This window comes from Leptinotarsa decemlineata, unplaced genomic scaffold, assembly GCF_025532065.1.
Source record: "Leptinotarsa decemlineata unplaced genomic scaffold, Ldec_3_MD MMD2_tig00000133_RagTag_RagTag, whole genome shotgun sequence".
Classification (NCBI taxonomy): domain Eukaryota; kingdom Metazoa; phylum Arthropoda; class Insecta; order Coleoptera; family Chrysomelidae; genus Leptinotarsa; species Leptinotarsa decemlineata.
The window spans coordinates 6435499-7012214 of record NW_027412542.1 but is presented as its reverse complement, the minus strand read 5'-3'; the positions used below and the strand labels follow the sequence as shown (position 1 = coordinate 7012214).

General features: G+C 33.9%; 10 protein-coding genes, 12 long non-coding RNA genes and 1 pseudogene across 38 annotated transcripts in view; 5 read left to right on the top strand and 18 right to left on the bottom strand.

Annotated features, from left to right (window-relative positions):
• Positions 1–4900, bottom strand: part of LOC111502752 (uncharacterized) — a 13943-nt gene extending 9043 nt beyond the window's left edge. The window contains exons 1-3 of one of the 4 annotated variants that reach the window (XR_012464858.1): positions 4497–4900; positions 4138–4305; positions 2320–2719 (exon numbers count right to left, since the gene is read on the bottom strand). Coding sequence is in view for 1 of the 4 variants with exons in the window: in XM_074172637.1 (XP_074028738.1) it covers positions 4138–4324 (187 nt within the window). In the remaining 3 variants the exon portion in view is untranslated. The other 3 variants (XR_012464857.1, XR_012464859.1, XM_074172637.1) reach the window with 3 other exon arrangements.
• Positions 4901–22303: 17403 nt separating this feature from the next.
• On the bottom strand, positions 22304–31938 carry LOC141481279 (uncharacterized). The gene is made up of 2 exons (XR_012464860.1): positions 31315–31938; positions 22304–22822 (listed from the first exon to the last, which is right to left on the bottom strand). It is a non-coding gene; the product is annotated as an uncharacterized lncRNA (long non-coding RNA).
• Positions 31939–53060: 21122 nt separating this feature from the next.
• On the bottom strand, positions 53061–61473 carry LOC111502763 (uncharacterized). 2 transcript variants are annotated; one of them, XR_002721781.2, is made up of 5 exons: positions 61095–61473; positions 57306–57502; positions 57054–57216; positions 56132–56631; positions 53061–53312 (listed from the first exon to the last, which is right to left on the bottom strand). It is a non-coding gene; the product is annotated as an uncharacterized lncRNA (long non-coding RNA). The 2 variants fall into 2 exon arrangements; XR_012464856.1 differs by having other exon boundaries at positions 56168–56631.
• An 8510-nt stretch (positions 61474–69983) lies between these two features.
• LOC141481278 (uncharacterized) lies at positions 69984–75054 on the bottom strand. Its single transcript, XR_012464855.1, has 2 exons — positions 74338–75054; positions 69984–70354 (listed from the first exon to the last, which is right to left on the bottom strand). It is a non-coding gene; the product is annotated as an uncharacterized lncRNA (long non-coding RNA).
• Positions 75055–91935: 16881 nt separating this feature from the next.
• On the bottom strand, positions 91936–94221 carry LOC141481277 (uncharacterized). The gene is made up of 2 exons (XR_012464854.1): positions 92108–94221; positions 91936–92049 (listed from the first exon to the last, which is right to left on the bottom strand). It is a non-coding gene; the product is annotated as an uncharacterized lncRNA (long non-coding RNA).
• Positions 94222–107278: 13057 nt separating this feature from the next.
• Positions 107279–133857, bottom strand: LOC111502777 (uncharacterized). Of its 7 annotated transcripts, XM_074172632.1 has the most exons (7): positions 132845–133857; positions 130750–132588; positions 128471–128621; positions 123954–124177; positions 123728–123893; positions 117921–118030; positions 107290–108011 (listed from the first exon to the last, which is right to left on the bottom strand). In XM_074172632.1, the coding sequence occupies exons 4-7, from the start codon at positions 124089–124091 to the stop codon at positions 107850–107852; spliced, it is 576 nt and encodes a 191-aa protein (XP_074028733.1). In that variant the 5' UTR covers positions 124092–124177; positions 128471–128621; positions 130750–132588; positions 132845–133857; the 3' UTR covers positions 107290–107849. The 7 variants fall into 7 exon arrangements, with proteins under 7 accessions (XP_074028737.1, XP_074028733.1, XP_074028732.1 ...); XM_074172631.1 differs by having other exon boundaries at positions 130750–133857; XM_074172633.1 differs by having other exon boundaries at positions 128471–128611; positions 130750–133857.
• Positions 124359–126998, top strand: LOC141481276 (uncharacterized). The gene is made up of 2 exons (XM_074172629.1): positions 124359–124782; positions 125977–126998. The coding sequence occupies exons 1-2, from the start codon at positions 124484–124486 to the stop codon at positions 126263–126265; spliced, it is 588 nt and encodes a 195-aa protein (XP_074028730.1). The 5' UTR covers positions 124359–124483; the 3' UTR covers positions 126266–126998.
• A 6008-nt stretch (positions 133858–139865) lies between the features above and the next one.
• Positions 139866–160639, bottom strand: LOC111502693 (uncharacterized). Its single transcript, XM_074172627.1, has 7 exons — positions 160424–160639; positions 156208–156245; positions 156008–156147; positions 155745–155947; positions 142121–142314; positions 141794–142066; positions 139866–140813 (listed from the first exon to the last, which is right to left on the bottom strand). Exons 1-7 carry the CDS (start codon positions 160575–160577, stop codon positions 140478–140480), a joined length of 1338 nt encoding a protein of 445 aa, XP_074028728.1. The 5' UTR covers positions 160578–160639; the 3' UTR covers positions 139866–140477.
• A 41837-nt stretch (positions 160640–202476) lies between these two features.
• Positions 202477–275340, bottom strand: LOC111502702 (uncharacterized). The gene is made up of 8 exons (XM_074172624.1): positions 274926–275340; positions 274666–274868; positions 226807–227762; positions 226699–226750; positions 209210–209562; positions 203995–204747; positions 203841–203942; positions 202477–202829 (listed from the first exon to the last, which is right to left on the bottom strand). The coding sequence occupies exons 2-8, from the start codon at positions 274670–274672 to the stop codon at positions 202764–202766; spliced, it is 2289 nt and encodes a 762-aa protein (XP_074028725.1). The 5' UTR covers positions 274673–274868; positions 274926–275340; the 3' UTR covers positions 202477–202763.
• On the bottom strand, positions 230217–258509 carry LOC141481273 (uncharacterized). 5 transcript variants are annotated; one of them, XM_074172623.1, is made up of 5 exons: positions 250487–251680; positions 249945–249961; positions 249325–249379; positions 248361–248946; positions 230217–248300 (listed from the first exon to the last, which is right to left on the bottom strand). In XM_074172623.1, the coding sequence occupies exons 4-5, from the start codon at positions 248940–248942 to the stop codon at positions 247965–247967; spliced, it is 918 nt and encodes a 305-aa protein (XP_074028724.1). In that variant the 5' UTR covers positions 248943–248946; positions 249325–249379; positions 249945–249961; positions 250487–251680; the 3' UTR covers positions 230217–247964. The 5 variants fall into 5 exon arrangements, 3 of the variants coding, with proteins under 3 accessions (XP_074028724.1, XP_074028722.1, XP_074028723.1); XM_074172621.1 differs by having other exon boundaries at positions 249325–249396; positions 249890–251680; XR_012464853.1 differs by lacking the exons at positions 230217–248300; positions 248361–248946 and adding an exon at positions 255019–258509 and having other exon boundaries at positions 249324–249396; positions 249890–249961; positions 250487–254961.
• LOC141481274 (uncharacterized) lies at positions 236299–236995 on the top strand. The gene is made up of 2 exons (XM_074172625.1): positions 236299–236436; positions 236503–236995. The coding sequence occupies exons 1-2, from the start codon at positions 236390–236392 to the stop codon at positions 236915–236917; spliced, it is 462 nt and encodes a 153-aa protein (XP_074028726.1). The 5' UTR covers positions 236299–236389; the 3' UTR covers positions 236918–236995.
• Positions 245475–245985, top strand: LOC141481275 (uncharacterized). Its single transcript, XM_074172626.1, has 2 exons — positions 245475–245822; positions 245879–245985. Exons 1-2 carry the CDS (start codon positions 245475–245477, stop codon positions 245897–245899), a joined length of 369 nt encoding a protein of 122 aa, XP_074028727.1. The 3' UTR covers positions 245900–245985.
• A 6362-nt stretch (positions 275341–281702) lies between the features above and the next one.
• LOC111502688 (uncharacterized) lies at positions 281703–285850 on the bottom strand. Of its 2 annotated transcripts, none has more exons than XR_002721763.2 (2): positions 285125–285850; positions 281703–281951 (listed from the first exon to the last, which is right to left on the bottom strand). It is a non-coding gene; the product is annotated as an uncharacterized lncRNA (long non-coding RNA). The 2 variants fall into 2 exon arrangements; XR_012464850.1 differs by having other exon boundaries at positions 285129–285850.
• A 28-nt stretch (positions 285851–285878) lies between these two features.
• LOC141481272 (uncharacterized) lies at positions 285879–392607 on the bottom strand. Its single transcript, XR_012464851.1, has 3 exons — positions 392597–392607; positions 287299–287365; positions 285879–287250 (listed from the first exon to the last, which is right to left on the bottom strand). It is a non-coding gene; the product is annotated as an uncharacterized lncRNA (long non-coding RNA).
• LOC141481270 (uncharacterized) lies at positions 304217–306932 on the bottom strand. The gene is made up of 2 exons (XR_012464848.1): positions 306379–306932; positions 304217–305529 (listed from the first exon to the last, which is right to left on the bottom strand). It is a non-coding gene; the product is annotated as an uncharacterized lncRNA (long non-coding RNA).
• LOC141481271 (uncharacterized) lies at positions 371287–390325 on the bottom strand. Its single transcript, XR_012464849.1, has 3 exons — positions 388376–390325; positions 382182–382834; positions 371287–371545 (listed from the first exon to the last, which is right to left on the bottom strand). It is a non-coding gene; the product is annotated as an uncharacterized lncRNA (long non-coding RNA).
• Positions 392608–405453: 12846 nt separating the features above from the next.
• Positions 405454–407550, top strand: LOC111502543 (ubiquitin carboxyl-terminal hydrolase 10-like). Its single transcript, XM_074172440.1, is given in 3 exon segments — positions 405454–405466; positions 405801–406633; positions 406636–407550. Coding segments are annotated over 3 exon segments (1590 nt in total). The 3' UTR covers positions 407380–407550.
• Positions 407551–432390: 24840 nt separating this feature from the next.
• On the bottom strand, positions 432391–440426 carry LOC141481269 (uncharacterized). Its single transcript, XR_012464847.1, has 2 exons — positions 439861–440426; positions 432391–436880 (listed from the first exon to the last, which is right to left on the bottom strand). It is a non-coding gene; the product is annotated as an uncharacterized lncRNA (long non-coding RNA).
• A 21206-nt stretch (positions 440427–461632) lies between these two features.
• On the bottom strand, positions 461633–473626 carry LOC141481268 (uncharacterized). Its single transcript, XR_012464846.1, has 3 exons — positions 473478–473626; positions 463172–463404; positions 461633–461913 (listed from the first exon to the last, which is right to left on the bottom strand). It is a non-coding gene; the product is annotated as an uncharacterized lncRNA (long non-coding RNA).
• A 4680-nt stretch (positions 473627–478306) lies between these two features.
• LOC111502558 (uncharacterized) lies at positions 478307–481368 on the bottom strand. Its single transcript, XR_002721741.2, has 2 exons — positions 480610–481368; positions 478307–478748 (listed from the first exon to the last, which is right to left on the bottom strand). It is a non-coding gene; the product is annotated as an uncharacterized lncRNA (long non-coding RNA).
• Positions 481369–506138: 24770 nt separating this feature from the next.
• On the top strand, positions 506139–506952 carry LOC111502658 (small ribosomal subunit protein RACK1-like; annotated as a pseudogene).
• Positions 506953–516187: 9235 nt separating this feature from the next.
• On the bottom strand, positions 516188–518376 carry LOC111502562 (uncharacterized). Its single transcript, XR_002721742.2, has 2 exons — positions 517596–518376; positions 516188–516622 (listed from the first exon to the last, which is right to left on the bottom strand). It is a non-coding gene; the product is annotated as an uncharacterized lncRNA (long non-coding RNA).
• Positions 518377–547905: 29529 nt separating this feature from the next.
• On the bottom strand, positions 547906–562913 carry LOC111502599 (uncharacterized). Of its 2 annotated transcripts, none has more exons than XM_074172619.1 (4): positions 562535–562912; positions 562320–562479; positions 557856–557957; positions 547906–552169 (listed from the first exon to the last, which is right to left on the bottom strand). In XM_074172619.1, the coding sequence occupies exons 1-4, from the start codon at positions 562712–562714 to the stop codon at positions 551946–551948; spliced, it is 666 nt and encodes a 221-aa protein (XP_074028720.1). In that variant the 5' UTR covers positions 562715–562912; the 3' UTR covers positions 547906–551945. The 2 variants fall into 2 exon arrangements, with proteins under 2 accessions (XP_074028720.1, XP_023012482.2); XM_023156714.2 differs by lacking the exon at positions 547906–552169 and adding an exon at positions 556033–556211 and having other exon boundaries at positions 562535–562913.
• Positions 562914–576716: the final 13803 nt, after the last annotated feature.

The window sequence follows — 576716 nt, the reverse complement described above, 5'->3', positions numbered from 1 at the left end:
TTCAATTTCGAAAGAAGTCTTCAATATGCAAATGACAACTTTTTGACATTTAATAATGTGAAATACTTTTCCTGATTTTAATGTTGTTTATCATGGTGATATATATTGTGTAAATATCACAGGATGTAGTCAGGTTTTCTTGTTAATAAAATTCATTCATTTTTACGCAGCCTGTTGGGCATCGTCAGCACTGCGCAGGCGGTCCTCGATTGAGGACAAAATGTGAATGTAACTCACATATTAATTATTGAGACTATTTTGAAAATGCCAGCCGAGATGTTGGTGAAACGTAAATTTTTGATAAATAAAGGATGTTTTCCAGAAAAAAATATGTTTCATCCGTGAAAACTCACATACATGTTCAGTATGAGGAGGGCCAGCGTGTGAACCGTGAGAGACGCAAAATTGGTCAAATTAAAAAACATTTCTCGTTTTAGAGTTTATTTAATGACGTTTCGAACTCTGAGAATTCCGATCACTTCCGGAAATATTCGAAAATAACTTTTTCTCATCACTTTTCAATTCGTACCTTTCACAGATTTTCTGTCCGTTGTCTCCGAAAAGCCAATTTAACTTTTTCATATGGACCGCAAAAAATTATTAGTATGAATTAGCTATTTTGGCAATAACTTCACTGATATATAACACAAAATCAAAATTACCTACATTTTGAAACGTTTTTCAAATAGGGTCTAAAATGGTGAACATTAACCGATTTCATATCTCTCACTGTTTCCGATTTTCTCGTACTGGCCCTCCTTATCTTATAGTTGTGATACGCAACCAGTGAAAACAGTGAACATAAGAAAGCTTTCATGAGAGCCAATATCTTGAGAAACAATATCCACAAGGTGAAATGTAAATCAAAATATTCAATATTATCGTTAGGATCATCCATACTATAATAAATATCATTTATAGACAGAAAGTAAAAGGATGAAAATTGTATGAAAAATTTTAGTCTGAACATACCTTACATTGAACATTAAAGCACAAGAACTTTGAAAAAGTGTCAAGACATTTTATTTCGTTATAAAAAACAGCTTCGTCATGAAGAATAAAATCCATCTGCACTTCACAAGTTCCAAATACTAGAAAGAAGTTATTAAATAATTTTCAGAATATCAAATTGAAATTTTGTTCACCTCAGCAATAAGTGTGTATGGCATTATCTTCAAATAAATGGTTATAAATATGTAAAAAGCATTGTGGTAAATAAATAGGTATCAATCAGTTAAAAAAAACCTAGTTGTTGAAATTTTCACAAGAAATCAAGGAAAAGTATTGAACAAGTGAAGTTTTTATCAACAAATTAACTTCCAAATTATTAAATCTGTTTAAAATCTGTTTTTCCGTTAACCAGCTGTCGCACCCCTACAAACGACAACCCTCAGAAGTCGAAACTTGTGCAAGCTAAGGATTAACGAGGTCTTACCTTTTAGCGTGTGATTCCTAACACGGATTGGACGATAGCAAGTGAAAATCGACCGTTCAGCCTGGGGCTTTAACCACCGACCAACACGGCGATCAATTCGAGTGAGTGAACAAAGCACCCACGTCAAACCGACCGGCTACCGACCGACCGATGGGTACACTAATCAATGCGTTACTTAGGTGTTTGAATACTTAGTAGTCACCGAACAAACAAATAAAAATACTCAACCTACGCTCAAACGTTTATTTCACTCGCAAATTTCTTCCAATTCCTTTTCACTAGAAGATAACGCATATTATCTCATAAAGGTTCTTCATCCTGTGAAGAAGAAAAATATTGATCGGAACATAATTGAAAATAATTACGAAATTGACATAGTCATACTCTTTCGATTAAATTGATATGTTTTCATATTATTCTAATTGTCATCTCAATTACATTTAAGGTATTTACCATTAACTTTATTTCATATTTGATATCCGACATATTTCCACCACAAAATTTGTATTTATTCTGTGTAAAAGTTCCAAACAAAAATTCAACAAAACAAAGGGTATATCAAAACATTTAGCAGAACATAAACTGATGATGAGGGTCTTGAAAACAAAGTATTGCAGAAAATATTTTCTAGATCTTCAGTTACAATATACAGGAAGTCCAACAGAACCGTTATTAGCCGAAATATGGAAAAACTTTTGGATAATATCATTGATCAAAAACATATCCCGAGAATATGTTTGTTTATACAGGGCAAAGAAGGATATTGAACTGAGCGATACCATATCAATTCGATGAAAAAATTGCAGTATCGCCATTACTCATACATAATATATATGATATTTATGTATATAATAATTATATATGTATGTATAAATCATAACGGATCATCATTGCAAAATAAATTTGATAATCAAGTAACAATTTGTTTATATTCAATATTATACAATTCAATCTGCGTATTGACTAATCAAAGAAAAAAATTCAGTGGGTAAAAAAATATCAGTTTGAAAGTTATCCCGAATGTTGAAATTGTTAACATGAAAAAAAAAGGAAATTCTGAAATTATCAATTCAACAAGCATTTTATCGTCAAGAATACGCTGAGAAATGGATATCCAGTAAGAGACAATTCCAACTTGATTTTTGTTGTTTCAATTTCCAAAGAGTTCAAAAACTCCAAACCAGCATCAATGATTTCTTGAAATATCATTCCATCTTTTATTTTTTCAGCTGTTTCTTTACTCTGCAATAGCTGATTCGTTTTGAAAATACTTCACCAATTTCGCTAAAAAAGATATGATTTAGAAACAATACTGAATTATTTAAATAACACTCTTTTGAATATAATTTGAATAAGTCATATATTTTCATCAAGTATCGGCCAATTCCATCACATAACAATATTGGAAATGGTGGTCAGGACAATCAGTCCAGCATTATAATAATAATGACAAATGAATGTATTGATTTCTATTACATGGAAAGGGCAATGTCAAAAAAACTAAAAAAACCTCAATAGGTTATATTTATTCATTTCATTTATTCTTGAACAATACCCGTACATAATAAAGTAAATTACGAAATGAATTACCATACCGAAATACATCGTTTCCATAATTAATACGAAAAAGTAGTAAAAGGAAAAAGAAAATTATTTATTACCATTTTCTTAATGTTTCATAACACTATAAAAACAATGGGCTATAGTTAACTATAATATTGAAGATTTATGGGTGCCTGTGGAAAACATCGAACCTGAGAAGGTAGGAGTACCAAAAAATCAGAAAGGTGGCTAGAAATGATGAAATCATTCAACGAAATCAATCTATCAATGTCTGAATTGTTTATTATTTGTGTGTCTTCCTTTTTCAAGTATCTAATAACAAACAGACAAAGCTTAACCAATAGAGAATCTAGTAAAGAGTGATAAAAAGCAAACTGAAAAGTTCACCCCAAGAAATTACCGCGGACTGTATGTACATCACAAAAAGTTTCCAATAAATACCAACAAATTGAATAATCAATGCGAAACATGAAAGTTATCCCTTTCCTTTCTCAAGATTAAAAAATTCACTTCTGAAAACGCCTAAAACACAAATAGTTATATTTCTTTTGACAAACGTCAGCGAAACGAAATATTCAGATATCAAATTTGAGGTGTTTTTATGAGTGATTTTTTTTGGTATCGAGGAAGAACAAGAAGAAAAGAAATACTATACGAAAAGTAAACTATATAGATAAAGCCAAGTACCTACCTACGCAGATTTCATTTTTCCATCCATTATTTAATTTGTAGGTGAAATTGGTTGAAACGACAAGACTAATTGGATTCTTCACTATTTATTGGGAACTGAAAAATTTTGTATTCTTCCAAGATGTATTATAACATATTGAAAAAGTAATTTAAAGAATAAAAAAGTAGATTTGCCATTTAAAATAATAAAATTCATAGTAACTCATGATGAACACAAAAATCTCCGAAAATTTATGTTTTCAATCGATAAAGTATCTTCATTTTTATTATATGAATCAAAGTTGGGACTTCTTATACAACATACAGATACAATAAAAGATACTATACAACAGTTCCTACATATTTCAGAAATGAATAATTAAATGTTCACCCTTGAAGCTTGTTTAAAATTCATAAAAAATTGCACTTTTCTCTTTCACAAAATATTTACAATAGAGCTAAATACTCACCCAGTGCTGATTTTTTTATCAGTACATGATTTGAATATTCCAATCGATCACTATGAACATGCTCTTTCAAAGGCAATGATTTGCTTTTGAAAGAAATCAAAGTTTTTTCATGATCAAAGAAGTAATGACAAACATAAAAAAGTTGCCAAAGATTTGGTGAACGTAGTCCTGGAAGCAATATGTCCATTAATTTAATTCAACATTGACTGGACCTAACCTCATCAACAGTTCAACATCATCTTGAAATTTATTATAATGTACAGTGCTTAACTTGAAAAAAATATTCATTCACTACGTTTCAGAAGAGAATAGAAATAAAGCAAAATCTGAGTTGAATCAACATACACTGAATATCTTACTAAACTGATAGTGGTATCACGGTTGCCGAAAGAAAAGCTTCATTCTAGTGTTTTCTTGGTAATATAAATCATTTCTCCCTAAGACGATAACAGATATCACCACACAACAAAATCTATATGAAAAACTACAAATTCGAAATGTGAGAAGCATGAGAAGTTCCTTCACTAATGTTTGACCTCGAACTGACAATCCAAGGCCATTGATTTCCAATTCGTTGTAAGAAAAACTATCCAGTGCAGTAGAAACTCAATTATCTGAAAGGAAAGTCTCTTCTTTTCAATTCCATATCGAACAACATGATGAATTTTCGAAAGGAGTATGTTTTGAGAACCGTGACTGTGTACAATATATTGTATTGTATTTGGTTATTTACACATAACACGTGATAATATACTAAAAATATTTCCATTCCAATGCATATAACAGATCAATTTTCCATTCTAGAAAAAATAATTTTATCAAGAAGTACCTACATTTAATTCAAATAATATATGTATGTATCACAATAACACCATTTTCGGTATAGCATATTTTTTACCATTCAGTATTTATATAAGTTTTTATTGAAAGGGTTATATTTTAAAATTGATTACTTCCTTCCTTTCTTTGGAAGATTCCCACATTTTTTTGTATCAAGATGGAGTAGTAGAAAGCCAAAAACTTCATTTCCCTTATTTAAGTGTATTTTTCGAAAATAATACTACAAAACCTCAACATCTCATGGATTTTTCAACGAAAACTATGTTATTCAGCTGTATCATGAGAGCAACCAGCATTATATACATGAAATAGGTATATGAAGCCGCAGAGCCGGCACCAGAGTCACCCGAGTTATCTGATGTGGCTAGATGCATTAACTGTACGTCGCAAGATTTTTTATCAGAAGAAATCGCTACCATTCAGAATAGTGTTTCTATTCGAATTGAAAATGTCTTAATATGACAATAAGTTTTAATCAAGATATTGATATTTCTCGATATCATATATAAATTGTTGGTAATCAAGGTAGAGGATTGTCTTCTCATTTTCCGGAGGTTAAATACATCAGTAAAATAACTCGTTTGTCATTTCGGTAACTTATATCTGTTCATTGTTTTGGTAAGATTTATTTAATTTACATATTCTTCGGTGTCGTCTCAGTAGAATTGGCGTTTAGTCATTGTCATTATCATAATCTCAAATAAAACCTGTGAATTTCTGTAGAAACATTTCTGCAAACTTCAGTCACAATTATTTTTGAACATAAAAATATGATCCTATTGGTTCAATTTGAGTAGGACATCAAAGGTAATTGAAATTGTTTGGTGGCCTAACCTTAATGTTTTTCATCATTTCATCATTTTGATATGAATAATCACTAACCATTTTTGTTGGCATTCTGATGTTTTTCGACTTGGTCCAGAATTTCATACTAGCTTCCACTGATTCTGATGAAGATGAACAAATATCACAATTCAAGATCCACAGGATACTGTAAAATCATCAATTCTCAAAATATGGCACATTAATAAAATTAAACGATACCATCCAGCACGGGCTCTATCGGTTTTCTGGTATTTGAAAACTTTTTTCTGCATCAAGGACAGATTAGCCTGTTGGACCACCAACGTTTTATTAGTGGTGCTAAGCTGAACCACAAATGCAGTGCTGGATTGCGTGAGAAAGTTTTTCATGATGAGTAAATTTTTCTTTTGAAAATTCGATTATCATAAATTTCGGTGACTTTTATAATTTGTATAATTTAAAGAAATGTTCGAAGCCAAGTTAACTTATTTTTGTTGTTGACTGTAGCACCTAATACTGGTTAGAAAGTTGGAAAAAGTCGGTAAGAACACTCGCCCCTCAAGGTGAAGAATAAATTCATTAATTTATGTGTGATCTTCGTTGTTGTGGAACGAAAAATATATTACAAAAACTTAATTACTTAGTTTATTCCCTGGAAGAGGAAATATTGACTTCGTGACAGGATAATGTATATTGTCCTTTCAAGATCAAGTGAAGAAATCAACGCAAACATTACTTAAAATCAATTACTTTTCCAAACGAAAATTTTTGAACTTGGGAAAAAAATAATATCTACTCCAACATATCAGTGCGTGAAAAATATTTCAAGCTTTGCAAATTACTTTTCAATAATTCAACGGAGCATTCAAACGACAATCCACTGAAATGAATTGCAAAAAATTGAAATTCATCATTCTTTGATCACGTAAAGTGATGAGTCGTTCGAAAAAACATTCTACAAACGTCACATTTTGAAATCAAATTTTCTTCTTATGGAATTGGCCGCGACGGTAGTGCGCCCGACTCACGATCGGAAGGCCGTGGGTTCGATTCCCGCCTCGACCAGATATTTTTCTCGAGAGAATTTATCTGGTTGAAGCTGGGATAATTTCTGCAACCGTGTTAGGAATCACACGTTAAAAGGTAAGACGTCGTTAGTCCTCAGCTCGCACATGTTTCTCAACTTCTGAGAGTTGTCGTTCGTATGGGGGCGATAGCTGATTAATGGAAAAACATATTTTAAACAGACATATTTATATAACTTGAATTGTCTTCAGAGAAAGAATCATCATTTCTATACAATTTGAAATATTGACTTGACTTGAATTTGACTTGAACTATTCGAAATGATGTCAGGTACACTGAATTCGTTAGAAGGATATTTTTTATTATTTCACCCCTTATACTCCAATAGTTTCATAATACACGTCGAAATCTTGCAATTTTACTCGGAGTATTATTATCATGTAGAAATTGTATCCCAGAACTTTTTTGTTTAAACTGAGACAAAAATTCAGTCAAATCATTCTATTTCAAAAACTTCATTATACATGTTCCTTCTTTATATAACACCAAAAACACCATAAATCAGAAATAGCTACAATCCCCAGATGTAAAAACATGTACATCCATAATCCGAAGAGAAAATGATAATCTTGTAATTTGTGTTTCTGTTATTCTCGATTATTTTCTAGGAAGCAGTCATACCTTCTAACTCTAACTAATTCGATGACGGATTGTTTTTTTTCGCGGTGGATATACTCAAACTGTACTGATTTCCTATGACTTCTGGAATATAGCTATCGTCTCCATTACTATTACTATACTATACAGGGTGTATAAATAGTGTGAAATATTCAAGTGACGTATTCCTGAGACAATTTCAAGAAAAAAGTCTATATAAACATGTGTCCGATAATGCTTCGTTTCGGAGAGGTGTTGAAATTGATTTTTTTGTCCGTTTTATTAACTTTTGCAAAAAATAAGTTATTCGCACGAAATTTTCATATAACATCTAGAGAGCGCTGCGTACGCTGTCATTATTTATTTCAAATTGCCCTAACTTTTTTGACAGTAAACTTTAAGTACTTTTCATGGAAAAACATAATTCCCACATCTTTTCCGAGTAAAAAAGGTACCCTTCCTCACCAACGCTGAAGGTGATCGAGATATTTACAATTTTCTATATCGACGCATATTACTTAGCTCCTAGGGCGAGAAAAAATTGCTAAGAACATCACAAAAACTAATTTTCTGGTGGATCTCGTCAAAATGAACAATTTTTTCACATAAAATGTTTATCGAAAAATCATTCGTTTTCGAGATACAAATTGTTGAAATTTTTCAAAACATGGTTGGTTTTTGTCATAAGTTTTTTGCGTTTTTAGTTATTTGTATCCCAAAGAAGAATGATTTGATGATAAATATTTTACAGGAAAACATTATTTATATTGACAAGATCCACCACATACTTAGTTTTTTCAATGTTCTCAGCAACTTCACTTAGTGCCCTAGCGGCTAAGTAATAAGCATCGATATAGAAAGCTGTCAACATCTTGAAAATGATTACCTCCAGCAATGTCAAGAAAACGTACCTTGTTTACTTGAAAAAGGTGTGGGAATTAGGTTTTTTCATGAAACGTACCAAAAGTTTACTGTCAAAAAAGTTTGGCCATTTGAAATATATAGTTATAGCGTGCGCAGCGCCCTCTGGATGCTACATCTACAATTTTTTTAAATTGTCTCAGGAATACGTCATTTCAATATTTTAACTTACTTATGATATACCCTGTATATAGGGCTTCAATGATTGACTTATGTGTTTGAAATCGCCATCTTCAGCTCCAGTCTAGCATATCTCGCTGATTTATTTATAGAGTTTCCCGTAGGGCCGAAACTATTGACATTTCGAAGGTTTTCAAAAACATATTAAAAAAAATATTTGGTATTTTTTCAAATTGTTTTAATAAACATCACTCATAATAAAATATAAATTGCATTCAATATACTCGCACGAATTAATTTTGTGTGCAATATTAAAAAATTATTAAACATCATGGTGCCACTCAAAATTTGTGATCTTTTTTGTGCCTGGTGAATATATGCCTTCTTAGACTATCCAATCTATGACTTTTGTAAACACACTGACTGCAGTGATATTTCTTCTCGTGACCACATTGTTTTCGGTGCCTTTTGAGGTTATCTGCAGATACATAGTTCCTACCACATTTACAGTAGTATCTGTAACCTGAAATCATCATAACATTTGAAATCATGAAAATGTATATAACGTTAATCAAATCGATATAAACAAGTCATCATTAGTTACAATGAACTGATCCCAAACACAACGCATTAGTGATCCAACACCACATAGCACTCTTTCAACCCGCCAAAGGTATCATCATTGGTGCTAGGCTGAACCATAAATGCATTGCTGGACTCAATTGTCCTTAATGAACAAGACTGAGTAAACATCTTCTCTTACGCAGACGCCATCTATGGGATCGACAGAAACGCATTTGTATTTGGACATCGCCCTTGGTTAATATCAATTGAAAATTATGTTCCTACAGTGTAGGATCCAGCAAATGCTTGTCGGAAAACAACTACTTTCCCGGCTAATACCATGATGGCTCCTGAATTACATCCGACGTATATTTAAAGAAGTTACCTCACATATGGTTCTCGCCTGAAATAGTCGAACAGCTCACCTGCAGAGCGATTTCGAGGTTTTTAACAATAAGAATAATAATAATAATGTTCGTTAATTGAAAAGATAGATAAATGTGCATTAGGGGGCGCCTCGCGGCGCCCGAGACCCTATAATGTAGTTGCTATCGGCATGTCCAGCATATGCGGTCTCGGCCCGTATCCATCGACATAACGCGGCCCTGAGAGTGCTTTATTACCATCTACGGCACTCTTACGGTTTTGACGAAACACCAGTGTTGCCCTACGCTCCGGGGGATATTGAATCCGTTGTGGGGAACGAAAGGTGCCGAATTTATTGAAACTTTTCGTTCCTTACCCTCAGGCTCATACAAGCTAATAAGCCTGATGTAGCCCTTCTCGACCACCAGATCAAGATGATATTAGTCGTGGAGTTTTCAGCTCCTAGCGAAATGTATATCCTCCGAAAAGAGGAGGAAAAACGGATATAATATCAAGATTTTCTCTTCGAACTCCGCAGACTCTATCCAGATCACTCTGTCAAGATGGTTGCTCTGATCATTGGAGTCCATGATGGAATGATGCCCTCTCTACTCTCGAATCTTAAAATCATACTAGCTTGCCGCACTAAGGCAGAAATCTCAGCCGGACAGATGCAGATGGCTGTCATTATTGGCTCACTGCGCTTGTTCAGGGCACATGATTCTTGGGCCCAATGATCACTTATCCCCACGGTGTGGGGAGTGGTCGTTGGTTGATAATGCTGGCGCGCCCTTCCGAATGTATCGGGGCTTCGGGGGATAGGGCCGGACCAGCGCATACTTCGTTAAAAAAAATGCTTTCATTACTCTGTCTAATGTACTTGATTTGGGGAACGTGCTTCGGATTTTTTGTAATACATAATGTATGAATACATTTCTGTAAAATAAGCATAGACCTAAACTTCATCTATAGCTGATTTCTAGATTGATTTATGGTGTATAGCTATATCTATTAGAATACTGTTCTTCAGATAATGAAGTATATTTTGATCTATTGATTGGTATCTCAATTGAATACTTTGAAGTTAAATTCGTGAAAATTTGAATTCGTTTAGGTTAGGTGCTCACTAACTACTGAGTCATTCAAATAACTAATCACTATCTGCTTTCCCACAATTATATAAATTTTTCTCAAAACTTCCCTGTCCATTCCGGAGTCCTTCAACAACACTTGATACAAATCCTCTGGAATCGTCTGTGTACTATTGATTCAACTTCTTGAGAATCAGTATATCACTTATAACAAATCTGGTGACCGTGTAGGCTGTCACTCTTTCCTACCCAATGCTGTGAAAAATGTTTCAAATCAACAGTCTGATTAAGGGCATTCAACCTTGCAATGAAACGGTGCTCCTCAACAGTATATGATAATGGTAGTGATAATTTAGTCTAAGATTCTTCAAGGCACTGCATTGAAAGAAGATGCAGTATTGAATGAAATCTAGAAACACCAGATTTGGTGCTCCTCGATAAATTTGTTTGTAGCTAGTCTCTAAAAATAAAACATGAAACAAAAAAAAATGTTTCTAGAAATGCTTCAGAATGTACAATTATAGTTCATAATAAAACTATCAAGCAAAATTTTGGAATGCAAAGACTACTTGAAGAGAATTTCTGGGGCTTTGAAACGACATTTTACTTGACCAATATTTTTAGCAGGGGAGCCCACGATGCAAAATGGGGATTTACTCGAGCGTCATTGAGACATATTAGGTTGCAAATCTCAGATGATTAGAAGAAAAAATGTTATATAATATATACCTTTTCATCGGTGGGAAAAGCGACTATAGATTTTTGAATATGTAAAAAAATACTGTTGCATGGACATACTCGAGCGCGTCAGATATTGATAGCATCAATGTCCTACGTATTTTCAATAATGTTGGTATGTTAATCTGATCGTTTGCATGATGTGGGTGGTTGTACGTAAGAGTTAAAAGTGAAAAGGAAAAAAATACTAATCGAGCACGTCAGATTTTCTAAGGGGGTTTTGAGTACAACAGAAAAAAGCTCTCATTCAATAATCTGACGATTTCGATCTGACGCAAACTCGCGGCCATTATTATAATGTACAAAACAAATTCGCCATTTTGAAATACTCAAGCGCGTCAAATTAGGATATATATGGTTCATATTTATGTTTTAGACGTGCTGTCTCATAATCTGACGATTATCTAGAGGGATTCGCTTAATTTGACAAAAACAATATTTTTTTAAAATTTTTTTCAATTTAATTGAACCTAATTAATTGAGAAGCTCGGGAAATAGTAGGCGAATAAATAAGTTTATGTTTTTTAAGTAGAATACTTGTATTTATAAGAAAATAATTTTTTTTAAATGCTCAAAAAAATTCAATTTTTTATAATCAACTGATTAATTAATGAAGAAAAGAGAAATGAAACTTTCTATGTTTTTTACCACTTTTATTTGTAACTAACGTTACTGCAGTTTCGTCCTATGAGGACATATTCAAACTTATATATTGTATAAGTTTGAAAATGTCCTTATATATTGTATGAGTTTGAAAATGTCCTTATAGGACGAAACTGCAGTAATGTTAGTTACAAATAAAAGTGGTAAAAAAAAAAAAGTTTAATTTCTCTTTTCTTCATTATGATTTTCTACCACGAAGTAAGGGCTACATCCATCAATTAATTGATTAATTAATCCTCTGTGATCAGCTGTGATGGCGATATGGCAACAGAATTCAGAGTGGGGACGGAATGAGAGAGTAATAGACAGAGAAAAAGTGAATAGAGAATAGAGAAATAGGAACTCGGAGATGAAAATATAGGTATCACACAGCTGCACGCATTAAATTTTATCGACGAATTTTTGTCGGCTTGCAAAAATCGTCAGATTATATATTTTTCGTTATCCTTGCGTCATTTCCTTCAAAATTAAAAAAAAATTAGCTACACTCGAGAATGTCGAAATGAAGTTATTTTTCAACAATTTTGCTGCCTTCCCCTTTCTTTACGTCACTCTCAAATTGTCAGATTACTGGAATATACACTTTTTAGCACGTAATTAACTCACCCTACCTTAATCTGACGAGCTCAAGAATTTCTGTTGATCAATTTTTTTTTACTAATCTGATCCTTTATTCCGCACAGGCGACCTTTATGGGGCTCATATTTGGTGGAGGTACTTAACCTTGTACTAGGTATCCCCCTGTATATTAATCTGCCGCGCTTTAGTAAATCCCGATATACCCGCTTGGGCTCCCCTATTATTTAGAATTCAGGGGTGTTTGTCACGCTTGAAAATAGAAGAAACGCAATCAAAATTACCACACAAATATATCCAATTTCAATCAGAAATCAACGGATACTTGAATTTTGCTAAAACGTTGATGCAGTTCCTGATAACGACTCACCATTCGTTCTCATGTTTTTACACTTTGAGAGAATACCACCGCTCAAAACCGGTAAGTGATATTAAAACATATTTCAAACAATACATTTTCACAGAGTGAGAGTAAGAAAAAAGTATGGAATTATTCTCATTTATTTTCATTCAAATACCAATATTATTTCAAGTATTAATTTTCAACTTTTTGAATTGAATTGATTTGATCGAAAGAAGGAACTTTCGTTATTTTCAAAAGTCCACATGCATTTCATGTCGACATACAACATGTCTCCTCATCGTCGATTTCCTGTGTGTTTTATAAGGACAGTAGGGACATTTAATTTTAGGGACTTCCCCACATTCTCTCCAATGAACCAGCATATTGAATCGCTGCTTGAAAGCTCTTCCACATTTGTTGCAAGTTCTATCTGAAACTTCATAATAATTTCCATCATAGTTTCCCAAAAAAGAAATGCACACAAAATTTCATATAAAAACGGCAACGTAATTGAGAGTCTCGACTCAAATTGTTTGTACAATAAAAATAACGATTAAAAAACATTTCATAACTTTCCATAAAATGCAGTGCTCAGTACTTCAATTCAATCTCATTCGTTGACGGAACCAATAATTTTCCTCCGCCAAAACTAGAACAAGCTAGAAATTGAAAATTTTGACGGGGGTGTAACAAAAGTGAAAAAAATTTAAAGTAAAAACAAAAACACAATTATATTTTATTGCGGCATATGAAAATTTTACACTTTGAACTCATTCAACACAGCCGTTAAACTTAAAAAACTTTGTAATATTATTGAAAAAAATGAATCAGTTTGAATTGCATATTTGCTTATGTAGGAAGATTTCTGGAATAACTATGAATTTTATCAATATTCGACAGTAAGATGTTCATACCATATAAGTATTGTATTCAATTTATTGTGTGCTATCAGAAGTAGATTTTTTTCGAAAAAAAAATTGTTTCATAAAAGAAATTGGTGTATTGATGTTATTGATTCAATTTTCATCACAAAGTAGACTCCAAAGTTTGAAATATCTATGAAGTGATCATGAATTTTATAGGAGTATATTTTGGCAGTTGTGAAATCAAAATTTTCCTTAATACTACTTTTGTATTTTTAATGGTTGTCTTGGATATAATATCTACGTTCAGCCGACAATAATTTATTTAATATTTTTGATGTTCATTTTTTCAATACATATTAATCTCCACTACACTAATCTCCAATATTGATGCTCAGTATAAGCTAGCGATACTTCAGGAAAAATAACATAAATAAATAACATAAATAAATAAATAATAACATAACATAAATAATAACATAATAAAGTATTATGAAGTGAAAAGGGCTAATGTCAATACAAATTGGAAGAAAAAGCACTCTCGTAATAGCTACTTTCATATGAATATTGTCGTTCGCGTGGCGACGGGTCGCCATGCGCAAGCGACTGTACGATTCTCATTCCACTGGCTTGACGTAACGCAGTCTCTCTCGCCACACTGAGCTCGGATACCTATAGTGTATATAGTTGTGTTTACTACAGTATACACAACCTTTGTTTTGCTAAATAAATAAGTAAAACTTAAGTATGTCTGACAGTGACAATTTGGAAAGTGAAAGTGAGCAGCCTCCTGCAAGTCATCAATATGTTGATTATATTTTATAAATGGAGTATGCATTTTTCTGTGCATTGGGCTCGCGTATATTTGGTCTGTCTCAAGGATCATAGCGTATAATAATTTAAAAATTGTTATCAATTGATTTCAATTTCATTCTCATTAAAAAATATGCTCTAAAACGCTTTTAGAAAAAAATGTCATGAAGACTGGCAAAATTGTATTTCAAAATAAGCTGATAGCGAGTAGCGCCCAAATGTTTTTTCTATTTGTTATTAACACGACCATCAAAAGTTAATTATTTAATTTTCTGATGATGGTGGAGTTCATATAGAAACATTCATTATTGATATTTATAATTGAAGATCTTCAGTATTATATTTCAATAACTAGCTAAGATTCTTGAGTTCACTAGTATATTGAAACCACACTAAAATTTTTTCATGTAATTTTCAATTACTTATTTTTTTTAATCATTTCAGTACCCAACATCATTACAGGGGTCACAAAATATTATAACTGAAAGTGGACATCACCAAGATAATCAGTTAAACACAAGAGATACCATTAATCTGTTAAAAAAATGTTTTTCTGTTAACCAGCTGTGAGATTTCATTAATATAGTATCAGAATAATAGTATTAGAATATACTAATTTGTATTTTAGTTTCTGTCAGCACTTTTATATTTTTTTAGAGTAAATAATAATAATGTTATTAATGTCCAATACTTCTGTAGCATACTTCAGATGTCATCGACAAATTGTCACAGTAATACCGTCTTGAGGCAACATTGAATATAACTATCACCGAAGTCATTGATGAAAAGAAATTGAGTGGTCACAATTCAAAATGAATTTTTGATTAATGCATTTAATGGAAATAAATGTTTATCAAATCAACAGTCATCATTTTCTGGAAAAAAATAGTAATATTTACTATGCCATATACTACTATACTCTATGCCATATTAGTTCCTGTCGTAATCTATACTTGTATAAAATAATATTGATGTTTCACCAGGCGTCACATTTTTTATTCCTTTTCAGTTTATACTCCACATTCCATATGTAATTGTATCGAATATCATTTACAGGATTGTTACCCAATAAAGTATATGAAAAATATTACATCTCACTCTCATGAAATACTGTCATCTTCAATGTCATCCTCAAATATTGTATGACTATCGAATAATCATAAAATACACAGATATTTCAGTTGTCTTCATATACAAGCAAATATGCCTGAGAAAGTTAGGTTAGGTTACGTCCAAAGTGAGTGGGTCTATTAGACACTCCACCGCAACCCATAAGGGTTTATTGTGGCTCATACCTATTCACACTCGCCCAAATAAACCCAGCTTCTTAACGAAACCGATTAGTTTGTATGGTGAGTGGTCTTTCAGGTCAGATGGTGAGAGTACGGCGCTGCCGAACTCTAAAAACCTAAATCGGTCCCCAGCAGGGCAGGCACAAAGTATGTGCTCTGCTGTTTCATCATTTTCCAAAAAGAGGCGAGGCACACTGTATTCCGATAATCCGAGTCACTGCATATGATGTTTCAAATGACAGTGATCTGTAAGAAGACCTGTTAGACATCATAGTTCTTCCGTACTGTAGTCCAACAACTGTTTGGTATCAAGCTTCGAAGGGTGAATGAACGCCATGGAGTGAGCCAATCCTGGAAGATTCTGCCAGAAGTCCTTGAATCTTTTTGCCAATCTTTGTTTGGCAAAACCTAAATCAATGCCAATGACAGGTTCTAGTCCGATGAAGCTGCTTGCAGCACTCTCTTTTGCAAAGGAGACAGCCGCATCATTGCCTTTTATGCCAGTATGGCGAGGAATCGAGACCAGAGACAATTTGTTTATCGAAGAGAGTCTTTTTTGGCAATTTGCTACCAATTTAGAGGTTGCTCGGTAGGAGCCAAGAGCTTCCAAAACCGCTTGACTGTCCGAGAATATTTTTATTGACTGATTGTGAGAAAGAAATTTGACACCAATTCAAACTGATTCTTTCGTTTCAACAATATTACAAAGCTTCATGTTAGTGAAATTGAATCTCTATCATATAATATAACGGATCAGAGTATTTACTCTGATCCGTTACTTGATGAAAATGAATTACACTATCCATGATAATCAGTATATAATTTTCGAAATAAATTTTATTTAAAACACGTTTTTATCAGTTACAAGTGAAACTACCGTGTGGCGAAACGCGTTTTAAATAAAAATCATTGTGAAAATTCTATAATTATCATCATGTATAGCTATTGTGTAGCAATCTTGTGACTGATATCTGCTTCAATTCCATATCGATTGTTTGGGGTACAAACTAAATAGGAAAAAGTATGTTTTTTGTATAATCCAATGTTCATATAGAAGTAGTTATTTCGAAAGTATTTTTTCTTTCGTGTAATTAGATGATTATATGAAAGTAGTTGGGAAAGAAAGGTTTAGGGTGTCTACTTCAAAAGGCGCTACATTCCTTTATTAAGCCACAATATAGAATGCTAATCTATTTGTGGTGGGTCCATAACATAGCATAATACAATAAAATAAAAAAAAAATATACATTCAAAACGAGACTACAATTTAAAATTTATATATATGGTATAATTGTAATATGAATTATTTTGTTGAAGTTTTTCTTTATTCATATGAATATCCAGCAAACAATTGAGGATGTAAATACACGGTAAGGTGGGTATTTCTTAGGTGCTCAATATGCCCTGAATATTTTAATTTGTCATCCATAACAATTCTAAGCAGTTTAACTTCTGAATTCTTGGCAAACGTATTGTTGGTTAAAATGACAATATTTTGAGTTTTGTTTTTATTGAGTTTCAAGCAATAAGAAACGAACCATGTTTCAGCATTTCTTAAAAAATCATCTGAAGTTTCTTCCAAGTGATCAAATTTCTTGTCAGAATCCTAAAGGGAGCAATCATCTGCATAACAAATACATTTGATGGGACACATGTAATGAACTATGTCATTGATATAGACAATGAATAAAAGTGGGCCGAGGATAGAACTTTGAGGTACCCCAAAATGAATGTTCTCGATTTAAGAATAGCTGTTGTCTATAAGAATAGCTCGTCTCCTACCATTCAAGTACGATTCGAATAATTTCCATGCAGTACCGTGTATACCGTAAAATTGTAGTTTGTCTAATAGTAATGTGTGAGAAAAACACAGTCAAAGGCCTTCTTTATCTTGATAAAAAAAATGTGGGACTCTCCTAAAGTAAGGAAGGAAGGAAGGAAGCAATCAATTTCAAGAATCAACTCTATATAAGATGTGTAATTCATTGAATTACACGAAAGAAAAATAGTTTCGAAACAAATACTTATATATAAACGTTGAATTATACGAAAAACATTATTTCTATTCCGTTTGTATTTCAAACATTCGTAATGGAATTGAATCAGATATCATGAATGAAAGAAGCAAATTTCACTTACATGAAACACTGTCATCTTCACTGGTAGACATCTTGATATTTCACCGTAAGTTGTTCGCTCTTCAGTACCAAATATTATGAGAAGAAACACTCAATTCGTAGTTGTTTCGAAAGGAATTTTTCTTCCAGTTTGTGTCTGAAAGTAACCTCTACGCATAACTTATTCAAGGACCACTTTTTTGAGAGGATACTGGACAGACATATCAAAAGGGTAGCATTATATGCATCCCCACTGAATAACCACCAGTATGCTTATCAGGCAAATCGACAGATTCAGGATTAAACAACCTCGTTGAGGAAATCTCCCAATCCCTTGACAACAAGGAGATTGCGGTTGCTGTATTTCTTGATATTGAAGGTGCATTTGACAATGCACTACCCAAATCTATAGGATTGTCTCTGGCTAGAAAGGGTATAGAATCGACCATAACTGGCTGGATATATGCCATGCTACTAAACAGAACTGCAACTACAAGGCGAAGCTATCAGGTTCAGGGTCACCAGGGGCTGCCCTCAAGGTAGGGTACTATCTCCCCTTCTGTGGTCGCTCCTAGTGGATAGTCTGCTTGATGCCCTCGACAGAAGAACACTTGATGTGCAAGCTTACGCAGATGACCTTGTCCTTCTGGCAATGTCCACGTCGGAAAGGGTAGCTTGTAATATCCTCCAAAGCGCGTTGGATGTTGTTCACAGTTGGTGAGAAGGAAATTGGACGATCTAACGTCACTTTCCCTCAATTGTGTGGTCATTCCATTTGGAACGGAGGTGAAATATCTTGGCATTGTCCTTGATAAAAAAACTCACATGGTGAACGCTCACTTGTAAAAAGTTTTACACAAAGCCAGACTGTCTCTATGGACATGTCGAAGGATGCGTGGTTAAACTTGGGGTTTAGGTCCCAAACAAATCCATTGGATTTATGTGATTGCTTGGTGGCCGAAGGCTTCACAGAAAACGGCCCAAGCAAAGCTCTCTGGCTTACAGAGACAGGCTTGTCTGGCTATCAGTGGTGCCATAAGTAGCACACCGTCAGCGGCCATGGAGATCCTTCTAGATCTACCTCCTCTCCACATTTTTCTGGAAAGAGAGGCTAGATGGACTGCATACAGACTTGTGCACATTGCCAATTGCACAAATCAATTCAATGCAGAGTGCAACAGACTGTTGGTTGACATTGGAAGTCACAGCATTCTAGAAATGACCTCTGACTTTATGCCTCCAACTGTCAACTACGAACTGCCTTATAAAGTACTATTCCCGAGTAGAGAGGACTGGATCCTGCGGGAGAAGGAAATATCAAGAGCAGATAGTTGTTGGTTCACAGATGGATCAAAAACACCTTCCGGTTCTGGTGCAAATGTGTTCAGTCGCAGACCCAGAACAGAATTATCTACCTGCCTAGGAACTTATGCGACTGTATTTCAAGCGGAAATTTACGCTATTGAATTGTGTGCGGAGAGATTGGATAAATCCAACCTCACAAGTCAATAAAAATATTCTCGGACAGTCAAGCGGCGTTGAAAGCTCTTGGCTCCCACCGAGCAACGTCTAAATTGGTAGCAAACTGCCAAAAAAGACTCTCCTCGATAGGAAGACTAAACAGATTGTCTCTGGTCTGGATTCCTGGCCATACTGGCCTGGAAGGCAATGAAGCTGCTGACTCTCTTGCAAAGGAGGGTGCTGCAAGGGGCTTCATTGGACCAGAACCTGTCATTGGCATCGCTTTGGGCCTTGCCAAAAAAACACTTGACACCTGGATGGCAAGAAGAGTTTTGGACTTCTGGCAGAATCTTCCAGGATTGGCTCACTCCAAGGCGTTTATTCACCCTTCGAAGCTTGATTCCAAACAGTTGTTGAACTACAGTAGGGATGAACTTCGATGTCTAACAGGCCTTCTTACAGGTCACTGTCATTTGAATAATCACATGCAGAGACGTGGACTCTCGGCAGACAGTGTGTGTCGTCTCTGTCTGGAAAATGATGAAACTGCAGAGCATATACTTTGTGCCTGCCCCGCTGGGGACCGAATCAGGTTCTTTGAGTTCGGCAGATCCGAACTCTCACCATCTGACCTGAAAGACCACTCACCATACAAACTAATCGGCTCCGTCAAAAAGCTGGGTTTATTTGGCCGAGTGTGAATAGGTGTGAGCCACAATAAACCCTTATGGGTTGTGGTGGAGGGTCGAATAGACTCACTCACTTTAGACCTACCTACCTACCACTTTTGTGAGATTTCCACTAGACAAGTGGAATAAACCCCTTTCAATTATTATTTTGTTTTGAGAAAAATCATTGGAATCTAATTTTATATACATTATAACAAATGGACCAGAAGTCATTCAAAGACGAATGGTAGTTTGGTAGATTCTGCGGTTTAACCAAAAAATAATAAATTTTAAAACAACGGTACTATGGATTCGTAAATTAAATAAACTAGAGGTACATTACTCAGAATGAACTTTGTTTTTTTTTTTTTTGGTAATAAGAGAAAAACATTGTACTGAAAATTTCATTTACTATAATAATATATAATCTATAAAGTAAGTAACATAGTACAGTATCATGATGCCACTGAATCATTGAACTTTTCAATATTCGGTGGTTGTATTTAATCTATATCACAATGATAAGGAACTTGAAGGTAAACCACTAATATCACATTGAACTCAGAACACATGTTCTGAGTAAAAGTCTTCGATTTTATCGTTTGTTGCTGTATCACTAAGACAATCAAACTATCAAGACAACTATTTACTGAAAATGAAAACGGAAATAAATCATCTATCAGAGTTGATAATACGCTTGAATTTTTCCTGTAAAGGTAAGATATATGATTGATAAACGATAACAAGATTCAATAAAAACACATTCACTTAGGAAGTAGTAATTAATTTTGCGTTTTCGCGTTTTAAATTCACATTGAAATAACTGCAACCCATTTTCAGAAACATCAACGAAAAAATCTGAAAGTAACTTCCACCTGAAAAACTAGGTTATTTTATTTCATATTTGATTATCTCAGAACATATCTTTTACGCTTCTTTATGGTATTCAGATACATTTTTTTCAGAACTATTATGCTGTTATTATAATGACACTAGAATAAAAAGTTGTAAAAATATTAATGATTTATACTAATAAGTTTAGCTTAAAATTTTTGTTCAATTTGAAATCATGCATTATCCTTACCATTGAAAAAGTATAAAATCCTTGATTGAAATTCATACTTCTTAATACTTTCCATCAAAACATTCCAATGCTTAATTATTTTTTCGCCAGAATAATCAAGTCAAAGGACAATGCATGACACAGAGGTCTCAGAGGAATGATTTGTTTTCAAATTTGAAATTGAAACAATCACTATAATTTGTATCAGTAAATATATAATAGGGATAAGATATTTCCTATCACTAGCAGAATCAAATAAATGTTAAAAATCTTGAGCTCTCATGTAATATATCATTATTGCCTATATTTGCCATTACAAAATAGACTAAGGATACAAAGTAAAATTTTAGGAATACAAATTATTTTTCTCCAATTTCCTTTCAAAAATTCAATATTTTTGACTGTTGTCCGAAACTCCATCAATAAACATTCAACTCATATTTCAAAGAGAAATTCCAATCAGAAAATCAATTCTCACTGATTATATTCTGTACGACGTGAGTTGTGATTTTTATTATAATAATGATTACAATTAACCATGATAAATTATTTCATTTAGATTTCATCTGTTAAGTGGTTGTCTTGATAGTTCCATTGTATTATAATCATGATAGAATAAAGTAAGAACACGTGTTCTGAGTAAAAGTTTTCAATTTCATTGTTATTTGACAATTTGTTCAGTGTCATCAATAAACTGCAGATATAGATGATGAATCATTTGATGTGATATTAGTGTTTTACCTTCAAGATTATAATCATTGTGATATAGACAGAATACAAGCCATGAATTCATCTGATATTGTACTATTTTACTTACTTTATTGCTCACTTAATTTTTTGACTTATTGAATATACATTATTATAGTAATTTGAATTTTCAATACGATGCTTTTCAATGCCAAAAAAACCAAGAATTATATCAATAATAATTACAAATCACAAAGTATAGAATATAATCAGTGAGAAAATGATTTTCTGATTGACATTTCTCTCTGAAATATCAGATCTAACAACGGCAACACTTTTGAGAAAAAATATTCCGAATGGTTTGCGAAAAGTAGAATGCCTAATTCCTAATGCCTAATTCCTAATTCCTAACTTTCGGAACTTGAAAAAAAAGTATGCGAATTCGGTCTTTACATCTTTCATTTGTAAGAAGTGACTCAGAGGAAGCGGCATGATTTTTCTACAACGTTATATTTCCCATAATTCTGCAGCATTGAAATACAGTAAAGTTAATTTAACTAACACTAACACTTCTATAAATGCATTGCATTCGAATAACATGGAAATTAAGAATTAAAAATTGGTTTTCAGGTGATAGTTACTTTCTCCGGGAAAGATCACTTCAAATGGACGTATAACATCACAGCAAGGTAAAATATATGAGTATAAAGACATAAACAAACAAATAATCACAAATTTCTTCTAGCGGCATGCTTATCTCTTCGTCTCTTATTCCGAAACCAATTCGTTACCAAATGTAGGCCAACTCCTAGTTCCACAGCCAGTTTCTTTTTTATTTCTGTAGTTGGTGATTGATTATTGGCGTATGACGCTTCCAAAATATGGATTTGATGTGTATTAAAAATTGGTTTCTTACGAGATCGTACGATTAACTTCAATTCACAGTCCTTTTCGCTGAACAGATCGATTTCTGGGTAATTTACATGCCAAGTACTGATGAATTCTCTGAAAACTATTCAAAAAATGAGGAGAGTTAGTTAGATTATGTCATGTTAGTTTAATTATGTTAATCTAACTCACACAATCCATCAGATCAACCCAATAGCCAAGTCAATAAAAAATCTCCACTATGCTAGTGTTATGATTAGATTCAGATCATTCAGCTTATCAACATTTCAGTGATAAGTTTGGAATAAATTTTTACTCGCTGAAAATATTTATGACGAAGGAATAGTGAATATTGAAATACTGGAAAGCCATTTTCCAAGTATAAGAAGAAAGTTTATTTGAATATAACAAAAAATGCAAATTGAAGCACCCCATGTTTGAAATTTTTCAAGAAATTATGTTCGTCTTCCTGAGAAAAGATTGCCATGTTCAACATCAAATTTTTTATGAAATTGATTGTGAATAGGTGCCTAATTTTATCAATGCATATTGCAACTCTAAACATTTTGATTCACATATTATAATACTCGGATCCAATTTTCAAAATTCTTACTCTCAATACTTCACGAAACAAATCAATTGTAACTCTGAAGATTTTTGTTTGGAAAACAAAATCATTAAGCATTCGAGAAAATGTTCAGAAAACGACGGGAATGAAGTAGAGATAATGGAGAAATGATAGATGTTTTTTTCATGAAGGCAAACTTATGTTCAGTTTTCTGGTCAGAATTGGCAATATGAAACAAATATAAAAAATCTGAACCGTTACTTGATGAAAATCAATAACACTATTCATGGTAATAATTATAGAGTTTTCACAATGAATTTTATCATTATCATGGAGAGTATTATGAAAGAAATCAGGTTCGTCTACTAGTTTCATAAAAATGCAAGGACAACACAAGGAATATCAACTTTTGTATTAATATTTAATTTCCTTGGTGGAGTTGATTTCAATTTGATTTTGAAAAATTAATCGGAACAACTCATCAATCACATAGGTTGATGTAAAATGATTTGAGAGCACCACTAACATACCAAATGCCCTAAGTGCAACATAATGAAATATTACTATCATTAACTTTATATTTATTTGAAATGTAAATTCACAAACTGCCACTACCATATACAGCTTCATATTACACAAACGCATTTTATAGCAAATTAGAATAATGATTGACATTTGAAAATTCATAGACATCTCATGCATTTGGTTGATAATTTCTCTCTTCAAAAATTATTTACACTTGCAAAATGAAGATAAACGAAAACAAATGCAAATGCTCCTTGCATGTTCGGCCATTACTTGATGAAGATCTATAGTAATTTCATAAACTACACCTTACGATGTGATCTCTACAAACTTTATTTGGGAAATATATAACGACATGTTTCGCTAACACAGTAGCTTCTTCAACAGTGATATGAATATTGTAAGTGACTTCTTACGCCAATATTTATATACCACAGGTAACTACAATTGAGACTATCCCCATCAAATTACTTAAACCTCTACAATTTTTATATATACATCAACAATAATACTTCCTCGGTTTTTTTCAAGAAAACAAGTTCAATAATGATGATCTATTCATATCGAGTTGAATTTTCAAGTTTATTAATTTCCATTGCTTACAAATGATTCAGTTTCGAACTCTTTGTTGAAGATAAGATTTTCTTTTAAAAGATGATTTGAATATGTTGAACTTGTTTTCTTATTTGTGGAATTGGCCGCGGTGGTAGTGCGCCCGACTCACGATCGGAAGGCCGTGGGTTCGATTCCCGCCTTGACCAAATATTTTTCTCGAGATTATTTATCTGGTTGAAGCTGGGATGATTCTGCAACCGTGTTAGGAATCATACGTTAAAAGGTAAGACTCGTTAGTCCTTAGCTCGCACAAGTTTCTCAACTTCTGAGAGTTGTCGTTCTTATGGGGGCGACAGCTGATTAACGGAAAACATATTTTAAACACACAGATTTTTATTTACATAGCTGCCAGTATATATTGCCAGGTATAAATTGGTCAAACTGGCAGAACATTTAGGAATCGAATCCAGGAACATCATGTGAGCTATGGGAATAAGAAAACAAGTTCAACATATTCAAATCATCTTTTAGAAAAAGATCATATATTCAACGAAGAGTTTGAAATTTTACACATAGAAATGAAGATTTGAAACTAAATCCTTTGGAAGCAATGGATTTTTTCAAACCCCCTTGCAATTGGAAATTAATAAACTTAAAAATTCAAACATTCCAATGAATGACCAACTAGATTTGAATAGGTCACCATTATTGAACTTGAAAAATGAGGAAGTATTATTATTGATGTAGAAGTGAGGTTATAGGCTTCAGGTGATCATAATTGAAGAGGTACTTCAGGTACATAAAAATTGCAGAGGTGTAGGTAATTTGATGGAGGTAGTCTCAATTGTAGTTACCTGTGGTATTAGCGTAAGAAGCAACTTGTAGAATTCAAATCACTGTTGAAGAACTACTGTGTTAGCGAAAAATGTCGTGATATATTTCTCGAATAAGGTTTGTGGAAATCAAATCTTAAGGTGTAGTTTATGAAAACACAATAATGATTCGAAATCCTTAATGAAATACACATTAATGATCCGAAATCAGTAATGACACACATTAATGACTCAAAATCGATAACGCAATAGACGTCAACGACCCGAAATCATTAATGCAATACACATTATATACCCGAAATCCATAATTACACACATTAATGACACGAAATAATTAATGCAACACACAATATTGACTCAAAATCATTAATGCAACACACATTAATGATCCGAAATCAGTAATGACACACATTAATGACTCAAAATCGATAACGCAATAGACGTCAATGGCCCGAAATCATTAATGCAATACACATTAAATACTCGAAATACATAATTACACACATTAATGACACGAAATCATTAATGCAACACACAATATTGACTCAAAATCATTAATGCAACACACATTAATGATCCGAAATCAGTAATGACACACAATAATGACTCGAAATCGATCATGCAACACACTTAGTGACCGGAAATCATTAATGATCCGAAATCATTAATGAGTGCTGCACTCTATGGAAATTTGAGGAAACTTTCATGAGAAAATTACAAGCAAATACGACCCATAATCATTGATGTGTATCGTAAAGTGAAAGTGTAGCCTGTAAGATATAAATTGAAAGTTTCAGAGTCACGAATCAGTTTTCTTCATTTCCTGAAGACACCAGCTTGGTTGGTGAGATGAACTAGGAAAAGTGCCTGTTTTTGATTTATTATATGCCAGGGGTTCCAGTTTTACATTGTATTATAAAATTTAGTCTCAAGATACTTCAAGAAGCAAAATCATTTTTATTGATGTGATTTCTTCATATTCTGGATTCAAATTTTATTGCTGAGAAAGTTTTCCATATATGACTGTCATATTCTACTAATCTCAAACATCCAGCGAGAAAAAAACGGTACCAGTTCAGGGGCTTTTCAAAACTGATATATAGGTTTCGATCATTGAGGTATACGGGTAAGAATCTATCAAAATTCATTAGAAATTGCATGCATACAAACGATATAAGTATTATAAGATATTTCATTTTGACAACTGTAAATTCTTTTTACAAAACCTAACTATGATATGATGTACTTCTACTCGATACTTTGTATATTAAAGAATAATTTGCAAAATCTCAATAAATTGATATACAAGCATTTTATTTGCAATACATTTTGACACCTCTTCTCATTCTTCTTGAAATCCTTATGTACGCTCGATGAAATACATACTGTATATAATGTAGGACAAAATGAAATTTCAAGCAGTGGTGGTGTGAATTCCATGAGGAATATCTGCAGACTGGTTGTATTGTTATCATATTTCAAGTTTTTTGTGTCAAATGAAATTTCCGCTACAAATTCAATGTATCATAGTTTTTCCTATAAGATGATTCTTTGGAAATTCCTACCAATTCATTGAAGAACCCTCTGAATATTCAGACGTATTATTTCAACATTAACAAGATTTTCTTTGGAACATGCTATCCAGGAGATGAGACTATTGATGCGATACAACAATAGTGCTTAGATTAGTCCTTCAATTTTGTCAATATATGTGATGGAGTTGGTCGATATTTGATTAGACTCCATAACGTATTCAAATAACACTTTATTGTGAGATTTCTACTGGACGGTTTGCAAAACCGCAACACGTGTTTTACTATACAATTGTCAGTCGTATTCATAGAGTGTGCGATTTTCACTGAACACTTTACGAAATCGAGTCACACTATACAATATCTTCCTCGAACGTGTTCATACAGTAGGGAAATGCCTGAGGAAGCTAGTGTATACTGGAACAAGTGTTGCGGTTTTTTAAATTGTTCAGTGAACATCATGATATGTTACTTGAATTTTTCAATTCAGTGAACTGTCATTAATATTTCAGCAATAATTCATTTGTTCAATACCCAGTTTCAAAAATATCAAGATACATCATTAATCGCTCACAAAATAACATTTTACGTATGAGATACAAAAAATACAGCCCCTTGCCAAAAATTCTTTTAATTCCGACTGTAAAGCTGTCCCAGCTTTAATTCAATTTCAAATTGCTCTTGACAATAATTCGTTATTGCAGTTATGGTGAAAATTTTTCTTTGTACTTCTTCTCCCGTCTCCTATTTTGGAACCAAATTTGAATTACTCTGCTAGACAACCCGGTTTCCTTCTCCAAATATTCTTTTTCTGTTCTTTTCAGAAAACAATTTCTGTTGAACTCATCTTGAAGAATTTTTGCTTGATGTTTGCTAATAGGTGTTCTACTATGTCGTGTAACTGGGGTTAGTGATTCCGTGGTACTTTGGTTTTCTACTGTTTTTCCAAAATTCATTTGGGAGTCATGGGAAAATTGATCAACGAAAGCAGGTTGTTGTGAACTAAAAACTGAAATGAGCGTTAGTAGAAATATATGATGATATTCAAAAATATGGATGACGGCTCCTGAAAATGTATTGCGTTTCTGACAGTCATTTCTTTTCTGATATAACATGAATATGTATATATATATATATATATATATATATATATATATATATATATATATATATATATATATATACATATATATATATATATATATATATATGTATATATATATATATATATATATATATATATATACATATATATATATATATATATATATATATATATATATATATATATATATATATATATGTATATATATATATTGATAATGATATGTCACAAAAAGGATTTGAAGCTTTATAACTCCTATTTAATTATATGCGAGCGCTTTCGACAGCTGGTCGTACTGTCATCATCTAGGCTCTACTCAAATAGTTTGAGAAGAGGTATAATGTGAAAAGGAAAAATGAAGGTGGAGGAATTGGCCGACACAAAATGGAAAAATGGAAAAACTATTTTCTCATTCGATTATTTATATCATACGAAGGTGAATATATTTGACGCTGAACAGAACTTACCTGAAAAAAATGAAAAATGAACCGATCATTTTTCATAAACGTTTCAGACCATTGACCTTAGAGACGGCAGTGCATGTTCATTTTTCAAATTGTTATTGGTGTTGTTTTATTCCACCGTGTGTGACATGAAAATAATGATTTAAATGAATGAAGTCAAAAAAATAATGCAGTCTATTCTGGTGTTTAAACAACATTAGTAGGGCATAGTCAAAGAAACAGCCTTGGATCCTTACTTAATGCTAATTGACTATGCTTCATAAAATAAGAGTCAAGTCAATGTAGGAAAAATAACCTTCAACAGGCCAGCTTTTGACGAGTTTCCATGCATACATACAAACCATGACATCAAAAAACCAAATTAGGTTATTTGAATTCAAATATGATATTTTTTTCGTGAAGTAATAATGATAATAATGACAAATTGTTTATTGCTTGCAGGTAAAATAATTACAGAACTGTAAAACTTAACCTAAAGAAGACAGCAAAACAAAGGAGTAGTGTTAGGTCAGTTGACAGATTCTTCCACACTCCCCTAAAAAAATTGTAAATAATAAATCATTAATGAAAAATAAGGTACGTACCCATAACCTAGATAAATAATTAACAAATATAAAATAGAAAGATACATTTTATTCACTAGGTTATATCATTAGTGGGCCAACACATTTTTTTTTGTTTTTTTTAAGGGATTCAAAGACAATGTGAAATTGGGAATATCCAGTAGAGAGGCAGTTATAGCAATCTGATAAGAGAAGGAGGATTTAAATATCTCTTTCCAGGTGTATTAATTTTGAGGATTTCATAAAAAAAACAACGCAAATGTAGTAAACGACGATTAGACATACTTAACCAGCCCATCTCCTGAAGCTTATGTGAAATCCTATCTCTGGAAAATTAATATACAGTGTGAAAAACTTAAGATAAGGACACTCCTGTATTTTAATCATGTTTGAAGGCAGATATTTGATTTTTGGTACAGGTATAGACCTTCATGGGACGCACTTTTCGCAATACTTAGTCCGAGCTCAAACTCAGCCTACTGCGATCCCGTGAAAAGGGTAAATTCTCTATAATTTGCTTCGTGTTGGAGATCCCGAAATAAGTCATGTGATAAAGTGGCTCAGAAATCAATTTTGAGTCCATACCGAATTTCATATTCAAGTTCGATATCAATTAATGGTTGTAAATAAGAAACCACGAAAATAATAAATTCGTAATAATGTAGGAATAAAAATGAAAAATGTAATTTCATTGATTTTGACTATTTTATCATTTCTGTAGCTATTTATTCGAAATCATCAATTGAAAATCGGACTTGAATATGAAGATTAAAAAAACATGCAATTCAGAATTTTGGGTTAAAATCAGGTATACATAGTAGAAATCGATTTCTAAGCAACTTTTTCGAATTACTCATTTCGGTATCTCCAATGCTAACTCCAAATTACGAAAATTTGTTTTTTAAGCGTGATCGCAGAGGTTGTATCAAAAATCAAATTTCTACTTTCAAAATTGACTAAAATACACGGTGTCTTCATCATAAGTGTGTCACACTGTATATATGAACTGTAAAAAATTACAAGGGTGGAATATCGAAAAAAAAAATTCATGTCAAAAGTGCAGTAGTATATGAAAGGCAAAATGTGTATATGCTGTGTATATATACAGAGCCGCCAAACAAAAACGAAACAAAGCTGTTAATATTTCAGGAAAACGTCAAAACCCTCCCAATTTTTTGACTCATTCATTTCCACCCACAAGCGATGGTAAAAATCACTGCAAAGTTTTCAAATAGCATGAGAAGATTACCGGAATGTCATTTCAAAGTCCCTGAAACTTTTTTGAAAGTTTGTATTTCATAATTCTGCCTAACAGTTTTTTGAAAAACTACATTTGGAAATTTGAGTTTTTCAGGGTTATTGATAATCACTCAATTGATTCAATTTTCAGACTGATGATCACCTGTTCGAAACGTTCTTGCACATTCTGAATTATTTCCTGAGTTATTCGAATTTTCACTTGACAAATTCACACAAAAATGCCATCAAACTGGTGACCATAGGTGCCAATGGGATAGTGTACGAGAAAATCAACAGTATGATGATTATTTCATGTTACCAAAAAACAGTGCTTCTTTATTGTTTGCGTTGATTATTCGTCAGTATTTATAACAAAATTTTCAACAGCACTGTCGGAAATACTGCAGAATGTGCAAAAATATTCATCATTAGTTGAACGCAAGTTGTCATCCGTTTGAATATTCATTCAACTGAGAAGTAGGTATTTAAATTTTCAAATGTAATTCTTTTATGCAACCCCTTCTTGAAATTATAAAAACTGCTGGGAAGAGATTTCCACGGCTCATTATGACATCTCACTCTAACCACATGCCATTTGAAATTTTTGAAGTGATTGCTATTCTCTTTGAGAATGGAAAAGGGGGAATATGTTCCTCATAACTATATCTTTGGGAAAGACAGGTTTCGGTTTTCTACTTCTTCATCTTGATATAATAAAACGTGAGAATATTTCAAATTCACCTTTATTTTCCACACATTAAGCCACCTGATATATTACAAGACTGTATATTTGTAACATCCACTCTATTCATTGAACTAAACAGATGCCATTAAATTTTGCCTTTCATTTATTGGAATATATACTTTACCCTTTCATACAATCCGAAATTGTGATTGAACTGTTCGATGAACAAATCATGTTCTGCTCAAATTTAAATCGAGGTGAATAGTTTAGTGTGTGATTTGAAAAATCAGCATACTAAATAGGGCATAGTTTTTATGAAATGATATTGACACTGTCTCGAAATGAAACCTCAATTGCCAATCATCAACCGATATTCATTGATTTTCTGAAATACACATTTATAATGTGTCTTGATTTTCAGAAGAAGAAACGTTACATTAACAAAATATTATCTCTTGATTGCTCTTTCAGGCACCTACAATGATTCATTTGAATAAAATTTGTTTTGAAACAAACATAATTATGCGATAAAAATGTTACCACCCACCTGAAATAATTGCAGGCACAAATTAATAATTCACGGACAAACACAAAACCAACAAACACTACTAACAAAACAGTTCCTATGGCAATGAATCCTGAAAATTCGTTTAACCTCGAGATCGCAAAAAATTATCGCTTTGATGGTTTTCATTAACATCGTCTTTGTGATAGGATAAATTAGAATGAATATACAGGGTATCGGGAAACAATTGTTATCGGTTTCCCTACATATTATTTGTAATTCATAAATTTAATCCTACCTAGTATAAAAACTTTTCAATCAACTTCCAATATAATTGTGAATTATCTTTGTATCTTCTTCATTCAGTATTTTCTGTTCAAAACGATACAAACGTTTTTAGTCTTTTGAATATTTCGTCACAGAATTCGATTGAATTTCTCCCAATTAATTCAGTAGTTATGAGCTTGACTCTCAAAACTCGATTTCGATTATGGAAGCCACTAGGACTTTATATGCTCTTGCTTATGAGCGACTGACAAAAATACAGCAAAGGTTGCGGTATTATTGCTGTTCGATTTGTAATTGCAGTTTCCACATACAGTTTGTACGTTTGTTGGAATAAATTTATTATTGTCAAACACATAGTATTCGTTAATTTTTTCAGATAGGTCGATATTTAAATTCAGTTTGAAGAAGAATAAAAAATCACGTAATTATACAGGGTGATTCATATCACCCTGTCATTATAAAGGGTGATATGAATCACCCTGTATAATGACGAAAGCACACTGTCATTTCAGACATAAATCAATTATAGGAATTATATAAAAAATCAATGTATTCATCGTTAGTTATTTAAATAAGGTTCAGTGTTCAAAATGGCAGCCATTATTTTCTTGTCAAAATTAAAGACAATACTGAAAATCTCGTAGAACACTTGATATTATTTCAGGTGTAAGCATAAACTATGGTCGGCCACTTCGAGCAGTGGTGCATCAAGAGGCGCATCAAAATAAATCCTACTAAAACCCAAACCATACTTTTCAGACATCCTCATACCACCATCCGCCCTAAACTAAATCCTAATAACTTGAACCTCGGACTCGGTAACCTACTTGGGGGTCACCTCCACGAGCACCCTCAACTGGAAAGTCGACCTGAGAGAAACTCTGGACAGAGTCCGGAAAAGAGCAAATCTATTAAAAGCACTGAGAGCCAAGCTCGGGAGATGTGATAGTAAAACCCTTCTACACACTTACGAAATGTTTATCAGACCAATTCTAGATTATAAAGCCACGATCTACCTTACGATTCCTCCTAGACAATCCCACCGCATACTAACAACCGAAAGAAGGATCCTACGTAACATTCACCACCTACCATATCGCTACCCATCTCAAACCTTATACAAGTTAGTAAATGCTACACCAATCAATCTACGATTTAAGGAACTCCAAGAACGATACGCGACCAGAACGATGAGCAGCAGCAACCTCGATGCTATCAACACGCTGACCACACCATGGACTTCCTGTGGAGGACCCAGAAGGATACCTAAGAAGAAGCTCAAATTTCCCCCCGCCAGACTCCTGGAAGCAATGGAAGATCAGTCGTAGCAGATCCTAGTCATCCTGGAGGAGTACCTACTGGGAATCGGATAGCGGACAGCTACATCCTGGAAGGAACTGAAATCGTACAACATCCATCCCGGCCTAACAACCTGAAGCTATGTAAAAACTGACCACCGCAACGGACCCGAACCACCCCAACGGTACCTATCATACAATTATCCATTTTAAACCTTATACAACTCAGTAAGTACTACACCAATCAACCAACCATTTCAGGAATTCCAAGGATGATACGCGACCAGAACGATGAACAGCGACAACACCGATGCCATCAACACGCTGACCACACCATGGACTCCCTGTGGAGGACCTAGAAGGATAACTAGGAAAAAGCTCCCATTTTCCCCAGCCAGACTCCTGAGATTCATTTAAGATCAGTCGAAGCAGATTCAAGATATCCTGGAGGGGTACCCACTGGGAATCAAATAGCGGACAGCTACATCCTGGACGAAACTGAAATCGTACAACATCCATTTCCGGCCTAACAATCTAAACCTATGTAAAAACTGACCGCTGTAACAGACCCTGACCACCCCAATAGAACTACGGAAAAACAAATTAAGCACATGATAACCGAATGCAACACACACACAATCTCCAACTCCAAAGAGGCATAAGCCAATAGCAAAAATTTATCTCAAACTGAATGTATTTTTACCCAAATTTGAATATACGTTTCTGAATTGAATTGAATTTCAGGTGTAATTTTCCTATTTTCATCAAATATTCTGACTTTCATATATTCAATATTGGTAGGTCTATTGAAGAAAATTCTGAACTGGAGATTAATCCGGATATTTTTCACGAGTTAATGAACTTGTCAGTTTGAGAACTGAAGGCATTGTGTATGGGAGTTATTTATTGAATCTTAAGTAATGTTAAAAACAAAAAATGACTGGGTGTATGTCCAGCTATGACGTCAGTAGGTACATCCTCTGTAAGGATTGTCCCTCAAATTTCGTGAATTCTACTTCAATTCACTCACAGTTAATGAGATTGGTTCAGAATATTTTTCATTCGATATTTATTTTATGATCATAAATTATCTTAGATATGAAAAATAGGCAAGTGAGTAATATTACTGTGACGTTGGTTTTCAACCTGCATAACATTTAATTTTTCATTTTTATATTCTCAAAATTGAATTCAAAAAGTGACGTGCCATAGAATTTTCCAAAAATATGGTGCCAAATATTCACCAAAAAAATTATTTTTCCCAACCTCTACTTTTGTAATTATAAACTTTTACAGGCACCGCTGGATATATCTATTGTTTTTAAACTCGGTAACTACTGTTTAACAATCCCTAATTGTGTATGACGGAATGTATTCAAAAAACATTTTTTTGTGAGATTTGCACTAAACAGTTTTACAAAAACATTTTTGTAAACCTGTTTAGCGGAAATCTCACACTAAAGTGAGGTCAAGAAATTGAACAGTTTCTGTTTATTAGAAATAATTTAATTTTGATAAACACACAAGTTACAAGTCATCGAATGATATCTCAAATATCGCTTTTGTGAAAACGACTTCTTGCAAATATGGCACTCGAATTGTTTTGGCATGTTGCATTCATATTTTATATGAGTTAGAACGTTGTTTTTGTATTTGTAGCCTCTACCACACCTTTTACAAATAAAAGGTTGATTTTCTTCTTGACAGAATGAATATAACTCATCTGAAAAATAAATACAACAGGTTTGTTTTAACACTTCAATACATGTTTTCACATAATTATAGTATCTGTTGGAATCGGCCGATACTTGATGAAAATTCACAACTTATTCTAGTAACAATAAATTGATGGATGTAGTTAATACGAGGTAGGAAATCATAATGAAGAAAAGAGAATTGGAACTTCATATGTTTTTTACCACTTTTATTTGTAACTAACGTTACTGCAGTTTCGTCCTATAAGGACATTAATGTATAAGTTTCAAACATTTTTTCATTTATGATTTTTAGTTGTTAATAAAATAGAAAATAACAACTTTTTTATTTTGACAACGGTTATCTTTTTTAGGCTATTAAGAATAACTTCACCAAAGGAAAAAATGCCAGGGTTTTAGTTTAATAATTATAGAGGTTTTTATATCAACTTTCAATTCAAAATAAGTCATTAATTAACAAATGCATAATTGATGTTAAAATTGAGACAAAAATTTTTTGACTGCGGAATATTGTTTATTGATATATCCCAACATCAGATAAATTTTTTCATTCCTTAATATTCGCATTTAATATGTTTAAATAGTTTTTTTTGGTTTTATGTCAGAGTGACGGAATGCGCACGGAAGTCAGACTACCCGTTTTTGGCTCTATTTTCAAGGCTCTGTAAAAATTATAAATGATTGAGATACAATTTCGGGAATCGCAACTTTATTGATCTTTTCAGATCTTTTTTCAAATTTCCAAAATTTTGAAAATTTTTCGAGATATTCAAAATATACTAAAGCCCCATTTTCTTCACTTAATTGTTCATAACTTTTGTAATTTTTTTCAGCGCCTTTTCGAACTTTTTCTTGAACTTACTAGGTAAAAATACGAATCCAATGACACCTTTGTCGTAATTTTTGGACCCCTCTGTAAAATTTCACAAAAATAAGTAAAAAAAGTACATGTGAACCAGACTATAATATACTTTGTGCATGAAGAAAAGCAGCAGACGTTACTGCGGTGGTTCACAACAATGTTTCATATTAATGTGTCTTCGTAAATTGTATGATGTATGCCCTCTATAACTGCAGTCCCCGTAGTTGCAAACGAAATTAGGTTCCTTTCCACAATATCTGTGAACATGGCAATATAGCGACAACTTCTTTCCATATTTTTTTCCACATTTATGGCAAATAAACTCTGAAACAAAGAAGTTGAGAATACCGAGTTATTAAGTTTGGTTATATAGTTATTGCATAACAATTGAAATACTGAAATGAAATAATTTGAAATAAATTCTGAAGAATTACTTTTTAACTTCATTTAACGTTCAATTTTCAACCATCGATATCAACAGAAAGTTAACCAAGTGTTTGGCCAATAACTGTATTATTGTCATAACTATATAAGAAAATACATAATACCAAAACAATACCAATTGGAACAGCACAGAAGGAATTCCCGCCTCGACATAGGCGTCGGCATATTATTTTTCAATGGTAGTTTTTCAGTCACTTATTCTTACACATCATCATAGCAATTGATCACCCCATGAAAAAGTTATCTCAACTGAATTTTTCCACCATGAGTAATTATGAAAAACTTCGAAATTTAAGGTAATTGATTTCCGAGTCGAAAACTCTAAAATATAATTGAAACACAAATAATCACACCGAATTCTCGTCAAACCTATATTTACAAAATAATAGAGGCCAACAAAACTGCTAGAAATATCAAAATGTTTCTTCGCTACATTCGGATGAGGTGGAATCATTATCGGGTTGAAAAACGATCGGATTTATGGAACTTTGCACACACAGTTCTTCCACCTACCTACCTACTTCATTTACTACTCGTTTCATATCAAGCACTACAGCATTCAGAGTCGGTGACTGATTATATTTCCGCAAGCTTTCTTTCATTGTGGCCCAAACCATTTCAATTGGATTGAACACACAATAGTATGGAGGCAAACGTTAGAGAATATGCCCACTTGTTTCACACATCGAATCAATAATATACTTTTTTTTAATTACGTTGTTTATGGTCGCCAGTAATACCATTTTCGTTGGAATATTTTCGGGTATTTATATGTCATGATTTCGCATGAAATTGACAATACTTATCTGCTTTTTTCGTGTTATTGTTTGGTATTGTAGTCAATAACCGAGAATGATACGAAGCGTTATCCATAACAATAACCGAGTTTAGAGGTATATTTGGATGAAGCTGCTCACTGAACCAGGTTTCGAATAAAGCCGCAGTTATATCTTCGTGGTAATCAGCAGACGAATCTTTTATATTTTTGGCCGACAGAAGCAAAGTGTTAGGTACGAAACCACTTTCATTCCCGGCATGCAAAATTATAACACATTTTCCCCTTGAAGAAGGTGTGTTCAAAGCACAATACTTGGTTTCGTTTACCCAGCCATATTTGACAACATCATGGGTGTCAAACCAAGTTTCGTCGAGGTAGATTATATGTCTGCTGGATTCTCGGTAGCTTTTCATTCGCCTCAAATATTCTTGTCGGAGTTGAACAATGCTTGTCAATTACATAATGACCATCAGATTGTTCAGTTTTTATATTTGAAACCACAAGACAATAAGACACCTCGTAGAGTTTCTAAAGATTTTTAATTGTAATCGGATAGTCGAGTAATTTATACCAAATCATTTTCAAGGTTGGTACTTCATTTTTTTGGTATATACCATAAATTGTTCGCCGAATAACATTTTTGCAGCACCATCAACGTTTGCAAATTTTTTATTACTTTGTTTTCGTTTCATTGCATGGTCAATTTTGATGACTCGAACGAGATAGTTTCGTTAACTCGCATATTCTATTCACAAAGCATTCTGTGAAGTGTGACAGTTTTTCTTCTTCAAACATTCATAAATATTTGAAATTACTTGCTGAACTTGAACATGTAAATCCTTATTTTCGAATTCCGGATCCTTGTCGATTGACACAGATTCCTCACACGTAATGTTATCATTTGTTTCAAAAGGTCTCCAGAAAGCCATATTGATGGAAGTACCCAAAAACACTAAGATTTTCACAAAAATCGGTTTAAACGATGAGATTGGAACCTTTGGTGTAAAAGTAGAAAACTTTTTCTAGAGATCAATTACCCTAACACCAAACTGATATTTTTGCACTCGAAGCGCGTTTCGCTAACAAGGTTAGCAACTATAGATTAAAAAGCGGACAAATTAATTTGCAGGTAGTGGTTCCACTAGTTAATTACCGAAAAATCATTTAGGATAATCATCATTTAACAAATAAAGTCCACATCGGACCAAAAAACTTTAGGTATATAAACAGCAAACCCTTGTCTTTAGATTCAGTATCAATTTGCTTCTCCTGAAGATGCTAACCTTGTTAGCGAAACGCGCGTCGAGTGCAAAAATATCAGTTTGGTGTTAGGGTAATTGATCTCTAAAAAAAGTTTTCAAAAATCGGTTTGCAAAACCACTCACTACCTCACCTAACCCCACGAATACACGGCACTGATAAAGAAATATTGTGAAACGGACAAAAAATTAGTATTCAGCCAGTACAGCTAGTGGGGCCTTTATTCCTCAACTACATTTGATAGCACGTTCACTAACTATCTGGGCAACTAGGGGCCACAGGCAAGAAATGTTTATGACTGTACTTGCCGTTCCAATTGGGAATGGATAGACTATAATTATACTCATAGTTCAAAGTTGTCTGTTTACTGAATGTATTACTAGCGGATACACTAGACATACATTTGGTTCTGCAAAAAGATAGAACTTGGTTTGGGGTAAAAATATTTCGAAATGAAAATGATTTCCTGGAAACTACTTCGTTTATGAAAAACCTTTGTGGTTTACTCGGGCTTCTCGGTTTTACAGATTTTATTTGAGTAAATATAGTTTGAAAAACTGTAAAACACGGTTTTAAAGAACATCGAACTGAAATGTTAACAATATTTTTTTTTTAAATGAGCTTAAAACAATAACGAACGAAAAACACTAGTATTATTGTGAAAAAAGCGACGGACGCTTGATACACAAAAAATATGACACAAAGCGCCCACGCTTTTTAGTTCGATTTTCTTTGAAAGCGTGTTTTTTAGTTTCTTAAACTATATTTATTTTTCATTTTTTAGTTTTGTATGCTATAAAAGCGCGTTTTTTTAGTCTCTTTAAACTATATTTATTTTATCTAAACTCTGGTATCAATCAGCCATATATTGTTTAGAAAAATGACCATTGATATCTTCCGAATCAGGAGAGGAAGCCTGAAAATCAGCTACCAAGGCCAAAGAAGGCAGCAGGCGCGCAAAGGAGGGTTACAAATAAGGCAGTAGACACGCGTGCTAATGAAAATGAAAGATTTTTTTCAAATAAAGGAATACATGTAAAATAAGTTCGAACTATATCAAGGAGGTTACGTACAGCGCCATCTGCCCGCGAATAGATCAAGCAATAATGTCGATATATCAAGGATGTTACGTACAGCGCCATCTGTCCGCGAATAGATTAAGCAATAATGCTGATAATTCTGTCAAATACAGATCCCGAGTTTGAGAGTTACAAACATACATACATACCTACATACATACAGGTGAAGCTAATATAAAGCGTGTAAAAAGAAAAGAATGATGGAAAAGTCAATACACCCACTATTTTCTTGGGTCAATACACCCACTATTTTCGTTATTATTTGGAGGAACACCCATTCTTTCATTTGGTATCGGTGCTCCGGTGGGCGGTAAATTTTACTTAAAAATATTTCTATCAGAAAATCTCTGAAAAAAATGAAGATTTTCATTTTGTAAACCAAATTGTAAGGATTCATTTGGAGATACAGGTCTCATACATCCTTCCTTTTTAAATTTTTTGGCTCATTAGTCTCTTCGTGAACATCACTATAATTGGATGAAAGTTTTAATTTATTCAAACAACAATCATAAAATTGTTACAAATATTGTTTGAGTTCACTTGGTTATAAAGATTTGGAATTATTGAATCATATCTATTTGGATCATTAGGATTTCCATCGACTTCAGGCATACGTTTTGAATATTCTGGTTTGAATTGGTTGGTCAAATTTGAGTTAGAATTTTGAGCATTGTAGTAATGTTAGGGTAGCTGGAATGTTTTCACTATTCAAATTGAAATTTTCGAGAATATAAGTTAAAGTTTCAATTGACATTGAAATTAATTTGTTTGAGCTTTGAACATTCTTTCATAGGACAGGCGACTGAATTCTTGAATTTCCTAGAAATACTATCTTGCGAAATTAGACGACAATATTCTAATGTACCCTGTCGAGGGTATCTGCTGGCTTTTTCGATACGGCCAATTACGAGAATCCTACCGACTGCGCCAAATACAACTTGCAAATGTTAAAGTCCTTTTTAAAAAGTCAAATTCATTACAGGAAAACAAAATTGCGTCGTAACAGTTCGAGAGATAAAATTGAAATGAATTATAAAATGCGAATCTGTTTGCAGCAAATTACGAGAATCGATGAGAACTGCGTTTTTAGTGGGAACGGGCGACATAATTTGTAGGTAACTTTATAAACCATATAGACCGAGAGCCGGTGACCAATTTTAGGTGGTCATTTCAATAGTCACGAAACTTTCCACAGTCAATCCTCTATACCTACAGAAAATTACAAGCCACTTCTGGCAGCCCTGTGACCGGGGTAAACTACCCTAAAATTTCAAGGAGGGTGAGAAATAAGATTTATTCTACTCAAAGTATCAGTCATAAAATTTCAGCAAAAGGAAAAACTTTCGACAGTATTTTGTCTTTATTCAATTTCTACCAGAGCATTTATTCTTTTCCAATTGTTGACAGAACACTGTATATACAGGGTATATCTTGACGAGTTGAAGCGATCTATATATAGAAAACTGAAAATAGGACGATTCTGAAAATTGATAGGATGAATGAAGAACTAATGGAGAATTCAACTAAAATATTTTCGTTATCATTTATCTCATCTTGTTATTTTCAATGGCACACCCTGCATTTCACCTCATTTTTTAATTCTTTCCATGATTCACATTCTAACTCATGTATCATACCCTATACCCAAAATGAACCGTTTTCGAGTTATTCGAGTTTATTTAGAAAAAGTGACAGATGCAGCCTCTCGAACATACGTCATTTTCATGTAAATTAACATTTTTAAAAATATGCAGCTGGTGAATCGTGATAATTGAAGGTTGAACGCATCACGCATCATTTTCACGTCTACTGAATAATACACAGGGTGCGCAAAAATTAGGGTCCAATAAGTGAATGAGAAAAATTAAAAATCTCAACTTTTTCAAATGGGAACCGACATTTTTACCTCGAAGTTCAATTCTATTATGAAAATAAGCCCTAGTTATGATACACTCACCTATACCCAAAACTTATAATTTTGGAGATATTCCATTATATTCACATACTTTCCCGAAATGTTGATATTTCTAGTAGGCTGCTGTCCATCTTTCAACACAATGTTTGGTGACAAATGAAATAAAGTTGTTTATTGTCAGATTCGTGCTCTCAGAAGGTACAATATGGCTCATACTGATTATAATAATCACGATTTCTTCAACTTTTTGGTAATTTAAGGCGAATGAAATAAGGTATTAACAAGAACGTGTGATGCTTATGCTACAAGATATCCAGAAAAACCGAAACCATCTCCAGATATCATTAGAAGATTAATCTTCAATCTTACGAACTTTGGATCATTCGAAAGGAAAATTATCAAAACTAAAACGGTGGTTAACAATGAAGATAATGCGTATTCTCATACTTTAGTCCATGGACTGAAGCTATCCGATTATGATAGCAGAATTAACTTTGCGGAGTTCTTCATTATGGAAAATCAAGAAAACGATGAATTTTTGAGGAATATTATATGGGGCGACGAAGAGAAATTCACCAAAAATAGGATATTCAACAAGCGGAATGTTCACTACTGGAGCGATACAAATCCGCATTCAGTTCGAGAACGTCAATTTCAAGACCCTTGGAATTTCAATGTTTATTGCGCTGACAAGAAAATGGCATCAAGGTAGCTATATAATGAACATTCATAGCATCTAGAAAATATATAACAGACCAACAGGTATTTTCATTGTCAGGTGAACGATAGCTAGATATTTGAAAAAATTTCAATACGGATCATTTGGAAAAACTGACGCTCGCTGACCATCAAAAAATTTGGTATCAACATGATGGAGCACCTTCACATAATCATCAGATGGTGAAGATGTATTTAGAAGAAACTTATTACGACCAGTAGTTTGGAACCGACGGTTCTCAATTATGGCCACCGCGATCGCCCGATTTAACTCCAATGGATTTTTTTATTTGGGGTTATATGAAAAACGAGGTGTATTCTAACACGCCAACAACAAAAGATTTTCAGCAGAAAGTTCGTACTGCTTTCAAATCTTTTCCACCGGACATGAAAAGACGAGCTGTAGAAGACGTCATACGGAGAAGTGTAAAATGCTTAGAAGTTGGAGGCAATGTATTTGAGTATTTGTTGCAATAAAAAAAGCGGTTGACAAAAGTGTAACATGTTTATGTTTAGCATTGAAACTAAATTTGAAATTGTTCTTTATTCTAATCATGATTTTTGTCTTGAATATGGGATTATTTTTCATGAGATATTCAATGGAAACCAGGCAACAAAGAAATTTTATCGGACAAAATTGGGGGATAAAAACGTAAATCCTCGCGTGATAATGACTTCTATTGCGGAATATCACCAAAATTATTAGTTTTGGGTATAGGGAAGTGTATCATAACTAGGGCTTATTTTCATAATAGAATTGAACCCTAAGGGAAAAATGGGGGTTCTCATCTGAAAAAGTTAAGATTTTTTATTTTTCTCATTCACTTATTGGACATGAAAAGACGAGCTGTAGGAGACGTCGTACGGAGAAGTGTAAAATGCTTAGAAGTTGGAGGCAATGTATTTGAGTATTTGTTGCAATAAAAAAAGCGGTTGACAAAAGTGTCACATGTTTATGTTCAGCATTGAAACTAAATTTGAAATTGTTGTTTATTCTAATCATGATTTTTGTCTTGAATATGGGATTATTTTTCATGAGATATTCAATGGAAACCAGGCAACAAAGAAATTTTATCGGACAAAATTGGGGGATAAAAACGTAAATCCCCGCGTGATAATAACTTCTATTGCGGAATATCACCAAAATTATTAGTTTTGGGTATAGGGAAGTGTATCATAACTAGGGCTTATTTTCATAATAGAATTAAACTAAGGAAAAAATGGGGGTTCTCATCTGAAAAAGTTGAGATTTTTTATTTTTCTCATTCACTTATTGGACCCTAATTTTTGCGCACCCTGTGGATTATACAGTGGACGTGAAAATGATGCGTGATCCGTTCAACCTTCAATTATCACGATTCACTAGCTGCATATTTTCAAAAATGTTAATTTACATGAAAATGACGTATATTCGAGAGGCTGCATCTGTCACTTTTTCTAAAAAAACTCGAATAACTCGAAAACGGTCCATTTTGGGTATAGGGTATGATGCATGAGTTAGAATCTAAATCAATAACAAAGATGACGTCACTTCCGGTGAAACCCGAAACGTCACCTTACTGAAAATATTTCAGTTGAATTCTCCATAAGTTTTTCATTCATCCTATCAATTTTCAGAATCGCCCTTCTTTCAGTTTTCTATATATAGATCGCGTTAACTCGCCAAGATATACCCTATATGAAAAAATTAATTTTTGTCATTTCATCAGTCTCCAAATTACAACAGAACAAATAAAATGAATGAACAATGAGTAATCTACGATGCCAGAACAAAATTCCATCACCAACAATCTGCCAGAGCGAAAAACATGTTTGTGCGAGTGCAAGTAAGACAGGAATATGGAAACTTGCGGATTAGAACGAAAGTGAGAGTGAAATATATGGAAGTTGAATATAAACAATTGAAAAAAAAATTTATTACGCTAATTAAAAAATACAAAATGTATGTTTGTGAAATTATTAAGTTGTTTAATAGTCTTCATCTTCGTATGCACTATCATACTGGTTGCAGTGATCCTCAATAAATACAGAATCATTCGAATCGTCTATTTACTCAATTTGAGGCTCTAATATCCTATGTTTCTATTTTGTGAATTGCTTTCAAATGTTTGTAATAGTTGCTTCTCTGTTTAGTAGTGTAAACACATTTTTCACATTTGAATACTCCGGCTTCCACGCCACATTCCCACTTCAGGTGCTTATAAAGTGCACTTTTCAATCTGAATCCACGTGAACATCTTGGACAGTATACAGTAAACACTGAAAATGATTTTGTTGATATTGGTTGATTGAAATAATACTTGTAGTGTAAGAAGTTAGATAATATATCCGTTATGTGAAATATCTACATAATTTACTATTTTATTATTCTCAGTATTACTTCAGACTGAAGTAATGCTGTGTGTGTATTACATATGGAAATTTCTGATGTTATTTTTCACCATGCAAACGTAGAGATTGTTACAAACCCCAATTCAAATCGAAAACTTCCTTGATTCCAGTATATTGTCAGATCTTTGAAACTCTAAAGAATGGTTTTCCGATTCAATAATGATTATCTTCTTTTAGAACATTCAATAGTATTTCAGTTGTTTTTTGCCACAACTCCTATTTGAGGAAGAACTCAGAAATAAGGTCTAATTTTGGAGAATGTGTTAAATAATAAGTCTCGACCTAATGAGTAATACATCTTACCAACCAATTAAGTTTAACAATATGCTATGTTTCAATGCCTCTCAGTAAAAGTTCCTACTTCACTCTCTCTAAGTGTTTTTGTCTTTAGGCGCTTTTGGCCAGGTGAAAATCACAAACACGGTTCAACTGAAATATCGAATGGGGTCATTGATGAGGGACAACTCTGCTTTATGGAGCTTTTGACGTCGAAATGTATTGATAGAAACTCATTTACCACTTCCGAAAGAATGATCCTAATGGTTTATAATTCCATTAATAAATCTCATAGTTTTCCCAACTTTCCAGAACTAACTGCGTCAAAAGCTTGATAGAAATTCATACTAAGGATACCCCCTTGAAATGATTTCATTTTTCTCTGAATGTAGTAACTATTGTGTCCCTAATCGAAACGAAATTGAATATTGCTTTATCTGTGCCATTGTTCTGTTGACTTCAAAAAATGTTTATTCTATTCTAAATTATGACTCAGTAATTTTGATGACTAATTTATTGCTAGAAATCCAATAAGATAATAGACCTCCAGTGTGTGATTGGTATAAAAAAGATTATTGCCATTGAGAATTGTTTTGATGGAGGCGTCAAGACAATTATATTATATTATTTTAGCTGTATTGAAGAAACGAATAGAGAATTCCTTCGGAATAGAGAGAATTCAATCGGAAATTGAAGCTTCTTTGAAAACAGAGAACAACATTGTAAGCACTTCATGTTTTATAATTTTTCTGAAAAGTTTGTTGCAATCTGATTCAGACATTTATTCAGTACAGCAGCCAACATATAGTGTATTTCTTGGAGCGCTTCCTATCTTTGAATTTAAATAAAACAAACTGTCTAAGTCACTTTTTTTGGCCTGAAATGGATGATCTGTACACCAACGACATATGGTTTCAACAGGAAGGCGCTACATGCCACATTGGATATTCTGCACGAGTGATTTGAAGGCATGTTTATCTCACGTGGCGGTGATGTGAACTGGCCATCGAGGTCGTGCGATTTGACCCCATTAGCCTTTTTCATGTGGGGTTCTCTCAAGTCGCAGGTGTATGCGACAGCGGTCCTCAAAACTAATATAACACATGCAATCGGTCAGCCTGATTTATGCGACAGCATATAGTCAAGCGAATTTTGGAACAGCTCAATATCAACAAGGCTGATGGAGTGATGAAGTGCCTGTCATCGTACTTAAAAAGTGGTCAAGTGAACTACTACTATTTTGCAGACTTCTCAACCTGTATTACAAGAAAGAGGTTTTTCTTATTGTTGGAAGAATGCTCGCGTTTAGACTCTTCCAAATAACTATAGACCAGCCGCTTTGCTATCAGTGATATCAAAAATCATGAAGAAAACCGTAAACCACCATATCCTCAAATATTTAGAAGGCTTCTCAAGCGATTATCAATATGGCTTTCGGAAATGAAGAACAACAAGCGACCTTCTATCGCATGTTACCTATATATGGAATAACGCAATCGAAAATCATGGAGGGTCAAGATCTGTTGCGTTTGATATTTCCAAGGCCTTTGATCATGTGTGGCATGAGGTTTTGCTGGCCAAACTTCGGTGCTATGGTTTGTCGGATCGTTTTTGTATATGGCTCTTCAGCTTCCTGAAAGAACGTTACCTGCAAGTGGCTGTCGATGGATATCTTTCGAATACTTTCACCATCAACGCTGGTGTTCCCCAGGGATCCATATTTTCTCCAAAACCCTTTTTATTGTATATCAGTGACTTATTGTAAAAACACAAGAATCCAATTTATCGCTTTGCTGACGACGGCACACTTATCTCGTCATTACATTTGCATATCAGGACATCGGCTGCGGATGCATATCTTCACCGGCAGCAGGAGGTTGAATATCTTAATGAGGATCTAGAAGTAATCTCGAATTGGTGTGAAAGTAACCAGGTTCAATTCAATGCCAAAAAATCCAGGCATCGGTTTTTTCCAAAATGATAAATGTCTCCGAACCGGATATAATGATGTCAGGTCAGACAATTCCGCTTTCTGCTTCGATAAGTTTGTTGGGGATTAAAATGGACACCAATATGTCTTGGCACAATCATGTCACTAGAATTGCAAAGGCTGCTCAAAGGTTGGAACACTGTTCAGAACCAGAAAACTGTACACACAACAGCAACTTTTGATGCTTCATTAAGATCAGATCAGACCTTCTTTGGAGTATTATTCCCATGTATGGAGTTCCGCCCCCAAGCTGTTGGATTCCATCCAGAAAACAGCCGTCCCCTTGATTGGAGACGCGAACATTACTTGCAACCTTGATAATCTGAAACATCGAAGACAGGTTGGAGGTTTGTCGCTCTTTTATGGATACTTTCACTGGAGGTGTTCAAGTGAATTGGCACATTTGATTCCACCAAGAGCGGTACATAATAATACCTTTATTTCCAACAGGTTAACACCTGTACATACCAAAAATATGCGACGGACTGTGGCTGCTCATCGTCTTGAGGTTCAACTCAGTACACCTCGAACTTCACTATTTGATAACTCTCTAATGGAAAATTGGCACATTAGCGATGTGCCGAGTACGGTTTGACTCGAGTCAGACTCGATTCCTGCTTTAGAACTCGCCTACTCGAATATCAATTTATTTTGATTCGAGTACGCCGGACTCGATTTCGGTACCCGAGTCAGGAAGAATCGATTCGTACTCGCTAACTCGATTCTATATATGCGAGTCCAACTGACTCGAGTCTCGTATTCGAATTTGGTTAACTCGATCGTAAAAGCGTTGCCAACCGTACTATTCGCATCGTATTTATACGACCTTTTTGGCTTTAGTACGATGTACAGTCGCCAGCACGTCAAGCTATACAAATCTGTCAAATTTATGTAATCGATTTTGAACTTTATAGAGAAATAATAAGGTTGGTTTCCGTTTAGGAAAATTTGACAGTTTGTGGTAACTTGATGGGCTGCCCACCGTACGATCGTATATTCCTAATCGTACGCAAAATATACGGTCTTTTCAAATATTAGAATAAAATGAGAAAAAAAAACCAGTTGTCTTTTTTTATTCATAATGCAGCATTCATTTTCAAACTTGAACGAGTTTCAAACTTTTTTTCGTATTTTTAAGAACGCATCCAATATTTTTAAAACTTCTTAGCTTATCGATGATACCGGGGTTCCCCACGAAATTTAACTCTTACTTCGAGGTTATGTTACGTCATTATAATACAAACGATATTAGATCGCTCTAGGATCCTTATCGATTTTTTTATTTGAAATTTATAATTGTCTTTCATTAAAAATTAATGATTTATTATTGTTGTGTCGTTATGCTTAACCTAACCTACACGCTGTTTGAAATTAACTCCTTTTCATTTTTCCATTTTGTTATAAAATCGGACTCTAGTTCTGGGCTAGAATTTTCAGAATCGAATTCTGGACTCAAATTTCTAGACTCGAGTCCAGCCGGATTCGAGTCAATATTCGAATGTCGAACATAGAATTCGAGTACTGGTCTCGAATCAGGGAATCGTGTCATGATTTGAATACCGTATAAACTGACTCGAGTCGACTCAATCCATCAAAACAGCGACTCGGCACATCACAATTCCACAAATACAGGATGTAACTGAATAAGTGTAAAACATTTAAGGAGGTGATTCCTAATCGAAAAAAAGATAGAATCTTTCATATAAAGATGCAGGGATGTATAACAAATTTATTCACAAACACTGAAAAAGTTACAATATTGAAATTGACCTGACGTTTTGTACTACCAAAAAGACACTTAGCCAGTAATTGATTTGGTTTACCCCATGGTTGTAAGGGGTGGAAAACGCAACACCTAAAATTTATTTCCAATGTAACTTTTTGTTTTATTATTTGTTTACCATTTAAAATATTTCCGATAGCCTATTTTCTTCTAAACAAAAAATGTCTCTTGGGTTTTTTGCCCAAAATAAACCAGTTCACAGCAAAAAAATAGTTTACGAACAACTACAGAGATACATCGTTATAAATGCGAACTTGTTATATTATTTTATAGTTAGTACCTGCATTAAACGATTAATCGGTAATGAACAAAACTAATTTATTAATAACAAAACACACAACATGTAGAAATCATAGTAAATGTTTAATATGTCTACCTTCAGACATTACGCATGCGTTTAGACGTCGGCGCATTGAGCCACGTATTCGCTCAAATATTCCTGGAGTGTCTCTGATTACCCTGCACGCATCGATGATGCCGTTTCTTAAGTTTCTTCAACCAAATGCTGTAAATGGCTCCAAATAGAGAAATCGAGAGGATTGAGATCCGGGGATCGAGCGGGCCAGTTCTGTGGTCCTCCTCGATCTATCCACTGGTTTGCATATGTTTAAGTTGAATGCTGACGTGTATCTTGACCAAAATGCATAAAAAACATATCCCTTCTGACGCCCAAAGGAACTTCCTCCAGCAGTACTGGATGCACTTCTCTAAAAAATTAAACGTATGCCTCACCATTTAATTGAGGAGGCAGAAAATGATGCCCAATGAAATCATCTCCAATAACTCCGAGCCACAAGTTAAGAGAAAAATGTTCTTGATGGTTAGTTTCGACAATAGCGTGAGGGTTTTCATCTGCCCATATGTGGTAATTATGAAAATTAATAATTTTGTCCCAAGAAAAACTACATTCGTATGTGAATTCTATCGTCTTCAGAAAGTCACAATTTCTCCTAATCATTTCCAGCATCCAATAGCAAAATTCAAGACAGTTCGGAAAGTCCCGCGGTAACAGTGCCTGTACTCGTTGCAGATGGTAAGGGTATAAGAGTTGTTCCTTTAAAATTCAAAATACCGTCATACGATCAACATTTACCTGGAAAGCAATATTTCTAGTTCTGGTAGTAGGTTGTTCTACAATCAAATTAAGTACTGCTTCCTCAAGCTGTGGTGTTCGTACATACCAATTAAATTGTCACTATCGCTAATAGCGACCTACTAGATAGATTAGTTTCGTATTTTCGCATTAATGACGATGTATCTCTGTAGTTATTCCTAAAATAATTTTTTGCTGCGAACTGGTTTATTTTGGGCAAAAAATCCAAGATACATTTTTTGTTTAGAATGAAACAGGCTATCGGAAATGAATTTTTAAATGGTAAACAGATAATGAGACAAAAAGTTACATTGGAAATAAATTTTAGGGGTTGCGTTTTCCACCCCTTACAACCATGGGGTGAACCAAATACATTTCTGGCTGAGTGTCTTTTTGGTAGTACAAAACGTCAGGTTGATTTCAATATTGTAACTTTTTTAGTGCTTGTGAAAAAAATTGTCATACAAATTTTATGTACCCCCTTTAAAGGGTTGTATCTTAACAAGGGATGCTCCAATGAAATTTCGTTTTATGAGGATGAGAAATCACCTCCTTAAATGTTTTACACTTATTCAGTTACACCTTGTATAATGGTATAAATCGGTCTTTCAAACGAATGAAAAATTTCGATATCTCACATACACTTCGTTTTATTTATTTCAAAGATAGGAAGCGCTTAATGAAAAATCCTGTATCGCAAGATGAAGCATTCATTGCATTCATAACATTACGAATAAGACAAATTCTACTCATGTTGAAATGACAGTACGTGAAGACATTCATAGGCTCATTTGTTCTAAACCCAGCCATAGTATTCTTGTAAAAATTGAAAGGAATACATTTTCGGGAGATATTAGTACTTGTTGAAAAAAGCTTCTTGCTTTTACTTCTCCATCTTGATACAAGAAATTGGGAGACATCTCCAAAGTAAGTCAAGTCAAAAATAAACTGTTCAGAAATATGTGTACGTTACTTTCAGATATTGTCTGGAAGAAAAACCTTCTCGAAACAAGTATTTTCACATAAACATTGTAAAATCGTCTTTCTCGAATACTAACTCCTCATAAAAATATAGCCCATTTCAATTCAAGGGAAGTCTGAATTATCAAACTGTATTCAATTGCGGAAATGAACGAACATGTACGTGCGCAGATTTTGATATGTCATTAGTGATGTGCTCAGACCAGAACGCCACGTTTCGACGTCAGATTTGTGATCAGCTGACAAAAATAGATGAATTCAATAAGGCACGATACCTGTAACCAAATTCATCAACTGGTTACGATTTTTGAACTTGATTATATTCGCAGATTTGAAATTTTTGCACATTTCCTTAGATGTCACTACAAGTAACATGAACCCTCACAAGTATTTTGGCCAAAAAAAATTTCGTATTTCATTTCGAGGAATATCCTAACTAGACTTAATGACATTCATCAAAAGATCTTTCCCAGGGTCAGAAAAGTAATAATTTCAGATGGGTTTTTGTCTCAGCTCTGAATTAAACATTTATCATCTTCGAAAATACTATTTAGACTATTTTTGCCTTCGTTGTTCATTAAAACCTGTTTTACCCGCATGGAAAAGCACATTAAGTGGAATCGATAACTTGTTTGAAAATGCCTTCAGTAGTCGAAGGACAGCCATTACACTTATACTATTACTATTAGACCAGGGCCATAATTTTTGAAACAAAAAAAAAATAACAGTTGGATGAAACTCATTAGAAAAGAAGGGGAATATGATAAAAATGAAAGGAAAAATAAATTACGGGCGATCTGAGTTCAGAAAGTGAGAATGGGTGAGTTTTTAAGGGTGAAAAAGTCCTATGGAAAAAAGTTGAAGGGAAAAGTTGTACGTATTCACAATTTTTTTACATAACCTCAAAATTTATGTGGAAAATTCAAATAACCAAGTTTTTGGTTTTTTATTTTAATCCCTTTCAAATTCTTTTTTTCTAGGAAATTTGATAAAAACTTACCTTTTTATGTCCCAAATACACTGTAATTTATTTGATTTAAAATATTTTGTTTTTTCACCTCATTTTGCGGTGTGCCTTTTGTTCGTTGAAATCTGTACTTTCTGATGATGTAAAAAATATACATTACTATAGTAAATGTTCTCAGAAAATACAAAAAATAGAAAAAAAAAATGAATTCTAAATTTGTTTTCAATCATCATGTACAATTTCATCAAAAAATGTGATTGCTGCAATTTTTCATCTTACAAACGTTATTTGTACTTTTTTCTTCATTACTTTTACACACGATATTCGAAAAAACTTTCAAAGTTTCAGGAACATCCTTGAAAATATTGCCTTCGTAGTAGTAATTCATATCGTATACTTTTGAACGTATATCTTATAAAACAATTTCAGCAGTCATTTGGACAATTCTAGTTCGTTGGTCTTACTTGCAGTACTATTTTTGTATAAAATTATCATGCCTCTTTCAATTAAATGACACCCAATATGTTCTGAAAAGCTCTTTCAATTTATTTTTAACAGTTGTGTAGTCTGGGAGATCTCCTGAAAATCCCTCTTTTATTTCATTGACATAAAATTGACATCTTGTTTCGTTGTCAACAATATAATTGATAAGATAATTAATAAATATCTTACTGTTTTTACATGCTGAGTGACCCCTTTTTCTTTCAGTTATTTTGTTATAAATATTGAACATATTAATATTAACATATTAACTTAATATTAAATCAAATGTGAGAGCCTCTTTACTTATTTCTTTTCCTTCCTTTGATTTCCTGTGTCTTGAACTACAGAATGTAGCTATTGCAGTCTGATCATTATATTGACTTCGACAAGTTCGATAAATAAAAGCTGATGTTAAAGTAGTATGGCCCAGACCCTCCTAACTCTTTTCCCATTTCTCTATGAAATATCTTAGAATGGGCTAAAATATTCCGTAGGTGACTCAGGTATATAAATTATTTTGAAACAGCAATAAATAGGCATCTTATTATGTTGTCTTATTATGTCTTATTAAATATTGACTTTATTAACTTATTTGCTCGTTTAATAATAGTAGTATATTTCGATTTGCAAATTTTCGTTTATCAATGTAACATGGAATCTTACGTTTTTTGAGTTACTGAAATGTAAATTTTAATAAATAGCTCCAAATTGTACGTAATGAATGAAAAAATAATTCGAAATCGAGTTTTTTTCGATTTTTTGCATTTTCTTGGAACATTCACTATAATAATGTATAATTTTTCACACCATCAGAAAGTAGAGATTTCAACGAACAAAAAGCACTCCTACATTTTGGAAAAAGCTGATATTTTGACGCGAGAATTTTCGATTGAAAATTAGGGTGCTATTTTGATATTGAGTCAAAATAAGGTGAAAAAATGAAAATTTTATATCAAATAAATTACAGTGTATATGAGACATAAAAAGGTGAGTTTTCACCGAATTTCGTAGAATTTTTTTTAAAAAGATAAAAAAAATATCAAAATCTTGGTTATTTGAATTTTTCACATTAATTTTGAGGTTATGTGAAAAAATTGTGAATACAAATGTAGTGGATCTGTTTATTACCTACAACCATGCTATTTAATTTTTTTTCATAGGACTTGCAGTTTTGCCGGAAATCGAGATAAACCATTTTTTACCCTTAAAAACTCACCCCCTCCCTCTTCCTGAACTCAGATCACCCGTAATTTATTTTTCCTTTCATTTTTATCATATTTTCCTCCTTTTCTAATGGGTTTCATCTCACTATTATTTTTTCACTTTTAAACATTTTTGAAGGCTGCTTCAGCCATGGTCTATATGGTCATTAATACTCGATGGAGAATAACCTATTTATTTCGAGTATCGTAATTGAGTAAGATAAAATAACTAATACTATTTTGTGGAAAGAAACAAAAGGAAGCGCTAAATTGTTCAGCCCTATATTCAACTCAAAATTGATATTACAATGGATACATTCAGATTCTCGATAATTTCTTCTTATTGCAATGTGAAAGCTGAAACTGATGTCTTCTTAGGTTTCCTGAAGTTTGAGCCCTATATGGACATCGTGGACACTTAAATGATGGTTGGGTGTCACAATAGAACCTGTCATGTTGACGCAATGTTTTCTTGGTTTTGAACTGTTTTCCACATTTCCCGCAAAAAAAAATGGCTCCTGCAATCGACGAAAATCATGTTTCACACTAGATATGAATAAAGTAAACATATTTTACACAAAAAATTAACAATAACAAGTATAAAACGGAGTATATGTAATTCAAATACATATTAAATATAGCATGAAATGTAACTAGGGGGTTCCATTCCAATGTATTGAAACCAATGTATTAGATAGAATGAAAAGTAAGATATTCAGAAGTATGAATGGAATTGCGTTACCAAAAATTTGATAGTCGAGTGCGAATAGTCAGAACGATAGTCCAATGAATATAGATACTACCGCAACAAAGTCAATAAAAACTCTTCACGAAGATAGAAATTGCACAAAAGTAAATTCCCAATACAAACTGGAGAAACAATCAACTCATCCGAAATGACCACTTTAAAATAATTTTAACGTTGAATTACTGGAAATAATTTTTCCAGTAATTCACTTTATACAATATGATGTATGAGAGAGAATTGATATACAATTTTGATTACATGGAAAATTTTCAGTCTCCAGGAAATTCGGGCGAACATACCTTTCCTCAGCTCCCCCGCTTTTGGTAACTTTGAAAGACTATGCACTCAATCCGCAATCGAACTCACCTGCTCTGCGTCACACTAACAGTTATTAAAAACATTCACATAGTTAGTTGATTCAATTCCAGCCATCAGGAATTTTTTCAGGGAAAAATCAGTTTCACAGTTTCACAATCGCGAATGAAATATAATGCTATATATAAAAAACATTTACTTCTCCACAAAAAATATTTTTCATAGGATATTCATGATACTCCGAATGTTGATTGCTTTTTGTCTAAGACTGGTGATAGTTACACTACCATTTATAATCATCATACACTTTTTTTCAAATTTGACATTTGTAAATACACAATATTGCCTATCCATTTATTTTTGCAATGTGTCATTATGTAGTAATCAGTAAACCCAACAACATTATTTTATTTTAACAAGCTATAAAGTATGCTCTTTGATAAAGGTCATCGTTATTCATAATATTATTGTGTTTACATATTTCTACACTCTCATAGGCATCTAGTTGCCTGTTGTTGTTAACTTGTCTAAGTAATCTTAATGAACTGACTATGGAATGGTTTTGTTGCAAAATATGATGGGCGACTGCTGATTTTTCTGGTCTTCCATATTTCAAGTGTGCTATGTGTTTCTTATATCTTACTTTGATAGATCTTTTTGTCTGTCCATAATATTTTGCATCGCAGTCCTTACATTCAATTTCGTAAATTCCAGACTTTTCCGAATTCTCGACTTTGTCTTTTGGACTTCCCAAAAGGCTCTGTAGTGTATGACTTGTTTTAAAAACCAGTGGACAGCACAAACGTGCTGGGTTGAATTTTTTAGTGCATCGTCTTTTGAATTTCACTCTAACACATGATAGGTTCACAAAAGAAAGACGTACAATACAGGAAATAGCAGCCACTAAATGTTTCTCGAGGGGTATTGTAGATGACATAATGAGGAAGAAGTTTAGGTTAAGAATGAACGAAATCTCGACTTTCAGAAAGGACAAAAACCAAGATAAATACATCTCAGTTCCATACCACCAATATACGAGGAACTTTGGAAAGATTTTCAAGGAACTAGGTATGAAGGTGGTTTTTAAAACAAGTCATTCACTACAGAGCGTTTTGGAAAGTCCAAAAGACAAAGTCGAGAATTCGGAAAAGTCTGGAATTTACGGAAATTAATGTAAGGCCTGCGATGCAAAATATTATGGACTGACAAAAAGATCTATCAAAGTAAGATATAAGGAACACATAGCACACTTAGAATTGAAGACCTGAAAAATCAGCAGTCGCCCATCATATTTTGCAACGAAACCATTCCATAGACTTCAGTTCATTAAGATTAGTTAGACAAGTTAACAACAACAGGCAACTAGATGCCTATGAGAGTGTAGAAATAAGTAAACACAATAATATTATGAATAACGATGACGGACCTATACCAAAGAGCATACTATATAGCTTGTTAAAATGAAATAATGTTGTTGGGTTTACTGATTACTTCATCAGGACACATTGCAAAAATAAATGGATAGGCAATATTGTGAAATTAATTTTTATATAGCTGAAAATTGTTTTATATAAACATATATTGTAAAATAATAGATAAGGCAAAATTGTAAAATTAATTTAGGTTGGTATACCTGTATGGATGGTACGCCTGGATGGTTTATCTGTAGGGGATACCTATATAGCATAAATAGGGTTAGCTCGCATTCGTTTCTAGTTTTAATCTTCCTCTTTGAAGATGATCAGTTGGTGATCGAAACACGTGTCGAAGTGTTAAAAATAACGATTTGGTGTTGGGGGAAAAACTCCAGTAATATTCATTACTACACCAAAGGTTCCAAACAGTGGATCATAAGTTGCAAAAAAGCTATAATACTCTGAAATGACCGACACATGTTGAAAATGCATAACTGACGTATACAAAAAACACTTTATGGTGATATTTTCACCAAAGAGTTTTACAAAAACGCAACACGTGTTTTGCCATACGATGGCTTCTTCGGGCATGTATTTACAGTAAAGACACGCCCGATACGATACGTTAAAAATTCTACAAATTTGCTGAGAAAGAAGTGATTTTCACCCCATCTCATGTGAAGGAATATCTATTGAGAGTAACATAAATTATTTGACAATATTTTTGGTGAAACTTTCACTGTATATGAATCGACTAGCAAAACTTTCACCGTATGTAAAACGATTAGTTCTGAATTAAATTATATCAGATGTAACAGCAAAATATAATAAACTATACTATTTCATTTTGAACTCATACCTATACCAATGCGATGGCACTGGTAACTCGACACACCTTTTATAACAAAAATATCACTACGTAAAAAAAATTGAAGGAAAGTTCATCCAAACAAATACAATATATGCGAAAATAGAAAATTTCGCATAAACACTGCAATCAGAACACGTTTTCAACATTGCTTCTGAACGATGTTCAACTTAATAAAGTTAACAAATATTTATATTCACAATTCGTAATTCACTGACATATTCACTTTTTCTATTCAAAATAAACATTGTAAGATTCAGGATTACAATTATACTATGGCAACAAACTACATCAAGTTCGTGAAAGTTTGAGTTTATTAACATATATAAAAACATCATCTGGTACATATTCATTGTTTACTTATCAAGTGAAAATTTATGCTTTTTTTGACAATGTGGTTTTTAGGCGTTGTGGAGCGTGCTTCAGCCAAACTTTTATGGCGTCCTCAATTTTTCTATCATTCCTTGAATTGGTTACTTCCTTTACTGCTCCTGAAATATTGTATACTTCATTGACTGCTATTATTTTTGAATTTTGAAGAAAATCAGGTTCAAAAAATCATTCTTAAACTGAAAAGATCCTCATCTTCCAATAGAACAACAGAAACTTTCCAAATTTCATTTTCAGTATTTTGGAAAGTTCTCAGATGAATTATACTATAATTCCAAAAGTGTAGGCACAAAATTCTCAGAAATTACTGACGTTTTTGCTTCGATTTGTCTCTTGCAGTAGTGTAAGGAAATCATACTGAACAGATGACAAAAATGATGATAAAATATATAGAATCACAAATTTGACAACATTGTTTGCGTTTTAATGTAATAGTATTTCTGAGAATTTGCTGCCTACTATTATGGAATTGTACTATATTTATGTTTCATTCTCTAGATAATCTAGATCCATCCATACTTACCTACAATAACATTTTTTGTTGAGGTGTTGCTGAAAGGAATTTTATCCGATCTTTTTCCATAAAAATTGAAATTGCTAGCAACTTCATCGGTTAGAATACTTCTTAATATTCTGTTTGTAGTTGATATCAAATTTTTCCCACCTTGACGAGAAGAATACAATCTCTAAAATAGTTTTCATCATGAGTAAAACTGGATTGATTGTAATTACAGACGAATGAAAGTAACTAATACATAATATTAAAGAAACTGACCAGCTGAGCAGTATATCTTGAAGATTCTAGATATTTTTCTAAAAGATCGAAATCCTTTCGACAACTGACGGGTAATTGAACGGGAAAATTATCTGGTAGTCCATAGACGAAAATATTCTCATCCTTTTTCAACAATGAAGTTGTAATTTTGTTTTCTTCCTTAAGTTGACTGAGTTGAATCGAATGAGTCTGAAATACTAAGCAGACATTTCATGAAAATGTTTACCAAAATACATTAAATTAAAATAAAACAAATATTGACTGCCTAATGTTGCAAAGTACAACTCGTCTAATTATATATACATATAGGGTGTCAATTTGAAAACTTTCCACCCTTAATATCTTCCTTCCAGTAAATAAAATGGGGAATCGAGAAAACACGTCAATTTCATAGAAGGTTGTGTTTTATAAACAACGGATTTGAGATGCCCTTAAATAAATCTGAGGATGTTAAATCCGGTGATCTCGGAGGCCATTTAAACTCTTCATTTCACAAGAAAATAGTTTAACGAACCGAAACCGGTCATAACAAATAAAAAAAATTGTGAAAATCAGACAAAAGTTATTTTCTTTATCCTATATTCAATTTGAATTCCTACAAAATAAATAAGTCATCAATCGAACAAATTCATTCATGAGTAATGCACCAAACAGAAAAGTTCAATAGACAAAAAATCCATAAAACATATATAGTATTCAAGAAACATTTTATTGTGAGATGTTCACTAAACAGTTTTACAAAAACGCAACACGTGTTTCGTTACATAATAGCTTGTTCAGGCGTGTCTATACTAACTAAAATCTACATATTATATTTTACAATTTGTAAAGCATTGAATATGTAAATTTTAGTTAGTACAGTTACGCCTCAAGAAGCTAATATACAGCGAAACACGTGTTGCGTTTGGTGAAAATCTCACATTAAAGTTATTCTTTAATACGTCATGAATTTTCATCATGTATCGGCCGATTTCATTACGGATATAGTGAGAATTCAATATTATTATGGTTAACATCCACCGACTCATATGATTATGGATTGGGGTAAAAGAAAGACATCTCCCCTTATGAAAACGTCATCTAATTCTTCAAGGACATTTGAGTCCAGAAATGCATTTGCGGTTCATTCTAGCACTATTGATGAGACCTATGGCGGGTCGAAACAGTGCTGTCTGGTGTTGAACCATAAATGTATTGTATTTGACCACTGGGTTGCAACTGGTTGCCTTGCAATGAAAGACAGAGGACAAATATCATCGGCGGTCAATGTCAAAGGCTCGTTTATCTTTGATATTCCAGTATTGAGTTAGTTCTCTGCCGATCCAATAGATGGCGTCTTCGTAAGGGGAGATGTCATCGTTCTTATTTATCGAAACATATAGGTGATCTGTAGGTCGTTTTTGTGATAGAATATATTTCGATTATCAAAATGTATGTTTAATTTTTAGAAAAGTTATAAATATAGAAAGTTCTGAAGAGCGGGTGAAAGATGAACATCAACTTGTTCAGTTTGACGTAGCTTCTGGTGACATTGATTACCCATAAATTGAAAGCAACCGCAAATTGTTAGGTCGTTAATTATTGAATTTTAGTCATGAAATTACTGGACGCAGGTTTGATTCCTATTCACTTCCGAAGATTTGAAAAATCGTTAGTTCTGAACTAGGACTATGTTTGATATGTTTGTTTATATGTATGTACGTATGTATGATATTTTTTGTTTTTGTTACAGTATTCTATTCGAAAATAATATTATTTGAATTCGGATAAAACTGTAGTTGATTTCATATTACGTTAAACTGAATTCAGGCAAGTTTGTTACAGAAAATAGTGCATGTCTGAATTTAGTGAAATATTATGAATAGACTGACCTATCCATTATATAATTACACACTTTTCTTAAACATTTTAATTTCTTGACGCGTTTCGCTAACACCGCAGCTTCCTCTGAATACTGAATCCAATTTAAAAAAACATATATTGAAGTTCCAAAGGATTTATGTTTTTTCTTATTGATATAACTGAGTGGTTGGGCTGATTTTACTGCCCAACAAAATCATTATACATATGAACCTTCTTTGGTACGCTGAATGAAATATTGTTAAAGAAACTAATTAATACATTTCACTTTAAAAGGTTTTACAAAAACCACGACACGTGTTTCGCTATACAATAGCTTTCTCAAGCATAAACTGAAAGTTACTTCCAAATTACAACCATTTCATACTCTAACCTATTACCTACTTGTCTGCCTAATGAGTATATATACCTTGAAAGGTCAGGATGAATTCATTAACTATATCGATATATTTTTCGAAAGTATACCTGTAAATATACCTAACTATATTCAGCTGCAAATGAACAGATTTAATAATGGCGAATTAGTCAATTCAGTTTGATCGTTCATAAGATGTTAAGAGTTTTTTAATTTGTTCATTTCCATACTCTCCAACAAGCTAAGTTTCAAACCTTCCTTCTAGAAATGGAGGAGCTTGTATTCATGATTGAACTCATGTCCCTCTGAGGTTAAATGAGTGGCATTTTCCATTCTGGAAACTATATTTGTGATCCTTTATGCGGATTTTGAACGCTCTACCAGTTTGATCTATATAAAACATCGGATATGACCCACACGATAATTTATACACTCCTGATTTTTCTGAAACTGGACTTTTACCTTTGTTATTCTTAATGTGCATGCCTAAGTTGTTGTTGGGTTTGAAAGCAGTATTTACACCTTTGCTGTGCAGAAAATCTTAAATATTTGTAGTGGGTTGGCTTAAGTAGGTTAAGGTTCTATAACTCTTATCCTCTTCTCTATCTTTATCCTCTTCTCTTCGAATTGGGTAAATTTCTTTTAAAGCTTGACTGTATAACTTTTTTGATAATAAAGGATATATTAGACCGCCATTATTGCCATTATTGAATCTGTTCATTTGCAGGTAAAAATAGTTGGGTATATTTACAGGTATACTTTCGAAAAATTTATTGATATAGGTAATGAATTCATTAATGACCTTTCCAGGTAGATTGATTCATTAGGCAAATGAGTATGTAATAGGTTAGAGTATAAAATGGTTGTAGTTTAGAAGTAACTTTCAATTTCGCTATTGTATAGCGAAACACGTGTCGCGGTTTTTGTAAAACCCTTTATAGTGAAAATCAAACAATAAACTGTATTAATTAGTTTTTTTCAATATGAATTTTCATTAAGTATCGGCCAATTCTATTCAATTAATGAAATATTATTGAGTATGGAAAAAAATCTCCATCTATAAAAGGTTTGTTGTTATAAATTTAAAAATGATAATATAAACAGGTTGATTTTCGGTCCGACAATAATAACTTCACCTTCTTTCCCTCGTCTAAATTGATAATTCATTTACTCAATCGCCTAAATTTCAGATCATTTGAGTTTTTTAGGGCTGGCTACGAATTCAATTCCCATTTTGACGTCGCTGAGTCAAATATGTTCTTTACCATATTTCAAAATTTAAATATTTTTAAGTTTTTCGGAACGATACTCTACCCAGTTTATTCAGTTATTTGAAAATTTCTTTGATAAATACATATATTCTTAACGTAATTCTTGAATGTCACGGCATTGCCTCTTTATCAAACAATAGAATTAACAAAAAATCACTGAAGGCCATTTGATACTTCAAAAAATACTTTTGAGTGAACAAAAAAAATTTAGGTTAGGATATTTTAAAACGCATTATATTGAGCAGATTAAGTATATGATGGGAATGAATTCAGTTCTCCAAAAAAAAAACAAAAAATATTTACCATTGATCCTACTAATACCTATGTTTAAACCCCTTACACTTCACAAAATGTATTCAAGAAATACATTTTTGCGCCTGTTGCCCCCACACCAACAAATCATCAGCTGTTCCGTTTTTGTTGGCCAAACTGATAGTACGCCAATGTGTTACGTATGGAAAGTTAGGTTAGGTTATCTTCCCACAAAATAATTATTCTCTGCCAAAAACTCGGAAATAGTCAGATACACTGGACACATATTATGCACATTAAAAAACCACTTCAAGTTGAAATTCCTCACAATCATCTTACCAAAACAATTACTTATGTGAACACTCTAAACACAACCTTCCCGCCACCACGTCTTTAGTGACGTCAGTTATCAGATCAAAGGAAGACGATGGCTTGATATCAATGAAGCGATGTTGCCAGATTTATTCAAAATTTTAAGATTTCTAGAATTCTCATAAAGATTTAAGGATTTTAGCGAATATCCAGAATTTAATTTATAGAGAAGGTGGTCATTTGTTTTGATATGAGAGAAAGAAAGTTTTTGTTTCCTATCTCCCTCGAATTTATTCATGTCTGATAAAGCACTTTACCTAGATGAAAAATACATAACGATAGAATGCCATGGAGCGTGTAAATCGCTTTATTCTTGATCAAGTAACATGGGAAAACTACGATTTTGAGGCTTATGACTTCACAGTCGTTTTAAGAATTATTTCACAGTCGCAAGCTAACCTAATTTTTTCAAATGGAAAACGGGTGGCTTGTGGGCTTTTTGTGAAAGATCATTTTCTTAAGAATAATTTGATGACACACATTTTCATTTAATTTCTTTTATTTTCATGAATAATTGCAAGAAACGATCATACCTAATAACAAATAATACGTATTCGGTATACTTATGTACTAAGTCTTGTTATTTTAGTTATCCCTGACAAACAATTGAAGCTGTTGCTAGGACTACCTAAACAAATATGCTAATGAATATGCTATCACTTTTGAAAATTTATTTGTTGTGTAGTTTATAATTAGATATGGCAAATTATACTAGAAACGAGAAAATTGACATGTTTCTAATTTACGGAGAAACAAAAAAAAATGCAACTGATGAAGCTTGAATGTATGCTCAGAGGTTCCCTAATCGTCGCCATCCCACTCGGTATTATTTTCCAAAACTGAAAAGAAAAATGCGAAAGGAACCAGAAGAAAATGCCAATTACTTCATCGTCAGTGAAGAAAAAGTAGACGTGTTGGCCTATGTTGAAGTGAATTGTACGGCGTCAATTCACCAAATTGTTTCTGAGTGTGATATATTTGATTATATTATTATTTTTTCTCAATGATCATCAATCCATAGTTCTAATGGTCTATCCTGAAATATCCTGTAATATGCAAACTTCCAAATAGGAAGGGAGACGCAAAAAATATTCAAATAATGGAAGACGGCTTTTCACAAGATAACCCAGGTGATTTTTCTAATTTATTCAATGAATTTTTCATTGATTGTCCTTCACAAATTATTAGCAAAATAAAAGTAGATGATGAACTAAACAATCGTCCCATAAATACGAATTCGCATTCCATTTTCTTAGAGCCTTTTATACCAGAGGAATTACTTTTTTTGCTTAGCAATAAAATCAAAAACAACTACTCATCTGGCCCAGATGAAGTTCTGTTATTTCTCATCAAGAAATCTCATCCCTTCATTATAATGCCACTCACCTTACTTGTCAACCTGTCATTTCTAACTGGATCATTTCCGGAAATATTGAAAGTCGGCAAAGTTGTCCCAATTTTTAAAAAGCAGGATCCAGAAAAACTGGAAAACTATAGGCCAATTACGATAAGTCCGGGTTTTTCCAAGATTTTTGAGTACTTCTATTTAGATAGGTTACTGAAATGCCAAAAAAACATCGAATATTCTCAGATAAACAACATGGTTTTAGCACAAAGAAATCCACAAACACTGCAATAATTTAATTTATCGAAACAGTTTCAATGCTTCTGGAATCAGGAGAATGGTTTGTTGGCATATTCTGTGACCTCGGCAGAGCTTTCGACTGTGTCAATCAATATCAACTCATGTCAAAGCTTTATTCGTATGGTATACGAGGTTATGCCTATGACTGGACTTTATAGTTTCTGAAAAATTTACAGCAATTTGTTAGCTTGAAATATCATAGTGAGTCTACCACTACTACTTTTGATTTTGAGCGTTTGGACGTCACGATGGGTGTATCACAAGGATCTGTTCTAGGTCCGATATTATTCCTTTTTTATATATATGAAATCGATAACTCCATCACAGATTCATTTATAAAACGATGTACGCTGTTTGAGAAGTGTGACAGTACTCTGAAGTCAGTTGTGAATTGGTGCGCAAACAATTAATTGCACCTCAATGCTGAAAAAACTCAGTTGGTGAGATTCCACAATCGTCAAAAACAGTGTGAAAAAGTACAAATTCAAATAAATGATCAAACACTCAACAGTTCGGATGATACAGCATTTCTGGGGATAACCATGGATGCATGTCTGACTTGGAAAAAACACTGCACCCTCGTGATGAACAAATTGTTACCTTTTCAGGAACCTCAAAAACATTCTGACAGAACAACAACTATTATCATTCTATCACGCGCAAGTTGCGTCAAGGTTGCGATATGGCATATGTACATGGGGTAACTCTACACTAGCTTCAGATGTGTTTATTGTACAGAAAAGAAACAGGAGTAACAGGAGTTCCTAGTACATTTTCTTGTAGGGATATATTTCAAAAATTTTGAATTTTAACACTATCGTGTATGTACATTATTGAACTGTCAATCTTTGTTTTTAAAAACAAGAATAGATTTCCTTCAAATGGAAGTATTCATACTGTGAACACTAGACAAAAACGTGATCTTCATTTTCCGTTTCGTTAATATAAAATATCATTGAATTATCCATCAGCAGTAGGTCTTACTATTTTCAATAAGCTCTCTAGGTGTCTAAAAGATATAACAAACCTCAATAAATGCAGTAACTTGTTGAACAATTATTTGATTGAGAAATGTTTTCATAATATGCAAGAATTTTACGATTCGTAATATGTAAGTGTATCTGTGCTGTATTTTATTTTATTTTAATTTTGTTGTTATTGTTTTAATAACAACGATGTTGCTCACACTGTGAATTTTGTGTCATTGTTTTATGTGTACTTTGACGATTCCAATACATGTTATCTGTGTCTAATGGAGAAAAAATATTATTATTATTATCATTATTATTATTATTATTATTATCGTAGTGTGCGCTGGTCAGGCGCTATCCCCCGAAGCCCCGATACATTCGGGAGGGTGCGCCAGCATTATCAACCAATGACCACTCCCCACACCGTGGGGTAAGTGATCATTGGGTCCGAGAATCATGTGCCCTGAGCAAGCGCAGTGAGCCAAGAATGACAGCCTTCTGCATCTGTGCGGCTAAGATTTCTGCCTCAGTGCGGCAAGCCGGTATGATTTTGAGATTCGAAAGGACATCATTCCACCAAGGACTCCAATAATCAGAACAACCATCTTGACAGAGTGATCTGGATAGAGCCTGCGGAGTTCGAAGAGAAAATCTCGATATTTTATCCGTTTTTCCTTCTTTTTTCTGACGATATTTGTTTCGCCAGGAGCTGAAAACTACACGACAAATATCGTTTTGCTCTGGTGGTCGGGAAGGACTACATCAGGCTTATTAGCTTGTATGAGCCTGATGGTGGGGAACGAATAGTTCCAATAAATTCGGCACTTCTCGTTCCCCACAACGGATTCAATATCCCCCGGAGCGTAGGGCAACACCGGTGTCTCGTCAATACCGTAAGAGTGCCGTAGATGGTAGTATAGCACTCTTAGGGCCGCGTTATGTCGATGGATATAGGCCGAGACCGCATATGCTGGACATGCTGATAGCAAGTGCATTAGGGTCTCGGGCGCCTCGCGGCAGGCCCTGCATCTTGTGTCAGGAACCTCTATACCCATCACGCGACTGCGGTAGACTAAATGTTGAAGACACCATCCTGGCAAGCCATGATGAACCCCTCAGTTTTTGACTTCAGCCCACTCGACCTGAGAAAAGCGAACGTCAGGCGCTTTGATAAGCCAAGATCTCCAATGTTATTGAAGAAGACCCCATGCATTAGCTTATCCTTGTGTTTCCGCAGAAGTAAGGTGATCTCTGCGGCTTTTATCTGAGCTTTTTGCTGAACGGGTTCCAACTCGGTGACAGAGTTGTGGTCACCTCGTTCAGTGTCGAAAACTATAGCGAGTTCATCAGCTGCTCGGGCAGCTGTCCTAAAGAGAAATGGTCCTATTCCTGCTCTCTCATGGTCACGGACCATATTATTATTATTACTTAGAGCTCTTTCAAAAACATAATTTTCTGAAAAACAAAATCAGAAACAAACTTTTCATTGAAAAAGTCCAAATACTAAATATTTTTTATTTTCTATTCAATCCATGGTGCATTTTCAAATGGTACCTCAAATATCTTTTCTGAGAATACGATTTTCCACATGAGTCGCATTCAAACTGTTTAGGCACGCTGCATTCATACTTGATATGTGCAATAACGCTTTTCTTGTATTTATAGCCTCTGTTACATTTCATGCACATATGAAGGTTTTTGGATTGGTCGTAAGAAAATGATGAGTCTGAAAACACAAAAATTTGCGTTAATTTCTTCACTATCTTAGTTTATGTTGTACATTATAAAGATTAGAACAATTATGAACTACTGTCATTAAACCAAATAAGTAAGTAATATCTGTAATTATCCTGATACTCTTCAATAAATGAAGAAATGTGGTTTTATACTTTAGGGGTACCTTATGTTTTTCGTTTCGAGTACTGCGAGAATTTTCATAGATATTTTACCTCCAAAAATGTTCAGTAACATTAGTTGGGGATCACAAAGTACTTTGAATTTTACTAGTTCGGACTTTCATTTTTCAATATGATTGATTCTAATATGATTTGAGATTTGGACGGTAGGAAGTGAAAATCGTCGTTCGGCCTTGCGGTTTGAACCACCGGTTCGCACAGCGATCGATTGACTGAGTAAACTGACCACCCACGTCAACCCACCAGGCTACCGTCCTACTGAACAGAAAAAAATTATTTTCATGTTCATGTTTGAAAGTAGTTGTTTCGAATGGGCTTTTTCTTAAAGTTTTCATCTGAAAAATTTTTTGTGCATATTCTACACATCTCTTCAAATAGTTTACTTTAAATCATAATACTATCTTGCTTTCTTGCAAAGTTTACAACACTTTTTGTATAAAGATGAAGAAAAAGAAAAAACCAAAAATTACTTTCCACAAAATAACTCATTTAATAACAATATTGTGCATTTCAACAATTCGATGTAGTTCGAATCTAAACAAAAAATGACATGTTTTGTTACTCATTTGGGATTTACATGAAGATGGTATTTATTGGAATTGAACAAAATACTCTTTTAGAAACAATTTTTTTTAATCAAACAGTTTTCGTTTCGAATAACGGATACGAAATGATTAATGAAAAGTTTAGGTAAGTTCAAGAATGTTTCCGTTTTGCATTTTGAAAGGTACAGGGATTGATGAAGTTGACAATATTTTAACTATTTTTGAAAGTTACAATTCAAAGATGAAAATATAAAAAAAATAAATTGATGGAATATCCACATTTTTTTTAATTGTTACGCTGTTTACGTTCTAGTTAGATTTTTTTGTTAAATGAACATCATATTCCTATTTTTTCTTCCCACTCATAAGATATTTTACGTAGAGTGGAAATAAATTGAAAGGGGTGCATTTTTAGAAGAGGTTAGTTTTCCGGGAAAAAGCTTTTTGACTTCAACTTCTCCATGTATATGTAAAAAATGTGGGAAACTTGTGAAGGAAGGAAGAAAGCAATAGAATAGTTTTGTTTTCCGTAGCACACCAAAGAAACAATAATAAATTAATAATGAGTAGTCCGCGACACTTATTACATATTGATATTCCATAGGTGATGTTTGAACAATCTTGCTTCTCCAAGTACTCGTAAGCAAGTGATAAAAAATTTAAAACTGAACTGGAAACTCGCAAAATAAGATGATTGCAATAACTATTCACACTCCGGAATTCTAATGTGATAGATACATGGTAAAAAAAAAAGATTACCAACAATCATGGCAAATCTACAGAGCTTCGAATTAAATTACTAGCCTTCAACTTCTCATCAGGATCATTTTGAATATCTATAGAAGACGAGTCACACAATTCTTGTAGAAATTTGACTTCACTCGTAAATCACTGGAAAAGACAAATCTGTTCCATCATAACAGTTCGTAAAAATCATTCATAAGTTTAGATACTTCTAACCCAGTCAAAAGCGTTTCATGTATTGAAGTGGCGCTTTTTTCTGAAAAAACATTTTTGCTTTTTACTTTTCCATATTTCATAATGAATGATCGGTGTACAAACTTTATAGAAAAAAGTAACTCTCCTATTAGTCAATGTTCATAATCGAAATTGGTTGTTTTCTCATATCATATTTTTAATGAAAGTTTGACAAGAATAATTGTAATTGTTTCTGTCAACACAGGCAACAAACAGTACTAGCTACACATGATCTGGTGGACTCCATAATATTACAAACAATCCGGATTTTTGGAAATTTGCTACTATATGCGAAGTACGATTGAAGTAAGGCAGTTAAGTATTTAATTATTTTACTGAATATTACTTTTCTTGAAAGTAAAATCATAGTATGGCTGTGCGTTCTGTGAATTTTCAAATACAAGTTTCCCACATTTCTTGTTCAATGACGAGGAAGTAGAAAGCCAAGAAAACCCGTTTCAAAAAACTAATCTCTCTTAAAAATATTTCCTATTTCGGATTGAATACAAGACATTTTTATAGTTTCTTCATAGAGAAACCCTACCTTCGTGCATACTGCTTATATTTTACTGAGCGAGAAATAAATCCATTTGAGATAATTTTATACCGTCGTCAATTGTGATTCAAGTATTTTCATTCTGCTCAACTTCATTGTCTTGAGTGGTGCCTCTTGATGGGCTTGATGACGAAGCATCACAATCATTCGTTTAGAGTTTTGCATCAGTATTTTTTGACATGGGGACTCGATGTGGCTGCCGGAACTCCATATCTTGAGGAGCACCAATAATGAAATTGTTTTTATATTATCCATTGTAATCCACGGTAATGAGAGGTATGAAGACTATTCGCCAATTCTGTAAATAACTGACCAAAGTTTCTTAATCATGGCCCCCATCAGTAATTATACTATGTTTTGATCTCATGTGGCAGATATAACTAATTTTCTGTTTAGCGCTGTATGGACATTTGGAACATCTGAACTGTGACTCTACTCCGCATTCCCATTTGAGATGTTTGTAGAGCGAACTTTTGTGTTTATAGTAGTTACCGCATCGTTCACATGGATGACACCCTGAAAATTGATAGAGTTAGATTTTAACTTATGATTCTTTACCTTAAAAGACACTGTGCGTTTACAATCAGAATAGAATTATTGATTCAAACATGTAGAAATGTGATTTCTAACTAGTGGTATACAACGCTATGTGTGAAACGAATACACGGTCGAGTGACATGATTTGAAAGTACAACAAGTTTACTTTTCTTTAGAGAAATACAGCACGTATAATGTCTTATAATGGCTGTACTTTTTTCATCAACGTTGTTTATCAAAGTCAATAGATATGTCATATGTCAATGTTTATTTACTGACTTTTCAAACATTCGATGTAGTACAAGATTTAGTACTCTGATATTAGTTTGTTCCAATTTTGCCACTTTTCATGTTTTTCTTCAAGACGCGTAGCCAAGTACGATCCATTTCCACGAAGCTCTTCTCACCGACGTTTCGACAAAGTCTCATTTGTCATCATCTGGATATTACTGTTAAGTGTTCGGAAGTCGGTTGACCCTAACTGATCCGCTCCCTACTATACTGGTAAAATGTTGTTTGTTACGTGTTCGGAAGTAGAATGTCCTTACCCACTCACTACCTACAAGTGTTGCCTATCCTTACACTTGGCTGCACCATAATTACTAATGATGGTCAAAAGCCTGAAACACGTGTCTATGGTTTGCCACTTTTTTGAGTGCTATGTCTGATAAATCACCTCCTGTATTCATATCAAACACCCGAAAATCTTCATATCTGTATTATTTTCTGGACCCACGGAGGCAGCTATAGCTGCCTCCGTGGTGATGTTAGTAGTATTCTTGTAAACACAAGATATATCAACTGAATACACAAATGTGAGGCTGGCTTCTGCTGATGGCTCCGTGCATTTGTAGTTATTTTGATAACCAAGTGTTGCCTATTTTCGCACTTGGCTGCACCTTACTGATGATGGGACAAAACCCCGAAACCCGTGTCTATGGTTTGCCTCTTTTTTGAGTGCTATGTCCGATAAATCACCTCCTGTATTCATATCAAACTTTCGGAAATTTTATTTCCGGTCTGGAAACTGATTGATCATGAAAAAGTCCTTCAATATTTTCGTTTTCTTCTCAGAGATGATTGTTCTTCTATGTGGGAATTTGATCATCTTCGACATTGGTGGGTTTAGAACCATGTCACCTACATGAAAGATATGAAGTGAGCCATTGAAGAAAAAATACTTCATTATATATATATATATATATATATATATATATATATATATATATATATATATATATATATATATCTCAATAACTCAGTCGCTCCTCTCAATATTTGACAAACAAATTTTCAAAAATGAGTTTAAATATAATATATAACATAAAGAGTCACTTTATTATTCACATAAGAAAAGTTTTAAACTTTTGACAATAGTAAAATAGTGTCCAAGTTTCATTTCATGAAAAAAAGGCAGATATACTTTCATTCTTTATAATATGATATATAGGTGGTGAGAAATATTACAATAAAGAGTGCTTTTATAACAAAATGAATTTAATTTAATTTTTGCATGCTCTCATTGGAATCTAGTGCTCTATTTTAGGTCATTTCCTAAAGAAGAAATCGTTCTTTTCAATTTTTCTCTCCTCCTCCTATTCTGAAACCAAGTTGATATAACAGCGTAGGAAAGGTCGAGTTCCTCTCTCAACTTTTCTCTGGTATTGGGGTCTGGAAACTGATTGATCATGAAAAAGTCCTTCAATATTTTCGTTTTCTTCTCAGAGATGATTGTTCTTCTATGTGGGAATTTGATCATCTTCGACATTGGTGGGTTTAGAACCATGTCACCTACATGAAAGATATGAAGTGAGCCATTGAAGAAAAAATACTTCATTATATCATTTTTCAATTAAACCACAAAAAAATGTGAGTCAAGTTTTACGGGAAAAATACTCTTCAGAATTCAAATCAAACACTCTCCCACATATTTTCAGTGCATGGGGTAGGTTTAAATTGGTACCATTTATGATTTATGCAGGAAGAATATTATCTTCTGCAAAAAAATTCCACTAGGTGAATTTTTTTATTTAAATGAAGAAGAAATAAACATTTACGTTATTAATATAAATATTGTTATTCTTAAAAATACAAAAACTTATCATCAAGTGGAAACGAATTTTTAAATTTACAATGAAGAATAAATTCACAAAACTCTTTTCTGAATATACATATTCATGAAAAGTGAAAAGAAAAAATAAGGGATGGAGTCTATCGATACTTGAAGAAAATCCATAACTAACTTAGTATGAGCTATTTTGAAAACAATAAAATGTTACTTGAAAAAAGTATTTCAAGCTATTTATTTGTAAACATAAAATCAAATACCCATACCAATGAAATCTCGTATAACATAATAATTAGTTCGTACTTCCATTGCCTAATATTATATAAAATGATTTGAAATCTCTAAAAGAATCAATACAAATGAAAAATTAAAAAGATAAGCTGAAAATAACAATTATATGATTTGAAATCCCTAAAAGAATCAATACAAATGAAAAATTAAAAAGATAAGCTGAAAATAACAATTATATGATTTGAAATCCCTAAAAGAATCAATACAAATGAAAAATTAAAAAGATAAGCTGAAAATAAAAATTATATTATTAAGTCACTTCACGACGTTTCGATTGTTAGTATCCTAAAGGGTGATGACTCGTCTAATTCCTCCAAGAGATTAGTATTTTATGGGTCATTCGAGTACTTTTACTTGTCTCCTTTTACCTATTTTCGCTTCACCGGTTTAGCGGGAGATGACCGTTAGGCGGGAGTTGGCCATTTTTCGCTCGATTATGGTTTTCCATATGTTGCGTATCTCTACGCTAGCTTGGCTGGATACTTTGTTGGACAACATGTATGCAGCTTCTTCGAATTTTCTCCTGAACCAGTGTTCCTCCCTGTGTACAATCTCAGCCTGGGACTACTCGATGTCATTTTGACGAGTCCAAACATGCTCTGCTATTCCTGATTTCCTAGTTTCCCCTCGCTGTGTGTGTGTGGTTCTTGTGTGGGTTTCTTAGTTTCACGGATATAGGATTTTCCGCACTCACAAAGTATCCGGTAAATGCAATTCTTGGAATCGCAGTCCGCGTTTAGTGGCGTGGCTTTCGTGAGGCTGCTACGGGTAGTGTTCCGGATCTGAAGTGGGTTCTGATGTTATACTTGGACCCAATTCCTCTTATCCTTTCCGATAATCCTCTGATGTCTGGAAGTGTAAGCACTGGTTGTGGCGGTTTCTCTTCCTTGCGAGGCTCTTGCTGTCATTTAGCTAAAGTCTGATCCACTTGTACCTGTGAATGTACTCGAATGACCCATAAATAGTCATCTCTTGGAAGAATCAGTCCAGTCATTATCCCAAGACGATTGTGGGTACTAACAATTGAAACAATTGAATCTCTTCATTTTTTATTTTTTGTTTAATTGTTCAATTCTTTACTTGTATTTTATTTCACTGTAATTTCATTTCAAGTTTTTTTTCTTAACATAATTGTTATTTTCAGCTATTCTTTTCAATTTTTCATTTGTATTGGTTCTTTTAGGGATTTCATATAATTTTATATAATATTAGACAATGGAAGTCCGAACTAATGAAATACAAGATAATTCATTTTGCACTATTATACGTTGAAAAGCTCAAATAATAGAGAAACCACGTGATTTTCAACTCATCTGGCTCTAAAAAAACATAATGCAAATACTCTTTTGCAATAATTATGGACAACATCATTGTAAATATGTCACTTTATATTTCTAGGAGATATTTTGGAACATAAATGACTTCAGTTTTGTGCATGAATATTGAATGTTATATTGGATTTTGTATAAGGTATATGAAAAAAAGTCACAAAACATATTCGAAACTACATTTCTATTCATGCATATTTTGAAAAAAATGATATTCTATTCTTGGGTAATAACATCTATGAAAAATTTTCTATCAATGGGAGGTTTAATGTTTTTCCGGTAATCAGCTGTCGCCCACATACGAACGACAACTATCAGAAGTTGAGAAACTTGTGCGAGCTGAGGACTAACGAGGTCTTACCTTATAACGTGTGATTCCTAACACGGTTGAAATACACTTTGGGGAATGTTCCTCCTGACGAAAATCAAGTAGTTTTCATAAAAGAGATCTAAAACAACGCATTTTGAACTCATCACTTCAACCTTTTTCTTAAAAAAATATTTAAATACTTAAAAAAGAGGAATGAACTAATGCATTCAACATTTAAAGGGATTCGTTTCTATTTCACCATTTGGCAACATCGGTTATAGCTAATAAAGGATAATGAATCTGTTACCTGTATGAGACAAACAAAGATGACATATTTCGGAGGCGTGCTCTTCTGTTTACTTATATTCCGAGTTCCAAGACATTCTGTGACATGAAATTTTGTGCACCTAACCTATCTTCCTCTATATAAATAAATAACAATACAACTGTTGTTTATGTGGCTTGTGGAGGTGGTATTGAGCTATAATTTATATTTTGCCATAATTGTTGATTTATAAAGATAATTTTCCTTTTCTAAAGTAGAATATCTAGGTACGTATAAATTATTTCAACTTGATATAGGCGCAGTTGCCAATATGTGAATTAGAAACAAATATCTTTGAAAATTAAAATCCAACATTTGAAACATCAATTTGAATATCTTTCGAAGTGAATTTGAAAAACTCATGAATTAAACTCAACTTTATTTTGTTCAAACTTGCATTTGCTGTAATAACCCAAATTGAGGAACATTCACCATTGTAAAATGTACAATTCATTAACCAGCATGGAAATAGTTAACTATCATCAAAGAAAATGGAATTCTCGTTCAGATGATGAAACACTACGGATATCATCACCGAAAAATTTGTTACTAAAGTAATTTTGAACTTTTGAAATATATTTTCTCGATTGGAGAAAACTGTGAGTTGGGAAATTTTGCCTTCGTATTTAAAGTACTAATTAGATCACTTGAATGAAATGAATAAAAATACTTATGTCTAAATACCACTGGTAGATTTTATTCATACGACCGGTTTCAGGTTTAACCCCATTATCAAGTTTTATACTTGATAATGGGGTCAAACCCGGAACCGGTCGAATAAATTAAATCTACCAGTGGTATTTAGACAAAAGTGATTTTATTCATTTCATTTTAGTGATCACGAATTACCATAAAGTAAACGAGTCATCAATCAATCATGTTACACATACTATTTTGATATCTGTGATGCACTGTCTGGAAACTTTGATGTAGTAATGAATATTACTGGAGTTTTACCCGAACACCAAACCGTTATTTTAACACCTCGACACGTGTTTCGATCACCAAGTGATCATCTACAAGAGGAAGATTAAACAGTTTAATCTTCCTCTTGAAGAGTTGAAACGCCAGTAATATTCTTTACTGATTAGATTCAGAAGAAATACGGAAATGTTTCGAAGATAAAAATATTTTTTTGGGAAAGAAAGGTTTTGGCTGTCTTTTTTCAATTTTCATAAAAAAAATAGTGAGAATCTTCCATAGAAAATAAAATAATATCTACGAAATAAACTATTCACTAAGATGTTTAGATCATCCAAAGAAGTAACTTCCAGGCACAAATTGGAAAAAGAAGTCCTTTGGGAACAACTATTTTCAAATGAACTTCGAATTACAAGAAGAAAAAAACTTTTATATGAACATTTAATTATACAAAAACACTTTTTTCTCTTAGAAATCATCAACAGGATTGGTACATGTTATAGTATACGAAAGACGTGAAAATTGTCTTACATGCAACACTGTTATTTTCAAAGGCGGTCATCCGATGTTTCGGAATAAGACACTTGTCTTATTGCCTCTTCCGCACCAAGCTGGATAACATTACAAGATGAACCTCTCAATTCATTCATAAAATTACTAATGAATTATATCTACTCATGTCATCGATGACAGTACGGAATGACATTCATTCGCTCAATTGATTCAATCCCAGCCATAGGAATCTTGTTTTAATTGAAAGGGGTATATTTTCAGGAAAGATTGATTTTTTTTTGTGATTTGAAGGTTTGAGCTTTTTACTTCTTCCAAGAGAGGCTCAAAAAAATTGCAAAAGTTATAAACAATTTAGTAAAGAAAGGGGGGTTTAGTTTTTTGCAAATATCTCGGAAAACATTAAAGATATCCGAAATTTGAAAGAATATCCTCAAAGAGAAGGAAATTTTATAAAAAAAAAAGTCCCACCTACGGAAACTCTATCAACAACATTAATAATTTAAATTTAGAGGCGAAAATAGCGCTAAAAGCGGGCGATGCGCGTCCCGCACGCACGCGATAACCGATGTAACCTTTGAACAATAAAAATTATCTCAACCCATTGAATATAATTATTGAGAAAAAAATTCACATACCTTCTAGGCACTTGAAAAAACGAAAATCCACAGAAAAAAATATCCTGTGATTATTTTATTAGATATACTATGTGTGATTGATGACTTGTTTACTTTATGGTAATTGTAGATTATTTTTTAGACAAAAGTGGTAATGGGGTCAAACCCAAAACCGGTCGTTTGAAAAAAATCTACCAGTGGTAATTAGACAAAAGTGTTTTTATTCATTTTATTGAAGTTTATTAGATATACTTTAGATACTTATATATATATATATATATATATATATATATATATATATATATATATATATATATATATATATATATATATATATATATATATATATATTGAACCCTTTTACCCTCAGGGTGTCGGGTTATCATTTTATTGTTGCTTTATGAACTTTTTCAATTCCTTTCTATCTCTAGCCAGTGTCTTTACTTCGTTCCATTGTTTATTTCTTCCTTGTAGAATCTTTCCTATCATGTCGTTCCAGGTTTTTTCAGGTCTTCCTCTTTTTCTTTTGTTTTGTGTTTTCGCTTCATAGATTTGTTTCACAGGTCTATTGTTTGGCATTCTCTGTATGTGTCCCCACCGTCCTAATTGTTTTTGTTCTATAAATGAAATAATGTCTTCTATGTCTAGTTCTTCTCTTATTCCTGTATTTCTTATCTTATCTCTCCTTGTCACTCCTATAATTCTCCTCAGGTATTTCATTTCTGTTGCTTGTATTCTACTTTTGATTTTTTTTGTTAATATCCAAGATTCACATCCATATGTTAATACTGGCCTATAATATTGTTTTGAATACATATTTGTAGTTTTGTCTGTCTTGAAATTTCTCTTTCACTGATGAAGTTCTTATTCATTGTATAGTAAAATTTAATGGTTTTCTCGATTCTGTTGTTAATTTCTGCTTCTTGTCTTCCTTTTTCGTCTATTGTTACGCCTAGATATTTGAAATCTTTCACTTGTTCTATTTTTTTATCATCTATCATTATATTTATTTCTTCTCCTCCTATGGTCATCACCTTGGTTTTATCTTTGTTTATTCTCATTTGTTTTCTCTTCAGTGTTTCATTCCATATTTTTATATTATGTTGTAATCGTTCTTCATTTTCAGCTATCAGTATTATGTCATCGGCAAATGCTCCCTCAGCTATCTCTACTCTTTGCATATTTTTGTATCCAATGCACATTTTTTTGCTATTTCTATGACATTCCTTGATGATGTCGTCCATGAAAATGTTAAAAAGCATTGGGCTCAATGATCCACCTTGTCTCAAACACTCGTTTGTTTTGAAACCTTCTGATTTCATGTTGTTCTTGATAACATAATTTCTATTATTTCTATATATGTTTTTAATCATATTTATGGTTTTTTCATCGATATTTCTATTTTTCAGACTCTCCCATAATTCTCTTCTTGGTACCTTGTCGAAAGCTTTTTCTAGGCCTATGAATGCCAAATATATATTTTGGTTTTCTGATCTTCTCTTTTCTATTATTTGTTTTATTGTGAAGATGTGGTCTTGTGTACTTCTTCCGGGCCTGAACCCACTTTGTGGTTCTGAGAGTTGTGACTCTATTTTATTCCTGAGTTTATTGTTAATTATTCTTTCTATTATTTTTGTTATGGTATTCAGTAGCGTAATCCCTCTATAATTATTGCAATTTTTGTAGTCTCCTTTTTTATGTATCGGTGTTATTAGAGCTGTTCCCCATTCCTCTAGTATAGTTTCTTTTTTACATGCCTTATTGATTATTTCTAGTAGGCTCTTTCTTCCAGTTTCTCCTAAGTTTTTCATCATTTCTGATGTTATTTTGTCCTCTCCTGGTGCTTTCCCATTCTTGAATGTTTTAATTACTTCATCTAATTCTTGCATTTCTATCAATGGTTCGCTTTCGTTTAGCTGGTTCCTTTCTGTTGTTTCTATTGATCCTTCTTCATTTCCTTGTCCTAGTAGTGTCTGGAAATATTCCTTCCATCTCTTCATTATATCTATTTCGTTTGTAATTATTTCACCTTTTGAATTCTTGATTTGTATGTCTTTTACGGGTTTATCTGATCTCATGGATTTTAGTGCTTTGTAGAATAGTTTTTGGTTACTTTTACTGTCTTCTTCTAGTTTATTACCGAATTTAATCCATGACATTTCTTTTGCTTTATTAACTAATGTTTTCACTTGTTTTCTTCGGTTTTTATTTATTTCATACTGTTCTGTTGTATAATTGTTCAAGTATTTCTTCCATTGTATTTTTTTTTCTTTTATAGCCTCCTTTATGTCATCGTTCCACCATGATGTCTGTTTTCTATTATTATTTGTTTTGTAGGTGCCACATGTACTAATAGCTGTTTCATGATAACATTTCTAAAACCACGCTTCTTGTAGTTCTGCTTTCTTGATGTCGTTGTATTTGTTTTCAAGTTTTTCGTTGGTAATATCTTCATATCTAGTAGCTACAGTTGTGTCTTTCATTTTATATGATCTGATCGTGATGTGTTCACCTTTCTTAGTCACCGTTTCTTGTTTCTTTTCTGTTGCGTCTCCTTTGATTTTTATTGTCAATAGGAAATGATCACTGTGTATTTCTGCTTCCCTTCGAACTCTAACATCTAGAACATTGTTCCTATTTTCTTTCTGTACCAGAATGTAATCAATTATCGATTTTTCTCCTCTGCTTTCTTGTACTCTTGTGAATTTATGTATGTTTTTGTGTTGGTAAAATGTATTTGTAATGATCAGGTTTTGTAATTGACAGTATTGAAGCATTCTCTTTCCATTGTCATTTCTGGTTTGCTCTCCATATTTTCCTAACATTGTTTTGTATATATGGTCCTGTTTTCCCACTCTGCTATTAAAATCTCCCATAACTATTATTGTTCCTCTTGCATTTTCGGTTATTTCTGTCAATTTTTCCCAAAATTTTTCTTTTTCTTCTATTCTTTCATTTTCATCTGGTCCGTATATTGCTATTATGGTACTCACTTCTTTATTTTGTTTTTCTATTTCTATGGTTATTTTTCTGTCATTTATAGCTTCCCATTTTCTAATTTTCTCGGTTAAGTCTTTATGTATTATTAATCCAACTCCGGCTGATGCCCTTTGTTTTATTTCTACTCCGTTATATACTAATATGTGTCCATTCTGTAATAGTATTTGTCCTGTCCCTTTTTTTTTTGTTTAGGTTGTCTCCAGAGGCTTCAATAAATCTAAGACATCGCCAGAACACTTAGTGAAACGACTATCGTCAAACGAGTCCGTATCGTCTTTGACCAATGCGTTATAATGACCAAATTCAACGCCAGAACCACAGTGAACAATGACTGCATGAAGATTATAATAGTAGTAGATGGTTATTGCTAGTATTTTCAATTTGTTCCTTTCATATTCTTCTACTATTTCAATTTCTTTTCCATTCAAGCTTCTAGTGTTCCACGTTCCTAGTAACCATGCATTTTTTTTATTATTTTTATTGCCACTTCTCGTTATCATTTCATTTTTCCTAATATCGTAATCCGAATTCCTTGCCGTTTTCTTGTTTGTTCGATCTATATTTCCTGTGTTCATTATCAGTTGTTTGTATTGATTGGTGTTTTCTTTTCTTTTTCTAGTTCGTTTCTTTCTAGGTTCCAGTACCATTTTTCTCCATCTATCTCTAGTTTTCTATATCCAATTTTCACATGTTTTCCTTCTTTTCTTTCTTCTTTAGCTTGATTTCGTATCTTTTTTTCTATTTCTCTTTGTTCTTTTGACATATCATCATTTACATATACCTTGTATTCATTGATCCTGCTGAGTTTGTTTTTATTTTTCATCACTTTCTGTTTTTCGTTTGAGTTTTCCAATTGTAGTAGACATATTTTATCACCTATTTTTCTGGCATTTCTCATTTTTAAATCGATGTCCATACTATTTTTAATGAATGAAGTCATTCCTTCTTTCAACTCCTCTTCATCATTTGTTGTGATTGGTAGTCCTTCTATAACCACATTATTTCTTCTCGTTTCTCTATCTATTTTGTCAAGTTTGCTATTGATTGTTTTAATTTCTTCTTTCAGTTTTTCATTTTCATTTTTCAGTATGTCATTGTCCGTTTTGATTTTTATCATTTCATTTCTATATTCTTTTTGTTCTTCCCTTATTTGTTTGAGTTCCTTTTTCATATCCGTTTTCATTTCTTGAATCATTATGATGATAGTTTCTGATTTGTCGTCTTCTTCTTTTTTCTTTCTTTCAGGTGTCACAGTGACCTGTCCACCTTCCCGGAAAGGACAGGATGGATGATGACCTAGGAGGACAACTCCTCTCGGGAGGATGTACAATAGGTCACATGTGGCCTAGGTGCTGTGGGCCTACACTCACCCTCTCTACTCTACAGATACAGATATAGAAGTAAAAAAACAATTGAAGCAATGAAAAAAAAAATTTTTTTCGAATTCATTCGTATTCTTATTATTTAAGATAACATAAAAATGATTTTTCACCAACAAAATAACATTTCAAAAATAACATTTACCTCATCGCTTCTCTCAATTTCTGACAAACAAATTTTCAAAAATAATTTTAAATATAATGTGTTTCATTAAGAGTCACTTCATTATTCAGAGAAGCAAAGTTTTGAACTTTTTACTATAGTAAAATAGTGTCCAAGTTTCATTTCATGAAAAAGAGAAAGATATACTTTCAATACTGTTTCATATTTTTCATAATATGATATAACATTTTTGGGAAAGAAAGTTTTTGGCTTTCTACTACTCCATCTCGATATAAAAATATGGGAATCTTCCAAAGAAAGGAAGGAAGTAATCAATTTGGAAATAAGTAACTATACATGGATGTGTAGATCATGCAAAGAAGCAACTTTCAGACACAAACTGGAAGAAAGCCCTCCTGAAACAGCTACTTTCATATGAACATTGAATTACACGAAAGAAAAAAATGCTTTCGAAACAAATACTTTTATATGAACACTTATACAATTATACAGAAGATACTTTTCTTTACTCAGTTTGTATTTCAAACATTCGTTGTGGAATAAAATCAGATATCATTCACATGAGTTCTACTTTAAATGAATGGTAACAAATTGCACTTACATGGAACACTGTCATCCTCACTGGTAGACACAGATGTTTCGCCGTAAGACACTTGCCTTAGGGCTCTTCAGTACCAATCTGTGAATGATATCTCATTTTATTCCATAACGAATGTTTGTAATACAAACTGAGTAGAGAAAAGTGTCTTCTGTATAATTCAGTGGGGTTTGACCCCATGATCAAGTATAAAACTGTTTTATACTTGAAAATGGGGTCTAACCCGAAACCGGTCGTATAAATAAAATCTACTAGTGGTATTTAGACAAAAGTGTTTTTATTCATTTCATTTAAGTGATCAATTTCTTTAAAAAAGTGTTATGAACAAATTTATTGTTTAGAATATATTTGAATTTTTGGGGGGATTTTTATCAGTGATGAATATTATGATTTTTAAAAACAAAATCGTTTCTTAATAAAAAAAATTGTTGATTAACAGCGCGTGGTCAGCGCGTGCGGGACGCGGATCGCCCGCTTTTAGCGCTATTTTCACCTATAAATTAAAATTATAAATATTGTTCCGGGAGGTGAGACTTCTTTCCAGGAAATTTCCCTCTCTTTGAGGATATTTTTTCAAGGATATCTATAATATTTTCCTAGATATTTGCAAAAAAATTGTTTATAACTTTTGTAAGTTTTTCGAGACCCTCTTGAAATTTTTCAAAAAATTGCTGGAGGTCATTCCGGGAATTTCCAAAAAAAGGATCTTGTGACCCAGACTAAATCTATTGAAGACTCGAATCAAATAAGGATTTTGTAATTTTGAAGAATACTTTTGGGTTTATTTCGAATAATTTCATACGATATTGGAAAATCTACAACTGGCTGTATTTTGTTATGAAAAATAACTCGGTTAACAATTTGTAAAATAGTCAAAAATTTGAAAATTTGTCTTCCTCTCTGATAAAAGGAACGTTGAAATACTTGAAAAATGTCGTTCGTGACGTGTAACAGAAAATCGAAAACGTTGTTAAACTTTGTGAAACTTGTTCCCGCTACTTTTAAGCTGACAATTCCGTGATCTCATGTGGGACTTGAGATGGTCGTTATGTTTAAAGTTGAGATTGCAAGTATAACATCTGAACTGCTTTTCTACTCCACACTCAAATTTTGCGTGCCTGGTAAAATGACCCTTTCTTCTGTAGGAATGCCCACACTTCAAACAACCAAATCTTCCATCACGGGAAATGAAAAACTGCTTTTCTGAAAAGCAAATATTCAGTGGTAAGGTATTTTTTCTTGAAATATCTGACTGTAGTGAGTGATAATCGGTCTATAAAAATACGTCTTTATTGTCAACAAATCTAGAAAAATCACATATCCAGGGGAGGGTGGGGCACATTCGTACACTTTTTTACAAGTAGATTTATTAAGCTGTTTATAACATATGGGGCTCTCAGCTGCACTAGTAGATAGCTACAAATCTTTTCAACAAATTAATCAGTTGGATTCGCTAATAAATTATTATTTCTGGTAGAAATAATGATATTTTTTAAGTAGTGCATTCGTTCAATTGTGCCCCACCATGGGGCTCATTTGGACATGAGTGGGGTTGAATTGGACTAATTCATAAACATATTTATTAATAGACATAGGTACATATTATTGAACTCAGATGCCTTCCTACTGGTTAAAATAAATTTGAAACTATTGTATGTTGTAATTGAAAAATGATACATTAACTTTCAAGTATGACATTTGTCTTGAAGTGCCTTGATTTTGTGTAGGTGGTGGCAGTTTTGCCACAATATCCTCTCTAACAATCAGGCTAATGTCGTTGGTGACCGGATAATAAAATCCACAATTCTCCTTGTATCTCAAAATATTCACAGAAAGTTCATTCCCACTGATTTCTTCTATGAGGCCCACAAAATAAACAACTTTTTTCTTCGTTGGAAATTTCACCAGTACCAAGTCCTATACTTCAATGCATTCGTCGTCCAATAGTTTATTAACATATCTGTATTCACTACAGAGATCTAAGTCAGAATCGGAGATTACTGTTTCCTCCATATCAACGTCAGAGTTCGAGGAACTTAAATAGGTTCGTTTCTTCTTGAGAGTTTTTCTTGTTACACCAAGAGCGTTATTTTTTTGACTAGTTGTCTTTTTACAGTTTTTGTTCGTTTCACTTCTTGTTATCTTCTCTTAGCTTGTTTAATATTTTCCTCTTCATGTAGTCTAGTCATTTCTGGAGTGCTAGTAAAGATACACGATTTTCCTTTCTTTCTTCCTCGTTTATAATTATTTTTTGGTTGCAGAACGGGAAAAGGTCGAATATCGTCGTGTGTATTATTTTTGGAAGGTTCATTTATTGATGAACGGTAGTTGACTTCCTTCATAACAGTGTTTTCAAGATCAAAGTGAGTACTTGTACTTGCGATTGGTTCACAAGTATTACCATCTGGTTGTTTACTTGTAGATGGTTCACAAGTACTACTTGTGAATGATTGACAAGTATTATGATTATCTGATTGTGTACTTGAAGACGGTTCACTAATACCTTCAGGTCCATAGCTGAAAACCCCTGCAAATTCATCGTCATTAAAAATAAGGCTGTTTATTGGCCAGATTCCAGTTTTTTCAAATGATTCAGTGATATTGTGAGGAGTGAACGATAATAAATATGGTTGTGAAGTTAATTTTGCAATATCGTCAATTGTATTTGCTTTGCCAGGAATACCCACAATATAGTCATTCAAGTCCATAGCTGAAAACCCCTGCAAATTCATCGTCATTAAAAATAAGGCTGTTTATTGGCCAGATTCCAGTTTTTTCAAATGACTCAGTGATATTGTGAGGAGTGAACGATAATAAATATGGTTGTGAAGTTAATTTTGCAATATCGTCAATTGTATTTGCTTTGCCAGGAATACCCACAATATAGTCATTCAAGTCCATAGCTGAAAACCCCTGCAAATTCATCGTCATTAAAAATAAGGCTGTTTATTGGCCAGATTCCAGTTTTTTCAAATGACTCAGTGATATTGTGAGGAGTGAACGATAATAAATATGGTTGTGAAGTTAATTTTACAATATCGTCAATTGTAATTGCTTTACCAGGAATACCCACAATATAGTCATTGAAAGATGTCTTGCATCTAGATTTTAACGGACCATAGAGGCATATATCAAGCGGCTGAATCTTATGGGAGCAATGCGTTGGAAATCTCAACATCACTATGCCGTTTTCTCGGCAATGATTTACCGCATTTAATGAAATATGCGTTTCATGGTTGTTCAGAAGTAGGAGCATTGGATTGTCTGTAGTACTATTCATATGCTTCTTTATATGTCTTAGCAGTTGTGCGAATATTTCTGCAGACATCCAACCAGATTTCGTAGCTCTTCCAATGGCACCAGGCATACTACCGTACAAATATTGATCTTTCATTCTCTTTCGTGGAAAAATATATAGGAGGGGAATGGCGACACCAGTTGCGGTAATGATTCCACAAAAAGTAACGAGGGTCCCTCTTTCTGAAGAAACACATTGGCCGACTTGCTGCATGCCGGTCTTTGTTATAGTTTTTGGAGCTTGCATTACTGTTGAGACACCACTCATCCGTATTCACAATTCGATCTGGAGAAAATTTATATTTAACCATAACTTTCCTATAATTTTTGAAAAACATTTCAACATTGGATTTGTTGAAGCCAGATGTACGTGCAATGCTAATGTTTTCTGGTTTTCTATACGACAATTCTGGGTGGCGTTTCATGAAGGACCGCATCCATTCAATTCCAGCAATCTGGTTGTCATTCCAAACAAGTAGATATTTTTTTGGTAACATTTTGGCAAATTGAAATGCTAAGGAACTCGTATGTAGATGTGTTAGTCCAAAGTTCATTGATGATGCCTTAAGTAGATATTCTTTTAACTTTGTTTGTTCTGCGAAGAAGAACACTTGTTGAGATGCATATTTTGAGCTTAAGGACATGTCATTTCCTGAGTCTGACTTATTTGCAGACTTCGCTTTTTTTAGGTGAAAATGCAGAGTTGATTTCTTTATATTATACATTGCAGCTGCATCTCTAATTTTTCTTTTATGCGTGATGACCTCATTTATTGCTTTGCGCAAATATTCCGTGGAAATGTTGGCTCTGTCTGTTTTGCGTTTGTAATTCCGCACCACACTAGAAAAAAAACGTCAAGCACGATACAACGTAGGCGTAACGATAAGGTCGTACTTAATGTTTGTATTCAGATAAAAATATTGTCCAATATAAATATCCTCATTGAATGAAAGTTCATAATATTCATCGAATATGAATTGATTTTTGCCAATTAGTTCATTGTGATAAAAATGGGGCACTTTTGGACTAGTCCAAATCTACCTCATCATATCTGTCCGAATGTGCCCCACATGAGAAAAATGTATTTATCCGATAACATCACAAACACGTTGACGATGGAAGTACGTTTTCTTAGGTTATGTCAATTGCAGAAAGATATAAAAATATTGTTTTAATCTTATGAACAAAAGGTGTATATACTTACATTTGAGGTATAAAACATTTATTTGATTAGTTGTCACAGTAAAATGCAATATTTTTCAGATAAACACATTGACGCTGTAACTACATGCACTAATGTTACCATAAAAATGCGCAGTTGATCTCATGGTGCTACAGGGGCGAGAAATTTGTATTGTTCATATGTGCCCCACGTCCATATGTGCCCCACCCTACCCTACTAGAAGTAAGTACTAGAAAATATTCCGAAATAAAATCTCGAAATACCAACAACCTACACCGTTGGTTCTGATGAATGACTGTCGAACAACAACTACCTCTCCGGCTAATACCACGCTGAATAATGAATTATATACAATCGACATTTATGCTACAACTACTAGAAGTAGTTGAAATTGTTTTCAGTGAGAGAAGCTATAAAATCTAAATTCAGTAAGGATGAGTTCATGATGAAATTTTTCCGAAATTGGAGTATCGACTGAACACAATGTGATTTTCTTCAAAGTGAAATTCTCCTTGTGTGAACAAAAATTACATTTTTTTTATTTCCATACGTAATACACTGTTTGTTATGTCGTCAAAAAACAGTATACATTGAGGTGTACCTATGACCAATAGATGTAGTGAAGTTTGAATAAGTATGAGCCACAATGAATCCTCGAGGGATGTCTGGAGTGTCGAATTCACTTACATTCACTTACTATTTGCCTACCATAATTCATAATTGGTTCTTTATTTTGAAACATCAATTTGCTGCCAAGTTTTGAACAAATTTTGGTTCCGCTTTCTAGGGTTTAGTTCAACAATGTTTCACATTTTTCGTAGAGAATACCTGTTTATCTTGAATAATAATAATAACAAAAATTTATTGCCCAACAGATTAATCCATTTACAGGACAATATATAATATAATAATACCGTTTAAATAAATATTATTTAAACTAAATATTTAATAAAAGATTGACATATTAGGAATTGACAAATTAAGAAATAAATTCACATATATGATCGAATTAAGAAAAACAATAGCATATTGATCAATTATTATTTGTGAATAACATGAAATGGAGACATTAAGCTAGATGATGGTTTGTTCAATTTTGGATAATATGGTCTTCAGTGGATCGAAATTAATATAGCATTGACAGCAGTGGGTATTATAATTTTCACACATCAAATTTATAGGAGACACTTTTCCAAGGTTGAATGTAGTAAAAGGGGTATAGAAAGTGGCCTGCCTATGTGTAGTAGCTTGAGATACGTTGAAGTTAATTTGTTCAAGTAACGAGGATGCATCAATGGAACAATGCAAAATTTTCTAAAACAGAAATACTTGATAAAACTTTACGTTACTCCAAGGAAGGCAGACCGAATCTTTGAAGTAGTGTGCAGAGGTTAGTTCCTCTAGCAGGGTACACCCCATCAGTTCTAAACCCAAGAAACTTCAGAAAACGCCTTTGCACATTTTCCAAGGTTTCCTTATGTACATTATAGGGGGGATACCAAATCAAAGCAGCATACTCTAACTTGGAGCGAACGAGATATGTATAAAGTATGGTTAAGGCGGTAATATCGGTGAATGATTTACAGTTGCGAAGAACAAAGCCAAGCATTTTTCTAGCCGATGTCGCGACAGTATTGGTGTGGCCGACAAATGTCAACCTGCTGTCGAACGTCACTCCTCGATCTGTGACAGCTTCTTCGCGAAGGAGTATTTCATCCTCGATATACATGGAAGTGACTGGGAATGAGTTCGGAATTATTTACGTCATCTGAAAGCCATGTCTCCACCAAATCAATAAAGTCGTACTCAGTAAGTGTCACATTCGGGCAAAACCTCTGTATCTCAGTGTTTAAACCTCTAACATTTTGGAAATAAATATTTTTAGGTGATGTAGATCTGTTGGGCACACTTAGTTTGTCGAAACAATTTTTGGAACCCCTTTTATATACTTCATTGCTAGGTTGTCATTACCTCCAGCGTTCTTTCTATTCAGCTCATCTTTGAGAGCTTTATAACGCGCAATCTGGCGTGGGGTGCAATAGAGAGATATATTGATTCCAGAGAAGTTATTATTATTTCTGAGATTTCTTGCTCTGCGCATTAATTCATGAACTAATCTATCGTCCTCAAGTCAAATTTTCGCGAAGACGACTTAGTAGGATCAAATCTACCTAATCTTTCAGGATTTATATAAGTAAAGTTAGTACACAGGCATTAAATAACTCAAAATAGATAGTACCTTAATTTTGTCTTGCTCCTGGCGTTCACTGGAGGAGCTTGCATTCTCAGGAGCTTTAACTTTGAAAAGTATCAAATTTTTTCTCCTTACTTGCCTTTCTGACACTTCCTGAACTACATCTTCAAAGTTGGTGGTATCATTTTCAAATTGCTTATTACCTAATGTTGATTTCAACTCAGCAACTTCCTTCTTTAAGGAAATGAAGATAGATTTCAGTTAATTTAATGTGCCATCCATATCAGTACAGCCTGAGCAAGTCCAAGAGAAACTCTTTTTAGATTTTATGGTTCTTACTTCCGAGACGATTAGATTAACGCACTGGTGGAAGAAATGTTTATTGCAAAGAACACATTTGACAACCTTATAGTCTTCCACCGATTTATTACAACATAAGCAAGTAGGATTCGTCATATCCGAGAGCTGGATTCGGCTGAGAAACTGTGCATCAGGGCCGTATATTTCGTAGGATTTGTTTACAAGTTTAACTAACAGCTTAGGTTAAGATACACAGGTTGAAAATTGGCTTGCCAGATGCCTAATTTTCGTTGGAACATTCGCAGAATGAGTACCAGTGATGATAGTTTACAGAATATCACAAGTTTCGAATTTTATTTTTCACTTTTTCATAGTTTATCCAGTTAATTACTGAGAGGGAACACATGTATTCATTATAGCGTTGACTATTATATCACAAGTAAAGGAATTCAAAAAAAATCAAGAGATATATTTTCTTTTTTGGGAAAGAAAGTTTTTGGCTTTCTACTACTGCATCTTGAAACAAAAAAATGAGGGAACCTTCCGAAGAAAGGAAGGAAGTAATCAATTTGAAAATAAGTAACTCTATACATGGATGTGTAGATCATGCAAAGAAGCAACTGAAAGAAACAGCTACTTTCATATAAACATTGAATTAATTACACGAAAGAAAAAAATTCTCTCGAAACTTATACAGAAGATACTTTTCTCTACTCAGTTTGTATTCCAAACATTCGTTATGGAATAAAATTCAGATATCATTCACAGGAGTTCTACTTTAAATGAATGGTAATAAATTGCACTTACATCAAAATGGAGTGGAAGAAAGCCAAAAACTTTCTTTCCCAAAAATTAATCACTCTTAAAAATATAACCCCTACAATTCAAATATATTTTCTATTCCATAATTAGTTAGCGGATTTCGTGGCGTCACTAAATTTATGTTTCAGAAACATATGCAGGTTCATATTGTCTTTCCGGTGAGAACTATGTGAACAGAACAAACAAGAGAAACGTTTGTTTTTTCCGCATTCCTGTTTATGTCTTCGAAGACCTCTGGCGTATTTATAACTATTTCCACAATCTCGACAGCAGTAAGTGGTATCTGAAAATAAATGAATTGAAGTATTGAAAAAAAATCTGGTGAATCGAGTAAAATAATTCACTCTCAATAATGAAATAATTTTTGAGATAAGTTGAAATAAGTTTCAAGAAAATACTTTTATATCCAATAACGTATGAATAAATGTTCTAACAAAAACGCATCATTCAATGAAAACTAATTAGCGAATGTCAATCGTATTTCTAGCAGGAAGTTTGGCGAAGGCAGAACAGTATGGTATGGTACAGTATCAGATGAATCTATGGTTTGATATGTAGAATTGGAACCCAACAGAAACATTATTTTGAAGAAAATACTTTTTCCACCCAAAATTAAAAGCACTATCTCCGACGCGCGTTTTGCTAACGAAGTTATCATCATCATCAGGAGATTACTAATATAAGCTCAGTAAATGGTGTAAATATGTTCCACATCCCACATTTTTTGCAGATGACAGAAAAACAGGTGAAAAGACAGACACAGCGAGGACAAAATTGCCCAAAAAGTTTTATTTTTCGATTTTGAACAACTTCTGAAACCACTTTGAGTCTCTCTCATCGAAAAAAATCAACAAAACAAAAAGTGTTGTGTTATGGGAGAAGTGTAATCATTTAATTAATCTATTGATTTTTGGTTTATTCGAGTATACACTAAAAAATAAATATTTTGAAATGAAATCTCGGAATATTTCTCTCTCCCAACTACCTGTACCGTAGGATCTGGTAAATGCCTGCTGGAAAACAACTTCTTTTCTGGCTAATACCACACTGGATATTGAATTATATAGGACAGACAGGCAGATGTTTTTCGTTTTCTCAACAGAAGGATCATGCTGAAATTATTTGAGTAGATCACCAACCGACTAGTTTCGAGGTATTACCTCTCATCAGTGCAGATTCGACCCAGAAAGCAATGTGCCTTGGACTCGATTAATTTCAACACGTTTCAGTTGCATGTATGAAATCTTCGTGTAGGAGAAAAATTGTTAACTAGTAACAGCTCCATCTCGTTAACACAGTCCCAAGCGGGGAAAAACATCCCAAATACCGATACTTTGACAGCTAGAACTGTGTCGGAAGTTTGTAACAAGGAGAGATACATACGTAATTGAGGATAAAGAAAATAACATTTGTCTAATTTCCACTGAGTTTGTTACGAACAGTTTCAGTCTCAGTTACTTGAGAACGGTCTAACAAACCAAAACCGGTCGTAACAAATGATAAACTTAGTAACAATCATACAAAAGATATTTTCTTTATCCTATATCCAATATGAATTTCTACAAAATGAATAAGTTACATAAGAGGTGGGATATCATCAAAGAATGCCGCCTTGCCAGGATCACGCTGGGCGATGACCACGAAAAACCTACACTTAACAGTAGGATTTCTGACTGGCCACTGTCAACTAAGGAAACACCTCCATAATATGGGTCTAGTAGACACAGGATGCAGGATGTGTAAACAGGAAGATGAAACTGTCAGGCATGTCCTTTGCGAGTGTCCGGAGTTATCGTCAATAAGAGAGTATGTGTTCGGCGAGTATTGGCCTAGACCTGCCGATATAAAGGAGATGTCTCCTAGTGACCTGTCTACCTTCCTGGAAAGGACATGATGGACGATGACCTAGGATGACAACTCCTCGGGAGAAAGTACAATGGGTCACATGTAGCCTAAGTGCTGTGGGCCTACTCTCTACATATACAGATACAGATCCATCTCTCCCAACTACCTACACCGTAAGTGTAGGTAGGTGATGCTGTTAATTTTTTTCCAAAGGTGATTTCGAATTGAGGTGAAAGTAGCCAGGTTCAATTCAATGCTACAAAAACCCAGGCATCGGTTTTCTCCAAAAAGATAAGTGTCTCCGAACAGGATATAATAGTGACAGAACGGACAATTCCGCTTTTTGCTTCGACATGATTGTGGCAATATGTCTTGGCACAATCATGTCGCTGCTTCTCAAAAGCTGGAAATACCGTTCTAAATCAGAAAACTGTACACACATCAGTAAATGTTGATGCTTTATGAGGCTCAGATCAGACCTTCTTTGGAGTATTGTTCTCATGTATGGAGAGCTAGGCTCCTAAGCATACCTTGAAGCTACTGGATTCCATCCAGAAAAGAGTCATACGCCTTATTGGAGACACGAACATCACTTGCAACCTTGATAGTCTGGAACATTGAGGAAAGGTTGGAGATGTGCCTCTCTTTTATAGATACTTTCAAGGGAGGTGGTCGATCTACAGTAATCCGGGACGAGGATTTGAGGACCTGGTGGAGTGCGTAGGATGTATTGTATTGCATGTATTGTATTGGAAATGTCAAAAAGCTCGAAGAGTGGGTGCTTGTCGATGACAACATAAATTGTCACGTTTCGAAGTCTGTTCTTTTTTGATATAGCGCAACCAAAACCATTCTTTTTCGGATTGGATCGTCACGTGTGATGAAAAGTGGATCCTCTACGACAACAGGAGATGTCAGAACAGTGGTTGGACGAACTTCTGCCTCACCCGCCATTGCCCCAGACTTCTCGCCGACTACCATCTTTTCAAGCACTTCGATAACTTTCTTATCGGTAGAACTTTCGCCAATCAGGACCAGACAAAAACGGCCTTCCCCGACTTCATCGAATCCCGAACTCTCAATTTTCATGCTGAATCAACTACGTTAGAAAAAGTGCACTAATTCAAATGACGCTTATTTCGAATGAATTGAATAAGTATTCACTAAGATATTATACTTGAAAGTATACTCATAAAACGGAGAAAACTTTTGAAATATCACCATATTTTGGTAGCCTATCAAAGTTTTTATGGCTCTATATGTTTTTTTGAATAATCCAAACTTGCAAATGAAGTTGATGGACAGAAAATGATTTTATTCATATTCAAATATCTACCTGGTGCCCAAAAAGTGAGGTTTCAATTGTTTTACAAATTCTACGTGTTATCTCATTTACTGTTAACTAGTTAAGTCAGATACCTACTACTGTTATATATAAGAATTGTAGCCTAGTGTGTATGTAACCATTTTTTTACCCATTTTCTCGTGGATAATATTATAATGAAAGTTAACACACACTAAATTGCTTAATAATAATAATAAAAAATTCATTCCACATTTTAACATTTGGACTAATTACAATTTTTGACACAGAAAAAAAGAAAGAAAGCCCTACTGAAATCATTCACAGATTCGTGAGTAGGGATTTTCACATTTCTCCACTCTCGATTTTTGAAAAATGAATTTATGATAACAAGACATTTCAAATGAACAATGGATAATATTTTTAATATTTTTTTAATTTTTTTTAATGGATAATATTTGGAACATTCTCTCATCCTTTTTTTGTATCAAGATGGAGTAGTAGAAAGCCAAAAACTTTCTTTCCCAAAAATTATTTACTCCTTAAAATATAACATCTTCAATTCAAATTTGTTAGATATTTGAAGTTCCTAATTTTTTGTTAAAAAAAGGTATGATGCAGAATGAGAAAACATTATTAAAGAACAGTTAGTAAGTGACTATATGACTACTGAATTATTTTATTATATCTGTTGTATATACATATATACACATATACACCAATGCACACACATGTACCTACCACTTCTATTTTCAGAATGTTGCCATTTGAGTTCTCATTGAGGCAATGGAAAATTGGTTTATTTTTAATGTTACAGCTGAAAAATATATATTTTGTTTTTTCAAAATTTATGGTGAGGCTCATATCATCAAACAATTTCTTAAAATTTTTAAGATTGTTACGTTTCAATTTAGCACTAGATCAAACTGCTCTTATGTGACCTTTCAAAACACTACCTTACCTTTTAAGATCTTTATTCAGAGGATATTAACAATGTAATTCAGTTACAAGTTCATTTTATTCATTTAACATCATAGTAATGGGAATCTTCCGTTCCATAGAAAACCATACCTGAAATGTACAAGAATAAATGTATGCTCCCTGACTAACTGCTTTGACCAGTACTTACGCATTCTCCTTTTGCCAATCGACGTTGGAGATCCGAAATTCCTCGCTAGGTTGAAATAGTTGTTATTGTTTGTTTCTCAGTTTACTTCGCCTATCATTTTTCAGCCGTTGCCTGCCTTATTCTCTATACCTTTCCGAGAATATTTCTTGCATAGATTGTTATTCATCACTTCCAGAAGGATTACTACATATTAGAGCCATATCGCCTGAAAAACAATATTAGTTAGCTCTGGTTTCTGAATACTGTTTGATATTTTCGGTAAATAATCTGAATAATACGAATGCTCTAATATTTGTACTGAAAGGGAAGGATGTGGCGACTTACCTTGTATGTTTCTATTCCATCGCATGAATAAGGATTGGTAAATAGTTGAAAATAGGTTGGAACAATATATTTTGTAAATATTCGTAAACAAGTTTAAGAGACAGCTGTTGGTTGACATCTGCCGAACTTTCGTAGTATCGTTCCGTCGACTTACACCGAACTAGTTCTACAGTTGTTCACGGGTGGAGGATTTATCGGTTACTCAAGTTGTCAAGGGTTGTTTTAGGGTTGCATTGCTTTGAGAAGGAGTTTTGATGGGTCATGGACTTGTTGATATTGTCTCAAGTGGCTGTGGAGGAATTGATAGATGTATGATGTTGTGCACAGCGCCCCTTGGTGCTTGTAGTGTAGATTGGATGCACTGTGGCAACAACTGGTTAGCTGTCAGATGTGGCAGTCGCTTAGTATTTGGAAGTTAACCTTCGGTGAGCTTGGTTCGGAGTTCAAAGGGTACCATCAGACTGATTGTAGGATATATTTGGTTGTATTTGTGCCATCCTTCACGGGGATTATTTCTACAAGTCAGGATTGTATAGTGGAAGACTGATTGGTCATTTTGGTGTGGATATTTGCAGTCTGAAACTTAAGCTCTTTTGAGGATTTGTGGTGGTTACCGAACTCGTGCCAGGTGGGAGGATTTCCGAAATTAGATTCATAAGAAACAGAAGGCCCTCAGTCACTCATCAAGTCCCAGTAGGACTTCCGTGCAGAGCACCGCACACGAAGAAACGTATAGAAAACCCCTTGGCCAGGGGTTTTTCTTCCTGCTTTTTTTTGTCTTCGTCAAGGGTTCCTGTTTTCCTTTATTTTCTTTCTGGATCTTATTTGGTGATCCATTACTGGTCCAGCTTGTCGTGCCCTACAGGGTGATCTATCTTGGTGGTGCTACAGGGTGATCCATCTCCGCCGTACTACAGGGTGATCCACCGGTGCTACAGGGTGATCTATCTTGGTGGTGCTACAGGGTGATCCATCTCCGGTGCTACAGGGTGATCCACTTCCGCCATACTACAGGGTAGCCTAACACCATATACCGGGTGGCCCAAAAGGAGCACGCAAGTTATAATTGATTTATTTGAAAATTTGTGCAATACTGAGATATTTAAATAATTGTTTGCCCTTATGTTTATTGATACCTGTTGATATAGTGTTGTTTATCGTTTATTGATTAAGAGTTGTTTATTGATACCTGATTGATATAGATATTTGTGAAACGGAAATTGAGGTATATTCTTCCTTTCACGATTGCTGATTGACACCGATGCGCCTACGCCTGAGCTCACGCGACGCAAACGAGTTTGTCTTACCATCCGATACTAGTATTTACGATTTCACCTACTCAATTTTCGTGGTAGTTTTACTCGACGTATTGTAGTTTTTTTGAGCGTCGTTACTACCGTAATTTATGGCTGATTGAATTCGTGGTATATACACCGCGCTCTTGTATGGACATTTGAACATCGCGTAGTAGTGTGAATATTGCATTGTTGTCTTAGAAGCGTTGTTGGTTAATCCATGTAAGTTAGGATTACTGAATAAATCATATTGGGGATCTTTATCTTTTATTTCCAATATTAATTGGTAAGTTATTGATATTGTGAGTTACTTAGGGTATCTGGAGGATTAAATTTACCTGGCGCCCATTAAGATCTATTTGAAATTTGCTAAGTTGTTTAACCCACTCCCGTCTCCACTGTTTAGCTTAGCCGCGGATACCCATCTGTCTTATTTGTTACCGACAGATGATTTAGTCCCCTCTTGTGGTTTGTGAGGTGACAAGATCGTCTTCTGCTATATTTTTGACCTCTTCCCATGTGTTTCGAGTATACTGAATAATTGTGTCATCTGCAAAGGACGTTATGTAACCTTGCGATTCGTTTTCTGATAATTTTTTCATGTAAATTGTGAAAAGTATAAGTCCAAGCACAGTCCCTTGTGGTACACCACATTCAGTTACTCTTGGCTCACTTAAAATTTCTTCAATTTTCACATGCTGAATTCTGCCTAATAAATGAGATTTCAGTAATTCTAATGTTATTCCTCTGAAGCCATTGCGCTCTAATACGTCGAAAAGTTTTTTATGCTCTACGGTGTCGAAGGCTTTTGCTAGATCGAGAAAAATGCTAATTTTAGCCTTACTATTGTCTAAATCCCTATATAACCGATTTGTTAAGTCGACAATGGCATGCTCTGCAGATATTCCCTCCCTAAATCCAAATTGTTCATCCGATATAATTTTATTTTTTTCAAGATATGTCATCCTAAATTTAATAATTTTTTCAACAATTTTAGCTAAGGCGGAGATGAGTGTTACTGATATGTAGTTTTCTTCAAGTTTCTTACTGCCTTTTTTAAATAACGGTGTGATAAGTCCAATTTTGCAACAAGCTGGGAAAATACCCGTTTCGAATATTTTATTTATCAAGTATTCAAGAGGTTTTGTTATATACTTCGCGATAAGCTTTATTACAGAAGATGTTATTTCATCGAGTCCTGGGGCCTTGTTCATTTTCAATTCATTTATACATTTCAATATTTCGTCTTGATTGGTAGGGCTAAGATAAAAGGAATATTTTACAAAGGTTCGTTTTACGTAAAAGGTTTTCGTTTTTGTGATTTTATTAGACATTTTTATACCTATCTGTGCAAAGTATTCATTGAATTTATTAGATATTTCTTGTTTGTCACAAATAAGATGATCATTATGGATTATTCCTTTGATTTTCGTTTTTGGACGTTGTTTACTAGTGAATTCATTCACGACCTCCCAAATTGTTTTGCTATCTTTAAAGTTTTTTGTTTGGTTTGCAAAATACTCGTTTTTAACTCTTTTTATTAGACCTTGAAGATATTTCGATACTTTTTATATTCATATTCAATTTGGATGTTACATTGGTTGGTCAAAAAATTTTTATATATATTTTGTTTCTTCTTAATTGCTGTTGCTAAACCTTTTGTCATCCAGGGGTTTCATTCTTTGTATTTGTTCTCATTTAACATTATTTCAGTGGTAGCAAGCTTGACTGCATTACTTATTTTATTTGAGAAGTCGATAATAAATGCTTCTATATCATCTATTTCATGAAATCAACAAACATATTTTCATTAAAAAAAATTATTGTTTTTCTTTTTTTAGGTTCTTCAATACATTCTGAATCATCTAAGTCAATGATGGCGATAATTGGAAAATGATCTGTAATGTCATTTTCAACAACGAAAGATTTGGTGTCATTATAATGAGATTTTTTGCAGAAAATATGACCTAAGGAAGTTTTAGATGTTTTCTGTACCCTAGTGTGAGTGTTAATCAATGACGTGAATCCATATTCATTCAAAATGTCTAAATATTTATTAAATTGCTCTTCATCTGATTTTATGTTGATGTCGCCAATAATAAATTGTATATTCTCATTAACCTGTGTTTTGATTAAATAATCCTGTAAATGCATATTGAATTCTTCTGGTGAAAGGGATGGGGGTCGATAAATAGCGTTCAAAATAATATTTTACCATTTATTTTCACAAGTAATTTTATTGCTCTTATTATTCCAAGATTTTGGAATAATAAGAGCCCTTAACTATCTCTATGCCATACTGACGCATTCGTGACTATTGGAAATATTTTTTTTCATATTCATATCATATCACCAAAATATCTGATATTTGCAGGGTGAAAATCAATTGGAAAATTCCAAAACTAAATTTGTTTCGTCCACACAGAATTATAAAACGTCAGGAAATAATATTTTTATTTACTATGTTTTGGGTTTTTTATTTCTCAATAATACTTTTAATGAAAACATAATATAAAAAAGAGAAGAATAAAGAATGAAACGAATATAATTTGTGAATTTTGGAATCTGATTAGTTTTCGTACCCCTGGAAATGAAAATTGTTCTTCCAGTTCTGAAAATATTAAATCGACAAAACTGCCCTCAAGATTGTTTTACGAATGTTTTAAATGTTTGGGAAAATTAGTCAGTTGGAGAAAATTATTCTTATCAGAAAAAAAACAAGAAAATGATTATGATATACGTTTTATTAGTTTACAAATAAGTTAATTAATGACATTATGCATATTGGCTTTGTGTATTTTCAAGTTTCCTTTGAGTTTGAATCTTTTGAGACAGAAGTCACACTTGAATTGTGGTTCCTTGTTGCATTCAAACTTGACGTGGTTATAAAGGGATCTGTAGCTTTGATACTTCCTTGGACATGTCTTGCAATAATACACTTTTGTGCAGAGAGCTGAAAAATGAGTTTGGTGTTCATTTATTATATACGCACGATTATATATTAACGACTGGCTCATGTCGTTCACAAGGGAAAGACAAATGGTAGTGAAAATTGATAACTATACCTCTGAAAAACATGAAAAAGAACTTGGAACTCCTCAGGGGAGTGTTCTTGGACCCCTGTTGTTTCTGCTATATGTGAATGACCTTCCCAACTATATAAAGGAGGGAAGGCTATTCATGTATGCACATGACACAACGATTGTGGTCAGCGGACACACTCCTGAGGAAATAATTTCGAAAATCAGAAATGTCATTGAACAGTTCTCCCGATGGTGTTTGGCTAATCACCTATTGGTGAACATTTCAAAAACAAAAATAATGGAGTTCACAAAAAGACGAGTTGACACAATGGATGTGATGGAATTTGATGGTTACACTGTTAAATGTAGCCAACAAACTCTATTTTTAGGAACTGTTTTAGATTCAAACATTCAATGGAATAAACAAATTAACACAGTCTGTGGCAAGCTCAATAAATCATTTTATGCTATCCATGCCTTGAAAGACACTCTTGACAGACATTCACTCATGAGTGTTTACTTTGGCATGGTGTATTCTACACTTAGCTACAATATTATCTCTTGGGGTCAAGCCAACGAATGTGTGCGTGCTTTCAGGCAACAAAAGAGAATAATAAGATTAATATTCGACTTAGATTTTGGTGAGTCTTGTAGAGGAACTTTTAAAAGAAATAAAATTCTGACTACCACTTGCATTTGCCTATTTAAAATACTTATATTCGTTCATAATAACAAAACAAAGCTTACATCGAATGCTCAAATACATCAGTATAGAACACGAAACAATCATCACTTATATCAATCAAAACTCAATCACACTTACTACAAAAAATCCCCAGAATGGGCGGGTGTTCACCTCTATAATTTATTGCCAAATCACCTAATGCAACTTTCACCAAAAAAGTTCAAGGTGGAATTGAAGAAATTTCTTTCGAATAGATGTTTTTATGATCTGAATGAGTATATGAACCATACATGAAAATTGATGAGTCTAATCTTTTAATTTTTTAATATGATGTAACAATGTATTTTGTTTCTTGTGATATTTGCGTGATACAATTTTTATTTACTGTACAATATTTCTTATTCTATGTGACGAACCTATACATTGTACAAATGGCACAAAAAGGTAACATATTATCTATCTATCTATCTATCTATATACCCAACGAACCCAATAACGAAAGCTATAAAAATCCTGTATTTCGTTGAGTATATAACAAGAAATTGAAACATGTCAAAAATAAAATCTATTGAAAACACTTTTCCCACAGCAGAACAAAAATACTGTATCTTGACGCGTGTTCCACTAACCAAGTTAGCATCATCAGAAGATGACTTAGACTACTTACAAGCTATGGTGATGTTTTTTACATAATGTTTACAATCCCTATAGGGTTTGGTTATTGTTACTTATTTTATTTGCTGCCCGATTGATATCTTATTTCTAGGTACCTGTTTTTTACCTGTAAATACGTACACAAAACGCTGTTAGGAATGTGATCTTTATCGCCATTAATTGATCCCATTTCACATTTCTCGATTTTTTGTTATTATGTTTCGGTTTCGGTCTAAACAGTTCTCACAAGCATTCTCACTTATTCTATAGCTGTTCTCTATGGCAAGATGAGGGATGCTAGACTTCTCTGGTCTATGAAATCGAATATATGAAACATGTTCCGTGTAGTGAGGTATTATATTCCGCTCAGTTTGACCAACATAGTTTTTAAAACGTTCTTCTTAGCTCTTCTCGTATATTCCGGACTTTTCATTTTTCGTCGTCTTGTTACTCTGGTCAACAAGTGACTTGCAGGTGAGTCAAACTTTTTTTTTTGCCTCCGTAAAATATTATTTTGGAAAAAATTCAAGTGCAAAAGTTACAAAAAATGTAAATTGATGGATGAGCCGTTACGTGGTAGGAAATCATAATGAAGAAGAGAGAATTGAAACTTTCTACGGTTTTTCCACTTTTATTTGTAACTAACGTTACCACAGATTCGTCCTATAAGGACATTTTCAAAAGATTTCAATAAACTGAAATGAAAATGTCCTTATGGGACGAAACTGCAGTAACGTTTGTCACAAATAAAAGTGGTAAAAAACATTGAAAGTTTCAATTTTCTTTTCTTCATTATGAAAATTGTGCTGAAAAAAATTTCATTTCAATTTATTAAAAATTAAATTTCAGGCACCTACTGAATGTTCTCTTCTTTTGGAATTATTTTTCAAAAAAAATGTTGCTTGTTATCAACAATTTACTTGAGTTGAAAATTAAAAAGCTTCATTGATCATTGAATTTTTTTCAATATTACTACAGATCAGTTTTTTATGGTCAGAAGCTAAATGAAAATGATTTTAAAATTTTTTATCTGATATTGTTAAAAAAAATTGTTATAAAATTTTCAAATCACTTTATGAACAACGTATTTGTTTGTAACAATTTCTAAAAATCATTTTCATGTAGCTTCTGATGATAAAAAACAGATCGATAGTAATATTGGAAAAACAAATTTTCAATGATTAATGAAGCTTTCAATTTTCAACCTTAGTGAATTGTTGATAACAAACATTCATTTTCCAAAAAGAGCCACAAAGAAAGTAAAAAAATCTCAGATGTATTATTTAACAATTATCGCACTTGCAATGTTCCTGTGGTAAAAATTTCAATTAGAACTTTCATTATTAGATTTGTATCTCGAAGCATATAGTTAACTTCACCTACCTGGTTGTAATAATTTAGGTGCGTTTCTGTAATAATCATAATCGAGTATGAAAGTTGCCGTTATTGTTTTGTTTGCCCTTTCTATATAATTTACATAGATACATTGATTCAGAAGGATAGTTAATTTATTCTACCAATCAATAGGAAAAAATGTTCAAGGAACACAATTAATCAGTCAAGAAAGTAGATATGGCGTTCAGTAGGTATTCTATAAGGTTTTCAAAATAGTTTGTTCTGTGTCGCTATTCTCAGGAAATTTTGAAAGAATGAAATCTTGATATTCCTAGTTCTCAGTTTATATCAACCACAGAAACAATTTATTAGTTGAATGAATTATTATTTTGAAAATTCCACACCTGTAATTTTGAACTAATCAAAATACGTTATTTTGACAAATCACCATGGCAAAGAAGGTATTTTAGTGGACATTTTTTTCACGTGGGATGCCCAACAGCGAGTCATACTGGAAATTTTTTGACGTTTACAATAACAGACCATTTTTGATAGATTGGTTTTTATTTGTTCACATAATATTTAGTTTTGATACATTTTAATTACGAAGCTTAGATGTTTTCTATATTCTTCGGACACCTCTCTTCTTAATGGCGAAAATGCAGGACTTTGAATGTTTTCAATTAAGTATCTATGTCTAATAAAATATCGTATATAATATTTAGACACTAATTCATTCAACTTTTTCCCATTCAGTACTTTCAATTTTGCGTGGTTTAGATGCAAATATTCGTGGACAAATCGGAACGAATGTTCTTTCTTCAAATTGGAGCCACAATCCTCTATTAATGCGAGTAAATATGTCATGGTACGATGATTGATCATTACATCAGACAATTTTACTCATATTTTGCATATAGGATGATTTTCAAATCGATTCATTTTTTAAACAAATAATTTTGTTGGTTTTACTGGCTGTGCAATATTCTTTATGGCAATAAAACACAAGTTTTTTTTGATGTTTCGAACTGTCAAAATACAATGATCACAACCTCCTATGATTGATGCTTGCTGACAATGGTTGTGAATTCCATACCATCAAAGCTCGCATAACCTGCATTAATAAAAACGTAACAAAAAACAATTTTCTACTACTTGTAGCTACACAAAACTTATGTAAAATTTAAGAATATACTATTTTCTATCTTGAAATGGTATTCCCATGCAACTACAATGAATAGAAATCAAAATTACCAATTTGAAGGCCTAAATAATTGCTGCCAAAGCTATCACGCGCTGTGAATCTGTGTATGCAGCTTCCCGAAAAACCTCTAAAATTATAATTTTCGACCACTTGTAGTAAGTTCACGTAACTATAAATTGAAAGAATATATTATATTTTTTGTCCCTAAATGGCACTTTTGAGCAGTTTGTGAAAACAAACTTAATATTATGATGTAATTTGTTCCTGATGTAGGTGTGGAATTTTCTTACCGAATACCACGCAAGGTCAAGGACGGGAAACGTCTGGGACTCGGGAAATTTTCAAAATATTCATGAGCTCGAAAACATTTTCGGAAATAATTTGACCTCTAGTGGTATTACTAGTGAAAATTAAAAAATATGCAAAAAAAAAACTAATAAATAGAGTTTATTCTATGATTTTCGCTATACAATAGCTTCTTCAAGCATGCTTGAAGAAGCTATTGTATAGTGAAACACGTGTTGCGGTTTTTGTAAAACCCTTATAGTGAAAATCATAGAATAAACTCTATTTATTAGTTTTTTGAATATGGATTTTCATCAAGTATCGGCCAGTTCTATTCAATTAAAAAATATGCATTAAATAAAGCCCCATTATTGTGATAGTACGGTTCAGAATCTGAATCAAGTTTTTTAGAATTTCCACCTATTTTCGTATCATCTCTTGTTTCATTTCCCAATATTCCACCTTTCTAGTAATTTTTTCATTCGAATAACAAATCTGAATTGAGTCATTCGTATATAATAATAATGATAATAATATTTATTTCTTTGGTTGAAAAGTACAGTTGACAGAAATCAAAGCAAAATAAACAAAGAAAATGTCAATTATGAAAGTGAAAGTAAATTTAAAAACATATAAATGTGAATAACTACATGTAACCATATTATAAAAGTCAGTCCAAATAATATGTAACCATATTATAAGTCAGTCAAAATAATATGAACAACACAGTAACACAAACAGTGATAAACATCCATAAGTAATAGAAGTAACACATAAATATAAAATTATAAATGTAACTAGTTATAGACTATAAAAAATCCAATAAAATATACTCAACATACAATTTCTCGAGTATTTCTCAAGTATTGAAAGTAAACACTTCCACTTGATTTAACAAATGCAAAATTAACTGGAAAATCACGATGAAAATGATTTCTCAGCAAATTATTGTTCATTCATGTATCCAGTAGATGCCTGAATTTTTTCAACTCATAATTTTGATATTTAACGAGTTGAAATAATATTTTTTCATTAAAGGTCCAAAGTGGGCGTGTCTTGGACAACCTAGAGTACCCGTTTAAAGACGTATTTTCAACCCTCTGGGAAAATTATAAATAGTGGTCCTACAGTTCCGGAGAATGAAGGCGAGACTTCTTTTTCTGAATCTTTTTTCAAATTCGAGAAATGTCTAATAGTTTTTGAGATATTGGCAAAAAACCAACTCATATTTTTTTTCAGTTAATTGTTTATAACTTTTGCAATTTTTGCAAGCGGCATTTGATTTTTTCCAAAAATTATCTGTATCAGCAGTTTTGGAAATCATTTTCATATTCAATTTCACAAAAATTTCAATCAATCCGTTTGCGTATTTTGTATCAAGTATTGGTTACTTCTTTTTGAAGTAATAACTTCTTATGAAAGGGTAAATCGCTTCGTTACCTAACGCGTAATGGCGTTGTCTGGCTTCCCTTTCTCTCACACATAGGCCAGCGGAAGGCAGGCTCCTCCTCTTTCGTCGGACAGACGAGACGATCAGTGTTCAGTGTGCGTTATATATGTACTATTGATAGTATTATAAAAATCTATCTAACAAGCAAGTAATATTCTTTTATAATGGGGAACGGGGTTTTTCTGTATGTACATTATTCGTATCATTATTTATCCCTACGAAAGTAATAATTGGCTTGTGTTAGCTATAATATATGTACATACACAAAATAATTATTACAAGATTTTATTATTGAATGACCTTTTCTCACATTATCATATTAATATACCTACATGAAATTTGAGTAATAACATAAGCTTTTCTCGAGTTGAGCAATTTCAATATTAAATATTTGAACTAAGATTAGTTCAAGTCATCACTTTTGTCAGGCGTCTCGATACGCACACGTTTTTTTTTGAAAAAAAAAGAAATAAAACATAATTGGAGACGTATATAGACAGTAGATAGAGAAGTAAGTTAGTAAATGACGTTATGCACACTGAGTATGTGGGTTTTCAAGTTTCCCTTCAGTTTGAATCTCTTATGACACAAATTACATTCGAACTGTGGATCCTTGTTGCATTCAAACCTGGTGTGGTTATAAATGGAGGTGTGGCGTTGGTACTTCTTTGGACATGCTTTGCAATAATACCAAATTCCATTATGCTTTGTCACTTTAGAGTAGAGAGCTGAAATAAATGTTCAATTTTATTTTTCGGAAATTATTGAATGACTGTGATACACTTGATACAATTATTTTGTTAATTCTATAAAAAAATCTATAAAAAAATTATATAAAAAATTCTATTTCATGCGGTGAAAGAAAAATATATTTGAAGGTGGTTGACAATGTTTCGCGATGCCTTCCATCAGTTCGGACTTCCATTGTCTACTATGATATAAATTGATTTGAAATCCCTGAAAAAATCTATAAAAATTAAAGAGATTAGCTAAAAAATAACTATTTTATTAAGCAAAAAAACTAATTCTTTCAGGTTTCCCAAGTAACAGATAGTATTTGGTTTGGCCGCAGTGCTGAGTCTGTCAAAAAAAGTCATTTACTTCAGTTGTGAGTTTTTGGCAGAACTGTACCCAAAGCAAAATACTTTTGATTTTGTTTATGTCAGCCATGGGGTTGGTGTGCCTTTTGGCAATCCTGTTTTGTTTTCTCTGTCAAATTATCAAACTTCAAATGTCTTTTCAGAATGTCAATTATCAAAATTCAAATATTTCCTCTTTTCTCTCTCTTTTTGGATGCTAGCACGTCACCGAGTAAGTGCCAAGCATGGCTGGTGAAATCATTTTAAAATTTTGAATGTACTTTTTCTCTGTAACTTTGAAATTGAATGTGTAAGTAACACTATTCTGCATGACGAAAAGTATTAACTTTGTTTTTCCCATTGCCACGTCTGACTTTTTACTACAACCTCAAGTTAGTGAGTACACTTTTTACCTATCTGTTTACAATTTTGTTGCAATGTTTAAAATTTCTTGTAGATGTCTTGATGTACATGTAGATGCACAAAATTCTATGAAAACAGGACATAATCCAAATTACTCTAATATCAAAGTTTTACATACAGAAAAAATATTTCTAAACACCTTTTTCTTGAAATTGTTGAAATTAATAAGTCTTCTGTTTGTATGAATAAGAAAACTGACATTGATAATCTCAGCAATATATACAGTAACTTACTGGAACTACATCAAAAACATGATAATAATGAAAATTGTGTTAATCAATAACTCTTTCTTAAAGTCAAAGATTATGAAATCATCATACCCATTAAAAAATGACATTTATGTGAAGGTATGACATTTGTCATTTGATAACTCATATACCGGAAAATTACTCAAAAAATACACGATATATTTTTCGAGAAGGTCATACTCAAATTCCTGAGAAGATACATTTCTGGGCAGGAATATTGGGAAATCATATTGTTGGTTCCATATATCTAGAGAAAAATCTGACTGGTGATTTATATAAGTGAATGTCTCAAAACCTCATTAACCCTCGAATTAAAGAAAATGTGGTCAACAATCGACATGAATTCAAAAATTCACTTATTTTCCAACAAGATGATGTGCCTCCATATTTTTTCAGACCCGTAAGAAATTGCTTGGAACAGAGATACCCAGACACGTGGATGGTAGGCGCGGTCTGTTGGAATTGCCTGCTCGTTCACCGGATTTGACTTTGACTTCAATCAAATGTTGTTACTCAACCGAATATGAAGTGCGAGTTGAACCGTGTCTGAAGTTTTCAGTTGTTCCACGTTTCGTGGAACATGGGACATGGGAATATGGGTACATCAAGGTCACAATCTGACAAGTTGAAAGTAAACTACTATTTCCTCGATAAAAATTTAAATGAACATTCGATACACGATTGTATTCTAAAGAAACATCAAACATTTTCAAGATCTGCCTCACAACCGTTCAAATGATGAACTGTATTGATATACCTTAACAGATTATATTTTCTCTCAGTGATAATCCGCAAGATTTGCAGGCGAAGGAAATATTTCTGCGACACTGTTGATAGATGTGACTTTGCATACAAGTGAAATTTTTGAATTTTTTGTTATATTTTGGACACTTTGGAAGATCTGATATAAAATAAAATTATGATAATGTGAATAAAATGTTTAATTTTTCTAGAGTTTAGTGAATATTTTCAATTTTAAGATTAATATATTTGATTTTTATTAAGATGCGTTGTACACGAGAAACATAATTTTTATCTGCAACAATGCAACAAATACAGCTGAACGTGTGTAAATTATTTTTATTTATGGTAGAGAAGATCAGGGTTTGTTAATAACAACTGAACAACCAGGGGCATCCGAAGAGAAATGTAAGTCACGTGTGAGCCAACTAGTAGCAAAATTTCAAGAAACTGGTACTGTCACAAATAAAAATGGGATCAACCAAGATTACTGGTCAAAGCAATGCAAATAGAAGTACTCGGATAGTTTGCAATAAATCATACTTTCTCGACTCGTCAGGCATATAGAGCCACCGGGATAATCCGCTTGCTGTAGCCGCCATATAATTTTTGAGAAGATTCGTTTGTGGGCAGAAATATTGGAAAATCATATTGATGGTTTCATATATCTAGAGGAAAATCTGAATGATAATTTATATTTGGAAATTCTTCAAAACCTCATTAACCCACGGCTTCAAGAAAATGTGGCCAACAATCAAAATGAATTCAAAAATCTAGTTGTTTTCCAACAATATGATGCACCCCGATTTTTTTCAGGCCTGCAGAAGATTGGTTGGATCAGAGATACCCAGACATGTGAGCAGGTAGGCTCGGTCCGTTGGAATGAATCGCTCACTCACCGGCTTTTACTTTAATTAAACCTTGTTGCTCAACTGATTAGCCATGACCACACTCCCTCATACGAAAATATGAAGTGCAGATTGAACCGCGTCTGAAATTTTCAGTTATTCCACGTTTCGACTTCAGTTTTGAAGCCAAAGGACTGGAAAATAGCTTCAAAGCCACGTGACTGGTGCGCGACAAGGGAGACCCAGGGGTGAAGCCTTAAAAAGGCCCGAGGAATGAGGTGGATTTCCACGCTCTTTGAATCCCTGCGATACTCATTTCATCCTTCTCTGTGTCGATTACGTCACAAGTTTCTCTCTTCCACTCACTGTAGTATCTCTGAAACACTCACCAACGACGCGCGACCTTGAAATGCGTTCTCACCCACCTTGTTCATCTACTGCTCAACTTATCAGCCGTGATCACAATCCCTTACATAAGAATCTGAAGTGCGGGTTCAACCGCGTCTGAAGTTTTCAGTAATTCCACCTTTCGACTTCAGCTTTAAAGCTATTCTCAAGAACTGAAACAAATGGGTACATCAAAGTCTCATTCTAACAAGTTGAAAGTAAACTACTATTTTTTCTGGAAAAAATTATATAAATATTCCATACAAAATTGTATTCTTGAGAAACATCAAACATTTTAGAGATCTGCCTTACTCCCGTTCAAATGATGAACTCTATCGATATGCCTCAACAAATTACATTTCCTCTTAGCGATATATCCGCAAGATTTGCAGGTGAAACAAATATTTCTGCGACACTGTTGAGTGAAGTGACTTCTCATAAAGGTCACATTTTTGAATCATTTGTCACATTTGGGACACTTCGGACGATCTGAAATTAAATTAAAGTATGAAAATGTAAATGAAGTATATACTTTTCTGCAGAGTTGAGTGGTTTATTTTTTTCAATAGATCTGAGGAAACATTGAGAGAAGATACCAAGAAGACCAAAGAGAAATATTGAAAGAGGTTTCTGGTTTGGTTAATCCGACAAACCTTTTATCACCTCAGAAATAATAAATGTTTTGATAAGATGGTAACTGCGTTAAATTAAGTTTTTCATGTTGTGTTTGTTAAACACAAAGTCGTGTTTTCAGATCACTGTCATGCTCAACAATAGAGTTTGTCAGAAAAACAGTGAATTGTGACATAAACAGTAAAATATATATTTTATAGATATATTTTACATATAAGATACTTTTCATCATTTGAAGCCATTTCATAATAATTATAGAATGTGGTCATTAGGTTTCAACTCTCAATTGTTAAAACAGTAGCTCGAGAGCTAAAATAGGAGAGATACTGAAAAACAGTAGACCTGGTAACACTGATCACGGCGTTTTACTTCATCTGCAATGGATTAATTCGCAATAATCCGCAGTCCAATTGCATTACGGCTGTTTTTTTTTCGATTCGATTTTAGATTCGATCTTCTCTCTCACAGCATTATAAATGAAACAAAATGTTCTGATAGATGTTTTGATAGATAGTCATTAGAATCTGTTCAGCCATTCTTGAGTGTGACTTAGTTTTATGTATTAGATTTGTTCTTTTGTGCAACTCTTCACTGAACTTCAAGATGTATTTTTTAACGTAAACTTATAATGAGAAAATTATTTGAGGAGAGCTTGAATTGGATAGCATTTGATATCTCATATGAATTCCATGATAAATGTGAACCAATTGCGGGTTTGCTTCACAAAAAAAAAAGAGTTGAATACCTGTGATTTCTAGGTGAATTGTCGTCTCTTGAGAGACGGAAATCAAATGTACAAACATTTTTCAGATACTACTACAACTAGTATATTTCTAATCATTTAGAATGAAAATTAGTGATAGAGTTTAAAGATGATTTCATTAAAAATTATTTCATAATGTATTTATCAATAAAAATTCTTCAAATTCTGTAATCAATTTTTATTTTTCGAAAATGAAGAGGTTATCAGTCAAAATACATTCTTTTTATATGTTCTTTGTTCTTCAGAAAACCCCTTTCGAAAATAACAATAGTTGATCATTTCTGAAATACATGATTACAAATGCAATGGAAAATGGACTGTTCAGTTTTCATGTCAGAAGAGGTTACTTTGTTATTGACAATGTTTCATGTTAATGTGTCGCTGTAAATTATAACTGGTATGCCCTTTGTAACTGCAGTTCTCATAGTCACAAAAGAAATTGGGTTCCTTTCCACAATATCTGTGAATATGACAATATAGCGACTTTTTCTTTCCATATTCTTTTCCGCATATATGACAAACAAAACCTGAAAAAAGAAATTTTTGAATAGATGAGTAAAGGGCTAAGAGCTATAGTAAAGATCTTTCAATAAGAAATAGAGGGTATGATTTCTTCACCTCCATTCACAAAGGAGTTTTTTATTAACATACGTGGATTTGACAGCGAACACCTTCAATTAAATACAATTTCAAAACATAAAAAATATAAATATTCCTTTTGAATTAATGCACATAAACGTATTATTGCATACATATCAGTATACTTATACTTTTTCGTTGTCAGAGGAGAAAGACTAACTAACAAAAGTTAAATTCTTCATGAAAGCTATTATTAGCCAAATTTTTCTTCGGTTTCCTCAATTAGGAGTTGTTTATTCTTCATTACATCATAAACACAAAACAAAAAAATTGAAACACTCTCGCTATCTTGAAAAATTCAATTTTTGTGTCATAGCGCATGAAATTCAAAGTTATGACACCTACGTTTGCGCAATCTATCAGGTGTCATCAAGGATCAAGGAATAAGTCCGAGTAGAACAGGAGACTAGAGGCATTGTCCTTTAGGAAAGTTGGTGCAAAATATGTTAGCAGATTAAATAACAGTATCGGAGTTTTTCACAGACTCATTGATGCGATACATTTCCGAAATATTCATTAAACTTTCTTTGTTCCAAAATTGTAGACATTTAATATCGGTGTTCACATTGAAAAAGTGGATTAGATTGATGTTCAAGTCAGTCAAGCTGTTTATATTTTTCGATCATATTGAAATGTTCACGAATTCTCTTTTTCGAGGATTTACCTGTCTTTTATACGTATATTGTTGAACACAAGAAGGAAGAGTACATAACTTGATACAGTGCAGACCTTTCAAGGAAAGTAATTTTGTCTTTGTTACCGTGTATTTCATCAGTTCGAACTTCTATTGTCTAATATAATATAAATTGATTTGAAATTCCTGAAAAAAATTAAAAAGATCAACCGAAAATAACAATTTTATTAAACAAAAAAACTGAAATTACAAAGAAATGAAAAATTTAAATAATAATAAAAGCTGAAAATTAAAAAATATTATTAACAAAAAATGAAAAATAAAAATTAAAAGATTCCAAACCAAGCTACGTCACGACGTTTCGATTGTTAGTATCCACAATCGTCTTCAAGTGATGACTGTTTTCATTTTTTGTTAATAATATTTTTTAATTTTCAGCTTTTATTATAATTTTTTTTGGTTGATGCTTGTATGTTATTTCTTTGTAATTTCAGTCTTTTTGTTCAATAAAATTGTTATTTTCGGTTAATCCTCTTAATTTTTTTCAGGAATTTCAAATAACGAAACATTGTCAACCACCTTCAAACAAACAAGGTTATCGTATAAGATATTTTGTCGAAGAAAAGGATTGAGTCAAAGCATGAGGGTGGATTAGGGAATTGATGTTCTTATTGGGGGATTCTGATAAGTGTCGATGGTACAGTTCCTCGATGATGTGATTTGGGAAATCGTTGTTAGTGAAAAAATTGAGGGGTTCATATAAATAAAAAGAAGTCTGGAAAAAAGGGAGTTGTTCGCTGCCAATTGGTGGGATTTTGGATTAAGCATATCAAAAATTTTAATTTTGACCTAATTCTGAATTTATCACATGTTCCAGATATCATTTCCACCACGGTGTCTATATTTTTCCATAAATTATTATACACAACGTTTGCATGAGCTTCCAAGAATACATAAATAATATACCCCTTATCGAGTTTGTGGCCTTACAACAATTCTCCCACTTCAAAAATCGCCCTATGACTATGAGAGCTCGCCGATTTTCGGAATGAAATCTCTTTGACAAAATCTTCAGATCTGTTAACGTTCCATTCAATTCAAATTTATTGCATCCATATCCTATTAACAATAAATAGATCGGATTAGTCCAAGTTCACAAATTAAGTTGTGTGTAATGGTTGAAAAAAAGATTACATTCTTGAATGTTATGAAATATCGAGTAAAAATCGAATTTGAATCGGGTATTTCAGTGATGATTACTTCACCGTCTGTGAAAAATCACAAAACCATCACAAAGATAAAGTAAAATATGAGGAAGTATGAGAAGATCAGTACTGAAGTCACTAACCACAAAAAAGTTCGAATTCATGGAGGGAGTAAAAGCATCCTTCGGTCAGTACTTTCTTTAATTTGTGTTTGAAGATATCTGGACGTCTGCTCTCTCTCAATTCGAGAGGCAGAATGTTGAATAGACGTATTCTAGTATCCACTGGAGCTTTTTTGAAAGGAGCGACAAATTTTCTTCGGTAAAATATTTCTATTGTTTCTGGTGTCATATATGTGAATATCGCAATGCCTTCTAAAGCTGTTTAGGTTATTGAAAATGTGAGTCAACATTTTTAATATATAAATGAAGGGCACAATGAGAATTTTTTTAGTTTTGAAAATGTCTCTGCATGATGTTCTATAAGATAAACAGAAAATACGTCTAATTATACGTTTTTGCAACACAAACACTCTTTGTAGTTCGGATGCTTGACCCCAAACAACGAAACTATATGAAATAGCGGAGTACTCCAGTGCATAGTAAACTTCAAGCAGACATTCTCGTTTCAGTATGTTTTGGAGTGTAGTGACCACACAGAAACATTTGTTCAGCTTGCCACAAACTAAATTGACATGCGAGTTCCATGATAGGTTGTAGTCGAATTGTGTCCCTAAGAACTTTACCATTGAGGATGGCTCAATTGACACTCCTTCAAATAAGAGCGGTAAATGCAAAGGTTTTTGATATAAAACTATATATTCCGTCTCATTATGATTAATCATAAGTCATTTTTAAAGCACCAGTCCTTGAAGATGAAGTATCTGACACAGTAATGCAAGTATCATCTTCATGCATAAGCACCCTTCCTTGAGATATGTGAATGGGAAGATTGTTAATGAAAATGAGGAAATTAGAAGACCGAGTACGCTTCCCTGGGGTGTACCAATATCTGTTTCAAATTCCTCCGAGATGACGTAATCAATCATAACAATGAACTTTTTTCATTCGAGGAAGGTTTCTTTTGGTGTTGTCAACTTTTTTCCTAGCGTTACTCCTGAGGACTGCATCCTTTTGATTAAGGAATAACTCTTCAAGTACATCACTAGTTTTCACCGTTGTCAAACATCTGCCTTCAGATACAGTTCTGATACATTTTTTCTTGTACAACAGCGATATTTACTGACTCAAATTCTGGATTATCGATGGGTTCCAACTTGTCACCTTTTTTGCTGAATGATTCTCATTCATCTCATCCAATGGAATCCAAAGTGACCTCGAAAAAGTGTTGTTGATCATGAATTGATTTAACACAGCTATTTGTTCCACGATGTCAAAGTAGAAAATCGACTTCTTGTCCTTTTCATACTCAATCATCACTAAGCAAGATGAATATTTAAACTCTTCTATCGACAGGAAACCTACGCATGAGATTCTTTTGGTTTCTCTTCTTCCAAACTCACACAAATCCGCAGCGTTCAACTTCCTGTTTTCCAGACACTCTTCTATTGCTATGAACCCTTTGAATTTTTCATAAGAACTGAATAATATCGGGAAAGGAAGGTTTTGAATTTCTACTTCTCCATCTTTATACAAAAAAAATGTTAAAATCTTCCAAAGAAAAGAAGAAAGCAATCAATTTCAAAAAGATAACTCCATATAAAGATTTGTAGATCATGCAAAGAAGTAACTGAAAGAAAAAGCCATCTTGAAACAGCTACTTTCATTTGAACATTGACTTACACGAAAGAAAAATACTTTCGAAACAAGCACTTTTATATGAACATTGAATTATAAAAAAAAAAACACTTTTGTCTATTCAGTTTGTATTCTAAACATTCGTTATGGAATTGAATCAGATATTATTCCCAGGATTGCTACACAGTGTAGTGAATGGAAGACGTAAAATTTCACTTACATGAAACTTATGTCATTATAACAGTACTTAAAGACATTCATTCGCTCATTTGATCAAATCCCAGCCATAGGAATCTTGTTTGAATTGAAAGGGGGGTTTTTAAGAGAGGCTGTTTTTTTGTGAAGAAAAGTTTTGGCTTTCTACTTCGCCATTTCCATTCCCAAAAGTCTGGGAATCTTCTAAAGAAAGGAAGGAAGGAATCAATTTCAAAATGAAGATGTGCAGACCATGCAAAGAAGTGACTTTCACACACAAACTGGAAGAAAAAGCCCTCTCGTAACAGCCACTTGGCTGAAGACATTATTTTCTTAGCTTGATCGATGAAAACTTTCAGCTCAGCTTCATTTTCAAGTGCTCAGGAAGGATGACCAATTGTTGCTGGTGATAAAAATGGGCTACAAGAAACTCCAAACACGATAAAAATCGATGTTTCAGTGCAAAAATGACTTCCTAATATCATTCGATACACAATAGAACCTACTCTGAACTACTTACCATTAGACCTAAAAGACCACTCACCATACAAACTAATCGGCTTCGTTAAGAAGCTGGGTTTATGTGGTCGAATGTGCATAGGTGTAAGCCATAAGACTGGACGATGGGGTGCAAATAAAGAAACAGCATTCCACTCGACTTCTGGAACCCGACTTTTAGAACGATGATGATACCTCACTCTTGCCATTCTATTAAAACCCTCTCATAATCACACATTCGATTACTATCATTCAGCTTTTTACTAGTAGAATGTAAAGTTTTTTTAGAATGTTCCCTGGTAACAAATAATAAAGTTTCATACTGACTGTGAGTAGTATTACTAGTCAAAATATTTTTAATATTATTTTCACAAATATTTGAAACTTGTTCGGTAGCTCTATCTGAATTCAATTGAATTAATTTTTCGAAATGCAAATCGAACTACATTATAGCAAAATGTTTTTTCGCTGCAAACAAGACATTTAATAAAATTTCTACATTTATTCATTATATGATAAGGGTTGAGACATCCTTAACAACACTGTTTTTTCATTACTAACTCTTTTTTTCTATTTATACATCAGTTTTCGTGACTACATACAATTTTGACTTGCATGAAGATTGTTGCAAAAAATACAAGAAATATTAATTTTCTTACGCACATTTTGTTTATCGGATGAAATAAAGGTAGTCGCCGTGCATGGACTGGTTTCATCATTAACAAGATCTTTGTATTTCCCTGTGCTGCGTACCTTGCCTTATTTCTTTTGTGAGCAACCCTTTTTAGCCAAAAATCTAATAACAAATTGAGATAGTGAAATTTTTATTCAATGAAATTTCACTCGTGATTTTAACAGAATCCCACACCTTCTGAATATATTCAAGAAGAGCAGATTCTACCAAAGGATACAGCATAGCTGCGTAATCATCAGATGTTTATCAAACAAGCTAGACAGATACATACCTGCATCTGCAATCACTTCTATAAGAAACTCATCTCTGGCAAACCTAGCTTTCAGAGACTCGACAGCTTTGTCGTAATTGTCTCCTGCCAATTATTGCGTCTTTGAACCTGGTTCCAATGCAATAAATATTGGTATTTATCTTCTTTGGGGATTTCTTCGTCAACATGAATTTTATTGAATTGGCCTCAGAAGCCTATCCAATTCTTAACCTCGCCATTATATTTCTTCATTTCCAACCTAGGAAGTTGAAAATTCTTCATTGGCGCTGATTCATTGTTGATACTCGTGAATCTCTCGATTTATTCTGCGTGTTGAGTACGAAATAATCTCCTTTCTTCAAACCAACATCACTTGAGATATTTTTGGGATCTTGCATGTCCTTTTCAAGCATTCGTCTGAGGAAAATCCTTGTCTTTTGATGTAATTTAAAATCTCCCATTGTCTGTCCTGTCACGGTCGCCATTAATGTAAGAAATGGGAAAAACTGATATGAATGCGAAATGAACAATTTCTTAACTTTTCAGAAAATAATCTGACAATTCAACAATTATTTAGAACGATTCTAACAAATTTCTGTCATAGCAAATACATTCACATGACAACAGCTCTGATGAAAGGCCAATTCATCACATCTAGGTATGTCGTTTTTGTATTGAATAACTAATTAGAACTGAGTAGGATGTTGGTTTCAGTTTCATATTCAATGGAATATGCATGAATGAGGTGAGTATGATTTTTTTTGGAAACTGAAATTTATTTCTACTTCATTTGCCAAATGGGAAATAAATAGATTTGCATAAAACATTTCAAGTGAAGTTTGTAAAATCGAATCGAAAGATTAACTGAGGAGAAATGGTTTTTTTCTATTAGCTACAAGAATCATCCAATCAAGGAATTTACCATATAGTCATGTTCACAAGTGCCTTTTCACGTGAGTTCAGCGTAGCCTTCATCGATTCCTAAATTCTCAAAGAGTAATTTACAATTATGGAGCCAAATTGCACTTACAAACATCAACAATTAAGTCGTATGTTCGTTTTTTGCAAATATCTGAAAAACTTTCAGATATTTCAAATTTGGAAAAAGATCCCATATATAACGTTTTTATTATAAATGACACCGCCTTCAATAACTTACTTGATGATCTTTTACTAATGCATGGAAAAGACTCAATATCATTATTTTGGAAGGTTTTTTCGAAGTTCAAACAAATAACGGCTCTCAGAATGAAAAGATTTGTTTTTTGAGGTGAGGTATTATTATTATTATTATTATTTGCTTCACTTTTCAGTTGTTTCATTAGAATGTTTTGAAATTTCACGAATTGAAGTACGATCGTAATTGGAAATATGTCTCAAGTGAAAATGGAAATTTAAAAAATACTTTAACGAACACACATTTATTGTTCAATGTTGCTAATATAAATTTGGATTACAATAAAAACTATATCAATGAGATAACATTATTCCTGGCTGTTTCCTGGAGTTTTCAACTTCCACCATCTGAAATATGAATAAAATTAATTCAACAGAGGATCTGTCAAGTTTGATGAAGTACAAACTAGTTTATCAAGAAAAGTAACTGCAAAATAGCAACCTTGTAGAGTAACTTGTATTCATGAATATGCCTGTGAATAAAATAAATTATTGAAAATGGAATTTTATAGTAACCTTCGGACAAAATGGCTAACGTTTCGAAAATACCGTTCGAAAATACCCAGCCATTATCTGAAAACTAAGTGAACAACTTCGTTTCTCCAATAATTTATTTTATTCGAAGGCAATAATTATATATAGAATTTACTGACTAATTGGACTTGCACTTCAGCAGATTCTTCGCTGATTAAGATTTTTTTCAGATTGTGGAAGGTTGATAACCCAGATAGAAGTGGGTAACATCGACTGCTTCACGAAAATATATTTCAAAGAACATAATATTAATAATTTATGGGAAAAGCATCTGGTCTGTTTCTACAGCTTCGTTTTCTTCTTACTTCGGATCAAGTATTTTGAATACTTCATATCCATTGTATGTTGTTCAGAGTGGACTATTTCTGAAAGTTTGTACCTTGAAAAATAAAGACAAAACTTTTCATGAAACTGTCAAGAATGGAAAATAATTTGATTTTTAAAATTTCATGATGAGTAGAAACGTAGCTTTGAATATTTCCGAATTATTCCAATTGATATATAATACAAATATATTATATAAAAGTTTTACAGTCATTAATTTTCTCAAAAATAGAACTATTTCTTGTTTGTAGGAAATTTTATGATAAACAAAAAGTCTATTCCATTGCAGTTCTAATAGTTGAAAAGATATTTTCAATTTTTTCAATAGCAAACACTGAATAGTTGGATTTGAAATTCGAATTTGTGAAAAATAGTCAATAATATAAAAATAATACTTTTTTATTAAGTAAGATAAACCAAACATAATGACCCACTTGATCGTATCACGGGTAGTTGATCGATATCGACTCCAGTTTACTGAATGTTTGACTTTAAATTTTAGAAAGTGGTTCTGTTGAGTGGTTTGAACTTTTCAGAGATTGTTTCATATGATTGAATACAATTTCAATAGAAAATTCATGTGGCTACAACTCCACCCTATTCTGGTAACTTCATTCGACCAACTAGACATCGTTTATTGACTTCTGAACGTAATACCTTAGACGTGAAGTTATATAATAAATTGCCAGTGCATATTAAGGAACTACCTACTCATAAATTCAAGATACTAAATCGAAAATATTTGATGTCACACTGCTTCTTCTCGGCGGGGGAGTATTTGGAGGCCGGTGTGAATTCATGGGAAACTACATAGTGTCATAACAAACACATCACTACAACACATGCCATTGGGGAACACTCTTCACCCAATTTAATTCTAAATACACACATCGGAAAAGTCTAGGGATATTTTTAAAAATGGAAATAATTTTTTTTTAGATCGCTTTAGGGAAAAAAAAGTTGACGGGTGATTATTTAACGAATGTAACTCACAACAAAATTTATTGAATGGTCAAAAATACTGAGTGCGCATATAAGCAAAACTAAAAAAACACATGGCTCTTCTTTGGCACCCCGAAAAAAAATCATAATACAAAAAAAATTGGAATCAGTACAAAGTATGGCCTCCACGCTGGTTTATTACGGCCCTACATCTATCGTGCATCGACAAAATGAGATTGTCAATGTCTTGTTGAGGTACATTTGCCCATTCAGCGAATAAAAGCCCTCTCAATTGAAACGTTGTGTGAATGTAATTCTTCGTTGAAGCATGTCCCACACATTCTCGATGGGATTCAGGTCCGGTGATTGTGCTGGCCATGACAATACATCAACTCCTCCGTTGGTGACCCAGTCAGTCACTAGACGCGCGACATGTGGACGAACATTATCGTGCATTAGGTGGAAGTTTTCACCAACAGCACCAGCAAACGAACGGACGATAGGTAGAAGAATGGTGTCGAGGTACTGTCGAGCTGTGAGGGAGCGATTTGGAAAAACGAGATCGGTTCTGCCGCCGATCATGATTCCGCCCCATAGCATTACTGTACCACCTCTGTATGTGTGGACTTCCTGGACGTGTCTCAAACGTTCATTATTTCCAGGTCGTCTCCACAGTCTTACTCGACAAGAATCTGGATGAAATCCAAATCTGGATTCGTCTGTAAACAAAACTGTGGCCCAATCATTTGCATCCCAGTTTTGATGTTCTTGACACCACTCTAATCTTCTACCGCAATTGCCTCTCGACAAAGGTGGACATCCAATTGGCCTTCTGTTGTGGAGATCTGCTTCATGCAGTCGATTTCTGACAGTATCACGACCAATGGTTACCTGGTGCGTCTGCTGCAACACGTTAACTAACTCAGGTGCTGTGATTGTCGGTTGTCTTCTTGCGGTTAAGACCAAAAATCGGTCTTGAACTGCAGTTGTAGCGCGTCCTCGCCCTGGATGTTGTTCGGCTGGACTGCCAGTTTCACGGAAACGCCGCCACAATCGACTGATAACACTTTGGGAGACCCCCAAACGAAGAGCTACATCATTTTGTCGCATGCCACCTTGAAGAAGCCATACAGCTCTATTCATCTCAGCCAATGGTAAGTGATGGCTTTCCATGGTAAAGCACAATATTTCCAGTTTAATTGCTGAGCAAGAACTGCATAGAATGTACAAACTCGACACTTTCAGATTATTCATTTTAGCCGAAAACCTACAGTTTGTAAAAAACTTGATAAAAGATTAGTTATCGTTTTTGCAGGCTTTGTTCAACCCATAGAAATCTACAGGGTGGTCGAGTGTACCAATTTAATCGAAATTAAACGACCTCATGCATTTATTTTTATGATATTTAGTATGTTATAAAAATATCTCTAGACTTTTCCGATGTGTGTAATTAGAAATGAGAGATTATATTTTAAATTGTAGTTTTGTTCTGAATGTGTATTTTATTTTATTCTAATTTATTGTGCTATGTTCTGGACCTACCACAAATAGATTATTAATCTGTAATATGTCTGAAGTTGATAAATACCTTCGGAGGTTTGTTTTTAATTCTGAGACGATCTTTGGCAGTTCTCAAATAGTTTTTTATATAGGTTTCCACATCTTCTTCTGTGCAGTTGACTGTTAAACATACTGATTCTGTAATAGAGGTGATATTTGTTATTTCAGTTAAAAAACAATAATTCCCAAAACACAAAATATATGAAATTTACATTTGCAATACTGATGCAACCTAATCTAAGGAAATCACTATGAATAACTGGATATGTACAAGGTGAGTGAACAAAATTCTCTGGGTTCATTACTATCAGAGAAAATAATTTTTCGAACTGCTCAATTTTTTTTGCAGTCATATCGATGAATACTACTTTTTGAGACTATTTTCTTGCATATTGGGTGATTCAGGCGAGCGTGGCCAACCAGAGTTATATTTTTGTGAATAGCACACCGAGTATATGAATTCGTCCATCGATTCCATATTTTTTTAACTCTCTAATGATTTTTTTTCGAATGTTCATTGCGGCATTGACAAGTTAATCCCCAGAAAAAAAAAAACCGTTTTGCAGAAATATTTTTCTAGTTCACCACCTGCATGTCTACAGCAATAAAGTCGATTTTTTTAGGAATAGTCAATATCACAATGATAATTTCTGGAATGCCAACTTTCGGAAACAATATATAGGGTGCTCGGTAAAACCGGTCAAGTTTCAGACAGACATAATTCAACTTTTTCAAATGGAACACCTTGTATTTTTTCATTTGTGCGAAATGTTTCAATATTGCTCTTCATTTTTCATCAGAGGTATACTAATCGAAAAACTGATATTTTACAAATTATACCAAGTATGAGTAATTGTTATAACCACAAAAAATGTTTTTTCTCACGTTCACTTACTCAAATTTGTTTTTCGAATATCCAAACTAATCACTAGTAAGTACATTAGTATTTTTCATACCATCTAGTGATAGTTATCTGCGGTTTCAACGTTGAGAAATGCCTAAAAAGCTGAATAATATTGATACTGCTTTTTTCTTCAAAAACCCACTTATCAATGACTGACATCAAAAAATGAATAACGGAATTTGTCAATAACGCCATGTGTTGGAGTTTCTTTCGCGTGTAGATTGAATCATTTTCATTATGAATTATGTATTGGAAGATATGGTGCAAATGGTCTATGCTTTGGGGGAAAGTGACGGAAACTGCCTCCTTGCATCTAGAATTTACAAAGAGAAGTTTCCCAAAAGAAGACAACCAGATGGAAGGGCATTTCAGGTACTAAAAGAAAGATTTGAAAGAACTGGTAATGTCACAGACGAGAAGTTCGAACGTGTCTACCCTGTAACAAATGAAGAGAAAACATTTCAAATTGCTCTTCACCTTGTTTAAAATCCCCATGTGAGTACCCGAGACCTGAGCAGGGAATTAGGATTTTTTCATACCAGCGTGTCTGGAACGATACGAGTAAGCAAATTTCATTCTTATCACATGCAATTGATGCAAGAGTTTAGAGGAAGAGATTTTGAAAAACGTGTTGCTGATGGGGCTTAGGAAAGGTCAATCAGGAAAATGATTTTTTCGATTTATTTTCTGATGGAACGACTTTTCATAAAAATGGAACTGTGAATCGAAATAACATTCATTATTATGCAACAGAAAACCCCATTTTGTTCGTTGCCTGAACCATCAACAGGGTTGGTCACTGAATATTTGGGGGTGGAATTCTCGGAAAAAGAGTTATCGGTCTGTATTTTTTGGATGAGAATCTTACGGGAAGAAAATATGTATTATTTCTTCGGCATGAGTTTTCGAATTTATTGGAGGGGGCTCCATATGGAACAAGACTAGAGCTTTCAGGAAAATGATGAAACGTGTAGAGAATTCGTTTGAAAAATACTGATATTATGTGTTTCAGAAAATGGTCGCCATTTTGAACATCTTTTGAACTCTTCTATTCATTAAAATATTTAGTCCGTTTCGTTCATATTGAAAAAAATTGAGTAAATGAACGTAAATAAATGAATTTTTTGTAGTTTTCAACTGTTGAAATTATAACGAAATTACCTATCTAGTACAGGTAGCGACATCTACCAGCGAATAGGTCAAACTTTGTTTCATCTACCTTTTTCATTGTAGCCCCATATCTCAGAACGACACGATTGAACTGCGCGGTTTCGAAGACAGCGACAAACCGGGCAAGAAGAAGCTATTACCGTCTCGCGTCAAACGTACCAAAGACAGGTAGAAGAGGAAGCAGAAGCCAGCAGTTCCTCTGATGAGTTTCCTGAAACTATACCATTGAAGGAGTTGAAGGATATTACTCAGACGATTGAACTACAGCCAGAAGTAAGAAGAAGAAAGAAGCCAGACAGATTTGGTTATAGCAATACGTGCATTAATGCCGATTTCAATCTGTATGGAGACTAGATAACTTACAAAGATGCTGTAAGATGCTATAGAAGTAAAGCTGAAATCATTCGAAGAAAATGAAGCATGGAAAGTGGTAGATAAGCCAGATCAAGCAACTGTGGTTAAGTGCAAGTGGGTGTTGATAAAAATCAGACCAGTGCGAAAAAGTGAGATATCGCGTGCGTTTAGTAGCTGAAGGCTATCCCCAAAAAGCCGGAATAGGTTATAAAGAAACTTTTTCCCCGGTACTTCGTTACTTCGTTACTAAGACTTTTGTTTGCTTTAAGTGTCAAATATAGCCTAGATATAACTCATCTTGATGTTACAAAAACGTTTTTAAATGGTTATTTGGATGAAACTGTTTATATGAACTTACCAGAAAATGTTGTGTGTAATGATAGAGAAAATAAGGTTCTGAAGTTGAATAGGGCAATTTGTGGCCTAAAACAAGCTGGGGCCTGGTACAGGCGAGTAGCTAATTGTTTGCAAAGCTTAGGTTATGAAAAGTCTTTGTATGAGCCTTGTTTGTTTATCAAACTGAATGAAGAAGTTAAAACATTTGTAGCTCTATTTGTCGATGATTTATCCATTTTTTCTGACTGTAAAAATGAAACTGAATGTCTCAAGACTGAGATAGGCATACAATTTAGGTTGAAAGGTTTAGGATAAGTTAGACAATGTCTAGGTATGAGAGTCAAAAAAGAAACAATTCAATATGGAGAACCGTAACCCAGTAATTACACCAATGGAAGTAGGTTTAAAGCTTAAAAAGGAAAATATTTGCTCTACCGAATATCCTTATCAGCAATTGATAGGAAGTTTGCTTTACTTGATAATACTTACTCGTCCTGACATATCTTATGCAGTTTGTTACCTCAGCTAATTTAATAACTGTTATAGTAAAACCCATTGGAAACATGTAAAGCGAGTATTGAGGTATTTAAAAAAAAAACAAAAACTTCTTTTGAAATATGTTAAAGATGATTTAGATTTGATGGGGTATATAGATGATAATTGGGCATCAGATTGCTTAGACAGAAAATTCATACTGGATTTATGTTTGCAAGGTCTGGCAGTGTAATCTCATTTGAATGTAAGAAACAGACAACAGTAGCTTTGTCCAGCACAGAGGCTGAATACATGGCCATTTGGGAGGTAACTAAAGAAGCCGCTTATTTGAAAAATTTGTTGTTTGAATTAAAATGTAGAAACGATTTACCTGTATGTCTGTATAATGATAACAGTGCTCAAAAATTAGCTGAAAATTGTGTATTCCATAGGAGAAGTGAGCATATCGATGTAAGATTTCATTTTGTCAGAACAGCTGCTGAGAATAATGTTGAAAAAATAGATTATTTGGATACAAATAATATGCCCACTGACATACTGACAAAGAGCCTAAGTTCTCAAAAACATTATACATTTATTGTACGGTTTAGTATCACATAATTGTAATTTAAATTTGTTTTGGTTATTGTGAAGTAATAATTTTTTTTGGTGTTATTTCGTTAAGGGAGTATGTTGAAATTATAACGAAATTACCTATTTTGTACAGGTAGCGACATCTACCAGTGAATAGGTCAAACTTTGTTTTATCTGTCTTTTTCATTGTACATATATGTAGAAATTATTATTTGAATATTAAAAGTTGAGTTAGTATTTGAATAATCATCGTGTGTTTCATTATCAACAATTAATTAAACTAAGTATAGTTTGTAAAATAACTGTTTTTCACATAATCACCTCTGATGAAAAATGCAGCGAAATGTTGAAACATTTCATACAAATGAAAAAATATAGGACGTTCTTTTTGAAAAAGTTGAATTATGTCTTTTCGAAATGAATGAAACTTGACCGGTTTTACCGAGCACCCTATATATTGTTTCAGAAAGTTGAGATTCCCAAAATTATCATAATGATGTTGACTAACTATTCCTAAAAAAATCCACTAAATTGTTGTAGACATGCGGGTGGTGAATCAAAAAAATATTGTCTACAAAATAGGTTTTTCTGGAATAACTTGGCAATGATGCAATAAAAATTCGAAGACATGAATTCCTTTAAGAGCTACAAAAATATGGAATCGAATAACGTATTCATATACTGTGTGTACCATTTAAAAAAATATTAGTTGGCGACGCTCGGCTCAATCACCCAATATGTGAAAAAATAATTTTGAATGATAGTATTCATCGGTATGACTGCGAAAAAAATTGAGCAATTAGAAAAATTGTTCTCCTTGATAGCAATGGACCGAGGGAATCTTGTTGACTCACTCTGTAGGTACAGATAAAATGCATTTCTAAATATTAGATGCATATGTATAAATGAGACTGGTTCAATTCCACAAATCTAATTTTCAAGCAAATACCTTTTTGGTTTTCTACTTCTCCATCTCTTCATGAAAAATGTGGAAAAACTCTCGAAAATATGAAAAAAGTAATTTACTCCAGAATAAACTCTCTATGAAGATGTGTAGACCATGCACACAAGTGATGAGAGCAGAATTGTTTCATCCAGGGATAAGTTGTAGTTTCAAGCAGGAAATGTTTTCGTCTTCGAATTTATCCTTAAAGTTGATGAGGAGTTGGAGACAAACTCATTCGGTCCAAAACTTCTAGAAGTACACCTAGGGATGATAGTTTTACATGTAAGCGAAATCTTATCTCGAAAGTCGTATTGTTACGTTTTCCTTGTGGGTTCAACAATAATTGACTATTAATGTACAGTTGAATTCAACATTATGTCACTGCTACACTGAGAATACACAAACACATCAACTGAAACTTCGAACTAATATCCAAATGTCTATCGTCTTATTAGATCACTTCATACCGCACTTTCAACTAGACTTGCCCCCTCTGGCTGTTGGTAGTGTTTATATATTATAATGGATGTCTCACGAAGCGACGCCACATCTAGAACAATCGAGAAGCGCAAGTTGAGTTGAGCGCGACCCGAGCCAAGTCATAGTCGATTGATGAAGACGGCGGCCGGCGTTATTAAGTTTCAGAGGATAATCTGTGTAGTATTCTTATGAATGGTATCTATTTCATTTCCATAACAAATATTTGGAGTATTAACTGAATAGGGAAAAGTCGTTAACCCATTCAATGTGTAATTCAATGTTTATTCTTTCGAATGTAGTTATTTCAGATGAGCTTTTTCTTCCAATTTGTATCCCTTTAGTAACTTTTGAGCATGATGTATACATTTTTGTGGAGAGTTCATTCAGAAGTTAATCACTTTCCTTCTGCGGAAGTTTTCTACGTCTTTGTATACATGACGACAAAAAGATTGTTTTCATGTAAAAAGCTCTGTATCCAAGTTTGACGTCATTCCTTCTATCTACTTCATCTGAGTTCAATTGAAATTATTATTAAGGTAAATAGTGAAAAGTTCGAGTAAGATGCTTATATACTTACTAACAACACATCGTACCAGGTGCTTCAAATTAGTGACAGCAAACTTATTCGGATTTTTTCCACTCCAATTCATTTGCATGGAGATCTCCGATGTTAAAAGTTTCTCCAAGATTCTATAAGTACAAACTTGCACATTTTTTCCACCGACTTGAACCATATTCTTCATCTGCAATCTTTAAAAAGTAGTGGATTTGAAAAACTTCGAAAATTTCTGATGGATACTCACGAATTTTTTTTCTTCTTCTACATTTTCCCCTAAAAGTTGATCCAGTTTCACTAATTCAGCAATTTCGTTAATGGGGATTGTATATCTACTACTAACCAAAGATGGAGTACATTCGCATGTTCTGGGGGCCACTTTCATTAGTTTTCTAATGGAAAATAATTCTTGAAGAATGAGTCCCTGATTTTTTAAGACCGTATCCAAACTTTCCACAGAGGACTGATGGCCTACAAAAATATTATGTATGAAACATGTATGATATTAATGTTAACATTTGTATCTCGAGTATGTTAGTAAAGATTTCAAAATATTTGTCGCTTCAGTTTACATGATTTGTTGTAGGTTATTATATAAAAAAGAATATATGCCTGAGAATCTTGTGAACGATAAGACAGACATAGAGAGTAAGGGTGCTTACAGACTGGAGCTGCGATAAGAACGAAGAAGGAGAGCAAAGATAAGAGCGAAGAGAGCTGAGAGTTGGCATTTCAGAGTGGAGCGAAGAGTCAGTGCGATTCAAATCCTGCTTGAGTATGGACGACGACTACTACTTCTTTGCGGAAAACTCGTCATTGAGATTGTGGTTCTTACGTGGGGGGCGAAAAGTAGAAGGGATTCACGAAATAAATCAATCGCGACATGAACACGGTGAATTCCACCATTTATATGAAGAACTTCGAAGAGATTCTATGAAATGTTATGAATATTTCCGCATGGATATCAAGACATTCGACTACTTGCTCAGTAAAGTACAACGCAGATTGCTGAAGAGGGGGCCGAACTGCATTTTAAATCCAATTTTACCTGTTGAACGTCTTGCAGTTACTTTAAGGTAAGTACAAATTTTTAATACAGGTTCGTACCGTAAAAGTTTTATTAATGAAGGTTTAATATTAATAACGTAATTATTTACTAAAAATTAACTTCAACGTTAAAGCAGACAAGGTAGGTTTATACAGGAATATTTACAGATATATATATTTTGTTTCAAAGTAATATCGCAAACAAGTTTGCCTTTTTATTTATTTAAAATGCAATTACAAATAAAAATAAAACAAAAATAAAATAATACAATAAAATACAGGAATATATAAAACACGAAAATGCATAACATAATTAAGGAAGGGAAGATATAAATGGTTCTTCGCCAGAATAATTGCTGAAATACGATGCAACAGAAGAAGGATTTGATAGTTCATGATCCGGATTATGTGGACGTGAAAATTGTTTATTTGAAGTACGTGCGACATGAGCATAATGGATTGGCTGCATTTCACAGTTACCGCGAGCATTGGTTGGTCTCTTCGTGATAAAGTCGTACACAAGTTGCTGAATTTTAATTCTCAGTAGTAGCTTATCAGCCTGAGGAAGGGGTTTGACATGTGGAAGTAGACTTTCGAAAAAAGCCATGTCCTCATCAGTTTCTTTTGAACTTTTACTTCTTGATTGAAACAATTCCTGTTTTCTTTGTTCAAGTTCGATTAATGCACGCCCAACTTCATCACTTGGTCTTTTACGTTTTCTTTGGGATGAACCTGGTGTTTCACTGCGATCAGATGGACAATGTTCAGCACCTACTTCTTCACAATTGGAGACAGTAGGATATTCGGTAGGCTCTGTGTCCAATGAATCGGTAGGAACTTCAGGTTCGGGCAAATTCCCACCAGCTGTGCGAACAGTGAATTGATCTTGCAGGAAAAGCAGGTTGTCAAAATGTTTCCACGGCGATTTCCAGTCTGCTTGTGACCCACCACCGTCACCAGAACGTGGCACTGGCTTCTTCTGAAATTCTTGACGAAACTTGTTACGCACGGCCTTCCATTTACCTCTCACTGCCTGTCCTGAAATGATAAACAAAATTATTTAATATTATATAAAGTAACGAAAACTGAGATTTAATTCAATTGAAATCAAACTATTAATTTTTTCATATTTGTGTAATACCTACCTACAATAGTTCAATAGTTTAATATAGTTAAAAAAATCGAATTAATATTTTTTTAAATTTAAGTTCAATTTGTTTCAGGTATCTTGCTACTGGAGCGTCTTTCAAAAGTCTTGCTTTTACCTTTCGTATGGGCACAAGCACTGTCTCAAAGATCGTAGACGAAACCGCGGGAGCTATTTGGGACGTACTTCAACCTATTCACATACAAGTACCAAACGAAACGATGTTCAAGGACATTTCTCACCAATTCTTCGATAAATGGAATTTTCCCCTCTGCCTTGGTGCCATAGATGGCAAACACATCCGTGTCAAATGCCCACCAAATTCAGGGACTATATTTTATAATTATAAACACTTTTTTCCATAGTTTTGCAAGCTGTGGCCGATGCGAATTGTAAATTAATTGCTATTGAAGTAGGTGGGTACGGAAAACAAAGCGATGGAGGGACATTTCGCAATTCTTCCCTTTTCCACTTGATGGAATCAGGGCGTTTAAATATCCCTTGTGATAACGTCCTACCTACAATAAGCATTGTAGCCCCGTACGTTTTTCTAGGAGACGACGCCTATCCACTTCTGAGAAAGCTGTTGAAACCTTACAAACCTCCCCGAGGAGGTCGTTTGACGTCAGAAGAAGAATATTTCAACATGCAGCTTTCTCGTGCGAGGCGAGTTGTTGAGTTTGCATTTGGTATTATGACTGCCAAATTTCGTATTTTGTTGAAACCTATTGAAACCTCTTTGGATTTGGCGGACAAAATCGTTAAATGCGTCTGTGTCTTGCATAACATGATAATTGACTTGGAAGGTAGCAACAGCACACAGATTGACGAAGTCCCATATTTATCAAGTGCTTTCACTAGTGGAAGAGAAAATAACAGACCTACCGAAACAGCTACTCACGTCAGAGATGTTTTCAAGACTTTTGTTTGTGCAAACAGATTACCTACTTCAGAGTGATAAAAATTGGAAATAATATGTACCTCGAGAAAATTTTATTTTGGATTACCTATATAGATATACCTAGTTATACTATCTACGGAAAAATATATAGGTAGGAAACGAAATAAAAATAAATATTAGAAAATATGTAAATAAAACTTACTTGTTGAATTCATTGAACTGGCTACTTCATCCCACAACTTGTCAAGAATGTACCGGTTATGGTGCATCGGATCCCTCTGATCCCATAAAGGTTTTTTCATAAAAACTATGCCAATCAAATCATCAACATTCATGATGTTGATGATGAATGTTGGATTTTAGCGCGATGTGGAACAACGATAAGAGCGAAGAAAACAAACTGACTTGATTTCTCCGCTCTTAGCGCAGCTCTCATCTTTGCTTGACCTTGAAGCGCTGCCCCACTATGAACGCCTCCCTTTACCTACACACGTTTGTTTTCTTTGCTCTCCTTCTTCGCTCTTATCGCAGCTCCAGTCTGTAAGCACCCTTAGTTAAATGATGGATTCTATTGAACGATACCAAAAAAATTGACTCGTAGCTCTGTTGGTTCTGAAGATATAATAAAAAAAACACAAAATATCCAATTTCATTCGTGACGTATCTTGTTTGTTCGCATAAATACTAAAAATTCACACAAACTATGTCGTATGAAATTTCAATTAGCTATCACTATATGTTCCGCCCGACTATGACCACGCTAAACGGATCTGAATTTTTTCTTTCCTTTTCCGGCAAATTCAGATGTTGTATCCCAACCGGAAAAACAATTCAGAAATGCACCAATATTTTTCAAGGATTCATGTTTGAAACTATTAGACGTGAAAAATAGATCGTTCACATTTCCAGAACCTGGTAGCTCCTTCCCCACTTCTCTATGAAATACCTTTCAGTGGGCTCTCAGACATAAATCATTTCAAAACAGCAATAAATGGGCATCTACTCATACAAATATTATTTAAAGAAGATTCTACAACCTCAAAATATTGTAGGTGTCTTATTGAATATTACCTTTATTAATTCATTTGTTTGTTAATTATAGCAGTATATTTCGATCTGTAATTTTTTCGTACATCAATGTAACATGGAATCATACGTTTTTTGAGTAACTAAAGTGTAAATTTTGATAAATAGCTGAAAATTGTACATAATGATGAAACAAATTTTTAGAATTCGAGTTTTTTTCGATTCTTTGCATGTTCTGAGAACATTTACTATAATAATGTATATTTTTTTTACACCATCAGAAAGTAGAGATTTCAACGAACAAAAAGCACACCGACTTTCTGAAAAAAAGTGATATTTTGAAGCGAGAATTTTCGATTGAAAATTAGGGTGCTTTTTTGATATTAAGTCGAAATAAGGTGAAAAAATTAATATTCCAAATCAAATGAATTACAGTGTATTTGGTACAGAAAAAGGTAAATTTTCACAAAATTTCGTAGAAAATTGAAAAAAAAACAAAAATTTGGTTATTTGAATTTTTCGCATAAATTTTGGGGTTATGTGAAAAAATTGAAGATACAAAACTTATAGATCTATTCATTATCTATAACTTTGTCATATAACTTTTTTCAATAGGACTTGTAGTCCTATTGAAAAAACTCACCCCCTTCCACTTCCCGAACTCAGATCGCCCGTAATCAATTTTTCCTTCCATTTTTATTATATTCTCCTTCTTTCCTAATGGATTTCATCCTACTTCAATTTTTTTTCACTTTTCACCATTTTTGAAGGCTTCAGCCCTGGTCTGAAAACCTCTGTTATATACATTACATTAAACAAATAGTCCGGTCAAATTAGAGTAAAAAATAAGAGTGAAGGCATTTACAATAAGCTGTAAACGCGTGTAATTGTTCAAAACATAGTAAAAAATAAGATTTCAAAATTCCGAATGATTGCGATGCCTGGAAAAAAATTCATTCGAGGTCAAAGGTCAAAAATAAAATAGCCTCAGATAAAAATTGTAGATCATAAAATTCTCTACAAAAAGTGTATCAATACTCTGTATGTCAAGAGTAAAAAAAGATGCTAAACACATCCGAAAACTTTTAGAGTGGTTCTCAATACATGACCCTTTCCCAGGGGTAAACAAAATTATATCTATTGCAAGTGGTGTCGTTGCTGATGATTAAATAAACTGTTATAAAGCTCGTGAAGTTGGACTTGCCTCTATGGCGAAAATAACAGGACTAACATTCAATGATATTAAATTTGAACGCGCAGACAAAATTGTTCCTCTTTTAGCGATGAGTATTACTATAAAAGTTCACGAAGAAAAAGTGCCTGTATTATTGTTCCAGCGCATGAGTATTACTGCAGCATTTCAAGATGAAATTGAGAAATATTTTGAATATGAATTGGCTCCCTACCCTTTATCGTTGTTTGATGACCTTGGGATGCGTGAAACACAGAAGTCTGCCATTTACGATTGTTTCCAACAGGTCAATATTGAAATTAACAATACTGATACGACATACATCATTGACGGTGTATACTTACTACATCGTGTTGTGTGGGATAGTGAAGAAACACTTAGCATTATTTTAGATAAATACGTTCAGTATGTACGTAAACATTTTGGTGCCAGAATTACGATCGTATTTGATGGCTATGATGATTGCACGAGAAATATTAAAGCTACAGAACAACGTCGTCGAACTTTAGCAACATCTTCATCTTCAGATATTTTATTTGATGAACTTATGAGAATTCCTACCAGTCAACAGAAATTTCTTGCAAATAATCACAACAAATCTCGGTTCATTTCAATGTTGAAGGATAAGTTTATTGGCGAAAATATATTGGTTAAACAAGCTAATAACGATGCCGACGTACTGATTATTGAAACAGCTATAGAGCAATTTAATTTGACAAATACAACTATTGTTGTTGGTGAAGATGTAGACTTCTTAAATAAGTATCGATATGCATGTTTCGTAAAAAACACTGAAAATAAAAAACAGGTGCAATTAGTTTGTCTTCCTACAACCTCAGTTGCTGCTCATCAACATCTTTTCCGGGTATATTACTAAGTTCAAGTGTGGCTTGGTTATCAGCTAGACCCAAAAGACTGGGGTTGGAAGGTGGTCGTCAATGCATTAGAACCTATTCAGACTTTACTCCCACCTGCGCTGGAAAAACTGCTGAAGACAATTTTTTTGCAACTGTAAAAAGGGATGCAGCGCTAAATGTGGTAGAAAAAAAGTTGCACTGTTATGTTCTCTGGCATGTACATATTGTCAAGGCCAGTCAGGTTTTAATGCTGAATCACCAATAGTGGAGGATTCATTTGATACCAACGAGGAATCATGCGATACTTGACGCAGTTTACCTACACCCAGGATGAACATCAAGAAGAAGAAGAAGATCAAGAAGAAGAAGAAGATCAAGAAGAAGAAGATCAAGAAGAAGAAGAAGATCAAGAAAAAGAATGTTTACACTTTTTTAATTTCAATCGCTTTTATAATTTCCAACTCTTCTTAATATATTTTGTTATGCAAGTTTTCAATTTGACAGAATCACAACAGACCTGTGAAATAGGCCTACTGGAGAAACCACGTTAAAAAAACGCGCTAAGTACACTACCCTATAGGTGGCATGGAAACGTGTGCATATAATGACGATGACAACTTTTTGACACGTCGTATCTCAGAAACGGTGGCTCTAAGAAAAAAAAGTGCTGATATATTTTTTGTAGAGAATTTTACGATCTACAATTTTTATCTGAGGTTATTTTATGATAAAATTTACCATTTTCCTTTTTTGACCTTTGACCTCGAATACATTTTTTTCCAGGCATCGCAATCATTCGGAATTTTAAAATCTTATTTTTAATTATGTTTTGAACAATTACAAGCGTTTGCAGCTTTTTGTAAATTTATGTACCTTCCAATGTCTGGATTGACCGGAATAAACATGTATATACATACACACATTATACAATTATACATTGAATAACATAATTCATTTATTGTGCAATAAAGTAAGTAACATCGTGAGTTCCTCCAGAAGTCTAGTTATCATTCACTTGAAAATACAATATCATCATCAAGATGCATAGAATTTTTTTGGTGTGATCACTTGGACACCTTTACCATGTGAAACATTTTGTCAAAAACTCTCGACCTACGACACTCTTGATGAAGAAATAATAAGAAGTTCAAATAAATTTCAGCATTTCATTCATGGAGATGCTGAGCACACTAAGAGCCAATGTTTGACACAGTCAAGTAGGCATTTCAATTTTCAATGTTGTTCACAGTATGGTCCATAAATTGTAAATCTGAATAAAATACGCGCAACGTTCGCTTCTGGCCCAACCTAACAATACACAGTGTATTTCTTTAATATTCTTCCCTTTTAGTTTTTGAACAGTTCGACTCAAAAAATTGAAATTTGGGATAATCAAATCAATGCATTGGTACTTTATTTTGAAGTGAAACTGACAGATGAAACTTTCGAGATGGCGACTGGGTGCCATCTGGAAAAAACATTTAAATGCTAAAGGGGGTGGTGTGACACTTCATTTTGAAGCTTCTGACAAATACTCCACAACCCTAGAATATGAAGTCAATATCTTCACCTACTACAAAATGGCGGAATATTTAATAATTTCCTGATGACAAACACATTAATTTCAATATTTCTAGAAATAATCCTTTTTATCTGCCATATGGCAATTCCAACAACCCGATAAGGTTTGTTAAATTATTTTTTTCGTTTATAAAAACGCCAAAAATTGTCAGTACGGTTTTACTAGTAGAAAGGTACCACGTCAATAATCTCTAAAATGATCAATTCCCATCCATTGGAAAAAAAATTGAAGTGATTTTCATTTACGGTGCGACGCGTAACTTTCACGAGACCGAAAGGATTTTCAATGAACGTTTTCCGTATCGTCCTATCTATAGAAAATGTTTGGGGAAACTTGTATTGAAATTCACATCTACCGGTAGTGTGCATAACAAAAATCCCCCAGGTCATCCGTCCATTCCGGAAGAACGGCAAGTGCAAATAATTGGTAAGATGGTGGTAAATCCTGAACAGTCTACTTATTCCGTCGCGAATGTTTGTGAGGTATCTCCTTCTACTGTGTGGGGACTTTTGAAGAGGAATAGGTATCACCCATATAAACTTAAAATGGTACACCAATTAACTGAAGATGACCCTGATCGAAGAACAGAAATGTGCGAAATCATGACGGAAACCAATGCAAGGCAACCTACCTACTTCACAATATTTGTTTTAGTAACTGGGCCCCAGATGGCGCCCAGTCGCCATCTTTGAAGTTTCATCTGTCAATTTGACTTCAAAATAAAGTATTCATGCATTAATTTCATTATCCCAAATTTCAATTTTTTGAGTTGACCCGTTCAAAAAATGAAAGGGGGGACATTAAAGAAATGCACTGTATGTACAAAGTTTGGATAATCTCATTTCTCCTGTCGAGAGTTTTTGACAAAACAAAAACGAATCGTTAAAACACTGGGTTTTTTAGTTTATGTTTTCAAAACTTATTGCATTCTTTTCTTCCCAGTTGTTGTCCATGATGATTCCAGACGTGGTCTTTCAAACTGTTTCTATGCCTGAATGCTTTTTCACAATGATGACATTTGAACTGAGGCGGTTTGTTACAGCCGTAGGTAATGTGATATTTGTATGATCCTTTCATGGAATAGCTCCTCTTACACACTTTGCACTTATATGGTTTTGTAACATCTAAAACTGAAACAACTTATTAGTTAGATATGACATATGCCTAATATCTATTGCAAAAACGAGGGAAGCTACTTATATTTCGGGAATAGCAGATAATAACAAACATTTTTTGAAGAAAATGGCTTTATTGTTTTTCGAAGTATTTCCTTTGATGATCCATACACTTCAACATTCGTTCAAACCATTTGTTTAAAATAATCTGTTAACGTCTCAACTCTCAAAAGTCGAAACTTGTGCGAGCCGAGGACTAACGAGGTCTTACCTTTTGACGTGTGATTATTAATATAGTTTTTCCATTCCTCTTGAGAACCTCCAAAATATATTTTTTGAACGCTTCAACTGCTTCTTCGACGCAGTTCACCTTTGATGTTCGGAAAAAAGAAGAAGTCATTGGGTGCAAAATCAGGACTGTACGAAGAATGAGAGATCGCATTGTCATGACGAAGAATTGTGTTTGGCAGTTAGTTTTAAGAATTTCTCCGAAGACTTCCGGCAAATAAATGGTCGTTTACCACTCAGAATTGAACGTTCTTATTTTGCTCAAGCGGAACAGTGGCCACATGACCCATTCGGCCAAAGGAACAGGCGACCAATTGCTTCATTGTGCTTTTTCTACGAACAACTTTTGTTGGATTTAGCTCGTCTTGGAATATCCACACGGTCGATTGCATATGTCAAAAGATGATCTTGCATTATCAGTTCACACACTGCATCGATGTTTTGTGGCACAACAACCGATTTTGGACGACCTTCACGGAATTCGTTCGGCGACCGAACTACGACCATGATAGAATTCACTATACCAGCGATATACTGTGGTTTTTGATGGTGTTTTATCAGCATACAAAGAACTGAGTTCTTTGACACATTCTTGTTGAGATAATTAGCGTCGAAAATTGTGAAAAATAATCCAGCGAAAACCTTCTCTGGAAATTTCCATTATTTGGTCAATTCGATTTTTTTAACTCACTGTAAACAGAACAAACAACACTTGTACATCAAAACTTTGTGAGTAAGTTTATGCTAAAAAATGTCAAACTTTATTATGTTATTTCCACATTTTACCTATTTAGATATAAATAGTCCCTCATCGTAGTACATGAACATTCTCTAATATGTTGTTCATGTCAAACCACATGAATGTGGTTTGACTTTTAATATAGTATAGAACTGAACTATACCATTTTTTGAAGATAAACTTTCCTTCTTATTTAATTAATTAACTCAGAAAATGATACAGAAATTTAACACATGGTTGTTGGATTAATTGTATGGAATGAATTCGCGAATTAAAATTTTTGCAGTAGACACAAGAAATCATCTTCCCAATTGACGAAGAATTCAAAATTAACGATTCATAAATGAAACAAAAGTAATACTTTTGTTACGAATACCTATCATCAACTGGTTGAGAAAGCGCAGATTGTTAATTGTAAGCGAATCTTTTGATATTAATTTAATAAGGAACTGCACGTTTCCTTTATTAGTGAAATGAAATCAGTCAAACTATTTGTTATAATGTGCACAGACAGAAAAGGTTATTGGAATTTAGTATTTTGATTTATTTTAAATATATTCGCTTGATCTGGGTAATATTTATTTCATAAAGTATTTATATTAATTTTAGTCAAATGATTTGTTTTAATGATGCATTTATTCATTCCAGTCATAACTTCAGATCATCAGTCCGTTTCTAGAATAGTAAGGGGGAACTGAAGTGATATGAAAGAGAACCCACCCCCATCAACCCCCTAGGCCCCACCCACCAAAACCCAAAAAGTTTAAATTGCAAACCTCTACTTGTGATACACCATTGAAAAGACTATAAAAATGCTATCCAATGGTATCAATAATAATTGTACAGGGTGAAGCAATAATTGTGAAACATAAAATCTACTCACGCTTAACTTATGAACTATTCGAAATGTCGTCCATTTTGCTCTGAACAGTAATAAAGTCTGTTTCAGAACTAACTTCTAACATTACGAAAAACATCACTTGGAATTGACTGGCATGCTGCTGTAATTCTTTTTTTGAGTTCTTCAATATCAGAAGGTTGAGTTTTATGAACACCGGATTTAAGAGTGTTAAATCCGGTGTTCTCGGAGGCCATTCAGAGCTCCCCTTCTACCAATTCATATATCCAGAAATCTGTCGTTTAACCACTGTCGGACGAGGAAAAAATAATAAGGTAGAGCACCGTCCTGTTTTAAATATAACAGATCCTGCTGCAAAAGTTCATTACCTTCTGCATCCATTAGAGTTTCTAGCTCATGAGTTATAAGAGTATCGATAGTCTCTTCAAGTATTTCAAGGAAGGTACAGATTGCTAGTCGTTTTCTTCCAGAAATAATGGAACGATAATGGCATTTTCAAGAATACCATCTCAAACATTAACTTTTTGTTAATGCTTTCCGAAAAATTTGTGGGTTTTGGTCACTACAATAGCGACAATTTTGTCTATTAACATTGCCATTCGAAAAAAATCATTCACTCATGGCTGAAACACATGCTTAACAGAAAATAAGGGATAGATAGTATCGACTCGATGAGACATGATTTCACAAAAAAATATTCTTCTATCATAATCATCCTCGTGGAGCGCTCAAAGCATCTGCATTTTAAATGATTTCTTACAGTTTCGCGGGATATTCTCGTCTGTTTCGATACTGACCGTGAGGAGCTCATGGGCTCTGCAGCAAATGTTCCCAAAACTTCAATTTGAGCTACTTCATTCAGTACTCCGAGATTATTCCTTTTTTAATTTGTCACTGCGAACCAGTTTCGTAGAACTTATTCACCAAATCAAGCACATACATTACAATTTGAATGTCTTTTGTTAAAAAGACATGCCACCTTTTGTGCACACTTCCCAACTTCGACATAAATTATAATCATTTCAATTCATGTTTACACTTTTATACACTTATTGAAGTAATCAATTAACATTCCTACAGGTGTAATACAACTGTATGCACAATACTACCACATCGTTTGAATTTTCGAACCAATTTTTTGCCTGAAAACAGAAACTTTTTACAGCAGAAGTAGCAAAATACAACGGCTATCTGTACACCTTCAGCGATGAGAACAAAAAATTCAGCGTTTACTAAACTCGACTCAACTACCATCTACGTTTTACTATTAGACTACTTTTTGATGTAAATTAATTGGAGCTAATGGCTAATGTTACCACTAATGGAGGGTTTGAACGGTATCACCTAATATTCTTACCAGTTCTGATTGAACCATACATCTCAGTATAGGCCTACTAATAATCACTTGTTAGTTTAGAACGTTATTTTTCCGAAAATGCTCATCAAAAAATAATAAGTCAGGGTACTATTGGAAGCAGAATTGAACGCTAATCAAAATGATGTACCTACCGCCTGACCCCCCTTTCCATTTAAAATTCTAAAGGTAACATCTACCCCTCCCAGGGGGTTGAATCACGAGGGTTAAAAATAGTTGTTGAAAGTGCCCCCTTGACAATAAAGTTAATCTGATTTTTCGATTCATCATATTGCTTACTTGCTGAAACTACATTCTAAACATTCTATTAACGTCTTCAAAAAACACTTCATTATGAGATTTTCACTAAACAGTTTCACAAAAACGCAACACGTGTTTTGCAATACAATGGCTTCTTCGGGTGTGTATTTACGAACTATATTCTATATATTAAATGCTTAATATACCTGATTTCATACTTACATACAAATAACTTACATTTCAAACAACTGAGTTTCCACAGTTTCCACGTTTGAAAAAATATTCAGTAACGGGGAGTTATTGAACTCCAATTGATCATACAGGAATTACCCGAATTCTTGAATCTATTGATATCTAAACATTCTAGAAGTTTGAGTTTCAAACCTTTCTGTTCTAAATGTAATACGTCGTGTTTATGATTGAACTCGTGTCCTTCTGCTAAAAGGTTATTTGCAAAATGTGAAATTGGTCTTTCTATTCACAAAACTACCTCAATGCTCTTTGATTGTTTCGAGAAAAGGTTCTCCCTGTTTGGCCAATATACAGTTTTGATCTATCTCCTGATCTATCCGGCACCGAAGTTTTGTATTTATTAATTGTTTTTGAGAAATTTATGCTAGTCTTATTCCATTTTCAGTTAGTATACTAACCTTCAAAAGACAGCCGTTTGAATTTCATTATATTCTACTCATAAGTATGTGAGTCATTGTGCTAAAACTGACACTACTTTCGTTATTTTTAAAACAATGGATCAAAAAAAATTTCGTCTTTGAAGTTTACACTGATTCTTAATGGGATTAATAGAACCACTGAAATATTGAGTAACTATCTATAAAATTCTAGGTATTACCAAGTTTATATCAGCATCCAGTGGCCCACAGTATGAGCATCAATATATCAGAAAATACCTACAGGAATTCCCGAAAAAATATTAAAATTTGTTTTCCATTTCTTATCATGCCGGGCTTTTCGAATAATTCCACATACAGGATATAGCCTTTCCGCTATTAGTTTTGGATGTCACATTTATATCAGGTGTTACTCGAACTAAATGGTTTTTTTAGATTTCCAAATAGGATAACTAATATTGCCTTATAATACTCACTTTTTTGTCTAATGAAATTATTTCGCCAACTGACTTTTGAAAAATTTGATTGATATAATTTTCTTTGCTTATATTAGGATGTCACAAAAATTTTGTCCGTTTTTATGAGTCTATTTCAAACTGTAATTTCTCAATAAATACTTATTTAATTCGAAAGAAATGAGCGCAATTTGAATTAGTGCACTTTTGGCCAACGTAACACAAGTCGATTAGCTGCTGACCACCATACAGTAACCATGTTTTTTATGGGTTTTCGCTTTCAAAAATTGCCTGGGTGGCTCATCGGTGTCCTGAACGTCTCCTGTTTTTCATTTATTTATTTGTAATACAATAATCTCCAGGACATTACAGAGCAGGAAATAACAGAGTATAACAAATACATCACAAACAAGTGACTGTAAAGTCTACAAACACTACAAACAACACAAACTGTAATGACTGCACATTTTATATTCATAATAGGGTTGTTCCTATCGGAGGATAAATGCCATCAGTTTTTAGGCTTGGCAGTTTTAAAAATCGTCGTTGAATTGCTTCTATTCTATCTATATGATATTCATAAAAGGGGCTCCACACAACTGACGCGTATTCTAACTTTGATTTTATGAAAGCATAGAATCGTGTTTTTAAGGTCGAAGTTTCTTTGAAATCACTACTGTTACGTGCAATTAATCCGTACAAACGAAGGAGGAGGTTACAACACTATCGATATGCCTATTGAATGATAGTGCAGTGTCAAATGTGACGACAAGATCAGTAAATGTTTTTGGTCTCACAAGGGAAACGTTTTCTATTGAATAAACAAAGATCAAGATGTTCGTTTTTAAACTGTATGATATGACCTTACATTTATCCGGATTTAGCTACAAATTATTTCGATAACACCATTCTACAACCCGTCCTACGTTTGCGGAGAGGTTCACAGAATCATCTATGTTCTCAATGAGGCAGTATTGTTTTAGATCATCGGCATATAAAAGAAAATATACATCTAAAACATCTGCAATATCATTAAATGAAGATATTAAAGAGCAACGGTCCCAGATGTGACCCTTGTGGAACACCGGAAGACTCACTATATTCGGTAGATTTGAAACCATTGAGCTGAACATATTGTTTTCAATCCCGTAGATAGGACAGAAAGAGTGCAATTAAGGATGAAGATAATCCAAAGGCTAATAGTTTGTTTAGTAAAATGCCATGGTCAAGCCTGTCGAAGGCCTTAAATAACATCAGTTTGGGCCCTATTGTCAATACATTCAGCAATATGTTGGGTTACAGTCAGAAGGTTGGTGAACGTTGAACGATTTTTCATAAAACCGTGTTAGTTTATACTTATCATATAATATCACTATTTTTCATCACACATGACACTCCGATCCAAAAAAGAATCGTTTTGGTTGCGCAAAAGCAAAGAAGGACAGACCTCTAAACGTGTGGCACCCACTTTTCAAGCTTTTTGATCTTTCCAAAACGTTTTAAACTATCAAAAACCGCATGGAAGCTGACGCCCAGTTTATAGGGAAGAATTAGCCGAAAATCAACTGAACAACATCATAATGCCTCTGAAGAGGCAAAAATTGTAATTTTGAAAAAAGATGAAGCATTAATGAATAGAGTACAAAATTATCTATCGATCAGTATGAACCATGATTCAGTGAAGGAAATATTTATTGAGATATGAAGCTACAAAAAAGCATATGGCATTTAAAGCAAGCTTCCATAAATATTCCATTTTCATTTTTTTTTCTATAAAAGTAGGCAAGACAACAGAAATTTACGAGATCAAAAATTGTAATTTCATTTGTTTCATCTGATGTTGATCCCAAACTTACAAATTATGTTTTTCCATAAACCCTTCTAAATCCATTGCGATGTTGTTTGGTAGAAAAAAAAAACACAATCTTAACTACACAAACTGCAATTTCTAAAAGAGACTGCCATAGGTAACAAATGGTTCAGAACTTTAGTGTGCGAAAAGACATGATCACATACCTATCCGGGTCGCTGAAGGAAATTGTTTGGTTCAATATTTATAACAGACAAATTATTCATACCTGCACATTGTTCCACAAGATTATACAAAGAAGCCACCAAGTAACCTTCTAGACCACTTGAAAGTACGATTCAAATCTAGACTTACGCCACCAGTCATTCTCGTTTCGTATGGACGTGTTTCTCGTATAGCATTAACAGGCTCTATAATGAAATCTCAAATGATTTGAAAAATATGTCCATTCCTTCAAAATCAAATTGAAAAGATGTCTTCTATTAGGTGAGTTATAACTGTGAATTTTTTGTTAGTTGTAATTTGTAATTTGTTTTTATGCTATGTCGAAAATTTAGGGATAGTTGAAGTGTACTTGCAATAGACTAAGTTTTCACACCCTCTAATAATTCAGTACAGTTATTTGAGTGGAAGCAAGCACTTCTTCCACTCCTCTTTGGGTGCGACCTTACTAACTCTCCCTTTTGGTAGGTCTTTTTTTTCTGGCTTTATTGTTATTTTTATTAGATTCTACCAATAAAGTCGTCCATGACTATTATTATTATTGGAAAACTAGTGATAAATAGTGCAACACCACTGAAATTACTATTTCAAATCCGGTAACATCAAGAATAGATCTTTATTGCTGCTATCAAAGGTATTATTTTTTCATAATAGGCGAAATATCTAAACAATTGATACAAAATCATTTTTTAATTACAAATTCAACACCCTGTTATTCTGAAAACGAAGTAATTTGGCACATATGTTCAGATGAACTTTCATTCGTATATTATAATGAGGAATCACACCCCGGAATTGAATTCACCACTTAATTCACAGCCAATATACAATTTCAATACATTATGTACACTATGATGATTTATTTAGTTTTCTATTCTTTAATGATTCTGACCTAAAAAATAGCATAAGTAAGGGTATGGATAATTTTTCCTTGTAAAACCTTGATTTTATTTTGAAAAACTTATTTTTTATGGTTAACAATGATCTTGCCATTCACAATAAAAAACAATTGGCAACACTGGTTAGGCACATGATACTAGGCATACAGGTATAAGTCAGACATCCCAGTTGTGATGGTTAAATTATAATGTCATTAATGTTTCTGACGTGGGGTTACACATACTACCAAATGATTCTATGTTAGTTATTGAAGAGTAAAAGGAGATGCGAAACTCTTTGAATAGTCTGTAGTCTAGCTAATTATAATACTGCCTAACTGATACAGAATTAATGCTATTGATATAGCAGATCCTGAAGACATCTATACATAAGAACATAGTATGTCTCCTACATCTCTTTCAATTTCTGCTCTATTTCACCTACAACTACGCTTGCGCCAGGGTCAATAATTTTGCAAACTTTGTACACCAAATAATCTATCGTTTGCCATATCTTCTTGGTTTCGTCTGGATAGGGTATTTCCAGAGCATGGAAAATCTTGAATGCTAGATCCATCGCACTCAAACAATCGTTGACCAAATATTTATAGGAGTCGATGACCACAAAATGATCCTGACTATTGACTGACTGACCAACTGCAACCATAAATGGGTGTACAGGTGACGAAGATTCTTTTAATTTTTCTCTCCTCTCGGCTAGTTTCACCTCCAGTTCAGTATAGTCCTAGAAACGAAAACAATGTTAAAAAAAATTAGACCTAACCGGAATGTTATTTGGTTCAAAACCTTGAAGTACATATTTAACTCAATTATCATTGGGAATTAATGTCGAATATTTCTATTCGACTTGAGATTCGAAATGAGTAAAATGAAAAGAAGCGCGTGAGTAAGGTGGATGCCTTGGTGAAAAAGAATTTTCTTTTTCTGCAAATGTGGCCATTTTTCCGCAAGTTGTACCTTCAGCTTGTCAAGTAATGATGCGTAGTATGATGCTTCTGTAACGGTTTTTTCTTTTTGAAGATAATTGATTAAAATTCATGACTATTCTAAAAAACAGTCGCCATCACGTTTCCAGCTGAAAAAACAGTTATTGCTTTTTTGGAGCCGGCTCCCCCTTTGCAGTTCACTGTTTGGACTGTATTTTCTTTTCTGGCGTATAATGGTGTCTCCAAGTTTCCTCAACAGTAATTAATCGGCGCTAAAACTCGGCTAAAACACGTGTTTGGCTTAACGTGAGCAAACGCGGCACCCAACAGGCGGACATCTTTCTCATGCCTTAATGTTGATTCAGACTGTGACAAAAATGTTGTTTTGACATGTTCATAGCCTCTGTTACCTCTCTCAATTCAATTCGGCGGTCATCTAACACCATCTGGTGAACTTTGGCGATGTTTTTGCCGGTAGTTGCAATTTTTGGACTTCCAGAACATACATCGTCTCCCAAGCTCTAACGGCCACGTTTAAATTCAGCTGCCCAAAGTTTTACTGTGTTAATAGTGGTGCATTTTCTGTTAAAATCTGTTTTCCGTTAACCAGCGAAACTTATGCTAAGGACAAACGAGGTCTCAACTTTAAACGTGTGATTACTGAAACTGTGAGTAACTGTCAACAAATGAACAACGAAATTCACTGACTTTTATTACGAGTGCTGCTATGTTGTTGTCGGAAAATGTTCTATTCATCTACCAAGAAATGTTCACTTACCGCAACATGTAGGAAAAATCTCTCTGCCATCTCAATTCTCGAGAGTTTGAAAATTCTTTTGGTGGTTTTCAACCTCATTTGCGTTGGCAAAAACAAGAAGGGTAACAGCTTCACTGACTGAACATGCATATCTATGAAAGTAGACTGCAAATCGTTGTGTTGTATTTGCTTACTCTTCAGTAGTTCGACAACAACTGATCCAATTCTTGGCCAAACCGTATGTAATGACAACCCCCTCAGACCGGGGAACTTCACATTGAAGTCATCAAGCAGCTGAAAATTATTGAAATATTCAATACTTCATCTAATGAGAGAGAAGTTTAGTACCAATGTGCAACCAGCAGGTGTTCGTAGAGCAGGAAAGGTATTGAAGTATTCCAAAGGTGCGCCATTTAGTTTCTGTCTCCTGAAATTGTAGGATGTTCTCCAATTTTGTCGAACTTGATCGAAATTAATTGTCGATTGTAAAAGTGAACGATATGCCAATTTTTCATGCTCCGAACAAGCAAATGTCTGAGATGCTGAAAATAAAAAAGAAATGAAATATTATAAATACTCTTTCGAAAGATGATTACTTTCATTCACACTCAGAAAATATTGATGTATGGTGTGGTATTTTAGGCGACAGAATAATTGGACCGTTTTTCGTCAGTAATACCATTAATGTTTAACGACTATTGATTTTTTTTGATAATGAATTATGTGAAATCAATGAAAATCTATTCCTCAATGTGAGACGAGAGACATACTTTCACATAGAAAGCTTCGGTTCATAATTCTTGTGGATGGTTCGAAAGTGGTTAAGCGAACATTTTCCATTACGTTGAATTGATGAAAATAGCCCATGTGAACAATGGCCCCCTCGCTCTTCTGACATAACTCTCTGGTATCTAGTATCTGTAGAGTAGGGAGCGTGAGTGTAGACTCACAGCACTTAAGCCACATGTGAGCCATTGTACATCCTCCTGGGGAGTTATCCTCCTAGGTGAACAGGCCACTAGGAGACATCTCCTTTATAATGGCAGGTGTAGGCCAAGACTCGCCGAACAAACACTCTCTTCGGCAACCTTGAGGTGTCTCACGGTGACCTCCGCAAAGGTTCTGGAAGGTGCAGCGATATTACTGTCGTCACGCGGCTTCTTCAACCAAAGACTACAGAATACTATAAGACGTGTCACTCGCTCATTTTTCGACATCTGAGAAATCTCGCCGCCCGCTAGCGACAGCGGGTAATTACCAGCCGAGGTAGTACAGTGTGTCGCTTGAAGTTACCAGTTCTCGTCGGCACACGAGATATAAAGGTTGTCCGTATTGTTTGGTATTGTCAAAGACTACAGAGTCGGTAAACTTTGGTATTGTGATAGTGTTGTGTTCGTTCGGAGTTCGAAATATTTATTTTGTGAAAATGTCGACGTATTGCTCAGTGGATGGTTGTCTGAGTACGGTGGGAAGCCCAGGTATTTCGTTTTTCCGCTGCCCAAAGTACAGTGAAAGGTATGCATTCAATATATTCACCATTAATTTTTATTCTCACAAACTACTTAAACGATTTGATCTCCACTAACTTTATTGAAAATAATCATAACATGTTTCGCTAAAACATTAGCTTTTTCAAATGATTAATACATCCAAGCATCCTTACATTCATATTTATATACTACAGGTAACCACAATCGAGACTACCTGTAAGAAATTACCTGAATCTCTACATCACATACCTGCTCGATTATGCTTACCTAAAGCAAATTGCCTACCATCTACATCAATAATAATTCTTTATGGGTTTTTAAGAAAACAAGTTCAATAATGGTGATCTATTCAAATCTAATTGGTCATTCATTAGAATATTTGAATTTTTAAGTTTATTAATTTCCATTGCTTCTAAATGATTCAGTTTGAAACCTTTATTTTCAATGTGCAAAATTTCGAATTCTTCATTAAAGATGTGATTTTCTTCTAAAAGATGATTTGAATACGTTGAATTTGTTTTCTTGTTTACATAGCTCTTATGATGTTCCTGGATTCGATTCCTAAATGTCCTGCCAGTTTGACCAATATATACCTTAGGGCACGTTCCACACTTTAATTTATATACCCCTGATTTCTCGAATTTAGATGTCTTATCTTTATTATTTTTAACTAGCTTTCCCAACGTATTACTTGTTCTATATGCAATTTTAATATCTCTATTTCTCAAAAATGAAGCCACTTTTTCCGTTGGTTGTCCAAAATAGGTTAAAGCTCTATAATTTTGATTATCTACCTTATCAATGGGAAAAACGTCTCGCATCGCTTTTGTGTAGACTTTCTTGGCAAGTATTTTGTTTATTAATTCGGCTTTAAACCCATTGTTTACCGCAATTTGCTTGATGATATTGAGTTCTTTATTGGGTTTAAAGCCAATAAAGAACTCAATATCAGTTAAAGTTAATAAACAAAATACTTGCCAAGAAAGTCTACACAAAAGCGATGCGAGACGTTTTTCCCATTGATAAGGTAGATAATCAAAATTATAGAGCTTTAACCTATTTTGGACAACCAACGGAAAAAGTGGCTTCATTTTTGAGAAATAGAGATATTAAAATTGCATATAGAACAAGTAATACGTTGGGAAAGCTAGTTAAAAATAATAAAGATAAGACATCTAAATTCGAGAAATCAGGGGTATATAAATTAAAGTGTGGAACGTGCCCTAAGGTATATATTGGTCAAACTGGCAGGACATTTAGGAATCGAATCCAGGAACATCATAAGAGCTATGTAAACAAGAAAACAAATTCAACGTATTCAAATCATCTTTTAGAAGAAAATCACATTTTTAATGAAGAATTCGAAATTTTGCACATTGAAAATAAAGGTTTCAAACTGAATCATTTAGAAGCAATGGAAATTAATAAACTTAAAAATTCAAATATTCTAATGAATGACCAATTAGATTTGAATAGATCACCATTATTGAACTTGTTTTCTTAAAAACCCATAAAGAATTATTATTGATGTAGATGGTAGGCAATTTGCTTTAGGTAAGCATAATCGAGCAGGTATGTGATGTAGAGATTCAGGTAATTTCTTACAGGTAGTCTCGATTGTGGTTACCTGTAGTATATAAATATGAATGTAAGGATGCTTGGATGTATTAATCATTTGAAAAAGCTAATGTTTTAGCGAAACATGTTATGATTATTTTCAATAAAGTTAGTGGAGATCAAATCGTTTAAGTAGTTTGTGAAATTACTATGGATCTTCATCAAGTAACGGCCGAATCAATCAGAAAATTAATTTTTATTTTACCTATCTATACCTTTTATGGTTTTGTTGTATAAAATTATTCATAACGAAATATACCGCCGGCATTTGCCAATCCAAACTCATTTCAATCTTTTTTCAAAATGTTCAGTTTATCGATTGATATACTTGAATTTTTTTTTAGGTGTCAACGTTGGAAAAATGTATTAGGCTTCATTGGGAATCATAGATATGCTACTCTTACCCCAGAGCAGAGTCACAATAGAATTAAAATTTGCAGCTTACATTTTAGAGCCGATGATATTGTGAATTCTCGTATTCATAGCTATGATGTTCCTTCATTGCGTCTGCCTCAAGATGGTTCTCAGAAAGGTTGGTTCAGTGAAGTTTATAGATTCAAATGATGAAAAAATCTTATTCCACTTTTTAACATATGAAATTTACAATATCAATTTTGTTGTTTGAACCTTCCAGATGATGATGCCATTGCCGGTACTAGCAAGGATTTTATTTACATTGATGCTCAGGTTCAAACGGATCAATTAGGATCACGAGGTGAAATATCTTTTCGTTATATTATATACTTACCTGATCTATTTTTATATGCTTCGGAAAAAAAAACGATGACAAGAAAACAATTATTGAAAGTACGTACATCTTTCTTTTAGATGAATGCAGCCAAACATCTGCTAAACTCTCTTCGGGAACTCCAAGAAAAGTGGCATTACGAAAAAAAATTGTATCACTAGAGAAAACAGTAGCTTCAACATCAAAAAGAGCACTGGACGAAACCGGAATTACTCTGGATGATGTTTTCAAGTTTCTGGATCGAAAATATCCTGAGCAATATTGTAAGCTCTTGAAAGCACAGCTTTCTTTGATAAATAAAGCACCAAAAGGGTCCAGGTATAGTGACGAATTCAAACAGTTTGCATTGACTCTTTATTTTCTTGGTCCGAAAGCATACAAAAAATTTTCAACAATTTGTAGATTACCGTCAAAAAGTACACTTCATCGTTTCACGAAAAATTGGATTGTTGAACCAGGCTTCAACGATTTTATTTTTCGTGTTATTGAATTCAGGATTGGGCTCATGAAGGAGAAAGAAAGATATTGTATTTTATGCCTAGACGAAATATCTTTGAAATCTCATCTTTATTATGATATTTCCAGAGACAAAATAGTAGGTTTCCAAACAAGTTTGAATGGGACCTCTACTGACATAGCAAGTAGTGCTCTAACAGTAATGGTCAGAGGTTTGGCAAGCAATTGGAAAATACCACTTGCATACTTTTTCTATAAGACATCAGCAACTTCTGATGATTTGAAAGATATTTTGTTCAAAACGGTACGAAGATGCAAAAGTATAGGCCTAAATGTCATGGGGGTGGTTTCCGATCAGGGTTCAAATTTTCAGAAGTTGGTGAAAACTTTGAATGTTACAGACGAAAATCCCATATTTCTGATAGACGATCATAAACTTGTATATTTGTTTGATATCCCGCACTTGCTGAAGTCGACACGAAACAATTTGTTTTCCTATCAATGTATAATTATGATAGAACTAAACAATATAAATTGGCTCTTAAACTTAATAATGACCACATTTATCGAAATAATTTTCAAAAAATGAAAGTCACGTTGGCTTCCCAAGTTCCCATCAAGAGATATTGTTGACCATGTAATAGAGATGGAAAACATATTCATTGAAAATTTTGATAAAATCGGCAGTGAGAAGGGAATTGGACAGTATTTGAAAACAAAATATTCGAAAATTCTTTTCTCACATCCATGTCAAAAATTCGTCTTCGATTATTATATATCTTTATATACAAGAGTTCGGATATACTTTACTTTAAAATTCATGAACCAGGACATGAAGATTGTTAGGAAACATAAATCATGCAATGTAAAATTGAATATTTTAAATCATTTATAAACATATAACATTATATAATTGTATTATTTTTGTTAATAAAACATGTTTTTCTGAATGTATGTTTATCATTTCATCAGTAAATCACTCTGATCTGTTTCTTAGATCATTTATTCATGAGTTTATCTATCATGTTTCTAGAAGTTGATCGACAAACAACTACTTTCGTATCTTTGTTTATCTGTCTGATACAACCGAGCAAGCGAAGTTTCAACTGCGAATAGGAACTGCCCTCGTATAACTGTCATGCGGCCGGCGGCTTCCAGACATCGTCTGTCGGCGATATGATTTATGGAAATCGCAAAAAATGCAATCCTGAGCCGTACCGACAAACGAATTCCTTGGAGTGAACCAACTTATAGTATTCGGTAAACTTTGCTTCAACCTTCCTGACCGAGGAGGTGCATAAGTAAGGGAAGTTTCCTTCAGGGGAGGCTGGTTCCTTGCCTTTATTCGAGGTAGAGCTCTTGACGCTTGCCGCATGAAGTGCAATTGCTGTTGGAGGTGATCTGCTATATCCAGCCTCATTCCAAGCGGTAGATTGGGGAGGACATTTCTGTTCATTCACAGCCACCGCCTTAGATTGAGGTGAGCACTTCTGTCCAGCATCGTGATTGGTTTTTGTTTCTGTTTTTGTGTTGTTTCATGCATGTGTGTTCCTACGAGTAGCAAGGAAAGAGTTGGTCACCTCTGGCAGAACCCCCGTAGGCTGATTACAATGAGGTTTCGTCCAGTTTCTCAAGGGGATAGTTCATGACTGCACATCACCTAGTGGCCATTCAGCTGTCGGCACGATTCCTTACACTTTAGCTTGAGTAGGCTGGTCCACGGTGGCATGTTTTGCAAAGGCTTTTGGGGGATTTTAGTTCCCCTTGCCCTACTTATTTCTGCCACTGACCAGGAGTCCGGCGATCCCGTCCGTAAGGCTACATTGACTTCCCGGACAGGGCCTCCAGTCCCCTGGCCGTTCCCCTATCCGCCACCTGGAGACGCGCCCGATAGGTAGCCCAACCCACGAGCTGACATAAGTCTTATGGACTTTTGCTTCTGGGGAACTGTTAAGAATAGCATTCACAAGTCTGCGCCACGAAATCAACAAATACTTGGTGAGAGATTACGGTAAGCCTGCCGTGAAATAAGTATTCCAGAGTTTAAAAGAGTGGCCAACAAAATAGAAAAAAGATTGAAGAATGTATCAGAATTGAGGGTGAACCAGTTGAGAAAAACAATATTTTGAACTGACTTCAAACATCAATTGTTATTCAATTTCGACAGATGTCTCTGCAGTTTGTCAGTAACTAATAATCAAAAATAAAATTTTGTCATAATGTGTTTCATTCTCATTCCTACATTATTACAAATTTTCGTAGCTCGTTATTTAGGACCATTAATTGAAAATCGGACTTGAATATGAACATTTTTCAAATATCTTACTTCGGTGTCATCAATAGGCATTTTCATCATAAGACGAGCGCAAGCGTAGCCGTCATATTGAAATCGCGGTAATTCAAAACATTCGTACTATTTTAATCAACAATGGCTGGGCAAGGAATATTATCTCTACAAACAAATAAATTATTGGAAAAAACCATTGATGGTGCTTCACTGGATTATAATTCAGTTCAGGCTCATAATTGTCAACAATTAAAAAGGTTCTTAGATAATTTGATTTATAGCCAGTCTTCAAGTATGCCCACTGACTATACATGGAATATTTTTCAGTTGACAAGAGTATTACTTATGGAACGAATGAATGAATCAAGTCATTGATATTTTGAGGCTGTACATATAACACTATTAATTAGACAAATATGTAAATACTGAATTGAATATGTTTAGTAATTTTTATTAGAGGAAAATATTCAATACAACATAATATGTATGAAATTATTAAATTCACAATCAAAAATGCAATAAGGAATAATGTACGTATGTTGAGAATCCTGATAACTTAAAGGATCAGGGTTTTGTTCAGTTGGACCACTTTCTCCAATGAAATGTAGTGAGCAAATATAAGTATCCTTGGTAACATCATCAATAGATTCAAATCCTCGGTCACTCCTGCCACATTTTTTCACCCATAATTCACATTTCGCACATGCTTTAATATGTAATTTGCTTGATGATGCTTCTTTTGCGATATTCAAGACAAGGCTTTGGAAAATTTTTAAATAGTATGTGTTGGTTTTGAATGACTTGTATCATGTATCACTTTTACATACTCCATAACAACACCGTTTTGTTGTTCCTTTTCGTACAGATAATATAATTATAATGGAGTATAAAAATGTTTTTCTGATTATTTTGACTTACTACTTTTTTTTCACTTTTTTTTCAATTAATAAACTTTAATTTATATTTTAATTTTTAAAACATGAGTTGCGGGCTCTTTAACATGGTTGTTTACAAAAAAACAGTACAAAAAAGATGGCTGATACTGACGCATGCACACAAAAAAATGTGATGAGAAGGCCTATGAGAGGCAAAATAACGAGAATTTGCCCTTTTCGCGGGATCGCAGTTGGGCTTAGTATTGCGAAAAGTATGGCCCATAAAGGTCTACGCCTGTACTGAAAATTAAATATCTGCTTTGAAAAATGACTAAAATACAGGGGTGTCTTCATCTTAAGTGTGTCACAGTGTATATGATATAGGAAATACATTTACTACGGTATGATCTGTAGATTTCATGGAACAATAAGCGTTATAACATAGGTACGTTGTGAAGATATAAGTTCACCTTTTGAAGCTGCGTTTTACTGAAAACTCGTTATGCAATTTCTTATATTAGGAAAAATTGAAAGGAATATATGAAAATGGAAGAGTGGAAAGTCAAAACCTTTTTTTTTCATTAGGTTGTTTAAAACGTTTCGTCCGTTTCATTATTATGTATTTTAAAAGCTCCACATCTCAATAAATATTCATTCTACTGTGTCGTGATATATTCAGATCGATAGAAAATTTCGTACTCTACAACTTGTTTCAAATTCGATCCTCACCACTGGAATCTCGGAAACTATGAGAGATAAGGAGATAGTTAAATTGGGGCAAAGTTGTGCATTCACCTGTTGTGTTCACATTCAATGTGCCGTTGTGAAAGTTCTGAAATTCCGAGTATATCCGGAGATATTCGGGAAAAACAGAAGTGTCGGAATTTTTTTTCTGGCTTAAATTTTCGAAGAATTCGAAAATAAATTGCCCTTCCACATTGCTACTTTTTCCCTGCTACATAAAGGTGTTTCCAGATTTGTTATCCGACGTTTCGTCTTCCGGCCACCATCATCAACTTTATTTTTTCTTATGGGCGCTACATTGGATTCTTTCTGTTTTGAATAGAACCAGATTTTACCTTATCAATGATGTATCATAAGTTATCATGCTTTTTCGAAAAATTGAGGGTATTGAAAAAAATTATTTCTTATCATAATAGGCATTGTCTTTGATGTTTCTCAATTTGACTTTCAATTTGTTACACTCAATGACATTTTCTTATTGTACAAGTCATTGAATTTTTCATGCAAAATGGCTTTCACGAATGAAGAAAAAATACATATGATACAAATGTATAACAAATACGATAGAAACAGTGTTAGGACATCGGAAATGTATTTAAACTTGTATCCCGAAAGACGACAACCACATCGAATTATGTTCAAGTTAATGGATTAAGATTAAAATCTCACCGAGTTTGGTTCATTTGAAAAGCCGAGGAAAAAATACGGAGACAGAATGGACTAGGAAACTAAAAAAAAATTGATGAATGAGGTATGTATGAGGTAAGTTAGACATTGTGTCCTTTTTAATAAAAATTAATAATTTGCAGATAAACATGAGCCCGGGAAAATCTACAGCTCAAATTTTCTTCGAAATGAATATTTGTCATACAAGTGCTTGAAGACATCTCATGAAAAGCGGTTTGAAATGTTACAAAATACACATATCTCAAAAATTGCATTCAGGTGATCCCGAAAGGCATTAGAATGTTGTAATTGGCTAATCAGAAGACCTGATTTTCCTGTTTTCCTCGAAAATGTTATTTGGACAGATGAAAGCACTTTTACGAATTGTGGGATATTCAACAGAAATAACGAACACATTTGGAGCATAAACAACCCCAGGCAGTTACGAGAAATTCGACTTCAAGTGCTATTCAGTATTAACGTGTGGGCAGGAATTTACAAAGATAGTATTTTGGATCCTCATTTATTTGACGGAATTCTGAATGAAGAAATCTATCACCATTTTTTAATGTCGATTTTCAAAGATTATTTGGATGATCTACCTTTGGCTAACTATAACAACATCTGGTTTCAACATGATGGTGCTCCACCACACTACCAGACGAGTATCTAATTACCTGACTGAAAGGTTTGGTGATGGGCCGATGAATGCGCAACTCTGCCCCAATTTAACCATCTTCGTATCTCGTATAGTTTCCGAGATCCCAATGGTGAGGATCGAATTCAAAACACCCCGTATACATTGATGATGTTCCTTTTTTCCTCTACAAATTTAAATTGAACCAAAGCGCTGCCGAAACAGCCCAAAACTCATCCAGGCATTTGGCAATTATACTTTTAATAAACGTAGTGTTCCACGTTGGTATAAGAAATTTTGTTCCGGACGAGGAATTGGAGACTCTGGTGGTGAATGACTGATCACAAACGGTGCGTGGGATGGTGAAACAACTGGGCGTCAGCTCCTATGCAGTTTTTGACAGTTTAAAACGTATTGGAAAGGTCAAAATGATCGAAAAGTAGGTTGCTCACCACCAACACGAAAAAAAAAAGATTTGTTACTTCAAAGAAATTTATTTAGTCTAATTTATTCCATCATCGTGATTAAATATCATTCATTCCAAACCACGTGTGTACTGTATCGAATAGATGATAATTTTGCGGAGACAAAATGAAATTCTCATTTTAATTTCTCTAATACCTATTTCAATTCAAGAGGTATTTTATTTAGACAAATGAATAGTGGATTAGTTCAAGAATAACATTTATTGAGTCCTCAAAATAATTCGGTTGAGTCAAACTGTATAATTTTATCAAATCAAAAATACGTCTGTTGAATGAAAACTTTCCAATTCAGTTTAGCATTGTGGGGTGCTGTTTTGACACTAATATAATTGAATCAGCTGAATATTTATTTTCACTTCAACAATACATATCAATACTTTTAACTAATTTTGGAAATAATTTCAAGACTATGGATACTTTCATTTCAATATTTTTATTATTTGTTGGTTTGAAAAATTAAATTATTTCCTTGAAAGAAATGGTCTAGTTGAAATACTCCTAAGGAATAGAATGCCGGTCGGCACCAATTGCGTTTGCGCAAAAACCCTAAACTAATCACAAATGGGAAAAGAATTAAAAATGTGTTTTGTGTTTTGCAAGGAAATGACGAAGAGGTTTACAGTTTCTTTTTGATAATACAAGAATTGAAGTTTTTCAGTGTTTTCACAGGTATATTTATATACTGTCTTTCATTCTATATTTTCAAATGATTATGAATAGCATGTGATAGATAAACGGAAATCGTTTTTTTCAAGCCCGTGCCCATACATTTTTCTCGACAGCTATCCTCTATAAAAGTGGCTTGAAGTTCTTATTGTTTAATGTAATGACTGAAGGAAAGCTTCGATGTTTTCAAGTCTGTTTTTAAGAAAGTACAAGTCGAGTGAAATGATTATCATTTAGAGGTAGGTAGATATGCATACACTAGTTGACCTTTGATCTATGGATAAATTTCTTACATCATAAATAATTGAATGGCGCCGTAAAAAATGATTTCATTTTCATCATGATAGTATAATATACTGAATCCTTGAAGGAACCTCTTTTTAAGATTTTCTTTTTAAAGAACATTGTGAAATAATCACAGTTTTCTCTTGTATTACTTCATTAAAATCAGTAAGACCGAAAAAGGAAAGTTATTTGTAACATATTTACAGAAATGATGACATCCAATAAAACTGCATGAAATCAAAACATGCAATATAATCCCTTTTTTTTAACATGGAGGAATTTCTTAATAACTTGGGATTTAATGACCTGATTGGCATTTTTAATGGTAAAAAAATACATATTTTATTCATCTCCCACTAATACACTTAAAACACATACTTTTCAAACAGAAAATGCTCACTGATGGAGAAATCAAAGAAATGATTCCCTCAATTGGCAAAAGAAAAATTTTCAATCAAGGATAATTGATGGAATAAATTAGAAATCATATATAACAGAGGTATGTATGTCTTTCATTCATAACTTTTATAATAAATATGTATACCATTTCAATTAAAAACATATTCAGTTTTCTCAAATAACTATATATTTTTCCGATTTACTGTAGATACTTACTATTGTTCAGGTCTGTACCTAAGTAATTGAATGCTAGAATTCTCAAATTCAGTAGATTTGAAGGCTTGAAAGTTATGGTTGGAGAGCTAAGTAAATTTTTTCATCACAGTTATATTTCTAATCAAATTTTTCTGTGAAGAAGTACGTCATTGTTTTTTTCTACTATCGAAAAATAAGGATACCTCCGTTTGTTAAATTGGATTTGTAAAAAAAAAATAATCATATTTTTATATTTCTATGAGATAATATCCAAGCTAGTTAGTAGAAATTGATCCAATAGTAATATTGTGAAAATGTAGAAATCACTTATCTCTGTTCTCTTTCATTTTAGAACATTACTTCAGTGAAAGGTTTCGAAATCGACACTAATTGTTCTTTAGTAGATATCATCAATAATAATAATAAATAATAAAATATGTTAATGTTTTAGATTAGGAATAACCATTTGAGAAGAATTTATATTTTTATTTAAATATTTGTAGAAGTCTATTAAAATGTATTAATTGTTTGAATAAATTTGTTACTAAAATCTCGTTTTATTTATATTTTGCTCATTCCCATTTTGAAACATTTCCATAGCATTCACATAATCAGTATTGAATATAAAATATTATGCGCAAGACTGTATAAAAAATCTTGATACGTAAGTAGATCAATAATCCAGTTGAGACAATGATACAAATTATATTTCATGTATTAAGAAATTGGGTTGTTGAACAAACCATAAATATTTCTCATTATTATTCAATAACTTGATCTATTTTGATTGGAGATTCATGTAAATTCAATCACTGACTCTCTGTATTTCTGATTCTGCCGAAAAGTACTTTTCTCAATACTAAAACTACGTAATGCTTTTTATCTACAGCATCAGCAGGAGATGACAAAAATCGATTGTCTAATGATTTTTTATGGGAAAATATTTGATGGTAAAAAGCATATTGAAGTTTCAGAGCAGACAAGTAATTTTCAGTAGAACCGATCTGAAGCGCCATTACTACCAACGAGATGCTGGTACTCATATTAGTATAATATTTGGTTGATTGAATCCAATAACCAAATCCAAACAAGAGGAAAGGATTTTGATTTGTAACTTTATTTCATTTGGTTCATCATTATTCATATTTATTTTGAACTTTCGAAATGCTTTACTCTATCAGCAAGATACTCACAATGAGGTATACACATTGTTCGTTCGACCACTATTCATTATTTGTTCAACAAAATCATTACTTCAGTGGAAATTTTCCCATTATCAAAACAAGCAAAGTTCATCATCCTGCAGATATGTTATGTTTCTTCAACATAACTTTTACTCAAATAGAAAATACATTTGATTATTTCAATCAGTTCCACTATTTTACCCATCTTTAAATTTTGTTTGTTTAATAGAATATTCGATTTACTCAAAATAATTCTCGCTATCAATCAGACAATATATTACTTGAATTCAATTCTTCTTTAAATTGAAATAACTGATCGATGTGATTGTTTCAATCAAATATTTGTTTGATACAATGAACATATGCTTGAAGAAATAGTTGGAAGTCAAGAATTCTTTTTTCTTGCATCAACAAAATATTTTGTCGTGCATATATGACACTTTTATTTCTTTGAATGAAGTGATTTTCTTTCATTCAACAAATATTTTTTTCCGTGAACCAAGACGATCCTGTTTTGTATCGGATCGTTACATGTGATGAAAAATGGATCCACTACGACAACGCTCGTCCGCCCGTCCATAAATTCAACGAATGGAGCGTCGAAGCTCTGCCTCATCCATGATACTCTCCATAACTTTCACCAACCGACTACCATCTTCACAAGCACTTTGATAACCTTCTCACCGGTAGGACCTTCGCCGATCAGAACCAAGCAAAAACACCCTTCTGCGACTTCATCGAATCCCGAGTATGCGATTTTTATTCTGATCGAATGAATTGACTTGTGTTACATTGACAAAAGTGTACTTATTTCGATTAAATTGAATAATTTATCACTGAGATATAATAGTTTGAAGTAGACTCATGAAAACGGACAAAACTTTTGATACATCCTAATACATATCAACTTCCGTCGTTAATCCTGAAATTTCACTAAAATTTTAGATCAACTTGACAAAATCGTTGGTATACACAAAATCTTCACGGAGGTAAAAAACGAAATCTATAAGGCATTTATTCAAAAAACTTAAGTTTTGGAGTTTTACTCACATAATTTTCTGACTTGTTTTAAGTTTGGGCAGCAGTTTCCATTTCATAAGGAAAACTCTTCTTTGACTCAATCAACACAACTGGGGTGAAGGAATTGTACCCATATTGGATTATAACACATAATTAACCTTGATATAGATCGATAATTTTCCATATTGATCCATGAAATCTACAGATATATAACTTACCTCCTTTATCTTGAGTTGTTTTCGCTTTATTCAGAGATAAACTTCGTTTCACATTCAAGAATCTTGAATATAACTTGCCCCTAGTCGGCAACTTTTTCCCAGTTGAATTTTGCGCAGAGTAAGGAATGAAATATGTATCAATTCTCTCAGCAGGAAAATATTTAACTATTTCTTCTGCTACTTCCTGTAATATCGCCGGGAATCTGAAGAATAAAGTTCGATTATTAAGAAATAGTATTTGAAAATCAGTATACTATACTTACTTATACGTAGGTTTGTCTTGAACAATTAAATAATCTATAATTATTTTAACAAGTTTACATCGAGTATTATTATCTAGTTTATGCCTGTTCTGGAGCACTAGGTGACCATCTGCATTTTTTGTCAGTAAACCTTCCAAACCCTAAAACAAATTATATTGAATCGAATTGTAAAATTCTAAAATCAAACCAACAAAACTCACAGATGGAAAGACGCTCGGTTTCTCCGTGAAGAAGTATCCTGAAAAAACAAAAATTATTCAGTCTGATGAGATTATGAATACCATATATACTCAAGTGTCATGCACTGCATGAGAAATGTAAGCAGGAATAAGAGCAAGCAGATTTCTCACATCTCCGGGTCCAATCAAAATTAATGTCCTGATAGTTGAAACTAAGTCGTGAAAGGACGCATTCCTCTCTAAATTTTATTTTCCTATAATTTCGACTTTAAACTTGGAATTTCGATTTTAAAATGAGAGTTCCGATTTCAAACAATAAATTCCGACTATGAACTTAAAAATCCGACTTCAAACTCATAATCTCGAGTTCAAAGTCGGAATTTAGGTCGGAATTTCAAGTTCAAAGACGAAATTCCGAGTTGAGCATCGGAATTTCATGATCAAAATAGAAATTTCATTATCAAAATCGAAACTCCTAGTTTAAAGTCAGAATTCCTAGTTATGAAATTTTATTTTTCCATAATCACGATTCAAAACTCAGAATTATAACTTCAGAATGAGAATTCTAATCATACTCGGAATTTCGAGATCAAAGTCGGAATTCTGAGTTTAAAATCGAAATTCTGAGTTCAAAATAAGAACTCCGAGTTTTGAGCCGGAATTCCGAGTTAAAATTGTATTTTTTCCATGATTCCGATTTTAAATTTAGAATTCCAACTTCAAAATGAGAATTTCCATTTCAAACTTGGAATTCCGAATTTTTAATCGAAATTACAAGCTAAAAGTCGAAATTCAGATTTTGAAGTCGGAATTCCAAGTTTCAAGAAAATTTCGCGTTCAAAGTTGAACGCGAAATTTTCCAAACTCAGAATTCCAACTTTGATATGAGACTTCCGTAATTCTAAAATCAAAGTCGAATTTTGAATTTCAAGTCGAAATAACGAGTTTAAAGTCGGAATTCCATATTCAAACCCAGAAATTCCGCGTTCAAAGTTGAAATTTCGAATTCAATAATTTCGGTTCCAAACTGAGAATTCCAACTTTGAAATAAGAATACCGGAATTCCAAAATTAAAGTCAGAATTATGAATTTCAAGTAGAAATCACGAGTTTAAAGTTGGAAAATCAAATTCAAAATCGGAATTCCGAGTTCGTGGTCATAATTCCGCGTTCAAAGTTAAAATTCCGAATTCAATAATTTCGGTTCCAAACTCAAAATTCCTACTTTGATATGAGAATTCTGGAATTTCAAAATAAAAGTCAGAATTCTGAAATTCAAGTCGAAATTCCGGGTTTCAGGTCGGAATTTCAAATTCAAAATCGGAATTTCGAGTTCGTAGTCATAATTCCGAGTCCAAAGTTGGAATTTTGAAATCAATAACTTCGGTTCCAAACTGAGAATTCCAACTTTGAAATGAGAATACCGGAATTCCAAAATCAAAGTCAGAATTATGAATTTCAAGTAGAAATTACGAGTTTAAAGTTGGAAAATCAAATTCAAAATCGGAATTCCGAGTTCGTGGTCATAATTCCGCGTTCAAAGTTAAAATTCCGAATTCAATAATTTTGGTTCCAAACTCAAAATTCCTACTTTGATGTGAGAATTCTGGAATTTCAAAATAAAAGTCAGAATTCTGAAATTCAAGTCGAAATTCCGGGTTTCAGGTCGGAATTTCAAATTCAAAATCGGAATTTCGAGTTCGTAGTCATAATTCCGAGTCCAAAGTTGGAATTTTGAATTCAATAACTTCGGTTCCAAACTGAGAATTCCAACTTTGAAATGAGAATACCGGAATTCCAAAATCAAAGTCAGAATTATGAATTTCAAGTAGAAATTACGAGTTTAAAGTTGGAAAATCAAATTCAAAATCGGAATTCCGAGTTCGTGGTCATAATTCCGCGTTCAAAGTTAAAATTTCGAATTCAATAATTTCGGTTTCAAACTCAGAATTCCTACTATGACATGAGAATTCTGGAATTTCAAAATGAAAGTCAGAGTTCTAAAATTCAAGTCGAAATTCCGGGTTTCAGGTCAGAAATTCAAATTCAAAATCGGAATTTCGAGTTCGTAGTCATAATTCCGAGTTCAAAGTTAAAATATTGAATTCAATAATTTCGGTTCCAAACTCAGAATTTCAACTTTGAAATGGAAATTCTGGAATTCCGAAACCAAAGTTGGAATTCTGAATTTCAAGTCGAAATTCAAAATCGGAATTCCGAGTTCGTAGTCATAATTCCGCGTTCAAATTTAAAATTCCAAATTCAATAATTTCGGTTCCAAACTCCATCTTTGAAATGAGAATTCCGGGATTCCAAAATCGAAGTCAGAATTCTGAATTTCAAGTCGAAATTATGAGTTTGAGATCGGAATTCGAAATTCCGAGTAAGTAGTCATATAATTCAGTGTCCAAAGTTGAAATTCAGAGTTCAAAGTCGAAATTTTTAAATCTTATACCTATATTTGAAGAGATCTGTATTAATGATACATTCAAGTTTGTAGCCATGTAAATTTGCTTATTCTAGTGTCAAACAGAATTTGTAGAAAAAAACTAAATTTGTACGAATGAACGAAAATGAAAAACAATATGAATTGACGAAACTTAGTAGAGCTTTCCAAAATATTGCGAAGAATATGAAATACGGAAGTGTTCCATGTTACGGAGGAAACATGATGCAACCCTGTTCATCAAAAATAAAGCTTCCTTTGGTTATCTATGTGACATATAAAAAAAATCCTGTTCTACATTCCTTTGAATATTTACGATAACTGTTCTGGAAAAATGTCACCATTTCTACTGAACTATTGGAACACTGAAATAAAACAATTATTGTCAAATTCATTGACATTTAATTTTATTTGATAAAATCTGCCTGTTCGTATAATTGTATTTTCTGTATAAAAAATATACAAATTTTAAAACATTTCCCTTTCTCAACTATCCTACACTGTAGTACTTACCTCACAACACAGTTTTACAGAGGCTTCACGTTTCCTCATTGATGAGAAAATACTCGTAGATCCTAATTCTTCTTACAGTGTAGGAAACAAGGAAGAGATGAATGTTTCTGATTTTCATTTCGAAATATTAATTTTTTCGATACGTATGTATCTCTCCTCGTTACAGTAATCAGACTAATAATGATTTCTGTAATACTGGAGAACATGTAGCCACTATTTCTTTATATGTATCAGTCGAAAGTATATGGTATTTTTTTAATATACTGAAGGTCTGAAAAAAGCACTGTTCCCAAACAGCAGAAGTGCTCCACCGAAAAGTCAAAAGAAACACATGCTTTACAAAAGTGCATTAAATATGACAAATTACAACCACGTCCTTCCGGATATTTTATTCAGGTAGAATAAGTACATGGTTGGTTACAGAAGAAATACGAACAATGAATAATTTCAATGGATAGAAGAAGCATTTTGATTAAAAAAAAATATTTGATCGGAAATGAAGATTCTGTAGAAATTATAATATATAATGTAATTAAAAACCCCATTGGCAATACTAGTATTACACACACATTCTATTCAATAATATATTATTGATTCATAAACCTAAATATATTATTAAGTATTACAAACATTTTCATTTAGAAAATTCAAGTCTCATCTTTCACATTCACCTCATTTTTTATAAGGAGTGGTCTGAAAGAAATTTGAAAAAAAATTGTTCACAAAGGTAGGTAAAATATTTTGTGATAGACCATTTGAAAACACTATACCTAGTAAGTGGTACTCCTGAACCTATAGGTACCTGTAATCCGAACGACACATAGCATAAGTAATAAATAATACATCGTTATGGTTCATAAATCTTTCTTAAAAATAAGTTACTTTCACAATAAAATTGGTACACGAAAATATATTTTTAATACCAATTCCTTCCCAGATGTGTTCCAAACGAAAATTCAATTTGATGTGTTGACCGAATAGATTTTTATTTTCCAGTACTACAAAAATGCGAGTCAATCCTGCATATAACACATATTTATCAAATGTAGATATCGTCGCTAGAAATCCACTTTACATCGTGATTTGATTATAACCTATAAAACAATGTTTTATAGGTTATATATAAGGAATCAGTTGAATCATAGAAAACACGTTACCTTCTTACCTTCTACTTAACGAGCTATTCAATCATCATATCTGGTAAATAAGGTCAGTGCACTCATTTGAAATAGTAACCAATAAAATATCCAACTGAAATGAGTAGATTAGAAAACTTAACTCAACTGCGTACATGCTTTAAACGCTACTGAATAATGAATGTCAGCAATTGCCCGATATGTTTTGACTATTTCATCCAAATTATCCATCATTTTGGTTGTGTCACTCAATATATCAGCTTTTGATATGCACAAGAAAACACGTACCATTTTCATAAATGCGAACCTACGAAAAAGAGTAGACAGTAAACGTAGCGAGCTATTAACAACAAACAAACGAAATTAGATCGTGACTCGTCGCCTGTATTCGATTGCGGACTGGCGGTGTTGCCGATTTTTCATATCGTACTGCATGCATACTATTGAGTATACTTATAATACCAGAATAGTAGGCACCAAATTCTCAGAAATGACTGACGTTTTTGTCTCAATCTATCTCTTGCAAAAGCGTACGGATATTATACCAAACAGATGAAGAAAAATGATGATAAAATAAATAAAGAATCACAACTTCGACAAACATTTTTTTGTTCAAACGCAATAATAGCTCTGAGAATTTAGTGCCTACTATTATGAAATTGTACTATAGTACTGAGTTCACTTCACCAAAAACTTCCTTTTCAATTAGATCACTTTCAGGTGAACACTGATGATGACGAAAGTCGAAAGCGCTTTGCAATAATTTTATAATTATACACTGTCGTACAATATATATTTAATAAATGAATATGTTTCCTTTCTTTTTGCATGCATTCTATTAACTTGCTGATATCCTTCGTTTTTAGGGTTACATAGGACTTTGTCCTCAGCCTTTATTTATATGTAATAATAATAACTGTATTCAGCTTTCCAAATCTATTTATTCTGTAAGAGACTTGCCGCAGATTCAAAATAGGTAATCCTGCGCGAAAAGTTTTTGAATATGTTAAAGAATATCTTATAGATCAAACAGTAAATGAAATATTTTTTTTAATTCAGTGCTTTGGTATGAAAGCTTGTTTTCAAACAAGTTTTTATTAATTGTTAAATCTGCGGAAAATATCAAAACTTCAATCAGGTAAACTCCTGTGACGCCAGTTGAATTGTCCGTAACCTAATTTCATGAAGAAAAGCCCCTTATCAAGGGAAACAAACATACCTTGTTTCATTAACATCGGCAAAAATACTTTTGAGTTATTAATAAAAGAACAATATTTTAAGTAAAACTTTGACACCCCATTACTTGATAACGAAGCAAGTTAGAACATACCTTCTTATGTACTTGCCTGAAATTAATGACATACTTCTAGATACACTCTGTATATTGTTATATTCTGCTTTCGTATTACAGAAATATCAGTTATGAATCACCATCGCACTCGATATGCAGGTAAAAGATTTTTATTGAACCCAGAAAATGCTACTATTACCTGCCTATGAGCAGGCTATTGATAAACCTCAATTAGGTATTCAAAATGTTGCTTTGATACTTTAAATAATTCACTGAAATATTTTGTTTCGAACACGTTTTCAGAAAATCATGGTTTAGGTAGGAAATAGAAAAGTTTCCGACTACCCTACATATGTTATACGTCTTTTGTTTCATTTGAACTACCTATTATTCAAATAGGTATAAAACTGATAACTGAATGACTTCTACTAGCTCCCCTCTTCTTTGCTTAGGTACTTAAGGGACCTCCAGGGACTTAAGGATCACTCCAGTTTTAATATCATAACCTGTTCGATCATAAGTCGTCAGACGTATCAACTATGAGGGCTCTTCATTTTCATAAGATGCTTTTGCTTAAAAGCAGAGAGAGGGCTTTTGCAGAAACAAAAAACGAGAGATATTTTGACGAAGATCTTCAGCTGCATACAGTTAAAAGGCGTCCAAAAAGATCATATACTCGTGAAGAAGAGAAAGGACATGAGGGATCGACAAGCAGAACAACAAATAATTAAAAATAAGCCAAGGATGTTACAAGAAAGTATTTTCACTTTTCGAATATGGGTATGTCCGGCGCTTTTTTCAGAAAATTAACTTTTTCAATCGTGTCATGTGATTTTGAGTAAAAAAATGAATAAACTGAGTTAATCAACATTAGTATTGAGTATTATTTCAATTGAAAAGGGTATATTTTCAGGAAAGAAAGGTTCTGACTTTCCTCACATTATTTTTTATAAAGATGGAGAAGTCGAAAGCCAAAACCTTTTTTCCCAAAAATGAGTATTATTTATTATACATGTTATATAACAGTTCAAAAATTATTGAAGTGGACGGGAATGAGCTGAATAATACTTATTGTTTTCGCATCTATCTGATATTCAATCATAGGTATATTTTTTTAAGGACAAAACACAAGCACTACAGGAAAATCCTTTAGGCGCTCTAAGAGCGGTGCCTGTGCGAAAATAGCGATTCACATTGGATCTGAATCGCTGGAGATTAAATCCATTTGGAAAAACGTTCTCAGCAAGTTTATTCCACAAATGGAATGTACGCCGGTAAATACACACGAAAAATAAGGCTTTATTAAATGTATCTACTTGTAAGTGAAACATTGCAAATCGGTTTAACGAAATCTTAAGTTTTACCGTGCGATTTCTAGCACGTCATAATATGAAGAGAGGTTCCAAAAATATCATTTATTTTGTGACATTCATCAAAAGTACAAAACGTTGAAGAGCTATGTTATACCCGAAATGAAAAGAGGCTGGTTACTTCAATTTTGAGTTACTGGTTTCACTTTTAGCAGATGTTTCTGAAAAGTATTTTACTTTGTATGTTATCATAAAAAATACTATCAAACATATTTTGTAGTCTGTAGTCTTAGTTCTGAAAACAATCTCATCAAAGATCATTTTCAAATGTTATGGTACAGGTAGGAAATTGAAGAATTTCCCTCTTTTGTTTCATTTGTATAACCCAATATTTATTCAGGTATGACACTGAGTAAATGACTTCTACTGGCCCTCCTCTCCACAGCTTTAGGTACTTGATGGACCTTGGTACGTATACCCTCCAGCTTTTTAATATCTTACCCATTCGATCACAAGTCATCAGACAGACCACTATGAAGGCGCTCCATTTTCATAAGATGCTTTTGCTTAAAAGCAGAGAAGAGGATTTCGCAGAAACAAAAAGCGAGAAATATCTTAACGAAGCTCATCAACAGCGCCCAAACAGATCCTATAGTCATGAAGAAGAGAAAGGAGATACGAGATCGAAGACAATTAAAACAAATAATAATAAAAACCCAAGGATGCTCAGATGTTGTCTTTATCCAAGAGAGCATTTTCACTTTCTATGTATGGGTATGTCCGGCGCTTTTTTCGGAAAATTTGCTTTTTCAATCTTGTCAAGTGATTTTTGAGTACGAAAGCGAATAAACTGTATTGACTGACAATTATTTAGTATTATTTATCATACAGGTTACATACTATTTCAAGAAATATTGAAGTGTACAGAAATGAGCAGAATAATACTTATTGTTTTTTCCACTTCTTTTGGATATTCAATCAAGTATACTTCAAAATGTAATATATGGAGGTGAATACACACGAATATTGCGGCTTTGTTAACTTTTTCTGCTTGAAAGTGACACATCGTTTTAATATTTTTCAAACCTATCTCATTGAATCCAAATTATCGAGAATAGTAACAGTGTTTAGAGAATAGAAGATTCAATTGCTAATGTCTGTAATTTATATCTGAGGGTTCATTGTTGGGACATTTCTAAATCATGACCATACTTGCAGATGAAACGATCTTCCCCTTTTTTGAAACTTTCCTTTTTTTTGTGTCCACTGTTTTGATTATTTTGTTGTCTTGGCTGTAAAGTGATGGACCCTTGTTTCATCCATGGGTATGAAATGACGGAAGAATTTTGATTTGTTGTTGTGAAACTTCGCTGAACACTCAGTTGAAACATCTTCACGACACAGTTTTTGCTCGAGTGTGAGCAAACGCGGCACCCATCTTGCACACAGCTTTCTCATGTCCACCTTTTCAGATATAATATGATGTACCGCACATTTTTGAAAGCTTACTCACAAGGCAGTGTCCAGGGGGGGTCCGGGCCCCCTTAATCTTTTCAGTATTTTCCCAACGCATCGCCGTCCCTGTCGCTGCTGCCTACTCGTATTACCTATCTGTCTTCGCGTTGTGCCGTCATTCGTCTTTTGTGCGCGACGCATTGAGACCTGTGTCTGTGCACTGCAATACACGTGATACATACACAATATCGAAAACAACGGTTTCTCATTCATGGTGTGTATAATTAGCTTCCAATCGTCAAAACTTATTTTCAGTTAAGGGAAACTTGAACTGTAACTGTACAGCCATTTTGTGTAGTAATGCTTTGTGTATTATATGTGTAAGTGCTTACCTCAGTGCCCGTATTAATAATAATAAACGCCCTCGCCTACCTGTCCCAATATAATATTATATTATACTAGTACTATTTTTTTAGATAATTGATCATCAAAATTTCCAAACGAACTAGTTTGAAAGCGTCACTTTTTACCTATTTTACGAAGACGAACACTGTGAGTGACTCATCTTCATCTGCTAGACCTATTGTCTCTGAGGCTAGCACATCGTCATCGTTTTCTACGTGTACTGAGATCAGCGAAGTGAGACCTGACGAAAGCAACATACTAATTCACCACTTTGATTTGGGAAACTATGTAGGTAGCAAATCAGAAGATGACTTAAAATTTATTTTACCGAGTACTCCGTGGCCGCCAGAGGAAGATTTCAAATTTCCAGTAAGCGTGAGTGAGAAGAAAAATCTTCGATTGCAAAGGCAGTTGCTTGATAGGTACCCGTGGCTCGTTTATACGAAAAATGGCGGCGTTATGTGCAAATATTGTGTTATTTTTTTCACATCACACCGTAGAAAAAAAAGGCAATCAGGCTTCAGAATGTCTTGTGACAGTTTCATATAAGAAATGGAAACACGCAATCGAAGACTTCGAATCCCACGAGTCGAAACAATACCATCACGAAGCTGTGGTTTAGGACTTTTTGAAAACTATGCAAAACAAACACTTGAATATCAGGAACGTTACTGACTCTGGGAGAAGAAAGCAAGTAGAAGAAAATAGAGAAAAATTGTTTTCAATTGAGGAAACTGTTAAGTTTTGTGAGCGTCAAGAGGAACAAACGTTTCTGTGACTGTTGAGGAGCCAGACACAAATAATGGCAATTTCAGGGCCATCTTGAGATTGAGGATGAAATGTGGTGATACAAAATTGCTCAAACACAGTGAAAATATTGCTCTTAACGCGACATATATGAGCGCTAAGCTCCAAAATGATCTGATATCAATTTGTGGGGAAATCATTCAGAAGGAAATTGTGAAATATTCAAATGAAGCGAAGGTGTTCTCCATTTAAGTGGATGAAACTGCCGATATGTCGGGACACGAACAACTTTCACTATGTATTAGATATACAAAAAAAGTCGAAACTTGTTATGTGGTGAAAAAAGATTTTCTCGGATTTGTAAAGGTCGACAATACAACTGCACAACCATTGGCTAACACTATCATAGCGTCTCTGAAAAACCTTGACATTAACTGCAACAATATGATGAGACACGGGTACGATGGTGCAGCTGTGATGGAAGGTGATTTTAATGGCGTTCAAGCAATAATACGGAAATCATATCTCCGAGCTTTGTTTGTCCAATGCAGCTCTCATCATTTAAATTTGACCCTTTGTCATTCATGTAGTGTACCTCCTATAATAAATTGTATAGGAACTGTGAAAGCAATCGGAAATTTTTGAGAGCATCTCCAAAACGAACAAGCTTTCTTCAGGCACGCATTAGGACCAACTTTCCTGATGCAACATGACATAAATCAACATCAATGTGTGAAACATGGTGGGTGGAAAATCACAACGACTTGTTGAAATTGAAACAAATTTTTGAATCTATTATTGAGACTTTAGAACATTTCAGCACAGACCCGGATATGGAGACCTCAACCAAAGCTTCTTATTTTCTGAGATCTGCTCTTGACAGCGAATTCGTGGTATCTATTCGATCCAATATAGAGAAAGAATTTTCAAATTCATTTACAGAAACAAATGATTCATTGGCCGAAGTCAATGAAGAGATCAAGCTTCCACGGTTGTCATCAGTACAGAAGTATCGCGCTAATCCGAATGCTAATAACCCCGAACAGTATTACCGCATTACTGTTGCAATACCCCTATTAGAAGACCTAATTTCCCAGCTCGAAATGAAATTTACTGTCCACAAGACAGTAATTGCTGCTATGAACACTTTTATACCAACAAGTCTTTTCGGAAAAGAAAACGCCATTCCCAAGAGAGAACCTAGTGATGTACGAGAACCTGGTGGAACTAGACGAGGCACAAGGCGAAATTCAACTATGGAAATTGTTGTGGCAGGGCAGAAGCCTTTCGGACCTGCCTTCTTGTGCCATTGAGGCTGTCGGAGAGTACAACAGGCAATTGTATCCCAGCATCTATATATAACCACGTACCCACCGGAAAAGTCATTTTCCACAATTAGCGCCTGAAAACTCACCTACGGAATCCTTGTAGGCAAGAGAGGCTAACCGGGTTGCCTCTAGTAGCAATTCAAGGAGATGTCATCATCCCAACTGATGATATTATATTATTGATTTTCTATTGTGAATTCACTGAACTGGAAATTTGAGATTTTTAGTTTTAAAAAAGAAAATGTTAGTACAGTTTTTTCAGTGGAGGGATTTTCCTGTGCCAATGTAATGGCCTTGTTTACTCAGTCTGCTAGCTCACTCGACGATCTTTCAATACCGCTTTATGGATTCAACGAAAACGTTCGATATTGATGGCTCCCAAACATATACTAAACGATGCAGCGTCTTCAAACTTGAAACATATTTTTTTAGATTGTTTACTTTCTGATAAGGTGAGGTAAGACCTCGTTAATCCATAGCTCGCACTTCTGAGGGTTGTCGTTCTTATGTAGGGGTGCGACAGCTGGTTAACGGAAAAACATATTTTAAATAGTTTTTTTTCAATACAGTGATATTTTTCCAACAACTAGCGCCATCTCAAGATCAGCCGGATACTTCCGGGACCACCCTCGTATATTATTTTTCACAAAAATCACTCTCTTATAGATATGCTGTGGAAAGTTACTATCTGATTTTGGATGGGTGTCTAATGATACGCTTTTGACTAATACAAATTTCATTTGACTTCACAGTCTTTCCAATGTATAATGTGATATTGAAGATTGAGGTATATTATTGTATACTTAACATCACTCAATAGCTTCTATTCAAAGACGATTTTATTTTAGTTTCGACTTCAATCCATCCACGGATTGGAACTCCTATGTGAAGTGTGCCCCAGGGTTCGGTATTGGGCCATATTTTATTTTTATTATATGTCAACGATATTTCCAATTAGAATATATTTGCAGAAGATGCAACATACTCTTGAAATGATAAGAACCTGGTTGGACAATAATCTTCTCGTACTCAGTATCCACGAAACTAATTTGATAACCTTCAGATGTGAATTGGAGACCGTAATGCTTGATTTAACTAATATCAACACCGGCAGCAGGAAGTTGCATATATTGATGAGGATCTAGAAGTAATTTCGAATTGGGATGAAAGTAACCAGGTTCAATTCAATGCCACAAAAACCCAGGCTTCGGTTTTCTCCAAGAAGATAAATGTCTCCGAAACTGATATAATAATGTCAGGTCAGACAATTCCGCTTTCTGCTTCAATAAGTTTGTTGGGGTTAAAATGGACACTTATATGTCTTGACACAATCATGTCGCTGGAATTGCGAAGGCTGCTTCTCAAAAGTTTGGAACACTGTTCCGAACCAGACAACTGTACATACCTCAGCAACTTTTGATGCTTTATGAAGCTCAGATCAGACCTTTGATGTGTTGTTGTCATGTATAGAGCTCTACCCCCATGAAGTTGCTGGATTCCATCCAGAAAAGAGCCATCCGCTTGATAGGAGATTGCAACCTTGATAGCCTGGAACATCGTAGAAAGGATGGAGATTTGTCTCTCTGCTACATATACTTTTACGGGAAGTATTCAAGTGACTTGGAACATTTGATTCCACCAAGAGCGGTATACCGGGTGTCCCACATTTTATGTGACAGGCAATATCTGATTTGTTGAAGGAGATACACAAAAATGTTTCATACAAAAGTTTTAGGAGTTCATAAGAGCTATATTTTGATATAATTTTCAAATATACAGGGTGCTTGGTGTAGGTGCTACAGACCAAAATTCCATTTTTTAAAATAGAACGCCCTGTATATCATTACATATTCAGATGCTACGTTAAATTCTGATATCATTTCATGTTTTGTTTTTGAAATTCGGTTACGGCGTTGTTGAGTTATTGCCTAAAATGTAAAGTCTTGAGAACGACTATTATTTTTAAAAATATCTCATACAATTATTCTCTCTGCATCAGATCACATGAAAATTAGTCAAAATTTTGGGTGTTCGAAGTAATGGTTTCAATTTTGAGTTGTGGAATTCAGTCAGGAATCATTTTGAATATGAAACAATTGCGAAATTGAAAGAGGTGTATTCGAAAACAAATCTTTAATTAATAACAATGTAAATAATATAACTTGATAAATCATTTCATAAGAATGGTAGGTACCTAGAAATAAGTCATAAAAATTGTTCAAAGTGATGCCCATTAGATATTATACAGGCTTCGAAACGTCGAATCACTTCTCTCGTACAAGTCGCTCTTATAATATCAGGCGTAATATCACTGCACGCTAGTCGAATTTTCATTTTCAGATCATCCACATTCAAAGGGGGAGTAGTGTAAACAATATCTTTTAAAGAACCCCATAGGAAAAAATCAAGCGGTGATAAATCTGGGGAACGAGCCGGCCACCGAATTGGACCCTTATTACCAATCCATTTATTTGGGTACGTTCTATCCAGATATTCAGTAACAACCTGTGAATTGTGAGGAGGAGCACCATCTTGTTGCCACCAAATTCCTTGTCGTTCTGCTATGGGAATATCTTCTATCAACTGGATCAAATCATTTTCTAGAAAATGTAAATATCGCAATCCACTGAGATTTTCATTGAAAAAGTAAGGTCCTATGATGCGGCCATTCAACAATCCACACCATACATTAATACCCCAAGTAGTTTGAAAATTACTTTCGCGGACCCAGTGGGGATTTTCTTGAGACCAATAGTGACTGTTATGTCGATTCACAACTCCATTATTGTGGAATCGCGATTCATCGCTCCACAAAATTTGACTGAATATGGTAGGACTTTCATGTAATATTACCTGAATACAAGCAATGAATTCACGTCGTCGTTCAAAGTCCGTGAGTTTCAAACCTTGTACCAATTGAATTTTGAATGGGCGGTATTTATTTTCTTTCAAAATTCTCTGTACATTAGATTTACTCACACCGACTTCTTCTGCAAGAGTACGGATAGAAACATGTGGATGAATAATAATATAAGCCAACACATTGATCTCTAAATCTTCAGTTCTAACAGATCTCGTATGATGACGATGCTTTATAGAAGAAGGAAATGACCCAGTTCGCAATTTTTCTACAACTCTCGAAAAACTCATTCGTGACGGAATGGGTCTGTCTGGAAAACGTTCTTGGTATAGACGTTGTGCTTGACGGCAGTTTTTCTGACATTCCCCAAAAATTAATAACATATCAATGCAATCACTTGGACTAAACGCGAAAGGCATACTGGAGTTTTCGCACAAAGAACACAGTTAGTGTTTTGCAAAGAATCACTGAATCGAACTGACAAGTAGATACAATTCAACAACATTTGTTACTATGGCATCAACAAGCATAAGCTACTTGATGAAATTATGCAATATAAAGCAATTCACCCACAAGTTAGTCACATTCTCAAGAATTTCAATATTATATTCAACTGATATCGATATCGTATCGTAGAGGTGAGAATAACGGTTTGTATTCAGTAGTAGTCTAGTTCAATTTAATAAAAGATATAGACTGGATTCGTGTACGAGTAAATAAGTTTTTTTGAAACTTTATATTTAAGGAAAAGTGCAATAACTCAACAACGCCGTAACCGAATTTCAAAAACCAAACATGAAATGATATCAGAATTTAACGTAGCATCTGAATATGTAATGATATACAGGGCGTTCTATTTTAAAAAATGGAATTTTGGTCTGTAGCACCTACACCAAACACCCTGTATATTTAAAAATTATATCAAAATATAGCTCTCATGAACTCCTAAAACTTTTGAATGAAATATTTTTGTGTATCTCCTTCAACAAACCAGATATTGCCTGTCACATAAAATGTGGGACACCCGGTATATCAGAAATACGCGACGGACTGTGACTGCTCATCGTTTTGAGGTTCAACTCAGTACACCTCGAATTTCACTAATTAAGAACTCTTTCATCTAGAGAACTGTGTTTATGTGGAATAAACTTTCTGAACACGTTTTTCCAAATGGAATCGCCAGCGATTAAAATCCAATATGAATCGCAACTTTCGCACAGGCACCGCTCTGAGGACGCCTTGAAGACAAAACACAAGCACAACAGGATTTTCTTCTTGTGCTTGTGTTTTGTCTTCAAAACAAGTCTTCCTGCACAAAATTCTTAGGTTTTTGTATTGATAGTAGCTTGAAATTCAATGAACATGGTAAAAAACTAGGCCTGACCAGCGCAACCTTTGGGTAAAAATAATAATAATAATAATCGATTTCATCCGTCACAAGAGATATAGGATATCTTATTTGTATTTACATTAATTGAAGAAAACCTTGTTATGGAAGAGCGAAGTGGCAGCTTAAGGTGTTTTTCTACTCAATCCTAATAGTAAAAGTGATTTGGCTCGATACTGGATTAAAACCAATGAGAGTCGATTGGATGAAATAACTCCTATAAATAAGTATAGTTGAAAAATCACAGAATACACACGTTTTTGTCTTACCAAATCAGGTAAAATTATAAATTTTTGTGAAATCGAATCTCATATTCCATTTGGCCATGGAAATGTGTTTATAATATTTGTTACGTTTGAATAACACACTTTTTTTGATAAAAATTTTTGAAACGAACCTGATGAATATCAGGAGTCTCGTTTGTGACTAAGGTATCTACTAACTTGTCGTGGAGAACCAAATATTCAAAATATATCACCCTTCCAATATATTTATTTTGTTATTTTATGATTTGAAGGATATATTAATGAAACGTTCAATAAACAGCATTTCAATATACATAATACCTGTCAGATTTAATGACTTGACACCACAAATATTTTGTAGTATAGTAAAAAACAGGCTTAATATAATTTATAATTACTATAAGATACTATAATTTTCAGCTATAATATCCCAAGGACATTGATAACTAACGAAATAATTTTATCACAGTTTTCGAAAGCACGTTATTTGGTAACATCCCGACGCCGAAGGCGGAGGGATGTTACCTAAAATAACGTGCTTGAGGAAGTTGTGATAAAATTATGAGTTATTTATCAATGTTCGAGGGATAGTCGGTGGGAAAATTTTTTGCAATTCGAACAAAATTATTTATTGAACACACAGTTATTAAAAGAACAATTCGTATAATGATATAACTCCATAAATATTTTCCAAGTGTATTTTTTACTATTGACAGTATTTTTTGGTGTATTTTCTTCAATGATTTTGTCAATTGCCGCATCATTTTGAACACCAAAGCGAGGAAGTGACATTTTCGAAATAAATTGAATTACTGAAATGTCAAACAACTTTATTGTGTTGGTTGCTTAGCAATGTCATGACATAAGTGATAACTACCCGTGAAAACTATCCATGGGTAGTTATCAGTGTAATGATGGTTTCATTGGTTATTTCGACACACATGACTAGAAATAGACAAATTTGATAGGATAATTTTTTTGGCAAAAAATTTTCAGTAATATAACATTTTATTTTCATTCTGTATTCTATCCTATTTACATGTATCAAGTATATATTAAATTTCACGAAAACGTACATATAGTAATAATCAGAAATTGTCATAAACGTAGCTAATTTTCTCAATTAAAAATGAGTCTTCCATGAAATATGTACAGTTTTAGAGATTTAAGATGTTATTCAACATTATACCCTATAAAAATGCAACTGAAGAGAATTTAAATATATTTGTCCATGTCAACTTCTGATTCACCTGACGTATTTTTCGGTCACTATTCGTTTCGCACCGGATTATATAGTTGATTATATAATTTTGGAAAGAAAACATCGTGATGAAAATTTTATTTCTATTTACAAATTACGTGAATATATTATGAGTCTTCAGATGCCGTTTCAGGTTTGATTTTCTTTTTCCACGGTATGGACAACGAATACATTTGAAAATTGGATCTTTGCCACATTCAAATTTTGTGTGGTTACTGAGAGATTGCTGGTGTTTATATCTTTTACTACAAATTGGACAAATGAATGGTGAACCTGAAAAAAAATTGTTATTTGTAGTTTTTATGACAGATCGTAAGAAAAGTAGGACTGTTTGAAGGTGATTGACAATGTTTTATGATTAATTTCATCAGTTCGGGCTTCCATTGCCTAATATTATATGGAGTAATTTGAAATCCCTAAAAGAACCAATACAAATGAAAAACTGAAAACAATTGCTAAAAAAGTATCACCCGAAGACGATTGTGGATACTAACAATCGAAACGTCGTGAAGTAACTTGGCTTGGAATCTCTTCATTTTTATTTTTAATTTTTTGTTTAATTGTTCTATTTTTTAGTTATATTTTATGTCAGTGTAATTTCATTCCAGGATTTATTTTGCTTAATATAATTGTTATCATTAGCTATGGTTTTTGATTTTTCATTTGTATTGTTTCTTTTAGGAATATAAAATCATTTTATCCGAACTAATGAAATTCAAAAGTGAGACTGTTTTGTATAGTTAATATCGGCAAAATTGTTTCATCTGTCATCACCTATTCTCCTACTAGTCTTTGAAAAACTTGTGGGTGCCAAAAAAAGGATTTATCATACTTTGGAGTTGCGAATCCAGACACAATTCAGAATAAGTCCCAAAAAACCGTGCGAAGCACCAATAAACGATGAAAAGTTTAACTGTTACCACTATTACAGTTGTTATTGGCTACACAATTGTGCAGTATGCCAAACTCCGTTAATTCAACAATTTGCTGTACAATCCTGTTATAGTTATTAACGTTACAAGGTCGATATGTAGCAAATAACAGATGATGTTGAATATTGTATACAGTGCTTGTCTTTAATGTCCCCCTCTTTTATATTCTGAACGGGTCAACTAGAAAAATTAAAATTTGGGATAGTGAAATTAATGCATGAATACTTTATTTTGAAGTAACACTGACATATTAAACTTTCAAGATGGCGACTGGCCGCCATCTGGGAAAAAAATTAAATGGAAAGCGGGGTCTTGTGACACATCTTTTTTAAGAATTGACTGAATACATTGACATTCAACTTCATAAAATGAGATAATACGCTTGAGGTCAGTTCAGAAGATACTCGAAATGGTTGCCTTAAACTTTTTGACATATGAACAGCCTATCCGATATTTCACGCCGAACATTTTCGAACACAGTTAACGTCAATATATCTACAAATATTTATTATTCTCTGCCATATATCCAATATTGAAGCAGGTTCAGTGTCGTATACCGTTTGCTTCAAATAGCCTCATGAAAAAAGTTCAAAGATGTCAAATCTGTCGAGCGGTCTGGCCTTTCTGTAGGACCTCGACGGCCAATCCAACGACCGGGAAAAGTAGTATCCAAATAGTTTCTTACTTGTCTGAAGTAATGTAGTGGTGCTCCATCTTGTTGGAATACAATATTCACATTGAATTCATTAGGATTCGCTTCGACGATTTCAGTGATGAGAGGGTCAACAGTAGTTTTCTGTTTAATTTTGATCAATAAATAGAGGTCCTACAATATGGTTTCCCAATATTCTTGCGCAAACGTTAATTTTTTCTGGATATTGGATATGTGTTTCCCGGAAAACGTGAGGGTTGGTGTCACTCCAAAAACGGCAATTTTGTCTGTGGACATTGCCGTTTAAAAACATGTACATTCGTCACTAAAACAAATATTGTGGAGATAGGTAGGATGCCTCGCAATGGTTTTCGTCTTGATTTCGCAGAATTCTGTTCTTCGATCAGGGTCATCTCCAGTTATTTGGTGTACCATTTTAATTTTGTATGGATGATGATACCTCTTCAAAAGTCCCCAATGGTCGAGAATTGACCATTTTAGAGATTGTTGACGTGCTACCTTTTTACCAGTAAAACTGAAAACTAACTGAGAAAATTCTTACTGAACAATGATGTTCATTATCGTACTGACATTTTTTGTCATTTTTATAAACAGAAACTAACTTAACAAACCTTATCGGGTTATTGGAATTGCCATATGGCGGATAAAAAATAACAGTGATAGAAACATCGATATTAATGTGTTTGTCTTCAGGAAATTTGTAAATGTTCCGCCATTTTGTAGTAAATGAAGATATTGACTTCATATTCCAGGGTTGTGAAGCATTTTTGAGGAGCTTCAAAAAGAAATGTCACAAAACTCCCCTTTTCGATTTACTTTTTTTTCCCAGATGGCGCCCATCTGTCAATTTCACTTCAAAATAAAGTATTCATGCATTAATTTCGTTATCCCAAATTTCAATTTTTTGAGTTGATCCGTTCAAAAAATAAAAGGGGAGGTGCATTAAAGAAATGCACTATATTATAACAACCGAATTCATTATTTGCGTTTCGGCCATGTGTCGTTGAAGATTTTTCGTAATCCCGCTGATAGATTATATTTTGATTCCAAGGGAAGAACAAACCATGTACCTCGTAATTCTACAGAAAAATCCCAGCATAGTGTTGTCACGGAACATCTCAAAAATTCTCATAACATTATGAACAACGTCAGTTTTTTGTGTTCGTGAGTTCGCTTTAACAACGACCATGGGTGAAATTGAGAAAGAAAATCGAATTTCTTTAGAAATATCAGGAGAATCATGTGCAGCGAGTGTTGATTTACTGCCGAAAATAACTCAAGAGCAATAACTGAAAAGTGTTTTCGGTATTCTTCCTCTTTCTGTTATTTACTTTTGATAGATAATTGATTCTTTGTTTGATCTGTTACTAATAATAAATTATAATATCTCTTACATTTCAAGAATCTTTATTCTTTACCGATCTATTTCATCCGTTTTTCCTCTCAAACAGTTATATTAAAAAAAATATTTGCCGTTTTTCTATATTTTCAATACTTATATCATGGATATAATTTATGAGTAAACAATCTGCTTTTCCTATATTTGAAATTTAACGTTTCCGTTAAGAAAATTGCTCATCTGAATCTCAGGTCAATTTTTACAGGCTTTAATGACCTCGTTGTACTTATACATGAGAACAAATTTGACATTGTAATGGTCTCTGAAACGTAGCTGACCGATCAGTTTGATTCTAACATGATTCAAATTTATGGTTACAAGTTCATACATGAGGATAGAAAAGCGAGAGGTGGGGGTGTCGGAATTTATCTTAGAAATGATTTGAAGTACAACAAAATAACTTTTGATTTTGTGGTTGAAGAATCTCTTGAATTCATCTTTATTGAAGTGAAACTTGGATGTAGGAGTCTAGCCTTAGGCGTATTTTATAGGCCTCCAAATACTAATTTTTTGAGCATGATTGGTGACCTTGATAATATTTTATCCGCTGTTTGTCCTGTTTCTGATGATGTGATATGCATGGGAGACTTCAACGTTGACCTTTTCAAACTACCCAATCCCCTACTCAACTGCTTTGAATGTTATAATTTGGAACAAATTCTTAATGAGCCTACTAGAATCACCAACGTTTCTAGCTCATTGACCCGATTTTCGTTAGTAATAATAATCATGTTGTAAGATCTGGTACTTTATCATCCCAAGGCATTTCAGATCACAGGCTAGTTTACGCAAAGAAATTCAAAATAGAACCCAAACTTGTAACATACCGCTGTTTCGACAATTTCACTTTACATACTTTTTTTATCAGATTTATACCAGTTGCTGTGGTTTGAAATTATAAGTGAAAATGATATTGATAATAAAGTGAACAATTTCAATTCATTTTTAATATCTACTTTTGACAGACATGCCCCTCTTAAAAAAGTTAGAATTACCAAACCACCCGCTCCTTGGCTCACTCAAAATCTCAGACTTCTTATGAAAGAAAGTGATAAAGCCTTTCAAAAATTCAAAAAAACTAAATCTGTTAATGATCGTATGAGGTATAAAGAATTGAGAAATTATACCTTGTCAATAGTTAGAACTGAAAAAAGGACATATCTCAAGTCTGTCTGTTCTGAAAAAATACCACGCAAAACCTGGAATGCTCTTTCTAACCTCAATGTTCGTTCAAAAAAACAATATTCATTACCCAATCACCTCTCGAATCCCGATGAAATAAACAACTATTTTGCCCAATTCGTACAAAACGTTTCTAATAATTGTGATGAAGATATTGAATTTTATAGCAATAATTATTTAATCAGGCAAGATAACTTCTCATTTCGATTCGCTACTGAAGAAGCTATTCATGAAATCCTTAATGATATTAAAAGTCAAGCTTCAGGGGTTGATAATATTTCAATCAGAATGTTGAAACTTTGTAGCCCGTTTGTAGATAAATATATTACGCATATCATCAATTGTTGTTTTGAACGTTCATATTTTCCAGACTTGTGGAAAATGGCCATTGGGAAACCCATTCCGAAGAATAATGATCCAGCTAGTTATTCTGATCTCAGAATTATCAGTATACTTCCAACCATGAGTAAAATCTTTGAAAGAGTTATTTATTTACAAATTAATGAATATTTCAATAACAATAATCTATTATCACCATCGCAATGTGGTTTTAGGCAGTGAACATGATTTGAAAATCAATCCTAATAAAACAATGATGATGCACTTTGGATCGCAGAAGAATCGTAAATTTGCAGAAAACAATTTCCGTTTAGAACTAGATTATACTATCTTGACTCCTGTCAATACAGCTAAAAACTTAGGGGTCATGCTTGACACTGATCTTAGATTTACTAGTCATGTTAAAAATTTAATGAAAGAAGCTTATATGTCATTGAAACTGTTATACTGTAATCGTTTTATTTTGAGCCAACCTCTAAAAAGAATGCTCTTTTAATACAAAAACTAATTCTGCGTGAAAATATTCACTCAAGAAACATTAGACATAAAAACAAATTAACTATGCCACAACATCGCACTGCACAGTTTCAGAGATCATTTCTTTTTGGTGCTGTAAAACTCTATAATTCATTGCCTGAGCAATTGAAGAGATTCAATATCAGGAAATTCAAATACAAATATAAAAATTATATCTATGATAGTCAGAAATGTCAACTTTTACTTTTTAGACAACAGATCAATTCAATTAAATTATTTATCAACTATCTTTAGAAGGTAATCACAAATTATTATTTTATTTACGGTTCTCATTTCGTGGTACCATCACTGTTAATTGCTTTTATTTTTGTATGTTTGCGTACATTATGGATTGGTGCTTGTTGGTTGAGTTAGAGTAGCTATGAGCTAGACTTCGTCAAGGAGTACCAGAATCTCCTATAAACTATTTTCATTTTCAAATATATCTTTGTATTGTTTTTTTTTTGTATTATCAATAAAGCCGATTTATTATTATTATTATTATTATATAAAAAAAATATGAAAATTTTGAAAGAAAATACTTCACGAATTTTCTTCGAAAGCTACTGATAATTCCTCTTCCATATTCTCCGTTTCACTATCACTGTCGTCATTTAAATCAAAAATGAATTTATTTTCCCCATTGATATGGAAGTGTCCAATCTCCATATAGTCTTTTTCAATTAAAATTACTTTTTTAATCCTTTTCTGCCAGTCTTCTTCGGTAATATTATATACTTCTTCTTTAACTAGCTCTAGCACCTTCTTATCATATTTTGGAAAATTATTTTTACGCTTGATGCTTTGTTTCAATTTTCCCCAAATCAACTCAATGGGATTGAAAACACAAAAATAGGGGGGAAGTCTCAATATGGTGTATCCATACTTTTCACCAATACTCTCAAGGGCATACACTTTTTCAAATGTTTTTGTCTGCAAAACTTCAAGTAGTTGGTTTTTGATATAGTTATCTTCAAAATACAAATTGTTATCCATTAAAAAACTTTGTATTCCATCTTTCCTCGAATTTTTATGCGGTACTTTGATGAGCTGTTGCGAATGATAGAAAGCGTTGTTGAGAAATATTACACTATTCGCATCCAAATTTGGGATCAATGTGTTTTCAAATCATTCCTCAAAAATATTAGCTTCCATGTTCTTATGATAGTCAACATTGCAGTCCTCAAGTTTTTTCCACATAATTTCAAAGAATTCGGAACCCATCTTTCACTTCCTCCGCAATGCACAATGATTAGTCGTGATCCTTTGTTTGCAGGCATGTTAGGCGTACACATTCTCGAACCATCAGTCCATTCTTTCGTAACTGTGTCGTGAGTGTCATACCAAGTTTCGTTCAAATAGAAAATTTGCCGTTGTTCTTGTCTATATTTAGTTATTTGTTCTAAGTATTTGTTACGCAATTCCACCATTCTTCTGCTTTCCATAACTGCTTGGTTTGTTTATTATTTCAAATCTAAATCCTAGTTCCTTTAACCAATTCTGAAGAGGTTTGTCACAGCAGCTCACGTTATGGCCGGAAGTATCAAATTTCTTCCTTATGATTTCAATTGTAGGAATTTCATTGCTTTTGTAACAGTCGTATTTTGTTTTTTTTAATGATTTTATTAGATGAACATATAAAGGTTTTGGTAACCCCGCATCACATCGCGTCTTGCGATTATAAGGTTTGTTTTTGACTATTTTACGTACAGTTGAGAAAGGAATTTCGGTAAAATCTGATGTTGCTTGTAATAGTTTTTTCCCTCGAAACCAAACTTGATATGTAGATTCTTATGTACATTGAAACATACTCTCTGTGTTTCAATATTCGAATGCATCCGAATCTTATTCACTGGTATCTCTTTTTCGCATTGTTCAATAGAAAAAAGTCTACGTTTTTATCACACTCGTTATTACTATTAGTACTTGTCAAATAACAAACATTTTAAGTAATTATAACTTCACCAATATCGAATTTCAACACTCAAATCGCGATCGATTCCTGAACTGAACATTGACGACACAACGGCGGTACTCATCGCTGCATTCCATTGGCCACCGTTACATGACCTCAAATTCAATTTTCTGACTTGATTATTGAAAATTATTCAATACGAACCGCCAGTTCTTCAGTCCACGTGGACTAATTCGTAGCGGCATTATTTCTTTGCATTGGTTTTTTTGGCCTTTGAGTTTGGCGATAGCTGTAAGAATTACTATATCAGTTACTTCGACTGTACACAAAAAGCTTTTTACTGTTCGTCTGGCAGGAATAGAATGAATGTTAAGTTGAGATATTTGCTCTCTCTCTCTCTCTCTCTCTCTCTCTCTCTCTCTCTCTCTCTCTTCCATTTATAATGTCAATAGTTGCACCAATAAAGGAATATATCAGCGCTGCGATCTGAGGGTAGCTCTCCTCAGACCATTTATTTATTCGCGAATCAAAACGTATCCAAGTGTCTATAATGTCTTTGTTGTAGTTTTTGTGTCTATTTCATTCCCAACCAGTATTTCACTGGTTGCAGAAGTATGGAGTATTTGGACTGTATAGTGGGGTTAAACGTTGATCATCGAACAGCAAAATCATAAGTTACCTCATTTCGTACAAATAAGGCACTATGGAGAAAGTGCAAATTCAAAAAGATATAAAATACTACTGAGAAACGAGAACTGGCTGAATGTTTACAAGGAAACATGTCCTAACGAAGCATATAATAGATTTCATGAAATCCTTCAATATTACATATTGTAAAACAGACAAAAAAACAAAGAAAGTCAACTCTTACCCCCTTACCACAGTATTTTGTATACAGTAATTTCATAAAGGCTGATTTGTGGTTTGAATTTTCCTACGCGCAGACCCACGCGTCGATGTCTTAGGTCTGCGCAAACGACGAGTTTAAGACAGGCATGCAATCAAAGCGTTTAAACACTGTTCAACATAACAAATATTCATATAAACTGCTCAAAAAAATACAGTCGATGAAAACCATGTTGGGCACCTAAGAAAATTGTACAAATGATAATTTTGCATTTGTGTAATATTCAAGTAACCCAGATCATTTCGACAATGATGAACTATGTTTCAAGTAGATTTTAAAAATTCATGGGATCGGATGTGACAAAATATACTTTAATTTCAACAAGAAAAAAGACAAGATGAAGAACCAGTTTTGTTATTCATGAACCATGGTACTGTGCAAGAGCTCTCTAGGAGGAATAACGAGTCCCTGTGTGTATACAACCGTGATAGCATGGTCTGCACTGATGAGGAACACTTCAAAACGGTTCGCAGTTGGTTCGTTGTTCAAATCAGGCGAAGTCCCACTATTTGTCCTAGAGAGCTCTTGCAAAGTTGTTTCTTCAAAGTGAGAATCTTTGCAATTATGTCTGAGGCGACTTGGATTCCGAAAGGTTAACAGTCGTAAGGTATTTTTGATAGTCAAATTTACATTATATAAGAAGTTGCTGACTAATAGGACATGTTTCATTTAGAATAACTGTTTTTAATCTACGCAGCAACTTTTCGGGGTTGATTAGACATCTAGACTTGTATAGATTCAAATATCAACATTTGTCAATATATGTCGAGTTATTAGCTAAAGAAGTAGTTGTTTTCTGTCGGAAAACATATATAATGGTATAGTCAATATGCATTTGGACTTGTCAGTGATTTTATTATCAATTTTTACTTGGATAAAAGCTGGAAGCAGCAAAACAACCTATTATCTTACAGTGTAAATAATTCATAACTTCCGACTCCGAAAACTCTCACATACATTTATAGACATACAAAAAAATTATTTTTGTATGATTGAACACTACATACTTAATTACTTTTTTACTTCTTCAAGTCCTGAATAGTAACTACATAATTCAGAAAGAATAGGCTCTACAGATTCCTTAATCTTGAGTGATGAATTCGATTAGGAATATTTTTAATAATTGGTCCTTAATATAATCGAATCGGCAAACTCGTCCGCCATCTTGAATTCTCCAATCAATAAATGAATATGCTATATTTGGCCCCAAAAATCACTACAAAGAAATTTCGCATGGATTCGTACCATGGTTCATGAATAACAAAACACGTTCTTTATCTTGTCTTTTTTCTTGTTGAAATGAAAATATATTTTGTCACATTCGAATATGAACATCTGCCGATTCCATGAATTTTTAAAATCTACTTGAAACTTAGTTCATCATTGCCCAAATGATCTGGGTTACTTCAATATTACACAAATGCAAAGTTATCATTTGTACAATTTTCTCAGGTGCCCAACATGGTTTTCATAGACTGTTTTTTTTTGAGCAGTTTATATGAATAGTTGTTATGTTGAGCAGTGTATACACGCTTTGGTTGAGATTGTAGTAGGGAGAAATGTCATTAGTGTCAAATACGTCATCATTATAAAAAATGAAACTCCTGGACACCGACATCAAAGGGACCGACGCTGAGTGAACCTACTGTATACAGAAATACTGTGCCCTTACCCTCGAACTCTATAACCTCAAGTACATGGTTTCTCTATATTCAGAATGCGCGAGAGTAAACGAAAATGTCAATGATATATGTCGTAAGTAACTATAACATACAGGGATAAACTAAAGCAGAATAAACAAAGATGCATTGAGCATAAGATAAATAGTTCTCACAATAAATCAAAAACCATGTGGCAAACTGAAAATAATATCTAGAAAAAAAACTATAAGCCCTAATATATTTCCATTTTTAGTGGAGAACATAAGGTGTCATGTTTTGACATGGCTAACAATTTTAATGCTCATTTCACGAAAGCGGAAGAACAAAGAGAATATGACCTAAATTTTATGGAAAATATAGTCACACTCTGCCCAAACTCCATATTTCTCCAACCAATAAAGGAAAATGAGATTTTTTATTTAATAAATGAATTAAAGAATTCTAATGCTAGCGGATATGATCCAGTCTCAAACAATCTTCTAAAAAAATGCATGGAAGAAATAGTCTACCCTCTGACCCATCTGATAAATCTTTCTATAGAACGAGGAATGTTCCCTGAGAAATTAAAAGTTGCAATCGTTACCTCAACCTTTAAAAAAGGAGACCCAAATAGCTATGAGAAATATAGAGGGGTAAGTCTTCTCTCCAGTATATCCAAGTTATACGAAATGAATATTAAAAATCAGTTACTATCGTTTCTCCTCAAAAATGAATTACTTTCGACAAACCAGCATGATTTCATGCAAAATAAAAGCACGGAAAGAGCTTTATATGATTTCATAGAACACGTAGTAAAAGCCTTGGATAACAAACTACAAATTTGTGGTTTGTTCATCGATTTTTCTAGAGCATTTGACTGTACGGATCACTATGTACTAATCCAGAAAATGCATCGCTATGGGGTTCGTGGTGTTGCCCAAGATTGGATGAGGTCCTATTTAGAGAACAGGTCACAAACAGTGATGATTCATGGTGTTCATAGCCAGTCCTTGGCCTGCAAGCAAGAAGTTCCACAGGAGTCTATAATCGGACCACTGCTTTTTCTTATTTATGCGAACGACTTGATACAATACCTAAATAGTCTTTCAAAGGTACATATAGTTGCATATGCAGACGATACAAATGTTCTGGTCACTGATTGTAATACATTAGCACCTGCAGAAACAACAGAATCCATATATGAGAAAATAATGAAATGGGCTGATAAAAATCATTTAGCACTAAATATCAGCAAAACAGCATTAGTCAAATTCTCAATGCAGAACACCACAGAAACTCTTAAAATATATGAAGATAGAGGTGACATCCAAACCAGAAACAAAAATGCTAGGGCTAACTTTAGATCATAAGCTCAATTGGGGTCCTCATATAGATTCACTATGTGATAAACTACACTGAGATTTATATCGAATCATTGTGGAAGAGAGGTAATCCTAAATCTGTATTATGCAACTATTGGCTGTCACTTGCGCTATGGGATCTTGAATTGGGGTATGAGCTCCTCTGCTGAAAGAGTATTTATTTTACAAAAGCGCGGAATCAGAATAATTGCTAGTTTGGAATGGCGACACTCATGTAGAAGCTCATTCAAAAAGCTGGAAATACTCACAGTTGCTGGTCTGTATATATACGAGATGTGTCTCTTCGTTTATAGGAATAAAGAAAAATTTAGCGCAAACCATCAAGACCACCCATACGCAACTAGAGCTAGGGGGTTGTTGATAGCGAATCCCCACCGAACTTCCCTCTATCACAAGAGTCACCTATACCTTGGGCCCAAATTATATAACAAGCTAGATGTTTCTATTAAGGACTCAATGAACATCTGCATATTCAAAAGACAATTGAAAAAATACCTCAAAGAAACTGCTACACCGTTGACGAGTTTTAGTAGTTACTCTGGATAAAAAAATTGTTAATTACCTTTATATGTACAGTTTAGTATCTGTCATATATTGTTGTTTTATATTTCTATATATATTTGTTTTTAGTTATACATGGACGTCCTCCTTGTTACTGTATGTAAATGTTCATTGTAATGATTTCATACTGTTCAACAAGTGAAATAAATGTTATTATTATTATTATTATTATTATTATCATTAATAGGTTCCTGATGTATTTAAGAGCCTTAGACTAGCCAAGTATAAACAACATACACTAGGGTAAAAAAAATTAAATACCTCAGTGAATACTCATTCAATTTAATTGCAATGAGCGTCATTTAAACCAGTGCACTTTTGCCAACCTACCTAACACAAGTCGAATAAATCCGTCAGCATGAAAATTGGGTACTCGGGATTCGATGAAATCGACGAACGCCGTTTTTGCCTGTTCCTGATTGGCGAAGGTTTTACCGGTGAGAAAGTTATCGAAGTGCTTTAAAAGATGGTAGTCGATTGGCGAGAGGTCTGGGGAGTATGGTGGATGAGGCAGAACTTCTACGCATTGTGAAACGTTCGAACTGGCGTATCGCGAAATAGGATCGGACCCCTTCTGTAGTGGCGGCTAGTGCTATACAATTTTCAGTACATTTCGTCGATTTTCTCACAATACGACTCTGCTGTGATGGTTTGGCCCGGTTGTAGAAAGTTATAGTGAATCACACCAGCGCCTGTAACACCAGTAACCATAGTCATTTTTGGTGGGTTTTCGCCTTTGGGAAATTATTTTGTTAACACGTGCTCTACGAGATAATTCGTAACCGGCGTTTCAGAATAACCATCCCAATACGAGTATACTCGTAGTGGGCTAGCTGTGGAAGACTGCTCACTACAAATTATCTCGTAGGTGGCAGTCAACGTGTTAATTTACATTAAAAAAATGTACCGGTTCTCCAAGAACTGAGAATACGACTGTTTTACAAATTTTACTGGGTTTCGATTTCATTACTAATCAATTAAGTTAGGTACCTACCTAGTGTTGTTGTGTATAAGAATTGTATCCCAATTTGTCTAGAAATAAAAATGTTCGTGAAAATTATGTAATCATTATCATAGAAAGTGTTATTAATTCATTTAACTAGTTTAGTGATCCAATAATTTTTCTGAAAAAAGGTTGGTTGTGTAACAGGATGAATTTTCATTAACATACCTTCCACAAAACTTATTCGATTATTATCGTTTCAATTTCACAAGAAATAATGAGTTCTTAATTAAATTACTCATCGAAAAGTTGTCTTTTCGTGTTGATAATATTACTATTTTAAAAACCTTCAGACATATTATATACATACTTAAAAAAAATGAAAAACATTCTGATTAGGTGATGTCTGTTTTTTAATCAATGACAGAAAAAAAAAAGAATGGAAAAAGGTTAAATTATTCAGGTATTCTACTCATCAAATGGAAATATGCAGTATTACGGCCATCAACATCTCTTCTAGTGTTTATAATATCGCATTTGAGGATATGTATCATTTCGTTCAAAAGACTTTTGGATAAATATGTTTGAACATCTAGAATAATTGGATGATCAAAATAAAAAATGTGTTCTTATTTTTTTTCATGTTCAACGAGAGCTGTGGGGTTTTTTAGAGTCTCTCATGTGTTCTGAAACTTGTGTTTTAAGATGACTAACATAGAATTTGTGACAGACACAGTTCAATTTGTACACTATCTTGGATTGTATTTCTTGTGGTGTTCTTGTTTTTCGTTTCGAGAAAAAATGTTTTCCAACTGTATTTTCATTTGAAAAGGCCACTTTGATTCGTTCGGCAAGAAAACAGTGGTTTATTTAAGAAAAAATTGATCCTGTTATCCAACCAATCTTTCTTCAGTGTTATTAATTTTTATCAAGTAACGGGTCAGTCCATTCATGACTTGATTATTGCCAACAATGAGTAAGATTCATCAGACAAATTGCTTGGTGATTAGATTTATCGGAGAACCACTGTCGAGTTGTGACTAACCAGTATATTTACCACGTTAAATGTGACGAATGACAATTGAATCTATGATTGTGAAATTACACAAGAAATTTCACGAAAGGCTGATTGACTATTCGAGGTTTGTTCATTAGTTAGTTGTAGTTGAATACACTGCCAATATTTGGGTGTAACAAGGTATTCTGATCTCATATTATTTACCTGCCAGATATCCGCTTTACGGACAATTCATGGAAAGCTCTAATCCTTACATTTTCCTTAATTATGGGGTATTTCGACCTTAAGAAAGTCTGAGCTGCTGGTATTATCATCGAAGAAATGTCAACTTGGTATGTATTTAATCCGCATTCTAGTGCAGAGAAAGGTAGAGAAAAGTTTTCAGATTCTTTGATATCTTAATCTAATTTCATACTCACAAAAGTTCAATGAGGATTTTGCTTTGAAATAAAGAAAAACAGATATAGTCTTCAAAGACTCTTACCATTGCACATCCCAACTAATATTGGGTTATTGAAAAATTCAATTTTGCATTCAATTGCACGAGTTCGGTTTACTGATGGAGAATAAAAAAATATTGATCGCGAAATACTTGCAATTGAACTTTTCTTTGATTTGAAATAATCTTTTCTACAAATTGTAATAATAGGAAAACCACCAGAAATGAAATGGGGAAACAATATGATATTAAAATGAAGATCCATTGTCAGCTGACATTATTTTTATAATTTCATAATCTGGCAGGATTCTAACATCGCAAAAACCAGAATAAGTATTCACAGAACCAAAATTAAGATGTTCTACATCGTATGTCGGTAACACTTAGAAGTAAGACTCCGCTGTCCTCCTTTTCGAATTCTTCTTTTTTTCTCAATGAAAAATGTGCAGTTTATTAGTTACTTGTTGTCAATTATTTCATGAGTACTAATTCTCTCATAATTCTCATTACAAAATTGATTCCCCTTATCCTCATCTCGAGTGAAATATTTTGAAGTTTCTTATGACGAAACTTATCAAAACAGTCAAAAACTATAGTCCAGGCGATACTTTCGTAGTTTGGATTCGAATCAATGATATGAAGAATTAGATTTTTCAAAAGTTACCAATAGAAACTCAGCAAAATGTTCAACTTTTTTTTTGTTATGTTAAATGAGTCATTGGATCATAACGATACAAGGGGTTATCAATTGATAACACATAAATAGATATCTTTACTACAAATAAAATTATCATACACCAAAAAATGAAAACGAAACTAGTAAAAAAGGTTTATAATACGGCGAAAATTTTTTAAGGAAATATCTTGAAAAGTTTCAATTCTGCTGAAAAAACAGTAGATACACAAATCATTTAATATGAAATCACTCCACTGAATATCATGCAAACAGGATCAGATGAAAGTTTAATTCTAAACAAATTTAACCTGGAAGTCAAAATTTCGACTAGAGGTTGAAATAATGATTTTATCTAAATTTTTCCGGTGTTGACATTAGAATATAACGGTAAGTGAAAGTTGAAAAATATTATTATCTATATTTTCTCAGTTATCTGCATCCTATATTCATGAATATATGAATTTTGTAAAGGAAACTGTAAAAATCAATTCTTCATATACAAAATAATATAATGATGCAGGTGACACATTTTAATTTATATTAATTGAATAGAACTGGCCGATACTTGATCAAAATCCATATCAAAAAACTGATTAATACAGTTTATTGTATGGTTTTCACCATAAAGGGTTTTACAAAAACCGCGACATGTGTTTCGCTGTACAATAGCTTTCTCAAGCATGAAGTTTATGCTTGTGTTTCGCTATACAATAGTTTTCTCAAGCATAAACTTTATGCTTGAGAAAGCAAAACAGACTTGTGTCCTTTTTAAATAAATACAATATCGTATCTGACAACCAATATGGGTTTCAAGTGGGCTTGTCAACCCAGGATGCCATCCTTTCTCTACATAATCATGTATTATCAAACTTCGACAACGGTGAAAAATCACTTAGTGTTCTTTTCGACTTGACACGAGCGTTTGACACCATACATCATGGTCTTCTTCTTGATAAACTGTTTGACATGGACGTCCGTGGTCCAAGTCTGAAATGGATTGAAACCTATTCAACTGGTCGTACACAGGTTGTTAAAGTTAGGCTTCAGACTGGGTCATTTTTCTCTGAATCTCGAAACGTTGTTACAGGTGTGCCCCTAGGTAGTGTTTTGGGGCCTACACTATTTATTTTATTTGTTAATGACCTTTCAAAAATTAATCATCCACAGTGATCTATACAATTTGCTGATGACACATCTTTTACTGTCAGTGGTTCGGAATGAGAAACATTGTCAGTAAGAGCAAATGATGCTGTATCCAACATGCAAAATTATTGTTCTAAGAATGGCTAGATTCTAAATAATCTTAAAACCAACACCATTCTCTTTACAATTCAGGAAACTGATTATAGTGTATTGGCTAGGTCTGAGATTAAAAGTATTGAACAGGTAAACTATAAAAAATTTTTAGGAGTTTTTATTGATTCCCAACTCAATTTGAATCATCATGTTGATTTCATACTGAAAAAATTAGCGACACACTGTTTCGTTATATGGAATCTGCGTAATTTTGTGTCTATTGAAATTCTTAAAAGTTACTATTTTGCATATGTTTACTCTGCCCTCAATTACTGTATTATTTGTTTTGGCAACTGCAATAGAATCAGTGACTTATTAGTTTTCCAGAAAAAGATTATTAGAACAATTTGTTTTAAAAAACCACTCGATTCCTGTAAAACACTATTTGCAAAGTTGAATATATCAACTGTTACTTGCATGTATATTCTTAATTGCGTAATCTAAGTTAAATCAAATTGCTCCAAGTTTCAGAACAGAGATGATACATGTCTTCTCTCGGGCTTCACCCTGAGAAAAAAGTATAACATTCTAATTCCTAGTCATAAGTTAGCCAAGGTGACTAATGGACCTCATATCATGTCAATAAAACTATACAACAAGCTCCCAATATCCATTAAAAAAATAACTAGTGTAAAGCTCTTTAAACAAAAAGTTCGGAAACTATTATGTAAAAAGGTATTTTATTCGCTTGATGAATTTTTTCAGTCTGATTTGGAATTTTAAATTTTAATTTTTGTATCCCTTTTATGGTCTAAATATTATATAATATGTCTTATAATTATGTTGTTTTATGATTGTGACCTCATTGTAATTGTACTGAGTTATGTGACTTTTTCTATGCCTTCCCTAGGCCTACGGAAATAAAGATTTTTTGATTTCGATTTTTGATTTTGAAAGCTATGCTATCATCCTTGGGAAAGCTGTTGTGAAACACGTGCCTCGGTTTTTGTAAAACCCTCTATAGTGAAAAACATACAATAAACTGTATTAATTAGTTTTTTGATCTATATAAGTTTAAAGGTGATTGACAAAGTTTCGTGGTGAATTTCATTAGTTCGCAATTCATTGTCTAATACAATATATGATTTGAAATCTATGAAAGAACAAATGTAACTGAAAATTAAAATAAATAGCTAAAAATAACAAGTATATTGAGGGGAAAACCTTCAAACGAAAATACAATAAAATAAAAAATAAGCAAATAATTGAAAATTGTAATGAAAATTAGGAAGTTTCAAGACAAGTTACTGCACGACGTTTCGATTGTTAGAGATTTTTGCTTAACATAATTGTTATCTTCATGTATTCATTTTAATTTTTTATTTTATTTGGTCTTTCAGGGATTTCATATTAGACATATATCAAATTAGATAATGGAAGTCTGAACTGATGAAATAGTAACAACTGTTTGAATAATGAGAGTGTTGAATTTTGCACAGTTATTGTAAGAATGCAACTCATATTTTGTTTTATACTTTTGTTTCATTCTGTCTAGTAAATCAACTTACCCTTCACTCATTTGAGGCCGGTAAATCGAGCATTACGGTACCTGATACCGTAACGTGTTGCCTAGCAACACTTTCTGTTTTTAATTTTTTCGACCAACTTTCGTAAATGAAAAATATCGGAGAACTATAAAATACACTCCTAATTATAATTTTTCATACATGTCGCTCAACTCAAATCAGTACTAATATTTCAAACCGCCAAACAAATTTTTAATTTGAATTATTGTTATTATAGTACTGTAATAAATCGCCTACGGGGCTTATCACATTAAATACTATCACTGATATTATTGATAAACCAACTGTATATTATGACTGTGATATTTTTGTCTTCGTAAAAATAGTCATATCGAAAAAAGTGTGTGAGAAAAGTAAAGATGTTTCAAACAAAAAACTCTATATTTTCTAGAGATGGTTTTCATTTTCTATCCGCTGAAAAATGATACATTTTTTTAAATTTCATCATGAGTGTCTGTTACATACAAGATTGAAGCTTTCCTTCAGATGCATAAATCACAAAACTACCGATGGTTACTCGTAGGGGAGTAGATGTTTGACTATATCAGAACAATTCAATTTGAATTTATTAAAATTGAAATTTTAAAAAATTAAATTTCGGTCGTTCCTTAGTGCAACTCTGTGCAATCAGCCCTGTCTGGGAGATCATGTGCACTATGCATGATAATGTTTTGGAGCACTTTGTTGATTTATTGGAAAGAGTAACAAATTTATAATTTGAATTATTGTTAATACAGTACTCGTGAAACTGGTACTGTAATAAATTACCCACTGGACTTACATTAAATACTATCACTGATAATATTGGCAAAACAAATGTATACATCGACTGTGAAATTTTTGTCTTCGTAAAAATAGTCATATCGAAAAAAGGGTGTGAAAAAAGTAAAGATAATTCAAACAAAAAACACTATATTTTCTAAAGATGCTTTTCATTAGCTATTTGCTGAAAAATAATACATTTAAAAAAATTGTATCATAAATGTCCGTTACACACAAGATTAAATTTTCCCTTCAGATTGCATAAATCACAAAACTAACGATGGTTGCTCGTAACAGAGATGTTTGACTAAACCACTTAGAATTGGAGTAATGATTTCAGTATCGTTCAAAATACATACCCTGAAATAGAATCACTTCATTCATTTTAAGATGAAGGATTGCCTTTCTTTGGTGCGATGCGTTTTCTGAACTGCTTTCGAGCTTGAATCGTCATACAATGCAAACAATCATCTCTGAATTGCTGAACTTCCGTTTCTGATGAATTCAGCCATTCCTGAATTCTTTCGGCCGATAAAATTGAACTTCTGTTACTTTGTTGGTCCTTTCCTTGGGATTGTTCACTACGATTTTCGTCTCTTCTTGTGAATCTATTTCCGAAAATATTTCCAAAGTTGTTACACCAAGTACGTAAGCATTCAGTAAGTGATCTTTGTTGTGGAACAACACTTTTTTGGCTTTCTGTAGTAGACATTCTTAAAAATAAGTATAACAATAAGTTTTAAATGTTCAGAATTGACACCTGAACTGAATGCAAGTATACGCCTGCAGCTTATTCACTGAAGAGCAGTTAAGGATGGGGCGAAAACTCATTAAAACTTATAGTACCTGAATATATTGAGCTTATAGTAAGAATCCATTCAATCTGCAGGGTGAGGATTTAATTCTTGGAATATGAAATATTCCTAACCTCAATGGAATTTGTACTGGAACTTCGGACGTAGAATGAATCTACCGAAAACATTTTCCCAATAGTCTGGGTCACAATATTCTTTTTCTGGAACTTTTGTCCAAGGGTACCGAACATTCTGATCCATGGCTCATTCGATTCGTTATGACCTATAGCAACTTTTTGAGAAATTTCAAGAGGACCTCGAAAAAATTGCAAACATTATTTAGTAAAAAAGGGGGATTGGTTTTTTGCAAATATCTCGGAAAATATTGAAGATATTCAAAATTTGAAGAAAGATCCTCATAGAGGCTGAAATTTCCTAAAAAAAAGTCCCACCTCCCGAAACTCTATCACCAATATTTATAATTTTAATTTAGAGGCTAAAATAGCGCTAAAAGCGGGCTATGCGCGTCCTGCACGCGCTGACCAATACGGACCTTTGAACAATGAAAATTATTTTAACCTATCAAATATCATTATTGAGAAAAACAAATTCACATACTTTCCAGACACTCAATATACGAAAATCCATGAAAAAAAAATTCCCCTGATTATTTTATTAGATATACCTTAGTTAATCAACAAATTTTTACAGGTTGGAAATTTACATAAAAATCTTGATGATTTTCAAACGAAAAACCCCAAATTTTGTTCACTTTTTGGAGCTTTTTTTAAAAGCCTTCAACAGAGATTTCCGTTGGAAAAATTTAAAAATTTTGATTTTCCACTTCATTAATAATATAATCAAAGACGTTAAAAAGTGGAAAATTCAATTAAAGCAATGAAACATTTTTTTTTCCGAAATTCAAATTTATTCGAATTCTTATTATTTGAAGATACATAAAAATGATTTTTCATAATTTTTAGCTCTAATTGTTTAAAAAATTGTTATGAACAAATGTATTGTTCATAGGATATTTGAAATGTTTTCGGGGGGATTTTCATCAGTGATGAATATTATGATTTTAAAAACAAAATCATGTCTTTGAAAAAAATGTTATTTCTTGAAAACGCAATTGCTGATTAACAATTTTTTTTACTACCAAATATAAATATTAAAGAATGAATTTTTTTAATTCATAATTTCTATTTCTCTTTGATATTCTGGAAAAAACCTATTTTTTATTTCATATTTTCTTAATTTATTCAATAAACAATTTGTTCTCAACAAATTGATTTTTACGATATATATATTTCTAAATACTACCAACAAAAACAAACAAACATGTGTCACTTCTTATGTAAACAATTTTTTTTCATTTTTTACAAATTTTTTAATATTTTCCAAAAAGTGACACATGGTTGTTTTTATATTTCTTGGTAGTATTCAAATAAATATATGTCGTATAAATTAATTTGTTTAAAACAAATTGTTAATTAAATAATTAAAGAAGATATAAATTGAAAAAAGTTTTTTTTCAGAATATCAAAAATAAATAGAAATTATGATTTGAAAAATATCGTTCCTTAATATTCATATTTAGTGGCAAAAAAAATTGTTAATCAACAAATACAATTTTTAGCAATAAAACAATTGTTTCAGGAAACGATTTTGTTTTTAAAAATCATAATATTCATCACTGATGAATATTCTCCTGAAAAAATTTCAAATATGTTATAAACAATACATTTGTTTATAACAATTTTCAAACAAATAGAGCTGAATATTATAAAAAATCATTTTTATATAACTTTGGATGATAAGAGTATGGATAAATTTGAAAATTGAAAAAAAAAAAGCCTAATTGCTTTAATTCAATTTTTCGTCTTTGATTATTAATAACAAAGTGGAAAATCAATACTTTTCAATTTTTCCAACAAGAATCTTTTTGAAGGCTTCCATGAAAAGCTCCAAGAAGTGAACAACATTTGAGGTTTTTAGTTTAAAAATTATCAGGATTTTTATGTAAATTTAAAACTTGTAAAAATTAGTTAATTAAAGTATATCAAATGAAATAATCACGTAAAGAATTGAATTGATGGATTTAGCCGTGGTAGGAAATCATAATGAAGAAAAGAGAATTGAAACTTTCTATGTTTTTACCACTTATTTGTAACTAACGTTGCTGCAGTTCCGTCCAATAAGGACATATTGAAACTTATATATTAAAATAACAATGGTTCATTCCATTAGCCCTTGTGTACCATCCCTGTAGGTACTAATAGAGGTACTTGGCTTTATTGAGTACCTACCTGAATTTACAGTTTACAATGCGGATGTGCCAATTTAAAAACCGGTGAGTAAACTAAATCGATTTGATCATTTAACAGGTTGCACCCACAATGCTTATGCTTGTGAATTTCCAAGAATTCTAAATAATTGAGTTTGTAACCCTTCCTTGCATAGTGCAAAATTTCCGTATCGTTTAGATTCGGAAACTTGTGGTTGCATGCCAAGGAATGGTTTGAAAACGTCGAATCATTTTTTTCTAGCTAGATTGTTAGCAGACAAAGGCAGTGAGAATGCTCTGTGCAAGATTGAATTGTAGCCTGCTAATTTATGACTGCCTGGATGGAAAGAATCGCCTGGGATGTTAATGTCTGCATAGCTAGGTTTTCTGACCCTCAGGTCAAACAGCCAGAAATCAAAAAATGGGTAACTAATATACATATTTTGGAAAAAGAACAGAGATAATTGCGGGTTTCTTCAGAAAAAACAATCTGGAAGTGACATTCAGACCTCATGCCAGGTTATCTCAATTTCTTTTCAATTCCAAAGATAAGGTGGACAAGTTGGAGTTTATATCATATTGGATAATGAAAGTCCGAACGAATGAAATTCATCACGAAACATTGTCAACCACCTTCAAACAAGCATCTGCTTGTCGTTGGGAAATATTATTTGAATTTATTCACAACCATAATTACTATAATGATTATTGAGGTATATACACGTATATGAGTGATTTAATGGGGATTATAAAATGACTGGAGCTAAGAAAAACTTCGATGAACTTTCATTATATCTATGAAAGATCATTGACAACTTTTCATGTCTATTAAAGAAAGAGTAAACATTTTCGATTTTCCCAAAATTTTTAACAAATTGAGGAAGCTGAGCATTTTTAGTTCGAAAGGTACTATATTGAATACTTTTGGTTTTATATAGTATAAGTGGATTGAATATGAAACATGACATTCATATACATACATTTTTTATCTACAAAAACTATTATGACAACCGAACAAATTTAACAAGTGGAAATATACAAAGATGTATTTGAAATATTTTCGATACCCATTTTCTGACATTTAACTTGTGAACTTGACTTCGATAATTTTTTCAACAAAATTCTCCCAAATTTTCAAACTATTTAGGAATATTCGAAAGTCAACTAGCTGAAGTTTGCCTTTGTGCAGATTATACATGTTACGCTTTCTTCAATAGGTATAGAAAATGACCTACAAACCACAAACCGGAGCTTAAAACCTTCTACCACAGCTTGAAAATTTGTCCGTTCGTTGAATAATGATTAATGACCTGAATTTGGCTAAGCCTTGTCTGTTGTTTCTGTGACTGCTACGATTTGATACGTTATTTCCAATATGAGATGTTGATCACTTCATTGAGGAAAGTATAGACTATGTCCATACGAAATCAATACGAACAGCTACCGGGTACCGGGTCTGATAAATTTTCGAGTTAATACCATATAAAACCTCCCACATAAAAATAATGATTAGACCGCGTATGAATGAAAAATTATACCACGCGATCCATCATAGATTTCAATATCGATGTATTTGAATTTCAATATAGAAATTATTTTTTATGGTTTTCAGTTTCACCAGATAAGAAACAAGTCAAACTGACTACTTCACTAACAGATAAATTAACAACTTTTCGACAGGAAGCTAACTTAAATCGAGAATATAATTTGACTGTACTATAACTTCGATCCTTATAGACTGTGTAAGGTCGATTTTAAATTGAAAACTGCTACAAATCAAATGCGATATTTTTAAAACGCTTAGTAGAAGAGTTCTGAAACATGAATTCGTAATCTGTGCTGGAATGAGTCGAAGCCGGCAAAAAAACAAACTCCACCATCTATCCTTGTTTCCAGAAGCGCAAAAGTTCGCAATAACTCAATTTTTAGATATACTGTAGACGTTACTTCTTTTTTTTTCCAGGGTTCGTGTACACAGTACTTTGAAAGTACCTACTCAATATTCAAGTCATAATTGAAGTATAAAATTTATGAAGATATTTCAGATAGAATGGATATTAATGAAACATCAAAACTATAGCAAATAGTCATGAAGAACTATCGTTTGGCAGTTTCATTTATCGCTCCTCGAGAGCTGAGGCGTGAATTAGAATACTTCAGAATACCATGTGAGGATAGTCTAAGAAGGTAACTTGTACCTCTCAGACGAAGATTCCATACATACAGTAAAGCAGCTTTGGAATCTGTCGATTCCTAAGCACATTGACGTTTGGATCGGATCTATCCTGCACTAACATGAGGTGATACCTCAAAATACACTTGATTGATTTGAGCTGATATATGAACCGAAAGCATCTGCGAGACGATAACGTCTGTGAGGTAACTTGCATAAATGTCTGTCGAAAATAATGCATTGGCCATTGTGGTATTAGCCGGGGAAGTGGTTATTTTCCGAATGTCATTCGAAATGAAGTGAAATGAAAAGTTTTGTGTGGTCAGGCGAGAGAAGTGATTGCTAATGCACTTTTTCTCATGCAACAAGAAGCTGCATTCGTTGACAAAAATGATTTAAAGGTATCTTATGAGTCTCTGAGGAAAGTGGTGAAAGAAATAGGGTTCAGATAGAGGAAAAAAAAAATAGAAAATTGCTCATGGAAAAACCGGCGACTCAGCAGTTGCGAAGAAATTTTCTCAGAGACATGAAGAAATACCGTGAAGAAGGTCGAACAATAATTTATATGGATGAAACATATATCCATAATTTACGTGCACATGTCCCATACCACAATTTTCAGTATGAAGAGTGCTTGAACATGTCCTAGAGGAAAGATGAGATGAGAGAATGGTTAAGACGACGGAACATTCATTCCACGGATGATATGGTGAACTTTGATCTCTATTCCACTATTAAAATCCATAAACCACGATAGTACTATGGAAAATCATGGACATACTGATGTAGTCAAATGGCCTTCTTGATCCCAATAGAATCAGTATGGGTATCACTGAAACAATATGTGGCTGCTGAAAATGTGTACTTCAATTTCAAATCCGTTGAAAATTTGTGTGACGAATTCTTCACTTCGCGTGTTTCACTAACCAAGTTGACGTCTTCAGGAGATGGAAAAAATAGTTTGCTTCCACTCTAAGCTCACTTTGTCAATTTGGAAGTCTTTGAAGAAAGGTATCTGGAGTAATGGAAATGTCAAGTAATTTTCATTCAACATTGGACTACATTTTAAAACTCAAACTAAAATAAATGAAACCTCTGAAAAACATCAAAAGTCTCAGTTGTGTAGGAAAGCAAAGTGGAAAAGGGATTTTATAAAAAAAAATGAATATCAAAGATCACACATATTTATTTCCTTGAATATTCGAATTTGGTATCAAAGTCTGACTTTTTCTAAGTTGATGTATTTACTGTTTTATCAGTGTGGGTCTGAAGATGTATTTCTAATTTTTCTTTGTAATGGAATTTTTTGAAGCAAATTTGACATACAAAATTCTTTTCTTTTCCACACTCAACCCTTTCGTGCCTCCTTAAATTAGATTTTCTGGAATAAGATCTATTACAACTGATACATAGATATCTTGTTGTTCCTGGAATATAGAAAGTTGATGAAATGAGATGAAAGAGTTTGAATGAATATAAAGAAAATCGACGAAAGTTATTTTTGTGGAGGAAATCAAAGTTTTTCATCGAGTTTCTTTGGATATTTTCACCTGCCACAAACTGAAAAATATGAAAATTGTACTGGAGAACTTATACACGTGTAGAAAGTGCAAACTTTTCACATCATCCCGCGTGGATTCAATAAATTTTCCTATGAAAAAAAAAAAACTAAAAAACTATACAGATACTCATCTAAAATCTGCGTTCGTCGTCAGAACTGAAAAATTTTTAGTATTTTAGCTGTTTCTTCTTAACCGATTCTCTTTATTTCTAAACTTTTTTAGATTGTAGCTACCGAAAAATTGAGGTGAGTATCTTTTATTTATTCATTTATTTATTTATTTATTCATCCCCATTACAGATTAAACGCCTTATAAAGGTTGACATCGAAGGGTCACATCCTTGAAACAAAAATTTACCGATTATCGAGCGGTCAGCCATGCGGTTTTTTCGATACACGAGTAGTCAGAAAAGTAATCCCGTATTGGAACCGACAAAGGGAAGACAAAAATATATCAGCTTTAATACCATATGTATCTATAGTCCGCTTCGCATACCACTTATATCAAATCGAAGATGGATGCATTCTGATACGTTACATGATTGGCACTGTGAATAGCCATGATGTTAGGTAACATAACCTAACTAAAACACAAAGCTTATGATTAGAGCTATCAAAGGCGCATCTAGAATGGTGATGAAATGTAGTTGGCTCAATTGTTATTTTAAGTTATATATTTTTATAGATCATGCCCGAAAGAAAGTAACGCCGGCCGCCACTGGTAACCATAAACAAAATGTGACGTAGCTAAGAGCGCGGGAATACCAACGCTCCAGAAGCAGCAAGAACCTCGGCGAAAATTCTACGATGTAGCGGCGAGCATATCGAACCAGTCAAGTACACAGTCAAGTGGACGTTACAGTGCGATACGCGATGTAAGCTTGATTATTCAGTGTATTCAATTATTGGTCAACCCACGGGGAAAACGTAACAATATATTTATATGTTTTTGTACCTTTAAAAATATGGTAACTTCAACTGGCAAAGAACAAAAACACAACTGTAACTGTGTAACTTACAGTTGTGTTTTTGTTCTTTGCTAGTTGTTGTTCTGTAAGAAAAAATAATAATTTATGACAATGGATGTATTCCTTCACTCACAATTCAAGATACTTCAGAAACTTTGTTGAATTCGTCACTTTTTTAAACAAATTTGTGTAAATTTCAAGGATTTATATGTATAGTTATTCATTTCGTGCTTCGTGCTCTTTTGTATTCAGAATAAAAAAATATATTTATGTCTTTTCAAGATACTCCTTGAATTCAAAGAAAGTTAAGTATATAGTAGGATTTGTTTCACAATTTGTGTTAGGACGAAAGACGGTAACTTCATACCGTTTCAATTTGGGGAATAAATGTTAATTTTTTTTTTTAGCGAAAGCGAGATATTTTTGTATATTGTCGGGAAACAGCAATAAAACAATCGCTGTATGGAACAATTTATTTAGTATAATGTTTATAGCCCATATGCCTTGTTAAACTGCTTTTTGATTTTGATTTAAAGGGACAAATATCACAAAAAAACGATGGTTCCTTCTGACACTCATAACGGACATGCTGTAATAAGCCTCTTCTATGTTTATATGTGCGACCGCAAGCATGACATTTGTATACATTTCCTGAAAAAAAAAACAGTTTCAACATTGTTAAGGTCTTAATAAATCTTGATTGATTGGTTTATACATTCAAGAAGTAATTCAACCAACATAATGAATTATTGAAAACTATTGGATTTTTTGTAGGTAATTTCAGAAAAGTTTGAATAAAAATTCCAGCTGAATAATGATTTAAAAAAATCAAAAATCAAACATATAAACTATGTATTTTTTCAATGTACCAAGCAATACAACAACTCAGGTTTCAGGATTCTACTTGTGAACATTTTGAAAATAACGCCATTTTGCTATTTGTATTGGCCCTCCTCAGAAGTGGGTGATTAGTTGCTTCTTGAATGTAGAACGAAGATGAGAAATTCGCTGTGGATCCAAACCTTATTTATTTTCCTTCTTGATAATTACTGGTTGAATATGGAACAATGTCTCTGATAAAACTCCAAAAAATTGATTAGGGAACTGGTAAACGAGATGGCACCGAGTGGGGACTTTTAACGAATACCAATATTCTCTAAAACGTTGTTGAAAACAACAAGTTTTGCCTCTCTTGCTACATTTGATATTCTCTTGACTGTCAAATCTAATATATCAGAATGATGAGTAACATTTCTCAGTCAATAAGATTTATATCGATGATTCGATCGTGAACTTTGAAGTTGAACTGTATATGCATTAAAATTAAAATTAAAAATTAAAATTAAAAATTAAAATTAAAATGTTCTGTACAGATCACAATTCTGATTTTCAAAGGATTCTCTAGATGTAGAATATTCTTTTCCTAGCAGTCTGAGGTCACCTAAGCTAAGCTGGTACTGTGCCCCTCAGGCTGCTAAATTTTATCTGAACATGAAAGATATAGGTATATACCAATGTACTAATGCTACTTAATTAAAAAAGTAACATAAGTTAGAAAATAGTTTGAGAAGAGACATAACATATATAGGTAGAGTATACACTGATGAAGGTTTCCCATTCAATCGTTCTCGAAGATATTTTTCAGTTGAGTATAATGGTTTTCAATACATAGTTTCATAGTTTCAACGATAAGATATAGAGTGTCGGTTAAAGTATGGTAAAGTTGCGTATTTTAGAGACCTATTCCATGATGTGAAGAAATCGAATATAGCTCTTTTGGTTCTCGAGATATACAGGAAAAACCAAAAAATACCAAATTATTTTTTTGCCTATATCTTCTTTATTCGCAGACATATTGAAAATTTGTCCACATTTTGCTGCTGGTACTTGATGTGTGCTCTTAGAATATATCCATGAATCTTTTATACAGGGTGTTATCTGATTTGGGCCACCCCCCTCATTGAATTTTCAAATACGGACCTGTATTTTTAGTTGTAGTTTTTGGATCGTAGACGTTCACTTCATACTGAGAAATTAAATTAAATTCAATATTTCTGGATGTTTCGGTAATATTCAATTATAATTGTGTGAATTATTCCTTTTTGAATTACGGCCATGGAAATTGGTTGACTGAGTTGAATAAAAACTTTCCCGTGTCCCTATGTACCGTAGAGTTTTTAAAAAATTTTTTTTCATTTTTAGGTACCTATTCATATTTTTCCATTGCTTTGAGCGTTTTCTACAATGAACTTCGAATAAGAAAACCTTTTATGATTATTTAAAACATATCTACAACAAAAATATATTATATGTGTTTTGATGAGCAGAAAAAAAATGGTAGCAATAATAACATGGTAGCAGTAATAACATTACTACACCAAAGGCTCCAAACAATGCATCACAAGTTAAAAATGGATGCCTCAAATGAACCACAGCAAGCGAATACTCACACATTTTTCAGGACAAATGCTGGATTTCAAGCAAAGTTGTATGGTTCACATCATAACAAAGATACCCCGCTGTTCGTTTTGCTTATTGATATGGTCGAAGATTTTCCTGTGGGTGATTATAATACTTTTGGATGTATTTCATCTGTTGATGAATACTGGCTGAAGATGGTAGATGCTGGTCCCACTCGCCATCGCCCGGTGAGATACCATCACAACGGCTTAGGCAGCGTGAAGTTGCTTTATGGCTGTGCCACTGTTTCACGTTTCAAGGGTGTGAATATAGAGAAAAATGCATGATGGCCCTTCTAGGGTCAAAATACCCCGGAAGTAAAATAGCTCCCCAATCGGATATCCGGGTGGGGGCTGTTTTAAGGGCATCATCTTGCAGTCTTTCGGAAACCACTATTTCTGACAGTTAGCAGGGTCTTCCTAACATCAGTCCGTAGGAAAAAAGGATGGTTACTGCACTTGCTAAGAGGCCCACTAGCAACTTCAAAATCGATATCTGCAACATCAGAGGACTTATGTCAAATATAAACTCACTGCACCAACATCTGCAATCAAATAGTCCTCATATTCTTGCAGTCACAGAAAAGTTAATGTTCAACTAACCCCTTCAATTTTCTATATTCCGGCTATGATTTCCACTGCCGATTCAGACGTAACTTTGGAATATCTCTTCTTATCAGAAGCAATCTCTTCTGTCAACAAGAGAAAGTCTGGATTCCCGAAACTTTGATGTTATGTGGTTCAATATAATATTACGGAAGATTATCAAATTCATATGTTGCATTTATCGACCACCTAGCGATACACAATATAGGTAACTATTCTCTTTTCTTGCAAACACCATTGATTTTCTGCAAATCACTTGCAACTGCACTTGCAACTTGCACTTGATAGTCTGGAACATCGAAGAAAGGTTGGATATTTGTCTCTCTTCTATAGATACTTTCAGGAGAATTGTTCAAGTGACCTGGGCGGTTTAAGAACTGTTTCATTTGGAGAACGGCGTTTATATGAAATGAACTCCTTGAGAACGGTTTTCCAGATGGATTTGATCTCCAGCAATCCAAATCCAATGTGAATCACTACTTTTGCACAGGCACCGCTGTAAGAGCGCCTTAAGGATATTATATTACTAGCAATGTCCATAATTATAATTAATGGGTATCCCTTTGAAAACTGACTTTACCAAATTGAAAACCTATTGAGAAATGGTAATTTATCACTAGCACAAGTTGCAAAAAAAATAAGTAAAATTATGCAATGCGAAAACGAATATCCAAAAAATATAAACTGCATTGGTTTTTCTGTGTTAACAAAAATGACACCGGAATTTTCTTCGAAATAAAGTTTCGAGCATTTTCACTATCTGCAGAAAATGATAATGAATGGTTTCTCACTAACAATGGCGATGTTAAATCTATGGAGTCTCCTTTTATTAGCGGAACTGCAGTTCCGCTAATAAATGTTTAGGGTTCATTCTATTATTCGAAACCTATTAAAATTATGTTCAGCCAAGGAAGTTAGGGGCAGAGTTGTAGCAATAGAATATAAAGCTGAAAGATTTTTTATTCCTCTATTACATACTCTTCAATAAACATAAATAAAAAATAAATATTCTTATTTTGTATAACAAATTGAATGCTCAGTTTGAAATTGAAAACCAATTCTTTCAAAATGAAAATGAACTAACCAAAACATGAAATGTATGAAGTATTCCTATTTTGTATAACAAACTGAATGCTCAGTTTGAAATTAAAAACCAACTGTCTTGAAATTAAAATGAACTAACCAAAACATGAGATGTATTATTATTTTATTTCCACTACTCCTTCACTACTATGTATTATTACTTTTCTTCCACCACTCTTTCACTACCAGTTTTTGGCAGAAAATCCAGATTGTCGGACATACTCTGAAATGAAAAAAAAACATAAATAAATATAGTTGAAGCGACTGGTTTAAGTTTGACGATAGTCGTGTCATTAAATATTCTGGCAATATCTTGAATTTATTGAAAACTCTGGAGATATCCTCTATTTTAGTCTATAAAAGAGAGGACATTGGCAGAACAAGATCTTCAGATGATGTGGTGCTGCAGGTTTTTCCGGGTTTTCCAGCAGCAGCTTCACCTTTATGTATGTTTGTTTCCTTGTAACTCTCAAGCTCGGGATCTGCATTTGACAGAATTATCGACATTATTGCTTGATCTATTCGCGGGCAGATGGTTCTGTAACCTCTTTGATATAATTCAAACTCACTTCACATGTATTTCTTCATTTAAAGAAAGGAATTTTGTTATTAAACCGCGCGCATGCTACCTCATTTGTAACCCTGTAACCCTGCTGCCTTCCTTGGGCTTCTTTCTAAGGAAGAATAGCATAAAGCATAGCATAGCCCACTGACTAGTAAGAAACTTTCTCTTCCTTATTCAGAGGAATCGGGCAAATTACAGATATGTAGTTGGTTAGTATCTCGTCCACTAGATGGAGTGACATTTTGTTGTTCGCTCCAACTTAGGAAGAGGAATGAAATACTCTGAAAGAATTCAATTATGGAATATCATTGACTTGAGGTCGATGGTGGCCACTATCTTGCACTGACGAGTGGCTAATGAGCCCGAAACCGGTCTGCAAGTGTGTCCGTTCCAAAATTGAAGGTCGACTCTTTCAGTTGTATTGACAATTGCATATGCAGGAAATTTTCTGTGTCGGATATAATCCAACTCCCTTCGTGGTATTAGCCAAGAAAGTAGTAGTCCATTCAACCTACTGTGTAAATATATCCGAGACTGGCTTGAACGTTTAAAGTTCATTTCTTTAGATTCATTAGTTGTTTATTCATCCATTTATAACATTTGTACCTGTATTGTCGTTATTTTCAATCATGAATAGATGACATTATTATTATAATTTAATTAACTTACGATATTTCTGCCTACATTTCCTTCCTTATGACTGTCTGCAATCTCTGTTTTACCCACAGGATCATTACTAAAATCTTTAGTTTCCTTTGTTTCTTTCTGAGCCTAAAAAAACCTCAGTTAGGATAAAGAAATGAAAACCACTTCAATCACTTACTTTATATGTGAGACTAGTAGGTCTTCGTTTAGTTCTTGAACTCCTAGCTAAACTACTCTCGCTTCGTTTTGTTGAATTTCTAATCACAGCTTTGAAAAAATCTTCACAATTTTTCAAGGTAAAATCATCATCAGATAGATTTACCACTCTGAAGAATAAGCCAATAATATTTTTGAATATTTTAAACGGAATTTTTTCTTTGCCATCTCTGGCACCTCCAGCCCAAGAACAAAACGTCATAAATTTTCGAGAAAAAATTTTGTCGACCAATATGTAGCAATTGGTTATGCCGTTTCCAGATCCTTTCCTTCCACACACATAACTGAACTTTTGTACATACTCTTCCATACAAGTTTTATTTGTGAGTTTCATTTCAAGTTTCTCTAAATCAGCTAAAGTGTCGATCGGATCAAAGAAAAAATCATCTTTATTTGTTGATGAAGCATCTCCACTTGCATTTTTGCATGAACAGGAAGTACTATTATTTGAGCTATTAGCCACACTATTTAAAATAACCTCCAATTTAGCAAGTTTTTGAAGAATTTTCAATTGCGTTTCTCGTTCAGCTGAGTGTCTTAAATTATATATAATATCTTGCTGATTTTCAATTACAATATCTTGATTTTGAAGCATTTTGTCAATTTTATTATTCACTTGGAGATCTAGTGAGGATGTAGATGGAACATTGACTTCGGTGACAATATGCGGAAATTCCTCGGAGACCTTAGCCACAGGACGCAGTAAGGAAGCCTCCTGAAATAAAAATTAAAGTTTTGAACTACATATTTGGCCCCATTCGTACATATACAGGGTGGCCAACCACATTCGCCTCGGTATTTCTATGAGAAATGCAGGAAGTTAGGGAAAAACTTTTAGCACAGTTATATGTGGATCCATGAGGAACATATTCCAAAATTATTTTGAAATATACAGGGTGACTGCCAAAAAAGTTACATACCGAAGTTATATTTTTTCATATTTTTAGATACTATAGACAAAATAAAGGTGAGTTATTATTTTATTTGCCATACTTAAAACTGACCGTTTCTGATAATTTTCGAGAAATTTGAAAATACAGACCATAATTTGAAAATTGTTTTAACCCTGTAACGTGCAACGAGCTGCTCGTGATTAAATGTAGGTACTGCTTAGCTCAACGGTTGAAGTTAACTACCACATTACATTTTTAATGCAATATTATTCTAAATGGCGAAAAAAATTGCTTCAAAATTTGGACACACATAACTTCTTAAAGTTGAATTGAACACCCGTGGCGTGATTTGACGCAAAAGTAGATTTCCTTCAAAACTATATTAGGGTTCCCTATACCTATCTCTTCTGGTTTTTACACAAAAAGCGTTTTTATATTTCACTTAAATAGTTTATAATTTCAATCAATGCTCAAAATGGTGTCCATTTTTCTCGATGCATAGGCGAACTCTCTCTTGAAATTATTTCTGAACTCTGGATAACATATCATGTGATATGAAACGAAACGCTCTTCTTATTCGTACTTTCATATCCTGAGGTGTCGTTGGAGGTGTATCGTTAACAATACTTTTGATATATCCCCATAAAAAATAGTCGGGACCATCACCATCTAGCTGCATCCACGTCCGTTGACGAATATTAAGAGCAGCATAGGCAAATTATCCCAAATAAATCCGAGAAACATGACGCCGTTTAATGACCATCAAAAAAGTAAGAACCTAATACTTGCTTTCCAATTATTCCACCCCACACATTAACAGACCATTTGTGGTGGTGATCAAGGGTTCTAAAAATATTAGGATTATCGTCACTGTAGTAGTGAAAGTTATGTTTGTTAACTAATCCGTTGTTATGGAAAGTTGACTCATCGGAAAAAAGCACATAATCTAAAAAACTTCCTTCATCAGTCGTCGATCATAATCTTCTTCAAAAAGCTGTTGATGTAGTTGAATGCGATAAGGGTGGAATTTGTAATTTTCAATTATTCTTTGGATACTCTGTCTGCTTATTTCAGTTGTTTCACATATTTTTCGTTGACTTGTGTGAGGGTGTTCAATTGGAGATAACATCACTAAATATTAATATTTCTCATTTCCAGTAACCGGTTTGTGCCGTTCTTGCATATTATAAGATACACTGACTGTTCTCGGAAAAGCTGCACAACTTTTCCAATGAACGCTTGTTAGGATGACTCCTATTAGGATACCTTTGGGCATATACTCTTGACGCTAATAAACAGTTTTTTTCTACACCCGTACTCTAACAATACACTTATATGACCATAATCCGTTTCATAATGATATCCATTATGATACAGATTTTTCATAACGATACAGATTATCAACCAATAGAAACCCATAATTTTTCAATCAAGAATCCTGTTCCTTTGTTTGTCCTAGATTCTATCCTAAGTAACTAATTGCTTTATTTGTCAAAATCAGTTTTCATATTACCTACCTATATTATCAAAATGTCTGAAAACAGCGATATAGAAGGAATACCATCGACTCCAATATTTTTAAAAGATCAGATTAATTACAGTTGTTATATTCAATATAAATATAATCAGAATCTTTATAGTTTTCATATATCCATGATAATACCATTAAGTTTGTGTTTTTTAAAAAAAATATGAGTTAATTACTGTAAATGTGTTCACTACAAATATAATATTTATAGTTTTTCATTATTTATCGGGTTTAGAAAAAAATAGCGTATGCAATTCTCATGTAATGGTTATTAATACACTCGCATATACCATACAAAACTCGCCTTCGGCTCGTTTCGTATCCCGGTTAATGCTCGTGTCTTAATAACCATCATTACATGATCGTTGCATAATATACTATTTTCACACTCACCGATTATCAAAATCATATCAATTCGTTCTTCCTGGGAATGAGTTCTCATTTTAAACTAATCAAAACATTGTTAATGGTTTGATTAACAAGTTGTGTCACTGTCAAATACTTTTTATTTTATAATAATAATTAACGTCATCTAGGCCAGAGCCTACTATTATTGAAAAAATGGTAGAATAGGTTTTATGGGCAATCGGAATGTATGTTTTTATTGACCCCATATTGTAATTTTGGTATTAATTTCACTATGAAATCTAATATATTTGCTAAGAATAAAGCGAATTTAACATATTTTGCCTCAATAATTAAGACACATGCATCTTCTTATTTTGAAGAATGCTTTTTAATATTTCAGAAATGGCAATAAATCTTAGTTTTTAGGTTTGCCTGCATTTTACTTTAGATACACCTTATTTCAAATAATTTAAACTTGTGCTTCTAGCGAATCTACGGATTCTACAATAAAAAGGTGTTTAAAACGCTTTTTAGACATTTCATTTAAATACAGCGTGTTTCATTTTAAAGATAAAAAAATTACTCATAAGTAAAATACAAAACCGCCTTTTATGTAAAAAGCAGAAGAGATAGGTATAGGAAAGCCTAATATAGTTTTGAAGGGAATCTAGTCCTGCGTCAAATCACGCCACTAAATACGGGGTGTTTCATTCAACTTCAAGAAGTTATTCAATTAAATGTTTGTCCAAATTTTGCGGCAAATTTTTTCGCCACTTGGAATAATATTGCACTAAACATTTCATTTGGTGAAAACAATTTTTAACTCACCTTCATTTTGTCTATAGTATCTAAAAATATAAAAAAATATAGGGTGTTCCACAAAAAAAAATATAACTTTGGTATGTAACTTTTTTGAAAGTCACCCTGTATATTTCGAAATAATTTTGGAATATGCTCCTCATGGATCCACATATACCTGTGCTGGAAGTTTTTCCCTAACTCTCTTCATTTCTCATAGAAATACTGAGGCGAATGTGGTGGGCCACCCTGTATATATATATATATATATATATATATATATATATATGCTGAACTGGTTTTCCGGGTATTTGATCTGTGTATGTGATATTATCACTAATTTCACCGACGTTTCGACAAAATCTCATTTGTCATTATCTAGGTATGCTGTTACGTATTCAGAAGTTTGTTGACCCTGCTCAACTCACTTCTTACTATACTGGTAAAATGGTATTGTTGAGTTTTACCTGAGTTCTTCTTCTTCTTCTTAGTTGACCTCATCTCCCCGTTAAGGTATCGAATATGAAATCTAAAGTTTTCACGGATAGGAATATGCTGAACTGGTTTTTACGGGTATTTGATCCGTGTGGTATTATCCGTGTAATATTATCTCTAATTTCACCGACGTTTCGACAACATCTCATTTGTCATTATCTAGGTGTGCTGTTACGTGTTCAGAAGTTTGTTGACCCTGCTCAACTCACTTCTTACTAGACTTACTAAACTTACTATACTTACCTTACTATACTTACCAGTATAGTAAGAAGTGAGTTGAGCAGGATCAACAAATTTCTGAACACGTAACAGCACACCTAGATAATGACAAATGAGATTTTGTCGAAACGTCGGTGAAATTAGAGATAATTTGTGATACACGTATCACATACACGGATCAAATACCCGGAAAAACCAGTTCAGCATATTCCTATCCGTGAAAACTTCAGATTTCATATCCCCTTAACGGGGATATGAGGTCAACTAAGAAGAAGAAGAACTCAGGTAAAACTCAACAACATTTAAGTAGTAGGTAGTAGTTTATGGACACTCTATCTCTGAACACGTAACGAATACCATTTTACCAGTATAGTAAGAAGTGAAATTAGACGGTGAAATTAGAGATAATATCACATTAAGTGGGACCACCTATTGGTGTGACATGCAAGCAACTTGCAACTTGCAACTTGCCAAGTTTCTATGATAGTTTTGGTGGTTTGACCAATCAACCGACAACTGCGGTGGCAGAAATTTGGGAAGCTAACCTGGAATGTCATCGAAAAATGAATAAACGTATCTAGAAATGATATGAAATCGAGAAAGGTAATGCAGTCAAATTGCATGTGGATTCGTTTTCCGATGACATTTATATGGGAAGGATCTAAATATTTCATTCTTATTAGGTATACCCCATAAGTGAATTTGAAATTTTCAAGGCATTGACATGTAGAATTTGGAAGAATATAAAATACAAAGGGTGTGCACTTTCTAGTCCTGATTTTTAGTTATCTACTTAGATAATATAATTTTTCCTTCAACAGAAAACTTGAATATTTTGTTCTTAGTGAATCAGTTTATGTTTTCTGTTAGACTTGTTCGAATAAAAATAAACTTACCAAACATTCCTGTGGTGAAGTATTTAAATCATTTTGGCTAGGTTTCGCTCTGCGAAGTATTAGCCTGCGTTGCTTTTTTGGTTGTATAGAATTGATAACCTTTTCTTGTTCTGCGTCCATTTCCAGCATTCGTTTTAGTTCTTCTTCAGCAATTTCGTAGGTTATCAAATGGCTTCGTTTGAGTTGACACGCTATTGTAAACCAACTGGCTTCGGGCATAGAATAGGGATTTCGTATCAGCTCATCAGCACCAGTTATTGGCCATGAGAGCTGGTTATTATGTATCCATGACGACGGAACTATGGTGAGCTGTTTTAGACCTTCTTCAACGGTCTGCACTATTTTAAAGGTACCTGAAACGTAGATGAAATAAGTAAAATCCAGCTTCAAACACAAAAATAATAACTAAAAATATAGGCCTCAATGATCAAATATCTGGTCATTGAAGCTAATCAAAACCTATATTCTGACAGCAAAATAACTTACTATTTCCTCTCTAACATTCAATTAAATTTTAATTTAAAAAAATATTTTCAGCGGGGTTTACAGGTTATGTCTAATATTCACCATGTATTTGTCATTAGATAACGGAAAAACGAAAAAGGAAATTTGTAGGTAATGAAGGTAAGTGGTTTATATTATAAGAATCGCCAAAATGTCGTACTATATTAGCAAAAATGTTGCCAACTAGCGTATAAACGATCACAATAATTGTGTACCGACAGCGGAGCAGCAGCGGATCAGAAAGGCAAAACAAAATTTACAGGAAAGTATAAGTAGCATTCTGTGTAAAAAAACATCAAAACAACGGGGTGCTCATATGTGTCTAGGAAAAATATTTCATATGAAAATGAGTGGTTAGGGTTGGATGGGAGTTTCATTCTAGCAGTTGAACTTTACAAGGTGGTTTTTATCAATTTGGGAGTATCTAGGTTTACGATCATTTTGTGGTTTGGGAATATGCGTGTGCGTTCGGATTCGATTATAGTTTATCTACCCGCATTCTATGATTAATTCGTAACCATCCTTAAAATCCTTCTTTCCGAGGTCTACCTATTCTTGCAAAGTCACCCTGACCGACCCCTGGGTGTGAAAAGTAATACCCTAAAACCCCTTCCCTTATTTTCGGAAATTGACTATGCGTCCGACCAAATAAAATCGTGTTTGTAACCATCGGTACTCGGTAATGTAAATACCCATGATGTTGGGATGTTGAATTTCTGACGAATGATCAATTTCAGTTGCCGGGTTTCAATCCATCTATTAAAAAATATACGGTCGGAAATCTTGATAGTGGATCTAGAATTATTCCGAACGATCGGAAAGGGAGATGCTCCCTTTCAATTATTGTATGCAATAATGAAAGACAGTCGTTCTAAAGAACTAAACTTCTAAAAAAGCGCGATGTTTCCAATTGTATATAAAAACGATAGCAATATACAGGGTGCTCCACCTGAATCGACGGATTTTAATAGTTAATAATTTTTTCCCGTTTTTGTCAAGAAAAAAATTGCGAGCGCTATGTTACGTGGGAGAGCCTCACGGTTTGTTTTGCTGATATTTTCGATATACAGGGTGTAACATAAGTACGTTAAAATATTCAAGTGACGTATTTCTGAGAACATTTTGAGAAAAAAAGTCTATTTGAACTTGTGTCCAAAAATGCTTCGTTTTGGAGATACGGGGTGTTGAAACTGAATTTTTTGTTCAGTTTTTGAAAACAACTCTTACAAAAAATAAGTTATTTGCACGAAATTCGGTACCCGGGATTTTTTTGGTGTGTGAAATTATAATTTTGTATTAATTTTCATGTAACAGAGGGCACTGCGTACGCTGTCATTATTTATTTCAAATTACCCTAACTTTTTTGACAGTAAAATTTTGGTACTTTTCATGAAAAAACCTAATTCCCACACCTTTTCCAAGTAAAACAACGTTGGAGGCGATCGTTTTCGAGATATTTACAATTTTCTATATCGATGCATATTACTTTATAGCCAAATTTGATTTCAATAATTTTTGTCACTCTTCGCTTGCAAATTAAGTTAATTAAATCGAGCAGGCTATGAAAGTTTGTTTATAAAAATAGAAGTTCGCTGTCACATTTTTACCTATTAATTGACTAATTCACAGTTCGGAGTTTATAAAGTGATTTTTTGGTACCATGCCTGACTTTACGAATGCTGAAATGGCTGATTTGGTTTTTGCATAAGACTTGGCTGACGAAAATTCAAGCGAGGCCGGACGCATCTATCAGGAAAGGTATCCCCAAAGCGTGACTCCTTGTGCAGCGACATTTGCGAATCTTTTCCGGCGACTTTCCAAATCTGGAAGCTTTGAAACAAATTCTACAGTAGGACGGCCACGGACTACAAGAACTGTAGAATTGGAGGAGGCGGTTCTCGAAGAAATTAGTGAACATCCAGAGACAAGTAAAAGAAAAATTATTCAAACTTCAAATGTGAGTCACATGACAGTTTACAGAATTTTGAAGGAACAGCAATTATATCCTTATCATATTCAGCGTGTCCAGGCACTTACGCTACGTGATTTCCAACCACGTATCGAATTTGCTCAATGGCTTCAAAGAAGTCGAACAACATCCGCAAATTTTATCGAAAATCCTCTTCACAGATGAGGCTAATTTTTCAAGAAATGGTATCATGAACTTCCATAACAACCACATCTGGGCGGAAGATAACCCACATGCGATAACGCAAACTCATTTCCAAGACACCTTCTCTTTTAATGTATGGGTAGGCATAATTGGGGATTATTTAATAGGGCCCCATTTTCCCTCCTTACGTTTGAACCTATATTTTTTGGAACACGAGCTTCCCCAACTTATGTAAAGCTGCGTATTCTCCAAAAAAGCGAGCACGAGCGAACAAGAGTGAAGGAGCAATAATCGTCTGGTGAGTACGGGCTAGCGAGCGAGCGAACGTATGCTTGTTCGCATTCAAAAAAGATCGAGAAGAAGGCGGTACATCAAAAGGTGCTCGCACAAAGTAGATGGATCCACGACGACTACTAACTTGAAGATATTAGCTCTGGTGTGGACGAGACATCAATATGTCGAGCAAACACGAGCGAACATGAACGAACACGAGCAAACATACACGAATGCTCGCTCATGCTCGCTCGTGCTCGCTTTTTTGGTGAATACGCACCTTAAGATGGGCCTCCAAAATCACTCTTGGTTTATGCACTATGGAGCTCCTGCTCATTTCAGTGTGATAGCAAGAAATTTTTTAGACGTAGCATATCCCCAACGATGGATAGGAAAAGGAGGCACTGAGCATTGGCCCCCAAGGTCACCGGACATCAATCCAGTCGATTTTTTTTTGGGGACACCTAAAATCACTAGTTTACGCTAGCCCCATTGAAAACGAGGACATGTTGACGGACAGCATCATAGCTTGCTGCGAAACGATAAGAAACACTCCGGGCATTTTTCAACGGGTGCGGAATTCTTTGATGAGGAGAGCAGAAGCTTGTATTACTGTTGGGAGTCGTCTCTTTGAACAGTTGTTGTAATAGTTGTTTCGTTCAGTTTTTATTTGTTTATTTTCCTAATAAATAACATAGTACTTCTCCAAATTGTTTTTTTTACAAACTCCGAAAATAACTGAAATTGCAAAAAATTTATGACAAAACCCTACCATGTTTAGGAAAAATTCAACAATCTGTATTTCGAAAACGAATCATTCTTCGTTAAACATTTTATAGGAAAAAGTTGTTTATTTTGACGAGATACACCACATACTCAGTTTTTGTACTGTTCTCAGCAACTTCATTTAGCGGCCTAAGAGCTAAGTAATATGCATCGATATAGAAACTTGTAAATATCTCGAAAACGATCACCTCCAGCGTTGTTGAGGAAATGTACCTTTTTTAATTGAAAATGGTGTGAGAATTAGGTTTTATCATGAAAAGTACCAAAAGTTTACTGTCAAAAAAATTAAGTTGAAATAAATAATGACAACGTACGCAGCGCCCTCTAGATGTTAAATGAAAATTAATACGAAATTATGATTTCCCACGTTAAAAAAACCCCGGTTACCGAATTTCGTGCAAATAACTTATTTTTTATAAGAGCTATTTTCAAAAAGCGAACAAAGAATTCAATTTCAACACCCCGTATCTCCGAAACGAAGCATTTTCAGACACAACTTCATATGGACTTTTTTTCTTAAAATTGTCTCAGAAATACGTCACTTGAATATTTCAACGTACTTATGTTACACCCTGTATAGTGTGACTGAAGAATTTGACGCGCCATGGACTGACGATCATTTTGATATAGGATTCTGAGGGTATACAATTATTTTATGAAAAATCAATTTTTCTCATTGATTGAGCTCCAACCTTATTCAGTTGGATTAATTTGCCAGGTAAACGCGTTCGAAGGTACTACTGGCATAAACATATTTGAAAATCCCAATTATTCAACGGCAGCTATTTTTGAAGCTGGTGCAGCATTTCTAACATGATCAGTTTTAAAAGCCCCGTGAAAACACGAAAATGCCTTCAATAACGTCCCTAAATAAGATCTTGCTTCCTTGAGTTGATAAATTCAAAAGTAGTTCTAATAATTAGACACAATCTATGAAATATTGTAGATGTATTATTTCATCTTCAACAAATCAATCTATGAAGTATTTCCCCAATTTTTATTATTGTTTGTGCTTTGATTGTTAAAGAGTTTGTTGTAAAGTGTTTCGTATTTTTAACACAAGGCCTCGAGTGCGAAGACTTCGTCGTATTCCTCCACTTAGTGATTTTTAGAGAGGGCGAATTTCACTAAAAAACGTGTTTCGTTCTACAGGCGTGTCTATACAGTATAGACACGCCTGAAGAAGCTATTGTGTAGCGTATTCAAAAAATACTAATTTGTGAGATTTTCACAAAACAGTTTTACAAAAACGCAAAATGTGTTTCGCTATACAATAGATGCTTCAGGCACGTCTATATAGTATAAACACGCCTGAAGAAGCTATTGTATGGCGTATTCAAGGAACACAATACAATAGATGCTTCAGGCGCGTCTATACAGTATAGACACGCCTGAAGAAGCTATTGTATGTCGTATTCAAGAAACACTTTATTGTGAGATTTTCACAAAACAGTTTTACGAAGATGCAAAACGTATTTCATTATACAATAGCTTCTTCAGGAGTGTCTATACAGTATTGCCACTCCTGAAGAATCTATTGTGTAGCGTATTCAAGAAACACTTATTTGTGAGATTTTTACTAACAAATGCAAACCGTATTTTGCTATACAGTAACAGTAACTTGTGAGATTTCCACTAAACAATTTTACAAAAATACAAAACGTGTTTTGCTATACAGTAACTTGTTTAGGCGTGTCTATACAGTATAGAAACGCCTGAAGAAGCAATTGCATGGCGTACTCACGAAACACTTCATTGTGTGATTTTCACTAAACAGTTTCACAAAAACTCAAAACGTGTTTCGTTATACAATAGCTTCTTCAGTCGTGTCTATACAGTATTGACACGCCTGAAAAAGCTATTGTATAGCGAATTCAAGAAACACTTTATTGTGAAATTTTCACTTGACAGTTTTCCAAAAACTCACAACGTGTTTCGATGTACAATAGCGTGTCTATAAAGTATAGACACGCCTGAAGAAGCTATTGTGTAGTGTATTCAAGAAACACTTATTTGTGAGATTTTTACTGAACAGTTTTACAAAAACTCAAAACATGTTTCATTATACAATAGCTTCTTCAGGCGTCTATACAGTATAGACACGCCTGAAGAAGCTACTGTTTAGCATATTCAAGAAACACTTTATTGTGAAATTTTCACTTAACAGTTTTCCAAAAACACACAACGTGTTTCGCTGTACAATAGCGTGTCTATACAGTATAGACACGCCTGAAGGAGCTATTGTGTAGCGTATTCAAGAAACACTCATTTGTGAGATTTTTACTGAATAGTTTTCCAAAAACTCAAAACGTCTTTCGTTATCTGTTTAAAAAAAATCTGTTTTTCCGTTAATCAGTTGTCGCCCCCATACGAACGACAACTCTCAGAAGTTGAGAAACTTGTGCGAGCTAAGGACCAACGAGGTCTTACCTTCTAACGTGTGATTCCTAACACTGTTGCTGAATCATCCCAGCTTCAACCAGATAAATTCTCCCGAGAAAAATATCTGGTCGAGGCGGGAATCGAACCCACGATCGTGGGTCGCGCGCACTACCACCGCGGCCAATTCCACAATACGCCACAATACAGGCGTGTCTATATAGTATAGACACGCCTGAAGAAGCTATTGTGTAGCGTATTCAAGAACCACTTCATTGTTAGATTTTTACTAATCAATCTATGAAATATTTGTGGCAATAAAATATATTAAAGTATGTTAGAATTCATATAGAAAGTAATATTTTGGATTATTTTGATACAGAGTATAATAATAACGTTTATTCATAATTATAACATACTGTTAAACAGAAATACAAAAAATTGATAAATATTTACAAAATCCACAGAAGAATTGTTACATACTTGTATGTGGTGAATATATGGTTTGTATTTACAACACATAAACCTTATATCAGTAATAACTCAGCCCTTTATTATTTTGTGAATTTTTGTTTTGTACGTTTCTTTAACAAATTATAGGAGTTGGTTTTTGAAGCATTTCAAAGGAGTTTCAGTTACTATAGTTTAAGGCGGGTGCCTGAATAATTTAGGTTGCTGTGTAGGAGTAACTTGTTTGACCTATTGTTTTTGAAGTTGTTGGTATACAATATCAATTATTAAATCTTGTCACTTATCTATGGCTTTGAGTAGTGAGTTCGTTTTAATTTTTTTACTGCTGGCATCCTATCTGAATGATGTACAATTGTTTAATATCTAATATTTGCGTTTCAGTATAAATTAAAGCGCTTGATTATCATGTAGCTTCAATAAGTATCATTAGGAGCTCATTGGAGCTCAAAATGGTCCTATTTGTTTGAATAGAAATAGGAAACTACGGAGTTTTTTTTAATACTCCTAAAATATGATGGTTTTTTCAATTAGAGAAATTTCAAGAAGAACTAATCAATTTTTACGTATTTTTGTGCATTTAATATTTATTAGAGGCAACATGACAGCTCTTCGTTACATTCACGAAGTAGTGGAGCCTCATGTCGTTCCATATCTTGAGACCATCGAGAACCCCATATGTCAACAAGACTACGCTAGACCGCATGTGACTAGATTAACACTAGACTTCATAAATTAGCATGACATTAACCCCTTACCATGGCCACCCAGATCACCTGGTCTTTCACCGATCGAACATGTGTGGGATATTCTTAGTCGCAGACTGCTGAATTCACAAGAGGTAGTGTGGAATGAGATACCCCAACAGAATATAGACCACTTTAACAGGACAACGCCCAGGCGTATCCACGAGTGTATACGACATCAAGGATCTGCAACACATTACTGAACTTCACTGGTTTCACGATCATCCAATTTCTCTGAAAAGTAATTCGTTTGTTTGCTATTATCTGTCAAGTATATGAGTAAAAAATTATTGAAATATTTTCAATATAAATGCGTGTTTACCTTTCTTTGTCACTTAGTATATTTATTGAGTAAGTTTCGAGTAGAGTGTGTGCTAATCCTCTTACACCCACGTATGGACTCGAAAATTTTCTAAAATAATTTTTTCCATACATTAAATAATATTGATACCAGAATGGGAACACGTTCAAGAATTATATTTCACCTTCTATGTGAGGTGAAAGTTACTCTTATGAAAGAGAATGACGGGACGTATCTTGTTGAAGAACTCGTAAATATTTTCCAATCGTACTATTTAGTATTCTTCAACAAGCCTTTCGAAAACCTGGTTTGAAATTGACAGAAATGATTTCAAGAACTTACCTGAACTGAGCAATATTTTTTAGATTACTATTTGAACAAAACTGTTGTATTGGAACTCTCAGAAAGGAACTACAGTACTTTTTTCATCAATTGTGCCTTCAATCATTATGAGGTATAGTATATACGCTCGCTTCTATCATCTACAGATGTTTGCACAATATGTAATTCCCACTTTAGACGCAAATGAGCAGTGCAAAATACAATAGAATGAGCTATGGGATAGTAATATAACCAAGAGAACAAAATGATGAAAAGTGCTCGCCTGATAAAGATGTTGCTTCCTGCTGGATATCGATCGAATCCTCTTAGAGGTCTGGTCCGTTCGTGCGTGATCTTGAAGACTTATGGTGAGTGAAACAGTTAACAAAATAGAGTTCTCGTTACGGGAGATATTTCGTAGTATCGTAAATAAGGAAACGACGGAAGTGAAACGAGGAAAGGAAAACAAAAATAAAAAACCAGCATGGTTATGCGAGCAATTCTTGGTCATGTTCAAAACATATTGAAAATTTACAAAAAAATATTATCGATTTCATCAAGAAAATTGACAGTTTTATTTTGACATTATTGATACAGATTCTTAGGTATTCGACACTTTTCGTGCTTCATATTTTATTAGTACAATTACATAAAAACATATTCAAGAAACATTTCATTGTGAGATTTTCACTAAACAGTTTTACAAAATGGCAAAACGTATTTTGCTATACAATAGCTGCTTCAGGCGCATCTATACAGTGAAGAAACGCCTAAAGAAGCTATTGTATAGCGTATTCAGGAAACACTTCATTGTGAGATTTTCACGAAACAGTTTTACAAAAAAGCAAAAAGAGTTTCGCTCTTGTTTTAGGCGTGATGAAAAGAGAAATGAAAATTTCTATGTTTTTTACCACTTTTAATTGTAACTAACATTACTGCAGTTTCGTCCTATATGGACATTCTCAAACTAATACAATAAACTATACAGTATAAACACGCCTGGAGAAATTATTGTATAGCGTAGTCAAGAAATACTCTATTGGGATATTTTCACTAAACAGTTTTACAAAAACGCAAAACGTGTTTTGCTATACAATAGCTTTTCCAGGTGTGTCTATACAGACACGCCTGAAGAAGCTATTGTATAGCGTATTTAAGAAAGACTTTATTGTGACATTTTTACAAAACAGTTTTGCAAAAACACAAAACGTGTTTCGCTATACAATAGCGGCTTCAGGCGTGTCTATACAGTATTATTGTGAGATTTTCACGAAACAGTTTTACAAAAACGCAAAAAGTGTTTCGCTATTGCTTCCGGTATGACTATACAGTATAAACACGCCTGAAGAAACTTGTATAGCGTAGTCAAGAAACACTCTATTGGGATACTTTCACTAAACAGTTTTACGAAAACGTAAAACGTGTTTTGCTATACAATAGCTTTTTCAGGCGTGTCTATACAGTATAGACACGACTGAAGAAACTTGTATAGCGTAGTCAAGAAACACTCTATTGGGATACTTTCACTAAACAGTTTTACGAAAACGTAAAACGTGTTTTGCTATACAATAGCTTTTTCAGGCGTGTCTATACAGTATAGACACGACTGAAGAAGCGTATAGCGTATAGCGTATTTAAGAAACACTTCATTGTGAGATTTTCACTAAACAATTTTACAAAAACGCAAAACGTGTTTCGTTATCCAATAGGTGCTTCAGGGGTGTTTATACTGTATAGACATGCTTTGATTTTCATCAAATATCGGTCGATTCCATTACATATCATATAAAAAGCACGAATTATTCAAATAATTTCCAAAGCATTACAGATATGTGTCACAATTTGTTGATGTGTGCTTTTATTACATCAATCTGTAGTACAATCAGATTTTTTGCAGTCAAGACTGAGTGAATGAACATCTGGTGAACAGGTGACCCCACTTATGTTTTTGACACAACCCCATTCCGTGAGTATTCACTTGTATATAAACATTAATATTTATCTGTTCAAAAATGAATTCTAGTAAATACTTTGATGTTGATAATTTCATAATAATAATAATATTGAATAACAAACATTCTGCCTACTGAACAGAAATAAATTTAAAAAATTAATCCGGCCCCGTTTTCATTCTTCTCAGTTTATTCATAAGATTTACAACCCTGGAAAAGGAAGGTTTGTTGGCTTTAGAACCAGAATCGGGGTGTATTTTAAAAAAGTATCTCTGGATGAATTCCATTGTCAGAGAAATATTGGCAGGATACTTCAAATTGAAGTTGAAATATATTGCAAATGCCAGTTGGAAAGCCTCTTCGAATGTTGAGAATCCATTTGGGTTAACAGGAGTTTTTTCGTAGTATACCAGGTATGTATACAATGTATTGCCTGTAACCAAAATAAGTCTGTGATGAAACTCCATTTCAAAGATCCAACAATAATTTAAAAATAAATAATACTAATGAATATTCGTGCAAGAGTGCAGATGCTTTTCGTTCATCGAGCAGTAAGGCCTGAAAGACTGATTCAATATTTGTTTTTGAACACGGAAATGCTTCTTATCTACTTAGGGGTTTTTTCATGAGATAGAGATGCTAATTTCTTTTTGTAGTTGAAAAGACTGCAGCCTCAGAAGAAGATTTCGTATTAGCAGTCAAGCACTAATATGGAGAAATACTCCGAAACTGGTCTGTAGATGATCACCCGAATGATCTTTGCGTGATCCTGTTGCCGTATAAAGAAAAATTTGAACAACTATTGATGCCAATATGTGTGGGATATAACATCGTTCAAATGTTGGAAGTCCCTGTTGGAAGACCCTATTGAGAGTTGAGAGGTGAATTATTCGAATCAATATTCAAAATATTCATTTTATTGACAGATGTGCTGCCTGATTTTATTTTGATAAGAAGTGAAGTTGCAACTGAGTTCAAAATAAATAGATTTTATGCAAAATTGAAAATTTCATGAAACAAATCAATCTAACACTCTTAGTGTATCTGTAAAAGATGCATAAGAAGCTTTTCTTGATATAACATTCAATTGAGATCAGTTGTGATAGCTAATTTTGATGATTTTTTCAATGAATCCAGCATCTTGGTTACGATGCTCCTGATGTAGGAGAAAATAGTATAAATATTAAAACTAAATCATTGTTTATTGTATGATTTGTACTATGAAGGGTTTTACAAAAACGGCGACACGTTTACGCTTGAGTAAAGTATTGTATAGCGAAACACGTGTCGCGGTTTTAGTAAATCCCTTTATATTAGTGAAAATCATACAATAAACTGTATTAATGAATTTTAATATGGATTTTCATCAAGTATCGGACAGTTCTATTGAATTAGTATAAATATTGTTTGATTACAACTTGCAAAGGCATCTACAATTTCTAGTTCGATACAGTGTTTTACTGAAAACTTCATGAGCTATTTCAGAAAAGAATTATTTGCATCTAGACTTATTCATATCCAATTTGATAATTAACAAATTAATGTCTTTTTGAGAAAAACTGCCAACATATGAAATTTCTGGATTTTTTCAAAGCGTCAATGATGTAATCAAATAGCGTTGGAAAGAATTTCAATACCTAGGAAACACCGTCATTGAAGAGATATACAGGGGGTGAAAATTTAATTGCACACTATTGGTTAAATTAGACAAACACGCAGAATGCATAAGAACAATTTCGACAAATCCAGAATATCGTGAGCCGTACTCGAAATAACCGAAAAAAATTGAAATCGTTGATTTTGATTTGCGAGCTCTGGTATCTTTATTATACAACATATAAAAAAAATATGGAGGGTTTCAACTGAACTTTATGAATTTCAATTGGTGTCAACCTCTTAATTTTTTTTCAAATACGGGCCTATATTTTCTTAACAAATTATTATGCTTCCCTCAATCCTGCATTTACTAATGCAATGCTCATGAATTATTCTCGACGTTTCACTCCAGAAAAATATCATAACAAAGTTGATTGTATCTGAAATTTAATATCTATTCGTAAGTTGTAGAACTCCTACAGAAACTTCCGAACTTTGACAATTGATAACGGCCATCTTGTTGAAGCTACATCTGTCAAATTAGTTGTCATTCATTCAGTCTGGTTTGCCAGATCACCATGGATGGATATGGAACTCAACAACTCGTGCAAATATTAAAATTGTTTTATCTAAATGGGTGTTACATTCAGGCAACGTTCAGCTCGCTTCGCCCATTTTGCGGTCGCCAAAATCGTCCTACCGGACTATTCGCGATGTGATGGATAAATTTGAGTTCATTGGTTCAGTGAACGATCTACCAATACCCGTACGTCAAGGAAACGCAAGATCTGCTAAAACATCGCCGCTATCTGTGAGAGTATGCAAGAGAATCCGAGGCAGTCGATTTCACGTCGCTTACAAGAACTCGGCCTGTAGCAGACCACAGCTTGACGAATTTTGCGTCGTGACCAAGGAGCTGAAGGTAAACGACCATAAACAACGACGTGTGTTCGCTGAATGGGCAGTTGGCAACTGACCCTAATTTTCATCGAAAAATCATCTTCAGCGATGAGGCCCATTTCTGGATGAATGTGTACGTGAACTAACAAAATTGTAGAATCTGGGACGATATCAACCCACTTGAGACCCAAAAGCGTCCAATACATCCCGAAAGTTACTGTTTAATGTGGATTTTACGCTGGCGGTATCATTGGTCCATATTTATTTGAGAACAACATTGAACAGGTCATCACTGTCAAAGGCGAGCATTATAGGTCGATGATAACTCCTTTTGAACCGAATTGGATGGATGGATATCAACGACATGTGGTTTCAACAGGACGACGCCACCGAGATCATGCGATTTGACCCCGTTAGACTTTTTCTTGTAGGGTTTTCTTGAGTTGTAGGTGTATGCGAATGAGTCACAAACCAAAGCAGTTCTCGAAGCCAACATAATCCATGCCATCGGTTAAATTTAAAGATAGAAAGCGCTCAATGAAAGACCATATAGGTGAGAACTTGATTTGTTATTATGAAGTGTGAAATGGAACTTAAAGCCTGTAATGAATATTCAACAACAAATTGTACTTGAAAAATATCTAAAGTTCATTAATCAACTCACCAGTGTGAAGGTGGCCATGCGTTTTCATCCATGTGTTTGGTGAAAGAGAGGCGAGCGCGCTATTCCGCCATAGGTCGTTTCACCACAATTATTCACATGGCTAGCCATGGAAATTTTTACATTGATAGACTCATTGCTGGAAACGAACTGATGTGATTGGAAATGATTCAAATGATTATGAAAATCCTTTTTTTTATTAAATGAACCGCATTTTATTGAAATTGTACAAACAACTGATAATAATAGAAGCAGAAAAATAATTCCAAATAGAAATTCGTTGCTAGGAATATTTTTTCTGTCAATTAATTGAATACACCCCCGACTACCCTTAATTCAATTTTCATTAAAAAAAATCATAAGTCCTTGCAAAAACACATTGCTGAGAGTATTTTTTCATAAAACCATCGAATTGGCATGCTTATTAACCCCAGAGGGGTCACTGATTTTGTCTCACGAAAATACACCCCCTTCTACCCTCAATTCAATTTTCATTAGAAAAAATCATAACTCCTTGCAGAAACACATTGCTGGGAATATTTTTTCATGAAACCATCGAATTTGGCATGCTTATTAACCCCAGAAGGGTCGATGATTTAGTCTCGCGAAACAACACCCCCAACTACCCTTAATTCACATTTCAGTAAAAAAAATCATAAGTCCTTGCAAATACACATTGCTGGGAGTATTTTTTCATGAAACCGTCGAATTTTGCAAGCTTGTTAACCCCAGAAGGGTCTCTGATTTAGTCTCGCGGAAGAACACACCCAACTACCCTTAATTCACATTTCATTAAAAAAAAAATCATAAGTCCTTGCAAAAACACATTGCTGGGAGTATTTTTTCAAGAAACCATCGAATTTAGCAAGCTTGTTAACCCCAGAGGGGTCACTGATTTTGTCTCTCGAAAATACACCCCCTTCTACCCTTAATTCAATTTTCATTAGAAAAATTCATAACTCCTTGCAGAAACATTGCTGGGAATATTTTTTCATGAAATCATCGAATTTGGCATCCTCATTAACCCCAGATGGGTCACTGATTTTGTCTCACGAAAATACACCCCTTTCTACCCTTAATTCAATTTTAATTAAAAAAATCATAACTCCTTGCAGAAACACATTGCTGGCAATATTTTTTCATGAAACCATCGAATTTGGCATGCTCATTAACCCCAGAGGGGTCACTGATTTTGTCTCACGAAAATACACCCCCTTCTACCCTTAATTCAATTTTCATTAAAAAAATCATAACTCCTTGCAGAAATACATTGCTGGGAAAATTTCTCCATGAAACCATCCAATTTGGCATGCTTATTAACCCCAGAAGGCCCTTCCACCCTTAATTCAATTTTCATTAAAAAAAATTATTACTCTTCGCGAAAACACATTGAAAGTTCATTCATAACCGTAACTTTCTGTCAATAACTGAAGCAGATTATCAATTTTTTCGAGAATCATATCATTCGCAGCATTCACAATGGGTTTCCAATGATAGTGTTGAATAAGTTTCGAAAACCAAATCCATTGATCTAAGTTTTAGTCGTAGTATTCACACGTAGAAAAAAATCATCTATTTCGAAACCACTATGCTCTTCAACTTGTAGATAGAAGGTGTTTGAGTTAACTTTCTTGAAGATCATTCCAGCAATGTGTTTCTGCAAGGAGTTATGATTTTTTCTAATGAAAATTGAATTAAGGGTAGAAGGGGGTGTATTTTCGTGAGACAAAATCAGTGACCCCTCTGGGGTCAATAAGCATGCCAAATTCGATGGTTTTATGAAAAAATACTCTCAGCAATGTGTTTTTGCAAGGACTTATGCTTTTTTATTAATGAAAATTGAATTAAGGGTAGTCGGGGGTGTTCTTTCGCGAGACTAAATCAGCAACCCTTCTGGGGTTAACAAGCTTGCAAAATTCGATGGTTTCATGAAAAATTACTCCTAGCAATGTGTTTCTGCAAGGACTTATGCTTTTTTATTAATGAAAATTGAATTAAGGGTAGTCGGGGTGTTCATTCGCGAGACTAAATCAGCGACCCTTCTGGGGTTAACAAGCTCACTGAATTCGATGATTTCATGAAAAAATATTCCCAGCAATGTGTTTCTGCAAGGAATTATGTTTTTTTTTAATTAAAATTGAATTAAGGGTAGAAGGGGGTGTATTTTCGTGAGACAAAATCAGTGACCCATCTAGGGTTAATGAGCATGCCAAATTCGATGGCTTCATGAACAAATATTTCCAGCAATGTGTTTCTGCAAGGAGTTATGAATTTTTCTAATGAAAATTGAATTAAGGGTAGAAGGGGGTGTATTTTCGTGAGACAAAATCAGTGACCCCTCTGGGGTCAATAAGCATGCCAAATTCGATGGTTTCATGGAAAAATTTTCCCAGCAATGTGTTTCTGCAAGGAGTTATGATTTTTTCTAATGAAAATTGAATTAAGGGTAGAAGGGGGTGTATTTTCGTGAGACAAAATCAGTGACACCTCTGGGGTTAATAATCATGCCAAATTCGATGGTTGCATGGAAAAATATTCCCAGCAATGTATTTCTGCAAGGAGTTATGATTAATGAAAATTGAATAAAGGGTAGAAGGGGATGTATTTTCGTGAGACAAAATTAGCGACCCATCTGGGGTTAACAAGCTTGCTAAATTCGATTGGTTTCTTGAAAAAATACTCCCAGCAATGTGTTTTTGCAAGGACTTATGCTTTTTTTTAATGAAAAGTGAATTAGGGGTATTCCTAGCAACGAATTTCCTTTTGGAATTATTTTTCTGCTTCTATTATTATCAGTTGTTGTACAATTTCAATAAAATGCGGTTCATTTCATAAAAAAAAGGATTTTCATCATCATTTGAATCATTTCCAATCACATCAATTCGTTTCCAGCAATGAGTCTATCAATGTAAAAATTTCCATGGCTAGCCATGTGAATAATTGAGGTGAAACGACCTATGGCGGAATAGCGCGCTCGCCTCTCTTTCACCAAACACATGGATGAAAACGCATGGCCACCTTCACACTGGTAATCAACTCTGAAGTTTCGAGATCAAGTTACCCGCTCCTCTCATTTCTATTCAGTCTGTTGTACCCTCGATTGTACCTGAAATATTGGAAATCAATACTGAAGTTATATTTTTGTAATATAACTCCACAAATTGCATGGACATACTTTGAGACTGGTTGTCAATCAAATCATCTGAAAGAACATTTCGTTCAGGCCAGTCTCGAATTACCTACACTGTATGTACTGACACCTATCAGAAAACTACTACTCACCAGGCTATTACTACGAAGGGCGTTGGATTATATCCGTGGTGTATTCAACCAAGTGGGGACGTGGCAACACCGCATATAAATAGGATATCAACAAGTAATGCAGTGGATATTAAGTTGTCTTTAAGGAATGTTGGATACGCAAAAAAACCATTCAAAGTAGTATTAGTTTTTTGCTCAACTTTCCCAAAATTAAGACACCACAATATGTGACAGGTGACAGCGCAGGATTTTTCATTGAAGTTATTCCTACATATGCCGTTGGCGATACAACTGTCGCAATCAATTTTCAATTATTGGATCACACTTGCATACCGGTTTCGGGCTGTTTGACCACTCTCCAGTGAAAGGTGTCAATCATCAACATAAAGTCGATGGTTACCGATAATTGAACATCGAATTCATTCAGAGTATCATTACTCGAACTAGGCTGAAGCGAACAACTAACAACATGTTTGTCATCGCCCCATCTGCATGTGAAACAAGGTTACCAACCGCATATCCGAAACTTGTGAAGTTTTCTTCTTTATACGAGGAATTGGGCAGCCTATTTCGAGGAGTGATACTCTGAAGGAATTCAATTTTCAATTATCGGTACCTGTCTAATATAATCCAACACCCCTCGTGGTATTAGCCAGGGTAGTAGTTGTTTTCTGATAGGTCAGTCCATCAACCTACAGCGTAGGTAATTTGAGACTGGCCTGAACGAATTGTTCTTTTAGATAATTTGATTGTTATATAATTTTTCTGAGTGAAGAAACAACACAGATTTTCACTGGACAATTTACAGAACCGCAACACGTGTTTCGCTAAATAATAGCTTCTTTGAGTGTTTTCATACTGGGGGAGCTATTGTTAGCGAAACACGTTTTGAGATTTTCAAACTGCCCAGTGAAAATCTCGGAATGAAATGTTTCTTGTGTGAGTTATGGATGCTTCGTAACTTCTACCGTTACCGAGATAGCAATAGTATGCAATTGAATTTTTGCCACCCGGTATGAGAGGAAAGGAGGGTGACTTGTGAGCAAGATTCATGAGAAAGCAGGAAGTTTATCAACCTCTTGTCAGTATTTCTCTATGGTATCTCTATTTATCGTTCTAGGTGATAAAACATTCCACACGTTTGAGGAACTCATTAATGTAGGTAATTTATGGAAAACATAGTAAAGCAGTGATAGTAATGCGCAAAATCTGTATCAAAATAACTCACCGGTTCTTATAATTTGAGGATGTGATTCTATTTCAGTGGGAACCAAAATATTCTGAAAAATATAAAAAACTATTGAGTGTCTTTCTTGTTTCAGAAGATCAAACTTACATTTGGTTCTGCGTAAATCAGATTCAAATCTTCTTTGAAATATCTGGTGACAATCTCTATGATAGTCAACAATTTTGATTCTTTATGTATCACATTTTCGAATCCATTCAACTTGAGAAACTTATCGAATTTCATTGCTACTGCTGGTTCCAAATTGGCCATGTCAGAATTCGTGAGCTTATAAAAATGAAATGTCGCACCAACTCTGGTAAGCAAGACAGGACATTCTTTTTTTATTGCTGCCAATGAAGGGTTTTTATTTAAAAATCTCCTCTGCTCTGGAAAACATTTTTCTAGTTTTTCCTCCAAGTGTTCATCATTTTCAGTTATTTGACTCATATATGACCCCGTCGGCTCATTTACTGGAGGATCCCAGTTGGTGCAACCTGCTCTTCTGGACATTTCTGTTTTCTTGTTGTTGACAACGATGTCAAAAGATTGTTTGGATTTTCTTTTATGAGGCCTGTTCAAATAATTGTTACGATCCTGGATTTTTCTAAAAACAGAATGAGTGCCATCGCCTATTACAACGCCGTCTTCATCTAAGTCTCGGAATGTATCAGGAAATCTGTCGACAATTTTTTTTGTTACTATCTTTATTGCGGACGAAGGAATGACCAATTTTATTTCTCTCATTTTGTTCACTACCATATGTACGATAAAATTAATGACGTTTTTCTCCCTTTCACCCCTTTCGCATGATTCTATCATCTGCCGTGGCAACTGGTTCCAAGGAATTTCAAACATCTGCCACATAAACTGTGAGTTGCAGTTAGAGTGGTATGTTGAGTTGACATTACTGGTACTATCTATAGGGCTAACCAAGTTATGATTGGTTTGTTCTACATTTTCCAATATATGAATTGGTTGCTCCTCTGGACTGTCAACTATCAAAAGTGTCTCCTCTTTAATTTGTTTCAAGATTACTTCTTCATCTATAGGACTATGACTTCCCACTAAAAAATATTAATTTATTCAGGTAACATAATTTGATATATACAATCAGGTTGAGGATATCCTTAGAAGAGAACATTTGGAAAAAGAAACAATGCCAGAAAAAGAAATATATTACTGAATTATCACAGGAAATCTGTAATTTGTTTTGTTGTGCTCAGAAATATAAAGGGTACTTTGCCTTTTGAAATGTCTATAAAAAATTGTTTCATAATCAGCGAGTTATTGATTTCTATTTTTTCGATTTCAAGTGTCTGTACTCAAGGAAATCTGAATAGTATTTTAATGAATCTCCAATAACATATTTGAAATTTTTGCAGACAACAATGTAAATCTGAATTCTAGATACTGAAATTACTTCTTTGAGTTGAGTCGTTTTATTGAAAACATGTTTCCTAATCAAGTTCGAGTCATCAGGAGATGACCAATATTTTTATATGCATCTAGATGCCTGACTGATAGTTTTTACCTGCTCCACCAGTTAGGATTGGACCTTCATTACCTTTCATACATCTAATTCCACATTTTTTTACTTCGAAACTTTCCAAAGCATCTGAAAACTTGTTTTCATGAAATGGTCCCATCAATTTCAGGCATTCCTCACTTATTTTGTGGCTTTTCTCTATGGTATGTTGAACAACATTGGACTTTTCTGGTATATGAAACCGATTATGTGGAATACGTTCCTTGTAGCGAGAAAATATATTTTGGCATTTCGAAGACAAATTATGCTAAGATTATTAATTTCTTCAGGTGATCCTGCATATATTAGGCTGCGGGCACGAAAATGACGGCCGAGCGATGGCGACTGCGGGGCAGCGCAATGAGGAGAAGTATCTCGCGTGGGCACAAAACGCCACCGCTCGTTTCGTGCCCGTCACCTATACTATCGATGTTGCTGTATGCATCGCCACCGTTTCGCTGTCACGTCGCCTTGCCATCGTTCGGCCATCGCCATTTTCATGCCCGCAGCCTTACAGCTGAAAGCTTTGGGGGTCATCATTACTCATGATTTCAAATGGGCAAGCATATTGGTGCGACCATAAACAAGTTCAACTCGATCTCTTATAAGCTTTTCATCGCAATTAAAAACATTTCTCCTCAATTCCTGTCTCTATCTGTAAGATTCACGTATACTAATTGAAATTTTCCGTGCTGGTAGAATTACCAAACATTGTCAATCTTTCCGAATAAGACAAAGGATAGGCTTAACAAGTTTGAACGAATAGGGAAAGACTACATAGGAATAATAAATATAGTTTGAAAAACTAAAAAACACGCCTTTAAAGAACATCGAACTGAAAAGTTCAAAATATTTTTTTAAATATGCTTAGAACAATAACGATCGAAAAATACTAGTATTATGTGAAAAAAGCGTGGGCGCAAGATATACAAAAAATATGGCACAAAGCGTCCACGCTTTTTCACAATGATGCTAGTATTTTTCGATCGTTATTGTTTTAAGCTTATTTAAAAAAAATATTTTGAACTTTTTAGTTCGGTGTTCTTTAAAAGCGTGTTTTTTAGTTTTTTTAAACTATATTTACTTTTTACTTGGATATTCTTTAAAAGCGTGTTTTTTAGTTTTTTCAAACTGTATTTATTTTTTACTTTTTACTTTCGTATGCTATACAAACGTGTTTTTTAGTTTTCTAGACTATATTTATTTTTCAAATCAATCTTTTGATTTATAGAGCACTTCAATTCTGATTTTTCGAAATATTTAGGTAATTGAAGTTTTTAGGTGTTTTAGATTACGATAACGTTTTCATTGTTGAAACCCATATTCTGGTTTGCTTTCAAATAATGGAATTAGATTTTAAAATATATCTTTCGTTTCCTTCAAAACTTTTTTCATTATTGAATCAGGGGTAATTGAAAATATTTAAATATCTAAATATTTCATCTGTAGTACAAAAGTTCGCTAACACTTAGATTTTCTTTTGAACAACCTATCAAGGAAGTTACGTATAGCGCCATCTGCCCGCGAATTGATCAAGAAATAATAATGTCGATAATTCTGTCAATACAGATCCCGAGCTTGGGAGTTACAAGCAACCAAACATACATACATACAGGTGAAGCTAATATAAAGCGTGTAAATCGATCGTCACACCTCTTCGTTATTAGTGAAATGAACAATTACACGGACATTATGAAGTGAACAGTTTCAAAAGCTGTGCCGGCAACCATTTTCTATAACAGCATACAATTAGAATGTTCTTTCAGAACAGGGGCTCTCAATCTTTTTGCACCGGCGTACTAATTGTCTTATGGCAGAACTTGTTTTGTTGTGCTCAGTTCTATAATATCCAGCGAAATATAAGGGGTACTTTGCTATGCTTACACAGACCTTTGAGTACTGTTATGTTCACAAAAAATCGAAATGCCATATAAAAACAATACTGACAAATCTGAATACCTGAAAATAAAACTGGGTAAAAAAACAAAATCTAAACCCCAAATGAAATATGTTTTGTATTTATCGTTTTCAGACATCAGTCGGACTTATAATATTTATTTAATATAAAAAAACTCATGAAGAAATACTTTGCCGATGCATCACTTACTTTCACAAGTCGATAAAGCACTTCATCGCCGAGTATAAAATTTTATTTTTTCTAGTACTGCTACAAAAGTCAGGAGTCGTTTCAGAAAATAATATAAAACATTTAACAAATGAAGAAAGGTAAATAAAATCAATAGTCCAAGTGAAAACTTGCTTTTGGAATATATTCTCGAGTAAGGAAGTTTTAGAGTATGAGTTAAAAACTTTGACAATTAAAGCACTTTAACTATCTTTGCAATTAAAGTGGTACTTTATCCACCCTTCGCGTAAAGTGAAACTATGTCTACTTTTGAACTGTTCATATCCCTTCAACATGTGCTATAGAAAAAAAGACTGAAGTATTTCAATGTAATAACACATCGCAGTGGCGACTGAAGGTTTCCCCATCTTTGAACTTAGCATTGCAAGTGGAGCATTTATATAAAAATTCCTGTAAACATTCGAAATTAACATGGCGAACCACACTCCTTTTGTGTAGATATCTTGCTCCGCATTTTAGACAGTGATAGAAACTGTCCTTGAAGATAAACCCTGAAAATATAAGATATCAGTGACAAGTTCAACGCATCTAATGTATGATGTTCTTTAGTATATCATATACTATACGGTCAGAACATTGCAAAGGATATATTTTCTATATGCAATAATATTCCATACAATACCAATACGCTAAAAATGAGATTGAAAATGAGTAAATTTCCTAAAAATACAAGCAAAAGTAATGAATAAAAATATCAATTTCAAATGAAAGAGTCCATACCGATTAAACATAAAGGTGGCACATTGAATTAGAAATAATATAAATCTGCTATCCACATCCACATTCAAATATTCAATATATGGCACTAAAATGATAGGCGAGCCTATCATAAATAAGTTCCACAGTAGATCGACTTTTACTTTCTATCGTCTAACCCGTGCTAGGAAATAACCCCCCATGCCCCCTCCCGGGTTGAGAGCCCTGAGGTAGAAGCTTCCCCCCTAGCTAATTAGCGAGAAGAACCTAATACCCCAATCCATCCACCCCCGCTATCCGAGCGGTCCTCAACTTACTGATGGGCACTTCAGCAAGATTGACATCTGACCTCTTTTGGACGAAAGTCAGCATTTAGGTGCTATTCTTTCGCGATCGGTTTAACTAGGAATCACACGTAAAAGACCTTGTCACAGTATAACAATTTTCAATTGAAGGTAGCCCATATACAAATTGAACTGAGAGCTAACGGCAACAATGTTAAATGTTAGAATTAAATTCTTACCGGGGTCATTGTCTATGCATCGCCATTGTAAATAATTGAAATGTAAGATGATTCCATAAAATTGGCCCCACGTAACAAGATAGCTTCTGCATATCGATAGGATGTACGAGTGAATAGGTAAACCAGTTCGTTAAATACTTTGGAACATCGTTTATTAAATAGACTGTTATATTTATTAACTTTGAAATATAAGATAGAGTTGGCCGATACTTGTTTTTCAAAATACATTATCATAGATTTTCATCACATTCACACTTTATTGGGAGATAATTAGTTAAGCTAGTCATTAAACTCAGGTATAAATGTTCGTTAAACTCAGATATAACTGTTATTAATTAGTTCCTAGAATATAATTAGTTTCTAGGTAGACAGTAATATTTCAAAAAATATATATAAATTATAACGTATGTAGAATTCAGTTTGATAGTGAACACGCTTGAAAAAGCTACTGTGCAGCGAAACACTTGTTGCGGATTTGTTAATCTGTTCTAGTGAAAATCTCACAGTAAATTGTCTTTCAAAATACATCAACTTTGAAATAGTTTTTGAGGTAAGTAAACAACTGACGAATAGCTGAATAATATGATTCAATTTTATTACTTTTATAGTATTAAGATGGATGCCGTAGCAGGTCCAAGTAATGTACAAAGAAAGCGAAAGTTTATGTCGTTAGAAGAAAAACAGATTGTCTGTAGAGTGTACGAAAATTTAAAAAATACACTCCGTACAGTGGAAGCTGTAGCCCACTGTTCATTTTCAACGGAAATATCCGTGTCGACAATTGAACGCATTGTACATGAAAAAAAGGTGACTGGGATTGTGCAAGCTCCAAAAGTAATTGTCGTGGTAGAAATAAAGTTGAATTGGACGAGTACCAGAAAAAATTTGTACGCTATACCATTCATTCTTTCTTTTTAGAGAATAAAGCGCCAACCCTCGAATCCATTAGGACAAAGGTAATGGATAATGATCTCATTCAAAAAATGAGCAAAGAGAAGTTAAGGACAACGATCCCGTAAATCTGTCTTAATAGAAAGAGAAGATATAGTCTCATAGCGACGGAGATATCTTCGCTCTATTAGAGAAATGCGTTCTGCTCACAAAAAGATTTATTATCTATCTGGACGAAACGTGGGTGAATGCTGGTCACACAGTATCTAAGATCTGGCAAGATACTACTGTAACTAGTTATCGTCAAGCATTTGTGGACGGTTTATCAACAGGGTTACGCGGACCAACGGGTAAAGGGCAACGACTAATTCTCGCCCTTATAGGTAGCGAGAATGGCTTTTTAGACGATAGTGCACTAATTTTTTATCCAAAAAAACAGGGGATTATCATGAAGACATGGACGCCCAACGCTTTGAAGGATGATTTTAATCCCTTCATTCACGAGTCGAACTGAATTTGGTAATAGTAATGGATAACGCTTCTTATTACAGCCGATTAGTAGAATAGCTGCCAACTATGACCACCAGAAAAGCAGACATGCAGAGTTGGTTAGGACAAAAAGGAATTGCATTTTCCGAGGACATGGTTAAGGCCGAGCTTATGAGTATCATTAAACAGCATCGTGACAGATATCGCCAGCATGTGGTGGATACAATAGCTCGTGCTGAAGGCATCACCATTTTGAGACTTCCTCCTTACCATTGCGAGTTAAACCCGATAGATTTAATCTGGGCTCAAATTAAGGGTTACGTAGCTCGTGAAAACGTGACATAAAATTTCTGATGTCCAACGTTTATTAGAACTCGCAATGGAACGGATACGGAAAGAAGATTGGGCTAATGCTGTACCATGTGATCAAGGAAGAAGAGAAAATGTGGAGATTGGACGGGATGATAGACACTGTCAATGGATTCTGAAACTTCATAAGCATACCATAGGTAATTATTTTGTTGCTTTGCAGTTCTCTTTCTATATAAGGAACATAATAATTTTTCGGTTTTTTTCAAGTACTGTATTAGACATAATAAGAAAATGTAATCAGTCTTGCCATTGACACTAGGTAGCGCCACCTACTATAACAATTTTTACGTAATTACCTATGTGCTTGAATAAATGAAAATATTATTTTGGTACGCCTCTGCAGAGTTAGTAAGAGGATTATCCATTGGTCATTTCAAGTGTGACGTTGCTAATGGATAACCTTCAATTGAAAATTGTTGTAGTATAGTCCTTACCTCTCACAAGTTTCGACTTTTGAGAGTTGTCGTTTGTAGGAGTGTTACAGCTGGTTAACGGAAAAAACAGATTTCAAACAGAACAGATTTTAAACAAAATTAGTACCTTCTCTTTTCATGAGAAATGTTTTGAAAAATCAGATTGTTCATCATTTGTATTTCTCTCTCAAAAAAAACATTTTGAATTTGTTAGCATTTGTGAGTCTTTGGGTCTCAAGACTTATTCATCTTTCATTACACCCTCAAAGAAAAATCTTGTGGAAATTGAACCTCAATGAAATCAAAATTCTGAAATTGTTTCTGGATGAATACAATTCATTTATTTATTTGCAATTTAGGATACAAACAGGTGAAACACGATAAAATATTCATTAATAAATTTTACGTCCCAACAATCAGTCCCAACAATCAGTAATGATGGAGAACAAATAACTACTATGATAAAACTAAAATTTAGTGATTGAAAATAATTTTGAAAGTTTTTATGAAAGCAAATAAAGGCATGGGTAAGACAACGAGAATTCATTTTTACTTCATTGAGTTTGAAGTGAAAGGTATTGAACATAACAATTTTATCATTACTGCGACGATCAACAGAAAAAATAAGTTTGATGATATCTTTCATAAACACCACAAAAAGCTCACTTATATCATTTGCCATTTTCAACGATGATATTATATTTTATATGTTAGGAATATTGATCTCATTTTTTCAGTTGCTCTTATAACTCCAATACTTTTTTGTGGTTGTTATTATCTCAGTTTGGATAATAATAATAATAATAATAAGGTGCAGGGCCTGCCGCGAGGCGCCCGAGACCCTAATGCACTTGCTATCAGCATGTCCAGCATATGCGGTCTCGGCCTATATCCATCGACATAACGCGGCCCTAAGAGTGCTATATTACCATCTATGGCACCCTTACGGTATTGACGAGACACCGGTGTTGCCCTACGCTCCGGGGGATATTGAATCCGTTGTGGGGAACGAGAAGTGCCGAATTTATTGGAACTATTCGTTCCCCACCCTCAGGCTCATACAAGCTAATAAGCCTGATGTAGTCCTTCTCGACCACCAGACCAAAACGATATTTGTCGTGGAGTTTTCAGCTCCTGGCGAGACGAATATCGTCAGAAAAGAGGAGGAAAAACGGATAAAATATCGAAATTTTCTCTTCGAACTCCGCAGACTCTATTCAGATCACTCTGTCAAGACGGTCGTTCTGATTGTTGGAGTCCTTGGTGGAATGATGTCTTCTCTACTCTCTAATCTCAAAATCATACCGACTTGCCGCACTAAGGCAGAAATCTTAGCCGCACAGAAGCAGAAGGCTGTCATTCTTGGCTCACTGCGTTTGCTCAGGGCACATGATTCTCGGACCCAATGATCACTTACCCCACGGTGTGGGGAGTGGTCATTGGTTGATTATGCTGGCACGCCCTCCCGAATGTATCGGGGCTTCGGGGGATAGGGCCTGATCAGCGCACACTACGGTAAAAAATAATAATAATAATAATAATAATAATAATAATCGTCTTTATTGTTACCCAGCTGAGTAGAGGGGAAAAGACGGGTCTGGACCTCCTCCCAAGGGTATGCCCCCCCAGATACACACCACTGACTGTGACCTTGATTCGTTTTTTTATTCTCTGCCTATGAGTTGACCTTGAGTTGTGTGTAACATGATGAGGTGAAACCCCTTTTTTACTCTCCGCCCATGACTGGCATTGAGATGTGTGTGATGTCATGACCGTGAACCGCTTTTTACTGTACAGCTATGATTTGGCCTTGCATGGTCACATGACCTTGGAAATTTCCTAAGCGATTTCGAGCTACGAACACGTCATATGACCTTGGGAGAAAATTCTGATCGATATTGACCTCGGAACACGTCATATGACCTTAAACACAAAGTGTGGATAGACACCCGGCTTTGCCCTTGATACATGAGCTCAAATATAAAGAAGATGTAACCTTGAACCCCTTCCCTCCTGATAATTTTTCTATAAGTATGGAGTTTCATACTTTCACATTCAGTTCATATAATCTCAAGTGTTCGAATAGGTGATTAGTATTTGTTGAGTTTCAAGGTGATAACGAGAAGTAACTAGCAATCCAAGTAGTGAGTGTTGACATCGTCATAGAGGTGAACATATTTTTTATATTCTTAAACTGTAATTTTCACTATTTTTTTTGAAATGGATAATTTGAAATTTGACATTGAAAAGATTAATTTTGCAATTAATCAACAAAATGAAGTTTTAGAGCAGAGATCCATAACATCATTGATTGTCGATAAGGGTTATAAAATTGAAAAAATGACTATGCTTTCTACACGATATGGTAAATCCATCCAAGTAGTTTTATTGGATGAGGAAAGTAATACTTCCTTCAAATCGTGGCTACCAAAACGTGTCACAGAGCAATTCACAGAGGACATTATTCGTGAAGTGAATTCAACCAAATCTAAATTCATTTTTACATATATGGGTCAAAGTTCTCAGGATTATCCTGGTGCCAAGACCCGCTCATTGGTAAAATTTGATATTTTAGATTGATGGTGTTGATTGTGTCTTTATTCTCTTTGTAAATAGTGAAAATATGGTTTATTTATATGAAATATGTATCAACTCTCTCGCTTCAATCATGGTCAAATTTCAAGTGAGTGTTTTTTTTCCATTCACAATATATCTCCCAAACTAATGAATGTGATTTGTGTTTTTTCAGAGCTGTTCATTCTGCAAATATGTGGATGCAATATTCAGCACAAGAGTGGCCGGAAGCTGTGGATTTGGATTCTGCCATAAGAAAAATGGCTTGGGAAATGGCTGATCTGAGTTTTGACGCTCTACATTCATCAAATTATGATTTAAGTGTATGTTATGATGCTGAGGAGGTGCGAAAACTTTTGGAGCTTAGTGAAAAGTATGAACTTGGTGTGGCATTGTGTCATAAATATTCGTATGGAAGCAGGAATTTGGATGACTTCTGTAAGCTAATAATTGAAGCAGACTTGAAACATTTTCTTTACGATATATGCACATACCTGCCGCAGAATATTATAGAGAAATATCAATTGGAACCGCGAAGCCCTAACCCACAACTGGAAGAATCATTAACTGATGGTGATGTAAATAATTGAAATCTGTTGTATATGGTATGAATAAAATAATGTTGCATATTTGCCTATATCTAGTGAATAAAAGACAAAAAATAATTATTGATTGTTTTATTATTTATCGAATATTTCATGATGAATTACATGTCAATCTTATTATAATCCAGTCTGAACAGAGCCGTTAAGAGCATTATATGATAAAACAGCATCGTGGAGGATGAGTGCATATACTTTGGTGTTTGCTGGAAACTTCACCTTGCGTGTTTCAAATTCTATTTTGATGTCGACAGTGGATGACTTCATAGCATCGGGTTGATGGGAGCAGTCGATGATGAATAGTGGATTGTTGCGAAAGCTGCCAATATCCATCATCGGCTCACTCATAATTTTATCGTAGTAGCTGCGTTGGAAGTTTTCATATGCATAGTAGGCTGATGAGTCTAACTTCTTATCGAAATCCAGATTCCAACGCTCATATGGATATACTTCAGAGTTCAGAGATAGTCGAATATTATTAATATTCACATGTGAGAATTTAGTTACATCTTTTGATATATTTTCGGATTGATTAGTATTTTGAAAGCCGATAATGATATATCGTGGTCTTTCGAGACTGTTGGTTGTCTTCACAGCCCATATATCTGAGGATGTATCACGAAGTGTGGGTAATTCATAAAGGTCCCACATACGATAAGCCACCTTCACTTTAGCATTATTAGAATTTTTATTGATGCGATTCAATAGTTTCAATTTTTGGCGATCTTCCGGCACAATGTGTCTGATTCTCCATTCTATTTTATTGATTTCTAAATCTGCATCAACTTCTCCTATGAATGAATTTTTGAATGAGCGTGCTATAATCAAAATGAGCTCCTGCTTCACATTCAATATCCCTTTATTGTAATCTTCAGCAAAACCCATGAGATACTTCAAGGGTAATTTGCCGCTGAATACATTGCTGACGGAATCCAATATATCTTGTTTATTCACATCAAGACCCCATCCTATCGGTAGTAGTGAATTTGCTTGTGTTTGTCCGAATGATATCATCGTTTTCATTGTTGTAGTTATACCAGGTTTTCGAACAACGACCACTTGTTCACCCCCCATTTCATAGCGAATTTCATCGAAGAGAAAAGCGAGGGCGTTATTGGATAGGTAGCACTGCTTCGTGGTATCAGATGGTGTGAACTTCCCCTCGATATAAATGTAACTGTCTGCTATATCCAGTATAAGATCTTGAAAATTGATTGGAATTCTTATTTCATCTGAATTTTTGTAATATGGTGAACCATACGGCTTATATGTATGCTCATGATGGCTAATGAGGGAATGGTCGAACATTGGCTCTTCGAATACCTCCAATTTATCACTTGTGGTGATGGTAGCCATGTTATTACTATTTTTTATATCGCACCTTCAAACCAATGGATTTGAGAAAGTTCACGCTACTAGCACTTATTCTATATCTTGACCGTTTGGCTAACATATGTGGAATGAATCGACTTTTAGATTTCCCCTCCTTTAAATGCACATGACTATACTCTCCACCAAATGCATTACGTTGATTCATCAGCTGCCGCTGCTGCAATCGATGACTATTAAAGCACAATCCCATTTTTTTTTACAATACTTGTAGAGTTTATATCTTCATCAAATATTATCATCTGCACAGCTCTGGGAAGTAATAAATACTGAGTTACTATTTTATCAGTTTCAGCTTTATATTGATTTTTTCACAGATGATCATCGCTCACCATCGTTTTTGGTCAATTGTTTGGATACTTATCGAGGGTTGTTTTTTCAAATCAGATTGCATCGATTTGATATCCTTTTCCATATGCTCACAATTTCTCACAGTTTCTACTAACTTCAGTCCAAGCGCAATGAGATCTTTTCTAACAGATGAGGAATGTGTTTCTACTCTATCTAATCTCAAATTAATTTTATCAATGTCAGAATCTATTTCTCCTCTAATCTTTGAGATGTAAAAACCAACATAATCACGATTAACACAATCCGTACTCTCTTCAGGTTGTGCTATATTTTTCAAACGTTTATTTTCCATATCGAAGTTTCCATCGGAAGTCAATTTGAAACCGGCTCCAGGTGGTCCTCGCAAAACAGTATTTGAAAAAGCCTTACTTCTGCGACCAAACTTATCGATGCTTCCTCCACTCATTTTTGTGATACACTTATGACGGTCGTTGATGTTGTGATTCAACATATGAGAAATGATGATTGTTATAGCTTTATCAATTCCAATTTAACTATTATTTTTTCACCATTGAAATTGATCAGCTTACCATTATCATCCAATATGCGTAGAGTGATATTGTCGAGATACTGACGACCCCCAGGTTGGATTGGCATATATATAATATTTTGTGGCTCTTTGGTGAGTTTGTAACCGGGCTCTACATCAATATCAAATTCAAAGATGCTATGGATTTCATCACCATTTGAATATGCTCCAGCTGTAACATTACAATCCACACGAATTATTCTTACCTTATTGATATTCACAGGCAATGTTGATTCGTGTGTTTCACCACAACCGAACACATTATTATCAAACCCCAGAAGTTCAGCAATGGTGTTTTCATGTTTGAGATTGATGAAATATTTGGAGCGCATTTCGCATTTCAGAGTGTTGTTGTTTGCATGTAGGAGAAATACTTCGTTGATATTTTCTTCATCCCCATTTTCTAGTTTCACTTCTTTGGATTTGATGAATCTTTGAATCACCTTATTGATTTCATCAATTTCATAAGCCCCAGGTGGAATTTTTATAATAGTGGGGGGTGAGTTTATTGTCTGCGAATAGCCGATAACATTATTCTTAGCATCTACATTAAATATGGAGTTGTAAGAGTAGAAACCATGTAATCCCAGACCATAATTACTGGTGGCATCCAATTCGATGGGAGGGTAGAAGTTGGCGCTCAACTCGCTAGAGTATCCCGACAATGAAAACGTACGTGACATGACTGATGAATTTTCACTGATTCAAGTCTTTTTATTGCTGACAGCAGAAATTGTGGAGTAATCGTTGCTTTTTCGGCGATCTATCCATATCACTATGTGTGACTACATTCACATCATTCACTTTACAATAACAACAGAAAATTTTTCTTGTAGGTGGACCATCATTCACATCAGAAATACAGCTGCTGCCGCCGCTGGAATCATTGTAATGCTCTTGGCAGTACTGATACTTCATCACATCAATATCATTTTGTAGGTTTTGTGGTAACTTATCCCATACAGATGCAATTTCATGTGATGCACACCCAATCAACACCTCTTTCGGCATATCAGCGAGTTGTTCTTTACTCATTTTTCGTAAAGTGCGTGCTCTGGAATATGCGATCAATGAATGACTCATCCTCTTGATACTCTTTCTGTCCTGTGCTGGTGTTATTTCCATGATTTGTTCTGGAGAAACTTCAAACACAAATGACCACACCATACTGTGTTGAATTGTTGTTTACGCTCATAGTTATAAGTAATAGTATTGATAGAATTTGATCCCTTATAGAAATAGTAAATCAATTCTTTGGGAGGGGGTAAATCACCAAAACTATCAAAATATTTCACAGAAGTGCCGCTTTTTCTGTATGCTACCCAATGTGTTCCTCGGCCATGTCGACTATCCAGATTTACTATAGCAGATTCATATCGGCGTGGTCCTGATTTTGGTAAATCATCACGCATATATACCCCCCGAAAATATGGAATCATCATTTTCTTAGCGTGATAGATGAGGTCGATGTTGGAGAGAGCTCTTTGAGGTAGCAAATCTATGAGTTTTTTGGATTTTGAGGTTTCAGATATAGTCCTAATCCTTTACGGTAAGGTTTCAAGTAGATACCACTCCCTTGTTTACCTAAAGCAATTGCCTCCATGTGTTTATTATGTCGATTTGTTTCACTCAACTGCTCCCTACTCGCTCTGGCTGCTTGAACTGCTTTCGTTATGCCAGCTGTAGCACCAGCTAAACTTCCTAACGCTGATAAACCAGCAAAAATTGGAATGAGTGGTAGTATTCCACCAATTTTAGGAATTGGTATGATTCGAGGTGTGCGAATTCTCTTTTTGCCACCTGCATCTCGCGTATATTTGCGTGCAGCTTTTAATGCAATTTCAGTTGCTTTTTTAGAATTTTTGACAATAAATTCACTTCCTCCCGCTTTGTGTAAAACATCGCGCACTTTCTTAACGATTCCAGATCCAAAAGCTATTAACTTAGAATCTTTTAATTTTTTTGTAGCTTTTTTTTTCTTGATAGGACGTTTTTTTTGTATGCGCGACGGCTTGGATGGTGACTTGCAACCCATACCAAATCGACGTTTTCCCTTCATTATATTTGTAATTAGCCAAGCGGCTCCTTTCTCTCCAATAGAAGCGTCTTTTGCCTTGAATCGATTCCAAGAACTTTCAGCAAGTTCCTGATCCGCTATGTGTCTAGCTACAAGATTGTTGGGATTATGTGAATATGCAATATCGTGTTTTTTGCATGCAACATCCAGTTGATTGACACCTGGATCACCTCTCACCAATCTTTTCTGCAATTTGGTGCCGGGACCGCAATACTGATAGCCAGGTAAGTGTAATTCGAATGGTAGATTATTAATGAGTGAATTTACCAATCCTCTACCAACTTTATTCGAATGCAATTTAGTAGATCTGCATCGGTTCATAACCCCCATTTAAATAAAGAAATCGATATGGAACCCTGCTTATATAGTCTCCAACTGTCATACAATGCGCATACTACAGCAAAAGCAACAATTTTCCATCGATAATTTCGATGAAAAAGTGGGTTGTGGATCGGGAAGTGGTGTCAAACAGCGTCATGGATCTTTACTTCCACTATCCATTCGCGGACTGATTATTGGACCTTCTAATTGTGGCAAAACAAATGTTATGATTTCTCTGCTGACTCATCCTCTAGGATTACGATTTGCAAATGTTTATCTGTATTCAAAATCTCTTTATCAACCTAAATATGAGTATTTACGTGAAGTGCTAACTCCAATTAGAGGATTGGGATTTTACACCTTCGCCAATAACGCAGGTGAAATAGTAGAACCGTCAGATGCCAAAGCGGATTCGATATTCATTTTTGATGATGTTATGTGTGAGAAACAGGATGTTATACGATCATATTTCAGTATGGGTCGTCATAAAAATGTGGATTGTTTCTATCTAGCCCAAACATATTCACGAGTCCCAAAACAATTGATTCGAGATAATGCAAATTTTATTGTGCTGTTCAAACAAGATGATATGAATCTCAATCATATTTTTTCCGACCATGTGTCACCAGATGTTACATTCAAGCAATTTCAAGATATGTGTGCGAGATGTTGGAAAGATAAATATGGATTTTTAGTAATTGATAAGGATCGAGAAGTGCTAGATGGACGTTATCGAAAAGGATTTGACGCTTTCATATATCCTTGACGTTCTTGAAATAATTGATTCATTCAAGTGCTGGATAGTGTAGACAACACTTCATTGTACTCATTTTCGGAGTGAAAACAATATGGAGGGGAAAAATGATGACGAAATATGTTTAAAAAGAAAATTAATTGAAGCAACGGATGCCGTTCGAAAGAAATTCAATTATATCAAGAATAGTCGCCAAGGTGATCAATCAACACTCGAGAGAATCTACGAGCCAATAATAACACCATTGAAAGCAATATCTGCCAATACTGGAGGATTATCTCAAATGAATGGAGTTATACAGAAAACAGATAGTGGTACACCATTCACCGCTAAAACTATAATTAAAAGTGAGTTGAAACCAAAATTTGAAGGTGCTTTTTCGAAGGCTCATCAATCTTCTCAATTGTCAACTTCAAATTCAGAATCACCAAATGCACTTGATAATGGTGATGAAGTACAAATGCATATACAAAAGTTACTATCAGGAAATCCCTCATACGATACAGTCTTTGGAGTACACATGAACACTGATACGGGAAATTTACAAATGGGTGTAGCTGATGTGGAATTTATCGATGAGAAAATTGTGTTCAAGAAAAATGGTAAAACTATTGCCACATATCAGGGCACACCAAAATTATATAAATTGATATTCATGAAAGTACCATCGGGAAATATTCCCTCTTCCGATATGAGCACTTATGGTGATATACTCAAATTAACAAAGGCGGCATATAAATATAATGAAAGAAAACAGGGTCTACTATCGAATAATTGGAAGAAATATCGTGAAATAATTCTACCACTATTATCCAATGGAAACCCTCTGCCAAACTCTAGTAGAGAAGGTGCTGGCATGATCAAACCGCCAACCCAAAAAAAATATATCAGAAATAAGCATATAGATTATGTATATTGGAATAAACTCGAAGAATTGATTGATCGCCTTCGATTACTTTGGAGTTCACGAATGGCTGGTCATACCGGCCACGATAATGAAATATTGTCCATAATTGAGGAATTACGTGAAGAAGGATTAGTCTATTAATCACAAAGTCATAAACACAGAATCAGTTTGTGAAACTGACTCATCACTAAATGATTTGAGGAATGTGGAAATGTGAATTAGCGTTATAACTGAATTGATTGGTACTTTTACTGAGCGAGTTGATGAATTTGATCAGTCAGTAATTAAACCTGCACTTGAACAGTAGAGAAGTGAATCCTTAACATAATAATCTTGAGTAATATGAGTGATGCAAAATGGGAGATTGTGAAAGAAATACATAAGCCAGCGCGTCGAAATTTTCCCCGTCGAAAGACAATAATAAAGGGATTTTCGGACTTGTGGCAGATGGATTTGATGGAAATGCAATCATATGCTAAAGAAAATAACGGGAATAGATACATACTCATAGTAATCAATTGTTATTCAAAATATGTATGGTCAAAACCGTTGAAAAATAAATCTGCTGATTCAGTTACTGCAGCTATGGCAAGTGTGTTGGAAGATGCAAAGCATGTGCCGAGAAATTTACAATCTGATCACGGTAGTGAGTTCTATAATTCAAAATTTTCATCGTTAATGAGAAAACACCATATCAATCATTACTCAACATTCAGCACAAAAAAAGCTTCAATTGCCGAACGAGTTATCAGAACTTTGAAAAGTTGGCTTTATAAACAATTTTCACTTCAAGGCCATTACAAGTGGTTGAAAGTTCTTCCTAAAATTACCAATCAATATAACAACAAAGTTCATCGCACCATTGGCATGAAGCCTGCAGAGGTAAAACCATCTACAAAATTGTTCGTTTATACAAAATCTGAGAAGCCAAGTGGTAAACGTGAAAAAAGTCAATTCAAAATTGGAGATATGGTACGAATTAGTAAATTTAAAAACATATTCGCCAAAGGCTATACTGCAAACTTCACCACTGAACTTTTTAAAGTTGTGAAAATTAATAGTACAGACCCTATAACTTATGAGCTAGAAGATGTGAATGGACATCCAATCAAAGGTTGCTTTTATAAAATGGAGTTGAATAAAGCGAAAGATCCCAATACATATTTGGTTGAACGAGTTTTGAAAAAGAAAGGACGTCGCCTATTTGTGAAATGGTTGGGATTTTCTGGAGATCATAACTCTTGGATTGATGAAAATTCATTAATGTAATTGCAGTATTATTGTTTTTGATGAAAAATAAAGATATATAAATGAAATTGAATTTTTTTTTTGAATTTTGATTCTAAATAGTAAAAAAAACAAACAATATTCAAACTGATTTTATTCATCACATTTATATCTATTAATGCATTTGTTTAATTATTAGCGTTCGTTGTGATAGGTGGCACCATAACCAATGGAATGTAAGATCGAATAACGTTGCCATAGATTTCTAGTCTCCTCATCTGATCTTCACTCTCCAAACACCAACAATCCCGGAAGTGAAAGTTCTCATCGGGATGGAAATCACCAACATTTTCACATAATATCCATCCATTTCTACACATACTACATAAATTGTTCCAACAATCTACTTTGTAGTTATCACAACGCATACAACGTTGAATTAGTAACTCGCGATTTGATGCACAATTCACACACATATTTCTACAAATTCCTATATTGTTATACACGATTTTGGTAAAACATTTGTAGCACTGATGATGGACGCATACTTCAGGAGATGAATCATTTGACGTCTTCGGAATTGTGAATGGACTCGGAACTGGAACTGGATTCTCCAACACACATCTACGACACAAACCAGTACATGGATTAATATACGTCTCAGGCCAATAACCTTGACAATTATTACAAAATATAGTTTTATCAATTTTAATTGGATCGCCACACACTTTCGGTTTTGAATTCCATTCTTTCGGAAAAGGCATATTAGTATTCACTATTAGATGGTGCAATATTCAACTGACAAATTCAACTGCACTCTCATGAACCTATTTTTCCTATCATAAACTCATAGAGAGAATAGAGGGAGAAGAGTGGTGGGGCTACCACCTCCACAATCGAACAAATCATAAAAATCGAATGCTGATTCTGAAACTTCACTTCACTAGTACTATTAGTAACTTCAAGCTTTTCACTCAGAAATAAAGAAAAATGAATTCTGCAAAAATTAATGAAGTTTTGACAAGGTTGACACTTGAAGATGAAAATAATTGGTTTTCGGATGAAGAAGACGAACTTCCCAACATCATTATCGAAGGAGAAGATAACATCGGAGGAGAAATCGATATATTCGATGTAGCACAAGAAGATGGTGGAGCCATAGCTGCTGCTGATAATTTGCAGGATAATGAAGGTGTAATGGATCCAGAACTTGAAGATGAAGGCATTGATGATGATCCAGCGACAGACAATGGCAACATTATAATAGGGAGCCGGTGGATGAACATTAGTGAGACAGTGGAAAATAATTTAGATCTGTACTGTGTGACGGACTCTCATGTGCGTATACGAAGCATTAATGATAGCATCCACACATTATGTTGGTGTTGTTTTAGATTTTATTCCCATCGAAATAGAAATAATGGAGGCGAATATGAACATATGGATTTACATTACACTATATCGATGATGGAAATAACTCAAACTTGGTGTGAATCTTGTGACAGACCTCTGACGAATTTTCGCCGTTTAGATGCATGCATTATTTGTAACAATGTCCCTGCACAATGAAATGTTATAATAAATATCATTGATTTCACTATTGTTGATGTTATTTTAATAATGAACCTTTTGATGGAGAAGAAAAGTCCTTCTCAAAAAATATGATTGACACAATATACATGATAAACTAAAGTATATTGTTGAGACATCCAAGTTTTTTTCTTAAAAAATAATTGTATTCTAGTCGACGATTTGAATTCAATTGAATTCTTCTTCAGAGCTCAAAAAGTCGTTTTTTCGTGTTGATGATATTAATAATTTAAAACCTATCAGAGATAGTAGATAATTGAAAAATAAAAATCATTGCAACAACAAATTTTCGAGACAACATCAACACAAAACGAGATGAAACAAACAATTGGCTTTATCTTTATATTCATCATTCATTTTTCACATTGAATTTTGTATTGAACTTACCTAATTTTTTTCTAACATCTATAAGTGATAGATATGAGTAATCAGTTTTCAATAAAATAATGTCTTAGGTTGAACACTGCCCCAAATCACGCAGTATTCCGTGTGCACCAACCAAATTATGTACACTCCGAGTACACTAGCGTAACCTAACCATTCTGATCATCATCGATAACGACTATTTCAGGATCTGGAGAATCAGCTATCATAATGATTTCTGGGGGGTCGGCGAATTGATTTTGTACAATTTCTTCATCCAAATACGGTTCCATAAGGTCAGGGCTGGGTGAATCCCGAAAGATTGGAAAAAATTCATTCATCACACCAAAGTCGCCGTCGCTATCATTTGGGTCGTCAAATAGACCGTATTCGTCAGCGTCGAATTCGAAACCACGGTCCTCATCCAAATCAATTGTGGTGTCTGAATATCCATCGAAGTTGTTGTCCACACCCGTTGAATTGATAATTTCAACTTGAATGTCTCCATAAGCTGAATCCTCAGAAGGAACGAAATATGGTTCACTCGTTGAATCGGCTTCTTGCACAACCGGTGTTACTTGATTCATGATGAGGGAACAAGTGGTCTGTTACTTGCAGTGTGAAGCTGAAAATCTCCAATCTTTCGACATTGACAATGAATGACATCACAAATCCTTGGGATATTTCCCAAGGATTTGTCACATGACCTCGATATATGAACACAACTTATTTATATCTCATATGACCTTGTGTTATGAAATGTCATATACCCGCCGACATGGAGTTTTGGCCTTGGTTTTACTATCTCATACGACCTTGTGTTATGAAATGTCATATACCCTCTGACATGGAGTTTTAACCCTAACGATTGACTTTGTTTTCGACAGATAACTTTTGAATGTAATGAATGATAATCTCATTCTGTTTTCTGAAAAATAACCATTGATTTGTCTTCATCTGAGTCATCCATCTCAATATAGGATGTAGATTTTTTTTTGATCTGTGGCATTGATGACATTTAATAATCAATGCTACAATCATTTTAATTTTTTCAGAGATTGAAAATAACTTTCTAATTGTTACTTTTATATATTTTTTAAATAATCAGATTTGCACTTTTAGTTATGAGTAGAAAGTAAGATACATAAATATTATTTGTTTTTTAGAAATAAAAATGACTAATCATTATTTTCCTTATTTATTTTTCAAAATATAAAATATACTTTTTTACATATAAATAGAAATTGCATAACATAACTTTATTTTGTTTTTTTTAAACTAAATGATTAACTGATACATTCATTATTCATTTTTTCAAATATGAATAATCAATTTTACACTTTTAAATATGACTAGAAAGTGACACTCACATATAACTTTATTAGCAACATACAAAAAAAAATATTTACAAAATATTTATTGGGGGAGATTTCTCGACACGATTGCTCTGAATAATACAGATATGAAAATAATATAGAAAATATTATGATACATGAATTGCAAATGTATAGGGAAAGATAAAAATTTTTACAAGAGATGTAAGATGGAATTTTCATGTATCTCCTTACTGAAGATTTCCAATTGTCGAATTTTGGGAGAAAGTTTTTTCATGTGAGCAGATCTCTCTCGTTGAGCTGCTCTCATTTGTTCACATTCCACTTTGAGGAGAGAAACTTGCTCTTCCAGTTCAACAAGTTTTTCCTTCTTCGCTCTATATTCCGTTTCGAAGCCATTGTAAGCGTGATACATCTCTAGAAATTTATCTCTCCTGGATCTCATAAATGAAAACCAATCGTCTGAGTTTTCGAGGTCAATCGTTGGGGGAGGCGTGCTTCCAGCACTAACATTATCGTATTCAGGAACCTGTGGAATGAAAGAATATGATGAACTAACATCTTGTCGCGTTTGAGTAATGATAATTACCTGATGGAGTGATGTAGAAGGTCCTGCTATGACTTCCATCTCTCTCACTTTTATCGACTTGACTTTATCCCTTTTTTCGTGTTTCGCCTTGTGTCTCCTTCTAGATGGCGACTTCGAGGTAGACTTTTTAGACTTCTTCGCCTTCTTCATTATTTTTTCATCACTCTCCATTTTTTTTCTTTTTCGTCTCTCAAGGTCATCATCCGAACTGTTCTGAATGATTGAACTATGTGGAGATCCCATATTCTTCGAATATGTTTCCTCCATCTCTAATATGTTACTCACAACAGTTTGTGATAAGTTCGGAAGTGACTCATCAAGATTCTGGGTGTGAGTCGCCATCACATTATCAATGTTTGAGGGATTGTCATTCATCTCCACATGGTTTGGATTGAATCCATTTAAAAATGATTTAGCATTGTGCATCTGCTGAATGGAAGTCATCACCGGTTGTGGTATCTCCCCGCCTTCCTGAATGATCACGTTCTGGTGGACAATTACATCCCTGCGCTCCATTTCACACATTTCTGATCGGTTCACAGAGCTTGATGGTTTTAATAAAGCTTCTTTCAACAAAGACATGGTTCTGAAATCAAAAAATAATAGACAATATAATATGATTAAATTTAATTAGCTAACAAAAAAGTTTTCATCTTTTCTTTTCATCACCTTGATACAAAACAGTGGAAATCTTTCAGAAAAAGCAATTTCAAAAGAGGTAACTATATACGAAGAAGTAACTTTTAATCACAATGTACCCTTTCTAAAACAACTACTTTCAAAAAAAACATTGAATTACATGAAACAAAAATTACATTCAAATCAATTACTTTCATATGAACACTGAATCATACAAAAAAAAAAACTTTATAGAAAAACAAAAACCGTTCTTTACCAAAATTATTCTCATCTTAAAATATAACCTTTTCAGTTTGATATGAATAATATAGTAGGTTGTACTTACATCGAGATGAATTTTCAGCTGCTAAGATTTGAAGGCTTTGATGGAGTTGCTTCACCTGCCTGCTTTATTGAACTGAAAGGAAGGAATCAATTTCAAAAAAGAATTCCATATAACATCATCAAAATCTCAATGACCTTTTAGAAACCTTCAAACTTGTTTCACACTTTTCAAGGTTGTATTACGTTCACATAAAAACCAATGACCTTTTAGAAACCTTCAAACTTGTTTCACACTTTTCAAGGTTGTATTACGTTCACATAAAAAACAACTACTTTCATAGAAAACAATGAATTATATGAAAAAAAACTCTGAACTAATAATTTGATATGAACACTGAATTATACAAAAAAAAAATTTTGAAACTGAAAAGAAGAAAGCAATTTCAGACAAGAATTTCATATATCATTGTCACATCTCAACTTCCTTTCAGAAACATTCAAATTTTGTTCAGAATATTCAAGGTTATAGGTATTAAGTATAAATAACCGTTCTTTACCAAAATTATTCTCATCTTAAAATATAACCTTTTCAGTTTGATATGAATAATATAGTAGGTTGTACTTACATCGAGATGAATTTTCAGCTGCTGAGATTTGAAGGCTTTGGTGGAGTTGCTTCACCTGGCTGCTTTATTGAACTGAAAGGAAGGAATCAATTTCAAAAAAGAATTCCATATAACATCATCAAAATCTCAATGTCCTTTCAGAAACCTTCAAACTTGTTTCACACTTTTCAAGGTTGTATTACGTTTACATAAAAACAACTACTTTCATAGAAAACAATGAATTATATGAAAAAAAAACTCTGAACTAATAATTTCACATGAACACTGAATTATACAAAAAAAAAATTAGAAACTGAAAAGAAGGAAGCAATTTCAGAAAAGAATTTCATATATCATCGTCACATCTCAACTTCCTTTCAGAAACATTCAAATTTTGTTCAGAATATTCAAGGTTATATTAAGTATAAATAAAAACTCTCTTTCGAAAACATCTACTTTCATCAAAATCAGTTGATTTACACAAAAAAAAATACTTTTGGAATAGATAATTTTATATGAACACTGAATTGAATACAAATTAGAAATTCAAAAAACTAAACACTCCTAAAATTATAACTCTTTCAATTCGAAATGAATAATATAGTACACTGTACTTACATTGAGATAACTTCAACTGCTAAGAATCGTTGATGATTATTGGGTTGCTTGAGTCAACTATATCACTTGATTTGACTGTGTCACTGCAAGTTAGTTCGATGGGTAAGAGATACTAAAACAGAATGATGTGTCGTCCCTTCTGATTCTGTTCTGCTGTTCGGAAAGGTCAGCCCTTTCTGGTGGGGATTGAATTCGAGTCTTATGATTTGTCCCAACGATACAAAATTGAAAATGGAAGAAAAGGGTAGTAACAGTTTATTGTTGGTAGAAACTAATTTGAGATTTTACAATTGTTCAGAGTGCAGGGTCATATAATCACAAAATTGTTAGAATTCCGCCTTTATCACCCTATAAAACTTCCCGAATATCCTAATGGACATTTCGACGGTTTCTACCTCAATTATGTCAATGCACCTCTGAACGTGCTAATGAATTTTACGATCAGGGTTTCCTACCCGAATTTTTTTTCAAATAAACCATTCAACCTCTTGCATCCCTTCAATAAAATAATATTGTCTAGACACGCTATAAAAGTTCCTGAATGGACACTTCGAGGGTTTCTATCTCAAATATGCCAATGCACTTCTGAACGTGCTAATGGATTTTACGGTCAGGGTTTCCTACCCGAATTTTTTCTTCAAATAAACCAATCATCCTTTGGCATACCTTCAATGAAATAATGAGATTGAGTAGAATACTGCACCATATAATCATAAAATATTTTCTCTCCAAAAATAAACCAAACAACCTTTTGCATCCCTTCAATAAAAGAATGAAAATTGTCTCGACATCAACAGCATATAATGATAAAATATTTTTTCTCCAAATAACCAAACATCTTCTCGCTTCCCTTCAATAAAATAATGAAATTGTCTAGACTTCAGAGACATATAATCATAAATTTTTGTTTGAATATCGATATTTTCTACCCACAAAGTTACAAAACTTAGATACTAAACATCCTTTTTACCCAAAAATGGCGAATACGCGCAATTGTCAGTTTTTGGAATAAAATATAATAATTGAATATTTTTTCTAAATCATATACTCGCGCTAAACTAATTGTGACTCAATCACTTATGAACATGAAATCTTAATTCTAATTTATAGTGACACCACAAACGATTTGAACGATTCTTTTCGTCAAATATGAATTTTCCAAAATGTTAAAAGCAAAAATTAGATTTGTAAAATTCAATTACTCGATTGCTCTTCCAATAATGCAATAAGGAGATCTAGGTTTTCATCGATGGTATTGTTGGAATCTTTCATTACTTCCAAAAGAATTCTCAGATTCTGTTGGGAGCTTGTTTGATAAAATTCAATATCGGAATGACCCCAAGGTAATGTTTTGGTAGTATTCGGAATTATGAATCTTTTATCATCGTTATGCGACAGAGCGACTTTATTACACATCAAAGTATAAATATCATGTAAATCACTTCTGAATACATTCATCTTTCGCAATATTGTTCCACCTGTTTCAACAATCCTAATGTAATCGTCAATTGAAATCCGATTTTTAATCACGGATTTTTTGACACCCTTAGCCCTTTTAATTTCATTTGACACACTTTGGATGTGATATGCTTTTGCTCCAGTCCCATGAAAACTAATAATAGTATCGTTTGGAAGTTCGTCTTTCATATTTCCAATTACCGACTTCGTAACTGGCACATGGAACTTATTTTCCAACGGATAGTTGGAAGTGTCAAATTTATCAACATTCTCAATGATAAATTCATAAAAATTATCTGTCATTATTTTCAAAATCAAAGAGTCTGTGTCGGTGTAGAGAAGAGAAGAACGTGATCCGAAATGTTTTTTAATAACATCATAGAAAAAGTCGTAAATGACAGTTTTCGACATATCCAATATACTAAACCCCAGATACAATGGTTTGTTGTAACAAACCTTAACTTTATCCATATGTATGACTACAAAGTCTTCTGCAATTATGGATAATGTTTTGAAATTAGGGCGAGCTATCAAAGCGTTAGCACCCATTCCTCCCCGTATAGATTCCCAATGTGTAACAATTCGAATGTCTCTCCTGTTGTAAACATTTTCCAAAGTTTTCCCATAAATAGAGTTCACATTTAATTTGAAGTAATTCTTCTCAAACTTATTGGTGGCTTCATTTCTCAGTTTAGTATTTAAATCGATATATTTTTTCAACCATTGTGACTGATCGAATCTGAGAACTCTATGGGTTCTAATCAGCTTTAAACCATTACGAAGCGCCTGTTTCAAATTTCTATAATGAACGATATATTTATTTTTATCATTCAAATTAGGTATAAGTTTGGCTATTTTAGACTTTGACCCAGGCGGTATGATACTTTCAACCAAAAATGGTAAGTCTGAATGTAAATCATGCATTTCAACGGGGTAGTGAATATCAACTTCAAGAATGTATCCTTGAGAATTTTCATCTGGAATACTGACGATATCTAGTTTACTTATTTCATCGGAGGTCAACCATGTGAACCCTCCAAAAGGTAGTGATTGAGACATGCTATGACCATACAGATTTGTTGCATCCAAATACATGATAAATGAAGAAGCTTCATTAGGATTATAATTTGGAAGGAATTGATTATTTGCAATGTGCTGTCTCTCCGAACATTGACTAACACCGCCACGAATACCTTTTTGAAAAAAATGCACCATGTCTATATCAGTTAATAATTCCAACTTGATGCCTGTATATTTCAACATAGCGTCCCAAGAAAGTCCTGGAGATGTGAAATAATGTGCAGGATCCAATTTATATGTACTCAAACTCATGTTTCTGAAATTTTCGAAAATATCACACAGTAATAGAACATCTGATTTTAAGTAAATATCAGAATATTCACCCAAATCACGACAATTGAATGTTTTCCATACCTGCTTCACTCTATCATATTCATTATCAGAAATATGTCTTTCATTCAGTTTGTCAAAAAAGTCCGCCTTTGATGGTATAGATGAATAATTCAATTTATCTAAAGAATCGATGAAACTGTATGGAAAAACACCTTTCTGTCTCATAAGTTTAAATTTATCATTTTCTGGAAAATGTTTTCTCATTTCCACAAAATGTTTCTCATCTAAATTATCGCCCAACTCTTGAAGAGATGCACTCATAAATTTGAAACTATCAATGAACCTTAATTTCAAAAATACTTTTTTCAATTGCCCATTTCGATTTAATTTGTTTTCCATAAATAAATGTTTCGTGAAAGAAATATATTTCTCTTTAGTTTGAGCGAGGACGTCAACTTTACTTTTATTGGTGCATAAATCTTTTATGAACAAGTGACAGTCATACCCACTGAGATTATGGAAAATGATCGGAATGAAATTGGGCAATTTGAAATTGAGATTACATATGGAATGTGTTGCCCCAATATTTTTTTTTCCTGTCAGGTGACAATGATCACGGATTTTAATGTCATTCTCTTCGAATGTCTTTCCACATATAGCACATGTAGTGGCATTATTGAAATCATTTTCTTCCTCAACAGTCAAAGGGTTCATTGGAACGATATTTTTCAAATATTTGTGATATATATTGGTGACGTCAGCCTCCAACTTTGAAATGAAAACTTTAGATGCATCAGCCCCTCTATACAATACGAATTTTGAAATTGAATCATCAAAAGAGCACTTTATGAAATATGAGAAAGCGTATGGTTCATGAAGATAGGTTCGATTTGTGAAAGACTTAGCAGGATTTGGCTCATTTGTGTGCAGTGGTTTAAGGATTGATTCAAAATCTCCATACACCGTGAATGGAACCCTCAACTGTTTCTCAATATTTTCAAATTTCAAAATATTCTCAGGTACGCATTCACCGAATTTATCAACTCTGAATTTAGGGGTTGGTGTTGTTGTCGATATGTGATTACAATCATTCAATTGATGTCGCAATAAACCCCGCTCATTACTAAAGTATAATAAACAACCATCACAGAAATATTTTCTATGTTCATGTGCTGATATTTGAGATGATACTAATCTCGATAAATCTTTAATCCAACAATAATGACTGTTACCAGAATCATCCATTATATTAAGCAGATTCACATGACTATTAAGTCTACGTTTCGAATAATGTAACGGGCCTACAACATCATATGAATCTTTACCGTTTTTGAAACATTTTTCTAAACCATAAACATTGATAGAGCAATCATTCATAATCTCAAATTTAGGAATATCTTTCAACTTTACTGGAAAATCCATACCTGCTACATTCAACACGGTAGAGAAGTGAGGATAAGATGAAATTTCACACACTCTCACACTGGCAGGATACAAAGCTGAAGTTACAGCCCATGCAAAACAGTATTGATCTTGATTAATAACATTCACAACACTTTTCTTCAACTCAATGAATTTGGGTAACTTGATATAAGAAGAGCCTCCAAGGGGACTATACTTGTTAACATTTACTTCCATAAACAGAATTTCCTCGATAGTCCAACCTGAAAATTTATTTTCTCTTCACATCTAATAACCAATTTTGTGAATACATCACTTACCTGAATCTCGATGTTGAAATTCCATTGCTTGAGCAGTTAAAGCATCAATAAAAATGTTATAAATCACATTCAAATCCATCGATTGATCGACAACTTGATTGGGACTATTGAATGATTTTACTTCTAAATTCTCCTTAGTTTGAAGATAGTAACGTCCAAACACCTCCATATTGACTTTCACACTTTTATGGATAACTAACACTTCTTCGAGTAGTTTAAAAACTTTTTGCTTCAATTCATTGAAAAATGTTGGGTAATCAATGTGACGGTTTTGACTATCCACTCTATAGCTCACAATTCTACACTTGAATGCTGTGCGTATGATTTTAACACCGTCCCCATATTGAATACATGCATTTGTTCTATGTTGCAAAGTCCTCCGATGAATATTCATCTGATCACTTGCAATATTCAAATTGCAACACAAACAGGTTTGCATTTCTGGAGATAATGGAGCGTTTAACCTAGGCCTCTTCGACATTGATGGTCCTTCATTATTTGCAAGAATACATGATTCTCGCTGATGACGACGCAAGTTATCACTCCGAGTGAAACTATTTCCACATTCACTACACGTATACATCTTTTATATAATACCACACGAATATGATGAGAATACGGACAAAAAAGAAATATTCACAACACACATGTTATATGTGCATAACCCCCCACTCCAATGCAAGGTAAATCTACGTCATTTTATTAAATATCACTCAAACTCAAGGTAATACATCAGTAATATCGTTCAAAATTTTTCCCAAGGTCATATGACGTGTTCGAAGCTCGAAATCGCTTAGGAAATTTCCAAGGTCATGTGACCATGCAAGGCCAAATCATAGCTGTACAGTAAAAAGCGGTTCACGGTCATGACATCACACAAATCTCAATGCCAGTCATGGGCGGGGAGTAAAAAAGGGGTTTCACCTCATTACACATCTCAATGCCAGTCATGGGCGGAGAGTAAAAAAGGGGTTTCACCTCATCATGTTACACACAACTCAAGGTCAACTCATAGGCAGAGAATAAAAAAACGAATCAAGGTCACAGTCAGTGGTGTGTATCTGGGGGGGCATACCCTTGGGAGGAGGTCCAGACCCGTCTTTCCCCCTCTACTCAGCTGTAGTTACATACAAATATTTAAATAAATTAGAGAGCTAGTTGCTGACATAACAAAAGGCGAAGTTCAACTTAGTTAGCACAAGTGCTACTGAGTTGTTCTTCCACTCAACCTCAATACTGCGGTCCTCTTCACCAAAACGTCTAAGTGGGAAACATCTGTATACCGAAAACCCACTCATACGGGACAGTATCTGAACCACGAATCCAACCACCATCAATCGACAAAAAGAGGAATCATCAAGACTCTATTAGACCGTGCTTTTGGGCTCTGTAATACAAAGGAAGGTCTCGAGAAGGAACTAGACATCATCAAAAATGATCTTCAGCGGAATGGATACTCCAAAGCGATGGTAGAAAAGACTTTGGCTAAAAGACAGCAGGAGCCTCGCAAGGAAGAGAAGCCGTCACAACCAGTGCTTGCACTCCCCTACATCAGATGAGTACCGGAGAGGATAAGAAGAATTGGTTCCAAGTACAACATTAGAACCTGTTTCAGATCCGGTAACACTATCCGTAGCAGCCTCACGAAAACCAGGCCCCCAAACGCGGACTGCGATTCCAAGAATTGCATTTACCGGATACCCTGTGGGTGCGGAAAATCCTATATTGGTGAAACTAAGAGGCCATTGAATGTTCGCATTGCCGAGCACAAGAAGCACACACAGCGAGGAGAAACCAGCAAATCAGGAATAGCAGACCATGTTTGGACCCATCAACACAACATCGAGTGGTCCCAAGCTGAGATCTTGCACAGAGAGGAACATTGGTTCAGGAGAAAATTTAAGGAAGCCGCATACATGTTGTTCAACAACGTATTCAGCCAGGCCAGCGTAGATATACGAAACATATGGAAACCCATCATCAAACGGAAAATGACCAACTCCCGCCAAATCGGTCATCTCTCACGAAATCAGTGAAGCGGAAAATGGAAAGTAGAGAAAGTGAAAGTATTTCAACGACCTATAAAATAGTCATCTCTCGGAGGAATCAGTCCAGTCATCACCCGAAGACGATTGTAGATACCAACAATCGAAACGTCGTGAACTAACGTGACTTGGAATCTCTACACTTTTTATTTTTTATTATTTTCTTTTTTGCATTCCTTTAATTTTTATTTATTCAATTATTATATTTTTACTTGTAGGTTATTTCACTATCATTTCATTTCAGGTTTATTGTTGCTTAATATAATTGTTATTTTCAACTATTCTTTTTTAATTATTCTTTTTTACTTGTTTCAGGGATTTCAAATCATTTTATATAGTAGACAATGGAAGTCCGAACTAGTGAAATTCATCACGAAACATTGTCAATCACCTTCAAACAAACATATGGAAAATTACTTATACATGTCAAGTTTCATCACGATCGGTTGAGCGATGTGGAAGTTTATCACTTACCAACCAACCAACCAACCAAGCAAGCAACCAACAAACATCCATTTTTATATATTAGACTAGTACTATGTTGCTGTATCGCTACTGTTCCAATGTTTGACAGAATCAGAATCAACGAGGCGTGCACAGCGTTATAGAACAGTGGTTTCAAAAAATTGTTCTACAGCGCCATCTAGTGGCTTGTTATAGGAAAATTGATAGCCTAAAAACCTTCTTTATGAAAAATTACTTATACTACTAGTTGTTGCCCGCGGCTTCGCCCACGTAGAATTTGGTAGTTGTAGCACTAATTAGTACTATGTTGCTGTATCGCGGCTGTTCCAATGTTTTGACAGAATCAGAATCAACGAACTTAGGCGTGCGCAACGTTATAGAACAGTGCTTTAAAAAATTGATCTACAGCGCCATCTAGTGGCAAGTTACACAAAAATTGATAGCCTAAAAACCTTATCTATGAAAAATTACTTATACATGTCAAGTTTCATCACGATCGGTTGAGCGATGTGGAAGTTTATCACTTACCAACCAACCAACCAACAAACATCCATTTTTATATATTAGACTAGTTGTTGCCCGCGGCTTCGCCCACGTAGAATTTGGTAGTTGTAGCACTAATTAGTATTATGTTGCTGTATCGCGGCTGTTCCAATGTTTTGACAGAATGAGAATCAACGAACTTAGGCGTGCGCAGCGTTATAGAACAGTGCTTTCAAAAAATTGATCTACAGCGCCATCTAGTGGCGAGTTACACAAAAATTGATAGCCTAAAAACCTTATCTATGAAAAATTACTTATACATGTCAAGTTTCATCACGATCGGTTGAGCGATGTGGAAGTTTATCACTTACCAACCAACCAACCAACCAACAAACATCCATTTTTATATATTAGACTAGTTGTTGCCCGCGGCTTCGCCCGCGTAGAATTTGGTAGTTGTAGCACTAATTAGTACTATGTTGCTGTATCGCGGCGGTTCCAATGTTTTGACAGAATCAGAATCAACGAACTTAGGCCTGCGCAGCGTTATAGAACAGTGCTTTCAAAAAAATTGTTCTATAGTGCCATCTAGTGGCGAGTTACATAAAAATTGATAGCCTAAAAACCTTCTCTATGAAAAATTACTTATACATGTCAAGTTTCATCACGATCGGTTGAGCGATGTGGAAGTTTATCACTTACCAACCAACCAACCAACCAACAAACATCCATTTTTATATATTAGACTAGTTGTTGCCCGCGGCTTCGCCCGCGTAGAATTTGGTAGTTGTAGCACTAATTAGTACTATGTTGCTGTATCGCGGCGGTTCCAATGTTTTGACAGAATCAGAATCAACGAACTTAGGCGTGCGCAGCGTTATAGAACAGTGCTTTCAAAAAATTGTTCTACAGCGCCATCTGGTGGCGAGTTACAGAAAAACTGATGGCCTAAAAACCTTCTCTATGAAAAATTACTTATACATGTCAAGTTTCATCACGATCGATTGAGCGATGTAAAAGTTTATCACTTACCAACCAACCAACCAACCAACCAACAAACATCCATTTTTATATATTATATTGACAATGGAAGTCCGAACTGATGAAATGCACCACGAAACATTGTCAACCACCTTCAAACAAACTCGTTATAAATAATTTTTTCAAAGATATAGCAAGCAGGAAAAGTGTTCGGTTGAATTTCACCACTTCAGCTAAGAATAGCTGCGGTTGAGATGACTCGTTCAAGTAATTTTGCTAACAGAATAGTAGGTACCTATTCACTGGGCAGTAGGTCGGTGTAGTTTGTGTCATTGAACGAAATAAAATACCTGTTGAGAAAGTGTTTTTAAATGAATTTTTGAAAAGGATTACCAAGATTTCATCATACGCAGACAATCCAATTGTTGATGAACCCCACATTAATCACAGTTTTAATAAAGTTTTTTCAAAAGTGACACATTTTACTTTTACTAAAAAATCGTTGTGCACAGTTTCTGGTGCATCAAAATGTCTTGAATACTGAAATGAAAATTCACAAGCTATGATGGCTTTGAAAAGTGATAATGTATACTTACTAAATATATTGATATCTCCCCGAGCCACCTGGGAGCATCATGACTCTTCGCAGTCCGTCAGCCATGTAACGTTGCAGAATAACCCCAACTAGATACATTCTCTCGAGAAAAATATCTGGTCGAGGTTGGGATCGAACTCACGGCCTTCCAGTCGTGAGTCGGGCGTACTACCACTGCACCAATTCACAGCTAATAAAGACGATATTATTATTATTATTATTATTATTATACAACGTTCACTAACAAATGTGATTAGGTATTCACTCAACTTGGTCAGCTTCCAACAGTCCCCGCCCTTTCTAAGTTTTCAAAAATCTTAAACCTGAGGGCAATATGCAATTAACACATAGGATGAATAGATAACAAAATTTTAATTTAGTTTGACTTATTTTTTTTATATTTTTGATACATGATCAGTACCTCTTAGTACATGTTTCGAGTATATGACCACGCTTCATAACTGAAACAATAGTTGAATTCTAAAATATATTTTTTACAAATAGAAAATGATAAATTTTACCCAATAGTTGACATATCGTATATTAGTCTTCTCTTTTAAAAATATATATAGAGAAAACAAAATGGTTTGTAACTTTATTTAATAATTGATATATAAGACATGCACCATTACAAATAATGAAAATCATCGGAATATAATGGAAGCAGTAATAATCGGTTATCATCAAAGGAGCTCTTGCAATGTCATACTCGTGTAATCTTCGTTTAGTATACCTTGAATATCATCAAACGAAACATATCGGCAGTCATCAACAAAACTATCCGATTCGTTAATGATTACAGGTAAACTTTCATCAGCATTAGAAGAACTTTCATTGGAAGAAATAATCTCTCTATATGAAAGATCATTCAAATATTTTTGTGGCTGTGTTTTCCCTTCGTCAGTTTTTTTTTCAGTTACTTTGTCAGGTCTTGCGATTTGACTTGCTGTTGGTGCAACTTCTACAGGACTATCTGCCTCTACAACTTTTGACCTCTTCCAACGTGTGGTCTTTTCTAATTTTGAAATTTTGCTTTTCACTTGTTTCTGACTAATCATTTCAGTTTCCAAAGTGACAGGCATCTTCCTGTCGACAGAATTTGTTTTTGATGTATCAGTCGGGATATAAGAAGACGAAAGAACTTGTTGTTTTGCGCTTCCCTTATCGTCATTTGTGTAGCTATTACGAGGATTAGAGTTTGATGAATATGGTTGCTTAGTGTACAGCTCATTTTGTATTTTTGTCCCTTTTTCAGAGTACGACGGCTCCCCTTCCATAGACCTCAAACATTTTCTGCAGTATCTGACATGTTTTCTGCAAAAACCTTTACAAAGTTCACACCTATATCGATTACCACGTTTTCCCAAAAATGCCTTTTTTTCTGCCATTATTTTAACTTTAGGATGATTTTTCTTTATGCCATTTCTCTGTCTGAATGCTACACATCTTTTGCAGAATTTGCTAGTTTTTGAACAAAAACCATAACATTCGGGACATCTAAATAAACCATTGACAGCTTCTGGTTTGAATCCCTTACATTTTTTGCGTGACACTTCATTTGCTGAAGTGAAGGATCCACCTCTCAGAGATTTCTTCACTGACTTTTTCCTTCTACTTTTCTGAGTTTCATTCGATCCTACATTTTTGGTCTGAATGGTATGTGTTGATAGTATTGTGATATTTTTCAGTGAATCGTATGATTTTGTACCGAACCCTAAAAAAGGTAATATACGTTAGAGTTCTCAAAAATGAATAGGAACTCATGTAAAACACAGTGGCATCTGCCACTATTATGACAGATTAGAAGTTTATTGCATTCATTGCATAACATAAGAATATATGATTATAGAGAATGTACATTTTTCTTATGAGTATAAATAAAATTTCAGGAACAAAACTAGTCATAGTTAACGTTAAAAATGGGTCTAAGTGGCAAGTTGGTTTTGATATAGAAATCGTGAAAGTAAGTTGAAGGGAAATAAAGACAGACATGACGTAAACATTTTATTAATCCAAGAAACGTTTTTCGTTTAAAGTAACTGTATTTTTCACCATTTTCAACTTGTGAACTGGACTATATACCACAATACAATAATTCAGAGATATTCACAATCAGTAAACAACCATAATCACTGCTAATCAAAGGAATTTAATGCACCGTTTGAGTGTAGTAATTTTGCCTAGAGTTGTAAAAGCGGCAGAGTGAAACGTCAAGTTGCCGTCTTCATCTCCTGAAGAAGCCAACAACGCGCGTTGAGAAGAGTATTGCATTTCTGGTGACTGGAAAAGGTGCTTGTTTTGGTTCCAGTTTCAGCTTTTATTAATGAATATTTTGTATTATAGTTTGTTCTAATATAGTTGCATTAGCCGACAATATTTAGAGAAATAACCTTCAACAAAACCAGTTAATTAAAAAATTTCTGAAATAAATACGTAATTTTTTTAACTGAAACAGTTCTTCTTGAGCAATATCAATCGAGCAACCAGCAATGGTTTTATCAGTCTTGTTGTTCTCATGGTATTGCTTAACAACAAAGTTTTCACTAAAAAAACAGAACTTATTAATACCAGTTTGGTCTTTCGTATTACTTTCGACAAATCGCTCAGAGAAAGTCGAACCCTCAGCTAAGTATTCATGGAAATATATGATCTTTCCTCTGGTGGATTAGTTCGTTGAATCCGATTAGTCGGTCACACCAAGTTACCTATATCTTAGTAGGTACATCCCAAGTCGATTATAGATATAAACACTCTTTTGTAACAAAAATGGGTGCCGACAACCACTCCGAATAGTCCGGTCAAATTAGACCGAAAATAAGAGTAGAGCTACCTAAATTCCCACTAAGTTGAAAATCAGTAAGATTGTTCAAAATATGATCAAAATAAAATTTGAAGGTTCCCCATCTTTCCCCTGTATGGAAACATTCTTACTGTAGCTCAAACGTCAAAAAAATAAGTTTTTCGCGTTTTGCAGCAAAACGGTAAGTTTTATCATAAAAATACTTCGGACAAAAATTGTAGATCATAAAATTATGTACAAAATATTCGTTAATACTTTTTTTAACGAACCACCGTTTTTAAGATATAACGATTCAAAAAGATGTAAAAGTTGTAATCGTCATAATATGCATGAGTACGCCACGTATATACATTTCTATAGTTGTAATATACAGGCTGATTCACGGTGGATGGCACATTAGACGTTTCTGGTGAACCAGACAACGGATCACTTTGAAAATTTAATGGAGGGCATACTCGGACATTCTCTAGCAAACTAAAATATTTTCGACAATGCGGTGTTGCCGCTTCTATTAGAAAGCAGTAGCAACTTTGATTTTTCAAATGGAACACTCTGTATATAATATTATTTTTGGAATCTCCAACAATTGCCGACAACTTTTCTTGATATTTCCCTATACCTATCTGTTACCGTTTTCGAAATAAAAATTAATTTAAATTTTTTTCTTCGAAAATCATGACTTCTAAAATTGCCGATATCTTTTAGTTAAGAAGTAATATGATATCGAAATTTGGTTTGGAGTTAGGTGATACTTGGACACTTCCCACATGTCAGCCTAATCTCCGTTACTTCAATACAGGGTGGTAAAAAAATACAGTTTTTTCGTTTGCTTGAAAAAGTTGCTGAAATTTGATTATTTTAAATGGAACACCCTGTATATTATTGAAAATTCGGAAAGCTGCTGAAATTTGCTTTCTTTCTATGTATATCATACCTATACCTAACTAGTCAAGTTTCGGACTTATGAACATTTATTTGTGAAAATGTCCCTTCAGAATGGTATTTCCATTCGGTATTTGGTAAGCAGGCCATGATTACTATTTGACAGTAGCGTTGTGACATTCTCCTAATAATATCGACATTTTCGTCACTTCAGAAGTTGCAAATACCTTCAAAACGATGGAACAAAACTATTCAAACGAAGTTCTTATGAATTTGTTCATTATTTTTGGACAGTGTGACAAAATTATCAGCAGAACATGTAGAAAGTTCAATGAAATGTATCCGAATCTACCGCCAATGAACCTCAAGAAATTTATACGAATTCAGAACAATTACAATATGTTTGGATAAACTTTAAAAAAGCACCAAGAAACATGAAATTGGAAATATTGATATGAATAATTATAAAAAAGTAAAACAATCATGTGGAATATTTCAAAATATGTTCGAATCGCTGGCCGTTCACTTCCAAGTACTTTAAAATGCGGGTGTTGACTGCTTTCGTGGTGGCAGATCTGATTTCATTGGGATCCAAATCTTCAAATGTTTGGGCAATCCTTTCTAACAATTCATCTCTCGAACGCACGGGTATTTTGTAAACTTTTTCTTTAAACATTCCCCACAAATAAAAATCTAATGGATTAAGATCGGGTGATCTCGCTGGCCAATTCCATGGTCCCAAGCGCCTCATCCACCGATCGTCAAATAGTCTATCCAGTTCTGCGCTCACTTCTCTTGTGCAATGTGCAGGAGCTCCGTCTAGTTGGTACCAACAGTTTCGATAATCTTCGAGTGGCAGATTATCCACGAAACTGTCTACAGTATTCTCCAAAATATTCAGGTAGCTTCTGGATGTTAATGACTCCTCGTATATCACATACCTCAATTTGTTGTCCATCAACATGCAGAAGACATTAAAACTAAATTTTTCTTGAAATCCGGCTTCTTTTGTGACGTGAGGATTTTCACTGGACCAATAATGACGATTTTTTCTATTGGAAATCCCTTCTCTCGAAAATTTCGATTCATCAGTCCAAATAATTTTATTTAAAAAAAAGTGGAACTTCTTGAATGCGTGTCAACAACATTTCACAAAATTCTACTCTCTGTTGAGGATCTTGAGGCTTCATTGCTTGAATTTTGGTGAATTTATAATCATGCATTTTATGTCTTCGCAAGATTCTTTGAACCGATGAATATTTTATACCCAAATCTTCTTCAGCACTTCTTATCGATGACTCGGGAAATGCGTGAAAATATGCTAAGACATTAATCTGGTTGTCTTCGAAAGTTACGGGTCGAGGCAAGTTTCTTGGTGCTTTTAAAGTTGATCCAAATGCATTGAAATTGTTCTGAATTCGTATAAATTTCTTGAGGTTCATTGGCGGTAGATTCGGATACATTTCATTGAACTTTCTACATGTTCTGCTGATAATTTTGTCACACTGTCCAAAAATAATAAACAAATTCATAAGAACTTCGTTTGAATAGTTTTGTTCCATCGTTTTGAAGGTATTTGCAACTTCTGAAGTGACGAAAATGTCGATATTATTAGGAGAATGTCACAACGCTACTGTCAAATAGTAATCATGGCTTGCTTACCAAATACCGAATGGAAATACCATTCTGAAGGGACATTTTCACAAATAAATGTTCATAAGTCCGAAACTTGACTAGTTAGGTATAGGTATCATATACATAGAAAGAAAGCAAATATCAGCAGCTTTCCGAATTTTCAATAATATACAGGGTGTTCCATTTAAAATAATCAAATTTCAGCAACTTTTTCAAGCAAACGAAAAAACTGTATTTTTTTACCACCCTGTATTGAAGTAACGGAGATTAGGCTGACGTGTGGGAAGTGTCCAAGTATCACCTAACTCCAAACCAAATTTCGATATCATAGTACTTCTTAACTAAAAGATATCGGCATTTTTAGAAGTCATGATTTTCGAAGAAAAAAATTGAAATTAATTTTTATTTCGAAAACGGTAACAGATAAGTATAGGGAAATATCAAGAAAAGTTGTCGGGCAATTGTTGGAGATTCCAAAAATAATATTATATACAGAGTGTTCCATTTGAAAAATCAAAGTTGCTACTGCTTTCTAATAGAAGCGGCAACACCGCATTGTCGAAAATATTTTAGTTGGCTAAAGAATGTCCGAATATGCCCTCCATTAAATTTTCAAAGTGATCCGTTGTCTGGTTCACCAGAAACGTCTAATGTGCCATCCACCGTGAATCAGCCTGTATGTTAAAATATTTTTCTATCGGTCATTGTAACTTACACTCATATATTATTAAGTTCAAGTTATCAGCTAGACCCTACAGACTGGGGTTGGAAGTTGGTCAACAATTCATTAGAACCAGTCCAAACTTTACTTTCACCTGCGCCGGAAAAACTGCTGAACACAATTTTTTGCATATACAAAAAGGGGTGCAGTGCTAAATGTGGTTGCAAACAAGCCGGACTGTTTTGTTCTCTGGCATGTACACACTGTCAAGGCCGGTCGTGCTCTAATATGGAATCACCAACAGAGGAGGATCCGTTTGATTCCAACGAGGCGATATGCGATACATCGCTATTAACGCAGTTTACATGCACTCAGGATGAAGATGAAAAAGAACAAGAACAAGAAGAAGAACAAGACGAACAAGAACAAGGATATCGAAAGGAATAACAAGAAGAAGAATTTGGAAGTTACAACTCGGACGATTAGATTTCACTACTTGTTTTTAACTTAAATTGATTTTATCTTTTCGATCTCTGCTAATATCCATTATTTTGCAATAGTTTCAAATTAAACAGGATTACAACTGACTCGTGGAATAGGTCAACTGGGGAAACCACATTAAACCAAACGCGCTAAGTACACGTGGCGTGGAAATGAGTGCATATTATGACGATTACAACTTTTACAACGTTTTGAATCGTTATATCTCAAAAACGGTGGCTCGCAGGAAAAAAATAGCGATACATTTTTTGTAGATAATTTTATGATCTACAATTTTTGTCTGAAGTATTTTCATGATAAAACTTACCGTTTTGCGAAAAACTCTTTTTTTGACCTTTGACCTTGAATAACATTTTTTCCATACAGGGGAAAGATGGGAAACTTTCAAATTTTATTTTTAATCATATTTTAAACAATCTTACTGATTTTCAGCTTGGTAGGAATTTAGGTAGCTTCGAATATCTAAATTGACCGGACTAAAAGCCCTATGGGAATGTGTAAACGAAATCTGACATCGATCGCAACCTGAAACACAAACATTATAACCAATAGTGGTGACATGTTCAATATGAAAAAGGAAATTGCTGATATGTCTAGTTCACATGTACTTTTTTTGTAACATTTTTCAGCCCTGTCCAAAAATTACGACCAAGGTGTCATTCGATTCGTATTTTTGCCTAGAATGGGGCTTTAGTTTTTTCTTAATATCTCGGAAAATTTTCAAAATTTCGGAAATTTGAAAAAAGATTTGAAAAGATCAATGAATTTGCTTAAAAAAAGTGACGACTCTCGAAACTGTATCTCAATTATTTATCATTTTTACAGAGCCCTGAAAATAGGGCCAAAAGCGGGTAGTCTGGCTTCCGCGCGCCTTTCGTCACTCTGACATAAAAACAAAAAAAAATATTTAAACATATTTAATGTAAATATTAAGGAATGAAAAAATTCATGTAATGTTGGGAAACATCAATAAACAATAATCCGCAATCAAAAAATTTTTATCCTAATTTCAACGTTAATTATAAATTAGTTAATTAATAACTTTTTCTGAATTGAAAGTTAATATAAAAATCCCTATAATTATTAAACTAAAACTCTGGCATTTTTTCCTTTGGTGAAGTTATCCTTAATAGGCAGAAAAATAGAAAACCGTTGCCAAAATTAAATAATTGTTATTTTCTATTTTTTATTGACAATTGAAAATTATGATTTTATAAAAAATACATTACAGAATTTGTTTTTCTAATTTTTAATTGTTTCAATTTCTCATGGCAAAAAACCAATTGATAACTTTTTTTTATTTTTTACAGCTATTGTTAATATATTTACTATAAACAAATACATTGTTTATAAGCAATTGGAATTTTTTTTGTATTATCATTATGATTGTTTTTTCATGATTTTTAGAAAAAAAATGGTTTCTTAAAAAAATTTCGTTGTTACTAAAAAATGCGTTTGTTAATTAACAATCGTTTTTTGCAACTAAATATTAAAATTAAGGAACCGTTTTTTTTTTATTCATAAATTCTATTGTTCTTTGAGGTTTTGAAAAATTTTTTTTAAATTCTTTTTACAATTGTTTATTTAAAAAAAAATGTTATAAACAATTTTTTTTATTTATTTTTTTCAATACTTTGTTCTATAATAAAAGTAACTATGTGTTTTTTTTTCTATTTATTCTATTTTTTATAAAACTTTTAATATTGTGATACCTTGATACTTGTCTTTTTCATTCGCTTCTTCGCTTTTATATTTATAATAACTTTCAAACTATTGCAGTTATGATAAATATGCTTCAAGTCTTTTTTGTTCATTATGAATTTATTAACAATTTAAGCCTTTCACTAAAGTTGTAGTCCAATTATTTATTTAAGTATTGATCGTTATTTATTAAAAAAAGAAAAATTTTTAAGTCTTTTCAACATAAACTTCGTGTCATGTAACAATAAATCATAAGGATTTTATTTCTTGCACTTTTAGTAGTTGTAGGATCATTAACATTCACTTATTGTCATATTTGTATGTAGTTTAAAAAAATTAAATGAAGCAATCAGTCATTCTGTTGATTTAATTTTAATGGGTTTACTCATTAACCTTCTTCAAATTTCCGATGCTGACAAATTTTTAAATTCCGGTTTATACCTGTATGCGATATTCTTTTGTTACGTGGAAGAAACATCTGCTTATAGTTTGGAGGGTTGAATAAACAATTGAAAAAAAAAAAGTCTTTTCAAAACCTTAAGGAACAATAGAATTTATGATTAAAAAAAAACCGGTTCCTTAATTTTAATATTTAGTTGTAAAAAACGATTGTTAATCAACAAACGCATTTTTTTGCAACAAAGAAATGTTTTTAAGGAACCATTTTTTTTCTAAAAAATAATGATTTTTTTCAATGAACATAATGCAAAAAAAAAATTCGAATTGCTTATAAACAATGTATTTGTTTATAATAAATTTATTAACAATAGCTGTAAAAAATATAAAAAAATATTATTAATTAGTTTTTAGCCATGAGACATTGAAACAATGAAAAATAAAAAAAAATTGTGATGTATTTTTTATAAAATTATAATTTTCAATTGGTAATAAAAAAATAGAAAATAACAATTTTTCTATTTTGGCAACGGTAATCTATTTTTTGCCTATTAAGGATAACTTTACCAAAGGAAAAAAAATGCCAGGGTTTTAGTTTAATAATTATAGGAATTTTTAAATTAACTTTCAATTCAGAAAAAGTTATTAATTAACAAATTTATAATTAACGTTAAAATTGGGATGAACATTTTTTGACTGCGGATTATTTTTTATTGATGTATCCCAACTTTACATGAATTTTTTCATTCCTTAATATTTACATTTAATATATTTGAATAATTTTTTTTGTTTTTATGTCAGAGTGACGAAAGGCGCGCGGAAGCCAGACTACCCTCTTTTAGTTATATTTTCAGGGCTTTGTAACAATGATAAATAATTGAGATACAGTTTTGGGAGTCGGGACGGAAATTCATTGATCTTCTCAAATCTTTTTTCAAATTTCCAAAATTTTGAAAATTTTCCGAGATATTAAGAAAAAACTAAAGCCCCATTTTTCTTTCACTTAATTGTTTATAACTTTTGTAATTTTAATCGTCGCGTTTTCGGACATTTCCTTAAACTTTCTAGGCAAAAATACGAAGCGAATGACACCTTGGTCGTAATTTTTGGACAGGGCTGAAAAATGTCACCAAAAAGAGCTAAATCGAGTACAAGTCACGCGAACAAAATAATAGTTCCTGACGAGCATTTTGAAAATGAAAATATTCAAGAAAGTTCGATGTACTTAGGTGTAACAAACACTAGTGAAGTCAAAAAAATCATGGGTTTAAAACAAAAAAAAAACACCTGGGTACGGTAATTCACGAGTAGAAACTTTGAAAAATATATCCGATGAGATAAAAATTCCCCTGACCTATTTGTTTAACTGCTGTTTTGATAGGGTTTACGTCACAAAAGCGCTGAAGGTTGGACTAGTGAAGCCACTATTCAAAAATTGAGATAAATTACAAATGAAAATTTTTCCTCATTTCTAACATTACGAAAATCATAGAAAAAATTATTAAAATCAGAATGTCTAGATTTTATAAACAATTTAATTAAATTTCCGATTATCAATATGAGTTTAAAGAGGGAAAATCAAGAGATCTTGCAATTTACTAAATCACAACTCATACAGCGTGTTTCATTTTAAAGATACAAAAATTACTCATAAGTAAAATATAAAAACGCCTTTTGTGTAAAAAGCAGAAGAGATAGGTATAGGGAACCCTATTATAGTTTTAAAAGGAATCTACTCCTGCGTCAAATTACGCCAGTAAATACGAGGTGTTCCATTCAACTTTAAGAATTTATATAATTAAAATTGTATCCAAATTTTGAGGCAATTTTTGTCGCCACTCGGGATAATATTGCATTAAAAATTTCATGTGGTAGTCAACTTTAACCTTTGAGCTGAGCAGTACATTTGATCACGATCAGCTCGTTACAGGGTGAAAATAATTTTTAAATTATGGTCTGTATTTTTAAATTTCTCGAAATTTCTCAGAAACGGTCAGTTTTAAGTATGGGAAATATAATAGTAACTCACCTTTATTTTGTGTATAGTATCTGAAAATATAAAAATATAGGGTGTTCCATAAGAAAAAATATAGTTTTGGTATGTAACCTTTTTGGGAGTCACCCTGTATATTTCAAAATAATTTTGGAATATGCACCTCATGGACCCACATTTAACTGTGCTGAAAGTTTTTCCTTAACTCTCTTCATTTCTCGTAGAAATACCGAGGCGAATGTGGTGGGCCACCCTGTATATATATATATATATACAGTGTCACACATAAAGTCCGCATCAAATGGGATTTTTTTTTGTTCATCTCTTCAAGCAACTTTTGATATCTCCATTAGGTTGTGCTCTTGAAATGATGCCAAATGACATGCATATGACCGATCAAGTGATTTTTCTTCCCTGTCCAATTTGACATTTTTTCTAAAAAATGTTCAGAAAAGCAGTTATTGCTCGGAATTTCGAAAATCGGTAAAGAGAAAAGATGATTGTTATTTTCATTTTTTACCCATATACCAATTTTTAGCTCTCTAGTACAAATTTAGTTTTTTTACAGTTTTTCGAAAATTTGACATTTGCCGATTTCTCAAATTTAGCCAAACCTCAACAAAGTTAGTGCTTTATGCCTAATTTATCTTTCCAACGCATTTTTTTGACGAATTGCAATTCTAAATACAACTTTGGCAAAAATTTAAAACACCAGAAAAAATTATGCCAAAAATTATGCAAAGTTGATACAGTTTTTAAAAACAGATAAATATTTCACTTTATTTCTACTTTTTATGAAATAGCTTGATACATAAGCATAATTAAAAAATAATATCAATGAAAAGTCAATAATTTATTCTTTACTGCACTTTTCAAATAGTTAAACTTTGATTTACTAATTACGAAAAATTCAACGAAAATGGGACGAAACTGCAGTAACGTTAGTAAAATACAAGTATAAAAACATAGAAAGTTTTATTTCTTATTTTTCACGATGATTTCCTACCACGTAGGCTACATCCAACCATTATGGACACACAGGATTGCTTACTTACATATATCGCCACGTTAAACAAGCGCCGAGCAGATGTGACGTAACACTGGTGACACTTTTAGTAGCTGCCATAAGACTGTGTGTTATTTTAACATTTTTTGAGGATTATTTTCGGACAGTATTACATTGTTTTTGTATATTTTGATTAAATTTTTATTTAACTATACCAATAAGGTTTCTGAAACATGGAGTTTGTTATTGTTGAAGTCGTATATTTTTGAGCTTTTGGACATTTTTTAAACTGGTGTAATGAGTAGACGCCATATAAGACTCTGTTATTTTCTTCCGTTTTGAGGTTTGTTTTTTGCCATTGTGGAACTTTTTTTTGTTTTTTGAACATTTTTAAATCAAATTAAGGTAAAAATTGGAAATATTCACATTTCTGTAAGTAATAGCAATAATTGTCTAACCATTAAATAACCTTGTAGTTTTTAGTTAAAGGTTCGTTCCAACCTTGAGTCACCAACAGATTTCCAACAGTTTGTAAATCGTTGTCAACGCGCATGTCTGGTAGATATTGGTTTCTGATTAATTTGAAATTTCTGATTGGAACAGCTGATAGTTCAACTGGAGTTTGGCATGGAATTTCAACATAACCTTTAAAAATAAATCTAATCAAGTGTATTTCTGGAGAGTAGTAGTAGTAGTAGTAGACTTCATTTTAGGAATCCTAATAAACAATATATAGTTATGCATATATGAATAATTTATACACGTATATACTTTTACAGTGCGTCATGTATTACAATTTGATATATTCTAATAATAACTTTTTGAATACTTTTAAGGAATTTACATAATTTATATCATCAAGTAACTTATTGAAACTAGCTAGACCTTTAAAGAACAATGAATTCATTCCACTCTTATAGTTTGTTCGGGATCAATAAAATGTATTACATTTCTCGTGTTATATGAATGAATGTCATTATTTCGAACTAAATATCTGCTAAGATAGTCTGGTTGTATCCCCCTCGAAAATTTTGAAAATCCTAGGTACTTAATTTCATTTACAATTGTGAGTTGATTATTGAATATGCTGATATTAACGTCGTTAGTATCAATATTTCTTTGATTCGAATTTGTTGTAACCATCATTGCCTTAGATTTATTGATATTCAATTTGAGTTTATTCACTTGTAGATATAATTCAATGTTCTTTAAAGATATATTGATATTTTGTACAGCTTCTTTTAAATAACAGTTTTCCGTATATATATTTTATATCTCTATTCTATTTACTAATCAACATGGAACTGGGAGGTAAAAGTAGGTCACCGCAATAGTTAATTTGTGTAATTAAAGATGTTCATATTTCAGGTTCACTTGAAGAATTCCTAATTTTTCCTGCGCCAGCAAATACATAAGTTATTTTATAACAATTTTTGCAGGTTATGTTGTTTGCAAGTTGCATGAACATAAAACAGAAACAGTAATACGGAAAACGCATGCGTCAGATTAATGGTTAGAAGATAATCCTCAAACATTTCTGATAGATTTCGAACAGGTTTGAATCTTGGATGGAACAGAAAACTGATAGTTTACTAATGGTTGGAAACTCACGTTGGAACGCAATCACATTACTGCGCAGAATCCTGACTGTCAGAAACTGTTTCTGACGCTGGTTGGAACGAACCTTAAAATGTCTGGTCATATTTGTGCAGTGTCAACTTGCAAAAGCAATCAGTTGACTTTGAAGAAAAGTGGTGTTACTGATGTAATATTTCACTCTTTTCCAATTGCTGAGGATATGCTTTCTACAAGTTTGCGAAAACATTGGATTCGTCGCTGCAAAAGAGGGGATAAATTTACTCTCAAAAATGGATTTGTTTGTTCCAAACATTTTACAGAAAATGATTATGAACGAGACCCTGAAAATGAATTGTTAGGTAAAAACTTATTGTATTAATTTACTACTTGAAATGAATATGTTTTTATAGGTTTGCCTATGCGTCGGAAATAAAAAAAAAACTGCAAAAAGAGAAGATTTTCCCTTAAATATTATTTTAGAATTTTGCAAACTGAGAACAATCTTCAGAATGAAAAAAACTAACTTAAAGGGTGACGAAAATAGGTCACTTTGAAGTAATGCATTAGTCCTTCAAATTTATTTTTTTACATTCATGCAAAAAAATTAATTCAAATTTAGTGGATAAAGTAGTTTTCCTTTTTGCTCTAATGTAGTATTATGATATATTAAATTGTAGATTTACCAATTTCATCATTTATGGAACAAAGTTTGAGTTAAATTATTCTATCTAAATTTCTCATTTTCCTAATAAAAAATAAAAACGGTATCATGTATTTTCTGTCAGATGAATAAAAAAAGTTGTTACAACTATAAACAATATTACTTATATATATTTTTGATTATTAAACGTTTATTATAAAAGATGGAACAAAAAGTTATGGAAACATTTTTTAGATAATATCATTATCTAAAACAAAGTTCATTACAGAATTTTTGTGGGAGTTACTGATGAAACCTCTTACTTTCAAAAAGGGCACAATAGCTCGCCCTATCATCCAGAAAAGAAAAATGTTTACTTAGTATTAATCCATTTATATTAAGTATTCTATCCTATATACAAATAATATTTTAATACGGGATTTACCTGAAATTTGTTAATTTCAATTCAAAAGTGCAGTACCGAATCAATTCAGAGTCACCACTGTTACGTCACGAGACCACGTGACTTGTCTAAGAAAATCGCAAAAGTAAGTAATCCTGTATGTCCATAATCGTTGAGCTACATACATCAAAATATTGATATTGATACAATATTATTTGTTTTAAATCTGTTTTTCCGTTATTTAGCTGTCGCCCCCATACGAACGACAACTCTCAGAAGTTGAGAAACTTGTGCGAGCGAGAAACTTATTTTAACGTGTGATTCCTAACACGGTATATTGATATAATATTGATATATATTGATATAATCTTTTTTTCCTAGTCAGCCAACAATGACCTTTGCCTAGTAGATGAGAAAAACATTAATACAAAAGGTACAAGAATCAAAATCAATTTGAAATACCTGATAAATTTCTTTTGAATTTTTGAAATGAAAACCTCACTGTATTAACTCCCCGAATACCCGACAATGATTTTTGCGGTATAGATAACAAAATTTATTCCAATGGATATGCTAAAAATAAAAACTGATCAACAATATTTAAAGAAGTCAGGAAAACTTTCTCAAATTAACTACTGCTACATCCCTCCGATGAACTGACAAGTTTTGTATTAGAAATGAGAAAAAATTTAAGATTCCAACAAAAGAATAAAAGGCTAAATTGTACCTACTTAATGAAAACATCATTTCCTGACGACCCTCCAATGACCAGAAGTTGTAGCATTTAAGACAAAGAAAAATCAGTATTATTCATTTTCAATGCATTAGTGCTATCTATTTTGCCAAAAAAAAGCCTAATATGTCCATCAAGATACAACTTACTTTTCATTCACAAAAGCTGATATTTACAATACATTGTTTTCACTCACTTTCCTACACAAGCAGAATCAACCCACTTCACAATAATCATTTAAGATTTTCGTAAAGCACCTCTTTCCCCCAAAATGGAAAAAGTTGTTTGTTCATGTTTATTTTCTAAGGTGAAAACTTCATATCATAAGTTAGGTTAGGTTACCGTTCCCGGTCTAAAACACAAACACAATAAAATATTAAATCTACTTGTTATACACTGAGCACTTCACATTTCATCAAATTTATCAGTCAACTGATTTGATTACATATTCCCAAAGTAAAATTGAACGAAAACTATCACAACCACTTCCTATAATTGTGTTGTAAACAATAATACACCAGAACAGCTGCTTCCCGCCTTGAAAATCGACAGTGACGTCACTTCAAAAGCATGGTGTGGTGACTTACTTGGAATATGAATGAACCAGTGATGCCAGATCTACTAGGAATGTTCAGGGTTCGGTAAAATTCTAATGAAATGAATACTTGGACGTTTAAGAAAACTTATGGTGGAAAGTGTTTTGTGTTAATGAATGTGATTGAAAAATGATAACATGTAAATACACCAAATAATTACACTGAAGTTGAATCCGACTATAAGCAAATGATTTCAAAAACTACACCTCACGATTTGATCTCCACAAAGTTTGTTACAAATTATGCAATGTAGCAGTACTGACACAAATGTTATTTATAATACTATCAAAAGTGATTGTGGATACATATTCTCTCTCTCTCTCTATTTTAGATGGTCGTTGCTTCCTATCTTCAGGCGCATATGACCAATGCTCCTCCTGTTGGTTAACAGGAGCTTCGTCGGGGGGCGCAGCGGTCTTGCACAAAGCAATGCTGCCACCCTTTTTTTCTAACTTTACATATAAAAAACACTAGTTTTTTTTAACATAAAAACAATTTCATTTTTTGAAGTCGCCTCCTACTTGGGAGACCTTCTGGTAATTTTTCACATATATAGCCCCCTTTACGTGGTTATCCGAACCACCGCGGCCTGGATACCGGCGTGAATAAAGGGGGCCACTTATTCATCACTTTTTCAGGCACTCCACATTTCAATTTTAATACAACACAACACAAAACGGAGCCCCACGATAGCACATGGCATCCGCGTACCTTCTTTGTGGACGGACGTTATCAGCACGTCCGTCCACTACCACGGCCACCACGGAACTCCTGGATACATATTTAATGGTGAACGTAGCATAACATTTATGCGTGATGCTTCGCAATGAAATTTCAGATTGTGTCGACCTTCACTTCTTGGTAGGTACTATGAAATCAGTAGTCATGTTCCTCATATATATATGTTGTTAATATTAATATACTGTCGTATGTTATACCAAGATATTTTATCTCGTGTACGCGGTTGATTGTAGTATTGTTGATTGAATAATCGTACATTAAAGTTCGCTTTTTTGTTGTAAATGATATTATTTTACATTTGGATACGTTCAGTTGTAGACGATTATTATTACACCAAAGTTTGATTACATCCAATTCATGTTGTACACGTTGGCAGTCAGTAATGTCGTCGATTTTATAATATAGTTTCAGGTCGTCAAATAGTAGGCTAGGAATATTCAAAGAGGTTGCCAAATCATTAATAGAAATTAAAAATAATATAGGTCCAAGATTAGAACCTTATAGTACCCCAGATGTAACTACGTACTGAGCCAATTTGAAAGATTCATATTTGACGAATTGTTTTTTGTTAGCTAGATATGATTCAATTAGAGTAAGCAGTTGGTTAGAGAGTCCCAATTTTGTCAATTTGCTGAGAAGAACATAATGGCCTATTTGATCGAAGGCTTCTTGAAAGTCTAAATAAACAACATCGACTTATTTTTGCTTGTCCAGGTAGGTACAGGTACCGTGGATCCCAACAATTCAGGGAAAAAAACTGAAATATGACTGTTTTTAAAAATGAATGTATGATAAATGTATGTATTAGTGAATATTCGCTCCAGAAACTTTGAAGAAAGTCCTGAAGATCTGAGACTGTATAGAAAATTAGTCATAAAAAAACAGCTTGATGACACATTCATTTTATTCTCTAATATAAGATCTTCAATAATTGAATTGGTAAGTACTTGAGAAGGAAAGAACACAATCACTGTTATATTGATATCATTTTACGAAAAATTACAGTATTTGATTGAAAATATCGGAATATCCATATCAGGACAAATAGTCAATCGCTTTTTCATCATCTGTTATGGAGTATTTTGTGTACCAAACCTGGCCTCTATGGGACCTATCCTCAATTATTTCCTGCATTATTTTTCCTCATAGTTGAATAACTCTATTGTATGTGTTTTTGATTCAGTGACGAAGGCTGAACTATAAAAACATATAATTTTCAGTGTTCATAAAAAAGTAGCTACTCTAAAATATTTTTTTCAGTGCAATTTGATATTTATATAAAAATAGTTGTTTCCAGAGGGTTTTTTCTTTCAGTTTATGTCTGAAAGTTGCTTCTTTGCATGATCTACACATCTTTGTAGATAGTTTATTTTAAAATTGATTGATTCCTTTTTTTCTTCGAAAGATTCCCACATTTTTTGTATAAAGATGGCGAAGGAGAAACACAAAAACCTATATTTCTCAAAAATCGAATCGAATCAAATCAAATTTATTTTTAGGATAATATACAATATACAATCTGTATGACGTAAATAATTATCAGATTTCAATTATCTTGAATTAGTAACTGTCACCTAATAGGCATCGAAATGGATTTGACATATTGTTTGTCCAATATTTGGCACTATAAACATATTGTGTAAGAACAATTAAAAATCACTTTAAGATAAACATGCATCATCGATCCTGAAAGGACGACAAAATAGTATCGAGATTATAAAAACGATCAGGATCATTTTAGACTTTGGAGGTTTTATATTCACGAAAACATTTTCCACAATCATTTATACATTTGCAGAGTTATATTCCGTTTTTTACCACTAACTATCTTCACTGATGATCCATTGAAAAGTTACATTTTTCAGATGACGCAATTTCATTTTTTTTGAAATGCAGGGGAGTTAGTGTAAGTTTAAGTTAAAGTTCGTGAGGTCGCAACCCTTGTCCCCGGCCGCAAGCTTGGGGCAACGGGTTTTCGCGTTGTATCTCGTTGTATCTACAGAAAATTTCATGAATTAATAATTATTGTAACAAATTGAATTGTCTACAACTTTGTTCCTATTCTAACTCCCGTTGTTCCGCAAACAATCACCTCCGGTACTGAATTAGATCCTGAACCGCATGCTGGACCATCAAAGAAAATGAAAAAGCAATAGTTGGAAAACAACTTTTCAAATATAATAATTATGCTTAGTATCATCTAGCCAAGAAATTGTCCGTGGATTAGACCTACTGGGAATCCTACGTAAAAAAAACGTGCCTCCAGACTCTACCTAATAGGTAGTGGGGGGAAAGGGTCGATAAAAAAGTAATAATAATTTACGAGTGTTCATTTTTATCGTATTTTTACATGTTTTCAAAAACACGGTCAATTTAGGAGCGCTGTAAAATCCAGATGAATTAATAAAATCAAACCAATTTTCAGTGGAGATTATTCCCTAAGAAACCCTCTTAGATTGCTCCGATATCATTTTATTGTGAAATTACCAGAAAAGAAGTTATAACGCCCGAAAGATAATTGTATATTTTTGTTAATAATTTTTTTATTTTCCATCTAACGATAAGAAAATAATAGGAATAAAGTTGTAGACAATTTAATTTGCTACAAATTATGTCTCATAAACTTAAACTCAAGGCCTTAAGGCCTAAAAAATGTAACATTTCAATAGTCTATAACGACTTATATATTATATTTACATGATATATCTCTATTTTTTATCTGTATAAAAAAATATATTTTTTGAACTTGAACTCAAGGCCTTAAGGCTTGAAAAAAGTAACATTTTAAAAGACTATAACAACTTATACTTTATATCAACATGATACATCTCTTTTTTTTTATTGTTAGTGTATTCAGTTATCTCAACCACAGTGAGGTTAAATGGATTGGGCAAAGTTATGTTATATTATCTTAATTAATTTAATGGCTTCAGCTTCCTTTGTTGGTGATATATGACCATCTCTCTTACCGTCGTGTAATAAACACTTGCTTTACACAATACTACACTCCTCATTGATGCTTCTCCTAATTTTATGAATCGCTTGCACGTCTTCCGACGGCGGACATACACAACTGGTTAAACTATCACAACACAAATAATTATTGTTTGCTTGCACGTGCTATGGCGGCGTAACTGATCCGTTACATAATAGTATATTGTGTAACAAGTGCGTGAAATCGACTTTTTTACACAAGCGTGGAATTTGCGACACGAGCCCTCAGGCGAGTGTCGCAAACAACGCGAGTGTAAAAAAGTCTTCACGCACATGTTGCACACTATACTTTTTCTACGACCATACAGAGAAAATTAAGCACCATTAGTTTAAAGAGCTTTATTGAATTTCAGAATAATTAGTAAGTACCTATATTATAAAATTAACAATTAATTCTTATACTGAGATTATTATTTTTGGTTTTCATTCTGATGTGGAATAATAATGATTATTAATAGTAATATTGGAACCTGTGACCATTCCGAAACTTACACCTGCAGCATTTGATTTTTCTATTAGTGTGTTTCTTGACTTGGAAGTTGAGATGATAGAAGTAGTGGGGATAGGGGCTGAGGAAATTTAATTTTGAGGCGATAACATTTTATTTGCCACATCAATTTTCTGAGTAATTGAGTTTTCTATATAATGCTCTGCCACTGCAGAGGATTTCCAACCTCCATGTTTTTTTAAGGTAAGCAAATCGCCTCCAGCTTCTACTAATAACGTGGCGGATGACCGCCTAAAACAGTGGCCTGTATATTGTTCAGCATGAGGTAAATTTAGGTATTTTGCGATTACCGAAGGAACTTTACCAATTTTATTTATACCAACGATCTGGCAGGTACATTTTCCACCTTGATAATTAATAAATAATTTTTTTTCTGCGTATTTTTGCGGACGGAGTGCCGTATATTTTCGGTATAATTCAAGATGTTCTGTGATGGTAAATTTTTTTGAGATTTTGGTTTTTGTATCATGGATGTTTACTATGAGTATTGTACCTAAATCTTCAATATCATCTAATTTCAGTTTATACAGTTCATCTCTTCTAAGAGCTCCAGCAAGTCCAAATATTAATATAACCTAAAAGAAAAAAAATTACAATATAGAAACTAAAAAAGATTATGGCTGTCAGAAATCGAACACAGGTCCTTGGGCGCGCGAGGCCGACGCACTACCGCTGAACCATTCGTATTTACAAATGTATGTGTGAAAACGCGATTCTCAACGCCCAATTTAAAATAATTTAGAAGATCATAGTTAGATATCACATTAACATAGTTTTAGATAATATACTTACTTATACTTACTTTTGAACAATAAGCATGACAAATAAAAAGTAAAATGTATTCAAACCTCACTTACTAAATGTTCAAAATGTTCATCATCCACTTACTGGCAAAAGTGAAGTCTGTTTACAAATACAAATTCATTTCTCACATATGAAATGTTCCTGGGAAAATTTTATTGCCTGATAAACATCTAGAGTTGTAATCAGGTAATCTAATGGGCCATTCCAAGGGACTACGTCTGCACACTTACTGAATTGCAAGAATTCAATGAGTGGTGTTTCAAAAACAGACTAATCGTTAATGTAAATAGGACAGTTTGTATTGAATTTGCATATTCTCCTCGGAGTCTACATAACTTCACTTTCAATTTTCTTAATGAATCTCTGAGATCAACAACCTATACAAAGTTTTTAGCAGCAATGATTGTACATAACTATAATACTAGGAAAAGCAATATGCTCACAAGTCGAAAACGTATCTATACAAAATATGAAAAATCTCCTGTGTTTGTTGAAATGAGTATTTATAATAAGTTGCTGAACAGTTTAAAGACACTGCCACCAATTGCCTTTGAACAAAAATTCAAATCATTTCTATCGACAAATGGTTTCTATACAGTGGGGGAATTTTTACTTGAAGTTGTAAATATTTATTATTTTTTACAATTTTTTATCTTATTTTATAATGTACTGACTGTTACTTTGTCTAATTGGCTAAGGCTAATGTTGATGTAAAGCTAAGATCTTTATGTACTTGTGTATATATATATATATATATATATATATATATATATATATATATATATATATATATACATATACATATATATATATATATATATATATATATACATATATATATATATATATATATATATATATATATATATATATATATATAAGCTTCTTCATGGCCTATAATTTAATGAGTTGTGAATTTTTTCACCATTTAATAACATTACAAATTATACTGTAAAAATGAGTGAAAAACAATAAATTGAACACATAAAAGTTAAACATGTATAGGATTTTTTGTGGGTTTGACAAATGTCATACCTTCACATAAATGTCATGTCTCAATGGATATAATGATTTTATTAATTTTGACTCTAAAAAAAGAGTTATTGATTGATACAGTTTTCATTATTATTATGTTCCTGATGTAGTTCCAGTAAGTTACTGTATGTACTGCTGAGATTATCAATGTCAGTGTTCTTATTCATACAATCAGAAGACTTATTAATTTCAACCATTTCAAAAAAAGGCGTTTGAAAATATTTTTTTGTATGTAAAACTTTGATATTAGAGTAATTTGGTTTATGTCCTGTTTCTATAGAATGTTGTGCTAATGCACATTATTTCTTATTGAACTTTATATAGCTTTTATGTGAAGGGTTATTCTTTCATTAAGAATTCTAGATGTTGTTCCAATATAATCCAAGCTACAATTGTAACAAGGAATGTTATAAATCACATTTGGCTTTTTTGTAGTATCCGTTTTATCTTTCAATTTGGTATTAAAATTACTTTGAGGAAGTAGTGAAAAAAAGAAAGAAAATGTAAATAATATGTATATAGCTTTGTATTGGTCAACTCTAACAAATATTTTTTTCGATATACTTTCATGATAAGTGTCAAAAAAACATATTATGTCTCTTCTGCATATGCTGTTTCAGATGTGTTTTTCTTTTTCCACGATATGGGCAATGAGGACATTTGAAAAACGGATCCTTTCCACATTCAAATTTTCGATGGTTGTAAAGGGATTGGTAGTGCTTGTATTTTTTATCGCATAGTCCACAGTAGAATAGTCCTGAAAAAATGTATCTGAGTAATATTTGGTCTATTATTGACAGAAAAAATCATGTTTCATCCTTTTCTTCAGTCACTCCACCTGAAACTTCATTGTGGTTCAAAATCAAGCCCTTCCTGAAATACCAAAACTGCAATACTCTTCTCGAGGTAAACTACATCAACCAAGTTGGCGTCGAGAAGAGTATTTCAGTTTCACCTTTTATCTTTTATTTCATTGTGGTTGATTTTTATGGATAGTGATCAGTTTTGAAATTGTTGAAAGGTGACATGCGATAATAACACTATATTTTTCGGAAACAAAGGTTTTGGCTTTCTAATGCTCCACTTTTACATGAAAAATGTGGATGAGCCCCATATACTCCCTTCAATTTGAACACTATGTCATTGGGTTATGTAAATATTCCAAAGCTTTGTAAGGATCGTATGAAAGAAACCTCTTTACACAGGTCTCACAGGTAACATTTGTGATGTACTGTTTGGAACCTTCGGTGTAGTAATGAATATTACTGGAGTTTTATCACAACACAAAACCGTTATTTTAACACCTCGACACGTGTTTCGATCATCAAGTGATCATTTTCGAAAAGAATAAACTGGAAGAATAATATTCCTGTTGATGATCACTTGGTGATCGAAACACGTGTCGAGGTGTTGAAATTAATGGTTTGGTGTTCTTCAAGAGAAAGATTAAACTAAAAGATTAATCTTCCTCTTGATCGAAACACGTGTCGAGGTTTTAAAATAACGGTTTGATGTTGGTGTTGTTAAATATTTTGATCTTCCTCTTGAAGATGATCACTTTGTGATTGAAACAAGTGTCGGGGTGATGAAAATAACGGTTTGGTGTTGGGATAAAACTTTAATAATTTTCAATATTTCTCACAGGTAACAGTTGATGATTTTGTAGTAACATCCATGAAAATAATTTCATATCAGGTTCATTTTATTGTATTTAAATTTCCACCCATGAGCGTCCGCAACTTCGGTTCAGTGAAGAGGGGGGGGAGCAGGTACACTTCAAATTACATACATAAGAACTGAAAATTGGGCAATACTACATGTCTTCTTAGATAAACACGTGAGATGGGAACAAATCCATATAAACTTTGCAATTACATCAATACAGTTTATTTAATTCACAAAAAAATTAATTGATTTGTAAAAAAGTGGCTTACTGGTAAAGTAATAGTTTTATAGGGTTCAGTAGAATTTTTTCTGAACTTCTTAAACGAAAGCCTTCTTGCACTATGTATTTTCTGTTCATGCTCATTAGAGCAGGGCCGTTTAGCTGTATTTCGGCCCCTTGTTGACCTGGGCGAGATTTTCATTCTAGGCAAGGTAGAAAAAGACCGTTTAATCGTGCAGGTAATACATGTTGAAGTAATGAGAATCTGAAGGACATTTTTGATAACGGGGTAACACATGTCACAATCTGCAAATGAGTCGGCTACTTCAATTTCATGAACTGCTGATGCTGCCTCGTCTTCCCAGAGTTTCAACCAAAGATCTAGTTCAGGATCAATTTCTGTAAGCTTAGAAACATCTACCGATGCGTTCAGTTTTACCATATCCAGTTCATTTTTCAAGAAATATTTAGTACGTACTTAGAGACGATATTATTGAATCCAGATACGAGATCACCAGTAGTCAGAAGAACTCTTTATAGGTGGATCACTGCGATGTTGTAGCCTGAAAACGACTCGCAGGATTGTCAGTTCCACACCCAGTTCCTCTGCAATTTCAATCGCTTCCAGCTGTATTGTTCCAGTTGAATTTTCCTTTTCGTCTTTGTGGGATTGAAATGTGTCAACTTTTCCTTAGTTATATTGCGATACTTTCACAATACCTGTTATATTTGGTTCGATTGAAGTTTATTCACCAACGCCAACAGAAATTCGAATATTTTGCCAACAATAAATACTGGCTTGTAAGCAGTGTTTATTGTTGGCTGATATGCCAGTTTTCTAGTGGAAAAGTGACAACGTTTCCAAAGCTTTCTCATTTCAGCACTTTGGAGTCTCAATATTGAGACTCCAAAGTGCTGAAATGAGTGCTGGTCATACTTCTCATAAAGTATTCTTTGAAAAAAATATGACAATTTGAGAACCTTTTTCGTTTAGTGACGTCAGAAGTTGGACAAGAAATATGCAGCAGGCTTTATGACTATGGAGTTATTTTGTAATTTGACAGAAACAACATTTTTTTAATCTCTGCTTACCAATCAAAGACATATATTCTTCTGGTCGCACAATCAATATTGATATGCACGAGAGAGTTTTTATATTTATAGTAAGTACCGGCTTTTCCTCGAGATTCGGATTTTTACCCTGGTTTGACTTAGGTGAGACGACCTCGTACTGAGTCCAGCTGGTCGTAAGCAAAAAATAAGACCCTGTTTGTGCTTTCAAGATGAGTTTCCAGGAGTTCTGATCAGAACTCCTGGAAAGTCGAAGATGTTGATGTGTTGCCAAATATGAATATTTGCATGTATTGCATACATTCAAATTTGGAAAGGGTTAGTAATCTTAAGTGTCTAAGTAATGTTTGAATTTGTATGGGTTTTATATTTCCCTCAACTTGACAATGATGGATCAGAATTTCACTGTTGTGAGATAATCGGAGATACTTTGGAAACGTTTCAATTATCAACTATTCGAGTTTGAAATGAATTGAAATTTTGTAATTTTGCTGGGAACTATTTATGTTTCTACAACTATGGTTATAGTCTAAGATCCGTTATAAACAAGATCTTCACCGGTCTGTTTAACGGATAAAAATTATTTTATAGGTAATTTACTATGTTGAAAATGACAGAAAACAAGGGGTGCCCCTTACAATATTGTACGAACTATAATTATTCAATAATTAAAAATGATTTTTTTAAATTAAATCTGCTAATGAGTTCAATAAAAACATTTAACACTAACAGTATGTATAAAGCCTACAGAATATGCAAACGTAAAGGTGCCTATTTTTATCCTGTCCAAACTATTGAGCAGCCATAATGATAATTTCTAGCAGTTTATTTGTTTAACAAAAAATCTGTAACTTTTGTGTTTTATATCTATTTAAAAATTTGAGAGTGTAGAAAATTACAAAAAAATACACGTTGAATACTATAAATATTATTACTATTGCACAAAAAATGTGGATGAATAAAATATTACGTACTTACTGTATTTATTCTCTTCACAAAAGTTTTGAAATTCTTCATGATATTTCATTTTTGAAACATTGACTTTTCAGACAGGCTGTGTGGCAACCAAAAAATTGTGCTACTCTTTAGTAAGCTCAACATCACTGTATATAAAGTTCGTTTCTTTTCGAAAAGCTAATTTTAATAAACAATGATTAAAAGATTGATCATTAGAATCTAACACTAGATTATCGGAGTCACATAACAAACACTTTTTAGCCATTTTTGTTAAAGTACTTACCAACACGTGTTGTCAATATCAACAGAATATTTTAGGTTACTAAATGCCCAAAATATTGCTATTTACAAGTCTGTAGCTGTCATTCTCTATTGCATGAAATAGTAACATGCGCACTCTCTCATTTCCTGTAGCTAAGCCGCGCGCAGCTACAATCCTGTGTCTTTGTCTATCGTACAGTATACTATCCTCGGACTCGTCATTCGAAACAGAGTTTTTACGGGAACCCTTATATCATCGGATTTGCAATAAAACAGTGCTTGATATTATGTTTGGTTGATATATTAAACAAGTAAGTGAAACCAACTACGGCATAAATACGGTTTAACGCCTGGCTGTTCAATAGTTCAGACAAGATAAAAATAGGCACCCTTACGTTTACATATTCTATAGGTTTCATACTTACTGGTAGTGTTCATTTTTCTTATTAAACTCACTAGCAGAATTAATATATATATATATATATATATATATATATATATATATATATATATATATATATATATATATATACAGTGTGATCCATTTAAGATGGAAGCACCCTTATAAAACTTACTTTTTTTAACCGATTGGAATGATTTTTTTTTGTTAGGTAGATATTCAAAAAGTCTATTAGGACACCAAATATCATGAATAAATCTCAATTTCCAGGGCCAACTAATCTTATTTTTCAAGGTCAAAAATCTAGAAAAATTACTAGCGATTTTTTTAGAAAAACTCTGACTACACCACTGGATTTGTGACATTTTCCAATGGATAACATGTAAATTACGTTGAAATTCGTCAATCGATAAAAAAGTTATGAAGGAATGAAATTTGAAAAATATGCCGTTTAATCAACCCACCAATTCATGTTCAGGAATTTTATGAAAATTCTGTATACTCCACTGGATTCAGGATGTCTTGAAATATTACTGATCACAGTTTCATCGAAATCTGTTCGGTAATAAAAAAGTTATAAATGAATAAAATTTGAAAAATATGTTGTTCAATGGAATTTTAGCAACGTTCTTACTACACCACTGGATTAGGGGCAATATTTCACAAAATATTATTTATTCAAATAAAATTCATGAAACGTTCATGGGAGAATCAATTTCCTTTCATAATGTATGTCGAACCATATCAATCAATCAGTTTATCACAACAAACTTTAGTGTCAATAATTTCAAATGAATCTACAAAAAAATTACTGTAAGTACATTCTTCTAATTGCTACAAACTAGCGGAAAACAATCTTTTATTCACAATCAATGTAAAAATAGAAACCAAGAAGATACCGAATTGAAAAATAAATGAGTGCAATTCATATTCTGGTGGCCTCCACCAAACTTCCATCCAATTCAATGCATTTATCATATCGCTTACGAATATTTTTTAAAGTATTCCTCAATTGTTGTGGAGTAATTGCATCGCAAGCTTGCTGAATTCTGGTGCACAGTTCCACTCGATTCCTTGGTCGTGATTTGTAAATCTTTTGTGTAACATAACCCCAAAGGAAAAAATCGAGTGAAGTCAGGCGATCTTGGTGGCCATCCAATTAATGTACTCCCCCTTCCTATCCAACTATATATATATATATATATATATATATATATATATATATATATATATATATATATATATATATATGATGTGATGTTTTTCCGGGAGTTCATCCGTTGTGTACTATTCGATAGTCGACGTTTCGCCATCATCTCAGATGGCATTATCAAGACGAGTTACTGCTTCGCTTCGAGAGGTGTAACTGATGTTAGGTTCTTCTTGTGGTGTTTTTATATGGTTTTGCTTGCGTAAGTTGTACGGATTTGTTACCTGTTTTTCCACCTGAGGGTTGTTGATGGCTTTTGGCAGTTCTCCTACCTGTTTTTCTACCTGAGGGTTGTTAAAGGCTTCTGGCGGTTCTCCTACCTGCGATGGTTCATTATCAATTTGTGGTTGTCTTTGGGGGTTGTTTTTAATTATTGTTTTCCAAATCCTTGGGATGTTTAGTGATGAGGCCTTGCTTTTCGATTTCGATAGCTTTCCTAATTTGTCGAATTCTTGGGTTTTGCACCTGTGCTATCTGTTTTGTGGACTCAAAATTAATATTATGACCTGTTTGTAGATGGTGTTGAAAGTGGGCAGAGGAGGTTTGTTTTGTTCTTATCGAGTTTTTGTGCTCCTGGGTTCTGGCAGATATACGTCTGTTGGTCTGACCGATATATTGTTGACCACAGTCCTCGGATGTGATGCTATATACTCCTTGGTTTTCTAGGAAAAATCTCTCTTTCGGTCTGGGCAGCCAACTGGATATCGTTTCTCCGGTTTTTTATCATCATTGGTGGGCATGACTTTGTTTTTTTTATTGGAATGAATGACCTTGTTTGTGGTAAATTAAGGGCTGATAGTCATCTTTTACTGATATTCATTGCCTCTTTGTTTCTACCGAGATCATCCCAGTGTTGCTGAATTTCTATTGCCTCTCTATATATTCTTTGCTCACTTTGGAGATAATTACTGCAGTGGAATTCACCAGTTCCCTTATTGACCAGATAGAGAGAGAAGAATTCAGATGGAAAATCAGAGAGCATCTGGATCGAGAATCAGTTCCAACATCTATCACCAGCAATGAAGAACGTAGAGCTCTGAACGGCCTACGTAGAGACAAAACCATCAAGATCATACCTGCAGATGAAGGAAACGCTACTGTGGTGATGGATACTGTTCTCTACGAACAGAGGATCTAAGAGGTTCTTCAGAAGGGACGATATACAAAGATCGTCCGTGACCCTACTGCATCAATAGAAAGGAAGTTGTACCAGATTTTGAAAAAACACCAAGTCTGTTTTTCGGACAAGGAAAGATCATCACTAACACCGCACCACAGTAAGCCTCCTCACTTGTATGGACTACCCAAAATCCACAAGAAGGACGTTCCGCTTAGACCGATCATCAGCTCCAGAGATTCGGCTACTCAAAACTTGTCTAGATTTTTACTTCCCATAATACAACTTTCACAAGGAAAAACATCGTCTTTTGTGAAGGATTCGAAGCATTTTGTCGAACTACTAGGGTCAATTGAAGTCACACAGGAAGTTTCGACGTGGAAAGCCTTTACACCAACGTTTCGGTTGAAGAAGCACTCCAAATCATACAGAAAAAGCTATCCGAAGACGGGAACCTGAAAGAGAGAACGAATCTACCTATAGAAGTAATTATGGAATTACTAGAATGCTGTGTACGAAACTATTATTTCCAACTGAAGCAAGAGGTGTGCTCGGAAAAAGAAGTGTGTTCCGCAAAAAACGTGTGTTCCGCTAAATGTATGGTGAAAATTATCATTATCTACCACCAAAACAGCATCCTTCAAGATCGCCACCGGGGTACCCCACGAACTGATTAGGAAGTGAGATCAGGCAAGGAGATCTTCCGGAACCAAATTAAGGTTGGTGTCTTCCATTATTAATTTTCCAGATTGTCGTCTCCTTTTAAATATCTAACATCCGGCCCACATGGTAACTACAGTCCTTATCGAACATAAATCCTTGCTCATCTTTACGCAAGATGAGGGACTGCCAATGGGATCGCCACTTTCACCAGACATAGCCAACATATATATGGAGTGGTTTGAAACTCTGGCCATTGAAGAAGCCCACAAGAAACCTCGAGTCTGGTTGAGATATGTTGACGACACCTTCATAATATGGAACCAAGGGATTACTGAACTAGACGCCTTCCTGAAACACCGTGCTTCCGTGATCTGTAACACGAAGGAAGGTCTCGAGAAGGAACTATAGACATCATCAAAAATGATCTTCAAAGGAATGGCTACTCCAAAGCGATGGTAGAAAAGATTTTGGCTAAAAGACAGCAGAAGCCTAGCAAGGAAGAGAAGCTGTCACAACCAGTGCTTGCACTTCCCTACATCAGAGGTTTATCGGAGAGGATAAGCAGAATTGGTACAAGTACAACATCAAAACCTGCTTCAGATCCGGTAACATCATCCATAGCAGCCTCACGAAAACCAGGCCACCAAACGCGGACTGCGATTCCAAGAATTGAAACTGAGAGGCCATTGAATGTTCGCATTGCTGAGCACAAGAAACACACACAGCGAGGAGAAACCAGCAATAGCAGACCATATTTGGTTCCATCAACACAACATCGAGTGGTCCCAAGCTAAGATCTTACACAGAGAAGAACATTGGTTTAGGAGAAAATTCAAGGAAGTCGCATACATGTTGTCCAACAACGTATTCAGCCAAGCCTGCGTAGAAATATGCAACATATGGAAACCCATCATCAAGCGAAATATGGCCAACTCCTGCCAAACGATCATCTCCCACTGAACCAGTGAAGCGGAAAAAAATAGAAAGCGGGGATGAGTGAAAGTACTCGAACGACCCATAAATAGTCATCTCTCGGAGGAATCAGTCCAGTCATCACCCGAAAACGATTGTGGATACCAACAATCGAGACACCGTGAACTAACTTAGCCTGAAATCTCTTAACTTTTCATTTTTATCTTCATTTTCATTTTGTATTTCTTTATTTTAATTTTCTATTCAATTGTTTTATGTTTAGGTACTTGTATTTTATTTCACTACTATTTCATTTCAGGTGTTTTTGCTCAATATAATCGTTATTTACAGCTATTTATTGTTAATTCTTTTTAAGTTGTTTCAGGGATTTCAAATCATTTTATATATTAGACAAAGGAAGTCCGAACTAGTGAAATTCATTATGAAACATTGTCAATCACCTTCAAACAAGAGTATTTGCGTCTTTGCATCTTTGAATGCGACAATGTGCTCTATTGAGAGCATGTTCAGCTACAGCTGATTTGTCGGTTTGTCCGAAGCGACAATTTTTTATGTTCACAGAGACGGGTACACATACTTCTTTTCGTAGTTCCACGCAGCTAGAGGGATCCGGTATATTCCGGGTGTTGCTGAAGGCTCTCTAGGGTCCTTAGCTGACCTTAGAGTCTCTCTGATAATTTTTGTTGGCTCAAGTATTGGTTTCTCTAAAATTCTCCCAATCTGTAACATTTTTAACATAGGATAAGGAAGCTTTTTACGGCAGGCAGTTTCTGCTTATCCGTGCACTTGAGTGCTACTGACTATCAATGAGCAAGAAACATATATTCCCTACCCTTGTTTGATTTTGCTCACTCGAATTACTGATGGAACGCTTCTATACATATTCATTAATTTGGGTAATGTTTGGAAAAACATTTTCACATTTTCCTTCAAGTTTTTCACAACTGGTTGTGAAACCGAAAGGTATTCTTCCGAAGAAAACTGTTTTTCCTCAGGTGAACACTTAAGATAATTTTCAAGAGACATCTATCTATGATATACAATTTTCAACGGAAAATTGGAAACATCTCGAAAATATATAGAAGTTTGTTATAACTTTAGTAAGATTCCAGAAAAGTGAAAGAAGAGGCATTCGTGACGTTTTTTCCTTTTCAATTTATTGTATTTTTCTGTTCACAATAAGTGAGTTCTGAAAGTATTTTACTCTATTCTTTGATAGAAAATAGAGGAGGCAATGTTCCTTGCTGTTTGTTTTCACAATCTGAAAAGTAAACAAGGCTAAATCATTGGAGAATCTGTTGAAGTGAGTAAAAGGACAAACTAAAAAGTTCGACTCGAAAAGTTACTGCGTCATAAAAACCACTAAGGAGTTAAATTAGTGAGTTTCGTTTTCACAAATTTTGTCTTTTGTTGAAAGAAATATACCGTTTTTCATCAAAATTTTATTTCTTCAATCGAAATTCGTAAAAACGACAATTTACTGACCAATTGAATGAAGTCTTCAGTGGTCTATAATACGCAGTAACTTTTTTAGTTCATTACACTTCAACAGATTTTCTATCAATACAGCTTCGTTCATTTTTCAAATTGTGAAGGTTGAATACCCAATAAATACAAAAAAGACAGAAAGGAATATTTTTCAGTAAACCGTTCTCGGTCATTTTGTTGAATTACGTTTTTTTAAGACCAAGAATCATTACAGAAACACTAACATAGAGGATTCGCAAATCTGACGCAAAAACCACGCGATAACCTTCGTCTTTAAGTCAGATATTTGATTCCTCGAGTTTTTCGTTGACATTTTCGTGTTCTCAAATGGGACTTGAGGTGATCATTATGTTTGAAGCTGACATTGCAAGAAGAACATCTGAACTGCTTTTCCACCCCACACTCAAATTTTGTATGCCTGTTAAAGTGAGCTTTTCTTATATAGGAATGTCCACAGTTCATACAACCAAATCTTCCATCTCGACGAATGAAGAACTGCCTCCCTGAAAATGAAATACATATTTTAAAGATATGAAAGATGTGAACGACGGAATTTTGCTTTCTTGTTTCATCCATAATTCACCAATTATGATACGTCACAATTATCAGCAAACCAAAAAAATCTTCGGACATACTGAGAGTAAAAGAATTCAGTGAACCAAGCTATATTTGAATTACAGCATTTCTAATTCTTGCAATTATTGAGACACTGAATTGAGCGTTCTATTGCACCATCAACATGCAAAGTTCTCTGAAAAATTCTTCTGATATAATATGAGTTATGGTCGATATATGATTTAGAAGGGAAGGGAGGGTGATTTGTGATATGCAATTAAGAGGAAAATGAATGTTACGTTTCAAAAGTAATAATATAATATAAATATAATATAAATATAAATTGATTCAAAATCCCTGAAAAAATTAAAAAGATTCACCGAAAATAACAATTTTATCAAACAAAAACTGAAATTACAAAGAAATAACATACAAGCAACAACCAAAAAAATTAAAATATTAGTAAAAGCTGGAAATTAAAAAAAAATATTATTAACAAAAAATGAAAAATAAAAAGATTCCAAATCAAGTTACGTCACGACGTTTCGATTGTTAGTATCCAGTTACTAACAATCGAAACGTCGTGACGTAACTTGGTTTGGAATCTTTCGATTTTTTGTTAATAATATTTTTCAATTTTTTAATTTTCAGCGTTTACTAATATTTAAATTTTTTTGGTTGTTGCTTGTATGTTATTCCTTTGTAATTTCAGTTTTTGTTTAAAAAAAAATGTTATTTTTGATTAACCTTTTTAATTTTTTCAGGGATTTCAAATCAATTTTTATTATATTAAACAAGTCCGAACTGATGAAATACACCACGAAATATTGTCAACCACCTTCAAACAAACAAGTTAAGCTGCTGCCGATATTGAATTATATTTAAATATCGTTTCTATCGATAATTAACATAACTTTTGAAATGATGTTATTTCTAGAGCAGAAAAAAACTTGAAAGAGTTTTCAAAACCGAATATAACATTCGATTTGGAATCAGTATAAAATGACTTGAAATCAGTTTGATACATATTGCATAGTAACATAGGTGATATAGAAATAGTACACGGAACTTCCATTTCAACACCCTCATATTCAAATAGTATCTCTAACAGAAACGGACTAACGCACTAGATTTAACAAACTGTACTCTATCGAGGAACAAAGATTATTGCATGAATAATCATTAATAATTCCCAGTCGCTACCACTAATACCTTACATAACTCATGAATACTCCATCTATCGAAAGAACAAAGTGTCATCGAATTTCTCTCCACAGCCATCATTTGCCTCCATCAACGCCGTCGACAGTAATGCAAGTTCACACTCAGCCGTTCCTGACTATATGATGGCTGCTATACTTCAACTGAAACCAAAACAAAATGTTCCGAATAATTACATCGTGTGTTCGAAGAACTCACTCCCTTTTTTTTCTAAGGGATTCCATTGTTTTCAGTTAAGTACTACAGCTTCGGGACTGAAAGTTCTTTAAAAATCTGATGGTACAGGAACATGTTCTCGACGGCCCGACATGGCACAAGAACACGTTCCCGAGGATCCAGCATGGTGCAGGGATACGTTCCTGACGACCCAATACGGTACAGGAACACGTTCCTGGCGGCACAACACGGAACAGGGACACGTTCCTGACGGTCCACCTCATTCGTCGTCTTCTTGGCCAGAACTCATGGTGTCTAGGTACTCAATTTTAGTTTTATCATATCTCTCAACCTGTTCTTTTCCCCGTGGCATCCCTATCGTATTCAGGTGGTCAGCAATATTCTTTTCCATGCAAAACTCCATGAACCGTTTTGAAGATAATGCAGTATTTAGTCATCCTTCTATAGTCTATAGCATTCTATCATCTGATTTCAAGTTATCATAATAGCAAAAAGGTACATTGTGTAGGATTAGTTAGAAAAGAGCTTAAAACTGAAAATAAAAAGATAATTTACTAAGAGAAACACATACATTGAAATCTTTATTTCATCATTAAATAATTTCCTGAAGGAAGTATTAATTTTTCTTTAGTAGGAAGGACTCAAGTGTAATTTTGTAGCTGTGGATAGTAACTGAGTTTTCAGTTCAAAGGGTAGCAAATTGAAAAATCTGAGCCCCAATACATTGGGGAAATTTTAAGTCAGTGCATTTTTACAATATGGCATATGAAAGTCCGTCTTACACCTGGTATTAATAGAATGCACATTTCCATTTTTTATGGAACAGCTACGGTTATCATATACAAAAACTCATGATTCGAATATATACAGGCATGATAATGTTAGTATTTCGACATTTTTGAAAATACTTTTACGGCTTGTATTTCTTAAGACTCCTACTATACATCTCATAATCTTTTTCTGGTCGACAAAACTAATGCTACTAATGCTAAAACTATAGCGCTATGGTGTTAGAGGAAAAGCCAATGATTTAATGAAATCTTACCTCAGTAACCGAACACAAATAGTCGGTATCTCATCTAAAAATAATTTCAAATCTTCGGTATCCTACTCTGAAAAAGTACAAACTGTCATAGGAGTGCCTCAGGGCTCCAATTCTTTTCTTGATATTTATCAACGACATAAGTCTCCAAATAGACATCAGCTCAGTTTTTCTGTTCGCTGACGACATCTCAGTTGTTGGGTCAGAGAGGGATATTAATTCTCTGAATGAAACATCTAATGTAACAGTGTCTCGAGTTGTTGAGTGGTGTGAAAATAACTATCTCTTAATCAATAAAAATAAAACCAATTATATACATTTCAGAAACGGTACGGAAGCCCCACTACATATCAATATAGATAATTCCGAAACAGATGAAACATTTTTCTCCAAATTTTTAGGGATTATGATAGATGAAGAATTGCGTTGGACTGATCAAGTAAAATCAGTAATGGGTAAATTAACGTTAGCTTGTTGCGTCATAAGATACCTCATTGATCACATAAGTATTGACAATATCAAAATGTTTTATTTCGCTATGTCCATTCCGTGAATGATTATAGTGTAATAGTTTGATATCATGCACCAACATCCAAGGATATATTCATCTATCAAAAAAAGTCATGAGAACTATGCTTAACCTGAAAAATGATACCTCTTTCAGACAATTATTTTCTAATTTAGGAATTATGACTGTTCATTGTGCCTACATATATAATAATGCAATATTCGCTTAAAAATACCTGCATAAATTTCCTGCAAATAATCAATACATTTGCCATATGGTAACAAGAGGAAGTAAACATCTACGCATTCCACTACATAGAACAAGTCTATTAGAGAAAGGTCCGTACTATAACTGTGTAAAATTATATAATACACTGCCTTCACATTTTAAAGAAATCAATACCATGAGTATCTTCAAACGAACTTTGAAGGACTATCTGACTGAAAATCCCCAATATTCACTTGAAAACTTTTTACAATGTCTGTAAAGTGTAATGCATGAGTAGTATATGCATACTTTCTTCTATTTTTGTAACAGCCACAAATGACTCACTTTAAGTGAAGATATATATTTTCACAATTTACTTGTAATTTTGATGTCATTTTAAGTATTCACTTGTTTATTTATATGTGTGTTTGTAAATTGTAATTTTGTATTTGACGTTGCTGATGTTTCATAGGAAACCCATGGTAATAAATATATTATTATTATTATTATTTTTAAATAAGGAGGATGCTCCCCAGAAAGTAATACCGTACCGAAGATGGGATTCGACATGAGCATGACACATCATAATCAGCTGTTTCTGGTCTAAAATATTACGGAGGTTTTTCGGAAGATAATTCATAGAATTCAATTTTGATATGACTGTTCCACAATGAGTTTTCCAGATGAAAAATACATCCGGGTATACATACATCCGTATAAAAGAACAAACTAGAAAATAAAACGTTTAGTTTGAGTATAGCCATGAAGATGAAAGCACCGTCTGTAACAACTACTAATATTAGAAGAAGAAGGTCATTAATGAAAACAATATGCGAGGATGAGACTGGCTGTAGGAGATGGTAAAAATGTCTATGAAGGTTCAAACGGAGTTGTGAGAACAACATCAACACATACAATGAGGGTAGTTATTAATCGCCTTTTTCCAGTAGGCGACTTCAATCCAGTAAGCGACTTCAATCCGGTAGATTTCTGAAAATGTTCAACATGTACCTACTTGTATTATTTTTGTCTTGACACATCTTTCCAACGGTATATCCTTCGTTAATTCGAATTTCGTCCAGATAATAAATCTTTCTATTCATATTTCGACAGTCTCCTATCTGCTTTTGGTAATGTCTCTTTCATTAAATAATATCATCATTTTCGATTGAGAATGATTTTCTGATATGTTTCTCACAGCTGAAATTTAATGTCTTTAAACTTTCCTATAATTTCATTTTCCCTATTATTGGAGACATACGTTGCGTTGTTCAAAGCTCTCATTATTTTGTTGAACGTCGGTATTTCTTCTGATCAAAACCTTCTTCTCACCAGAAATGGGACCAGTACACACTTGATGTTCGTTCGCTGGTGGTTCATTTCGGTGAGCAATGGTTTCGAACGCGTATTTAGCCTTTCTCTCTCGCACATTGGTTGCCCTCAAGCGGAAAAAACAACAGAAAAAAAAACGACGATGGTCGAAGGAGTGGTACATGGTAATGATGCAGTTTTCTTGTTAATGTTGTAATAGTCCTTGCTTTTCACTTTCCATAATTCAGGACAATCGTGATATAATTCAATCAACAGATGAATGCATTCCCGTTCAGAGTTTTCGGGAAGCTCACTTTCCGTAGCGGACGCCATGGTTCCTACCTAGTGACTGACGCAATGCTTGACGAAAACTGCCCTAGACGGTCAACCTCCTCCTTCAACCGCTTGAGTCATTCAAACTTTCTATCAATCACCATCAAGCCTCGCTTCAAGCATCAAACAAGTTCATACACGGTCAATCACTCTTGAGTCAATCGATTGACTAAAGCTTTTGATCAAAATGATTGACCGTCTAGGGCCTCCTTTTAAGTATGGAATATTACTGTATGTGCAATGAGAAATATCACATTTGAAAGTAGGCATTTTGTCACATTCAAATTTTAGATGCCTTTTTCTTGATATAACTATAACTTCCCAATCCGTATCCTGAAATGAAACCATGTACGTCTAGATTCGTACTCGACAAATATTAAATATGATAATAATAATGAATCGACTTAGTTCAAATTTCAAACAGATTTCACAACACTGCAAAATGTTTCTCAACTTATCCCCAATAGTTAGCTTCAAAAATAGAGATCTCTTCAGCTTTCCATTTCTCTAATTCACAGCGATAGACAACATTTACGACGCACGAAAAAATTGATGGAAATCTATTTAGGAAATGTATGCTTAGATGCCTTGCTGTACCCAACAAAATAGTGAGATGTCTTGAACAACTGATATCACTCTGGCGAACACTCTTCACCATAACATCTGGTCAAGCCAGAGTCCCCTTCTCTTCTGCATATCACTATTGCCATTATCTAATGCGGAAAGAAATACTCGAGGGTTTGACTATGGTACCACCGGAAACCGAAAGCACAAGGTCACCCGTTTGTTTTATTTGACTGATCTTAAATTTCATGCTTCTGGAGAGAAAGATCTCCGTCAGTCCTTGAAGATGGTGGAAGAGTTCACGTATTCGTGATAGGCAAATGTGCAATGATCCATCTCAAAAGACGATGATGCGGGGACCACGGAGTGGATGTGTAGCTCGTAGATGAAAGCATCCTACACCACGCCACTTCACAAGAGGTAACAACAGTAAATATTCTCTCCGCGGCAAGTATCAGCACAAACTCCAACTTACTCTACTCGTTTTTAGTAATGAAGTGGACGCAGGAGAAACTGTATCAACTCAACGTGAAGACCCAATAATGATGCACCATCATAGGAGTTAGCACCCCAAATCGCCCTTTCCACTGTTGTATCTTCCCTGACAACAGTTATGCCGTGGACTTTTGAGTTAGGATTGTCTACATGCCAGAATGGTACTGGATGGAGCCTGTAAAGGAGTCAAGTGTTCGGACCCCCTTCTGTGCATGGTCCGCGAGCATGAAAGATCAAGAATTGGAAAATTTCTCTTCAGAGCAACTGCCCGAGCAACTGAATAACTCGTTCCACATCGAACGAAGTAATCCAAACTCTATCACCGAGTTGGAACCCGTTCAGCAAAAGGAACAGATGAAAACCAAAGAGACCACTTCACTCTCGCGGCAACACGAGGACAAACAATTGCATGGAGTCTTCTTTAAAAACATTGAAGACCTTTACTTATCCAAGCTTCGCTTTCCTCAGGTCTAGTGGGCTGAAGTCGGAAGCTTCGTTATTCGTCATGACCTGCCAGGATGGTGTCTTCAACACCTCAGTCTGCCGAAGTCGCTTGATGGGTATAAATATTCCTGACACAAGTCTAGGGACTACCCCGAGGCGTTTGGGACCCTAATACACTTGCTGTCAGCATGCGGTCTCAGCTTACATCTATCGACATAACGGTGGCCTAATATTGCTTTATTACCACATACGGCACTTTTACGGTATTGTATAACACTTACTGCTATAGAATCATCTTTGAATAATCGCCCCTTGCAAAAAGAATATAGTGAATGTCTCCTTCAGGAAATTTATTTTTGTTTGTATTATGGAAATGTTGAAACTTTTGCGCTCTTTCTCTCGAATAAGATACGTTGTTTGAAAGTACATCAGCCTGTTCAATGCCTATCGTTTTTTTAAAATCTGATTTAGCAGATATAAAAAAACAAACGTTAAGAAAAACCTTTCAAAAACGAAAATATGTTTTTTCACTGCCATAAATTTATTATGCAAAGTTTGAAACATCCACTAATGCATTCATAATATTTCAAACATAATCCCAAGAACTGCTATTTGGTATCAAATTATACTTGAAACTAATCCCTTATTATCGTCAGGTTGTGTCTTCTCATCATATGCCCCTGCAAATGGCTTTTTCGTTTTGCTATGTATGTGCATTGAGAAATATCACATTTGAAAGTAGGCATTTTACCACATTCAAATTTGAGATGCCTTTTTCTTGATTTTTCGTGACTGTACATTTTGTGGCAATTTGGACAACGATAAGTTACCAATCCATGTCCTGAAATGAAATCATGTGAGTCCAGATACAAACTTGACGAATAGCTTAAAAAATGAAAACCTCTTCAGCTTGCTATTTTATTTCTCTAATTTGCAGCAATTGGCAAGGTCTACAAAGCAGGACAAAATCAATAAAAACCAATGCAAATTATTGAGGAAGTGTGTAAGTTCATCCACAGATATTCAATGATAATAACAATAATGCCATATTTATTACTTCATCAGCCATACATGAAAATACAGAAAACCAACAATGATTTCTTGGTAATGAAATGAAGGGCGCGAAGTTCATGATCTAAAGTACAACCTTGAAATAACTGAATTTTAACCTATAAGAAGATATGAAACAAGCGAAAAGAAAAATCAAAATCAAACTGAATAAAACCAATCCACTGCAACACATCTCCGTTTTGTGAAGTGAGTAGATAAAAAAATATGTGAATTCGAAGTTACAAAACGAGCACTTTTCGTGTTAGGAATCACACGTTAAAAGGCAAGACCTTGTTAATCCTTAGCTCGCACAAGTTTCGACTTCTGAGGGTTGTCGTTCGTAGGGGTGCGACAGCTGGTTAACGGAAAAACAGATTTGAACAGAATAACCAGAGAGGCAATACTCTCACGACGCGCGATTCACCAACCAATTTGGCATGTTAAGGAGATGAAGAAAGTTTCCTTGGTTCTTTTTTTCTCGACCAATATTTCAGTGTTCCTTGAAAACATACTTATATCAATTTCGGAACCACATTCAATATGCAATTTATTCAGTTCCAGGTTCGAATTTTTCCTTAAAATATGCAGTACTAACTGAAACGGTTAAATCCCCCAGTTTTTGGAAGTCAGGAACCCCAGAAACAGATACTTTCGCGTTTGCTCATTTGTTCCTGTTTTTATTGATTTATTTTCTCTTCCTGTTCTGAAATGTTTTGTGCATTTTTCGAATTTCTCCTTCTAACTCTGGATTTATGGCTGAATTTTCCATTGATTATTCTTATTATGGTCATTGCTATTGACGAATAACGAAACGCCTATTCCGTCTTGATCCATTACACAAAAATAAGAACTTATAGAACTCTGTTTCAGCCGTATAACTAGGCACTACCACAATTTGTAAACTAGAGCCCAAACACAACGCATTTATGATTCAACACTAGACAGCACTGTTTCGACCCACCATAGGTATCATCAGTGGTGGTAGGCTGAACCACACATCCATTGCTGGACACAACTGTACCTAAAGAACAAGCCTGGCTCAACAACTGACCGCCTTAGAAGCTTAGTTTATCTTTGATATTTGAGTTCTCTCTCGATCCTATAGACGTCGCCGTCATGAAGGGCGACCGTATCATCCTTACTAAATCTTGTTCTTGAAGGACAGCTGAGTCCAGCAATAGATATGTAGTTCAGCCTAGCACTACTGATGATACCTTGGTGGGTCGAAATAGTGCTTACAGTGGAAGCTGTAGTGGAAGACAGAGGACTGATGTTGGCGAGGAGGTTGGTAGTCGATATTGAAGTTTGGTTTTGTAGCTGACCGCCTTGGGGATCCTCTGTTGCTCTCATAGATAGCATCTTCGTAAGGGGAGATATCATAACTCATTTCTTTTATGCCCTATTTGAACACTGAATCATCCTGAAATCATTTATTTTTTCAACTTTGCCAATAAACATGAAACCAATACACAGATGTAATATTTTTTTAGGAATAGAGTACAGTGCATTTTTTGATCTTTGTCTCATATACCCATTAGGAGGGTCAGATATAAACAACCCTTATCTTTCTATGGCTAATCTCTTGGAAACCACATTATATTTTCAAAAAATTTGGAAGCTACGTTGAAGATGAAATGAATATTTTGGAGAGAAAGTAAATGGGAATCTAAGAAATCGATATAGGCCAGTAAAGTGGCCTAAAAGACTTCTTACTCTAGAACCAACTTCATTCACTGGCCTTCTCTAAATATTCAATAACGATAACTAAATATTAGTTGACCATACTTTTTCAGATTATGTATTCTCTATGTAGATAATACTACATTGGCAACTGATTCAGATAATCCTCATACGAACACAACTGAATAATTCAACACAGGGATTCATAAATTGGCGTGAAAGGAAATGTTTGATGGTGAATGCAAAAAAAAACAGTTTGTTTGCACTTCCATTCAAGGTGGAGATCAGTGACTGGTATGCAAGGGTTTGTCAAAAACAGTATATTATTTCCAATACCAATTGGAACAGCACATAGAAGGATTTCCCGCCTTGTCATAGGCGTCGGCATATTATTTTTCAGTGGTGGTTTTTCAGTTACTTATTCTCACAATCATAGCAATTGATCATCCCATGAAAAAGTTATCCATGGGTATCATGAAAAACTTCGAAATTCAAGGTAGTTGATTTCCGAGTCGAAAACTCTAATATACAATGAAAACACAAATAATCACACCGAATTCTCGTCAAACATATATTTGCTAGAAAAATCAAAATTCTTCTTCGCTATATTCGGATGAGGTGGAATCATCATCGGGTTGAATAACGATCGGATTTATGGAACTTTGCACATAATATTTGTTCTCTTCTTTTATAACGTGGGCCACACAGTTCTTCCACACATCACTATTACCTACTTCATTCACCACTCGCCTTATATTGTCAAGCACTACAGCATTCAAAGTCGGTGACTGATTACATTTCCGCAAGCTTTCTTTCATTGTGGCCCAAACCATTTCATTTGGATTGAACACACAATATTATGGAGGCAAACGTGTTTCACACATCGAAACAATAATATACTCTTTTTTGAAATAACGTTGTTTTATGGTTGCCAGTAATACCTTTTTCGTTGGAATCTTTTCGGGTATTTCCATGTCATGATTTCGCGTGAAATCAACAATATCTGCTTTTTTGTGTTATTGTTTGATATTGTAGTTAATAACCGAGAATGATACGCAGCGTTATCCATAACAATAACCGAGTTTGGAGGAATATTTGAGAGAAGCTGCTCACTGAACCAGGTTTCGAATAAAGCCACAGTCATATCTTCGTGGTAATCAACAAACGAATCTTTTATATTTTTGACCGACAAAAGCAAAGCGTTGGGTACGAAACCACTTTCATTCCCGGCATGCAAAATTATAACACGTTTTCCCCTTGAAGAAGGTGTGTTCAAAGCACAATACTTGGTTTCGTCTACCCAGCCATATTTGACAACATCATAGGTGTCAAACCAAGTTTCGTCAAGGTAGATTATATGTCTGCTGGATTCTCGGTAGCTTTTCATTCGCCTCAAATATTCTTGTCGAAGTTGAACAATGCGTGTCGATAACATTATGACCTTCCGATTGTTCAATTTTTTATATTTGAAACCACAAGACAATAAGACACCTCGTAGAGTTTCTAAAGATCTGTAATTGTAATCGAGATAGTCGAGTAATTTATACCAAATCATTTCCAAGGTTCGTACTTCATTTTTTTGGTATATACCATAAATTTTTCGCCGAATCATATCTTCTGTAGCACCATCAACGTTTGCTAATTCTGTATTCCTTTGTTTTCGTTTCATTGCATGGTCAATGACATCCCCTATTTTAATGACTCACGGCACAATTTTTGAAGGCTTTTGCACGGTAGTAACCCTCGTTTCATTGACATTGTATATTTCAGCCGCTTGAAATGTATGTCTATCTAGTAAGCTACCCTGTTTTTCAAAAAAATTTCCCAATGTTAACTTTATTGAAATTAATAGTATGTGCATAGCTGGTCCCTCCAGAATTCTAACAGACAGATTTGAATTCCTGTGTATAAAATTTGTGAACCAATCTTTGCCAGACAGTCCCATTGGTCCAGAACAGGCGTTCTATTTTTAGTGCAAAATTGAAACACCTGTATAGAAAAAAAATATAACCAATACATTTGCTTCAAACTGCAAGAAATAACCTACAAACTTTCGTGTTTCTTTGGGAGTCAGACCAAAGTTAATCGATGCTGAGAGACGTATGTATTTTGAAAACACTTCTTCTTGTGCCGTAGAGAGGATTATAGTGTGTGGATCGTAACCAATTTCAGGTGATTCACCTTCTCCTTACTTTTTAACATAACGAAAGAGTGTGACGTGGCAAAAGCTAAAAGCCCTATCAGGCTAGCAAGGCGAATCCAGCAAAATTGAAAAAAAAATATATCAATTTGTAGCTAATCAGTTACCAAAATAACGATTTTATTGCTCGTGCCTATCCTTAGAAATCACAAATAATGCCATCGTGATATCAAGGTAGCAAGGTAACTCAATAAATTATATACTTTTCCTTTGATCCTTGCAGAATATTCAGTTGCTATTTAGTTGCTAAACCTTGGTTATATCGAATCATTTTTAAATAATTTTTTTTTCAATTTTTTATGATCTTGCTATCTTGAAACTGCTTTTTCCTGGAATTGAAGATTCTCCACGAAGATGAATGTCTCCGAACCCCATATAATGATGTCAGGACGGACAATTCCGCTTTCTGATTCGATGACTTTGTTGGGGGTTAAAATAAACACCAATATGTCTTGGCATAATCATATCGCTGAAATTGCAAAAGCTACTTCTCAAAAGCATGGTACATTGTTCCGAACCAGAAAAATATACAAACCCCAGCAAGTTTTGATGCTTCATAAAGCTCAGATCAGATCTTCTTTGAAGTGTCGTTCTCATGTATGGAGCTCCGCCCCCAAAACATACCCTGAAGTTGCTGGGTTCCATCCAGAAGAGAACCATCCGCCTGATTACAGACGCTAACATCACATGCGACCTTGATAGCTTGGAACATTGAAGAAAGGTTGGAGATTCGTCTCTCTTCTGTAGATACTTTCACGGGAAGTGTTCAAGTGAATTGGCACATTTGATTCCACCAACACGTGAGAAATACGCGACGGACTGTGGCTGCCCATCATTTTGAGGTTCAACCCAGTATACCTTGAACTTCACTGTTTAAGAACTCTTCCATTTGGGAACTGTGTTTGTGTGGAATAAACTTGCTGAGAACATTTTTCGAATTTCATTTAATCTCCAGCGATTCAAATCCATCATGAATCACTACTTTCGCACAGGCACCGCTCTGGGAGCGCCTTAGAGATTTTTCTGTAGTGCTTGTATTTTGTCCCCAAACAATGGCTTCTGTGACCATTTTGTTTATTTTTTGATTTCACTGTATGTAACTTGCATCAATGTCTACGAAAATAAACATTATTATTATATGAAACCAAGTAATCCTATGCAAACGATGTAACTGCTTTACGAGTTACTTTGTTTCTGTATAATGAATTTGGGATGACGTGACGGGAGCATCATCCAAAAAAAACGGTATCTGATAATTTATCTCAAAACATCGTATATTTGGTGAAATAGAAATCTACAGAATTAAAAAATCAACATTTCAATTGGTCATACAAAATCTGTATCTGCGGAGAAAGTGCATCTTTGAAGGATTAAACAAATTTACAAATTAACAGCCTTTCAGACAAATAACAAATACAAAGAATAGTTTGAGGAAGCTGTGCATCTTTACAAAAAATAGTTTCAAATTCATTTTTCGAAATATTTTCAAAAAGTAATACTACCTTCTTCTAATTATATTAATTTCTTCACCAGCAGTAAATAGTTTTCAAGCAAACATTCGCTACAATCAAAAATCTTCAAAACTAATTCCTTATTATCGTCAGGTTGTGTTTTCTCATCATATGCCTCTGCAAATGACATTTTCGTTTTGCTATGTATGTGCATTGAGAAATATCACATTTGAAAGTAGGCATTTTACCACATTCGAGTTTGAGATGCCTTCTCCTTGATTTTTCGTGACTGTACATTTTGTGGCAATTTGGACAAGGGTACGTTCCCCATCCTGAAATGAAACCATTTGAGTCTAGATACGAACAAGACAAATAGCTACAAAAATTAAAACCTGTGCAGCTTCCTATTTCATTGTACAACTACTGGCAAGATTCACAAAGCAAAAAAAAATTAACAAAAATCAATGAAAACTATTCGGGAAATGTGAAGATCATGCACAAATAATGAGTGATTTTTTGCTGGTATCTTTTTGGCAACACTGTTTTTGGCAGATCACGCGTGAATCGTGTCTTGTGTCAAACTTGTTAAGTTTGTACTTATGATGTACTGTTTGAAACCTTTGCTGCAGTAATGAATATTACTGGAGTTATTTCCCAACACCAAATCGTTATTTTTAACACTTCGACACGTGTTTCGATCACCAAGTGATCATCTTCAAGAGTTTTATCTTCCAGTTTTATATTACACAATATACTTGTAAATTTGTAAATAGCTGGAGAAGCAGAAAGCCAAACCTTTTTTTCCCATTGATGAATATATTATAGTAAATAGCTAATATACATTTAGAAAGTACAAAAAGTGAAATAAATTTCTACGTTTGTTCATTGAAAATAAATTTGTTAATTGATAACATTATGCATATTGACCATGTGTGTTTTCAGGTTTCCTTTCTGTTTGAATCCTCTGTTACAGAAATCACACTTGAATTGCGGTTCCTTGTTGCATTCATACTTCGTGTGGTTGTAAATAGAGCTGTGGCGTTGGTATCTTTTTGGACATGTCTTGCAATGATACCATATCCCATCATGGTCTGTCACTCTGAAGTAAAGAGCTGAAACAGAAGTTATCAGTATTCATCCCTTAGAAATATGTGATTTGTTGATTATTGTCTCACACCAAGCATAATTATTTGAAATGCACAATTATTCACAAATATATGATGTAAAAGATAGATAGAAGAACTGAACGTGAGACAAAGATTGATGAAATGCCCAATTAGTGAAATATATGTGCTGTTTCTTTGAACAGTAAAAACATTGTCCTTCAGTATACCAGAATACTATCATAGCCAGCATTACAGCAGACTCGTCATCGTATCAGTATTGTGCTTGTTCACTTTGAGATATATGATAGTATATAAGTTAGAGGCCAATTTCAGTTCAATTTTTCTCTCAGTTCTGAGATTGTCAATTTTTTGCCTCTTATTTTTCAACTATATATAATAACCAGACAGTGAATTTCACCACTGAATATAATTTTGAAAACATAGTTTATATCAACAATTACAGTAGTACTGTTAAGGATCTAATAGATTACGTTCTCTCTGTTTCACCTAAGCTCACAATGGGACCAGATGAGGTACCTTTATTTTTTATACACAAATGCCTATACAATTTAGCAGTCCCATTTCGGTATATCTTCAATCAAATTTTTTCTCTAGGCACCTTTCCGAATTATTGAAAACATAGCTTTCTGAAATCAATTCATAAACTAAGAGCTAAGAAAAATATTAGGAATTATAAAGCAGTTTGCAATCAGTTAGAGAAGGCTAAGACGTTTGATTCTATGCTTACAAAGAAACTTTCCTGGGACTGTAAGTCTTTAGTCAATCCGCAACAACACGGTTTCTCAGAAGGTAAATCCATTTGTACCAACCTTACTCTTTACACAAACGACTTACCTGTAAATCATGAGAGGAGGCTACAGGTTGACTCTGTCTATACTGACTTTTCCAAAGCCTTTGACAGATTCAACCACGGCCTACTTATATCTAAAATTCAAGTGCTTGGTATAGGCGGGAATATTTTGCAAGTAATCAGTAGCTTCTTAACTGGTAGAACTCTGTCTGTGAAATACGGAGATACAACATTTACGCCCATCCAGGTTCCATCAGGGGTACCGCAGATATTCCATATGGACTCACTGCTGTTCAACTTGTTTGTATCGGACATTGAGTTTGTTTTTAAGTATATAGAATTTCTTTGCGGATGATCTCAAATTTTATCGAGCAACTACTTGCCAGAAAGATGCTGAATTAGTTCAAAAAGATCTCGAAGCTATTTCCATGTGGTGTAGAATAAAGTTGTTAGAGGTAAACATCGATAAGTGTCAAATGATTACGTTCGCTAAAATTAGAAGTCCAATATTCTTTAAATATCAATTGAATTTGATAGCAAAATTCATTTTAATCTTCAAGTATCAGAAATTATGACAAAAAGCCTTAAATTACTAGGTTTTGTGTTGGGAATTTCTACTGATTTTTCAATTAAAACAAAAAAGATTTTATAACGTGCTTTCGAATGATCCATTCTTGAATATTGTTCGGTTATATGGGACCCATATGACTGCAGTCAACTCTTAACCAAGTTAAATATAAAATCATTGGAAGATACGAGGATTTCAATGAACTTGAGTTTCCTCTTCAAAAAAATTAATAGTGAGATAATCTGGCCAGAACTACTTCAAATAATAAATTTTCATATCAAAAAAAAAAAGGTACGAGAAATCCTGACATTTTTGATATAAATTTTATCCATATCAATTATGCTTTGATCAGTCCGATTCCTCCTAATCTGAAGCTGTTCAATGTGTCACTTCAGGTCTAAAAAAATCAATTGAAAAGGCTATAGCGTTTCCGAAGCTTTTCTTTGCCTTACCATTTTCTTTGTAAGTACCAGATTTGTTTTATCTTTTAGTAATGTAGTCACTAGACATAAAGATTCATTAATGTTTTGTATTCCACACTTCACTAAATGTTTTGTAAAATTGTAAATTGTAATGTAGAAATCAGCATTCAAAAATACTTTGTAGTTATTCACACTTTGTTAAATATATTTTTGTAAATTGACTTTGCCGTTAAATGAATAAATAAATAAGTTCACTGATTCATTCCATATATTTGTTACGTTTTCGTTTTTTGATTATTCTCTTACAAACACGTCTTTACCTATTCGTGCGAAATAAATCACTAAAGAAATAGTTGAGGTGTGATCAATGGATATAAACCGGATCGTACAGGGTGGTGCAACTACAAGTGTAAATATTTGTAATCTGATAATGGGACCGAAGTATACTATAACTTCTACCAAGAAAACAAACTATCTCCATAGCAAATATGTTGCTATGAATTGAGAAGCTTGGAGTCTAAAAAGAGTTGAACAAGATCAATGAACGGGTCGTGGAAGAGGCAAAATGGGACACAAAAGCTGTAAATAAGAAACTGAACAACTGTTTCGATGAACATTTGTTTTAGTGAGAACAGTAGTAAGGATGATCACGAGGTGAAACACGTGAAGCTTGCGAAGTTTGGGTCATATTTCACTGAAATGATGTGACCGATGTTCTAGGTTTTTATAACACCAACTTTGTTCTGGAAAAAAAATCCGTCATCTGCTGAAAAAATGCCTTTTTATATTTATATGAGTGATATCTTTGAATTTCTTAACATGAGTTGATAATAATCACAACGAAAACTTGACCTCCCTGTAAGTCAGTAACGGACGTGTACCTAATCAAACATTTCAAAGAACACGTCAATTTTATTTCTAGGGAGACTTATTCTGATATGGAAATCATACTTAAAACTTCACCCCCTGAGGTCAGCAACTACCCACCCTCCCCATTTTTTTCAATAGCATGGGGGGGTCGAGTGAAACATCATTTGAAATGTCTTTTGTCCCTATATTACTTATGATTTGTTTTTTCGAAATTGTTCATTCGTTATTGAGAAATTAAATGTTGAACGTTTCATTTAAGAAAAAACAGAAAATCAATGGCAACATAATCAACGGATATTCCATTCTCGTTGACGTATTTCGTTTCATGCATTATGAAATCTTTTAGTGTTTATCTGTATATGAGTATACAAGGTGTACTTTAAATTTCATCAGTTCGGGTTTCCATTGTCTAATATAATATAAAATTGATTTGATAACCCTGAAAAAAATCAAAAAGATTAACAGACTATTTATAGGTCATTCGAGTGCTTCCATCTATTTCCTCTTTCCGCTTCATTGGTTTTGGCGGGAGATGACCGTTTGGCGGGAGTTGGTCGTTTCTTGCTTGATTAGAGGTTTCCATATGTTACGTATCTCTACGCTAGCTTAACTAAATGCGTTGTTGGACAACATATACGCGCCTTCTTTGAATTTTTTACTAAACCAGTGTTCCTCTTTGTGGATGATTTCAGCTTGAGCCCATTTGATGTTGTGTTGATGAGTCCAAACATGCTCTGCTATTTCGGATTTGCTGGTTTCTCCTCGCTGTGTGTTTAACTTGTGCTCAGCAATGCGAACTTTCAATGGCCTCTTAGTTTCACCGATGTATGATTCTCCGCACCCGCAGGGTATCCAGTAAATGCAATTCTTGGAATCGCAGTTCCCGTTTGGTGGCCTGGTTTTCGTAGGCTGCTACGGATAGTGTTCCCAGATCTGAAGCAGGTCCTGATGATATACTTGGACCCAATCCGTCTTATCCTTTCCGATAATCTCCTGATGTAGGGAAGTACAAGTACTCGTTGTGACGGCTTCTCTTCCTTGTGGAGTTCTTGCTGTCTTCTAGGTAAGGCCTGTTCTACTATCACTTTGGAGTAACCATTCCATTGAAGGTCATTTTTGATGATGCCTAGTTTTTATTCGAGACCTTCCTTTGTATTACAGAGCCCAAAAGCACGGTTCAGTAGAGTCTTGAAGATTCCTCTCTCAGTCTATTGATGATGATTGAATTTCTGGTTGAGATACTGTCCTATGTGAGTGGGTTTTCGATATACAGATGTTTCCTATTTAGTGTCAGTCCTCTTCACCAATACGTCTAAGAAAGGCAATTCGTTGTGGATTTTCTTCTCCATTGTGAAAGTGATGGAAGGCCTTATATTGTTGATGTGCTTCAGAAAAGTGTCTAGTTCTGCATTCCCATGGTTCCATATTATGAAGGTGTCATCTACGTACCTCAATCAGACTCGAGGCTTCTTCTGGGCTTCTCCAATGGCCAAAGTTTCAAACCATTCCATATATAAATTGGCTATAACAGGTGAAAGTGGCGATCTCATTGTCAGTCCATCATCTTGCGTAAAGAATTCGTCCTTCAGTTGGAAGTAGCAGTTTCATAGACATTCTAGTGTTTCCGTGATTACTTGTATCGGTAAGTTTGTTCTATCTTTCAGGTCCCCATCGTCGGATAGCTCTTTCTGCATTATTTGAAGTGCTTCTTCGACAGGTACGTTGGTGTAGAGGCTTTCCACGTCGAAACTGATCAGTTGATCCTGCTCCTTGACTTCAATTTCCCCTAGTAGTTCAACGAAATGCCTTGAATTTTTCACAAAAGATCATGTTTCACTTTGCAGTGGTTCAATTATTGGTAGTTGAAATCTGGACTAGTTCTGAGTGGCTGAATCTCTGTAGCTAATGATCGGTCTGAGCGGAACATCCTTTTTGTGGATTTTCGGTAGTCCATACAAGTGAGGGGGCTTACTGTGGTGCGGTGTTAGCAAAGATCTCTCTTCTTTCGTGAAATAGACTTGTTGTTTTTTCAAAGCCTGGTACAACTTCCTTTCAATTGATGCAGTAGAGTCTCACGATCTTCGAGTATTTTCCTTTGTGAAGCACCTCTTCGATCTTCTGTTCGTAGAGTTCAGTATCCATCACAATAGTAGCGTGTCCCTTATCTGCAGGTAAGATCTTGATGGTGTTGTCTCTACGTAGCCCGTTCAGGGTTCTTCGTTCTTCATTGCTGATGTTGTTGGAAGTGGTTCTCGATCTAGCTGTTCTCTGATTTTTCATCTGAATTCTTCTGCCTCGATCTGATCAGTAAGGGAACTGGTGGATTCTACTGTAGTTATTATTTCCAAAGTGAGCATAGATGTTGGTGCAATGGCGAAGTTTAGACCTTTCCTCAACAAAAATTCCTCTATGTCCGTGAGCGAGCGGGAACTCATGTTGATGACGTTGGCGGCTTCATAGTTGTTCTGTTCTCGTTCTGCATTTGGGCATTGTTTCCTCACCAACTTTCCCCACTTTCCATGTCTTGTCGGATCTTCAAGCACGTGCTTTCAATCTGATGAAACTGATGAAATACACCACGAAACAGTGTCAACCACCTTAAAACAAATGTATTTTAAATGCTGTCATTAATTTCAGGTAGTGATTACTTGCCATTTCTTACAAAAATAAGTTCATATGAACTTGTGTCCTAACTTGCTTAGTTTTCGAGTAACGGGGTGTTGAAGTTTTATTGAAAATATAGTTCTTTTAATAATAACTCGAAATTCTTTTTGCCGATATCAATAAAAATAGGTGTGTTTGGTAGCGGTAATAAGGGGCATCGTTTTATGAAATTAGATAACGAATAATGAATCCAGTGGCATCACAGAGGGTTACCAGATTGATTTTATGATAAAAATAGTTGTACGCCTCTATTTTCCCCGAACAGGTAATTGAAAGTGACGTAATCGCCACTGATCTGACTTAATCAAGTTTAGCTATTTCTAACAATAGGAAACTTGACGAAAACAGTAGCGTACAATTATTTTTACCATAAATTTTGATCAAGTAATCGACAAGTAAGCGACACCATTGAGATTGAAATTATTGATTTAATTTCATGAAAAATGCCCCTTGTTACTCATAACAAACACACATAGTTTAAGCAAAATCGACAAAAAATAATTGTGAGTTATTAATAATAGAATCTCGTTTTTGTTACTGGAGTTGAATCAAATATAATTTGATTTATTGCCGAAAATAAAGACTACATACTTTTAGTAAAACTATTTATTATAACTATTTTCAAAAGCAATCATGATTCTTGGAAATCGTTCTGAACATTTTTATAGATTTTTTTTTATTAATAATTAATGTTTGTCTTGATGTCATGACGAAATGCAAGTAGGCCGTTTGATAAGTTTTGAATCAATATGAATATTTCGTTTGATATTTGACTTTATATGGAAATTGTTCAAAAAACATACAGGATGTTCTACAACCATACTCATTGTTTACGACACAATACACAAATCTATGCACCAAGCAATACTGACGACTATTGTTCTAGCATTACTTAGTAGCCAAACGATTAATTGAAAAACTGCGGAAATTCTGGAAATACGATATGAATAATCGTCATTGAAGCAGAAGCAAGATTCTACTTCTTTATTGTTATGATTATAATAAACGGAAAGAGCTCAAGAAAAAATATTCTTCAAGATTTGTTTATTGGATTGAAGCAAACAAAAATGAAAGAAACGCTGCGTTAATGTACAGGAAAAAATCTGAAATAAATAGAGATAAACTATTTCTCAATTTTTTTTGAATATCTAGACATTCTTTGTTTCTTTTTAGCCGTAATCTCTTATTCTTCCTTGCGACTCTTTATCACTCTAAAACAAGCACCTTTTCCATCATAGAAATGCAATACTTTTTCCGACGCGCGTTTCACTTATCAAGTTGGTGTCTTCAGAAGAGTCCGATTAGTTTCAGAGGTTTTAGTTTTACCTCCTACTTTCTATCACTTTCATTGTTTTAACCATGAAGTATTTTCACTAAACAATTTTCTCAATTCAATGTCGAAAAATGGAAATGAAGAGAGTTGCATCATTAGCAGAGGTGATGCCAGCAGTTTTTTTATTATCAATTTCATTTCAAGAAACGGTACTACATTTTTTTCATTCGTTATTGTCCCTTGAAAATGAGGAAAATGCAATATCCGAGAAAATGTTATCAAGCATATAACTGAAACGCGTACCATGAGGGTTGAACCTTCTGCTGACAGAAGTTTTAAGCCTCAACCTAAGCTATAACATTTGTTCTGATTATCATACCAATTTGTATTGTAGCATGAATCTTTACTCATTGCGTTCAGTCGGGACATATGATTCTGAAACCTATACTAGATTCATCCAACTAACAAACTAACCCAAACAAAGATAGATGCGTGATCAAAACATGATCAATACACACACTTGCATCTACTGGGTGAAATGAACAAGTGTCTTTACGCTGGCAGTTACGCCACGCCATATTTCAAAGTTTAAAATTTTTGAAATGTCACATACTGATACGGCTGGGGAAACTGCTAATTAGTGTCCCTACACTCCAACTAAACAAATTTACTATACCCAACCGCTTATTATTATGAAAAAATATATATAAAATGTCGGTCGTTCATTAGTGCGACTCTGTACAAGCAGACTTGTCTGGGAGATCACGTGCATTATGCATGATAATATTTTGGAACACTCCTTTGATTAAATGGACATAGTAAAATAAATTATTCACCTTGCGACGTGGTTACTTATGCCCTTCATATGTATAAGGGTTTCGGGAAAAGGGTTACACTAGCACTACATTGAAGATTGAAGAATATTATTAATGATGACAAAACAGGCTTTTATTACTGAATATACAAATACATGCATATCAAACTAAAAATTAAACAAGATTCGCTTTATTCAATAGTTAAACTAAATACCTACTCTTCCACTTGATACTAAACAGAAATATAAAATGAATGAAAGATATAAAAAGAAGGATATTGAATGATCATATAACGCGCATATAGAAAAACTACCTACTAATAGTGAGAAAATATCAAATAAAACTGTATAAAAGTGAATAACCCAAACATTTTCATTCTGAATAATTTCATACTGAGGAATATTCCATTACAAGAGTGAAGGCAAAATCAATGACTTTGTCGAAATTATAAATGAATGTCAGCCTAAATTGAATATTGTTATAGGAAGGTGGAGAAATCTTTCTCTCCAATCATTAATTCATATTGTGATATTTAACTAGTTAATCAAGATATGATAGCATGTAGCATCATTCATGCAGAATGATGACTGATGTGGATATATTTTCTCATTCCAAAAGGATAAATCATGAGTAAGAAGTTTATTTTCAATATGCTGATCCTATCGGCATCTCCATAAGGGATTTTGTCATCGATATGGTTCATTCGTAATGAATACAATGTTCCTTTTAAAATGATTATAGTCTTGTAATAACTACAGAAGTGAATGTATTTCATTGGAATTATAGTGTTTACAAAATCGCGACACGTGTTTGATCACACAATAGCTTCTTCAGGAGTGTTTAATACTAACCTAAATTCTATATAGTGCTTCTAATTTTCATTGATGATTCGAAAGATGAATTTGACTACCTACTTAATAACTAGAAATTGGACATTCTACGGACTGACCCATTGAATTGGACATTCAAGTAAAGTTACTTGAGACCTCATCACTAATTACAAATTTCGTCATGAGAAATGACGATTTCAAAATTGTCTCTTTGAAATGTACATTGTGATTGCTACTTTGCCGAAGGATGGTTTACAAATATTGAACTGGCCTTCTCATTCAAGAAAGTACTTGCATGTTTTTTAAAATTATGTTGCAGAAACTCCTTCCCCCTTAACTAATATAAAATTTGCAACAAGAACTGTTTTCTCCATATTGATTTCAATAGATTCATTCAAATTATTATTTGATCTGTTAGACCCATGACGCTCACTATCGTTTTTTGAAATTATATAGATTTGGTTAGTAATCTCCTATAATGATTGCTGCCAATATCGGCTTTGTGGTGGCTGTCGTAAACTCTATTGTTTTTTCAAAAACTATGAAAACAAACATACACCAATTTGTAGTAAGTATCATATGACACTGACCTTCTTTGGTGAACACAGCAGACGTGCCCAAGTTGGAGAACGACTTTAACAAATTGGCCAAACACACGTCACTAGATACTTGCAGCAACAGGCAGATATATAAAAAGAATGGGCCAACCTGTGGAAGATCAGTATCAGTATCAGGCAAGCACACCTGGAAGGAAACTTGACCTTTAACAGACAAGATATTCCGTGGACCAACGAAGCAAGATACCTGGGAGTCAAGCTAGACAAAAGATTAACGTTCAGGTCTCGTACGGCAGAAAATAGAAATGGCGAGATCTGCCTGATAAAACCTATTACCAATAATAGGACGAAGAAGCAGCATGGGATTGAAAGTGAAGCTATTAATGATGAAGACCGTAATATTATCAATAATCCTGTACGTCTACATTGCCTGGGGGCAGTACGTAGCGACATACAGAAAACAGATCCAGTCGATTATGAACGCGTGCGTAAGGGCCGCCGTAAACGTTCCAAGATATGTACCGAATAGGTACATATCTAGGTACATAGGTACATATCAGCGCCAAGCGATCTACACAATGCACTAAACAGGGATGCCCGCAAATTCCGAGAGAGAGACAAACACAAGAGGCAAAGTAAGCAGAACCAGAGACCACCCCCGAGAGTCGCTATCAGGTGGCTCCGGTAAGTATAAAAGCTTCTTAACCAAATTTCAAAATCACTTCATTGAAACAACACTTGCTCGCGACATGAAGACACTCGTCTCCGATTAGTTTTTGGGGACCACATGCAAAAATTGAGTTAGGAAAGTCACGATGAAAGAAAACATTAGATTAGAAAGTACTAGCACCTAAAAGCAGACTTTCGACTGAAAGAGGTCAGAAGTCAATTTTGCTGAAGTGCCTATCAGTAAATTGAGGACCAGAGGAGCGGGGGTGGATGGACGAGATGGGATGTTCTGCACACAGTAACCGTGTGGGGAAGATTTCAACTCGGGGCATTCAACCCAGGAGGGGGGCTTGGGCGGCGGGGGTTTGGTGAACCCATCATTCATAATAATTCGAGGAAATTTATTGAAAACAATAAAGGCACAACTTCAATAAGGCACAACCCAATAAGATGGGTTAGTGGTTTACAAGTTTTGCTTCTTCTCTCAAACTTTATATTGGTCAGATGGTATAAATGCATTCTTGCAAATTATTCAATTCGTAAGTGGTACAAAAACAAATTATTATGAGACAGCTAACTTTTCATTCTCGAGATAAATGACGGCTCGCATTTATTTCGCATTACATGATCTTGTCCAATATGATCTTTTTAGATAAAATAACAACAAAATTAGAAACATTTCCTCTGTTGCTAGACTTGCCTTAACCTATATCCAACCCCAAATACTTATATCTATGTTATGATTATATGTTACCAAATATGAATTTTCTGCTTTTAGAATCAGTCTCAGATGATCTCTAGATTATGCTCTTTTTCCATATGAGACATTAATTTCTCACGAGTATTGTATACCGTTTTACAACTCAAACATTGATGGAATTTTTTTCTTCTGCAATTTTTCTCATGGTCGACTCGTAGATAATTCCGTTTGAACTGTCTCTGACACTTTCCACATTCGAAGATTTGTTGAGTTTTGTGAATTTCTCTATAATGACGTACAGCGTGCGCCCTCCTGTTGAAAACCTTTGAGCATATTGGACAAACATTGTTGATGAAATCCACTCTTTCCAGAAAATGAATACCAGTATTTTCATCTGAAAAATGTGCAAAATTACAACCTTCATCTATATATGAATTTGAGATTTTATTAAGTTTTCTCTAGGCGTGAGTTATTAATAAACAAAGTAAAGAGCAATACGCTTATTCAAATACAATAAATTCAATAACAGTATTGCAGTTGGAGAAAAAAAAATGCCAACTCTTTTTTCTATTCAAGATTTCGATACTTCATTGTCTCTTTTTCAGGAACGATTATCTCTTACAGTAAAATAGATAGCAAAAAATGTTGAGATACAAAAGTTTTAGGGTTTTTCAAAAGTTATCACACTAAAACAGAATTGAGTATACAGGATCCGTCAAAAAGTCTTGAAGAAATAACGTTGCTTACTCTTCAATAGAACACCCTATAAAGGCCGTTTCTATTATCATCTGGTAACATTGCTATATTCTAAACCGTAAGAGATACGAAGACAATTAAATGGGAAAAAGGTAACTATTATTGGGAACAATACAATGGTTGAAGAAAATTTACGGGGACTCTCGCCCTTCTCCAGTTATACGGGGAAAACCAAAAATGCTGTTTTTCGTTTTTTTGAATTGTTATTTCGTAAATATTACAAAATGGAAAAGAAAAATGTTATTGTATTCGAAATGTACTATGACGATGTAATGATGACTATTCGATAAAACGTTTCGTGTCAACATGGGCACCATCAACTTTTTAAATACGGACCTGTTTTTTATTACAGATATTGATGAAGCGATAAATTCACAATCCAAAGGTATATCACATTGGATATTTTTATAGCGTTTCATTTGAAATAGCCACTATCATCAGTGACAACAATCAAACAGAAAAAAAATATTTCATCAGGAAATTTGAGAAAAATGAAACCAATACGGAAAATCAAAGCTACATAGAAATCTAGATTGAATGCTCGAATTGACGACCTCTTCGTTGAATGCACTTAAGTTGTCGGTCCAGACAATTTCTGTGGCAATTTTATAGCATAATAGGTGTAATACTAATACATGCATCTCATATTTTGTGTTTGAGATGGTCGATATCTTTACTTAGTGTCGAAAAAACTTTATCCTTTATGTATTCCCAGATAAAAAATCTAAAGGAGTAATATCTGGGGATCGAGCTGGCCAGTTAATTGGTCCATTGTTTTCAGTCCATTTTCTTGGAAATATTGCATCTAAATGTTCCCTTACTATTGCTGCATTATGGGGAGGAGCACCGTCCTGTTGAAAATATTGTATTTCATGACGGATATTCAGTGGCAATTCATCTAAGTAGCCATTGAATTCATTGAATAGAAAATGAAGATACATTTCACTATTCAAATAATCATCGTAAAAGAAATTGCAAAGGATGTTTTTCCCACAATTCCCACATTGATAGACAAAATCAAAGGTTAAACAAAAAAAAATTTTGAAACAAACAACCGCATACAGACAGATCACGGAAGTTCATACTTGTTTGTGAAGATAAGAAATATTAAAGTTTTACACATTATGTATAGGTATTGATAAACTAGGGAGATACAAATATTGACAAAATTAATAATATGAAATATATAAAATACAATAATATACATGTAATGAGTAGAATGCAGAAAGGGCCAAGTTCATATATTGGTAGTGTGATGTTCAAATTTTGTGTTTTAAAACTGTTTATCTTTTGTCTTGTGTTATCGGATCAAATTAAATTATGAACACTCCCTCTAGGTAAGTTCTTTATAAATCTGACTAGTTTAATTTTGAATTGGTTGATATTACGTATCTGTTGAATATTCGAAGGTAAGCTGTTGTATAGTTTTGGACCCAAGTATTGATGACATTTCTGGCCCACCGATTTATGCATACGAGGACATTGGAACTGTCTACGATGCCCAGTACTATAGTCATGGGTAAGTGTCTCTAACTGATTCTTGTGTTTATGTTGTCTTATGTTACAGTTTTTGTAATACAATTGTCTTACATCTAGTAATCCCGATTCTTTATAAAGTGTATCACTTGGATATCTCAAGCTCTTAGATAGAATCAGTTTTAGAAATCGTTTCTGAATGAGTTCAAGAGAATGGATGTGACTTTTAGATATACCTCCCCAACCGAGTAGTCCATAAGTGATGTGACTTTCCACAAGACCGTGATAAACTATCTTTTTTTGTTTCAGGTCAAGAATATCATTCAACTGTCGGAATTTATAAAGAACAAATCGAAGTTTTTTTAGGAGGAAGTTGATATGATGGTCCCATTTCAGATGTACTATTATATAACTATTCCAAGATATTTTATTATATTTGCCGACATTATTAGTGTATTTTTTTCTAGAGATAGAATTAGAAAAAGGTAAGAAATGAGTTTTATCTATGTTGATAGTTACAAGCTTGTTGTCAAAGAACGATTTGATTAGGGAAATATCTGATTCTATATCTTCTTTCAAAGTAGGCCATGACTCGCCCTTATAAAATATTGCACTATCATCTGCAAAGCTGATTATTTTTCCTTTGCTCTGAATGGAAAATAAGCACGGTACCCTGAGGCACACCATATTCAATTCTATATTGGAATGGAAATCTGCTCAAGCTGATGTGGAATCATATTCTATGATTTTCACTATAAGGGTTTTACAAAAACCACGACACGTGTTTCGCTATACAACAGCTTCTTCAAGCATAAAAGTTATGCTTGAAGACTAATCTATTGATTAGGTTTTCTTTTTATTTACTTATAGGTGAGAAGCAATTAGTGCTAATTTCATGTTATGGGCATTTCCAATAAGTACACTTTAATTAGAAGTCATTAGTATGCATTTGTTTTAGAATTTGTTAAATTTTTTTATAAACATATTGCAATTATAGTGGTGGAGTATACAGAAATGTGAGAATATTTTAGTAGGTATTTGATGACTATGTTATATCTCAAAAACTAGAGCTGATACAAAGAAAAGGTTTATATTTTTGGAATCAGCACAGATGAATTAACCAAAATAAGTTGATTTTTTTTTTCGGCGCAAGACAACATTTTTTGGTGGGCTGTGTAATTTATTAGGAAGTTATTTTTAAAATTCGATATTTCGAAAACGGTTTAATTTAGGCAATGATGTGCTGTATTAATTTCGTTCAGAATTTCGAGCACAATGGAAATATGAAATGATATATAGGGTGTTTTTTTAAAGAAAAAGGAGCTTCATTTCTTCAAGAATTCCTCCCTGATCGTGTATACTCAATTTTTATTTAGTGTGATAGATATAAATAATCGACCGTTTCCATATATATCAGCGATATCGGGGTACTTGCTGCTCGTCAGAACCGAGCAGGTCATTTCAGACGGAGTGAACCGTCCGAGTATCCCGAAAAAAAAAAATTAATTCCAACTAGTCACTAGGCGTGAGTTCTATCTGCAGTTGATTCAGTAGGATGTTAAAGTTCGGAAATAAAGTTCGGAAACAACTCCACAAAAACATTCCAAGCTGGAAGTCAGAATGATGAAATATTCCGGAGAGGTGCTTAACTGTCCTGTTTTTACAAGTGAAATATATTTTTTCAGTTTTCAGATGTGTCATGAAGAGAATATTCTCATGATGGGAAATTTGTGAACTCAATAAAATTATTTTTTATATTCTGTGATTTTTCATTGAAACAAATGAAAACAGACTGTGACAAAACGAGTTTAATTATACACTCTCTTTTCCATTACTTTTATTACTTTTAGCTTTATTTATTTCGGTGTTTGAGAATATGTCGACGTAAATTGTAATATGTATGCCCTCTATAACTACAGTCCCCGTAATTGCAAATGAAATTAGGTTCCTTTCCACAATATGTATGCATATGAGAGTACAGGGATAGTTTCCTTTTGTATCTTTTCCCACAGTTGTTGCAAACGAATTCTGAAACAAAATATTGTACAAATGATTCACTGAAAATATACCTGCTCAAAAGTATCCCAGTAGAACAAATGAATATATGTATCTACTTCACAGAGTGACAGCAACTGAAAAAAGCGCCCACTATATGTCAATCAAGTTTTTCAACCATCTTCCTAACAGAATAAAATGGACCATGGAAGTTTTCAAAAGAGAACTAAAAAAACTTCTCATAGACTTAGAGCCCTGTAATTTGAACGTATATCTCACTGAAACATTCATTTAAAAATATTCATAACTAAAAATCTGAAACTCCTTGTTGGACGCCATTTGATTTTATGTTGCCGACCTTTTGCAATGAAAGTTTGTAATCTACTCTGAAATAAAGCTGACATCTACTAAGTGAAATACAAATCAACGAAACGTTTTGAAAAAATCTACAAATTCATGTATAAGTATTGTTGCAATGGTAAAAGATGGTTCCATCTTCTCGATATTTCTAAGGCTATGAAGAGTTTTCTTTGGTTTGCTTCTTTACCAGCGGATGATAACAATACAATTTAATGAGGAGTTCTGTATTATTGTAAATCCAAGATGGACGCAGCTACAAAATGGCGGATTACATATTAATTCACAACTACCTAAATATGGCTATCAAATGACAGGCCTTGAGTAGCAAAATAGTAGTACACTTTGAAAAAGATACATATTCAACATGACCGCAGCTACAAAATGGTGGATTACATATTTATTCACAACTACTTTAATATGGGCATCCAATGACGGGGCTTAGGGCTTGACTAGTAGAATAGTAGTACTCTTTAGAAAATATGCAAATTCAAGATGTGGATAAAATTGTGGATTACATAATACCTTTCAATACTGAGGCACTAAACGAACTGAACAGAAAGAGAAAAATTGAGTAACAAAATCAGAAACTAAAAACGAAAATAAAATAAGTAAAATATTGTTTTATGTTGAACGATTTTATTGAAAAGAGATAATATTGATGTAGATAATTTACTGAAATCTAACTTAAAAAAAATCAGAAGATCCTAGGTAGCAGTCATCACACCACTCTCCTCAGCAATCTACGGTATTATCAGATAAAAAATAATAAAATCCATGAGCATAGTATCTATATATTCACTCAGATTGCGCTACGCCCAACGATTTTATTATTTTCTTATCTGATACCGTAGATTGCTGAGCAGAGTGGTGTGATGACTGCTACCTAGGACCTTCTGGTTTTTTTTTGATACAAGAAAACAAGATCTTCAAAACCAATGAAATATTATTATTGGTATAGAATTGATATAATATGCTTTAGGTAATCATGATTGAAGATGTACCTCAGGTATATAAAAGTTGTAGATGTTTTAGGTAATTTGATCGGGTAAGCACCTAACTAGGTAGTCTGAATTGTGATTACGTAGGGGAAATATATATCAGGCTAAGACTGAACTTATAGTACTTAATTTATTACGAAAAAGCCACTGTGTTAGTGAAACATGTCGTGATATATTTCTTTAAATAAAGTTTGTGGGGATCAAATCGTAAAGTCTCGTTTATGAAATTACTATGGATCTTTATCAAGTGAAGGCTGAATCAATCAGAAAAAAAAACATGAGTTCTCTTCTTAGATAAGGATACATTCACAGCTGTCCAAATGGTGAAAAGAGAACAAAATAAAAATAGGTATAGTCATATCTGACTCATTGTTACGTTAATTTAGTCAATAGATACAAGTTACTGAAGAGATAACAGATGTAATAAAATGTGGTTCTGGCTTATGTTAACATGGAGCATAACAATTCTGTTCGAATGGTGAAGATAGCATCTAGTGTTAGTAGAAGTACCGTTCACAGAATTTTGAAGGAGGACAAATTTCATCCTCACGTGATAAAAGTGAGCATAATCCTGAAATAAAAATAATTTTGAAGTTTAATATTTGTTTTCTAACGAATATTTAAATTATTTGTCTTATGAAGTGGAGATACAATACTGGAATGACTGATTATGATTCATTAAAAAAAACATTCACAGAAACATCATATCAATATTTGAGTTTTTGTATCAGATTATTGGACCCTCTTCTATCAAAGTTGATTGATCGGTACGGTTCCGCCACACTGTGCCTCTTCCGTTCGTTGATTCTTGCTCAAATAATTTTCTGCACGATACAATGGAAGACGACGTACCGCTTTCTAGATTATTCGATATCAAGCTGTTACATTTTTTCAAGGTAAATCTGAAAACTCCTCAATGTCACAGGTCTATTGGAGCATTCAAAAGCCCACCAAACACTTACAGCGAGTCTGGAAAGCGAAGCTATTTTATCCAAAACACAAAATTTTTAAAACGATATTGCCTTCATCAAAAATGTTTTTGGAGATGATGCTCATCCTGAAAATGTTGTGAATGACACAACAGGCATCACCACAATATATACAATAACAGTCAGTTTCTTCAAAAGCTGTATCTCACTTTCCTGGACTATCTGATGAGATGAAACGATTTGGTTCCAAATTCAACATCCGAACCATTTTCAAACTCAAAATCATCATTAACCCAAGCCAAGGCCGTGCCCAGAATTTTTTTTTTCGGTGGGGACTCTCAACAAAAAAGACCTGCTAATTCTAATTTGATTATTTGCCATCACCATGGCACAGACAAAGCTCTCCACTGAAAAAACTGTATTGAAATATTCATTTTCAAACCTAAAAACCTCAAATTTCCAGTTTGATTTTCCTCTTGAAGATGATCACTTGGTGATCAAAACATGTGTTGAGGTGTTAAAAATAACGATTTGGTGTTGGGAAAAAACTCCAGTAATATTCATTACTACACCAAAGGTTCCAAACAGTACATCACAAGTGTCAAATTTCCAGTTCAGAGAATTCACAATACAAAATCAAGCCTTTCAGACTTTTCATGAGCAAATTCTGTTATAACATCTCCAGTTGGGATGATGACATCTCTGCGAATTGTCTTAGCATCAACCAGGTTAGCGTCTTTTGCCCACAAGAATTCCGTAGATAGGGTTTCAAGCGCCTAAGTTTGGAAAATGACCTTGCCGGGGGGCACGTGGTTACTGGTAGAGTCGACAAGACTCTACCAGTAGGAAGAGAGCAAGAATGATGGTCCGAAGGGCTTTTGCCCTGCCGCAACAATTTCCATAGTTGAAATTCGCCTTGTGCCTCGTTTAGTCCCACCAGGTCCTCGGAAAGATTGTTGGTATAAGAGTACAAGGCCATGTGCAAGAGGGGGTCCGAGTCAAGACACGGCTTTGACACAAACAAACCGTAAAATGAGGATAAACTTTCAAAAATTGTGTTTTTTGAAAGTTCTTTCTTTATTCCAGAGAGGTGTCATGCCAGAAATATTAGTTACTTTCCCAAATCATATTTAGACAATATTAAATGTAAATATTTAAGAAAAAGATGTTTTTATTTCAAATTTTATTGAACGTTAATCAGAAATTTTTTTTTCTTCATGTATGCACGACTATAATTCACATAATCATGTAGGTGTTATTTCACCAAAAAAATAATTGACTAGTATAAAAAAATTCTAGTAAGTATAAGGGATCTTTTTTGCTCATGAAGAATATCCACTTATGGCCTATTCGAAACATTATCATTCCCACATAAAAACAGATTAGAACAGAGTTTTCCACTTTCAATTTTTGAAATGTAGTTTTTGATTTTCATTCTTCAAAAACATGGAGATCTGAATCCTGTAGATTTTTTGAAAATGTATGTTTCATCTAGGTATTTGAAGTTCTGATTGAATTTTTTGAAAAGTTCAATTTTAATATATACCAATAAAGCAGAGACTTATTAGGCCATTCATAAAAACATATATGAAATTTATTTTTTTTCCAATTGTCTCCCTTTTTCTCTCTGAAGATGATGAGTTCGCCTGCAAATTCTTCAGATGTACGTTATTATTTTCACAAGGACATGTTCATAAAATCATTATGAAATCCAATTATCTTATATTTTGTTGTCTTCATAGGTAGATTCTTGCTATTTTCTATTTTCCGGAATCTTCGAAGATGTATTTATCAATTTCTACAGTCAGATTCAAGTCTTCGGAGATATTATGAACACATCTCATATGTCTGTACCAGTTGGATCGATATGTAGTGTTATAAATACATGACTCCTCCATACACTTATAGCGTTTAATTGGGTGATTGGTATTTATCTGGTAGTTTAATGAAGACTTCCACTTGGTCTGGTTGCGCTGTTGAATAAATCCTGCAAAAGTAAATATGAGTATAGGGGTATATGAATCAATTTTTGAACTCCCTCAATTGCCTGCATAATAAAATTAAATTCACAGTAGAAATCGAATGAAACAAGGAGCTTAACTTCTTAGATTTAACTATTTCAAGGATAACAAATGATTTTCAATTTAATATCAACTGGAAAAACACCTTCACAGACTGTAAAATTCCCTTCAATCCCTTCAGTCTAATCTCGCATCAATTTATCCGCCTTTAGTTCAATGATACACAGAGCTTTTACAATACCTTTACCTGTAGAGGCACACGTAAAATTTTAACAATAATTGGTTAATAACGATTATATCCCGGAATTTTATGGAAACAATTTCAATAATGACAAATGATTAACTTCTTGTTGGTCGTTTGACAAGGAATTTGATCGTTTTCGTTTATTTTTATCCAGCAAATTCAATTTTTCTTCTTTTTCATTCTGTAATATATTTCAGTTCATATCGAAATTGTGGTTGTTCTGTAAAAGGTAACAAGACCTTCTCTCTCTATACATTTTCTTAGTCTGCGAAGATACCCTCTCTGTACTTGAAATAGCATTCCAGGGTCGTTTCGTATGGCTTCACAATGTAATGTTATTCTATTCAACAGTGCATCTCTTGTGTGAATAGGTGTAGCGTAAACAAGGCTTTTCAGATGCCCACACAGAAAGAAATCCAATGGATTTAAATCCGGAGACCGCGATGGCCATGAATATGGCCCACCTCTACCAATCCATCTATTGTGGAAAATATGGTTCAGATGGTCACGCACAATCAAACTAAAATGAGGAGGAGCGTCATCATGCATAAACCACATATCTCTTCGGGTTTGCAATGGAACATGTTCCAAAAGTCTATTCAAATCGTTCTGAATGAACTCCAAATAACGTTCTCCATTCAATCGGTCCTGTAGAACGAATGGTCCTATAAGATGGTTTCCTATGACACCAGCCTAAACATTCACGTTGAATTTCCGTTGGTGTTTGGTTTGCAATATCCCATGGGGATTTTCTTCGGCCCATATATGGAAATTATGAGAGTTGATAACTCCATCTCTACTGAAACCTGCTTCATCAGTGAATAAAACTCGATTAATAAAAGTCATATCCTCTCTTTGCCTATCCATGAACCAATTGGCATATTCCAGTCGTGCTGGAAAATCTTGAGGTGTTATGGCATGTACCTTCTGGATGTGAAATGGGTGGAGCAGTTGTTCCCTAATTATTCTATTAATAGTGGACTTGGATGTATGGAACTGTTCTGATAGATTTCTGATGCTCATTGAAGGATCATCAGCAACGGTTCCCAAAATATTTTCCTCCAATACAACGGTACGTACAGTCCTAGGAGCGCCCTCACCACCTCGTTTTGGCAAAACTGTACCTACAATGATATCGAAATGAAACAACGTGCTCAAATCAATTATCAATTATTACATACCTGTCTCCCTCAAGCTGCGATCGACACGCTCGAATGTTTCTCTTGACGGTACCGTTCGATTGGGAAAATGCTCGGAATACAGACGACGAGCTTCTGCAGCATTACAAAATGCTCGTCCATAAAATACATGCATATCTGCATATTCATTGAATGTAAACTGTTCGGCCATATCAAAAAAATTCAAAGTATCCTATAGAATATTGACAATACAATGATAGTCATATAACAACGCACCACTCAACAAAACAAAATCGCATTCCAGTTTCTCTTTTTTTATCAAAACTTTCTAAAAGGTTTTTTTGTCAACATCTGTGAAAGAAATATTATTCCCTGGATATTTTTCACCTGATCATGTGCAGCCGTTTTTGTAGTTCATTCGTTTGCTTTTTACTTTATTAGTATAGTAAATATTTTTTCCGATGTGCGTTTTTTCAGCTAAATTTAGATTCGTGTTAAAGAATTTCTCCCATAAAATTATAATTATCAGTGAAACTCCTCAACAGTTTAGCTGTGAAGAAGAATTTGAAACATTCGAATGTTGAGTTTCATGAGATTCAGATAACTGATCAACACGAAACGTGATTATTCCACACGTATTATGTACATACAAAATATGGAATGAATTCGATATTTCATAGTAGAGTAGCTTGTTAGTTTAAAAACACCACGAATCTACAGAACTTGATATTTCTTTTGAAAAAATATCTGCTATCACAATTGTGACTTAAACTTCCATCTAGGTACTGTACTTTTTTATTACGACTTCATTTTAGCATACTTTGTATTATTCCTGTTATAAATGTTGTTGAATTAACGTTATCATTATTATTTCTGCTTTGATAATTATTCATTTCAAATAATGGTGGACGAACGGGTTTGATGTCGTCGAGTAGAACTACATTTTTATCAAGACTCGTTGCTCCGATCGACTTTCCACACGAGTACTTTTATTCATGAAATTGTCCAAGTAACCTTATTTTGTTGAAAAATATTGAAAAATATCTGTCTTTTCAAAGTTTTGGGGTGTGGACCATCGGGGGTACTCCGTTCCTGACTTTGTAGCAAAACAACTGACTCCTGCATGAAAGCTCATCGACGGAATTCATTTGTTTAGTCAATTACCAAAATTTGGATGATTTTGAATATTCACTTGAAAAGTTATCAAAGAAAAACATTTTTCATTTTGTAACTTCGAGGGCCCGTAACTTGGTTACGAAGACTTTTAGGAAAAAAAGTTATATGAAGTACTGGTGATATTTTGACTCCATCTATACATTCCCGAGAGGAAAAGAGGAAGTCCAGGGACACCATGTGTAGCAAAACATACCCAAAAGTGCGACAAAGGGATAACCATGTATATATTATGTATCCAGAAGACTTCAGATATGTTTTCAACTTTTTCTTGAAATTATATATGGGATAGTGTCTTAATTCACTGGCCAGGGCATTATATTGTTTGATAGAGTTGTAAATAAAACTACGAGAAAAGTAGGCTGTCGAGTGTTTTGGAATAATAAAAGTGTGACGGTTCGAATTATTCTGAGATTTGAAAGTTTTATATCTTTCATTAATTTAATTTGGCTTTTTGTAAATGAGGAATTTATGTGTATTGACGAATGGGTGGAGTTGCCAGGTTTTAGTAATCGCTAAGCAATAGCAATTATATTCATAAACAAATTTACAAATATAAATTTGTCTATAAACAAATTCTTGGTACACCAATGGGAGCTACTATTTCTCCTATTATAGCTCAATACGTAATGGATGATCTTTTTGAAAACATACTTCCTAAACTGAGTTTTGAAATTCCTTTTTTAAAGAAATACGTTGTTGATGTCATTTGTGCAATACCTTATGACAAATCTCATGAAATTCTTGATGTTGTCAATAGATATGATAAAAAATTACAATTCACTATCGAATTAGAAAATAATCAGACCCTTCCTTTTCTTGATACAAAAGTTATCCGTAAAACTGATAATTCTTTGATCACTGTTTGGTATGTGAAACCTACTAATTCAGGAAGATATATCAATTACTACTCTTTTCATAAGAAATCAGTTAAAATCAATTTAATACTCTGTTTGAAAAAAAAATAGAAAAATTAGTACACCCTTCCCTCAAGAAAAAATATCTCAAACTTCTTAGAGACATATTGATCGAAAATTCCTATCCCAGAAAACTTCTCAATAAAATAATTTTCAATACTGGCAGTAATACAAATTCCAATGTAATCAGCAGAAATGTATGTAATAATAATAGTTCACCTATCAATTTTTCTTACAAATCTATACCTAATCTTGGAAATTTATCTTCAAATATCATAAAACTTTTTCATAATGAACAAAATATCAAAATATGCCAAAAAATATTAAAACTATAAAGAATTTGAATACCAAATTGAAAAATAAAACGGATGCTACCAAAAAGTCAAATGTGATTTATAACATTCCTTGTAACAATTGTAATTTGGATTATATTGGAACAACATCTAGAATTTTTAAAGATACAATAACTTCACATAAAAGTGATATAAAGCTTAATAAGAAATCATGTGCATTAGCGCAACATTCTATAGGAACAGGACATAAACCAAATTACTCTAATATCACAGTTTTACATACAGAAAAAAATATTTCCAAACGCCTTTTTCTTGAAATGGTTGAAATTAATAAGTCTTCTAATTGTATGAATAAGAGAACTGACATTGATGATCTCAGCAGTATATACAGTAACTTGCTGGAACTATACCAAAACTCATATTGAAATTAATGAAAATTGTATCAATCAGCTTTCCCTTTAGCGTCAAAGATTATCAAATCAAATCATCATGTGAAGGTATGACATTTGTCAAACCAAAAAACTCCATTAATGTTTAACTTCTTTCGTCGATTTATATGTTCAATTAATTGTTTTTTACTCATTTTTACTGTAAGTATGATTTGTAATTTTATTCATTGGCAAAAAAGCCCACTACTCAATAAATTATAGGCCCTGAAGAAGCTTCCCACTAGAAGCGAAAGCTTGGCAAAGTAAAGCAGAGTTTTTGATTTTTGATTTTTTGACTGAGAGACCCCGTATAGACGTATAAAGATAAATTAATCAAATGACAATCTGCTAACATTGGATTGTAAAATATTAAAAGTATAATAAACTAACCATCATTCACTCAATATAAATGAACGTAACCTGAGAATGTTCCAGATATATTCTGAGATTTCTTTGCCTACCGGGATAGTTATATTCTCTAAAGCATGAATAAGCTCATACAAATTCTGAAGGCATTGTTTGTTTTTTTTCATAACAGTGTAAATCGGACATTCGAAGATGATATGAATATCATTTGTAGTAAGTCTTGTCCAAGTTTGATTTGATTTCAATGTTTTCTTTAATTTCTTAATTTCCCACTTTTTGTGTTTTGGGCCAAAAAGTATCAGCTGATATTTTTTAGAATTCAATTTCAAGTTATGGGCTATAGGTAGATCCAGTAACTTTTGTGGATCACTGGTAATTTTTTTCATTGCCACCTGCCAGTTACTCTGAGGAAATTCATTATATAACTATCATCTGCATAATGATGAACTGTATATATATAGGGTCACTCAATCAAAAAATCAAAACTCTGCTCTACTTTGTCAAGCTTTCGCTTCTAATGGGAAGGAAGCTTCTTCTTGTCAATAAAATAATTTTCAATACTGGCAATAATACAAATTCCGATGTAATCAACAGAAATGTATGTAATGTAATTTACCTATCAATTTTTCTTTTAAATATATACCTAACTTTGGAAATGTATCTTCGAATATCATGAAACTTTTTTATAATGAACAAAATATCAAAATATGCCAAACAAATATTAAAACTATAAAGAATTTGAATATTAAATTGAAAGATGAAACGGATACTACCAATAAGTCAAATGTGATTCATAACATTCCTTATAACTGGGGTGGACTTATATATGGGGTGGACCATAGTCCACCACATAGTCCACTTTTAGCAGACATATTTATGAACAATTCGGAGACTACTATAGTAAACTCCGACCTGAGTAAAAAAACATATTCATTTCTGGTGAAGATATGTAGAAGATATTCTTGCCTGTTTCAGAGGTACTACACGACAGCTGAACCAATTTATGACATTCATGAACAGTCTCAATAGCAACATTCAGTTCATACTCGAAACAGAGATAGAGAAACAGATAAATTTCTTAGACCTGGTCATTACATACAATCGGAATAAATTCGAGTTCAATGTTTTAAGAAAACCTAGCTATACAGACATCACCATCCCAAGCGATTCTTTCCATCCAGTCATAAATTGGCAGCCTACAATCCAATGTTGCAGAAAGCATTCTCACTGCCTTTGTCTGCAGACACTCTAGCTAAGGAAATTGCTAAAATTACACAGATAGGTCAAAATAATGGTTTCAACACAGATACTATCCAGAAGATAGTCAGGAAACAAAGCCGGAAATTTACTTACAGATTAATATATCCTCAGTCAAACAACCAGAAATCAAGAAATGGGTAACGCTAACATATTTTGGAAAAAGAACAGAAATAATCGGTTTCTTCAGAAAAAACAATGTGGAAGTAGCATTCAGACCACATGCCAGGTTATCTCATTTCCTTTTCAATACCAAAGATAAGGTCGACAAATTGAAAAAATCTGGAGTTTATAAGCTTAAGTGTCCGGAGTGTAATAGTGTTTATGTGGGAAAATGCGGACTAAATTTCCAAAAACGGTATGCTGAACAGACTAGAAATGAATGATTCGACGTTTTCAAACCATTCCTTGGCTTGCAACCACAAGTTTCCGAATCTAAACGATACGGAAATTCTGCAATATGCAAGGAAGGGTTGCAAACTCAATTATTTAGAATCCTTGGAAATTCACAAGCATAAACATTGCGAGTGCAACCTGTTGAATGATCAAATCGATTCAATTTACTCTCCGGTTTTTAAATTGGCACATCCTAATTGTGAACTGTAAATTCAGGTACTCAATCAAGTACCTGAATGGTATATATTGGCGAATGCAATGAATCATTGTTAGTTTATTATTGTATAAGTTTGAGAATGTCCATATAGGACGAAACTGCAGTAACGTTAGTTACAAATAAAAGTGGTAAAAAATATAGAAATTTTCATTTCTCTTTTCATTATGATCTCCTACCACGTTGTAACGGCTACATCCATCAATTTGTTATTTTAAATAATAAAATTGTTCATATAATATGAAAAAAAACCTCTTTTATTTCCAAGATATAAGTACAATCCCCATTGAATATTGTTTAGGTAATAATAATACATATAAAATTTCACATCTGCATAAGATATCATTTATAATTAAAATTTTACAATTTAAAGTTTGTTGGATTCTTTTCTTCCCAATTGTTGTCCATGATGGATCCATACATGATCTTTCAAACTTATTCTGTGTTTGAATGCTTTTTCACAATGGTGACACTTGAACTGCGGCGGTTTGTTACAGCCGTAGGTAATGTGATACTTGTACGATCCTTTCATGGAATAGCTCCTCTTACACACTTTGCACTTATATGGTTTCGTGACATCTGAAATGGGAATAAAATATCAAATTCAGAATATGGTTGAATGAGATATTTGGCAATTATTGTCTGTTCAGAAATTAGAGAGACTGCAGCAGTATATTCATATATTTTAATGTCATAGGCGTACTGCATTCAAATTATTTACTCTCAACGAATTGAATAAATGAATGTATCCGATGAAAATAGAATATTTATTCTTGAAAAATATCATTCATAACAAACAAAATAACAAATCTACTATGAGAAATGTTAAAATATGTCCAGCAGTAACCAAGACATTCTCCAACAAATAGGTATTTAGTTGAAGGGAATTGAAAAAACATTGTTTGAAGGTGGTATAAATAGATATTCCTTTGAATTATACTGTCAACAGACACATCGCCCCCATCAATAAGACTGACTTGGCTTTTTAGCTGGGTTATTCGTGATATTCTTCAGTTTACTTCGAGAGCGCGTTGAATAAACAGCTATACAACATGGAAGCTAGTTGTTCGGGAATCGTGAAGCGTCCGAAATTGTTACCATTAAATATAAATGAAAAACAATAGTTATGGATGTATATAATTCTTTAAGAATATAATGTCCGCCGAAATAAAAAGTAAGGAGGAAGTAGTGAAAAAATGCGCGAGTATGACCGGTGTCAATTGATCGACAATTTTTAGAATTCTTAAGGAACTCTAGGAAAACAACAACTTTTTCGAGCCAAAAGTATCCACTGGTAGAAAGTGTTTGGTTATCGATGAAGAAGTCAAGAATTCTATTAGGAGAACAGTACACTCTTTTTACATAAAAACGAAATATCTATATCAAATAAAGTTTTGTCAGTAATTCGTGAAGACAGTTTTTTTTCCTGACATAAGAAGAACTCGATTATGGAAGATATTGCATGAGCTGAATTTCACTTTTGGAAAGCAAGATAGAAAGAGCATGTTAATAGAAAAATCAGAGATTGTGAAACGGAGAAGAAACTATTCAAGGGAAATAAAGAAAGCCAGAGCACTAGGTGAATCTATTTTTAATTTGGATGAAACATGGATCAATGAGGGTCATACCTTCTCGAAGGTTTGGCAAGATCAGAACATCAAAAGTGGAAGACAAGCCTTTATGGAAGGTTGGTCCACTGGTTTGAAAATTCCAGTTGGAAAAGGTCGTCGTCTTATCATCACTCACATAGGCAGCAGTGAAGGATTCGTGAAAGATGGATTGATGGTGTTTGAAAGCGAAGAAAAATGTAAAACTTCCGCAGGGATCCGTAATAGTAACGGATAACGCAAGTTACCACAGTAGACGAGTCGAGAAGCTGCCGACGTCGTGTTGGAAGAAAGCAGATATTACTGAGTGGTTACAAATGGAATCTATTCGTTTTGAATCGACCATGTTAAAAGCGGAGCTCCTCAACTTGGCTAAACGTCATAAGGCAAAATTCGTCCTGTATGTCACTGATGAGATGACGAAGACTAAAGGAATGTCGGTTCTTCGGTTGCCGCGTTATCACTGTAAATTGAATTCAATAGAGTTGGTTTGAGCTCAAGTTAAAGGATTCATCGCAAGGAATAATAAGACCTTCAAGATGAGGAATACCTATACAGTGCTCTGGAAACAGTCGACCAAAAAGCTTGGGAAAAATGTATTCACAAAACAATCAGAATCGAAACAGAGATGTGGGATCTGGATGATCGCATAGACTCATTATCAGAGAAAAGTATTCCAGTTGTCATCAATCCTAATGAAACTGATTCATACAGTGAAGAATCACTCAACGAATCCCTGTAGACTTTTTTCAGATTGAAATTATCTGTCTACCGCGATGCGCGGTAAAAAGATAATTTTAATTCTGATATGGGAGAATTGTTTTCGTTAGATTCATTTCACTCCAGAGAGGACAATTCAATCTATGAAATCATTAGAAAGTAGTGAAAGTTACACATTTTTACGTAAACTCTGTTAGACCTCTATATCTTGTTCAGTTCAAAAGTTTCGCTGACATCTGAGCTGTCGAATCTCAAAACAGTATTTGGTAGAAATATATGTTCATAACTCCCAATACTTTGGGTGTCTTTGGTGTCTTGATGATTACTGCAAAAGAGGAATGAACGATTCTGAGATGAAATCATAAATTAGGATTCTAATCAAAAAATTTATTTTTAATAAAAAAAATTAGAATGATTATCCAATAATGATAATCGTCCCTCTAAACAGAATACTTTTGAATTTCTTGTTTCAAGTTGACTTTCTTTGATATTTTATGGGTATTCCTCATATGTCTGTACCAGGTTGACGAGCATCTGGTTCGCAAAGTACAAAGTTTGTCCATACATCTATAAATTGGAATATTTTGACAAGCTTTCGTATGATCACTTATAGCATTCTTAGAGAACATTTTTTCACAGTGATGACAGGTAACTTTTGTTGATTTCAATTTCGAAAGTTTCTGGTGAGCATTACCTGAAATAAATTATAGATATAATATTGATAATGATAAAAAAAATGTTTATTCAAAAGAAAGAAACTCAATATATTTGAATATTCATCATATTTGAACATCCACCACCCAAAAAAGGAGTGAACCCATATTCTGATAACTTTCAATGAAATATTTGGAAGCAGCATAACCCTAAAAAAATTGTTAAGAGAAGTAAAAAACTCAAAAATGTTTTTTGAATTGATGTTTTTTTTGTTATTTACATTTTACGACACTTTTTTCTCCACAGTAATGGTCCTTATCACATACATCATCTGAAACTGATTAATTTGATAGGAAACAGACCAACTGTGTTTGAAAAAACTGTTTCAAATGAGTGGGTATTTGGAGTAAATTTTTCTAGGAATAATATCAAAATGAAATATTAACTTTATTGTATTTTTTTTTCATCATAATATCCGTTATTTCTCTAACTGTATCATTATTTAAAACAGTATTAAAAAAATTGATCATTTTAAAAAAGACCTAAATCTTGAGAGAGAGTGAATATAAATATGTTCACCAAAGATACTTGTGATGCACTGTTTGGAACCTTTGGTGTAGTAATGAATATTACTGGAGTTTATCCCAACACCAAACTGTTGTTTTTAACACCTCGACACGTATTTTGATCACCAAGTGATCATTTTCAAGAGGAAGATTAAACTAAAAATACTCACAAAGTTATCCCTATTCAATCCATAGATACCTCTTCTAGGTACCTGCGTGCATCTCAAGTCTTAATTTCACAATATTGTCTCATCTACTAGTCTTTAATTAATTTTACAATGTGTCCTTATGTAATAATCAGGTAAATCTAACAATTAAAGTATTATTTTTACAAACTATTAGGTATTGGCCCACCATCGTTATTCATAATATTATTATGATTACTTATTTCTACACTCTTATAGGTATCTAGATGTCTGTTGTTGTTGTTAACTTGTCTAAGTAATCTTAATGAACTAAAGTCTCTGGAATGGTTCTGTTGCAAAATATGATGGACGACTGCTGATTTTTTGATCTTCCATATTTTAGGCGTGCTAAGTATTTCTTATATATCATTTTAATAGATCTTTTTGTCTGTCCATAATATTTTGCATCGCAGTCCTTACATTTAATTTCATATATTCCAGACTTTTCCGAATTCTCGACTTTGTCTTTTGGATTTCCTAAAAGGCTATGTAGTGTATGGGTTTTATAACTTGTTCTTAAAACCACCTTCATACCTAGTTCCTTGAAAATCTTTCCAAAGTTCTTCGTGTATTGGTGTTATGGAACTAAGATATATTTATCCTGGTTTTCGATGTTTTTTTCATGCATTTTTCGAAATTTTGTGCATTCTTAACCAAAACTTTTTCTTCCTTATTATATCTACCATACCACTCGAGAAACCGCTACTGGCTGCTATTTCCTGTATTGTACGTTTTTTTTTATGAACCTCTCATATGTGAGAGGATAAGTCAAAAGACGATGCACCAGAAAATTAACATCATTGTGGACAGCACAATTGTGCTGGGCTGAATTTTCTAGTGCATCGTCTTTTGACTTTTCTTCTCGCACAGGAGAGGTACATAAAATGAAAATGTACAATACAGGAAATAGCAGCCAGTAACGCTTTCTTGAGGGGTATTATAGATTATATAATAAGGAAAAAAAGTTCAGGTTAACAATAAACAAAATCTCAACTTTTAAAAACGACGAAAACCAAGATAAATATATTTCAGTTCCATACCGCCAATACACAAAGAACTTTGAAAAGATTTTCATGGAACTCGGTATGAAGGTGGTTTTAAAAACAAGTCATAGGTACACTACAGAAACTTTTAGTTAATCAAAAAGAGAAAGCCAAGAATTCCGAAAAGTTTACAATTCACAAAATTAAATGTGAGTAAGTACTGCGATACAAAATATTATGAACATACAAAATGATCTATTGAAATGAGACATAAGGAACACTTGGCATACCTAAAATATGGAAGACCGGAAAAATCAGCAGTCACCCATCATATTTTGCAACAAAGCCATTCCATAGCCTTTAGTTCATTATTATTAGTTATACTAATTAACAACAGGCATCTAGATGCCTATGAGAGTGTAGAAATGAGTAAACATAAAAATATTGTGAATAACGATGATGGACCACTCCCTACTAGTATACTATAAAGCTTGTTAAAATAATATTTTAATTATTAGATTTACCTGATTATTACATAAGGACACATTGTAAAATCAATTTAAGAAGAGGTATCTATGGTATAAACAAGTATAACATTGTAAGTATATTTAGTTTTATCTTCCTTTTGAAGATGATCACTTGGTGATCGAAACACGTGTCGAGGTGTTTAAATAACGGTTTGTTGTTGGGAAAAAACTCCAGTAACATTCATTGGATTACACTATTCACGAAACAGGTGTTGCCAATATCACTGATCTTATGTTGATACTACGTTCGCCACTGCTGTCTTCTGAGTAATCACGGATGGGATGACTCACCCCATCATAGGATCAGTGTGATGAGGAATTTCAAGTTGAACTTTTTGACATTGAATTGGATAGATATATTACACACCTTTTGAGTTTGGGAGGAGATGATAATTTCAAAACGTGTTCATATTTTTCTGTATCTTCTGGTAGAAACTCATGAGGAATGTCGCAAGAAATATGGGAGGTTCTATGAGGAATCAATCTCTTAATATGACTGAGGTATGTATATATGTTTTAAAGTGTCTACTGAACTGGTAATATTGGTAATACTGGTGAGAGGTAATATTCAAACACGTTTTCAATAATCACCATGGTATATTATAGGATCACATTACAATCATTTTCTGAATCTTGTAAGGATGAAAGCTAAGACTTTCTTTCTGTTGAGTTCTCTCCAAGACTTCTATGAATCGGTTGAGAGTAAATAATTGCAGAGAGAAAAGTTTTCACTACAGACGCATTTCGCTACACAGTAACTTAGTTCATATGAAGGAGTAACCGTGTGGCAACATGCGTTTTAACTTTTATCATTTTCATCAAATAACAAGTCAGTGCATTGATTCTTTTCAACATTCAAACTTAAAGTTGACCAGTTGGAACCACAGTCCAAAAACAAAGCACTTGTGATCCAACACCAAGCAAAGCTTATGATGAATTTTATTAGTTCGGACTTCCATTGTCTGATATTATATAAAATGATTTAAAATCCATGAAAAAACTAATTTAAAAGGAAAATTGAAAATGACGTTTCGTTACTATCCACAATCGTCTTTGGGAGTCATCGCTCGAAGAAGGCAGTCTCCTAAAAATTCAAGGTTAGACATCAACCTCTGAGAAACCCTAGCCACAGTAGCTTCCACATCAAGGCAACTAGTAGAACCCACAGCCCAAAAACAAATTATTCGTGGTTCAGTACCGATCAGTGGTACTATTCAGTGGGACTTCACCAGGAAGAAAAGAACCAGATCTGGGGATGACTTGAGAATGAACCAAAAAGAATCAAAGACCAAGATTTTGATTGTGTCAGGACATCAAGGTAGGGACTTAGCCAAAGTAGTGTATAGTATAGTAGGTGACATATGTACGGTTCAATCTATATTGAAGCCGAACGCTAATGACAATATACTGATTGGAACTGCTTTGAACAACAGCAAGGACTTTGGTAATAACGATATTGTTGTTATCTGGCCTAACCGATGCAACAAAGAATTCATTACCGATTTTTTGTTGAAAATTAAGCATATAATCAACCTCTCATTATCACAGAACCTTATAGATATGACTATACAAACAAAACAATGAATATATTTATAGAAAAAATCTGGAACTTTTTCAAAAAATATATACTCTGGGATTTAATCGGTGTCCGGTTTTCGAATGCAATACTGTTATTCATAGAAACTGTTATAAATTTAATGGGTTTGGATTGAATCATAAAGGAAAGTTTCTGCAAGGAAAGGTTTTGATTCAGTATATTGAAAACAACTATTGTACCTCATTTTCCGTAAAAAAATCTGTAACATCTACCACACAATATGTAAAGTCCAATTCTCCTATAACTGGACTATAACTGGACTACATATGTAACCTATCAATCGAGTTGACATTTGAATGTTCTACCATTTCATTTGGCAAGGACACTGCCATAATATGTTTATATAGATCACCAAACAGTATTGTTAACTTATTCCTCGTCCGTAACTATTGAACATAGTAACGGACAAATTTGAATGGTTTATATGTGGTGACTTCAATATCGACAGTTTTACGAAAAATGTTAATACATTTATGCTGTACTACATAATCGAATCTTATGGATTGATATCTCTTTTTGATGAACCAACAAGAATCGGAACTTTAGGCAAGCATGAAACTGTTAGTAGTATAGATTATGTTTTGACGAACCCTTGCAGGACTAGTTTCCTTCTTGGTAATTTTGATCCAGGTATATCAGATCATTAGTCACAAACTGGTACCTGGATAAAAGACGTAAACAATGTATCTACAAATACTATCAAATCTAACGAAAAACGTAAATTTCGAAAACTTAATGAACTTTCCAAAGCTAAATTTTGGTGGTTTCTTAAGGATAATATGAAATTCCTCAATACATTTGCATCTTTCAACTTTATCAATATAAACGAAGCATTAGGTAGTTTTTGGGAACATTTTCATTGGTGCTTTGAGATAGCCTTCCCCAAAGTTTCAAAACATAAATGCCAAAAGCAGATCAAAGAAAAAATTAATCTTTCTTCATCATTGAGGCGCAAAATTGATGACCTCAAATACTTGAATCATTTGAGGAAACACGAGAACTCTGAAATTTGTAACAATGCATATAAAATAAATAAGAAAGCTGTTGAAAATGAGAAACGTCAGGAAAAAATCAATCATTTTATGAAAAAAGTCAATGAATCCAGCAACAAAAGTAAAACACTTTGGAATATTATTAAACTGCCCCCTAAAATTAATGAAACCGAAAGTATTTCTATAAATCATGATAATAATTTAATTACTGATGAACTTAAAGTCGCAGAAACATTCGGAGAATATTTGTCGAATATTATAGATAATAAAATTGAACTCCATTTCAAAGGAGGCCATCTAGGAATGGCCTACAATGCCAAATGTCAACACAACAATGTTTTATTACCAGCCACAGGGGTAGACGTAAAAAATATTGTGGAATCGCTACCTAATAAAAAAAGTACAGGGTATGATGAGGTTTCTATCGAACTTGTCAAATACTGTATTGATATTATATGTGAACCAATGGCGCACCTTATAAACTTATGTATTTCTTTTGGAGGCAATCCTAATCTTCCTAAAATCGTACTATTGAGTCCGATATTGAAAAGTGGCGATTGCACTAATATAGAGAATTATCGCCCCATATCGATTATCAGCGTCTTCTCTAAAATCTTTGAAAATATTATGTCGCGCAGAATAAATGACTACTTGGAAAGATTCGACTTAATGACCAATTGCCAACATGGCTTTCGAAAAAATCAATCAACGGAAACAGCAACACTCAAATTGGTTCAACAAATCCATGATTGAATCAATGAGAAAAAAGTCGTTGTGGGACTTTTTCTCAACTTAAGTAGAGCTTTCGATACTCTGAGTATTGAAATAATTTCTAAAAAACTCTTCAACACTGGTATCAGAGGCAATATCAATAAGCTCATCGTGTCCTTCTTAACTAATCGATATTTCAAAGTGAAACAAAATAATACATTATCTGACGAGTATTCTGTTACAACAGGAACCCCACAGGGTAGTATTCTTGGTCCACTGATATTTTTACTGTATGTCAATGATCTTCCTGATAACATAAGTTATGGTAATGTGTACGTTTATGCAGATGATACGTCTATCATCTTATCGAGCAAAATACCGGATGAAATGAATACCCAAGTCAACACTGTAATACAAGAATTCAGTGAGTGGTGTTTTAAAAACAGATTGATTGTTAATGTCAAGAAAACTGTTTGTATTGAATTTGTATATTCTCCTCTCCTTCAATTTTCTCAACGAATCTCTGAGATCAACAACTTGTACAAAGTTTTCAGGAACAATGATTGATTCCCTTTTCACATGGAGGGAACACATAGAGTTTACATCTAAGAAACTGAACCAATTGTATTACCTAATAAAATCACTGAAAAGTAAACTAGATACCAAATCTCTACTAACGGTTTATTACGCAAAATTTCACTCCATAGAATGTTGCAACATTGCTGTTTAGGGATTAGCCACTGAAATTGACAGAATATTCGTAAAATTAAAGGCACTGCTACGATTAATTATTAACCTTGATTACAGAATGTTGTGTAAATGAATATTTCAAGAGAATAAAATGTTAACTGTGGCAAGCATATTCATTTTAAAACTCATGACATATACCCATCAAAATAAAAGGCACTTTGACCTACGATCGGAAGTACATAAATATAGTACTAGAAAAAACTATATGCTCACAACTCGAAAACACCTCTATACAAAATATGAAAAGTCTCCTGTAATTGTTGGAACGAGTATTTATAATAAATTGCTATAACTAAAGTAATACATACAGTTGAATAAACATTGTAGAAACCACAGAAGCATTAGATGTTGCTTGTATGTGGTGAAAGGGAGATCCAGAGGGAAAAAATGAATATATGAATATGAATATCAAAGTATGAGAATGAATTATATATAATGTTATGTTATGTCGGGTAATGGATCACGAAAGCTTTGGTTTTGGGATCTTGTTTCTATAAGATGGTTTGCAGTGAAGCTGCAGTCAAAGACGTTATTCTAGTCAAAGACAGAGGTCGAATCTCATTTGGTGGCCAATGTCGAAACTTGACTTTGTAACGACCGCCTTAGATAGCCGCCTTGATATAAGTGGATTGAGTCTTCTGTCGATCCCAAATATAGCGTATTCGTGAAGGAAGATGTCATTGCATTCTTCATTTCAATAAGGACCCTGAACTAGAAAGTAAGGATTTGGCTGGTAACGTGAATAGACGTCAGTCAATTATTTAAATATCACGTTCATGTTAAAAATCATAAACAAACTTTTGGATTTTAACCTATGCGAAATGCATCTTTGGATACATAGTGTATAACAAAAGGGAAGTCAGAGATATACAATGCAACAATAACTCATAAAAAACGATGTATGTCCAACAGGAGTACCCAGTTACAGGAAATGCTATTATTACTGAGTATTTATGAAAAGAATATTCTTTTGAAAGTCTATACGTAGAATTTCAAAAAAAGAATGAAAAATTAAGTATATAACACAAAAAGTTACAAATCATGCATTTTAGCAGTACTGACACAAATTTTATTTATAGTATTATTAACAGTGATTGTGGATACATGATACCAAGGCGTTCAGAGAGTCTAAATGAATATCGCAATATTCACAGATTTTATTGAAGCTACTGCACATACATTTCAATGGTGATCGTAGCATAACATTCGTGCGTGATGCTTCGCAATAGAATTTCAGATTGTGTCGACCTTCACTTCTTGGTACTAAGAAATTGATCTCGGGTAAAACAACCGTACTGTCAAAATTGTTTAGTAATTTATGCAGGCATTTTATACCAAGGATAACTTTCCTATTTTCCAAAGATATCATATCAAATCGTGTCAACAAAATGTTATGATCGATGCCTTTGAAGAAGTTTCTCTGCACACTCTCAATTGATTCCAAATACAATAAAAAATCCAAGTTGATATAGCATGCTGTTGATGAAAAAACTCAATCTGAATTTTGAATATAATAATTCAAAATTAATCTCCCTCTGAAGAAGAAATGAGAAGCAGCTGAATATAATGTAATTTTTCTGTGATTTCTGAAGATATTGTAAGTGAATTTTGGGTACAAAAATTTTACCCTTCATCCATTGAAAGTAGAGAGTTTTATTCAGATACATTCATCCACGTACTGGGCAGCAAATAATAATCACTAGATATATGACTTCCCCCGTCGCTATTTTCTTTGGAAAAAGTACTGAACGGTGTATAACGGAAACTACTTTTTCCAGTTCACATATCTATATATACTTATGAATAATGTCTCATATTTGACCTCACATTACATTATTTGTCTACATAGTTTTATTGCGTGGAGCCCTTTTGAAGATATGAACATACGCCAAATGTTTTTTGAAATTCCCTTTTTGTTTGAATTCTTTGCTACAAAATCCGCATTTGAATTGAGGTTTTTTATCACACTCATATCTATTGTGGTTGTAGATTGAACTTTGACGCAAATACTTCTTTGGACATTTCCTACAGTAATACCAGACATTTCCATTTTCTTTGACTTTCGAGTAAAAATCTGCAAATTTACAATTTTATATATTAGTTAACATAAATTGAATCATGGAGAATCGACTCATTCAGCACTTCCAATTCCACGTGGTAGGGGATCATCATGAAAAATGAGAATAAAAACTTCCCAAGTTTTCATACCTCTTGTTTTTGTAACTAACGTTACTGCCGTTTCGTCTTACGAGGACATTTTGAAACGAATGATGTCTGATTTTTTCAACCGATGACAAATGAGACTTTGCCGAAACGTTGTGAAAATAATCCTTATGGGAATAAAATACACAGAACACGGAGCGAAACCCGAGGAAACAACTCATCATACTTTATCCGTGAGAATCTTCGAGTTGACATATATATATATATATATATATATATATATATATTATATATATATATATATATATATATATATATATATATATATATATATATATATATATATATATTGCATTTTCATCAGTAGAAGAATGATTGGTGTTATTGACGCTGCCAAAGCAAAAAATTGCACTACTTAGACCGTCTTTGCAATTTTGCTCGCATATATATATATATATATATATATATATATATATATATATATATATATATATATATGTAAGGATCCCTCAATTTCAAGCTTTCTAAACTTTTTGAATTCGTTCTGGTTCTGGTGTATTGATTTGTTCCCGAACTCTTCTCCAGCAAAACTGATCCTCTAACCATCGTTATATTAATTCACTGTTGAAAATTTTCACAAAATTTCAAATAACTATATCTCAGTATAATTACCAACCATTTTTATTTGTATTACAGAGAGTTATTATGAAACAATTACGAAGATGGCAAATTCTTAATTGTTGAACAGGTTTCCATGTGTTTGTGAAGATGGTCCTTCCGTTTGAATTTCTTATAACAAGTTTTGCATTCGTGCTTTGGTTCTATGCAAGCTTGGCGTAAATGCGTGTCCAGTGACCATCTATTTTTGAGAGTTTTGTTACATTTCGGACATTGGACATTTCCGAGATACACTGAAATGAAGTACCTGAATTAGGTTAAACAAGCAAAAACCGAATACAAACAATTTTGACATGTGACATGTGGTTCATATGAAACAGGTAATGACGATCACTGATTGTTATAATGTTCAAATCTGATTCCATCAGCGATTTTTTTTATAATTGTTACCTTTTCTACGTGCTACGAATCCTAAGTTAAAATCCAATACCATGCTATTCTTAGTTTCGAACATGTTTCGTTCGTATTCAATCGACAGCTGGGAAGTCCATCTCACCAATCTTTTTGAGGATCGTTACGTCAACCAAATTGGTTGGAGATGAACTCTACTAAATCCTCAATTCTTTAGACATGCATCAATAACTTCTTTAGTACAAATAAACGGTTTTTTTTTCATGGAGAAAAAGGTTATTTATCTGAAAGCAATGGTTGTCTTTCAAGCATCGACCATGAGTTATTGAGGTAATAGGACTTCAAGGAGTGCATCCGTAAAACCTCAATTTTTCAAAAAGACACGGATACCTATGGCGGGAAGTTCTCTCCCAAAAGTCTGAAGTTCAAGTTGTCGGTATTTAGTTTGGGGTGGGTTGTGGTATTTAGGTGGGGTTTATTTTGATGCGCTAGTGCTCAAACTGGTTCATCATTGTTTGGGATTAGGTTTGTAGGATTCGTGTGTTAGGGAGTATAGGATTGTGTCATCTGCGTCGTGTACGTAGATAAGGGATAGGAAAGGGGCTAGGACGGTGCCCCGGAGGACTCCGGATTTGGATGTGATAGGAGAAGATAGGGCATCACCGATTTTTACGCAAATTTATCGGTTGTCCAGGTACCATGTTGGTATGGGGAGATAATGATGTTCTCGTATGAGAAGTCGTTAAGTCTGTTAGTCATTAGTTGTTCTGGTAGTTTACAGAAATAATTAAGTAGGCTGATGGGGTCTTTTTGTGATTTGGGAAAGATGACAGTGATTGCCTGTTTCCAGGTGGCTGGGAAGTAGACATGTTTCAAACATGCATCTAGGACGTATTGAGGTAGGGAAGGGTGAATTCGAGGAGGTTTTTTATCACTCGGCGGTTCATCAAATCACAGCCTCCTGGGACGGTATTGCTACCATGATAAATGGCTTCGAAGATGTCTTCCTGGCGTATCTTAGGGGACAGTTGAGTTAAAAAATTGAAATTTGAGAAAATGAAATTAATGAACTGACCTCAAGCTTTTTACCTCATATTATGTAGTTAAAAGGCAATGTATTCAGGCAATTATTGAAAGTTCCGTCATTTTGTATCAGTTGAAGATATTGACATTATATTCTAGGGTTGTGAAGTATTTGTCAGGAGCTTCAAAATGATTTGAAACATTTAATTTATTATTGAAATATTTAATTTTTTTTCCAGATGCCGCTCAGTCGCCATCTTGAAAGTGTCATCTGTTAATTTCACTTCAAAATAAAATATTCATGCAATAATTTCATTATCCCAAATTTCAATTTTTTCAGTTGACCCGTTCAAAAAATAAAAGGGGGGGAACATTAAAGAAATGCACTTTCTGGTGGAACTGTCGGTGACTGAGTTTGCATAAGTAATTTAACTGTAGATTTTTTCTGATATGTTTACCCTAATCCACGTGCACTAAGTACTTTGTCATTTGAAATAGATAACACTAAGATCCACATCAGTAATTATAATGATGATAAATTTTACTTAGATTGACGAAAACATTTATTAGAACTTGTTTATGGGGAATTATGGCTTCAGAAACTTTAAATGATACATCATGTATAAAAAAAATTGAATACGATGCAGTTTCTCTAGCTGTATTTCTCAACTTTGTATAGATGAAAACTGGATGCGACTTCATTAACTTTTTAAAGCTACAGTTCAAATGATGGATATGTTGTGATTATGCCGTATTTGTGATGAGAAGAATAGTTCTTGTTCAGACTGTTGCTTAATATGCAGATGCACAGAAAAACTTCCCTTCATTACCAATAATATATTCGCACATTTTCATTCCAAATATATATGAAAAATGTCAAAAAACTCTTTCAGTAAAAAATAACTTGTCCAAATATCTCAAGGTATCAGCAACATATTGTGTCAGCAGGACTCATCTAGTTTCTTTCAAATAATAGTGTATCGCATTCAGAAGTATATGCAATAACAACCAATGGATAATAATGAAATTCATCAATTCAACAATTATAGTCTTTGATTTCTTTTTGAATGATATTATTCTTCACTAGCTCACTTCTAGAAACACTTTTATTATGTTTAAGAAGAATATGATGTTGCATCCCTTGGGTGTATTTTGAAAAAAAGGGGCAGGAATCGCAATAAAATGAAGGTTCTTCACGACATGTATATCTCTTGTGATTCCATAGACTGGCTTGATGTTTGTAGGACTTCCCACATTTGTCACATTTGTGAACATGCGGACCTGAAAAATTATGAAACGATTATGAGAAGGTCTCCAAGTATAATGGAAAAAATATCATTTCTTTTTTTCATATTCACTCGATTTGTGATACAAATATCACAAAATTACGCCCATACAGTTTATAGTAAATATAAATTACCTCTTTTTGAAGAATTTCAAAAGTAATATTAGTATTCACTGAGTTGATAAACTACAAATTTCATCGTTATAACTTTATCGATGTTTACAACGAATTACCTCACTTCGTTCGTTCGTTTGTTGAAAAATATCATGGTGTTTATTTTGTATATCATCTAAAGATACTGAAGTAACAGTATGCATTGAATTCAGTATTGAAACCGTTTGATATTTTTTAGAATCGCTGTGCCCCTGATGATGAGACGAAGAACCACCACTGGAACAACAAGATAAAGCTGTCTGGTGTCTGTCAAAGAATCAAAATAAATAGAACAACGCATTGATGAATAGAATTGGAAACTATGAATTTAATGAAAACACCGTTTTACGAACTGAAGCTGGAGCATTTTCTCTCGACAGGCGTTTCACGAACTAAGTTAGCATCATCAGGAGATGGCTGGAACTAATCACTAATGGAGAAAAAGATACGGTCTGGTTTTTTTGGAAATTGTAACTTCGTAACCGAAATTTATCGATGTTCCATAAATTTAATCTAACACAAAGAGTAGTACCAGATGCAGTACAAATACAGGCAAATTTACCTAAAATACCTGAAATACCTGAGTTGAGACGTTCTGACCGTATAAAAAGGCAGACGACAGGATGACAAGTTCAGTTTGAGGAGTGCCTAGAAGATGACAGTACGACCAGCTGTCGAAAACTCTCGCATATAATTAATAGAAGATATAAAACTTCAAATCTTTTTGTGAAATTCAATATTAAAATACTTTAAATAAAGGAAAATTAGTTGCAACATTCAAAAAAGAAAAGTATATTATATATATATATATATATATATATATATATATATATATATATATATATATATATATATATATATGAGAGCGCTTTCGCCAGCTGGTCGTGCTGTCATCATCAAGGCTCTACTCAAGCAGTTCAGCAAATGATCCTGAAGCGAATTTTGTGCATAAAGATGTGATTTGTTCTTTAAATTTTAAATTATTGTCAATATGCAGACCAAGAAATTTAGTGCAAGTCGTTTCTTTTATCTTCCTGTTTATTCATTCATATATATATACAGGGTGTCCCTGGACTTCCTCTTTTCCTCTCGGGAATGTATAGATGGGGTCAAAATATCACCAGTACTTCATATAACTTTTTTTCCTAAAAGTCTTCGTAACCAAGTTACGGGCCCTCGAAGTTACAAATTGAAAAATGTTTTTCTTTGATAACGTTTCAAGTGAATATTCAAAATCATCCAAATTTTGGTAATTGACTAAACAAATGAATTCCGTCGATGAGCTTTTATGCAGGAGTCAGTTGTTTTGCTACAAAGTCAGGAACGGACTACCCCCGATGGTCCACACCCCAAAACTTTGAAATGACAGATATTTTTCAATATTTTTCAACAAAATAAGGTTACTTGGACAATTTTATGAATAAAAGTACTCGTGTGGAAAGTCGATCGGAGCAACGAGTCTTGATAAAAATGTAGTTCTACTCGACGACATCAAACCCGCTCGTCCACCATTATTTGAAATGAATAACTATCAAAGCAGAAATAATAATGATAACGTTAATTCAACAACATTTATAACAGGAATAATACAAAGTATGCTAAAATGAAGTCGTAAACAAAAAGTACAGTACCTATATGGAAGTTTAAGTCACAATTGTGATAGCAGATATTTTTTCAAAAGAAATATCAAGTTCTGTAGATTCGTGGTGTTTTTAAACTAACAAGCTACTCTACTATGAAATATCGAATTCATTCCATATTTTGTATGTACATGATACGTGTGGAATAATCACGTTTCGTGTTGATCAGTTATCTGAATCACATGAAACTCAACATTCGAATGTTTCAAATTCTTCTTCACAGCTAAACTGTTGAGGAGTTTCACTGATAATTATAATTTTATGGGAGAAATTCTTTAACACGAATCTAAATTTAGCTGAAAAAACGCACATCGGAAAAAATATTTACTATACTAATAAAAAGCAAACGAATGAACTACAAAAACGGCTGCACATGATCAGGTGAAAAATATCCAGGGAATAATTATGTTTCATTTCTTTCACAGATGTTGACAAAAAAACCTTTTAGAAAGTTTTGATAAAAAATGAGAAACTGGAATGCGATTTTGTTTTGTTGAGTGGTGCGTTGTCATATGACTATCATTGTATTGTCAATATTCTATTGGATATTTTGAATTTTTTTGATATGGCCGAACAGTTTACATTCAATGAATATGCAGATATGCATGTATTTTATGGACGAGCATTTTGTAATGCTGCAGAAGCTCGTCGTCTGTATTCCGAGCATTTTCCCAATCGAACGGTACCGTCAAGAGAAACATTCGAGCGTGTCAATCGCAGCTTGAGGGAGACAGGTATGTAATAATTGATAATTAATTTGAGCACGTTGTTTTATTTCGATATTAATGTAGGTACAGTTTTGCCAAAACGAGGTGGTGAGGGCGCTCCTAGGACTGTACGTACCGTTGTATTGGAGGAAAATATTTTGGAAGCCGTCACTGATGATCCTTCAATGAGCATCAGAAATCTATCAGAACAGTTCCATACATCCAAGTCCACTATTCATAGAATAATTAGGGAACAATTGCTCCACCCATTTCACATCCAGAAGGTACATGCCATGACACCTCAAGATTTTCCAGCACGACTGGAATATGCCAAGAGAGGATATGACTTTTATTAATCGAGTTTTATTCACTGATGAAGCAGGTTTCAGTAGAGATGGAGTTATCAACTCTCATAATCTCCATATATGGGCCGAAGAAAATCCCCATGGGATATTGCAAACCAAACACCAACGGAAATTCAACGTGAATGTTTGGGCTGGTATCATAGGAAACCATCTTATAGGACCATTCGTTCTATAGGACCGATTGAATGGAGAACGTTATTTGGAGTTCATTCAGAACGATTTGAATGGACTTTTGGAACATGTTCCATTGCAAACCCGAAGAGATATGTGGTTTATGCATGATGGCGCTCCTCCTCATTTTAGTTCGATTGTGCGTGACCATCTGAACCATATTTTCCACAATAGATGGATTGGTAGAGGTGGGCCATATTCATGGCCATCGCGGTCTCGGGATTTAAATCCATTGGATTTCTTTCTGTGGGGGCATCTAAAAAGCCTTGTTTACGCTACACCTATTCACACAAGAGATGCATTGTTGAATAGAATAACATTACATTGTGAAGCCATACGAAACGACCCTGGAATGCTATTTCAAGTACAGAGAGGGTGTCTTCGCAGACTAAGAAAATGTATAGAGAGAGAAGGTGGTCATATCGAGCAGTTTCTGTAGCGGATTTTTCATTTCTGTTTGCTCTTGAGGCTCTTGAGTTTCGTTAGTTAAACGTGTTTGCATTATAAAAATTCGTTATGAACATTTTACCTATCATTTCCATTTTCCTTAAAAACTAATATTTTCGAATAATGGTAGACATCTCAGGATAAATGTTGTTGAATTAACGTTATCATTATTATTTCTGCTTTGATAATTATTCATTTCAAATAATGGTGGACGAGCGGGTTTGATGTCGTCGAGTGAAACTACATTTTTATCAAGACTCGTTGCTCCGATCGACTTTCCACACGAGTACTTTTATTCATAAAATTGTCCAAGTAACCTTAATTTGTTGAAAAATATTGAAAAATATCTGTCATTTCAAAGTTTTGGGGTGTGGACCATCGGGGGTAGTCCGTTCCTGACTTTGTAGCAAAACAACTGATTCCTGCATGAAAGCTCATCGAAGGAATTCATTTGTTTAGTCAATTACCAAAATTTGGATGATTTTGAATATTCACTTGAAAAGTTATCAAAGAAAAACATTTTTCATTTTGTAACTTCGAGGGCCCGTTACTTGGTAACGAAGGATTTTAGGAAAACAAGTTATATGAAGTACTGGTGATATTTTGACCCCATCTATACATTCCCGAGAGGAAAAGAGGAAGTCCAGGGACACCCTGTATATATATGTATATTATATATGAGAAATATGTATAACTTCTATTTCTTCTATTTGTATTTGGTGAATAAACATTACATCACAATAGCAAGTTGTCATAAGTAGCTAAACTTGAAGTTTAGCTTTTGGTCTTGTCTACGTTGAAGGAGAGTAAATTACAATCACATTACTGTTTGACTTTTTATAAATCTAATAATATCATTTGATTAAAGTTTGTTTGAAAGTGGTTGACAATGTTTCGTGGAGTATTTCATCAGTTCGAACTTCCATTGTCTAATATAATATTAATTGTTTTGAAATTCCTGAAAAAATATTAAATAGATTAACCAAAAATAACAATTTCATTTGAACAAAAAAACTGAAATTACAAAGAAATAACATAAAACCAAACATAAAAACAAAAGAGCTGAAAATTAAAAATTATTATTAACAAAAAATGAAAATAAATATTGAAAGATTCCAAATCAAGTTATGTCACGACGTTTCGATTGTTAGTATCCGTCTTCGGGTGATAACTAGACTTATTCCTCCGAGATCCGACTATTTATAAGCCATTCGAGTGCTTTCACCTATCTCCTCTTCTCTCTCTCCGCTTCATTGGTTTTTAGCGGGAGATGGCCGTTTGGCGGAAGAGCCCACTTGATATTATGTAAATGATATGAGTTGATGAAAGTCCACATTGCTGAGCACAAGAAATACACACAGCGAGGAGAAACCAGCAAATCCGGAATAGCAGAGCATGTTTGGGCTCATCAACATAATATCAAGTGTGCTCAATCTGAAATCATCCACAAAGAGGAACACTGGTTCAGGAGAAAATTCAAAGAAGCCGCGTATATGTTGTCCAACAACGCATTCAGTCAAGCTAGCATAGAGATACGTAACATATGGAAACCTCTAATCAAACGAAAACGACCAACTCCCGCCAAACGGTCATCTCCCGCTAAAAACCAGTGAAGCGTAGAGTGAGAAGAAGGGATAGGTGAAAGCACTCGAATGGCCTATAAATAGTCGGATCTCGGAGGAATAAGTCCAGTTATTACCCGAAGACGATTGTGGATACTAACAATCGAAAGGTCGTGACATAACTTGATTTGAAATCTTTCGATTTTTATTTTTATTTTCATTTTTTGTTAATAATAATTTTTAATTGTCAGCTTTTATTAATATTTCGATTTTTATTTTTTGGTTGTTGTTTGGTTTTATGTTATTTCTTTGTAATTTCAGTTTTTTTGTTCAAATAAAATTGTTACTTCCGGTTAATCTCTTTAATATTTTTTCAGGAATTTCAAATCAATTTATATTATATTAGACAATGGAAGTCCGAACTGATGAAATAGGTTGATTAAAGTTGTTAGTATTTTTTTCATGCCAAAAGTTGGGAATGACCCTTCAATATCGACTGTAGCAAGATCGTTGATGTATAATAGTAATAAAATTGGCTCTAGTACAGATTTTTGAGGCACTCCGCATTATACAGGGTGTCCCTGGACTTCCTCTTTTCCTCCCGGGAATGTATAGATGGGGTCAAAATATCACCAGTACTTCATATAACTTTTTTTCCTAAAATCCTTCGTTACCAAGTAACGGGCCCTCGAAGTTACAAAATGAAAAATGTTTTTCTTTGATAATTTTTCAAGTGAATATTCAAAATCATCCAAATTTTGGTAATTGACTAAACAAATGAATTCCTTCGATGAGCTTTCATGCAGGAGTCAGTTGTTTTGCTACAAAGTCAGGAACGGACTACCCCCGATGGTCCACACCCCAAAACTTTGAAATGACAGATATTTTTCAATATTTTTCAACAAATTAAGGTTACTTGGACAATTTTATGAATAAAAGTACTCGTGTGGAAAGTCGATCGGAGCAACGAGTCTTGATAAAAATGTAGTTTCACTCGACGACATCAAACCCGCTCGTCCACCATTATTTGAAATGAATAATTATCAAAGCAGAAATAATAATGATAACGTTAATTCAATAACATTTATCCTGAGATGTCTACCATTATTCGAAAATATTAGTTTTTAAGGAAAATGGAAATGATAGGTAAAAAGTTCATAACGAATTTTTATAATGCAAACACGTTTAACTAACGAAACTCAAGAGCCTCAAGAGCGAACAGAAATGAAAAATCAGCTACAGAAACTGCTCGATATGACCACCTTCTCTCTCTATACATTTTCTTAGTCTGCGAAGACACCCTCTCTGTACTTGAAATAGCATTCCAGGGTCGTTTCGTATGGCTTCACAATGTAATGTTATTCTATTCAACAATGCATCTCTTGTTAGATGTAGCGTAAACAAGGCTTTTTTTGATGCCCCCACAGAAAGAAATCCAATGGATTTAAATCCGGAGACCGCGATGGCCATGAATATGGCCCACCTCTACCAATCCATCTATTGTGGAAAATATGGTTCAGATGGTCACGCACAATCAAACTAAAATGAGGAGGAGCGCCATCATGCATAAACCACATATCTCTTCGGGTTTGCAATGGAACATGTTCCAAAAGTCCATTCAAATCGTTCTGAATGAACTCCAAATAACGTTCTCCATTCAATCGGTCCTATAGAACGAATGGTCCTATAAGATGGTTTCCTATGATACCAGCCCAAACATTCACGTTGAATTTCCGTTGGTGTTTGGTTTGCAATATCCCATGGGGATTTTCTTCGGCCCATATATGGAGATTATGAGAGTTGATAACTCCATCTCTACTGAAACCTGCTTCATCAGTGAATAAAACTCGATTAATAAAAGTCATATCCTCTCTTTGCCTATCCATGAACCAATTGGCATATTCCAGTCGTGCTGGAAAATCTTGAGGTGTCATGGCATGTACCTTCTGGATGTGAAATGGGTGGAGCAGTTGTTCCCTAATTATTCTATGAATAGTGGACTTGGATGTATGGAACTGTTCTGATAGATTCCTGATGCTCATTGAAGGATCATCAGCGACGGCTTCCAAAATATTTTCCTCCAATACAACGGTACGTACAGTCCTAGGAGCGCCCTTACCACCTTGTTTTGGCAAAACTGTACCTACAATAATATCGAAATAAAACAACGTGCTCAAACTAATTATCAATTATTACATACCTGTCTCCCTCAAGCTGCGATCGACACGCTCGAATGTTTCTCTTGACGGTACCGTTCGATTGGGAAAATGCTCGGAATACAGACGACGAGCTTCTGCAGCATTACAAAATGCTCGTCCATAAAATACATGCATATCTGCATATTCATTGAATGTAAACTGTTCGGCCATATCAAAAAAATTCAAAATATCCTATAGAATATTGACAATACAATGATAGTCATATGACAACGCACCACTCAACAAAACAAAATTGCATTCCAGTTTCTCATTTTTTATCAAAACTTTCCAAAAGGTTTTTTTGTCAACATCTGTGAAAGAAATGGAACATAATTATTCCCTGGATATTTTTCACCTGATCATGTGCAGCCGTTTTTGTAGTTCATTCGTTTGCTTTTTATTAGTATAGTAAATATTTTTTCCGATGTGCGTTTTTTCAGCTAAATTTAGATTCGTGTTAAAGAATTTCTCCCATAAAATTACAATTATCAGTGAAACTTCTCAACAGTTTAGCTGTGAAGAAGAATTTGAAACATTCGAATGTTGAGTTTCATGAGATTCAGATAACTGATCAACACGATACGTGATTATTCCACACGTATTATGTACATACAAAATATGGAATGAATTCGATATTTCATAGTAGAGTAGCTTGTTAGTTTAAAAACACCACGAATCTACAGAACTTGATATTTCTTTTGAAAAAATATCTGCTATCACAATTGTGACTTAAACTTCCATATAGGTACTGTACTTTTTGTTTACGACTTCATTTTAGCATACTTTGTATTATTCCTGTTATAAATGTTGTTGAATTAACGTTATCATTATTATTTCTGCTTTGATAATTATTCATTTTAAATAATGGTGGACGAGCGGGTTTGATGTCGTCGAGTAGAACTACATTTTTATCAAGACTCGTTGCTCCGATCGACTTTCTACACGAGTACTTTTATTCATAAAATTGTCCAAGTAACCTTATTTTGTTGAAAAATATTGAAAAATATCTGTCATTTCAAAGTTTTGGGGTGTGGACCATCGGGGGTAGTCCGTTCCTGACTTTGTAGCAAAACAACTGACTCCTGCATGAAAGCTCATCGACGGAATTCATTTGTTTAGTCAATTACCAAAATTTGGATGATTTTGAATATTCACTTGAAAAGTTATCAAAGAAAAACATTTTTCATTTTGTAACTTCGAGGGCCCGTAACTTGGTTACGAAGACTTTTAGGAAAAAAAGTTATATGAAGTACTGGTGATATTTTGACCCCATCTATACATTCCCGAGAGGAAAAGAGGAAGTCCAGGGACACCCTGTATAGCCAAAATGTCCAAATACGCATTATTGACTTTCGTCAGCTAGGATCTACCTTTAAGGTACGATTTGAACCATTCAAGACATGCCTCTCTTTTGCCATAACAGTACATTTTTTATAAGTATATCATGATTGACACAGTCGAAGGTTTTCGAAAAATCGCAGAAAACTGCCGAAATTGCTTCCCTCTCATTCAGATTTAGGTATATTTTTTCCAAAAATGAGGAGATTACATCATTAGTGTTTTTATAGCTTTGGAAGCCAAACTGACATTCATTCAATATTTTTCCATTTGATAAAAATTTCAACAATCTTTTCTTCACTAGCTTTTCGATTAATTTCGAAATAGTTGTTAATAACGAGATGGGTCTGGAGTTCGAGGAGTAAAACAACTGATGTCTTCAACCCTGAGGGAAATACTCCTGTCACAAACAATTTGTTATTTACCTCAGTTAGTACAAATAGAGCTTCTATCGGTCGGTTCTCAAGGAGTCTTCTAGTTATACCATTCATATTTGTCATTGTTTCAACAGGTGGCAATAGATAACCTAAAATTTGTTTATAGAAGCAATTCAGAAGGAAAAAGCATTTTGTCAACATCCGAAATTTTCAATTTTTCTCTCATATGCCGGAACCAAGAACGAGTTGATTTTTTGGTAGCACAGTAATGAATACTCCTGGATAATCTACTGTATAGTGGAGCAAATGTTGGAGTTGTCGAGAGAAAAATCCCACATTACATTCTCAATTGATGAAACAAAATTTAATTCCAATAAATATAAATACAGTAAATGAAAATGGTACTTACAATAATATGATGATCACTGACCTGGATATATATGACCAGCATAATAGTAGATAAGACTGTCCACTTCATATCACGTCCACAGTTTTGAACTTCTTCAGTAAGTTCTTCAGAAATAAGTATTGCTGATTTCCCGTGAATGAGTAATAATATGACGTATAGTTGAAGGAATATAATACAGTTCTGAACGGAACAAGATATAATAAAGATCGGGCAAAATTACGTGAAACGGTATCACTTTTATTACTTTTCATACTGTCGCATCACTCGTCGCCAAGAGGGCGCTACCTTGATGTCGATTAAAGAATATGCAGTTCCGTGATAGAGAAGTGCGTACTCGATGCAACGATTGAATTCTCTATTCATGGTTTTACTTCTTCAGAGACATCGAAGTGACGAATTAAATAAAAAGTAATGTTTTATTTAACGTGAATGTTTAATTTCATAACCGTTTGAGATGACTCAACTGATTTCGTTAACTGCTCAACATTCCATGAATTAATCAATTCCTATTTGTGAAAATACACAGAAAATGTTTAATGAACTATTCTTTGGTATTGGCTGTACCCAAGACAATATTGAAATGAAGTCTCAAAAATTAGGATGTACTTCCCTTACATGCGTTGCAACTGAATCTTTTCGTCTGAATAATTTATAACAGAAAGGACAAGAATGAGTTTTGGGTTTCCCACATTCTTCATGAAGATGGCGACTGAGGGTAGATTGATGTTTGTAAGCTTTTCCACACTTCAAACATGTATATTTCTGATTCCAGGGTCCTAAAACCATGAAAAGTATATTTCAGTTGAATAGTCGTGACTAAAATTCTAAAAGACAAAAATAAACCGAAAATACAATTCAATATGTGACAGTTGAGCGGTAATTCTCAAGTATTCCCCCGAAATAAAAATATATGTAATGAGTAAAGCAAAAAAATGCAGAAAAAAATCAGGAACAATAAAGGTTTTGGCTTTTTACTTCCCCGTCTTCACACGAAAAAGTGGTAATCTTCCAAAGAAAAAAGCAAAGCAATCCATTTTTAAATGAACTCTCCACAAAGATGTGTAAATCATGCAAAGTTATAACTTTCAGATGAAAACTGAAAGAAAAAGCCTCCTCGAAACAACTACTTTCATATACTTTGGTTTTTATATCAACCATACCTGTAATATCTTGATTTCTGGGCATTCCATAATTTGAAACCATTTTTCAAGGATATTGAGATTATAGTCATGACTTATTCATCAGGAGAAAAATCTCCCTCAGTATGGAACAAAAACCACAAACTCTGGATCCAACTCAAAGTTATCCATGTTTAAAAAATCTGTTTAAAATCTGTTTTTCCGTTAACCAGCTGTCGCACCCCTACGAACGACAACCCTCAGAAGTCGAAACTTGTGCGAGCTAAGGATTAACAAGGTCTTACCTTTTAACGTGTGATTCCTAACACGGGTTGGACGATAGCAAGTGAAGATCGCTCGTTCAGACTAGGGCTTGAACCACCGACCAACACGGCAGTCAATTCGAGTGAGTGAACAAATCACCCACGCCGAACCGCTTGGCTACCGACCGACCTAGTTCAAACATTTGCTCAAATTATTATTCATTCTATGAGTTACGTCCAAATCCAAATCTATGAGTTACGTCCATGAAATAGAATAGAATAAAATAAAATTTATTCGATGCATACATAAAAAGTATTCGCATACGTCAATGGGATGAATAGTATATAAAAATTAAAATCAATGTAGCACAATACAGTCAAACAAATACGTAAATATTGTTGTATAAAAATATATCTATTATTAGACACGCAACAAATGTATTGATGAATCGAAATAATTAAAATATTCTTTGAATGTGTAAAAGGCATTCTGTGAAAGAATATGATAACACGTTAAAAAATGTCAAAAATATATATATATATATATATATATATATATATATATATATATATATATATATATATATGTATATATATATATATATATATATATATATATATATATAAATAAGAGTTTTGCCATTTACCTAATCTATATTTGGGTAGGTAGCCTTACATTTGTTTTGGCCCATATCATGGCATCATGGTAATGTATGTCCTTCTACTTTGTCAATTCATTTTCACCTCTTAAATTTTTAACATAACACAGACATTCATATATGAAGCAAGATCGCAGAGTTGATATACGGAGATTTTTAAAAAGAGGTTTACACACGGAACAGTTGAGATTTAGTTCAAGAATCAGGATGGTTGATAGTTGAGAAACTTAGAACACTGCACATACTAACACATATAAAGTTTTGATATCTCGTCAACCTGATTACTAACTACAAAAGCTTACAACATTCTCAACAATAATCAATAGTTTCACTACACGGACCACTTGATTTTTAGTTCAAGAATTGATAGTTTCATCACACGGAACAGTTAAGTTTTAGTTAAAGGATCAGGATGGTTAATAGTTGAGAAACTTGGCCCCCTGCACCTACCTACTAACACATGTGAAGTTTTGATATCTTGTCAACCTGATTACTCACTGAAGAAGCTTACAACATTCTCAACAATTAATAGTTTCACCACACGGAACAGTTGAGATTTAGTTCAAGAATCTGGATGGTTGATAGTTGAGAAACTTAGAACACTGCACCTACTCACTAACCCATATAAAGTTTTGATATCTTGTCAATCTGATTACTTACTGAAGAAGCTTACAACATTCTCAACAATTAATAGTTTCACCACACGGAACAGTTAAGTATTAGTTACCCCAAAAATAGAAATATTCCATCTTTCATCTTCACCCGCTGCTTCTTGTATAATGCATCTAAACATTATAATCAACTACCCTGTGAGTTGCAATACAATTGAAAAATTCCAAAAAACTGAAGACTCACTTAACTGTTTAGTCTTTTGTCCGTCCCCGACCTTGGCAATACAAAAATAATTTTTTTCAGCGGTTACAATAACTAATTTCCTAATGTTATCATTACAATTTTACTGTTAACTCGATTTTTTTGTTTTTGTTACTCAATTATTGCTATTTCCAGGTTCAGTTATGAAGTAGCCTTGGTTGATACTCCGAATATTCACCTGTGTACTGAAAAATGTTTTTTTCTTCCTTTTGTCTGTTTCAATTGTACTTTTTATGATGAAAAGAGACGTATTGCTATTATTATTTTTATCATTCAACATTTGAAGGAAGATTCACTCACTTCATTAGTATGTTGAAAGGAAAATAGAAATTTTGGAAAAATCGACTTCACTTTACAATTTCATATTTGCATCACTATAATAAAAATCTTGTATTAAATATCATAATTCTTTATTAGATAAAACTGATATTTACATATTACATGAATATATTTACATATAGATTTTACAAAACTTATTTCACTAGGTCAGAGAAATGAGAGAGAATCATCCACTCCATGGACGAATCTGAGGTGATCTTTCAAGCAATGTTTTCTCTTGGCTTTGTATACGCAAAACTTACACAAAAACTGAGGTTCTTTTCCACATTCAAATCTCACGTGGTTATATAGAGAAGAGCTATACTTGTAAGTCCTTAAGCAAGTCTTGCACTGGAACTGATTTTCTGAAAATTATTGATCATTAATTAAGAAAACTACGTTTGTCTCACAAATTTGTAGAAGTAAATAATAGAGCAACCACCGAAATTAGTTGATTCCGCTGAAAAAATATTGAGAATTATATACAAAAAGATATCTTTATATACAGAATTTTTTATTTCCTTCAATGAAATTAATGAATCTCGATGAAACCTGAGGAAATTTTAAGATCGAACACAAATAAAAATGAAAATAAATTCCTCTCCTTATGACCAATGAATCATACTAAATTTCCTTTTTTTTTAATGAGTACAATAAACATTTGTGAAATTCACTTAAAGGAGCATTTAACACAGTGACAATGGAAACTGGAATCAATATCATTTATAGAAAACGTAACCAAACATTTATCTATATCACGTTATCATGTCACGTAATTCGGTATCCATAGGAAAGTACTGTAATGAATCTGAAACCTCCCTGACCAGTACGCCGGCCGAATCATGTAAGAAAGACATGACCGCGAAAGAATGCAGTCGGCAACCGCCGGTAAAACTCTGAAAGAGTACCGAACCGACTACAGATTTCCAGAAAGGATCGTTACATTATATAAGCACGCCTTCCCGACCCAAGAGGGCAACTCAGAAAGTGAATCGAGGGACTGAACAAAAAATTCAAATAGTGGAAATAAATTAGGCATTAGTTGCTAAGGATTGTAAATGAATTAGTTTGTGATTAGCGAATCATTGTTGGAAATAAATTTGTTCAAGGCAGTTAATTCTTTAAATTGTCACAGTACACTGTTGTCATTTCTATACCGGTGTTATGTGAGTACGTGGACAAACCCAAAGGGGTGATTCTTTGAACATACGTCGAGTGTTGATTCATTTTCAAGATGCAGGGTGTGAACATTTGTGAAAGAAATAGTTTTTTCATAAATATCTTAATAATCCTTACACCGATTTTATTGAAATTTGGCAGTGGTATCTGGGCTGGTGAGAGGCTGATTTAGTTTAAGCTATATCGAAATCATTACGTTCAGAGGCGTCTCGGAAATCACCTTAACCAAAATTTTTTACCAAAAATGTCTTACATAAAAGGTGCCAGTTTTCCGTTTTAGTGAAAATGTAGCATTTTTTTAATTCGTCCTGGTGAGTAATGCCAATTAAAAAATACGAACTGTGCCGCTCTTAAAAATTATAAACGTTTCATATATGTATATTACGAATTTTTCGAATTTTAAATTTTACGAATTTTAAACATAAATTTTCATACTTTTTTTTTATTGAACCTTGGAAATTATGAGATTTTTTTGGTATTGATTCTATTGTTATTTTTCAATGAATTCTTTAAAAAATTATCAAAACTCTTCTATAGGCTTTTAATAAAAAAAAGATGGCTGAATTTTTCCTTTATTCACAATCAACACTCAAGTTAAAACACAAATTGCTTGATATTGTGAACACATCAAGATGATCTATTATCTTTTCTCTCAATCCACAGACAACATACTTCGATTGATTTTTCTCGTTCAATGTTCATTGAAAAATCTCGAATCAATCACTTCAACCAGGAGTTTTTCCCTCTTCTGTAGCAATTCCTGGACTTTTGGTGGTACTGCATGTGGGACTTTTGTTTAAATTTGCAATTACAATTAGGGCAAACAAACTTCCGTTCACCACCACACTCCCACTGAATATGACGTCCCAAATTTGCCTTATGTTTATAGAGTGAGTTACATTTGAAACAGCCAAACATTCCTTCGGCTGTCACAAAGTAATCTGTAAATGAAAATTTGTTAGGAATTCTACTCACAAACACAGGTGGGTTCTTTCAATGTCAAGTCGTAAGAACTCATGTTGATAAACCTACTTCTCAGTACTTAGTACTTACGACTTACCATATAATACATGTACACGCGAATCCACCATATATGCCACAAACGAAAACTCCGTTTCATAACAACAAAATTAACAAAACATGAAACTGATAACTCTTAGATTAATCTAAGGAGTAGACCTTAGAGACAACTCATGACAAGACCTAGAGAGTAGGCATATTGGGGCCCCGGCATCAAGTCACGGCGTTTCGGCTCCAAAATGGGAGCCGAAACGCCGAACACAAAACTCTAGACGCGGTAAATCGAAAGATAAATAGATGAGTACTATTCTGATCATTCTCAATTTGATTTCAATTTAAAAACCACCGGTAGACAGCTGTTTCAGCCAGCCTGTTGGGCATCATCAGTACTGGGCAGGCGGTCCTCGACTAAAAACGAAATGTGAAGAACCAAGTAGGTACTTGATATATGTATATACATATTTAAATATATAACTCAAATCCTAGATTTATCTAACATAGTACCTAGACCTTTCACTTCCATCAGTATAATCAACTGCACCTGGGATGTTATTTTTTCTATAATAAAATTCTACTGAAACAAATTTGGAAGTACCAGTTATGAAATGGTTGCCTTCACACAATGATGTACATCCAACAAAAACCTTTTTGACTCTTGTTAGTAATTGTCATTGTGGTATCATCTGCAAACCTAGTTATGTGAAAATTTTCGACATGTTTCGAGGCTCGTTAACAAACACAACAAAAAGTAAAGGTCCCAATTATGATCACTGAAGAACTCCTAATGCCATATCGTATTTCTTGGATATGATATTCTTGTATTTGGAAGTAATATGATGATCACTCTTATAATATTTTAACCAAGGGAGTATGTTATGTCAAAACACTTATCATATAGAAAATTTGGTGAAATACTACAAAATGCATTGAATAGATAAAAAATATAGTTGATACAAAAATATTATCATCTATTTCGAAAATCTATTACTGAGAAAATACTAGGCCGTGTTTCTAAAAACGGATTTTTTCTTAATCCATGTTGATTATTACATCGCAAATTATTTGAATCTGCATAATTCACTATTTTAGTAGCCACCACTTTTTATTACACAGTTTCGAAAGTGAACAAAGCCAATAGAACAGTTAATTTATAGTTGAATCAATTATATTTAGATGTAAATCGACTAAAATCAATAAGTGTGTTTCCTTTATTGAAGACAAATTTACGAACATCAACATGAAATGGAGACAGTATTCCAATTTGAATGATCTGAAATATGAATTATATTCATCGTGTATGTATCAGAAGATGAACTTTCAGGTTTGACTTTTGCTTGAATTGTTTGAAACAGACATCACATCTGAATTTCGGGGTTTTATTACACTCATATGTAATATGTTGACGTACCCCACTTCTCCTCTTGTACTTCTTATTGCACGTTGAACAGCAATACAATCCTGTGGAGTCAATATAATAATCTGAAATGAAACCTGACTTAGTTTCAATTATTTAATGTGGAATATTTTACCTAGCTGAAAAGACATTTTGCCTTAGTCTGAGCTTTCTGTTCACTCCCAAGTTGTATTCATTTGTAGTTCAATGGAAGTAGATGAATCACGATCAATCCATTGGACTTGACAAAATTTCAAAGTCAGGAATATCAGTCAATTTATAGGTAGAATCAGAATATTTATTTCGTATACAAAATTTGTATCGATGAAACAAGAAATATACACCTTGTATAAATCATATCAGATTTGTCAAAAATTGATTGGTATAAAAATCTACTTGAAGAAGATGATTCATGAACAACACGTGAGTATCAGCTCAATATGGAACACGTTAAAGTATCTTTTTTACATCTGTATCATTGTATTTTCGTTACCTGATGCATAACTGGGATGATAACAATCATGGATGGATCACAGAACTTTAAAAATTCAGCAATTTATAACAAAATTAAAACACAAGAATGCCTTAGTATCTATCAAAATTCAATACATAAATCCAAATTATGGAAGATATGGATGCATAATAAATATGTACGTGATTATATTGAAAGGGAATTATTTAATAGGGAAATTAGATTTTGGAAAAGAAAGGTTTTGGCTTTCCACTTCTTTTTTTTTTCAAATGAAGAAGTAGAATGCTGAAAACTTTCTTTCCGGCAATCGATAATATACTGTTGATATCCACAATCAAACCAAGTTACTTTATGACGTTAGTCGTAAAGTAACTTGTCATGGTCTGAAATATTTTTATCTTTATTTTTGTTACTTTTATATTTTTTCTACTTTTCATATTTTGCATATATTTTTTTATTTTTTGTTTATTTTTAATTTTTATCCTTTTCTCAATCATCTTTACCTTGTAGTTTTGCTGGATGCTCGATTGATATTGCTCAAAAATAACAAAGTTAAAGTTTGAACAAGTTGACATACAGTGCATTTCTTCAATGTCCCCCCTTTTATTTTTTGAACGAATGAACTCATAAAATTGAAATTTGGGATGATGAAATTAATGCGTGAATACTTTATTTTGAAGTGAACTAACAGATGAAACTTTCAAGATGGCAACCGGATCCTGAAGAATACTTCACAACCCTAGAATATAATGTCAATATCTTCGACTACTACCAAATGGCGGAACTTTTAATAAATACCTGAATACAGTGACATTTAACTACATATAAGCTTGGGATCAGTTCAGAAAATGCTCGAAATGATTGCCTTGAACTTCTTGACATATGAACAGCCTATCCGATATTTCACGCCGAACATTTTCGAACACAGTTACGTCAATATCTTACAAATATTCATTATTCCCTGCCGTATACCCAATATTGAAGCAGGTCCAGTTTCGTACACCTTTCACTTCAAATAGCCCCATAAAAAGTCCAAAGGTGTCAAATCTGGCAGGCGGGCTGGCCATTCTGTAGGACCTCGACAGCCAATCCAACGACCGGGAATAGTAGTATCCAAATAGTTTCTCACTTGTCTGGAGTAATGTGGTGGTGCTACATCTTGTTGGAATATAATATCCATATCGAATTCATTAGGATTCACTTCGACGATTTCAGTGATGAGAAGGTCAACAGTAGTTTCCAGCACAATCAAATACAGTTCTCCTGTTGAATTTTGATCAATAAATAGAGGTTCTAAAATATGGTTTCCCAATATTCCTGCCCAAACGGTAATTTTTTCTGGATATTGGGTATGTGTTTCCCGGAAAACTTGAGGGTTGGTGTCACTCCAATAACAGCAAACAAAAAATAACTTAACAAACCTTATCGGGTTGTTGATATTGCCATATGGCAGATAAAAAGGAACATTTCTAGAAATATCGATATAAATGTGTTTGTCTTTAGGAAATTATTAAATGTTCCTCCATTTTGTAGTAGATAGAGATAATGACTTCATATTCTAGGATTTTGAAATATTCGTCAGGAGCTTCAAAACGATGTGTCACAAGACCCCTCTTTCCATTCAAGTTTTTTTCTCAGATGGCGCCTAGTCGCCATCTTGAAAGTATCATTTGTCAATTTCAATTCAAAATGAAGTATTCATGCATTAATTTCATTATCTCAAATTTCAATTTTTTGAGTCGACCCGTTCAAAAAATGAAAGGAGGGGGACATCAAAGAAATGCACTGTACATATGTCAACTTGTTTAAACTCAAACTTTGTTATTTTTGAGCAATATCAATCAAGAATTCAGCAAAACTATAGGGTAAAGATGAATGAGAAAAGAATAAAAATTAAAAATAATTAAAAATTAAAAAAACATATGTAAAATATGAAAAGTATAAAAAATATAAAAGTTTAAAGAATATAAAAGTATAAAAAATTTAAAATATTTCAAACCACGACAAGTTACTTCATGACTTTAGTCATGAAGTAACTTGTCGTAACATGACGTTAGTCATGAAGTAACTTGTCGTGGGATTTCTTAATATTGTTACATTTTCCCTGTGGGTTCAATAATAATTGACCAGACTGAACAATAATGAAACTCAACTTTATTTCACTATTAATATAACAATAGACTTTAACTAAAATTTCAACTATTATTCAAATGTCTATCACCTTATAAGATCGCTTTGCACCGTACTATCCGCAAAACTTGACTATCTCGATAGGCGAGTGGATCGCGTTTATATTTGGCAATCGAAGGAGGTGTAAAATTCGTCGGAATTCCATCAATGCCGGTAACATTATCCTCGCCACGTCTAAAACCGCTACGAACATCGAAGAACCGCGAAACGTCAGTCGGACTGGGCGCGCTCTTAGCCAAGTCACAATTGATTTATGTTTACCAGTGGCGGCGGGCGTGGGTTTCTTTAGTGCATGATCCACAACAATATCATATTATATGAAAATTTGGTTTTCGATGTAGTTTCAATTGAAGGATTCTTGTCTTATTTTCGTGAGGTTAAGTGAATCAATAAAGTAAATCAATGAAGTGAATCATATTGGTCTGTTTCGTTTCATCTGTTCATTGTATTTGTGATTTGATTTCCATATTCATTTGAGTTGTCTCACTGCAATTAAGGTCTAGTCACTGTCATAATCATAATATCAATTTAAGCCTGATAATCTCTGCAGAAGCATTTATGCAAAGTATTTATTCAATTCCTTCGGCTCAATTTGATTAGAACAGTGACAGTTATTGAAATTATGAGAATGAGAGGGTCTCAATCAAGAATAATGATATATTATGAACTTAAAGGAAAAAATTATGCTGATTATGGAATCATATATTTATAGGCGAACTTTCAACAATAAAATTCACAACAAAAAAATTATTGTAATAACTTAAATCATTCATGTGACAAAATATATTAATTCACTAGCAAAATAGATTTTGCAGCACATATTTTGAATATATCCATATTTCTAGAGCTTATTATTTTGTGAAGCACTTATACACAAAAGAGTTGTTAACACTCTTATAACCTAGAGTTGAGAGGAAAAATGTTTTGCATACTCGTATCCTCACATCATCATTGCCAAAGAAGAAATAATTGAAAGTCACATTTCGATTCCGGATATTGAGCGATGTACGATTCCTGCGTTTACATTCTTCTCTAGAAGTATGATTCTGAAGAAAGGTTGCTCTCTGACTTCGAGTCAATGACCAATATTCCCTGTTGATCTCATTTCTCCTCTCTTCACTGAAATGGTAAGAGCATTTTCTTAAGCACGCTGTTGAACACGGAGCTCTAACGTGGTATTTGATTTTAAAGTATTCCATCGTGTCAGTAAATCGTTGAGATGCACCTGAAACCATGAAACATGTAAAAGTTCATGACAAAATTTTTAAGTGAAAGTTGAATTGAAATTATTCCAGATTATTATTCCGTATTCCATGTCGATTAAGTTCATAGTATAGCTAGTCATCACCCGAAGACGACTGTGAATACTAACTAACAATCGAAACGTCGTGAAGTAATTTGGATTGAAATATTTTAATTTTTATTTCCTTTATTTGTTAAAATGTTCAATTTTGGATTTTTTGCTTGTATTATATTTCATTGTAATTTCATTTTAAGGTTTTTTTGCTCAATATAGTTGACAATGGAAGTCCAAACTAATAAAATTCGCCATGAAACATTGCCAACCACCTTCAAAAAAATAGTATAGCCGCGTTTAATCGGATGGTTATTTTATGAATAAAGTGATTTTCATCAACGGCTGAATTTCTCCGTTCCTACCTAGGAGGGAGTTGAAGTCGTTAATGTAAGTAGATAAAAATGAAATAGGTAATATAGTATAAAAAAGATTTATTTTCAAATATTCACATTTGGTAAATTATGATCGGACAGAGGTTCATTATAAAAAAACTAACCTAACTTTAGTCTACCTTTTTGATTCTTTGATCCTTCCCCTGCATTCTCGTATAACTGTCTCAAATTTTTTTTACAAAAAATGAGTATGAAGCTTTCGTAGAAAACTTAAATTGCTACAAAAAAATTCTCTGAGCAAACACCGTCAGATCAAAAGTTTTTGGGCTGTAGAGTTGGAAAGGTGAATGTTAATAATAAGTAGTGCCAATTTTTCTTTAGATTGGAATTTTTAATCTTACATTAAATAATTAATTACAATAAATTCTACAGAGTTATTGAATTTTAGAGACGGTATTTTGTATACATGAATTTTAATTCATAGCTACCTTGAAATTATAATAGCAATGAATTACAATTCAAATTTTTGTGTGTACTTTGATTTTCAAACTTCTTCTAGTTTTACTTGAACTAGCGTGAGTATATTTGGGAAACCGTTCCACGTAAAATACTTTTTAAAGATCCTGGACCGACACACCATGCACGATGGCTTTCGAAAGCCATTTATTGCTTGGGAAGATTCCCACATTTTTTGGCAAGTGAAAAATAGCACTGTAAAGAAAATATTTCTGTGTTACTATTTAGTCGAATGAGTGAAGTAATTTCATCGTAATTCCACTAAAAAAGCTTCGATTTTGGTGATTTTTTCAAAATTTGTTTATTTTTTTTTAATTTTCAATCAAAAAGCTTATGAAGCAGGAATGAAATTATAAATATTCTTTCAATAATTCGTTTGTTATTTACATACAAAATTCATTTCTGCTTGTCAGGCGGTAGCCGGTCGGTTCGACGTGGGTGCCTTGTTCACTCACTGGAATCGACCACCGTGTTAGTCGGTAGTTCAAGCCGCAGGCTGAACGATCGATTTTCACTTGTTATCATGCAACCCGTGTTAGGAATGACACGTTAATAGGTAAGACCTGGTTAGTCCAAATTTCGACTTCTTAGGGTTGTCTTTAGTAGGGGTACAAACGTTAGAATTAATCATCCAGGCGTCAAGGAGAAGAGGGATCGACAAGACAGGCTGTGGGTGGATAGACTGCATGCTTAGGGGAAGATTGATATATATATATATATATATATATATATATATATATATATATATATATATACAACCATTATGAGGGAAGCATTCGTGGCACGGGTAGCAAGGGGTTGTCCTCAGGAGGGGTTTTATCCCCTCTGTTATGGAACCTTGTAATGGACGAGCTATTATTTCTCCTGAACCACACTGGGTACAAAGCACTGGGCTATGCAGACGACTTGCAGATCTTAGTCCAGGGTAAATACAATAATGTAGTGATGTAGCAGGCCGACCGAAGAAGAAGGGCTTAACATAAGCCCATCTAAATCGACCATCGTAGCATTCACCAAGGGGGCTAAAATGGAGGGTCTGGGACCTCTAAAACTTCGAAGTGAAAAATTACAAGTGTCGGGGGAGGTTAAATATCTGGGAGTAATTCTAGATTCCAAACTGACCTGGAACCAACACTTGGACAGGATAAAAAGGAAAGCGGAGGTAGCACTGATGCTCACCAGTCGCACCTATGGAAAAAGACGGGGTCTGAAACCAGACATGGTACATTGGCTACACATGATGGTGGTTAAACCCATGATAATATACGCATCTCTGGTCTGGTGGCCAAAGATGAAGCAGGCGACCGCTATCCACAAACTAGGCAAGGTGCAAAGACTTGCATGTTTGGGAATGACGGAATGAGAACTACCCCTACAGCTGCATTGAAGACACTCCTGAATCTACCTCCTTTACACTTTGTGATGATGGGGGAGGCCAGGATGGGCCAATTCAGACTGGAAAACTCACCGACCTACAAAAGATCGGATCCAACAGAAATTTCGGAATATGTGGAGGAGCACATATTGAATATGTGCACGGACCACATTTATAACACAAACTTCACGGCCAAAATCATAAGCCGTAAAGATTGGAAGACCATTAGTCATCCCGAAAATATGTTTGGAAAAAACACCTGGTATACAGATGGATCGAAGACCAAACATGGAACGGGAGCTGTAATATACCGAGCGGATAGAAATTTAAACTACAGTTATCCGCTTGGACTATACACATCCGTCCTTTAAGCGGAAGTGTATGGTATCTTGCAGTGTGCAAGGCTTATTGAATTGAGACCTCAAAGAAATGAGCGGATTAATATTTTAACAGACAGCAAGAGCGCACTAGGAGCTCTGACTAACCCGAAGGTGACATCAAAACTGGTCTGGGAATACCATGAAGAACTGAATGAACTTGCAAACAGGAACAAATTAATTTTGTACTGGGTGCCAGGGCATTCAGGAATCACAGGTAACGATAAAGCTGATGAATGCGCTAGACACGGATCATCAACTTCATATATAGGTCCTGAACCAGCTCTGGGGGTACCAAAATCACTGGTACGAAACCAGATTAGGACATGGACCAATAAGAAGCACACAGAGTACTGGACAAAAGAACCTGGCAAAAAACACAGTAGAACCTTTATTAGGGAACCGTTCGAGAAAAGAACCGAAGGACTATTTCAATATAGTAGGAATCGGCTCAGAATAATTACAGGGTTACTAACCGGTCGTTATCCGCTTAGAGGACACCTGAATAAAATGAGGCTACACATCTTATGCGAATGTGGGGCACAGAATCACAGGAGGCAGGCAATATATGCCTGCCACCAACATAGCACCAACGTTAGAGGTTTTTTAGTCAATATAATGATGATGTAACTGAAGCATATCATAGAAATCATAAATATATAAGTGACGCTTCAATCGATCGTATATAGTTGAAGAATGAATGCCTTCCAATGCAAATATAGAGATATTTCCAGAAAATAAAAATAGGTTTGTTGTTGTCAAAGTCCAAACGTTTATGGATGGGTATGAAGGAACGCAAAACTATTACAGAGGATGTTATTTTGGCTCAATTAGCGCGGAAATGTTAAACTTTCAAATCCTCAGACATTTCAGTGACAGAAATGTAAACATATAAGTAGCCACTTTTCCAAAGACTGTCGTATTTCTCAAAAGGAAGAGTGTTGGCTATAGAGTAAAGAAATTAGTCCTCAACAGCGAGCAGATTAACAGATTAGTTATGGAAATGAAAAGTATCAAATTAAATTGCTTCATTTTCAGGCAGCAACATAATATTGGTAAATTGATGGATGTGGCCGTTACTACGTGGTAGGAAATCATAATGAAGAAAAGAGAATTGAAACCTTCTATGTTTTTTACCACTTTTATTTATAACTAACGTTACTGCAGTTTCGTCCTATGAGGACTGTAATACATACATGGTACAAAACATAGAAAGTTTCAATTCTCTTTTCTTCAACATAATATTGGGTTGGCCGATACTCGTAGGAGGAAAGAACTACCAAAATGGTCAATTGTTCTCATAAACGACAAGAAAGACGTGATGCTTGTGGAAATACCAGATTCCAAAACACATATTGAGAGAACTTCTGTTGTAATTGGACGGGGAAACATGCTGTTGTGAAGACAATATTTATCTTTATGGTCATTCCATACACCACATAACATATCATTCGTAGATTACAGAAAAAAAATCCATTCAACCTGTTGGTATCCAAGGTTTTGAAAATCTCAAATTAAGAATCGCAATCCTAAAAATTACACAAGCCATAGCATTAGTTAAACTTCAGCGACGTTATTTGCTGATAATGGTGGAAGCATCACAAATTTGAAGAGTCACGGTGGCTGGAAGTCTTCCAATGTCGCTGATAGAAAAATGAACAATTCACTTACCAACATAATCAAAACTGCCAAAACCATTGAAAAATTATCAGATTAAAGCAAACAATGTGAAACAGAAACTTCACCTTTCAGTTCTGACTCTAACAAATGGTATTTAAATAAACCGAACAGGATAAACAAATTGAATTTCTCCAGTATTATTGCAATTGCTTACATTTTCATATAAATATTAATGTTAGTACCTTTCTACTGAACAAATTCCAATGTTCAATATAAATAAGAATTAAAATGTTAAAAATTTTGTTCTACAAAGAAATATAATGAAGGAATGTGTCTCATTAATTTCTTATTCAACGAAAATACGTGCTGGTAGTCAAATGAAACTTGTAGTAGGTACCAAATGTTTCCTCTGCTACTGCGGCAGACATCATCAGTGGTGTGTGCGTTGACTGCTTGGACAAACTTTATATCTCAAAGATTGGCTGGCGATATTTGTCTTCACTTGTATTTATAATTTTAGAGGGTGATGGGGGTGACAGTGAGGATGGCCACCAGGCGCGAATGCGGTTTTCTCTGATGGTGACCACAGCTAATCTTTTTGAATATTCCAGATGAAAGCAAGCTCTTTCGTATGAGGATCCTCTAATAGAAGAAGCTGACAAGATTCTGAAATTGTCTAGACTCAGGGCTTTGAGAGTATTGAATCTTCAAGACCCAATAGTTGGAGAGTTTCGTCAGTCATTAGCATTCAGGAAAAGCAAATTCATGGACGCGTATTTCAAGTTGATTGGCTCTCATCAGAACGGTGCCAAGAACAAGGGTGGGCAATATTTGGTTGAGAGAAACAAAGACGTCGAAAGAAGCCAGCCCACTCTAGTCTGAGTCAAAAGGTCTTATGTTAACAAGGAAACTACTAACTTTACTGGAGATAGATGTATCTGATACCTGCGTGACATCCAGGTTCAGAAAATCAAACAAACATTAAGGATATCGAGCGTTTTTATATAAATCCAAGACAGACTTTTATTGGGCATAACACTCAGAGAAAACATATGGACACTATTTGCGAGTAATCGACTTTATGTTTTTTTATGTCATCAGTTGTAGCCCAACTTTCACGCAGCTATACCCTGCTGATGAAGACTAACTTGCCTGAATAATTTTTGCCTTTTTCTGAGCGATCTTGTTCGATAATGCTTTATTTTGAACACTTGATGAGAAAGTTTCAATTAACATTAATTATTTTGATGAAATCATCCAAAGTGAAAACTCTTTTCCCACACCAAAACAAAGTAACTGTTACCTTCTGTTAGTAACTTAGCGAAACACGCCAAGAGTGGGGAAATGATTTCAGTAGATACATTTTTGCAAGTTAGTAAATTTGTTGGCCGGAAATAATCGATGTTGAATGAAGGTAACGTTTTATGTGTCCAGATATTTCAGTGGAATAATTATAAAAAACATTGAGAAACTATTTATTCTTATCTATCATAAGTTTGAAAAATTATTCCATCATTCCTTTTTTTTGATTTCGTTTCATAATATAAGTTGTGTTTCTTCGCACAATGCCGTTTCAAATTTGAAGGTAAATGAGTTTTGTAGGTGCAATTATCGTAAGGGCATGTATTTGAAGCGATCTTTCCGCAATACCTCAATTTATGATAGTAAAGTGACACCGGATTTCTATATATTTTTCCACATTTTTGGCAGGAAACAGCATCTGGAAAATGAACTTCAGTTAATTGATACTTAATTTAATTTCCACATAAGACAATCAAAATAGAATACATTCACTGGCTAACTCATAACTAAGTAGCTACAAATCTGTGAGGATAGTTTGAAATATTTTTGAAGGATGATGGTGAACAAGTTTATCAATATTCTCAAAACTCCGAATCGGAGCATTCTTTTCTTAAATATTTCATAAATTGCGTTCATGAATAGTATCTGAGGTGTTGCCATTAAGGATAATATATATGTATAAACGAATTTCAGGTTGGCAATCGGGTATTCGGAATTTCGGAATTTATCTCCGGAAACAAAAAAAGTCGCACGGTGCCAAATCTGGCGAGTACGGCGGTTGTTCGATCACTGGAGTGCGTTTATCGGTCAAATACCGCTTCACAGATAGCACGTTATGGGCAGGTGCGTTGTCCTGGTGCAGAATCCACGAGTTGTTCTTACACAACTCGGACCATTTCTTACGGACTCGTTCTCGCAGGGTTGCCAAAAATGACAAATAGTAAGTTTGATTGACAGTCTGACCCTCTGGAACCCATTCAGTCAACACGATACCATTAATGTCGAAAAAAACGATCAACATTGCCAACATTTGATTTGGACATCCTTGCGTTTTTGATTCTGGACGATTCAGGCGTCTTCCAAAGCATTGATTGCCGCTTTGTTTCTACATCGTATGTTGAAACACCATACTTATTTCTGCCACTGACCAGGAGTCCGGCAACTACATTTCGTCGCAAGTAATAATGTTTTCAATTAGTCCTGGATCTTCTCCTTATATTTTAAGGCAATCTGAGCATACTTGTTGACACAAGAGCTTTCCGTTAGAAATCAGGTTTTTTGGCACCCACTTTGAACGGACTTTTGTCATGTGTAATTACTCTTGTAATATTTTTCTAACCGTATCTTTATCGGCATTTACAGCCTCGGCAATCATCCGGATGCTCATTCGACGAACTACAAGTACAATTTGGTTGAGTTTGGTCACTGTTTCCGGAGTTGAAACAGTGACAGGGCGACCTGGGCGCTGGTCATATTTAGTGCTCTCTGACAAAGACGACTTCATGTTCTCTGTTCCTATGTTCGAATATAGCAGTCTCAGATGTTCTTGCAGAAATTTCTCGTTATTCAGGTAATCTCATTTATTTATTTTCAAAATTAATATTTTGTTCTTATATAGATGCATTCAGCTGATAACATTACAGGAAATATTCTTCACGAATACCACTCGACCTGAACATTTTTTCTGATAAATGACTATTTTTTAGCTTGGAACTTGGTTTGTTTTGAGCAATACCAATCGAGCAACCAGTAATAGATAAAACCATTCATCAACGGACTCGTGACTTTATCATGCTATGTGCTCTCATAGTATTGCTAAATATTTTCTTTTGAAGTACTTGATTTGTGAGAAGTCAAATGTGGAAAGCTGGAAGACGTATCTGTATCTGCATCTGTAGAGTAGGGAGGGTAAGTGTAGGCCCATCTAGGTCATCGTCCATCCTGTCCTTTCCAGGAAGGTAGACATGTCACTAGGAGACATCCCCTTTATACCGGCAGGTGTAGGCCAAGACTCGCCGAACACACACTCTCTTTGACAACCTTAAAGTGTCCCACGGCGGCCTCCGCGAAGGTTTTGGAACGTGGAAGGTGTGTATTACATCACGAGGTGATCTGTGAGTCCAGCTGTGTGTCCAGCCTCATTTCGAGTAGTAGATTGGGGTGAACACTTCTGTCCAGCCTCGGAATTGGTTTTTGTTTTTATTATGTCTGTTTTTGCGTTTCTTTCATTTATGTGTGTTTCCACGAGTATCAGGAAAAAGTTGGTCACCTGTAACAGAGCCCCACATTACCAAAGGAAGGCTAATTACAACGAGGTTTCACCTGGGTCCCTAAGGGGATCGTTTGTAACTGCATATCACCCTGACACCATTCAGCTGTCGATGTCGACACGATTCCAAGGCTTTTGGGGAGTTTCAGTGTCCCTCACCATACTTATTTCTGCCACTGACCAGGAGTCCGGCAACGAAGTCCGTGAGGCCGCATTGGCTTCCCGGACAGGGCCCCCAGTTCCCTGGCCGTTTCCCTATCCGCCACCTGGTGACGCGCCCGATAGGTAGCTTAACCCACCGGCTGGAAGACGTATTTGAAACAGAAGGTGAAGTAACTTTAATTTCTATCAATAAAGTCTCACTGGATTCAAGGGAAGAAGAGAGTGTATACTTGAAATTCACAATTTCGTTTCAATTTATTCAATTGTAAAGAAAATGAAGTGTATGTTATATAGTTCCAAAAATAGCGTGGAGCGCACCTAAATGTGCTTTCAAATTAGTTTTCTGTTTGAAACGCCTGGAACATATTTCACACTTGAATATCGGTTCTTTATTGCATTCATAATTGATGTGCTTCCCAACACTGCTTCTGGTTTTGTACTTTTTATCGCATCTTTTACAAAAGAAAAAATCGTCACTTCTGTAGTACTGCACTAAAATAGAAAAATAATAGATAATATGGGTATGACACTTGTTGAAATGAGGAGAATTAATCACACGAAGAAATAAGGACCTATGTTGGCATTTCCATATAATTTCAACTTCATTTGGTTGAGGTACACCAATTGGATAACTTAATTTTTTCTCATCTTGAGAACAGAGCAAAAGACATAATATAAAGAACAGGAAAAGGTCACAACAACACAACACAACAAGACACAGTTCACCCAACTAGCAATTTTATATTTTATAATGGTTGTGAAAAGGTTTTGGAGAAACAAATTATAAAACTGTATTTCTCCCAGAAATGTTTTCAATGTGTTTATAAAACAGCTATAAATAGAAAATTGGCACCATTTTATGAAACATTATAGTCTTTATTAATATTTTATAAGGAGTTTCACAAACATACAAAACAGTTTTATAAACATTTCGGCAGTAACTATAAAATTTTTCTAACACTATTGGTGAAGAATATTATAAAATAATCGAAATACAATTTTATAACAGTTTTTTAGTAATTCCAAGTGAGCTTTATAAAATATAATGCAGCCTCAAACGATAACGATAAAATAAAAAAGTGTGAAAATGTTTTCTTAAAGGTGCAAGAAGTAATTCTGTATTGGACACTAGGAAAATATAATAGATGTATCACCAACTAAAAACTAACGAATAGAACCGTTGAGGCCATTTTAATAATTTCACTTTTGTACTTATAAAACTGTTGAAGACATTGTTTGTGTTTCGAAGATTGATGTTTTTACTGCAAATAAAATTTTATTGACAATGTATAGCCTATTATTAGTAAAATTTAAGCGCGCCACTCATTTATTGAAAAAATTATAACTTATACAAAAATTCACTCTGTCGACGTATTAATTTTCAAGGCGCAAATTAACTCTGTTCTAAATAATATAAACTCATAATATCTATGGACTATGTATATGTGCAGTATTTCATATTTTCAATTCATCTAATGTCAGTATTCTGAATTGCTATCATTTTAAAATGGCGTCGTTCTATAAAATAATTTGGTATCAATAGCAAGAGTTTTAACGTATTTTAGCTTATATGTTACCCTTATAAAACTGTTAACAAACACTCAGTTCTAGAAGTGATGGTATTGCGACAGAGTCGGACTACTTTTAAAGCTATAGATTTTTATAAAAATGAATAGAGAATTTCTCACGTATTATTTGGATAAATATTATCTGTCGGGATGTTTTGGCTGAGAAGTTTCTTCCATCGATTGTAAAAACTGAATTTTAAAGGAGTTTTGAGCTAGTGATTTGACTGTATATAAACGTGGTGCTCCACTCAAATCGACGGATTTTAATCATTATTAACCTTTTCCTGTTTTTAGCAAAAACAAAATCGAAGCACTAGGGTAGGTGGTCCTTCGTCTAAAACGAACCACTTTTCTTATTTTTTTTCCAATCACCAATATTATACGACGTTATTAGGTATATATTTATTGGGACGCTAGTCAAATAAAACTGACAAATTATATTTCATAACACGACCTCTAAATTCAATGTCAGCTGGTTCTTCTTAAATGCTGCATTTTATTCTTGGCGACAGCAAATATATATTAGCGAAAACAATTTGATTTTATAACAGTTATTTTATTGTTCTGGAATTGTAGTCAATATATCATACTATGAAATAGTTGGGAAATTATGAATAAAGTGACAATATGGTAATGAAAACGAAATTGTGTTTGGAAGCATTCCAACGAAATAAGTTCATTAAAGCAGTTATAAAATAATCTTGAAATAGTTTTATAAAGAGCATAAAAACCTCACAGAAAAGTGTTATAAAACTACTACAAAATAATTTACTTTTATAGGAAAATATGTTTTATAAGTTAATTCTAAAAATGTTTCTGAGATAAATTCGTGACTATTTTATAACGGATTTTTAATTTAATTTTATGAACGTTTCTATGACATATTTATAAAACACTTCTATTGCTTGCAACTGAATAATGTTCAAGGCTTGTCTAATATAATCAATTAGCATTTTGGTAGTTATTATAAAATAATAACAAAATGAAACTGTTGCAGCACCATGAAATTATAAAACAATTTTGCTGGTTGGGATGTGTATGTGGGTACTTTATTTCATCATCAATTTTCAAACAGAGAAGGAACGCCGGGATTTTATTATTCAATATAGTTGCCTTCAAGGGCGATATAACGATTATAGCGATCATACGTTTTTTCGATACTATTTTTATAGTACAATTTGTCTTTATCCTCAAAATAGGCCTCATTTTCGATAATTCATCGGCGCCGTTTTTTTCCAGAGAGCATTCTTTTGAGGTCTGATAACAGGAAAAAGTCGGTAAGATCAGATCTGGAATAGAGCTTTGAATAGATCTTTGAATAGATCTTTGAATAGAGCTTTCGCATACCCAAATATTCATGCACGATATGTCCAACACGTTCCTTTGATATATTTAGAGCCTCAGTTATCTCGATCAACTTCTCTTTGTGGTCATCCAGAATTATTTTGTGGCCATTTTTTATGTTTTCATCGGTAACAGCTTCTTTGGGTCGTCCACTGCGTACATCGGTCCTCCGTGCTCATTTCACTTTGTTTAAACTTGTCCAACCATTTCTCAACGGTTGGTTTTCCTGGTGCAAATTCCGAATAATGTTCATCAAGCCAAGCTTTAGCAACAGTATTTTTGTCGCCAAAAAACAATGCTTTATTAACACTCAAAATTATCCATTTTTTTCAAACTAACAAAACTTGCTTCACTCAAAATCTTCTATTTCACAAAACTGATAGTCCGGTAGCTGTGAAATTTGTACACGTTACTTTTGAAGGTTAGGGTAAACTGAAAATCATATGGATTTAACACTAGTCGCTCCATCTGTGTGTTAGCCTACGAACTTTTCAGGTCACCTAATACTCGGCAGTATGAGTTGAACAAAAAAAATGAATACAAGACTATAGAATGTAAAATATTAGTACTCAGAGAATCACATTGTGTTTCGCCTTCAAATGTGCTTGTAGAGTGCCTTTCCTCGAACCACGATATGAACAATAATTGCATTCAAAAAAAGGGTCTTTCCCACATTCAAACTTCTTATGGTTGTTGAGAGATTGCTTGTGTTTATATCCCTTCTTGCATGCGATACATATATGATATCCTGAAATGAAAGACATTGAAAAGTATATGACGTTTTCAATATAAAGGTTATTTTACAAAGATATGAGAAATATATAAAAACGTCATTCCATCAGGAGTTTTACTCTAAAGCAGGAAGTGGGTTGCAGCTAATTTCTAATTCATTTAGTTTTCAGTCTGATTATCGATGAAAAATTCGTAGATTACAACTCACCTACTCCAAAGAAAATGAATTGAAAAATAAATAATATTTCATGAAAACATTTTGCATCGTTTTACTGGTGAATGTAATTTATATGAGATATGTTCAAAAAATAAGGTGAATTTTAATTTTCATCAAAAAATATCACTCTATGACGAGTGAGCAGGTGCATTATCGTGATGAAATAAGGCATGAATTATTTTTCCACAATACCGAACTTTTTCTTCGTATTACTTCTCGCAAGCGGCTGATAACTTCAAGATAATACTCCTTCTTAACCGTGGCAAAAACTCCTGATGTACTACGACACGGTAATTGAAGAAAACAGTGAGCTAATCCTTTACATTTGATCGAACTTTGCGTGCTTTTTTTGGTCTTGGTTCCCCTGGGCTCTTCGATTGGAACGACTGGACTTTGGTTTCGATGTTATATAGTCTAATCAACAAGTTCGAAAACATGAAAAATAGAGATAAAGGTCCTAAACATATGAGCGATAGCTCATTCGATTCAGAATCACCTCTAGAAAAATGTTTTTGAAGGATTTTGGTGCAGGTAGAAAATTGCAATTGTTATTAACAAAATAAAATTAAAAAAAAATGGTATTCAATTTTTCGTTTATAACTCAAAAAATATTAATATCTGAACCATTTTGAAAAAAGCTGATCAGAGAGGAAGAAATTTCCGATGAAAGAGTCCCGACTCCCGAAACTCTATCTCCATTATTTATAATTTTAATTTGACTTTGAAAATAGGGTTCCGCGCGGCTGTTACGGCATGCGCGCGCTGCCGCTAAAGAGAGTTCATCAAAAGAAATAATTTTTTTATAATATAAAATGTCATTTTGAAATATGAAAAAATTCTAGTATCTTCTTAACACTTGAATGAATCGAGTCCCGTAGAAAAAAAGTTTCATCACCATTTTTCCAAAAGTAACTCAATTGTTAACTAACGAATTTTTTTCCCAATATCCGTTGGCATAAATAATGGGATAAAGGGTATAAATAATTGGTCTATGAATTTTTAACTTCGTGGTTTTGATATATATAATTCATACGATCCTGCGATAAAAGTTCATGAAATATCTAAAAATTGTGGATATTTTTTTTTTTTAATTGATATTCAGCTATTTCTGTTTTCACATTGAACAATGGCAGTTATTAACGTAGGGTATGAATTTTTTACGTAATTTGTTCATTAAATTGTTTCAAACAAATAGAGACATTCACTATTTTTGAAAATTTTTTCTGCTATTTTGTTGTCTAGAGATAATTATAATTAAAAAAAAGTTTTTTTAAGTTTCAATTTTTAATTGTTTAAAATCGATTTTTTTATATCCATTGTTGGAATAAAAAAATAAAATAAAATTATTGGCATGTCATGCCAAAATCAAAGGTCGAAGGTAATAATGATGTAATGATAAGTGAAACAGCAATAGGGCAACTCTATTTAACAAATGCAACTGTTGTAGGTGATTATGTAGACCCACTCGTATTATTCACTCCTTGAATTCCAATCGAAAAAACTATTTTTTCAACCTGAAAAAGCTCAATATCAATCGGAAATATATTCATCGAAAAGTTTTGCAAAGTGTTAAAATTATGTACAATTTTTATTACATCTGCATTTTCCACGAGAGGTTAAACAACAGTTTTTAAAATGTTTGAAAAACAAGATTTAGTTCAATGTGCTGAAGTTTTCAGAAAGAGTAATTCTACTTCACAATAAGGTATCACCAACATAATTCGCTTCCTTCTCTTAATGTATGGAGCTCCTAGAAACACAACGTATTTAGACAAGTTTTGATATGCATGATTTGTGAAAATTACTCGAAATAAAAAACAAGCGCAATCAACTTATCTTCCTTCACCCTCAGCGACTGTTCATCAATACCTTCACAATAAACATTTTACCAAGTTCAAGTTTGGATTGGTTGTCAGCTAGACCCAAAAGACAAGGGTTGAAGATGGTCTACAAAATATTTAGAACTAGTTCAAACTTCACTCCCACCTGCGCCGAAAAAACTGCTAAACACAATTTTTTGCAACTGTTAAAAGGGATATAGTGCTAAATGTGGTTGCAGAAAAATTGGACTGTTTTATTTTCTAGCATGCACGAATTGTCAAGGCCGGTCGTGCTCCAATGTTGAATTACCAACAGTTGAGAATTCATTTGATACCAACGAGGAGACATGCGATGTATCACTATTGAGGCCATTTACTCGCACCCAGGTTGGAGAAGAACAAGAAGGAGAAGAAGAAGGAGAAGAAAAGGAAGCAGAAGTCTTAGAGAATTATGGATCAGGTGATTGAATTTCCAAATTTCCCATTTATTTTAATTCACACCGCTTTCGTCACTTCTAACCCTTGCCAATATCTTTTATTACTCAATAATTTCAAATTTTAAACTGAATCACAATAGATTCGTGGAATAGGTCTACCAGGAAAACCACGTTGAAGAATCGCGCAAAGTAAACTACCTGCAAGATGGCCTGGAAACATGTGCATGCATATTATGACGAAAATTTTTTGCCAAAAAAATTATCCTATCAAATTTGTCTATTTCTAGTCATGTGTGTCGAAATAACCAATGAAACCATCATTACACTGAAAATTTTTTGCCAAAAAAATTATCCTATCAAATTTGTCTATTTCTAGTCATGTGTGTCGAAATAACCAATGAAACCATCATTACACTGATAACTACCCATGGATAGTTTTCACGGGTAGTTATCACTTATGTCATGACATTGCTAAGCAACCAACACAATAAAGTTGTTTGACATTTCAGTAATTCAATTTATTTCGAAAATGTCACTTCCTCGCTTTGGTGTTCAAAATGATGCGGCAATTGACAAAATCATTGAAGAAAATACACCAAAAAATACTTTCAATAGTAAAAAATACACTTGGAAAATTCAGCAAGATCAACGGAATATCATTATACGAATTGTTCTTTTAATAACTGTGTGTTCAATAAATAATTTTGTTCGAACTGCAAAAAATTTTCTCACCGAATATCCCTCGAACATTGATAAATAACTCATAATTTTATCACAACTTCCTCAAGCACGTTATTTTAGGTAACATCCCTCCGCCTTCGGCGTCGGGATGTTACCAAATAACGTGCTTTCGAAAACTGTGATAAAATTATTTCGTTAGTTATCAATGTCCTTGGGATATTATAGCTGATAACTACCCATGGATAGTTTTCACGGGTAGTAATCACTTATGTCATGACATTGCTAAGCAACCAACACAATAAAGTTGTTTGACATTTCAGTAATTCAATTTATTTCGAAAATGTCACTTCCACGCTTTGGTGTTCAAAATGATGCGGCAATTGACAAAATCATTGAAGAAAATACACCAAAAAATACTGTCAATAGTAAAAAATACACTAGGAAAATATTTATGGAGTTTTGTGACGCCAGAAAATATGAATTGGATGGAAATCGTACTCTCGAAGAGCTTGCATTAATACTCAAGGATTGGGCGATTAATATGAGAAAAAAGGATAGCACAGAGTTTAAGAAGGCTACTGTTAAAACCGTATGGAATATAACAAGCAAATTATTACAAGAAAAGTATTACAAGGAGTATAATATCATGCTAGACCCCTTTAAAAGTGTTGCATTCAAACAAGCGCGGAATGCACGCGACGCAGCACGAAGAAATTTACAAACAGATCCCACTAAACGCAAAACAAGCTCAGTACCATTAACTTCAAATGAAATGAGTAAAATTATAAACTTTTGGGATGAAAATACCCCTATAGGACTCCTACGCAAATTTTATCACATAGCAGCGGTGGAATTGGCTTGGAGAGGTGGTGAAGGTGCTGCTTGCTTAGTTGATTATTTTCATATCGAGAAGGACAACAATGGATCTCCAACTAATAGGATAGAATATAATCCAATTTTCAGTAAAACCTGCCAAGGGGGTTCAAAGAACTGCGCCTCTAGCAAATGGTTAGTTCAAAATAGTGATAACAATGCTTGTCCTGTCAGATTATTCATTAAATTATTATCAAAACGAGGCACAAATATCAAGACAAATAGACTATTTTTAAGGCCAAATCGTCACTGGAAGACAGGAAGCGATAACTGGTATGACAATATGCCTCTGGGTAGAAATATAATCAACGGATGGACGAAATCTTCTGCTGAAGCAATTGGCTTGGATACAAAACAGAGGAAAATAACCAATCACTCTAATAGAGCAACTGCAGTCAGTCAACTAGCTAAGAGTGGAGTTCAAGAACAGCAATTGTTGAAAATTACTGGGCACAATAATGGAAATTCCATAAAACCTTATTTGAATATTGATCAGGAACATCATAACCAAATAATCAATAGTATGCGTGGAAACACCTATGCAGTAACCGAGGCAAATACAGCAAGATCAACGGAATATCATTATACGAATTATTCTTTTAATAACTGTGTGTTCAATAAATAATTTTGTTCCAATTGCAAAAAATTTTCTCACCGAATATCCCTCGAACATTGATAAATAACTCATAATTTTATCACAACTTCCTCAAGCACGTTATTTTAGGTAACATCCCTCCGCCTTCGGCGTCGGGATGTTACCAAATAACGTGCTTTCGAAAACTGTGATAAAATTATTTCGTTAGTTATCAATGTCCTTGGGATATTATAGCTGATAACAACTCTTTCAACTTTTTGAATCGTTATATCTCAGAAACGGTGGCTGTTTTAACAGACAATTATCTGATCTACAATTTTGGTGATGGTGATTGTGTTTTGAGCAATCCTACTAACTTTGAGCTGGTTGTGAATTTTTGTACCCTTGGATGTTTTAATTGACCGGATAATGTTGAGACTGGTACACGACGCTAGACTTGTGAATGCTTTCACTGGTCTGGAACTTTTACTCAAAAATCAATGATGCATGTCTGAAAGTCTGTTGTCTGATGATGACACCAACTTGGTGAAATGCATGTCGAGAAGAGTTTCGCAGTTCTGATGTATGGGAGCACAGGATGTTTTTTGCAGGAGTATGGTTCTGATGACGTTGAATTGACATATAAAGGATGCAGTTATGACAAGGGAAAAATAACAAATAGTTTATTTTATATTTATTGATTCAATAATATTGAAAATTTGTTAACGAAACAGCAATTCTTCAATAAACTTAACTTAGTGTGCATCGTGATTTTCATTTACAACTTATACTCGTATACTTCATTTGTTTCCTTTTTTCTTAGTACATTTTCTCAAGTGGTTGACAAGTTGCTGTTTGGCTACGAAAGCAACACCACAACAAGAACAAATCTGTGTTTTTTGTATTCCACAATTGAAATTCCGGTGATTGGCTAGTGATTGTTTCTGTTTATATATCTTCCCACAGAGACATTTGAATTTATTTTTCTTTCTGTTGGTATCGATTTCAAGAGGGTCGACTTCTGGTGAAACTGAAAATAATATACAATCAGATTGTTGCCAAATGTAAGAAAGTGGAACTATTCATTTCAGTGACGTCAACAAAAATGAAAAGAATGCCAACTGGATGGAGATTTTGTTTCATAGTATTCATTGTATTTTTTTGTATAGTAATGTAAAATATTCCTGAACTCTAATTTATTTCACCTTTACTTCCAAAGTAATTCACTACGTTAAACAAAAAAAAAACATAGGTAGCAATTACTTATAACCTATTTTCATTACACGTGTCGCAACGGTGTGTGAGGCCGCCTGAATTTATTAAGTCGCATGATAGTTTCAATTCTGCGATAACTCATGAGACATCAATTCAAATACTCAGTATGGTTTGAAGGGAAATAATGATTGATAATAATAATAGATAATGTAATGCTTTTGGTAACTAACGTTGTAATTTGTTAAGGAATAAAATAGTATTCGTCTGAATGCGTTCTCAATTACCATTATATTTGACCATTTTATTGAAGATCAGAATGGGTCCAGTAAGCTATCCTTAATAGATAGATAGACCATCGTAGACTTTTCTGTAGGCCTTTAAAAGAAGTACTATATATATTTAATTGTTACATCATATATTAAAGGAAATGAGCATTGTTTTCGATGACAATTCCGGCTATCCTCTTGAATCACACGTTCATTGGTGAAAATCAGATGAAAATTCGTTCGTTAGTATTTGAGTTCATCGCGTTCAGGTAGACAGACCAGGCGGGAGATTTTGTTTCATCATATTGTTTCTTGAAGTTTCCTTAACTTGTTGAAAATGTTTCAAGTAGTAAAAAAACTTTGAAATATTCCAAAAATTTGAAAAGAAATTAAGAACAAATGTGATAATTCCTAACAGATCGTGAAAGTGTGATACACAATTTCAACTTTAATCTTTGAAACATTCTTTCAAATTTTCGATATTAATGTGCTTAAATAACAACTATTGACTATTTTAAGAATGTAAACCACAACTCTGAAAAAATAGCTGTTACTTGAATAAGTTTTGAATTATCTGTTTAAAAATCTGTTCTTCCGTTAATCAGCTGTCGCCCTCATTCGAACAACAACTCTCAGGAGTTGAGAAACTTCTGCGACCTAAGGATTAACGAGGTCTTACCTTTTAACGTGTGATTCCTAACACGAATCGAAAAGCGAAGTTGCCTGAGTTGGCTGACATTGTAAAGATATCAAAAGAACGTGTTGGTTTTTCAATACAGGCGCATTTGACTATGAGAAAGCTCTGTTCAAATTGGACGCTGCGCGAGCTCAGTGTTGACCAAAAACAAGAACGTCTTGATGACTCTGAGCAGTGTTTGGCCATGTTTAAACATGACAAACCGAAATATTTGCGTCAATATGTGACAATGGATGAATCATGGATCCATCATTTCACTCTGGAATGAAAACGATCGTCATCTGAGTGGAGAGCAACTGGTGAATCTCGTCCAAAGTGCCCGAAAGCACAACAATCGGCTGTTAGGGTTATGACATCGGTATTTTGGGATGTGCGCAGTGTAATATTCATCGACTATCTTGAGAAGGGAAATACGATCAACAGTAAATATTATATACTGTTATTAGAGCGTTTGAAAGCCGAAATTGCAAAGAAACGACCGCATATGACAAAGAAAAATAGAACTTCGGATTGCTCCACCACCACCATATTCGCCAGATTTGGCTCCCAGCGACTACTAGGTGTTCACAGACTTCGGTCACCGGTAAGAAATACCGCTCGAATGAAGAGGTAATTGCTGAAACTGGAGCCTATTTTGAGGCAAAATATAAATCGTTCTAGAAAAGTGGCGGCGCTGGAATGATTGTGTGGCTCTTGTTGGAGATCACGTTGATGAATAAAGTCAATTTTGAACAAAAAAAAACGCCTTTTCTTTCTTAGGTCCCGGACTTTTCAGGCTAGGTATTAGAACCATTCTAATCCAGGTGAAATGTATCCTCCAGCTTTTCGACACCGGAGGTTAGTGTCAGTGTCCATTGTTTATCAAAATTACAATAATTGGTAAAACAATAATAATCAAAATACAAAATAATAAATTATTAAAATGAAAAAATATATAATATTTTATCCATGCAGTACAAATAAAAATTTTTCATTTATTCCGGAACTCATAATATATCTATATAAATCATGAGGTCGACACCAGTTGTTATCAAATTTTGATGAAGATCAAACACCATTTGAATGTCAAGCAAAAACCTCACGACATTTGTACTTTCAAATGAATTCACATATTCACAATATCCTAAGAAATGTTGGTTTCCAAGAGAATATTGACAGCGTGTTTTTCAGTAATTTTCATGACTATTTCACTGTGACACATTTTCAATAAAGCTTCGATGTACATATCTCCCCGTCACGACTCAAGAACCGACACAGAAGTAAATGTTTCTTTTCATCTACACCACTAGTGAATAGTTCACTCCACCAACTGGTAAATAACTTGAAGTGCATACTGAGTATTTGATGCCGTTGTATTTTATAAGATTGAATTTGTTTGTACTTCAGCTGTTCTTGAAATAGCCCCATTTCCACTCCGCACTTCATTCAAATAACATAACATGTTCTATTAAAACACAAACACTGTTACCATTCACCAAAACTTTACTACTACTTTGTACTTTACGATACTATTCAGTATAGTTTATTTCTTGACGACTTCAACTTTGTTGGTGTAACACGTATTGAAAAATGTGTTACAGTTCAGATGTTTACGACCATGTGGGCTGGGTCTGAACATACCTAACTAAACGTCATAACGAACTTATAGTCCGATAGTTTTTTCTTCATTCAACAGAAATATCGTGATTTCTACTAATTCAACGTTAAACTAGCAAACATATGGGGAAACTTGCAAAAATTTAGGCTCCTCTTCCAATTTATTGAGTTATTTTTTATAAATAAGTTGATTCTACTAGCTTCGCATCAAGCTGGCAGAACTTATTCAAATTACTTCACTTTTTGGAGATTCCTTCATTAACCTATCCAACAATTATTATTACTGGAATTTTTGCAACACCAAATCGTTACTTTAACACCTCGACACATGTTTCGATCACCAAGTGATCGTCCTCAAGAGAAAGATCAAACTGTTTGATCTTCCTCTTATCTTCAAAAGGAGATCAAACTGTTTGATCTTCCCCTTGAAGATGATCACTTGGTGATGGAAACACGTGTCTTATCTTCTCTTTCTCTTACCGTTCGATCTTCCTCTTGAAGATGATCATTTGGTGATCGATACATGTGTCGAGGTGTTGAAATAACGGTCTCTAAAATGAACAGTAAAAGCAAAATTCCTGACTTCTTTTTCGAAATACTATTTTCTGTTTTTTTTTCCCATCTAATCAGTGGGTTCTGCTAGCTGCATCGTTAAGCTGGCAGGAAAAACTCGAAATCCTTAATTTTTCGAACATTTTCACTATGCAGTAAATATGGGGTCATATAGGTCTCCTTTTTTCAGAAATTTTTTGCTACACGGTTGAACTGAATATTTGGGTGACTACCGCAGGCACAAACTATGAATACATTGAGAACTTCTGACCAATTTTATACCACCAGCAGTAGGTAAGTTACCTACTGCTGGTGGTATTTTTAATCAGTGGTTTCTGCTCATTCTATCATCAAGTTGATGATCAACTTGATGATCATCAAGAGTGATTTTTCCTGTATCAGAAAGAAGTTCAAGCGGCAGGCCAAATTTTGCTTTGGCCTGCCAGGTTTGCAATTGAGCTAGCAGCACCTAAAGATTTGAAAATGTTACAAAATCGGTTGGTGGTAGAAATAGCAGCCAAAAATTAGAAAAAATAAAAAAATAGCAGACTGCTCAAGATGGCGGACTAGTCATTTATATGCATTTTCATCATCATCATCATCATCAATGAAAGGGTCTGCTGAAAATTTTTGAAAAATTGAATAGTGTCAGTCTAAATCCAATATGGCGAACCACCCAAAATGGTACACTAGTTATTTTTATGCATTGGCATGATATGGATATCAAATGGAGGGGTTCAAGGGGAGAAAATCATGGCGTGAATATGGCCGACAAACCAATTATAACACAAAGGTTAGAAATAGTTTGGTAGTGCTCGAACACTGAAAAAATAATGAAAAATAAACCATTATTAAAAAACTAGTTTTGAAAACAAGCTTTTATGTTGAAAAAAAGATAATAGGTAAACTCAAAAAGTATTTTATTGTTTTAGACAAGTTATTGATATGAAATCTTGTCGCGAAATGCACCTGTGCAGATAAATAGGAATATAGTATGTAACTTGATCTGGATACAAGCAATTCCAAGAAGAAAATTTTATATTTTTTATAAAATAGTTAAATGGCGCGACAAAATTTTATATCATATGAATTATGTATTGTTTTATGTTTCAATTTGAAGTTTATTTTCTTCTTTTCAGAGCATGAGATTGTTTTAAAAACATGATTTTTAGCTTCAAGCTTGAAGCGAACAATCAAATTTCAAAATAGTCCACCTACTGAACGAGGAATTTTTTAATTCCTTTCAGAATCACCTCAAGAATGATGAAGTGAGCAATAATATGTTTCAAAAATGAATTTAATGAATGATCTATTTCAAGTCGTTTCGACGGTACCATTTTTTTGTATTATTATGAAATCTCAGGATTTCACAAAGTTTTCAAAAACACCTAATGACTATACACTATAGTTCGCATGACGCCAGGTGGGTTGCTTAGAATCGCGTCGAAAAGAGTGTTACAGTTCTGGTTTGTGTAAGAAGTGTTTATTTCATACTAATTATACGTCAGAGGTTACACCTCTACCTTTAAGGGTCTAGATACTATAGAAAATTTCTCAAGATATTTCATTGAGTTGTAAATAGAACTTTGACTTTTTCAAATGTAAATTATTTCACTGACTATTTTACAGTTGGAAGAAGAGACATGTTTTAGGTTACTAAAGGAAATTTATGAAAAACGTATTGAAAATTCGACTATCTGAAATGTCTTGTAGTTATAAGTAACAATGATAATTTTTTTTCACATGTGACCTTGACTCACTGTTACTGAAAAGTATGAGAAAGTAACTCATACAGTATTTCTTTAGAATTTCAGAAGAAGGGTACGTATCCACTCTATGGAATTTTAACAACAATCTCAAACCCTTCATGCACTCGAAAAAACAAAATCACTTCCTGAACTAATCTATTTTTTCCTCAATTCTCGTTGTACGCTATCGTATTATTCTAGTACCGGTACCGGTCGACTTCCGATATGTAGGATTTTTTCCGTACGTTCCGTTGATACGTTTGATACTTGTGAAATGTAATAACAAATCACCTCACATTGACTCGTCACTCGATATGAGTCACTGCCAGAATAACAGGCCGCTGCGTTTCTGTCACAATAAATATATTTACTATAAATCAGCTGTTTTATTCATCAATATATAGCCTTTCATTAAAAATTGCCTATGCCACTGGCTCAGTGACATGAATTTGAAAATTTTATTTGTCAATCGTTACATTAAACAGAAAACGACTCACCTTTTATGGAATTACAATTTACCTATTTCACAAATGTCCTTGAATATTTCAAATGCTTCTCTGCGCATAACAACGATATTTCTCAATGACTTCATCGGCGACAGGCGAACGTTTTAACAAGTGTAACAAGAAACCTAACCCAATTCATCAATTGCTTCCACGTGTTTTCGTCAGTATTACTTCATTTATACACATATATTGGTGCACTTGTTTCCTAGAGAGACCTGTTTATATTCACTACCAATTTCTACTGCGAAATATTAATTCCACAGTTTCACACGAGTGAAATATCTAAACAATAACCCAATTACTGCGCATTCGATACATACAATAAGTATTAAAAGAATACCCAGCCCCCAGGTAGGATGTCAAGCGTCAGATGATATCACGATCTTCGCTCGTGTTCATACGCGACTATTCGTAAAACAAAACCTGTATATGATGGACTTGTCGAACTTAGACGATATGGAAGGGCTCGGGTGGAGGTATCCGATATTCGATCTCATGAAGTCGTAGTTGAATAACTATGGATTCTTCTTTGACTAGAACGGTTTCGAGTTGACTCAAAGCTTCTGGTCAACTTTTTTTTTAAAACAGTGATTTTAGTCTGAGCAGGAATTAGATTAAAGTGTGGTTCAGATTCAAAATTTTGTTAAAATATTACTGTTCAGTAACATACACATTTGCTGCAAAAAATTGAGCTTCATGCACTTTTGTTATTTTATGTATATTATTATAATTCTACAGTCCTGCTTGAGACAGATTTCGAGAAAATAACACAAATAAATCTCCTTTATACATTTATTATTCGTCACATTTCTTTTTCTCAAAAGTAAATGTACTTCATTTAAGATTATGGCGAGATTTAATATGACGTGTCATATTGGCTTTGATATAACTTTTGTAATCACAATGTGGAGACAGTATGGAAGCTTCTTTACCACAATAAAATCGGGAGTGGTGGTACAAACATCTTCTAGATTTGTAGGACTTTTTGCAAATGGAACAAATGTACTTTCCTAAAATTCAGATATGTTGAGTTCAACAAATTCTACAATATGAACGCAAAATTTAAAATTTTTCACTACTCTGAAAATCAAGACACTACTCTCAATTTTTTGGTTTGGTACTGATTTTCTTCATCATATAAAAATAATAGATGTAGCCACGGTTACAACTTCAATTTATTGATTCAGAAGGGCTTCTACGACCATACAACATGAACTCCATAAGTATACATTCTTATTTCGATAACAAAATATTGCAATAGTTCGGAGCAAACCATTCAACATTTCAACATTCCTAATACATAGTATACTGTATAATTAACATTCCATTCATTTTTCAAATGAGAAATAGAGAGTTTGAAAAATTGAAAAAAAAATTCGAATAGCAAGTAAAGTTCAAATCATATTCAAAATAGATGTGTGTTTTAACCAAAGTGTTCGCAAAAGTTATTCGTAGAATCATCTGATACAGTAGTGAATACAGTCTCCTTAAAAAGTCAGAATCAGCGGAAAAGCACCAGAGTCATAGCTGAGACATTTGAGTATATATTGGGTAATTGGGTTCATCCTGTAGAATAGTGTGTGAAATAAAATAAATAAAGGAATAACTACAAAATTGCAGATAATTTCGTTGGTCAATTGAAATCCACGATGACGTGCAAACAATGTGGACAGTGGACACTCATCAGTAACCTTCGATACTTTCTGGGATTTGTCAATTCCCATACCACAAAGAACTGGCCAAATGAGTTTGTCATAATGCTTGGATTCCTTCACAAAATGAAAAAATTGTACAGGAAAACCGACGTGTTCGAATTGCAGAGAAAATGGAAAATGCACACAGTCTCTATCAACCTATAAGTTTATCCGTAATTTAATAATTCATTGTAAAATAATTTCTCTAACGGAAAGATTCAGAGGCAAGTTAATTTCCTCTAAATTTCCTCCAAATGGATTAGACATGAGCAATTATGCAGCAGATGATGTGACTCCTCGTCGTTGTAATTAATCTATGTGCACTTTTGAATCACAGTGAGTCTACTTACAGCGGACATCACACAGCATACATCACACGTGGCACGAATAGATACAACTATTCACACGTGTCACCAATTTTACCAAAATCGTCTGTGAATGGAGAGGCAAAGTTCTCTTTTATGAAAAATAGGAAACGAGTTCGCACCTCTGAGATACCTGGGAGGATGATTTTTTCAGCGATTTTGAAATGTTATTTTTGACCTGTTCATTCATGTAAATCAAACAGTGATTGAAATTTGTTCGAAGCACATACATAAAGAGTTAACGTAATAATTAATAAGTAATATTTATTCTGAAACTCGTAGGATAGTCAAAACTTGAAAATGCAATGAAAGGTTGAAAAAAATCCCACTATTTTACTGCATACGTGTGTATTATTATTTATTTTGAATCTTTACAGAAAATACATATCATAATCAGATACTCTGAACACCATACATTTTTTGGGTTTATAACCTTCTACAATCTGAAAAAATAGAAGATAAATCAATAGAGAATCTGCTGAGGTGTAGTCCAATTCCAGTAGTATATTTCAAGCAGTAACTTTTTAGTGTGCCCTTTACTACACTTCAGCAGATTCTCTATTGATCTACTTTTCATTTTTTCAGATTGCGGAGGTTATAAACCCCAAAAAAGAGTATGAAACATTATCATATTTTTTTTTATTTAATATAACAAATTTATCATTAATCAAGTTGTATACTGATAGTACTCAAAGTGAATAGAAAATACGTCTTTTGGGGTTGATCTTTCTTATGATTCAATTTTTATTGAACTTTTTTTGAGCAAAATTATTTCAAAGGAAATTTCAAGTTTCCTTCTTCATACTTGACAAAAACGCACCATCCATACATATTATAGCTTGTTTAATTCATTCTGGTGTATATGCAAACATTTCGATGTTTGTTCAAAGTAATCTGATAATATTCAAATCTCAATTTCGTAAATTCTATGAAACATACAAAAAATGTTCATTCATCATTCTGAATATTTATTCATTGTCTGGGTATTTGTATTGTAGTGTTTCGTTCATCAAGCGATAAAACAGTTTAATCTTCCTCTTGAAGATGGTCACTAGGTGATCGAAACACGTGTCGAGGTGTTAAAATAACGGTTTGGTGTTGGAAAAAATTCAATGTCTGGGTGTCTGTATACAGTGCATTTCTTTAATGTCCCCCCTTTTATTTTTTGAACGGGTCAACTCGAAAATTTGAAAGTTGGGATAATGAAATTTTTGCATGAATACTTTATTTTGAAGTAAAATTGACAGATGAAACTTTCAAGATGGCGACTGGGCGCCATCTGGGAAATGAAAATTAGTAGAAATGGGAGTCTTGTGACATCTTTTTGAAGCTCCTAACAAATGCTCCACAACCCTAGAATATAATGTCAATATCTTCAACTACTACAAAATGACGGAACTTTTTATAATTGCCTGAATACATTGACATTTACCTACATAATATGAGGTAATAAGCTTGAGGTCAATTCAGAAGAGGCTCAAAATGGTTGCCTTGAACTTTTTGACATATGAACAGCCTATCCGATATTTCAAGCCGAACATTTTCGAGCACAGTACTGTCAATATTTCCACAAATATTTATTATTTTCTGCCGTATATCTAATATTGAAGCAGTGTCAAATCTGGCGAGGGGGCTGGCCATTCTGTAGGACCTTGACGGCCAACCCTACGACCGGGAAAAGTAGTATCCAAATAACTTCTTACTTGACCGAGGTAATGTGGTGGTGCTCGATCTTGATGGAATACAATATCCATATCGAATTCATTAGGATTCGCTTCGACGATTTCAGTGATGAAAAAGTCAACAGTAGTTTCCAGCATATTCAAATACAGTTCCCCTCTTGAATTTCAATCAATGAATAGAGGTCCTACAATATGGTTTCTCAATATTCCCGCCCAAACGTAATTTTTTTCTTGTTATTGAGTATGTGTTTCCTGGAAAACGTGAGGATTGGTGTCACTCCAATTTTTTGTAAACAATAAAATAATTCAACAAACCTTATCGGGTTGTTGGAATTGCCATATGGTAGATAAAAAGGAATATTTCTAGAAATATAGATATCAATGTGTTTGTCTTCAGGAAATTATTAAATGTTCCGCCATTTTGTAGTAGGTCAGGAGCGTCAGGAGCTTCAAAATGATGTGTCAAAAGACCTCCTTTCTTTCCATTTATTTTTTTCCCAGATGGCACCTAGTCGCCATCTTGAAACTTCCATTAGTTAATTTTACTACAAAATAAATTGTTCATGCATTAATTTCCTTATCCCAAATTTCACTCTTTTGAGTTAACCCGTTCAAAAAATAAAAGGGGTGGCATTAAAGAAATGTACTGCATACAGGGCTGCTATTTTCAAGGCTTCATTGATTTTTTTTAATAACCCTGAATCTAGAATTTGTAAGTTTCTTGACACTCACGAATTATTATCACTTGATCATATTTGTTTATTTCTTCTTCTTATGTGTTTCTTTGAAATTTGTTTTCAGTTCGGTGCATTTATATTAATTATAATAAAGTTTGCGTCATTCTACATAATTTCATACACATAATACAGTATTACCAATCGCTCAGCAATCCAATAGGTAACTTTCCACGATTAATACGCGTATCTATTCATAAATGATCTGTCACTTTTGGTAAAATATAAAGTACTACAGTATTTGTATGAAATAAATGTCGTTTGTTAATTTCCAAAAATACGAAATTCGGAATTTGCAATTATTTGTTCTCGATAAAATACACTAACTCTACCTCAAGAATGTCTTGCACACATGTGTTTGGTTAGATTGCTCTTTAATTTTGCTCGATAGGGACAAATCTTGCAGAAAAACGATGGTTCCTTCAGACATTCATACCGAACATGTTGCATCAATCCTCTCTTCTGTTTATATCTCCTATGACAGGTTTCACATTGGAATATTCTTTCTGTAATATTCAACAAGTTTTTCAGTGTGTATTGAGTAAATACTATTTTCTACTGATGTCTATATTAACATTATTTAGGAAATTCATATCATCCTTTTTCAGAAACAATGTGAAAATAAAGGAGAACTGAATTTTTTGGGTGGCCTATTGATTAGTTTAGTTGTATTTGGGTGATTGAATAGATAGCCGAACTAGATGAAAATATTGAAACTAATTAATACATTCTATTGAATGATTTTCACTATAAAGACCGTAAACTCTTGAGGAAGCTATTGTATAGCGAAACACGTGTCGCGGTTTTTGTAAAACCCTTTATAGTAGAAATGATACAATAAACTGTATAAATTAGTTTTGAATTTGGGTGAGTATGAACAGTCTGCGAATTCACGAGTCAAATTAAACAACTCTATATGAAAAAAATATAACAAAGTCATTCGACTTAAAAGAACAATTATTATGAAATTGCAATTGGTCAATATATCAATGAATCAGTCTATGTTGAGTCATTCATTTCTGCGTTAATAATGGAAGCAATTTTGTAAACAAGTTTGGACACGAAACATAAATTTCGTTGCGTACAAAATATCAGAATAATTTCAACACGAGAAATGAAAGAAGAGATAGATGAGGCAGTCGTAATTTTTACCTAAAAAAAAATAACTGAGAAGACATTATCCATACTTCAAACTCAAAAATGAAATTTAGTGAGTGTAGTCTCGGGTGGAACCAATTTGTAGTATCAAACTGAAAAACATACAAAATCCATATGCATTTATTTGACACTATATGATTTTAAAGTCGTTGAAAATACATTTTTGAATTAAAATTTCAAAGTACTTGGGATCTGAAATAATGAATAATCAGTCAAAACTTCGAGAGTCTCTTCAATGTAGAATTATGTGATAAAAGCTCGAACAAAGATGAAACTTAAGTCTCGAACAAAGATGAAGCATTTTGTTGATTCAGAACAGAGGTACTCTGAAAAACAAACCCAGTTAGATAGAGGTATCCAGAGGTCAGTAGTGACAACAGGCGGAGTACTAATTGATATAGACTTTGGTTACACCAATATGCATCTGAATACAGTTAGTTGTTAGAGATTCCATAAGATATATTTCTGTCATGTACCTATATATAGGATCTTTCAACACGGACTTCCGAACTTTGAAGCTACATCTGTCAAATTTGTAGTCATTTGTTCAGTCTGTTTTGGACGGATATATCATTCAAAAACAAGTGTAAATAAAATGTTTTAATAAAATAGGGGTTCTGTCCGGACAACGTACCGCGCGCTTCACCAATTTACGGTCACCATAATCATCCAATCGAGAAGACCATTCGCGGTGTGGAAGATAAATTTAAGTCCAGAAAACGAATGTCCAACACCCGTACGTCGTCAAACGCAAGATCTGATGAAAACCTCGGCGCTGTCTATGAGAGTGTGCAGGAGAATCCAAGGCACTCAATTTTGGCAAATTTTGCGTCGTGACTTCCAATTCTCTTTTCTTCATTATGATTTCCTATCACGTAGTAACGGCTACATCCATCAATTTATTGGCACTAATTTGCATCGAAAAATCATCTTGAGCGATGAAGCCCATTTCTGTATGAATGGGTACGTGAACAAACAAAATTTTCGAATTTGGGACGATACCGATCCACGTGAGATCCAAGAGCAACTGATGTATCCCAAAAAAGGCACTGTTTGGTGTGGATTTTCGTGGTCTGGATTTATATTTCTTTGAGAACGACGTTGGCCAGGCCATCACTGTCAACGTTGCCACACATCTTATGCCACATTGGGTGGCATAATATGTGTGGCACGTGTAGGTGCGATTTGACCTGTTAAACTTTTTCTTTTGGGTTTTTCTCAAGTCGCAAGTGTATACGAATAAGCCACAAACCATAGCGGTCTTCGAAGACAACATAACCCATGTCACATAAAGGCATCAATAGGTCTTTCAAACGAATACAAAATTTCGGTGATATCACACACACAATTTGTTTTATTTAAATCACACACACACTTTGTTTTATTTAAATTTAAAGATAAGAAGCGCTTAACGAAAGACCCTATATAAGGCAGTTACAGCCTTGAAGTGAGGTACTAGATATCACAAACGAAGTCGGAGTTCCGTTTTAATGAAAGGTGGGATTTTGATTTGCACTAAGTGATGTCGATTATTCAACTTGCATATATCACTAAGGTATGCCGCGATCCTAATTCCCGGAGATATTGTCATATCTGCTACCTGGAACGAATTTCTCTTGTATAAATGAACCTAGACTGCGCCAATAATGTACTACTGGAGGCAGGAGTCCCGCAAGGTGCAGTCCTTTCACCACACCTCTACTCCGTATACACGGCGGACGTGCCCAAGCCAGAGAACAACTTTAACAAGTTGGCACTCTACGCGGACGACACGGCCCTGCTGGCGAGATCTAGGAGTCAAGTACTCGTTACAACATACCTACAACAACAGGCAGACAGATTAGAGGAGTGGGCTAACCTGTGGAAGATCAGTATCAACCCTGACAAGAGTCAGGCGATACTGTTCACCCGCAGGTTCGTACAACCGGAAGGCAACGTCATCTTCAACGGACAAGAGATTCCGTGGACAAACAAAGCAACATATCTCGGGGTCATCCTAGACAAGAAGCTAACATTCCAGGAACACGTACAACAGAGAATAGGAATGGCCAAACAGGCCAGAAGACGCCTGGCGCCGATCATAGGAAGGAGTAGTAACATGGCACTGGAAGTCAAGCTACTGATGATCAAAACGATCCTAATGCCGATAATACTGTATGCATGCACTGCCTGGGGCCAGTGCGCGCAAACACACAGAAAGAAGATCCAAGCATTTATGAACACGAGCGTAAGGGCCGCCGTAAATGCACCGTATTACATCCCAAACAGATTCATATACAGAGATCTAGGACTGGACACGCAGTATGTGGACGTGTATATGAGAGAACATGCAGAAAGCACGTTCGATAGAATCAGATCGCACTTAAATTCAGCGTTTCGCGATCTACACGATGCGTTGAATATGGGTGACCCCAGGTTCCGAGAAAGGGACAAATTTCCAAGGCCGACTAGACAAAATCAGAGACCGCCCCCACGAGTCGCCGTCAGGCGGCTCCGGCAAGTATAATATTTGAAGTGTATTAACCATATATTCTCTTTCAGGAAAACCGCGACTCAATTTCAAAAGCACATTTCTCAGCCTCACTGGGAAACGTCCGTCTATCACAACTATGGCCGCCGCTAGTTTTGGGGGCCCCCATGCAAAAATTCAGTTAGGAATACCGCGACAAACAAGAGCCAAATAAAATTCAAAACGAGAAGCTAGATAGGGAAATAAAAGCACCTAAAGGCTGGTTTCCAACCAAAAGAGGTTAGATATCAATCTTGCTGAAGTGCCAGCAGCTGGATTGAGGACCGTTTCCTTAAGAAACGGGGGTGGAAGGAAAGGGTCGCCAGGTCCAAACCTGCGGAAGCATTTCCGTAAGGAGGGAGCTTGCGACCTGGGCACACAACCCGGGAGGGGCATGGGGGGGCAATAATGTACATAATCCGTTCTTAAAGTATGTTAATGCTTGCTGGTGGAACGGATAGAACTTGAATGCCTTCAGAAACAGGTTGAGTGTTGCGTTGAACCTTTCTCAATTTCTGCAGAACTTGTACCAGTACCCGTAAAACCTAATTTAGATTTATTTTCTAAACTCTCCCGTATATATCGAAAACTCGATAAAATTTCTGTTCTGCCTACCAAATTTGTTCCTCTGTAATTATTTTCTATACTGAAATAATAATATGTAAAAATTGTTGGATGTCGTAATTTTGTGGAGAGTCTTATACTAAATGAAAGATTGTATTGTACTGAAAACTTTCTGATTTTACTTTATTCATCACCATTTCAGGAACTGTGTAAAGAAATTATTTCCTCCGGAGTTTTTTGAATAACCAGTTTTACATTTTCAGCAGTGGTAATAAAAGCCTACCCTACTTGCCACATCTACTGATACAAAATTCAATATTTTGTAAAGACATATTGGTAAATTATATAATTCACTTCCATAAATTTGTAATAATGATGTTTCACATTCAATAACCGTGAACATTACATGTTCACGTCGAAATTTCAGAAACTCTTAGAAATATTCTGCTCGCAAAGCGTCTTCTGAAGACAATGTAAAAGCAATCTCTTACAATACATACGACAATTCAATGCATAGTCGAAGTAACCGATATTGTGCACATTCAAAATTGGCGGCACTCTCAAAGGCCAAAAAAACCAATACACAGAATAAACCGGCAGCGAACTAGCCCACGTGGACTTTAGACTTGGCGGTTCGTATTGGATAATTTTTACTAACCGAGTTTTATGATTGGCTGAAGAGTCTTACAATTGAATTTGAAGTTATGTTACGATGACGAATAGAAATCGGGGAATGCGGGGATGGTTATAGCTATCGTGTTCAGTTCAGGAACTGATCGCGATTTGAATGTTAAAATGCGATATTGGTGCAGTTATAATTACTTGACATTTTTGTTATCTGTTTAAAATCTGTCATCCTTGGACAATTACAAATAGTTTTTACTATTAGTAAGTGATAACAACGCAGACTTTTTGCAGTGTAGTGATTCCAATAGCAATGGTGAACAATACAAAAAAGAGATAGCAGTGAATAAGATTCGGATGCATTTCAATATTGAAACACAGAGAATAAGTTTCAATGCATAATAAGAATCTACATCCCATGTTTGGTTTTGAGGGAAACAGACTTTTATCAGATTTGACCGAAATTCCCTTTTCAACTGTACGTAAAATAGTCAAAAACAAAACATATGAACGCAAGATGCGATGGGATACAGGATTACCAAAACCTTCAGATGCTCATCTCATAAAATCATATAAAATCATATAAAAAACAATATACGAATGTTACAAAACACTGAGATTCCTACAACTGAAATCATAAGGAAGAAATTGAATACTTCTGGGCATAACGTGAGCTGCTGTGAAAATTTAAACAAAACATCAGGTGTAAAAATAATTTTTCAAAAGAAGTTAAACATGTATGTCAAATTTGTCAAATTCAAAAAATCCATACATGTTTAACTCTCTTTCATCAGTTATATGTTCAATTCATTGCCTTTCACTCATTTTTACTGCCCTGAAGAAGCTTCCCATTAGAAACGAAAGCTTGACAAAGTAAAGCAGAGTTTTGATTTTTTGACTGAGAGACCCCGAAAAACCAGTTCAGCATATTCCTATCCCTATGATTATTGAATTACGAAATTAGTTAGCTTCCTAACTTTATAATTAAAGGGGAGCTGTTGAAAGATAGGTTGCACTTTATCGTTTAATATGAACTACACTACTCAGGAAATATATATGAGCTCAACTCCAAATCCGTTGATTTCTGTTGCGCTGAAGTTTTTGATGTTTTTATTTTTTATAAGAATGGTATTCTACAAAGAGCAACATATGAGAAAGGTCCAGGTAACACAGAAACAAAAGGCTTCAATAGTGGAAAAGTTTCACTATGTACGAAGCTGATTTTCCATTTAACCTGAAAACATTGTGTTTGTGCAAACAAAAAATTGTTATAGATAACACAAAACTATCAGTTGAGTAATGGAAAATAATATAGACAACATGTATGTATGAAAGCAAAGTTTCCACAGTATTTTGAAATAAAATTAGGAGGAATTCATTTGTTGTAGATTTATTCAACAGGTAGAAAAATTCATAATTATTCATTTTTGGTGACACACTCTAAGTCTTTTTCCAGAATGTCGTGCACATATATGTTTGGTTAGATTGCTTTTTAATTTTGTTCGATAAGGACAAATCTTGCAGAAAAACGATGGTTCCTTCCGGCATACATACCGAATGTGTTGCATCAATCCTCTTTTCTGTTTGAATCTGCCATGACATGTTTGACATTGGAATTGTTCTCCTGAAATGATGAAGTATTATAAAAATAATTAATAGGAATCACACGTTGAAAGTTAAGACCTCGTTAGTCCTTAGCTCGCACAAGTTTCTCAACTTCTGAGAGAGAGCATTAACTTTTGAGCAACGCACAAATCCAACAAAACAACACTGTATGATAAGAACATTATTATTGCTTTTTTAAAAGACAAAATACTAGCACGTTCTCAGAAACTTAATCCACAGAAATGCCGTTCTCCAAATGAAAGAGTTCTTAAACAGTGAAGTTTGAAGTGTACTTAGCTGAGCAGCCACAATTCGTCGCGCATTTCTAATATGCACCGCTCGTAGTGGAATCAAATCTGCCAAGTCACTTTAACACTTCCCGTAAAAGTATCTATAGAAGAGAGACAAATCTCCAACCTTTCCTCGATAATCCAGACTATCAAGGTTGCAAGTGATGTTCAGGGTATGTTTGGGAGCGAAGTTCCATACATGAGAACAATACTCCAAAGAAGGTTTGATCTGCGAGCTCTATAAAGCATCAAAAGTTACTGGGGGGGTCTACAGTTTTCTGGTTCGGAACAGTGTTCCCAGCCTTTGAGAAGCAACCTTTGCAATTTCAGCGAAATGATTGTGCCAAGACATACTTGTGTCCATTTTAACCCCCCAACAAACTTATCGAAGTAGAAAGGGAAATCGTCTGACCTGACATTATTATATCCGGTTCGGAAACATTTTATCTTTTTGATGAAAACCGATGCCTGGGTTTACGTGGCATTGAATTGAAACTGGTTACTTTCACCCAAATTCGAAATCACTTCTAGATCCTCATCAGAATATGCAACCTTCTACTGCCAGTGGCTCCAAATGGAATGACGAGACAATGTCGTCAGCAAAGCAATATATTGGATTCTTGTTTTTTTTTAGTAAGTCGTTGATATACAATAAAAAGAGAGTTGGAGACAATGTGGATCCCTGGGAAACACCAGCCTTGATCATCAGATGAACAAAGAATCTGCTCAAATGTAATAAGGGAAATTTCGAAAGTGCCTGAATGTATTTCTCTAAATCCAATATTTTGAAATTAATGTGAATACTCACCATTTTGAATTATTTTTGTTTTACTGTTTCAACGTATTTTCATTTATTGTTTTTAAGACATATGTGTTAACACTATTGGTTTTATCTTCGTAATTAATTGTAGATATGAATATCTCCAGCTATCAAATTCAACAACACTTTTCACCCTGAAGATAATTGTGAAATACTTACAAACAACTCGAATTTGTTAAAATTCTTCAACTTTTGAAAATGATTTTGGATGACAACCAATATTTCATAAAAACATATTGGTACCTGATACATTTTCATCAACTCTGAAAAATATGCCATAACGTTTAATAACCATATTTGAAGAAATATCGACATTGATTGAAACAGTTTTTCAACTGTTTCAAGTTCCTTGAATATTTTGAAATATCATCGTCATCTAATTATATTACTCGTATATTCGTCCTGAAAGGATATTTTCAAATTAATACAATAAACTGAAAAAATTAACAATATACACCCTCATATACAATGTGACAATGTGGGTATGTCAATCTGAGAACCATCAGTTAATAGGTTACATCCGCAATTTTTATGTTTATGAATTTCCAAGTATTCCAAATAATTGAGTTTCCAACCCTTGCCTGCATATTGCAAAATTTTCGTATCGTTTAGATTCGGGAAGTTGTGGTTGCATTTCAAGGAATGGTTTGAAAACATCGAATCATTTTCACCTAGTCTGAAGGACCTTTCATGTTCAGCATATCGTTTTGAGAAATTTTGACCACACTGTCACACATAAACACTATTATACTTGAGCTTGTAAATTCCAGATTTCTCCATCTTGTCCACTTCATCTTTGGCATTGAAAAGGAAATTAGATAACATAGCGTGTGGCCTGAATGCCACTTCCACTTTTTTTTTTCAGAAAAATCCCAGTGTCACTGTTTTTTTATCAAAATATGTTAAAGTTACAAATGTCTCGATTTCTGATTCATTTCTGAAGAATTTATTAGTTTTTTCTCATATAACAGTTCAATTCACTACATGAAGTTTTTTATTAATTTCAGAGGTGTGTAAATCGATGTGGATGTGGAAAAATTAATCATACAATTTCCATTCTATTTTTAAAAGGAAATACTATTTCTAACAGCACTCCAAATATTTCATGTGATAAATATTTATTCATCTAAACCTATTTCCATGAAGTTATTTTTCATTTTCTATGAAATTTTGATTAATGTCACTGATTATAACATTTATTTATTTTTTAATTGCTTTGCTTTCCAGTCGATTTAATTTTTCCGGCATATATGAGCAGAAAGTAAAAAACCATAGTTGCAATTGTATTTATTTCATTTTTTTTACAAAATATGAACAAAAAATTAAATTTTTCACAAAATATATTCTATTTATATTATATATTTTTTTCACAATACTTCCATTATATCAGAGTAAGGAAACATTATAGCATAGTCGAAATTATAATGAATCTATCAATGATTATATGGTAACATGCAAATTTCAAAAGAGATTATTTAAAACAGAATTGACGACATCAAAATTATTATTTGCAAATTTTGCAAAAACATTTCTTTAAATATTACCCACTCAACAACACATTATTCAGATATATTTACAAAACATGTGTGTCACTATTTTTTGAGTTTGAAAGCCATGGAGTTTTGGAATTTCTTCCTGACGTTTCGCTGGCGCGAGTGGCTAGCTTCTTCAGAGGTTTAACCGTCATGGCTTGCTATCCGATGACTAACTTTTAGGCTACCAATACAACCGATTACCTGACAAGGCATAAATACGCTAAATACGCCTAAAAGTTAGTCATCGGACAGCAAGCCATGATAGTTAAACCTCTGAAGAAACTAGCCAGTCGCGCCACCCAAACATCAGGAAGAAATTCCAAAACAGTGACAATGAAAACCTCAGCCGCGAAAGTCTAAACCATTTTGTCAAATATGTGTTTATTTGCGCAAGTCACCTTATTTTGTTTTATATCAATTCAAAATCAAAATTGCGACTTCGAAGTAAATACACTCCACTGAAATCCATTCAAATTGTTTCAACTATTATTATCTAGGAAACGGTAGGTTCAACATAGTTTATTGAACGAAATAAAATTTGCTTCTTTGAAGTTGCATTAGATTGGAATTCTCAGATTTAAAAAATTATCAACGGTTTCTGACAAATATATTAGAAACGTTATTCAATAAAAGGACAGTTCGCGTTGTTCTTCTTCAATGCCTACATTTTCATTAATATAATAAAGTGGTGAGAGAATCTTTCGTTCATTTTATGTATGTCATAGGCCGATTTTTGATGCATATACCAGAGAATTGATTGAGAAAAATCTTTACAAAGTAACTGTCCGAGAAGAGCACTGACAAACTGCTTCAGCATAGCATCATGGTTTTTTCATTAACTTTTTCCAGGAGTAGCTAGCTAACCAACACATCGACAGCTATGTCGATATATTTGAACGACTTGAATATTAAAACCATGTAATGGTGTGTGTAGGCCTTGACAGCAGGAGGCACATTACTTAGTCGTTTTTAATAAAGTCTATGTTTCTGGGTGAGCATCAACCCTCTAACATCGCGGGGGGGCGTTCCTCACCGCCTCCTCTCGGCCGGGTCGCGGGGCCGCGCCTGTCTGAAATCACTTTGCTACTCTACCCTTACCCTCTACCTCTACCCTTAATGTAGACGTGTGAATAGTTTTTTTTAATGTTTGCCTCAGCATAGCACGGATACAGGACCACTCACTGGTTATTGTCCATTTACAGAACAAAATCGGAGTATACAAAGCCGGCCTTCACCTACTAGTCCGGTCAAATTTGACCAAAAAATAAGAGTAAAGCTACCTAAATTGCCGCCAAGCTGAAAATAAGTTATATTGTTCAAAATATGATTGAAAATGAAATTTGAAAGTTCACTATCTTTCTCCTGCATGGAAAAAAATTATTCAAGGTCGAAGGTCCAAAAAATGAGTTTTTCACGATTTTCAGCAAAACGGTTGAGTTTTTTCATAAAAATACTTCAGACAAAAGTTGTAGATCATAAAATTATCTACAAAAAATGTGCCAATACTTTTTTCCTACGAGCCACCGTTTTTGAGATATAACGAATCAAAAAGTTGTAAAAGTTGTAATCGTCACAATAGGCATGAGTAAGCCACGTATATACATCTCTGTAGTGGAGATATAAGTTAAAATTTGTTTCTATCATAACTTACACTCATAATATAAAATATACATAAGTTATAACTATAAGAATAACAGGTAAAATGAAACACAGTCCATACGCCATTGTAACCTTGAGACATCTGTCCCCTGTCCCCTGTAAATTTTTTGCAACTGCAAAAAGGGGTGCGGTGATAAATGTTATTGCAAAAAACCGAACTGTTTTGTTCTCTGGCTGTACACATTGTCAAGATCGGTCGTGTTCTAATATTGAATCACCAACAGAGGAGGATCCGTTTGATTCCAACGAGGCGACATGCGATACATCGCTATTAACGCAGTTTACATGTACTTAGGATGAAGATAAAGAAGAACAAGATGAACAAGAAGATCAAGAAAGAGAAAAAGAAGAAGAATTTGAAAGTTACGACTCGGACGATTAAATTTCACTACTTTTCTCTCAAATTAAATTGCTTTTCTCTTTTCAATCTTTGCTAATATCCATTATTTTACAATAGTTCCAAATTGAACAGGATCACAACTGACTCGTAAAATAGGCCTACTGGGAAATTTTATGTTCTACAATTTTTGTCCGAAGAATGTTTATGATAAATCTTACTGTTTGACCTTGAATAACATTTTTTTTCATGCAGGGGTAAGGTGGGGAACTTTCAAATTTCATTTTTATTAATCATGTTCTGAACAATCTTACTGATTTTCAGCCTGGTGGGAATTTAAGTAGCTTCGAATGTTTCAATTGACCGGACTATACCTGCAGGTGATGCAACCAATGATTAGAGACAGCTCTTTATTGTTTATATTGATGTGAGGCAATGTATCTTTCGTCACTAGCTTTCTACGTGTAACTAGTTAACGGTACATGCTATCTATTTAGAATTTTTTCTTTTATATTGTGGATCACAAGCTTTATCAAAATTTGTGAAAAAATCATAAAATTTTATGTGAGTCAACGACCATATTGACATATATGTGATGGTACTGGCAGATACTAGATGAAAACACATTATAACGTATTCGAATTTGCTTCTCTGAAAAAACTATGATATCACGAAAACCTATAATCATCTGTTCAATATTACTACACACTTTTGAAAAACATAACAAGAAAGTATCTATAAGTAAATTATTTAACTATATCTTCTAAAATTGGTACAAACATTTTTAAAAATAAATTCCCACCTCACAGAGCCAGATAAATTAATTATTTGCTCTAAATAGACATCAAAAGAAGAAAAGTTTTTTTGTAGATGACTATCTACAAAATTTCGCCAGGATAATGAAATTGCTTTCATACATAGAGAAAATACTGATTTTATTAAAAAAAATCTGATATCGACAATTGACATAATTTTGATAAATCGCTGTGATTCGTTTCACTGAAAATATTGTTAAAAAAAATTATCCATTTGACGTATGTCGAAATAAACAAAGATATTTACAATTTGGGGTGAAACTTTTGAAGTGAATTTTGGGTTTCGAAAATGGTAAAAGATCGCTTTCCGAAACGTCGCGACTAAAGGAAGCTGAGTATAAGAAATTTAATTTTTTCATTTGATTTTTCGTCCATTTGTAGGCAAAATTTATGAGTCCAAGTAACTAGTTACTGACTAATTGGACTCTTCAGTAGTTTATATTAAGCAGTAACTGTTCAGTTTGCCCTTTATTAACCTTCAGCACATCCCAAAAAACCAGTAGGAAATTTATATCCGTTTTTGTTTTCTGATTTTGAGGCTGTCAGGTATTTTCATGTTTCTATGTACTGTCAGTATATGATTGATAAGATGATGTTTTCTTTTCATACGGTGGACACAATAATCACATTTGAATTTCGGTTCCTGACCACATTCAAACTTCTGATGTGATCTTAATGATGCTAGATGTTGGTAACTTTTCTTGCAGCCGATACATTGGTAATTCACTAAAAGTGAAAAAATCAGTTACAACATTTAATAAAAAACATACAGAACACCAAAGTCTTAACGAGAACTAGAACATTTTTTGTTTGGTTAATGCTTTAAGGAACTTCTTCAATTAAGTTTAATATTAATCTGTATGTCATATACATTTATTATCACAATACGTACAGACAATTTTCGACTGTGACAAGAATCATTCAGGCCAAATATCTAGTAAAATTGATATTTCTAATAGATAAATATTTATAATTGATAAAAGAATATTTTCAGTAAAATAGTCAAAACACAATTTTTTCCCCAGCCTCTTGTGTTGAAAATTATCCAAACGTTAATGAGAGTAAATCAGACTTCAGTTCTAAAAAAATTGTAGAAGAGGACTTAACAGGTAAATTCAACACTAGCAGTTTCAACATCATAAAAGGACAAATGCAGAAGAGAAAAAATGTTCAAATCCATGAAAATTTTGCAGTGATTCCGCAAACTTCCGAATCTCCACCTTTTGCCAACAACCCGCACACTATGATCTTCCCGAGGATGAACCACCATCATTCGCCTATGTCTGAACCCGTCAACAATTTTGACGAAATCGCTACTGACCAGGATGCCGAAAATGTATTCCACGATAATTTTTCCTTATGCCCCTTCAAGCTCTCCAGAGGGTCCCACCATTTTGTAGATCCAGACTGTTATAAGATGGGCATGTTTCTATCTACATATATGATCGACGGTAGGGCAGTGAACTTGCAGCCAAAGGGTCTGCTCAATCAAAACCATCACTGTTATGTCAACTCTATTTTGCAAGCCCTGATCGCATGTCCACCACTCTACAACTTACTAAACAGTCTGAGTAAATACATCTCTTCGAACGAGAGAATGTCATCTACCCCGGTTATATTTGGAATGTGCCGTTTTGTGGAACAGTTTGTTCACCTACCTTCCTACTGTTTGACGAAAGACGGGAGAGTAGATAAAAATTCCAAGAATGGCCAAAAAGTTTCAATCAACACTGGCATCCCATTCGGACCGACTTGGATTTATAAAATGTTACATAACATGCGGACTGACTGGATCGATGGTAGACAACAAGATGCAGAAGAGTTTCTAGGTTTTCTTTTGAATGAACTCAATGATGAAAAATGTTTGAGCTGAATGAGTTGGTTAAAAATTATATTAAAGATGAAAAACCTCTCGTTGACTCTGCTTTGAGCAATGATTCAAATAATTTATGGAACATAATAGAATCGAAAAATAAAGGACATTCAACCAGAAGGATCGACTTCACTAATACACCGATAAGTGACATCTTCGGGGGGCAACTAAAGTCGAGCATTCATCGCAACGTGGACCACATTACTGAGAATACCCAGCCTTTCCTCACCCTGCCACTCAACATTGAGAAAGTGAAGACCGTCAGAGAAGCGCTTAAGGTACTTGTCTCCAAGAACATTTTAGAGGGAGTGACTTCGTCGAAAACAAACGAGAAGGTCGAAGCGTGGGAACAAATTACGCTCTGCAAACTTCCCGTTATCCTTATTTTGCATCTGAAGTTTTTCAAATACGTTAACTACCGTTGCACGAAGATTATCAAGGCTTTTGATTTTGAATTCGACTTGAAGTTTGATTCGACTTTGATATCGTCGGAAACACAGTCTCCAACAGAGAGACAATACAAGCTATTCGCCGTCGTTTACCATGAAGGCAAAAATGCCAACATTGGACACTACGTGACCGATGCCTTCCACGTCGGCTACAATTGCTGGATTAGGTACGACGATTCTTCGGTCAAGACCGTGCAAAATGAAGACGTATTGAAACCCCAGAGAACGCGAGTTCCTTATTTGCTGTTCTACAGGAAAAGCGATATTTTCCTGTCTAAATAAGGTTGCGTCTGGAATCTTACGGAATTTCTCGTTTAAATTTTTATTGAAATTGATATTTTTTTTTGGTTTTAATGAATTATTTTATTCTTTCATTAGTGATAGGTATTGCTCAATTTTTAATGTTATATGTATATTTGATTTCGTTGGAACTAATTATAATTAATTGTTCAAATAAAACACAAAATATCAAAAATATATTGCATACATCATATCTTAAAATACATAAATTAAGATAATTAAAAATCAAGTATACAGGGTGTAACATAAGTACGTTAAAATAGACAAGTAACCTATTCCTGAGACAATTAAAAAAAAAGTCTATATGAACTTATGTCCGAAAATGCTTTGTATCGAAGATACGGAGTGTTGAAATTGAATTTTTTTGTTCGCTTTTTGGAAATGACTCTTGCAAAAAATAAGTTATTTGCACAAAATTCGGTACCCAGGGTTTCTTTGACGTGTGAAATCATAATTTCGTATTAATTTTCATGTCGTCAGTGCCCTCATCTAGAGGGCACTGAGTATATATTTTAAATTGCCCTAACTTTTTTGACAGTAAACTTTTCGTACTTTTCATGAAAAAAACTAATTCCCACATCTTTTCAAAGTAAAAAAGGTACATTTCCTCAACAACGTTGGGGGTGATCGTTTTCGAGATATTTACAATTTTCTATATCGATGCATATTACTTTACAGCTAAATTTGATTTCAATAATTTTTGTCACTCGTCGCTTGCAAATGAAGTTAATTGAATCGAGTAGGCTATGAAGGTTAGTTTATAAAAATAAAAGTTCGCTATCACATTTTCAACTATTAATTGACAAATTCACATTTCGGAGTTTATAAAGTGATTTTTTTGGACCATGCCCGACTTTACAAATGCTAAAATGGCTGATATGGTTTTTGCATACGGCTTGGCTGACGGAAATTCAAGCGAATCCAGACGCATCTATCAGTAAAGGTATTCCCAACGCGTGCCTCCTTGTGCAGCGATATTTGCGAATCCTTTTTGGCGACTTTCCGAATCTAGAAGCTTTGAAACAAATTCCGCAGTAGGACGGCCACGGACTACAAGAACTGTAGAATTGGAGGAGGTGGTTCTCGAAGAAATTAGTGAACATCCAGAGACAAATACATGAAAAATTAGTCAAACTTTAAATGTGAGTCACATGACAGTTTACAGAATTTTAAAGGAACAGCAATTATATACTAATAATATTCAGTATGTCCAGGCACTTACGCTACGTGATTTCCAACCACGTATCAAATTTGCTCAACGGCTTCAAAGAAAAGTCGAACAACATCCGCAAATTTTATCGAAAATCCTCTTCACAGATGAGGCTAATTTTTCAAGAAATGGTATCATGAGCTTCCATAACAACCACATCTGGGCAGAAGATAACCCACATGCAATAACGCAAACTAATTTCCAAGACAGATTCTCTTTTAATGTATGGGTAGGCATAATTGGAGATTATCTAATTGGGCCCTATTTTCTCCCCTTACGTTTGAATGGAGATGCTCACCTACATTTTTTGGAACACGAGCTTCCCCAACTTATGGAAGATGTTCCCATTGGTCTTCGAAATCACTCTTGGTTTATGCACCATGGAGCTCCTGCTCATTTTAGTGTGATAGCAAGAAATTTTTTAGATGTAGCATATCCCCAACGTCGGATAGGAAGAGGAGGCACTGAGCATTGACCCCCGAGGTCACCGGACCTCAATCCCGTCGATTTTTTCTTTCGAGGACACCTATAATCACTAGTTTATGCTAACCCCATCGAAAACGGAGAAATGTTGAGGGATCGCATCATAGCTTGCTGCGAAACGATGCGAAACACTCCGGGCATTTTTCAACAATTGTGGAATTTTTTGATGAGGAGAGCAGAAGCTTGTATTACTGTTGGGGGTCGTCACTTTGAACAGTTGTTGTAATAGTTGTTTCGTTCAATTTTTATATGTTTATTTTCCTAATAAATAACATAGTACTTCTCCGAATTATTTTTTTACAAAATCCGAAATGTAGCACTTTCTAAATGAATAATCAAACCTGAATTTTTTTTTTAATTTGGATCGAATAAGCAGTTCGATAATGCTCAGTTTAGAAGAATTATGTACGAGTCGTGTGTTCGATTCCCGCCTCGACCAGATACTTTTCTCGAGAGAATTTATCTGGTTGAAGCTGGAATGATTCTGCAACCGTGTTAGGAATCACACGTTAAAAGGTAAGACCCCGTTAGTCCTTAGCTCGCACAGATTTTTGAACAGATACTGCGTATAAAGTTTAATGAAAATAACTAAAATTGCAAAAAACTTATGACAAAAATCTACCATGTTTTGAAAAATTTCAATAGTCTGTATTTCGAAAATGAATCATTCTCGTTGAACATTTTATGGGAAAAAGTTATTTATTTTGACGAGATCCACCACATACTTAGTTTTTGTAATGTTTTCAGCAACTTCACTTAGCGCCCTAGGAGCTAAGTAATATGCATCGATATAGAAAATTGTAAATATCTGGAAAACGATCACCTCCAGCGTTGTTGAGGAAGTGTACGTTTTCACTTGAAAAGTACCAAAAGTTTACTGTCAAAAAATAAAATAATGACAGCTCAGGCAGCGCCCTCTGGATGTTACATGAAAATTATTACGAAATGATGGTTCTCCACGTCAAAAAAAACCCGGATACCGAATTTCGTGCAAATAACTTAGTTTTTGCAAGACTTATTTTCAAAAAGCAAACAAAAAAATTCAATTTCGACACCCCGTATCTCCGAAACGAAGCATTTTCGGACACAAGTTCATATTGACTTTTTTTCTTAAAATCGTCTCAGAAATACGTCACTTGAATATTTTGACGTACTTATGTTACACCCTGTATATAACAAATGAGATGTACGAGCCACTTCGTTTCGAAATTGTGAAACAGCAATTAAGTAATCTGAATTTATATTGAGAAGTTGCTGAATGAACTTTTTGGGTTCCTTTTACAGTTTAAAAAAAATTAGGTCTATCAAATGGCAGCATTGTAATATTTTTCCAGTTTGTCTAAATATAACTTTTGTGAACAATAATTCCTTTTCAAAGTTACTTACCTCCTTTATCCACTCAACTCTTCAATTGTTTTCTTCTCGACGTTTTGAATATAATTAAATTCTTCTTCAGGGATCCGTAACAATGAATTTTCATAAACATACCTCCCACAAAACTTATTACGATTATTATCGTTTCAATTACACAATAAACAATGAGTTCCTAATTAAATTACCCACTGAAAAGTAGTTTCTTCGTGTTGATAATATTACTATTTTAAAAACCATCAGTCATATTAAATACATATAAAAAAAACATTGCAACAAACAAATTTTTGAGATAATACCAACACAAAATGACATGAAACAATCGGATGGCTTTATCTGTGATTCTGATAAGCTGGTGTCTGTCTTTTAATCAGTGACAGAAAGAAAAAGAATGAAAAAGGGTGAATTATTCAGGGATATTACTTATCAAATTGAAATATGCAGTATTGAGGCCATCGACATCTTTTCTAGTGTTAACATTATCGCATTTGAGGATACGTATCATTCCGCTCAAAAGTATTTTGGATAAATATGGTTTGAATATTCAGAATAGTTGGATGATCAAAATAAAAAATGTGTCCATATTCTTCTTCATATTCAACGAGGGCTGTGGGGTTTTTTTATATTTAGTTTCTTAGGGTTTTTCATGTGGTCAAACTAGATGTTATCCTAATAGGATAACATCTAGTTAGACCAACACAGGATTTGTGACACCGTCCACAGTTCAATTTGTACACCACATTGCATTGTTACTCTTGTGGTGTTTTGTTGTTCGTTTCGACAAAAATGCTTTCGAACTGTATTATGGTTTCATTTGAAAAAAATAACTTTTGACCACTTTTATGCATAAAAGAAATGATTTTAAGCACGGAGTGAATTTCTTGAAGTCAATTAAATATTTCGAGTTTGTCCAAACTATCATCAAAATTTTAACTTTCCATGAATTGAGAGTACTAATGTACTTAAGTTCAATTAGGGCTATTTGTTAAAAACAAATTTATGAACAAATTGTATTTTTGATAGCATAAAAAAAATATATTGTCAAAATCAATTTGTTTAAAATAAATGAAGAAAATATGAATAAAAAAAAGTTTCATCCAGAATATCAAAAAGAAATAGAAATTATGATATAAAAACAAATCGTTCCAGAATATTCATATTTATTAGAGAAAAAATTGTTAATCAAAAAATGCGTTTTTAAGCAATAAAAATGTTTTTCAAGAAACGATTTTGTTTTCAAAAATCATAATATTTCTCACTGATGAAAATTCTCCCCAAAAAATTTCAAATAGATATCTTGTATACAATAAATTTTTTCAACAAATAGAGCTAAAAATTATTAAAAATAATTTTTATGTAACTTCAAATAATAATAATACGAATAAATCTGAAAAATAAAATTTTCGTTTATTCAATTGTCTAGAGGGTATGTGATTTTTTTTTTAATAATGATATTTAATGGGTTAAAATAATTTCAATTGTTCGAAGGTCCATGCGAGAAGCGCATCGATCGCTTTTAGCGCTATCTACGCCTCTAAATTGAAATTATAAATATTGAGGTGGGACTCTGTTTTAGGAAATTTCCTTCTCTTCAAGGATCTTTTTTCAAATTCCGGATATCTATAACTGTTCGGTATTCACCTGTTACTGTATGTGGGTTCAGGTATGATTATTATTATTAGTATTGCTTACATTTGATCATTGATGACACCGGCCTTATACGCACGCGCGGAGGTCGGGAACCGTAGAAAAATATAAAGGACAGACAAGCGAAAGGTATGCTCGGAAAAAGAAGTGTGTTCCGCAAAAAACGTGTGTTCCGCTAAATGCATGGTGAAAATTATCATTATCTACCACCAAAACAGCATCCTTCAAGATCGCCACCGGGTTAGTCCAGGAACTAATTAGGAAGTGAGATCAGAAAGCAAGGAGATCTTCCGGTTGGTGTCTTCCATTATTAATTTTCCAGATTGTCTTCTCCTTTTAAATATCTATCACCCGGCCCACATGGTAACTACAGTCCTTATCGAACATAAGTTTTGGTCCTTCTAGCCAAGATAGTTTAAAAATTGCCTTTTGAGTAAATTTCCTATATTCAATTATCAAGCTATCTACGATACATTTTTCAATATTTTACCGCCTTGTTCAACTTACATTTTTTTATTTTTTTTGTTCTTTCTCCTCTTTCTTAGCATTACTGCGCAAAACCCGCTTTGTTATTCATCAGCTCTTGCGCTACGTCACGAACGCCAGGTTCGTATTTACAAAATTAAATATCAATCCTGATACTTCATATTTTCTCATCAATGTCGTCTTCAGACAAAATCAAAAGAAATTAATGAAATTGATGAGCTTTACCAAGTATCAGTAGACGAGTCAGTTCATTCTAGAGCTATTCAACGATTTCGAATTATTGAGAAAAATTCGGAAAATTTTGAAAAGCATCATATATCTACTATGACCGCTATCAGCACTATGGAGGATGCTACTGATCCCAATGCAGGAGAAATCATTCGAAAAACTTTTGATGACAAATATTTTTCAATCAAAGCTGTTTACTATGAACTTTTTGAACGCGATAATGCCATTAATCAATCTAAACGTGAAGACACAATACCAAGAGTCAAAGTGACAGTGTTGAAACTCTCAAAATTCTCAGGTGATATTGAGTTTTTTATCTCTTTCATAGATATTTATAATGCATTAATACATAACAATGATCATGCTTGTTTGGAGGGCCCTCCAAAAAATTTGATAACGTGCTATCCACTTCCTGCTTATGTTGTTGCATATAACGCTTTAACTACTCGCTATTCTATTAAAAGATTATCATCTACCGCCCATTGGAATGAAATTGATAATTGCCCTTGCCTTCATAATGAAAACTCGTTATTATTACGAAAAATCATTGATACGTTTACAGAAAACATAGCCGCTTTGAAAATTCTGGAATATCCTGTCTCCCAATGAGACTTTGTTCTCACACAGATGCTTCTGAAACGTTTGGATCCTATTACAATATCTCGTTTTGAAGTGAACTATGGTTCAAATGATATGCCCAGCTTCACGCAATTAGTCGATTTCCTGAAAAAGCAATGTACCGCTTACGAAACAATTGCTCTACAAGTAGTCGGCAATCAACTCGCTTGACAAAAAATATTCCCGCAGATTCCCAACGAAATGGCATTTCTTATTTTTCGAACACCCGCACTAACAATTGTCCTTGTATCTCATGCAAAAGTATTGATCATCTCATTTATAAATGTCCCCAATATTTGAATAAATCGCCCCAAGAACGATTCAATTTTGTTAAACAAAACAAGTTATGCAATAATTGCCTCAGCAATTCTCACACGTTACGTTTTTGAAAATCTAGTTCTTCCTGTTTGCAATGTAATTCTAAAACCCATCATTCCACTCTTCATATAGATCGCTCCGAAAATTCGCGTTCCGCAAATAATAATAGAAACACGGATACATTTTCTAATGATTTTCCTACTTCAAATGTTACAATTTCTGGTTCTTCGACAAGTTGTGCTTTCGCAATGAAGCCTGAATCCAACCCTGCTAACAAACCATTCTCTCATTCGGAAGTTTTGTTGGCCACACTTAAATTGAAAATTAAGGATAGTAGGGGGCAAATTTCAAATTGCGCGCGATATTCTGGATTCCGGCAGTGAATCGTGCTTCATTACAAATTCTTGTGTTTGCCGCTTACGATTACCTATTAATAGGTTATCAATGACTATTCATGGTTTAGGTGAAAAGAAAACATTGTCTAAATCTGGTGGAGTATTCTGTCAAATCAAACCCTTCAATAAGGATTTACCAGTTCTCGATTTTAATGCTATTGTTTTGGATAAGATTTGTGATAACCTTCCGACGACTACCTTTGAGGTTAATTTAGCAGACGAAACTTTTAACGAATCTGGCCCGGTAGAAATTTTACTTGGAGCTAATATTTTTTCGAGAATATCATTGAATGAAAAAATTCTCTCTCAAGACAGTAATCTCGCTATAGCGAGATTACTGTCTTGGGTATGTTTTGATGGGTGAATTAAAGCGTGATTATCCTCCCAAAATTCATTCTTTTTTTACCACCGACCGCATTTTAGATGATTCTATTAAACATTTTTGGAATCTGGAAGAGGTTCCATAAGTCACTTCAAAATATCTTTTCGCAAGATGAAGATGCTTGCGAAAAGATATTTTGTGAGACTACAACGCGCACCGTAGATGGTTTCATTGTCTTTGAAAAATAAAGACATTACATTCAATAATTCAAGATTACCAGCCCTTCGTCGTTATCTCCTTTTAGGAAAACGTTTTGCTAGAGATTCTACTTTATATAGGGAATACTCTGCATTCATGCAAAATTATTTAAACAATGATTACATGAGTTTAACTTCACGGAGAAGTGAAAACTCATATTACCTTCCACATCATCCAATCTTCAAAAATGATACATAACGGGTAGTATATGATGATTCTTCGAAAGATTCGAATAATATCTCTTTGAATGATACTTTGTTCCCTGGCCCTAAGCTTCAGCAGGATATTTCTGCACTTCTGTTGAATTTCAGATTAGGAGTTGTAGTTATGACTGCCGATATAAAGTCCATGTTTTTTCAGATTCTGGTTACACCAGAACACCGAAATTATTTAAAAATTTTCTGGAGATTCAGTCCCGATGAACAGTTGTTTGAACAGAGTCCCATTTGGGCTTAATTATTCACCGTTTCTAGCGATGCGCACGCTCATTCACTTAGCAAATCAGGAACAAGAAAGATTTCCTCTCGCTTCTAAAGCTCTTTTGAATTGCACCTATGTCGGCGATATATGCATGTCTTGTTATGATTCAACTGAAGCCCGTACATTACAAACGCAATTAATATCTTTACTTCAAACAGCAGGCTTCGAACTGAGAAAATGGACTTCAAATCGTACTGAATTGATTTCCTGCCTGCCCCCAGATCATGTCAATCAAAACATTTTGATGTTTAATGATAATCCCAATTCGGGGGTGAGAATTTTAGGACTCGAATGGTCTCCTATAAACGATTGCTTTTCATATTCAGTACATTCTATCAATGAAATATGTACAAAGCGAAATATACTGTCTGACTTAGCTCGCATTTATGATCCTGTCGGATATTTGTGTCCTTTTTCTTTAACCGCCAAATTGTTAATTCAAAGTTTATGGATTCTCAAAGTGGGTTAGGATGAAATTCTTTCTAAACCAATTGAAAGGAAATGGAAGAAATTCAAAGCACAACTTCCAAATTTTTTTTGTATCCAAATACCTCGATATTTATACACTAATCCTCTCCAGAAGATAGATTTGTGTGGGTTTTGTGATGGTTCCCTCAAGGCTTTGCAGCTTGCATTTAAGCTAGGGTCTTGATACCAAATAAATTTGTGAAAATATCTTTGGTCTATGCTAAATCAAAAGTAACCCCCCTGGAACAACTTTCAATTCCTCGAATCGAGTTGTGTGCCGCACTTCTTCTCTCTAAATGCATGAAATTCGTTGTTAAAACGTATGGAGAGAAAATACCAATTGAAAATGGAAATGGAGTGGTGGAAAGGTCCTACTTGGTTACATTCTAATCAAGAAAATTGGCCTGTCACTTCAGTTCAAGACCTTCAACCGAACTCAAAAACTTATACTGAAGTTAGAAAGATCGTATTATCAGTATATGTGGATGATAACCTCTTTGATTCACTCCTTAAAAATTATTCTTCTCTTGATAAAATAAAAGGAATTATTGCTTACGTTATCCGCTTTGTTTATAATTGCTTACATCCCACATCTAGGGAAATGCATGCATTTTGTTACAAGGATTTACAAACTGCTTTAATACTGTTCATTAAACATGTACAGTTTCAATATTTTTCTAACGAAATTTGTAAACTGAAAAATAAAGAGTTATTATGGAAAAGTTTCAGAAAGTTGAGTATATTTCTGGATGAAAATGATATTTTGAGAGTAGGAGGTCGTTTGAAAAATTCTTTGCTCAACTATGATATGAAACATCCTATCCTATTACCTAAATCATGTAAACTTACAGAACTTATTATTATTGATATTCATAATAAGTACTTTCATCCTGGACCGCAGACACTGTATTTCTTATTGGCGTAGAACTTTTGGAATTTATCGGCTCGACAAGCTATTCGCAGTATCGTCTCGAAATGTTTAAAATGCTGGCGTTTAAATCCAATTCCATGTCAACCAATAATTGCCTCAACAATTCTCACACGTTACGTTTTTGCAAATCTAGTTCTTCCTGTTTGCAATGTAATTCTAAAACCTATCATTCCACTCTTCATATAGATCGCTCCAAAAATTCGCGTTCCGCAAATAATTATAGAAACACGGATACATTTTCGAATGATTTTCCTACTTCAAATGTTACAATTTCTGGTTATTCGACAAGTTGTGCTTTCGCAATGAAGCCTGAATCCAGATACTATTATGGGTAATTTACCTACCAAACGTATAACTCAAATCAAGCCATTTAGTATCGTTGGATGTGATCTTGGAGGGCCGTTCAAAATTTTTTTGTATCGTTCTCGGGGATCTAAGTTTCTAAAATCTTACGTTTGTATTTTTGTTTGTTTTGCCGCAAAGGCTATTCATATTGAATTGGTTTCAGATCTATCAACAAACATATTTTTATGCGCGCTTCGTCGTTTTATTGCTAGACGTGGTCGTTGTTTAGAAATAGTATCTGACAATGGAACAAATTTTGTCGGAGCTAATAAATATTTATTGATTATTATTAAGGAGGCTTTCACTGAAGGAAAATTTAAATTTACTTTTCATCCACCTTATGGTTCTCATTTTGCCGGTCTAGCCGAAGCAGGCATAAAATCAATTAAATCCCATTTGACTCGTGTCATTGGTAACCAAATATTAAGCTATGAAGAACTGAACACTGTATTAGTACAAATAGAATCGATATTAAATTCTCGGCCTTTGTGCGCAATGAGCTCAGACCCTAACTAGTCCAGTTCACACGTACTTTTTTTTGTAACATTTTTCAGCCCTGTCCAAAAATTACGACCAAGGTGTCATTCGATTCGTATTTTTGCCTAGAAAGTTTGAGGAAAGGTCCGAAAACGCGCCGATAAAAACTACAAAAGTTATAAACAATTAAGTGAAAAAAAATGGGGCTTTAGTTTTTTCTTAATATCTCGGAAAATTTTCAAAATTTTGGAAATTTGAAAAAAGATTTGAAAAGATCAATGAATTTGCGTGAAAAAAGTCCCGACTCCTGAAACTGTATCTCGATTATTTATAATTTTTATAGAGCCCTGAAAATAGAGCCAAAAGCGGGTAGTCTGGCTTCCGCGCGCCTTTCGTCACTCTGACATAAAAACAAAAAAATTTATTTAAACATATTAAATGTGAATATTGAGGAATGAAAAAATTCATGTAATGTTGGGATACATCAATAAACAATAATCCGCAGTCAGAAAATGTTTATCCCAATTTTAACGTTAATTATAAATTTTTTAATTAATAACTTTTTCTGAATTGGAAGTAAATATAAAAATCCCTATAATTATTAAACTAAAACCCTGGCATTTTTTCCTTCGGTAAAGTTATCCTCAATAGGCAAAAAAATAGATTACCGTTGCCAAAATGAAAAAATAGTTATTTTCTATTTTTTTATTGACAATTGAAAATTATAATTTTATAAAAAATACATTACAATTTTTTTTTTCTAATTTTTTTTGTTTCAATGTCTCATGGCTGAAAACTGATTATTACTATTTTTTTAAAATTTTTACAGCTATTGTTAATAATTTTTTCATAAACAAATACATTGTTTATAAGCAATTCGAAAATTTTATTTTGCATTATGTTAATTGAAAAAAATCATGATTTTTAGAAAAAAATGGTTTCTTAAACAAATTTCTTTGTTGCTAAAAAATGCGTTTGTTAATTAACAATCGTTTTTTTTGCAAATCAATATTGAAATTAAGGAACCCTATTTTTTTAAATCATAAATTCTATTGTTTTGGAAAAACTTATTTTTTATTCATTTTCTAATTGTTTATTTGGAAAAAATTGTTTATTTTTTAGGAAATAATTTTTTTTTGAATCATGATTTTTTTTTCAATTAACATAATGCAAGAAATCAATTTTCGAATTCCTTATAAACAATGTATTTGTTTATAATAAAATTATTAACAATAGCTGTAAACAATTGAAAAAAATATTATTAATTAGTTTTTAGCCATGAGACATTGAAACAATGAAAAATTGGAAAAAAAAATTGTAATGTATTTTTTATAAAATTATAATTTTCAATTGTCAATAAAAAAATAGAAAATAACAATTTTTTCATTTTGGCAACGGTAATCTATTTTTACCTATTAAGGATAACTTCACCAAAGGGATTTTTATATTAACTTTCAATTCAGAAAAAGTTATTAATTAAAAAATTTATAATTAACGTTAAAATTTGGATAAAAATTTTTTGACTGCGGATTATTGTTTATTGATGTATCCCAACATTACATGATTTTTTTTATTCCTTAATATTTACATTTAATATGTTTAAATAATTTTTTTTGTTTTTATGTCAGAGTGACCAAAGGCGCGCGGAAGCCAGACTACCCGCTTTTGGCTCTATTTTCAGGGCTCTGTAATTTCATTTGAAAACACAGTAACATTTCCAAATGTGATTGAAAACAGGTTTTGAAGGAGTGAAAACCAATATATCGAAAACTGATAGGCAGTGCTACCTACTCAGTTATAATTCTCATTTCGATACAAATTACATCTGAAGAAATGAACTTTGAACGTTCACGTCAGTCTCGAATATACCTACACAGTAGGTTGAATGGAGTGACGCCTATCAGAAAACAATTACTCCCCTGGCTAATACTACGAAGGGTGTTGGATTATATCCGACAGGCGTCAGTACAGGAATCTTCACAGAAAATGTCCTGCATATGCAATTGGCAATACAACTGGAAGAGTTGACCTTCAATTTTGGAACGCGCACACTTGCAGACCGGTTTCGGGCTAATTAGTCGCTCATCAGTGCAAGGTAGTGGCCATCATCGACCTAAAGTCAATGATATTCCATAATTGAAAATCTGAATTCTTTCAGAGTATTTCATTCCTCTTCCCAAGTTGGAGCGAACAACAAAATATCACTCCATCTAGTGGACGAGGTACTAACCAACTGCATATCCGTAATTTGCCCGATTCCTCTAATTGAGGAGGAAAAAACTTTCTTATTAGTCAGTGGGCTATGCTTGAAGACTGGCAGTGACCAAATCTAAAGAAATGAACTTTAAACGTTCAAGCCAGTCTCGAATATACCTACACAGTAGGTTGAATGGACTGACGCCTATCAGAAAACAATTACTCCCCTGGCTAATACCACGAAGGGCGTTGGATTATATCCGATAGGCGTCAGTGCAGGAATCTTCACAGAAAATTTCCTGCATATGCAATTGCCAATACAATTGAAAGAGTCGATCTTCAATTTTGGAACGGGCACACTTGCAGACCGGTTTCGGGCTCATTAGCCGCTCATCGGTGCAAGGTAGTGGACATCATCGATCTAAAGTCAATGATATTCCATAATTGAAAATCTAAATTCTTTCAGAGTATTTCATTCCTCTTCCTAAGTTGGAGCGAACAACAAAATGTCACTCCATCTAGTGGACCAGGTACTAACCAACTGCATATCCGTAATTTGCCCGATTCCTCTGAATGAGGAAGAAAAAACTTTCTTATTAGTCAGTGGGCTATGCTTGAAGACTGGCAGTAAATAAATCTAAAGAAATGAACTTTAAACGTTCAAGCCAGTTCTAAAAAAAAATTTTTAAAAATCGTTTTTTGGATATTGCCAAGAGATTAAAACCTTCTAAGTTTCCATTTATTTGTCATAGCAATCAATATTATGTCTAAGTTTCAAATGACTGAAGAGTAAATATTTTCTAGTAGCACTATATTGGCAGTTAGGAAACTGGCATTGAAATGCCCTAGCTGTGTCGCATTCGAATTTAGTGTGCCTCCATAAAGATCTTTTCACTTGGTACATTTTGCCACATTTAGTGCATCTGTAGGGACCTGAAAAGAGTAGAGTTATTATTATATTACCTAGTCGTACATATTCAATATTCCAAAAAAACTATGAGACTTTCCAAAACGTTGGTAAAATGCAGAACACTTTCATAAAACATTCACAAAAAATCAAAATCAAAATTCAAATTGGTGTTTTCAACGACCATTTTCTGCTCATTGAAGACACCTTGTTTTCTAATTACGTTTATATACTACACACTACATTTGACAGGTTGGCTGTCCTTGTTCATCTTTCACTGCCTGAACCACTGTGCATGCTGTTTTTGGCGAGTGCATACGCTAGGGATGTGGGGGAAGCCCCGCTGGTTACAGGAATGACAGAATCACTTGTGGTTCTGTTATTCCCTAACTGAATGGCATCCAAACGATGGCTTAATCCTAAGGTGTGTGTATCCGTGCCGAGAAGATGAATGACATCAAGTCTATCAGCTGTCTCTACGGAACCTTCGAGATACCGGGCGCCCTCTCGTCGTAGTATCGCCTTGTCAGGGTAATGCGGGGCTCTGCCGTGATTGCCCTTCTTTCCCTAGCTACTCGTGGGACTTTTATAGACAGAGTAAACCTAAAAATTCTTTCTGACGCTGAGTCTACAGAGGAGATGGATGTCGAGCCTACGACTCCAACTGAACTCTCTGTAAATTCAGATCAGAAGCGAGTCTACAGAGGAGATGGATGTCGAGCTTACGACTCCTACTGATCTCCCTCTAAATTTAGTTCAGGAGCGAGAGCTTCTCAACTTCCCAACTCCTGATCCAATCACGGAACCTAAAAAAATGTGTGTGGTGTAGCCAGGAAACTAGTGAGTCGTCTCCTCAAGGGCGGGATACCTTATTAAACCGCCTTGCACCGAAATCTCAGGTGGAGAAACAAATGATAATGATATTTTTCCAATACATATTTTTTCAGTTTACTGTCAGTTCCATTTGCATTCCATTCTCATATTTTGCTTTCAAACTGTTTAGAAAATAATTCAAATAACAAATTATTATATGTTGATTTTATTTTGTTGAAGTAGAAACAATATCTTCTCAAATTTTATTAGTTAGATATTTTCGTAAGTGTGGAGCAATTTTAACATTTACACCGCCCACCATTGTTGAATAAGTTTCAAAAAAATATATCTACACTGATTTATAATATTATAGTCACAATTCAATATTTATGGATTTGTCAACTAGTTCGAAATCTGTTCTACAGAATTCGATAGCCATCTTCGGAGGAACGAATGCCATTTGAGAAAATTTCTGTTTCTACAGCAGTAAGTGGACGAAATTATTTTTGGCAAGTCATAGAATGGACTACCATGTTATCTTTCCTCTTGAAACGTTTTTTACACTTGACACATGGAAATCCTGGTTTTTTTCCACATTCGTAGCTGGTATGTCTATTCAATGTTGATTTATGGAGATATCTCTTTCCGCATTTCTGACATATGTGCTGCTGATCTGAAACTACGAACCGTTAAATTAAATTAAATTCGTCATAGACTTAGTTATAAATGTATATTCAGAAATGATTCTGAGAAAATGATAAAATACGGGTCAATGTTGGCAGCAGGAGAACGTTGCTAGTTTTTAACAAAATATTGTCAACAAATTGATGGATGTAGCCGTTACTACGTGGTAGTAAGATTGTCAAATAGTGATAACACTATTTGAAAGGAATGTGCTTGATAAAATTGTGGTGAAATTATGAGTAATACTCATATAGAGCTGTATTTGGTGCATATTGTACTTATACTTGGTGCACATAAACTGAATTGTATAACTACAACGAGGAATACGATTTTTATTGGTCTGTAGTTATTCATAATATATTATAAATGAAACTGGGGATTTTTTGAGAAAATAAAGGGTGTTCTACCACAACAATTTCAATAAAAATCTATCTATGAGTTCTTTCATAGATAGGCTTTGCAATAAGAAGGAAGATTTGATGGAAGGGAATAATGGACGTTAGGATGCGTATACCTGTTTTATTGAACTCAATGAATATAATTGACAAACATCGGAAACTTATACTATAGTATAAATACTTTTCATAAACGTATTTTTTTTTCAATTCATTATTCTTGTTGACTATTATCATTTGTGTGCTTCATAACGTGTTTAGAAAAACAATACTTTCTTCTGCAACTATATTCACAAATTGTGCATCTGAAGATTTTTCCGCAGTCTTGATAAAAATGACTTTTCATTGTTTCAACGTTTTTGTATGCTTTCCCACATTTGGAACACTTTATTCGAACTGAAATGAAAATTATATTATTGTTCATTCATTGAAAAGTGTTTTGTTTATTGAAAGGCGTAATTTCTGTGTCTGTATTTTTTTCAACATATTGAAAATAATTTAATGGTTCAAAGTCCGTCCGTATCAACAATTCAGACACCAGTTGATGTTGAGTAAAATTTTGGCAGAATTCTGAACCTTCATCATGTAATACTAAGCGCATTGATTTTTAGTGCAGTAAGCTCCAATAATTCTTATAAAAAAAACGTTATTTTTGAATAAGCATTTCGTTTTTGAATGATGGAAGTGAATTTCACCAAAAGATTTATTTTCATTGTTAAAAATTTTACGTTACCAAATTATATACCTCTGTTTCACTTATTCTGAGACACACTGAATCATAGTTGAATGGAATACTCCGTTTGTGAAATGAGATAGATGACTACCGATCACAATTTTTTGAATAGTATAGCATTTCTGGTGATCAAAAAAAGTGCTTGTTTTGGAAAAACCGATATATCCAGTTGTCCAGTTTTGGGGAGAAATATTGCTCTACCAAATTGAAATGGTTGAACCACATAACGTCTACTGTGATACTGCGTGAAAAACCTCTACTAGTGACGAATCCATTGAGTCCTGATGTTCCACTTTTGGTAGAGCTTCACTCAGCTTTGACCCGGTACTACTCCTCCCGGAATAGCCTATAATGACTTCCCCCTAAAAGTAAACAATATCTTATTTGACAATGAATTGCTAATGAACTATGCTCGCACAGTTCTCCCACAAAATGAAATAATGGATGGCCCTAAAATGCATGATACTGAGTCGTCCCAGTCTCGATTTCTCAACTGCTAGACAAGAAACATCATTCGTATTAGAATGCGAAGTCTGCAATGCATGATAATGAACTACCTTGAGTTTGTCGTTCCAGAAAAGTATAGATAACATTTTACATGAAAGAATGGAAGGCTTGAAACACCGATAGCAAACCACCACCAAGTTTAATTTCTCGAAACCTAATACAATCACACCTATGTTCTACATCCATATTCCAAAGGTAGATGGCTCTATTCAATCAAAAGTTAAATAACTCAAAACAATGTCATAAACCAGTCTTCTGAATATCAGCAGCAACCGCTTTACATCAAAGCACCGGGGTGAGGCACCGAAAACGAAACAGATCGAATATGTGCAGAATGCATATGCAAAAACACGTCGATTTTTAATCCAAGGGGGACATCTTCCTATCACCCTTCCTATCACTCTTAGTACTTTCCCTAATCAAATTGTATGAGTGAACAATGGGTGGGGAGAGAAGTATGACAGTTGAGGTAACTATAAGATTTGTCCACCTTCGATTTAAAATTGACATGTTTTTGCATTATGTTCACAACTCATCTGTTTTGAAGAATTCGTTTTTGGTGTCGGGTTAAATCGAAGCATAATTACAAATTTTGTCCGCCATTTTGGAGCCGCATCTTGATTTTTTGCATTGAAAAACAATTCATTGTCACCGAATTTATGTCAAATTAGCTGGCGAATAAAGTATCATAATTTGGAATACGGAACAGTTTTTTTTTCCGCAAGAAGGCGCCAAAATCGAAAGTTAGGTAGCTGATATGATATGATAGGAAGATGTCCCCCTTGGATTACAAATCGATGTGTTTTTGCATTTTTTTCAGAATACATGTGTTTTGAAGATATTCGATCTGTTTCGTTTTCGGTGCATGCCCCTCCCTGTATATGAAAAGTTAGTACTGAAAACTCCACATCAAAAGCAATTGGCACTAATACATTAATCAACACAAAATCACTTAGAGAATTTGGGATTACTATTCATGAGAAAAACAAAGTCTATACTATTCGAGTTTGAATCTTTTAACATACTATTTGTTCAATCCCTACTGTGACCTGTTTAACTTTCTCTTTTGTATTATAATGAAGTAGTAGAAAACCAAAAACAAAAGAAAAAGTGGGAATCTTCCAAAGAAAGGAAGAAAGATTCCCACTTTTTCTTTTGTATTAAGATGGAGTAGTAGAACAGCAAAAACTTTCTTTCCCATCAACAAAGTATTATACCTTCATAGTTTTAGAACACTTTTGTAAGTTTCAATTGAAGATTTTTCAAACGATTTCAGCTGAATATTTCTCAAAGTGGGAGATGAGAAAGAATCCATGGACATACCAAATTGTGTTCAACTAAAGTCAACTTCAAATTGGTAATAAGTTTTCTCTATACATGATCTTAAAAGTTATTTTTGGAGCTAACATATAGTTTTGTTCGGTATTTCAGAGTTGAATCAATTTCCAATGGAAATCTCAAAATTTTGTCCAAATAATGGATAAGAAAACTAATTATTACAGTTCATTGTATTATTTTCACTTTGAGGGGTTTTAAAAAAAATATTCGATCAAATAATGGATGTCGATCATTCCCAAAAGAAATCACTATGAAACACAGATTACTTTCATGACAGTGGTTTTTGTTTAATACTTTCTAGTGAATTGAAAAAAAAATATGAATAGGTTAATAATTTTAATCAATAATCTATAAACCTTTTCAAATTATAATTACATAAACAATTAACATTATATTACTCAATATATTATTAGTTTCCCTTATTTTGGGAATCTCTGTAGGAGACCGTCATGCAATGGATAGAATAGTGAGTTTTCAAATTGCCCTTTCGTTTTGATTTATAGTTACAACCTTGAAGGGGACAGTGGAACATCGCCGGTTTTCCGCATTCCCATTTTTGATGATTATACAGACCACTTTTCGTTTGATAACTTTTTTGGCAATCTGAACAACGGAACGGTTTAGCTGAAAAATAAAGAAAGTGAACTCATTTATGGTATTTGTTAAATATTCACATCTGAGTAGGCGAAATTCAAAATATTTTCATACTTATTTGAAAATGGTATTCAAAATGATATATTTTTCGAACATATTATAATGTTCGAAAACAAAATAACAAAATCAGAAAAATTGTTTTCATCTGATTTGTTCCTCCATATGCATTTCTCTTTTACCACCAATAGGAATATCTAATATCAGAAATTGCACACAAATGAAAAAAGTATTTGCAACATTATCAAGTTTATATTCCAAACATAGTCAATGAACTTACTTTAGTTAATATGATACGTAGAAATATAACAGGTGTTGCATCGCTAGAAATGATTTAGAATCAGGATTTTATTTCATGAGCTTTTCATAAAACTTAGGTTGGAAATTCCACGGCCTAAAGGTCTGCAATTTCGTCACAATAAAATAATACAATTGTCCAGACTGCAGATTCACAGAATCCTAAAATTATGAGAATTTCAATCTTTTCTTTGTTGCTGGTAAATATTTGCCAATATTTCTTCTCATTCTTTCAATACCTTGTGATGCCAACTGACATGACAAGGGTAGCATTTTTAATTTTGTAAAATTGCAATCTTTTTCTTGAAAGTATACTGTCGGGGTTTTCTACTTGAATGTTATAAAACTTTGTTAATGTACTTTCTATACAATTAGTGGGTTTTTCCAAATGGTCAGTTTTGTCTGGCTTTTCCTGCCACTCTCAATTTTGTAACGCCTTGACTCCGCCTAAAACCTTCCTATTAATTGAGTTTTCAAACCAAAACTCACTTCACATAAGGAAACGCCTTTAGTTGTAAAAGGTTTGGAACATTTTTGTATAGTAGCTATTGAGTAATTATTGTAGCGAAAACTCGCTTTCAAATACATATAGATTACATTAATTGTTCGTAGTTTCAGTTTGGAATGAGCCTTATTACTAGACTCAAAATTTTTGGCAGAGATTTTCAAAATTGGTTCATTTTAAAGTCCTTTACCGAATATCTAAAAAAGTGGATACGTTATGTTCTTCCCATTTGTATATAGCATTCTGCAATTGTTTTCGCTAATATTAAATTCGAAACAATAATATATATATATATATATATATATATATATATATATATATATATATATATATATATATATATATATATATATATATATATATATATAAATAGACAAGTACTCTTTGATCATTCCCATATTGATTTCAATTTAAGAGCCACCGGTATACAGCTGTGTCAGCCTATTGGGCATCGTCAGTACCGGGCAGGCGGTCCTCGATTGAAGACAAAATGAGAAAAAAACCAAGAAAGTACTTGATAAAAATAGCTACGTAAACGCAGCTATTTTGGGAAGCTTCCCAAATTTCTGCTACCGCAGTTGTCGGTTGATTGGTCAAACCACCAACACTGACATAAAAACTTGTCAAGTTGACTTGGGTGTCACACCAATAGGTGGTTCCACTTATGTTTCGCTTGCGTTTACGCAGCTATTTTTATCAAGTACTTTCTTGGTTTTTTCTCATTTTGTCTTCAATCGAGGACCGCCTGCCCGGTACTGACGATGCCCAATAGACTGAAACAGCTGTATACCGGTGGCTCTTAAATTGAAATCAATATGGGAATGATCAAAGAGTACTTATAATAATAATAATAATAATAATGAATTTATTCAGGCAAAGACATAACATAAACTGTTACAGGCACGAATAATATGTAAAACACATTGATACGATACATTGGTTACAATGATCCTAATTTATTTTGAACAAATTCAAGAAACCCACAAAGGAAATCCTGTGCGTGGGTATACATATCTTCTCAACTTTGATTTCTCATAATCGTTTCAAAATCGATGGATTGATGCTGTACCTACCTATGTAATTGAAATAAATATAAATATGTATATATAAATGATGTAGAAATATGTTAATATGTTAATGAAATATGTTAATATAAGGTTTAATAATTATTGAAAAAAAAATAAGAAGAATAATATTACATTTAATCGTGTCCTAATATTGTAAATAATGCAATGTTAGTTATTTTTCAGGTCAATAAGACTATGGATTGATTGCATTGCGCGGTTTACTCATTAACCATTTCCGTACTTTAGACTTGAATAGAGATACCGAGTTGAGTATTTTAAATGAGTATGGCAAAATATTATAAATTTTTGGTGCAAGATATAAATGACATCTCTGTCCTATTGTTTTCAGCATACGGGGTATACTTAGGGAACATTCTTTGTATCTAGTCGGATAACTATGTTCAATGTTTTTGGTGTTATATGCATTTCTGTGTTGGTATAATGCCAGATACAGAACAAATAACTGATGAATATCTAGTACTTCAGCATCTTTAAAAAGCTGATCACTAGAATATCTGTAACCGTTTCCAGTGATCACCTTTAAAATCCATTTTTGTGTGATTTCCAAGTGTCTCATATATAAATTCGTGGCTCCACCCCATACTGTGATACCATAAATCAAATGAGTTTGTATTAAGGCATAGTACATTATTTTCAAATGTTTAATATCAAAAAATTTTTTTAAATATCGAAATTTGGGTAAGAAGTATCTTACTTTTTTTATGACATTTTCAATTTGATCGTTCCATTTTAGGTGGCAATCAAGATATATTCCTAGAAACTTAACTTTCCTATCTGATTTAATCAATATCATCTCATCTCCATGTTCAAACTCTATTTTCGTGAATGGGGGTAAGTTCGATTCATAGCTTGTAAAGGGTACATAAATGGTTTTTTTAAAATTTATGGTGAGTAATTTTTTCCTTAGGAAATCTACTACTATAGGAAATGATTTAATGATTTTTTGTTTCAGACTGAACCAGTTACTGTCCTTGAAGAATATAACTGTGTCATCCGCAAATGAACTTATTTCAGCATCTACAGGCAAGTTGAAAATATCATTGATATAAATTAAAAACAGAATTGGACCGAGAACTGTTCCCTGAGGAACACCATATTGAACATTTCTCTCCCCACTCATTATATTTCCAATTTTTACACATTGTTTTCTCTCTTCCAAATAACTTTTCAGAAGTTTATGTGCGTTTCCCCTGAATCCAATGTTTTCTAGGGTTTCTAATAAGTCCGTGTGGCTGACAGTATCAAAAGCCTTCGCAAGGTCAAGAAATATGAAGTTAGGTTCACGATTGCATCTTGCGTCGACTTTCCTTCCATAAATCCGTATTGGTTTTTTGAGATGACATCGAATTTTTTCAGAAAATCTAAGATTCTTGATTTGATCAACTTTTCCAAAATTTTACTGATGGTTGGTAGTAAAGATATAGGCCGATAATTTGACATTTCCATCTTGTTTCCTGACTTAAATAAGGGTTTGACCACTGCAACTTTCGCAATTTGAGGAAAAATACCTAATTGTATCATCTTATTTGCAATACACGTTATGGGTTTCACTAGATATTCAATACAATTTTAAAAGTATCCGTTGTGATATTATCAATGCCTGGTGCTTTTTTGGACTTCAACTCTCTGATTACCTTCCTAACTTCATCTTCCTCTACCTCGTTCAAATAGATGGAATTACTCAATCTTTTTGTTGCGATTTTTTTTCCTGGTTTTTTTATTTTATTTGCTAGTTTTGTAGCTACATTTGTGAAGTATTCATTGAATTTTTCCGAAATTATTGAGCTATCATTAATTTTCATTCCATCCGATTCAATTACTATTTTTTCAGAACTGTTTTTTCCTTGAATTTTTTTTACGAACTGCCACATATGTTTGGGGCTATTTTCATTATTTCGTATTTCTTTCCTATAATAATCAGTTTTTGTCTTATCTATTAAACCACTAAGCATATTCTTATATTTCTTATACTCATTTAAAATCACGATATCACCTGGGTTTTTTGTACTTTTTTATATAAATCATTTTTTGTATTCACTGATTTTACTAAACTGTTTGTTATCCATGGACTTCTTTTAACGTCTCTTCTCTTGATTCGAAAAGTATTACTACTCAAGTCTATATAGGAACTTAATTTTTCAACGAATAGATTAGTAATTTTGTTGACGTCATATTCTGACAGAAGTTCATGCCAATTTTCATTTTTCAAAAGTATATTTAGTTTATCGAAATTAATATAAGTTTTAAAAAAAATTTCAGGTTTCGTTTCTTTTATTTCAGATTGAAGATCATAATGAAGCACTTGGGAAAAGTGATCTGACAATGTAGATTTAAAAATTATAGGTTGAATTTTATCAAGGCTATCTTTAGTTTGTATAAAAATGTGATCAATACATGTCTCAGATTGACCTTGTACACGTGTTTCTTTATTTATTAATGACATATAGCCGTATTCTTGTAATATATTTAGATATTCAACACTGACTTCATTAATTTCGAGTATGTCAATATTCATATCACCAATGATTAATTTGGAGTTAGCATATTGGTTGTCTATCCTAAGGTAAGTTTCCAGCGTACTATTGAAAGCAAGAGGACATGAAGACGGTGACCTGTATACCGATAAGATTTTAAATTTTTTACCAGTTACTTCAAAGCTAATTTCAACTGCTTTTGTTTTGTTTAAATCTATTATACTGCTATTTGCAGAAAGACACTTTTTTGTATATACAACTACTCCATCGGCCCTATTCAAGTCACCTTCAGAATAAATCATGTCATATTCAGGAATGTTGTATAATTCTGTATTGTGCAATTTCCACGATTCAGTTAGAACAATTACATCAAATTTAGTATTTAAATCCATCAACATGATTTGTAATTCATCAAAGTTTTTTTGTAAACTCCGTATGTTGTTGTGAAATATATTTAAATTGCAATTTTTGCATGTATTTATTTGACTGTCCAACTCTCGAATTGTTTCTACCGATTTACAAGTTACTGACACAGCATCAAACATTTCTATATAATCATCCATCACAAATAAATTTATTCTGTAATAATCTAGTAGAAAATAAAATAATTACAGTAAAAAAAACTTTTAACTAAATCATTCAATAAACGCAAACGTTATATACAAAAATTTTCAAATATTCGAATATAAGGTTTCACGGTTTCTTCTGAGAACGTGTTGAGATTTTACGTCTTTTTTCTTCTTGCCCCTCTGCCGGAATATCCTCCTCTGCAACTACAGTACCAAAAAACTCTCCTTTTCTCAATTGCTCGTACGAATATGTAACATCATTATTAATCAGCGAGTTATTTTTATTCTTATTTTTATTCATTTTTTGATTTTCATGGAATTATTTTCCAGCAGTTTGACTGCATTAACCTTTCTAGATTTTATAGATATAAAGATATAGATGTTGTTAAGTATGTATGATATTAATCAAAAATGAAAATTCATGGACACAACACTCCAAAATAGTGGGCAAACCGCGTACACGTGTTTTTGGCTATTGGCCTCATCAGCGCGGTGCAGCTAAGTGCAAACAAGTGTTGCCCATCTTTGCAAAGAGTACTTATCTATTCATTTTTTTATTTTCATGGAATTATTTTCCAGCAGCTTGACTGCATTAACCTTTCTAGATTTTATATATATATATATATATATATATATATATATATATATATATATATATATATATATGATGAGCTGTTTTCTCGGGTTTCGCCCGTGTTCTGTGTATTTTCTCCCCATAAGGATTATTTTCACAACGTTTCGGCAAAGTCTCATTTGCCATCTTCTGGTGATGTCTGGTTTTTTCAACTAGACTAGAAAAACCAGACATCACCAGAAGATGGCAAATGAGACTTTGCCGAAACGTTGTGAAAATAATCCTTATGGGGAGAAAATACACAGAACACGGAGCGAAACCCGAGAAAACAGCTCATCATACTTTATCCGTGAGAATCTTCGAGTTAACATATATATATATATATATATATATAATACATTTTGCAACCTTTTGAATATCCTCTCAATGGTGGCAACGAGAACTGCCAGAAAGTTATACTTTCATCTATACAAACTATAATGTGATTTACATTAAAGTTATTATTAGGTTTCAAAATATTCTTTTTTCTTTTATATTTGATATTTGAGCTTCGATTGATTTGGTGGAAAATAAGGAACTTTACCTGCGAAGATTCACTAACATTTATTGAGGCAGTAGCTGACTTTTCGAATCTTCAAACAATTCAAATTCTTGAAGGGTTGTTTACGAAAATACGCAATATATATAAAAACAAAGTGTTGCACAGAATATCAAATGTCAACCCTGTATAATGATACTTGTAATTGAATCTAATGAAAAAAATCAGTCTTATGAGTCATCCATATGTTAGGAATCACACGTTAAAAGGTAAGATCTCGTTAGTCCTTGGTTCGCACAAGTCTCTCAACTTGTGAGAGTTGTCGTTCGTATTGGGGCGACAGCTGATTAACGAAAAAACAGACAGAACAGACAGACAGATCCATATTGATTTTTTCGAGAGGGTTCATTATCATACGAAATGTAACTGATTTTCAATTCTTGAAATGCACTGGCAGACCGGATCCGGGCTGTTTGGCCCGAAACCAGTCTGGCCCGGTTTCAGGCCAAACAGCCCGAAACCGGTCTGCCAGTGCATTCCGGAAGGTAATCATTAGTTGTCTATTTATTTACTAGTTGTTTCATTTCCTTCGACTTTTCAATCATTTTTCAACTGATGTTTGAAGTCTAACGTGAAGTCTAGAGTGTGCTGATTGGATTATCATTCTATAATTACTATAATAACGTGTCACACTGAAATATTTCCTTTATTTCTGGTCAATGAAATATAAAAATATGTTTGATCTTTTCGATTCTCCAGTACTCAATTGATTTCCTCATCTTCTAGCAGCTATCGAACTGGTATGAAATGCATTCAAATGTGACTTCAATGTTGCCTTTTGAGAGAAAGATTTTGAACAATAGATACATCTGAAGAATTTCTGTTTCCCACATTCATAATTCATGTGTCGGTTCAAATTATATTTATAACTGTATTTTTTTCCACAAATGGGACAAAGGTGAATCGGAAGCTTCGGAGCTAATGTTCCTGAAAATTGAATAAAAATCTAAAAATGTCTAATGAAAACCACAACAGAATTGAGGTGGATGAAATTGAATAAAACAGAAAAAATATAATTAATCAATCAAAATTTTTCATCAATGTCTTGTCATAAAATATATATTATTTTTCTGACTGATTTGGCCATTATTTGATGAAGATCCATAGTAATTTCATAAGCTACATCTTACGATTTGATCTTCACAAACTTTATTTTCAAATATGTGGATGACAGGTACTAAGAGACAATTAGATATTTTACATAGGAATATTAACAAAATTCATTAGAACATTAAATTTACAATTGAAGTGGAAGCAGACGATTCGAACTCAATTTCTTGGACTTGAAAATTAGTAGAATGAACAACAAACATGATTTTTCAATTTATCACAAACCTTCCCATACATATATTACTATTCATTACGATTCTACCCATCCGTTCCAACACGAAATAGTATCTTATAATAGCATGATTCATAGGATAGTCAATGTTCCTTTTTCATTAGATGATTTTAGTAAACAACTCAATATCATTAAACAAACCGCAGTAAACAACAGACTTGAAGCTCAATTAATAGATAAAATACTTTCCATAAAACAATTCGGGAGGTTGTTCCTGCGATAAGTTAGATAATCAAAATCAAAATTATACATATTTCGGACAAACGACAGAAAAAGTGGCTTCATTTTTGAATAAACAAGATATTAAAATTGCATATAGAACAGGTAATCAGTTGGTAAAGTTAGTTAAAAATAATAAAAACAAAACATTGTAACTCGAGAAATCAGGAGTATATAAATGAAATTGTGGAACTTGTCCTGAAGTATATATTGGTCAAACCGGCAGAGCATTCAGGAATCGCATCCAGGAACATTATTTGAGCTATGTGAATGAGAAAACAAGTTCAACATATTCAAATCATCGCAGATTTCGAATTTCTACACATATAGTGTAAAGGTTTCAATCTAAATTATTTGGAAGCATTGGAAATTGAATAAACTGGAAATTTTAAACATTTTACTGAATGGCCAGTTGGATTTAGATAGACCACCATTACTGAACTTGTTTTCTTAGAAACCGATATTGTATTATCAGTTTCAGTGACACATTTTTCACAAGTTGCTCTGTCGCAATATTCACTGTAACTTCACAACCCGATATCAAACTTAAGACAACGCATTCCAACGACGTTCAAGGTTCAGTCGATCATGATGTATCTATCCCAATTTGACAGCGAATTTTAATGCAAGAGGGCGCTACATGGGCTGAATTCGCTTCTGAGCTTAGGTATTAACAGTACAGGACCCCTAGAAGTCATCATGACCGGCCCCGTAAACACAGGCTGATCTATGATTATGATTCATTGGATATCTTCCATGAACGGTACGAACTCGATCACGCTTAGTTCATGAGAAAATTGGTTAAGATAATTCACGCCTTAGCATGAAAACAGAATTACTCTTACCTGGTTTTTTCATCAACTTTCTCCGGGAGGTTCCAGACAACTTATTCTATCTTACACTGGTTGAATGAGATAACAATATCGAAAATGCACCGCAAGGACGGAGGCTGAAGCTGCCCGTTAACACCAGCGGGGGCGCTTCCCACTGTCCAATCGTGAGACCGTGTGGCGGCGTGTCTTCTGACAAGAAAGGGTTTTTTCCTTCTCATTGAAAGATTGCTCGCCTTCAGCCTATTCTCAAAAAGGGCAAGAAAACTCTTTCATATGAATATAGACCAGTCTCTTTGCTATCAGTGATATCACAAATCATGGACAAAGTCGTGAACCATCATATCCTCAAATATTTAGAAGGCTTCAACATCTTGAGCGATCATCAATATAGATTTCGGAAACAAAGATCAACAGGCGACCTTCTATCGTATGTCACCCATATTTGGAAAAACGCAATCGAGAAACATGGAGAGTCAAGAGTTGTTGCGCTTGATATTTCTGAGGCCTTTGACGGTATGTGGCATGAGGGTTTGCTGGCCAAACTTCGATGATATGGCTTGTCGAATCATTTTTGTGTATGGCTCTTTAGCTTCCTGGAAGAACGTTCTCTGGCCGTCGATGGATATCTCTCGAATACTTTCACCATCAACGCTGGTGTTCCCCAGGGATCCATATTGTCTCCAACTCTCTTTTTATTGTATATCTACGAAAAAAATCAAGAATCCAATATATTCCTTTGCTGACGACAACACATTTGTCTTGTGTCCACACACTTTTCTATTTAGATTCCAAGACATCGGCTGCGGATGCACATCTTCACCAGTAGCAGGAGGTTCAATATCTTAATGAGGATCTAGAAGTAATTTCGAATTGGGGTGAAAGTAACCAGGTTCAATTCAATGCCTCAAAACCCAAGACATCGGATTTCTCCAAGAAGATAAATGTCTCCGAAACGGATATAACAATGTCAGGTCAGACAATTCCGCCTTCTGCTTCTATAAGTTTGTTGGAAGTTAAAATGGATACCAATATGTCTTGGCACAATTATGTTGCTGGAATTGCAAAGGCTGCTTCTGAAAAGCTTGGAACACTGTTCCGAACCAGAAAACTGTACACAGCTCAGCAACTTTTGATGATACATAAAGCTCAGATTATACCTTCTTTGGAGTATTGTTCTCATGTATGGAGCTTCGCTCCAAAACATACCCTGAAGCTGCTGGATTCCATCCAGAAAAGAGCCACCTGCCTGATTGGAGACGCGAACATCACTTGCAACTTTGATAGACTGGAACATCGAAGAAAGGTTGGACATTTGTCTCTGTTCTATAGATATTTCCACGGGAATTGTCAAGTGACCTGGCACATTTCATTCCACCAAGAGCAGTACATATCAGATATACACGACGTACTGTGGCTGCTCATCGTTTCGAGGTTCAACTCAGTACCCCTCGAAATTGACTGTTCAAGAACTCTTTCATTTGGAAAACGACATTTATGTGAAATAAACTCCTTGAGAACGTTTTTCCAAACGGATTTGATTTCCAGCGATTCAAATACATTGTGAATCACTACTTTCGCACAGGCACCGCTCTGAGAGCACCTTGAGGATTTTTCTGTAGTGCTTGTGTTTCGCCCTTAAAACAAAATCTTACCAAGCTCAACAGATCAGTCATCCCCCTGCCATTCACTCCCATACCTATCCTCTTTCCTTTTCCCAACCAGACTCCCGCATATTATTAGTATTATAACCCCAATGGGACAATTAAGATTTTGGTTTGGTTAATAGCTATTTCACCGAAGCCCACAATGAATGCAAACATGAATCCAATAGTTCGAGTTTATTTGCTCGTTTCATCATTCTATTTACTGTCCTACTTTGACCATTATTGGTGTGGAAAAATTGTATTCTAAAAATAGTACCATTCCAGTTCAAATATTTCAGGAGAAACAACATTACATTCACACAGAAATAGCAAACCATTTTCATTCTTTTTTGAGCAAAAGTACCTGTTTTATCATATTCGATAATTTTGAATAGTTCTATAATCTTCTCTGTATCATCTCATTCGATATGCACAAAACCGCAATAATTTATTTTGAATACCCTCTAACATCAATTATAACAAGGTGACTATATAAGTGATTAATAGTCTCAGTAGATCACAGGTGACAAAGTATATTGAAACGAGTATACTTGAAAAATCTTGACCATATAATGTAGAACCTATAATCATTCTTTGGTCCGGATAACCGCATATTTTCAGTATTTGCCGGAAAAACTTATATGCAATATCGGAGGTTTACAGTGCCTGAAATATATAAGAACGTTTATACGTTTCATTGTATAATCAGTTCATTACAAGAAAAACCGATAATGAAACTAATTGAGTTATTATTCAGCTTTCTGAAAAAATACTTCAGAGGGTCAACATGAAAAACATTTGTTTCGGATATTATTTAAAATAAATTTGTCAACATTTCTTGTTTTTCCCACTATCAGTGATTCTGGGAATCTTCTACTTGACTCATTAGTGAATGATTTGTTGTAATAGTCTCGGTAGCATGCATTCGCCTTCTATGCCTTCCTAGACTATCCGATCTGTGTGTTTTGTAAGTACAAATATCACAATGATACTTCTTTTCGATTTCACATGAGTTTTGATGTCTTCTGAGATTTCCTTGGGAGTTATAATTTCTTCCACACTGACAGAAAAATCTAATTCCTGAAATGAAATTCAAATTTGGATGGGGAACTGAAAATTGCATCAAGTTGTTATTTTGCAGGAAAAAATTACCATCATTCAAACGATTATTTGAAAATGAAAAAACCAGCTATATTATCTTTTCCTATTTTTGTCACCAGCTGAAAGTATGGCGTAAATAATCAGTATTACCATCTGATATATTCTGATAATATTGATTTTTAAGGATCCCAGTAATAAGTAATATTATAGGGGTAATAGATGAAACTCTAGACAACAGTTTTTAAAATCCAAAATGAGCACTTTTTCCAAACACCAGAAATGCATCATCTTTCTCGACACGCGTTTCACCAACCAAATAGGCAACTTCAGGAGATGTAGTAAATAAGCGGTTTACTTCTGGTGTTTGAGGAAAGTGCACGTTTTGGATTTACTTTTTAGTTATATGATAATGATGAGCATTAGGGTTTTCACAGCCTTTCAGTTCTGCTACCTTCGAAGTACTTAATAAATATTCGTTATTGGAATTCGAGGAAAATTAAACTTTGACCAAGTTGTAAAATTCCCCAGGGAATATTTTTTTGACGTAGAAGAACGAAAGTTTCACCTCATTAGAAAATTCCAGCCTTATCGCTGTCTGTATCGTAGGTTTTGCTGATATCATATACAGTCCATTTCTTTAATTTCACCCCCATTTTATTTTTCGAATGGGTCAACTCAAAAAAATTGAAATTTGGAATGATGAAATTAATGCATGAATACTTTATTTTGAAGTGAAATTGACAAATTAAACTTTCAAGATGACTGGGCGCCATCTGGCAAGAAAAATTAAATGGAAAAAGGGGTATTCATTTTCAATCTCCTGATAAATACTTCACAACCCCAGAATATGAAGTCAATATTTTCACCTATTACAAAATGGCGGCGGAACATTTAATAATTTCCTGATGACAAACACATTAATATCGATATTTCTAGAAATATACCTATTTATCTGCCATATGGCGATTCCAACAACCCAATAATGTTTGTTAAGTTAATTTTTGTCGTACTGCCAAAAATGTCAATACGACAATGAACATCATTGTTCAGTTAGAATATTCTCAGTTAGTTTTCGGTTTTACTGGTAGAAAGGTACCTACCATGTCTACAATCTCTAAAATGATCAATTCTCGTCCATTGGAAGAAAAACTTGGAGCGATTTTTCTTAACGGTGCGACGCGTAACTTACACGAGACCAAAAGGATTTTCAATGAACGTTTTCCGAATCGTCTTATATATCTGTAGAAAATATTTGAGGAAACTTGTATCTTAATTCACAACTACCGGTAGTGTACATAACAAAAAGCCACCATGTCATCCGTCCATTCCGGAAGAACAGCAAGTGCAAGTAATTGGTGAGATGGTAGTAAATCCTGAACAGTCTACTTATTCCGTCGCGAATGAATGTGAGATGTCTCCTTCTACTGTGTGGAGATTTTCAAAGAGGAATAGGTATCATCCATACAAAATTAAAATGATACACCAATTAACTGAAGATGACCCTGATCGAAAAACAGAATTCTGCGAAATCATGACAGAAACCATTGCAAGGCATCCTACCTATCTCCACAATATTTGTTTTAGTGACGAAGGTACATTTTTTTTCAAACGGCAATGTTCACAGATAAAATTGCCGTTATTGGACTGATACCAACACTCACGTTTTCCGAGAAACACATACCCAATATCCAGAAAAAAATCAACGTTTTGACAGGAATATTGGGAAAGCATATTGTAGGACGTTTAATTATTAAAAATTTCAATAGGAAAACTGTATTTGAATATTCTGGAAACTACTGTTGACCCTCTCATCACGGAAATCGTCGAAGCGAGTCCTAATGAATTCGATATGTATATTGTATTCCAACAAGACGAAGCACTACCACATTACTCCAGACAAGTAAGAAACTATTTGGATACTACTTTTTCCGGTCGATAGATTGGCCGTCGAGGTCCTACAGAATGACCAGCCCGCTCGGACTTTTTTTATGGGGCTATTTGAAGTAACAGGTGTACGAATCTGAACCTGCTTCAATATTGGATATACGGCAGAGAATAATAAATATTAGCAGAGATATTGACTTTACTGTGTTCGAAAATGTTCCGCGTGAAATATTGGATTGGCTGTTCATATGTCAAGAAGTTCAAGGCAACCATTTCGAGCATCTTCTGAAGTGACCTCAAGCTTATTACCTCATATCATGTAGTTAAATGTCAATGTATTCAGGCAATTATTAAAAGTTCCGCCATGTTGTAGTAGTTGAAGATATTGACATTATATCCTAGGATTGTGAAGCATTTGTCAGGAGCTCCAAAAAGTTGTATCACAAGACCCCCCTTTCCATTTAATTTTTTTTCCAGATGGCACTCAGTCGCCATCTTGAAAGTTTCATCTGTTAGTTTCACTTCAAAATAAAGCATTAATTTCATTATCCAAAATTTCATTTTTTGAGTTTACCCATTCAAAAAATTAAAATGAGGGGACATTAAAGAAATGCACTGTATGTGGAACATTATTGAGCAGAATAAAACGAACTGTTCTGCAACCAATCTTTGGTATCTTTTATACAAACTTTAAAGCTTTCCTGCTCCATTTCACAATTAACCTTTCATTTGATTTTTATCATTGCCCTCTGTTCAATTTTATTTTTCCAAATTTACTTTCGTCAATTTCAACTATTTTGCCTATTCCACCCAACACCCAACTTGGTAAAGTTCTCCTTACGCCATTTCAATCAAACCTAAAGTGATATCAAATGAAATACACGTCACTTCACCGAAAAACAACTATTTTACTCTTCTACAATATTTGCTTCAATCAATTATCATGTTTTCTTCATTCATTTTTTTATATGTATTTCATTTCATCGACACTTTATTATAAAACTGAGAATGATATTGACGAAACAGGTACATGTAAGAATTTAACAAAAAATAAATAATAATTGCACAAACATACTTTCCCTCAGTAATCTTGAAGGTGCGATTTTGTTTCATCCTTTTCAAAAAAATCATCAAAATCACTTGTGAGTGATTGGTGTCACGCGTGAATCGTTGTATTTGTGACACGCGCCAGTATACGGGTGTCTGCAGTATGCTGTATAATGAATGCCCTCTGTAAGTAGTCCCACTGTGATTTAAAAGTGCATATAGATTATAACAACAAGAAGCCACATTTTCTGCTGCAAAATTTTCCGTATCCAATCCTTCTAGAGAAAATTCGATGACATCATTCAAATTGCCTCTGAATCTATGTATTACTGAAATATGGGGAAACTTGTGGATTGATAGGGACTTTGTGCATTTTCTTCTTTCCTTGTACTTTTAATTTTCGTTTTTGCAACATCTGAACAGCAATGTATCATAATTCAAATCACTTTCTTCATTAAAATCGGTACAACGTATCGTGGCTACACACTCCAACTTGAATTAAGTAGAGAACTAAATTCTCTTTCACTTTCACGTGGAATAAATTTGAAATTTAGTCCAAATTCATGATTATGATTTATATAAATCGCTCACCACCAACTACCTATTTCTATAAATAGGTAGTTGGTGGTGACAATTAATAACGGATTTTTTCCGAAATGTCACTAGTATATAACCTCAAAATTGAGGGATGTCACCAGAAAACTAATTCGTTGTCAAATCAAGTTTTTTACGGGAAAAATGTGGATTATTGACTTGAGAAGTTTCAAAAGAAGTGAAATAAGAAGTGAAGGTGAATAAATACTTCTGTTTTTCTATATTTTTTATTGTGGGAGAACTAGGCTGAAAAGCTGCAATTATCGGAACTTTGGAGGACTGTTACTTTGGCATTAAGGAAGAGCACGAATTTTCTTTTCGGATTCGTAATCCACACTTCAAAATATCAAAGTACATTAAAAATTTCTACACATACCAAATTTTAACCTACTTGAAAAATTCAATTCAATTCTCGAAAGCATTAGTTGTGAGTTATTTTTTTTTCATGTTTTTTGACAAAATGTCTACTCAAATGTGTTTTTCTCATACAAGCATAAGAACACATATGACAATAAAATGATTTCGGCTTTCCACATTCATATCTCTGGTGAAAGTATAGAGACGCCTTCGTTGTATAGTTTTTGTAGCAGTTTGGACACTTCAACCATTCTAAAATAAAAAATAGAGTTTCATTACTTCAATTACTTATCAATTAATAAAATATGAAAAAAGTAACGAATATCTGACAAAGCTAATAATAATAATAATAATATATATATATATATATATATATATATATATATATATATATATATATAATATATATATATATATATATATATATATATATATATATCATCTAATCATCATCTAGGTTATCATCTAGGCTTTACTCAAACTGCAGTTTGAGTAGAGCCTAGATGATGACAGCACGACCAGCCGTTGAAGTGAGTTATAATTATATTATAACTTTTTGATCATGCCCATATTGATTTCAACTTAAGAGCCACCGGTAGACAGCTGTTTCAGCCTATTGGAAATCATCAGTATCGGGCAGGCGGTCCTCGATTGAAGACAAAATGACAAAAAACCCAAGAAAGTACTTGATAAAAATAGCTGCCTGCCCGGTACTGACGATGCCCAATAGGCTGAAACAGCTGTCTACCGGTGGCTCTTAAGTTGAAATCAATATGGGAATGATCAAAAAGTACTTATCTATTAATTTTTTGATTTTCATGGAATTATTTTCCATGAATATCCCTATTATATATATATATATATATATATATATAATTTGTGTAAAGATGGGAAACACTTGTTTGCCGAAATCAGGAAACAACACAAACGCACGGAGTCAACAACAGGAGCCAACCGCACATTTGTGGTTCCAGTTAGAAGACCTAAAATTCCCAGGCTACATCTAACATGACCACGGAGGCAGCTATAGCTACCTGCGTGACATCCGGGTCCAGGATAAATACAAATAGAGATTTTATCGAGTGCGCATGATATAAACCAAAATTAAATTTGTGCTGATCAAGCATAATATTAAATTAAGGTAAGCTGAAAATTCTCAAATTAACTTGAGATATGAAATGTGAAGTTAATTTGATGTAGCCAGATTTTCTTCAACTGAAATATCCGAAGGTACTGTGTACTCGTAGTACCAATGAGAATGTGATAATCTAGTATATGAAGGAGAGTTTGATTCAACTTGACTGACAGGATCTTTCATGTTCGACGAAATGAGCACAATATCTAAAAATATCTAAAATATTCAATACCGATATTTGGTTCATCTACATCCATAGGATTTACATAACATAAAATCTGTTCAATACACTGGATATTGTTTTGAAAAATCCACAAGATATTCCTAAAAACTCTATCAAACATGATTCATAATGAGTTACCTAACGACATTATCAGATTTGATAGTAATAGTGTTGTCTATATATCATTGTTGAATAATCAAATTGATGTGGTTCAGCAGTCAGCTCTTCCACAGTCCCATAATCATGTATATACTTTTCCTCTTCAAGTTTAGATTGTTTCTGCTTCATTCACTAGTAGGAGCTGTGACTATGTATTTCCTTTCCCTATTCAATTTCCTCTTCTCTGCTTCGATATGTCTGAGAAGATCAGATTTTCTTTTGCAAGAATAGTGACATAGTTGGCAAAAGAATGATTTAGACTTTCCACATTCATATTTCTGGTGATACTTCAGAGATCCCTTTTTCGTGTAAATCTTATCGCAGTTGGGGCATTCTATGCAATCTGAAATGATAAAAATAGCACACGAACCTATCTACGTACGATCAACTGAAACGAGAATGGTTGAGAAACCGAGTTGAATGAACCTTACCGAACTAGATGAATCAGGATTGAAGGATAATCTCAATAAAAGCAAACTGAGGAGTCCCAAAAAACTATTTCATTTGGTAAAGTTCAGCTGATTCTTCATTTATCTTATTGAAATTCTTCTTCAAATTGTGTTCGTTCATGAACCCATATAAATTCAAGAACTCCTTTTCAGAGTAAGTAAGGAACACTCTATTGTGAGATTTCCACTCTATTCATCAGGCCAATTTTGCCAAAAATAGTGCTATTTATAACATATCAATCTGAATCATATGACCTCGTAGCTAATCAATGACTAATAATTTTACCAGAGTTTATGTATAAAGTAATTAAAAATTCAAGCCGGTTGGGTTGAGGTTGAGGTAGGTGGTTAATCCACTCACTCAATCCACCGCTTTGTGAACCGGAGGTTCGAACAGCAAAGCCGGACGTTCGAGTTTCACTTCCTATCGTCCAACTTGTGCTATGAATCACACGTTAAAAGGTAAGACCTCGTTAGTCCTTAGCTCGCACAAGTTTCAACTTTTGAGAGTTGTCGTTTGTAGAAGTGCTACAGCTGGTTAACGTAAAAACAAAAGCATTAAAAGACCCAGGCTTAGGGCTGAATACGGGAAACCAGTTGAGTCCTTTCCTAGCTGAAATTTTTATGGTCAGGCTCGGAAATGACTCATAATAATAATTTGATTAACATTTTTTCATAATGGTACAGATATGTAGATGATATCTTAGTCTGTTCAGTTGCTACAGGTAGGCAGTATAGGAGTTGTCAAATCCACTAACACATCATTTAAATTCACGACTGAAATAGAAGTGATGAAGTGAAGAATTCAAAATATTTTCCAGAATTGATAGTCTGGTCAAATTAGATAAAAAAATAAGAGTGAAGGAACATAAATTTACAACAAGCTGCAAATGCGTGTAATTCTTCAAAACATAGTTGAAAATAAGATTTTAAAATTCCGAATGATTGCGATGCCTGGAAAAAAAATTATTCGAGGTCAAAGGTCAAAAATCTTGAAAAAAAAAATTGGTTTTTCACGATTTTCACGAATTGTAGATCATAACATTCTCTACAGAAAATGTATCGATACTTTTTTTTCTTAGAGCCACCGTTTCTGAGATACGACGAGTCAAAAAGTTGTAATCGTCATTATATGCATTAGTATGCCACGTATATACAACTCTGAAGTTGTAATTTGAGTAAAAATATTTTTCTATTGGTATACATAAGTATAAATATAAGAATTACAGGTAGAATGAAATCCAGTCCCTTAATTTGACGCTAGTGTAACCTTGAAACAACATCTGTCTCGGGATGACCTCGGAATGCGTAAAACACAGAAGTCTGCCATTTACGATTGTTTCCAACAGGTCAATATTGAAATTAACAATACTAATACGACATACATCATTAACGGTGGATACTTACTACATCGTGTTGTGTGAGATAGTGAAGAAACATTTAGCATTATTTTAGATAAATACGTTCAGTATGTACGTAGACATTTTGGTGCCAGAGTTACGGTCGTATTTGATGACTATGATCATTGCACGAGAAATATTAAAGCTGCAGAACAATGTCGTCGAACTTTAGCAACATCTTCATCTTCCGATATTCTATTTGATGAACTTATGACAGTTCCTACCAGTCAACAGAAATTTCTTGCAAATACTCACAACAAATCTCGGTTCATTTCAATGTTGAAGGATACGTTTATTGGTGAAAATATATTGGTTAAACAGGCTAATAACGATGCCGACGTACTGATTATTGAAACAGCTATAAAGCTATTTAATTTGACAATTACAACTATTGTTCTTGGTGAAGATGTAGACTTACTCGTACTTCTTACTGCTCGAACTCCATCTGAAAAAACTATTTTCTTTCTAAAGCCAGGAAAAGCTCAAAGTCAAACCGAAAAATCGAAATATATTCGTCAAAAAGTTTATCTACTTTTGCAAAGGGTCAAAATCATGTACTATTTTTACAAGCAATAACTGGCTGTGATACGACGTCTGCATTTACAGGAGGGGTAAAACAGTCTGTGAAATGTTTGAAAAACAAGATTTAGTTCAATGTGCAGAAGTTTTCAAAAAAAGTAATTCGACTCAACAAGAAATTATTACCAACGATTCAGTTTCTTCTTTCTATGTACAAAGCTCCGAAAAAACCACCTGCTTAGATAAGTATCGATATGCATGTTTCGTAAAAAAAACACTAAAAATAAGAAACAGGTGCAATCAGCTTGTCTTCCTCCAACCTCAGTTGCTGCTCATCAACATCTTTTCCGGGTATATTACCAAGTTCAAGTGTGGCTTGGTTATCAGCTAGACTCGAAAGACTGGGGTTGGAAGTTGGTCGACAATGCATTAGAACCTATTCAGACTTTACTCCCACCTGCGCCGGAAAAACTGCTGAACACAATTTTTTGCAACTGTAAAAAGGAATGCAGCGCTAAATGTGGTTGTAAAAATGTTGGACTGTTGTGTTCTCTGGCATGTACACATTGTCAAGGCCAGTCATGTTCTAATGCTGAATCACCAATAGTGGATGATTTTTTAAATTTCAATCGCTTTTATAATTTCCAACCCTTCCTAATCTATTTTATTATGCAAGTTTTCAATTTGACAGAATCACAACAGACATGTGGAATAGGCCTACTGAGGAATCCACGTTAAAATAAACGCGCTAAGTACACTACCTCATAGGTGGCGTGGAAACTTGTGCATATAATGACGATTACAACTTTTACAACTTTTTGACTCGTCGTATCTCAGAAATGGTGGCTCTAAGAAAAAAAAGTTTTGATACATTTTTTGTAGAGAATTTTATGATCTAAAATGTTTATCTGAAGTTATTTTATGATAAAACTTACCGTTTTCCTCAAAATCGCGAAAAACTAATTTTTTTAGAGATTTTTTACCTTTGACCTCGAATACATTTTTTTCCAGGCATCGCAATCATTCGGAATTCCAAAATCTTATTTTCAACTATGTTTTGAACAATTACACGTGTTTGCAGCTTGTTGTAAATTTATGTACCTTCCAATGTCTAGATTGACCGGATTATGATTATAATTGAAATGATAATGAACGTGATATTGCCAACTTATACGGAAATTATCATACATGATTCCTCGACAAATCCCAACATAAAGCATTCGCATTCAATAGAATTCTTAACAGACTATTGTACAATTCAGTGTAAAAACTGTGAGACCTGAGTTTCATCAAATAAATTGTTTTCAACAATGGTTACAAGATAGATATTTTTGACTCTATTCCTTCCAAAAAATTCCAAAAAAAAACAAGTCATTTACTAGGTCTATCTCATTATAAAAAACGATAATGAGTATCACAGGACATCGACATACTTCGATCAATTCACCAATAACATTGCTTGTTTATTGAAAAAGAAAGACTTGAACGTAGCTTACAAAAAAAAATAATAATTTGAGGAAATTTATCAAGAACAATAAGAAAAAATTTCAGTGTCGGGTAGATCAGGAGTATATGTATAGGTTGACTTGTAGTTATATTGGCCAAACGGGGAACTTTTGCCAACGAATGAAAGAACACATGGGTTTTTCCATGAATATGAACGCCGATTCCACATTTGCAAACCATTTCGTCAGGAATCGATAGATTAGAAAATTCTGAAAATTCACTGTATTACCAAATAGAATAAAATTATTTTATAACGTGGAATTCGGTAATTGGTTTATTACATGTCCCTTCATTAAGTTGGTGAAATTTCTTTTGTAATGTTCAATATTTTATTCACTCCACACAAATTTTGGTGAAATTATCAGTCATTATTAGGTAATTTCTTTTTTATGACTGAATTTTTGATTAGTTTACACCCAAACGGAAGCAGTCACGGAATATTTATCACGGTATTGATTTTTGATTCTTTGAAATATCGGACCATTCTGTTGATATCTGTTAAAATCTATGTTTCCGTTAACCGGCTGTCGCTCCCCTACGAACGACAACTCTCAGAAGTCGAAACTTTGCGAGCTGAGGATTAACTAGGTCTTACCTTTTAACGTGTGACTCATAGATCAGCTGTCCTCACAGTCATAACAACATATCCTCTGAATTTCAAAGTTTCCTTAACCATTTTTAATATCCTCGAAGCTATTTATTGTTACAAATAATATAAAAAACAATTGAATTTCGTGGCATCATTTTAATCAAATTCATGGTTTCAATGAAAGAGTTATACAAAAACTAGGAATAAATATTAATATTTAACATTGACATTACATGGACATTACTCACCGCTTTTACAGTTAATACCAACCTTCGAAAGGAAGCTGTTGAATTTTCATGATATTCTACTTATAAGTTTGTGAGATTGTGCTAAGAGTGACGCTACTTTTGTTATTTTCAAAACAATGGATGAAAAACAATTTCGTGTTTTAATTTTACAATGCTTCTTAAAGGAAAAAATACCGTTCAAGTGAAGCAATGACTTGAAAAATATTATAAGGAATTCGCTTCGTCAGAAACAATCAGGAAAAATAAAAAATCCACGAAATCGTTTTCACTCTATATTGCATTTGACTATGAGAAAGCTCTGTTCAAAGTGAGTGCTGCGCGAGCTCACTGTTGACCAAAAACAAGAACGTCTTGATGATTCTGAGCAGTGTTTGGCCATGCTCAAACATAAGAAACCGAAAATTTTGCGTCGATATGTGACAATGGATGAAACATGGATCCACCACTTCACTCCGGAGTCAAAACGATCGTGATATGAGGAGAGCAACTGGTGAACCTCGTCCAAAGCGTACGAATGCACAACAATCGGCTGCGAACACATTTGAAGAAGAAAGTGCTGCTTCATCGAGGCAATGCACAGTGTTACAAATCAATGAAATCGTTGATAAAATTTCATGAAATAGGTTTCGAAATGCTCCCACATACGCCATATTCGCCAGATTTGGTTTCCAGCGACTACAGGCTGTTCGCAGACCTAAAAAAAATGCTAACCGGTTAGAAATTTCGCTCGAATGAAGAGGTTATTGCTGAAACTGAGGCCTATTTTGAGGCAAAAGATAAATAGTTCTACAAATGTTAGAACGGCGGTGAAATGTTTGTGTGGCTACTGATGGAGATAACGTTGATGAAAAAAGCCAATTTAAAAAAAAAGCGTTTCTTTTATTAGACCCGGGACTATTCAGTTCAGGTGTTATATCGAAGAAATTGAAAATGTAAACTCAACTATATTCATAACTCAAGGAATACGGAAACATTATAGTGAATATTAGGAATGGAAATTTTAGAACATATCATCCAAGACATATTAATCATTATGATTTTTACAATTTAGGATATTTGTTAAACAAAAACTCCTGAAAATATTCAACCTTCTGGGAACTTGCAGCATTTTCAATTGTTATAAACTGTTATTGAAAAAAGGTCTAATAGTATCGAGAAGAAATATATCTACATATAAACTGTTATTATTGAAAAAAGGTCTAATGGTATCGAGAAAAAATATATACATATGTATAAGAAAATAAATATTTCTGAATAAAATTAGTCTCCGTGAGGTACACCGCATGAGATGTCGGATATAATTCGAAGTCATTCGCGATGTTAGTCGGGGAAGTAGTTGTTTTCAGGGTAGCATTGACCAGAACCTAGTTTTTAGGTACGTTGGGAGAGATATTTTGAAATATTAATTTTCTCAAACGTATGTAACTTTCTGTTAGAGTTTTGATTGATATTTTTTTCCAACTTTTGGGGCTTCGTTCGTGAAATGGAGCTGTTACTAGTTAACTTATCTTTCTCTCAGACGTTCATACATGCAGTCGAGCCGCATTGAAGTCAGTCGAATTCCAGGAACATTGCTGTTTGGGTCGGATCTTCCCTGCACTGATGAGAGGTAATACTTCGAAACCAGTCTGTAGGTGTTCTACTCGATTGATTTCAGCGTGGATGATAGAAAAATATCTTCAAGAATAGCCTCTCTTGAGTAGGTTAGGTCCAAAGTGATTGGGTCTATTCGACCCTCCACCGCAACCCGCAAGGCTTTATTTTGGCTAACACACACTCACACTCGACCAAATAAACCCAGCTTCTTAACGACGCCGATTAGTTTGTATGGTGAGTTGTCTTTCAGGTCGATGATAAGAGTACGGCTCTGTCGAACTCTAAAAACCTGATTCGGTCCCGAGCGGGGCAGGCACAAAGTATATGCTCTGCTATTTTATCATTAATGAGGTAGTCGGATAGTCAAGGTGCAAGATTCTCACCTTGATACCCGCCACAACCTTCCCATATGTGGGTTTTTGCACGTCAGCTATACCTGACGATGCCTTAAATTCAACCGTGCAGGGCTTTTCAGCCTCTGGTTTTGGTGAATCATCACTTGAACACAAACGTTTGCTAATCTGCTCTGGGGGGTTTGTTCCTCCACCTGAGACAGATTCTGCATACGCCGCTCATGAATTTGGTGCAAGGCGGTTTCATAAGGTACCCCGCTCTTGAGGAGACGACTCAGTCGTTTTGATCTGAATTTGATTTAAATTTTTGATCTAAATTTACAGGGAGGTCGGTTGGAGTCATAAATTCGACATCCATCTCCTCTGTAGACTCAGCGCAGCGGCAGAAAGAATGTTTAAGTTTACTCTGTTCATAACGGTGCCACAAGTAGCTAGGGAAAGAAGGTCAATCACGGCAGAGCTCCGCATTACCGTGACAAGGCGATGCTACGACGAGAGGGCGCCCAGTACCTCGAAGGTTCCGTAGAGACAGCCGAGTGTCAGGCTCAGTGTCATTCATCCTCTCGGTACGAATACACACACCTTAGGATTAAGCCATCGTTGGGTTGCCATTCAGTTAGGGAATAACCGAACCACAAGTGATTATGTCATTCCCGTAGCCAGCGGGGCTACGTGGAAGCAGGCATTCAATCGCCGGTGGAATAACTTGCATGATTGTCTGTTGGATATAATTCAATGTCCATCGTAGTATTAGCCGTGAAAGTAGTTGTTCTCTGGCAGCCACTTACCTGAATCTGAGTTGGAAGTACGTTGGGAAAAAAGAGTTATTTGAACAGAAAATAATTTTTATGCGCCCTATTTGTTTTCAGTATTTCTAGATACAAAACATGTTTTCAATATTTTTTGATACAAGTTTATTTCAAAACTTTTTAAATAATTGAATATCAGAAAAAATCAATACAAATTTGCTATTTGGATCCATAATCAATAATTCATAACAATTAAAATTGAATCGATACTTGATAGCCTAGAATGAAATATTTATTTGTAAAGGTCTGCTCAAAAACGGAGTAACTGCAAAGCGTAAATCTTGGTACAGAAATGAAGTTCCATTCGATGATTTTTAGTAATTTGTCCTTTGATTATGATGCATCCCAATAATGTGGCCTTTGAGACTACTTCTGTGCCTGAATTTTTTCGAACATAAATAACATTTAAACTGAGGTTCCACACCACACTCATACTTGATATGTCTTATCAAATGACCTCTTTGTTTATAAGATGATGGACAGTTGGGACACATGTATCTTCCAGTTTCATTCTGGGTAAATCGCATATACCTGAAATCTGATAAAAGCATTAAAATAAAATTCATTGATATTTGGTCATGTATGGTTAGGTATATTATATACTTGTTTGTCTACCACCATAAGAGCTACGCAAAATTATGTAAATCTAACTATTAAGGGGAAGAAGACTGTTTTCACAAATACCGGGTGTTGAATTCGACACTATTATTTTTTGTCATATTCAGCGAAGTTTGTATTTATTACTGAAACATTTTTTAACATTCCATGTACCTACCAAATATTCCCTTTCATGGTATGTCCAATTCTGCAAAGTCGTAGAAAACCAATAAACAGTAATCCTACTTTGACGTCAATGGAAAAACTTCTGTACATGTACTATATCGAGAGAATATGGAATTTTCATAACACCTCATGATGATCTTCGAATAGCTTTTTGTTCATTCACGACTTACTCGCATAGGCTTTGTCCGAATATTTGACACGTTCACGCGATAACCGTTATGCATTTTCCCTTTAAACTTTAAGCACCCGTATACTCAATTCTTCATGACAGCCAATGGCTCAAAGTGATTGAACAATAAGGACTGGCTTTAGGAATATGGTGTGATGAATATTGACTTAGAAGTGACTTAGTTTCTGAACAAAATATGATCTATTTATATCTGCATTGATAATATCACAAGCATTGTCTGCCATTTTCGCTGGAAAGCTGTGGTATACTTGAGTATCATCAGCATATAAATGCAACTGACATGAGTAAAGAGTCTGTAGTAAGTATGTATAGAAAACAATAAAGGGCAGAGTATGGATCCTCGAGGTACCCTTGGTTTGATATATAAGATATCTCAGTTTCGGTTTCGGGTTTGATCCCATTATCAAGTATAAAACTTTTATATCATAGGTATTTAGAAAAAAGTGTTTTTATTAATTTCATTTAAGTGATCATGTAAACAAGTCATCAATCACACATATCAGTTTTATATATGTAAATATATATATATATATATAATAGCAGTGAATATAGTATAAAAAAAGTTTCACAAACTTTATAGACAAATATCAAAACCTCTTGCGAAAAATCTAACAAAAAAAGAAGTCTTTATCTCAGAACGCACTTATTTCTTAGTGATACTATATTAACCTAAACAATATATAAAAATGATATCAACTCTCAACTGGGGAAAAACTAGGCTTGTTCATGCACTGCAGGTGTTTTCTTATATGCGTGCAATAGGGTACTTATCCCTATGTCCTTATGCGAAGGAAATCGGGACGTTCCACGGAATAGGGTAAGGCTTCATCAGTTCTTGTATCAGCTATCTTAGCTCAATGATAAATGAAACTCGATCTACAAAGTTCCAAATGAAAACTTTGGAAGGGTATCATAAAACGTTCCTTGTGCGAAAACCCAGCCCAACCAGATGTTGAATACTAATATAACATAGACGATTTGAAGTGAAATAGTGAAGAAACCGTCCATAACGATGAGTAATAGGCACTATTAATCCAATCTTTTCAAAATCTACAAATTCACTGTCCTGTCGAACGAAACGTACGTTGAGGTTTTTTTTTCATAAAATCTGCAGACCTGGACTACAATTGAAATCGTTCATTTCATCAGGAAAACGAAATAAATGAATATGCATGCATGAGGATATTTGATACACATACAGTGTATAATACTACTATGATACTTTAAACCCTTTCGGAATTTCATTGATTCTTCTTCCAATTCATTCTTGAATCATTATAATTCAGCAACTATCATACTCTTTTTACTTGAATATATTTTTTTAAATGGCGAGTTCTATGCTTTCAATCATAACATATGAGTGTCTTCTTTATCACTAAATTTCAAATAGCATTATCAATTTGTTTTCTCGAAAATATCGTCATGTGAGATTTATATGTTTTTTTCTTTCCTTCTCCTGTGACATTCACTTCTATGTAACTTCTGAAGGGGAAAAAACTGAAACATCATATAATTCTGTAACCTCTATATAAACATCTGTCAATAATCATTTATTGTAATGTTCAAAAAAATCATACTCAATTTGACTCAGGCTCAAGTTTGACCATATGTTTAGTAGTTTGTCGTTGAACGTAAATCTTAGCGGCTCCTGAAGTCCATTCTTCACGGTGCTTCACCATAATGTGCTTACGCAAGTTTCCTCGTAACTTAGCTTTATACGTACAGTAGACACACGAAAACTGAGGCTCTTTCTGACATTCGAACCTTTCGTGCTTCCGCAAGGATCTCGAATGTTTATAACTTTTTCCACACACATCACATTGAAACGGTCCTGAAAATCATTACATTCAACTTAATAAGTAAGTCTCAAACAAATGCACAAGTAAAGCAATAAGCCCGAATTACTAAACGAAGATTCACAGAACTGTTTTTTTATTTCATGACCTCTCGGATCATCTACATGACAGAATTTTCTTTTTCGCTACCAACAAATCAAATGTATTTTTTATTCATTTCTTTATAGAAGCAAATATATATCTCCCTTCTCCGTGAATAAGACAATTGAAGAAGTGTTCTGCACCAATAGATGGAAGTATTGAAAAAACAAAGAAGAACGTTGTAATTCAGTCTTCCTTTTATAAAACTCGCATTTCAACAACTCGACTCAGTGCAGTTTATTATACGCATATTATTTGATATACTGTTGAATAGAGCTTCGCTAGTTGTCATATTATCAATAAAATCATTTTCTTTGATTCCTCTTCTCCAGTGTTGAAAAATAAAATTATTGAATCACTTTATAAAACTGGATACAAGACCAAAATTGCCAATTTAGGGCTAATAAAGTCAATTTCAAATATAGTGAAGAATTCTTGAATTCATGACAGAGCATGTAATTTTATCATTTGCACGTGATATGTATGAATCATAGATAAAACATTTTTTGGGAAAAATTCAACATTCATGGTCTGAGGGGAAGTGTTTATGATTGAGGGAGTCAACATTAGTCCCATATTCTATGGGGACTTATCTCGTTTAGGGAAACAATTATTAGCTTTGCTAATAACACTATCATAATTGAATTGGAAACCAAAGCTGAAAAGGATATAAAAATCATATTGATCTCGAATACGACAGAAAATTAGCAGTCTCTCGAATATAGATGTCATAAAAATTTGTGAAATCTTTGAAGTTTGTAAATCATAAAATATTTTGGACCACTATTCTAAGACATTTTTGGTGGAATTCTCAAGTGAAATACCTGCCTGTATAATTGAGAGGCTTTTACATTTAGAAAACCTGAATATAATGCAGCGAAGATTTTCGAAAAATTGGGGGAACTCGAGACTAACCAGCCGATGATTTACTTGATGGAGGTCTTATACATGAGATTAGACAACTCAACAACTTGAACATCCCAAATAGTGGTTAAAATTGTGAGTACCTCATAACTATGAAATCTATTGATCAACAGTTGATATAATTTGAATATCACAAGTTCCAATTGGTTGTTAAAATATGTTTTTCCGTTGAACAGCTGTCGCCTGCTACGAACAACTCTCATGAGTCGAAACTTGTGCGACCTAAGGATTAACAAGGTCTTGCCTTTCAACGTTTTTTTCCTAGCACGGGTTGGACGATAGGCCGTGAAAATCGATCGTCCGACCTGTGGGGTCGAAGTGCCGTTTCTCCTAGCGGTTGATTGAAAGAGTGGAGCAAACCACTCACGCCAATTCAACCAACTACCGAAAATCAAAGAATATAATTATCTTGAATAGTTCTAAATTCAAATCGAATTGTTAGTTCATTCAACTTCAAATAGATTTTGTGATGCACTGTTTGGAACCTTTGGTGTAGTAATGAATATTACTGGTGTTGTTTACCAACACCAAATCGTTATTTTTAACACCTCGACATCTTCAAGAGGTAGATTAAACACTGAAGTGTTTTTTCAATACGTTAGTTATGGATTTTATTAAGTATCGGCCAATTCCATCATATAGAAGTGTTCGAGTTATTCAAGCCACATTTTATTGTGAAATTATCAATGAACAGTTTACAAAACTGGAACACGTACTAACTTGAAATTTCGACGTGACCTACGAAATGACGACTTTGAACTCGAAATTTCGAATTCATTCTCGTGGTTTCGAAATAAAGCCTTTATCTCGTAATTTCGACATTACCTACGACTTCGAACTCGAAATTTCAACTTATCAACTCGAAATCACGACTTCAAACTTCAAAATTCGATTTGAATCACGTAATTTCCTTACGACTTCAATTTCGTAATTTCGAAATTACGAATTCAAACTTGGAATTAGGACTTTTGAACTTGAAATTACCATTTTGAACTTGAAATGTCAACTTTTATCTCAGAATCGCGACTTTAAACTCGATATTCCGACTTTTTAACACAAAATTACGACTTTAAGCTTGATATTTCGGCTTGAATCTCATAATTTCAAATATATGTCTTAAATCTCGTAATTTCGAAATTACGACTTTAAACTCGAAAATTCAACTTTCAAACACAAAATCTCGACTTCAATGCTTGAAATTTCGACTTGAATCTTGTAATTCCAAAGTTACGATTTTAATCTCCTCGTAATTTCGAAATAACGACTTTAAATTCGAAAGATCGACTTTAGTCTCGTAATTTCGAATTTAAAGTCGGAATTGAAGTTGAAATTTCGAGTTAAAAATCGAAGTTTCAAAATTACTAGATTATAGTTGAAACTTCCATATTGAAGTCGAAATTATACGAACTTAAAAGTAATAATTCCTAGATCAAAGTCGTAAATTCGAGACTGAAGTCAAAATGTTGAGTTTATAAAATCGTAATTTTCAATAAACGCCTAATAAAACGAGGCGTTGCCCTTTTGCGCTTCCGTAGATTACGATTGTCGTTTGAAAACAGATATTGCACTAAACGAATGCATCTTTAGTGGCGTGGTCGAAGTACTCTTCTTGACGTATCAAGAATCAGGAAGGGAACTTTGATGACTGAAGTCACTGAAGATGACTGCCGCAATTGCAGTTGAAACGTTTGGAGATTGTAACCAAAGAAGCCCACGACAAAACTCGGAAACCAAACAAAACATATTTTGTACTCGTAGTAGGGAAATTCTTAAGGCTTACTCATGATTGAAACTAAAACACATATAAAATTATGAATTTTCCCATCTGTGATTAGCCGCGAGGCAGTGAGTTATGGTCAACTGTGAGGTACGAAGGTGTGAGTTATAAGATCATTACCTACTCACACAACAAGAAACGGTCACATGCTTGACAAGTTTTTCATAGAAAAAATGATTATTATTATTAGTCGAATAATATTATTATATGTATTTACGTACGTGTATGCTTCTCGTGCATGTTTATAAAATGAATAACGTATAAATAGGTAACGAAAACTATTCCATATTACATAATGGCAAATAATGCAACTAGTGAGATCTTCGAAAAATTTATTTTTGAGATCTTGAATAAATGCAAATCATTTATATTGTACTATTTGTTGTGAAATTAGCCACTAACAAAAGTTCAGTAATATTGTTGAGAATCAGATAAATCACTATAAATTGTCGGTATTATTTTTTTCATGGAGCTGAAGCTTCACAACCCTCAAAAAATGTATTCTCTTCATTGTTGGAACCTGTCTTTGAACATTTCCACAAACAGTGGACTCAAATTAAACTCATATCTGCTACACATGGAGATTTCTGTTACAATTGTAAATACAACAAATACTTCTCTATCACAGAAAAGCCAGAGCACTGTGAAACTTCAAATGATGTTGTTTCAAATTGTTCTTTTGTGTATAAGCTCTGAAACAATATCTGCAAACGAATTGTGGAGTTTTTCCACATTCATATCGAAAGTGCCTTCTGAAGGTATTCATATTTTTGTAGCCTTTCTTGCAGTTTGGACACTGGATTTGATTATACGAGTATAGTAAACCTAGAACGAAAGTAATCAGAAACTTTTTTCAATGTTACGAGGGCGTCTGGAATACATTTGATACTCGCAACTACATCAAAAAAATTAAATTATCTCGGAAAGTGATTCTTCGAAACAGAATATTTATTTTTTTGCACTGAACATTAGGTTGACGCTATTTTTCCGGTTTGTTACTTCATTATCAAGTGAAAGTATGTGCTTGGAAGAGAAACAACACTGTGTTTGTTGTCTCACCACCTTTGACAATTTCTACCGCAGTTGTAGTCAAAACGTGAAGTAGAAAGACTTCCATACCATGAATAACAAATACGGAAATTAGCTTTGACATAGTAATCTGGACATTTATATGACTGAATATATTGATATATGAAGTTAATTTTCAATAACTTTCATAATAACGTTTTCTTCTGAGAACATATGCATATATAAATGTCCTCTTCTTCTAAGTTACACGAAACAATATTAACAGACGTAGTTCATACTCACACCAATTACACTACAATGCAGTAAAATTCTTGAGACGCTCTAAGAGCGGTGCCTTTGCGAAAGTAGCGATTCATGTTGTAGTCTGGGTTACAAGATCCTTTTTTTTTGGAACTTCTGTCCAAGGGCACCGAAAAATTATGATCCAGGACTCATTCGACTCGGAATAGATCTCTAGCAACTTTTTGAAAAAATATCAAGGAAGGCTCGAAAAAATTGCAAAAGTTATAAAAAAATTAGTAAAAAAAGGGGGGGTTTGTTTTTTTTTGCAAATATCTCGGAAAATATTTATGGTATGCGAAATTTGAAAAAGTTCCTTGAAGAGGAGGACAATTAAAAAAAAAAGTCCCACCTCCCGGAACTCTATAACAAATATTTATAACTTTAATTTATAGGCGGAAATAGCGCAGACCGATACGGACCTTTGAACAATAAAAATTATTTCAACCCATTAAATATCATTATTGAGAAAAAAAATACACATACCTTCTAGACACTTGAATGAACGAAAATCCATGGAAAAAATTTTTCCCATGATTATTTTATTAGATATACTTTAGCTAATTAACAAGTTTTAAATTTACATAAAAATAAAATGATTTTTCATAAATTTTTCATAATTTTCAGCGCTATTTGTTTAAAAAATTTAAAAGATATTTGAAATTTTTTGGGAAAGATTTTTATCAGTGATAAATATTATGATTTTCAACCCATTTGAACCTACCGCCCTTTATAAAGGCCTGCAAGTTTAATGAACCATTTAGTCAACTTCAACCTCTCGCGTAAAAATGTCACCACCGGCCATACAAACGTGAATATTTATATTTGAGGTTGTGTGTTCATAAAGTCATACGGATCACAAATTTGGGTATTTTGACGGTTTTATTTCACTAGTGTTTGGAGCTGTTTTGCAATGGACAAATCTAAGTGAGTTTTGTTTCAATCAAAACTGTTATATTTTATTGAAATGTTTAGATGATATATCGAGCTATCATTTAATATGATGAAGAACAGTTTCATTTGTATCCTCATGCCTGCACATGAGATCAAATTGATATGTTCTTTCAAACGGTCGGTAGGATAATCGGCGTCTATTTAATTTCATGAGGATTTATACTTTTTTTCTCGTCTCTTCAGTTATTCGTACTGGAAAAAACCCCTCACATTAGCGGAGCTGATTGAAGAAATAGAAAAGGATAATAATGACCTTCCTGATAGTATCGTAATTTTTCCTCCCGAAAACGCGAATGATCCGATTACCGACGAGGACTCTGGCGATGTTGTTATTGATAATTTGCCCGGAAGGCAGTTGAGGGCAGAGTCCCAAGTTGAAACAAGTGGTCAATTTGATTCAGATGACGATAGATCAGATTATGTTAAACGTAAGCCGAAGAAATAAAAAAAATTCATATATTCGAAGGAGAACTTGAAATCAAACTTCTCGACATGGATACCAACTCTAATCGTAAAAAATCAACGATCTCCAGCATCGTATTTCAAACTATTTTTTGATGATATCTTCGATCAGATCACAAGGTATAGCAATACGTATGCCCAACAAAAAACGTTGTGGGTGATATAACAAGAAATGAAATGTTTTGTTTCATTGGTGTTTTACTGCTGAGTGGATACTCTTCTGTCTCTAGAAGAATAATGTATTGGCAGAACTCTGACGACACAAATAATAAATCAGTATGTGCAGCAATTTCTAGGGATCGTTTTCAATACATTATGACCAATATTCATTGCAATGATAACACTCAGCTGGATAGAAACGACAAGTTTTCAAAAATGAGACCACTTTTCAAATCTCTGAATGAGAAATTCTTCGAATATGCTCCAATAGAAGAGAACCACAGTATAGATGAAGCTATGGTGCCCTATTCTGGGCGTCATGGTTGCAAACAATCCATCGGAGGAAAACCTATTCGCTGGGGGTATAAGTTTTGGGTTGGGGCAACATAACTTGGATATATAGTTTATTTAGACCCATATCAAGGGTCTTCTACGAGTTTATCATTACAATATAATCACTTAGGATTGGGATCCACTGTTGTTCTACAATATGCAGATGTATTGCAAAAAATGCCATTCGGACCATTCCACTTGTTTTTTGACAATTGTTTTACCTCTTTGTCTCTTCTGAAAGAACTGAAACTCAGGAACATGAAAGGTACCGACACTATAAGAGATAGGATATCAAACTGCCCACTGAGAGATTCGAGGAAAATGAAGGAGCTAAATAGAGGCACCTTCGATTATTCAAGAGTAGATGATGATATTAATACATGTAAATGGAATGACAATAACGTCGTGACTATTTTTTTTTATTTTTTGTTGTTTTTTGAGGCCTTTTCAATAACCATACAGAACACGAAATTTTAATTTTCCGAAAAAAATAGTTTCAGGACTATATGGGTTAAAAACAAAATTGTTTCTTAAACAAATTTTTTCATTGCTTAAAAACGCATTGTTGATTAACAATTTTTTTGCTACTAAATATGAATATTTAGGAACATTTTCTTGAAATCATGATTTTTATTTCCTTTTGACATTCTGATAAAAAAAATATTGTTTCAATTTATTTATTTAAAAAACAATTTGTTGTGAATAAATTAATTTTTACGATATTTTTTTCAGATACAACCAGTAAAAAAACAAAATCAACCATGTGTCACTTTTTGTGTGAAAAAATCTCTATTTTATAAAAATTTTTTGATATTTTTCATTTTTGCGTTTGGCGTTGTTTTTGTTTTTTGGTAGTATTTAAAAAAATATATTGTTGAAATTAATTTGTTTAGAACAAATTGTTTATTTAATGAATAAAGAAAGTATAAATGAATTTTTTTTTTTGTCAGAGTATCAAAGAGACATAAAAATTATGATTAAAAAAATCGTTCCTTAATATTTATATTTAGTAGCAAAAAAAATTGTTAATCAACAAATGCGTTTTTAAGCTACAAACACTTTTTTTAAGAAACGATTTTGTTTTTGGAAATCATAATATTCATCATTGTTAAAAATCCATTCAAAAAACTTTCAAATATCTAATAAACAATACATAACAATTATAACAATTTTTTTAACAAATAGAGCTGAAAATTATGGAAAATCATTTTTATGTAACTTTGAATAATAATAATACGAACAAATTTGAATGAAAAAAAATATTTCATTGCTTTGATTTAATTTTTCACTTTTTAACATCTGATTATAAATAACGAAGTGGAAAATCAAAATTTTCAAATTTTTCCAACGGGAATCTTTTTTGTAGGTTTTCAAGAAAAGCTCCAAGAAGTGAAATTTTCAGTTTTAAAATTATCAGGTTTTCATGTAGATTTAAAATTTGTAAAAATGAGTTAATTAACTGTGTGAATTTTTTTAATAATGATATTCAATGGGTTGAAATAATTTTTATTGTTCAAACTTTTCAATTTACCACCACCCGAGTCCAGGAATATTATAGACAAAGAAATACAAAATTGCTATAAAATCATTTCTACGCTACAATCAACTTATTATTGAAAGATTATATTGAACACATATACTTGAAAGCTCCATTCTCCAGAAATATCAAATGTATATAAAATGTCTGACAGAATAAAAATCTCCTTTTGAAAAAAGGGATACCTATCACAACACAAGCGCATTTGCGCTTAGGTGAAAGGTCCCAATATATGAAAGGGGATAAGAAATATTTATATATTATTATTAAATTTGTATTATTATTAATTTGTAATTATTATTTGTAATTATTATTTGTAATATTATTTGTAATCTGTATACGTTGTGAATAAAGTAAAGTAAAGTAAAGTAAAGTAAAGTAAAGTAAAGTAAAGTAAAGTAAAGTAAAGTAAAGTAAAGTAAAGTAAAGTAAAGTAAAGTAAAGTAAAGTAAAGTAAAGTAAAGTAAAGTAAAGTAAAGTAAAGATATCGTAAAAAAATTTGATATGAGAAATATGATTGATTATTTAAAAGATAATTGTAATGACTTCGATTGAGTGTAATGTATACTCAGTTGATTCAATAAATATAGAATTCAGAAAAAAAAAAAGAAAAGTGTTTTCGCCTCTAAATTAAAAACCGAACCCCCCTTTTTTCAGTAAATTGTTCATAACTTTTGCAATTTTTTCGAGTAAAATTTTTAAAAAAGTTGCTAGAGGTCATTTCGAATCTTGTAACCCAGACTATTGGATTTGAATCGCTGGAGTCTAAATTTTTTTGGAAAAAGGTTCTCAGGAAGTTTATTTCACATAAATGCAGTTATCCAAATGAAAGAGTTCTCAAACAGTGGAGTCCGAGGTGAACTGGGTTGATACAATTTATTATAATAAAACAGCGAGTTGATATTTTTCAGAATATTCAAGATAATTGCATTAACCTTGAACAATAATAAAAGGTTCAAGAGATCATTTTCATTCATTAGAAATCAATTTTCAAAATTCAATGCAACATTATAAGTAGGTATTTCAGAAACTTCTTTCATACTATTGTATTTGTTGAAGAAATATACGCACATTTTTTGTGGAAGTGCAAAAAGTTGATAAGTTACAAGAAAAGTGATGAAAACTATCATGTCATTGATGTTGTTTTCAATGGTCATTGCAAAAATGATACTATCAAGTCTGATGGTAATAACTCCACGATCTAAATCAATTCATACCTGTCCTTCATTTGTATACTGATAGGAAAAAATTGTATTATCAATAAACAAATATCAAACAGAACAGCCTCAAAAATCAGAGTCAATGATGAAATTGTCCATTTATGAAAATTGTAGATTTCCTTTTGTTTTTGTATGATCAGATACTTTCCACTTATTGGACAGTTTTTATTTTCTCCAACCATGAAAAAACCGAAAAACACAAATATGCTAAATAATATACCTATAATATGGAATGGTGGAATATGTGTAATTTTAAAGAAAATATTTGAAAACACAACGTATTTTTTGAAATGTGTATATTTGAATTACAATAATATCATATTTCAGTGACTAGAATCCATGCTTTTCTGAAATGTTTCATAAAGAAGAATATAGAGGATGGCTATTGGAATGTCTGTTGCTGATATGGGACATAACAGTTGACTTCTGCTTGGCTCGATATGGACAAACTGGACACTTAAATTTAGGCTGTTTCAGACACTCGAATTTGATATGTCTCCATAAAGAGCGTTTCGCTTTATATACTCGGCCACAAGTTATACAGGGAAAAATGATGACGCCTAAAAGAAATAGTTGTTGACAAAATTACCCTGTCATCAATACATTATTGTGATAAGAGCTCAATGAATCTTGCTTCATATACAGGTCTACAATGTTCCAGAACATTCTACAGAATTCGAGACTGTTCTGAATGTTTAACCGGAATGTTAAAAGACATTCCAGATTATACCCGAACATTCAACCATGTTTTAGAATATTTAAGGATGTTCTGGAATGTTGTGAACTGCTTTCTAATACTCTCCAGTGTTCTTAACTATTCTAGAATTTTCTATTGGGCAAAACTCCGGATCAGGTTCTTCAGGTAGTAACGGGAACATTTTTTATTGATAAGCTGTGACACTATGACAATGAAAAATATTTATCATATAAGTTCTGCTACCGGACGAATCCGGGTCGGGTCGCTAGTAAAATATATGCACAAAGCTGCAAATAAAACATTTGAAAGTATTATTGATTTTCTCGAATAAAACTTAGGACAATTTGATAATAAAGTACCAGATTTATATGACAGAAATTGATACATTAGAAGTCTTATTCGAAGAAGGTATTGAAACTTTATTCGTAATTTGAGAAGCCATATCATACTCTGAACTAACACTACATACATTCTATATTCCTGAAATAAAGTATCGTCATAAGTTAGTTTCGTATCGTTGATTTGAGGAACCAACTGCAGATAAAGAATTGCCTCTAGTAAAAATCAATCATTGAATCATATTCACTGATACAAAATATATTTGTAAGTTCTCTCTGTCAAAACCAAAAAAATATTTCATTCCTAATAAATATCGTGGCTATAAGTGATGTACCTACATAGTGGGCCAAATTGGACACTTTCAGAAAGGAATGCCCAGCTTGGCCCACTCTGTACATCAGTATAAAACCAGACAGTAGATCCTTGAACTTGAGTAAGTATACTATTTGATAATAGTTAAAACTTGCAGCTGGCTACTGTTTTGATTGAGAATCCTAGTAAGTTGTGTGAATATCTGAAGGTAAATGAAGATATTTATCATGTATATGTATTAAATTCGTGCATATACAAGACCTCTGAACAAGACTTGTTCTCTGTCATAGTGGGAGAAAGCTGTGACCTCTTACTTGTCTTTCTCTTCGGCTTTCACTGCCCCAAATCTCCATGTGAACCTATTTCGATCCCTTAACAACTATATTTCTGAAGTTCGAAACAGATCAACCGCCTGTTCATTACCATACGTTGTGAAAGATTTATGAAAACCAACATTATGTATATCTTACATGTATTCCAAAAAACTTTCCAGCGGTTCACATTTTGTTCATTATTAAATTATGCCTTCTCAACATGTGTACTTGCAGGTGAGTCCTTCTTTTCGCTATATAATCACAATCGGTAACAACACAACTGAACGTTGGCTCTTTGCCGCATTCGTATTTGATATGTCTTCTTCTGGAGGTACTGTGCATGTAAACTCTGGAACATTTTGGACATGGAAATGGTCCTATCGGAGCACCTGAAAAACATTTCATTCTATACTAACTTCGCATATGTTTGAATGCTTACTACTGAATATATCTCTAATGAGTCTGGAATGACAGTCAAGAGTTGCGTTTTCAAGGACTTGCGATTGCTGTCAGAACTTGGAAGAAGTTGCTGACAAATTTCATGTGTTGTATCTTTAAGAAAACAGTAAAAATGACATTGGAACAAACTTTGCCGAAACGTTTGCCATATACGAGGTCTGTTCAAAAAATTAGGTGAATGTTCGAATTTCGCAGGCAAGGTACATACGATTAGCGATTTTTTTATATCGGTACACTCGTCTCAAACATATATTCACTGTTTCAGCTGTTCACTATGTTCAGTTTGTTGGTGAAAGGCAACGCAATGTTTTGCGTGTTCGACGAATTTTGCTGTTGTGAAATTCGGTTCCTTGATCAGGAAGTAGGTTTTTCTTCAGAAGGCACCAACTTTCCTGGTCATCAGTAGAAAAATGAAAAGCTATAGCACGTAATCTCAACATAAAAAGAGGAATTTTATAAACATCATATTCATTAGGAAACTACCTATAATCTTTAAATGCTATTGGATTTCAATACCCTTGTAATGATGTTTCAATCGCTCGGATGTCTTGATGAAACAAATTTCCTCATTCCTAAAAGTAATTCAGGAATTCCTACATACATTTTCAAAGTCATTCATTTTTATTGATGCCTGGAAATCTTTCCAGTACATTAAAAAAACAGGTACAAGTGTCCATCTATTTAGCAATTGAAATAATCATTTCAGGTATTTGGAACTTTTGTGTCCATGGCTCTGACAAAGTTACCAATTAGACCAAGATCAATGTGCAAAGGAGAAAAAACCTCTTCTTCGATAATTGAAAAAATATTATTTGTTCAAGATACTTGTTTCAAAAAAGTTTTTATGTTGATTATATTTCTCACCAATTCTTATTCTTTTTTTAGGACAAACAAGCACTATAGGAAAATCCTTAGTCCGTCGCGTATTTCTAATATGTACCGCTCTTGGTGGAATCAAATGTACCAAATCAATTGAACACCTCCTGTGAAAGTATTTATAAAAGAAAGGCAAATTTCCAACCTCCATTGTTGCAGACTATCATGGTTGGTTGTTCGTGCCTCCCATCAGGCGGATGGCTTTTTCCTGGAAAGAATCCAGCAACTCCAGTGTATGCGGGGCTCTATACATGAAAACAATACTCCAAAGAAGGTCTGATCTGAGCTTTTCAAAGCATCAAAAGTTGCTGAGGTGTGTACAGTTTTCTGGTTCGGGTTTGGAACAGTGTTCCAAGCTTTTGAGAAGCGTCTGCAATTCCAGCGACATGATTATGCCAAGACATATTGGTGTCCATTTTAATTCCCACCACTTTATCGTAACAAAAAGCGGAATTGTCTGTCCTGCTATAATTATATCCGGTTCGGAGATATTTATCTTTTTGGAGAAAACCTCTAACTGGGTTTTCGTGGCATTGAATTGAACCCGGTTACTTTCACCTTGTCGGGACAGGGTGATAGGTGAATTATTAATTAATCGGACGCAGCGGTTACAAATAATACAATTTATTAACAACACAAACAAAACGAACAAACAGAAAATAGTGAAACCTCGAGGCGAGGAGAATAAAAATTAGGAATAGCCCGACCGAAATCCCAGAACAATGAATCAATGTCTCGGTTTGAAAAATGTTTCTTCAGTCCCTTTCGAATAAAATCGCCAGTGACAATATGGTCGGCGTCATAAATATATTCCCAGAAGATTAACCACTTGGGCCGTTGTCTAATACATAAAAATCTTACCCAAGTGGTGTCTGTCATTCTAAAATATCCATGTGTTTCTCGGCAATAAACCTCAGTTAGAGAGAAGAGAACATTTCAATGATTTGCCATGAAAAAATATAAACATACTGAGTAAAAATAAAATGAAAGGAATTCACATAAAGAAACCCAAGCAGATGGATATTTTGTTCGACTGCTCGATAATAGTTATGAAAAGTTAATTTTTTAACAAAAAATTATAATACAAAATAAAAAATCAATAACGAAATAAAATGTCTCTTAGGTACATAGTTGAAGGAAAAACCCTACAATCTCAATTGGAAATCACCTCTAGATAATCATTAAAATATGCAAACTCGTGCTGCCGGTGAAGATGTGCCTCCGTAGTAGTAATAAATCTCGAGAAAAAAAATGGTTTTAGATCATCACTGAAACGAAACTGGTTACATCAAATAAAGCTCTTTCAGTTTATGATGTTTCGTATAATCACCCTGAACACTCCTTTTTGTCTTTCGGAGTGCCCCAGCTGTTTCAACAGTACGAAAAATGGAGTTTTATTATTGTAATGAGAATAGACAATGCTTTGTTCTCTTTCTTCAAATTATATAGCTATTTCTTCAACAGAAAAATGTGTGCCTCCACTTTAGTGGATTATAAAAAAAAGTACTAGATTGAATTTTCAGTATATTACAAAACCACGCACTCTGGGGGGGTTAGCCTCTAGCATCTGTATTCATAAAAAAATAGAACGCATTTTTTCCTATGAAAACCTGCACACCGGCTATTGCTCAGTTGCTTTTTTTTTCTACCTGGGAAAAACTGCAACTTCAAGTGACTACTAATTTTTCTCTCATGTATAGTTGATTAGTTGTGGCATCTGAAAAATATTTTACGTCCAATTTCTCTGCATACTCAATTATTGTAGGAAAAAAAAAACAAAAATTTCATGTGCTTTTAGTCTAATATTGAACCGACGGAGAACATTTTTTAAAATATGAGAGAGAATGGAGTACTTTTTTTTAATGACAGCTCCAATTCCCTGTTGTTTCAGTCTACAAAAATTTCTAAAAAAGCAATTCTCTATTTTTTTATATCAACTCGCTATTCGCCAATTTATTGAAACAATCATAGAAGCTTTCTCAGTCTACCAATCCACTACTTTTTAAAATCATGTTATGTTTCAGCTTGAGATGAGTTTCCAGTTCCTGTTTGTAGTAATACTTTCTATCACAGAAATAACAGACAAGAGATTTCTCCTTTCCGCATTCTACCCTCTGATGCCTCCTTAGGTTATTTTTTGAAGTATATGATTTGTCACAGTTTAGGCAACGGTATCGTATTCTTTCTGAAAGAGGTTAGTACATGTCATCATTTATTTATTGATAACCATACTACATCGATGATAACATTGAATATGCTCTCATGTCATGCTGAGCAGAATTCACTACTGACATGCATTCTTCTTTCATTTTGGAGTACGTTATATTTCATGTGACATCAAGTATTTGAAATTTGAGTTATCATGAAATTGAAAAAATCACGACCTTCTATAGTTACTGATTTCAAGAGTAGATACCTACTTTTCATTTAATATATAACTATATCTTTCAATTACTTGTATGTAATTAAATTGTATGTATCTAATTAAAATACACTGAAAAAATTAAATTGAAAAAAATTAAATGTTCGTCCGGTCTAATATCATGTGTTTTTGTAGCACCATATCTCAATAAATATTTATTTGATAAAGAATTTTTTATTATCTATATTGATGCTGTTAATTTTTTCTACATTTTAATCATTTGCCTATTTTCAGTTCTTTACTATATGATGCCGTTATGGGATTTTTGGCCAATTTTTCTCTACGAATTCTAATTGATCCAAAACGCCTGAAAAACAACCTGAAAAAATAACCAGGCAATGTTCGATCTTGGTTTGCGAAATTTCGTTTCAAAGGTTTTAGCTTCGAAGGACCCTGATGGATACTGACCCATCATAAACCATGTATGGGATGATGGAAGAACTAGTCGTCAGCTCCCATGCGGTTTTTGATGGTTTGAAACCTGTTGGAAAGATCGACATGCCCGAAAAGTGAGTATCCCATGATCTGAACGAAATTGTCATGTTCTGAGATTTGTTCTTCTTTCCTATTGCGCAACCCAAACGATCCTTTTTTGGATGGGATTGTCACGTGTCATGAAAGTGGATCCTTTGCGCTGTGCATCTTAATGCCAAAAGTATTTCCAATTCTTAGCACGAAAATAACCTGGCAGGTCACGACTGTTTCCAAAATTGTATGCGCAGAAATCCTAATTTGTCTTTAAGGACACCGGAAGCGACGTCACTGAGTCGGGCAACATCTTTCAATGAGACTGATGTTGATGCTTTCTTTGAAATATATCAATGTCTTCTCTGAAAATACGAGTTCAGCGCTCCTAGAATATGGAACTAAAAACCTAAAAAAATTGTAGCTGCTCGTGGCCAGAAATAAGTTGGTACCATAACACCGGCTGAGAGAGGAACCCTTATAACAATTAATTGCTTGTGCCTGTAATGCTGCGGGTAACTTTATTTCACCCATGTTTATTTTTTCCAGGCACAAATATTCTGAAATGTTTGTTCGCGGTGGGCCTCCAGATTACATTGGAGCTGGGAATTCTTCCGGGAGGATGACAGAAAAATAATTTGTGGTTTTTATGGATCATTTTATTATTAAACACGCAAAACCCACCAAGGAAGAACCAGTTTTATCACTTCTCTATGTATAATCATAGTTCACATGTGAATATTGCAGTTGTTCAAAAGTCTAAAGACAACAATGTTTACATGTTATCATTACCCCCTCACTGCTCTGACAACTTGCAAACTTTAGACGTAGGCCCTTTTGAAAACTAGGTAAATAGAGCGGAGATAGCATGGATGCATAATAATTCAGGAAAAACAATGACTATAAATGACTGCCACTGCCACTCGCCTTAAACCCAGTAAATTTTATGAGTGGGTTTTAAACTTTCGGAATATGGCCTCTGAATGATATTTTCCAAGACTGTGGCTTTGCGACGTCTTATGTGCGTTAAATTTGACGTTGGAACTTGAAAAACCGGAACTATTAGATTCTTCACCTGATTTTGACATAAGCTCTACGGAAATTATACAGTGTGACCCATTTAAAATGGAACCACCCCTGTAGAATGTGCATTTTTCAATCAATCTCCATTTTTTTTAATGAAATATTAAGCATGAAAAACTGTATCTTGACACTAACTTTCACAATTTTAGTTTCATTTCCAAGGCACTCTATGGTTTTTTTTGTTTGTCAAAAACGGCAAAAGTTTATTAGGCAATTTTTGTTTTCAAATTTGACTACACCACTGGATTCGTAGTCGTTATAAATCAAAACTGTCAAATTTTCATTAAAAAATATTTGTTAACAACGAAGTTACAACAACTTCAATTTTGGAAACAAAGTATTTGTTTGTAATTTTTATTCAGATTATAGACATATTTGAGATCTGACAACACTGTCATCACCAAGTAGAACACCAGTGAATTTGTACAGTGAAAATCCGAAGTCAACAGCTCAATGCGTTCTACAGTTATAACTCCTGAAAATATGGTAATGTGAGAGATTTGTGGTGCAAGCGTTTTGTAATAAAAATCTGACTACGCCACTGGATTTGTGGATAATATTCCCTTGAAATCATTCATTTGAGTGTAGGTTACGAGAAGTGTATTCTAGAATAACAGAAAATTAAAAATTCATTTTCAAGTTATGCAGTACTTAGTACATTCTTCCGCATAGCCGCTAAAATCAAATTGATTTAAAGCATGGAAATCATTTATTCAATAATAAAACAGAGAGCAGGACAAAAATTGTTCCCTGTAAATTCTTCATAACTCAGCTAAAACAATCTTTTAGAGGAGATATCAATAATTTGAGGAAGCTGAACTCATTATGCAAATGTTTTATAATAAATCAACAGTAGGCTGTGATTTTGACAGTTAATCATGAATAAAATAATAGTTGTTAGCTACGTGCATTTAATAATGGCTTTGCAATTATCATTAGAAGAAAGAATTGAAATTGTGAGAATTTCTGGGGACAATTATCATAGTGAAAGAGAAGCAGCTAGGATATTTAATCACAGACATCCAAATCGACTTCCCATTGACAGAAGCACCGTCAGTAAAATTAACAAAACATTTAAAGAAACCGGTGCAGTCAGCAAACATATTTTAAAAAATAATCACCGAAGAAGAAATTTAAACGAAGGTGCTGTTTTAGATTATTTTAGAAACCACCCAAACAGAAGTTTACGAGTCGCCAGTTTGGATTTAAACTTACCGAGAGAGACTATTCGACGATGTCTTAAACAAAACAAAATGAGAGCATTTAAACCTAAATTTATTCACTCTTTAAAGGCAGGTGATGAAGTGAAACGTATGGAATTTTGTTTGTGGGCACAAGGCGAGTACCTGAATACAAGAAATTTTTTAAACTGCATAATGTTTAGTGATGAAGCTTCTTTCAGCACCAATGGGGTAGTTTCATCGCAAAATGCTCGGTATTGGGCTACGGAAAATCCGCACTGGATCATAAATTGTAAAAGTCAATATTCCGAAAAAGTTAACGTTTGGTGTGGTATAGTACAAAATAGAATAATAGGTCCATATTTTTTTGATGGAAACATAAACGGGCAAAATTTTTTGGAATTTCTAAATAACCAATTATCGGACGAAATAGATGAAATGCCTCTTGCGGAACAAGTAAATTTATATTTTTAGCTCGACGGCTGTTCCGTGCACAATTCGAGGATTGTTAAAGAGTGGCTAAATAACCAGTTTCCAAATCATTGGATAGGACGAGGTAGTGACTTAATTGAATGGCCACCTAGATCGCCTGATCTAACAATATTAGACTTTTTTCTGTGGGGTATTCTGACACAAAAAGTATACAGAACAAGACCAACGAATCGAGCTGAACTCATGCAAAGGATACGACAAGCTTGTGCCGAAATTACAGTTCAACAAATAAGAAATAGTGTAAACAATATTCGGAAGAGATACGATAAATGTATTGAACTTAATGGAGGTTTGGTAGAAGCCACAAAAATTTGAATGTTTACTTTTAAATCAATGTTTATTTTAGTATCAGTTTTTTCTTAATGGCAATTAATTGTTGAATAAATACTTTGAAACTTGTTTGTATACATTTTGTTTTCATCAGCTATAGAAGAAGGTAGAGTAAGTTCAGAATCTCATAAAATGTGATTTTCCAGGTGCGCTGTTACAAAAGTACTATTATTTATTATTGGGAAACTTCCAAAAAGCTTACAAGTATGACCATTAATACTTCAAGATTCTATCAAGATTTGGTAAAAGCGCAATTGGGAGATCCCATGACATGAGATTCTGAACTTGGTCTACTACTGCGTAACTTGAAAATGAACTTTTAATTTTCAGTTATTCAATTATTCAATTTTTATTTTAATTTTCACTTCTCGTAACCTACACTCAAATGAATGATTTTAAGGGAATATTATCCACAAATCCAGTAGCGTAGTCAGATTTTTATTACAAAACGCTTGCACCACAAATCTCTCACATTACCATATTTTCAGGAGTTATAACTGTAGAACGCATTGAGCTGTTGACTTCGGATTTTCACTGTACAAATTCACTGGTGTTCTACTTGGTGATGACAGTGTTGTCAGATCTCAAATATGTCTATAATCTGAATAAAAATTACAAACAAATACTTTGTTTCCAAAATTGAAGTTGTTGTAACTTCGTTGTTAACAAATATTTTTTAATGAAAATTTGACAGTTTTGATTTATAACGACTACGAATCCAGTGGTGTAGTCAAATTTGAAAACAAAAATTGCCTAATAAACTTTTGCCGTTTTTGACAAACAAAAAAAACCATAGAGTGCCTTGGAAATGAAACTAAAATTGTGAAAGTTAGTGTCAAGATACAGTTTTTCATGCTTAATATTTCAATAAAAAAAAATTGAGATTGATTGAAAAATGCACATTCTACAGGGGTGGTTCCATTTTAAATGGGTCACACTGTATATCACATAGAAACTGCGAAAGAGCCAATTCTAACAAAACAAAAAAAAATTCATCATCGAAAATTAGACTTTTGCCAAAGGGGCCACCGCGAAAAACTACAATTAGTAGGCGCAAAAGAAATACTACTGTTTTGACCGATACCCCTGAAAAAGAAGAAATGAAGAAAAAACAAAAAAACTGGTGAAGGAATGGGGAAGGGAAGGGAAAAGAAAAAGGTAAATCAACAAAAATAAATATGAAATCTAATTCAGATTCAGACACTGAAACTGAGGAGTGGTTTTGTCTGGTCTGTAATGACGCTTATTGTCATTCGAAAAAAGGTGAATGGGTAGAAGAGACACTATTTCTTTTGTTTATATTATTTGTAACTCATATGTGTGATTTATGACTTGTTTACTTCATGGTAATTCTTGATCACTTAAATGAAATGAAAGAAAACACTTTTGTCTAAATACCACTGGTAAATTTTATTTATACGACCGGTTTCGGGTTTGACCCCATTATCAAGTATAAAATGTACCAGTTTTTATTCATTTCATTCAATTGTAACTCAGATAAAGACTGAATTTAATTATAGAGAATCTTACAAAAAGACTGATTATTGTGATACATACCTAAGACATAAGAAAAAGATAATTATGAGACTTACGAGAACTATTTGACTTAATTTTTTGTGATTTCTAATGCCGATGTGTTTTTAATAAATAAAAACTAAATAATTGTGTGTCTTTTTGTTTTATTTTAGTATTTTCATTGTTGTTACTGCTCACCCCGATGGATGTTACAACTAACCCCAAGCCCAGGGTAAGTTGTGACACCGTATATTTGAAAGGAAAGCAAATAGTGAGGTTATTAACTATAATTTCGTAATTTTTTTGGTTTCAATTAATAGAGGATGAATTGAAGTTTCAATCACAGTTTAATTTTTAGTCATTTAACCGATAGGTTTCAAAATTTTGCAGTTATTCTGAAAATTGTTACAAACCCCTCGCTCCCCTACTCCCAGAGTAAATCGCGTCCCACACTGTCTCAGTTTGAAATATAGTTCTAATCACCCAGTGTTGAAAATTTACGGAAGACAGTGTTTCTCTATTCTCAAATTATGTTTTCAGTTTCATTTCTTCTAGGCAATCAGAAATAAGAACTTAAAGAAATGAGTCTTTCTTAATCTACTGTATGAATTTTTTTAAAGTCATTCCTTGAATCTGTCTGTCTGTCTGTTTTTCCGTTAACTAGCTGTCGCACCCCTACGAACGACAACCCTAAGAAGTCGAAACTTGTGCGAGCTAAGGATTAACGTGTGATTCCTAACACGGGTTGGACGCTAGCAAGTGGGAATCCATCGTTCAGACTTAGGCTTGAACCAACGACCAACACGGCAGTCAATTCTACTGAGTAAACAAAGCATCACGTCGAACCGCCTGGCTACCGATCTACCTACCGAATCGAATTTAATATTTGTCACAGTCTTACCTAACAGTGAGTTTGAAGTCAGAAGATATTCACCGCCTAAGTTAAATTCGCAATACTTCAAAGACAGGAACTAGTTCTCAAAAATGAGTCAATATTAGATAATATCTGTCGGAATGGTGTTGGAATTTGATCTGTACTATTTCTTTTGCTTTAGAGGAAAATGAATATTGTATACCGTCTGTTCAATGCTACTGTCGAAACATTTATGGATAGGCTACCCAAAGTTCTCGATTACTACGATAAAAAAATTCAAAAATATTAGTATATGTATGTAGAATAAAGGAAATACTTTTGTCTGATTTCTACTATGAGTTTATTATTTGTTAAGACCGGTTTCGATAAGTTAGACTATTTTCAAGTAACAAATGATAAACCTGATACAAAATAGACAAAAGTATTTTCTTTATCTTATATACAATATGATCAAAAACAAATAGGTCATCGATCAATCTAATTATTATATGTGGCGACCTGAGTATCAAATATATGGTAGAATCAAATGACCGGACTCTAGTTCAAAGTTTCGGTTTGTACTCCTAAAACATAGACCCAACGAAATTTTCCACTAATGAGAATGAGAAAAAAGTGCTACTTAAACTGATTCGTTTATAACTAATACTTCTAAAGCACTCTTCGTGGACGGAGTTTTAAATATCAATTTGACAATTAATGGTTTCTTCAATAAAAGAATCTGTTTCTGTTTAAAATCTGTTATAGACACAATAATAACATTCTTACCTGAAAATACTGCTCAGCTCCAAATTTATCTCTCTAATGAGAGGTTCAACTCGGTTAGTGAAATTTCCAATGTCATTAATTCTGCTTTCGACTCATTTTTCAATACATCTACAACCTTCATTAACCTAACACATGCCCCACTATATAACTAAACGGTAAATTTTTGTTATGTGGACACCCGGCGATTTTGAAAAAATTTTTGACTGTACTTACGTATTTTAAAGCGTAGATTACGAATCCGAAAGAAAAAAGCGGCGCTCTTCCTTATTTAAAAAGTTACGGCCCTTCAAAGTTCAGAAAAGGGCAACTTTTCAGCCTTTTTTTTCACTAAATAAACTATTTAAAAACACAAGCATTTATTCACTAGGTCACCTTTACACCTTATTTCTCCTTCTTTAACACTTTTCTCTTCAATAATCAACATATTTCTTATAAAAATGTTAAAAAATGTACGGAGCTGCTTTTTGGTTACATATCACTGTATTTTACGTTTTTAAGGTTAATGATATGGTTGGTACGACTGATGCAGTCCACATTCCTTAAGTAATTCAAATGTTTTTTACCTTCATTCTTCAGATCGTAAATTGGTTTTTGGTGGTGTATTACGAATTTGAAATAGTAGGCAACGGCAAATACCAACCGCTTTTTTCTGAAATGTCACTAGTAACTAACCTAAAAATAGAATAATGTCACCAGGAGAAGCATTCGTTTTTAAATTAAGTTTTTTATAAGAAAAATGTTGATTATTGAAGTGAAAAGTTAAAGAAGGAGGAATAAGGTGTAAAGGTGACCTAGTGAATAAATGCTTGTGTTTTCAAATAGTTTATTTAGTGAAAAAGAAGGCTGACAAGTTGCCCTTTTCTGAACTTTGAAGGGCCGTAACTTTTTAAATAAGGGAGAGCGCCGCTTTTTTCTTTCGGATTCGTAATCTACGCATCAAAATACGTAAGTACAGTCAAAAATTTTTTCAAAATCGCCGGGTGTCTACATAACGAAAATTTACCAACTAAACTATTAATTTTGAACACTCAACAAGAAACATTGGGTATTCTCTTCAGAAGTTATTAGAAGAGCTTGTTCAGGCTGATTGGAAACGTAGAAGACGCGAAACTTTTGACACAATATAACTGAACTTTTTTAGTTGTTTCAAAAGTTTTGACAGTTTTGATGTCAAGTGTTTTTGTAGCTCCATATCTCAATGAATATTCATTCTACTGTGTCTCTATAGAAGACAATTTTGCCCTCTATACATTGATGCTGATCATTTTTTCCAAATTTAAATTCGAATTTGGAACGATCGACAGAACAGAAATTGTTCTTCTTTGCTTTAGCGCAACCAAAACGATTCTCTTTTGGATCGGATCGTCGAGTGAGATGAAAAGTGGATCCTCTATGACACCAGGCATTTCCCAAAGGCGAAAACCCACCAAACAAAGACCATGGTTACTGTATGGTACTCAGCGACTAGTATTATTCACTATAACTTTCTACAATCGGGCCAAACTATCACAGCAGGGTACTACTGAGAGAAATCGATGAAATGTACCGAAAATTGCGTCAGCAGAAGCCGGCACTGGTCAAGAGAATAGTTTCGATCCTGCTCCACGACAACGCCCATCTGCACGTTTCACAAATCCAAAAATTAACCGAGTTGGGCATCAAAGTTCTGCGTCACCCACCATAGTCCCAGACCTCTCGCCAACTGTCTACCATCTTTTTAAGCAATTTGATAATCTATCGATAACGGTAGAAGCTACGCCAATCAGGACAATTCAAAAACGGCCTTCGTCGATTTCATCGAATCCCGAGCATTTTCGTGCTGATGGAATCAATCCACTTGTGTTACGTTCGAAAAAGTGAAATTATTCAAATGGCGCTTAGTCACTGATATATAAGTATACACTGAAGTAGACTCATAAAAACGGTCAAAACTTTTGAAGCAACCTAACTGCAGAAAGCAAAATTTTCATTCCGTACAAACACCAAAACTGCAATGATTTTCGCGACGCGCGTTTCAACAACCAAGTTGGCGTCTTCAGGATATGGAGTGAACTGATTCCTTACTGTAAAACTCTCCACTTTCATCTTGCAGAACACACTTTCACTTCACGATACACATCAATCATTCCGGGTAGAAATTTGCGGACTTTTTTCGTGAAAGTTACTGTTAGTTTGAACAGAGTGATTCATAAGAAAGTACATTGGAGTTTTTGGAATGGGACCTTTATCACTGTTCATGATTATCATGCCACACTATTTCCAGAGTTCTGAAAGCTTCCAAAAAACTAATCTTTCGTGTCCATAGGTTTGAGTGGAGAAAAATATGATATTGGGAAAAATGTTATCAGGGACATACCAAGCTGAAAGCAATGGGTTTCAATAGATAAGTTAATTACGAAACGTAAATTGTCCTTTCGTATTGTCGGGACTGGTGATAGGTGATTTATTATTTGGGCGAACACACCATTAATCAATAATAAATAGTTATTTATTATACAAGGAAAAAAGTATTAGAATTCAGCTCGAGGTTGTGTTGTCTCCCGACGCGAAGCGGAGTATAATATACAATTTTTTTCTATGACGGGAAAACGACGATTCAATATTGAAAAAAAATATTATTACAATATGTTAAAGTCAGAAAATTATCGATGTGAAATTCCAATTCTTAAACAGGTAGGCTGTTGTAATTATAGCCTTGCAAGGAAACCAATCAATAAAAAATCAAATATCTGTACATTTTTTTTGTAGAATATTTCATTAATAATGATAAAAATAAAAACAGCAATGAAAATTAATTGGCTCTCCGGGGCAACTTCAGTGGCGCATTTTCTTTTTCAGCTGCAGGAAAACCCGGAAAAACTTGCAGCAAAACATCATCTGAATATCTTGCTCTGCCAATGTCCTCTCTCTTATAAAAAAAAATGTAGGGTGTCTCAAGAGGCTCCTATAGCTTCAATACATCACTAGAACACTTCGTGACACGAGTATTGTCAAATTTAGACAGGTCCGTTCCGTCTTTGACCAAGGCGTAATAATGACCAATTTAATTCTGTGATTTCATTTAAAAATTGCAAACTTAGTGGTCGGTAGTTATTTTGATAAATGCCTAATTCCGAGTTAGTAGAAGCAGCGAAAGTAGCGTCACAAAAATTATTGTCAGCTAAATCGCGGAAAATTTATGAAACCGCGTATTCAAGATTCATGGAATGGAAGATGAAATAGACATGCAATTCTTTCTCGGAGACGGTGTTATTGGCTTATTTTTCGGAACTGGCACAACAACAAAAGCCATCAACAGTGTGGTCGAATTATTCAATGATTAACAGTATGTTACAATCCAATAATAATGTAGAGATTTCAAAATATTTAAAACTAATTACATTTCTGAAACAAAATCGGAAAGGTTACACGCCCAAGAAAGATGCGATATTAACGAGTACACATATTAGTGAATTTTTAAATAATGCTCCCGATGAAGTTTATTTAATGGCCAAGGTTGTTGTTGTATTTGGGGTTGCAGGAGCTTGTCGAGTTTGTGAAATCAGCCAGGTAACATTAGATGATATTGAAGATTCGGAAACGCTATTATTTGTGAGACTCAAGCAAACAAAGAATGATGTAAACAGGAGATTTGTAGTTGCTGAAGAATATATTGAATTTTACCATTGTCCAGCAACAGCAAAGGATCGCCACCTGTTTTATGCATATCGCAATGGAAAATGTATCAATCAGGTTGTGGGTAGCAATCAATTTTATAAGGAACCTGGAGCAGTGGCTAATTTTCTTCAACTTGAGAATGCCAATTCATATACAGGTCATTCATTTCGAAGATCGTCTGCTACACTTTCAGGGGACAGATGACACTAAAGAACATGGCGGTTGGAAGTCATCAACGGTCGCTGAAGAGTATGTTGGTGAATCGGTAGCACACAGGACAGAAATAGCTAATAAAGTGTTTACAACGTTTGGCAGTGCTGAAATAACACTCACACCCGATTTGCGACCAGGTACATCAACGGCAGTTGTGTCCATGGCAGAAAAAAATATAATTTCAACACAAGAAAATTCAACTCTTGTACCGAATATTTCAAGGAACATATCATTCATGCAATGCACATTTAATAATTGTACTTTTGATATAAAGGTAATGTAACTTTTGTATAAGAAAATATTCTAAAATTAAATTTCTGCCTTCACTTATGATGTTCGTAAAATAATTTTTTGCTGCGAACTGGTTTATTTTGGGCAAAAAATCCTAGAGACATTTTTTGTTTAGAATGAAACAGGCTATCTGAAATAAATTTTCAAATAATAAACAAATAATAAGACAAAAAGTTACATTAGAAATAAATTTAAAGGTTGCGTTTTCACCCCTTACAACCATGGGGAAAACCAAATAAATTACTGGCTGAGTGTCGTTTTGGTAGTACAAAACGTCAGGTTAATTTCGATATTGTAGCTTTTTCAGTGCTTGTGAAAAAAATTGTTACACAAATTTTATGTGCCCCCTTTAAGGGGCTGTATCTTAACAAGGGATGAAGTTTCTTTATATGAAAGATCCTATCTTTTTTTCGATGAGTAATCACCTCCTTGAATGTTTTACACTTATTCAGTTACACCCTGTAGAGACAATTTTTAGTTAGGATTTTTTTTTTCATTTCCTGAAGACGCCAACTTGGTTGCTGAAACGCGAGTCGAAAATAGTATTGCAATTCTGGTGTTTGGGAAAACTATTTATTTCGGGTTCATTCTACCCCGAAAGTATTTCCAGTTGTACCTTTTATTTTCATAATAGTTAATTGTTATAATACAGACTGAAAAAAAAACAGTTTGTATTTTTATTCCTTTATTCACAAAGGCGCAAACGGGTCACACATTTGAAAAAAAATTGAAACTCAATTTCGAGTTCAAACTTGTGTCCCTTCTGCATCTCTATATTTATTTATCAACATATCTATATACATTTGTCGGTATGAATTAACATTTATCACATCTCAATAATCCTTCTTTCTCCTCTTCATATATAATAATAATAATAACGAATAATAAGTCTCTTCATGTAGAGGTTTCATTGTTTACTACAGAAACGTTTGTGAATTTTAAGCATTTTTTTATCAGCAAATTTCATCAAACAAAAACCACAGGAAAATCTTGGTATGTTACATTCAGTCTTCACGTGTCTATGGGCCGATTGACGATGTCTGTACTTCATTTGACATGTGTTGCAAACGAACCAAGTGTTGTTATTCTCTTGATATTTATAGTATCGCCCTGGAAAATTTTAAAATGAGTTGAGAAGTTGAAGGAAGGAAATATTCAGCCATCACCATTTGTGTGAAAGACAGAAAATGGAAGAACTTCAAAACTTATATTTTTTTACAAAATTCGCACAAATTTAAAATTACACCACCTCCTTTTCTCATATCATTTGTCTGATATTTAACAGAATCGCAATTATTTCTGAGCATAATAAACATCAATAATATTCAATTCATATCAGATGGCTTCGACTTTGAACCCATATTCAAGAAGCTTTCACTACACTGAGGTCTCAATCTGCATATACATCGTACATTTATCCTTCCAGTTCCTTTTTAATTTTCAATATGTCCCATTCATTATTTCTGTAATACTTGTTGAATTCAATAAAAAGGGATAATTGAAGATAACTAGGTGAGTTTAACTCAACCTAATCGATTTTTTTCACATATAGTCAGTGGGCATACTTGAAGACTGGCTATAAATCAAATCATCTGAAAGAACAATTCGTTCAGGCCACTCTCAACTCCCTATCAAACACAACCTGACACCTATCAAAACACAACTATTCCCCTGGCTAATACCACAAAAGACGTTGGATTTTATGCGACAGGTGTCAGAGCAGGATTCTTCACTGATGTTATTCCTGCATATGCTGCATTCCTAAATTCCTGCATACGGAAGAATCCTGCACTGGCACCTATGATGATAGACACTAGCTTGCACTGACGAGTGGCAAAACAGCCCGAAACCGGTCCGCCCTTCGTGGTATTAGCCAGGGAAGTAATTGTTTTCTGATATTTGTCAGTCCATTAACCTACAGTATAAGGAGTTGAGACCTGTCCTGAACAAATTGTTTCCTTAGATGTTTTGATTTATAGCCAGTCTTCAAGTGTGCCCACTGACTATTTGTGAAGTTTTTTTCCTTATCCGAGGACTTGGGCAAATTTCGAATAAGCGGTTGGTTACCTCATTCACAGGCAGATGAGGCGATGACAAACCTGTTGTTTGTTGTCCGCTTCAGCCTAGTTCGAGGAATGATACTCTGAAGAAATTCCATTTTCAATTATAGGAAATCATCCACTTTATGTTGATGATAGACACTACCTTGCACTGACGAGTGGCCAAACAGCCCGAAACCGATCTACAAGTGTGTTTTAATAATTGAAAATCAATTGTGGCAGTTGTATCGCCAACAGCATGATGCAGGCATAACTTCAGTGAATAATCCTGTACTGACACCTGTCGGATATAATTCAACTCCCTTCGTGGTATTAGCTAGCGGAGTAGTTGTTTCTGACAGGTGTCAGTCCATTAACCTACAGTGTAGGGAGTTGGGATTGACCTGAACAAATTGTTCACTTAGATGATCTAATCGTTTTTTTATACCATACAATCCCCACCCTAGAATCAATAATAGGTAATAAGTTCATTTTGCTTATATCTAAATGACATTTTTTTTTAACAAATCATAATTCATTTGAAACAATAAACTTTTCATTTATATGCTCATTATAAAGTATCCAGTCTTTGAAAGTACTAGGCCTGGGAATTTCATTCGGTATCATCACATATATTTTTGGGGCGATATAATTAGCACTGCGCATAAAGTTATTTATTATTAACGTAATCAAAAATGTAAACAAAGGTTTCTTTGTTAATATAAAAGTATTTTTATATTTTTCACAAGTTTTTTTTTCGGTATTTATCTGATCGATATATTTTTCTATTTTACAGCTTGTCCAGGCAGAAAGAAATAGCAGCTACAGTTTCGAAACAAAAATAATAATCTGTTAGGTATGATCATCTAGCAAAAAAATACTTTTTCGTAGACACTTTCGTGATGAATACAGTTATTAGAAAACAATCATACTTTATTTGTATGTCTAGCCAGTATGTGTCTAGTTAAACTACTTTTAGTTTTTGTTTTATAAGGACAACGTCTGCAACAGAAGGTAGGTTCTTTTTGACACTCAAATCGAAGGTGGTGCGTCATGCCTCCTTTATACTTATACTTCCGTCCACAAGTTTGGCATTCAAATGGTTTTGCTGAAACATACAATATCAGGATATATTCTATAATGACTTACTCGTAAGTGCGGGATATAACTATCTAGCACCTTTCATATTTGCCATGAAAGAAATTATTCATGCACATCACTATATATTGTACCTATGTTAAGTCATAAAATCATAATTCGAAGGCTAAAAAACGAATGACGATGAAAATGAAATGTAGACATCAAATAACATCAATAGCATTAAAACTGAATATGAGATTGAGTCCCTACTTAAGAATCTATATCGTTAAGCACTGCCCATCCAACGAACAAAGTAACCCAAACATTGACAGATATGTGATCAAAGCATTTTAGGGACACAAATTAGCATCTGCTAATGTGTCCCTAAACTACACCTTAGAAAAAGCATATACCCAGCCGCATATTATTTAAAAAAACGGTCATTCATGAGTGCGACTCTGTACTAGCACCATGTATGGGAGATCACGTGCACTATTCATGATAATATTTTGGAGCACTCTTTTGTTTAGATGAACAGAGTATATGTATATTTCGCACAAAATGCTTAGTCTCCATTACAGAAAGCTTGGAATTTTTTAGCTATAATAATAACAATAGCGACTTTTTTTTCCATTTTACATAATAAATAATTATTTCCATCTTGAAATGCTAATTGTTGGCATAATAGGCGGAGTTCAGCTTAAAAAAAATTATATGACAATATTATTTGGCTATTCAATTGAGCTGCTCTTCCACTCAACCTCATAACGCGTCATATAACGAAAAAGTAAATAAATCAAAAAACATTAGTAATATTATTATCGAGGGGTGTTCTGCTTCTTCAATAAAATTATTTTCAGATTCTCTTTAAACTTATCTAACTTCATCTCTTTCAAACTGTTCGGAATTTCATTGTAAATTTTTGAGATTTGATAACTGTAGGATCTTACATATTGTTGTGTTTTGTGCAATAGGGGTGTTGAAAGCCCCATACGTACTGACGTACATACAATGTATGTACGTCAGTTCGGAATTTGATTTTATTATATAGATATTCTGGTGTTTAAGTTTTAATTATACTATGATATAAGCTTGCATATGGAAAATCTATGCACGAAGTATTTTGATTAAAATAGTTTATAACTTTACCACAGAAAAATTGGCATCATTTTTATAGCACAATAAATTTGGTCTGGGTCACAAAATCCTTTTTATAGTATTTCTGTCCACCGGCACCGAAAATTATGATCCAACTTTTTGAAATATCTATAGAGGGGCTAAAAAAATTGAAAAAGTTATAAACAATTTTGTAATTTGGATTTTTGCAAATATCTCGAAAAATATTAGAGACATCCGAAATTTGAAAAAATATACATGAGGAAGAAATTTACTAAAAAAAATGTTTCTCCTCCCGGAACTCAATCATCAATATTTATAATTTTAATTAGGAGACGAAATAACGCCATAAGCGGACGATGTGTGTCCCGCATGCGTTGACCTATACAAACCTTTGAACAATGAAAATTATTTTAACCCATTGAATATCATCATCGTGAAAAAATTGACATACCATGGCAAAAAAAATTTCCCGCGATTGTTTTATTAGGTATCGTATAGTTAAGTAACTCATTTCTACAAGATTTCCGTTGTAAAAATTGAAAATTTTAAATTTTCCACTTTGTTTTTAATAATCATAGACGTTGAAAAGTGAAAAATTCAATTGAAGCAATGATTTTTTCTATCAAATTCATTCTGTTCTTATTATTTGAAGTTTCCTAAAAATTATTTTTTATTATTTTGAGCTTTATTTTTTTAATAAAGTGTTGCAACCAATTAATTGTTTTGTTTTTAAGATATTTGAAATTATTTTGGGGGATTTATATCTGTGATGAATATTATGATTTTTAAAAACAATATCGTTCCTTAAAACAATTTGTTATTGCTTAAAAACCCATTTATTGAATAACAATTTTTTTGCTAGTAAATATGAATATTAAAAAACAATTTTTTTCTAATACATAATTTCTATTTCTCTTTGATGTTCTGAAAAAAAATACTTTTTTTTATTTATATTTTCTTTATTTATTTAATAAACAATTTGTTTTAAACGAATTGGTTTTCACGATATATTTTTTCAAATCCCTTCAAAAAAACAAAAACAACCATGTGTCACTTTTTGTGATGAAAAAATTTGTCTGTATTTTGTTTTATGGTTATTGCTGTTTTTCTGCTAGTATTTAAAAAAATATATAGTGAAAATCAATTTGTTTAAAACAAATTGTTTATTAAAATAATAAAGACTATGAAAAATCTGTTCAAAAATCTGTTTTTCCGTTAACGAGCTGTCGCACCTCTACGAACAACAACCTTCAGAAGTTGAAACTTGAGGTAAGTATTAACGAGGTATTGCCTTTCAACGTGCGATCCCTAATACGGGTTGGACGATAGCAAGTGAAAATTGATCATTCAGACTGGGGCTTGAACCAGCGACCAACACGACAGCCAATTCAAGTGAGTGAACAAAGCACCCACGTCGTACCGACCGGCTACCGACAGACCGAAATAAAAAAAAAATCAGGATATCAAAGAGAAATAAAAATTATGAATTGAAAAAAAATCGTTCATTAATATTCATATTTTGTAGCAAAAAAAATTGTTGATCAACAAATGCGTTTGTGAGCAACAAAAAATTATTCAAGGAATGATTTTCTTATTGAAAATCACAATATTCATCACTGATAATAATCCCCCCACAAAAATTTCAAATACCTTTTGAAAAATATATTTGTTTATAACGAATTTTTAAACAAATAGAGCTAAAAAATATGAAAAATTGTTTTTATGTAACTTTAAATGATGAGAATACGAATAAATTAGAATATTGAAAAAAAATTCATTGCTTTAGTTGGATTTTTCACTTTTTAACGTTTCTGATTATCAATAAATGGAAAAAATGGAAAATCAAATCGGGAATCTTTTTTAAAGGTTTTTGATAAAAGCTCCCAGAAATGAACAAAATTTGAGGTTTTTAGTTTAAAAATTATCAGGGTTTTTATGTAAATTTAAAACTTGTAAAAATTTGTTAATTAACTGAAGTATATTTAATAAAATAATCACGGAAAAAAATTTTCCATGGATTTTGTTTATTCAAGTGTCCTAATGATGATATTTAATGGGTTGAGATAATTTTTATTATTCAAAGGTCACATCGGCCAGCGCTTTCGGGACGCGCGCAGCGTTATTTTCGCCTTTAAATTAAAATTATAAATAATAGTGATAGAGTTCCGGGACGTGGAACTTTTTTTTATGAAATTTCCTCCTTTTTAACGTTCTTTTTTCAAATTTCGAATATCTGTAATATTTTCCGATATATTTACCAAAAACCAAACTCCCCTTTTTTTACTAAAGTGTTTATAACTTTTGCAATTTTTTCGAGACCCCCTTGAAATGTTTCAAAAAGTTGCTAGAGATTATTTCAAATCGATTGAACCCTGGATCATAATTTTCGGTGCCTTTGGACAGAAGTTCCAAAAAAAGGATCTTGTGGCCCAGACTATCATTCCAAGCAGGGCCGTAGCGAAAAGAAAAACCAGGGGGGGAGGAATCCAACTTTTCCCAACCCCACCAGCAAAATTTCCCAACTTTTGAAAAAATAAAAGCCAAGGGATTAGTTACTGATATAATATATTAATTTTCTTACATAGATATCCAAAGATTGGCTGAATACTTATGCCCGTTAGAGTATGCACAAACAAAAATAAATTTTGGTAATGATAAAAATAATAATGCGAATCATTCTACTTTGGACTAAGGTCCTTGGTCCTCCACCATATCCATCATATATAGGAATATTCAATACAAATGAAAGGAAACAACTTTAAATAATATTGTGCTTATTGTTTTCTACTATTATTTTTTCTATCTTCACGGCCCGAAATTTCCCAACTTTTCCAAGTCGAATGTCGAAAAGTTGGGAATTTTGTAAAATTGTCACTTCAAAATTTGTGGACTGTTCAACTTTTCTCTCTTACTTGGGAGAAATTAAACTTTTTCGAAGTTTTCAAACAACTCAGAATGTCAAAGTATGGAATCGCCAAGTTATGCATGTTGGGAAATCCAAACCTTGTCCTGGTTCTTTCCCTTTCCTTATTTTTTCACTATTATTTTTTTCTATCTTCACTTCCCAACTTTTTCCCTAGTCGAAAAAGCAGGGGGGAGGATCCCTCCACCCCCCATGGCGACGGCCCTGATTCCAAGATATAACAGAACTGTAGGACAGAGAACAAATGCCTCTGACAAATAGGAATAGAACATACTTTTGAATGGTATGCTGTCTGCCTATCACGACTCAGGAGAACATTCCCAACGGCCAATCACAAAACAAGAACCTGTTTGTATTGACTAATCATGACACAGAAGCACGTTCTGAGCATGTGAAGCGTTCGTGAAAGAATGCCATGGCGCAGGTCATCAAGCACATTTCTGAAGACAAATCAAGGCAAAGGACGATGATCCCGGCAGCATCCAATCACGACATAGGGGACGTTCCAGATGGAGAATTACATCACATCATGGCGCAGAGCGCATAATTTGATACATAATCATGGCACAGGGCGATATTTCTCAACACCACTCGATAGAATAATAAAATTGAGGAGTCGCAGTAAGCTGAATCACTTCGACGTCAGTATTGTACGAAGAACACTGAAGGCCACAAAGCCTTTTTATTTTATGATCGATTTTCTATAATCGACAGTTCAAACTCTCGATTGAATATAATCGACAGTACAAACTGTGGATTGGCAATAATCGACAGTATAAACTGTCGATTAGCCAACATCGATCAGCCAGTTTGAACTGTCGATTTTGGCTAATCGATCTGTATCGACAGTTCAAACAATCGATTAGCCACTGTCGATTATAGATAATCAATAGTTCGAACTGTCAATTGAGGCTAATCGACAGTTTATAAACTAATTGTATCTACTAGATTATGTCTAATTTTCAGACTGTCGATTATGGCTAATCGATAGTCTGAAAATTGATTGGATGATTTTTTTCTGAGTAGTCTGCCCGATAAAACTGTTTTTCGGATTATATATAGGTAGGTATATCATGACACTTGATAAAACAACTTTTGTATGATGGCAAAAATGAAATATGTGGCGAAATGACGGTGAAAATACTGATACAATAAAGATGTAGGACCTATGTTATAGAATTACAGAAGGAATTGTGAAAATACTTTTGTAAAGATACAAAGGAAAATGGAACGTTACAATGTTAATTTTTAAATTATATGGAAGGCCATTTATACAACAAGGCTGAATATTATATAGCTATTATATACCTACTTGAATATATCTGTGAAATCGTAGACAGTAAAAAATTATTTTTTATAGTGAATTTCTTTTGTTTGCTGATGACCTGAAGATGTTTGAAGTTATTCATGACTCAACTGACACAAAATTATTACAGTACGATTTATCTACCTTTGTTCGCTGGTGTGATATAAATCTACTGCATTAAATATAGAAAAATGTCAAAAATTTACTTTTTTCCGAAACAAAAACCCTATTAACTGGCCATATGAAATCAATCAATCAGAACTGAAAACAACAAACACAATCAGAGATTTAGGAATCACTCTCGACCCAAAAATGTCATTTAAACCCCATATTGCAAATATTACTCCTAAACCGTTAAAAATGTTAGGTTTCATTCTTAAATCTGCAAATGAATTATCTCTCACTTCAATAAAAATCATATATCAATTGTTAGATCAATAATCGAATACAATTCCACAATTTGGTGCCCTTCATATCATGTGGATATTGATATGCTTGAAAGTGTTCAAAATAAGTTTTTAAGGTACTCTTCATATAAACTGGGATATCATATTGGTGAAAATGACTATAAATTTATATTGGACATTCTTGACTTGAATACTCTGGCTCATAGAAGATTAGAAGCAGACCTTACAATAATTCATAAAATAATCAATGGTAGCATCAATTTTCCGGAACTTGTCGAACTCATAACTTTAAATGTGAATCCAAGGAAAACAAGAAATTCGGAAATCTTCAAAGTACCCTTTTGTCGCCCCAACTATGGCCGGAATGAATCTGTAGGTAGAATTTTGAGACAAATTCATACAATCTAGATTTAGAATATTTTAATTCTTCTTTGGAAGCATTCAAAAAGACTGTGAAAAGATTGTAATTAATTATTTTTACAATTTTTTTATTTTATTTTATATATTTTTTCCTTAAACCTAGCTTATATTACTGTGTATTATATACTGTATATTACATAAATACATTTGTGTGAACTTGTTAATTATCTTGTAAAAAATAGGCATTGCCGTAAATAAATAAATAAATAAGTCAATTTGTAAACCTTCCACAATTTGGCGTGAGGGTGGCTACTAGGGAATAGAGAGCATAGCTTCCAGAGAAGGCCGTCAGCTTTTAAACACTGAACAAGGGCGTGGGCAAGATGGAGGGTAGAGCGCCACCCGCTTTATCTCCGCTAAGGGGATTGTAAAGAACCCAAGCTCCCCAAGGAAGAAAAGAGACGTACAGACGTAGCTGTTTTGAAGTTATACTCTACCTTAGATATAGCTATATCGCCAGCTTACAGTGGGTTGAGGGAATGAATTAATCTACATAGGCATGAAAGCATATACCCTACACTAATATTTTTTTCCTTTTGGGCAGGTTTGAAGAACATACATCTTCGTTGGGATAATTAATCAAGCATCAAAAATCTAATCACTGATAAGTTCTTTGTCCCTTTCTTAATAGCTAAGCTTAACTGTATGTGTCTCCCTCGAGGTGGCTTGAAGAACAAGAATGGTCTTAGAGTTCCAAACCTAGGTCAGTGTTCTGTCGGTACAACAATTGTGATCGGCTCAATAGCGGGTAACTACTAATCACTGATACTACTGTATTAGGCATTCATGCAAGGATGTCTAGTCTCACAGCAATACTAACATGAGGAAATTGCATCCAGATAAAAGAAGGCCTAAAATGAAACAATTCATATTAGATGGAAACGGTTCACTGGAAGTGATGTCCAGAACGATACGTCTGAATATATGAGTTGTCTCGTTGATGAATACCAAGTCACCTTTGATGTCGTGTGGCCTATAGGTTTACTTTTGCCCCAAGAAACCATGATTCAAATCAGTAAGATTCTGTAAGAAATTGAATCTAACAAGTGAGTTGAACGTTTTGCCAGCATCCAAATGCCAAGAATAAAATAATTTCCCATTCTTATAAAAGATGATCTTATTTTGTTAATCCAAAAAATCGAGAAGTTTGGACATAAATTCCAAAATCAGCAAATGGCTACCAAAAGTACCACAAACAAATTTTGAATCCTGGCGGCAAGACATTCATGGATCCAAAGTGGTCAATTCACCTCAGAGCACAAAGTCCTTAGAGGATTCTAATATGTGTTTGAATATAATTAACGCGTTCGAATATATCCTTGTATAGTTGTTTATTAGTGAATGGGAACTAAACGAATGACGAGGTACTAAAATATCCCAAAATTTTCATGGAAGTACTCATTTCAGGTTTAAATAGTCATCGACCTCAAAATAGAACAAATGATAAAATGAAACCGTAACACGATAACTTTCACACCGGTGGAACCTTCGCCAATCAGCATCTGGCAAAAACAGCCTTCGTCGATTTCATCCCATCCAATTTTTACGCTGATGAGTCAATCGATTTGTGTTACATTGGCAAAAGTGCACTGATTCAAGTGTCGCTCATTTCGATTGAGCTGGATAAGTGTTCACTGAGTTATTACAGTTTGCCGTTGACTAAAAAAATGGATAAAACTTTTGAAACAACCTAGTATTTTTCACTGAAAAAGTGAGGGTCCGTGTAAATACAACGAGTGTTAGCTTGTGTGAAATATTTTTTACTGTGTAATATTCCTTAACATTTTTAATATTGAAAATTCTACGTCTCTGTTGTGATTGGTATGAGATAATCCTGTTGCGATTCCACAATCCCTAACATGTTTGTGAATGAACTGTTTTGCAATGTTTTTTCAAATCTGATTTTCTTTTCGTTTTGTATGGACAAATGTTGCATGGAAAACCTGGTACTTTTTGGCATTCGTAGCGAATGTGTTGCACTATTCCTTTTTTGTAACTATATTTTCGCCCACAAGTGTGACAAGAAAATGGCATTTCTGAAACAAATAGTGAGATTATGTCTAGTCCATATGTATAGTAGAGTAAAGTATGTGTAAATTGACAGTTTTCATTCATTTTTCTTATTCGAAGTCGTGTCACAATAACAATGAATTATTGAACAAGTGTATCATCCTTTCTGATGTTTCCGACAAATATTTATTTCATCTTGTTAATGTTCGATTTTTCATTACTTTTCAAAGAAAATAACAAAATATGTATGAAAAGTGTAGAAAAATAGAAGATATAAAGAATTTCAAGACAGATAAATGAGATCTATTGGTCGTAGATGTAAACAAAAACTGTAAAACAGTTTGAACCATCGTGTATATTCACGCTAATCAACCAATTACCGTCAGATGTCTTTGATACTTTCATTATTTATTTTTACATCTTGAGCAGTTTTACTAATATTCTAATATAATGTAGAGATGAAAAAAAAAAAACAACATAAAAATTAGGATTGCATTTCAAAAAGGAAAATCAATAATAAAATCCGAGTTCATTCACGGCTTTATTTGTCTCGCCAGGTGTAAGAACTGTAAAAACTGTCCAACTTAGGGAATATAAATTATAGTTACCCAAATAACATCCCAAAGCCACTATGATCCCACTTTCATAGTAGCCCATCGTTTCTCACTTGTGTTGGGGCCGTGCGCTGAGAAACTTACAGTTTTTCTAAAGAAATCAATATTTCTAAATAAATTTCGAAATATCAATCTCTCCTAACTAACTACGCAGTAGGGTGTTGTAAACGTCTGTCGGAAAACAACTATTTCCCCGGCTAATACCACGCTGAATATTGAATTATTTCCGACATACATTCATGCAGCAGAACCATGCTGAAATTATTCAAATAGATCACCTGCAGACCGCGGTTTCAAGGTATTATCTCTTAGTTTCCTATAAAATAGCAGTTCAGGCATTAGGGTGTTATGGCTCTAATAGTTCTGGTTTGCGAGAGAAGCACTTCTGTTGGATCCATTCTTCATCAGAGGTTCCACTTGCAGCTTTCAGTATGCAGCAGTTAGAACAAAAAGGATACAAATATTCAAGATAATTCGTTGTTATAAAGGACATCTGGAAAAGTTTTAGCATCAGCGACTCCACCAAATCTTAGGGCAAATGCAGCTGTATTTTGTATATCTCCCTATGTATTGTTTTTATACTTTTGATCTTTATATTACCAAATATTCTTCAATTCACAACTTTTATATAAACATTTTTATGAGTATCTATTGTTAGTTATTAGTTTCAAGAAGGAATTATAGTTATCAACGCTAAGGTTTTTATTATTTAGCGGTAGATATTAATCGTGTATTGCGGATGAATTTCTAAGGTCTATATAATGTTGATTTCAAGTCTCAAATATAGCGAAACAATCCCAATGAAATAAATATTTCACGGGAATCTCTGATGCAGTATAAATCTAAAACAAGCTCCAAAACTCCAGAACTGCAACTCTCCAACGCGCATTTGGCCAACCAGGTTAGCGACTTCAGGAGATGAAGTTGACAGTCTATTTCTTCTATTGAAATGTTGGGTTTGAGAACCATTCTTATTTTGGATCGATTTGCCAATATATCCGAATCTGTTGAAAATCTCTTGAAATTTGTTTTACCGTTGATCAGCTATCGCCCCCATATGAAAGACAATTCTCAGAAGCCGAAACTGGTGCGAGCTAAAGAGTAACGAGGTATTACCTTTCAACATGCGATTCTTTTCACGGAAAATGAACTGAATATCGTCAACGAGCACACAATTTTGTTTCTTACATTTCAATTGATTTTTTTCTGTTATTCGATGGGTTTTGACATGCGTACTCTGCTCTCTTCAAGAACTCGTTGTTAATTATTGTACCAATTTGAAACCATGACCAAAATGAACAGCATTTGACTATTGTAATTTAAAACAATTCTGAAATATGAACATCCTTGTGAAAAAAACAGCAACTTGAAGTAGGTGGGATGGTCTCTCTTTCTGTTGAGGCGATTTATATTTAGAACTGCTAATAGATCGGGCTAGTGGTATTCAAAAACGTTGTGGTATATATAGTGAAATTGATTCTATTTAGTTTTATACTCATATCATAATATTGTACCACAATGACTACAATCATGTGACGAATTTAGAAGAAAAAGAAAACACAAATGTGGAAACAAAACTATTTTTCTCTGTATTTTCTTCGTCGCTTTCAATATCGGAAGAAAAATTTTATAAACAATTTTTGGATCCGACATATTGATTTTTGCATATGCTAGGACTATGATGAACAATGGATTGATACGTCAATTCATGAATCCAGTCGAGTCATAACGTTTTTCTTTACTTGCAAATATTAAAGTGAATCAAAAAAGGGTTCGTCAATAATTCGCTAATTCACCGTAAAAAAGTCTATCTTGATAAGAAAATTATCTCGATAGTACCTTATAGTTACAATTGATCAATTCTGGAATTGAAAAATTGAAATCACTGAAAAAATAACTCGAAGAGCTCTTTTTAGAATTCTATGTGAATATCTATTCATCAATTTATAAATCTAAAGCAAATGAACTTTTAACGCTCAAGACTCGATATACCTACACAGTAGGTTCAATGGACTGACGCCTATCAGAAAACAACTACTCCCCTGGCTAATACCACGAAGGGCGTTACATTATATTCGACAGGCGTCAGTGCCGGAATCTTCACAGAAAATTTCCTGCATATGCAATTGGCAATACAACTGAAAGAGTCGACCTTCAATTCTGGAACGGGCACACTTGCAGACCGGTTTCGGGCTTATTAGCCACTCATCAGTGCAAGATAGTGACCATCATCGACCTAAAGTCAATGATATTCCACAATTGAAAATCGGAATTATTTCAGAGTATTTCATTCCTCTTCCGAAGTTGGAGCGAACATCACACAATGCCACTCCATCTAGTGGACGAGGTACTAACCAACTGCATATCCGTAATTTGCCCGATTCTTCTGAATAAGGAAGAAAAAACTTTCTTATTAGTCAGTGGGCTATGCTTGAAGACTGGCAGTAAACAAATCTAAAGCAAATTAACTTTAAACGTTCAAGCCAGTCTCGATATACCTAGACAGTAGGTTTAATGGGCTGACGCCTATCAGAAAACAACTACTCCCCTGGCTAATACCACGAAGGGCGTTGGATTATATCCACATAGCCCTCTGACTAAGAAGAAAGGTCATCAATTTATTTTTACATGCTTTTGTCATGACATAATAGCAATTTGAGAATGAAAATCATCTGTATGTGCATTATGCTAGATTATCCTTGTCAAAGAACCTACAGATTTCACTTTTCATTTTTAAAAAGCACAAATATGATAAAAATGTGGTAATCAATTCGAATGTGGATCAGAATCTCATACACCAACTTCATGATAAAACTTCACACAATCTTAAATTTCTTTATTTCTGACATTGCAGTTATATACAGATATTTTGTTAATTGTAATCGATCAGCCTTTGGAAAGATCCATATCATTATATATTATAGGTATATAAAAATTAAACAGAAAATTTCCACAAATTTTTCGAACTGACGTCGTGAAAGCACGCGAGATGGGACTTCAATGTACTCTTCTGTGTGAACGCTTTCTGGCAAATGGAACACACAAACTGAGGAGGAATTCCACATTCAAGTCTTAAATGGCGACACAGACTACTTTTGTGTGTATATTCCTTCGAACAACGAAAACATCGATGTTTATTATAGTAATTTATACTTTGACCTGAAAAAAATTACAGTAAATTTATAAATATCTAAATCAGACACAGAAATTGGACATGAAAGTAAGAGTTGCATTTTTTTTCACTGCAACACTCTATAGTAAAGACTAGCTGACCTGGCGAACTTCGTATCGCCTCAGAATTGAATATTGCAAATATTGCAAGCAAACTATTGCTTGTTATTTTGTAGAAAACATTTGTTGAGTGACCACTGAAGAGTAGCTTTTTGATAAACTGAGTTTTTGCCTATGGACAGATAGTTTGTGTTAAACATTAAGATTCGGTGGTAAATAAATCTAGAGGCTTTATAGAAGTGGAAAGTTCATGGAATGAAAGAGTGTATATAATACATTGTAAGTTGATTTTGTCAGTTCTTCTAAAATGAATGAATTTGTTTAAAAAAAGCATTGCTGAAATTCATTTTCAAATATAAATCATTAAGACTACCATGAATATTCCACCAGACATGTTTTTTCAATGAAGTTCTATAAATATAATTCACCTTTTAACAAAAGTTGACTGTCTTCACTGCAAGGACGACCTCTTCAAATTCCCAAACAAAATGGAAAACATTTTACAGTTTTACAATTTTTATTAAGTACCTACATTCACTTTGATACAATAACCGAAATTCGATGGTAGCATATATACAGATACACAGACGTTTTTACTATGATCATGATATACTTATGCACAAATATGTAAGAATACAGTATAAAAATTATGACATGAGCGCGAGATAGTGGATAAAACAATTACAGCAAATACGGATGCTGATAAGTCAAGAAATCAATTAGAATACTCATATATCATCAATAATACACTTTTATTTCTAACAGTATTTTGTTGTATTCTACGGAATCATAATTATGTCTTATATTCTTTATCATTCAATCATTCAAACAAACTACGCTACGAACATCTCTCACTATGCAATTGCTACGAATTTCAAAGCTAATTAACGGTATGGACTTGTTACTTGGTTAATTCTCCGCACGAAAGTTTTTTCTGTAACATGATTCAATGGATGAGTAGATGAAAAGTGGGGTATTTTTCAACGTTCTCATTGGATTTGTTACTTCAATATTCTTCGGCCAACTGTCACAATACCTTTTCTCTGTTCCAACATCAATATACTAACCACATATTGAAAAAATGTATTTTTCTCATGTTATTTTATATTCAAGAAACGACGGTCTCTTTTGAGAATATAAATGATTGATAACATTGAAAGTATAAAATTTTTGTCTCAGTTTCATTTTTATTATATAATAACAGTTATAATTTCATTTCGTAAACACTTTGCACATTACTTTTTTCTCTAGTCATCAATATTCTGGTTGACAATACTTTTCTTTTTGAAACCATTGAATTGGTATGATGTTTGACTTGGAGAAAACCTTGACTCTTTTGGTAGTTTCTTTCAACCTGTACCAGTGAATCACTTGCTAAGAAGTGTAAACTAAGATAATACCATACCATATATGGAGGAGAGTGTGTATCAAATAACTCATTAGAAAGGAACAGTACATTTTTTGAAAAATGAAAAAAATCTATTCAAATAACATTCAAAATGACACAATCACAATAGAGTGATATCTGTATCGTCATTGTACATCGAATGTTTCAAAAATCAAAAACTTCGACATACTTCATGTTTTCAATCTCTTCTGTAGTTCAAGAACGAGACAAATTTTGAGAAAGGAAATTGCAAGATATAGTCGACCTTTCACTTCGAAAAAAATTTGTTTTATCATTAACTTACAATATTTCACTCACCAAATTTGTGATAGAGAAATCCGTATAATGACGACATATGTGAAGGAGTTTGGAATGATGAAAATTCAACATTAGGGGGAATTGAAATAGAAAGGAATCGACGTAATAACAATATGACGTAGTCACTGAAGAAATGGTAATACAAATTGTTTCAAGGAATTCAAACAAAATGTGAAAAATGGTTTCCTGCGACAACTCTTTATCTCCCGTACGCACCCGTATTCAAGTGAAAATATTTCACAAACATTTCTGAAAGATACCAGTTGTATTTTCATTCAATATAAAATAATGCCTTGTGAAGAAACAAAACCGTTTCCAATAATTACTAAACGACAGTAAAAGACTCTGATATCATATTACAATGTGATAATATATAAGATAAGTAGAATTTGCAACCTCTGGCGTGAAACGAATCTATTGTAAACGATCCTCTCTCACCAGAACAAAAATACTGTATCTCGACGCGTGTTTCGCTAACCAATAATCATTGGGAGATGACTAAGACTGATGAGTACTTCTATATTAATGTTTTTATATGCATCTGGGTGAATCATTATCTTACATAATGATGAGGGTCATGAAATCAATTCCTAGTATTTTGTTATTCCTGTAACCAGTTTCGTGATAGTAAAAAGTTATTAAGTTTATGATACTTCACTAAGTTCACCCTGTTGTTTCACAAAAGAGTTACAAACAAAAGATTTTATAAGGTTTCAGGTCGTTTTATTACTTGCAGTGACGTGAGTTTGTGTATTCAATGAAAAATACTTGTTAAACCTGATTATGTTTATTCATTTGAATACAAGCGTTACTGCCATGACATTTCAAATTAAAATATTTGCATAATAACTAATGGGTATGCTTATTTAAGAAGATACTAGGTATAAGCAAAAATAATGGTGTGTTATTATCAGATAAATTCGATTTATTAAAAGTTGTTCTCCTCTTTTATAACACGTTCAATACATATTGGCTCTTTTTCGAGATCGACATTTTTGAGTGACTCCTTAAAGAGAATTTTGACATATTTCATTCTGAGTGTCGTGTTTTTTCTTGCAACGAAACCCTTTACTTGATATCATACGAGTTCAATAGGATTAAGTTCGCAATTAGAGGACTATATATTCCGTGGAACGGGCTTTATTTGAACATACCATCGAAAATAGTTATTTATTAACCATACTTTCAAGTTTTGAAGTCACTCAAAAATATACACTATTCTCCATACAATACTTGATTATATTTCATCAGTTCGGACTTCCATTGTCTAATATGATATAAATTGATTTGAAATCCCTGGTTTTCGTGGTACTGCTACAGATAGTGTTCCCAGATCTGAAGTAGGTTGTGACGTACTTGGAACCAATTCTTCTCATCCTTTCCGATAATCCTCTGATGTAGGGAAGTACAAGTACGGGTTGTGGCAGCTTCTTTTCCTTGTGGAGCTCTTGCTGTCTTCCAGCTAAAGCCTGTTACACCATCACTTTGGAGTAACCATTCCGTTGAAGGTCATTTTTGATGATTCCTAGTTCCTTTTCGAGACCTTCCTTTGTATTGCAGAGCCCGAAAGCACGGTCTAATAGAGTCTTGATGATTCCTCTCTCAGTCGATTGATGGTGGTTGGATTCCTGGTTCAGATACTGTCCCGTGTGAGTGGGTTTTTGATATACAGATGTTTCCCATTCAGTGTCGTTCCTTTTCACCAATACGTCTAAGAATGGCAATTTGTTGTGGATTTCCTCCTCCATTGTGAAAGTGATGGAAAGACTTACGTTGTTGATGTGCTTCAGGAAAGTGTCTAGTTCTGCATTCCCGTGATTTCATATTATGAAGGTTTCGTCCACGTATCTCAACCAGACTCCGGGCTTCTTGTGGGCTTGTTCAATGGCCAGAGTTTCGAACCATTCCATATATATATATATATATATATATATATATATATATATATATATATATATATATATATATATATATATATTGGCTATAACCGCTGAAAGTGGCGATCCCATTGGCAGTCCCTCATCTTGCGTCCTTCAGTTGGGAGTAGCAGTTTCGTACACAGTATCCCAATAATTCCATTATTACTTTCAACTATTGTTTTTTCTTTCGGATTGCCTAACACGTGCCTAATATAGTCCCGCCATTCTTTTTATGGGCAATGGTGGAAGCTGCTAGGGATATACAGTGTCACCATTAAAGTGCGCACCATATGGGAAACTTTTTTTTCGAAAGGTTTCAATGAAGTTTAACTTCGGCACTTGTTTGTGCTTTAAATTTAACTTATAATGATACGGCCAACTGCGACCAACTGACGTTCTGTGTTTGTCAAATTTAACTTTTTTTTGAAAAAAATTGGAAAAGTGCATTTCTAGATCGAATTTAACAAAAAGTTACTTGAAAAAGTTGTGTCTACGGAAATTTTATATCCATATGCCAAATTTTATGCAACTAGGATAAAGTTAACGTTTTGCTTATTTTTGACAGATATCCCCTTTATTTTGTAAAACAAGTTCGGTTAATTGTCATCAATTCATGTATACATAACAAACTCATCATGGAGTTTAACTTTTCTGATACATTTTTACTCATACGGACATTTTTAGAGAGAAATTAAAAATTTGCTATAAAAATTTTAACATGACTGGTACAAAGTTTCAATCACTTGGCTATTTTCTTAAACAAACCTTTGATTTCGAAAAAGCAGAGGCAACTAAAAGAAAATGCAAATAATTTCGATTAAACTATTATTATTATTATGAATTTTGAAAAACAATAAGATTATAGAAAATACCTAGAAAAAATCACTAATTGATCTAAATCAGGTTGTCAAACACTTAAAGCCTACATTTCAGTATGTCGTCATCCACGTTCAATACAAATTATGGTCCTTCTTCTGACATCTGTAACTGCATTTTTAATAAAGCGGAGATTTATATTTGCACAGCACTCGCAAATAGTATTTTCCAGATGTTGTATGTCAGTAAATGGTCTACTTCGGTACAATTTTTGTTTCAGGTAACCCCACAAGAAAAAGTGTAAAGGCGTCAAGTCGGGTGATCTAGATGCGACCTATGGCTGATGCCATAGGTCGAATTCAATATTTAAAGGCATATTATCTAAAACTTCACTAACTTCATTATTTGAAAGGTTGAGATAACCGACGGATGATCAATTTTCCCTAAAGAAAAATGGCCCAATTATTTGGTCGTTAAGTATCTCATACCATACTCATACTCATACCATACTCATAATATCAACCAGTTACAAACCCAGTCAGATATACATGACCATAATACTAGGTATGCTAAGTTATTAAAAACTCCAAGGTATAGATTAACCAAATCTCAACATAATTCTCTGAATATCAATCTATATAACTGCTTGCCGGAGAGAATCAAATCACTATCTTTTGATCAGTTCAAAAAAAGCACAAAAAAAATATATCCTTGAACACTGCTTTTATTCCACAGACGAGTTTCTCGTCACAACAAAGCAACTGAGTAATGCACATAACACATCACTTCTCTGAAATATTCCATTCTGTTTACGCTATTTATTTATGCCTCACTTGATTATGTTTGTAACACTTTCAAAATATCATATGTTTTATTGTATAATTTTATTCATTGTGTACTTTATATTGTATCTATTGATATATCGACATGCCATAAATGTATTTATATATATAATGTGGTGAAAATATATCTATCTATCTATCTACATTAGTTTTCAAGGAATACTGATCACCACATTCAACTGTGGAATTGGGATTTTCTTGGGCACACCATCGGCAATTTTGAGAACTTACCGTTCCATTTGAAGAGAAGGTTGCCTCATCTGTCCATAAAATTTTATATGGAAACTTTACATTTTCTTCTCTCTATCCTTGAAACCAGAATGAAAACCCCAAACGGACATCAAAATCTCGTTCTTTTAATGTGTTAATAAATTTTGGCTTGTAAGGCCAAAATTTATTCTTTAATAAAAATTTTCTAACACTTTCTTTCTTGTAATCGGTATTTTTTATTATATCGGTTATGCTCGTTTGCCCGTGTTCAATAACTTTAAAACAAATGTTAAGTTGGGCTTCCTCATCATATTTACTTGGAGTGTGCTTTTTCCTAAATCGATTTGCTACGGATCCTGTTTCTCTGAATTTCGACATTATCCTTGACACAGTAGTATGTTGAACATTTTTTCTGGATTCCGTTCATTAAAAATGTTAGCTACTTGCTGGTATGGTGTATTCTCACCACATATTAAAACTATTTCTATTCTTTCCTGAAGAGACAACATTATTGCAACAATAACTGTTAAAAATTTGACAAGTTAATCAACAACTTGACACTACCATAGCATGCATTTTGTTTGTCAAGACCTACTTAAAAATTTTATTCAACGTGATTATGCATCCTTACCGCCCTAGTTAGTGTTTATAAATAATCTGTAAATACTGAATATTGAAATTTCAATGTAATTTCAACTCTAGTAATATTTGAATAGAACTGGCGATACTTGATGAAAATCCATATTTGAAAAACTAATAAATAGAGTTTATTATATGATTTTCACTATAAGGGTTTTACAAAAACCGGTTTTTGTAAAACTCTTATAGTGAAAATAATAGAATAAACTCTATTTATTAGTTTTTTTCTAGTGCTTTCATTAATACTTATTGCAGTTTTTGAGTTGTGTCTGCTTTTTCAAAATTGAAGGTACTGACGTTTGTTCAAGAAAATAGCCAAGTGATTGAAACTTTGCACCAGTCATGTTGAAATTTTTATAGCACATTTTTAATTTCTCTCTAAAAATGTCCGTATAAGTAAAAATTTATCAGAAAAGTTAAACTCCATGATGAGTTTGTTATGTATACAAGAATTGATGACAATTAACCGAACTTGTTTTTTAAAATAAAGGGGATATCTGTCAAAAATAAGCAAAACATTAACTTTATCCTAGTTGCATAAAATTTGGCATATGGATATAAAATTTCCGTAGACACAACTTTTCAGGTAACTTTTTGTTAAATTCGATCTAGAAATGCACTTTTTCATTTTTTATCAAAAAAAAGTTGAATTTGACAAACACTGAACGTCAGTGGGTCGCAGTTGGCCGCATCATTTTAAGTTAAATTCAAAGCACAAAGAAGTGCCGAAGTTAAACTTCATTGAAACTTTTCGAAAAAAAGTTTCCCCTATGGTGCGCACTTTAATGGTGACACTGTATATGAAGGTGATACTCTCCCCTCCTCATATGTTATTCTCTATATTCTCCTGATGATGCTAATTTGGTTAGCAAAATGTGGGTCGAGAGACACTATTTTTGCCCGTATGGAAAAAGCTACAACAAGCTCAGCAACTGAATTTCTTAAAGGCGCATTCACTAGAATTAAAAAAATTGTGAAGGAGCATGTGCAGTCGATACAACAATGAAATTTCAGCCTAAAATCAATTCGACACTGCTCATGCCAGTGCTGTACGGGTGAATACAAGATATTTCAAGAAGATTCTATATTTTGGTCTCAATAGTAAAGAGTAATCATTAAATAAATGATCTTCTTTGCACCAACACAATAACCACAACATCTACAGTGTCTACAAACTTCAATGTACGATATTCTCATCGATGACAAAAAAAAAGAATTTATATTGATAATTATAGCATCTACGGCATTGTTAACTTTCAATACATTGGTCAAATTACCAGAAAAATATCCATGTCAGAGTCTAAGAGCATAAAAACATCTCGGAATTAAGAAAAATATTCCGAAAATTCGGGCGTAGGAAGCCTGCAGTATTTTGAATCGATTCTAATACAATATATAATACATCTCAATTCACTGTTCAATCGTCTCCTTACAACTATAGCTGTGTGAGTTCCGCATAAGGTCTTTTGACTTTCTTCTCTCTTCTTCTATTCTGAAACCAAATTTTTATCACTCTTCCCGGTAATCCAGTAGCAATCTCAAGTTGTGTTTTCATATTTTCATCAATGAATGGATTATAATCAAAAGCATCCTGCAACGCCTTCGTTTGCTCCTTGGTTATTGATGTTCTACTTCGTTGAGAAGGGAACGGTCGTGAGCCTCGCGTGCCTTTGTTATATTTGCGAGTGTAAGTTTGTTGGGATGTGAGCTGAAGCAACGTTTCCAATCCAGGAAATGGTGGTACACTGAAAACTATTTCAACAGTTTTAATTGAAGCCAAAACACCACTATAATAAAAAACACTATAATGTATTTGTAGAATAAAACAAGTCACTACGTAGAAATTGAAGAGGTTGAAAAGTATCGAAACAGGTGATTTTTCGCATGTAGATAATACATCACTGTATAGTTGAAACTTGTTTAGGTCAATCATTGAAAACCAATTATGTGAATATTGTGACTCATCGACCACCGGATAGTAGTTTCAATGAACTCAATTTTGATTTTTTTCAAGTACAATTGGATACCAATAATGTGAATACTTCAACTACACTTTCAAGTTGGAGGCAATTCTTGTTTTAATTTTCTAAATATTTTCATCTTTCGAATATTACATATGATTTTTCCCATTTTCAACCCATAATTACCTGAAATATCAATTGTAGCGACATTGTGAAATGAAGTGTTCTGATTTTCATCTTCTTGTGGTCAACAAAGTAGCTCCTATAAGGTTTTCATATTTTCAGTTTTCTTATCGATTTATCTCTCATTGATAAAATTCACCAAATTGAATAACAATTAGAACAGATTTTTGAACAACTAAAATATTTATTTCACAAATGAAAAGTTATTCATTGAAATCTTTCGAAAAAATCGTTCAAATAACGGAAATATATTTTAAAGAAATCTTGGATACTTCCAATCTTTTGAAAAAAATATATGGTTTTCCTCCCTTTTCTTTTTTTTTTAATTACCTTTTGATGAAGTGCGAAACTTTGGCAAAATTATGATCAAAATTTGCATGAGTTTTTTTAAGCGTTCATATGCTAGTCAATCAGATTTGACAGCAATCGGCTGGCGGAATTCATTGTTACAGAGACGGATTGGTCAGTTACGTTTTACCGCATGTGGTGTGTGAATATACGGTATTTTGAAGTTTGAATTTTCCAAAATGTCAAGCATCGATACGGCTGAAGAAACTGCTAATTTTTGTGCATATACTCAGCCGCATATTAAAAAAATGAAATTTGTCGTTCCTTAGTGCGACTCTGTACAAGTATCCTTGTCTAGAAGATCACGTGCACGTGCGTAATTTTTGGAGCACTCTGCTACTCAGATGGACAGAGAATAGAATATTTCTATAACACTCTTCGAGGCGAACGAAATTCAAACCAATGTTCGATATCAATTATAATCAATGTACTGAAGTATTACTGAATTTTATAAAATATTATCGTATTAAAAATTTCTTCGCTTCACTAAGGAATCACTAAACCATACATCAACCTGTGCGATGATACTAACAATTGACAGTCAGTAGTCAAAATTTATTTTTGAATTACATCGGAAAGAGAACAAAGTTTTCATTGGTGCCAGTGTTAATTATATCTCATCATCAAATACGATTATAGTCATCAAAAGTACATTGGTCCCATTCGCAGATATTTTTTCTGAACACTTGTGAAACCAATCATTTTATTTTTTGTCGCACCTAAGAGCCATAACCTTTCTTACCCACAAACTAATCTTTCCTAAAAATTTACTTCAACATAATTCAAATAATTGAAATTATTCCAAAGAAATGCCTGAAAATAATGTCATTAGTAGTTGTTGGATAGATCCAATAGAGCTACTTCACACAATATGGTGAAAACTACACCAACAAATTTCATTTAATGTATTTACTCTCCTTTGATATTGAAGTTCGCTCGACATATAATAATTTTACAACATTCTTATTAGTCAGTGGGCTATGATTGAAGACAGGCAGGAAACAAATCTAAAGAAATGAACCTCAAATGTTCAAGCCAGTCTCGGATATACCTTCACAGTAGGTTGAATGGACAGAAAACAACTACTTCCCTGGTTGATACCACGAACGACGTTGGATTATCTCCGATAAGCGTCAGTGCAGGAATCTTCACAGAAAATTTCCTGCATATGCAATTGGCAATACAACTGAAAGAGTCGACCTTCAATTTTCGAACGGGCACACTTGCAGACCAGTTTCCGGCTCCTTACCAATCGTCAGTTCAAAACATTGGCTATCATCGACCTAAACTCAATGATATTCAATAATTCAAAATCGACAGCCATCTTGGTTTCGGACAGGTTGGAGCCTGGCTCCCTTACCCTTTTGACTGATGTTTGTCAGAGGGTCAAATGGGTCATGACTGATGATGGGATGGCGACATGAGTGTCCTCAGACATCAGTGTCGCCTTTCACGGTGTACCCCTACCTGGCTGGGCTGGGAAGAATGAAAAAATTATTCATCTTTTAACGGAAGACATAGGGGCCTCATTCGACAGAGTGTCGGGGCCTTCTATATCGGAAGGGGTCGTCTACAGTATAATCCATAGCTTCCTTGACTAATGGATTTTCATGAGTTTCTGCGCAATCAAAAACTCGCTGATTCCTCGACTGAATGGACTGCCGAATGGAACGTAGCTGCCAATCTCTGAGGACAGCTTCATTCCACACGAACCAAGCAGCATTCACAATCATCATTATTAACTTATTTTGAAATCTCTCCAGAATGGATATATTATACGTAGCCGCTTGTCCCCAGACGCCTGAAGCATACATGATGACAGGCTTGAACATCGTATTGTAGATAGTAATTTTGTTTTTGTGGCTCATTTTGGATTTCCTGTTGATCAGAGGGTACATACTAACTATCCGACCCTCGATCTTTGTTTTAACGCACATGATGTGCGGGTTCCAAGTGAGCCTACGGTCTATTAGAAGACCGAGGTACTTTACCCGCGCTTGCCAGTCGATCTTTCTTCCAGAGATTCTCACTTTTTTGGCCGGAGAAGATTTCAATCTTCCCATGGTTATCGCCTGACTCTTGTGTCATCGGCATATAGAGATATCTTCGCACGCTCGGCCTCGGAAGGTCACTGGTGTAAAGTGAGTACAACGTCGGAGATAATTGAAAATCTAAATTCTTTCAGAGTATTTTATTTCTCGTTCTAAATTGGAACGAACAACAAAAATGTCACTCCATCTAGTGGACAAGGTTCTAACCAACTGCATATCCGAAATTGTTGTTCGCTCCAACTTAGGAGGAGGAATGAAATACTCTGAAAGAATTTCGATTTTCAATTATGGAATATCATTGATTTTAGGTATTGACTTTAGATATTCCATTGCCTTATGGAAGATAATTGACTGTAGGTCACTTGCACTGACAAGTGGCTAAGGAGCCCAAAACCGGTCTGCAAGTGTGCCCGTTCCAAACTTGAAGGTCAACTCTTTCAATTGTATTGCCAATTGCATATGCAGGAAATTTTTTGTGAAGATTCCTGCACTAACACCTGTCGGATATAATCCAACGCCGTTCGTGGTATTAGCCAGGGGAGTAGTTGTTTTCTGATAGGCGTCAGTTCATTCAACCTATTGTGCAGGTATATCCAAGACTTGCTTGAACATTCAAAGTTCATTTCCTTAGATTTGTACAACATATAATATTTTTTCTAAAAATATTTATTTAAGTCATTCCCAAAAAAATAAATTCGGATAACCAGATTTCACAGACTTCTCCATCAATATTGTTGCTGTCGTTGCCTACATTTCAGAAAATAGAACATGCTAAGCAAAGTTGAACATTTGTTTGAAGGTGATTGACAATGTTTCATGATGAATTTCACTAGTTCGGACTTCCATTGTCTACTATATAAAATGATTTGAAATCCAAATCATACAGAGAAAGGTATCCGAAGACGGGAACCTGAAAGACAGAACGAATCTACCTATAGAAGTAATCATGGAATTACTAGGATGCTGTGTACGAAACTGTTATTTCCAAGGACGAATTCTTCACACAAGATGAGGGACTGCCAATGGGATCGCCACTTTCACCAGTCATAGCCAACATATATATGGAGTGGTTTGAAACTCTGGCCATTGAAGAAGACCACAAGAAACCTCGAGTCTGGTTGAGATATGTTGACGACACCTTCATAATATGGAACCATGGGAATACTGAACTAGACGCCTTCCTGAAACACATCAACAGCGTGAGACCTTCCATCAATTTCACAATGAAGAAGGAAATCCACAGAATTGCCATTCTTAGACGTTTTGGTGAAGAGGACCGACACTAAGTGGGAAACATCTGTATACCGAAAACCCACTCATACGGGACAGTATCTGAACCACGAATCCAACCACCATCAATCGACTGAAAGAGGAATCATCAAGACTGTATTAGACCATGCTTTTGGGCTTTGTAATACGAAGGAAGGTCGCGAGAAGGAACTAGACATCATCAAAAATGATCTTCAACGGAATGGCTACTCCAAAGCGATGGTAGAAAAGACTTTGGCTAGAAGACAGCAGGAGCCTCGCAAGGAAGAGAAGCCGTCACAACCAGTGCTTGCACTTCTCTACATCAGAGGATTATCGGAGAGGATAAGAAGAATTGGTTCCAAGTACAACATCAGAACCTGCTTCAGATCCGCTAACACTATCCGTAGCAGCCTCACGAAAACCAGGCCACCAAACGCGGACTGCGATTCCAAGAATTGCATTTACCGGATACCCTGTGAGTGCGGAAAATCCTATATTGGTGAAACTAAGAGGCCATTGAATGTTCGCATTGCCGAGCACAAGAAACACACACAGCGAGGGGAAACCAGCAAATCAGGAATAGCAGACCGTGTTTGGACCCATCAACACAACATCGAGTGGTCCCAAGCTGAGATCTTGCACAGAGAGGAACATTGGCATAGAAGAAAATTCAAGGAAGACGCATACATGTTGTCCAACAACGTATTCAGCCAAGCCAGCGTAGAAATACGTAACATATGGAAACTCATCATCAAGCGAAAAATGGCCAACTCCCGCCAAAACGGTCATCTCCCACGGAACCAGTGAAGCGAAAAATGGAAAGCGGGGATAAGTGAAAGTACTCGAACGACCTATAAATAGTCATCTCTCGGAGGAATCAGTACAGTCATCACCCGAAGACGATTGTAGATACTAACACTCGAAACGTCGTGGACTAACGTGACTTGGAATCTCTCCACTTTTTATTTTTATTTTCTTTTCTTTATTTTTATTTATTCAATTGTTCTATTTTTACTTGTATTTTATTTCACTATTATTTCATTTCAGGTTTATTTTGGTTAATATAATTCTTATTTTCAGCTATTCATTTTTAATTCTTCTTTTTCAGTTGTTTCAGGGATTTCAAATCATTTTATATAGTAGACAATGGAAGTCCGAACTAGTGAAATTTAAGCAAAGTTGGATTAAAATGATATTGAATACGAACATATTTTTTCTGGATCAATTTTTAGGATAGATCATGATCATGATTTCAAAATTGTCCGCATGTTTAGAAAATGCGCCAGCAACTACTTTTTGGAAAAACTGTCAAGTAAAGACGAATAGTATTCAACTGAATGATACTCCACATAATGGTCTCATTTCCATTTACTAGTAGGTATACTACCTAGTGTACTGGTAATTTTATATATTAAGTTTGATAGAGATGAAAAGTATGGTCTGAAAATCTAAGCTTCTTTACTTCATCCTCTCTATAACAGCTAATTAATGAGATGATGGAAACTATGCCCTTTCTGGATCTTGGGATGAAACTCTCTGTCTCTGGGAAAACTACTAGACGATTTAAAGATCATACTAAGTATGTATTAGGTGTCGCATTTTCAGTTGACAATTGCCATATAGTTTCTGGCTCTCGAGACGAAACCATTAAGTTGTGGAACACCTTGGGAAAATGCAAATACACGATTCAAGACGATGGACATTTTGATTGGGTCACCTGTGTTAGATTTTCACCCAACCACGCCAATTCCATCATCATTTCTGCTGGTTGGGATCGTACGGTAAAGGTGTGGAACTTGACGAATTGCCGACTGAAGATTAATCATTCTGGACACACTGGCTATTTGATCACTGTTACCGTTTCTCCAGACGGTAGTTTGTGTGCCAGTGGCAGCAAAGACTGCAAAGCCATGCTCAGGGACTTGAATGACGGCAAGCATTTACACACCTTGGATCACAATGACATCGTTACAGCACTGTGCTTTTCATCTAATAGGTACTGGCTTTGTGCAGCTTTCGGCCCCTCCATCAGGATATGGGATCTGGAAAGCAAGGAAATGGTTGAGGACTTCAGGCTGGAAATTGTTTCGCAGAACAGTAAGGCTGAACCTCCTCAGGGTTTATCTTTGGCATGGTCGACAGATGGACAAACTTTTTTTGCAGGGTACTCTGATAATACCATCAGAGTATGGCAAGTTGTGTGTCTGCACACTGATTCGTTTTTACTTTTTATATCGTGAATAAAGTATCCGAAGAAATCCTATGCCGTCCCCCCATTTCTTGAATGGGTTTGTATGATTTTTGAGAAGCATTTCATACATGAGTTTGTAAGAATCTGCTGGAGGAATGTTTGTTATGCTGCTGTCAGAAACGACACCACGGGTCTACTGATATGATGTTGTTTATGAAGTTTAATAAATGAATATACTACATGGACTGGAAAGTCTTGGGCCAAACAGATAGATGGCGCTGTCTTCAAATAAAAGTTGTTTGTGAGTTACTGTTCTGAGAGTGACACCACTATTGGTATTTTCTAAACAATTGATCAAAAACAATTTCTGCTTCTTGATGGGAAAAATACCGTTCAAGCGAAGCACTGGCTTGACAAGTGTTATAAGGACTCTGCTCCATCAGAAACAACAATTAAAGTTGTTTGCTGACTTCAAACTTTGTCGTAGAAACGCCGATGATGCAGAACGTAGGCAGTAACACCAGAAAACATAAAAAAGATCCACAAAATCGTTTTAAATGATCGAAAAGTAAAGTTGCGTGAGTTAGCTGACATTATGGAGGTATCAAACGAACGTGTTGGCGTTATATTGCATGAACATATGATTATGAGAAAGCTCTGTTCAAAGTGGGTGCCGCGCGAGCTCACTGTTGACCAAAAACAAGAGCAGTGTTTGGCCATGTTTAGTCATAACAAACCGGAATTTTTGCGTCGATATGGAACAGTGGATGAAATATGGATCCATCACTTCACTCCGGAATCAAAACTATCATCTGAGTGGAAAGCAACTGGTGAACCTCATTCAAAGCGCACGAAAGCACAACAATCGGCTGGAAATGTCATGGCCTCGGTATTTTTTGCGATGTGCGTGGTGCAATATTTATCGACTATCTTGAGAAGTGAAATATTATCAACAGTGAATATTATATAGCGTTACTGGAGCGTTTGAAGGTCAAATCTGGCTCCCAGCGACTACTGGCTGTTCGCCTTCTTCTGATTCATTTGGATCGTTGGATACCTTGAAAAGTTTGTACTGAAATTATTGCTGAGATAAACTTTTATTTGATATACAGAAATTTACAACAAAGGAGGAAATCACTTTTCAATTTTTTTTCTTCAAATATTCAGTAAAACCACATGTAATTACGTAATCTTCATACTGGTTTGGTTTCACCTCAATCCGTGAGTACAGAAATAGTGAATTTTCAGATTATTCTTCTGGGTATATCCTTTGGAGCAGATATGACAAATGAATGAAGGCTTTTTGTTACACTCATACTTCACGTGCCTCCTCAAGTTTGATTTATATTTGTAAGATTTCTTACATACTGGGCAAAAGAAAGGTGTATTCTCGATGTATTCATATTCATAATCTGAAAATCAGGAAACAACAGTTTCAGTAACTAATCAACACAATAATTTATAAAAATAATATTAAACATATCATGGAAAGACAATAATGTTTATCACTAATGAATTGAAATTGTATATCGAAGTACCAATTTTAAATTTATTGAAACTTACCGTAATATATTTCAAGAAGTGAAACAAACTAATTCAAATAACACATCAATATGAAAATAATGTTGAACTTCCTCACGGTCCATGTTCATAGTCTATAATAGAACATTAGAAAATCAGAATGATATATCAGCAATATTTCACATCATAGTTTTCAATAATTTTATTTTAAATTAATATAAATGATAATATATGAACGAACCCGTCTATTATAAATAAAGATACGTTAGAAACAACTGTGGCGGTTGAAAATAGAAATGAAAGGAATTCCATACTGTACAGTTTAGAACATACTGAGTGACGTAAAAAAATGTACATCCCCACACTGACCTAATTATTCCGAATATTTCAACCATTACTTCTATTGTGACATCTTCATAAGCTTGTTAATTACTCACTTGTAGAAAAAAATTATTATGTGACGGTGGCTATTATATATAAACTTTTCAGTCACATCATAATTAAATTGATGGATATAGCCGCGGAAGGAAATCATAATGAAGAAAACAGAATTGAAACTTTCTATGTTTTTTTACCACTTTTATTTGTAACTAACATTACTGCAGTTTCGTCCTATGAGGATGAGTTTGAAAATGTTCTTATAGGACGAAACTGCAGTAACGTTAATCACGAATAAAAGTGGTAAAAACATAGAAAGTTCCATTTCTTTTTTCTTCACATCATAATTGTTTGATGTTCAATAATACTAGGACGGAATCTTGTAACTTATTCTGACACTATGTGCAATAATATCCGTGGATTTCTTAATATCCAGGAAAGGAATCTGTCTAATTTATGTGCATGGGAACAACGTCAAATCCTAGGATAATTATCATCAAGTTGATAACGACAGAAAAAAACTACTTTCCGGGCTAATGCCACGAAATGCGTTGGATTATATCTGACAGTATAGGACTCTTCAACAATTATTGGAACTGGCACACTTGCAGACCGATTTCGGGCTATTCGGCCTCTCATCAGTGAAAGGTAGTGTTCATCATGATGATGGGCCAAATAGCCCGAAACCGGCCTGCAAGTGTGCCCGGTCCAATAATTGAAAATCGATTTCGGCAGTCGTATCACCAACAGCAATTGCAGGAATTACTTCTGTGAAGAGTCCCGCACTGACACCTGTCGGATATAATACAACGACTTTCGTGATATTAGCCAGGGGAGTAGTTGTTTTTTTAATAAATGTCAGTCTATGAACCTACAGTGTAGGTGAATCTACCTTATACCTAATGAGTCGTGGCTGTCATTTAAATGATACATGTAAAAAAATTAAACTTAATAATTCCGAAGGGATCGTAAGTAGTGAAAAATGAAAAGTGCGTATTATTAGTTTCGTGGAGAACATTTTCGGATTTTTCTTTCATCTTTCACGGAAATTATTGCCTTATTACATATAGTCAATAGCTGTATTCTTGAAAATTTTTTCCAACTCAATGGAAAATTGCGTATGTTACACCTGTCCCCAAAAAATATTAAATATTTTAGACTAGAAAGAGCTCAAACCCATAAGTATTCTACCCACCATGTCAAAGTTATTGGAACGCATTTTGAACAAACAAATCAGGGAATATATTAGTAACTTCAATCTGATGCCTCCCTTTCAGTCGGGTTTTAGGCCTGTACATAGCTGTACAACAGCTTTGCTTAAAATAACGGATGACATATTGGCAGCAACAGATACAGGAGACATCCCGTTATTGATCTTACTAGACTACAGTAAAGCATTCGACTCATTGAATCCAGAAATACTTATATCTATGCCTAATTATATTGGCTTCTCTAAAACAGCCGTTAAGATGATGCAAGAATACTTCACAAATAGACATTAAATGGTGAAACTCGAAGGCGAACTATCTGAATTGGTGTTCCGCAAGGATGTTCACTTGGGCCTCTGCTTTTTAGTTTATATACCAATATACTGACTAAGATCAATTGCTGAATTGCAGAATTGCTGAATGAAGCTGTTGCTGACATCAATACTGAACTTCAAAACATTTATGATTCTTCTGTGGAACATGAACTCCGACTCAATCCTAATAAAACGCAGGTTCTCATGTTTGGTCCCAAATTATTATGCCAAAGGTATTTACCTCAAGTAAATATTTCTCTGAATGGTTTAACTCTAAATATAGTACCGGAGGCAACAAATCTTGGCTTGATGTTGGATAATAATTTCAGGTTCAAAAAGCAAGTTTCATTAAATATCCAGAGAGCTTACGCGAACTTAAGATTGATTTACCCCCACCGAGCATACCTAAATACTCAGACAAAAACCAATTTATGCCAGACTCTCATCCTTTCACAGTTCACCTACTATTCACCTGTATATTTTCCCTGTTTGGATAGTCTAGATTTATGCAGGATACAAAAAGTCCAAAATTCCTGTTTACGCTACATCTATGACATCCGTAAGTTCTAGCATATTTCTCATAAGCTTTCTCAGTCGCAATGGCTGTCAATGAAAAATCGTTTCTTATTGCAATCTCTAACCGTATTTCACAATATAATCATCAACAAATCACCGCAGTATCTTTATGATAAAGTTCGATTTCGTGAAAATGAACATGAAGTGAATATCCGACACAAAAAAACAATAATTGCCCCCCACTATAGCACAACACTGTTTGAGAGATCGTTCAGTTTTTCTATCTGCACTCATTACAATAGTCTTTCCACACATCTAAAAAAATTGAAACTGCCACTTTTCAAGACAGCTATCGTGCAACTAAAGTCTCGCATGAAATGCAAAAATTCAAGTTATTCTGTAAGAATTATGAATTACCCCTCTTTTATTCCTTTTATTTGTTTTCTCTCTCTTACTACATAGGTACTATAATTTTTTGTACATCATATGTTCCATGAATACTTTTTATATTGTAAAGGAGTTGAATGAAAGAGCAGGATTCGGCGTGTTGCACATGCTTGTCTCCAGAATTCCGCTCCGGGATTTTACCAAACTCATTATATTTTCCTTTGTGTACTTTTTTTGCCATGGTAAATGAAATACATTATTATTATTAACATGAAATCACACACGAAAGTAATTTTCCGCTAAATTTGAGCGGTAATTAAAGTGCCACCAGTACCGGCGGAAATACCGGGTGTTAACCATTTCAGACAACTTTGGAATTTCGAATGGAACACTCAGTATACGAGTATTTATACTTTCTGGATTCAGCAGATCATTCTACATTTCACACACATCCTACTCTGATGGGAAAATATTATAAGATAATTTTTTTATTTAAAAAAATTTATTATAAATCAATATCCACGAGTGGTTGGATATTTTCGAGTGAATATTATTTTCTTATATGCATTTCAAAAGATTCCTTTTCTTTTTGTGCATAATATAGTGAAACTAATTTAATAGAAGTTATTTTTTGTGGAGGAAATTATAAATTTTCAATCCATCATCTGAAAAAACTGAAAATTGTAATACAGCAAGAGCAAAAGTGTTTTCTACAAAGAAAAATATTTTGTTTTAACGGTAACTTGTCGCATTCAAAGATTTTATCGATCAAAAAAAACTAAAGAGAAGAATCTGTACAGATACGTATCTTAATATTTTGGAGGACAAAATCTGCCTTCGACTTGAGAAACAACTATTTTCCTGGCAGAAACTGCAATGGAATTTAATATATACTAAACAGATGTGTTTGCAATTTTTCTCACAGGAAAAATTCTTGTGAATACTTCTTATTGTCTAACAGCAGGCTACGATCAGTTTCTTCTGAAATCAAATGATTTCAGATTGTAATTTCATATAAAACTAGCAACTAGCCAACCTGAGCCCAACCTGAGTACTATCGATGCCGATGCCGAATACACCTAGTCGACAACGGAAGCTTTAAGGTTGTTCCATAATTCTCATGAAGCTTTCTTTGGGTTCAGTAACAGTCTTTATATTATCAAGAAGAAAGGGACTAGTGAAAAACTGTCGTTATACTAAAAATTTTCTTATTTTCATATTCTCAGAGGTCTGATCATATAGATTTCAATTTAACGTAATATTGAAATATTTTTTGTATAATTTTTGGTATAACTAACGAATCTCCCGAGAAATACCACAAGTGAAGTTGAATTTGTGAGATAATATAATATAATGTAGAAATGGAACCTCTGGCGTATTAAAACTCCAAAACAAGTATATTTCTCAATCACCAGAACTGCAATAAGCTTCTCAACGCGCGTTTCACCAACCAAGTTGTCAAATTCAGTTTTCTTAATTTTCTGACCACTGTGCATGTTTTGAAGTGTTTCGTTCAAAACATTGAGAAGAATCTTTTTTGAGTTTTTATTATTATTGACTATTGAAACATATAATTTTGAATTGCCCTCATAAGGAAAAGGCTCTTCACCTGAGTTATTCAGATTTGAGATGGTTGGAAAGATAACGTATTTGACATCATTTTTGGTATTTCTGATGTAAATAATACATTTTTCAAAAGGAATTTCCTATCAGAAAATATAACAATATATGACATTTCATTTTAAAAAAACAACATATCATGACATTTTTGATAACTTCATTTTTTTCTTCAATTTCTGATAAAACTCCTGTGTGACACACACACTATATACATTTTCATTTTTGACTAGAACTGTTCACACTTAGTAGATGCATTTTCATTTGTGACTAGAACTGTTATTTTTCTCATTCACTGAATGGAGTACTGTATATTTTTTAAAAAGGTACTTTCATCTACTGCCACTTCAAATTCAAACAGTACAAAGAGTAGATCACTGATTGAAAATTATTTCCTAATGTTTCTATATGGTCCGATCTGGTAAATTTCTGCATGAAAACAACAGATTTTCCGGCTACTACCACGATGGACATTGAGTTATACCTGACAGAAATGTATTCAAGTTACCTCACAGAGAATAGTCGTGCAGATGCAGCTCCATCTCATGAACCCTAAAAGCGGAGAAGAAACATCCCAAAGTGGTATTAGCCAGGGTAGTAGTTGTTTTTCGGCAGGCATTTACCAGATCCTACTATGTAGGAACGTTGAAAGATACTTATTTTAATTTCTATGAGAAATTCTGAAATAATATTTTCCTGATAAAGAAAATCGGAGGTAAAATTTAACTTTATTCTCAGAGTTACTTCCGAGATGTAGAGTGAAGAGATTTTTTTATTCAATAAATTTGAGAAATTGTACGGGTTTGTCCCATTTCAATTTTATACAAACTGTTGATTTTTCAAATGACTATGTAAAATATAAGCCCTCCTAGCTTTATACGGACAAAGTGGACAGGAAAACTCTGGGTCTATTCCACATTCCTGGCGAATATGACGACTCAAGGTATTTTTATGATGATAAATTCTAGAACATTTAGGGCACATAAAAATAGAAGTTGAGAATACATTTGGATGCCTTCTATGATTTGATCCTGAAAAATAAAATATTCCACATCATTTGAAATTATTCATGTCGTTAAAAAAATATATCTACCATAACAATGATAAAAACTTCACACCTACATTCTGTCATGCCATCTGGAATGAAAATTGTTAAAAATATATTTTTGAGTGAGGAATGAATATGCAGATGAGACTCAAAAACTGTTGTAAGATATTCAATTGATATCAATTTAGTATATATTGCAACTATGATTCTAGATCGACAACTTATTTTATATAATTATTTCCTTCAAACCGTCAAAATTTTGGAAAAATTGAAGGCTACACCACCAAAACAAAGTTTTACAGAATACGAAAAGAATACGCCACATATTGGTGATGCATTTAGTGGCGTCAAGTAAGTCAGCAATTGTTGACAAATACGAGGTTAGTTAGTTACGTACTTTCGTTAAAAAATGGAAATATGTTTAGGCATTATCAATAATAAAAACTGATAAAGGCCACTGAAATTTGTTGTAACACAGAATGTTCTTCATTTTTTCTTCTTCATTTTCATCACGTTCTTTGTATTCCGAATTACATTTTTTTTTCTAGAAAATTTCAAAATAAGGTGAAACAATTCTAATGAATAACATATTTGTAGTTGATAACATGTATATGTACGAGTTAATACAATGGGATTTTTACAAACGTCTTTGCACTTCCAAAAAATCATGAAGAAGTCCTGAATACCAGAACTGCAATACTTGGTTTTTCTGTTCAGTAATATCCATTCAAAGGCTTGCTTGGGAGCCATTGCTCATTGAGCAAAGATAATTTTCTGAATCATATAACTCTTTTATTCAATGATGAATTTTTGTCTCTTTCGATGAAAAAATTCACAAAAGACTTATGAAACTCCAATGTAGGCTAAAATAAGTCCTATATGGCAATTCACGTCATGTATAACTTACTGGGACCTCGTCTTAAATGATTTACCTTTCACTACCTACCCACCTATCTATCTTACTATCAAAAGTCCATCATTGTTAACTTGGCAAAACGAAGAAAACATCGGTTACTCTGAATTTTTGATTTTTCATTTTATAAGGAAAACTTAAATTTGTTCAATTTGTATTCATATTCATACTTGTTTAAGGAAGATCTTTTTAGTAGGTACGGCTACTCTGATTCATTATTGAAGGAATGATGTTTTGAATTGAAATAATAATGTTTATTGAATAATAACAATGAAAGTAGTAATACAGTTTAAAAAAATCAATTTTTTCGTTAACCAGCTTTCGCATCCCTACGAACGACAACTCTAAGAAGTCAAAACTTGTGCGAGCTAAGGATTAACGAGGTCTTACCTTTTAACGTGTGATTCCTAACACAGTAGGCATGATTTCAAATTCATCGCATTCTGTACATTTACCATACATTTCAGATCTCACACTTGAACGTATACGGATATTTGATATTTGTTTAAATATAAAGAAATGAACCTTAAACGTTCAAGCCAGTCTCGGATATACCTACACAGTAGGTTGAATGGACTGACGCTTATCAAAAAACAACTACTCCCCTGGCTCTGTGAAGATTACTGCACTGACGCTTCTCGGATATAATCCAACGCACTTCGTGGCATTAGACAGGGTAGTAATTGTTTTCTGATAGGCGTCAGTCCATTCAACCTACTATATAGGTATATCTGAAACTGGCTAGAACATTCAAAGTTCATTTAATGAAAATTGAAAAATAAAAGATTCCAAGCTAAGTTAGTAATATTCGAAACGTCGTGAAGTAACTTGGCTTGGAATCTTTCAATTTTCATTTCTTGTTAATAACTTTTACTTTTCATCTCGTGTTGATAGTTCAATTTTATGTTATTTTTTATATTGTTGATTGTATTTAATTTCTTTCTCCATTCTCCTTTCGAATATTTGAATACGACAAATTAACGGCAGCCTTTGTTTTATTTCTTGGAAACATAACCCGTGTATCAACATTTATTTTTTCATTAGGTTCCATTTCATATTCTTTCATTGTTGTCCAAAACATCTCTAACGTAGATTACTGTATTCTGATCATTAAATATTCTTGTAGTTGTTCTGAGGATGATACTTTCATTATTGAAATATGGGAAATATGTCACTGAAGTACAGTTTTCTAGCTAGGTGCTTCTTGTGTGAGTCTTAATATATAATGAGACTACTATCGATCTTTCTCAAAATACTAATTTTGACATACATTTTAATTTATTTAATTTTTGATGTTTTCTACCCAATATTTATTATTTGATCCTACACTCAGGTATACTATGACTACATTTTTTTTGTAGAAGAGATGAAATGACACAATATTTGGCATTAAAGAGATAATTTATTGAAATATCTATGTCAGAGTATAAACCAATAATCATTTATTAATTATTTTTCAATTTAGTCCAAATAAATATCGCTTCGTGCAAGAGCTGTTTAATTTTTACCAGAGCTCTCCTTTTGAAGCATTTTTTTGTCAAGTTGTCTTCTATTCTGGAACCAGGTCTTGATAACTTTATAAGACAGGCCCGAGTCTACCTCCAATTTTCTCTTAATTTCCGCATGTGGGCATGGGTTCTTTCTATACACTTGCATCAACATTTCAGATTGTTCTCTGGTGATACATGTTCTACTGCGGGTAGGAATATGTTCCGGGCCCACCGGATTATTAATTGGGTTCAACCCTGGTCCGTTTGGATTTGGCGGGACCAATGTTGATCCAATCATTATGAGTGGGGGTTGCAGAATACTGAAAACTAAAATATATGTCAAAAATATTCAACCCTTGAATATTCTGAACTCGGATACAAGAAAAAAATAGGATAGAAAATTATTTAATTTCTGTCCTTAACGAATACAGAAAGTTCATTAGCTTTGGTGTCTATTTCTATAGCTGAGATTATTAAAAATATAATTATGTCATATTAGGAGTTATTTACTAAAATTGGTTTTTCGAAAATAATATTCCGTTTGCATAAAAAAAATACAAAATTACTTTGACAGCTGTGAATATTTATGAGTTTTTACGAATGAGAATGGTGCATGTTATTAGTCACTTGCTGCTGGGACTTTGCAGTAGCATACGAAACGTTTGATGCTTCAGGTTCCTTCCGATCACGGCTTATCAGCCCGGATTTTAGTCTCATCAGTCATATATATGTTGTGGAATGTTGAAACAAATATTTCAATCATGACCAAACTGTGTATGCAATTTGCATTTCTGAATGCTGGGTCTATTGATTCCACTCGTTTCGAAATCATTTCTAACATCATCGCATTAGGTTAGTTAAAAACTATGTTGGTCACAGACGTTTTATCATAACCATCATATGAAATCAACAAATCCAATATTAATGGAAATATCTTACAGTGGTGCTTGGCTGAACCTTAAAAATATTGTTATACACAGCTGTCCTAAGGAGATGACTGACGATATGACTGAGTATAAGACTCAGTCCTCTCCTTGAAATGCTAACTTGAGATGCGAATCGCGAGTTGTAAGGGAGCAATTTTGTTCTGTTGAGAGAATAGCGTTCCTAATAGATTCATTTCACGACAGTGGATGCAATAGATCAATAAAAGACTGAATTCATTGAAATATTTCAGGATCCCTCTCAATCATTGATTATTTGTGAATTGAACTACTGTCAGTTCCATAAAGACGCATACTTATGAATGCATATAATTATTCCATATTCAAATATCCACTTTCAAGAATAGATCGGTTACCTTAATACTTCAATGTTTTTCTTCAAAGACAACTGGTCACCTAACTTCTAATGCGGATACTTTTGAATAAAAAACGAACATTCAATTGGTCTTGGGTAGCACTACGCCATGGACCGAATTTAAATGTATTTTCAAGACGTGATGATATTTGAACTTTGCCGAACAAATCGGACAAATAATGGAAGGTTTCGTTCCGCACTCAATTTTAATATGTCTCTGAAGGTTTCCCTTCCTCGTGTATGTTCTGGAACAGTTATGGCATTTGAAGATACCTGAAATACATAAAACTTATTGAAGCATAACAAAAATAATCGCAGGATGTACAAAAGTGAAAAAAAAATATCTAGAATTCACCTGTGATGTCACGTACTGATTCATTGTATTGCAAAATATTACCTGGCCTATTAGTTTCGAGGATTTTATGTTTTTACTCGCATATTATACAATGCAATAGAAATAAAAGAAGTCTGAAGACTGAATCAGAAAGATATGAAAATACATACTTCGAAATGGTATCTCAAAACGTTCATCTATCTCTACGTACCTACCCAGTAGGTTCTGGTATGCAGGAAATATCTGATCCAAACTGCAGTGAAACGTGGACTCAACTGACTTCAACGCAACTCGACGGCAGGTATGAAACCGTCGTCTACCTAATAACAGCTCCATCTCGTGAACAAAGCCCCAAGCGCGAAATAAACATCTCTTCTACCAATAAAGAAACCCCAACCAAATGGGTCTTCAGACATCATTTGAAAGTTGTATTATGAAAAATGAGAAACAAAACTTTCTATGTTTTTCTACCACTTTTATTTGTAACTAATGTTACTACAGTTTCTTCCTATAAGGACATTCTCAAACAATTAAAGTAAACTGAAAATAAATCATAATGTGAGCCCTAATATATCTACTCAAGGTAATAATAGAGGTCCTTAGCTCATTTGAATACCTGAAACTAGTTTACCTGTGACAATGTGGATACGCTTATTTCAAAACTCGTGAGTGAACTAGATCGATCAAGCAGATCACATCCGCAATGCCTATGCTTATGAATTTTCCAGGAGTTCCCAGAAGATTCTAACCCTTGCTTGCAAAGTGCAAAATTTCCGTATCGTTTTGATTCGGGAACTTGTGGTTGCATTTCAAAGAATAGTTTGAAAACGTCGAATCATTTTTACCTGGTCTGAAGGACCTGTCATGTTCAGCTTACCGTTTTTGGAAATTTCGACCACACTGTCCCACATAAACACTATTACATTCCGGACACTTGAGCTTATAAACTCCAGCTTAAGTGTCCGGAGTTGTCACAGACAAACAAATGTCAAGTACCATTTTATTACCTATAGTAGATATATAAGGGCTAACATTATGATTTATTTTCAGTTTATTGTAATTGTTTTAAAATGTCGTCATAGAACGAAACTGCAGTAATATTACTTACGAATGAAAGTGGTAAAAAACATAGAAAGTTTTATTTCTCATTCTTCATAATGATCTACTATCACGTATTAACATCCATCAATTTATTGAAAGTTGTATTACTATATTACTATATGTCACTATACAGCCCTTTTTCGCTGATACCACTATTGCTATCTCGGAAACGGTAGGTCGTACAAGGACAGTTGAATAGAACAAAAGTTACCTTTTTAGAGATTGTTTTATACATTTTCGTAGTCATTATAATTACAAATTCGTTGATATATCACAACATCTATATTTCCCGACGTTTCTTCCCCAAACAACATCATCAGTATCATTTTTTATTAAGAGCTCGAATTTTCGAATGTTACTGAAATCCAGAGTTCTCCTATCGATAATGTCGTTCATTGAAATTATAAATATTTGTATTCACTGAAATCCAACTAAATTTTTGTCAGGGTCGTCTTGAAAAAGAGAGACCAATTATCTTTTTATCAATACCAAGTCATAATTTCCAAAAGTCTTTTGAAAATTTGAAGCTACCCAAAAATTTCTGTTCAGAAAATGGAGATATCAACAAGAATTACCTGATAAAAATACTGAATTAAAAAAGTCATAGATGATTTTCACGAGAAACATGATAGGCGATGATTTATTTTTTAGAAGCAAGCCATGAAATACATGACTATGGATGTCAAGTTAATTGTCACACACAACGTTGAGCGATTTTAAGGGAGCAACATGAATTTTTTCAATGACGAAAAAGTGTATATGCTTTTTGTATATTCGTTCGTTCGTTTGAGGAATGCTACCAAATCTCTGGCAATGTATCAGGAATTGTATTCTGAACGACGACAACCTAATCATAGATATTTTCAATGAATCGAAAATACGGACTTATGGATCTTTTGAAAAACCCTCCTAAAGAAAATGTACGGTTACTGAATGTAGTGGCGATAATGGAATCAGCGTTTTAGGTGAGTTCAAAGAAGATTCACAATAATGATAAAGTGACATTAATTTGATTTAGGATTTATGGAAATTAAAAAAAATGAGGACAAGGAAGTATCTCTGAGGGAGATTGCTCATAATTCGGCTATATCCAGTACGTCTGTACGGAAAATTTTGAAGAAAAATGAATTCAATCCTTATCGAGTCAGGAAAGTTCATCATTTGCGTTTAACGGACTTCAACAGGATAAACGTTTTTTGTAGACGGCTCATTAGAATGGTGATGTGATAAAAGTACATTTACCAATAACGGATGTTTCAACAGGAGTATATATTATCATTGGCGACAAGAAAATGAATATTTACGTACCAATTTTCAAGAGAGATACGGTGTCAACCTATGGCTTGGTGTTCTTGATAATGAAATTATTGGCCCTCACTTTTTTTAAACATCTCTGACCGGAGAATTATGCTTGGATTTCTTATCAGGGACTCTTATTGAGTTATTAGAAGATGTGCCACTTAGCCTCATAAGAACATATGAGTATTTCCAACACGACGGAGCTCCACCACATCAACGGAGAATCTGCAGAGATTTCCTCAATACAACTATGCCAAGAAGGTGGATAAGAAATAATAGTCCTATTGAATGGCCACCACGTTCACCGGACCTTTCTCTTCTAGATTTTTCGTTGTGGAGCTTCATAAAAGATCAAGTATAAAGATATAAATATAAGTATAAAAGATATATAGATATATATATATATATATATATACAGGGTGTCCCTGGACTTCCTCTTTTTCTCTCAGGAATGTATAGATGGGGTCAAAATATCACCAGTACTTCATATAACTTTTTTTCCTAAAATCCTTCGTTACCAAGTAACGGGCCCTCGAAGTTACAAAATGAAAAATGTTTTTCTTTGATAACTTTTCAAGTGAATATTCAAAATCATCCAAATTTTGGTAATTGACTAAACAAATGAATTCCTTCGATGAGCTTTCATGCAGGAGTCAGTTGTTTTGCTACAAAGTCAGGAACGGACTACCCCCGATGGTCCACACCCCAAAACTTTGAAATGACATATATTTTTCAATATTTTTCAACAAATTAAGGTTACTTGGACAATTTTATGAATAAAAGTACTCGTGTGGAAAGTCGATCGGAGCAACGAGTCTTGATAAAAATGTAGTTTCACTCGCCGACATCAAACCCGCTCGTCCACCATTATTTGAAATGAATAATTATCAAAGCAGAAATAATAATGATAACGTTAATTCAACAACATTTATCCTGAGATGTCTACCATTATTCGAAAATATTAGTTTTTAAGGAAAATGGAAATGATAGGTAAAATGTTCATAACGAATTTTTATAATGCAAACACGTTTAACTAACGAAACTCAAGAGCCTCAAGAGCAAACAGAAATGAAAAATCCGCTACAGAAACTGCTCGATATGACCACCTTCTCTCTCTAGACATTTTCTTAGTCTGCGAAGACACCCTCTCTGTACTTGAAATAGCATTCCAGGGTCGTTTCGTATGGCTTCACAATGTAATGTTATTCTATTCAACAATACATCTCTTGTGTGAATAGGTGTAGCGTAAACAAGGCTTTTTAGATACCACCACAGAAAGAAATCCAATGGATTTAAATCCGGAGACCGCGATGGCCATGAATATGGCCCACCTCTACCAATCCATCTATTGTGGAAAATAAGGTTCAGATGGTCACGCACAATCAAACTAAAATGAGGAGGAGCGCCATCATGCATAAACCAAATATCTCTTCGGGTTTGCAATGGAACATGTTCCAAAAGTCCATTCAAATCGTTCTGAATGAACTCCAAATAACGTTCTCCATTCAATCGGTCCTGTAGAACGAATGGTCCTATAAGATGGTTTCCTATGATACCAGCCCAAACATTCACGTTGAATTTCCGTTGGTGTTTGGTTTGCAATATCCCATGGGGATTTTCTTCGGCCCATATATGGAGATTATGAGAGTTGATAACTCCATCTCTACTGAAACCTGCTTCATCAGTGAATAAAACTCGATTAATAAAAGTCATATCCTCTCTTTGCCTATCCATGAACCAATTGGCATATTCCAGTCGTGCTGGAAAATCTTGAGGTGTCATGGCATGTACCTTCTGGATGTGAAATGGGTGGAGCAGTTGTTCCCTAATTATTCTATGAATAGTGGACTTGGATGTATGGAACTGTTCTGATAGATTTCTGATGCTCATTGAAGGATCATCAGCGACGGCTTCCAAAATATTTTCCTCCAATACAACGGTACGTACAGTCCTAGGAACGCCCTCACCACCTCGTTTTGGCAAAACTGTACCTACAATAATATCGAAATAAAACAACGTGCTCAAATTAATTATCAATTATTACATACCTGTCTCCCTCAAACTGCGATCGACACGCTCGAATGTTTCTCTTGACGGTACCGTTCGATTGGGAAAATGCTCGGAATACAGACGACGAGCTTCTGCAGCATTACAAAATGCTCGTCCATAAAATACATGCATATCTGCATATTCATTGAATGTAAACTGTTCGGCCATATCAAAAAAATTCAAAATATCCTATAGAATATTGACAATACAATGATAGTCATATGACAACGCACCACTCAACAAAACAAAATCGCATTCCAGTTTCTCATTTTTTATTAAAACTTTCTAAAAGGTTTTTTGTCAACATCTGTGAAAGAAATGGAACATAATTATTCCCTGGATATTTTTCACCTGATCATGTGCAGCCGTTTTTGTAGTTCATTCGTTTGCTTTTTATTAGTATAGTAAATATTTTTTCCGATGTGCGTTTTTTCAGCTGAATTTAGATTCGTGTTAAAGAATTTCTCCCATAAAATTATAATTATCAGTGAAACTCCTCAACAGTTTAGCTGTGAAGAAGAATTTGAAACATTCGAATGTTGAGTTTCATGAGATTCAGATAACTGATCAACACGAAACGTGATTATTCCACACGTATTATGTACATACAAAATATGGAATGAATTCGATATTTCATAGTAGAGTAGCTTGTTAGTTTAAAAACACCACGAATCTACAGAACTTGATATTTCTTTTGAAAAAATATCTGCTATCACAATTGTGACTTAAACTTCCATATAGGTACTGTACTTTTTGTTTACGACTTCATTTTAGCATACTTTGTATTATTCCTGTTATAAATGTTGTTGAATTACCGTTATCATTATTATTTCTGCTTTGATAATTATTCATTTCAAATAATGGTGGACGAGCGGGTTTGATGTCGTCGAGTAGAACTACATTTTTATCAAGACTCGTTGCTCCGATCGACTTTCCACACGAGTACTTTTATTCATAAAATTGTCCAAGTAACCTTATTTTGTTGAAAAATATTGAAAAATATCTGTCATTTCAAAGTTTTGGGGTGTGGACCATCGGGGGTAGACCGTTCCTGACTTTGTAGCAAAACAACTGACTCCTGCATGAAAGCTCATCGACGGAATTCATTTGTTTAGTCAATTACCAAAATTTGGATGATTTTGAATATTCACTTGAAAAGTTATTAAAGAAAAACATTTTTCATTTTGTAACTTCGAGGGCCCGTAACTTGGTTACGAAGACTTTTAGGAAAAAAAGTTATATTAAGTACTGGTGATATTTTGACCCCATCTATACATTCCCGAGAGAAAAAGAGGAAGTCCAGGGACACCCTGTATATATATATATATATATATATATATATATATATATATATATATATATATATATATATATATAAAGATAAATTTTGAAAATAATGAAGAATTGAAAGATTCAATAAGGAGTGCCTACATCGCTATCACTCCATAGATGTTAGAGAACTGCCACAAGCACACTATTCCTAGAGCAAGTATTTGTTTAAGAAATGATGGAAGACAATTTGAACATTTGATGCGATATCGCGAGAGACGGTAACTTAAAAAATGTAACGTGAGACATTCCGTTATAGTGTTCATAGCAGCAGTTTTCTGCAGATATCTCAGAAACCGTTGATGATTTTATAGATCTGAAAATACCAGTGTGTTGCATCCCTAAATAGGCAACTTTTGTTCCATTCAACCGTCCTTGTAGGATCTACCGTTTCCGAGATAGCAATAGTGGTATCAGCTAAAAAATACGGCCTGTATAATAGGGACATCTCACTATTGAGAAAATATACTGTCTATCAACTTGGAATAGTGAAACTGGAATTGAACGTCAATGATTCGAAATGCTCAAGGGTTTTCCAAAATTATAAGTGAAACTTCATTTCCAGATATCAATTGAACAGTTTACAAAACCGCAACACGTCTTCCGAATAGCTTCCTTGAGAGTTAATACTATACAATATAAAAACACTTGAGGAACAGTTTACAAAACCGCAACACGTGTTTCGTTATGCAATAGCTTCCTTAAGCTTTCATACTATATAGTATAAAAACACTTGAGGAAGCTATTGTATAGCGAAAGGCGTATTGCGATTTTGTGAACTGTGAAAATATCTCAGTGAAGTGTTGATTGAATATGTGATGTATTTTCATCAAAAATCGGCCAATTCCATCACATACTAATAATGTAATTTTGAAACTAACAATAATCCCAAAAATGAAAAATTTTTAGAAGCCTAAGTGTTGAGTACTGATGTCTATGGAAGCACAAGTGCAAAAAAATGAATGAGGCGGCACCACAAATCGATATTATAGAGAAAGTAATTGAGCCGAGTGTTTGAATACAGTTCTTTGTAATGATTTTTTAATATAATGGCAAAATATATTTTTGCAAAGATATGTACAGGAAAACGTGGCAATTCATAGAGAAAACTACCCACTACCAGCTCGATTAAAATGTTCTGTTAAAAATGGTAGGATTAAATCCTATTTAAACCATTGGCTATCGATTGATCGTATTTTTTATGCTTGTGAAAAGCTACTCACTATTAGACATGTTAAGAATAAGAATAAACCTTTCAATACACTCGTAATACATACAAAAATACGTTTTGATAATGACATTTCCTGAAAAATATATTCGATATCCTTCAGGACTGTTCACAAATTGCTCAAAATTGGTTCTGTGACAGATAAAGCTCAAGATATCTAAAATGTATGTTATAGATTTCCTGCATTAAATTCATGTATTATTTTCTTGCACTCCACAGATCTATATTTGATTAATATTTTGGAATTTCCTTGATTTCTGCCCCTGGATGTTCCACTCACCTTTCAGCTTTTCAATTACTTTCAAATGTATGGTGGTCATTACATGATTTGTCAAGAAATTTCGAATATTACTCTAGAGTTTTTTTCCCAACACCAAACCGTTAGTTCAACACCTCTACACGTGTTTCGATCATCAAGTGATCTTCTAGAGGAAGATCAAATGATCACTTGGTGATCAAAACACGTGTCGAGGTGTTAAAATAACGGTTTGGTGTTGGGAAAAAAACTCCAGTAATATTCAATACTACACCAAAGGTTCCAAACAGTGCCTCACAAGTATAAAATATTGAATCGAAAACGTTCGATTTTCAAAGTGCACCTTGAAAAAAAATGAGCTGCTTTCAAGTAGTAATAATACTCTTCACGAACAATGCGGTATAATTCAATATTTGAGTTGAGCATAATGGAACCCGTGTACATATGCAATATGCGCCTTGAGACTACTCTTCTGGGTATAAGCTTTAGAGCATATTTTGCAAACGAACTGAGGTCCCATTCCACATTCATATCGCTCATGCCGAAGAAGGTTACACTTATATTTGTACAATCGGTTACACCGTTCACACTGGAACTCAGCATCTGAAAAATATAGGTTTGTGAGTAAAGCGATATCATTTTCGTCTATTAGTAGTGGAATGTCAATTTGAAATATAAAGAAAAATATTCGTTAGACAGACGCATGGTTACTTGTTCACGGATGGAAGAGCCAGTTTTGCAAGTGGATCAAAAGAAAAGTACCACCAAAGATATTGGAAAAAAAATCTGACACCCACTGATGAAAACGAAATTAATCAGAATGAAATGTTAGTTGAATAATTCAAATACAAGTTGGGATGGTTGAAATATCCCTGTGTACTCACCATTACCTGTTATCGCAACAGTAAGAAGTCCAGGTGAATATTAAAACAAATCAACAGAAGACATGTTTAAACTAGAACAGGAGAGACAATTATGGAAGTACTATCAACAAAGAACTCTCAAAAGAACAACATATTCTTCATGGTGGGTGTTCCTATTGACGCAAAGAATATTGTCTATGAACAAAGTTTTTAGCCAAAGAATGTCGACTATGAACGTTTCACCTTCAGACTGGGAAAGCGGTTCCTAGACAACCAAAGTCCAGTGAACTCAGTGGCTATCAGCGATTGGCTTGCGTCGTTTTTGTAAAAAAATGTACAAGAGAAAGCGAACATGCAGTATCTGTCAATGTCACGGGTAAGACCTCAATGCAACAGAGTTGGTGAGTTGAACATCTTTCACATCAATGTTCAACCAATCTCTAATGAAATCGATGCTTTGCTTTTATACATATAAAACAGAAATTTTGATCTACTGGGTCACTGATATTCAAATTCAAACTGTACACCTAAATAATCACAGTTCGGCCTCCTCCTACTGCCGCGCCGAGTACGAGCACAACGGTGTTGGCATTTTCGTAAAAATCAACCTAAAATCTGTACCTATAGATTTGTATCAGGATTGTATTGCTGGACACGGAGAGTTTTGCGCGATCGAACTGTCTATAAGTAGAACAGTCGTCATAACCTGTTACAGACCAAGTAGCTCATGCAACTTTGAGTTATTTTTCAAACAAATCACTGCTATACTAGATAAACTAGTGGTCAAATATTCGAAAATGATACTAGTAGGGGACTTCATTACCAACATACTAGTCGGTGATAATAAATCCATTTTTTGTAGAAACATACTCAAGTCTAATAGACTGAAACGAACTATTTTTGCTCCCACTCGAGTAACATCTTTGTCTTCCACTTGCATCGATAACATTATCACTAATTTGAATGAGAACAATTATAAAGCTTCAATTGACAAACCATGCCTATCTGACCATAAGGCTCAAATGCTCACCATATACTCTGATATTGGAAATCACGAAAAAATTCTCAGTACTAAAAGGGTCGAACACAGACTAACAATAATAGAATTGTCGAAATACTATATCCCATGAACTTGACCTAATTTGTTGATCCGACTTGTCCAGATGAAATTTCCGATTATCTAATAACTCTTTACAACGCCCTAATCACAAAAAATTGTCCTTTGAAAGAGGTATATGACAACTGCAATCTCGAAGTGAAATTTTTTGATGGAAACTTGAGGAAATGAGAGACTTTCTCCCGATATTGAAAACAATTTTGGACAGTTCGAATGATATCTACTTCAAAAATTTTTTCAATAGTTTCAAACTGAGATACAATCAAGAGATAAAATTGATGTTAAAATCTAACAATTTAGCTAAAACATGCTGGAATTTGATAAACACGGAAAGCAAGAGGAAAAAAGAAGGTAACGAAAGATATGACTATAACTAATGACGAGTTCAATGATTTTTTTATCAATATTTCAAGTGATATTATGAGTGCACTACCTGATTGCGATCAGAATTCAATCAATTTTCTCGACCCACTGAAATCACCGAAAGACTCTCTTTTTCTCCATTCCATAACTGAAAGTGAAGTTCTTAAGGCCTATCTAAAACTGAAAAATTCATCTTGCCCTGATAGGTATGAAATGACGTGCAAAATAATAAAAAGTACTTATTTTCTTCTTCTAGAACCTGTGACTATTCTCTTCAATCATTATACCTCCAATGGAGAATTACCTGATGAATTCAAGCGAAAGAAGCTGACAAAAATACCATTGACAACTACCGTCCAATATCGATAATACCAATTTTCGGTAAAATTTTTGAAATTAGTTCAAAAAGCCGTTAAATTCAGTTCTTTACTATGCACAAAACGCTATATGAAGGTCAGTTCGGCTTCAGACACAACTGTTCCGCTGTTCAAGCGATACAAAGACTTGTGGCTGATATAGTCGAGGATTTTGAGGAGGGTCAACATACGGTGGTGTCTATGTGTGACTTGAACAAGGTCTTCGACTGTTTTCTCACACAGTACCAATATACAAACTACAATTTTACGGTATACACGGTACTGCATGGAAATTATTCGAATAGTACTTGAATGGTAGGAGACAAGCTGTTCTTATAGATAACAGCTATCCTGAAATCGAGAACATTCATTTTGGGGTACATCAAGGTTCATTGGCCCACTTTTATTCATTGTCTATATCAATGACATATTTCATTACATGTGTCCAATTAAATGTATTTGTTGTGCAGATGATTGCTCCCTTTATGCTTCTGGCAAGAAACTTGGAAGAAACTTCACATGATTTTTTAAGGAAAGCTGAAACATGGTTTGTTTCTAAATGCTTGAAACTCAATGAAAACAAAACTCGAAATATAGTTTTTTCAACCACCAATACGATTGCCAACAATTCAGAAGTTAAACTACTTGGAATGGTTATAGATGGTCAGCGCATCTTGAGCACCTGAGTAAAAAATGAAACTCAACTCTTTTCATATCACGGAATGTGAGCAGATTTGCTAACCTGGCAGTTTTGGAAACAGCCTACTTTGGCTTATTTCACTCTCACATTAAATACGGCGTAACTCAATGGGAAAACGCTGTAGACTCTGTGAGAATATTTAGACTTCAGAAACGAGCTTTACGAATAATATCTAAAGCCAATTATAGTGACTGTTGTCGCCCCATATTTGAAAACCTAGAAATACTCACCTTACCGTGTATTTACATCCTCAGTTGTTTGCTGGATATTCGTAGAAATAAAGAAAAACTTCAAAAAAATAATTCATATCACAATTATATCACAAGAAATTGTAACTTGATTCGACTAACAGACATCGTTTATTGACTTCTGAACATGACGTGACGTGAAGTTATATAATAAATTGCCAGTGCATATCAAGGAACTACTTACCCATACATTCAAGATACTAATTCGAAAATATTTGATGTCGCACTGCTTCTACTCGGCCGGGGAGTATTTGTAGGCCCGTGTCAGTTCATGGGAAACTACATAGTCTCATAACAAACACAACATTACAACACATGCCATTGTGGAGAACTCTTCATCCAATTCAATTTTGAATAATTAGAAATAGAGAATCTATATATATATATATATATATATATATATATATATATATATATATATATATATATATATATATACTCGGACACGTCGAATTCCAATTAAAGGGGGCCACCTTTCAGACTAATCAGATTTTTTGTAGTACGCACCCCCTCGGAGTGGTGCGTCCGACGACCCTTATTCAGATAGGGAACGTAGGTCGAGTGGCACCTTGTTTCAAAGATCTTTCGAATACCTTTACATCTCTGTTAAAAGAAAATTTTTGTAACGATTAGTTTTCGAGATAATTTGAAAATATAAAGGTATTTTTATCGAGTTCAACTTTTTTTAAAATAAATCAAATTGTTTTTAAGGTGCAATTTACATTCAGAACTTTCATAAAAAAAATAAATTTTTGCTTTTTATGACAACCTGCTAATTAATACGTGTCCATTTGATTTCGTAAAAAAGTAAGAATTATTTGTTTATTACGAGGAGATTTTTTCGGGGCATGGGGTTCGTTACCACCCTTACATTTTAGGTGAATTGAGTGGCACCTCCTTATGAAGGTTGCCTGTTGACGTGGATAGTTTATGCTTCTGATAAAAAAGTGAATCATACTAAAATCTTACCTACACAACGAATACAACCTGCTGATTTCCTTGAATGCTGATGACATAGAAGAGTTTAAGAAACTGTTTTAGGGTTAATAAATCCCAATAATTGTTTTTAAAACACACACAAAAAAAGTAACACCTAATAAGGGTAACTCACATAGGAAATTTAGAGTAAATGTTCAAAATGTGCGCCATTTTGCTCCATGCAACAATAAAGATTTTGTTCGAATTTTGTTCTTACATTATTCAACATCTCAGGAATTATAGCTCGGTATTCGTCAATAATTCTACGACGTAATTTATCCAAATTGGTTGGCTGTGTAACATAAACTTTAGACTTTAAATATCCCCACAAAAAGTAGTCCAGTGGTGTTAAATCTGGTGATCGTGCTGGCCATTAAATTGGACCTCTTCTGCCAATCCATTGTCCTTCAAAATGATTATTCAAAAAATTTCGAACCTGCTGGGCATAATGGGGTGGTGCACCGTCTTGTTGAAAATGGATAAATTCATCTTGACATCTTGGATCCTGTTCAATTATTTCAAATATACGAGGTTGTATTGCCTCTTCGAGAAGTTGTAAATAAGAATCACCGGTTAAATTTCCATCAATGAAAAATGGACCTATAATATGATTACCTAATAGTCCGGCCCAAACATTCAACTTTTGGGGATGTTGGGTATGTATTTCTGCGTATTGTCTTGGGTTTTCATCCGACCAATAACGGCAATTGTGACGGTTCGCGCAACCATTTGAATAAAATGAGCTTTCGTCCGAAAAACAGATGTTATAAAGCAGCTCGGGATTTTGCATTAATCTCTCACTCATGCCCTCACAAAACTCCTGTCTTCGGTCAACTTCATCCTCATTGAGTTCATGAACAAGTTTAATTTTGTAAGGATGGAATTTGTGGTTTTCAAGGATTCTCCATGCGCTCATATGGCTTATTCCGGCCATTGCTGATAAACCTCTGGTACTTAACCTGGGATTGGCGATGACATGACCAATCACTCCAATCGCATTATCGTCATTCACTACCCATTTCTGAACTTTTCTTTTCTTATTTGAAACCGAAACTGTCTCCCTGAATTTTGTGACCAAATCCAGAACGTGATTTCTGCTTAGGTGTTTACCAGGGTTTTGCTCGTTAAATAAAATTGATGTTCTATTAGCATTTTGGTCGTTGCCAAAAAGTAAAGCAATAACTGAAACCCTTACAGCAGTACTGTAAGGCATTTTTAAACAAATAACAAATACACGACCCGTTTAAACAAAACAATCGAACGATGTACTAAGGAAAACTGGAAAAAGAGGAGTGGGTATTGATTTTAAAAAAGGGATTTTATTTAACAAAAAACTAATAAGAAGAACTGCTCAAAAAATTGTTTATTTGGGCATACAAGTTACTGAGTGGTCTGTCTAATGTATTATTAACATGGCAATTTTAACTTCAAATTATCCCGAAAAGTAATCGTTACAGAAATTTTATTTTAACAGAGTTCTAAAGGTATTCGAAAGACCTTTAAAACAAGGTGCCACTCGACCTACTTTCCCTATCTAAATAAGGGTCGTCGGACGCACCCCTCCGAGGGGGTGCGTACAACAAAAAATCTGATTAGTCTGAAAGGTGTCCCCTTTTAATTAGCAATCGACGTGTCCGAACTTTTTTTAAAATCTTACTTATTTTATTGTATTATGCTATGTACTGGACCTACCACAAATAGATTAATATTCTGTAATGTGGCTGAATAAATAAATAAACAAGTAGTTCTCAAAAAAAATAGAAATTATGAGTAAAAAAGCGTTAGACTTATGGATCTTCATTGTGAGGCGAGCACAGAATGACAAATTCCAAGTAGCGAAAGAAATTCCAGTAATCAGGTTGATGATTCAAAACAAGCACTTTTCCTTACACTAGACCTGAAATACTCTTCTTGGTATACGTTGACATCAATATCTGAAGACAACAATTTGTTGAAACGTGCATCGAGAAAGGTATTGATGTTCAGGCGTTTGGGGGAAGTGCCTATTCGGAGTTTATTCTACCCCAAAGGTTCTAGGAGCAAAACCAACATTACGAATGGAATGAAACATGAATCATAAAATTATCTGACAGATTACAACTAGCTTTTGATTTTTGCTACATCGGATGACGACTGACCTCTGAGAATAATTAATACCAACGAGAATGTGAATTACAAAGAAACAAATTGTATATTGTGTGATCAGAAAATACCCATTCTACAATAAAAAAGTAGTGTCAAATTGAAATTATATTTCATATTTGCATATAAATGCAGTAATTATCAATTTGTATGAACACCACATAACGGTAAATGTCTCTTGAGGTAAGGCTTCCTTGAAAAAGCAGATTTGCAGATTGGACATTTGAACAATTTTGGAACTCCACACTCATATTTTTGATGACCATGAAGAGAAGTTTGATGTTTGTAACTCTTGTTACATCTGTTGCAAACAAATTTTCTGAGATGCGCTGAAATTTAAATAATCGTTATTCAGTGATAACTTGCTCAGTGTAAAGTACTGAAAAACTTCGAATTCAAGTTTATGCGACATACAACATTTTATATTTTCTCATTTTCTAACAAATATTCCAGAATTTCATAAAAATACGTTATTTGTGAAACGTCGATTTCCATTAGTTGACGCTTAAAAAATCACTCGAACCATCGAATTTTATTTGAAATGACATCTTTCAATTTTTAAAAAATCGTTCTCTTGTCCTTGTCTTTCCTGCTCCCTGGCGTATTACATGTCAATGGAATTAGGGTTCAAGTGATACCTTTCTTTATTTTTGAATTCTATGTCTAGTAATCTAGTTATCAAGGTGTATGGAGTTCACTATTTTGTTTACAATCTATTTACGACTTGAAATCGATACTTATGATTGAAATCAAATAACTTAGGTATGTTCTGTTTCCTTGATGCTGACAAACATTCCTCAATATAATGACACGTGCTTCCTTTCAGTATTTGAATGAGTTTTGTCTGTAAATGATAGGACGAATAGGACTAGTGGCGTGACCTACAAGGTCATCTGATTTAGGTCCTTTAGATTCTTCTGAAGACATTTGGAGACAATAGTTTATGAAATTCAACCAGTTTCGTATGTTCTTTCTCCCGAATACTTCCAGGATTTTTGTTGATAACAGTCCCGAAAAGTGTTTAATTGTTTATTTATAACTTCTGTAATATAGCTAGGAAATATAATCAATTTCTATGAAATCAGATGCAAAAACAAGTATGTGAGTAAACAACGTCTATAAGTAAACTATTACACTTCGCTCCTGATTCTGCTAGTAAAGAAGCAGAATGCACAAACTTTTATCAAGAATAACTTTTTATCAAAAAACCCTTAATAAATAAGTCAACATTACTCAGGATTTATTCCAGGCAGTTGATAACAATGACTTATCGCTAATGGTCCTTCTTGATTATAGTAAGGCTTTTGACACCATCGACCATCAACTTCTATGTAGAAAACTAAAATACTTTGGTTTTGGAGCTAGTGCCGTTGCTTTGATTGAAAGCTATCTCAAAGATCGGAGTCAGCTAATATGCCTAAATGATCTATGCTCGAATACATTACCTATAAGGTTCGGAGTCCCTCAAGGCTCTATTCTGGGCCCTCTCCTCTTTTCACTGTATATTTCAGATTTTCACCGTATTATTAAGAACTCTACTATTCATCATTATGCTGATGATACACAATTGTATTATTGTTTTGCCAAGAACAACTGGCATGATGCTGTTGCATTGGTTAACGAAGATCTTGAAAATCTGTCGAGCTTCTCTATCGCGCACAACTTAAAATTGAACTCTAAAAAATCCCATCTGCTGCTGATAGGTACTAAACGTAAAAGGGCTGAATTAGTGAACAAAATAGATGTTAGAATTGGATGTGACAAACTTACTATTGTTAATGAATGTAAAAATCTTGGTCTGTGGTTAGACTCAGACCTTAGATTCAATAAACATGTTAGTAGTCTATGTCAAAGCTCCTACTCCATATTACGGCATCTGTATCGCAACCGGGATATTATGACTCCTAAACTAAAACTAAAACTTTGTGAAACTCTTATTCTATCTAAAGTCTCCTACTGTGACATCATTTACGGACCGGCATTGATTCTATCTGACGCGAAACGCTTGCAAAAAATTCAAAATAACTGTATACGATTGTTATATGGAGTGAGGAAATTCGACCATATTTCACTGAAATTCGAAGAATCAGGTTGGCTCAAACTCGATAAAATCTGTCAACTTCATATCCTTATTGCTACGCATAAATTCCTATCCGAGAGAAAACCATCGTATATTTTCAGAAGGTACAGCACATTTGGATGCCGTCAATCAAGAACGAGAAATCGGGATACATTCATCATCCCTAAACACATTTCAGCCTGTTTTACTCGAAGTTTCATTTACAATTCCATCATTCTTTATAATGCTCTATCTTGTGAATTTAAGCATTACTCTCTGTATAATTTTAAGAAAAAAATCAAATCTTATCTTCACTGATTCAGATTGATATGTGAAACTCATACCTCTGTGTATCTTCTTGGTGATTCTTTTGTTTATACATATGTGTGTATGTATATGTATATTTGTGTGTACGTATGTATATGAGGACTTATTGTGTATCTATATATGTGTGTATATATATGTATATATATATATGTGAGCTAGAATATGTGTTTATGGTTATGTGTATGTTTGTTGGATTTGCTTATTATTTGATGGTTAGTTGTTAATATTATTTGCTATTTTATAGGTTTTTTTTAATTTCATAAATACCTAGGTTAAGTTGAAAAACAGCATAAGCTGAACTTCGCCTTTCATCGATTGTTACACTGTGTTTAATTTGAAATTATTCGATGAATAAAGCCGATTATTATTATATGGTGCATACTTTGGGGATGACACTGTATAATACATTTGAATAATTATGTTTCATTTATTGCTATTTGGTCGAAAAAAATCGTGTTAAAGATATGTTCAACAGGCTACTTGGTAAATATCACCATTTAATACTCTTGACAACCATTAAAATATCACTTTTAATGACAGTTGTACAAAAATAGCTATTATACTAATTATAATAAGAAACTACTTTCTGTGTCAATTATTTATTCTGGTAAAAAAATAAGTTATTCGAGTTTATTTCCTATATATTCATATAGGTTATGAAAAATGATGGATATTTTCCTGGAAGTGAATTTTATTGTTCATATCGATGAAATCCTAAAACATTTCAACTGAAATTCCGAAAATGAGAAATTGTTTTTCAGAACATATCATGAATTGAAAAACAAAAATTATCTCAGTATGATTTATATGATTGTTTTATGTTTGTGTTTGTAATGAGACTTCAAGCCATCGTTTCTTTTGCATGAAAAACTGCAATTTTCGACTGAACAGAAAAATTGAGGATGTTTGTTGCATTCGAATTTCAAATGTCTTTGAAAACTCGCTTTCAGTTTGTATGCTCTGCTGCAACCGTCACAAGTGTAAACTGAAAATAATATCCATTTTAAATATTAGAGAAAACATGAAACCATTCTGAGAAAATGGATGAAACGTATAAAACAGTTGTATAATGTTCAAAACATAAAATGGCAGATTCACATTAGAATATTTGGTTAATGATTTAGAAAAGACGTGCTTCTCTATCAGTACCTCTCGAATTCCTTTGCAAAAATCATGGTGCTCCAAAAATAAGTATGACCTTACAATTATTTAATTATTTCACATGAAAGGTTTCAGTTTTCTGTTGATCCCAGAGATGGCGTCATCGTATAGTAGTCATTATGTTAAGTTCTCATAGTGGAGCGTCGTAAGATTTATATTTCAGAATCCAGAAGCAGTCAATGAGTCTTTATATAAACTTTTGAAATCTTTTTTGATACTATACAAAAGAAGTTGAAAAATTTGTTGATCTCAATTTTTGATTATTTTTGAATTCTATTAATTCAAAGTTATATTTTGCAAAGGAGAACTATTAGAAACTTGTCCTTGGACCACAAGGGACTGCAGGTATAAAGGTAAGAAGTGGGGAGAATTATGAAGGGACCACAACTGTCATTATGTCTATCGCAGCTGGAATAACTGAGCAATACAACATGAATTGCTACGCAGCTTTTGAAGAAGTGTAAATAATGAAAAAAAAATGGCAAATATTTTGAGTCAAGTTATCAAGAAAAGACAAGGTTACTCCTTCATTGGCTTCCATTAGCAAAATCAAAGTGGATGATAATATTATTCTAATAGATTCACTACTGATATTGCGTGATTTAAAACCATATGAAGAACTTAAACACTATATGTCTTATTAATCAGCTCCTTATTCTCTTGCGCTTTTTGAAGATGGTGAAATACGAAAAACGAAATACACATTTAATGACCTATTCCCAGACATGTCGGTAGATATAAACGATGTATAAAAATTTTCCCACGTCATAGATGGAAGAATTTTACTACACCGATACAAGTAGCAACTGGATGAAAATTTCGGCACTCACTGTTTGTCGACATTATGTCTTGCCAAGCAGAAGCTGATACCGACAGACCAATAATTGAAACTGCTATTAATCTGCAGTAACAAAAAACTGTTGTATTGTCCGAAGATATAGATGTTTTAGTTTAATTCACTGCACTCTCATCAACAGACCACAAAATTTATTTTCGAAAACCATCTAAAAGCAAAATACCACAAAAAGTGTATTCTTCTGAGAGCTGAGAAAGAGTATTACCGAAATATAAACAGCATATTCCATTCTTACCTGCATTCACTGGCTGTGCCACGACGTCAGCATTTTTCCAGCGTGGCAAGAGTGTTGGCAAAAAAATTTGAGAAACGACTGGACTCGCAAAATTCTGGGACAGTTTTTAAAGATGAATGCACAATTATCAATGACATTTTCAACGGAAGTTATTCTATTATTCATGGACGCATATATTCCTTTTTCAATGAAACAACGGCAACAGCTTACTCGCATAATTGCGAGTAAGCTGTAGCCTTTAAAAATCTCGTCTACCGGCAATGGCGCAAAAATCCCAGTGCCGAAAATCGAACTAGGTTTGTTGATGCTCGCAACACCTGCAAACTGGCCGCGGCGGTAGTGCGCCCGAGTTACGTACCGAATAAGTACGTTCAACCAGCCGACTAGGTCTACGACCCGGCCAAGGAGCGCCGACGCTGCAGTATCAAATAGCCGGCATTCCAGGAAAAGCCAACATTATAATTTCTCACCATTTATATTGCATTATTAAAAATTCAGTCTTGATGTAACTTTTGTACGAACAACTTGTCCAAATAAAAATATTTCGTCTTTTTAAAAACGGTCTTCGTTCTTTAAAGTACGTAATTGGCGCAGTCGTGGTAGGATTCTCGAAGGCATCTATCGATTTAGATATCCTTGAGTTTCAACTCTTCATCGAGAAGAACCGGATAAGTCGTTTCGGTAACGAAAAAACTCTGAAGCTGAAAGTACCATCATCGGATCAACTACGGTTCCAGAGGCGGATCCCAGTACCCGAAATCTCCAACACCAGACGATGGAAAGGAATTTTTCGTGAGTTACTCATTGTTCCCTTTTGTGATCCTATATGTCAAGCTCCTCAATTTTTCCTGAATCATTAGGTGATATCAGTGCAGAAATTGAGTTAGATTTAAGTCAATCACTAGAAGCTCTTAGTATAAATAATAATCAAACTAGACAATTAGGAAATATAGTCGATTCTATCATGGCAGTAACACCAGTTTTTGATTTGAAACTTTTGCAAATCATACCAGAGTTTGATGGTAACCCTTGCAGACTTTATCGATTTATTTCAACATGTACCGATATATTGAACACCTATTGGGACGCCACTCCCGCAAATAATAATTGTGCACAAAATAAACTTTTACTCAACAGTATTTTTTCCAAATTGACTGGACCGGCAGAAGAAATTTTTTCTATTAGCGGTAGTAACGATTGGAACACCATTAAAAATTTATTGATCACTCACTTTGGCGATCAGAGAAATGAAAGTAGTTTATTATCAGATTTAGGCTCCTTGAGACAAAATCCAAATGAAAATTCACTAAATTTTTTTTCAAGAGTTGTTTCTATGCTCAATCTTCTCCATATGTTAATTTACACGAGGTAAACGAGCAAGTGAAAATAAGCAAAAAATTACTCTATGATTCACATGCATTGCATACATTATTTGTTGGTTTGAGAGAACCCCAAAGTTCAATGATCAGATCAATGAGACCGAATAATTTAGCTGAAGCACAACAATATATTATCGAAGATAACAACATTCGGTATTTACAAAAATCTCAATTCAATAATTTCACCCCTCAAAAGTCACCAACCATATCAAATCCCCAAAATTTCAATTTTGTTCAACAGTCTCAGAATTTTCAGCCGAACAGACCCCAAATGCAAGAAAATATTCCTCGACAACTGCAACAGAATCGAAATTTTTCTAACCAACCTCAATTTCCTAGAGGACCAATTCAAATACAACCCCGTCAAAATGTGCCCCAAAAAAAATACTTCACCAACAGCCAAGTATTCGGAGCACCGCGAAATGTTTGGAAACCCAACAATGGGCCATCCACTTCCCAACCAACCCCGATGAGCATTGTCAGTACCCAGAATTTTTCGAAAAATAGACCTTCCTTTCAACAACCCATTCGAAATCACTTCCAGAATAATCCAAATCAGAGACGTAACTTCGTCTTCGAAGAACTTCATAATATTGAATACGATAAAGACTATGAAACATGTGATTTTCCACAGGGAGAGTTTTCAAACGAACAATACGTTGACGAAACTGAACAATTCTCCTATTATGACGAGACTGACGATCAAAATTTTCACGAAACGGGGCCAAACCCAAACGAAACATAATCGACCTCAATACCATATATGACAAAAAAGAATTACCTTACATTCAAATCGAAAATCCACCCATGAAACTTTTGATAGATACGGGAGCAACCAAATCTTTCCTGAATCCCGAAATTGCAAAAATGTATTACTCTGAAAATATTTTCAAAGAACCCTTCGTAGTTACATCAGTTTTTCAACAATCACAGCGTGATTATTGTGCTAGCATTCCATCTTTCGAAGAGTTCAACTCAGAGCAAAAATTGAAGTTTCATTTATTTAAATTTCATCAATATTTCGATGGATTGATCGGGTTAGATATACTTAAAGAAATGAATGCCAAAATCGATTTCTCAAATTCAATTTTATATACTCCAAATTATCAACTCTACATTCAGTACTATGAGACCCAGAAAAAGCTATTATTTTTTGTCGAACTAGAACCAAACACAGGGACCAAAATAAAAATCCCTGTGAATCAATTATCAGGTGATATAATCGTACCCCCTACAAAAATCAATGGATGTTTCATCAGAGAAACACTAACTAGAGCCAATAATGGATACGCTATGGTAGAGCTAGAAAATCCGAACGATCAAAATTGCGAAATTGAATTGTTTGAGCCACTCAATACATATTCATTTTCTGTTCAAAACTATGAACTTTACCATGCAGATATTGACCCCTTACAAACAGACGAACATGACATCCGACATCTCATTCGAACTGAGCATATGAATAATGAGGAAAAACTGCACATTGTCAAATTATGCCAAAAATATTCAGACATTTTTCACCGTGAAGGAGAAAAGCTTACTTTCACAAATATAGTCAAACATCAAATAAAAACGAAAGATGAGCTTCCTGTATACACTAAATCTTACAGATATCCCTTTATCCATAAGGCAGAAGTTGCGAAACAGATAAATTCAATGCTAGATCAAAATATTATCCGACCTAGTAATTCGCCCTGGTCTTCACCTATTTGGGTAGTACCCAAAAAACCGGACGCCAGTGGGAAAAAGAAATGGAGGATTGTGGTGGACTACCGGAAAGTCAATGAGAAAACCATTGAAGACCGGTATCCGCTGCCAAATATAAGCGATGTATTGGATAAACTGGGCAGGTGCCAGTATTTCTCTACATTAGATTTGGCAAGTGGTTTCCATCAAATAGAGATGGCCCCGGAAGATATTCAAAAAACAGCCTTCAATGTCAAGAATGGCCATTACGAGTACCTGAGGGTTCCGTTCGGGTTGCGAAACGCCCCAGCAACCCTTAGTAGGGTGATGGACGACGTTTTGAAAGGTCTCCAGAATGATATATGTTTAGTGTACATGGATGATATTATTGTATACTCAACATCCTTACAAGAACATATAATCAACCTGAAAAAAGTTTTTCAGAGGCTACGCGAAACAAACTTGAAAATTCAAGTTGACAAATCAGAATTTCTCAAGAAAGAAGTTTCTTTTCTCGGGCACATTGTAACATCAGAAGGTGTTAAACCAAATCCGGATAAAATCAAAGCTATTTTGCAATATCCCATCCCAACAACTACGAAACAAATAAAATCATTTCTTGGACTTTTGGGATACTACCGTAAATTTATAAAAGACTTTGCCAAAATTACAAGACCATTTACACTCTGTCTGAAAAAAGGCGCCACAATCAAGCATGATGAAAATTTCATCAAAGCTTTCAACCATTGCAAAACTCTTCTGACAAATGACCCAATATTACAGTACCCAGACTTTGACAAGCCTTTTAACCTTACTACAGACGCCTCAAATTCGGCAATTGGTGCTATTTTATCACAGGGCCCTATTGGTTCTGACCGTCCCGTTGCATATGCATCTAGGACACTGAACGACGCGGAGCATAACTATAGCACAATAGAAAAAGAACTTTTGGCTATTGTATGGGCCACGAAGTATTTCCGGCCCTACATTTTTGGTAGAAAATTTTTTATTTATACTGACCACAAACCACTTCAATGGCTGATGTCTTTAAAAGAACCAAATTCAAGACTCGTCCGTTGGAAGTTGAAATTAGAAGAGTTCGACTATCAAATTATGTACAAAAAAGGAAAAAAAAACACCAATGCAGACGCCCTCTCAAGAATTGAAATCCACGCCAATGAAGTAGAACCACAGCCATGCAGTACGAGGACAAATCTAGAAGATATTGAAGAAACCTCCCCGTTTTTACAATATATGAAAAAATTCAACATTACACAGAAACACCCAGAACAAGACAACATCTCATTATCTAACAACCTTGACGAAACCCCGAACGAAGCCGAAATCGGAGTAGAAACCGACACATCGAGCTCAGTACAAGAAAATATGATTCAAGAATTGATTTCAAACCCAGAGGAACCTGATGAACCCGAAGAAAATAATGTAACTGTACATACAAATGCTGAAAATCCCGTACAAGAAATCAACCCAAGTGACTCACCTATCAATGTCTTTCAAAATCAAATCCACATATCAAAATCAACCTTGCCAAGAAAAACAACCAGAAAAACGCTATGGGAACCAAACATAAAAAAAATATGGAACATATACATAGTAAACAATGACCTTTCTCCAATCATAAAATTTTTCAGTGATTTTGGTCAGCCTAGAAAAACTTATGCATTTTATTTCAATGATGACGAATCGAACAAAATGTACGAAAACCTTTGCACTCTAATGACGCAAACTTTCAAAAACCACACATTCAAATTAATTAAATGCAATTTGAAACTTGAAAATATAACAAACGATGACAGACAGAAAGAACTATTAGTCTATAATCATGAAACAAAAACAAACCATCGCGGAATTCAAGAAACCATACAACAAATTAAGAAAAAGTACTATTGGCCCAACCTTGCTAATCATGTCAGGAATTATATCAACAAATGCGAAGTATGTCAAATATCTAAATATGATAGAAACCCACCAAAAATAAATTTTCAAATAACACCAACACCCAAAAAACCATTTGAAATCGTTCATATCGATGTTTTTCAAGCCAACGGTCAAAAATTCCTTACGATAATAGATACTTTTTCTAAATATGCACAGGCTTTTCCTCTTACATCCGCAAACGCTTCCTCTATTGTCGAAAGTCTCATCACATTCATGTCGTTCCACGGACTACCACTAAAAATCATAGCCGATAGTGGAACAGAATTTAAAAACTCTACTTTGACTGACTTCACAAAACTTCACAAAATTGACATTCATTTCATCACCCCAAAAAACTCAACTAGTAACGCCCCCGTAGAGCGCCTTCATTCAACCTTGCTTGAGCATTTGAGGGTTTTGAAAATTGAAAATCCCCGTTCTGAAGTAACGAGCCTAATGCCTTATGCTATTTTTGGATATAACCACTCCATACATTCCTTGACAAAACAAAAACCAATAGATATTGTGAGTGGACATATCGATACAAAAGATCCATTTGATATAGATATAAACCACGAAATTCTAAATAATTATATTCAGGAACACAAAGACAGAACTCAATTGATTTTCAATTACATTCACGAGACTTCCCAACAACAAAAAGAAAAGATAATAGAAAAACAAAATCTCACTCGCGAAAATCCGGTCAGCTATCCTGAAGATGGCGAAGTTTATCGACATAACGTAAAAACTCGTGGGAAAAAACTGAACGTTCCATTCATAAAAGAAACTGTTGTCACCGATCAAGGACTGAAACTAAAAACAAAACGTAATACCTACCACAAAAACATTTTCAAAAAACCCCGAAAAATCGTAACAAAGTCGAATTTGTTACAGGACCCTCCTACTCTTGACGATAATCCACCTAACATCATCAAAGAACGTACAAATAACGAACCTGAAGGACAACCCAGGGATCCTGCCCTTTCTACTAGGGACAGCAAAAATTAGAGTAGCCACACACACCTTTCTTCATTATATTGATTTCAAGCCAATTTCAGAAGAAATCGGAGAACTGACTCATCATTATAATGCAATAAAATCATCACTCATGAATCAGAAAGACCTCAGTTCAACCTACCTTACATCCTTACATCAATACACCGAACAACATATAGACTTCCAGTTGAAATCAGTTAAAGAAAAACTCCAATCAATATACCCCTTAGCGATTCGAAAAAAACGAGGGTTGATCAATGGACTTGGAAATATTGTCAAATTTGTTTCCGGTAACTTAGATCAGGAAGATGCCCAGCGTTACGACGCAGCTATTGAAAAATTACAAAATAACGAAAATCAGATTGTTCATTCTCTGAATCAACAAATATCATTGACTAACAAAATACTTGAAAATAACAATAAAACATTTTCACTCATGATTCATAATCAAAATGTGATCAAAGAAAGTATCGAAGAGCTTAACAATAATAGCACACATTTTTTGTCCTTATTAGATACATATACACAAATAAAATTCAACTTGGATACACTACTTTCAATTCTCACCAATATTGAAAACGCCATTTCTTTCGCTAAACTTGGCACCTTACATCATAGTATAATATCTATCGACGATATAAAATCAATACTCGATTCGCTTCTGAAGTATCATTCTAAAGATCAATTGGTATATTCAGAAATCGAGGACAGCTATAAACAATATGATATAACACCTGTTGACGCATATTTTTCGAATACAAAACTAATTTTTGCATTGCATATCCCTCTAGTGCATCCCGAAACCTTCTCACATTACCACCTTTATTCAATACCCACTCAGAATTTTACCACAATTATTCCAAAAAACTCCTTTTTCACAATGAGTAATGATATGTTCCAATACGACTCTGGACCATGTCGTTATCTGAACCCGAACTACCTGTGCCCGAACAACTACCTGATAGATGGAACCCAGGAAAGCGATTGTATTTTTTCAATTTTACAAGTAAAATATAACGAAGCCGTATGCCAAACAGCAACCATAGTGGTGAACAAGCCCTTAATCGAGGAAGTCAGCGAATCGAATTATATCGCCATATTCCCTCAACAAGAAAAAGTCCAAACCCGATGTGACGAAACCGACTTTGTGATGCTGAAAGGATCCTTCCTCATCGAAATCCCATACCAATGCAGCATCGAAACCTCCGGACATGGATACACCAACGAGAAGGGAGAAACCAAGGGAAAACCATTATTTCTTCCTGAAATTACAATACACGAACAGAAAATCGAAAAAACCAAACTCCAAGTCGACGATATCTCACTTGACGAACTACGTGAAGTGCAACTCCAAGGAAATAGACTTCAACCCCTAGACTTAACAGGTTCAACTTCTTCCAGCCACCACCCCTGGACGATTCCCTTATATATATTCGCCATTATAGGGATCATTTATATTTGTCTGAAAAAGTTCAGAAGATGCAAGAAAAATACCAAGGATGCCGCACAACCCCAACAGTCTCCAGAAGTTTTGTTTGTCCCATCCAAAACTTCATCTTAGGAGGGAGGAGTTACGTACCGAATAAGTACGTTCAACCAGCCGACTAGGTCTACGACCCGGCCAAGGAGCGCCGACGCTGCAGTATCAAATAGCCGGCATTCCAGGAAAAGCCAACATTATAATTTCTCACCATTTATATTGCATTATTAAAAATTCAGTCTTGATGTAACTTTTGTACGAACAACTTGTCCAAATAAAAATATTTCGTCTTTTTAAAAACGGTCTTCGTTCTTTAAAGTACGTAATTCCCGACTCACGATCGGAAGGCTGTGGGTTCGATTCCCGCCTCGACCTCGACCTAACCGTGTTAGGAATCACACGTTGAAAGGTAAGACCTTGTTAGTCCTCAGCTCACACAAGTTTCTCAACTTCTGGGAGTTGTCGTTCTTATGGGGGTGACAGCTGATTAACGGAAAAACAGATGTCAAACAGATTTTTAAATGAAAGCAAAGAATTTCACAATCAGAGAATTAGCGATAAACTGCTTGCCAATCCCAACGGGTCTACATCCTTCTGGTCGGTAGCTGAAGCTGTTGATCGGAACTTTACAAAATCCATAATTACACCACTAACACAAGCGGATGGTTCAATTGCAACAACAGCTATAGGAGTAGCAAATCTACTAGCTGAACAATTTGCATCCCACTCCACAGTCGATCGTACTTCAAAAGTGCGCAAATGAATTCGCATCAGTACTATGCAGACTTTTTAACCTGTCTTACAAGAAAGGGGGTTTTCCTTCTTGTTGCAAGATTGCTCGCATTCAGCCTATTCCCAAAAAGGACAAGAAAAATATTCCAGATAACCATAGACCACTCGCTTTGCTTTGAGTTATACCAAAAATTATAGAGAGAGTCGAAACCACCATATCCTCAAATATTTGAAAGGCTTCAACATCTTGAGCGACAATCAATATGGTTTCGGAAACAAAGATCAACAGGCGCCCTTCTATCGTATTTCACCCATATTAGGAATAACGCAATCGAGAAACATAGAGAATCAAGAGCTGTTGCGCTTGATATTTCTAAAGCCTTTGACCGTGTGTGGCATAAGGGTTTGCTGGCCAAACTTCGATGCTATGGCGTGTCTGTTCATTTTTGTATATGGCTCTCCAGCTTCCCTGCAAGTGACCGTCAATGTATATCTCTCGAATACTTTCACCATCAATGCTAGTTGTTCTTCAGGGATCCATATTGTCTCCAACCCTCTTTTTATTGTATATCAACGACTTTTTGAAAAAACCAAGAATCTGATATACTGCTTTGCTGACGACAGCACACTTCTCTCGTCATTCCATTTGGATTCCAGGACATTGACTATGGAGGCACATCTTCACCGGCAGCAGGAGGTTGCATATTTTAAGCAGGATCTAGAAGTGATTTCGAAATGGAGTGTAAGTAACCAGGTTCAATTCAATGCCACAAAAACGCAGGCATCGGTTATCGGATTTCTCCAAGAAGATGTCTTCGAACTGGATATAATAATGTCAGGACAGACGATTTCGCTGTCTGCTTCGATAAATTTGTTGGGGGTTTAAATGGACACCAATATGTCTTGGCACAATCATGTCGCTGGAATTGCAAAGGCTGCTTCTCAAAAGCTTGGAACACTGTTCCGAACTAGAAAACTGTACACACCTTAGCAACTTTTGATCCTTTATAAAGCTCAGATCAGACCTTTGAAGTATTGTTCTCATGTATAGAGCTCTGCCCCCAAACATGCCCTGAAGTTGCTGGATTCCGTCCAGAAAAGAGCCATACGCCTGATTGGAGACGCGAACATCACGTGCAACCTTGATAGTCTGGAACATCGGAGAAAGGTTGGAGATTTGTCTCACTTCTATAGATACTTTCACGGAAAGTGTTCAAGTGACTTGACACATTTGATTCCACCAAGAGCGGCACATATCAGAAATACGCGACAGACTGTGACTGCTCATCGTTATGGTTCAACTCATTACACTTCAAAATTCACTGTTTAGGAACTCTTTCATCTGGAGAACTGCTTTTATGTGGAATAAACTTTCTGAGAACGTCTTTTCCAAATGGATTTAATTTCCAGCGATTCAAATCCAATATGAATCGCTACTTTGGCACAGGCACCGCTCTGAGAGCACCTTAAGGATTTTCCTGTAGTGCTTGTGTTTTGTCCTTTAAAAAACGCTGTTGTTATATGGATGATTGCTTTATACGGTGGCCCTCAAAAAATTAAAATATATTAAGATATGATGCCGCTTTTGGACACTGCAAATTCAAACATGGCTTGAAAGAGAAATATCATCAGAATAATGGGGTTGGAAGTATGAATGCGGAATACTAATATGGCAAACAATGACGCAGCGACCAGTTCCAGAATCCTTATTAAAAGTAATTTTTTGCACATACAAAACAGGATGCGGAATATCTTGTGGGTGCAGAAAAAGTAGATTGAATTGCACTGAAGCTTGCTTGGAATACGATGATGAAAGCTTACTAATTCATTACCGTCGATGACGACGACAGTAATGAACAATAATGTTATTATGTATATATGGTTTATGATTTTTTTTTGTTGTAACTCGTCATTTTTTACGAAGTATGAATGAATCAACATTGAAGTTACCATGCAAATATTATTTATAAGGTACATAATTGAAATGTCTGCTCCAATCATTTGTTCCCTTGCAGTTCCCATTTTTCAATGAATTGTTGTTGAAAACTGTTGTAATCGAAATCAGTGCATTCCAAAACTATTAGAATATTTTTAAATCAAACATGTAAATGTGAAAGCACAATCCAATCAAACAATAGTCGGTCTTGTATCAAAAGTAGGATAAGCTTCAAATTTACCTGAGAAAAAGTGTGGATGCTGGTCGTAAGTGAGCTGTATAAACTCTGGCATAATTAGAAAATGAGGAAATTATCCGCAGAGGTAGGTTTTCAGGTTACCGTTAACTGTAAAGAACTGATAGATACATTGCCGCCTATATTTACGGCGTAATCGCCAAAATATCGAGCACCGGGGACTCCGCCAATTTTTAAAACGACAATCGCCAACTTATTCAACAGATGAAAAGAATTATGTAAAAAATTTAGTATGATAAAAAATAAATCACGAGGGAGTTGGTTGAATTCTTAATAATTTGAAATTTCTGTTTTTGAATATTACAACCATTTGTTCATCGAACAAATGTTATACAAATTACTATTAAGAATGAAAAAATTGTTTATTTTTCTCAATATTATTAAATTAATAATTACACTATAACGCGATGATTTTCAATACATCCAACCTCGTATGGTTAAAGTATCATACAGGAAAGGCCAGGAAGCGATGACGGTTGGTCAAGATACAAGAGAAAAACAAACCAAATAAAATAATTTCCCAAATAATTCATTGGAGGGCAAGTTTTGGTTTCGGAGTTGAAATATTTACGAAGTAGTTTAACTAACTAAGTAAAAATTCACCGGTTTAATTTCATACAGTCTACATCACTGATATTCCATTACACATAACGTCACGTAGGTTGACGATGATTATGACTATTTTATTGATTGAATTTACATAAATAATCAGCTATTAAATTTCACACTTAGAATGTTATATACCGATTTGACTGGAACATTACATGATATAATCTTGGCAACTAATTTCCGATGTATATTTTAGTAATTTTATATTTTCCTTCTGATTGTGAGTAATTTATAATTCAAAAAAAGGTTTTTTATTGGACTTTAAGAAATAAGTATTCAAAAAATAACTGTCATATTAGCCGCAAACATTCTTTTATTTTTATCAGTGAATTGGTATCTCGGTGAGTTTTACCTGATGGAATATTACATAAAATATCAAGTCAATATGTGTATCTATCTTCACCAATCAGTTTCATGAGTATATTTGAAGCAAGGTAAGCAAAGTCCCGGTTGACCATAACAATCTTCGCAATAAGATGTAACTTTCCGCACTTTGTTAACTGCTTCTCGCCAAGTAAGTGTCTGTCTCAATACTTTGTAACAACCTACGCACATTTTACGCCTTTTCTTGTAATGGCCAGTTGGCTGCATAAACATATGGAATTTCCTGTCAGCTGAAAATGATATATATTATCAGAGAAAAAATTATAAACAGTGGAATGTTTTTATTTCTAGAGTCGTTTCGCTAACCTCGCCTACCGAAGAAGCTACTGTTTTAGCGAAACGCATCTAGAAATAAAAATGTTTCTTAATATTGTGTAATTATTAGCATGGATAATCTTTTATATATTACCCTGGGTGGCGTTCCTGTGAATGCTATCCATTTGAATTTCATAACGAATGATTGGAGTAAAAACTGAATGAAAGTACTTTTTCTTTCGTGTAAATCAATTTTCATGTGAAGGTAGTTTTTTCGAAAGGAATTTTTTTCTTCCATTTTGTACCCGGAAGTAACTTTTGTCCTTCATGGGTGGAAAGATAGCCTGGTGGCTTACTCCACCCACTCAGTCGACCACTGTGTGACCCGGTGGTTCAAGCCGCGAGGCTGAACGATTTTCACTTCCTATCGTCCAACCCGTGGAATCACACGTCAAAAGGTATGACCTCGTTTGTCTCCAGCTCGCACAAGTTTCGTCTTTCAACAGTTGTCGTTCGTAGGGTTAACGGAAAAGCAGATTTCAAACAGATCTGCACGTCTTTGTGGAAAATTCATATCGAACTGAATTGTTTTCTTCCTTCCTTCTTCCGGATGTTTCCCACATTTTTTGTATAAAGATGGAGAAGTAGAAAGCCAAAAAGTTTTTTTCCCGAACAGTAATTTCGCGCTTTGATTGTTCTCGCAGGGTTCTCTGTTGGGTGGAAATTTCGACACATTTAAATGTAATTATGGTGATATTCCACAAAATTTATGGATTCGGAGTAGCGGTCTAGCAAAGACAGTCGAAAACGTTGATTAACTGAAATACACCTCTGATATTACCAGCATTTTCAACACGTGAATAGTTGTTGATAATAATAATAGGCTACTTGCGTGCTACGTATGGCAATCTTGATATTATGTGAATAGAAATCCGCAGAGAAATTCTTACCATTTTCTAATCATTTATTAATTTTCCTGCTCGAATGAATTTTTGGTAGAAATACTGAAATTTATATTTGTGGTGCTTCAAATGAATATTTGAACGTTGTTCATATCTTGTAATTTGAAGCAATAAAATATATCATTATTATTATTTTTTCTCTGTTGCGTTGGGCGTGCCTTGTCCTCAAAGCATTCTTCAACACGTGAATAGGTTTCGATGACAATAATAGGCTACTTGTATGCCGTGTTTTATGATGGAGTATAATATAATCAGTCAACTAGTCTGGTGATCCATTGGGTTTTCATAATATACTTTCCTCAAACGTTATAATTATTGTCGTTTTAACGTAATAAAAAATAATAACTAATTTTTGGTAGAATTTTAGGTTAAAAATATAACTTATCTTAAAAACGTCACGGTTATTGCATACCTAATAAAAAAACACAGTACACTTACAAAATATTCAAGACCAACACCACACAAATGGCATGAAACAAACTAATAGCTCTTATAATAGTTTTGATAAGGTGGTGCTGATGAAGACTGATAACAGACAATTCCTTTTCTCTATAATCATTGTTTCACACATAAATAAAAAAATCCAACACTTTATAGTATAGAACTTTTTATCTTTTTATTGTATCTAATATGTCTAACGTTTTTGGAGTAAGTTATATTTTCAACCGGGAAAAATTCTTGTTCGGTGAGTAATTTCCTAAAAATTTATTTGTGAATTTTTAATTTCGATGATTGCAACAAGGTCTCTATAGCAATAATACTATTATGTAAATAAAAAACCGTGAAGAAAGTTTTGCTATTTTCTAATCAATTAGGTTTTTTTCGGCTTGAATCAATTTTTAGTAGAAATGCTCAAATTTATATTTGACGTGCTTCACTGAATATTTGAACATTGTATATATCCTGTTATTTGAAGCAATAAAATCTATCATTATTTTAATCATCGACATTTTTTCTCTAAGGTTACGCTGGTCGGGCCCTGTGCCTCGATATATTTGGGAAAGTGTGCCAGCATTATCAACAACACCGAAGGGAAACTGATCATTCATCCGGACAAGATTTCTGCCTTAGTGCGGCTATCCGACTAGATATTGAGATTTGAGAGTAGAGAGGGCATCGTTCCACCAAGGACTCCAATAATCAGAACAACCATCTAGACTGAGTAGAATTCGAAGAAAAAAACGTGATATTTGATCCGCTTCTTCATTTTTCGGACGATTTTCGTCTCACCCGGAGCTCAAAACCACGAATATCCTTGTTCTGACGATCAAGAACCACATTAGGATTATTAGCTTGTATAAGGTTGAGAGTGGAGAATGAATAGTTCCAATAAATTTGACACTTCTTATTCCCCACAACGAATTCAATACCGCCCAGAGCGATGAAAACACGGGTGTGTAGCACTTTGAGGACCGCGTTATGTCGATACGGTGAAATCGACATGAAATGGACAGGCTGACATCAAGTGCATTACAAAAACAGGCGCCTCGCGGCACCTGTATATCCATTACTTGACTGTGGCAGACTAGGATGTTGAAGATGCTATCCAAACAGACCATGATAAACCCCTCATATTCTGACTTGAATCCACCAGAGTAAAGCGAATGTCAGGTGTTTCCATAAGCCGAGTTCTTCAATGTTGTTGAAGAAGACCTCGTGCATTGGCCCATCCTTGTGTTACCGCATGAGTAGAGTATCTCTTAGACTTTCATGTGAACCTTTTGCTGAATGGACTGAAGCGGTGACAGTGTTGTGATCACCTCGTTTAGTGTCGAAAACTGAAACGATTTTATCAGCCGCTTGGGCAGCTGCCTTCAAGAGAAAAGCTTCAATTTCTGCTCTCTCATAATAACGGCCCCTGCAGAGAAATGAATCCGATCCCCCGATGATTTCACAGGATGTATTCAGTACCATTCTGCCGACAGCACACTCCAAACTCAAGAGTCCATGGCTTCTCTATTGCTGAAGAAAGTAGTACCGTAGAAAGAACGATTTGAGTTGCTAACTCCTATGGAAATGCATAATTTTTTGGGTCTTCACATCGACGTAATACAGCTCCTTCCGAGTTCATGTCACTACTCCGGATGAGTAGAGTAAGATTGGAATTGCAAACAGATTCGTAACATCAATTTGTTCTTCCAAGACAGTTCCGATGACCACAAGTATCAGCACTAACTCTGACAGATCATCGGAGTTTGTGCTGAGGAGAGAGTTCTTCAGTGTTGTTACCTCTTGTGAGTGGCGTTGTTCCACCCCAAGGTAAATATACATCTCTCAAGCATCCATATGGTACGGGATGCTTCCATCTACGAGCTGCAGAATCGTCCTATTATGAGACGGACCGCTTGATATTTGTCAAGCCCCAATTTCATATCGATAGCAAGCCTGTACTCTTCCACCACCCTAAAAGACTGATGGAGATCTTTTTCTCCAAAGGCATGAAGTTTGAGATAATTGAATTATTATTATCATTTGAAGATGTATATGAAATAGAGGAGATAAAGTCTTTAGGGGTTTTTCTACAGGAAATCATTGAACCTTCGAGTTTCAAGAAGAAAAATTCAAAAATTTTGATATATATAAACTTTAATATTTTCCCAAATATCCATACAAAATTATTATTACATATTTTTAAACCTCCAGAAAAATTCTCAAACAACTAGTATATAATAATTGTCAATACTTAAAACTAACAAACTTAACTCTTTTTCCGTATCAAAACCAAATCTTGTTTTCATATACTCAATTTCATTTTATGTCCATGAACATTCAATTTATGAATCTTTAGACTCCCTTTCTGATGGAAAGACCTATCGCATATATCACATTTGAATTTCGGAGGTTTGTTGCATTCAAATTTGGCGTGTCTCCGTGCTGACTGGCGATGCTTGTATTTGGTGTGGCATGTACTGCAGCAGTGCCATATGCTTCCATTTTCCTCGTATCTGTAATAATCACCTACAAATAACAGTATTGAAGTAGAAACCAGAATTTAAGTCAACATTTTTAATCATAAATCATTTCAAGATATGAGATTAGTTCAAACTGTTTGAAAAAAGGGATATAAGGTTCATACTTTCACAGGCAATCAAACCTGTATGACTTTTTAATAATGAGTATAGGGTCAAATATGATCCTGCAAATTGCATAAGGCACCATATATTCTAGAAAACTGAATAGAATATAGAGTTGATAAATAAATGAAGAAAAAACGGTGTGACTGCAAACATTACTGACTAATTCTACCATTATGAGGAAATAATTTCACAGTCTGGTAATTTACAAAAACTCGATATATAATTGTAAATAAATATTACGTTCAATTGTTTGATGGAAGTAAATTAACAGGACTCAAAACAAAATTTTCATTTTTCTGGTAAACCACTAGATAAAATTGCCAACCAATATTTGAGGAATTCCAACAAATTGAAAAAAAAGAATCAGTTATATTTTGAATTTCAAACTCTATTTGAATCTTCCTATGCCTTTTTATTTCCATTTAGGATGAATGAAAGCGCCAGTTCAGTACAAAATAAAGTTAAGCGTTCCGGCTTTATAAAAATTCCAACTGGCAGTAAAAGTACTGAAATGCAGTTCAGATTTTAGTAGAAACACAGAAATAATTCAAATTACCTAAATTCATGATTGAATTATCATTCCCTGGCAATAACTTTTTCCCAATAGTTTTGGGGTAAAGCAACAAATCTAACGATTCCTTTCCTTTCAAGTCATAGGATTACAATGGATTAAATTCAATCTATCACGAATCGAACACTGTAATTGTTTCCCAAAAAGTATATTATCTTTTTTGAAAACATTCATTATTATAGCTGCAAATTTATTAAACACATATCGCGACATAGCAGCAACTATAAAACAATAAGACTTTCAGATACATTATGAAGAGCAAAATATTTATAACTATAATAAAACAATATAAATTCAACTTATCAGGTACACAAATACAAATACATATTTGAGTATAAATATCAAATATAGTATAGTACAGGAGCAGGAAGAAACTTTCCCTCAGTTATCTCAAAGGTGCCATTTTGTTCCATCCATTTCATGAAAGAGGGCGTATGCTTCTTCACTCACAAAGGATTTTGGTGAAATTGGTGACACGTGTGAATCGTTGTATTTGTGCCACGTGCCAGTATACGGGTGTCTGCAGTATGCTATATAATGCCCTCTGTAAGTAGTCCCACTGTGATTTAAAAGTGCATATAGATTATAATAACAAGTAGCCACATTTTCTGATGCAAAATTGTAGAGAAAATTCGATGACAACATTCAATTTGACTCTAAATCTTTTCGTTGGAGAGAATCTTTTTAAATGAATTACTAAAATATGGAGGAACTTGTGGATTGATAGGGACTTTGTGCATTTTCTCCTTTCCTTGCATTGAGATCACGTCGGTTTTCAATTTATATAGAAATTTTCTTCTCTTGTGAACGAATCGAAACATTGCCACAAATTTCATCAGTTCGGACTTCCATTGTCTAATATAATATAAATTGATTTGAAAATCCTGAAAAAACAATTAAAAAATAATTAAGATTAACCGAAAATAACAATTTTATTAAACAAAAAACTCCAATTACAAAGAAATAACATACAAGTAACAACCAAACCATTAAAAATTGAAAAATTAATGAATCAAACCAAGTTATGTCACCATAACATAATTTGGTTTGAAATCTTCTAATTTTTATTTTTCATTTTTGTTAATAATAATTTTTCATTTTTATTTTTCAGCTTTCATTAATATTTCAATTTTTATTTGTTTGGTTGTTGCTTGTATGATATTTCTTTGTAATTTCAGTTTTCCGTTTAATAAAATTATTATTTTTGGTTGATCTTATTAATTTTTTAATTGTTTTTTCAGAGTGTTCAAATCAATTTATATTATATTAGACAGTGGAAGTCGGAACTGATGAAATACACCACGAAACATTGTCAACCACCTTCAAACAAAAATTGCCACAAACTCGATGAGAAAAATTGAGCTGTCGCTCAATTTTTCTCATTGATTATATTAAATCTCTTCATGTAAACCTTCTGAAATATAACGAAGGAACTCTTGGGCGTCTTTATGGGCATTACCCGTGAATCGAGGAGCAAAACTTTGAATCTGATTTTTTGATGAGACTGTATGTACTACTCTATCAAATTAAAGCACACTCGTGTTTGATGAAACAGTTGTTACCAATATATTTCATTCCATTTAACCTAAGGGTTTTGACTGAAGAATTTATTATTGGACAATTCGAAATATCTTTGATATACATTTCAGAATTCTGCTGAGAGAAAGTATTTTTTCATTTGGTTTTGTTTGAATTCCATAAAGTGGTTTGTTATTACTTATCTATTTTTCATAAAATTTGTTTTCAGGAAAAATGTAAACATCAAGTTTTTTAGAATCAGGAAGAGTACCAAAAAACGAAGCCGTGTTTGCTCTTTGGATGGCTATACTGATTTTTTGAATGAGAAAAGATGTGGCTCTTGATTCGTGAGTTTTATTGGTTACTTTTCCCAATTTCATTTATGAAAGGTAAACACCTAAAGTTTCAACACCTATTGGGCGAAAAATATAATCTTTTCCCAAATTCTGATATTTCCGTAGTTTGGAAATTTCTGCTAAAGAGGCAGCAGCACCGGCTTTCGCAGAAGTAGCAAGAAGATGGCGAGTTGCTAATCTATCCACCCAAGTAAAGTCCCGAACAACACATTTACCGTTTTTCCAAGTGTTATACCATCCGGCCGTTTTCCATCAAATCGACTTGTACTAATGGGTTCTAAAATCGCAGAAATTTTTGCTGAAGTTAAAGCCCTTTTGACTAGATCATTTTTTGCACAATGGCGAGATAAACGACCAGCCCTAAAACGGCAGCTCAATCCATGAGTACCTGATTCATCCACAAATGCACCATGCACATTTACAAAAGTGTTGAACACCAAGTGTTATACCAAGCCAAAATCCAATCGCAAGTCTGAAAGAGAAACAGCATTCAATCAAGCACAAGATTCTTTCACAGTTAATGCGAGAAGACGAGCCTAATTTTTTAAAATGTCAGAAGCTGTATTCAGTAAAATACTAGTTGGTTAATCTGGTAATGGTTTATCCCATGCCCTCTAATTTTTCACGTCTTCAATTTTCATTGTTTGGCCAGTTCTAGATTCCCAAACAGATTTGCCTCGATCAAAAACACAATTAGATATTGGAAACACTGCAAAAGGACGACAGAAATGATGGCAAGGCGTGTGAAGTGGCTGAACGAATCCCTAATCCTCCTCTAGACTGGAAGTGTTGCCTGTAAACAAGTTTCGTTTTTGATAACCCAAATGACAGGGTTTGACTGATAGAATTGTAGTATCTACAGTTTCAAAAAGATACAAACTCAAGGTGACCCCAGCTACAAAATGGCGGATGACATATTTTCTTCACAACTACCTCAATAAGGGTATCAAGAGACAAAGCTTGACTAGTAGAATAGTAGTACACTGTGAAAAAGATGCAAATACAAGATAGCCGCAGCTACAAAATGGCGGATTACATATCGCTGGTTGGTTGTTGCTTGTATGTTATTTCATTGTAATTTCAGTTTTTTCCTTAATAAAATTGTTATTTTTCAGCTAATCTTTCAATTTTTTACAGATTCTTTCACGGATTTCAAATCAATTAATATAATATCAGACAATGGAAGTCCGAACCAATGAAATTCACCACGAAACATTGTTAACCTTCTTCAAACGATTGGTAATGTTTTCTTCGTTAACGAAGTCTTACTTCCATTAGAAAAAAAATTCTTATAAGGAGTATTAGTAGATGTAGAGATATATTTACTTTATTTTTCATTCAACTACAATAATCGGAACAATATTTTGAAATATGAATATAACAATTTATGAATATATAAAAAAATTCATCAAAATCTACGTCATCCGAAAATGTCCAAGCTGTCGTTTTTTCTTTTTGTTATTTCAGTTTCATCATACCTAAAAAAAATTAATCTTTTAATACACAGAAATAAGATATAATCAGAATATTCTAATTAATAAATAATAAAGTTGGTGGTAGAATTTTATTTTTCGTAGGTCTCACAAAAATTTGGAAAAATCTCACGTTGATAATTTACTTTTTAACGATACCGAAACAACCAGTCTCTGTACTTTTGTGGGTAATAATTTTCTACCAATTTCAGGGCAGAGCGAAAGTTGGTTTTTATAGATTTCTGATATATGATAAGAGTATTGATAATTGATGATAGGGAAAGAATACCGACAAACAATACAAGGAATGACATTTGTTGCACCGTTTTAGAACTTGCTTCTGAGAATATTATTCAAGCATTGTTCAAACAAAGTTGAGAGAAGTATTAAAAATTTTTTCCGAACAGTTATTGGGTTTCAATAATTTTTCATTGATTTAGTACGTTTCGAGATATTTCATACCGACTGCCACATTTTCTGAAAATATCATTAGTTCAGGTCCACGAAGAATATTAGTAAGATTCAAAATTACGGCTTACTTATGAAATGCCGCAATTTGTTGATGAATATTAACAAGTAGTAATGTCAGTTAGACAGGGTAAATCATCTGAAAACGTACTATACATAAAAAACCATTATGAATAATTTTTGAGGAATCTCTCATAAAATATACATATAAGAGCACGAATATAAAAAGCATGAAAAACCTGGTAGCTATAAAATACATGGAAAGCATTTTTACAGGGTGGTACCTAACTACGATATGACACTTCAGAGGGTGAAGTTCTATGAACTGGAGTCGCTTCGTTTCTGAGATACAGGGCAGGGCGTTGAAGTTTAAAAAACGGTATTTTTAAAATATCGTTAATATTATTACACCAATTTGGTTGAAATTTATTACAGTTATTTGAAGTGATACGGTGCTTATTCAGCCCGTACTAGATTGAAATTATTAGCTCTAGTGGCGTCTCAGTAGGCACCACAGCTAACAATATTGAAAAAAAAGAACACCACTGACTTTTTTTGTAGTTTTATTTTTTTCAGCAACTGAAAATACAATTTTTTGTCGCTTGTGTTTTCTGCATATCAGGCTTTGTTTTCGAGAAAATAAAATCACTTCTGAAAACTATCCATTGACAACATAAAATAAAAAAGCAAAAGTAAATAATAAACAATTTCGACCTTGAACTAAATGAACAAAATGTCCACCTTCTGATAAAATACACGAGTATAATCGATTGATTGATTGTTTGAAATGTTCAAAAATACCTGAACGATTCACCCTCCGAAGTTTCGTACCGTAGTTAGAAAACATTCTGTACAATGTAATTTCTGAAAAAGACTAGTTCTTGAAAAAATAAATATTTTATTGTGATTAAATGAATGACCATATTGGTTTATACCATATTTATGAATTTATACATCTATTTGGCTGCACGTTAACGAAATGACTTAATCATGATGAATATATCCCTTCTTTTTCAAAAAGTACCACAAAGACTGTAATAATTTGATGTTAATTACTGTGAAGAGATGTATCTGATGAAAATAATCTAAAATTGAAAAACAGTTTTTTGAAATTAACAAAATTGGTATTTGTACTCCGATTTCTTGTTTTCAAATAGTATTTATATATAAGTGAAAAAGTACCTCTTTCCATGCGTTCCTTACTGCGTACCAGCCAATGTTTGATAACGTCAATTATATCCGATTCTGTTGATGATGCCGATACCACATTCAATCTTACTGCTCCTGAAAGCAATAATCCAAGACTGGATCACACGATTAGAGAGTCAGTTAAAAACAAAAGCAATTGATGATTCTTTATCTCTCATAAAAATCCCACAATATGTACCAGTCTTAATAATCTCCTGGTGATGCTAACTTGGTTACAAAACACGCGTCGAGTGAAACAGATGAGTTAATTAGGAGAATGATTTCGTGGCTTCTGTTTTGTGACGAAAACTTCCATATGTAAGAAAGTGAATATCTTTTCATGGAAAGGTTTCATCGTGAATATAATGGAAATATCTATCACCTCAATGTTGACTTGTATGCAATAGTAGAAAATGAATCTGAAATCCAAAGAGAATTTTGCATTCCAGATTGGTTTTTTCAGTTTCTCTTATGCTTACCACAAATATTTTTCCCTCACACTATAATCATAGCATCACAATAACATTAAAGCTATTGTTCCTTCGTTTGGATATCTTCTCCTTGTCAATGGAAAAGATGCCTATCTTGAAAATGCTACAGACCGTATTGAAAGATCTCTGGAAAACAAGGTCAAATCGATATTTAGACCTATGAAAATCATCTAAGGTCAGCTGAGGACCCCAGAGATCCCTTAGAACTACTGACAGTATACTATATCCCTTGTAACTGGTCTAAATTAGCACCTCGAATTAATTGAAGACACCCAAACGATTGAGTTGACTCCGATCGAAACAACTTACATTTTTTTATCAAGTTAGCATCACCAGAAGATGAGGTTATACCTGGCTGATACTAGTGTGTGAGAAAATTGTTTTCAATGAATTGAATTTTGTCCAGAGTACCTGTTTTGCTAATACCTAGAGGTTAATCGATCGATCCAATAATTCTGCATCGTGAGATGAATGAAAGGAAACATTTAATGAAAATGAATAAACTTGTTTCCTTTCATTCGTCTAACATGAAATTTTTCGATATTTAGAAACTGTACAAAATTGGATTAAGCGATTCATCTTTGAATATTAGCAAAATTGGTACCTCTGGCCTGAATTCCATTCAATAAAAATGATTTTGCCACACATATAATGAGAAATGATCTGAAATTTGACATAACTTTCTTTGATTTATTCTTTGAATGTTAAGAGTATTGTCAATATTCATTCGAAAACGATACAGAAGTGAAGGCATTTGTGTGATTCTTCTCAAACTTCATAATCGAGATGCTTTCAAGTCTTTAAAAATGTTTGGATAAGACTTTCAGAAATCGTAATGACATTCATTCACCTATTTATATTATGTCATCGATGACATAAGTAGATCAAACTTATTCCGTGACATCAAAAATCGTAATTCATGAGTGAATTGTGTGTATTTTCTATAATGTTATCCAATTTGGTACTGAAGAGCCTTAAGACAAGTGTCTTACGGGGAAACATTGATGTCTACCAGTGAGGATGACTGTGTTCCATGTAAGTGCAATTTGTTACCATTCATTTGAAGTAGAACTCCTGTGAATGATATCTGATTTTATTTCATAACGAATGTTTGGAATACAAACTGAGTAGAAAAAAGTATCTTCTGTATAATTCAGTGTTCATATAAAAGTATTTGTTTCGAAAGAATTTTTTTCTTTCGTGTAATTCAATGTTTATATGAAACATTCTTCCAGTTTGTGTCTGAAAGTTACCTCTTTGCATGATCTGCACATCCATGTATAGAGTTACTTATTTTCAAATTGATTACTTCCTTCCTTTCTTTGGAAGATTCCCACATTTTTTTATATCAAGATGGAGTAGTAGAAAGCCAAAAACTTTCTTTCCCAAAAATTAATCAGTCCTAAAAATATAACCCCTTCACTTCAAATAAGCCTCATGTTATTTCGATCTACAGGGGAAATAAATAGTTTTGTTGACATGGAAATTCTTTAGAATGAAGAAAGTTCGACAGAAATAGTGAAAACATTCACATATTCTAACTACTTAGCCGATTCAGAACCTATCGTGGTGGACAACAAAACATGAATATTAAATAACAGTAAATGAAATGAACATGAGAGAATAGTTATATTCGTACCACGTGTTGGCTCACTGTGAGTTTTCCCACTTTGATTAGGTAATGCATGGAGATTATAATTACAAGTGACTACATTATCTGAAGAAAAATTACTCATATCTGAGCCTTCCAGTTGAAAGTCGATAGCAACATTCAATTTTTGACTAAATATCCCTGTTGGCAAAAATATCTTCAGATGTATCACAAACCTTCGGCGAAGCTCATGTATTGATTTTGTATATTTTTTTTCTGTATTTCGAAAACATCATTTTTTGTCGCTATCTAGAATTTCTTCTTTAGTGAAGAAGTTCAGGCTTTGTGATGAAATCACTCGACCATTGGCTTATGAAATAAAGAGATACAATTCCTAGAATGAGTGATCAGATTATGTACATTTTAAGATGAATTTCAGAAGAACGATGATACCATCCACAGGCTTGGATATCTCCTAATATTCCAACAACTTTTGACGATTTTTTGCTGTCCAATTTCTCCAGTTCCCGGTGAAATTGGTTTAGAATTCTCAGTGATTTTATTCAAACCTTCCAGTAGAAATCAGAGGAATTTCTGGGCGTCTTGCTTGCTGCGCATGATTCATGAATAGAGAGGGAAATGTTTGGATTTGGAAAAAGTGTTTACCAGTCTATCCGATGAATCTTCTGACTAAAGTTATTTAATCACGTCTGCTAGAGCTTTGATTAGAGCACCCTTCGTGCTGGAAATACTTTTTTTGATATCTTTCACGTAGGTATCGCCCAGGAAGTAAGTGCGACTGATAGCTATGTGACATGAAACCAGTTGACCTTTTGATTTTCGAAAATCGGCATGGTTTTTGTTCGCAATTATCGTAATGAACTATGGAAAGCAACAGCCAACGTGAGTTTGAAAAGTGCCTTAGAAATTTCCAATGCAGCATTACCTGCTGTAGCACAATTATTATATGGAAAATAAAAGTCCAGTTTGTTTATTGATGGATATAAAGGAATGAAAAACTATTACAGAAGATGTAAGTAAGTTTGGCTTATTTGCCGTAAAAATCTTAAACGGTCAAATCATTCAACTTGTGAAGCATGTACTCTATATAGAAAAGTACTATGTTAGTGGAGAAAAATGTAAACATTGCTACTTTTCCAAAGATTATCGTATTTCTCGTGAGGAAGAATGTTGGTTAAAGAGTGCAAATATTAGAAGTCAGGGAAGCAAATAATGAAACATATCTTATGCTAAAGGTAATTTCAACAAAATAATACGATTGTAGGATATAGAAGTGCGACCTGATTTACTTTATTTTCACGTAGCAACAATTACTGGGTAAGCTGATGCGTGTAGACGGGAAGAACTAATAAAAATGTCAACTGGTCCAATAAACGACAAAGACATGTGGCTTGTGAAAAAACCAGATTCCAAAACACATACTGAGAGAACTGTACAGTCATCCCATACTCAACCTAAGATATTACTCGGGAATTACAAAAATGGACGAAGTTCGATTCAGCCTGTTGGTATCTACAGTTGTGGAATCTCGGATGAAGAATCGAAGAATATTTGAATGTTTTCAATCCTAAAAATTACACAGAGTGAAGCATATATAGACAATTCATTTACAAACAAAATTAAAATTGGCAAGACCATTCAAAAATTATCAGATGAAAACAAGTGAAACGGACACTTTTCCTCCTCGATTTGACTTCAACAAAAGGTATTCAAACATATCAAGCATTTCACACAAATTCAATCACTTCAATAAAAACAATTGCTCAAATTTTCATACAAATATTATATGTATATGAAAAACTATAGGTACTATTAGTACTGTTAGTACCTATTTTCTGTTCAAATTTCAATATTTGAACTATAAAATAGAAATGTCTCATTCATTTGTTTTTCTACACGGTTCCTAAAAAAATTGTGTACACAGCACATTCGAATAAAATTTTTTTCGACTAGCAGAATTTTGCCTACCCATCTAAGAAAACAGTATTTTCCGAAATTGTTACGTGAATTACTATTTTGACTTCAGACACATTTTTCAATACTGAACGGAAAAGAAATATAAAAATAAATTGACCTAGATACGTACATCACAAAAAAGTTCATAATCAACTTTCAAATGATATAATTATAAGTGAGAATGTACAAACTATTCACTTGCACAAATTATTCAAATCATACCTTACGTAAGTGATTTTGAAAACAAAGGTTATTCAGATAGCTGAAAAAATATGTTGATGAAATGAGTAAATCTGATGTTTGTTTTGATGCCATTTTATGTTCATTATTATTATTATCATTAATATGTGCTATTACGCCAATGATATGTTCCATATTTACGTCATTTGTCATACTTACTTATGATAACGTTTGCCAGTTTTTGTTTCTTGAATTGACGCTTTCCTTTTGCTCCATCCCACGAAAATAAAGAACCAATCTCGTTGGAAAGTGTTTTATATAATATTTTTCTGGTGACATCTTTCAAATTTGTGCCACCCAAGAAACTGAGTTCGTTGGACTGAAATCAAAAGTGACAATATATAATAACTTTCCATAAAATTAGAGTTACTCACTAGCATTATTGGGTTTTCTGTAGATTCTCTCAACCAGTTTTCCATTTTTTCTAGTTCAGTTTCATCTTTAATGGGCAAGTTCATGGAAATTTTGGAAGTGTTGAATAAATTCGGATCTAGCATTGGCTCATCGATAACATGATGAATGCGCAGAATTGAATTAGCAGTTTTTTGTATCATGTTGAGCTTTGAAGATATAACTGTCAGGGCTTTGAAAATTTTCAGCTGTACATCTGCAACGGGTTATAACTTACTCACTATAAACCAACTTTTAGTTTTCCCACAGAAAATTATTTATCAATGAATAATCAACTGGATTTGAGACCAAATCTTATAATAAGACAAAAATTTGTGTTTGTTATTGTCATTCTGTGATCATCAAATCAATATTACTATCAACTATGATACCAAATCTTATAATGATGAAGACAAAAATTTGTGTTTGTTATTGTCATTATGTGATCATTAAATCAACATTACTATCAACTACGAATAACCTAATAATTTGAAAATATTAAAGAGTTTTACTTTATTCGACATTCTCCATATCTACAGAAACAATTAAAATATGTATATAACATATTTTTTACCAATCACATACTGAAGATGCCCAGAATGTTGGCGAATAAAATGTTTTTTTATCAAAAAAAAGATATTTCATTGATTTCATATTGTACTGTACAAACAGTATAATTCATCGTCGAATGGTAGCAGATTTACTATTAACAGTGGTTCGTTCGACTCATTCAAACACTTTGTGAACGTTGGTTCGATCCCAGCTGCAGGACAGTTACTGCGTATCGTCCGACCCGTGCTAGGAATGGCACATAAAGAAATGAGTACTCTTTGATCTTTGGCTCACACAAGTTACATATTTTGTGGCTTGTCTAACTCATATTTTGGTTGACGAAAAGCACATTGAGAAGTTGATGTGTATAACGGAAGTGTTTGTAGATTCATTTTGGGCTGGAGGATCCAGTTATAACATTCAGAAAAGTTTGATTTCATGAGAAAATGTATGTATGTGAATGCTATATTTCAGAAAAAGCAACCCACTCAATATTTGAGGCGGTGTTGATTAATATGAAGTCAATCATACTTAGAATAATAAAAAAGTATACTTACCATCTTTTCATCGACCACATGCATTCGCATTCTGTCGCCATCTTGTCAGGATAGCAGTTATGAGTATATACTTACATATATAAAATTCAACATACCCAGCTCAACCATATTGCGTATTATGAAGATTTATATGTATACTTTTGTAATCAAGAAGAGCATTCATCAAATGGAAGAGAATTAAAAATAATAATGCAAACGGTCTAAACTTAAGCAAACCAAAGTGAAACTGACAGGCTAGAACTTTTCTATCTTTGAATATTCATCCATAAGAATATTGCATCACTCATTTCAAATATTGAAGTTATACGATACTATTGAGAAAACTGTAAATAGTTTGTTGCTGAAACCAAACAGAAATAATTGAATCAATATCAATACATATAATGAAAGTGTTACTAATAGTTGATTGTTTATCTGTTTGGCCGCATGTGCAATCAAAAACGGTTCGGTTTTCACTAATGTATTGTGGTATGCTTCAAACTTGTTATATCAATTCAAAGAATCACGTCAAACGTTTGTTGGTTAACGAAAAAACTACCCAATTGCTTCCATGTCTATAATATCTTACAATAGTATTCATTATTTGAGGTTTTGATTACAAACTCATTCATTGGTCATAAGAAAAAAGTAAAGTTTCTACCTACACTCTTGAAACATTTTCGTCAGAAGAATTGATGGTAAATTATGATATATTTCAACTTCAAAGACCATTATAATTTATTTTTGGTGTATACTTAGTCACTGTCATAAATTCAACTGTCTACCCCAAGAATAACAATCGTCAACGCTCAAAATGATTAGAAATCAAAACAATAACGACTTCACTTGAAATTCAATTCAAATGTTTATTGACAATCGAATACACTTTCTCATATTTATATCAACAATTCAAATGAATGGGTAACCAATTGTGAGTTTGTTATTGTTTGAAGTATATATTGTATTTCGGAATAAGCAATTTAGTAATAATTGAAACTTATATGTGATTCGATGAACGATACAGGCGTTGTGACTTTTCAAAAGATAAAATATAATAATTTCATTATTCGTGAAATTCTCATGAAATCTTGGCTACAAAGCTACAAAAATAAATACGTTTTTAACCTATTATAACTCGGCTCACAAAGAGTACCTACATTGACAATTTTATTTTTGTATCTTTCAATATCCAAATGACAAATCGCCTCATCATGCAAAATAATGTGTTGAAATAATGTACTCAACTATCGAAAGCATTCAACCCCACAAGTAACACGACATACATAATTTCAAAACAACTGTAAAATTACAAGTTTTATTATTGTGATTCACTACAACGTACTCGTACTTTCAAATGGTATTTCACATCATAATTTGTTCTAAACTTTCTTCTATTGTTCGAAATTTCGTAACTGTAAGTCGTAGAGAAAGGGTCATATTATGGAAAAAAAATCAAAACAATCAAGCTAATTTTTTACTACTGCTCATATTCTCACCTGAAAAATCGTGAAATTCATTTATAGTTCATTTGAATGACCCTATGAAAAATTTCTATTGGCAAGTAGGCATCAGGTACATAATATGAAAACAAAATATAAAACCGAAACACATGTATTGCCCTTCCTGGGCCTAAGTGATATCACGTTTCGGCTTCGATTTTGAATTAATTTTCAAGAATGAAAGGTATGGTTAAATTGAGGTTACAATCTATCTACCACTCAGAACTATATTTTTGTATGTTATATTTCAAAATACAGATTTGAATGAAATATTGCTGCAGTAAGTTGAATTTTCGTAATTCTGCAGTTTGTCTAGGGGTAAAGTTTTATATTTTCGCGAACTGATATGTCATTTTACATTAATCTCCAGAAATTAGTTGTAACAGTTGATGAAAATGAACATCATTTACTTTTTTCCAACAAACATTAAATTTTTAAAAAACTTTCAACGGTTTGTGAAGTAACAGTGACTCATAGGGTTGACTTTATTTTTTTACATTTATCTTTGTGACTGTGACTGTTTGTGCAATAATAGTGGATAAAGGAGTTATTCTTCATTTTGTTTGGTTATGGCTATCCATTCAGCGATGAATTAGTGGTGACTTAGGGATTCATTTGAATTTTCCTAGTTCCTTCTGTACTTTCACAGTACAGTGACAGTAGTTTCTTTTGTACTTTCACAGTACAATGACAGTGACATAAAGAAATAATTTTCATATTCTTACAATCTGTTTTGTAATTTTTGCAAAACTTCTTGTGATTTTTTGTCGAATGACTTAGACTTGCAATGTTTATTTTTCTGTATCTGTAGAGTAGGGAGGGTGAGTGTAGGCCCACAGCACTTAAGCCATATGTGACCCATTGTACATCCTCCCAAGGAGTTGTCCTCCGAGTAGTCAAGGATCCCGCTGCAGAATCACTACTTGCCAGTCAAAATGTGGCCGCAAATATTTTTAATTAAAAAAAGTGAGTGTGCTTCGAACCACACGACAGAAGTAAGTTCTTCAGCTCCATCTATATATATGTATGTATTCACAAGTGCTCTATCGGGGAAACCAAATAAAGTATGAGAAATCTGAAAACAAATTTCATAATAATTGAGTAAATATCAAATAAAAAAAATTTGGAACTAACGAAGAATTATCTCAAAATCGGTTTTTCGTTGTCAAACATAACTGAAAAATTTCAGATAAATTTCCAGCTAGGTCAGGTGTACCACAAGGATCGAATCTAGGTCCACTTCTGTTCATAACTTACATCAATGATTTACCGTCAGCTCTGAAATATATAGATTGCCTTTTTTGCTGATGATTTTAAACTATTCAAATCAGTCCAAACAGTCCGAGACTGCACATATCAGCAAAATGATATTAATAACATTTCAGATTTGGAGTTTGAAGAATAAATGTAAGAGTTTTATTGTATTGTCGCAACTCAGTACTCGCTCTGCTCATCATGAGAGGATTTATCGCTGTTTCAACCAACCCCCTTTCATCCAAATAATGAAAGAACTCATTTAAAACTGAATGAAATATTTATTATGATGCAAACGAAAAAAATTACGCTAATGGTAGTTAATAAAATAGTAAGGAAAGATACAAAGACTCGCTGCATTCTCAAAATGCTCTGGAATCGTTTCCGAAGAGTGATCAATGAATACTGATTGAATTTCTCAATACATTCTTTTGATTTTGACATTCCTCAATGCTTATTAAGATTCATATGCTGAGGTTGCAACTTTCTTCTGGTCACCTTACTAAGGTAAAATGCTTAATACGCATCCGTGCAACTTTGCGTATTTGGAGATTGTTTTATATTTCCATATCTTGTAATCGTATTAATTTTGATGTCTATGAACTGAGTGTTTTTGTTTTAGAATATTGAAGTTGGGGTTAAAAATCTTTCAATTCATGTATTTGCTTGAATGAATTTCAATTATTTCATGACTTTTTTCCATCCTTCCATGTGATGAAGGGTATCGTAGAGGTATTGGCCCGGCTCTTACTCCATGAAGTATTTTAGTACTTTAATTTTTTCAAATGAAAAAATTTTGGCGGCCACTTTTTGACTCGCAACCTATCATAAATGTATTTTCCTATTCATATGTGTATGTAAAAATTTTAGTTTGATTAACTACGCTATGAACGTAGTGATTTTGCGGCGGAATCCTGTGCTATAGGTCATCGTCCACCCCGTCCTTTCCAGAAAGGTATACAGGTCACTAGGAGACATCTCCTTTATATCGGCAGGTGTAGGCCAAGACTCGCCGAACACACACTCTCTTATTGACGATAACTCAGGATACTCGCATAAGACATGCCTGACAGTTTCATCTTCCTGTTCACACATCCTGCAAAGAGGTGTGTCCACTAACCCAATATTATGGAGGTGTTTCCTTAGTTGACAGTGGCCAGTGAGAAATCCTACTGTTGAGTGTAGGTGTTTTCTAAGCATCGCTAGATATTTCTTCGGCGCCAGCTTTCCAGGATCGCCCAGGGTGATCCTGGCAAGATTGCATCCTTTGATTCCTTCCCATCTCTTTAGGGATTGAGCATGAGTGTGACGTTTGGCTGGTTCGGCAATTGTCGAAGTCATCAGGCCGTATAGGTGTCACTGGGTAAAATTCTCAGTCCAGCCGCTTCCTTGGCTAAAGAGTCGGCAATGTCGACATTTACTCCTGTCGTGCCTCAGGATAATGTTATTATCTACCGAAGCTTTGGCTAAATCTTGGTGGCACTCTAGTACTAGCCCTGAGGTAACACGTTGCCTGTTCGAGGCTAATAGAGCTTGTCTGCTATCAGTGCAGATTGTTTTGTTTTTATCAGAAATTCCTTTCCAGAGTATTCCTTTTGTAGCATTTGAGATACCAGCCAATTATTTTTGAACCACGCTGGTATATTTTTCCATTCCCCATTTAGTCCTTAGGCTTAGTGATTTGAAGTATACTCCACATCCTGAACCTTCTTTGGTTTTTGAGCCGTCTGTATATATGCGTATTGCATTTGTAGCATCTAAGTGTTTTGTTTTAGTTTTATTTTAATTTTCGTACTATGTATTTTGTGAATTCATCTAAATTTCTCATAATTGTTTAATAGGGTTATCATTTTTTTTTCATACAGTTCGTTTTGTGATTTTACAAAAGTATCGAATATGTTACTTAACAGGTTATTTTTAACGAACAAATGTCGGAATTGAAGAATATTTTTGGTACTAAAGTTTTCTATCAAATATGTAATATACTTATAAAACGGTGTTTTTTTCAGTGAAAGTAAAATTAAAACATAATGGAAATATAATAAACACATCGTTCCAAAGAATAATTTTTCAAATAAAAAAAACATTATTTGTTTTATTTTTGTTCTGATCAACACATTCAATATTCATATCATTCTGTTTTTTTTTTATTTTACCAAGCACGGACTTGAGAAGCTCAGTGACGACATCTGAGGAGTAGGTAGATTGAGACCCTGTGTAGCCATATAGTTCTTGAAAAAGCTTCAACAAGGTGATACGTCGAACAAGTAAAAAATTTAGACGCGATTCAACTCGGGCTTCGGAATCTCAGATTGCTGATCTAATCTGCATAAAAATTATAACTTCGACTGCTTCATCCGATTCAACGTCCTCACATTGTTCCTCAACTAACCAGTCGTGATAGAAATCTGAAATGACTGTCGAGAAGACTATCCAATTACCAGTTGGTATTGAACAATTTGTTTTCTTATCGTGTAGTGAGTGACGAGTTGGATGACTTCAACTGAGAAAAAATTTTAAATCCAGGCAGAATTGATTAGACAGCTCTACAAAAAAAAAATTATTGTGTTGCCCTGGATATTTTTGCAAATTTTTATGTTTTCGAGTGCCTAAATCACGAATATATTTATGAAAGTACTGAATGCGCTCTATTTTTTATGATTCTTACGTATCTTGTATTTTTAATAATAATCGGCTTGTTAGTAAAAAAAAATATTTTCTCAGTCATGATTAGGCTTCTGCGCAACAAACATCACGTGATCCCCCACTTCTCGGGCTCCTTGCTCTGCAAAACCGCTGAGAACTCAGTTATTTGATAATATTGAAGTACTAACACGGAAATCTGGATGAGTTGTTATATGTTAATATTTTGTTTCAATTGTTGAGTCTCCGTTCTAATAAATTTATCTTGTCTTTTTAAACATGAGTTTAAAGTCTTGCGTCGAGTCTTTGCGGTTGTGGAAAAAAGGAGAACGTTCTGGATTAGACTTTGGTATTCCTATGATCTGGATGGAGCCTGAGAATCATTTCGATAATTGTTACTTTTACGTAGTAGATGCTGAAGGTTTTAATCGAAATCAAACGTGCAGATATCCAGACTTACAGTCTACAAAATGTCCTGTTTTACACAGTGAAAATCTCCCTCGGCCTATTTATGTTTCAAAAGTGATTCGCATGCCCTCAGAAACAATGATGTTGTCAAATTCACAGAAATCGAATCAGTCTACCAGTGGAAGTGAATGGGAGGGTGTTTCTTGTTTTCGAATTTTTGTAATGTAAAATGAAAATAAATATTTAAAAGAAAACCAGAGCAAATCTTACAAAACCATTGATAATTTCATGAATTGTGAGTATAAATACATCCAAAATCAATCTTATATCTAGGGCAACAAAACCACTGTAGACCAGTGTTATATTTCAATTTCCATTCGCCATAATCTAGTATTGAAGAACATTTTGTATAGTGAAATAAGAAATGTAGTTTTATAAACTACCTGTATGAAAATATCACAAAGTGATAGTATCGGCCAAGTCAATCAATCATCCAATCCAATCAATTGAACTATTTTTGTGTGTTTTTCTTTAACAGTGCTCTGAAAAAAATACTACAGAAATCCGAAAATCCACTCTTTTAACAAACACTGACAACATGACTACATCTAAGCAATATCCTTGACGGTAAAAAACAAGTGATAATTTCACAGAAAGAGGTAGACAAGACTTAAACTGAGAGAATTTGTTTGAATATAAAGTTCATTCATGTAGAAACAGATGTCTGATTAGCAGTTCTCTAGTATCCGTTACGTAAGTACAATTCTTAGCCAGGCATCTGAATCTGGAGATGGTACCACTTAACAATTTAGATTGCGAGTCGTGTGTATTTTCATCTCCATTTTTATTACTATTATCAGATGACTGATGGGCTGGTCCTTCTCCTGCACCTTGATTCATGCAGTCTTCGGACTTCATGGGTTCCATACATTTTTTGTTACTGAGTGCTATTATATTTGGTTTCACGTCGTGATCTGTGGATGATAATATAAAATATTAGTACAAACACTGAGGAAGAATCTTTTTGAAACAAAACGTGAAGAGTTGAGACCGTACTTACACAGTTTAATTACAATTTAAAAAATATAGCTATGCTTAAGCTAATGTAGTACAATGAAACTATAGGGAAAAAAGCCAGGAACTCGAATAAAAATATTGTATCATTCATTATGATCTTTGTAATTGGAAAAAAATGAATAACCAGAGTTAGTTACCTTCGAGTAATATCGTTATTCCAGGTTTGGCAAGCGGAATATTCTATTTCTGTATCCAATTTCTAAACTTATCTACTGAGCTTATTTCAAAAATATGTCACAAGTTGCTCCCAATTGGTTTAGCGAGGGCAATAATACCAAAATCACAAGTATTTTAAGAAATATAATATAAAGAATGAATGAAATGGAAAAATAACGACATTTGGTTTTATCATCTATTTTCAGATTCATATCTGTACCATTGTTGATGATTCAAGTTTGTGTTACAATAGTTTTACAATTATCACCTAAGCACATAAAACACATATATAATGAATATACCGGTTAAATATCTTTACTAAACTATATCCATCCAACAAAAAAATTACCCAAAGATACGTACGTGATCAAAGCATGATCACCACACACATTTGCATGTTCTGGGTAAAATAAACAAGCCTCCTTACGCTGGCCAATCAGATTTGACTACAATCGGCTGACGGAATTCATTGTTACAGTGTCGAAGTGGTCAGTTACGTTTCAACGTCTGTGGTTTGTATATAAACGGTATTTTAAAGTTTACATTTTTTTAAACGTCAAGTACTGATACGGCTGAAGAAACTGCGAATTTGCGTCCCTACACTCTATCTAGAAAAATATCTACACCCAGCCGCATATCATTAAAAAAATCAGTCTTTCCTTAGTACGACTCTGTACAAGCAACCCTGTCTGGGAGGTCACGTGCACTATGCAATAAAATGTTTTGGAGCACTCAGATGGACAGAGTATGGGTTGCAGGAAAATTAATAAAATGAAGAATATATCACATTTGAGCAACAGATATATCAATCATCATTCTATTCGTGTAGATTAAGTTTTTTTGTTTATATTCCATAAAACTGGCAAGTTGTTCAATTCTTTTTTTCATGGAGAAAACATAAGCACTACAGGAAAATCCTTAAGGCACTCTAAGAATGCCTTAAGTAGCGATTCACGTTGGATTTGAAAGCCATTTGGAAAAACATTGCCAGGAAGTTTATGACACGAAATAGTTTTCCGAATGAGAGAATTCTTAAACGGTGAAGTTCGAGGTGTACTGAGTTGAACCTCATAACGATGAGCAGACAAAGTCCGTCACGTATTTCTGATATGTACCGCTCTTGGTGAAATCAAATGTGCCAAGTCACTTGAACACTTCCCGTGAAAGTATCTATAGAACAGAAACAAATACTCAACCTTTCTTCGATGTTTCACACTATCAAGGTTGCAAGTGATGTTCGCGTCTCCAATCAAGCAGATGGATCTTTTCTGTATGTAATCCAGATTGACAATTGATGTATATATTTTAGGACCAACAAAGTAGAAGGATCCCTCTATGTGGCTTATAAGAGTAATAAAATCTGAACAACCATATCACAACTGATCTTGTTTGCCTACCATTGATAGTTTCATATTTATTTTCACAGAAAAATGTTCAGACAAAACAGGAAAAGACCTGACGACGAGAGCATCTGCTTTTTATTACACTTTTGTGGAAAATAATGTAATACGCAATACCTGATGATGGATTCCGCTAACAATAGTATACCATATTACAACTAAAAAAAATAAGTTGACTTGATAACATTGTAACTAAGTACTTTCATTGGTTATTTTGCCCCTAAATTATACAATATATATATTTAGAAGACGTTTCTTTCTCAATTGATATTAAAAACATGAACATTCAATTGAAAGAGTGACATATATGCACATATCCTGAAACATAAGATTGATGGCAGTTAGGAATTTACACTTTATAGTGCGGTGATTCTCTAGGGATTCGAATATTGGAAATGCCTTAATATCAAACATTTTCAAGAAAATACCCATCCCTATAAGTAGGTCCATGAAATGTCTAAAGATTACTTTGACTATCTCTGCTATTGCTCGTCAAATCTATGGTGATAGGACTAAAATTGCCGGAAATCTTCGGTGTTGGTCAAGTGTCGGGTCTCGCAGTTTCTAGAAATAGTAGACGATTTGAGCACTTTGAATTAGTGAGTTGAATCAGAATTTCGTCGTAATATTCAGTAGCCGATAGCATTTACGAGTACGTGAGTCTGAAACTTTTATTCAGTAGTTAGAGTATTCATGAATGGGATTATCTTCCCCGCTTGGGGCTTTGTTCACGATACGAAGCTGTTTCAAAAAAAATTTCTGTGTTTCCGTTAACCAGCTACCGCCACTCTACGAACGACAACTCGCAAAAGTCGAAACTTGTGCGAGCTAAGGACTAACGAGGTCTTACCTTTTAACGTGTCATTCCTAACACGGGTTGGAAGATAGCGAGTGGAAATCGATCGTCCGGCCTGTGGCTTGAATCACCGATTCACACAGCGGTCGATTGAGTGAGTGGAGCAAAGCACCCACGTCAACCCGACCGGCTATTGTCCTACCAGCTACCGTCCTACTAGTTACCAATCTTTCTCTTTGACGAAGGTTTCATACTTGCAGTTGAGCCGCGTCGAAATTAATCCGAGTCCCAGGCACTTTGCTGTTTGGGTCGGATCTTCCCTGCACTGATGAGAGGTAACACCTCGAAACCGGTCTGTAGGTGATCTACTCGAATAATTTTAGCATGGTCCTGCTGCTAGATGAACGAGAAATATCTGTCGAATATAATTCAATATCCAGCGTAGTATTAGCCAGGAAAGTTGTTGTTTTTCGACAAGCATTTACTAGAACCTACGGTTCTAACCTAACCTAACCTAACCTACGGTGTAGATATTTGGGAGAGATGAATATTTCGGAATTTTATTTGGAAATATTCATTTTCCAGTTGAAAATTATATTAATTGCATTGAAATATATTGCATTTTCAGGTTCCGATCATCCAGATTAAGTAATATATACCTTCGAGAGAAACCACCCCTTAACTGGAAAACTTATATGATGATGACAAAGATGATACATTTTCTGGTGATTAAGTAAAAAACAGAAGATCATTGTGAAAATGAAGAGAACCATGAAGCTAACAGTGAATGCGAAGAAGAAGAAGAATGCAATATCCAACGTGATATTAGCCGGGAAAGTAATTGTTTTCCGGCAGGCATTTACTAGAACCTACGGTGTAGGTAGTTAGTAGTACACCTACCGTTTACGGTAGGTGTAGTACTAACCTACGTAGTTCGAAATTTCATTTCGAATGCAGTTTTCATGATTTTAAATGTATTCTAGTTTGACCCATGTAAAATATCGGACAATTTATAAACTCCTGATCTATCTGAGATCTTTGTTGATTTTAATATACATGTTTAAGTTATTATTGGTTGCATGAACCATATATTCAAATTCATTCTGTGAGAACTTAAAAGTATTTCCACTAGACTGACCGTAGAAGAACATCAGTCCTGTTTGGGAACCTTTCATAGAACGAAATATATGTCGTAGTTTCGTAAACTTTCTGTATTGAAAATTTTTCAGTGAGTTATTTTCTATTGATTCACATAATTGACTTGATTCATGTATTTCAGTGCAGGTAGCTAGATTTCATTTATGTTAATCTATTGAATCCCTATTTCTTTCAGTTGAAATAACCTGTGTTTTTGAATTTCTATCACTTTCCCGAATGAATCTTGGATAGTAGCTTAAGTTCTGGGTCTGCTCAAACACAAGTCGAGAGTACCTTCTCTGATTGATGATGAATGAAAAATATTGAACAAACAAATATCAATCAATATGATTGATGTGGATCATCCAACTCGAAAACCAATTATGCTCAACCAGTTGTGAAAATAAATGAATCGAAAACAAAGTATTTGCTAATATCTTTCTGAGCTCGAATCTAAAGAAGTGATGCAGATAACCAGCAGGGACAATTATTTAGCATTCCATCCAACCACTACAGTCGGTATTGGCTAATTTTTAGAAGCATGTGGAGTAAAATAACCATGAATCAGGTGAGGATTAGTAACCCGATTCTATCGAAAAGCTCAAAATCATATTATAATCGTTTTTCAGATGAGTTCTGATAAATCTAATTTGGAGTAAAACAATCTACAATTTTATTTTTCATTTTGTATATATCTCTTTATACATTATCTATGTAGCTGAAACTTTTCACAATATTTTCTTATCGGAATTCACTTCAACAATATGAATGAAGCGAGTACTCATTGAGAAATTAGTCAAAATCTATTACCCCTTCCACCAGTTTTGTGACGTCATAGCTATCCAGTCCACGAACCTAGAAACCGACATCACCTCTCATAGGTACTTAGAAAATTACCGTGACTTAACCTTGAAAAGTATACATACTACCGACAAGTCTGCACTTGCAAAACGCAAACCATATTAATTCAAATATCTTACCTTTATCTTCTTTTCAATTTATCCATAAACTAACCTTCACTACAATATGACGTATCTGCTTTCATCGAACGAAATAATCCATAGAAAACAATACATAACGTTTTCGACATTGCCACATTGTTCGGTTACAACATCTAGGAATGTGAATTCATTTCAATTCATTTCTACCCAAATAATACTTCGCTCGAACTAAGCATGAAAAACTATTAAATTCACCAACAATATTTCACAGCACATACCTAATAAAGCACAGTTGTGAGTATTGAGTCACTAATAGTGATAAAAAACAAATAGCCTATGCCGCTGAATCTACACCTATTACCTATAGCTCTCTAAAATGTGAGCGGCCTCCCCTAAAACGTCGCTAGGGTGATGATAGACTCGCCCGTAGGAATACGGTATTGAACAAGAGAAGTCACTATTTCATATTTCACGTTCAGGTTACGTGTGCTGTGCCTGCTGTAGTGCATTGTCAGTAGATTTTATACCTACTGCGTCAATAGAAAGAGGATATACTCTCACTAATAAAGGTCTTTCTGATATTTTCTGAAAGTGTGAACAAATGTATCATAAGTATCTTTGAACCACTTCTCGCAATAATAGGTAGGGTATTCAATATTCAATAGGTATGCAATATTCAATAAAATATTTTCGTTTTAACAACATAGGTATTTACCCATCACGTATTTATTGTTTGAAATGTACTGGGGGTCTATTTTCAAACATTAATAATTAGAGAATGTTTGAAATCAACTTCTTTGAATCAACCAGTAGTGGTTAAAAATAGAATGTGAAACAAAAATTCAAAAATCGTGTATTTTAATTCGGTAATCAATAAGCTCATACAATATGTGTACCTAGTACAGGGGTCGGCAAGTAGTTTTAGGTGAGGTCCGAATACTTTGGAAAAATTTTAATGAGTTCCAGAAAAAAAAAACAACTGATAACAATGAGGTGCTCCCTATGCATTATTTTCGTTTCAAATCAAATTCTGAATTATAAAACACAAGACCTAAAATTAATGTGAGAAACTACACCGACGGTCTTGAGCCAGTTTGGTTCTCGAAACGAATAGCAAATTCGAAGTGGGTCTTCTATTGGCCGTCCGTTAATCTCGAACGATATTTATTTTTCAAAAAATTCATCTTTGAGAAAGATGTTTCACATACGTATGTCGAAATAAACATAGTGGCCAAATGTATATCTAGTTTCTTACAATTTTCATATTTTTCCGAGACATGTTTGGCCCAAAATTCTCATTAGGATACCGTTTCATACATTTGCAAAGAAACATCGTGAAAATCGATGTTCTCTATTTGAAGTGATGGCTTTGACAGATTGAACAACTTGGCAGCCACATCTGTCCCTTCTGCCGCTACATCGTTTTTAAGATCGGCCGGATTCTCAATAACTGAACAATGTCTTCTTAAGAGTTCTTTTTATATTCAAGAATTGTCGGAAAATGAATGAATTTTTTGTTTTGTAATATCGTTTTCAAAGATATACAGCTTGCGACGAAAAGCAGACACTTTTTGTATCAGATAACATACTGATATAACATTTCCTTGTAACTCTGTGTTGAGCGCAGCCAAATATTTCAAATTTTTTTTTAGGACAGCTACAACCAGCATATTGCATTTGTTTGTTATGAACTCAAATTGCCTTCTGGCTTTCTGCGTATCTAATCAAACCATATCAGTTGTAGGTACTGGTAAAAGAGGTTAGCTA

What these genes read in the sequence shown, in the direction of transcription:
- LOC111502702 (XM_074172624.1), bottom strand. An exon ending in TCCTCAAATTATAAGAACCG is followed by an intron (nt 209,563 to 226,698) that starts GTGAGTTATTTT and finishes TCTACGTTTCAG; the next exon opens with GTACCTTTAAAATAGTGCAG. An exon ending in CTTCACCACAGGAATGTTTG is followed by an intron (nt 204,748 to 209,209) that starts GTAAGTTTATTT and finishes TTTTTATTTCAG; the next exon opens with GAGGCTTCCTTACTGCGTCC.
- LOC111502599 (XM_074172619.1), bottom strand. Translation starts at nt 562,714, where the DNA reads ATGATACAAAAAACTGCTAATTCAATTCTGCGCATTCATCATGTTATC. An exon ending in CAGAAAACCCAATAATGCTA is followed by an intron (nt 562,480 to 562,534) that starts GTGAGTAACTCT and finishes TTTTGATTTCAG; the next exon opens with TCCAACGAACTCAGTTTCTT. An exon ending in TAAGGAACGCATGGAAAGAG is followed by an intron (nt 552,170 to 557,855) that starts GTACTTTTTCAC and finishes TGTTATTTGTAG; the next exon opens with GTGATTATTACAGATACGAG.
- LOC141481275 (XM_074172626.1), top strand. Translation starts at nt 245,475, where the DNA reads ATGAATTCTGCAAAAATTAATGAAGTTTTGACAAGGTTGACACTTGAA. An exon ending in ACTGTGTGACGGACTCTCAT is followed by an intron (nt 245,823 to 245,878) that starts GTGCGTATACGA and finishes GTGTTGTTTTAG; the next exon opens with ATTTTATTCCCATCGAAATA.
- LOC111502693 (XM_074172627.1), bottom strand. Translation starts at nt 160,577, where the DNA reads ATGAAAATGGTACGTGTTTTCTTGTGCATATCAAAAGCTGATATATTG. An exon ending in TAAAGCATGTACGCAGTTGA is followed by an intron (nt 156,246 to 160,423) that starts GTTAAGTTTTCT and finishes TTGTTTTTTCAG; the next exon opens with GATACTTCTTCACGGAGAAA. An exon ending in CAAGACAAACCTACGTATAA is followed by an intron (nt 155,948 to 156,007) that starts GTAAGTATAGTA and finishes TTTATTCTTCAG; the next exon opens with ATTCCCGGCGATATTACAGG.
- LOC111502777 (XM_074172631.1), bottom strand. Translation starts at nt 124,091, where the DNA reads ATGAAAGTGGCCCCCAGAACATGCGAATGTACTCCATCTTTGGTTAGT. An exon ending in CCTGGTACGATGTGTTGTTA is followed by an intron (nt 118,031 to 123,727) that starts GTAAGTATATAA and finishes CCTCTATTACAG; the next exon opens with AATCAGTATGTTTAACAGTC. An exon ending in TTAAAAACAAACCTCCGAAG is followed by an intron (nt 108,012 to 117,920) that starts GTATTTATCAAC and finishes TTCTTTTTTCAG; the next exon opens with GTTTTGTTTGTCATATATGC.
- LOC141481273 (XM_074172621.1), bottom strand. Translation starts at nt 248,942, where the DNA reads ATGTCTTTGTTGAAAGAAGCTTTATTAAAACCATCAAGCTCTGTGAAC. An exon ending in CTTCTACATCACTCCATCAG is followed by an intron (nt 248,301 to 248,360) that starts GTAATTATCATT and finishes TTCATTCCACAG; the next exon opens with GTTCCTGAATACGATAATGT.
- LOC141481276 (XM_074172629.1), top strand. Translation starts at nt 124,484, where the DNA reads ATGGACGACGACTACTACTTCTTTGCGGAAAACTCGTCATTGAGATTG. An exon ending in CGTCTTGCAGTTACTTTAAG is followed by an intron (nt 124,783 to 125,976) that starts GTAAGTACAAAT and finishes AATTTGTTTCAG; the next exon opens with GTATCTTGCTACTGGAGCGT.
- LOC141481274 (XM_074172625.1), top strand. Translation starts at nt 236,390, where the DNA reads ATGAAATATGTATCAACTCTCTCGCTTCAATCATGGTCAAATTTCAA. An exon ending in CAATCATGGTCAAATTTCAA is followed by an intron (nt 236,437 to 236,502) that starts GTGAGTGTTTTT and finishes GTGTTTTTTCAG; the next exon opens with AGCTGTTCATTCTGCAAATA.